General features: G+C 34.6%; 18 protein-coding genes and 1 long non-coding RNA gene across 34 annotated transcripts; 16 read left to right on the forward strand and 3 right to left on the reverse strand.

Moving 5' to 3' along the window:
• The first annotated feature begins 2,550 nt into the window (after positions 1–2,550).
• Positions 2,551–5,390, forward strand: LOC123313196 (keratin, type I cytoskeletal 9-like). The gene is made up of 2 exons (XM_044897959.1): positions 2,551–2,650; positions 4,854–5,390. Exons 1-2 carry the CDS (start codon positions 2,636–2,638, stop codon positions 5,268–5,270), a joined length of 432 nt encoding a protein of 143 aa, XP_044753894.1. The 5' UTR covers positions 2,551–2,635; the 3' UTR covers positions 5,271–5,390.
• Positions 5,391–10,679: 5,289 nt separating this feature from the next.
• Positions 10,680–19,037, forward strand: LOC123313095 (keratin, type I cytoskeletal 9-like). 2 transcript variants are annotated; one of them, XM_044897822.1, is made up of 2 exons: positions 10,680–10,833; positions 18,474–19,037. In XM_044897822.1, exons 1-2 carry the CDS (start codon positions 10,816–10,818, stop codon positions 18,885–18,887), a joined length of 432 nt encoding a protein of 143 aa, XP_044753757.1. In that variant the 5' UTR covers positions 10,680–10,815; the 3' UTR covers positions 18,888–19,037. The 2 variants fall into 2 exon arrangements, with proteins under 2 accessions (XP_044753757.1, XP_044753748.1); XM_044897813.1 differs by lacking the exon at positions 18,474–19,037 and adding an exon at positions 13,862–14,455.
• Positions 19,038–23,591: 4,554 nt separating this feature from the next.
• LOC123314881 (keratin, type I cytoskeletal 9-like) lies at positions 23,592–25,947 on the forward strand. The gene is made up of 2 exons (XM_044900285.1): positions 23,592–23,740; positions 25,440–25,947. Exons 1-2 carry the CDS (start codon positions 23,726–23,728, stop codon positions 25,869–25,871), a joined length of 447 nt encoding a protein of 148 aa, XP_044756220.1. The 5' UTR covers positions 23,592–23,725; the 3' UTR covers positions 25,872–25,947.
• An 11,081-nt stretch (positions 25,948–37,028) lies between these two features.
• On the forward strand, positions 37,029–49,997 carry LOC123311833 (keratin, type I cytoskeletal 9-like). 3 transcript variants are annotated; one of them, XM_044895939.1, is made up of 2 exons: positions 37,029–37,179; positions 39,487–39,976. In XM_044895939.1, the coding sequence occupies exons 1-2, from the start codon at positions 37,153–37,155 to the stop codon at positions 39,925–39,927; spliced, it is 468 nt and encodes a 155-aa protein (XP_044751874.1). In that variant the 5' UTR covers positions 37,029–37,152; the 3' UTR covers positions 39,928–39,976. The 3 variants fall into 3 exon arrangements, with proteins under 3 accessions (XP_044751874.1, XP_044751883.1, XP_044751870.1); XM_044895948.1 differs by lacking the exon at positions 39,487–39,976 and adding an exon at positions 49,450–49,997 and having other exon boundaries at positions 37,031–37,179; XM_044895935.1 differs by lacking the exons at positions 37,029–37,179; positions 39,487–39,976 and adding exons at positions 47,413–47,592; positions 49,450–49,997.
• Positions 49,998–58,757: 8,760 nt separating this feature from the next.
• Positions 58,758–60,510, forward strand: LOC123313969 (keratin, type I cytoskeletal 9-like). Its single transcript, XM_044899082.1, has 2 exons — positions 58,758–58,871; positions 59,874–60,510. The coding sequence occupies exons 1-2, from the start codon at positions 58,860–58,862 to the stop codon at positions 60,303–60,305; spliced, it is 444 nt and encodes a 147-aa protein (XP_044755017.1). The 5' UTR covers positions 58,758–58,859; the 3' UTR covers positions 60,306–60,510.
• Positions 60,511–72,801: 12,291 nt separating this feature from the next.
• On the forward strand, positions 72,802–78,655 carry LOC123318337 (keratin, type I cytoskeletal 9-like). Its single transcript, XM_044904947.1, has 2 exons — positions 72,802–72,907; positions 78,087–78,655. The coding sequence occupies exons 1-2, from the start codon at positions 72,893–72,895 to the stop codon at positions 78,525–78,527; spliced, it is 456 nt and encodes a 151-aa protein (XP_044760882.1). The 5' UTR covers positions 72,802–72,892; the 3' UTR covers positions 78,528–78,655.
• Positions 78,656–83,286: 4,631 nt separating this feature from the next.
• On the forward strand, positions 83,287–142,193 carry LOC123319985 (sialin). Of its 4 annotated transcripts, none has more exons than XM_044907107.1 (10): positions 83,287–83,389; positions 103,617–103,849; positions 104,759–105,058; positions 117,591–117,675; positions 118,501–118,721; positions 124,556–124,702; positions 125,962–126,094; positions 130,693–130,848; positions 130,905–130,990; positions 141,888–142,193. In XM_044907107.1, the coding sequence occupies exons 2-10, from the start codon at positions 103,661–103,663 to the stop codon at positions 142,125–142,127; spliced, it is 1,557 nt and encodes a 518-aa protein (XP_044763042.1). In that variant the 5' UTR covers positions 83,287–83,389; positions 103,617–103,660; the 3' UTR covers positions 142,128–142,193. The 4 variants fall into 4 exon arrangements, with proteins under 4 accessions (XP_044763042.1, XP_044763034.1, XP_044763052.1 ...); XM_044907099.1 differs by lacking the exon at positions 83,287–83,389 and adding an exon at positions 90,792–91,211 and having other exon boundaries at positions 103,617–103,852; positions 104,762–105,058; XM_044907117.1 differs by lacking the exon at positions 83,287–83,389 and adding an exon at positions 90,793–91,034.
• A 22,582-nt stretch (positions 142,194–164,775) lies between these two features.
• On the forward strand, positions 164,776–165,231 carry LOC123306968 (probable RNA-binding protein EIF1AD). The gene has a single exon (XM_044889169.1). The coding sequence runs from the start codon at positions 164,776–164,778 to the stop codon at positions 165,229–165,231; it is 456 nt and encodes a 151-aa protein (XP_044745104.1).
• Positions 165,232–177,370: 12,139 nt separating this feature from the next.
• Positions 177,371–177,718, forward strand: LOC123306978 (probable RNA-binding protein EIF1AD). Its single transcript, XM_044889182.1, has one exon. The coding sequence runs from the start codon at positions 177,371–177,373 to the stop codon at positions 177,716–177,718; it is 348 nt and encodes a 115-aa protein (XP_044745117.1).
• An 11,415-nt stretch (positions 177,719–189,133) lies between these two features.
• LOC123317890 (vasoactive intestinal polypeptide receptor 1-like) lies at positions 189,134–359,221 on the forward strand. 3 transcript variants are annotated; one of them, XM_044904509.1, is made up of 13 exons: positions 189,134–189,266; positions 286,692–286,847; positions 334,295–334,410; positions 339,282–339,431; positions 340,753–340,847; positions 340,900–341,065; positions 346,164–346,329; positions 348,203–348,330; positions 349,309–349,536; positions 351,806–351,948; positions 352,018–352,100; positions 358,517–358,662; positions 358,954–359,221. In XM_044904509.1, the coding sequence occupies exons 2-13, from the start codon at positions 286,700–286,702 to the stop codon at positions 359,008–359,010; spliced, it is 1,626 nt and encodes a 541-aa protein (XP_044760444.1). In that variant the 5' UTR covers positions 189,134–189,266; positions 286,692–286,699; the 3' UTR covers positions 359,011–359,221. The 3 variants fall into 3 exon arrangements, with proteins under 3 accessions (XP_044760444.1, XP_044760451.1, XP_044760439.1); XM_044904516.1 differs by lacking the exon at positions 189,134–189,266 and adding an exon at positions 247,793–248,239 and having other exon boundaries at positions 348,224–348,330; XM_044904504.1 differs by lacking the exon at positions 189,134–189,266 and adding an exon at positions 247,794–248,239.
• Positions 273,537–275,188, forward strand: LOC123317908. Its single transcript, XM_044904529.1, has 2 exons — positions 273,537–273,803; positions 274,426–275,188. Exons 1-2 carry the CDS (start codon positions 273,570–273,572, stop codon positions 274,558–274,560), a joined length of 369 nt encoding a protein of 122 aa, XP_044760464.1. The 5' UTR covers positions 273,537–273,569; the 3' UTR covers positions 274,561–275,188.
• Positions 359,222–359,740: 519 nt separating the features above from the next.
• On the reverse strand, positions 359,741–475,984 carry LOC123322683 (ankyrin-3-like). 7 transcript variants are annotated; one of them, XR_006539198.1, is made up of 29 exons: positions 475,696–475,984; positions 431,871–431,978; positions 420,877–421,009; positions 412,839–413,002; positions 405,926–406,081; positions 399,085–399,411; positions 397,622–397,898; positions 395,727–395,887; positions 394,331–394,534; positions 393,960–394,250; positions 389,113–389,268; positions 388,365–388,661; positions 386,398–386,581; positions 383,699–383,791; positions 380,338–380,469; positions 379,129–379,243; positions 373,998–374,222; positions 373,043–373,203; positions 372,775–372,986; positions 372,398–372,602; positions 369,237–369,400; positions 368,879–369,178; positions 368,290–368,470; positions 367,721–368,182; positions 365,805–366,044; positions 364,217–365,419; positions 363,699–363,812; positions 360,642–360,717; positions 360,271–360,415 (listed from the first exon to the last, which is right to left on the reverse strand). XR_006539198.1 is itself a non-coding variant. In XM_044910663.1 (28 exons), the coding sequence occupies exons 1-28, from the start codon at positions 475,798–475,800 to the stop codon at positions 360,355–360,357; spliced, it is 6,393 nt and encodes a 2,130-aa protein (XP_044766598.1). In that variant the 5' UTR covers positions 475,801–475,984; the 3' UTR covers positions 359,741–360,354. The 7 variants fall into 7 exon arrangements, 6 of the variants coding, with proteins under 6 accessions (XP_044766598.1, XP_044766599.1, XP_044766600.1 ...); XM_044910663.1 differs by lacking the exon at positions 363,699–363,812 and having other exon boundaries at positions 359,741–360,415; XM_044910664.1 differs by lacking the exon at positions 360,642–360,717 and having other exon boundaries at positions 359,741–360,415.
• LOC123322684 (twisted gastrulation protein homolog 1-A-like) lies at positions 459,087–460,696 on the forward strand. The gene has a single exon (XM_044910670.1). It carries the CDS (start codon positions 459,831–459,833, stop codon positions 460,545–460,547), a length of 717 nt encoding a protein of 238 aa, XP_044766605.1. The 5' UTR covers positions 459,087–459,830; the 3' UTR covers positions 460,548–460,696.
• Positions 475,985–482,580: 6,596 nt separating the features above from the next.
• LOC123315284 lies at positions 482,581–486,438 on the forward strand. The gene is made up of 2 exons (XM_044900929.1): positions 482,581–482,736; positions 485,385–486,438. Exons 1-2 carry the CDS (start codon positions 482,677–482,679, stop codon positions 485,655–485,657), a joined length of 333 nt encoding a protein of 110 aa, XP_044756864.1. The 5' UTR covers positions 482,581–482,676; the 3' UTR covers positions 485,658–486,438.
• Positions 486,439–489,471: 3,033 nt separating this feature from the next.
• Positions 489,472–496,559, forward strand: LOC123318323. Its single transcript, XM_044904936.1, has 7 exons — positions 489,472–489,607; positions 492,610–492,780; positions 492,829–492,867; positions 494,560–494,689; positions 494,743–494,796; positions 496,363–496,433; positions 496,485–496,559. Exons 1-7 carry the CDS (start codon positions 489,536–489,538, stop codon positions 496,506–496,508), a joined length of 561 nt encoding a protein of 186 aa, XP_044760871.1. The 5' UTR covers positions 489,472–489,535; the 3' UTR covers positions 496,509–496,559.
• A 7,506-nt stretch (positions 496,560–504,065) lies between these two features.
• On the forward strand, positions 504,066–506,572 carry LOC123313649. Its single transcript, XM_044898619.1, has 3 exons — positions 504,066–504,609; positions 504,691–504,855; positions 506,064–506,572. Exons 1-3 carry the CDS (start codon positions 504,205–504,207, stop codon positions 506,241–506,243), a joined length of 750 nt encoding a protein of 249 aa, XP_044754554.1. The 5' UTR covers positions 504,066–504,204; the 3' UTR covers positions 506,244–506,572.
• Positions 506,573–512,479: 5,907 nt separating this feature from the next.
• Positions 512,480–514,982, reverse strand: LOC123322674 (40S ribosomal protein S24). Of its 2 annotated transcripts, XM_044910651.1 has the most exons (5): positions 514,848–514,982; positions 514,500–514,646; positions 514,201–514,446; positions 513,093–513,124; positions 512,480–512,596 (listed from the first exon to the last, which is right to left on the reverse strand). In XM_044910651.1, the coding sequence occupies exons 1-4, from the start codon at positions 514,932–514,934 to the stop codon at positions 513,110–513,112; spliced, it is 495 nt and encodes a 164-aa protein (XP_044766586.1). In that variant the 5' UTR covers positions 514,935–514,982; the 3' UTR covers positions 512,480–512,596; positions 513,093–513,109. The 2 variants fall into 2 exon arrangements, with proteins under 2 accessions (XP_044766586.1, XP_044766587.1); XM_044910652.1 differs by lacking the exon at positions 513,093–513,124.
• Positions 514,983–523,928: 8,946 nt separating this feature from the next.
• On the forward strand, positions 523,929–524,397 carry LOC123322827. Its single transcript, XR_006539223.1, has 2 exons — positions 523,929–524,038; positions 524,288–524,397. It is a non-coding gene; the product is annotated as an uncharacterized LOC123322827 (long non-coding RNA).
• A 19,249-nt stretch (positions 524,398–543,646) lies between these two features.
• Positions 543,647–550,595, reverse strand: LOC123313244 (caspase-1-like). The gene is made up of 4 exons (XM_044898030.1): positions 550,266–550,595; positions 547,074–547,315; positions 546,333–546,635; positions 543,647–544,375 (listed from the first exon to the last, which is right to left on the reverse strand). The coding sequence occupies exons 1-4, from the start codon at positions 550,400–550,402 to the stop codon at positions 544,143–544,145; spliced, it is 915 nt and encodes a 304-aa protein (XP_044753965.1). The 5' UTR covers positions 550,403–550,595; the 3' UTR covers positions 543,647–544,142.
• Between the last annotated feature and the right edge of the window lie 9,543 nt (positions 550,596–560,138).

Genomic DNA, 560,138 nt, shown 5'->3' on the forward strand with positions numbered 1-560,138 from the left:
AAACGGAATTATCGAACCTTATATAGTCCATTCAAGAATGATTGACATCCCAGTAGGTATTGAAAGTCTAGTGTGTCATTCAAAATTGACACATTTATGTTTCCAATTTGTACGATTGAATTGAGATGTAAAGAGCTGTAAAAAATTCAAATAAGCGTCGGTAAGTACATAGATTCACATATATTAGGTCTATGGATCAATGTTTATTCACAATACCAACCTGAATTCTGCAACATAAAATCTCAACTCATGGGCTATTACCAACTTAAATTCGATTTTCCATAGCCACACGAGATGTCAATCATTCTTGAATGAACTATACAAGGTGCACCAGATATAATTGACGAGTTTCAAAGGACTATAAAAATTTTTTAAAGTTGCAGAAAGTTTTATTTATTAGAATCAGTAGGAAATAGAATTTAAGTCAAGTATTGGACGATATCGCTAAGATGGCGGCCGACAGTAGTGATACACTGATGTAGGGAGTCGATTTGGGGAGTTTTCTACCACTTTTCGGCATATAGCGAGCGGTATGGCTCGGATTTCTTCAGTTATCCGATGAAGCTTACGAAATGTGTAGCCCCAAAGAAAGAATTCGCAGTTGCTCAGATCAGGTCGGCGAGCTGGCCATCCACGTCTCCTCTCAGTGAGACCAGACGCCCTGCCAACATCTGTATCAAAACAGCCAATGAATTACGAGGTGTTTGGGCTCTAGCCCCATTCTGCTGATGGAACCAGATGTCATCTAGATCGTGTTTTTACAATTTAGGATGTGGAAACGTGGAAAGGTTAACAACATCGAAATTAACGCTATAAACTTACTATCCTATTAAGGAATAAAATTTTATTGATCAATAACGTAATAGTTTAAAATTTTATAGAGATTTTTTAATAAATTTTTAGAATTTCATTTATGCATCTTCAAATACTGAGTTGGCCGAGATAGACTTCTGTTTTTTTTTTATGGCAAGCTTTCAAATACTAGCATTACACTGTTTTCAATTATTGGATTATAATTGTTTATCAAACTTTACTTTTACACCCCGTGTCTTACGTGCACTGGCAACTTAAAACATTCGTATAAGGCAAGTGTGGCTTAGTTATAATATAATCACGTGTGTTAGGCATTTTTAGCTGCTCTATTTTCCTTACGTTCTAAATCACCCTGTTTATGCCAATGAAATTGAGGATTATAATATTATAACCCAAAATTCTTGGTTAACTTTGTAGTGATATTCTATTGCCCGATTTTGTTAAAAAGTTACTATCTGTAGATACAAAATTTTCATTGTTTATTTCAGCGAAATCGATCTCTGAAGTAAACAATAGTATAAAACCAGTGTGTGAATTTACTCCGTATACTATATACTTACGCTACACACTGATGGAGAAATATATCAACAAGATCCTTAATTTGTCGCATGAATCCTTTTACATGAAAAATTTCAGAGAGCAAACATCGTTCTTATTGAAGAATGGTTACCCCAGATATTTGATAAATAAAGTTTTTTCATCCAATGAAGCTAAGCAGCATTTATTGAAAGTAGGCAACAGTGAGATATGGGTTTTTGTAAGGTGTTTTATGTTAAGAGGTTGTCCGAGCAGCAAAAACATCATGAAAGGATATATAAATCGGGTTGCTTTTTACTAAAGAAGGACTGTTCGTTCTTTGTTCTCCATGGTTAAGGATAGATGCTCACTTATTCTAGTGGAGAGCGCTCTACCCGTTCTACCCACATAAACAGAGTTGCAACCATTCGAACCACATTTCAACATATAAACCCCAGAACAATCAAGCGAATTTAGTTTATCTTTATTCCTCACTAAATGATATCGCAAAGTGTTGACGCTTTTAAAAGAAAAAGTTACATTATCTCTCTTTAGTATATTCACGATCGAGTGGGTAATATTGCCACAGTAAGTAATTGGAATGAAGAGGGTGGTATCAGTCCTATCGAGTGTGTTAGTATGATCAATGGGAACCACAGGTGAAACGACATCTCGGGCAATGGAAGCATCAGGAATGAATGCATTAGCTCCCAGTTCTTCTACCAACCATTTCTGAGAGAATCTATTGAAAAATCTGTCCAGAAAACTAACGGTATGGCCATTGTTCACTGTTATCTGTTTAATATTTAGTAGTTCTCTAGCAAAATTCAGTGGTGACAGAGGCACGCTAAATAACCGGTGGAAAAAGAAATGAACAGTTGCTAATTTATGTGAGAAATGATGGAAAGAATCCTGCGGAATCACATGATCGGTCTGAGTGGGTTTTCTGAAAATATCAAATTCAAACCTGTCGTCTGATCTGATCAATTTCAAATCTAAAAAATTTAACACCGAATTCCTCTCAACCTCAATAGTGAACTTTATGTTGTCATGCAGACAATTAAGCATTGTATCATTTTTTCTCCTATACATATAAAGATGAGTTAATACTAAGTGGAAACAACTTCTGTAATTCTTATTTTTATTGGAGTAAACAACGAAATCAAGTTTCATTGTTGATGCATTCCTGTGTCTTTAATCTTACATAATGATCATATTATTATGCTATATATTCTGTTACCACGGTCAAACAAAGTAGTTTTGAGTGAAACGCAACAAGCAGTTACTAAATCAAGCATCCTCCAATATGATGGTGCTATTTGTGAGTTGGTTAATGTATATTTATCCGGCCGAGCGTTTAACGTGTACCGAAGAAGATTAAATTGGAATTTCCATGAAAAACATTGAGACGATCATAGGAAATGAATAAACTTGATGATTTTAACTTTTCCATTTCTCCTTTAGTTATTCATTATAATAGGTTTCTATTTCACGAAAGTAATTCAGCTCAGAGTTTGTTAGTATTGGGGATTTAAGGCAATACATAATGAATAATTTTCAAATTTATGACTCATGAAACGATATATTATATAGATCTCATTTAAATCCAACCCGTTAACTTTGATTATATTTGATTCAAAAATAAGTGCAAGCATTTCAACGAATGAATTCAAAACGAGAAGATTATCACAGTTTGAATATTCAAGGTACACTTGGAGATTATCCTAAAGGTGGCCAACATTCACGTCAAGTATCTTTTCCTTTGTCCGTTCGAGGAAACAAAAAACTAAACTGAAAATGGCAGCCCGTTTGTTTACACATTGAACTACCGGGTTGCGTTCATAAACTTACTCTGAGCAAGCTCTGAGTAAGCTCTGATTACCCGAAGCCAGGCCCGAAGCGTTCACAAACGTACTTTTAGTTCCTCAGAGTGTGCTCTCTGAGCATGACCATACTCATACTCTACTCTCGGAGTAAGTTTATGAACACACCCCCGGAGAGTAAAGGATATCCATTCATGGTGAACAACAGATGTTTCTGTAGCTTTGTTTTGGTTCGCACTTGAGGCGGTTCCGAATCAGTTCAAAGTAGTGGAGCAGCAATGGTGTGGGAAGCTACACGCATGCTACGCGCGAGCTTACGCTGAATAAATAAATATGCGACTGTTTTGAACCGTTCTGGAACCATCCTAAAAGCGAACCAAAACAGGCCTTGTAATTGTTGATTGAACGGCATAGGATATGAATGTGCTGCATGAGAACGTCAGGACAGCTGGCATCATTTCTGTATATGAACGGAGCATCGACGGAAATGAAATCTACAGAGCAATCACGGAACTCTTCTCCGATATACCAACGACTGTAGATTGGCTCTTAAAGTTGAGCATTCAATAAGTGATACTGCTTATTTCCTGGATGGAATCCAAAAGTTCCAATGAACGTTTGGGTGCTGAACTCCAAAATAATCGACAGTTTCGCCAACGAAATGCATTTCTTACACTGAAACAACTGGTATTTTGGGCATTGAATTAGACGAGATACCTTTCGTTTATCCTTCGTTTATCTTTTTGAGATATGCGCACAATAAATCGATTTGCGTGCATCTATGGAGTTGAGATTCAACGCTGCTGCTACCACCTATCTACAGAAAATGTGGGTTTTATTCGATGGAGCTTATAGAGGATGAATATTATAGGCGTAGTGTAAGACACTTCTCAAGTATACAAAAAAAAACTTTGAGATGTGAATAATGTGGTAAGATTCTTTTAGCGTTCTTCAGTTCATACCGAGAGTTGTATGTATGAAGATTACTTAAGTGGCATTCTAACAAAACATTGTTTCATTGAGAAATACCGAATATATTACAAGGCACTTTTCCATTATCAATAGAATGTTGTAGACTATCTGAATAGTGTGTTTCGAAATAATGAGTCAACTCTTCTTTTCCTGGCCTGTACATTGCCTTGCAACTTCATCTTCATTTGAAGAAACTTATTTGTAAAAGAGAGGTGAACTATGTTTTCTCTCATTTTTACGCCATTAGTTTGAAGTCTATGCTGACTTCAAACTAATTGTGTATAATTTTGATCAATTTTTTCTCTGAGTTTTTCAACATTTCCATATTTACACTGAGCTTTTTCAAGGTGAGTCTAACTTTCAGTCAAAACAAAAGACTCGTTTATACCGATACCGACTGTTTTCTCAACTTCGTGATCTTGAAAATCCGGTATAAGTAGATGATTTTCTGGAGGAATTATTTGTTTGGATCAGTTCTACCTTCTGTTGCAAAATCTCTGTTTTCAAAACACCCTGTTCTCAATACTCCCTAATTCATACTAATAGATGATCTTTGAATCTGTAAGGGATCGTTATGCCGTTTAATTACCTTGAAATGAAAAACAAAACATACCTCAGGGCTTATTTTCTTAATTGTGGATAATTTTTCACTATATGTGGAAAAATCATAACTAATAGAATAATAATTCAGTGCAAAGGAATTACATCAAAAAGATTGTTATTTTTCAGGTTATAACACTGATGGCAGCATTTGTAGCAAACATACTATGTGACTGCTACGGGGAAGGAACTGGTATTCACCATATTGATGATTGCAAAGGAACATTTTATGCAGCTGGCGGTGGTACCTACTATTTCACTAATGGTCCGAAAAAATTCGTTGCTGCTGGTGGTGGTTCTTACTTTGGGGATGCTGGTGGCGATGAATTTACTGCAGGTCAGTCCGGCGACTACCATTTTTCTTCAGCTAGAGGAAAACATCAAAAGGGAAAAGGAATTGTGCAAGGAGGTAGTGGAGGAGTTTACTATCTACCTCATGGATATGGAACGGTCACTGGAGCCAGTGGTGGTGTTTATTATGGAGATGCTGGTGGAAGGGGAATGGTTGATAGTACAGGAGGAAAATTTATTGTTAGAGCTTCTTGAAAACCATAATTGGATCGAGTGCGGGAAGTATTCAATAAAGATATCAAGGCCCTGTTATTGATGGTGACCATGGGATCCACTGTTGAATAGTTTCATCGTTCGGTGTGGTTTTTGTATTTTCAATTCGTGAATTCAAAAGTTGTTATCAAATCGAATGAAGAATAAAAATATTTCAAAAGTAGAGAAATTTTTTTATCATAAAAAGAAGAATCAGATTTTGGGTATTTGGACAAGGATTTTATTTATTCTTCTTGTAGTAACATTGCCGACGTTTCGAAGTCCTATCGACTTCTTCAGGGCTGCAAGAGAATGCAACATCATGGTTTTAAGATGGTCAGTATATTTCGAACAGAAAGTGTTACCTTGTTATTGTGAGAATTCAGTTGAAATTAAAGTAAATAGATTACTAGGGTATTGTCTTGGTGTTGCGTAAGGCATAAGAAATGAAAATTTAATTAGATTGGGTACAAGTATGTGAGTGGACTGTATCTAGGATTTCAACTTTATCGAAAATTTAATTCATGTCCAGTTTGAACAGAATGAGAGGAGAGAGCAGTCCTTTCGGTGTGGTTATTGGTGTCATTGATATGCTGCCTGATTCGGTCCTTAAGCAGCTGTCCAGTCTTGCCTATATAACATCGGTTGCAGTTATGGCAAGGGATCTTGTAAATGATTTCAGATCTATGTGTATTAGGTACTCTATCCTTCAATATTGTGAAAAATTATTTTGTTGTTATTATATTGTAGAATGCACAATTACATTTAAATGTATGCCTTAAGATGTTGTTGGATAATCCAGGAATCAATATCTGATTTTTCTTTTCTACACCATAGAAGGTACTGAATCAAGATTTTTTCATCATATTTGCCGTGTGATATAAAACCTTTCAAAAGCAAAAATTTATTTCGTTAGCACCAGGTGAAAGAAGCAAGAATAGAAAATCAGCTGATTCAGGGGGTTCTGAAATTGCTTTCCATGAGCAAAAATGTCAAACAGAAGACGTATAACTGGAGCATAAGCAGCGAATACTCTCGACACGGGACACGGGCTTCAGAAATTCCAGATTTTTGCAACGCGAATGTACCTACTCCAAGTTTTATAATTCTCGAGTCTCTGGTCCTTTTCAATATGTAACTAACCTGCAAACGTCTTGCAACTGCAGGAAAATCATTCTCCATATACTGTATTAAAATCCGTTACCCACTTTTGGGCAACAAATATAGAAAAAACTTCACAATTTCCAAAAATGCAAAATGACTTCCTTCAGTTGATAAGGTCCATTATCGTAAATCAACCAAGAAAGATCAGCTGATATTGAAATTATGTAACGTCCCTAGCTTCACAATGGATGACCCAGATTTGAACCTGAATATTTCAGTTCTTCATAAATGTTGACCTAACAAAACAATAAAATCAACTTCGATTCTTCACCATTTTGGCGCACCAGCTCTTTCAACCCGTGCGCCAGATCACCTGATCTGGCTCCACTAGACTTTTTCCTATGGGGTCACTTGAAATCCAAGATTTACGCTACCCAGCCTAAGTCACTGGAGGATTAGCGAACTCGAATCATTAAGGAATTCCGTCAAATTACACCACAAATCTTGAGTAATGTATGTGAACATTTTTAGCAAAACTTAAATTTCTGCATGATAGATAGATAGATAGTTTATTCATGTTAACCGCAGTGAAATCTGCTTACATACGTCCAAGAAAGTATATTATACAAACTATAGGTATACAATAAAATACATTAGACTGAAAAATAGACAAAAAAAATACAAACAAAAACAGCTATGACAGTAAGAGTAAAATTTTGAAAGAACTATCAAACACTCACCAATATAACACATTAAAATCAATAGATTTCAACAAAAAAAAAATCATTTATCGAATACAAACAACGATTTAACAATAGATAAGTTTTCAACTTATCATCAAACTGCTTCATAGATAAAGATCGGAATGCGATTGGCAAAACATTATAAAATTTCACAGCCAAATAATCCGGACCATTCTGCGACCTGCTCAGTCTTAGAAAAGGTAGATGAATCATATTCTTACCTCTCGTATTATAAGAATGCACATCCCTGTTCTCCAAAAAGCTAGCAGACCTACGATGCGCATATCTAAGGCATTCATACACGAACAAAGATGGGAAAGTAAGAATATTCAAATCCTTGTAAGCCTCCCTGCAACAATCTCTGTAGCCAAGCTTCGCGATCACCCTAACCGCTCGACGCTGGATACCGAATATTCTAGAACTGGTTCCAGGGTTGCCCCAAACAACCAGCCCATATCTAATGTGGGACTCAAACAGTGAAAAATACACCATTTTGAGTACCCCCAATGAGACAGAGCCAGCAAGGTTCCTCAGAAGAAAGATACTCCGTCCCAGCTTTCTAGCCAGATCATCCACATGCTCACATGCTCACATGGTGGTGAATGGTGCCCATTTCCAGCATTTAATAAACTAATCACAAAAATAAATAGGTATACCTACTATTCCACTATTTTCCCTGTTATGTCGTTATCGATGGAAGTTTTGAAGCGAAATTTCAGAATCGGATAGTATTCGATAATAAGATCTTTAACACCCCTCATGCCTATTCAGAATCAAAGGGTTGTGCTCACCCCGTTAGGAAGTTGCAGTCAAGTGGATCATAGAGCAGAAAAGTTGTTCCCCTACGAATCAGAAATTAACAGGTACGAGCGATTTTCCACAGTTTCATCTTTAATTCGGAAAATCGAAATGTTAATTTTTTATAGGACCTCACTGTATAATATGATTATCTCCAAAAACTTGGTAATATAGGGCAAAAATTTCGTGTTTATATTCACGAAAAATCTGTTTCCAAAAAAAAATTTTGATACCGACCGTACCTAATTTTAATTCGCTCATTGTATTACAGAAATAGAATAAATTGATTATTTCCGTGTCGATTTGCCACCTGCAACCGATATTCCAATTTGTCACCAGATAATCTGTTTATTCCTGAATATGTTATTCAATTAACGATTGGTGATCATCATTATATTCGAATGAGTTTCCTTTTGTGAAAATACTCGTTTTCCCCACATCGGACCATTGTCCAGAATTTATCTTGTTGGTATTTTTGACAATGAACTTTATCCCTGAAATATTTCCAGGCCTCTGGAAAAACCTACAAGTTTCTTATTGTAAATGAAACACCCACAATATTTGCACCTTCAGATAGGTGATTGTATGGCAATTTCAAAAGTATGCCGGACAATAATGAGAATTAATTCAGATGCATACCACCCGCTGATATAAATATCAACAAGTGTTTCGACCCTAATTAAACTAGTCAATTTGCTATCGTCAGGGTCCCAAATGTAGTACGCACCATCGAAGAAAACCAGATGGTCTCATTTGACCTCGTCAGAGCAACATAGCTTTTTCTCCGATGGAGAACGCTTGGAATTGATGGACTCTCATTCAATACTGGCAAGGGCTACTGAGTACTATCCAGTAACACAGCGCGCTACTGAGTACTACACAGTTACACAGAGCGCCACCCAGTACGAAACGATGTCTGATTCAATCCCCTCCAGATAGAAACCCAGACGAAGACAATAGCATGTGTCCCATATTTCCTCTAACTCATTTGGCATCAAAGTATGCCCGACCTTGAGTAAAAACTCAATGGTTTATGAGTTCAATGGATTTTTATGAAAAATTGGTGAAAACGAAGTCCCACTTTTTCTAATATTTCTGCTGAGAGCTTCATACTATTCAATTTTTCATTATTCATATTATAACACTGTTTGCTGTTTGCACCTAAAATGTTTGGCGGTATGTGCTGGGGTGAGTTCACGCCATTTGAAGAATGGCGTGCTCTTGGGGTGATTGTTTCGTCCCACTGCTAGGATCGGACTCATCAGGTAGGTTAATGAACCCTAGCAGCTACCTACGACAATCGCCGAAGCAGCGTAGTTTGTGCCTGCTATAAACGCCGGTTACGTCGAGGGTATAGAGTGTTGCGTCGCCGGTGGCGCCATCGTTTGGCGTATGCTGCACCGCAATAGACGTATAATCTACCCTGTGATCGCAACCGTCGTGCGCAGTGATGCCATCGTTTGGCTACCCTTGGTACCATCATGGTGAGATGAAGTATTCCTCTACCATGGGTACAACTACGCCGCCACAACACTCCCCCACCAGCGGCGCTGACTGGGGAAGCGATGCGATACGGTAGGCAGGGTACCGCCGTTTACGAAGATGGGGAAGGGCGTCTAGAGTAGCGTCAGAAATACCAGAGATGGGAGCGTGCATTGTGAGCGAGCTATTGTCTCACACGCCATTTGAAGAATGGCGTGCTCTTGGGGTGATTGTTTCGTCCCACTGCTAGGGTCGGACTCATCAGGTAGGTTAATGAACCCTAGCAGCTACCTACGACAATCGCCGAAGCAGCGTAGTTTGTGCCTGCTATAAACGCCGGTTACGTCGAGGGTATAGAGTGTTGCGTCGCCGGTGGCGCCATCGTTTGGCGTATGCTGCACCGCAATAGACGTATAATCTACCCTGTGATCGCAACCGTCGTGCGCAGTGATGCCATCGTTTGGCTACCCTTGGTACCATCATGGTGAGATGAAGTATTCCTCTACCATGAGTACAACTACGCCGCCACAAATGTATAAAGTGGTCACGAGAATATCATCAAGTTGGAAATTGAATTCATCCAAACTGAATATTTTAAAATCACAACCTATATATTTTTTATTGGTTCAGTCACTTTTACGTAAAGAAAGGAGTTCATCCTAATGCACCCCCTACCTATAATAGAAACTTTCAGAGTTATTGAAGAAAAACTTGAATTTAGCGGAAGGAGTCATTTCGTACTGCTTGATTATTCTGCGACTTCTAAACAATTCCAACAAAATATTCATGAAAGGACAAAATTATGAATCGAAATATCGAATTGCAGTTTTTTCTATAATTTCCTGAATCCACAGAGAAATTGAGCATCACGAAGTGGCTCTTTTCCTTGTTTCAATTTTTTTTTTTGGTTAACTAAGAGTTTCCATTGGGTATACCTAAGGATTATTAGGGAACCTCGGTTTTCACATAAAATAGACAAACACAATAAAGAATAAAAATAAAAACGGATTATATGATTTTCCCAAAAGTGAGTTGTCAAATCAGGACAAACGTTCGCTATCACAATAGCGGTATTGATCATCAGATGACTCATAGATGTTCATGAAAAGGGATCCAAGAGTTAAAATGATATCACAGGCACAATAATCAATTACGAATCAATTTTTCCGGTTCATATTCGACACCGCGAACCGACCTAGTACAAACTTGAGCAATACAGGAATTGCAACATCGCAATTGCAATTATTTTTAAAGATCCGGAACCATTATCAGTAAACGCTAACTGTAATTTGTATTCATGAAACGAAAACACAAGTTATTGTCGTGCATTCCTATATTTGTAATCTCCCATAACAACCATATATAGTCTGCCATCACGGTCAAGGAAAATAGTATTGAGAGAAGCGCAACAGTTATTCAACATGGCGATGTTATTATTAGTGAGTTGGTTTATGCATTATACAATTTGTCGGATTTCTTATATTGAAATGGAATCCTCACGGAGATAAATCGAATAACTAGAAACTAATGCTTTTATATTTTTTATGTTCGACATCACAATGAGTTTCTTTCTCACAAATAGGTCAGTTGAGGGTGTAGGTACTTGCGCATATTGGAGATGATAGCAATAACTTTATACTTCATTTCTACATTAGCATAAATGTGAAAAAAATTAATTTTTCCAATTTGGCGTATTTGAATTTGAGATATTTTTTAATTCATTCAGTTTGGTGGAATGTTCATTTATGCGTTACCTGACAGAATTAACATTCATATAGATATTATATCAGACCAACATTGATAACTTTACCTGTTAATTTTTCATTTCAATTGTCAGACTTTCTTTCAACATTACAAAATATCATGACCAGAGCGAAAATTCCTAGACCTATAAGGTTTAAAAAAGCCATGAGTATCATTTGCAAATAGCAATTAATGCAACTGAAATTAGTGCAAAGAAGATCATTAGGAATACGTATAACTGTCAAACCAAGGGGACTTTATGATGGTTTAATCACATACCCTACTTTTTTGTATGAATTTTCTTTTGGGAATTCGGGAATTAAAACTATTGGGCTAATTTTCATCAGAGAAAATAATTATTACCGAATAAAATGTTAAGCCCTATAGAACAAATTCAGACTTTCCGAGTTGATTTTTTCGCGACAATTGTGCCTGAAGGAGTTTTTGTCCACACACACTTGCGTGCTTAATATAACTCAAAAATCATATTGGTATATAAAATTCAGTAGATGGTAACATTTGTGGATATTCACATCAAGAGTCTTGTTTATCTGTATAACATATATACACAGTGGGCCATGGAGAACTAAACAGCGTACCTTACTTGGTGATACCCATAGCCAGAAAAATGTCAGACTGCTTTGTCTATTCTATACGAAAGCGCTGAAGTGCCACACAAAAAAAAAATTTGAAATGTACAATTCCGACTTGCAAGTCGGACTTCTGAGATACATGTCAGAATTCTGACTTGCAAGTCAGAATTCTGAGATACATGTCAAAATTCTGACTTATAAGTCGGAATTCTGAGATGCAAGTCGGAATTCTGAGATACAAGTCGGAATTCTGAGATACAAGTCGGAATTCTGAGATACAAGTCGGAATTTTGAGATGCAGGGCAGGAGGAGGGCTAAAATAGGTCTAATGACTTTTGTTTTTTTGCATTTCATCCGTGAATGTGTTTTTGGCTAATTGGAGGAATTTTGGATGAATGAAATGATATTCTATTTTTCTCTTCGGTTGCACCATAGCTGAGCTGTCCCAAAGCTTCGTGCTCAGTGCTTGTGAAAGCACTTGGAGTATTTTTGTACTCCCGAGAATTATGCTCCTAGGAACTTTTCAAAACCTTTCTCAGTGCTTAGTGATTCGAGCACTTTATCGAAATTCCTACATCCAGTTTCATAATCAAGTTCAAAGTCACTTTATGTTTCATTTAGTGTCAGTATCGGTAGGGTTAAAGAAAAGCTTTAAAATTGAAGGGGCTATAAGTTTGATTATGAAACTGCCCGTTAGTCCTTAGTAATCCCTATGAAGTGCTCTCGAGAGGCCTTCGGAAATCGTGTCAAAACACGAAGAAGCGATCGACTTATTGTCACCCTACGAGCATATATGGATACTACAGATATATTATATATTATCATATTATCCTGATTCCCCGTAGGTAACGACGAACCCCTCAGAAGCTCTGTGAGCTTGTCGGAATCAATAACGTCCGTTAAGACTTTTGAAAGAAAAGAGATAGGGTAGGTGTAGGTTAAGGGTCCAAATGTGCCTATACATGCCTTAAATGAGACAAATCATCTCTATAGAGGGCATTTTGCTCACATGATTCGTCAACAATCGAATTTAAGAAAGCAAATGTCATTTGACCAATTGTAGCCCCAATACTGTCTCGCATCTCAGAATTCTGGCTTGTATCTCAGAATTTCGACTTGTAACTCAGAATTCCGACTTGCAAGTCGGAATTCCGACTTGTATCTCAGAATTCCGACTTGTAACTCTGAATTCTGACTTACGATTCGGAATTCCAACTTGTAACTCAGAATTCCGGCTTGTAACTCAGAATTCTGACTTACGATTCGGAATTCCGACTTGTAACTCAGAATTCTGACTTAGCAAGTCGGAATTATACATTTGAATTTTTTTTGTGTGACCCGCCAGCGCTTTCGTAATTCTAGCTATTAATTCGCAAAGAAAACTGTGTCAAAACTTAAGGCAACATGTTGAAATGACTATTATATCAAGCACGAAACTAAAGATAGGTGTTAAATAAAACCCAGCAAAATGCCTGAAATATATCTGAACTCATAATGGCATATTCTTGAAAAAAGAACACGTTCCAGTATATCAATATTGGCAGCTTCTTTTAACCAGGCCAAATTAAAAAATTTCATTCAAAATAGACTCATATTTTTAGGTCGAGAATACAGGGGGAATTCAATATATTCATTGAATATCTATTTGCAATTTTTTTAAATGGTGATTTCTACATGTAACGACCATGACCCAACTAATAATACAAGTAATATTATTTTTTCTTGTGGAAGGTGTTTTTTTTTCACCTAAGCAAAGACCAACTTTACACGCTGTACAGCGCCATTTTGCATACTATTGCAACCCAATAAGAGAGGAAGCCTTTGACTTACCACTGTTGCAGCTGTTTTGAGATGTAACCATAGGGACGCATGGAATATAGATATATTATTAGAGGTGGTTTCATAGTGAAACCACTAGGACTGAAAGGGTTAAGAACGCTGCCATCGATCATTTTTGTTCATTCCATAAGACCTACTCGAATAAAGTCTCTACACCATAGTGATATTCCCAGCAGAATCGAACATCTGGCTTGGGAATTATGTGAACACCATCTTCAAATGGAAGATTTTTTTGGATTGAATTAAACAATTGACGATGTATGGCATTACATTGTAGGTTCTTATTTTTCAGGTTATTACTGTCATGGCCGCATTGGTAGGAACTGTACTTAGTGACTGCTACGGGGAAGCTGGTGGTATTCACCGTATCAATGACTGCCAAGGAACGTTTTATGCAGGCAGTGGTGGTATTTACTATTTCACTAATGGACCAAAAAGGTTTGTTGCGGGTACTGGTGGTACTTACAATGGGGATGCTGGTGGAGATGAATTCATTGCAGGTCATGATGGTGTTTATAATCTTGAATCTACTAGAGGCAAACATCAAAATGGACAAGGAGTTGTTCAAGGGGGTTCAGGAGGTGTGTACCATTTACCACATGGTTATGGAACAGTGACTGGAGCTAGTGGTGGTGTTTATTATGGAGATGCTGGGGGAAGAGGATTGGTTGATAGCACTGGCGGGAGTTTCTTTGTAAGGTCTTCTTAAATAGGAGTTATTGGATTAGGAGAGTGGTTGTGTCTATCAAATATGAAATGTCTCCGGTATTAAAAGTGCCATAGGAGCCTTTCATGAATGTTTTTATATTTTTGTATGTTCCTATTGTTTTTCATACCTGAATTGAATATTTTGAAGCAAGATTACAATAAAAATGATTTTGGATGATTGCATTGTATTACCCCTAGTGCATGTCGAAATATTTAATATGAATGTAACTACATATCCCGTTCGTGATCGATGAATTCCTATTCAATATTAATAACAACTAATAAAAGGAAAGTGAAAAATGAATGAAATTCGTTATTGTAGTTTAGGACATCCTAACTAGTTTTGAACGAGCAATCCATTAGAATTACAAAATAATTGGGTTGTAATTTGAAAAAAAATAGATATAATAGTTGTATTGAGGCTCACTTTGGACCCTGCTTAAGACACCCTGTATGATATTTCCTCATAAGTTATACAAGAAACAGTATCAGCGTACTTTCTCTTGTTCCACTTTCGCAAAAATAAATTCTCACAAGAAGGAATTTTGAAGATAATGGACACTAATTCGTGACAATCTTTTTTTCCAAAAAATTTTAAAATCAGGCTATAATTCGAAAATCGCTTAAGTGGTTGCAAATATCATGCTTCAAACCAGTGTAGAATTAAACGAAAAATTCGAATATGCATTGGCAATAATAAAGTTACGTAAGCTTTCGGTAAAATTGAAAGAAGAATTTTCAAATTGATAAACTCTAAAACGAGAATCCAAAATCTTGAATGTGTATAACAATTCCTTCCTTGAATACGTCTAATGAAACACTTAAAAAAATCACCCTTTATATGAGATAACAAATATTCGAATAGAGATTTGAGAACAGCTAAAACGAATGAGTGAAGATCAATTCTATGTTTGAATTTCATGATACGCTGATAGCGGAAAAATAGAAAATTATAACGTCCATTTATATTATATTATTGATAGAGCAATAACTACTCTGAATTCGAGATACTGACGATAAGTCTAACTCATTATCGTCTTCAAGAAAATATTTCTTCTTCTTTGCACTCAAACTTGAAAAAAAAAACGTTGTTTTACTCTAACATATGAATTTCTCCAATACAAAAGACTGAAACCAATACCCTTTGTAAGGGACATCTGAATCACAAATCCTTATTTTATTTGGCGTTACCTATCTTCACTGTGCCGTTGTCCCAACTGCATAGGAAGAGAATTTCTATTTATGTATTTCCTATTATTTATAATAATTATATTTATTGAATTTTCGTTATTCATTATAATTATATTTTATTATTTTTCTATGTCTATGTCATTGGGTTGTCCCTTACGTCACCAAGTCACCCAGTATAATGAATTAAATATTGTGGAGATGTTAAGTTTGAATGCTAGAGAATACAATCTACTTGTCTGTAGGAACGAAATTGATCATCAGATGACACATAGATGTTTATGAGATCCAAGGGTTAAAATGATAGCAAAGGCTGATTAAGAATTACGAAATTAACTCTACCGGTTCATATTCCACACCGTGAACCAACCTATTACAAACTTTAGTAATACAGTTTCCTTATAAATGATTGTTACATGGAAATGTGTGTTGAGTTATTGTTTGTCGTCTTATACTGAGAGCTTTAGAACGAATTTCATAGCATTTCGAAATTGGCCAATCATTTCATTATGTTCCCAAACCGTCAAAATTCATTCACTTCTACGCCCATTCCGTTATTGCAATCATTTTTGAGGACCCTGTACAATAATCAATAAACGCTATCTTTAATTTGTATGCATTCAATGAAAACACAATTTATTGTGGTACAATGGTGTATTTGTAATCTCCCATAACAACCATATATATATTCTACTACCACGGTCAAGGTAAATAGTGTTGAGAGAAGCGCAACAAGCAGTTAATCAAAAGTATATTTCAACATGGAGAAACAATTAGTGAGTCATTTTATGCATTATATTTTTGTCGGATTTCCTATACTGGAATTTTCACTGATAGAAATCGAATCGAATAACTAGAAACTAATGCTTTTGCATTTATATTCGTTATCACAATGAGCTTTTATCACGAATACATCAGTTGAAGGTATGCATGTTTGGAAAGGATAGCAATGATTTTACAATTGATCAATCGCCTACTATAAATGTGGAAATATAAATTCTTCTGTATTTCAATACGAGAAAATTTCGAGTTCATCGGATTTCTTTGACTCATACATTTTTGCTTGAACTTGCATCTATTGAAGTCATTTCAGTGCAAAATATATAACTATCTGTTATTTTTCTATTAGAATTGTCCAATTTCCTCTGATGAACATCACAAAATATTTTAATGAAAATGATGAACTAGTGGAAATCTCCTCAGATTTGGAAGAAAGCTATAATAAATTTACTTAAATCCAATATTTATGATCAATACCGTCTGATGAATCGTAAATTTCAAAATATAAGGGTTTATTTCCGTATGAGCAAATTGCAGATTTCAATATCAATTCAATATAGTAAGTAGTTTCTAACATGTTTTCTTTGCTTCTAGGAAGGCATTTTCTCAACTCCCATGATGTTTTTTTAAAATATGATTTTTTTTAAAATTTGACTATTTCATTGCTTTACACGTATTTTAACGTTTGTTAGTGTGCTATTTTGGTTTGTCGTCTGTTTGTTGACATCGTGTCATCGTGTTTGTTCATAGATTATGTTATTGTAAGGTGGCACCACCGATTTGCGTGCCACTTGTTTCATCTATCATAAGTCACCCTTCATTCGTTTGGAGGTCACTTATCTGTCTTGTCATCGAATGACAGATATTTGCGTTTGTATTCGTTTGTTCCTTCTTCTGGCAAAAACTGGACCCGATTCTAGCGTTTAGTTTTAAAGTTTCAAGTTTTAATTTGCATTGACTCTTCCGCATGCCGCCTGTGGTGTTATTCCTGGACGGGTAATTATCAAAATAAATTCTATCTCTTGTAATAATCATAGTTACCCTTCCAGGGAACCCTGATGATGACATTGTCGAAAGCGCTCGGTTCTAAACTGAAGTTTAATAAACTACACACTGCAGTACTTCGTTTCAATTAATTATATATTTAATGTGCAAAACAACCATTATTCGAACATTTCCTATATTTTTGCAGCTTTAAAAAATAGAAGTTGGCCAGGTGTTTCTATATTATAAACGACATTTCATGTGCCAACCTCACTCCATTCTATTTACATAAACTTGAGAAAATTATTCCATGGCCAACCAATCGCTGTTATTGAAGTGTACTATATCTTCAAATTCACATATTATATGAAACATCTACCAACACAATTCCACGATTTCAATAAAATGACTATGTTTCAATGCTTATTGCCGCAATATCCAGTAGATTCTTGAGGTAAAAAGAAACACTGCTTTCCTTCGCTATTTTTTCAGAATTGCCTCGGTTTATCGGTATGAAAATGAATGAAAATGAATTTCGGAATTTAGTTATTCCTTTATCTGATTAATTTTTTTCGAACACAAGATATCACCCACGTCTTCCAATATTCTCATATTGACCATTACGTACCAAGAATTCAAAGAACTCAACGCTTTGAACTAAGTTGGAAGTATGTAATGAATATTTGAACATTCTGTGAAATAAAGGTATTATTTATATTTTCTCTTATAGGAAATGTGCCGTTTTTCGGTGATTTGATAAATTAAAAAGTACCTATCTGTTGAAATTTAAAAATTGGGTACTTTGGCTGAATACAATTATGTTGAAAATATCCTCAGATGAGTAGTGTCACAGATTTAGCTAGTTATTCTGAAGTTAATTTTGTTTTCCAGGTGTGTCACAGCTCAATATGTATTTTTATCAGGACCGAATCGGAAAGAATAGTATGGGAAAAAGTGTTTCTTTTGAACTACAGAATCTATATTATAACTACCGCTAAAATATTTGTACGATTCAAAGACTCCCCCTGTATAGCATGCTCTAACTGGTGATGCCCGCTGTTAAGTCATCGAGAAATTATGTATATTATTCGTCCGAAATTGATGAATCTTTTTTAAAAATTTGACATATATGTTTACATTTGTCAACCTATCAGTTAGTAAAATGAATGTTATGTTCACAATTTCTGTAAATTCTTTTTTCATCTATGATGTATGCCATTACATTGTAGGTTCTTATTTTTCAGGTTATTACTCTCATGGCCGCATTGGTAGGAACTGTACTTAGTGACTGCTACGGGGAAGCTGGTGGTATTCACGAAATCAATGACTGCCAGGGAACATTCTTTGCGGGCAGTGGCGGAATTTATCATTTTACTAATGGACCAAAAAGATTTATAGCGGGTAGTGGTGGAACTTACAGTGGAGATGCTGGTGGTGATGAATTCGTTGCAGGTCAGTCAGGTGTTTACAATCTCGAAAATGCTAGAGGCAAACATCAAAATGGACAAGGTGTTGTTCAAGGCGGTTCAGGAGGTGTGTACCATTTACCACATGGCTATGGAACAGTGACTGGAGCTAGTGGTGGTGTTTATTATGGAGATGCTGGGGGAAGAGGATTGGTTGATAGTACCGGCGGGAGTTTCTCTGTGAGGTCTTAAAAAAAATAATAAGATTCCAAGAGTGGTAGTGTCTGTCAAAGATGAAATGGCTCCGGTATCGAAGATACCATGGGAGACATCCTTTCTGATTTTTATATCTTTATATGTTCCTATTATCTTTCATACTTGAATTAAAGTCTTTTGAAGTAATTATTGTATTGTGATGCATATCGAACTATTTTATGTAGATAATTGAAATCAGTGCATATATACCGTTCGTGATTAGCGAATTCCTATTCAGAATTAATCACAGAGAATGAAAATAAGTGGGAATTAAACAAACTTAATGATTAGGTACATGGAATTCTTTCTTGGTGAAAAAAAAACATCAATCATGAATCTTAGTACCTCTGTTCATAAATATAACAATCGACAACGAACTGATAATCAGTGGTTGTCCCCGAATTAGTTTTCCCACATTGTTCATTGGAGATTCATAATATTGAATTGATGTGGTTTATTTGATGGAAATCTATGACTAAACTAAAAAGGTTTTCACTAGGATTAGTTATTCAACCAAAACGCTGGTTTCAGAATTACATATTAGATTCTTCAGGTGGGTGGAAGTACACTGAGATCTGTGATAGCAGAACACTTGTACTCCTAGTTAAAAATTATTTAATTCAGTTTCTTTATTTCTGGAAATTATAAATTAACCATACTTGAGAATGAATATAGTTGTTGCAGATAAATATAGGTGTGAACATAAACTCAAGATTAACAGGCTAAACTTAGGTTTAGCTTAGGGGATTTGCCTTTGTTAGTTTCTTCTTTCTTCTTTATTTATTTATCGTATGGCAAAATATACAACATAAAGCACAATGCAAAACATAAAATATGAAGCAATAACATGATTTACAGTTGAATCTAAGTTATTAACATATTCAATTGAGCCAGGGATTGCCGCCAGGAAATCATTCGGAATATTCGGATGGCCTCCACATGCCCTCAGGTTGCAATGTTCCGTGATGTGGTGGATCGTCTGCCTTTCAGCGCCGCATTCACACTGTGGGGAGGGTATTATCAAAGAGGTATTATGTTCCACTTATCAAAGATTATAGAGTTAGGAAGATGGGAAACGAAGCGACTACACTTGCGTGAGCGCCGCCTGGTGGTTCAGTTGTGTATTAAAATACTAAGACTGGTTAAAATATTTATTCAAGGGACATTTGCCATTTCATGAAGATATTTGCACATGGCCGTTTTGTTTATATTTTGATTTACCTCGCTCGTTCTAGTCACCTAATTTCCATGTTATTTGTGTATTTTATTTAGTGAAAACTTCAAAATCAAAGACTTTGCTCAAAATGTCGTATGGAAAAATTGTATGGTGAAAAACTGTGGAAACTGCTGTTTGGGATTCTCCAAATATAACCGAAGAAAATGGAAACGTAAGTATTGAAACTCGTACATTGTGACTCGGATGTTGATTGATTTTTATTTTCAGTGCTCTGAAGTGGATAGAATTTTGTGGGTGTCAAGACATTAACTTGAGTAAAAGCTTCACCATGTGCAGTGAACATTTTACCGAAGATAATAGAGTTAGGCACTATAATCTTTGCATTTTACTTTAAGTCAATTTGAAGCTTTTCATCCACGTAAGTTGCTGTATGCAGGAAGCATCCCATGCATGAAAGGGCCACCAAAGGAACCACATGCGATGGGGTCGAGCAGTTTGAAACTGATACATCGAATACTGATGGTAATCTTCCCAGATATCTGCAATGCATTACTCATTTATCATATTTGTATGTAGGAAGCATTCCTTTCATGGAGGGGCCATATGAAATGGAAAGTGAGCAGATCAAATGTGTGACGTTAAATACTCATGGTAAATCTTCCTAGATATCTGGAATGCATTACTCATTTATCATATATTGAATGCATATCTTTTTCACATGCAGAAAGCATTCCTTTCATGGAGGGGCCACATGAGATGGAAAGCGAGCAGATTGAAAGTGTTACAACAAATACTGATGGTAAGTCATCCTAGATATCTGTGACAAAAATAATTGAATTAATTACTCATTTATCTTATATATAAGATAATTTATTCAATATATTGAATAAATTGTTTTGGTATGAAATTAGACTACCAGTACTTCCCCTTTTTCAGATATTCTTTCGAGTGTACCCGAAAGAAGTTCTCACACCCTGCAGAGTACTTACAAGTCTTTCCCCAGAAGTGATAGGAAGATCCGAAAACTGAAAACAACAATCAACTCCTTGCAATGCAAAATATATGGTATATCAAATATTTGTTCATATAGATTTCCGATGAAAATTGTACAAATTCAACAAATTCTATTGATTCAAAAAAATTCGTTGCATGGAAATAACAACTTTGATATGTAATAGTTTATGTACTTTTGTATCCTTTATTCAAAGCTGTATCATACACGTATACAGGTGTTTTCAAAGGTGAGAATTTCGACCAAATTATTCTCACCAGTTGTACCTGTGAAAAAAACCTCACCTTCAAATATACCCTGTGAAATTCTGTCATATATTATTATAAATTTCAAATAAAAATTTAGCAAATCTAACAGAGTATTTCATTAATATTAATTGATTCAAAACAATGGTTAGGTACATGAAAAACACATCCTGAGCACAAAACAAAGACCTGGATTCGTTTTGTCGCTCAGGATGTTTTTTCTGGTTTCGACTAAGTCGATATTAGAATCCAATACAAGGAATAAAATTCGAATTTCGCGACCTTCAATTGTAAGACAGAAAACTGTAATTTAACAGTTTGACATTACGATTCAGCGCCATCTAATTTCTCAGTATGTGAAACACCCAAAGGGTAGTAGGTTTTTAGTACTAGAGATGTAGGGTCGTTTCCCGTATTCCTAACTCTATAATCTTTGCCACTTATAAAAGGAATCGGCACATCTTCCATGGCTGGTTCTAATCCAGTTAAGTGTTGTCCATGTCTTTAGCCGGCTAAAACTGGAGAAGCTAAAGAAGAAAAGTATTGGAAAGGCTTAAAGGAGCAAATTTTCGGCAATTAAGAAATTGTATGGAAATATCAATTCTAATACTCATGGAAATAATAATACTATTAATGCAATTAATTTTTTGTATGAATTTTACATATTTGTTATAGCAGAAAAGAATTCTGTTAAGCAATTGAGGAATTGAGAATGGGCATACTTCTGTTTCTACTGTGTCTCAACGGATTCTTATTCGCGAATCCAAAAATCTAACCAAGAGGACCATGAGGGAAAACTGTAGAGTTAATGTTAATGAGATAATCTTTCATCTTGTTATTATTCATAATTTGACAAGGGAATCGATGGAGCAAAAGAAGAGTGACAATAATGATACAACGAAGTAGACTTTTCCATCAAAATAACAAAAGCCAAATTCTGAAAATATGAATTGTCTAGGAGTGCCTGTCAGAATAGTAAAAAAAAGATCATTGTACATACTCGGGCGTGTCAGATTAAGATATATGTGGTTAGTTACATGTTGAAAAGTATATATTTTCTCAATCTTACTTCTTTCGAAATTAAATGAGCTTCGATGACAGTTCATCGAAAATCTAAATATATGCACCCTTCAGTAGTATAAATCTTGTTCGTGATTGCGGCAACATTGCCGAGTAGGTACCTCATGCGATAGATCATCCGATAAATTATCGACGGTAACTGAGGAATACATACAGGGCGGTTGTTTTTTGCCCTTAGCAAAAAACAAAAATCTGGGTCTGGAATTTCGAACTTATGGAATTCATTCATCTGAGAACAATTGATAATTGTACTGAACTTGAATGAAATCAATACAATAGTGAATTTCAAGAATTACACTAATAATATTGCTTCATTTGAAATATTTCAAATGTTTTCTCGAATTCTTGAAAATTTCCGTCAAGGACCCATACTTGTCAATTTAAGGATATGTAAGTTAATATTTATTTTGTCATATAAAACTCCGAAAGTAGCATTGACACGTCAGAAAAAATTACAATATACAAATTTATAACTCTTGTATGAGAATATCGTACATTACAAAAACTTCCGCAGTTTAGATGAAAAAACTTGAAAAATGCAATATTAAAAAAGAACATAAATCACTGGAGTCATAATAAAAATTTCCTGTCACGAGTCGACCCAAGGATCCGGAAAAAACATGTCAAACATCTGAGCTCCATTGACATTGGAAAATTTTTGGTGATTATTAAAAAAAATTTCTTTACTTTTTCAGCAATTTTTTCAAGGCAATAGCCTCGAAATATTCATAACACTGTAACACTGCTAGAGAGATATTGAAAATATTTTGCGTTATGAGAAATCCGAACGTATGGCTTCACAAAAAGACCACTCCGAACACCATGAGAAAACTTAAGAAATTCCTCAAGTAATTTTTATTTGGTTCTAATCTTATATGGTTTTATTTTTAGCAGTTTCAAAACTCGTTGTAATTCCTTGAAAATTCATTCCAATCTGAATTGTGGTCTGAAAACAATTTGTTTTTCAATTTTTCAACTACTCCATCGTTACATCCCAAAGATTATCTGCATAATTCTTGATACTTATACAAAACTTCATCTCTAACTAGTATGTATAATTTTCTGTGTGGTTTGATTCAGCAGTCCATTTTTCTTTTTTTTCGAGATTGGACCTTGGAAAATCCGACCTGAGTTTATAGCAATCATGCTGCGCTATCTGAGACCTGTGATTTTTTTGTGGGGCGAATAACGAAAACAGGATTTGTTATCGATATATTTCTGTATCTTTAAGTTTTGTTATCTCGCATAAAAATAATATATATATTCTACAACTACCTTAAAGGACAATAGTTTTGAAGGGAGAGTTATTCGATCATCCACAATGATTATGCTAAATGTGAGTTAGTTTGTGTGAATTTATTTTCATCGTTCATTTGTTCGAACATTGGGAAACTATATGAAATAGAAGAAATATTAAAATAGAATTTTAATAATCTTGGTTTGTTCCTCAATGAAATAAGTTAATTAAGAAATATGGGAGTATATATTGTGAATAATATAATAATTTTTTCAATAAGTATTGGTATATTTCCATGAAACATTTGAGAATACTTTAGTCATATGAAACCAATACTATCAACACATTTCCGCTCATGGATGTTCTTCATCCTTCATATTTTTAATTAATAAGTTACACGAAATCACCCATTAATGGTCCTTTTTATTGTATGTTTTCTCATTAATGCATAATTATGGTCATGGGCAACCCAACATATAAGTATTCAGCAGCTATGCGAATAGTTATTTTATTTGTGAGTCGTATTGATTTTCGAAGTAGCGGGTGCATTGAAGAAAGATGAATTTTATAGACTGCAGAAAAATTATGATCATTAGAGAGTAACCAAACAATACTCTATTCACTTTTATAGAAATACTCGGTGGGCCATGGAAATTCGACACACTCCACGCTGCAAAGTAAGAAAATGTGAGGTTATGACGCTTGTCAAAACATTTTTTGGTTAAAACTAAAAAATGCTGATTTAAAAATCAGCTTTCTGTTGTCCGTTCTACGTAAAAGTCTCAGTAATTAAGCATTTGTCGCAATGTGATCATCTCCAACAGTTGTCTTTATGATCATTTGTTTAAATGCAAAGATAAGACCCCAATATCGGAGCCGAATGGTGTATACAAATTGACTCGAAATATTTTACCTATATAAAAATTATCACAAGTTTTACATAGGTAAGACATTCAGAGCATTGGGTTCAAGAATATCTGAATACATAAGGAATTATGGAGACCAAAATTCATTCGAACGACACCTAAGAATCAACCAAGACGACTTTAACAAGAACGAAAATGTCACGCAGAATCTGAAAATATACCAAAATAGGGTCTCACTCAAGCCGTCACCCTATTCTTGAAAGTTTGATATATTTGTCAAAAATTATAGATTATAATCTTTGAATTATCAAAGATAGACCTAACCATACCTAACTCTACGATCTTTGATAATTGTGAATGTTCAATTTGTTTGATAAGATTTGGAACGCTCCCCCTTCATATTTGTCAATAATTATCATGTCATGTCTTGTCAATGGCTGTCTGGTATGTCTATTGTATCCCGAAATCTGAAGCTATCGTTTTGGATGCTACGATATCTCAACATTTTATGTAAATTTTTACAACTCTGACCCCAGTTTCAGTTCAATTTCTTGATTATAATAAGAAAATGTATGTTGCATTCAACCTATAAAGTCAAACGAGTAATCATGAAAATGTATAATTTTATTTGTTCCCAATTTGCAGAGCTCCTGAAGATGCCTTATTAGGGCGAAACATGTAAAGTGAATTTTGAAAATAGAAGTTCATTTATTTACGAACATATCTAATCATTATAAATTTCACTTCAGAATATAGACTCAGTTCAAGAACTACTATGAATTAAGTTTTTATCTATGAATGTAAAACCACTGCTTCAGTCATTTGGATCGGTCAAGATATTTCAGTTAATGCAATATATAACGCAGTCATGATCAGGAGATCTCGTGACTTTTCATTCTGTGAAATATATTAAAAATTTGTTTGGTTTTCAGATTATGGCCTTGATGGCCGTTATGGTAGGAAACGTATTTTGTGACTGCTACGGAGAGGGCAGTGGTATCCATCATATTATCAATTGCACAGGGACGTTTTATGGAGGTGGTGGTGGCATGTACTATTTCACCAATGGACCCAAAAGATTTATTGCGGGTGGTGGTGGCTCCTACTATGGAGATGCTGGTGCGGATGAATTTATTGCTGGAGAATCAGGTGATTATCATTTTGGTGCTGTCAGATCAAATCATCTCAGAGGAAAAGGAGTTGTACAAGGAGGTTCTGGAGGTGTTTACTATTTACCTCATGGGTATGGAACGGTGTATAAGGCTACTGGTGGCGTTTATTATGGAGATTCTGGCGGAAGAGGAATGAGTGAAAGTAATGGGGGTACTTTCATTGTTCGAGCTTCTGATAAAGAGGATAGTTAAGATCTAGTTTATGAAATTCATTATTTCTTCGATATTATAGGAGAAAAATATTTAAATATAATATTCCTTGTGCTCACTTGATGTTTCAATTCACGAAGGAAAATAATTGTAGAAGATTGTGAAAAAATGACATTAAATATTACATCATAATATTTTTTGCATCCTAAATCAACATTTATATTCGTACATTCATCAATAATAAGCCTTTGTTGTCAGAATGAAGTGTTTAAATTTCACACTTTTATAGAAGCTACAAATGAAATGAATTCCATTCATAGGCGTTCAAATTGGAGTTCACTTAAAACAGCATTTTCTCTTTATTTCTATAAGATTAAAGGATTCTGCTCTTGACGATACCTGTGCTCTGATTATGTTCGATGGGGCAATGCATTTTCGCCCACAGAAACAGAATTCGCACCTCATGTTACCTTGTAGTTTTGGAAGAACTGCCAAAAATGTTACTTAAAATTGAGTTCAATTTTTTTCAATCATAAGTCCTTTTATGCAGCCGATCATTTCAATAAGATCGTTAGTCTTGAAAAGAGTGCAAAATTCATCAATGAATACAACATTCACAGAGAAAGACTGCTTATAAGTGAGCTTGTCAGAATAATAGAAAATACAATTATGAGCAAAACAAAAAGAGAACACTGAATGAGGAAAACCACTAACCGTTGTTTTCGAAACGAGCAGAAGGTTTGATATCTAACTCGTAAGTCGAGCAAGATGAATGAACATGATAATTGAGAATTAGGTATAATGTGGAGATCATACTAGATGAGTGAGTACAAGATTATCACAGGAGGCCTTCCAGAGTGGAACCAGGACGAGAAATTGTCAACCATTCATGGATTACATACAATTGACCGTTGACCAATATCAGGTTCACATCGAGTTCTGCTAGAAATCCACTGAACCCAAGGTCCTCCTGGAAGCATAAGGACTCATTCATGTGAAACTCGAGAACAGGTAGAAGTAAAGTGAAGGGTGAACAATAGAGTTGACTCGAGGAATGGAATAATCTGAAATCATAAGATGAGTGTGAGTTAAAAAAATTAGTGTTAGATTAAGCATATGACATATGACAGTAGGTCAAAACACCTCTCATACAACTCTATGTTCCAAGTGGATTTGGCGCGAACTGGGGGACGCGCCCAATATATAGGTTTGCGTCAGTAGTAGTTAGAACTTAGAACGTAAGAAGACAGTGGTGTCGATGATTTTGTAACCGTTGTTCAATAAAGCTTATGAAAAATTACTTATATTAGTATCATTTATTACCAGAGAGGAAGCTTTGAAAATGTTCAATTTTAGTGGAACATATCCATTTCCGAGTGAAAAGCCCAGAGTCAAAATCTATGTAAATTGAAAAAACCTACTAAACTTTATACAGGATGTTAAAAGTTCATTATACCTATTTTGGGAGCTGATTATTGTTCTCAAAATAGGTAACAAATGTTATATAACCTACTAGTAATAATGAGGATTACCAATTTTTTTGTAGATTACACTATTCAACAAGGGTTCTCCCACCTAAGAGATTTATATTTTTTTTGTTAGGTATCCCTCACCTTATTACAAAAATAATAGTACTTACGTTTGTTTAGCTCCCGTTATCAAAATAAAAGACATGCGTGAATTGTCCATGTTCGCACTTCTGTACCCTACGATACTTTATAAAATAAACAAACTATTGAAATAAGTTCAGTTTCTGACAGCATTGAATGACTTTGAAAAAGAAGCCTGGTTGTCCTTTGTAGAAGTGACCAAAAATTTTCTTGGCAATCACAAATCTCCGCAATATGTAAATATCGTCAAAACGATGTTACAGGCTCATCAAAAAATGGGATGCAACATGTCCTTAAAGCCCGTTTGCAACAGCCGAGAATTCTCTGGAGAATTCTCTACAAAATTCTCGCAAGAAAACGGCAGAGATTATTTTGTATGCAACTGAACCGAGATTCGAGAATTCTACCGAAAGTGCGTATGCAACGGTATATAATTCACGGCGCATGAATTTTCGAGTAAATTCTCTAGAGAATTCTCGGCTGTTGCAAACGGGCTTAAAAATACACTTTTTGCAATCACATATTAATCTCTTTCCACAAAATATGGGAGCCGTAAGTGACGAGCATGGAGAGCGATTCCATCAAGACATCGCGTCCAAACGCTACCAAGGCAAAGGGGAACCCTCTATGCTTGCTGATTATTATTGGTCCATCGTTAGAGAAATACTGGAGTCGTCCTACAGCAGAAAAGACAAAAGATCTAAGCGATCGGAATCTTTAACACCATTGCAAATATTATAATGCATTGTTTTTGTTAAAAATCATGAATATAATTATTAAAAAACAACAAGAGCTAACTTCCACTTTTTATTTATCGTGCGTTTATACCTTGGCTACGAAGATTAAAAATATATATTTTCCTTAGGTGGGAGAACAAAGCTATAATTTTGTCGATCAGTGTTACTTATGATCTAACACGTGTATATATTCCATAGATAATGAAGGTACAAAATAACATGGAAATTAAGTAATTAATAATTTTAAGAAGACTGATAATACTTTATCTGTGTAGAACCAGTCTGCACCAAAATTCAACGACGTGAAATAAAACTCTTCAATAAGCTAATGAACTGATAGAAATTTCAACAAAGGTTTGTTAGCAAAAAATCAATAAAAATCGAGAAAGTCTAGACAAAAAGAAAGTCGGAAAAGAAGTTTCCAATTTCGGAAACCCAGAGAATGCTGAGAGTTCTAGAGTGGGGCTGCTGCGTCGGTCAATCAGCTGTTATCCAAGTCCCATAGAACTTGAGTAAAATTCAGTTAGCATTTGAACTAGTCAAGAAAGAGGTCTGAGGGGGCATTGTTCAATTATCAGCACATACAGATGGTTTATCTCGGTGTTGCAAACGTTTTAACTCAATAATCTGACACTAAACATGGGGGTTTTCTCAGTCTGAAAATGATAACAATAGTTTTTTTAAAATATATCCCTTCCTTTTCCTCTAATCGTTTTTGTATCCATCCTCAAAGTTGTGGATAATGAAATTATATACAACTTCTGTCTGAAGGAATTTTACGTAATCTCGAGCGTTCTTGAGTTCTACAGTGAATTATACGAAAGACAAGTGTTGTCTCTGATAGAACCATAGGTAGAAAGAGATTTTACTCTTATTTTATTTTCTTTAAATTCCCTCAATTTTTTTTGAAAACACAAACGTTGTAAATACCCCAGAAGTGGTTGTAGAAAATAGAAATGCCGATACGTCAATACATGAAAAACATATTAGCTAAGAGCGGCCGCAGTCATTTTCAGTCTTGTCCAAGATTTTTTCAAGTCAGTCTTGTCTAAAGTCTAAAGAAGGAATACGACAATTTACAAGAAATATGTCCAATAATTCAAAAAGGGCTACTTAAAAATATCGCGTTTTTCAGTTTGTTCACGCTGGTCTCTCAGATTTGGAGGCACTATAGTGAGCTCTTTAGAGATTCTCATTAGCTCCTGTGATATTTTTCGACCTCGATTATATCTCAAAGAGATATCGAATTGCAATAAAATAAAAGAGGGCTAACCACTTCATTCTTATCTCTTTTTACAGATTTTCGGAACGTAAACAACTTGTTATCTACAATATCTAGTAAGAATCTCAAAATGTCAATGAATTTTGATTGTTTCATTTACTTTCGTCAAAATAAAACATTGCATAGTGTTCATATCTTGGTGCAGATGACAATTGGATAGAAGATAAAGTGAACAACGTAATTTTCCAACACTATAAGTAGGTATACTATGAACGCTATGTACACTGAAACACGCTATCATTTATACAGGCTGTGCCAATGAAAATGAGCTTCCCTCATTCATCATAGCCAAACTGTATGTTCATATGGTACACATTCTGCTATACCTACTTGAAAACGCTTTCCTCTCTGTGGATACTCCACAAACCCAGAAATATCGATTGGAATTCAATCTGGAAGGATTCTGTATTTCCTGAAGCTTTTTAGGGTTTTCACTCCCAATCTCTGAATCAAAATCCATTTAAAAGTTGAAATAACCGATTTGCTCCTGCGTAAATTCTTGCAATAATTTGTCAGGAGCAAATCAAGTAGAAAAAGTTGTTGTCTGACAATGAACTGAAAAAAGGAACTTTAATATTATAATTGTATAGTATTTTATATCAGACTCCGAAACGTCGAATTTTGAATTAACTCGATAGTACCTTATATGTACAGTATAATTAATAGAGAACAAAGAATTGGAAACTAGAATCGAATACAGCTGAGCCCATCAAAATTCTATAAAAAAACGTCTATACAAGCTTTCCTCGGAGATTCTTTCAAAATCTTGTAGTGACGGGAATTATTCAATTCTTCACTCCGTTGATATGGGAGCAAGTATGGTTTCATCATAAGTTACGAAATATTTTACTTTTAGTTACTGAAATTACATCCTAATTCGATGGCAGTCCAACAACGTCATATTTTATTTGTCATGCCATCTAAAAAGACAAAGTTAATGGCTACTAGTGTCAGAATCTTGAAAACATAAAATTTCCTACACTGAATACAAATATTATGGAAATATTATCTGTAGTTCCCCTTATAATTTTTGGTGAATTTGAGGAAAAACTAACCTATACTTCATTCAACTTTATTTTAGCAGTCGGTTGGCCATGGAAATTTGACACATTTCACTCTGTATAGTACGAAAATGTGGGGTTATGAAGCTTGTCAAAACATTTTTGGGTTTTAAATCAACGCTATGTTGCCCGTTCTACGTAAAAGTTTCTGTTATTACGTATTTTATCACAATGTCGAATCCCATCGGAAAATATGTGACGAACATAATTGAAGTTTATACAAAATGTTTGAAGGCATACCAAATCCAGTTATTTGCATGGAAAATACAAGAGATCAGTATAATATTATAATATGCACTAGCTTGAGGAGAGTTAATGTTCGTTATCTTCTTTGGCTAAAGTTTGAATACGTTACATCAGTTGTAGATTTCAAAAATATTAACCCTAATATGAAATGCAGTGGTTGGGAATGGGTATCTCCCGAGAAGGAATTAACAGATAATTACAAGAATGTTAAATTCTTCAACAAAAATCATCTTGCATCAATATAAGTAAAAGGAATTGAAGGAAAATTCAAGTTAAGATGAACAAAAATTTCACATGAATGAACAAATAACAGGGCAACTTACGCGTATTTGTGGCTATTCATCTTAATACATTGATTTAATAATAATAATGAGGTATTTATTAGTACCTTAAGACATTTACATTGTATAGGACAAGTCAAATGAAAAATAGAAAAATCCATTTTAGGGATCTTATTCTCCGATGACATTTATCGAAAATCCTGTAGTAAACTTTTCGCATTAATTCACTCAAACATAAAATTCTCAAATGCCACCACTTTTTTGGGTCTCCCAATAGAAATAAATTCTTTGTCATCCTCTTCATTCACAATCTTTCTGATTGTGGAAATATCCAGCTGAAATATAAGTCGTTTAGATTCAGATGAAACATTATATAAATTCTCTTACATTGAATATGTTCGCTACCGTCTGACGTATTGTGGATTTTAGAATATCAGGGTATAACTATTTGAATGATCGGACCTATACTCTAAATAGCACTTTCTGAAACCCTGTCTCTTTTTTCAATCACTTTCGGCATTTTCGTAATAAAATTGATATTAGTTGTGGCAACGGCGTTATGACATTAACGACATTTCATGAGTGCCAACCTAACTTCGTTCTAGTTACAAAAACTTGAGAAAATTATTTCATGGCCAACCGACTGCTAAAATAAATTTGAATGAAGTATACATAATTCGCGAATCCAATTACCGTTGAGGGCGCTGCTAACTGTAAACAAACTTGGACGTTTGTCAGTACTGATTTCGAGATTTGTACGGCCTAACACTCCTTACAGAGTTTTTCTATAGTCAATCAAGATATTTATCGGACTTATCGGAAGTGAATTGATTGATTCAGTTTCGTAAAGAAAGATCAACATTCTTTGGAAATACTTCATTTGAAGGGAATGAATTGTGGAATAAAATCGAGCGATGACATTGGTGATTCACTGTACCTAGACACAAATTCCTATTATTCTTTCTTGAAATAAACCTAGGTAATAATGTTGAGAATTCAGTTTTTGAAAGGAGGTAGAAACTAAACATCTTGATAAGTAAAGAGTTTATGTGGAAGTTTTAAAGTTTCTATGGAAAATGCTTCCATTCCTCATACTGAAATCTTAAAATACATAAATATGATTCAGCTCACGTATAAAGTTCTACGAAACCATTTGGAAGTATGAAAATTATGAGATTGTATTTCTAAATCGTAAATGGAATTTAGCATAAAACTCTCGCGAATAAAAATCGAGTTCAACGTGAAATTCTATTAACTCCTGCCAGTTCAAAGCGTTTCCGATATTTTTTCGGAATCAATATTTCTATTCAGAGACCCAGAACAATAATTCCAATATAACTTCTCCAAATAATAATTATAATACTTTGTTGGACAACGTGAGATAAGAGAAAACATAAGAAACAACACTTGTTTTGACTTTGCAGTACTGACAAAGAAGTTTCTTAATTCAGTCGGCAGAGGGCGTCTAGATATTTGGATTCGTCAATAGGTATTCATTGATTTAGGTATTCATTATAGATTGTCAAAAATGTCTGTAAATTTCCGCAACTTTGAGACTGCGTTTTCGAATCAATTGTTTTTTTTGTTTGTATAAGATTGTACAAAGCTTCTTTCAGTTCACCAAATTCACCAAATACAGAAGAGATCATCAACCCTCTCACACAACCAACGACTGAACCAGGCACAGGAAATCCCGAACAAATTTTCGCGACACCTGACCCCAATACATTGAAAACCAGTAGAAACAAAAAGTATAAAACTTCACAACATTCCAAGCCCAACATAAACTTAGACGGTATCGAAAAGGTATTTCAGGCTGACCCAACACAATTTCCGTTCAATTTCCTAGAATTCAAGAAGTTTCTAGACCTCACCATGGAAAATAAAAATCCACTCAATAATGCATACAGCATAACCAAAAACGTCGAGTTAATCATTCACACAATGGAAAATATTTACACACACTTACCTAGTAAAACCACAAAAACAAAGTTTACAAAAATACTGAATAAACTTAAGGCCCAATTAAAACTTGAAGAACAGGATATGTCCAGTAGTTTAAGCATTAGCTCACAAGATGAAGTTGATGAACATGAAATCAGAGAGGATAGAGAACTTCACTCACAAAATTCACTATAATTCAATGGAACTGCCAGGGCTTTTATAGCCATCTAGAACGAATACAGCAAATCTTAAACGATCATGATCCCGACATGCTGTGTCTACAGGAAACATATATAAAGGAGGGCCACAAACCATTTCTAAAAAACTACGAATCTTATTTATATAACCGGACAAGCGCAAGAAAAGCCAGTGGTGGAGCTGCTATATTTGTAAAGAAAATATATCACTCCGAGCAATTAAACATTCAATCCAACCTAGAAACTACAGCAATATCTATAAATTTACCTAATAAAATCACAGTATGTAACACTTACATCCCACCTAAACGCGATCTGCAGCAGTCTGAAATTGAAGGACTCATAAGTCAGCTTCCTAAACACATGATTTTTCTAGGCGATTTCAACGCTCATAACCCCATATGGGGATCCAAAGATAAAAACAAGAAGGGAAAAATCATTGAAAATATTATAATTGGGACCGATCTCATACTTCATAATAACTCAGATCCCACATATTTCAATAAGGCTAATGGAACCTTCTCCACCTTAGACCTTACGTTATCACACGCCAGTATCAGCACCAACATAGATTGGCAGGTTTTAGATTGTCTTCATGATAGCGACCATTTTCCTATAAAAATCACATACCTAACAGGAACTAACCATGATGAAGAAGTAACCGAAAGCTGGAAGATAAATAACACAGACTGGACCTCTTTCACTAACTATCTACATGATAAATTTCAAACTTTCGTACTAGATAATGACGTAAACATACTTGCAGAAAACTTTTCGAGTATGATTAACGAAGCTGCCGAGATATTTGTGGGAAAAAGGAAGAATACGCACAGGAAAAATTACAATACGTGGTGGAATTCCGATTGTCATAATGCCGTTAAACAAAGTAAACAATGTCTATATAAACTAAAAAAGAAAAATACACCTGATAACCTCGAAAATTTCAAGAAACAAAGAGCAATCACACGACGAATTTTAAAACAAGCAAAAAAACAATCATGGCAGGATTATGTATCTCAACTCAACACTAATTCAAACATCAAAGAAGTCTGGCAAAAAATAAACGCAATTAAAGGCAAACGAAGAGGTCCCGAAATTACAGCACTGAAAGATGGAAACCAAAAACATATCATTGATAAAAAAGAAATTGTTGAACTGCTGGCACAACATTTTCAAGAAAATTCTTCAGACAATAACTATACCTCAGATTTCCTAAGACACAAAAAACATATTGAACTCACAGAACCCTTAAACATAAATGAAGACGATATGAGCCCAATAAATCTTCCAATAACTCAAGAAGAATTGAAGTACGCCATAGATAATAGCAGGAATGGCTCACCAGGCCCCGATCAAATACCAGTAGTATTTCTCAAACATCTTCCCGAATCTGGATTGGAAATCTTACTGAAACTTTTCAACAAAATTTTCTTAGAGAAAACTTTCGTAAAGAAATGGAGAGAAGCGACTGTTATACCTATACTCAAACCAAAATGTCCCAAAATGGAAGCAAGAAGTTATCGTCCCATATCGCTGACTAATACTATGTGCAAGATCATGGAGAAAATCATAAATAAAAGGCTATGTTATATCTTAGAGAAAGAAAAGTTACTAACAAAGTATCAAAGCGGCTTTCGTAAAAATAGGTCAACAATGGACAACCTAGTTCAATTACATACAGAAATTCTAGACGCTTATGCTAATGAGCAAGAATTAATTGCAGTGTTTTTCGACATTTCTAAAGCATATGACACAACATGGAGGCACCGCTTACTGCAAAAACTAAAGGAGAAAAACATAGACGGAAATATCTTACACTATATACAAAACTTCATAAGCGAAAGATCCTTTAGAGTCAAACTGGGCAACTACAAATCTGGATCGTATATTTTACAAAATGGACTTCCTCAAGGTTCGGTGATCAGCACTACTCTATTCCTTGTAGCCATAAATGATGTTGTCTCCGCAATAACACCACCTATAATACCGTCACTTTATGCCGACGACATTGTTATAATGTGCCGTGGTAGAAACTCTGAAACAACTGAAAATATACTACAGGCCTGTATTAAAAGAATCGAAGAATGGTCAAATACATCCGGTTTCAGCTTTTCAAAGACAAAAACTAAAGTGATGAAATTCACAAGAAAGCGTTTCAAACCATGTCTTTTGAAACTCTCGAACACCCCTCTAGAAAATGTCAAATCTCACACATTCCTCGGAATCACTTTTGATACAAAACTCAATTGGCAAGAACACCTTAAAGAGCTCAAAGCTAGTTGTATCCGAAGGCTGCATATAATGAAAGTTTTATCTAACAACCACTGGGGAGCAGATGAGAAAACTCTTCTAACAATTTATAGAACGTTAATTCGGTCTAAGCTGGATTATGGATCGATCTTATATTCAACGGCTAGTAAAACCTCCTTAAAAAAGCTAGACGTCATACAGAACACCGCACTTCGGCTAGCATTAGGTGCACATATTACCAGCCCTGCAGATAGCCTATGTAAAGAAACCAACGAGATACCCTTATCATTACGCCGACAAATGTTGCAGTTAACATACTCTGCAAGAATTTCTAGTAATACCCAGAATCCAAGCCAAAATCAAATTATCACCCAGAAATATAAGCAATTATACCAAAACAATGAGCACTTCAAGCCCCCTTTATATTACCTGGTGAACAACTCATTGACCTCAGATTTCCCCCCGACAATTATAGATGAAGAACCAACTCATCCACCTTGGATCAGTAAGAAACTCAGCATCAACCTTCATCTCACTAAGTACAGAAAAACTGAAACCCAACGAGAAATTCTTCAACAACACTTCAGAGAAATAGTTTCATATTATAAAAACAGCCAAATAATTTACACGGATGCAGCTAAGTCGACGGAAGGAGTTGGATGCGCTTATCTCTTCAATACAACATTCCAAATGTATAAACTCCCAGAAGATTGTTCCATCTTCACGGCCGAACTTATTGCAATACAGAAAGCCATTGAATATGCGGTCTCTCAAAGCTTTGGAAACCTACTTGTTTGCTCCGATTCTTTGAGTTCAATTCAGGCTATTATGAATATGTACTCCAAAAACCCAATCGTCAAAAACATCTCAGACTTAATGAATCAAAACCAGTCACCATCAAAAATAACTCTGATGTGGATACCCTCTCATACAGGAATTAAAGGTAACGAAAAGGTCGACAGATATGCAAAAGAAGCCATATACGAGGGACAACCTATAGAAGTCATGACTACCTACGACCTTAGCACAAAATATAAAGACCAAATAAAACTGAAATGGGCTACTATATTTCACCAACGAAAATCGAAATTATCGTTCATTGAACGCTCTACTGTCAAACACTGTCCCATCGTGACTAGAAGAAATGAACTGGTAACGCTGAGAAGACTTCGAATTGGTCATACATATTTCTCTCACTCATACTTACTGAAGAAAGAACCACCACCACAGTGCAGTTCATGTAACGTCCAACTTACGGTCAAGCATATTTTAACAGATTGTCATTTTTATGAAAACCAAAGGAAATCTTGTGTAGTTAGCTCAAAAATGGAAGATGCCCTTGACATCAATAGACCAGAAGCTTTCAACACAATTCTATTTTTCAAATCAATTTGTATCAAAATTTAGTTATAAAATGTACTTATTATGTTTTCCTATTCCTCACTGTAATCTTATAAGTGACTTGTAAACCTTATTGTGCAAAAACCGCCAATGACCTAGGTGTCGAAGCGGAAATAAATAAATAAATAAAAAATTCCAACTTGAGTAAGTATATCACTCGATAGCATCTTTAGTTTGTATTTTTATTGACGCAGACAACGAAACATTTTTTATCGATGCACTCTCATATCAGTTATCTCACATGAGAATCATATATATTTTGCTACCATAGCAATAGAAAATAGTTTTGGGAGAAGCACAACAAGGAGTTAGTTATGGAAGTTTCTACCAACATGCTAGTTGTGAGTTCATATATTCATATTTATCTTTATTCCTGATGATGTCATAGTTTTACGTTAGTACACATCAATATGTGTTTCCTCTACTTGTAGAAGTCTGAAATTAATAGTAGTGTGTCCTTTTTTCCTTATCCAAGTATTTGAGGATGATGCAAGATCGCCAAATTTTTCTTGAGGTCTATTCGAAGTCTTACCTATGTATTATATAAAATTGAATATTTAATGAAATCAACGCCAGAAGATTTTAGACATTTCTCAATTTTTTCCTAACCATAAATGGGTTAGAGATTTCTATATTCATTCTTGTTCTCGTTGCGAGTATTCTTCGCATTCTGTTCAATCCAAATTCATTAAATTTTATTCATATTGAGTACTACATCGAAAACGCTCAATGAACATATACAATTCTTTGAAACAATCAGTGAACATTGAGTCGATTTAATTGATAACAATAAAAGAAATAGTAAAGGAACTTAATTACATGAAATTAAATGATATGTGTCTTACACTTTCAACCACCTATGATCTATGATATACCTATGATGAATGTGGAACACGTGTAGTGAAAATAATGTGTGTAATTTCTTTATGTAGTAAAATTCATACATGTAATTTGATAATTATAAATGAATTATGTGAAAATTCAAACGCATTCTGAATTCAATGTATTCGTTAGATTTTTGTTTGTGTATTTTATCACTATTGAGTAGAAAAGTTTTGTTTTATGGTGAGCATAATTGAAAAACTTTTGAAAATCGATTTTAGTCGATTCGGCTAATGAAATTCTGAAATATTGACTGAGTAAGTACCTACATTTGAAATGTAAAGTAGGATGTGGTGTTATTGCTGACCTTTGTGTCACATATAGTGTATTTCAATTGATTTTGAACTATGGTTCAATATAATTCTCACTTCATTCAACTATTGAATTATTATTCACCAATATAGTTGGGCAAGCCACACATTGAAGAAACGTGAAACAAGAAACATTTTTCCATTTTATAAACATATATATTTTGAGAAACAAATCGTATTGAACCTGTCAAAGTAAAGGAGATTGCAGGTTACTATAGTAACGAGAGAACTCTAAACATGAAGCAAGATATAGAACAGAATCTATTCAACAGCGGCTACACACTGCCCAACTCGGTCGGGCCGACAAACCGACTTGGTTGGGTTGGATGTGAAATCGGTCCGTGTGTAGCTATGACCGCCGACAGATGATTTGCCGGGTCTTGTCGTACGGCTTAGCCATCCAACCGCAAGACCGACGGACCAAGTGGGATCGTGTGGAGCGCTGTCGGGTTGAAACGAGCTCATTCTGTATCACAGATTACAGAGTAATCTGTAATCTGTGTTCTGTATTCAGATGTCGACTGGAGAATGGGGAAGTATTCGCTGCTGCAAAAATGGCCGTCCCCATTGATCCGAGCGATGTATACTCCAGTGATCGTGAAATTCAACTGACCAAGTTGGACGGGGGTCGTGCTGTCTGTACGCAACGCCCAATCTGGTCGTCCCGACAGTTGGCCCGACCGAGTTGTGCAGTGTGAGTCCGCTATAATGTTTCATGTATGGAGTTCTCGCGTTACTATAGTAACCTGCATATCTAGTATACTTGATCGCAGGTCTTAATACGATTTGCTTCTCAAATCACTTATAAAATGGAAATATGTTTCTTGTTTCACGTTTCTTCAATGTGTGGCTTGCATAACTATCTCGCTCTTTTGAACTCGAAGTAATGTTTGCATTTTGTTTCTGAGCATTGCATAACAAAGAGAGTTAAAACTTCTGGTGCTAAGCTAACAACAGTGAAATCTAAAAGAGTTTTAGAGTTCACTGACTAACAATCAGTGTTTATAGTCTCCTGGTAGAAACATCAAAATGTTGAAAAAAAGATTCGCGTCAACTCTTGTGTACCTACACTTTTATCTTCATTTTTTGTCTCAACATTATGGACAGATATTTTCCATCTACATCAGAATGTTTCAGATAGAAATTCCAGGCTGTAGACCTTGATGATTCTAAGAACGGAAGGTTGTAATTTATAAAATCATGAATGTATCTTCTTCATGTATCATGAATATCTTGCTTGTGAAAAAAATTGGTTATTTTCCGTGTTTTATTGGCAATTGTTAAGTTCAGATATTTTAGTTCAGAATATAATCTATATTAATCTGTAACAGGAGTAATTTTCCAACTAAGGATTATATTTTTTTCAAAACTGATAAGCCTATAGCGACAGAACGAAGCGAAAAAAGTATTTTTCTCCGAATAGGATTCACGATAACAAGTTAATTTTATTTTCAGGTTTTAATTCTGATGACCGCATTGGTAGCCACAGGTCTTTGTGACTGCTATGGCGAGGGTGGTGGTATTCATCACATCGATAACTGTAAAGGAACGTTTTATGCTGGTAGTGGTGGCATTTACTATTTCAAGAAAGGTCCGAAGAAATTTGTTGCTGGCAGTGGCGGTTCTTACTATGGAGATGCAGGTGGAGATGAATTCACTGCAGGTCAATCAGGGTATTATGATTTTTCTTCGGCTAAGGGAAAGCATCGAAAGGGAAAAGGAGTTGTGAAAGGAGGTTCTGGAGGTATTTACTATTTACCTCGTGGCTATGGAACAGTGAAAGGAGCTAGTGGTGGTATTTACTATGGAGATGCTGGTGGAAAAGGAATGGTTGATAGTACTGGAGGAGTTTTCTATGCAAGATCCAGGAAAGAGGAGAGTGATAATGTCGAGTAAAGATATCATGGCTCTGATTTCGAAGGTGAACGTGTGAGTTATTCTCAAATATGTTGTACTGTTTGAAACCATTGTCAAATGAATGAATGAAACTGTTGCAAATAAATAATAATATAAGTTGAAACCTTTTATTACCTATTGGTTCATCTGTACGATGGCCATCCTGCGTAAATATTGTTAACACTAGAAGATTTTTGAAGAAAGCTACACCTTAATTAAATATTGCGCACCACAAATAAAAATCTCTGATTATGGGAAAAGAGTGTGAAATTTTGCTGATTTCAATTATTCAACAGGAATTTTCACTTTACTGGAAAATTCCAAGAGAAGATATTCTATACTACAAGAAAAGTTGTGTCTATAACAAATCACCATTATGTCAAAGAATATTCCATACCAGTTGTCTACGTGAATTTCTTACGTTCTAAACGTCTTTCGAGTAAAGAATGAAGATCATTTTGATCGAAAAGTGCAGTTGAGCTCTCGACCTAGACACCTCATTTGAATGGACTGATTTCGGAAATCAATACTGATCTGAAATAAACTGACCCTTCTCTGCCAAAATCACCAAGAAAAAAATTCTTCTTAGTCAGCCTGTCTATTCGAGCAGATTCGTGCCACCCAATTAATTTACATAATTTTTAAAAATCGGGTGAAGTCTTAGACTCATTTCACACCATCGGGTTTTTACCGTCAGGTTTTTACCCGATGTTCCGAGTTAAGGTTAATTCTCACCATACCTTCCATATCCTTTCCGTATTCCGTCCTTTTCGTCTACCTAAAATTTTGTGCAATGCAAATGAATGGAAGTATGCACACTATACCTTCCATATCCTTACCATATTTTTTCCAACCGTCTATTTCCACTATACCTTCCATATCTTTCCAGTAACCTCTCCCTTCCATCTACATAAAATATTGTTTGTTGTGAATGATTGGGACTATGCACACTATACCTTCCGAAACGGTAAGGATAGTGGGAATAGTCTTCCGTTTTGCTACCATATCTAGTCCCCGTATTGATTTGAAGATTGTGCATATTTATCTTCATATAGGGTTAAAAAAAATTACCAGAACGGTAGATTACTCTAGGTGATCTATCTTAAGTATACAGGGGTTATAAAAAATGTCTATGATAAATTGAAATATACAGCGTGGACCACAAAGTTGTGGAGAATGATAATTCTATTTCTTCGAATGAAACACCAAGTACGATACCACTATTCTCGATTTTCTACTTAATTTAGAACATTTTTGATTGTCTAAATCCATTATGTTCCTAGATATCATGACATTAAAAAATACAGAATAAATTCCAAGAAACAATTTTTTAACAAATATTACACATAGAATCCTGTTGAATTTGACTTTCAGATGTCTAACTGAATTCTTTATGAAGTCTTTATAAAATTTTATAAAATGCTCAAGATTTTACCTTATTGTTTGCTTAGGTAAATACGACCACAGCCGTCTATAGTCTTCTTCAGAAGGCTGTGATACGACTGTATCCAGCGGTGGTTCCAAGGAGTGATTTTAAGGTGAAGGGATAGTGATGTTTGAAGATATCAAATAAAAAGGTATATCTTTATTGTTATATTAGCTATATGGGTATGTTCGAAAGAAAACTACTTCGAAACTTCTTATTATTAAAATTATTCTAATTTGAAGAAAGGAACAAAATCATTTTTCGATATTCGAATAAATATCTCTCAAGTTCTTCAAGGAAGAGCCATGACTATGTCCGAACTTCACATTGTTATTCGTTATTATTTGAAACGTCTATTTTCAGTAATTACATAAAATCAGGTGAAACATATGGTTAATAAAATGTTTAAAATTGAGTGGAAGATTAAAATAAGTAAGAATATATAACTGGATATCATTTTCCACAACATTTTAGATCACCCTTTATTTTTCAATTTATCACAGATATGTACAGTTTTAACTGAGCTTTTATATAAAGAATTTTCTAATAACCTCTGTGTACTTTGAAATAATCTACAGTTCTGGTAATTTTTTTCTAACTTTCTGAGCAATGCACAATTTTCAACTCAACACGGAGATTTGGTAAAATAGCAGGAAGGAAAACTAACCCACTGTCCTCATCTTACCAATCTCACTATTCAACCTTTCCGTCGCAAACATGTGGGCTAGAATATGTAAAGGAGACGGAAGTTATAGTGAGAACACGCATGAATTTTTCGGAAGATAGACTCGATGTGCCCACCGTACGGATAAAACCCGATGAATTATTTTTCATCAGGTCGTTTTGCCGTACGGTGTCATTCTTCATCATTCCAGTAACCTCGAACCTACCGATGTTTCCGTATTTCTACCAATTTGGGGCTTGCCCTATCACGAAATCGGGGAACCCTTCAGAATTTTGGCCGGTTTTATACATTTCAAGTTGTAATCTTCTTGTTGCTGTGAATTACATAACATATCCTTCGAGGAATATAACGTGCCCCTTATTGTTTTGGATCATCATAGTGGACTTGGTTCAACTTTTCCAAATAAAGGCCAATATCATCGACACGACGCGAATCACGAGTATCTACTGGTTTTGGTACGAATATAGATAGCTGTTGCTTTGGTGACTTAAATTTCATTTCCTATATTGGACGAGTTCAGAAACGTTTGCCAACCTGAGATATTATACAAGATATTCGACTACACTCTTACAATGGAAACGTATTTTTTTGAAATTTATTATATTTGTGCATTTCGCTTGCATTAAGTGTTCGACAATCCTTGGAATGTCGCTGGCTGTCAAATCAAAGTGATATGAAAGAAAATTTATGTTGTATTTTCAAGGTAAGTTTTGACATTATCCTTGCGTTTTTTTCGACTTTCGTGCATTCATTAGACTAATAATTCATTCATTATTAGACTCTTAGAACATAAGATATACATGGAATGGACATTCAGTGCTACAAATGAGGGTTTTGTAGTACACACATTCGATGTTTCTCTGTCTAGCGCGACACTACGGCAGTGGCGTTATATTAAAAAAAATTTAGATACTTACCTATCTATTGGGAATTCCGAACAAGCGATACGCCCCCTGGTGCCAATTTTTGTTAATAAATAACTAATGCACTTTTTTTTTGTTTACATCGAGGAACGGAGAATATTCTGGAGTTTCAATAAGAGTTTTTATGAAAAATATAACATAATCTTTTGAAAATATCTCTATGTCGTGACAATGGGAAAGCTTAGTGAAGTTTTTAAAATTGCATCCTCTGAGCAAATCTCCGATTACGAATTTCTTGTGGAGATGTCAGTTTTACTATTTTCCACAATGAAATGAACTTTTAGTAAATGTTTGAGGACATATGTATCTCGTCCTTATAGCATGGTAAAGTTTCAAGCCATTCTATATAATGTAGAAGACAAAATATCACAGTTGTGGCTCTCCATATAATCAATTTGCTTCTATTATGATCGTGTAAAGAGCCAAGAAGAAGATTTAAAAAATCTTGCTCCCTTTTATCAGCTGATTCAGAACATAGTCGGAATTTTTTTCATATATATCTACTAATACTTCATGACATTTATTGACCTAAAATTGATAATAATTAACACACTTGTATCCATTTTAGACATACAATCTTCTAAACTGAGAAAAACCAACTATAAACTGAGAAAAAATTATCTACTAGTGATGCTTTCATGAAGGTAGTGGGTCAGTTGTATAAAGCAGTTACAGTTACAGTTATAAAGACGATTGCACTCCAACTATTGCTGCCCTGTTTGATTTAACGAAAGCGTTCGATTTGGTGCCACATTTGCGTTTATTAGAGAAGCTACAATTCGGTATTAGGGATAGTGCTTTAAAATTATCAAAAAGTTATTTAACAAATAAGGAACAAGCAGTCAAAATTAAAGATATTATTAGCGAAGAATCTGTCAAAAGAGGAGTGCCCCAAGGTTTAGTACTTGGGCCGCTTATTTTTTTGTGCTACATTGATGACTTCCTTAGCCTTAAACATATTGGTAAAATTACGGCTTACGCCGATGACACTGTTTTAGTTTTTGAAGATAAAAATTGGGATATACTTAGGAATAAAGTGTCATTTGGTCTTTTCTCAGCTAAGAAATGGATGAACATTAATGGTCTACTTCTTAATGAAGCATAAACGGTAATAATCCCTTTTGCCAAACGTAAAAAAAGTAAATAATGGATTCCTTTTTAGGTTGGTCTTACCAAATTGATAACTTGTGCGAAAAACTAAGATATTTAATATTAAATACAGGGTGTCCGGGGAGTAACTGTACATACTCACACCAGAGATAGAGTTGGACTAGCTGATTACGGATTGACTATGAAAAATTAATTTCTGGATTTCCCTAGAAAGCTACAGGGTGATTTTTCAACTTCATGGAAATACTTAGACCATCATAAAATCCAAACTTATTGACGGATATTATTGAAACTTAGGAGGTTATTGACACATGCTAAGGTTGAGTTAGAAAGATATCAATTATTTCATTATTCCAGGGCCGGACTCATTAATCTTCATTTAAAGTGTTCAGGGTAAAGAAAGCACTTTGTATTTCGAATTACAAATAATTGATTCGCTTTTTAGAAAGAAGCTAAATTATGCTTCAATTTTTGGTACCGCTCAAAGTTGTCACATACACAATTATTTTTTTATGAATTTCTTAATTTGGATAAAGTTCGAAAATTGCAATTTATTTACCAGAACAGAACTTAGTCATCTTGTGCAGGTCGAAAATAAATAATAAATTTTCTTAAAAAAGTCACTGAAGGTGAAGAAGACTATAATAATTTGTTGATATACTGGGTGGCCACCCCAGACGCGGATTTCACTTTGAGGGGTAAATGAAGGTATTTTGAAAAAAATAAATTGGTGATGTGTATAGGGTATACAGAAGCATATTTCCAAATTATTTTTATGTATACCGGGTGTTCGACAACAATGATATAGACCAAAGTTACACTTCTTCCAGTCAAAAGAACATCTGATGAACAGAATGATCAACTGTTGCGATATTTTAAGCAATAATGGCGATATGATTCGGAAGGCTGTAGGTATCCAATTTGAAAATTCGGCAAGAGAAATGTATACAAGCTAATGGTTTTCATTTCGAACCACTTTTGAAATATCGTTGACTCAGCAATTTTTATTAGGTACTCTTTACTGTATTTTAGTTTTTTCATTTCTTATTGTTTCGTTATTGAAGTGCTTATTGAAGCTCTGAACTTCTTTGTAAATTTTCTACTAATATTTTCGCATTTTATATCCAAACATGAATTTTTCAGTTCTCTTCATGGTGAAAAATTCAATTTTTCGAACTTTATCCAAATTCAAAAATTCATAAAAAAATAATTGTTTATGTGACAACTTTGAGTGATACCAAGAATTGAAGCATTATTTAGCTTCTTCCTGAAAAACGAATCAATTATTTGTAATTCCAAATACAAGGTGATTTTTTTACCCTGAAAACTTCAAATGAATACTAATGAGTCCGTCCCTGGAATAATGAAATAATTGATATATTTCTGACTTGACCTTAGCATGTGTCAATAACCTCCCAAGTTTCAATAATATCCGTCAATAAGTTTGGATTTTATGATGGTCTAAGTATTTCCATGAAGTTGAAAAATCACCCTGTAGCTTTCTAGGGAAATCCAGAAATTAATTTTTTATAGTCAATCCGTAAACAGCTAGTCCAACTCTATCTCTGGTAAGAGTATGTACAGTTATTCCCCGGACACCCTGTATGTCTCTAAAAATTTATCAAATGTTACAGATATAAATTCCTTAAAAATTATTTGATATGGACTTGTAAATTCTATCCTAGAGTATGGTTGTCTCGGTTGGGGTGGAGTTTTTGATACTAATCTGAAGCCGCTTGATATTCTTCATAGGAAAATAATTAAAATCATGTATAAAAAACCATCCGATTTTCCTACAGTAGAATTGTTTCAAATTAGTTCTTTTTTGAATATTAGACAGAAATGTGTTAAGACACTTTTAATAAATTGGTATACGAAAAAAATTTACACATATGCATTACCTCATATTTATTTCAACAAGAAATTATATCAACAATAATGCCTATTCTTTTAGTACAAAATCTAGATTAGGGGAGAGATATTTTTTAAATTACATTCATATATTTGTGAATTTAGTCGATATCAGTATTAGAAACTGGAACGAGTTAGTGTTTTTAAAAAACACACTGTTGAATGGATTGAACTTAACTATGAGCAAATTAATAATTTATTTTTTCATTAATCAGGAGAAAATTATCATTGTTATTCTCGCTCTGTATTGCTTTTCTGGACCGTTGCCGTTTGGAGAGATTAATAAATCTTAAGAGATTAATAAACTTTTTGATTTGTTTCAATGTGTTACATCCTTAGTTTGTAAGTCATAAATTTTGTTATTTTTTGAGCCACACACAAGATTTCTTCTGCGGCAAAATAAAATATATTAATTGTATATGTTTTTTGGTACCTAATAAAAAATTTTCAATTTTCAATTTGACAAGAATCTCAAAATCCCCTTCAAAAATGACAATACTGCATCAACTTTTTATTTCCAACTGTCATCACCATGTCGCTGCAATCTACATTTGAATTCCCAATTCGTACTGAAAATTGATGTGACAATGATGTCCTAGTCAACTGTCTCAATTGTGATTGGCGTGAATGTTTTTCCGTTCCATGAATCTATGTTCTAAGAAGACAATGGTTCTGTGAACAAAACATAGTCTAATAATGAATAAATTATAAGTCTATAGATGAAAATATAAATATAATGCATGAAACACGAAACAACACCTGAATAATGTCAAAAATCTTCTTGAAAATACCTGCAATATAAATTTTATTTCAATTACACGCGTTTAAGGTAGTGTTCGTAAAAAAGCAACATCGTCCGTATAGTGATGTTTGCAATACATTTTTTCTCTTTTTTGTTTACAACCTCATTGCCAAGGCTCTAATACTACTCGTCTGTGGGACTCGTCAAGGTTAAAATAATACATGTGTGTGCCAACATTTTAGAATTATATCCAGTCTCCTCATAGATTATTTCTTTAAAACGGAATTTGCAGATTGTTCAGCATAAGAAATAAGTGCACCTTTCGAAAACTCAAATCAACAGTCTCCGACTTGCGATAATTTTTTATGAAATCATTTTCATGTTTTTTCAGAGGTTTAATTTTATTTTAATTTAATTCGTTTCATTTTCAACGCGGTAAGAACCGCGCAAAACCCAAGAATCTAACGGAAAGAAAACTATTTGTTTCATTCATTGTCGCAAATGAATTCCTTATAAGCTGGAATCGTGAATTCATAGTATCCTTACTTATAAGTCAAGTGTACTGTAACACTCATCATTTCATGCCGACCATTGATTCATTGATTCATATTCTATTACCTTCGAGCGTCCTCCCTTCCACCAAATGTCCAAATGGGGCAACTCAGTCTAGTTCAGTACTTGTTTATTCGTTATCATCATACTTCATAGCTGTTGTTTCTTGCATTGGTCCACTTTTTGTGTATTGCTAGTCCTATTTTTCCAAGATTATATTCCAGACCGTTATATTTTGCTTCTATGTATGAACATAGGAAGTAGTTTGGAGACTAGCGCAACGAGCAGTGAGTTATCCAACATGACGATGATAATCGTGAGTTGATTTACGTAGACATATTTATTTTACCTACTTATTTTATTTCAAGATCAAAGTGTTTCGAATTTCGAATGAAAATATTCATGGCAAGAAATAAACCAAATGCCATTAACTAAGGAAATCATTGAAATGAATGCATCATATTCGTCTTCTTGTGCATTAGTAGTATAGCCAACAACTTATTGTTGGCTTGACAAGCTGGTATCGAAGGATGATGGTAACTCTTTTTTTGATCATGTATTGGATTCTTAATTCACTATACTGTGGATTTTCAATGAATTTTCATTTTGAGAACAATCACTAATTAAACTCCATATATACCTACACACATATCTGCCAAGCTTGACGATATAATAAATAAATTTATATTCAAATAAGGTTTTCGTAACCCAGCAATATTTACATTTTTAATGAGCGAATAGAGCTTGGAATCAGTTTTAAAGGAGCACAAAATAGGATCATTAAATTTCACGCCTTAGTGATTCTAAATCTTGTATGCATTTAAATTGCAATTTTCTGCATTCTTCTACTGAACAGGTGTTGACTTTTTCAACAGAAATGGATTTCAGTCTTCCCTGACTGTCACAGCATAGGTATATAAATATAGGTACTTTCCGGAGTCATCTCTGCGGATATACTCCATCGTGCAGACAGGTACAAAATACAGTTCAGCCCACTCTATGGAAAAAAATTTTCATGAGGGGATGGACTGATTGCAACGAGGTCCTACGAACCCCAAACCAGTCTCTGTCGAAATCAAACAGACGTCAGTGCACCAATTAGGACCTTCAAGCACAATAAGCCCATTTGGTGTACACCATGAATCTCTATCAGTAACAGTTACCTAGTGGGATTCGTGAAAGCAGAAGCTGGGTCCTACTGGGTACCCCTCTACGCATTAGCATCCTCCACCATCTGAGAGCCCTCGCGTGGCCTCTAAACAGTATCACGTCCTTCCCCAGCTCTGAGAGCTATCTTCATAGCCACCTCCGCAACGGTGAGTTGTGGAGGAGGTTATCCTAGCAGACACTCAATTGCTTATGTAGGGGAAGATTTCAAAGTACCCTTATTACTTAATTAGTATTTTCTGTGGCACTAAGTCATAATTGTGAGGCTACAGTTCTCTTTCATGGAAGTCCCCGCACTAGAGATGCCTAGATTAGGCCTCTGCACTACAGTATACCTACAGTGCATAATGTGTGGTTTGAAGCAGTGGCCGAGTAGACCAAAAGATCTATGTGTGATCTATGTCTCAATGTGTTTTTTCCGCAGTATTTTGCTCTCTGATATCCCATCAAGACATTGCGCTTGCTGAGATATAGTGAGCTCAAGTTCAAAATAAATAGAAAGCAGTATGTTTTGAAGACTTGTTATAATAAAAAAACATCTCTCTTTTCAAAGATTGACCGAGAGTTTGTTTCCTATGTTCAACGAAAAAGCCAAAACTTCTATGAAAAATGTGACATAGTGAAAAAAAGCTGCCAACATACAATATTGTGGAATCAAATTTGCCTGATCTTTCTTTCGAATTCCTGAAAAAGTCTGTGCATTAACCGTTTTTTGCTATGGTTTCTCTATATAGTCGTTGTCCGAATTTTTTTTAACCGAGAAATCGTTCGCCAGATGTTTTTTGCTCTAACCTTCACAAAAATAGATCGTATCCTATATATATTAGGCATATTACGAATATAAGTTTTTCCTTAGGTGAGCCAAGCAGGATGACCTAGTTCAGTAGGTGTTTGGTTATTGCTCTTGTTTCGAAGTCAAACAAACTCCAAAGAGCTTCTAAATGGGCTCGTCCCATTTTGTTATACTGGCAATGAATTCCACTGAGAAGCTCATTTTCATTTTCAGGTGTCAACTCTGATAGCCACATTGGTAGGTAAATGCCTTTGTGACTGCTATGGAGAGGTTGGTGGAGTTCATCATATCAATGATTGCAGCGGAACTTTTTATGCTAGTAGTGGAGGTACTTACTATTTCACTAATGGCCCAAAGAAATTTGTTGCTGGAAGTGGAGGTTATTACTATGGAGATGCTGGTGGAGATGAATTCATTGCAGGTAAAGGAGGTTATTATTATTTGGGTTCTGCAAAAGGAAAGCACCAAAGAGGAGAAGGAGTCGTTAAAGGTGGTTCTGGAGGATATTACGATTTGCCTCATGGCTATGGAACGGTAGTAGGAGCTAGTGGTGGTATGTACTATGGAGAAGCTGGCGGAAGAGGATTGGTTGATAGTACTGGAGGAACTTTCTCTGTAAATAAGTGAGTGTCTGGCAAGAATATCATAGTTCTGCTTTTGAATATGAATGTGTAAGCATCTTTCAAATATGTTATACGTACAGAGTGTTCCCAAAAACCTTTCTGATTGTAAAAAACTTAAAATAAAAGTTTAAATTTGAAGTCTACCACTAATTGAATAATACACAAACAACCGTTTTCGGGACTTTCCAAAAATATGGGGTCAATGAATTCAAATGTGATACTGAAGTTCAGTTCACGTTCAATGTCTTTCAGATATAAGAAGAGAAAAGCCACAAAGTATTTCAGGAAGTACGCAAAATATCCTTAATTGCCTATAATTTTCCGTTTTATATTCAAAAGTCGAAAATTAGGTTCTATTGGCAAAATAATAAGGTAATCCTTCAGAAACAAGTGCTCAGAAATGATTAGTAAAAAAAAATTCTAAAACAGAGTAACTCCAAGTAAAATGGACAGGGTGTCCCTGATAAGATAGAACATTTTAATGGGAGATAGAGAACACCTAGAGGATCACGAAAAACCCTAGATGTAGTATCTAGGTGTTCTAGATTCTGATCTACAGGGTGTTTTTCAAATTTGAAGGGAAATCGAAACCAACCTGAACGATTTATCCGATATTTGGAATGAAGGTAGCTAACTGGTTGTTTGTTCAAGACAACTCGAACTTGAAAACGCAAAATCGAAGTTTGCACAACCCAAATTAATCAACAATGTTCGTCGCAAGTTTAAGGGAAGGTTCAGGAATTGTTATTTCAGGACATCTGTCCTGTTGAAGTCGCAAGCAGAGCAGTAAACTATACTGGATATTTTTTTTAGTTCTGTCTGTGCTTGACAGAACTCAATTCTCCATACGTTCACATTAGGGAAAAGTAAATTTGGAGAAAATTACCATGTGCTTTCGTCTCGGTACGTATATTTATTAATTTTTATTTTTTTTACATATTCCAATTCTATATTTCTTCTGATTCAGAACAGAATATATAACATACATTTTGTCCAGTTTTTCTTCCAAAAAAACTGAAAAACTAGTTCGGTCAAGTTGGCAGATCAACTTAATTTCTCTATGTTATATCAGATTATAAAATACTATGAAGATCACTTTCATTCCAGATATTTGAAAAGAAGAAAGTACCACACACTTTTTAAACACCTTCACAAATAAAGGCGGCTGTGTTAGTACTAGTGGTACTTAATATGAACAAGTAGTCATGGGAATTCTCGTTATATTCTCATTTTTCGAATATGTTCTCAAATATCCGAAATGAAAGTAATCTTCAAAGTCTCTCATAAACTGACACAATACAGAAGTATAAAGTTCATCATCATATTAGCTTTAAAGAAAAACAATAATAGATACGACGTATGTTATACATATATGGTATTCTGAATCAGACAAAAATATGGGACTGGGATATATAGAAAATAACATGGAGTTTATATTTACACGAAGTTGAAAGTTACTGCTAAAAGTGGCAGACTGAAAAAAGTTATCTCTGGCTACACCACTGCATTTTACATAAAAAGAGTGTTATATTTTCTTTTCGATATCACTGAAACTTTACAAAATACAGGCACCAACTCAAATAGCCGAGGTCGGAAACATTCCATCAATTCTTCCCAGGCTCTAATGGTTACAGAGATTCCATTCCATCGCATCGAATTTTGCCAACCCTTTATATCACATACGACTAAGTGAAGAAATCGACTATAGCTTGGATACAATGGGTACTAGGTACTTGTGAAAAAATTATGAATCATCTTTTATCAATAATTAATGAACACATGGAGGTTGTAAGTATGTACATTATATTATGATAATGATGTTAATTATTTCTACAGATAATTTGTTTTCAATCAAAATTAAGAAACTGATGTGAGATTACATACACTCAGACCGAGAGGACACTCAAACGCATACCTATTTATCATTTTTTTGATCAAGTGTTTCTGAATCCATACTTTCCATTGAAAAACACGATTACGAAACTTTATATGCTAGGGTGATGAGGTTAGAGATGTGTTATCTTAAAAAGCTATAAAGGATCGCGTGATTTTCCTGGATACTAACACCCAGATGAGAATTGAAATCCATTTTCTTCCCAAAAATGTGAATTGTAGACATTTTCTTAATCTTACAGTTTCCTTAGTTTCCATAGTTATTCACTTATATAATTCTCTTTCCAGTTGATTCCGGAATTTATGAAATATTCATTAATTATATATTTTATTCAAGAATGATTGACATATCTGTTGGTTATGGAAAATTGCAGTTAAATGCGGGTAATAGCTTATAAGATTTTGTGTTTCGGAATTCAGGTTAGTATTGTAAATATAGACCCATTATATGTGAATGCATATATGCACTGACCGACGATAATTTAAATTTTATACTGCTATTTATGTTCTTAATTTGATCCTACGATTTGGAAACAATAGTAGGTACTTATTTATTTTATTTATTTATTTATTTATTAGAAATAAGGAATACAACGGACTATTTGAAGTCCACTACTGTATCCACATGTACATAAATTGAGGCATAATATCATATATATAATGAATAAAAGAAAAACAACTCAATTAAACTCGATCCAAAAATGAAACATCAAGAAAGAGAGAGAAGAAAAAAAATAGCATAGTACAAAAAAAAAACATATATATAATTAAAGAAAACAAGAAACGATACATTCATCGAACTATTGTAATGAATAATGATTTTTCAAGGATTTCTTTAACTGTTTAGATTCATTGGAAAATAAATTGAAATGATCATTCACACCGTTACACAAATGAGTCATTCTCTGAAGTGACGAATTCTGTGCGCATCTGGTATTTCGAAACTTGAGATGGACAATATCTGGACGTCTCCTATCGGGTGCATTAATATCCATTTGACGCAAAAGGTTACTATCATGAAGCTCGAAGTTAAGGAGTTTGACGAAGAATAAGATGTCATTAACCTTCCTGCGATCCTCAAGACTGATCATGTTGAAAAATTTGAGCCTGATATTACAATTTTCAGTATTTCGAGGACAAGGCGAAAAGTACATTTAAAGCTTGGAAATCTGAGAAACCTTTTCTGAACATTTTCAATGCGATCAATGTATGTCAAATAGTGAGGTCACCATACAGTTGAAGCGAAGTTTAATTTGGAGAAAATGAAGGAGTAGTAAAGAGTTTTTAGAGTAGTCAAATCACCAAATGGGCGACATTGACCAATCAAGTACCCAAGCAGTCATTAGAGGAATTGACTACTGCCTCCACCTGAACGTCACAAATCAGTTTAGAGTCGAAAATTACCCCAAGATCTCTAACTTGGCTATTATATTATATTATATTATATTATATGATATTATATTATATTATATTATATTATATTATATTATATTATATTATATTATATTATATTATATTATATTATATTATATTAATTTTTAATGCTTATATTAATATGCTCTGAATTTGAATATTCCTTCTTTCCAAATAATTTTCGAGGTTATATTTAAATATTCCAGTTCTATGATTGAAACTACAGAAATTATTGAAGATCTTTTGTGACCAGATATCAAGCCGCGTCTAGACTTTGAAGATCTACTGTGGGATGTCAAGGATTCTTGAAGGGCTTACACTTATGTGGATTTCGTTTTAATATTATACAATAAGCCACCTATCAAGACATAAAGGTGCAACGCTATTGTTTATAGACCAAATCAATTCTTATTTAAGTTCAATATGTGCCTACCGGGAATTCATTTTGAAATTCGTTTTTCATTTTAAGTTTATTGGCCGTTTTCACAAGCTTGATTGGAACTCCGAAATATTTTCAATCTATAAACCAGTTGTAACCATTCATGTTTCCGCAAAATTATGCTCTCAATGTCCACTCAATAATTCCGCATCGCTCCTTGTTTGATAAGTATTTTCAAGAATCAACAATTCTCATCAGCGATTTCGTTGCGGAAACCGAATGATTGTCCAATCGGTGATCATGTGAAAAAAAAAAAGGTTATGTGAAACCCTTTTCTTGGTTTGTTTTCGCCGTGATTCATCTAATTGATCTTATACCTACTCATTCCAAAAATTATTGACATCAAAGCAGGCCTTGACATTTGGGGGGTAGCTCAATTTTTGTTCACCAAAGATAACTTTCATCATTTAAATATAATTCAGGTACCTATGATTACTCTAGGTGGAAGTGGATCTCTGGGAATAAATATCATTGGCAAGAAGGGTCTAACCTTAACAGCGATGTACAGGATGTCCCAACGAAAATTTGACCCCCCCCTCGGAACTCAAGAATGAAGAATTTTCTTAAATAAAAAAAGGGGTTAACTTCTGTTTTGAGGGGGATGAATTTCCAATATGAGTTTGTTCTGAAAAAACCAATTTCAGGATTGTGGCGTCAACACCCATCAATTTTTTGAGTAGGAAAGAGATGTCGAGAAGTGTTTGGTTCGAAAGTTATTTATGTTCTGCAGTTCTGCACACAACACAGTTAAAGTTTCCAAAATCGGTTCATTATTCACGAAATAATGAAATACAATTTAACTTACCCTCGAAAGGTGATTTTGAACAGACATTGTTCCAAAAAAACCAACAACACCCAACATTTTCTGAAAAGGAAGGAGATGTTGAATGTGGTTAAGTTAATGGTCTTTTTTAACTGAAATACATCCGTCACATCTTTCCTATTATGATTATTATCATCATGTCCACACCATGATCAATCCAAAGCTGAAGAGAAAATAAGAAGGGGAGACGCAGGCTAGCAGAAAAGGTAGGATAAAAGGAGATGGGTAGTACCAGCAGCCAGATGAGGAAACGCCATAGAATGTTAGAAACACTTCACCAAACATATGAGCTACCTCGAATGAGGCCATGTCTTTTGACAATCCATGAAATAAATTGGCCACCACAAAAAATAATTCTTATTTCCTCAATTCTTCCATTGAAATACGTTAGTTGCTGGTATTTTCTTATGGCTTTATTTCTAGAGATATCCTTCTCAGCGCAACACAAAAAAATTGACCACAATTTATGGATAGAAAATTCTGTACGCATATTTCCATCAAGAATTCAAATGAATTGTGTATACAGTAGATAATATTAATTTTTCATTATTATTAGAGAGTGTACGAAATTTTTGGCAAATTTAAAATGTCGCCACTTTTCGAGTGTTCTGTTGGCAGCCCTGTTCTTCTCATTTCTGCTTCCTAATGTCACCCGGATTAGTTGTGACATTAGTAGTAGCAGTTGTTTTTCTTGTTATCATGGAACATAGATAAACAATATATAGTCCATTCAAGAATGATTGACATCCCAGTAGGTCTTGAAAGTCTAGACGCAGCTTAATATCTGGTCACAAAAGATCTTTAAAAATTTCTGTACTTTCAATCACATAACTACCTAGAATATATTAATATAACCTAGAAAAGTATCTGAAAATAAAAGATATTCAAATTTGCAGCATATTAATCAGCATTCAAAATTGACACAATTATGTTTCCAATTTGTGCGATTAAATTAAGAATATGGAGAGCTGTACAGATTCAAATAAGCGTCGGTGATTGCATAGATTCACATATAATAGGTCTATAGATCAATGTTCATTCACAATACCAACCTGAATTCCGCAACACAAAATCTCAACCTATGGGCTATTACCAACTTAAATTCGATTTTCCATAGCCACCCGAGATGTCAATCATTCTTTAATGGACTATACATGGGAAACTCGGATAAAATTTTGTTACGGGTACCAGCGCCATCTCTTAAACGTCAGCAAACTAATCTCGTTTAATTTGTCGAGAGCGCCTTCATACGCTCTGATTTTATTTCCTTTTATTCGGAGACAACCATGTAACAAATAGTAGCCTGAGTGCATATACAATTCATTACATGCAATATTCACATAATATGATAATTGGAAAACAATGGAATATGTGATCGACAAACAAAAAATCAGTGAAATGGAACTTATCTTTCATAAGCTGAAAAACCTCAAATTAGAAAAAGCTTTCAAACACTTCATGAGAAAATCACACATCTTCTTGGGTAAGACATCGTAATAGTTTATTCTTCGAATTCCTGATAGTCCGGTTTATGGTCAACCATAACACTAAAAACAACCATAAGAACAGGCAATTTTTCATCTCTTCTTTCACCTTTTCTCGTCGCTGTTCGACTCAGGTACACAACAATATTGCTCCATAACGAAAACTTATAATAAAACCCGACTGAGAAATAATTGCTGCGTCGTCAACAATGTCATCTGTCGCAGCCAATATGTCGCCTCTTTCAGCTGAAATATATGTAAAATAAGATAATAATTGTGTTATTAGAATTTGATCTCTTTGAAGCATGAAGTTAATTTTAGGATTATATCGACAATATTGTTTACAAGACTAGACAATATGTCTGTTGTTATGTGTACGAAGGATCTCTAAAATTTAAAAAAGAAATGAGCAGTTTCGAAACGTCGGCGTTGTCTTCAAGAACAATAAATAAAGAAGTCCAAGAATCCCAATATATTCTTTTCATTCTAAGCATAATGGACGATAACTTGAGAGCATTATAATAAAATGATCGAACAAATTTGAAATCGAATTTTGATCATTTGACATATCAATTTAACGCACAAGCGCAGAATCATGAATTGACTTACCTCGGGTTTCAAAAAGCTTGATCGGGGAATCAAAGCCTGCTTGGCGAATAGACGTCAATTTGTTTTCAACCAATAATTCAGTCAGGATCATTCAGACTACCATTCTCGCATTCAATTAAGGTCCAGTTTCATAATCAAATTTAAAGTCTCTTTAAGCTTAAAGCTTCCTTTACTGTCATTTTAGTAGGGTTTGAGGAAGCTTTGAAATTAAAGGGACTTTAGGTTTGATTATTAAACCGGCCGTTAGATGTTCATACGTCTATTCAATTACTCTCAATTGTTACTTCCACAATATATTTAGAAATGAATATGAATATAAAGGTTTCAGTGATTTCGTTTTAGAAATCTAGTAACTGTCAAATCGTTGATCCGACAATCAAAAAGGCCCTTTAATTGTAAAGCATCTTTTAACACTACTAAACATGACAGTAAAGGAAGCTAACAAAACAGGACGTAATTCACTCTAGCTTATGCACAGAATTATCAGCGTAGGAAACTAACATTTCATCATATTAATTTTCTGACGTTTCAGAAATGGCAGCAGTTCACTCGGTTTACGTCATTACTGAGAGAGTTTCACCACTCTAATCATGGAACGGTTTACAAATGTATACTCCATTCACTTTTATTTTAGCACTCGGTTGGCCATGGAAATTTGCCACATTTTCCTGTGTATAGTACGAAAATGTGGGGTTATGAAGCTTGTCAAAACATTTTTGGGTTTTATGTTGTCGAATCTCTTCGGAAAATATGTGACGAACATAATTGAAGTTCATACAACCTGATTGAAGGCATACCAAATCCAGTTATTTGCTTGGAAAATACAAGAGATCAGTATAATATCATAATATGCACTAGCTTGAGGAGAGTTAATGTTCGTTATCTTCTTTGGCTAAAGTTTGAATACGTTACATCAGTTGTAGATTTCAGAAATATTAACCCGAAGATGAAATGCATATCATGCAGTGGTTGGGAATTAACAGATAATTACAAGAATGTTAAATTCTTCAACAGAAATCATCTTGCATCAATCTAAGTAAAAGGAATTAAAGGAAGTTTCAAGTCAAGATGAACTTCACCTTCGAACAAAAATTTCACATGAATAAACATTTAACAGGACAACTGGCGCGTATTTGTTGCTGTTCATCTTTATAAATTGATATAATAATAATAATCAGGTATTTATTGGTACCTTAAGACTTTTACAATGTATAAGACAAGTCAAATGAAAAATAGAAAAATCAATTTTGGGTAACATGAAACATATTCTACGATGACATTAATCGAAAATCATGTAGTAACTTTTCGCATTAATTCCCTCAAACATAAAATTGTCAAATGTCACCACTTTTTTGGGTCTCCCAATAGAAGGAAATTCTTTGTCATCCTCTTCATTCGCAATCTTTCTGATTGTGGAAATATTCAGCTTAAATATAAGTCGTTTAGATTCAGAGAAACATTAGATAAATTCTCTTACATCTTACATTGAAAATATGTTCGCTAGCATCTGACGTATTGTGAATTTTTTTTAGAATATCAGGGTATAACTACTTGAATGAGCGGACCTGAATTCTAAATAGCACTCCTGAAACCCTGTTTCTTTTTTCCATCACTTTCGGCATTTTCGTAATATTAATTTATATAAGTTGTGGCAACGGCGTTATGACATTAACGACATTTCATGAGTGCCAACCTTACTCCGTTCTAGTTACAAAAACTTGAGAAAATTATTTCATGGCCAACCGACTGCTAAAATAAATGTGAATGGAGTATAGGTACAGCTCGTTGTGATCTTGGAAACTCATCGACTTCGCCCAATTTCCGAAAGATATGAAGCATTAAACATGTCTACAGTTCTTCGACTGCTGAAGGACTTCCGAACCGTTTTGAAATTTATAATTTTCTCTTGTGTATCCAAACCTCCAAAAAGTTGTCATCGGAAAATCTGTCAGATATTCTTCGTAAGATCTTATTTAAAATAGGTGAAATCATTCATCTATACAAACTATGAGTTCTTTCAGTTTTTCTTGTGAAATAATAAACAATTTATAGTAAGATTAGTTCATTTTCCCCAAACCGAGTTGTGTAAATTCACTAGTTTCTGAACACGATTTTTCCTATTTGAGATGAAATCTCAAAAAATCCGATATGAGAGAATGACAATCAACGCTATCTGTGATTGGATTTTTTTGGGGGCAAACAGCCAGAACAGAACTTGTTATCGATGAATTCCTGTATGTTATCGCACTAAATAATCCTATATATATATTGCTACTAAGCTAAAAAAATAGTTTTAGAGAAAGCTCAACAAGCAGTTAGTTATTCAAACATTTTTCAACATGATGTTTTTCGTAAGTTGAATCACGTTCCTTTATTTTCATCATCATCAATTGTATCGTTGAAATTAAAAATATCATGGAAAAAAATTTACCGATTACTGAAATAATTTAATACCTGATGCCTCTGAATTCACCGGTAGTTCTGCACTACAGAAATTTCGGCCCAAATATATTAGTAAATAATTCAGATGATCTCTAATGTTTATTGGTAAATGATGGCAATAAGTACTCATAATCGTCTATTCTTAAACATATTTATTATCGCCGAACAGTATTCAATTATTCTCATTTCATGAAATCTTTCATAAATTCAATTTGTTGAAATCGTTAATATCCTATGTGAATATGTGGCATTTCCCAAATTTTGTTTGATGGAAATATTTGTGACCATAGCAGATAAACCAGCAGAAAAGGAAATGGTAAGTCATATAATTGAGGATTGCTCCCCGTATGCTGAAAACTCCATTGATTATTCAATTTTCAATTTCATATGAAAGCGGCTTGTGAACCAGTCTTAGCTTTGGAAGTGGTATTTATTTTTCATTTCTGGTGCACATGTTCATTTTAAGTTCACTCTATATTTCGTAATTTTTCATTTCTTTTGGAATTTTTTATTTTTTTATCATTTGTGTTTTATTTATTTATGTAATTTGTGAGGAGTTGAGTAGAGTTGCCGATGCTAGACTTCGCACCAAGTGTATTCTTTTTATTCTCCTCAATAAAGTAACTATTATTATTATTATTCTCCATTAGAAAATGGTTAACCGCTCGTGAAACACCCTGTATATCGTAGGCGTAGATATATAAGGTGGTGTTTACGCTTCGACTTTCCACATCTTATGCATAGTCATCCATCCTGCGAACTTGAATTATGGGATAACCATTCTTCCAGAATCCAATTTTGAGAATTCTTAGATAGAACAGAATCAAATGATTTCAATTTGAAAAAATAAATCATAAAACGAATTACTGATGGTCAGGAGAAATCCATTACAAACTCTACTCTTTTTTCAGATCATGACTCTGATGGCCGCAATGGTGGGAACCGTACTTAGTGACTGCTACGGAGAAGGCAGTGGTGTTCATCATATTAATAATTGTACAGGGACGTTTTATGCAGGAGGTGGTGGCACCTACTATTTCACCAATGGACCAAAAATATTTGTTGCGGGTGGTGGCGGTTCTTACTATGGAGAAGCTGGTGCAGACGAATTTATTGCTGGTCAGGCAGGTGATTACCATTTTGGTGATGTAAGGAGTAATCATAAAAGAGGTAAAGGTGTTGTGCAAGGAGGTTCTGGAGGTATTTACTATTTACCCCATGGATATGGAACGGTGTATAAAGCTAGTGGTGGCCTATATTATGGAGATTCTGGCGGAAATGGAATGAGTGAAAGTACTGGAGGTACTTTCATTATTAGAGCTTCTGATAAAGAGGATAGTTAGTCCTCATTAGGAATATGAGTTCTGTGGTGTGAAAAGTCAACATGGAATCATTTTTAAATGTATATAGTACTTGATGGTATGAAAATTTTTGTACAAAATTATGAAAATAATTTGAATATTACATTTACTTTGATCATATTATCCTCAATGTATTCGCAAGTTGGAATTATTGATAATAATAAATCACCATTGAGATTTCGTTCAATAATTTGTTTTGAGAACCTTGAATATTTAATTTACCGAAAGATAGGCGTAACAGGTAATGAAGGAAGGCAGAATTACCTATAAAAGCTATAGTGAGTGGAATTATAGCATGAAAAAAGGATTTAGGTGATGTCACAAGTTATGGCAGAATCACCTTGTTGTCGCCCCAGTAGGACATATATTGATGGTTATACCTAGATTGTCATTCGAGTGGCAATATGTTTTGAGTTGCTGCCGATTTGAAATTTGACTATTGCACAAAAAGTTTTCATAATATAATAAAAATTATTCTACAAAAAGACAAAACGAAAACGGTGCGAACAGACTTATGATTTCTTAGGGGTAAATTCTGACTGTGTGCCCTCCTGTGACTAAAAAAACACAACCGTGAACTACAGATCCTTCCTCACACCGGGCATGGATAGCCACCAACCCCTGTATACTTCTCGAGTCTCCATTATAACTGTGTACCAAAGACCTCCACTGTGACCTGTCTAAGGCTATTCGTCCCCAGTTATGATTGGCATCAACTGATTTAAGGGATTGATGTAGTATATCCTTAAACCGCTTATACTGGCATCCTGGTTTCCGGGCTCGCTCTGTGAATTCGCCATACAGAGCGATTTTGGGGAGCCTTGTGTCTTGCATCCTCAGAATGTGTCCGCTCCATCTGAGTCGGGCCCTCGTTACTTGATCATCAATTGTTGCACAACTTGCGCGTTGCAAGACTTCTCGATTCGAAACTTAGTGCAATCATCTGCAGTCCATTATTTGTCTTAGATGACGTTGTTGCGTCTGTTCAATCTGTTTAATATGTCGCCTGTAGGGCCTCCAGCTTTCGCTTCCGTAATGAAGTGTTGGGAGGACCACTGCTTTTTGAACATCTGCCTTGGTCTTCAGATTGAGGTCGTGATTTTGAAACACTCTGTCCTTTAGACCAGAATGCCTGTAATACCGAATTGATACGGTTGTGTTTTTCCGTGTCTAGGTTAGCCTTAGTATTTATGAGTATGAAGCAACCCAAGTATTTGAACTGCTCGAGCTGTTCTAGAGTATCATTCTCCAGGCTGATATCTGATTGAAGGTTTTCTATATCGGACTTACCAGGATTTTGGTTTTATCGATATTTAGTCTGAGGCCTAAAGCATCGTTTATATGTTTATAGGTGTCCAACATTATCTGTAGATCGTCTGAACTGCTAGCGATAATTGCGCAGTCGTCTACATATTGTTCCGTGATAAACTTTGTATATAAGTTTTTGCTCTGAAGCGCTTCAGGTTAAAAAGGCCTCATTCAAATCTGAATCTTATTCCAACACCTGTTACAGGCATACTCATGTCAGAAATTATCGAGACAGCTATGGCAAAAATATAGAATAATTAAGGCGCCAATACGCAGCCTTGTTTTATTCCAGAGTTGGTTAAGAAATGGTCGTTTGTAGAGCCATTATGCTGTATTCTAGTGGTGTTGTTGGTATGAAAGCTTTCACACACTGCTAAGAATTTTTCGGGTACTCCTAGGCGTCCCATGATTTTCCATAGCGCTCTCTGATTCACCAAGTCGAAGGCCTTACTTAAATCGATGTAGGCTGTATAGATCCTCGATTGTTGTTCACGGACCTTCTCTTGAAGCTGACGCAGTACAATAATCAGGTCCACTGTACCTCGATTTGATCGAAAGCCGCACTGGGATTCAGTTTTAGAGCTTTAAAAAATTCACCTCAGCCGAAAACTTCTTCGAGTGATACCTTTTCGGAAATAGTTTCAGGGGAAAAAACATTCGGTTTCCAAATTGGACACAAAACTGTGATAGAAATAGTCCGTAATATGAAAAACAGTAATTTTACAGATTATCACGGCTGTGAGTAAAAATTTTAAGGAATAACATAAGTAGGGAAGAATTCCTTTGAATTGGACAGCCCATGAACCGGACGCTACAGTTTTCTACTACTTTTCGATAGTAATTTAGCATCCTTTACGTAAATCCCATTTTCGGAACATCGCTCGAGATCTCTTGGAAAATGGCTGACCCTGTGGCTCGCGCCTTTTTGCGAAAATGGGATTTACGTAAAGGATGCTAAATTACTATCGAGTGTAGTAAAAAACAGTAGCGTCCGGTTCATGGACTGTCCAATTCGAAGGAACTCTCCCCTACCATTATTTCTCCGTTGACTGATTAATAGATGCTTGAGTACCGGTAAATTTCTAAAATGCTTGAAAATTTTTAGAGTAATCCCTGTATTCAAAAACGGAAATAAGGATGATCCTTACTACGGAAGGGCTTTTGAATTATTGAGCAGTGGTGCTTGTCAGTCGGGTTGAACCTGAACCCAACGAAGACTACAGTCAACAGTGCAATTTTTTTTACTCGGAAAAGAAACCTGTCAGCTATGAAATCCATCTTTTTGAGTGGAGATATCGTAGAATGGAAGTTGGAAGTCAAATTTCTTGGAATAACCCTAGACAGCAAGCTTCTGTGGAATAGGTATATTAGAAATACTAACAACGAGGGTGATCCTCCACTAAGATCAGCCGAAGATTTTTGACGCAGAGATGATATTCCTCCAGTGCAATTGGAGTTCAAGTTATGTAGCTATGATTATTTATTTTTTTCTTCAGCCATAATCATAAATGTCTTGCGGGTATGATGAGGTACCAATGAAAGTCTTGAAGGCATCAATTAACCATATAATTGAACCACTTACTTTCCTCATAAATCGTTCATTCAAGGAGGGTATATTTCCCGATAACTTGAAGATAGCCATAATAAAACCACTATTCAAGAAGGGTGATATTGATGACTTGAATAACTATAGACCTATAAGTATTCTCCCCTCATTCTCCAAGGTTTTCGAGAAAATTCTTTGCAAAAGATTGTCCAGTTTTTTCCGTAAGTTCGATATACTTTCACCGAACCAGCATGGCTTCCTTAGGGATAGAAGTGTTGAAACTGCTATTTTTGAGCTCCTTAATGAAATAACAGTTGCTATGGAAGAGGGGGAGATTCCATTGGCTATGTTTTTAGATCTTTCCAAAGCCTTCGATTGTGTTGATCATAAAAGGCTCTTGGAAATCCTTGAGGAATGTGGAATAAGAGATACACAACTGGAACTTCTGGAGAGTTACCTAACTTCTAGAAAACAAAGAGTTGTCTTGGAGGTTAATGGCGATTATTTTACATCAGATGATGTTGATATAACCTTGGGCGATCCCCAGGGCAGCATTATAGGTCCACTTCTATTCATTGTGTATATAAATTACTTGGCTCTTTTGAATTTTTGTTCATACAAGAAAGTTTCATTGAGATTGTTTGCTGATGACACAAATTACCTGATCCGTTCTCCTTCTATCAGTTCTGCCATTCATGATTCAGATATCGTTATGAACCTTATATTTCAGTGGTTGTCCAATCACAATCTTGTGATCAATGTGGATAAGTCTCAATGTTTGTTTTTCTATAGTGAGAGATCTAAACTTCAGTATCCTACATCGATTCACGTTCTAAATGGTACTGTTCGGGTGGAGGCTGATGTCAGGTTTTTGGGGCTGGTTCTTGATAAACATCTGAAATGGGGACCCCATATCGAACAATTATTAAGAAGTAGACTTAACTCCACCTGCTATGCACTTTTCATGTTGAGAAGTCAGGTTGATTTCGAACTCCTTAAATTGGTTTATTATGCAAGCTTCCATTCGCTAATTTCCTATGGAATTATTTTCTGGGGTTGTTCCACTCACGTGGACACAATTTTTGTAACTCAAAAAAGAGCATTACGTACCATGTTAAGATTAGGTTATAGAGCGAGTTGTAGAGGACTGTTTAAGGGAAATAATATTCTGACAGTTTACGGTGTGTACATTTATAAATTGTTAATATTCTTCAGTAAAAACAACCATTACTTCAGAGATTTCAGGAATTTGAATAACACGAGAAGAATGTATCCCTACATTTTACCTTTACATAGTACTGTCAACAGGGGTAAAGCTGTGGAGTGTATGGCTATAACTTTATTTAATGTTTTACCAAGGAAGCTCAGAGATATAATGTGTCATGAAAAATTTAAGAAATCATTGTATAGTTTTATTCTGGATTGTGAACCGTATAGTTTAGAGGAATTTAAGGAGTTTTGTAAGAAATGAACAATGTTTTGTTTTTGTGCGATTTATTGACTTGTTTCATCTTTTATTCCAAGCTGGTGTAATTGTTTGAGACCAATAAACATTTATTATTATTATTATTATAATCAAGTATTCGAATAAGTTTTGATGAAAGCTTTATTATTCACTTCTTTTTTTCTAGTTTTCTGCTCTGTTTCTTTGTTTCAGATATTATTTCGAAATGGAAAGAGGATAAAGAAATTTTTATATCAATGAAAAAGAAGCCCTTTAATATTAGAAGCTCATTCTGTAAAAAAATTTCTCCTCACTATACTACTCACGGGGAGACAGGGTTTTTTACTGAGGTTTTTCCCTAAGCATTTGTATCATACTCCAAATTGTATGGTACACCGTTACATCAACCTTTGCTGAAACTCATACATATTGTTTGGTAACTAAAAATGTATTGCTGAAATTCAAAAGAATAATAGCTTTGATGGCCAGCAGAAAACTATTCGGAAAGATTTAAATCAAATGTTCAAAACTGTCACCATTTGCATCAATGCATGCTTGGCAACGCAGAATAAGGGAATTATACACTAATTGTATGTTGTATGTTTTGCCTATTCTGAGTGGATTCGACTGCATTCATAATTAGTTCCATTAGTTGTTCCTTATCATTAATTTCCACTGCGTAAACTTGTTGTTTCAAATGCCCCAAACAAAATAATCCATAGGATTCAAATCAGGTGATCTCGCTGACCATTTAACAGAAGGACTAAACCAGCAAAGCAACTTTTAAAGAAAACAATCATTAAAGATGCTTTTGCTGATTGTTGCCCTTTAAAAAGAATTGTAAGAAATAATGTTTCTAAGCCTTGGTTAACCCCAGAGATAAAATCAGCTAGCCTTCATTTGAAAAATATCTATTGGCTTCATTCGAACGTGAAATCTGTAGAATCCTTGACAATGTATAAAACCGCTAAATCAGACTACAATCAGTTGCTACAAACTACTAAAAGAAGATATTACGTAAACATACTGAATAACTCTTGTCAAAGAAACAAAACAACTTGGAACCTAGTATATAAAGAAATCGGTAATAAAAATAAAGAACAGAGAAGAATAAATCTGCTTTTGAATGGAAATTTATGTACTAACCCTGCAGAGTTAGCAAACTCATTTGGTGAATATTATTCAACTGTAACATCTGAAATGCTAGCTAGATATTTCAGAAATACTTTATCTATTTCATGTACAACTTCAAAAATGCTAGATGTAAGTTTCTATTTTTATCCTGTAACAAAACATGAGGTAGCTGATAACATCAAATTGTTGAAAAACAAAAAAAGCACAGGTATTGATTGTATATCTTCAAGAACCCTAAAAGCGGTCGGCGATTCTATTTCCGAACAATTCGCGTACCTGCTGAATCTTTCAATCTCTTCTGGAAGATTTCCGTCCATTTTGAAAGAATGTATAGTTGTGCCCATTTTTAAGAAGGGAGATCCACACAGCATCTCAAACTATCGTCCTATATCCCTTCTGAGTTGTTTCTCTAAGATTTTTGAGAGAATAGTTTTGAACAGAATGCTGAGTTTCTTGAATAGGTTTAATGTGATTACCAGTTCCCAGCATGGCTTCAGGCCTGGCCGTTCTACTGAGACTGCTGCCTTTTCATTCGTGCAGACCGTCTATGAGAAACTGGACGATGGGTTCTTCGTGGCTGGTCTGTTTTTCGATCTGTCAAGGGCTTTTGATTCCTTACGTTTTACTTTCATGCTGAGCAAGTTTTACAATCTTGGATTTAGGGGTATATTTCTTGATTGGTTGGAAAGTTATTTGATGGAACGCAGTATGATGGTTAGAGTCGATGGTGCCGATTCCGAGAAATATATGCTTGACATGGGAGTTCCCCAGGGCTCCGTCCTAGGTCCCCTATTATTCATTTTGTTCATAAATGACCTACCTGAACACATCATCGCACTTGTAGTTGCGCTTTTTGCAGACGACTCGTCTTTTTTGATTGCGGCAAGGAGCTTTGAAGAGCTAGCGGCTGGAATTTCTGCTTTACTAGATATGTTTGTATCTTGGTGCAGCAGAAATGGCCTAGTGGTGAATGTTGATAAGACTGTGTGCTTACATTTTAGCCTGAAGGATATGGGTAGAAATCAGGCGGTGACATATAAGAATCTATCTCTTTCCCCAGATGAGTCTACTAGATTTCTTGGAATTCAGATTGATAAATTTTTACGCTGGAATGATCATGTAGAAAAGATATGTAAAAAACTTAATAGTGCCTACTACGCCCTCAACAAAATCAAAAACCTATTTCCTCTCCAATCCCTCCTGGATGTTTATTATTGTCTTGCCTACCCACATTTGTCATACAATATCCTGATCTGGGGTAGTGCATCTGACTTGGACAGAATTCTTGTGTGCCAGAAGAGAATACTGAGAATTATCTTTAGGATACCTCCACGAGTCTCCTGTAAACCTCTTTTCATAACACATGGGGTCATGACAGTTGCATCCTTGTACATATACAGATGCCTCCTTCATGTAAAGTCCAACGAAGGATCTTTCACGAAGCTGTCAAGTTGTCATCAATATTCGACAAGGAAAGGGGATGTACTGCTTATACCCAAGCAAAGAACATCAAGGTTTGAACGCTCGCCTCTATACCAGAGTATACGAATATACAATCACTTACCAAGAAAATTTAAAGATCTTAAAATAATTCAATTCAAGAGAACCATAAAGAAATTACTGTTATGCAAAGCCTACTATTCAGTAAGTGAATATTTGTGTGATTTTTCACTGTTATCTTGGTCTTGTGACCACTAATAATTTGTTTTCTATTTTTCATTGTAATGATTGACTTGTCCTATACTGTATTGTCTAACGGGATCAATAAAGTTTATTCTTATTCTATTCTTATTCTAAATTGGCAAACAATAAGTGTTCTGTCACCCTTATTTCTAGGCTTACTGTAATTTATAAAATTTAATTGGTTGCATACAGAAAAATTAATGTCCAAAAACACGGAAACGAAGCGTCATCGGTCAAAAACTAATTTTTACGTTTAATCAAGAATATCAGTCTCTATATGTCCCTTAATTTTTCGCCTCGAGCTTCGAATCACCCTGTATATTAACTGGGCCTTTTATTGGATGTAAACTGGGCTAGTTAAGAACCTTATATCGACGTTAAATAAACTCATATATGGATTCAGTTATTGTCTCAATATTGAATTGAGTCAACCAAACCTCTTGCCTGAATCAAAATATCACCCTGTATTTCAAAAAAAAGAAGCCTTTGCTCTATTCAGTTGTTGCTTTCAAGTTTCCTCAACGGCTATAATTTCACCATAGAACTATTTACTATGTGTATCAGTTATTCATTGTTCACCATGTAAAATGAGTTTATTTTACAGTATAAACCGTGACTTTCCATTTTTGACCTCATCTTCTTTGTTTTCCTCTCAAAGAATTTTTGCACAGCCACCTATTTAAGGGTTGGAATTTAATCGCCTTAAACTACTCGGTAAGTAGTATTAGTGGCGCCATCTTCCAGTAAATTTTCTCCTAATATAAGTATAGCTTATGGTATTTGCCAGGACTGAAAAAGGAAACCTTTCCACCGACCATTTTTTATATTTCCAAAATAAGTTGAAGCTGAATTTTCTGAGAATCAATTATTCTTTCTCTACCCGATGGCAAAATTCTTTTCACATCTACGGTATTACCCCTTTTTAAATGAATGATGAATATAGGAAAGTGCAGAAATCGACCAGAATTTCAAATTTCTAGGAATAAAGGAAATTCGCACATTGATAAATAGATGGCGAAATGTATCTATCATATATTATAATTATAGTCCTATTCATTGGTTTTGTGCGAATATATCCGATAATGATCATATTGTTCGTAGTTATTTTTAGACTTCAGAAATTAATTTTGCATATCGTGGTGTGTTTTTCATGAATGTCAATTAGGAGTTTATGAGATATAGGTCCTGTACGAACTCACGAAAGCCTAACTATTACCACTTGATAATTCAGACAAAAATACTGAATATCATGTGATCATTACCAGCTGTTTTTCAATATTTCACTATTAATTCCATGTCGAGCTCATCCAGTTACCCTTGTTTTTGCCTACCAGTACCTTCAATTTCATGTTCATATTGATGTTGCCTTCTATATGGATAGAAAGATGTATGTGGTTTTAGTTGAGTTTGAATATTGCAACCATACCAAACTATCTCCAAAATATTCCAGTCGATTCCTTTGATATTTCGTCTAGATTATATTCTGTAGACAGCTTTTGAAATGAAATTGATTTAAAGGAACCCAAACACTTCACTCTTATCTCCCTTTACAGATTTTTCAAATATAATCAATTTATTGTTATCAACAGTTTGTGATCAAAATCAAAAAATGGTAGGTATATAAATTAATAATTGTTCCATGTTATCATCATAAATGTTACACAACAATGGTTGTATCCAGGTGCATAATTCGATTGAATATGGGATACGATTTTTTCTTTCATTAGAACTGCTCAATTGAAATAGGCTATAAAATTTCTCAAAAGTGTATTCACATACAGACTAAAACACTCCACACTTCTTTTCTAGTGAAATTATTGATTTTTTCTCAACCCTCAAAATAAGATCTTTTCTGTTTGTAAGAAGAAGTACTAAAAAGGATTACCTATATTTTCCTCAATAGTCCAGGGAATCCCCACAATCTTAGTTTTTATGCACGTGCTCCTTTATTTTCAATTAATGAACTCAACTGTTAAACAGTTGAACAATATCAATCTACGGAAACTAAAGCACATTATGCATATAAATATAATGTTTCATCCATACTTGGACAAAATCTATTTGAGAATTGGAGAAAACTTTCTGGGGAATATCTGTTAATTATTGAAACTTCGTTTTGGAAATTCTTCCGTTGATAGGGAGGGCATCATTTATACCGTTCTTGAAAACCCAGGTGACCATATCTCATAACAGTTATGAAGCAGAAATGTATCCCGCGCTCCTTGTTTTATAACCGATATATCACACTAAGAGTACAAATACAGAACGCTTATGTAGCAGCTATGCTCCTATGTCCGCCTCAAACAAGGAACAAATCTCCTTTCTGAAAGGAGCATAAATAGTTCAAACATGGATCATGCAAATATTTGTTTCATGGGAGATCTATATAAATTACCTTCATGTGTTATGTTTATTATGTTTCATTTGTTATTAAAAACGCTTTCAACAAAAAGATGAAATATTATGGAAATTAATATAAACTATTGCAATAATAATGAACTCGAATTTTGATTTTTCAAATAGTGTGTTTATCAATCATTTTTGAAAATAAAATTCAAGAACATCTCACATCAGTTCGGTGAGGTATGTGAACGAATGAACTAATGTTCAAAAACAATATATTTTCATACATTTCAGATTACAAAATTAGTGCACACGTTAATAGAACTAAAAAAAATAAATTTCATCATGCAAACTGCTGGGTTCATGATTATTGTTCTCCAAGAAAGATTAGGACATGTATTTCTGGTCTTTGCACTTTCTCTTGCATTCCATAAAAAGAATAATCAACAGTTCATTAATCTTTTGGCTTAGGTCAAAAAGTTTTTAGAAGAATTTTGTCCATGTTATGCGTTATGAAAATGATAAGAATACTATATGCATATTTCATATCTTTCTGAAGAAAAAATTTTCAATATAGGTATATGATTTATTCATTTATTTCTACATATGAGGTACATGCAACACGTGAGAAAATAACCTATATCGAAATTTACATCAAACAGGACATTATTTATTCAAATATAATTTTTATATGATGGATATAATAAAACCATAGCCTATTATGTTTAATAGGACTGCTATGAAAATACGAGAAATGATTTATTGACCTACAGTTCGATATCCATAGCACTTTCTTTTCAGTAATTCACCATTTCACTGGAAAATCACTATGACACACAAATAACTTATCAAACTTTAAATATCTGCAGTTCACTTTCAGTAATCCACTATTCAAATGACAAAACGTCTAAATGAAAATAAATAAATATTGAAACGACAGCAGTATCAAAAGCATTTCTCACAATCCTCCATATTTGTTTACGTTTTACAGCGCCCTCGACGGTAGTTAAAACGCTTATGGTGTCATGCTCTGTCGATGATCCCAAAATGATACATGGCAAATAAAGAACAATGTTACAAATATGTTACGTGGATATCTTGGAGCGGGTACATGAAATTTACAAAATGTGGATATAATTTAAATACAGCACAGGTACATCCCAAATATCGTATCAGACACGTAATGGTTACTGAAAAATAACACATAACAAAGTTCCCCATTCGATCTCCCGAGAAAACATAACAGATATGTTACTGGTCACCTGGGAAAACGCAGGTGTAAAGCCAATAACAAAGAATAGTAAATAAAGTTTTCGATGAATCTATTACTATTGCGTCTGACATTATGCTTTTGTCAGTAGCTTTCTTGTAGTTTTTCTGAAATTCCAGGTAGTGGTTGAGAAACGTTCTTACCAACAAGGCCATTTATGTTGAGCATGTCAGTTCGATTGGATTATAATACTGGAGGGGCCAAAGGCACAGTTTGGTCATCCCCTTTGTCTCCCTAATCCATATGTATGGTCTTCTCAGATCAAACGAAAGCCACACTTTTCGAATGACGTCTACATGCACCCCTTTTGCAACGTTGAAAGCCATCTTCAAAGATATCAGCAAATTGAGTCCTTTAGCGAAGATCTTAGGAATTTGGAAGAATAGGGCCGAAGGAATCTGGTGTAACTCAACAATTTTCACGAAAACTCTAATTCGTGAATTCAAACTTAATGATGAAGGATCAGCATCAATATTCAGGAAAATGTGCCCAGCATTGAGTCTCACCAAGAATTCTTCAATAATTTGTCCAACCCAATCGTTTGATACCATTTTAAAATATGAGTATGAATTTCATTCGAGGAAACGGATCAGTCATGTCATCTGTATACACCTGATATGCGCAAAACCGAGCAATTTTTCACAGTTTGTGTTGTCAACATTATGCTACGTTGCCGGTGCACTAGCGATTCATTTCGATCCTTTTGTTTAGGTCAAAGAGTGATTAGGTTAACACCAGAATCATTGGTTATGGCTGTTTTCGATAAATTCTCGTGTGTGATCTGCTATATTCATATTTTATCTGTTTTTCAAGATCAGTTCTCTTATGAACTACCAAATTTTCTAATTGGAACATTTCGTTTCGATAAGCAAGAAAATATGTGCAAATTTAATCAAATCAGGCTCGACATCTATTATAGTTTCGATTTTGGATTATTTTGAAGATAAACGTGGTAATGAGGGTCATTTTTCACTCTTACAGCTGTTTGTATCAAGGATCAATCTTTCTCTAATTCACTTCTTTCTCAGTTTCAGATGACTACAAAAGTTCATTACTTATTTCTCAGTGTGAGTTTTTACTGCCTTGAGAAATAGTTAGTGGATTGTTTTGAATATTGCTATTAAGATGACCATGAAAGACTCACTCAGTCGGTATAAAGAAAAATTTAAAAAACCAGTTGTTGATATCGATATCTTCGACCAGAGTGTTATATTATGCAATCTGTTCTACGAAGTCTCCATCCCTTACAGAAATGAAGGAATCAATAAAAGTAAAATTTTTATCATTATTCATATAGAATGTTCCTTTCATTGAAATCTGAATAAAACAGATTAATCTCCTCAATTTCACACGAAAATTCGTATTAATAAAGTCAGCAGTAACAACAAGGATTATTTTCACAGTCTCGCAACGATGTTGTACTTCTGACTGCTGAGGTCATTTTATTCTTAAGATGGACCAAGCATAGTATGTTGATATTTATGGAAGATTCCTAGAAACCATTTCCCGATATATATTCAATGTTCAGTCATCTCTAGCATTGAGTATTCTATTCAACTCCGATGTCTCTAGTAGGGTTATTCCTTCAATCAATTGAATTTGCGAATCCCTTTGCTGATTAATGTTTTTCTTCTATTGAAAGTTGTAATGTACAAATTGCATTTCAATGATATCTGTACTTTTTATTTTTATTGGCGCAAACAACGAAAACACAATTTATTATCGATGCATTCCTGTATCTGTTATCTTACATAAACACATATATATTCTGCTACCATAGCCACAAGAAACAATAGTGAGAGAAGCACACCAAGCAGTCGGTTATCCTAGCATCTTCCAACATGATGATGCTATTTGTGAGTGATTTACCCATATTTATTAATTGTGATGATTCAAAATATTCCATATTTCAAATGGAAATATTAATGACAAGAAACCAATTCAATACTTATGTAGAAATCAATTTTCTTCTATTCATTGAAAATGTAATAAACAGAACTATTTTATGATTTAAGGTTTTATAATTATCCAGGGAGTTGAAACTATAAATTCTGTATCTTATTGGGGCTATCGTCGTATGGATATTATTCGATTCCTAATTAAACTTACGTTTTTTATTTTGATTGAGAATCAAATTATCACATAAATAATTGGTAAAATTAAATGTTCATAACAAATTTTAAAATAAATTAACGAAACTAATTCAGGTTCACTGAATCGAACTATCCAATCACTCTGTTGTATCAGAATTCGTTCGATATTTCTGTGGGTGTGGGGTAAAATATCCAGGCAGTCGGTGGTAGGAAGATATCAGATAATTATTTCAAATCTCGCCTCTCGGCTGTTTGCACAAGAGAAAAGAGTATTGGTAGTATTACGGTTCACGATCTAGAGGTGATTAGCGTCAGCCAACTTTCTGAATAGGTTGTAAGGTAATTATGAAAACTGCAATATCCAGCAAGGAGTCAGTTTCGATTTCTCTTTTATAACAATTACCTGGTAGAGTGTGTGTTATAACTTGGGGCTTATAGTACGAGAGCTAGGAACGTCAAAAGAACAAGAATTTGCTAGTTAGTGCGCGGCACAGCATATTATGTGAGTATGATAAATTTCAAGTCATTCAAGTGAGATATATTCCTGTTGCATCTACTTTTGGAACACAATTTATAATATTAATTTTTTTTGGTGACGGATTGGCCGTTGCTAATAAATGCTTGGCATACGCCATTTTTCATGAGGAAAGATTGAATTTCCAACCTTTCCATACAAGACAAGAGTTGAATATGAAATTGGTAGACATTAATCCGGTTTCTGAAAAAGACAGATGCCCTGAAAGTTTCAAAATAGTGGATTGGGACACTTGCACACTTGCCTAGTAAATGTTCATGGATCCTATTTCGGGAAGGCCGAAAGTTTGCTTTTATATTGTTTAGGTATTCACTAGCCAAATGTGGAATTCAATTCGGTTGTAAAAAGGAGGCAGACACCCTCAAAATTTAAAAATACTACGTTATTGTACAGGTCACTTACAAAATGAATGATAGAGATAGTGAAATAGTCAAGATACAATTCCGGCCTATTTATCAGCCCTCCTGATTTTTGAAGTGACTAGAATGCTATCAACAATTCGTCAGTCAGTATTTCATGCTGTGCTCTTTGATGTTTTTTAGAACATCTATACCTGGCCGAGAATGAGGAGTCTAGTTGATCAGGATATACTCAAAGTCCTGTATTTTTCAAATGTTCTCTCCTGAAAAAACGAAGGTATTCCAAACCATAGCAAAAAGGAAGTTGAGTGGTGATGAAAAATTCATTACAGAGATATTCGTAATTTCTCATGAGGAATGGTTATGAACTTTTGAGGTTTTTCTTTATTCTTGATCAACCTGTAGATTGTAGAATATTCAATGAAATGAAAAAAGAGATCAGAAGCTTTAGTACTAATTAATCATTACAACCTCATAGAAAGTTTCAAAAATTCAATATATGAGATATATTAAACTCTGACCAGATTGTTTAGAGTAGTTCTAGTTATTCGTGCTTCATCGCCATAGTTAGTAAAATCCGAGTTTTTCTTCACTAATTATGTATGGAACGTCTGTGAGTACTTTTCAACTGGATATTCCATTCGGGAAAATTTATGAATTACTAATAATACCTCATACATTCGCCTGAACATAACGAAGTCTCTGTCGAATCGATATTTATTTTATTTGTTTCTCATTTGTGAACGTCAGTTTCCAAAAACAATTAATCAAGAAAGTTTATTTTATCAAGTCACTAACTTGTAAAACTGACAGTTAACTTCCAAAATTCTTACAAGTTAGTAGTATTATTTACATTAGAAAATTTTGTTTTATCGTCATATATGTTGAAAATCATGGTACAATTGTTATTTCCAGTAACACAGATTTTTGATGATGAAAGAGTTGATAATGATGATGATGAACCATCTGTTGACACAGAAACTGCTGAACTCGAGGACTGCAGAACATTTGTACTCTCCTTACTACCAAATAATTTGCTAGACATTTCGATTTTTTTGTTGACCGAATCATCGACATAACTCATCGCAATTTCGGTGCTCTTCCACCCTCCTGAACGCTTTAGTGCTAAAATATCTCCACCCGAATCCGCAACCATAGTGGCCCCAGTTCTGCGAAAAGAGTGGCCGGTGTATAACTCTGGGTCTTTTAAACCTAAATATTTCGCTACTTGCTTTGGTACACCACCAATAGTGTGCTGGCCAGCATTAAGGGAAATGCACTTTCCATGTCGGTATGTCAAAAAAAATCTTAGGCTTTCTGTTCCAGGAGGCCGAAGATTTTCATATTTTCTGTATAACATGCAGGGCTTGAAGCTGCAGCCATCATCGGTTATGGTGAATCTTCTTGTTGTTGTTAAGTTTTTTGTTTGCCGCAATGTCACAATAACGTATTTTCCCATATCTTCTACATCATTCATGCTTAAGGAGAGAATTTCGTCACATCGACAACATCCAAAAATCCCAAATATTGTTACAATTTTCGCCAGCAATCACTGGTCATCAGGAGCATGTGAAAGAAATTGTTCAGCCTCTTCTTTACTAAATACCTTGGCCTTTTTTGGCATATAACGCTCATTTTTTCGTTTCAGAAACGCTATTTTGAAATCTGCAAATGACAACTAAACGTCATATTTTTCAATAAATTTTTTAAGCAAAACAAACCTGCGAGCAGGGACATTTTCTTTCATTTCCAAGCAGCTTTTCAGCATAGACCATTTTGTCCATAAAGTATTAGGGCTGAATCTAGCTGATAGTTGATTCAAGTAGACCAACAAAACATCTTCAGTTACCCCAATCACACTATTTTTGTTTTGCCACTTTTTGAAGTCGTCGTATTCTCGCTCGTACCTTGAAGCTGATTTTGCAGGTAATAAACTTGAAGCTACACTGCTGGCTGCCTCAATAATTTCTTTTGGTACATTCATTTTCGCTTTCGCCAAAACAAATGTAAAGAAAAATAAACAGACATGTTCATGGCAACGCTTCCATATCTTACGACATTTGCGACAAATTATTGAGATTTTTTTGGAATTTATCTAACCTTTTTACAAATGAGAAACAAATAAAATATAAAACAATACACGCAAGGTAACGGGTTTTACTGGCTCAAGGAGGTAACTGACTCGCCTGCTGCTCGTCAGTTATACCCTCCATTCGCCAGTAAAAACCCTCTTACCTTGTTATATACTATAATCCTCTTATGAATTATTGAGCAAATACAGAAATTATATGTCCGTTTTTAGAAAATTAGAATAGTCCTAGAGCTGGCGATGAAAATGGCTGATATTTAAATATTAGTTAGTTTTGTTGGTCTACATGAGTCAGCACCAACTCTCAACGTCAGGTAGTGGAACAACTAGCGGTGACGCTCTTTGATTTATGTAAAATTACAATATCCGTATTTTGGGTGACTGCTGACTGCCTCTGTTCTATTGATATGTGGTCTGACTAATTTATTCTCAAATAATATATGATATTTGAGCAATACATGCATTTTCATCCATTACATACATCTTGAAACGACATCGTTAAGGCAGCAACTTCTGTGGATTACTGGCCACTGCGTTTAACTAAAATAAGATCTGGCCATTTTCTCAAGTTTTCTGTTCTATAAACTAGCTGAGTGACTATTTTCAATCATTACAAAATACTTGTATAGTATGTTGTAATTTTATATACCTATATCAAAGAGCGTTGCCGCTAGATGTTCCACTACCTTGAGAGAAAGTGCTGACCAATGTACACCACCAAAACTAACTAATATTTGAATATAAGCCATTACAAAACTCTTGTCGATTTTCGTTGCCAGCTCTCGGACTAGAAGGTGTTGTCAATTTGAACAGTGGCGGCTCGTGGTTATTTGAACCAAGGTGGTTAAAATAAGTATTACTAAGTATTACTACTAAGTATTCCCGGTCAATTATATTTTTACAATTTAATAAGAGGTACTATTTTGTTCGTTATCAATGCTATATTTTATCGTCAGCAAGAATCACCATGGAGGTGAAAGTTTTTTTTCGCAAGGAAAATCTAATTGACTAACGGACAGTTTCATAATCAATTTTGAAGTTTCTTCAATTTTGGAGCCTCCTGTAGTCATACTTTCAAATGAAGTTTTTTTTCAAAATCCCATGTAGCGAGTAATTCTGAATGTGAGCACCAAGGATTTAGTCGAGAAGGACAGTGGCCGATTTCACAAAGGATATAAACCGAGATTAGACGTAACTGGCGTAACTTGCCGATTTATCCCGATTACGCATCTTGCGTTCAGTTGAAATGGAGTGTCTCTGTATTTTTGTATTTCGTTCGTTAGTTTGAATTTTGATCTGAGTTTAATTTAAGCGGAGTTGATCACCGGTCGTGAAATTTGCCCTTAATTATTCGCTTCTCGACTATAGTCCATTCAGGAATGATTGACATCTCGGGTGGCTATGGAAAATCAAATTTAAGTTGGTAATAGCACATAAGTTGAGATATTGTATTGCGGAATTCATGTTGGTATTGTGAATGAACATTGATCTATAGACCTATTAAATGTGAATCTATGCACTTACCAACGGTTATTTGAATTTTGTACAGCTGTCTATGCTCTTAATTTAATCGTATAAATTGGAAACATAATTGTTTCAATTTTGAATGCTGATTAATATGCTGCAAATCTGAATATTTCTTATTTTCATAAACTTTTCTAGGTTATATTAATATATTTCAGTTCTGTGATTAAAAGTACAGAAATTTTTAAATAATTTTTTGTGACCAGATATTAAGCTGCGCCTGGCCTTCAAGACCTACTAGGATGTCAATCATTCTTGAATGGACTATGAGTTACTAGCCTTGTCTGAACAAGGCTTTAGTCTAGATTATTATCACTCAAGAATCATTTGTGAAATATTTTTCATCAAATCTATTCATCAGCTTATACGATGTAGTTAAGCAATTTATTCAAGTGCCAATGCGAATTTCACTGAAAATTTGATTTTAATTTTTAGGTTTTAACATTGGTGGCCGCATTGGTAGGAACAGGTCTTTGTGACTGCTACGGAGAGAGTGGTGGTATTCATCACATTGATAATTGTAAAGGAACCTTTTATGCCGGTAGTGGTGGCATTTACTATTTCAAGAAAGGTCCGAAGAAATTTGTTGCTGGCAGTGGCGGTTCTTACTATGGAGATGCTGGTGGGGATGAATTCGTTGCTGGTCAATCAGGTGATTATCATTTTGCTACTGCTAAAGGAAAGCATCGAAAAGGAAAAGGAGTGGTGCAAGGAGGATCCGGAGGTATTTACTATTTACCACATGGATATGGAACGGTGACTGGAGCTAGTGGTGGTGTTTATTATGGAGATGCTGGTGGAAGAGGAATGGTTGACAGCGTTGGGGGGACCTTCATTGTTAGATCTTCCGGAAAAGAAGAGAGTGATACTGTCTAGCATGGCTGTAATAATGGTGGAGGTTATGGAAGCCTTTTTTAAATATAGTATTCTCAATGTATATAACAATTTTTGTACATGTGTAAAACTATTGTAACATAATAAATTGAAAAGTTTTATATTCTCAATCAGTTTGTATGATTGTTATGTTTTAGATATGGATCTTAACTGAGTGTTTTTGCTATGCCTTATCTTCAGATTGCACGATATTAATGAATCAGTACAAAGCTATATGAATACAATTGAGGCATTTTTTTCCACATTCGTTGTAGACTCCGAGACAGGTCGATTTTGCTTGGAGGGGGGCGTTTTTAAAGCATTATTCATTATTGAAATAGCCCCCCTAACAGGGCGGCTCTCACCTTCAAATTTTGTATAGGAAAGTTAGGTTGCATCATACCTCATATAAGTAAAAGCTCATGACCTCAGCTTTCTATCTTTCTATCTTCGAAAATGGTGTTTGATTCTAATAATAAGTGGTTGTTACATATATGAATACAATTGTGGCAATTTTTTCCACATTCGTTGTTTTTGAAGCATAATTCATTATTGAAATAGTCTGCCCCTTAACAGGGCGGCTCTCACTTTCATATTTTGTATAGGAAAGATACGTTGCATCAAATGGTGTTGAATTCTAATAATAAGTGGTTGTTCAGACTATTAAAAGAGTATATTTTCTGATTTATGCTAAGACATGAATGAATGTTTTCTTAAAGTTGTGATTATTTTGGATTTTAAAACTAGGGGTTCTTATAAATTGACTTCTTGAAGTGAAAAAGACATCTCCTAAACGGAGAAGCTATACTCCATTCACTTTTATTTTAGCGGTCGGTTGGCCATGGAAATTTGACACATTTCACTCTGTAAAGTACGAATATGTGGGGTTATGAAGCTTGTCAAAACATTTTTGGGTTTTAAATCAACGCTATGTTGCCCGTTCTACGTAAAAGTTTCTGTTATTACGTATTTATCACAATGTCGAATCTCTTCGGAAAATATGTGACGAACATAATTGAAGTTCAGACAAACTGATTGAACCAAATCTAGTTATTTGTATGGAAAATACAAGAGATCCGTTTTCAAATATATTTATTTTTGCTTTGGAAGAAAAATGAATTATTGACACATAATATGCACTAGCTTGAGGAGAGTAAATCTTCTTTGGCTAAAGTTTGAATACGTTACATCAGTTGTAGATTTCAAAAATATTAAGCCAAAGATGAAATGCATATGTTGCAGTGGTTGGGAATGGGTATCTCCCGAAGGAATTAACAGATAATTACAAGAATGTTACATTCTTCAACAAAAATCATCTTGCATCAATATAAGTCAAAGGAATTAAAGGGAGGTTCAATCAAGATGAACTTCACCTTTGAACAAAAATTTCACATGAATAAACAATTAGCAGACAACTGGCGTGTCTTTGTGGCTGTTCATCTAAATGCATTGATATAATAATAATAAAAAGGTATTTATTGGTACCTTAAGACATTAACAATGTATAGGACAAGTCGAATGAATAATAGAAAAATCATCGGGAACTTATTCTACAATAAAATTAATCGAAAATCCTGTAGTAAACTTTTCGCATTAATTCTCAAATGTCACCACTTTTTTGGGTCTGCCAATAGAAGGAAATTCTTTGTCATCCTCCTCATTCACAATCTTTTTGATTGTGGAAATATTCAGCTGAAATATAGATAAGTCGTTTAGATTCAGATGAAACATTATATAAATTCTCTTACATTGAATATGTTCTCTACCGTTTGACGTATTAAGGATTTTAGAATATCAGGATATAACTATTTGAATGAGCGAACCTGAATTCTAAATAGCACCCTGTCTCTTGTTTCAATCACTTTCGGCATTTTCGTAATAAAAATTCATATTAGTTGTGGCTAAGATATCTAAAAACATGGTGTATGCACTCGTCAATTTTTGAATGAAATGACATGGTATTTCTATGACATTAGAAAATAAGAGATTCGTTTCGTAGCGGCACCACCATGTTCTATCCTTGTTCTATGAAAGAAAATCTAATGATACTTTCTCGCTTTATTTTGTTCTTCGTTTATATCGACCACAGATTACAGTCATTTCTGTGTTCCTGATCTATCAAAGAATTAAACCGGACTATTTTCTCAGCTGTTAACGAATATTTGTGATTTACACTTGAATTTTCGTTGTAAAAACGAATCTGCCGATATTTCAACGCTGTCGAAGGATTCAAAGAAGTACTACTATTTTTCTTCAAGATAATTTTTGTTCGACAAATTGTATTCGTGAGGAAGGTAATTCAATATGATTTCAATAAGTCACAGTTGATTGGCGAAATATTCAGTATATTCAGTTGCCTGAAACGCAATTTTCACTATACTTTTGAAGAACAGACTCGAACAAATTAACGTATTTCTGTTTCTTAATACATGCTCACAATTCACATTACGTATTTTCAATACAGTTTCTTTATTGCTTAAATATTGCTGAAGTTGCCATAAAACTGTTAGCTCTATCCGTCCCGAATGTTCATCTGATTTCGCTCTGCCTCAATTTCCAACAACAAAGAGTGATAGTCCAACAACACTGAATTCTTAGCTGTAGTTAATTCTTGATTGTCCATACAGAAAACTGAACAACATGTTCATTAAATTAATGTTGTACGACCTTTCTCGAAAGTAATACATTTTCACACACCAATAATCGCTTATAAATACAGCACATTCGCAAGTCGTAGGAATGCATTCAAATTATTTTCAAATATCAATTGACAACTGTCAATTCTTAAACGGCGCTACCCACAGTGGGAAAATTTTTTTATTATTTTCGAAGCGGGAAAAACAAAATCTAATCAGTGCATACACCATGTTTTTAGACATCTTAGTTGTGGCAACGGCGTAATGACATTAACGACATTTCATGAGTGCCAACCTTACTCCGTTCTAGTTACAAAAACTTGAGAAAACTATTTCATGTCCAACTGACTGCTAAAATAAATGTGAATGCAGTATACCACTCTCCAATTTTCAATAGAGAGGATTGGCCATGTGATACATCATTTGAATACTGTCATAATTAGTAATTCAGCTTACCTTTTAGACTAATCAGATGGTTTTTACGGTATTTTATCTGCGACTACGAGAGTGAGATACTTGCACCCCTGCTCTATGTCTGTACATATTTGTTTTATATTATAAATATATAATTATATATATATTTGTTTGCTTGCTATTTATGAGTTTGAACTATATCACTGTTTTACACAATTATCGATGAAATACATCTTGATGTTCGCTTCCGTTGAATTTATTAGACGGCTAATGACCTTTGAAGTCGATGCCGATACACAAAATGAAAAAAAAAAGATCAGGGTCTTGGTCAAAACCAAAGTCATCATCTGATAGGAAAATTATGAGACTTTTGTATGTAAAACTTTTCCTTGAAGTGTTCTCCCGCCAAGTTGTTCTAACAATTCCGATACAGGTGATAGCTTGTATATTCTTGAAAAAGTTGGCATATTTCAAAAGAAGCAACGATCTTTAATGAGTAAACATTAACATACAGAATATGAAGAATGTTATATAAAGTTTATCTCGAAATTTATTAATGTTCCGTGGGTGTCGATATTTTCCTCGATATTTTCTCATTCTACAGTCTAACGGCATTCCACTTTTGAACAAGTTTCGAATGTTGTTCTGCGTCTAGTTGACGTACCTACGCTTGTTCTTGTTCAACTCATTTTTGGTAATTGCTTAAATGGCAGATGCTCTAAGGGAATAGTTCGTTATCTCCAACTTTTCTGAGTTCAATTCAATATTATGAAGATGATGCTGATGACTTTGATATTGAATTAATACCTTCAGGCATGTTTTTGTACCAAAGTCCATTTGGATTTGTCGATCTTTTTTCCATGAGTTTAAGATATAGGCGTACGGGACATGAATCTTTTTTAACTTTATTTTCCACTAATAGTTCACTGTTTGATGAGTTTTCGAACCAACTTGAAAAGTTTTGGAAAATATTGAGTTATATTCTACCCGAACAGTGAAGTTTTCCACAAGATCATATTTTTTTTTAATGAAAAATTGGCTGCCCCATTGTCACGCTAAGCCAATTAGAAGGAACATACATATGTGAAAATTTTTATTTTTGTTGTAACGATTGACCATTTGCAAAAACTGTTTCGTTGAATAAGCTTTAAAACTTGATTTTCTTTTTCTGGTAAAGTTTTCAACAGTTTTGGAGTCCTAGCCAAGCGAGCTGATTTGAGAATTAAGCCTTGGAATGGATCGTTCATTCTCTCATATTCGTCGAAAAACTTTTCTTGATTGAATGGTACAGTGGTGTTCCATGAAGTTTTCACAAAGGATTTCATATAATATTCTTTCTGGAGTCGTTTCTCGATCTAATGTATAGTTTTCTTTGACAAAAAATATTCATTTCCCAAACTATCTTGAATGTGAGAAATGTCTGAATTTCATCCTAGAAAAAATGAAGGAGAAAGTGATATCGGCTATTCCAATGTATATAGGAGCCCGAATTGTTGGAACTCTTTCTAACATTTAAGGTAGTACCAGAGGTTATTGTGGATTCAAATTGTTCTTATTTTCCAAACGATAGCGTTTGGTATAGATAGGACCCCACAAATACTATAGTATTTGATGAAATCGAGCAAATAATTCTGGAAGATAAGCATAAGATAGGGCATCGAATAACTCAAAACACGTATTATCTTATTTACGTAACAAACTAGTAATTTTGTAACTGATCATGCACACAGTGGTTCGCTTTTATACTATCGGTGTAACTTATTTTAGTGATTTGCATTCGCATATATTTGCAACAATATGGCTCTTACATTTGAGGTAACTTGAATAATATATGGATGTTCCTTGAATCTTCTCTTCAAATGAATATGAATTATGTTAGTTTTGGGAATAATATATAATTATAGATTTTTATTCATTAACCTCGATAATCACACGAAATTTTTGAATTTTGCCAGGATGCCCCCCTTTCTGTGTAACAGCCTCTTGAATTGCGCACTTAAAAATAGTCTATTCTTTTGATCTCAGAATGCGGTCATACAAAAATAACTGATTTGGTATACATAAATTTTATGATATGCGAAATCTCCTAGTGCTACCTATATTGGCATTGGTAAAAATACCAAGGAAGGAAAGCGCAACATACCACATTTCCTACACAATTGGGGACGTTAGTTGGCTGGCGAAGTCGCTCTGGAGATCAAAGGTATATAGGGTGATCTCGGAGGAGCCCGAGTCAAAACAGTATCGAAACAATGTTTGTCTTATGGCTAGCAGCCTCTATTGAGACTCTACAAGGTGATTCGTCTGATTCGACCGATACTACTTTCATTAATAACTTTGGTGTAGCTTTCTCAATGTAGGACAATCAATTTGTATGAGTACATTCAAAGATTCGTCCACTTTTTACAAAACTGCAGGGTTGTTACAATGAATATTTCCCTCCTGTCAAAAATCCCATGTAAATGCAGCGAAATGAACGCAAAATGATAGCGATAATTGCATCGTAGATAGCGAAAAAGCCCTGCGATAACGGCACAGATCATATCCATGGTGAATCCATTCCACGTTTTACAAGTAATGAGAAAACTATTGAAAATATCATGCACGTTCTGGTCGTGTTTCATTTCAAGCTATTGAAGAAACAGTATTGGAAAACGAACCAAATAACACAAAATACGTGTGGCGTCAGTTTATGAGCTTCTATACAGACAAAAAATCTATATTTTGAATGAAAAACGCTAATTAAAGTTCTGTCAACAATATTAACGTACTCGGCATTCAATAGGCGTAAGCAAAATGGCGATATGGTCAAAGAAGATACTTTTAAAATGATTTGAAAAGAATCCGCTAAATTACTGATAGAAATGTACCTACACCGAAAAAAAAATATACTATAATATCACCAATGCGAAAATTCATATATTAAGTATATGCCTCAACAAAAACTTCCAGTTGCTCACAATTCATCTTGATTTACCATATTTGGTTGATAATGACAATGTACAATTTAACTCAGCATAACAGGAATGCCATCGTTGAGTAACCTGAATAAATCTTAAATGTTTGCGATGAAAACATCGTTTCACTATTTTAGTTATTTTATATTACTGGTTTTGTAACTCTGTTTCACCACCTTAGTAAACCTATACTCACTGCTTCAGAAATTTTGTATACCGGCATTTGTAGCCTCCCAACATTTTACCTCCATAGTATTGTTGTATAACTACTTCTGGAGTTTGTTTCACTATCAAAGTTCACTCATTTTACTAACTCTGTAAACTAACCGGGTTAGCTCTTCCAACTCCTCTATCATTTCGATTATTTTATTTTACTGCCAACATACAGACTGGGCCACCGTGACAAAAAAATTGACTCGTTTATTACAGCCTTTTTGATGAGTCATATATAAACATACCTAGGTATTTAGGTTAAATGTTACCAATCAAAACGACACAGTAATAAGTTGACCAATTTTTTATGCAACGGTGGTCTGGTCTGATATGATGTGATGGCTACTAAATAAATCGATATATGACATGTAAAATTGACAAAGTTATTGAAACATTTTTCGCATTATATTTATTCTGTTCTTCTCATGAATTAATAAAATGTTGATGAAAAAAGTAGTATGAAAAAAAATATAAAAAGCTATAACAAAAATCTCATTTGTCAACAATTTTGGGTTGATGCACAATGAAAGAAGGGTTGATAAAAAGACACTGGGTTTTTGCAATTCTATGCCCCATTTTTTTCAGATATCTGATATCCTGCATATTCATAATAATATGATAAACATCAAAATACACAAATAAGAAATTAATTGCACATATTTTCGAATATGAGGAACATATTTTAAAACAAGCTGTGAACATATATTTTACAAGAAAAAAAATTGCAATCAAAATAACAACAATATTAAGTCCATATTTTCCTTCAAGGTATCGTCCTGTTCGTGCAAATTCGAAATCGTTGTCAGTGATAACTTCATCTGAAATGAGAATGAAGAGACTCTAAAAAGTGTCGGTGACGAGCGCAGACAATCTTTCTGTTTTATGGAATGATGTGCGCCTATGGCTATTGCGGGCTCTTGGACTATAATGTCAGCACGTAATACCTTAATAATTACCATCATATCATGGTAAAAAAAAAATGGAATGTTTCATTATGTTTGACTATTTTAAGGATGAGGTCAGAATAAGTATATTTAGATTGTTATGATTTGGCACTTCAAAAGGACTATAATTATCTTAGTTAACAACAATTATTACGGTGAAGCTTTGAAGTTAGTAGTGTACGGTGTGCGATAATAATAATATAATGTCATTTTAGTATTGCCGAATCCAAACGTCATATTTTGAAAACCCTATGGTTGTTTTAGAAAATTGCAAAATACGCAAAAACGCAATGTACGTGCTGGCAAATTATTATGTACTATGAGTATTTCGAATGAAACTCGCCTGTTAATTTTTGAATGCAGTCCTCAACCAAAACATTTCGATAAATATGAAAAGCATGAACGCCATTTGAAATTCACCACAAATTCAGCAGCTGCAAACATCTGTTGGAATAATAATCAAGAATGATCACGCCTAAACAGGGAGGCAATGAATACAATAATAAGGTTTAATTCAGATGCATACCTTCCGCTGATATGAATATCAATAAGTGTTACGATCCGAATTGAACTAGCCAATTTGCCATCGTCAGGGCCCCAAATGGAGTACGTTCCATCGAAGAAAAGCAGATGCTGATCATGGCTTCGCTCAGTAGTGCTCTGTTTACTGAATAGTACTCAATAGCGCTTGCCAGTATTGAATAAGAGTCCATCAATTCCAAATGTTCTCCATCGGAGAAGAAGCTATGTTGCTCTGACGAGGTCAAATGAGACCGAAACCATGGTCAGCATCTGTTTTTCTCCGATGGAGCGTACTCCATTTGGGGCCCTGACGATGGCAAGTTGGCTAGTTAAATTCAGATCGTAACACTTGTTGAAATTCATATCAACGGGTGGTATGCATCTGAATTAATCCTTATTATCTGTTGGAATATTCATAGAAAGGTGCACGTTTGTGAACAAATTGAAAAACACTTCAAAACAACCGAGGTACAAATAATAAAACATATACACTCAACTTCCAACTATGTACGCGGGACTAGAAAGTACCGAAAAAATACGTATCTATAGAATGTCGTTGTATAGCTATGGCCGATGGCTTATGGAAGTCAGGTCAGTCGGGTCGCGTCACCCTATTTCACTGAGTACAACTTCTACTAATAATATGTTCAAGACAGCCAGAGATGTGAAAAATTACAAAAGAAAACAACTATAAACATATCCACAGAAGAAAAAGGAAATTGCAGTTTTACGATGAATTCCAACTTATGGTTCGTGGTTGTGACGAAAACACCCCGGATGGTTTGTAGAAGAACTTATTTAATATTTATGCTTTTGAATTAGCCTGGCGTGGTAGAAAAGTCCACAATTCCCTAATTTTATACTTTGGAATTTGGGTTGGAATAAAAATAAAACGACTCTTTGTCACTGTAAATCCCGCTTGGAGGATGAACAAAAAATGATATTATATAAAGATATTCCTGCTGGAAGAATTACAATAGCTAAATGGACTGTACTACAAGCCAAACCATCTGGTTTGAATATAGAAAATATCAAGCTTACCAACCATTCGTTACGATCCATGACCGTCTCCAATCTCGCAAAAAAGGGGGTGGGCGAGCAGCAATTTATCTTCCATATCACAGCATTCTCAAACATCCTCTTCTGTCGTTAAGAGGAGTTTATACCACGGGACTTTCAGGCCATCCGTATAAGGCGTAAAGGGGGAAAGACAAGCAGAATGTAGGGTGTGTCCGGAACATTTGAACGATTAGTAGAAGTTACGAATATTACAATAGTTTGCACTTTCTTTGAAAATAAGGCAGCATTCAACGAACTTTTTTTTTCAATTTCACCAGGATACAAATTGTAGCCAATGGCGAAAGTTTTCGAAAATTTTTTCCATGTAGACATTTATAGAAGAGATAACTGCACCTCGGAAAGTTAATAATATGAATGAATATTTGTTCTTAAATGAAAAAAATTTTTTTCCGTTTGACGAATAAAAAATGTCTGACTTTCAGAGGTGACGAACTGATATAATTGAATTATAATAAAAACCTCATATAAATTAGTGGTTTCTGACGTAAGATATTCATTTTATCTTTTTGAACTGAGCACTAGAACGGTGTAGAACTCTCTTAATGCACCGATAGCTGCATAGTCTAGCCAGAATACGTATAATAATTGTGTATTTTACTGCAGTTCCTGCAACTTTTGATACAGTTGAACCTTCAATAATAGTTTCATTATATTTTTACGTATACTTTCATAATATACAAATGAAAAGCATTAAAAGATGGTATTTCTGCATCACTTTTTTGTGAGTAACGGAATAATTATTGATAACAAGCTAACGTCCAGTTTCATAATAATATTTAAATGCCCTTTATGCTTAAATCTTCCTTAACGCCCGGTTTCGTGATCAAAGCTTCCTTTAACCCTACAAAAATTACAGTGAAGGAAGCTTCAAGCTTAAAGTGACGTTAAATTCGATTATGAAACTGGACGTGTGTCATTTTTAGTAGGGTTGAAAGAAGCTTGGAAATTAAGGGGTCTTCAGTTTGATTATAAATTTGGCCGTAAGAATCAATAATTAATAACATCAGTTTGACAAGTATTGGGAATTCAAATGTAGATTGCTGCGATATGGTGTTGACAGTTCGAAGTAAAAAGTTGATGCAGTCATTGTCATTTTTGAAGGGGATTTTGTGATTTTCTTCAAATAAATCCTTTTTCTCAAATTAGAGTTGTTTTTTCTCAATTCTGAAGATAGGTTGTTGAAACTGGATTCAAGTGTGTTAATTATTATCAATTTTAGGTCAATAAATGTCATGAAGTATTAGTATTTATGAAAAAATTCCGACTATGCTCTGAATCAGCTGATAAAAGAGAGCAATATTTTTTTAATCTGAACTTCTTGGCTCTTTACACGATCATAATTGAGGAAAATCGATTATATGGAGAGCCACAACTATGATATCTTGCCTTCTCCATTATACACAAGGCTAAAAATTGCAACATTGATGCTAAGAAAACTTGTCCAAATTGAACAGGAAATCAGAAATTTTTTTCTTAATGAATTTTGTGTGAATGTTTCGAAATCCATATGTATATCATTTTACTAGATGGAAAAAGAAAAGATCAAGATATTTTCAACAGATAAACATATATTTTTCATGAAAACTCTTATTGAAAGACCAAAATATTCTCCGTTCCTCGATGTAAACAAAAGTGCATTAACTTTTTATTTAAAAAAATTGACACCAGGGGGCGTATCGCTTGTTTGGAATTCCTAATATGCGGGAAATATATTCTCTCGAATTCAACTCGTGCATCAAAATGATCGGATAATTTCGCACTTCAGCGAGTTGTCTTTGAAAAACTACCTTCGGCGTCGGGCTCTTTCTCCAAAAATGAAAATGGACTCTTGCTGTTTCCTGACAACTCGCTGTAATGCAAAATTATGGGTAATTTTGATGCACTTCGCCTTAAGCTTCAGATTCTTCCATTTTCAGTTTTTCTACAAGACTTTTTAATTTTTTCACATCTCCGTTTTAAGAAAGGATGACATTTTTAATAATGCTTTCATTCAAGTTCTCGAAAAAGTATGTGAATCGTTTACTTAGATAGAGGTCGACAAAAAACAAATTTTCCTTGAAACGCTTATCGTTTAGATCCATGGTAACCATCATAATAAACAACAGAATAAGAATGTTGAATGAATAATTCCTCACAAGTGTAACTACTACATGCCACAATTATTTACTTATGCGAAATATGCAGATGATTTTTATTTATGGATTTTGCAACGGAAATAGAAATGAATAGGTACTAAATTGAAAACCAAATACCGAGCCAAATACTACCGACGTCAAGCAAATGAAAAAGTTTTTGGAAAAGTCTACCGGAAATTCAATAAGAAATCTATACAGGGAACCCCAAATTGCTTGATTTTGGCTGTTTGTATCCTCAGTACAAGACATAAAAAAAAGTTGAACAAAGTGTCGCCTTTCCAGCGAAAAGGTGCATCTAGAAAGTTCTCATCGTTTTAAGATATTTTCGAAAATAAAGAAGTTATGGCACAACTTCGAAATTGTCAAAATACCGACATTTGGTCTTTTCACGAAAATCGAACCCAAGACGTTTTTACGTGTCCATACCTTTTCCAGTTCAAATTGGCGCTAATCAAAATGAAAATGACAACATCAATTTCAAACTGGAATTAATCGAAAGCACATTGGCATTAATCAATTTCAAACTGGCATTTATCAATTTCGAATTGACAATAAACAAAATAAAATTTGTGAAATTCGAACATCAAAGTTGGAATGGAACTGAATCAGTTGATCACACACATCAACACACCTTTCCAGCTACTTTTCTCTGTATTTTTCCTTAAAAAGTTTTTTTTGCTTGCAACATTAATAAACTTTGATTCTCTGTTTTGTATAAGATGAAATGAAATAGTAGAATCCAGAGGTTAGAGAATATCGTTAATGTTAATATTGACAAGGTAATAGTTGTTAATTGTTGCAAAATTCATTGCTCATATCCAAAGATTCATTGCTTCTGCATTGGATATGCAAGATATAATTTTTGGAGAAAATTTGTTGTCCTCGGATGGTTTTGATTAATTATCAAGTTTTTCACTATATCGTTCAATAAAATTTTTTCATCAAAAACATTTTATTCCAATCAGGAATTCAAATTCAGAATTGCCAAGTTGATTTTGTTCATTTTCAATTTGCAATTGACTAATGCCAGATTGAAATTGATTATTGCCAATTTACTATTGATTAATGCCAATTTGAAATTGATGTTGCCAATTTGATTTTGACTTATGTCATTTCGATTCTGATTAGCGCCAATTTGAACTTGAAAAGGTATAGTCTAGGAGTACCAGAAATAGCAAAAATAAAGCAATTTCGGATACCTTGTACTTCCATAGCCAGGAAACCATAATGAAAAATTTGCAGTTTTCAAGAAATGCGTTAGTGAGTCACTAATATTAGATATCAATTCTCACTTTATCTTGGTATATGTACATTATTTATATGCAGTCATAATCATTCGTGTTCATTCTGCAATAACATTTTATCGAATGAAATACTCATTCGTCCCAGACAAACCGTTTCGTAAAAACGGACAGTGCTAATCGATTTTCCCGTTAAATTAAAAATAAACGTATCTACAGTTGGATAAAACATATAAATAGATCATATTTCAGAACTCATCGTCCAAAATTGTTATACTGGGACTAGAATCCCGAGCGAAGTAATTACGAGAACTTATGTAAATATTTGGTTTATTTTATCGTTCCTTTCAACTTTCAATTGTAAATCAGTAAGTACATATAGTTACTCTGTCATGATAAAGAAAATGACATCGCATAGTACTCACTGGACGTTCAATCAATCGGTTGTATACAAAAATACCACGATGACTTACTGAAGAACATTCAATTCTAGTGTAGTTTAAGTTACTTTAAAATGGATAGAAAAGAAAAAATTCTAACCGAAGGTGAGTGACATAACCATATCTAATTCTTTTGAGAGTGGTCAGCATACACATGCATGATAATTTTTACTTTCACTTCTTCTTCCCGTGGATCTCTTATCAGTGGAACAAGGTTAACCTATATATAAAATGTAAACAAACTATTAAGAAATGAGTTCATTCTCCTCACATGACAATACATTCGAATTATATCTTGCGAATTAGTTTACGAGAAATTTCCAAGATTTTTGCCGGTTTCAACTTTCAATGTAATTATTATGCGTTGCCGTCTTCACCTAGTTAAATTTTGTATATTCATACGGAAGGTGTTGTTATTCAGAGTATAACCTAATTCAATGGCAATATTGCCCGTAAATTTCGTAACATTTATATATACAGGGTGTACCAGAATCGATATGCTTGAAAGACCTCATAGTAGAGCAGGCTAAGAGTGTTCTGAATAAAATACAAAAAAATATTTCCTGCCACAATACGTCTCAGCCCGGGTGTCCACTGGAAGCGTATTCGAGCGGCTACACGCTCTCGCGAAACGAGAATTTGTAGCCGCTACAAAACAGGCGGCGCGGCGCTACAGAGGTTGTCCACTGGAGGCGGCTTCGTGCGTTCAATTCAGTGTTGGAGCCGAAGGATCGTTCTCAATCCAGTATTGCTTGTTGTTTGCGATGGCTGCAATTTTTATAGCCAAAATCAAATAGAGAATTCAACCATTTCTACTGTCAACCGAAGAACGGACCTTATATATTTCCCAACTACTACTGAATGAATAGAATTTTATTTTACTGACAATGCGATGAAAACAACTTCCAATACGTATTCAATTGTTTGACTCATCTACAAAAACTATCCAAGGTTTCCTCCTCAGCTAATTTTTTGGTGGCCAAAAATGCGTGTTTTCGTTTTTTTTTTCTATTTTATCCCCCCTGGAAAACTGAATATAAACAAAGATCAATTTTTTTTATTATAGATCACTAAATTCTCGATTGAGGCGGCGTTTCTCCATATTAGAGTATATCAATGTTGAGCAAAATTTCAGAGATATTATCGTTGACTGTCCATGACCACGAAATGGTCTATGACGTTTTAAATCTGAAATATTAACGAAAAACTTGTATTTGTGTAAAGAACGTGTGTTTTCAATCGATGTGAAATTTAATGCTTTACAACTTTTTTATACGTTTTTATACTTCTCTCATATATAAGCTGCTTTCAAAGATTTTTCCGAGAAATCAATATGAAATATAACATTTAAAAATGTTTCAGGAAATTGTCACAACTTTGGGATTAATTAGTGAGAAAAAGTACACACTTGATCTCATTCGACGTAGAATTCCGTACTCTATAGCTTTTCTCCCAAGTAATTAGTCGATATCCGTATTTCTTGAGGACATATGATTGAAAAACTACAAAAAACCCCATTTCTTTGCCGCCAAAAGTTATGTTCAATTCATTTGAAGGAAAAAACCCAAGATGATTCAATTCGGTCACTGATGAAGCCAATTAAGCAATAGAAATCTTTTATAGGCACAAAATCCTTACTGAATCTCAATTCAACCGGACTGAAATGAATGAGCCAACGGGCGTACACGCGCTACACTCGCTACAGATCCCATTTCAGGCGGAACGCGCGTACGAGCTCGTAGCCGCTTGAATACGCCCGCTCGAAATCGCCTGCAGTGGACAACGCTGTATTGAAATACGTTACTTGGGATCTGTAGCGGTTTGCTGCACGTTCACGCTCGTTTCGCGTGAGCGCGTAGCCGCTCGAGTACGCTTCCAGTGGACACGCGGGCTCATATTTAAAGGTCACGAACTTATTAAATCCAATGGTTCTCCCTTATGGCCTAACCCAATAGATCCGCGACAAATCATAAAAACTGTTGTTGTTATTCTTGGGTAAAAAAGCTCAACAGAGCTGTTACGAGCACTAAAACAAATTTTTCGATCACTAAACACAAAGCAACAACAAAAACTGCTCCCGAGACTCGAGCAGTCTGTGACAATTACGTACAATTTACAATTTACTGGACAACCTGGCCATAAGAATTGTACAGGGTGGGCAAAATTGGTGATACCTGAACTACAACTTTTTAACCCAACGAGATAGAGAAAAATGAATGTACCATTCATGTCGTCTTTTTTCGAGAAACTAATGATGCCATAAACTGCATTCCTCTATCTTCTTTTGTTTTTGAGTTATAGGCCAAAATTGAAAATTTGGACGATTTAAACTTTGGTCATTATCTCCGTTTCTGTTTGTGCTAGGATGTTGAGATGAAGACATTATACAGACACTTTTTTGACAGCAATCCAGTAGCGTACTATGATTTTTTCCTACAGGTTTATTTGCTGAGCTATAACATAAAGTTGTGTTTTTTCTTATGAAAACAGTAGTTTAAAATGACTAAGAAAGAATCGCCATTTTTTTTACCGTTTCAGAAATATATCATACATCGCCCTCAGCCTTTCTAAGTCATTTTAAACTACTGTATTCATAAGAAAAAATACATGTTTATGTTATAGCTCAGCAAATATACCTGTTGGAAAAAATCACAGTACGCCACTGAATTGCTTTCAAAAAAGTGTCTATATAATGTCTTCATATCAACATCCTAGCTACCTAGACCAGAGTTGAAATTTTAATTTTGACCTGTAACTTGAAAACAAAAGAAGATAGAGTAATGCAATTGATGGCATCATTGGCTTCTCGAAAAAAGACGACCATAATGTGCCATGCATTTTCCTCTACCTCGTTGGGTTGAAAAAGTTGGAATTTAGGTATCAACAGTTTTGCCCACCCTGTACACTGAAATGGTACAACATAAATGTTAACTTTTTCTCACAGAAGAAGAATTATCTCATGAAAATCGATTTTGGACTATATATCAGCAAGTGGAAGAAGGTTTCAGATATTCAATTAAAAAACGACAGTTTTTTTGCATTTGTACAATGTCAAAAGCAGACTGGTCCAGGTGTTGAACATGCCGAAATTGATAGTATGCGAGAAACAATTATTTTTCGAATGTTTTGGATACTAGTGATCCGATCTAAGGAGACATTGATAGGTGGCTGTAAAATAACATTCCTAATGTTTTCGCAAAAGTTGAGCCCATCTGGCAAATGGTGGCTGAAGATTTTCTCATATTTCTTATGATGATGCAGATTTCTACGAAATTCTGCACAAATGTTCGTATTGGTACTCAGCACATGTGCATAACTCTGCAATCAAAATGCTCGTAGTTTTCAACCTATGTTTATTGTCTATCTCATTCCTTTTTTCACAGAAGTTTTTATGGACGAAATTTACTCTGACCACGAAGTCTTCAGAGCAATGTGACTAGAATGCATAGTCATCTAGTCACGTTGTTTCTTATTCGATTGATGCTTTTTTGAAATGTTATACTCTCAGGCTTTCTCACCTGAAATTTCAGGACGAACAGGCTTTCAAGAAGGTTTCAAATGAACCGAAACATCGGCAATCATTGAATTGGTTTTTATCAATTCGACTTGAAAACTATCATCAAACTATCAACGTCTCATTTTGAAATAATTTGAAGGTTTTCAAATCCAGTTTCAACAATACTTCTATTCAACTGAGATCATTCGCATTTGCCACAAAGTCCTCTGCCAGCTTTCAATCAATTGGGAAATGATTATAGGAGTTTATTCTCTACTTGTTCGAAAAGGCGACTGATATGATGAGATTTTGAATGATGTTCGCAATAGTTCTTTCCATTTTTTTAGTAAAGATTTCAGTTAGTGGGGAGCATTTAATAATTAATTATTTTGATACTAGCTCAAACCCAAGACTTCGCTAGCGTCATATTTCATAGTAAAACGATAGTTAAGATATCACTGAAATAATGCAAGAAAGAAAATTATTCAGTTAATAATAAAAATAATCAGCTTCAATAAACTAATAAACATGTAACTAAAACCCCCAACGAAAACAAAAAACAAACTCTAATTACCCAAAGATTCTCGCAATTTTCCTGGAAAGAAAACTCTTATCTACGGCCTACTACGTTATCACTTATTACAGTCCTAGTCCGAATCGAAATGATCGTCTACTTTCTGTTACCTCGCCTCGAAGTAGCCGTCTCCTTTTTCGCCTGAATTCGTTGATATCTCGCGAAATATGGGTCCCATTTATTTTCATATTAATTGATTCCATGCCAGTCTAAACACTTTTCAAATGAAACATTATGTTGAATTTATTTAAAAATATTGAAATTGGTCATCTTGGGTTATCCTCGAAACAAAATTGTTCTTGATTATTCTCCTCTACCTCTATAATATAATCGATATTTTTCGTCATTCAGCTTTATATAGGGTGAGTCGTTTACTCGTACAAATACATTTAGCAAAAAAATTAACGCACATTATGGAAATCTCAAATTTATTCTACAACTGAAGGTGTTCTCAATGATAATTAGAAATAATTATCATCTGATAAGAATATCAGAATTATGCATGCATATGTTATCCACTTACAACGGTTTTCTTCAATACAGATGTTTTTCCCAGCAGGAATAAAAAAGGTGATATTATCAGATTTTGAATGTATTGGCTCCATTCTAAAATCAGTTGTTCTCGATCAATTCTAGTGATCAATAGTTTTTCTTTCGTTGGATTTTCTACACTCTATCGCTATGCAACGCGAAACACGCAATTTGACCCAAGAGGAATGTGCCCAAGCGGTAGACCGGGACAGGGTAGACCACGGGTAACAACTGCCATTCAAGAACGTTACTTGAGAGTTTATTCGTTGAGACAACGGTTTGCAACAGCTCGCCTCCTTCAAATTCAGCTTGAGCAAACTCATGAGGTGCACATTAGTACTCAGACAATAAGAAATCGCCTCAGAGAATATGATTTAAGGCCTCGTGTCGCGGAAAGAGGCCCAGCTCTTAACCCAGACCATCGAAGGGCGCGTTTGGATTTTGCGAGATAGCATATCCATTGGGAAGAGGCCGATTGGGAAAGAGTCCTCTTCACAGATAAGTCTAGATTCTGCCTCTACCATTGTGATCGACGTTCCCTTGTATACAGACGTCCACATGAAAGATATGCTCAGTGCAATTTCCTGAATACTACTGGTTTCGGGGGAGGATCGATTATGGTATGGGGTGGAATATCTTTGACTGCTCGCACAGACCTAGTGGTCGTTGTTAATGGAGCTATGAATGCTGATAAGTATATAAGGAACAATCTTGAAGAGCATGTAGTGCCATTTGCCTCATACATTGGTGAAAATTTCATTTTTATGGACGATAATGCCAGACCCCATCGTGCGAGCATCGTTCAGGAGTACCTTGAAGAGGTTGAAGTCTCTCGAAGGGAATGGCCAGCAAGAAGTCCAGATCTCAATCCGATTGAGCAGATTTGGGACAACCTCAATAAAAGGCTGAGAAGTTCAGAAAATCATCCAGCTACTCTTAATGACTTAGGAATCCAACTCGGAGAAATCTGGGAAGGATTAGATCAAAACATTTTAAGATCACTCATTTTGAGTATGAACCGTCGTTGCCGAGCTGTAATTAACGGGGTGGAAATACCAAGTATTAAATCACTTATCAGCATTTTAGTATTTTGAAAATTGTTCATTTCTCTTCTTTCACATAAGATTCGGTGAAATCCTGAATTTTTCTTCCATTTAATGTGTCTTGTTTCGTTCAAAACCTTCCCGAGAGAACATAAAATATAAGTTATAAAGTCAATGTAGAGTTAACTTTCATTAAAATTGAGATTTTCAGAATGTGCGTTAATTTTTTTGCGCAGTGTATTTTAATAGTAGATTCGCGAGATCAAAAGATACACTCTCCTTCTATACAATTTTTTCCTATTCGGCCCTGATAAAAGGTATAGCCATTTTATGTTTTCATAATGAGCTGTGTCACCCCTGGAGAAACAAAATTACAACAGATTAACTAGCAAATCTGTGGCCTGTGATCTGTGACACTACACATCCGTGGATCTTTTAGAAAGAGTTGCATTCCGTCAAATTAACCAATTTTTCGAATTTCACAGATACTTTTTAATTTTTGAACATCAAATTACTCAAAAACGGCGCATTATGAAATAGGAGGAATATATTAGATATGTTACGGGCAATGTAAATAATTGGGCATTGTTTATAATGCCCGGGCAATTTAAAAAGTGCCCAAAAGGATATGACAAAATGATAAATTATGTTGCAAATATTACATTGGCCGGTTATTATGTATAATGCTAAAAATCAGGTGGGCAATTTGAAAATTATATATTATTCATATTTACTATAAAAAATAACAAATTTTTGCATACCTGACTGACAAAGTAACAAACAAAACATAACAAATAAAATTTCACATGCTGACAAACAAACCGGTGGGATGAAATAAGTACAAACAAAACGTGAGTCCAAATAAAACTAAAGTATTAGATATGTACGTACTTTCAAATTTATATTCACACAAAATGTCAATACGTAGCAATACAGGCCAATAGAGGCTCTATTCATTAGAGCAGCTTCCACTTTGGTGACATTTCGAGTTACATAGCTTTTTTTCTTTACGACACTTGCGCTCGTCGGATTTACAGCTACCTTTACAGCCACATCGACTATAGCCTATCTTGAATGACAATCTTGCACATTCTCTTAGTTAAATCTCTATCTGTGGAATATCTTCGCCATTCTTTTCACATAGGTTGTCCCTTTGGTGTCAATTAATCAAAGTGCCCAAAGAAATAATAGCGGTATTTATAATGACCGGGCAATGTGAGAAATTATTGTAAAGTAATTCAAATTTATCAAATTGCCCGATTTTAATGGTCATTATTCATAATAACCAAGCATTATGAATACTGACCTAAATAATTACATTGCCCGTAACAGATGTACGTTCCAACTTTGTATCAGGAGTTGGGTTCTTTGATGTTTGAAAAATGGCAAAGGAAAAAAATGTTTCTTTTGACCTCAAGAATCAGTAGATAAAAAATTGAAAAGTGCGAGGTTGCGAGGTTTACAGCAATAAGTTTGGATCAATAAAATATTTATATATATATATATATGTAGTTTCATATTACATATATCGAAAATCGACATTTACGTTACGACCCTTCATGTCGGTTTCTTCTAAACTTTATTTGCATACCTATATACGATAAATTTATATATAACTCCAAAGAAAACATTTTATGTCTGAAAATCTTTGGCAACGAATTGAGTTTAGATTATTCATCGCTTTGATAAGAAAAACCTATAATAAGCTCTACACATATAAGAATATCGTAGTGCCCACATGTAGGTTAGGCTCTGAGGAGAAATTATTGTTCAATTTCAAATCATTGGCAGATGCTTTGGATATTATAATAACTAACGAGCAAGCTATCTTCAAGACTTTTTTGAGGTCGAGGATATTCAAATTATACTTAATGCTAATAGATAGTTCATTTCCTACTGAGTACATTTTATTGATAAAGATATAGTAAATCCAAGTCCACGTGTCCTCATTAGTCTGAATGAAATGAATTTGCCTATTATTTCCGCTGAACCGAGTATGAGTGAATTCGAAATGAGGAAGTATTTCGAAGTCTTCGTGAATATATAGGGTGTTCCATCAAATATAAGAGTTGAGGGAGTTTCAGGTGAAATCGACTGTACACCATCAACATAATTAAAAAAATCATCAGATAGGTCATGCATCATTATATTTGCCTGGAAGGTTCCATAAATATAGTCATTTTCATATCAAAGATATTTCCTTGGTTACATACCTACTATAATATATATCAACCCTTATGTAGTAACATCAACAGATATAATGAATTGAAAGAGATGAAACTGGTTGCTTTCAACCAAACATTTGTAAATGCGCCATATGTAGCACTTCTAAGTTGTTGTTGAGGTCGAATGAGCACTTCGAAAGAACATGAGGTGTTCAATAGGAACTTTCACGAATTTTATGAACAATGGAATAGATTCATGAACAAATTGCATCATTTATTTATCGAGTGCTATCGACAGAATTTGATACTACCAAACAACAGAGCAGATAGCTTCTTCTTTGATAGTAAAGACTTGGATATTTATATGAAAAGATTAAATAGTAAATTTATTTTGCATTAAAAGACCATTATCATGAGGTTAAGAGCAATAAATATTAGAAAAACAAAGCTACGGCAGAGTGCCTTCAAAATCTGTTTCTTACATAAGGTCAATGGATTCTGGCAATAAATAAAAGAAATGAAAAATATGCGATCAATTAGAAGGCTTCACCAATGAATTATTTTTTGTAAGAAGAAAATCTATATAAAAAATTAAATATTACTAACTCGTCTAGTTCGTAATAAGTACGAAAAAGGCTGATATCAAAAACTGCCTTGGATATTGTATAATCATTATATTTTCAAATCATCTCATTCGAAAACTAACGGGAAATTATACTGAATGAGCCATTGAGAACGAAACAGATGAGGCTCTGTAGGTTGACAGAACCGAATTATATGAAAACCCTCGATCACGCCAATTTTTGATTCCGGGGGACAACTTCTTCTGAGATTAAGTTCAAAACCGTTTCGCTCCAACCCTTAGTGTTACAATCCCAACTCCTATATTTGAAATAGGAAAGGTGGAGTAAGTTATACGTTATGCCTTATTTGGAAGGTCTTTCTCTTCTGAATTCAGCATTTTTAATTTTTATTCATTCAATCCATTCATTTTTTATATGCTCAAATTTAAATTTTGTAAAGAAATGATCATATATAATCCAATCGCTTTCATGAAAGCACTGGGTTAGCCATGGAAATTTGACACATTCCACACTGTATAATACTTAATTCTAGTAGATAGTTCATTTCCTACTAAGTACATTTTATTTATAAAGATATAGTAAATAAAAATGTGAGGATATAATATTTGTCAAAACAATGAAAGGATCAAGTCTAGAGGCAATGGGTACATCGTCAAGGCCACCAGATGGAGTAGGCTCCACCGAAAAAAAGCAGATGCTGACCATGGTTTCGGTCTCGTTTGACCTCGTCAGAGCAACATAGCTTCTTCTCCGATGAAGTAACGTTTGAATTGGCAAATTTGGCTAGCTCATTTAGATCGTAACACCTGTTGATATTCATATCAGCGTGTGGTATGTATCTGAATAATTTATTCTTATTATTTTATCTATTGCCTCTAGGCGTGATCCTTTCATTGTTTTGACAAATGTTATAACCTCACATTTTCTTATACAGTGTGAAATGTGACAAATTTCCATGGCTAACCGAGTGCTTTCGATTCTTATTATGTTTCAAAACATTTTTGGGTTTTAATTCAGCGCTATGTTGTCCGTTCTACGTAAAAGTCTCAGTAATTAGCTACATTTAAATCCTCTTTATTCACAATCTTTCTGATCGTGTAAACATTCAACTGAATTTCTAAATAATACTTCCTGATACTCTGTCTTCTCTATTTTTCAATCCACTTTCAGCAATTTTTTTAAAATTAGTTGTGGCAACGTCATTATGACATTAACGTCATTTCAACCTTACTACAGTAGTTACAGTAGTTACAAAAACATAAGAAAATTATTTCATGGCCAACCGAGTGCTTTCATAAAAGTGAATGGAAGTTAAACATGCTATGTGAATCAATCAAATTTTCACTAATTTATTCTATGGTTTTGACGATAATCATTAACTGGCATCATCAAAATATTACTCTTTTTTCAATAAATGAGGCAAAAATATTTTATTCATTAGCAGAAAGAATTGAAATAATTTTTTATATAGTGGTTAGGGTTGTAACACTAAGGATTGAAGCGGTACAGTTCTGATTTTGATCTCAGAAGTTTTTCCACTGGAATTAAAAATCAAATCGTTTTTAATTCGATTTTACCAATCTATAGAGCCACTGTTATGTATTCGATGGCGCATTCTGTATAGACCCAGAGATTTATATAGACAAGCAAAAGATGAATGAGTGTTAAATGAAAACTAATGGTATGGTTGGAAAACTTGAGAGGCGAATAAAATTCTTGATTGACGGAACCTTATCGTTCAGCTTTCGATCAATGATTCGGCATTGACCATTCATATTATCATTTTTGTATCATATTATAATCGATATAGGTTCATTCAAAGGAAACTGTTTCAAGTTATTCACGAATAAATCAATTTCGGTAAACTCATTAGCGAAAAACTGCCAAAGGGTAGATCATTCAATCAAAGTGTTGTGAATAATTTTTTAATTTTTGTCGAAAATGATTTGCACGCATAGTTGTATAATATTGACTACCTCACAAAAGAACTTAATGTCCTTGTTTGTGGGAAAACAAGCATCAATTAGTTTCGCTTGTAGCTGCTGCTACATAGTTATCAAGCATAATGAAGGAACACAGCCAAAAATAGAATTATTAAGATTTGGATGAAAAATTCCGTAATCATTTCAGAATTTTCAATATCAAGGTTGAGTGAAGGTTATCTTATAATCGTTGATTTCTGTACCGAAAATATATTCCTGAAGAAAAGTAACAAAAATTCATGAAATTAATGTATTGACACTTCCTTACTATGTTTTATGAAATCTATGAAAAAAATTTCTGAAAGATACAGGGTGACTGGTGACGTGAGGTATAACGGCTCAGTGAAGATGCCACATAATGAGAGATACTGATTTCAGAGATATAGTATGATTTATAAAAAAAAATGCTAAAATTATGAACTCCCATATCCTCGTAAATAAGCCGAAGTTTTTGCTGGTGTTTCACGAGCTTGTTACTCGTTGCAGCTAGATACCAGGTGAAAATATCACCGGATATATGCGATAAAGAAAACTCGAATAGAATTTGAATACAGCGAAACAAACTGGGGAAAGATTTGTTTTTGCTTGAATGTCACAATTTTTTTATGATTTTCATGATATATTGAAAAAGGAGTATGAAATCATTTATATCTTCTTGAGAAATAGAAATAATTTCTTGATAGGACAAAAACGCTGAATTCGAGTTGCTGAATATTTACAGAGCGTTTCTGAAAAATGACTGTTCGAAATATTGCTTTTGTTCGAGATATTCAAAATATTCCAAAATATATTTTTCAGTAATTTTTATGTTTTATGTAATACTCATAACGGATCAAAAAAATCAATTATCAGAGATATAAAGGGGAGAAGAGGCTTTTTCAATGCAGTTTTTTAGTCGCAGATTTGTCGAAACGCATTTCGCAGCCGGTTCTTCAAAGATATTTAGTTTTTCGTCTTCATCAATCATCAAGGTGGGGCACACCTTCTACAGGGTGGTCCAGATCGTAACCAAGAAATTTTAACCACGTATTCTACTTCAAGAATAAGCCCTAGTTTGTCATATAAACATATGTCGAAAAATGTTTCCTCTCCGAAATACGGGGTGTTGAAATTATAGAAAAAAAAATGTTTCTTATTAATAACTCTGCTTAAAATATTTCTATGAAATTTGAGAAATAGGTTTTGAGCGCCAAGGAGCACTTTTTGCATAATATAATTTGTTTTTTATTCTAACAGTGGCGTCCGTACTGCAGCGAGACTGAATATTTTCAGGAGAAAAAATGATACGCCACTGGTTTTCCGACAATAAAAATAATTACTTAAATCCTTATTTAAATTGGGGCAAATTCGGTCTCTTGACTTTTTGCTGTACGAGGCAGCGTTTCCGGTTAAAAAAATAAAACACATTCTCATGCATGAAGAAATCGCCAAAATTTGATATGGTGGGTACATAATAATAATAAGACTATTTTTGCTATATCAAATTTTGGCGATTTCTTCATGCATGAGAATGTGTTTTATTTTTTTAACCGGAAACTGTGCCTCGTACAGCAAAAAGTCAAGAGACCGAATTTGCTCCAAATTAAATGCTGGTTTTTCCTAAAATAAAAATTACTATTTGAATCCTCATTAATAAGGATTCAAATAGTAATTTTTATTTTAGGAAAAACCAGTGGCGTATCATTTTTTCATCTGAAGATATTCAGTCTCGCTGCAGAACGGACGCCACTAGTAGAATAAAAAGAAATGATATTATGCAAAAAGTGCTCCTTGACGCTCAAAACCTATTTCTCAAATTCCATAAAAATATTTCAAGCAGTGTGAGAGTTATTAATAAAAAACTTTTTTTTCTATAATTTTAACACCCCGTATCTCGGAGAGGCAACATTCCTCGACATATGTTTATATAACAAACTAGGGCTTATTTTTGATGTAGAATACGTGGTTAAAATTTCTTGGTTACGATCTGGACCATCCTGTATATGAATTTTGTCATTTAAACATGCCAATGCCAATATTCGATGGATTCATTCTGCATTTTGAAATCATACAGGAAAACCTTCGTTTTTTCGTGAAGAATACAACAATCTTACATCCCTACCAGTCTTACCACTAACCAAGAATTTTTGTTACAGAGGATGTAGTGGATTGCTGCCCTGCCAGAAGGACACTATGGTTCATGGTGTTCTTCGGTTTTATGATCAATTATAATCTACGTCTGAATATGAACATAGCCATTGTATCAATGGTGGAAAATAGACCGAAGAGTAATATTTCATTGACGAGTGAGTGCATTGTGAATGAACCAGTATTCAATGCATCCAATATCCATAACAATTATTCCAATAGTTGGAACTCAACGGTGAATGTGAGTCAATTTAAATTTGCATTTTCCATTATTTCTCTATTCTCTCTATACTACATAATTGAAAGTTCATATGGCTGTCTACCATATCTGGATCCAAGCATGTTACTTGTCACACTATTTGATAAAAAATCTGTTCTTGCTAATCATAATACCTACATTCTACATAGAAAAGAACAGAGTAACTATCGAATCATCTTGGATTAAACAGAAATCCTTTAGTGGGTCGAAGTTCGAGTTCCTGAAACAAGAAAATCCCAGCAGAAAAAGACTAATACTAAAGTCTCGACTCGTCGATAAGACATGAAGTCTCGTCTAGAGTCTCGTCTCGTGGTCCCTAGTCTCGTCTCGTCTCGAGTCTCGTAAAAGTCTCGTAGTCTCGTTGTTTACAACGTTTTGTGAAAGCAGAATATTTAAATCTAATTATTATTTGAACGCTTACCCTAGTTAACCTACCGGGTAATTTTTTCCAATTTTCGAAGTATTATTATAATAGTGATAATTCTTTTATTTGTTGAACGAATTTCGAAAACGATTTCGATTAGAAAGTAGGATGTAAAATCATTTGCTCATAATATTGGTGATATTGTATGAACATGATGAACGAGACCAAGAAAAGAAAAAAAACGGGAAGAGACGAGATTCTCGTGGCCATCACTAAATAGAATGATAAAGAGTGCTTTTTCTTAATCTTTTTAGGGTTTTCACTCCCAACTCTGAAACAAAATCAATTAAAAAATGAAATAAACGATTTGCTCCTGCGTAAATTTTTGCACTAATTTGACAGGAGCAAATCAACTAGAAAAAATTGTTGCCTGACAATGAACTGAAAATAAAGAATTGGTCCAAAAAAAAAACAAATTTTCGTCTGTGCCAAGCTTATTTCGAATAAAGAATAATTTATATTTTTAGTTATATCACAATAAATCGAAGATACACGATTATTCTAGTCATGTGACTCCAAAAGTGCCCACATTATCCCCAACTTATCCATGGAATGAAAAAGAACAGGGAATTCTACTGGGGGCATTCTTTTGGTTACATTGGTTGACGCAGGTACCAGGAGGTATCCTAGCTGCCAAGTATGGGACAAAGCTGGTGTTCGGCCTATCCAATTTCATAGGCGTATTGCTGGCTCTTCTCATTCCAACAGCAGCCTCGTTTGGATATCGCTATTTATTATTACTGAGAGTGATTCAAGGAATATGTACGGTAAGTTGGTTTTTCGTATAAGGAAATAATACGAGTTTAGAGACTCTGATATTATTCAACTCCACGTTAACACGTTTAGTATTCTGGTGTTTTAAATTGGGAAACTTTTAATCAGGAAACATAGGGAATTCTTGTCATATTCCTGTTAGGAATGCCATTATTTGTGTAGCGGAACAGAGATAGAAGAAGAAAATTATTTTTATAAGGTATACAGGGTGTATCAGAATAACTATATCTAATTTTCAGAAATGATAAAGGGCACTTGCATAAAGAATTTTTGTTTTATGAACTCTTGTCCGAAAATGTGTCGGTGTCAAGATAACTATAAATATTTAAAAATGAATCTCTATCCAACATGAAAGAGTGGCTACGTACTGAATTGAAACAGGAACAGTAGGTAGTATTAAAAATAATACAACATTAAATGTTATAAAAATTGAACGATCTATCGCAGGAATTTGGACTCAGTAAATAAATCAATTATGATTTTGCCAACGTTTCGGAACCTATTGTTCCTTTCTCAAGGCTAAAAAGAGGCATTTATCAACCATACAAAGAAATACAACATTAAATACTATACCTCATCATACAATTAATAAGACATAATAGGTATATAATTAAAATATTTGGGCAAAGTCAGAAATAAATAGATGGTCCCGACGTATGAGAGTCAACAAATTAAAAACAATGAACGTAAATCGTAATGAAATATTGTGTTTTGGTATGATGTTGCGTTGACACATATTTTCAATCTGGTCTCAGCTTACTCAATTCGTTCCAACCAGCAAATATACAGGGTGACATAAATATAAAACATATAAAAATATACAAAACATATAAAGTATAAAACATATAAAATTATACAAAAGACGAACATCTCTCTGGCGAAAACATAAATAAGGCGCAGAGACAAATAATTCAGGGTTGCTATTCATTAGGTATTGTTATTCTCGATATCACAAAATCATAAACCGTACTTAAGTTGTTCGTATCTTCTCTGTAGTTTACTGTGCTATTTCTTCTAATGTATATCATTTCACTTAGAAGACGTCTGAAATAATGTTGTTCTTTATCTAGGATACTCACATTTTCAAAATTAAATCTATGCCCCTCTCTGTATGTGTGTTGTGTGAGTGCAGTTTTGTTTGAAAAATGATAGTAAACATTTAGAAGCTGAAAACAAAACTGCACTCACACAACACACACACAGAGAGGGACATTGATTTAATTTTGAAAATGTGAGTATCCTAGATAAAGAACAACATTATTTCAGACGTCTTCTAAGTGAAATGATATACATTAGAAGAAACAACACAGTATATATATATATATAATATATATATTCTTTTGAATGTCAGCAATACATTTTTAGTTATCAAACAATATAGCATATGTATGAGTTTCAGCAAAGGTTAGTGTAACGGGGTACCGTACAATTTAGAGTATGATACAAGAGCTTAGGGAAAAACCTCAGTAAAAAAACACTGTCTCCCCGTGAGAAGTGTAGTGATGACAAATTTGTTTACAGAATAAGCTTTTAATACTGAAGGGCTTCCTTTCCATTGACATAAAAATTTATTTATCCTCTTTCCATTTCGAAATAATATCTGAAACAAAGAAACAGAGCAGAAAACGAGAAAAAGGCGAATAATAAAGCCTGCATCCAAACTTATTTCCAGACTTGATGATGACTGAAAAAAAAAATAATCATAGGTACATAACTTGTTTTTCAATTGCATTGGGAGGAATATCATCTCTGCGTCAAAAATCTTCTGCTGATCTTGGTGGAGGATCACCCTCGTCGTTAGAAATGCCTTCAGTACACAAATTAATAATAGCCAAATCTTGCTTTTGACTGGGAGGGCCTTTCGACCAGGTCCAGTCTTCCAAGTGATGATTATTCTATTCTTCAGTTGTTCGAGGAACGCTACAGGAGCCTTATATTGGGGAATCATCTCCCATAGATATACCAGTGGTTTATGATTTTGTGAAATCGGGAATAACAATACCTAATGAATAGCAACCCTGAATTATTTGTCTCTGCGCCTTATTTATGTTTTCGCCAGAGAGATGTTCGTCTTTTTGTATAATTTTATATGTTTTATACTTTATATGTTTTGTATATTTTTATATGTTTTTATATGTTTTATATTTATGTCACCCTGTATATTTGCTGGTTGGAACGAATTGAGTAAGCTGAGACCAGATTGATTTGGTTTTTGTGGTCGAACGCAATCATACATCAGGATATTTCAACCCAATTCATTTAAAGTTGGGGAGCCGAAGAGGGAAATTCGGGATTTACTCGAGCGTGTCAGATTAATATAAGGGGACATACCTTGGACCCTGTAGAGTACGTCTACCAAAAATTAGACCTGTATATAGGGGGAATTATCTAGAAGAGCCTGTCAGAATAGTAAAAAAGCGATCATTGTACATACTTGAGTGTGTCAGATTATATATGTGGTTAATTACATGTTGAAAAGTATATATTTTTTTAATCTGACAATTTAAGCGTGTCGAAAATGTGTGAGAGGCCGCGAAAGTTGCAAAAAAAAAGTTACGTGTACATCCTCGAGCGCGGTGGCGTTTTTTCTTATTTTGAAGCTAATGATTCAAGAATAAGGGAAAAACTATAATCTGATAGTTTTAGCAAGTCGAAAAAATAAAAATTGGCCATAAAGGTCACAAAAATCATTTTTTTTTTACTTATCTCCTTCCCTGGGTTTCTGGGAATCTATTTCGTATTCATTATAAAAGTTGTAGAGCATAACATTTTCTACAAATTTTGTCCCAAGCAATTTTTTCTACGTTCAAACGTTTTTGAGATATATGGCGATTACTGCGAGGTGATTAGCAATACATGCTGATGCGAAAATTCACTCGTTGGAAAATAGTACATTCTAAGGTTCAGTCACAGACAACACTAAAATTTTCGTGACTAATTTCGAAATTGTCATCGCAGGAATACCTTGTCATTTTGACAATTGTAGATTAGACTGGGATTCTACATTGACCTTGCCCTTTCGCATGTGTGGCTAAGCTTCTCGCCCTTATCGCCCTCTAACTCGAGAACGGTTAAGAGTATGTAAAATTTCTTCTGACAAAAGTTGTGTAGAATTTTATTATCTACAACTTTCATAATGCAAACAAAATATTAGAGGACAGGGAGGGAATAATTCGAAAAAAAAGGGATTTTTATCATCTTCAAAGTGTCAGATTAAGAAAAGCCCCCCTGATTAGTGTCAGATTAATGAGTCAACACGTCTACAACACCCAGATTAACCATCTGTATGAAAATCTGACACGCTGGAGTATGTACAAGTAACGATCTTTTTTTAGATTTTCAAAGGACCGCTGTGACCTTGCGTCGCGTCCAAATTGTCAGCCCCTTCAAAATTAGCTTTCTTTGGGTCTAATTAACATATCCTCCAAAAATCTGACACGCTGGAAAAAATTTTTTTTACCATTTTCAACTCTTCCGTACGGCCAGTCCCACCGCGCAAACTGTCAGATGAGCATGAATTCATTATCAGAGACACGTAGAGCATATACAGTATCTTAATCTGACACGCTCGAGCATGCACACCTGACGATTTTTTTACATCTTTGAGACCCTGCAGACGCTTTTCCCACCGCTGAAAGTGCATACATCATAGAACCTTTTTTTCTTTCTTCCATCTAATCTTCAACATCCACTAGGTCTCCAAGACGCTCGAGTAAATCCCGATATAGAATCGTCGGCTCCCCAACTATTACCCCTAATCATAATTGAAGCAAACGTTTTAAACTCATTTATCCAGCCAGAACTCGATAAAATGTGGAATTATATTACATACCCAAATATACAATTACATTTATTATTTACTCGTATTACTCATATTATCATCATCCTGTACAGGATCCCCAATTAGTTCATCTTGAATAATCGCAAACAAAACATCGAAACATGTGCTCAAATCAACGAGCGTATGCTACCTATCCCTCTTGTCGAACGAACGATGATTTTGAGCCAATAAATTATACATTCGTTCCTCGAAAATTGCATTTTCCGGAAAGCCACGCTCATGGAGTCACGGACGTTTGACGAACAAGTGATCCTGATAATTCACTTTCGGGCCGCCTCTGCCGATCCATCCATTTGGAAACTGTGCATACGATAATTTAGGCAATTTAATATGAAATGTGCTGGTGCACCATCATGCTGGAAAACAATATTTCTTCGAGTTTGAAATAGAACATCTTCAAGTACCTAATTCTGGTAGAGTATGTTCCAGGAAAATTCTATACCCAAGACCATCTAACCGTGCAGGTTGCTCTGATTCAATTTTTCAATTTAGTAAGTAACTAACTAAAATCTTTCCTGTAGTAAAAATAGAGGTTGTTTTTAAAGACCTCTAATTTTCCCTGACTCCGAGACATTTTCGGACACTAGTGTATTGATAAAAAATGTTTATATAAGTGATCTTCATCACTTCTAAGAATTAGAAATAGTTATTCTTAGACACCCTGAACATTCGATTTGAAATTTGTTCGCCGATATTATTTTTTACTCCCAACTCCAATCCAATTATTCTTTTTGCCTTTATTTCGGTAACAGATACTTGAAAAATATATTTACCCTGTAGGGTGAAGTTCAAAATTCGTATATTAGGTATTTAGGTATTATTTCGTAGAAAAATACTGAAGCATTTCATTTTTTAATTCAAATTTTCATAACTGATTGAAGAATTACAAGCAACCCCTATAAGGGGTGGAGAGAGGTTCTGGTTTTTTTAAAGGAAACCCTAACTTTTTCGATGGAGTAGGTATTTTTACCAACATTTTCAACATTATGGTAATTGAATGATTAAATTGATTTAATTCTTATTTCCTCGGAGCAGTATCATTCTTTGAAATTTAAATGATAAATTAAAAAGTCCAATATTTAGCTCACACGTTGTGTGGAATCTAATATATTATATGTTACGGCTAAAGATAGATTAGCCGCCTAAACTTAGGTTCAGCTTCGGGTATTTGCTAATGTTAGTTTCTTCTATCTTTAGCCGGCTAAACTTAAGTGTAACCACATCCCATTGGCTAAAAATGTAGAAGCTGATAGAAAAGAACAAAAGTATTGACAAGGCTTGAGGGGTGAAAATTTTCGGCAATTAAAAAACGTGAAGAAATAGTAATATAATCAAACTATTGATGCAATTTTTGTATGAATTTTACATATTTTTAGCAGCAGAAAAGCATTCTGTAAAGCAGTTGAGAAATTGAGAATGAGCATAGGTATATTTGTTTCTTCTCTGTCTCAACGTAATCTTATTAGCGAATCGAAAAATCTAAACGCCTGATGACAAAATTCGAGACAAATACGCTATTTTGAGTGTGGGGGAAAACTGTAGAGTTAATGGTTATCTTTCATTTTGTTATTATTCATAATTTGCAAGGGAATTGAATGAGCAAAAGAAGATAATGAAGACAAGAATGATGCCGCGAACTTCTTCATCAAAATACCAAAGGTCAAATTCTGGGGAAATACAAGTAGCAGTAGCTGTACCCGATCTTGTTTGTAGCTAACCGGACTATTTGGGTGATAAGCTTTACGCTGACCGCACTTGAACCCTCCGAAATGATTCATCAAGGGTGGCGACAGGCCTTCTTTTGAAATCCGTATGTTCATTGACTTAGGAAAAAATTTTTAACAAAATCAGCAAGATAAAGTTTTTAACCATTTGCATATTGATGTTTTTTTTCGTTCTTTTTTGCAGAAGTATTGGTTGGAAGCTGTCGTTTCTATTTCGTAGAGAATTTTTCCATAAACCCAATTATTGAGTAGTAGGAAAAATATACTTTTGTTCACAGAAAAAAATTCTCTATGTCTCTATTTCATTGCCTTGTGAGTTCATATTCTGGTTCTTCACAGGACAATTGAATATCCACTTTCCTATTGTCCTGTAGAAATCTGTGTATCTAACTTCTGTATGTGAACTGATTTAAAAAAAATTAGGATCGATTTGAAGAGCATTAATCTCCTAGACAGAAGATAATAACTCATTAAATGTTAAATCGAGGGAATAATGAGATTTATGTTCCTGCTATGGTTCGATCAGTTCTGTGAAGCGTGATCACTAAAGTTTAAATCTTGAAAATATCAAATCAGTTTCTTCCGACTTATTTTTGCTGTTAATAACTCATTTATGAATATACCGAATGAAGAAATGAAATTGGAAAAGCCGAAAAGTTTTTAAGCACACAGTGAATAGGGGTGAAATTTTGGAGATCAGAAAAATAAGCTGAATAACATGTGCCAATTATCGAACAGTTTCCAAAGCTGACTTAGGATGTGGTGTTATGTTTATAATTCCACAAATGAGAGGATACATTCTGACTACAAAAAACATGATAACAGTACTAAGGACTGTTCAATCATGCTAGGAAAAATTTTGGGAAAAAAACGTCTCAACATTTCCAGCCATTCATAACCAATACTGACCACCCTTTTTTCAAGAACAAACATCTAAATATTTGTTGGAAAAAAGCAACACGAGTAATACTTTTATAGAAGCTCGTTGAAATACATATTTTAATAACGTTCCACCTAGTATCAGAAACGAACCAAATTTAAAGAGGTTCAAGGGTGAAGTTGTCAAGATACTTTTAAATTTATAACCATATAAAGCAGACAAATTCTTCAATTAGAAGTTTATAGCTTCACCTATCGACGCCATTTCTTATGTGGAAATACAATAATTCTTTATTTATTATATATATTTTGTTTTTGTGGTCACACGAGATCATACATGAGGATATTTAAATCGAATTTATTCACTCCTACTCATAATTGAAACAAACCTTTTAGACTTATTTCATCAGCTGGGACTCCATTGAATGTGGAAGAATATTACAAACTTTCATATACTCGTGTTACTTATATTTTTATCTTTCAATACAAGATCCCCAATAAGTTCATCATACCGAAGATGTCTGGCAATACATGTCGAAGATGCGTTCCTTTCAGTCAAACGAACTGAAAAATAAAAAATAATGGCGATCGAGCTGTTGCCGCGAGGTACCTTGCACGCTTATTGGCGCTCTTCAAATCACGTGACATTCACCAGGGTATCGTATTTATTTTTCAGTTCGTTTGTGAGCTTTAAATGAAAGGAAAGCATCTTCGATATGTATTGCCAGACGTCGATGTAAACCACGACCGCGATCTCGAACTCCACCATCCACCATCCATGCATCTTCGGTATGTTCGTACCCTAATGCTGGAAACGCACCGGATGCAACATTTTGTTGCGGCACGCACCGCTCGCAACACGGATTTAAGCTTGCAACACTTTTTATGAGAGACAAAATGATGCGCAACGTCTCGCAACAAAATGTTGCGTCCGGTGCGATTTCAGCCTAAGAGTACAAATACAGAACGCTTATGTAGCAGCTATGCTCCTATGCCTCAAACAAGGAACACATCTCCTTTCTAAAAGGAGCATAAATAGTTCAAACATAGATCATGCAAATATTTGTTTCATTGGAGATCTATATATATTACCTTCATGTGTTATGTTTATTATGATTCATTTATTATTGAAAACGATTTCAACAAAAAGATGAAAAATTATGGAAATTAATATGAACTATTGCAATAATATTGAACTCGGATTTTGAATTTTCAAATAGTTTGTGTTTATCAGTCATTTTTGAAAATAAAATTCAAAAACATCTCACATCAGTTCGGTGAGGTATGTGAACGAATGAACTCATGTTCAAAAACAATATATTTTCATAAATTTCAGATTACAAAATTAGTGCACACGTTAATAGAACTAGAAAGAATAAATTACATCATGCAAACTGCTGGGTTCATGATTATTGTTCTCCAAGAAAGATTAGGACATGTCCTTCTGGTCTTTGTACTTTCCTGCATTCCATAAAGTGAATAAAATCAACAGTTCATTAATCTTTTGGCTTAGGTCAAAAAGTTTTTAGATGAATTGTGTCCATGTTATGCGTTGTGAGAATTAAAAGAATGCTATATGCATATTTCATATCTTTCTGAAGAAAATTTTCAATATAGGTATATGATTTATTCATTTATTTCTACATATGAGGTACATGCAACACGTTATGATATAACCTATATCTAAATTTACACCAACCAGGACATTATTTATTCAAATATAATTTTTATATGCTGGGTATAATGAAAATAGCCTATTATGTTTTATAGGACTGCTATTGAGCTACAGTTCAATATCCATAGCTCTTTCTTTTCAGCAATTCACCATTTCACTGGAAAATCACTATGACACACAAATAACTTATCAAACGTTCAATATCTGCACTTTACTTTCAGTAATCCACTATTCAACTGACAAAACGTCTAAATGATAATAAATACATATCGAAACGACAGCAGTATCAATAGCATTTCTCACAATCCTCCATATTTGTTTACGTTTTACAGCGCCCTCGACGGTAGTTAAAACGCTTATGGTGTCATGCTCTGTTCATCATCTCAAAATGATACATGGCAAATAAAGAACAATGTTACAAATATGTTACGTGGATATCATGGAGCGGAAACATGAAATTTACAAAATGTGGATATAATTTGGATACAGCACAGGTACATCCCAAATATCGTATCAGACACGTAATGGTTACAGAAAAATAACACATAACAAAGTTCTCCATCTCCCTATCTCCCAAGAAAACATAAGAGATATGTTACTGGTCACCTGGGTAACATTTTGAATACAAATATTATTATTCATTTTTCAATGGAAAAATTCAACATGGCTGGCACAAAATTGAAAGTCACATCTTAAAATCTAAGAGGTTTAATATTGAAGGATTTCAAAATTTCATACTAATCGTTTGTGAAATGAAGTCTTCTTCATTTTGTTTATATCTTTATAAGCAATTTTCATATATCATCTATTTCCGGTGAGATTTCCGATATTTCAATATGAATCTAGAACGAAGGAACATATTATAATTTAAGGGAAGTCATGTTAGAAGACTTGCAGACGCAGAACTTTTTTGTTCATAAACGGAACCTCTAGCTGTTGAGCATCGAATTTGTCACCACCCTATATAATACTCCCAGTAGCTGAACGAACTTTCGTCAACTGCAGTCAGATATGCTAATAATTCTAAGAGACTGAATCCGATCACATTGTTTCCCTGTTGAGAGTTGATATATTGAACACAAATCGATTCGAATTACATTGCAACTGACAACTTTGAATTGGTGGACCTTAGAACATAGAATTTTTATTCTATATTCTAAGAAGTGGACTGATTCCTATTGGTTTTCCAATATAGGTATTTATATTGATTTGAAGGAATCACGTTATTGTGTTATTGATGAAATGAAGTCCATTTTCCATTTGAAAATATTTCTCGTCCAACGATTGAAAGAACAGGTCGGAGATGGAACGTCCCGAATTAACATAATTGAAGTTTGGCATAAAGTAATACCAATACGAACTTAATGAGGAAATCCATTATTATATTAATTTGCACTAGCTACTATATGCGTGAGAATAACAGCAACAATATACTCAATATAATATTACCCAATAGTCGGAAATGTTTGAAATGGATGCACTCGCATGAAATTGTATATGTTTTGTATGAAATTCACATATTTCAGCAACAGAAAAGTATCGTGTTAAGCAGTTGAGAAATTGATGAGGATGAACATATATATTTGATTCTACTGTGGCTCAACTCAACGCATTCTTATTGACGAATCTAAAAATCTAAACGCCTGATGACAAAATCTGAGACGAACGTGCTACTTTGAGGGAAAACTGTAGTGCTTATGGTTATCTTTCATCTTGTTATTATTCATAATTTGAGGGGAATTGAATGAGCAGAAGGAGAGAATGAAGACAAGAATGATGCCGCGAACTTCTTCATTGAAATACCATAGGTCAAATTCTGGAAAAATATAAGTAGAAGTACCCAATCTTGTTAGTAGCTAACCCGACTATTTGGCTGATAAGCTTTACGATGACTGCACTTGAATCCTCTGGGAAGATTTATCAAGGGTGGCGGCAGGACGTATTTTGGAATCAGTATGTTCAATGACTTGGGAAGAAATTTTTAACAAAATCCGCTTGAAAAAGTGTGTTCAACTATTTTCAGGTTCATAGTTTTTTTTGTTCTTATTTGCGTAGAATTGGTTGGAAAGAAATTGCAACATAAGAAACTATAGTTTCTATTTCGTAGAAAATTTTTCCATAAACACAATTCTAGTATGGTAGGAAAAATATACTTTTGTTTACTGAAAAAATTCTCTAGGTCTAATGTCTAATATTTCATTTCCTTGTGAGGTCCTATTCTGGTTTTTCACAGGACAACTGACAAAGACAATTCTGTATGTGAATTGATTAAAAAAAAAATAGGCTCTATTTGAATAATACTTAAACATTTTTAACCGTTCCATTTTGGGTAATGTGCCGGCTAAAGATGAAATGCCCTAACGCAGATACAGAATCTTGAAGAAGCATATAAAAGGAGGCGAAAAAACTATTGAATTGAAAAGGGTTTTACTGGTTATACCACCTGCCTTGAATGAATGTATAGGTACTGATATTATTCTACTTTGTTTTGGTGAACTTCTTCCAGAAAGATCTGAAATAGAAATTCGCACAAGTAAGGAAGTTAAATACAGAGGTCAAAGTTCAATCGAATCACATATTTCAGAAACCCAACATGTCAACATTAGGGTATGTGGGGTTTTTACGAAAAACTCAACTTCTCTAATATAGATACACCTCAAAGAAATCACACAAGTCCGCTAGCTACTAGTCTAGTTACTAATCAGTGGTGTGATTCCTCTCAAAACGGTGTATCTATATTAGAGAAGTTGATGATCCGTAAAAACCATACATGCCCGGAATGTGGACATGAGGGGTTTCTGAAATATGTGATTCAATTATTTCATGCATTATAAGAAAAGGGTTGATAAACATTCATTCATTCATTGCTGTATCCCGTTACCGGGAATTAATCTACAAAAAGACATAAAAAAGAACAGAATTATAATTTGCTGGGGCTAATTGCGACTGTGTGCCCTCCTGTGTCTGAAGATACCCAACCGTGACCTACAGATCCTTCCACACTCCGGGCATGGATAGTCACCGACACCAACCAGATCTGGCCGCCGCTGAATTCTTTTCGAGTCTCCATTAAAACTGTGCACCATAGATCTCCACTGTGACCTGTCTAACGCTAGTTGTTCCCAGTTATGATTGGCATTAATTGATTTTAGGGATTGATGTAGTGTATCCTTAAACCGCTTATACTGGCCTCCTGGTTTCCGGGCTCCCTCTGACAATTCGCCATATAGAGCTATTTTGGGGAGTCTTGTGTCTTGCATCCTCAGAATGTGGCCGCTCCATCTGCGTCGGGCTCTCCTTACTTGAGTCTCAATTGTTGTACGCGCGTTGCAAGACTTCTGCATTGGAAACTTTGTGGAACCATCTGATGTGCATTATCTGTCTTAGATGACGTTGTTGCGTTTGTTCAAGCTGTTCAATATGTCGCCTGTAGGGCGTCCAGCTTTCGCTTCCGTAAAGAAGCGTTGGGAGGACGACTGCTTTGTTAACAGCTGTCTTGGTCTTCAGATTGAGGTCGTGATTTTGAAATACTCTGTCCTTAAGCTTCCAGAATGACCGTGATGCCGAATTGATATGGTTGTGTATTTCCGTGTCTAGGTTAGCCCTAGTATTTATGAAGCTTCCCAAGTATTTGAACTGCTCGAGCTGTTCTAGGGTTTCATTCTTCAGGCTGATATGTGTTTGAAGGCTTTCTGGGGGACTTACCAGGATTTTGGTTTTGTAGACATTGAGGCTAAGGCCTAAAGCTTCGTATATATGTTTATAGGTGTCTAGCATTATCTGTAGATCCTCTGGGCTGCTAGCGATAAGTGCGCAATTTTGTTGATAAACAAAACGTCATCAATAAACAAAAATCCTCGGCAACCAAAACTGTTTCAAAAATGTGCTTTTAAGGGTTGGCCTTCAAAGAAAACTCAAGTACCCAGAACTCCTAGTAGGGGGTGCATGACAAAGTCCTCAATTATACATGAAAATTTTCGTGTTAAAATGAAAATTTTCTAATATCAATACTGAAGTCGGCCAATTTTTTCCCTAATTTGGGATAGGATGCCGAAACGAATAATTAGACATATGCAAAGAGGGATGGACTGATTTCTCACCAAGAATCGAAGTTTATAAATTATGATTTATAATCCTTCATTTTTTTTAATTCAGACTATTTCAAGGATTTCAGCTCCGGTAGAAATGTCAGTTCAAAATAATCGGCCAGGGAAATTGAGGCTAGAGTAAATAGAGGGATGACTAAAATATCCAAAAATATTTTTTTATTTAGCTTCTTCTGGAACAATCAATTCAATCTTTGTGAAAATAATTTTTTTACAATAGAATGCCTAAGTTTAACCAGATAATGCAAAAATCAGTAATTCTAGTAATATAGTAAAAAATGATGAATAAGTATTTTACAGGGGTTCGCATGGCCATCTATGCATAATATGACTGCGAAGTGGATACCACCAAACCAAAGAAGTAAATTCATCACAGCTTATTTAGGTGAGATATGAATAAAAACCATCCAAATATATCAAGGAGTAAAGTAAATTAGAAAAATTTTGCACTGAATTGTTCTAGTATCATTAATGCATAAATAAATAATGTCGAAAAATTAATTTTTGATAGCTTAATTCATTTTGAATAAGAAATATCTTTTGTCGTTTCTTGCTAAAACTCTTTTAGTTTTTGGGAAAAAAAAATAACAACAGGTACGTAGCCTGAGTCGTATTGGCTGGAATTATCTTCAGACTTAAGTTCACCCAGTAGGCGGAAATCATGATGAAATTATAAGTTAACTTCACCAATATTTTTTATTGCCTTATCGCACCCATGTTATGTACACTCAGATTCATTTCTCATTTCTGAAGAAAAATTTGAAATTGCTTTTCTTGATGCCATCTTCAGGGGTTGCATCTTGTAAAAAATTGTATGAAATGGCCGCTATTTTTTGAACAGAAATCACCCATTCAATTTTCTCGCAATTATTCATTTACATCCTGTATGAATGTATTCATAATATTAGTTTTTTATTTATTTCACTCAATTGTATTTATTATTACACTGAGGAAATTACGAAGATTAAGAAGGGCCACATAATAATGTAAAAATATTTCGCGCTAAATTCCGACTTCAATGTCGGAATTAATTAATGATTGACTTATTTTAACACGCGAGCGAAGCGAGGACGTTAATGTTCGATGTCATTTGAACTAGTTGAACTACTATATTCAGCTTCCTATGCGCAGTGCAGTCAAAAAACGCTCATTATTAAGAAATATTCACATTTTTCTCATTGAGTTAATAATAATTTTAATTTTCCTTTAGGTAGTTCGGTAGGAGCAGGATTGACCTACATCTTATGTGGATTTCTTATGGATACCCTTGGCTGGGAAGCTGTGTTTTATTTTACTGGTACTGTTGGAAGTATATGGTATCTTGCTTGGTTATTTTTGGTATATGATAGCCCAGCTCAGCACCCTAGAATATCTGAAGCTGAAAGAAAATTTATTGAAGACAGCCTAGGCAAAACAGTGACGAAGAACAGGGTAGGAAATTCATTCGATTGTTTAGATTCAGCACTTCACTGAAATAATATGAATTTGTGTGAATCCTGTGTTCTATACAGGGTGATTCATAATTATTGGGACATAGGCTAAGGGCAGATTGTTTGGACCAAAATATGGCGATAGGACCAAATATACCTCAATAAAATATTGCTGTGGAAAAAGATAGAGGGCGTTAAAGTTGAATTTTTTATAAGGGGACAGAATAATATTTTCTTCGAAGTCCTTTATTGAAAGAATCAGAAAAGGCATAGAAGTCGGAGGAGGCCACGTAGAACATTCAATTTAAGTTGATTCTTTTTATGTTACATTGTTTTTAATTATGCTTTATCGTCGAAATGAATAAATGAAATAAATAAATCGTTACTTCAAATCTCCTTCGGATGCTCTGAACTGTTCAATTGTGTTTTTCTTCAAAACGGATGAAAAAATGTCCCAATAGTTATGAATCACCCTGTATATTGCCGTTGCCAAATCTCAAACTTACCCCTATTCTCAACTAGCCCCACTCTATTCTACCCTCTGCTTATTTACAAAAAGTGAATTGTTGAATTCTGCTAGAATGGCCATCAAATTAGCTATCCAACGATGCAAAGATATACAGGGTATTCCATTTGAAATAATAAAGTAGTATAGTAAGAGTAAGAAGTAGTAAAAATTATTAACATCTTGGGTGGCTGTGGAAAAAAATGTTGATACTGATCCATTTAGTAAGATTTTGAGTGGCGGAATTTAGCTTGGTAGTGAAAATGACACAGACAGGACTGAATAGCACTTACCGAAGATATTTAGTGTTTTGCTAATGTTTGCTTATATTCCTGGTGTTATCGAACCTATTGAGTAGGGGAGACTAGGGAGCATTGATACATGGGGAGGCTTGATACAGGCTCATATCCGCGGTCTGTAGCCGTTTTCAAAAGTGTTATACTAGTGAACCCTATTCTTTGGCAGAGGACATTGCGTGACGTTAATCTGTAGGTCTAACAGTAGTCTGTTTTTGAAATATTCAACAAAGAGTGTTTCGAGGTGAGAAATTGTAAGTTTTTACTCAAGTTACCTAAGTGTTTTATGATCATGCATTAATTCTTCGGCATAAACAAACATTTCACTGGGAGATATGCATAAAACTACTCAATTTACAGTTTTATTCGGTTTTCAAAATATATGAGTATAAGATGAAAACACAAATCACTTTAAAAATTGCTTTCAGGGAGGTTTGAGACATTTTTCGTGGGGAGGCTTGATACATGTATCATCTTCAAAAAATATTCCGTAGCTAGTTGGATAGGCCTACATGAAGGCGTTTTCACCATCCAACATATCAAGGAGATTTTTAACAACTGGAATTTATCCGTACAATCCCCATGTATTTAACGAGGCCGACTTTTCTTGTGCGGAAGTGACTAACCGACCATTTCCTCATTTTTCTACACCTATGGGTCCAAAGCAAGCCAGTATCATTGCTGACCTACCTACTGAGCTAAATGATCCTAGTACATCCAGCAGCATACATAGCCGAGGCAGAACAAGAACCAAGAAAATAAAGCAATAGAGGTATACGAAAGAAAGAGTATGTAGACCGGAGTATTTCGGACAATGAGGATGACACAGTTGAAGAATATGACTGAAAAGGAGAAGATGTAGCCTATATATATTGCAATGGTTCATTTTCATCCTCTAGATCAAACGAATTCTTGATCAGGGGTCAGGTGTGCTCGCAATGGCGCGCCGAAGAATTTGCCGGTGTTAGAAAAGGCACAAAAATGTTTATATGTGACATTTGCAAGTGATGCCAATGGAACATATATTTTCAATTTGTGTCTCATACCTCCCAGTACATCGTATCAATCCTCCCATATGTGGGGAGGCTTGAGACAATTTGCATGTTTTTGTGTTCAACGTTCTGTACAGAATAAGATGTTTATGTTTCGAGACTTCTATATTTATTTTGTTGAACGATTAATTGAAGAATTATAAAATATAAGAAAAGTCCTGTTTCTTTATATAATTCAGTTTCCAAAATAAAAATTCCAAAAAACGTATCAACCCTCCCCAGTTTCCCCTACTTGTATCAATTTTAAATGCTAATTAATTTGTCAAGAGTTTAATTTTTCTTCCTTTCAGTTCACTTCCCTAGGTTATGTTTATATACATATTTGATTCCCATAAATCATAGACATAGAGACATGGACTGAGCAATGTCAGCATGAAAATGTCTTTTTTATAGAAAGAGAGAAATGATCGTCGGGCATTTACCTGTCTCTTTTTTGTTCACATAGAGGTGAGTGTGGACCAAAATTCTAGAAAAAGACAACTGCATGCCCGACGTGCGTTTCTCTCTGTCACTTTTTTTGGCCGTATTTCATGCATAGATATAATGGGAAAGCACCATAGACATATTAAACACATGGACACAGCGTAGAGAGAGAGTGCGGCCGAAATAAGATAGAGCTAGTATGGGCAAAACATTCGTTTGCACTTTGTATTTATCGAAACTTTCAGAATTTTCTCATCAATTTTAGATCAACTTTGAATGTCGTATCCTTTTTCTATTATAAAAGTAATAATGGTGTCCTCGTAGAGTGCAATTAATAGTACGAAATGAGTTGAAAAGACAGATAAAGTGAAATTTCACAGGTATAGTAACTTCGAATGTATTAATCGATTTATTATATCATAGTTGAATTATTCATTTCAAATCGATAAATGTATGTCAATTCTTTTCTCATCTAGATAAAATAATGCTCAAGAAGCATTTGAGATTGGAACGGAAAATAAATGCCCAGAATGCGAGCTTTTCCATTGGGACAAAATATAAATATGCTTCCTAAAAATTGTTCTCAGTTGAAAAATTACTTAGTATGCTGATTGTAATGTCTATTTTTCAACCTTTTGATCAATATTTTTTCCGATATTGAACCAACAAGAAATCAGAATATTGTGTTGGCTAAAAATGTGCTCAATTGTTTTTATTCAAATCAATTTATTCACAAACTTTTATGAACTTATCTGTTGTATTTTCCGAGGAATAGTTGCCGAAAGCAAAAATTGTACTCTTTAGTTCTAATTGGATCATTAAACCCAATCTAAATGATACTAATATTCGTTCAATTTTTTGTATTCGATTATAGGTACTTGTTTTTATCTCTAACGGGCGCCAATATACAAATATAGCTCGGAAATTAATTACTAAAATAAAAGAATTATGTTTATAATCAATTATCGAAATATTTCTAAGCAAATTTCATTTCTAATACTCCCTATTTAAAAAAAATCGAAATAAATCGTATGCGCTTAGCGCTAAGGCGTTCTGAGGAACGTTTTCTTGCCCATACTAGCTCCATCTCATGTAGGCCGCACTCGTGGCTATTGAAACTCACTGGAAGGGTCCATGTGTTTTATAGGTCTATGGAAGGCACAGTCCATGTCTATATGTCTATGCTATAAATAAACTACAGATATTTTTGATGATTTTCTGTGACCAGGTATTAAGCCGTGCCTCTATTTTCAATGACTAATGGGATGTCAACAATTCTTGAATGGACCTCAGGTTCTTTCAGTATATCCGAAAGCTTCAGAAGTCTGCAAATATTTCAGGGAGAAAGTTCATTACCGCAAATCATTACATACGAAGCATGCACATTTTCAGCAAAAAATTATTATTTCTCCATAGAGCTTTACAAGGGCGTACCCAGGATTTCAGCAAGAGGGGGGCAGCTCATACCTGAGAAGATGGTCGGTCGGGTATATTGAAACAAAAAATCATCAAAATTGACTAGATATATATATTAATTTAACAGTAATCTTCTCGGATTTGCCGAAAACTTGTCTATGATGGTCTTTTCAATAAACTCACTGTTTTCTTTTAAATAATTGCGATGTACGCTCATCAGACATAAACCTGTAAGCCTTTCTTCACCCATGGTGCTTCTGAGCCACGTTTTAACCCTTCGCAGCGTACTGAAGGACCGTTCTACGGTCGCCGTGGTGCATGGGATAGTGCTTAAAATAATCAATGCCTTTCTGACAGCAGGGTAAAAAATGTTGGCTTCGTTGAACAGATCAACTACTTCTATGTCCCTTAATTGATCATCTGTTAAAGCCTTCTTCACCCGTAAATTATGCCAAAGGTTCAGTTCTCCGGTGATATCCAGGTTATAAAATTCTTGGAATGATTCTGCGTTCTTGTGTAAGTCTGTAATGCTGGTTTTGGTCATATACAAGGGATGTAGCTTACTTAAAGCAAACGCCGGAGTATTTTCTTGGGAGAATCGAATATTCAACGATGAAATGAGTGAATCAATGTATGGTATTATCAGGGAACGCCGCCAATATTCGTTATCATTGTCTGATGGCGGATTACTTCTATGTGTTTGCTTGTGAGCAAGACGTGGAATCGAAATTTCTATGTTCAAATCCATTGCAACAGCTCGGGCTCTTTGAAGCATTTCATCACTCATTCTATTAGGAAACTCGCGGTCATTTCTGAGAATGTCCTTGATATTTTTGATGTGTTCCCCCAGCGAGATCATGTCGATCGATTTGTCTTGCAGTGCGTTAACTACTGGTTCTAAAACTGCTGAATATTTGGCTATTGTTTGTAGAGCAACAATAAACACTGGTTTTGTAACGGCTGAATGCAACTGATATGCAGATTTTCTGGTAGCATAATTTCCCTCTACGGATAACGTTTCTAGAGATTTCACAAGCTCTGGGAAATGTTGAGAAAACTTTCTGATTGATTTATATTTTTCGGACCATCTCGTCTCACACAATCGTGATAGGTTTGGAGCGTAGTTTCGACGTGTAGTCGATTCTCTGAAAAACGTTATAACATCCTTTACAGTGGCGACAGTATTTCTAATTTCTGGCACTACGTTCGCATCATTCACAACAAGGTTGAGTTTGTGACTTGAGCAATGAAAATATAAAGCACGAGGATATTTTTTTCTCAAAATGGCTTGTACGCCACCCTCTTTCCCTGCCATTGTAGAACAGCCATCGAATCCAAACCCTACGCAATATTCAGTTGGGAGGTTAGAACTAATCAAGAAATTGTCAATTGCTTCGGCAATTGCTGAAGCATTTTGTGCTTTTAGTTCAACGAACCCTACAAATTCTTCTTTGATTTTCCTTTTGCTGTCGTCGTAGAACCGCAGGAAAATTAACGTTTATTTTATCTTCAAGGGGGGGGGGGGGGGGGGCAGCTGCCCCCCCCTGCCCCTACCTGGGTACGCCCATGGAGCTTTAATAGGATATCGCGGTCAATCACTCTGAATACTAATAAATAGAATTCGAGTTTCGTTAATATTTGAATATTTGACTCTTTTTTTTGGGGTTATTTTTAAGTTATCGAAATCTCCACTCTTCATGAAATTATTGTTTGTCTCTTTGTCCGAGATAATCTACTTATTACTCCAACTGATTTCCACGGCTATCGGGAAAAGAAAAATACAATAATACAGAAGAAAATTGGGTAATATCTCCTAAAGTACCCATACCTCACCAACATTATCTACTAAAATCTAGGAAACTCACATTTACCACATTTCACAAACCACATTCATTCAGTTTCCTCCTCCAGTGAGTTGAATTATTTCACATCAACTCCCCAGAGTTCATTTCCAAATGTGGTAAGAAAATTATTCTGCATTCGCATAATATGCGTGTAATGATTTTTCCGACTGACTACTACATAGGTACAAAATGCAATCTATATGCGGCTCTTTACTCTCAAAGAAGCAGGGGGTGTGTTACAAATATGAAATATCCGTTTTGAAGATTCATATGATATAATCTGGATTTTTGTTATTCAGGCTCCAATCCCTTGGCGTTCTATCCTCACTTCAGTGCCTGTTTGGATGAACTGTCTCGGTCACGTTGGGGGCCTTTGGGGTTTGTTCATGCTTCTATCGAACGCACCAATCTACTTTAGATTCATCCATGGATGGAAGCTCACATCTGTAAGTATTATTCAAACAAAAATCAATTACCCGGAATTTAATGGAAGTAGTTCAATGTTTACATGAGTTCTGAAACCAACCAGCCAGTGGACTTATAATATCAGAGACAAGTCGAAGTCTCAAGTTGTTGATTTTGATTTCCGAATACAGGGGACATAAAATATTCATTTATAACTTCACAAAGACAATAAGTTCTACTTGTGAACATATTGTTATGAAGATAATTATAAGAATTGAAATGGACCACCTCTTTAAGTGGAAATAGTGTACACAGGACATATTTTAAAAGTTAAGGCAGGTCTTTCATGTTATCTTTCTATATAAACTTCCGTCTATCCAAATAACCGCCTGGAATTATATCCTACTCCAACTAAAATTTTTTTGAAGTGTAGTCGGAGCACAAAAAATGTATTTTGAATTTCAGTTCACTTCATAATTCCGAATAGTAAGATAAAGTAGATATATATTCAATGAAAACAATTTTTTTTATACACTTAGATGGGAGTACAACAAAAATTATGTAAAACAGTCACCAATTTTCACTAACGAGCTCCTGAAATTTTTCGCATGAACTCAGAAATATTCGGAAAAATGTAGCGTATGAATTGTGGGCAAAAACTATAAGAAAGTTTTGATTTTTTTCGGAAACCCTTCTCTTCCCTACTTACTCAACTGAAAATTCAGGGGTACACATTGATTTGTATATTCAAGTAGGCTTCGATCATGAAAACATTCGAGTTCCTTGGACCGAGATTTCCCAAAATAAATAAAAACATTCATTTCTAAAAAAAAAATCATTTCTATATTTAAGATCAACTTGAACCTGAAAATATATATACAGTCTCTTTCACGAGTGGCTAACCATAGGCTAATGGTGAATGCAGCTCATCTTGGCCTTGCAAGAGAGTTGCTTCTCTTCTCTCCAGGCCAAAAGTTTCAGAGTGTTGTTGGAAAATAAAGAGCCCACAAATTTTCATCGAAATTGGACTACTCGTTCTCAAGTTATAGATATCTGAAATTTAAGCCAAAATCCATAAATCACCCTATATCCCCGAATCTAATGGCCTTTCGTTACAAAAGAAGTAACTTTTCTGGAAGACCTAGATGGCACTTTTTCACCATTAGGCTATGGCCAACCGCTCGTAAAACGCCCTGCATATCTCTTAATTTCTGTATTTTTTTATATTTTTATAGCCATATAGAAAATGCATTCACATCCAAAAAAACATTACATATTAATAACCGAAAAATTTTTTCAGACTGGCATTTTATCTGGAGTTCCACAGTTCTTCAGAATGCTTTCCTCAATGGTAATATCTCGTGTTGGAGATTATATACTCAAGAATCAGTTGATGAGCAGGACGAATGTTAGGAAGTTGGCAACAGCAATTTGTGAGTACTTGCATCAGTTCTACTATCTTCTACATATGATTCAGAATCAGAATAGATAAATTTTAGAGTACCGTCAAACGGGGTGAAGTGGATCAACCGTGTTTTCCCGCATATTTTATCGCGTAACTCATAGACAAGACCCTAAATTGCCGCGAAAAAACTCTGTGTCTACTGTTACCTCCTAAGATTGCTAACTCGTGGCGTGGATACAATTCTGGATGGTTAGTTTTCTCACAAAAAAAAAAGTTTCGTACTCTCTCAAATAAACAGTTTTTCAATTGTTCTACTTCAATTATATATTTGGCAGTAACTAAGATAGTTATTCTCACCTAAACTTTTACAAGTTACGTATGAACTAGTTGGAATGATATTCCCCTTTACCACAGTTCTTTAGGAAAGAAATATTTGTTACATCACTCAAAAGTAAGGGGTGAAGTCGATCGCCAATGATTTATGTAGTTATGTTTGACCATGTGGTCTATGCCCATGTCGCAAAAATACCCTTTTAGTATATACGCATGCAGAGGATATAGCTCTTGTGAAAAGGCACCAAATAATTCGCAGAATCCACCTGAAGCAAGTTACACGTGGCCGGTACATCTTTACTCTGGAAGCCAAAGAATAGAGAATTGAATCTCAACCTATATGAAGACTTTTTTTTTATAGCAGGGAGAATCTGCGACCGTGAAAACACGGGGCTCTATCTCTCGCCCAGAGGAACCCATTTCTAGGGAACACTGTGGGGTTACTCACTCTCCTGAGTTCGCGACCCACTAAACCTAGCCTGCTTTACATTGGTTCCGGGCATTTGCCTATAAACCATTTATCCCTTGATCGGTTAATTTCTTCTTGCACCTTGTCGTGCTAGGGTTTTCATGTTCGTCCATTTCGGATATCTCTTCTTAGTATAGTTTTAATAAGTTTCCGTACTCATTTTAATCTCTCCTCAATTGATCTCGCGGTCTCCTTTTGTAAATTCTCATTCTTCCTCTGTCTTCCTCCGGATCGTAGTCCACTAGTCTCCTGAGTTCTTCGTTTGGATGTTCCTTCGCTGTTTCGAATAACTTTTCAGCTTTCCTCTTCATAAATTCGGTGATGGTTTCCCACTTCAAATCTCGATATATCTGTTTTTTCCTGACAAACCAAGGCGCATCTATGGCACATCGTAGTAGCTTGTTTTCTGTTGCCTGAATTCTTTGTATATGGCTCTTTGCCGCGAATCCCCAAGCACCTGATCCATAGGTCAGTTGTGGTCTAGCAACGGCTATGATTATTTTCAATTTTGACTCATTTGACATGTGGCTCTTTCTACCTATCAGCGGGTAGAGCATATTCATCGCTGCCTTGGTTTTGTCAATGGCTTGTTTGATATGGATTCTCCAAGTTAGACTTTTGTCTAGGGTGATACCTAAATATTTCGCTTCGTTTTTCCATTCGATTTCTTCTCCATCTACCTCCAGATTTGTTGTAGTTCTCAGTCTCCTCTTTTGCAGTAATATCGCTTGGCTTTTTTGTCCGTTGAGCTTTATTTTCCATTTAATACACCAGTCATTTATTTCATCTATAGCTTCTTGTAATATTCCTTCTATGATTTCTGGCTTGCGATGTCGCATTGCGATTTCCGTGTCGTCGGCGTATAGTGTCAGCATAGTCCTTGGAGATTTTGGTGTATCGTGAATATATATGTTATCGGTAACGGCCCAAGAACTGACCCTTGAGGCACCCCTGCTTCCATATATCTGGTTGTGGAGTTTTCTCCTTCCACTTTCACGTAGAATCTTCTGTTCTTCAAATAATTCCTAATCAACTTGCACAGTTTGATTGAATATCCAGCATATCTCATTTTGTAAATCAATCCTTCATGCCATACTCTGTCGAATGCTCTGGCGACATCTAGTAAAACAAGACCTGTTGCTTGTTTATTTTGGAATCCTTCTGTTATGTATTCTGTGAGTCTCAGTAATTGCTGTTCTGTTGAGTGATCTCTTCTGAATCCGAATTGCTCTGCTGGAATGAAATTCAGATTTTCAGTTTCTTCTGTAAGCCTCCTAGCGATTACTCTTTCAACTACTTTTGCTAGGGCGGACAATAAACTTATCGGCCTGTAGTTTTGGGGGAATTTTTCATCTTTGCCTGGTTTGTTGAACACTATGATTTCTGCAGTTTTCCACTTTTTCGGATAGTGTTCAGTCCTCATTATACCGTTTGCAATACTTGTGAGAGCAGCTATACCTTTTCTAGGTAATTTCTTCAACATAACATTCGTTATTTTAACACTTCCTGGAGCTTTGCTATTTTTCAAGCTTCTGATTATCCCTTTTATTTCAAATGGAGAAGTTGGTTTTTCTATTTTGTCGTCTACTGGTGGTTCGTCCATTTCTTCTTCGTTGTTCTCTACTAGTTCTTCCAGATCGTCATTATCGTCATCAGGTCTGTAATTAATTCTCGATTCTCTTTCTATCGAGTCCGCCAGTGCTTCTGCTTTATCGATATTTGTATATGCCATTCCTCTTTTTCCGTGGAGAGGTGGTATTTTAGTCTTTTCTCTTCTCAGACATTTTTGCATTTTCCATGCAGAATGATCGATAGTATTTAGTTCTTGAAATTTTTCGTTCTATCTATTTGTTCTCATATCCTTCAGGGTATTTTTTAGAACTTGGCTTTGTCGGTTTAGATTTCTCTTATTTATATCTGTTTTGTTGAGCCTGTATATTTTTCTTAGTCTCCGATTTTCCCTGATGAGATCTTTGATTTCTCTGGGTGTATCACCGTGTGAAGGTATCGGTGCTGGTCTCGTTATTTTCTTTGTGCTCTTTTTGTAGGCATCTAGTAGGTATATTCTTTTCTAGTTTATCAACGGCGCTTTCTAGGTCTTCCGGTGTGTTGATTGTTGGTATTTCTTTTACCTCCGATTGTATCAGATGGCTATATTCAGTCCAATCGGTGTATTCTCTTGTTTGCATTAGTTCTCTTCTTGGCCCTTCTCCTATTGTTAATTCGATGGAGTTGTGGTTAGAGGTTTCGTCCCACAAGGTCTCTATCGAGAATTCTCTAGTGATATTTTTCATAATTGCGATATCAATTATATCTGGTAAATATGAAGACTGACTATAGTATGGTCTACATTTATATACCTTTGTTCAGTGGTGCAGCCAAGACTTTGTTTGGGGGGTGGGTTTGCACCAATGTTTGTACTAGAAAAATATTTGAAGTGTTAGTATCTTTGGGGGGGAGTTGCCCACTTCCCTTTTATGTTCGTTAGAAATTTGTTTTCGTTGTTTATTGTATTTTGTTTTGAAACAAAACATTTTTAGTTTTACACAGAAAGAATAAAGGTTTTTTCATTTTTTCAATGGTTCTAGTTCTGATTTCACAGCACCTGTTGGTCTCAGGACTCAAAAACTGTGCAGCCACAAATTTTGGTGAATAGGCCAATCGATAGCAAAAGGATCATAGAATCTATATTATAAACGCCAGCCCGCTCGCACTGATACTTCGAATCTTATTGCTAAAAAACCTCGATTTTTGATCCACTTCACCCCGTTTGACGGTATCTGTTGTACAGGGTGTTTCATTGGGAAACGGAAATACTTAATAGGCGGATATGTGACACCGAGGTAGTTCTGGAAATAACCACATTTAGTGGCTCTTACTGCTTCGTAGCCGAGATACAGGATGTTTTATGAATTTTGCTCGTTTCTTCCTGAGGCCGTATCAGATGAACCACCCGGTATATTTTCTTCATATTGGGCAAAGGTGTTTCCGATTAAAAGCTCAAATGTATCATTCAATATTCGCAAGGAAAATCCAGGTCCGGGTTAACAAAAAATTAGGAATCATTTGAATCCTCGAAATAACACCCTGTAGATCGAAATTTTGAAAATATGCTTCAATATTTGAAAAGACCATAAGAAAAGTTCCTTAATGCACGCAAAATAGAATCGAAGCATATGAAGGGATTTATCTCGAGAAAACTGAATGGCACATCTGTTGCTGGGTAAGGTGCGATATGTTTCGTGTTATTCTCGAAGTATTTTATACGATGTACAGAAAAAAATCCAAAGCGGTCGCAGATGTCCTAGTGATTTTTTTCGGCAGTTTGTTCCCATCCACACATAATAAACTAAATATATATATTACAATGTAACACTTTCGGTTATGGCTGATGGCCTTCTTTTGCGAGCAGTTCCTCACAGATTCTCCAGATATAAGGCGGATGCTTGGTATTCTACTTTATACTAATTTGACGAGCTCTTCAATCCTAAATTTCCTTGTTGGTCTCCCCTACTACTAAATATTGCATTTACTAATAATAAGGATAAATTCAGATGCATACCACCCGCCGATATGAATATCAACAAGTGTTACGATCTGAATTGAACTAGCCAATTTGCCATCGTCAAGGCCCCAAATGAAGTACGCTCCATCGCATTTTGATTCATTCAGATAGTAACACTTGTTGATATTCATAACGGCGGGTGGTATGCATCTGAATTTATCCTTATTATTGTATTCATTGCCTCCCTGTTTACGCGTGATCATTCTATTATTATTGCATTTACTATCGAATGGAAATTATTAATCAAGTATCTTTTTAGCAACTGTGGGCCAAGGTTTCTGCATGATCGCCATAGCATATTCAGGTTGCAACAGTATGATCGCATTTATTTTCGTAGGAGCATCTGCTGCGTGCCATGGTGCTGTATCCACTGGAGTATTAGCAAGCATTGTTGATAATAGTCCGAATTATGCAAGTGAGTAAAATGGGAGTAAATATGTTTCACCCGCTGTACAAATCATTCTATTTCAGGTATCGTATTAGGCATAGCAAATTCCCTGGTCTGCTTCAATGGCTTTGCTACTCCTGCACTCGTTGGATACTTCACAAACAACAACGTGAGTAAATAACCAAAAATTATATTGTAGGACTTCCTTCTGTATTCTGAAAGTTGAAACGGGAATTTTTCTTCATAATCTCAGTACTTCGATAGGAATATATCAATAAAACTTGAATAGTGAATGAAATTTTGGGTTAGAAAATCAGATTTTAGGGGCGAGCTCTTAATCAATGGAATCTCTTCTTCCAATCAAAATCTCCAATCTCGGGAAAATTATAACTCACGTTCTGTGGACAAATGTTATGGCGAAGTAGCGTTTCGCTGGAAAATACGTTTCCAATGAAGGCTACCGTTTTTGTGCTCACGAGTTGGCGCCTCTGTAGAGTGAGGTCATATATCTATTATACTACTAGCTGACCCGGCAAACGTTGTTTTGCCATATAAATAATTTCCATGTTGTATCATAAAAAAATAGAAATTAAAAATTTTGTCTAAAAAATAAAAAAAAAATTTAGGGGTGGACTACCCCTAACATTTAGGGGGATGAAAAATAGATGTTGGCCAATTCTCATAGATAGCTGACCCGGCAAACGTTGTTTTGCCATATAAATAATTTCCTAATGATTAAATTACTAAAATGGCTATTAAAAAATAAGGGTTGATCGTAGAAGGGTGAAAATTGAGGATTGTATGTATTTTTGTATGTTGTATCATAAAAAAATAGAAATTAAAAATTTTGTCTAAAAAATACAAAAAAAAATTTAGGGGTGGACTACCCCTAACATTTAGGGGGATGAAAAATAGATGTTGGCCGATTCTCATAGATAGCTGACCCGGCAAACGTTGTTTTGCCATATAAATAATTTCCTAATGATTAAATTACTAAAATGGCTATTAAAAAATAAGGGTTGATCGTAGAAGGGTAGAAATTGAGGATTGTATGTATTTTTGTATGTTGTATCATAAAAAAATAGAAATTAAAAATTTTGTCTAAAAAATAAAAAAAAAATTTAGGGGTGAACTACCCCTAACATTTAGGGGGATGAAAAATAGATGTTGGCCGATTCTCATAGATACCGGATAAGCACAAAAAATTTCATCAAAATCGGTCAAGCCGTTTCGGAGGAGTACGGTAACGAAAACTATGACACGAGAATTTTATATATTAGATTATATAATAGATATATGAGTGAGGTCCTTAACATAGACAAACTAATACTGAGTTCGTCTACCATGACGGGGACTTATCATTTCACAGATGTACAAAATGTACGTTGAATGGACTTACACTAACGTACAAATTCTGATGGCCAGAAATGTTGTCGTACAGAAAAGTACTATTTCTGGAGGCAGATATTTAGATCCAGATCTGAACATCCAACAGATATACAATCATGGATAATTCACCAGATTTGTATATCCAGAAGATGCCCTATAAGGGACGTATATGGATGTTTGTCCAACATCCCTTATTTGAAGTACAATTGACATCCATGCAACATCAGTAAATAATCCAGAAATGTACATCCATTGGACATCCATATAAGGTCCGTGGACGTTTGTACTTCATTTGGATATAAAATGGACGTCCATTGGACGTCATGTGCTGTATGGGGATAAATAGCGTTATCCCATAGATAACACAGAACACAGGTCACAACTTTAATTTTGAAGACGTCCAAATATTAAATAGGGAGCCTTATTTAAGTAATCGGCTAATTTTTGAAATGTTAAAGATAAATGTTCTTGATTCTGTAAATTCTAGATCTGATTTTCAACAGCTCAGCTGTTCTTACTATTTCTTATTGAAAACAAACAAACAATTACGAAATGAACGATGAAAGTTATAAAAAAAACAATAAAATTAAAATTTTCAGCCCCTCTAAATTCAACTACTCAGTCTTCGGTACGTCATATGCAAGCGTCTACCTTTTTTACCCTAATTTGTCTCCAGTCCACCGTTTCTTTGATTTCACCTTCGTCTGTCGACATACAATCTGTGCATCGGACGGCATCGGTCGCTTTGTTTTGTCCCCGCATTTTAATCGTCTTATATGATTCCTTTTACACGAAATATTGAAGATTTTTTGCATTTTTGAGTGATGATTTTTGAAGATACAATTGCTTAGTCTGTGAGTACATTATTTATGTACTTTAAACGTATATATTATTTTTACTTTTAGTCTTCGAAATCTTTTAAATTGTGTAATGTTTCATGTGTCCAAATTATGAAAAACCATCTTTTTTGTGATATTTTTTCTAGTCAACTTGTAGTACAGCACATTTTTCCTTCTTATTTGTAAACATCTACAGAATGTTGAACTATGTTTCTCTACAAACTTTGTAGAGCCCTGAGGATGGAAATAAATTTTTTCGAAACGTCGGCGAACAGAGTATCGTTTTCCTGTATATCTCTTTGTTTCTACACCACTAACCATCTCGAAATTATTCTCATTAATCCTGATACACCCACTATAAAACTGCAGATTCTTCGAAATGATCTGACACCTGAGCCTCATTGCCATTTGAGATGGTGGGGTTTGCACCCCACTTAATGGAATCTGATTGTGAGCAAGAAGAAATTGCAAGCAATATCTATGTCCACCATCAAGAACAAATCAACCTGCATTGGTTTTTTTGATGGATGTCGATCATAACCGAATCCGCTATTTGCACCAGTATGAGTTATTTATTCATCACTTCACGAGTCGCGCTGTTACAATAGCTAGATTTATCTTCAGCCACTTGAAGAAGTTAGTTTGATAGCAAAATACGTGTAGTGGTGGGAAACTTATCCCATATTGCAAATAATGTAATCCAGAATTCTCAGTTTACGACTAAAGTTAGTTGACGGTGTCTCCTAAAGCACGTATTCGAAATCGAATCATATATCTTCCTCAACACATTCTTCTATCTCTCGAAGTTGAGGTGATGGAGCAGAAAACACCTTATGTAATTTGTCAACAATTCCTCATACTTCCCATTTGGAAATATCGTCCAATTATTCACTCGATTCAATAGTCAAATTAATCTTATTTGACGAAATTTTGTATCATTTACCATTTCCGAGATTTAAATGATAGTGGCTTTTCGTGAGAAAGCATTGTTTACCAGAGGGTTAATTTTCACAAAAAGGATATCATGATATTTCCGCCAAAAGCTAATTCGTTTCCTGTTTTCTATTCAATGATATTTCGAATTCATAATAAAATTTGAATCTCTCCTGTACCATATCGAAATACCAAAATAGAAAACCCAATCTCATAATTATATGCAGGTAAATCAATTTCTATCAATCAAGTACATATCAAAAATTTGATAGTATTGATATGATACATCATCGAAACTCCACTCTTGCATAAACCTCATATGCATAACCTCATAACACCCAATAATGTTGAGTTATGAGTTGCAATTACTTCCGTTTCATATCAAAGTAGGTACAGAACATCGCTTTCGAATAACGCCCCATCACTATACATGATATATTATCATACAAACTCAATTATCGAGAGTTGCTTCTACAGTTTATTGCATTCGTGTTGTTCTCAAGATAACTTCGAGTATAGAACGGAATTGTCCTTTTCATGTACTATGACTAAAACTTCAATTTGATATACTGCATTCACATTTATTTTAGCAGTCGGTTGGCCATGAAATAGTTTTCTCAAGTTTTTGTATCTAGAACGGAGTAAGGTTGGCACTCATGAAATGTCGTTAATGTCATAACGCCGTTGCCAAAACTAATATCAATTTCTATTACAAAATGCCGAAAGTGGTGGCATTCGAGAATTTTATGTTTGAGTGAATTAATGCGAAAAGTTTACTACAGGATTTTAGATGAATGTCATCGTAGAATAAGTTCCCGAAAATTGATTTTTCTATTTTTCATTTGACTTGTCCTATACATTGTAAATGTCTTAAGGTACCAATAAATGCCTAATTATTATTATTATATCAATGTATTAAGATGAACAGCCACAAATACGTGCCAGTTGTCCTGTCGATTGTTTATTCATGTGAAATTTTTGTTCAAAGGTGAAGTTCATCTTGATTTGAAACTTCCTTTAATTCCTTTTACTTATATTGAAGCAAGATGATTATTGTTGAAGAATTTAACATTTTTGTAATTATCTGTTAATTCCTTCGGGAGATACCCATTCCCAACCACTGCATCATATGCATTTCATCTTCGGGTTAATATTTTTGAAATCTACAAGTGATGTAAAGTATTCAATCTTTAGCCAAAGAAGATATCGAACATTAACTCTCCTCAAGCTAGTGCATATTATGATATTTTACTGATCTCTTGTATTTTCCACGCAAATAACTGGATTTGGTATGCCTTCAATCAGTTTGTCAAACTTCAATTATGTTCGTCACATATTTTCCGAAGAGATTCTACATTATGATAAAATAGGTAATAACAGAAACTTTCATGTAGAACGGGCAACATAGCGTTGATTTAAAACCCAATAATGTTTTGACAAGCGTCATAACCCCACATTTTCGTACTATACAGAGTGAAATGTGTCAAATTTCCATGGTCAACCGACTGCTAAAATAAAACTGAATGGAGTATAGTAGGTACAATGTGATAATGTACAGGGTATCCCAAATTCAATGCGCACTGAAAGCATCTCAGGAACTGTAAGACTTAGAGAAAAAATCTTCAAGAATCCCCAATCTCTTTTTTCGAAATAAAGAAGCTTTGCCCAATGCTTTTTATTTTTCATGAAATATTCTTGGAAACCATATGTCAATAGTTGGTCAATAGCGGCGGACAAATGTCATTTAAATGGGGTGTAATACCCTAGATTTTTCTGGAGGAACCTCCAGCGAGACGGGGTAAGCCTATCATTCGTCTATAAAAAATTTTTGATCATTTTCTCATCTGCTAAATCCATTCTATAAATTTCAATTCTACCTTCGAAAGCATCTAATCTTGAAGTGTACTCAGCTCTTATGTGGTGACAAATTCAGAGGAGAGTTTAAATATTCTAGTTGGAGTAACCAGAGGACGTAAGTCCAAGGGAGAAGTGAATTCAATTACAGCAGCCATTATGCATATCAAATTTAAACAATAGCATTAGGCTTCCCATTAGCGTGCATTAATCTTGATATTCTATTATGAATCGAGGAAACAGAAACGGTTTATTGTCGCTTTCTGTTCATACTATGATTGCACTATTATTCACTAGGCTTTAGGTTAATCTCTTATAAGTTTCTGTGTTGGACAGTTCTCGTTGACGTTAACATAAACTCCACACCTCATCTGCGAACTCATTCTCATTCAGGAAAATTAGGATAATTTATACCCTATACTCATGTTTACGAATTATATTCGATTTGAATATATCAAATTATAGTGTTCAAATGTTGGTATTGTTAAATATATGGGTTCTAAAACAATTAGGGAATCCAGACCACGTGACTTTCAACTGTCAAATATGGCGCCTGGTTGGCAAGCAGAGATTTTTGTTTCACTTAAATTTCTTAAAAAAATGGTGAATATCATTATAGATAATGTATATACACTAAGGTCACGTTCTTATTCATTCAATATATAATTTAGATAATGTTTTTTTTGCCTTGCATGAATTGAAATTCAGTAATTATGGGTTTCGTGAGTTCAGAGCATAACATCATTGGTGCTTTTTCACCTAATTCTCTTCGCTGTTTTTTTTACAAAACTTGTGTGGATCCTTTTCATTATGTAGGACCTTTTGTCAAATAACACGGGTCAACACCAAATTTGACTTTGACTGCAAAGCATAAAATTTCGATAGTTTAGATCCTAATTAGACGAAAAAAAAATATATGGCATGAAAAAGTTTGCTTCTGTGTTTAGGAGACTGATTCAACTCTATCATTTACAATAACTACAAGCAACATGTAGAGCCCATGGCTTGTCTTGATTCCAAACAGGAAAGTCAAAATATGCTTCATAGGCTTCAGAGAGAACGTGAAATATCTTTAATTCGTATTTCACGTCACAATTATAATAAATTGACCACATATAAAACAAAATGCATCAGCATCATATTTACACTTTCTTGACGACATTTTGAAGTTTGTCTGGGCTTGTAAACAACACCTTATCGTTGTTTATGACTCGAGTGCGCACTAGTGATACTTTGTAAAGGTAAACACCCCACTCTCATCGCGCGGTTTTTGAATTATTAAAAATTATAAAAAAAAATGAAGAATGAGTATTAATACTATAACTATCACAAAAGCAAACTTTATACCAAAAAAAGGTATTTTCTTTTCGTTTTTGTTCATAATTAACCGGAAAATCCTAGTATGAACGTTAGGACAAAGAACGAAAATTTTTTTGTAGAGTCGTGTAATCAAAATATTAGTCTCTATAATTTCTTCATTGAATTAACCATTTTGGTGTAAGTATCGTTCGATTTGATTAATGAAAATAAATCATGCAAACTTGTTTGCACTGTATTCCATTAATTACTGAAGTACAATAAAATTTATATATCTATGTATATGTTTTTAGTATAGTAAATAAATGCAGATCAACACAATAGAGTTTCTCTCAAATATTTTTATTATTCAAACATACGTCAATTTTACTAATGTGAGTAACATTTGATTGATAGAACTCAGTACTGTTGTTGATGTTGATGAAATGTGAGGTTCTAATTCTGGAAAAATAGCTGCTTTGATGAATTTATGATCAAACTCACAATAATACTTCCACAAAAAAACATTATTGATATTGTCCATTAGTCACCGAGGAGTGTTTTCAACTTTCTTTTCTAAGTCTTCTATTTTTCTGGTGGCAAAGTTGAGCTGCTCAACTTGTGTACTTAACATGGTCATTGTCAAGTCTGTTTGTTTAGCACAGCCTCTCAATCTGCTTTGCCCTGCTTGCTCTGTATCACCCAAATCACTTCCTTCGATACACTAAAAAATGAATAGAAAATTTTACATATTTTTAATAAGTTAAACCTTTATAAAAACGTATTCGAAAGAAATCACTGTATATTCAGTTTCACTTATAGGTATATGAATACAGACACATAGATATTCTTCTTAGGTACCTACCCGTTATGAAATGTCTGCTACATACTCCTTGGTTCCTAATAATTGATTCAGTTAGATCTTCTCTCTTGAGCTGCTAACCACATATCCCTTCTTCGTTAATATGTAGGTAATGCACAGATTTTGTCACAGTAGGTATACGAAAAAATCCTTATGGTACCGATCTGCACGACTTCCACAATTAACCATAATACTTGTTACAGGCATTTTTCTTTCGGAATAAAACTTAGTTCTCACTATTCACTATATATATCAAAAAAACTAAACGATATTTAACACCAATCAATGTCAAATATTGAGAAAAAGCTTCCAAAAGTTCCAAATTACGAAAGGTAAACAAACGTTGTTTGCCAACCAACCGCCATATTGAAATATTTTGACAGGTGATTGGATTGCCTTATAAGTAGGTACTACCTTCAGCTTTAGGTTATAAATTAACTTTCATTTATTTATTTTACTCCATTTTGACGTTTGAAGGCGACATTATTCAATCCATAGCAACAAGAATAAGTTGACGTTTATCCATTCAGTTAAAATTTCAATTATGGAGAGTAGACAGAAGGAGAACGATCACCGTACTAAAAATGTGTCCCCGAAAACGGGGAACGTAGGCTAGGAGTCGCTGCGATCGCTGCGTTTATCGATAATGGGTGGGGATTATAGCATCAATTTTAAAAGAACAGCCTTTTTTTAGGTTATGTGTCATCGTGGTTTTCTCTGAATTATATGCAATAAAATACAAGTTGACTACGTTATGAGCTTTATTCATTCATAATAAATGACGAAATCAATGAAATTCAAAAGAAATCACTGATCGAAAAAATTTTACCTACGTTTGTTTATCATTGTTTATTGAAAACAGGTGTGTTAGTTGGTTTACTGTTATCTTTAAAATTATATAAATTCGCAGTGAGGAGTAGTACACATCAAGACAACAAAAGTTAGCAATCTCAGATTTAAAACTTAGGTATTAGAGTAGATTCTGTTTCCAATACTCAGCTGAGAACCGTTATAAACGATATAATATTATGTTATGCCTATGCCAACAAAATTCTTCAAGAATATCTACTTCTGAACCATGTAGTTTCATTGATTAGATATTCTTATTCAGAAGAGTCCACTTCTCACGAGGGATGACAATTTCGATTTCGTTCATAATGAATTCATCATCTTTTTGATAACTTCATCGCAAAAGTGCTCTTGATACACAAATTGATTCCGAGTCGATTCTCGAGGTGAGGTTTCTTCCAATTTTCTCTCAAAAATGCACTCGGAAATTTTATTCTCCTTTTCTTTCCGATGCCAAAAAACTCTTACACTAGCGCACTCTTCAACATTTCACCATGGTTGTTTTCTTATCAAAAATTGAAAACAATAATATTCTAATCATTTGTCACCAGGAAGACAATTCACTCAGCCAACTACAATTGGTTTAAATCAAAATTTCGCCATCCCGTGATGGTCAGCGCGCCTGTTGGCAAAAGCATGAACTACCCTATTGGTACATATTTTAGGGGACTAAAAATCTATGGTCTCAGAGCAGCGATCGTTCTACTTCTCTCTACTCTCCATAATTCACAAGTGAAATAACATGAATATGAACGGATAAATGTCATATTGCTCTTGTTTCTATGGATTGAATAATGCCTTAGAAACAATCAATAATTCTCTGGAAAGTGTTATCATTTGAATCCTAATCGAAATGGAATGAAATTTTGTTCTTTTCAGGAAGAAACATTCATTTAACTCACTTGTTGTAAATAACTAATTATCTCATTTCGACTTTTAAAGACGACGATAGTCAACCCATGGCAACAAGGGTGAGTTGACGTTTATCCCCTGAGTGAATTACAATTTTTTTAATTCACTAATGTAACTATTGACAACTCACTCTTTGGAAATTTTTCTTTCCATACAAAATGCAGCTAGGATTCATTTTAAAGTAAGTTTATTGTAATTTTATCAAAAATTCAACATTAACAGTTGTCATTTAAGTCAAAATTACAATTTCAAAGAATTCCAAAATGAAACTGAAAACCTGCATCTCCTTAAAAGGAAACACGCTCAGTCGTAATAGCACAGGTGTTTGTGGACTTCTCAGACCCTGCAGAGATGATGATTTTTCAGTTGACATCTTTGGCTTTCTTATTATTTCTCCAGGTAAAAAATGCCATATTTTTTTTCGAAACACTTATAAAAAATTCTTTGACGGTTTTATAATTTTCATTGACACTTGAAAACAATTAAATAAAGAGTGCCCTAGCAATAATCAATTCAAGGGATATCTTACTACTATTTTAATTATAAATAGGATAAGAAAGGAAACATTTTAATGTGAGATAGAGAATACCCAGAGGATCACGAACAACCCTCATATGTAGTATCTAGCAAAGATTATAGAGTTAGGTTACGCTATAATCTTTGGTATCTCGGAGTTCTCGATTCTGATTTACAGGGTGTTATACAAATTTGAATGGAAACCACCCTATCCCCTGAACGAAATCACCGATTTATCCGAAATTTGGAATGAAGATAGTTTCCATGCGCTTCCAGAACACTGTCAAATATCATTCGATTTGCAGGACCGTATCACATAAATTTGGACAGTTTTTGAAAGTTCGCGGAATCACCCTGTACAATGAATTTCATGATTTCTTCGACAGCTGCGTAAACTGTAACATTCATTTATTCAATTCGTCAAATAATATTTTATGGCACCATCCAGGTTGCCGAGACTCATTTGTTTTTCTTGATAGAGACAATAGCTGTTTCTCTCGTGTCGATATTTAACATCCTATTCATCTCATAACGAAGTGAATTTTGAATCTTTATGAATTTAATCAACTCATGGGGAATGCAGAAGAACACTATCTACTCAGACAAGAAGTGCGGGTAGAAATCCAACCGACAGCAAGTAGCCGATCGACATCAGGGAGCCGATGAGCGGCCCAGACCCGACGATCACAGAGAGCCCTACAGGGTGAATTGTCCGATTCGACTGATTTTTCATTTATTCATAACTTTGTTATGGACTGATCAATTTTGATGAAATTTTTCGTGTAGAACGATATGATTATGTACTTTCAATTATTCCAACACTTTTTCAAAAATACTGGGTGCGAATTGTGTTAATTTCAGATTAATTTTGCAGGCTGAAAAAACACCCTGTACATTCCATTCTCAATCATTCGCTACCTGTTTCAGATTCTGCCATAATGTGATAATACTCAGTTTTTTTTATTTCAATTGGCCACCAACTACTTTATGAATTTTAGTACTGAGCTTTATGAGGAGGCTTAGTCTCATTTGTCTCCTTTGATTAGCCGCCCTTGCTGAACAGCTTCATATGTTGCATACCCATAACAGGGCTGCCATATTCTAGTTTGATTATAAAAAATTCGATTCTTGAATCATTTTTATGGTTTTCAGGTGCTCAAACGTTTCAGATTAAGAGAGTCTGTCAAATATTTTTCAAGGCCATGAATTTTTTTTCAACTTAGTCAATCGAAGAAGATAGCTGACACATGCATCATGAAGTATATTAGAAAATCTAAGAAAAACATTCACTTTGTATAAAAGCAATTCACTTAAATATTGTGATAACACTTCTTTCTTGTGTTAAATGTCACAATATGATTTGAACAAAACACGAGAGAGCATTTTTTAGAGGTTATCAGTTGAAATTGATAAAAAAAACATTTCAAATGCCATTTGTTTTCATCTACTTTCCCGGGAACCAAACTGAGTGAATGTAAATGGAAAAGGAAGTTGTCTTTTCCCGGGATAGAAAAATAACTATTGTTAGATATCAACGCTTTTTACCAGATATAGGACAGAACTGCATATTCGTCTCCTGAATATTCCCGATGACTTAAGATTTTGTTTTGTTTCAGCAAACCATATACCAATGGCAGAAAATTTATCTGATCTCAGCTACAATACTCATGGTTACTGGAGTGCTCTATACAATTTTCTCCTCGTCCAAGTTGATGGCGTGGAATGACGAGCACTGTAACGAATTAAAAGAAGCTGTCGAATTGAGATACGTTGAGGATTCAAAAACAGAAACATGTAATGACGGAGAAGAAGAAAAAATGTTGAAGAATAATTATAGGGAAGAGAGGAAAAGTTGAAGGTTTCGATGAAAGTCAAATGTAAAAATTAGGTAGAAGATTATTGAAATAAATTTGTGAATATAGTGTTGCATTTTTATTTTTTTTTGGATTGGAGTTAAAAATATGCCTTGCACGTTTTTTTTTTTGTTAAATTACATATATTGCATATATACCTATGATATTTTTTTCAGTTGCTTTCTACTTTAAGAGTATTTTGTCCAACTTTTATGATGGAGGAATTACGTTCGCCAATGTAATATAGTAATTTTGAAGGATAAGGGTTAATAATTCAACTTTGGGAACTCACCCGAAGTAAATTTTTTTTCGTGAAAGGTAAAGAAACTGCGTTTTCTTATAAGATAACAATTTAGATCTCAGTATTTCATGAAATCTATCTTATAATATTTTGTGAAATCGATTATATTTATATTCTCTATGCTCAAGTTGGTATTTGTTACGATTATATAACGAATTATACTTGCTATTTTTTAATTATTAAGATAACGTGCATTCTTTTTCAAATAGGCTATATTTGATCGTCAATATTCCGGGTCTAAACGTATTTCTCAGCTTGTGCTGTACTATTTTTCAGGATACTGTCAAGTAAGCGTTTTGGATTGTTGTATTAAAATAATCAGCAAATTATAACGATGGTTTTCACGGCAGTGCAAAAAGCATTCACTACTGAATTAAATACCACATTCTGAAAAAAACCTCAATGTGTCTCAATAAAGATTCACACGTTATCAGAAAATTAAAAAGGTTGATGATACGTTGTGGAATCCAAAAAAGTTTGGTATGCATCAGTCAAATTCAAGTTGTGGGACCTACTTTCTTTGATGGAACCCTAGCATCAGAATGTTATGAAAAAGAAATAATCATGTATTTTAATCGCTGAATTGAATTTCGATTAATTGCCGAACAGTTATTTTCAACAGCTGTAGAAAACTTAGCTACTTTAAGGAATGTAGTTCAGGATTGGTCATTAGCCCTGATACCGAACATGAATTTCCTCCATTATTATATAATCCCTTCATTTGATAAACATTCATCACTTCAACAATGATTCTCTCATTTTCTTTGACTTTTAGAATATGTCAGAAGATGTGAGAATTGTTATGAGCAAAGGGGAGGACATTTCCAGCAACTTCTTTAATTATAGAGTTGCCTGAAGCCTGTAACTCATTCTAATAGAAATTATGTAATTCAATTCAATGGATTTTCATCAAGTATCGACCATATCAATTCAATATTTATGGAGAATTAAACTTATTCAGATTCTTACTGTGATTTATTCATATTACTGAAATATGTATAAACCTTTTACATTATATGTAGGTACAAAAAAACTGTCCTGTTTCCTCCTCTTGTCCTCTCTCTTGTTCGGTGGGTTCTTGATCTACCTGTATACTTCTTATCGAAGTGGATGAGGCTCTCTTCCATATGTTGGCGTTGAAGGTTACGTCAGACCACTCACTTGAGAGGAACGAAAATTAACACACTTATCCTGTAATATCTAATATCTTTGATATAAGTCGATGATCAAAGAAAACATAATATTCTATATTCCATTCACTTTCATAAAAGCACTGGTTTTTTAAAAAAAAATTATTTTTATTATTCTTTCGGTTAGGCTTAGCTGGATTCTTCAGCTGAACAAAACAATTCTTTGTTTTGTTTAGTTTGAAAACAAAAACATTATTGTTGAATGGAGACAAGTTTCCTAAATCGAATTTAAGATTATTTATGGAAAACACGTAAAAGATTCGCTTAAAAATTCAGAAATACAACCTTCGAAACATTCCAATATGTAAAAGCTTGTGAAGTAGAATGCCTTTACTAAAGTCTAGTATTTTTCGTTAATGCGACAACAGTGGAACCGATCAAAAAGATAAAGAATTCTATATCCACAGATTACAAAAAATTCTTTCTGTAATCTGTGTCTATACCATAGACATATATAGAGATATGGACTGTGTGCCATAGACCTAGAGATATGGACTGAGCAATACTAGCATGAAATTTTCTATTTTATAGAAAGAGAGAAGTGATCGTCATTCCAATACCTGTCTCTATTCTATGTACATAGAGGACAGTGCGGACCTTGCTCAAAATTCTAGAAGAAGACAGCAGGCCCGTTATTCAGTTTAACTCTGTCACTTTTTTTTGACCGTTTTTCATGTACAGTAAGAAAGGGAAGGCACAGTCCATGTCTCTATGTCTATGGACTGTTCAATTAGTCAATTCGTATAAAAAAAGGCTTAAAACGGACCATAACAGTACCAACTATCAACTACAACTAGTCCATTAGTCGTACGAGTTTTGTGTGCCCATTGACCCTTTTGCCTCAAAGGTCAAAATCTATAACACGTCAAGAATTCTGGAGATTTAACTAAAATAATTTTTCCTTCAAATAGAGGTCTTTTTGTTGAAATATTGAGTAAAAATGGAAAATGAACCCATCAAGGAATGCTTATTTTATCATAATTCAATATTGTGTAAAAAACAAGTATGAAACCATGATTAATATTGAATAATATGACAAATTCTATCGCTTCACCGTGTTCCATAGGTTGCTGATATTGAGCAAATTCCTAGGAGATAAATTTTATTCTAAGACATTTATTTCCCGAGAATGACGAAGGTGCTCCGAAGAAAAGCGTTATATAGCTAGCTTGAAAGCTCCGAGGTTAATTGAAAAGAAACCTCGAAATTTTTCATACAATATCTCAGTTTCCATAAATACGGCATCAGCGATCCCCGTCAGATAGATTCAGCCGAAAAGTCTAGAAAATAAATCGCCGATCATTCTGTCAGGACCTGGATCCCTTTTTTATGTTCTGTTTTCAAGGCGTACGAATGACCCAATTGATACCCTCATAATATATCAAAATGTTTACTCTCCTTATGAATTCTGGGAAGTAGATGATATTAATCCATCCGAACTTTCTTCTAGGATACTGGGAGCAAGAAATGTCAGGTGGAAATAAATTGTGAAGTTTTGGCATTTTGAAATTCTAAAGACTCTGGTCTTGAACAGGAGAACTGACACTAAAATATATATATATATATATATATATATATATATATATTTGTGATTTGTGTGTGAATCAACTTTTAAATTTCCACATGATGAAATTGTGGATTTTCATTTTTGTTCTTATTGTTCAGAGTATTCATATTTTATTCAAAAGATGATTTTCTATTGTTTATTATTCTGTATATAACAGAGCTGTTTCTTCAAGAAATTAGTGAATTTGACTAAAAAAACTTCTCCAGCCCAAATCTGGCCTGTTCCCTCGTCCACTATTCAAAAGTATTTTAAACTGACTGTACCTCAGTTATTGTTGAAAAAATTATATTACTCACATTCCTCAAACAATACAGCTAAATTTTAATCTTTATATATGGCATATATCTCACGAAATTTCACAATATTTTCCATAATCAGGTCCCCCGGACAACTCTTTGTTTACAGAATCGTTAATCGTTCATAATTGATGTCGAAATAGTAAATAGTTATAGTAATGCAAGAAAATTCCTCCTGCTACATTGTTTCATATTGTGTAATTGAATGTTTAAAAAATTATGAACTCTTCCTGAATTTGGAAAGAAAAAAATGATTATAAGTGTTTTTAATTTAGGGAAAAGTTAGTTATCTCAAAGAAGGTACTAAATGAACCAAATTCAATAAAGTATCAGTAGCAGCAGTTCTAATGATACGGCACACCGGACAATGAAAACGTCATCAACGTTCTTGAAAACCAACAAAATAATAATTTCAAAACAAAAGGTCTTATATCTTGAGACAGAATGACAACTGTTGGAATTAGGGTGTCAAGCATTAGAATGTTTATATTTCCCAAGTAAAAATCTTATCACATCCTTTTTATTGAAGGGAGAACCAAAATTTCCACGGATAACCACTTCGGTTGTCCAAGGGACTCATCTAAAAACATTAAACCGTATAATGAATATTGATATTTTTGCATGTTTTCTTCGAGCCCTACGATAAAATATACAGGGTGTCTACTTTTAAAGTGGTCAAGAGGGATGAGACGAGTGATTTGCAACAAAAAAATTGAGTTTATGAAAAAACTTGAAATATGTCGTGAAATCAAGAAATGTTAAATTGAAGAATAACCGTCAACATTTCGACCATGTGTTATATGAAATTTTTTGTTGCAAATCACTCGTCTGATTCCCCCTTGAAGTTTGGCCACTTTAAAAGTTGACATCCTGTAGATAAAATACTATCTGGTACCATATAATTCATTTCAATATGTTAAGTACTCACGTATTTGTGCCACTTGTCCAATGGACAGACTAACAGTACTCCCGATTGACGCCACACGTTTTGTATGATCAGAATGTCTACTAGGTTTATCTGATTGTCAAAAATTTCAGCTTGTGTTCAAGTACCTTACTACGACATCGTATCGAACTGAGATTGGCACATTCTGATCTGATTTCTTCTGAGAAATCTTATCCTTCGTAATTCTCTGGGGTTACGTCCTTTAAATTTCTTGTATTTGTTGTAGGTACTTGAATTGTATATCCTGATGTATACTTGCCTGCATTATATTGTACATTAACTACTCAATGACGAACTAAGACTAACGGGATTCATATTTAATTGAAATGAAAAAGCACAAATTTGGAGATTTAAAGGAAAATATTTATTAGCAGATACAAAATTTTATTTACATTTTGTACAATAGTTTTCGAATCAGTAATTACAAAATTGGTTACGTTTCACCAACACTATCATTATCGTCACTTGGATTATCTTCACTTGAATCACTGTCACTGGAGATCTCGATCATTAGTTGTACTCTGTTAGTGTTCATTGGGATATCATCGTCGTTATCATTATCAGTCTCCTCTAATTCTTGTTTGTCGTAAAATGCAGCAGGCCATATCTTGACTTCTTTGAAATACTTTATATGTTGGCTGATTAAAACTCTCACAATTTCACCTTTGACCTTAACACCTTCGTGGATAGGTTGTATTATGATGAAACTACCTCTTTTAACCCACATGTAGTTGCGGTATCTCATTGGCATGGACACAAGAAATCTCGTTTTATCTGCGGTCTCTATTTCGTGTAGATTGTTGCCTTTGCTTGCCGTTATTTTAACTATTTGCTGATTTTCGGCAGGTGGTGAGTAGTCATACACTTCCTTCATGATGTGCTTCCTTTTAGTTGCTCGTGACACAAGTCGTGACATATCTGAAAATAATCGTGATAAATATTAGAAAAAATCTAAAGCAAATAATGAATGTCATCTTAATTTTGATAAGCAAGCTTTTAAATCAACTGAAAACACAATTTAGAAACAAATACATGAGAACTTTTGAAACCCGTTTAATAATTCCGATAACAACCCTTCATCACGAAGTCACATTGTTATACGCATTCAATGAAAATTAGCTTAGAGGGCATTTCGTCTGACTTTGACAAGACCGCCATTTTGACTGAGGTGCAAACAAATTTTGGTCCTCATCGATAAACTGATTTGGCGGTATGTGCTGGGGTGAGTTCACGCCATTTGAAGAATGGCGTGCTCTTGGGGTGATTGTTTCGTCCCACTGCTAGGGTCGGACTCATCAGGTAGGTTAATGAACCCTAGCAGCTACCTACGACAATCGCCGAAGCAGCGAAGAAGAAAACACAACTTTTTTTTTAACTTTGCAGTTGTTTTAATTTAAAGTTTTTAAGCTATGTTACAGGGCTATATATACAAGGGGATATATACAATGTTGACATATGGCTTAATGTATAGTTTTGGATACTAGTGCCTAACTAATGTTTTACCTAGTCTAGAAGTTTGAAAAAATGATTACATAAGTTTTATATGAGTGTGTAGTTTTTTGCTGAGGCATGTCGAGTGCGCGAAGAAAACACAACTAGTGCTCAGATGGGTTAAATAAAAGAGGCAGTGAAATTCACATAATCAAATGTTGAATTAATCTATGTTTTATTCTCCTTGTCGGAAGAAAATAATTTTTAAGGTGGGAGGTCTTTTCTAATTTCATGATATTATGGTTGAAAAATTTAGAGGTTTCTTCCTTAACAATATTTTGAATTGTTTCAACATTAGACTCTTGGTGGAGTTCTTTTATTTTGGTTTCTCTGGATTTGTTCAAAATGATTCGAAGAAATTTATTTTGGACGCGTTGAAGTTTGCCGTAATTGGTTTTAGTCATCTTACTCCAAATCGGATTTGCGTAAGTCATGATGGGCCTAATGCCTTGTTTGTAGATCCTGATTTTGGATGTACGGTTGAGTTTGCTTTCCTTGCAAAGCAGCGGGAAGACCCCACTGAGCAGTACAATACTTTTGCTGATGATTTCATTGGTATGATTATTAAAGTTCAATTTTTTATCAAGAATGACTCCAAGATATTTCAAGTGATTCTTCTCAGCTATTGGTTGGTTGCAAAATGTTAAATTTTTGGTGGGGGAGACGCGGCGTTTATGTGTGAAGTAGGTCAGGTTTGTTTTGGAAGCATTAATTTTAATTTTCCATTTGTGATAATATTTTTCCAATTTATTTAAATGGACTTGTAAATATTTTGTTGCCTGCGCTTTGGACCAAGACTCAGAAGTGATAGCCGTGTCGTCCGCGAAGAGATAGATTTTAGTGTTGTTATCTTTCGGTATGTCGTTTATATAATGTTTGAATAGGTCGGGAGAAAGCAGACCCCCTTGTGGAACACCTGCTGCAATTTTCTTCTTTTCAGATAATGTGTGACCTACTTTAACCTGGAAAGTTCTATTTTCAAGATATGAAATGATTATTTTAATCAAATATGCAGGGAAAGCTTTCATGATTAATTTATAGATGAGTCCCTTGTGCCAGACCGTGTCGAACGCCTTCTCTATGTCAAGGCTTATCATAGCTGTAATTTTATTTAAATTGAAATTTTTAGCAATTCTGTCAGTTAGGTTTGCTAGTTGTAAAATAGTACTGTGGTTTTCGCGAAAACCGTATTGTTCTTCGATGGTAAGATTGTTATCTTCATCATGTTTACGAAGTCGGACTAAGATAATCCTCTCAAGGATTTTCGAAATTGAAGGTAATAGGCTGATGGGTCTGTAATTTATTGCGAGTTTGGGATCTTTGGAAGCTTTACGGAATGGTAGGACTATTGCGTTTTTCCATATCTGTGGAAAATAATTGAGACGAAGGCAGCTATTGAAAATGTTTGATAGTTGTACAATCGCTTTACGTGGTAGGGATTTTAAGGTTTTATTTCGAATTTTGTCGTCCCCTGGGGCTTTTTTACTTTTGAGCGATTTTAGAATGCTTTTGATTTCTGAGGGAGAGGTGAGATCTTCATTTTGAATGAGAGTGGGAAGTGAAATGAATGATTGGAATGTATCTTCCACTAGTTTTTCTGTTTCACTGTCTGACAGATTGTTTGAGGATTCGTGGATTTCAGCGTATGTTCCAGCTAGGTGATCTGCTTTGTCCTTTTCCTCAAATAGTATACCTTGACTGCTTCGAAGGGGAGGAATTTTTTGGGTGTTATCACTTTGTTTAAGTTTCCTAACTAATCTCCACATGTCGCTAGAATTATTTAAATTCTGAGTGAAATCTTCCCATTTTTTTGTTTTGTACGAGGAAATCATTGATCTTGATAGCGAAACTAATTGTTTATATACGTGGTATGTATCTACATCAAAATTTCGTTGGAGACGTTTTCTAGTTCTATTTTTGAGTTGAATGATTTCTTTAATTTCTGTAGGGAGTTCTTCGTTGTGGTTTTCATCGTTGGTTATAGTTGTAGACGCTTTATAGCATTTCAGAATGGTCGAAGAAAAGGTTTCAACTGCTTGGTCGATTTCAGCTGTGGTATGGAGCAGGTAATTTATTTGAATAAGCCGTTGGCACCTTTCTTTAAACTTAGTCCAATTAGTTGAATAGGTTGTTTTCTTATATGCTATTATTGGGGGGGTGCAATTTGGAATGTTGAAAGATACAGGCAAATGGTCCGAATCCATCTCATTTATGGCATGAGGTTGTTTGACGGTTAAATTTTTGGAAATTGCAAAGTCTATTGTGGATGGGTTAGCGTTCTTTCTTCGAGGGTAGTAGGTATATGAATTCTGAGGATAATTTAAGATGTAGTTAGAGTTTCTCAGAAAATTTTGCAATAGATTTCCGTTTCTATTATTGCCAAGGCAATTCCAAAGGGTACTTCGGCTATTGAAATCCCCCGTAATGAGGGTTTTATGATTCAGGTCCATCAGGCTAGTAAGTTCGTTCAAGTTTAAAGGGGAGGAATGGCCATTGTAAATATTTATTATCAAAAGGTTTCCAATTTTGATTGCCTGACTTTCTATGTCAGATGTTCTAGTTTCTATTTCAATTGGGGTTAGATGTTTTTTATAATATATGAGAAGACCTCCACTTGTATTTTGCTTCGATTTGTTAAGGAAGTAGTAGTTGCGTAATTTTGGAGGTTTCGCAGAGCCTAATCTAGATTCTTGAATGCAAATTACGTCGCATTTATTTTGATTCGTGAAAATTTGTAGCTCATTAATTTTGTTCCTGATGCCATCAGCATTCCAAGATATAATAATCAAATCTTTTCTTTGGGTTTTATAAACCATATTTCTCCGCTAGGTTGCTTATAATCAAAACTTTCTCCATTGGAGATGTTGAATTCTTTAGAGCATTTTTCATATCTCGTATGAGGGATATGAGTTGGGATAAATTGCACATTTCGTTCAATTCTTGAATTTCTTTTAGTAATGTTTGAAATTCTGTCAAGTTTCTGTTCGAATCGTCATACGTTTCATTATTAATGTTTTTAACCGCGTTAGCGTAGTGCAACGTGTGGGTGGGTGTTTTTGGATTTTGATCGGGTCTAGGGAAGAGAGAATTCTTTTCTTGCTTATTGAATGGTTGAGGAGACATAATTAGTTTTTTCGGTCTATCTAGAGCACTAGTGTTTTTTATTTGCGACTCGACATACCTTATATATGTGGGGCACTTTTTATAGCTGGCTGCGTGGGGTCCTTCACAATTGGCACAAATAACTTTGTCCGTTTTTCCCTTGATGGGACAGTGTTTTGTTAGGTGTTTTGCCGCGCACTTAACGCATCGTGGTTGCAGGTTGCAGTTGCTCGATCCATGGCCGAACCTCTGACATCTGTAGCACTGAGCTACATTAGATTTTTTGGCGTATCTTTGCCATTCTAGTGTAATATGATCTAGCTCTTTGGTTTTCCTTAGATCCTTTAGGTTGGTTTCTTTTGGAACAGACACTAAAAATGAGTGTGAATTGCCGTTTTTGCTTTTCATCTTCAGACAATCGATGTTTTCAGGTTTAATTTTGTGATCAAGTGATATTTGATTCTTAATATCTTCTTCTGATGTAAAGCAGGCTGCTTTCACGACTATTTTCTTGCTTCTCTCTTCTTTCGGGCAATATGTAAAGAATTGAATGTTCTCATTTCTTAGGGCTGCTAATAACTTATGATGGTCACTTTGGTTGGTGGTTGTAATTTTTGTTTCGTCCTTATAGTATTTGATTGAGAATTTCTCATTCGTCACTTGTTTCACCATTTGATGAAACTTTTTGTAGTCCTCGATTTTCGAGGTTACCGTGATAGGGGGGCATCTTTTTACTGTTTTTGCTTGGGTTGACGGTAGTTCCAATGGGTTGTTGTGATCCGTTTCCATTGATTCTGCATCCTTAAGAATGCCAAATTTATTGGTCAATTCGGTTGGTTTCGGTTCTGTTGGGGTTGGTCTACGGCACGTCTTCTTGGGAGATTTAAACTCTAGTTCACTGCTCCATGGATGTTGATCCATCTTTATAAATTTAACGATGGACTTGGTGAGCGAAACACCTTTGCCCTTGATTGACGTTCTCACTAATTTGTGTTTTGGCTTAATGGTGGGATTCTAAATAGACTATCAGTTAACTCAGGGTACGATTTCGGGGTATACACACGGACGTACTTGCACTTCGGCGTCTGAACGATCACTGCCACTGACTGTAATGCAGCGTAGTTTGTGCCTGCTATAAACGCCGGTTACGTCGAGGGTATGGAGTGTTGCGTCGCCGGTGGCGCCATCGTTTGGCGTATGCTGCACCGCAATAGACGTATAATCTACCCTGTGATCGCAACCGTCGTGCGCAGTGATGCCATCGTTTGGCTACCCTTGGTACCATCATGGTGAGATGAAGTATTCCTCTACCATGGGTACAACTACGCCGCCACACTGAGAAAATGTCATTCACTGAATATAATTTATCCCCCACTGTTGATATGAGATTGCGGTATGATAGTAAACTAACGGAGACTGGATACTGACTCGTACAACTTAATGGGTTTTGATGATACATGTCATAAATGGTTTATTCGCCACACAGCGTGAAAATATCACGGAGGAAGACATTACCAACAGAAAAAACTAAATTGAATGAGAAATAAAAAAGATTGTTCTCAAATAACGAACAATATATAAAAATAAAAAGGGTTCAGATATTGGAAAATGCCACAATTTTAGAAGTCGAATATCAAATATATGATGAAGTTATCTTATCCGTTGCGAGAAAAAAGCAGTGAATGATGCCAACCCACAAGGACAAAACCAATACGAAGATTATCTAGTGAACGCTGTACAGAAAATGAAAAAAAATATTGATCTAAAAGTGAAATAAATATTACTTACTGCAAAAATTTCGGCTGTCCAACTAGTATATTTCGTTCAGGAATTCAAATATTTCAATCTTCAGGGCACACCCAACTTCCGTATTGACCGAAACCACACTCTGGAGAATATTCCGCACTTTGAAACTTTAAAACTTATACTGAAGACCACAGAACTCAAATGAAGACAAGGTTTTGTTTTTTTTTTTTTTTTGGTGTAGCAGGGGGAAAATCTGCAAACAGACGAACACACCCTCTCCTGAGGGGGAACAGTGTGGGGATTCTCACTCTCCGAGCTCGAGACCCACTAAAAACCCTTAACTGCTTCTTCATAGGTTCCGGGCATTTTGCCTATTAACCAGTTGACTCTTATGGTTTCTGGACTCTCACACGATCATAGTCGTGTTGATATTTGTATGCTGCCTATAGCTTTTATAGGTTAAGCTCTTCTTTGGTTACATTTAAATCCTTACCTGATCTTTGGGTCTTCGGTAGTAGGTTCTTGACCTTCTAGCTTCTTCCGTTGGATCGTAGTCGACTAATCTTCGTAGTTCCTCATTTGGATGTTGTTTGGCTTTGTCGAATATCCTTTCCGCCTTTCTCTTCATAAATTCTGTAACTGGTTCCCATTCCAAGTCCTTGTAGATTTGTTTGTTCCTAACAAACCAGGGTACGTCCATCGCCATTCTAAGGAGTTTATTCTCAGTGGCCTGTATTTTCTTGATGTGGGTCTTGGCTGCGAAGCCCCATGCCGCCGATCCATATGTGAGTTGTGGTCGCGTAATTGTTTTAATCATCGTCAACTTGATGTTCTTATTCATATGACTTCTTCTGCCTATGAGTGGATAAAGTTTACTCATTGCGGCTTTTGTTTTATCAACTGCACATTTGATGTGGTTTTTCCATGTAAGTCCTCTGTCAAGCGTCACTCCTAGGTATGTTGCTTCATTTTTCCATTCAACCTCTTCTCCATCAACTTCAAGGTTTTCTTCCATCCTCAATCTTCTCTTTTGCAGTAATATTGCTTGAGTCTTTCTTCCATTGATTTGGATTTTCCATTTGATGCACCATTTGAGTAATTCATCTATGGCTTCCTGCAGTCTCCGGTGTATGATCTCTGGGCGTCGATGTCTGAACGCTATTCCTGTGTCATCTGCGTACAATGTGAGCATATTTCTAGCATTCTTCGGGATATCATAGACGTATATTACATAAAGCAGAGGTCCAAGTACCGATCCTTGAGGCACTCCCGCTTCTAATTGTCTGATTTGAGAGGTTGCTCCATCTATGTTCACATAAAAGTTTCTATTCCTCAGATAGTTCCTTATAATCTTGCATAGCTTGGTCGAATATCCTGCTTTTTTCATCTTGTAGATTAGGCCTTCGTGCCATACTCTATCAAAAGCTCTCTCGATATCCATCAGAACTAATCCTGTGGCCTGTTTGGTCTGCATTCCTTCGGAGACGTATTCTATGAGCCGTAGTAATTGGAGTTCAGTCGAGTGTTCTCGTCGAAATCCAAATTGTTCGGGTGGAATTATCTTCAACATTTCTGTTTCCTCATTCAGCCTTTTGGCGATAACCCTCTCGACGACTTTTCCTAGTGCTGATAATAGGCTGATTGGTCTATAATTTTGAGGAAATTTCCGTTCCTTTCCAGGCTTGTTGAAAACTATCATTTCTGCAGTTTTCCATCTCTTTGGGTAGTATTCGGTCCTCATCACTCCGTTTGTTATATTCGTCAAGGCTGCTATTCCTTTTCTAGGCAATTTCTTCAACATATAATTCGTTATCCTATCTTCTCCTGGTGCTTTCCGGTTTTTCAGTTTCATTATTATCTCTTTGATTTCTGTTGGTGAAGCCGGTTTTGGAATGATTTCGGTTTCCGGTGGTTCCATCATCAGTTCTTCGTTTGCCTCCACTTCTTCTTCTAGATCTTCATTGTCATCATCATTTCTGTAATTTATTCTGGCTTCTCTCTCAATTGAGTCGGCAAGTGCTTCGGCTTTTTCAAGTCTCGTATATACCATTCCGTTTGCTCCATGCAGTGGAGGTATAACTGTCCGTTCTCGTCGTAAGCGTTTTTGCATTTTCCAAGCCGAGTGATCTATTGTATTCAGTTCCCTTAATCTCTGGTGCCATCTGTTATTACGCAGTTCTGTTAAAGCATTTTTCAATATCTGACTATGCTTATTCAGTTTCTTCTTGTCTTCTTCTCTTTTTGTTGTTCTGTAGATTTTCCTGAGTCTTCTGTTCTTTTTTATAAGTTCCTTTATATCCCTTGGCGTATCTCCATGTGAATGTTTCGGAATTGGTTTCCTTATTCTCTTGGTGCTTTCTTCATAGGCTTCTTTTATTTGATTTTCCAATTTTTCAACTGCTTCATCTAATTCATCCCGGGTGTTTATTTGGGGAATTTCCGTGATTTTCTCCTGAAGTAAATTCTTATATTTCTCCCAGTCTGTGCGATCCTTGGTTTGTGTCTCTTCTTCGTTTCTTGGGCCATGTCCCACTATGAATTCTATGGGATTGTGGTCTGAAGTTCCGTCTTCTATTGTATCAATGCTGATTTCTTCAGTGATGTCTTTCATTACGACAATGTCCAGTACATCGGGTAGTCCATTTACTCTTGGTATGTAGGTCGGTATATCAGGTCCTATCACAACTGCATTAAGTTTTTCAGCATAAATCTTCAGTCTTCTCCCATTGGTATTTTCCACCCTACTGTTCCATTCCTGCGATTTGCAGTTAAGATCACCAATTATGATTTTCGGGTGTCTTCCTACTAGTAGCATTTTTAGATCCTCTTCCAGCATGTCCTTATCCGGTGATTTATAAGTCGAAATAATCTTCACTTGTCCTCGATTGGTATTCACAATAATCGATATTGCTTCTACTTCTTGACCATTGAATATTTGGTCGAAATGGTGATCCATATTCCTTCTAGCCAGTATAGCAACGCCACCTGTGCTGTTAGGTCTATCATTTCTGTAGATATCGTAATTGGGAAATGCTATCCGAACGTTGGGGTTAAGTCTTGTTTCTTGGAGAGCTATGACATCCGGTTTCTTCTCTTCAATCAGTTCTTCGAATTCTGGTCTGCGGGCTCTCAATCCTTCGACGTTCCAAGAGACGATTATGAGATTGTTCTTTATCGCCGTATCAGCCATTAAATATTCTTAATAATTTGCTGCATCTTCTTTTCAATCTCTTTCTCCAGATTCTGCATCATCGTGCTGAGGAGGTTTTTCGTGAACTTATCCAGTTCCTCAGTGATTCCAGAAATTCCTTTTCTGGTTTCGGCTTTTTTGACGGTTTTTGCCTTTTCCGTCTTTTTCTCTGGTTTCTTCGTCTCTTTGACTGCTTTGGTTGCAGTTTCCTGGGGTTTCTTCACTTCCGAAGAGTTTTGGGATGGCCTCGGTGTATTTTGTGTTGGCCTCGAGCTGGTCTGGTTCGATCTTGGCGATCTCTTGGTCTTTTTAGTGACCAATTTCCATTCGCTACATCCCTTGTAGCTGGCTGGATGTCCTTGCTCTCCGCAGAGAACACAAGAGGCATTTCGCTCCTCGTTCTCCCTGGTAAGCGTACACTCCTTGGAGCTGTGATTACCGGAGCATTTCACGCACCTCCATGGAAAAGTGCACTTACTTTGGGCATGTCCATATCGCTGACAGCGGTAACATTGTCCAGGCCCAATCGTCCTTCTCTTAGGTTCAACAACACAGTTCATGTTGTAGAGCCTTTTCACCTCGAAGATATCCTTATTCTGGGTTTTAACCAGCAATAAGGGCATCGGCTGTTTTGTTTTATTTGAGGTCATCCTTATGACCTCAGCATCGACGATCCCTTGATCCTTGAGGTCGTCAAGGATCGTCGGGATATCTGCATCCAGCGGTAGGTATCTCACTACCGCGTATATTTTCTTTTCTTCCTCCCGTTGAAGAGTGTAAAACTCCCTATTTATTTTATGAAGGAAGTCCGTCATCCTTCTATGATCATCGGCGCTTTGTGGGACGATTCTTATACCGTCCTTTACTGTCGTCGCTCTTTGGTATTTAATACCGTTTCGCATTAACGCGTTCGAAATTGAAGTCCATTCGGACGTACCTCTCAGGGTCACAGGGGGGATTTTTTCTTTTCTCTCCACTGGAGTGGTTTTCTCTTGGTCTGGGGTTTCCAAGACTCTTTTCTTGTTTGTATCTTCATTTGACGAGGAGCTATCCTTTCTCACTCTTTTGGCGGGTGGGGAAATTTTGGTTTGAGGGGTTTTGACCACCTCCATCTTCTGTTTTTGAACCGGTAAGTTCACTTCTTGGACATTTTTCAAAATAATGTTCTTCTTGAGTGCTTTGGAGTAACTTTCCTTATTTCCCTCCTGCAACTCGAGCCTCTCCCTGAGATTTTTAATCTCAGTAACTAAGCTAGATACGCATCTATCTAACTCATTCACCCTCGCTTTCAAACTTGCGTTCTCCTCTCTCAAAATATCGTGTTCGGACACGACATTAGCGATTTCTGGCGCGTCTTCTTCCATTACGGAATCGCAGTCCGAATGGTCAGACATTTTAGAATCTAATTAATAATTACTTTGCTACTCAAAGAAATTGGAAATAAAATTTTTCAAGACAAAAGAAAAATGGCTAAGTTATATATTTTCTATACTATGAGAAAAATAAATCGACTCACCAGTGATATCCGTGGAACCAGCGATCTTGGAGGTGATCTGGACTCTACACTGAACACACTGAATTTGAACGAATTTCCGCTCTATAACGCATACACTTATAGAACTTACAAAAAACTTCGGAAGTTTCGTAGACGGAATCAAAAATTCCGTAGCTTCGCTAGTGTCAACTTTCACTTCGACTTTCTCTTTTACAACACGAGAGATGACGTATCGCACTGGTATCATTCAACACATCCACCTGCTACAACGTCTCGAGGTGAACTGTGAAGACAAGGATGCTTTACCCTGCACTTAAATAGTGAAATATTCTGGAGGGGGAAGAAACGCATTAGTAAACAATCAGTAGTCAATACCAGGAACTTCCAGAATTTCCCATTTATGTTGAAAGTAAGTACTGAATGACCCCCATTAAGCTAGCAGAACCACTTTCGAATTTGGGATTTTTTTTGCGGCCATAATTTTAGGCTAATTTATTACCCCAATTAAAAATTTTTTGCTCATCAATTTTTGGAGAAATTTGGCTAATAAAACATTTAGCAGAAATCTGACAATACCATAATTTTAGGCTCATTTTAGGCTCTCATTTGAACCTACTGCGGATTTCTCTAGAATGTTTTTTTTTTAAAAAAAAGGTTCTGCTTGCTTTACCGTCAAACTAGCAGAACCAAACCGCTAATACAATATTTATCCAGGATCTGACCACACCATCCTTTCAGGCTAATTTATTACCCTAGTGGGAAATTTTTTGCTCTCCAATTATTGGAGAAATTGGGGGTTTAGTTAACCCAACCCGTCGCTAGCCGTAGAATACCGATAATCCATTGTTTATCCAGAATCTGATTACATCATATTTTAAGGTTAATCTTAGGCTAATTTATTTCCCTAGCGACAAATTTTTTGCTCTCCAATTATTGGAGAAATTGGGGGTTTCGTTAACCCAACCCGTCGCTAGCCGGACAAAACCGATAATCCATTGTTTATCCAGAATCTGAGTACATCTTATTTTAAGGCTAATTTTAGGCTAATTTATTATTCGGAGAAATTGGGGGTTTCATAACCCAACCCGTCGCTAGCCGGACAAAACCGATAATCGATTGTTTATCCAGAATCTGATTACATCCTGTTTTCAGGCTAACTTCAAACTAATTTATTACCCAAGTAAAAATTTTTTTGTCCTCCAATTGTGGGAGAAATTGCGAGATCTGAAAGCTCAAAGTCATGCCACCAATATTAAATCGATAAACAATTGTTGTTAAAATATCTGATAACATAATAATTACTGAATGTATATCTTCAGGGAAGTTTGATATTCATAAGCAGCTATGTTTATTTTTTGCATTAGGTATGTTTTATTACGAAAAAAGTTCAAACTTCAAATGAAAATTAAAAATAAACATTAAAATCAAGAAGAGAGTTTAACCTTCAAGGGGATTCTATAATTTGTCTCTATATATAAATTTTCCATCTATAAATGACACAATAAGAATCATTTTAGTTCTACTTCCTCTTTGTGCAAAGTATGTTGAAGATTGTTAGACTGTACAAACAGGAGTTTGCTCCTTAATATCGAAAAACAGTCTCCAAGTTGTTTTCGACATTGAAAGGCACTAAGGTACCAGTCTTATTCATCATATAAGTTGTAATTATTGTAATAATACATAATATACTCAATATAGGACAAACATCACCCGAACTCCGGATACCCGGCATATAAGAACCGTGCAAATATTGACGAAACAATCAACAAAAGGATATACATACAATCACAGCAACAAAAAAATGTTAAATACACTTTTATCCCTTGTCCAACTTCATACACCCGCGAGAAGAACAAGGCATACACATTTGTTTTCCGTTTCAAATTCGAACTCAAATTATAGGAAGAACTCATATATGGTCAGATGTCCCACTCCTATTAATAATATTGGTTTTAATTCAGATTTTTTCAGTTGCAGTCTTAATCTGTTTAAAAGAAAAGTAAGTTCACCTCTTACTGATGCTCTTTAGGAGTTTGTACATGGTGTTTGGCATTACATTGCCATTTTATTAGAGTGTTACAGCTCAATTCCTGTAATTTTTTTTCCTTTTTTTTTCTCAAATTGGTATTTCTTTTTATTATGGTTCTAGATTTTTATTGGTTTATTGTATTTTTCATTGTAAATGGGGATGATCCCGTAAACATGTTAAATTTCTTGTAATATTATCCAAATAAATAAATAAATAAATATTATCCTTCGTTTTATATAAATATAATTCAATTTACTTGTGAACGTTTTGCTGCAAGAGTTTCAAGCCAAGGTTTTGATCAGGAATAAAAGTAGCCAGTTCAGCCTGTGAAGTGAGTCGGTTTATTTCATCTTCGAATTAAAATAGGTAAAAGGGTGCAATTGGATATAGTATATCAATGACTTTGAAAGTTAACGTTTGTGTGAAATTTGCCTCGTTTTTTAATCAATCATTTCTGTAGAGATACCTTATACTCAAAAAAGTCTTTTTTGCATCTGCTTTCCTACAAATTTACCTGAATTTTCATAGTGTACGTCGGCTCAATGATTGCTCATCCTTACCGGAGGATTATAAATAAATCATCAGAAATCTTCATGAACAAATTTTACGGAATCGTTAAGGGTTGAAAACAATAAACAAGGTGTCGAGTTGAAAGACCTGAATTGGTACCTGGGTAATTGTTTTTTCTTCAACGCTGAAGTTCATCCACTCTTTCTAGAAAAGTGTTTTTGAATGGATTGAACATCCCACTTGCAGATTCTAGTTTTTCTCCTAAGATTTTAAGATATCAAATTCCTAAACGTTTTGTATACTTTTGCAACCATCTTCTGCTCGCATTGATACATGGAGTCTCCCTGTATTCTTCGCGCAAGTTTTTTGCTTTTTCTTTAATCCGGAGTATGTTTTTTTCTTCGCTTCAAAAACCAACAATACAAAGATTTTTTCAGTCTAGGGTGTTCAGATGATAGACATCCTAATGCTATTAATTTCCGTTCTGATGTTGGCACCTTGAGTGTTGTTTATTCCAACTCAATCCAAAAAATTCGGTTAAAACGTAAACGTTAATGCTCGTCGGATCCGCCACTGTACATTCGAACGTTGATTTCGTGTTTCGTTTGTCATGTGTGGGTGTTGTTTTTGTGTTTTCTGTGTTCAATTGTTACTCTTGCATGCCTTCATTATTGTGTTGACCGCGTTGATTCCATGTACATCGATGGTTTTACTCATTGTTATGGACACCTATTTTTACTTTAACGATGATTTTCTGTCACGGAATGATTCAATTTTTAATTTTTTAATTTTCTTGTATTCCGATGGTAAGTTTTTAATTGCCATTTTTAGTATTTTTCATGATTATATTTGTCTGTTCACATTCTGACAATTATTTGTTTCTTCTAATATTTCCTTGCTTCCTGTTCATACATTATCGATGTAATTTTTTTATATTGTATTGTTATTTATGACTTTTCTCGATTTTAGCCTGAAGAAGGCCCAATAAAGGAGCCGAAACGTTGCTGAAAAAATAGTATTCTTCGTTTTTGTTTCTTGACCGATACCATCAATTTCATCACCGTAATGATCAAGAAGGGACCGCTCACTTATCTCCAAGAAGTATTTACCGAATGCCTCACAAACCCCTCGAGTGCAAGAAATCACTTTCCCAGCCATTTGAAGAGAGATGGCCTTATTCTTTTTAGAGCAACAGTCCAATTCATCATTAATACACCTCCAAACAATTTTATTTACATTTATAGTTATAACAAAGATATTTCAATAGTATTGGTGTTTAAAAAACTTCAACTGACGATTATATAGATCTTTGGCTTTTTTGTACTTACGAGTATCTCTAGTCGACGATGTATTTGAATTCTGTGCTAGCCAATGCAATTAAGTTATAGGTAAGTTATCTCTTGATCTAATAATCTGCGAATTGATCCATCCTGGGTGAGATGGCCGAGAATTTTTATGGATTTTCATAGGGCATGCAATATCAATCAAAGACTTGAGAGTATTTAAAAAACTATTGAAATTAGCCTCATCAACAGACTGACCAGAATAGGTGCACTCGATGTCAGAATCAGCGATGAGGGAAAATAAATGGTTCAAGATGCCTTCTGAAATCGTTAGGGAACGAACATACCGAAGATGCATGGATGGTGGATGGTGGAGTTCGAGATCGCGGTCGTGGTTCACATCGACGTCTGGCAATACATATCGAAGATGCTTTCCTTCCAGTCATAGCTCGCAAACGAACTGAAAAATAAATACGTTACCCTGGTGAATGTCACGTGATTTGAAGAGCTCCAATAAGCGAGCAAGGTACCTCACGGCAACAGCTCGATCGCCATATAAAATCAAACTATTTTGTTCTGCGATCGACATCGCTTTAAACCGCGATGATAAGCGGTGAGGGTGAAAGGGTGAAACATTCTTGGTATGTTCGGTCTCATTAGAATATGAAGGTTAGTTTTGACATCGATGTAACGATCGCGACCGCGACCTCCACCGCTCCATGCTTCTTCGGTATGTACGTACCTTTAGAGTACTTAATGAGAAGGATTCGACGGAATAATAGAATCGCATATTTCGGCATTTCGAAAACAGGGTGTAGAGTAACTGTTCAAAAAACATTTAACCCCGGAGATTCCTTATGCATAAAACCATAAGTACAGGATGGGCAAAATTCGTTGTCTACTGAGAGGATCTCGAGAATTATAGCAGCTAGAAGAAACAAAGAATGGTGAAAACCGCAGCCTCCTACGATACTTCGTTTTTGAGTTTGAAATTTCGTAAAGTTCTCATAACTTTTTTGTCTTTGAAGTGACAAATCAGAAACTTGAACCTTCTACAGGAACTTTTTTACGTAAAATCCACTGATGAGCTCAAAATATTTGTTTCATTTCGAATCATTAGGTGAACTTTCATTTTTTTTAAATGCAAACTTTTATTGAATTTGATTTTTTTTATTGGAAAAATCTTTCATCAGTAGATTCTACGTATGAAAGTGCCTAAGAAGGTTCAAGTTTCAGATCTTTAACTTCAAAGACAAAAAAGTTATGAGAACTTTTCGGAATCGTCAAAATCTCAATTTTTGTTTATAACTCGAAATCTAAAAATGATACGCCCATTCTGTTTTCAGATTTGGATTAGTCATGAAAAAAGTGTTCGAGAATGTGCCATCCGTTTTCTTCTAGCTGCCATAGTTCTCGAGATCCCCTCAGTAGACAACGAAGTTTGCCCTCCCTGTACATAAAATGAGGAGAAAAGTTTGTTGCGTAACAAATTTTAGTGGTTGTTTTTTCTACCTCTTGCTATCATAGGGAAACACCAAAAAATTTTTTTTAATCGCCTCCCCACTCCCACAGAATGACTGCTGAATTTCAGTTTTCTGCTTGCTAAAAAAAATTTTAAATATCTTTTCACGTGTCATTTTTCGGCACCCAAGCATGGGCAGCTCAAAAAAAGAATATATATGAAACTCCCACACTATTCCTTGACAAGGAATTACTCCTTGAATTTTTTCGCATCTATCCATTCACATCCTTTATAGTAAATAACTATTTCAGGAAAGTATGTATCCCAGATATTATAACATTTTCAGTAGTAAATACCTTACATAAAGAATGTTAGATAACGGAAATCATCAATATTTTGTCGTTTATATTCAATTGTCATTTAAACTTTCAAGATTATTCGAAAGAACACACATTGAAAAAAATTAACATAGCTACTTATAAATATCAAAGTTCCTTGAAAAGTTACATCACTCTCAACATTAAGGGTAAAGAAGCAATTCCAGTTATCATAAGAAGCTGAAATATAATTCCAAGCAAAAAAAGACATAATACAGAAAGTTATCATGGATGCTTATAAATATCTACTTCCTTAAAATGTCACGGTACTTTCAACATAAAGGGGCAATTCTGGAAATCCAGGTATTGACTCCTAATTGCTTTATAATGCGTTTTCACAATATTCTTCTCCTTCCACAATTTCTCACTATTTAAGTGCAGGGCAAAGTAATTTGGCTTCAGTATAGCTTTTAAAGTTTCAAAGTGCGGAATATTCTATTGAGTGTAATTTCTGTGAATCCTGAATTTTAGTGATTCATGTAGATTGACATCATTGAAGCCTTGAACGTAATAGATTTGTTGGACAAACGAAATTTAGCAGTAAGTAGAATTTATTCAATATTTCCTGTAGTTTTTCCTCAACGGGTACCCTGAAATATTCATGATACCTTTATTCTTCCATCTTTATACCTGAAGACAGGGAGTAGACAAAAATTAGATATATTTCATGAATAAAATCTTTTCTCAAATACATTTTTACCACTCAATATTTTTTGAATCGTACATATAGTTGTGCAGTTCATTCTTATCATCAAATGAAACATTTATTTTTTATCTTGATTAAACTAGATGATGGTTGAGTTAGCCAACTACGAACCAACGAAATGTTTTCAATCCACACAATATTTTCTTGCATATTTCACTCAACAGACAATAAAAATTCATCAATTATTTTTTAGTCCATATATTTGATACTCGTCGTTTCAAATTTCCCCCCTCTGCATATTTCTCCATATTGTTCATTCTTTGAAAGCAATTTCTTCTATTTTTCAGTCAAATTAGTCAATTTTGCTGCGGAGTAATTGGGAGAGGAGTATCCGATACTCTACACCACTTGATACTTGTAATATAACGAACATCCTTACATAACCTACTGCTGTTCTATCCTGATACTTCACCTTAGTTAGAAAACTAACAATGTATATTGGTATAAAAGATACCTATCAGTTTATCCACTTCTTTTAACAACATAATTTCGGGCTCATAATATTTCTTTTGATTATTATTATTCATATTGATTCTTCTTTAAATAACAACTATTTTTGATTAAATTTCGTGATGTTTTTCCATTGTTCTGAATAAAAATTTCGTAAGTTAGACTGTTTACGGGCGGATGGTCAGAATTCAATTTGTGTATTTTCCATGTGTTCTGTAAAAATCATGGCCCTATTTTGCGTCCCTATAGAACATTCGCATATTTTACAGGATGTTCATCACGCTATCAAACCTGCAAAATTTTCTCTTTCGTGGACGGGTTCCAAAATTTAATTGTTTTATTTGTGCCGAAATCGTGTTTTTAGTTGATTCAAAATTGAAATTCACATTTACCTTATCAAAATTAAGAAGATGACATTTCTTATTTGCTTCAGATTTTTTCTAATATTTATTGCGATTATTTCCAGATATGTCACGACTTGTGTCACGAGCGACTAAAAGGAAGCACATCATGAAGGAAGTGTATGACTACTCACCACCTGCCGAAAATCAGCAAATAGTTAAAATAACGGCAAGTAAAGGCAACAATCTACATGAAATAGAGACCGCTGATAAAACGAGGTTTCTTGTATCCATGCCAATGAGATACCGCAACTACATGTGGGTTAAAAGAGGTAGTTTCGTCATAATACAACCTATCCACGAAGGTGTTAAAGTCAAAGGTGAAATTGTGAGAGTTTTAATCAGCCAACATATAAACTATTTCAAGGAAGACAAAATATGGCCTGCTGCTTTCTATGACAAACGAGAATTGGAGGAGACTGATGAGGATAATGACGATGATATTCCAATGAATACTAATAGAGTACAAGTAATGATCGAGATCTCCAGTGAAAGTGATTCTAGTGAAGATGATTCAACTGTCAATGATCAAAGTGACGATGATGATAGTGCTAGTGAATCGTAACCAACTTGGTAATTTATAATTCGAATTGTAAATAAATTATGAACTTTTTAATAAATATTTTCCTCAAAATCTATGAATTTCATTTCAATATGAATCCCGTAATTATAATTCGTCTTAAGATAGGTAATGCAACTTTACTGCCAGTTGATGTTTTGTAACTGAACATGTTACTCAGCTTGGAACACTGTATGGTTATCAGATTGAAGATATGTGAATAAGTATATCAATGACTGGCCATTGATATAATGTGTGAATCAATCAAGCTCAGATCAAAACAAATTTGGTTCCCTACTTTGTATCATATATGTGGGATTAATGTTTTTTTTTAGAATTAGAATATATTCATTTTATATGTATATAAACCTTCATAACAATATAAATATAAACAGGCCAGATAAAATGTAAAACTGAAATAAACTAACCTATCGGAATAGTTTGGAAAAATATATGATAAAAAACGATTGAAGCAATTCCTAATCAGAATACAATAAAACAAAATTAACGAGAATCTCAAAAACCATAACAACAAGTTTGTTACGACCTTATTAGTTAATAAGGTCGTAATTTGTGGAGAAAAACTGATTATTTGTTGAGTAGAAATGTATCTCAATCTCTCAATGTAATCTTTTCAAAAACCAAAGTGGTATCTATACTGAATGAAAACTGTTCATATAAGAACTCTCTTTCTTCTGACTGTGGCACATCATAGAATAATAATAGGTTTTTTTAATGAATCAGTTTCAATGAACGGACATTTGAATTTGCTTGGGTGAACTTACTTTTCCTCATATAACTTTAAGCTCTTTTTAGTACCACAAGGGCATAGTAAGAAGAATTTTCGAACCATTTTTCACATCCGCAAGTAGTAATCCACCACTTATTAGTATTCCATAAATATGCTTAGATTTGGTAATATTCAAATCTTTTTGTCGATATAAATGGAAGTAAATTTCAGAGCACCAGACCTATGATAGTCCTTTGCAGCCTCGCAAAGTCTCACAGACTTTTGAACGTGGTTTCTCCAAAATATAAGGCGCTTCTGTCAATCAGGCAAGCTTAGCCAGTTTTATGTGAAAATGTTGGAATTCATCTTCCCCAGAATATTCTTTCGGAATATCATTTTTCGTTTCTTTTAATCAAAGCAAATTTCTGCATTTTCTGAATGAATCATGAGGAAGTTGACTAACAATTCCTCAGAGTTCCTCCAATGTTCAGGAACGAGCTGATATGGGAAAGACAGTGAGTTTAACAAAAAATACCTTTAAAAACAAAATACTTCAAGAGTGTTTCAAAATCACGACCTCAATCTGAATACCAAGACAGCTGTTTACAAAGCAGTCATCCTCCCAACGCTTCTTTACGGAAGCGAAAGCTGGACGCCCTACAGGCGACATATTAAACAGCTTGAACAAACGCAACAACGTCATCTAAGACAGATAATGCACATCAGATGGTTCCACAAAGTTTCGAATGCAGAAGGCTTGCAACGCGCGAGTTGTACAACAATTGAGACTCAAATAACGAGAGCCCGACTCAGATGGAGCGGCCACATTCTGAGGATGCAAGACACGAGACTCCTCAAAATAGCTCTGTATGGCGAATTCACAGAGGGAACCCGAAAACCAGGAGGCCGGTATATATATATATGCGAGTTTTATTACACCATTTGGCGTCTCCCGCATCCTAGCTTCCAGGTCTGCCTGTCTTTCCAATCTTCATCATCCAATCCTCGTCTGTTCATTGCATCTTCTACCCCCACTCTCCATGATAATCGGGGCCTCCCTCTTTTCCTTCTAGCCACTGGCTGCCATTTCCAAATTCTCTGTGGCCATCTATTCTCTTGCATCCGCCTCATGTGGCCATACCAATTCAGTCTTTTAGCCTCTATTGTTTCTATTATATCAGTACTCACTTCGGCCCTACTTCTTATTTCTTCATTCCTCACTTTATCCAATAGTGTTAGTCCACAACTTCGCCGCCAATAGTCCATCTCCATCGCCCTCAACTTCTTCGCGTTTCCGTCAGAAATTTCCCACACTTCAGACCCATATGCGGCGATACTCTCTACCACAGTTTTATATATGCGCCTTTTGACATCCCTCGATAAATTCCTACTCCAAATAAGCGGGTGTAGCTGTCGGATGGCTGATCTACCCTTCGCTATTCTATTTGCAATTTCTGGTGAGCTGCCCCCATTCTCCGATATAAGGGTTCCTAGATATGTGTACTTCTCACAACGTCTCACAATTGACCCATCGTCCATTACAAGATCTTCAGATTTTCCTCCGACACTCATGTATTCGGTTTTATCAAAGTTTATATCCATTCCCCACTTGGAGTATTCCTCGTGCAGTTTTCGGAGCATGTACGAAGCATCCTCTCTGTCTCCAGCAAAAACAACCTGATCGTCAGCAAAATTTAGCGAAAACAGCGTGTTTCCATCAATCTGGACACCCATGCCTCCACATTTCCTACGCCAAAGTTGCAGCGCTTCATTGAGGTATATTCTGAAGAGAGTCGGTGCCATGCAACATCCCTGTCGGAGACCTTTGTTAACGGGGAATTCTTCAGATAGAAACTTTCCCTGTTTTGCTTGACTCGTGTTATCGCTATAAAGATCCTTTATAGCTTTAATAAGGTATGGACTTACATCTTGTCTCTCCATAGCTATCCACAGTTTCGACAATGGTATGCTATCATACGCTTTGCATAGATCTATAAATACAAGGTGAGTCTCCAAATTGAATGCAAGTCGTTTATCTGTTAGTTGTCTGATACTGAAGATGTTGTCGATACATGAGCGACCCGCCCTAAAACCACTTTGCTCCTCGACATCCACAAAGTCTTTCTCAAGGCGGAATTTCAGTACTTTGCCATATATTCGACCGATACTACTCAAGACAGTTATACCTCTGTAGTTAGAACATTGCTTTCTATCACCTTTCTTGTAGATGCTGCTAATATACCCCTTCTTGAAGTCGCTAGGTAGTTCTTCTCCGTCTAGGCATCGGTTATAGAGTTCTGCTAGGAGTTCCAGCAATGTGTTGGGGCCATTCTTTATGAGCTCAACACTAACAGCACCGGGGCCTGGCGCTCTACCATTTTTCATAGTTCTGACAGCCTTTTCAATTTCCTGGGTTGTTATCTTTTCCAAATTGTGCGCCGTGTGAACTCTGTTGGACGTTGTTGGTGTATTAAAATCGACATTGAAATGCTGTCGGTCTTCTCTCATTAACTGTGAGTAATAAGTTTTCCACTGCTCCAGATTTATGAGATGAACCGAAGTGTCGTTTTTTTGATTCGATCTGAGACTTCTTAATAGTTTCCACGACTCTCTTGTTCTTGTACCGCCTATATGTTGATTGATCTCCTCACATGTCCTCTCCCACGCGTCATTCTTTGCCTTTATTATTTCCTTCTTGGTTTCTCTGCTTATACGATTATATTGTTTTCTGTCTTCGTTGTCCTGTGTCAGCAGCCAAACATTATATGCCCGTTTCTTTTCTTTGACTTTTTGAGCTATAGAGCTATTCCACCAAAGGTCCCCTTTTTTTGTTTTCTGTGTTTTTTCTTTTTTCCCCAAACTTTCGTTTGCGGCCTGATGGATGGACTGCACTATTTCATCATAGAGAGATTGGGAAGTCATAGTGGCATATTCAATATGGGATAACTTCTCACTTAATCTCAGTTTGTATAAGAAAACTGTTGACGGGTCTTTCAATGAGTGTAGATTGTAATTAAGGTCTGGTATTTGTCTGAATTTTTCTTCCTCATCTGCACTTCGTTTCGCGTTAACAAATGGCAGGTAAATTTCCGACTTCAACAAAAAATGATCTGAGTTGCACTCTGCTCCCCTATAGACTCTCACATTCTCTACCTTTATTCTGTTGTCTTGTCTACCTACTATGTAGTCTATAATTGATTTGAGCTCTCCCCGTGTCCACGTATATTTGTGTATACTCTTATGTTTGAAAAAACCATTCCATATCTTCAACCCATACTGTTCACATATTTCTATCAGCCGTTCTCCATTATTGTTCAGGTGATCCTCCCCGTACCTTCCTATTATTTTGCTTTGTATGCAACGTCCTACTCTACCGTTAAGATCTCCCATCATAAATACATCCTTCCTCTGTGCTATTCCATCCAAAGTGTTCGTTAAGTGGTTAAAAAAAGTTGTTTTCTCCTTTTCTGGAGCACTGTCACTAGGGGCGTATACACCTAATATAACCAAGTCTATTCCTTTAACCTTAAGTTCCACAGTAACGATGTTCTCATTAACAAATGTCCAGTTCTTAATATTTTTTCTCAAACTGTTTTTTAGGACGATGGAGACTCCCCTTTTTGCTCGACATTCTTTATTTACACCACTATATATATGGAGAAAGTCTTTAACCTCTTCAATTCCTTGGCCTTTCTTTTTTGTTTCAGAGAGTACTGCAATGTCCACTTTCTGATGTTGCAATTCCACAAATACCTCTGTTTTCTTATTACCCAGACCTTGAACGGTCCATGTACCAATTTTCATATTCCTTTTCCGTTTGCTATGTCGTTTCCCAAATAATCCGTCCGGCTTTCCATCTGTACTAGGATATTTAGCGTAAGAAATGTTTCACGGGTGAAGGGTTGCTAGCCCCACGCCCCAACCCCCACACTTGGAGGACCAGGTAATTTTTTGTCAAGGTGTTCTTCCTCTAGCCTTTGATGATCCAACATCCAACTACAAGGCAGCAGCTTCGCCGAACTCTGGCAGAGGCCCTAACAGGGTACTATCATCCGGGCCAGATGAACCCTGGTTTTTTTACGAGGTTGTTACTCCTCCCCCTCACCCTTTTTTCAACCTGGCTTGGGACAGGCTTTGACAGGAGGCCGGTATAAGCGGTTTAAGGATATACTACATCAATCCCTAACATCAGTCAATGTCAATCATAACTGGGAACAACTAGCGTTGGACAGGTCACAGTGGAGGTCTTTGGTACACAGTTATAATGGAGACTCGGGAAGGATTCAGCGGCGGCCAGATCTGGTTGCTGACTATCCATGCCCTGAGTGTGGAAGGATCTGCAGGTTACGGTTGGGTCTCTTCAGTTACAGGAGGGTACACAGTCGTAACTAGTCCTTAGAAAAGTCTGTTCGCACCTTTAAATTTTTTTTTTTTGTCTTTTTGTATATTTATTCCCGGTAACGGGATACAGCAATGAATGAATGACTCGAAAATATTTGCTCTTTGTGTGCTTCAAAGAAGATCACCATATTTTTGGAACTGATGGTAATTTACTATAGCTTTTTTTTTCGATTTGCATTCTCGAAAAAATTTTTTATTTTACTTGTCCTATATCTACATTGTAAATGTCTTGAGGGATCAATAAATATATAATTATTATTATATCGAAGTATTCAAAATAAACAGCCTTAAATACGAGCCAGTTGTCCTGTTAATTCATGAAAATTTTTATTTAAAGGTGAAGTTTCTCTTGCCTTCAAACTTCCTTTAACAAGAATGTTATTATCCGTTAATTCCTTCAACAAAAATTATCTTGCATCAATAGATGTCAAAAGAATCATAGGAAGTTTCAAGGCAAGAGGAATTAACAATCAACAGGACAACTGGCTCGTATTTATGGCTGTTTATTTTCAATACTTCGATATAATAATAATTATATATTTATTGAACCCTTAAGACATTTACAATGTATAGGAAAAGTAAAAGTTATAGGTATTTCAGCTAACAGATGAAATTATATGAACGGAAAGTTTCAATTCGTATGATAGAGATGGAGATTCATTGGGAGTATACAATTTTGAGGACAATGGTTTCATAGAATTCTATCAAATATAAACATTTTAATAAAATGGCGATTTTGCCTTGAGTAGGAAAGTAATATATCGACATATATATATTTTTGAAAAGCTAATTTTTTTTGGATGATATGACTACAAAAAAATAATGCATTCGTATTCAAAATAAATAAGTTGTTTTTTTTTCACCCTTAGTACAAGACATACAAAAAAGTTGAATATAGTATCGTATATCCAATGAAGAAATGGCTGTAGAAAGTTTTCACCGTTTTTAGATTTTTCGTAAATAAAGAAGTTACAGCACATTTTCGAAATCGACAAAATATCAGAATTTGGTCATATCTTCGAAACAAATGAAGATATCGTGAAACGGTTTTCAGTAATGGACTTCTCACGAAAATCGAGAACAGGATTTCTTTCAAAGTTTTTACCTATCTAGTCTGGAAGTAACAGACAGAAACAGCCAAAATCAAGCAATTTGGGATACGCTGTACAATCTTAATATTCTAAATGAATATATTCATAAATAAACTTCCTTTATTTATCATGAAATTTATATTCTGGCAGTGGATGATATAAAAAATTAGGAGGAAATCTGTGAAAATTATTGCGACTCGATAGTCCGGGAAGGCCAATAAAAATTCTTTTCATCTCGGGGTGAGAATCCAACATCACCAAATTAATGTCGAAATTGTAACTGAACAAACAGGGCAACTTTTCTGCTGTACTATTTCATTTTCTACTTGGTTCATTTCAGGTGATGAAAATAGGTGTTTTTTCGTGATTCCCATTTTGACCGACACGACTGTCATGCTTTTTCGAAGAAACTATAATATAATGCACTGATTACTATGACTGTATATGCAGACTAAACATTCACTTTGATATATTGTCTTTATATACTTTACTTTTTTATTAAGTGCATGTGCATCGATATTTTACTCATTTGACCAACCAATTTCACGTAGCTAAAAAATAAATGAATGGATTATAGCTTAATCTGATAACTGTATATTATAGTTCCTCCATTCGGACTAGGCTAATCTATATTGGGCTGAACGCTTCTCCAATTCTTAGATAAATAAAGGTTGAGTTGAATGCAAAGTAACTCTGTATAGTGGAATACATGAAGATGATGATAAAGATGTTTATGTTGATGACAAAAATCTCAGTTAAATTCCATTCAAAATGGCAAACGTTCTAGAAATTTATATTAGGGAGCAATGGTTTCTAGAAAATTTTCCTCTTTCAATTGCAGATCCAATAGGATTCCCAGAATCTCAAGGGCCATTAGAATATAGTGAAAGTTGTGCGGCACTGTTGAAAGACTATAAGCCATTTAATTACCTACCATTTTTGTATTCAGGTCTTTTAACTTGTCGGATTCTTGTTTATTTTTCACAATGATTGTTATTTCCATAGAATTTGTTATCAAATAAATTTGACGACGTATTCATAATCCTTCGATAAAAATAAGCTTTTATGAGATTTAAATAGCTGGGCAAATGTCAAGTGAAATAGTGGTGAAGTTGCTGTAAAAATAAATTCGGTATATCAAGAATCTGCAGAAATGATTGAACAAAAAATGGATGCACATTTTACACCAACACATATTAGACTATAGCGAGCTTAGAATCTGTCCATAATCAATCTAAGGTTTTAGCAATTTATATACCATTGAAAAATTACTATTGAATTCATTAAGTTTATATATTATCCCACTCAGATGATTATAACGTGTCCAAACGGAAGCTTTATTTATCATTAATAGATAATTTCCTGTTTACAGCCGAAAAGTTCCTTTCTTTATTTCGCCCTTCGTGCTATAGGCACAAATTTACATTCACAACCGATAAACTGAGATATACCGTCACGAAAATTCAAATATCATACATGAAAACTATTCGATCAAGTCTCATGCGATGAGGAGTTTCATGCAATATATATAGGTACAATTACAGCAATAAACAGTTTAAATATACAGGGTGATTTCAAAGGTGGGACTTTCTTTTGACAGAAGGCAGAGCTCATCAAAATAAGTCGTATAACCAAAAATTGTCTATATAGAATATACAAGATGGCTGATATAGAACCCCTTGAAGTTCGACAAAATTTCATTGAATTTCAAGAACGGGACAATGGAAGGTGACTCCGGAAAACGAAACAAAACATAAACATATGGCTGGACAATGAATGGTTCAGTACCAAGTTCATCGGATTAGATGCATCAGGTCACTTCTGAAAGAATCATAATTGTTGTATCGTGCAAAATTCAAAAAATCGAGGCAGTTTCTTGAAAGTGCTCATGTTAGTTATGTTGGAAAAGTGCTATGATGTTTTCCCATTTCATCCCATTTTTACGACGATTGTTGGAATGTTCAAACAAGAAGATTGTGATGCCCATTGTGAAAAAATTCGTGAATAATTTAGACGAATTTTGTTGGTGAGATTTTGAAATATTATTCTATTTTTTACTCTTCTCTGTCAGTTGGTATCAAAATGAGCCATTTCATAAAATCGTGTAAGTTACTGAAAAATAATGAGAACAATTCGGCAATCCTAAGTTTCCATTTTCATTATCACGTAAATATCGAACGAGCCAATATCCTAAATTAAACCACATGGTCGAATCAGGAAATGAGTTTTTTCCACTGCTATGCGATCATTCAGCTAACAAACGGTCTAGGGTCGTATTAGGATCATTTTCATTTTGAAAAATTTGTGTAGGTGATTTGTGGTGAAACGCTCCATGTTGACCAGTTCTACCTTCTGTTGAAAAAAAGCCTCACCTTCAAAAATACCCTGTACAGAGTCCAGCATCAGCGCATAAATAGTTTTTTGTAGAACTGCCATTAAAAGTGACACATTTAATGACAGCCAACATTGTTAAAAGTGATTGTTTACGTGGAAGCTACATTTTCTTATGATGAAATCAGATAAAATTATAATAATTATTTTAGGAATTGCAAATTTTTATTATCAATATTTAACAAATTACTTATGAACATTAATATTAATGGTATAACTGGATTGACTAGAACAATGAGCAACACATTATTAGAATCCTCCTTATCATCTTAATCATTACTAGTAGAAACCGGAAGTACAATATTGGAGATGATGTTCCAAAATCTGCTGACTTGTTGAATTTTTTCCGCAATGACCTTTCTATAAGCAATAGAATGATCAACAAAGCCCTCGGCTACCGTCGTAGACTTCCATCCAACATGTTTTTTTATCTCCGTAATATTTACTCCTGATTATGCTAGCAAAGAAGCGGAGGATCTACGAAAACAGTGTTATGTATATTGCTTTGTTTCTAGCAGTTTCAAGAATTCGTCAACAATAGAGGGCATTTTCCCAAATGTTTCGATACCATGGATATACTAACCTAACATGGATGAGCTCTCCCATATTCGAGCTATGGAAGAATGTGTTGCCAGCCCAACTAAGAGAGAGATAGAGCTAGTATTGGCAAAAAGCCCGCAAATTCCAAAAGCATTGAATGGGTATGGAAATTCTGTTATTTGTGCGTTTTTCATGAGAATTCTAGGAGCAAACATGAAAGTATTGTGCGAATACATTGCCTAAATGATTCTTTGTTTTTAGAGCTACAAAAATTCATGAATGAAAGCGCACTTTTCATGTGAAAATTCCAGGAACTTCATACGAAGAAAAATATAAATCCTATTGCGATCGCAGAAATGGTTTATTTAATGAATTTGAATGAATACAGATTGTTTCAAGAGTCAATTTAATACGTTTAGGGGTTTATTCCTTCGAGAATTGTTAGGCAAAAATTCTTATAAACACTATAAACATAGGACCTCAAAGGTGAGCTGTGCGGTTTTAATTATTATTAAATTAAAGTATTATTATACTTTCAAATTTTTATTGCCATGAACATTAATAAAATAGTCCTCTTCAGCAAAATGCTCTTGCTGCATATTAAAGGTGTCCCAGGGAATGAATTTTTTTTTCCTTTTACCGCCAGCCATCAATCAACTTTTTCTCAGGACCTCGTCCTTTGGAAATCTATAATATAAAGGAATCCTCATCTTTTATTCCAAAATTAAGAAATTATGAATAAAGATTAATCGATTAATTGAATAATAACCCAGATAAAAAAGATACCTAGGGAAACTTACTTGTGGAATTTGATATTCTCGCCCTTTTTGAATCTGTTTGTACAGTTTATGGCTGCACAAGATTTAACCAATATGTATTAGTGTTAGTTGAACACTTTCATTTCTAAACAATCGATAAAATTAAACACAAATAGCACACCAAAAGCAAACTCAATAATTGTAAACAACGCTTTTAGTGAGTTTTTTGCCACTACTAGCTCTATTTCTCTAGTCGCAACAGGTTTCTCTTTCTTTTATCGCTTCAATTGTAAGTTATAATTTCTACGATTTATACCAACTTTTTTTTTATAGGTACATTTATTTGAATGTCGACCGCTCAATTTCTGGCATTCTCTAATTTCTCCACTCTTCTATTTCTCATTCTCATTTTTTCATATTGATCGTTCATAAAAAGCAATTTCTTTTATTTCTCAGTCAATTTAGTCAATTCGGCTGGGAATTAACTTCATAGGAGTATGGGGTCACTAATCAAAAAAAAAAATCAGACATCTCTTGAATATCTCATACTCTAATAGATTGTGTCTGATTTCTTTTAATTACTGACCGATACTGCAATCCAGTTGATACTTGTATTAACGAACATCCTTGCATAACCTGCTGCTATTCTTTCCTGATACTTTGTCTCATTTCGAAAACTCATAATGTATTTATTTTAGTATAAAATCAGCTTATCAGTTTATCCACTTCGTTGCCCAAGGGAATTTCGGTCTTATGATAGTTCTTTTGATTATTATTTTTGATTCTTCTTTGGATGATAACTTCACCATTTCTGATTCCATTTTGTGGGGTTCATCAGTTCTAGTACATAAATAAAAAAAATTCATAAAGGGTAGGCAAACAAATATCTGAAATCTCGATTATCTCAAAAAATAAATATAGGTATCTCTTATGAATATTCATTTCTCAGGAAAACAAATGTTTTGGAGAAATAACAAGTATAGGGCATTTTAATTTGATGTCACTGAGGGAAACAAACCATTGTATTGTGTGGGGCAATATTGTTTATTTGTCTATCATACCGCAATGTCATTGACTGAACTACAATTTCTCAGATAATTGATGAGGATTTATAAAAACCAGCGTGATCCTCGGGCAATATGGCGCGAATTGTTATTGAACATGTTTTGCAATGTGATTTCATGCAGTTTGTTATCTGCAGTATGATTTCTTATTAATTTTTAAGATGCAAAACTTTTATGAAAATCGCATGTTTTATTTTTTATTGATATGACCCCAAAAAAATTCCGTAGATGTATTCATAAATAACTTTATACCCCATCTATTGTCTCGAAAATCATAGAGGTAAATGATTTCAACATTTTTAACCATTGATAGAAAACCTCAACTTACCACGAAAGTTTCAGGTTTTTTCTGAATTTTTTCGGAATTTAGAGTGTTTATGCACGGACGAACAGAATTTAAGAGGGGTCTACACCGTTATAGTAGTCAGTTGAAAGAGTGAAAAGGAATATCTTACGTCAGAAACCAATAATTTATGTGGGGTTTTCATTATGATTCAATTCAATCAGTTCGTCACCTCGAAAAGTCGAAAAAAATTTTATTCGTCGAACGAAAAAAAATTTAGAAAATTTTATTCATTGAAGAACAAATATTCATTCATGTTATTAACTTTCCGAGGTGCAATTATCTCTTCTATAAATTTCCACGTGAAAAAATTTCTCGAAAAGTTTTGCCATTGGCTACAATTCGTATCCTGGTGAAATTGAAAACAGACGTTCGTTAAGTGCTACTATCAGTTCTACGAAAGTGGAAACTATTGTTATATCCGTAACTTATACCTATCGTTCAAGTGTTCCGGCCACATCCCACATTCTGGTACCTAGTCTTTCCCCCTTTACGCCACAACTCCTCTTAATTCAAATCTCACCTGTAGTCTATCGAAAACATATCTATTCATACTTTGAGTTGCTATTGATTATTATATATTATATAAATTACACTATTACACGTCCAAACCGCCACATTTCTAGTTTCCTGTAATATAACTTATTAATTATGTGTGACGAAAGTTTGTTTATATAATTCCTTTTTAAACTCGCTTTGGAATCAAGATACTCACGTTATCAAGATTATTGAGATGACATTCTTGCATTTTACTGAATTTGTTCTAATTTCAATTATTTCCAGATATGTCACGACTTGTGTCACGAGCAACTAAAAGGAAGCACATCATGAAGGAAGTGTATGACTACTCACCACCTGCCGAAAATCAGCAAATAGTTAAAATAACGGCAAGTAAAGGCAACAATCTACACGAAATAGAGACCGCAGATAAAACTAGGTTTCTTGTGTCCATGCCAATGAAATACCGCAACTACATGTGGGTTAAACGTGGTAGTTTTGTCATAATACAACCTATTCAGGAAGGTGTTAAGATCAAAGGTGAAATTGTGAGAGTTTTAATCAGCCAACATATAAAGTATTTCAAAGAAGTCAAGATATGGCCTGATGCTTTCTATGACAAACAAGAATTAGAGGAGACTGATGATGACAACGACGATGATCCCAATGAATACTAACAGGGTACAATTAATGCTCGAGATCTCCAGTGATAGTGAATCTAGTGAAGATGATTCGAGTGACAATGATCAAAGTGACGATGATAATAGTGTTGGTGAAACGTAATTACCTCGGTTATTAATTGTTCGGAAGCTATTGTACAGTATGTTTATACCTATATAAAAAAATTTGTTATAAATATTTTCTTGAAAATCTCCAAATTTTACTCTTTTCTTTTCAATATGAATCCTGTTATCTTTGATTTGTGATTGAGTAGTTTATGTAATTCTGTTTTTGGTTATTGTTTTGTATCTAAACATTCTGCTCAGCTTGTTCTCAGATTGGAGACGGAGATACTATGCGAAAATATCGGTTTATTTATTGCTGGAAGTAAAGAGTGAGGGAATCAAGGAAAAATCATTTATATGAAATTCTGCCGACGTTTCGATTACATCAAAATAATCATCGGGCCTCAGAAAGATCAATACAAAATGATCTCACATAAAAATAAATTTTGGCCACAAAAATTAACTTAGGGATTTTAATATTGATGTCATTATTTTTCTTCCTTTTTATGAGTCATGAACATCCTAAAAATATAAATGATAGCCTACATCACCAGTTTACTGCTATTGTCTGCTTAGAAGAAACACGTAAAATGTTCTTATGCATAGGCCTTTATCCAGGCATGCTTTTGTTGATAAGAAACTTGGCGTTGAATATATTACGAAGAAATAACTAATTCCTCGATATTCTCGAAATGGTTTGAGATATAAGAAAGAAATCTGGTAAAAATGGAAACCTTGTTAAGCTGGAGGAAATATGTAGGTACATACGCAAACGAGAAACACACAAGTAGTCAGAAGTGTGTTTCTCATTTGCGAACATATTTCTTTAATAGTGTGTTTCTCAGTTACGTACATATTTCTCTGAAAACTAACACGATGGTGGAAGAAATAATTAGAAAAGCTCATTGAGGTGATTATTTCACGATGCATATCTCGTCTTCATGAAACACAGTGTATTGCGTACTGACATCGACTTTCATAGTTCTGAGGAAAAAAATTTTACGCCAGTAATTTTTCCCCAAACTAAATTCGTTTCTTCTATTCTCATTCCATTTAGAACCATCACTTGAATGATGCATCACTTGAAAAGCATTTGTTATTCAAAAAATACCCTAGAAGAGCAATCGAACGAATAATTTTATTGAATCAAAAAAATTTTTCACATCAAAAGAATTCTTGAAAATCGCTGCCTCCAGCTACGAAAATATCACCCTCATGGATTGCCGAACTGTTATACTGTTTCCGATTCGAATACAAATGCACTTTAAAAATATTTCAGTCGAATAATTCCGAGCCCATTACCCCATTCAGGGTATGCCAATCATCCAAGTAAAATATTCGTGAAATAAACTAGCGAACGTTATGATGGTGGCCTCAAACTAATATTCCTCAACTACTGCATACCTTATGGGTTCTGAAATCAACATTAATGAAAATAAAAGATGGGGATTGGGGAAATAAGGAATTCGAGTTTATTCGGCGGAAGACGTGTTGTGTCACGTGAACTACTGGGTCATCGGTAGTTTGTCTACGTCGTCATGGCCAAGATTCGATCACAGCTTCAATGGAACGTTGGTGGAAGACCTGGAAGACAAAGGATTTCTAGAAAATAAATGGGTTAACCCAACTGAAATACGCCTGCCTGAAATACACTCACTTTCAAAAGTCCTGCACCCCCTAATTATTAAGGCTATCTCAAACTTTGAAAAAAAAATTATACCCTCGGGTTCAAGGATAATGAAAGGCTTTTACAGAAATAAAATGAAATCAATTTCATTTCATAGAATTATGAAGTTGAAACAACAAATACAAATTAGGAATCAAAAATTGCAAATACAAAAATTAAATTCAAACGGAAAATTAAAAGTTAATTAATAAAAGAGCAAACTAATATGCAGTATTCGAGCCTCTGCTGCTTAGCAATGCATTCACTCGTCTAGGCATTCCAAAAATTAAATTATTGATTATTTCCCGCGGAATATTCATCCATTCCTCGGTAACAGCTACAATAAGTTCTTGTGAATTTCGTGGTGGATTATTTCGATGGAAAACGGCTCTGGAAACATGATCCCATATATGCACTATAGGATTTATGTCAGGAGACATCGCGGGCCATTCTAATCTGATAATGTTTTGGTTTTCCAGGGCTTCTTGAACACCTCTAGTGCGATGTGGCCTGGCATTATCGTCCATAAAGATAAATTGAGCCCCTAATTCATTACCCATGGGTATAATTACAGGATTTATTATATTTTCGAGGCAATATGCACCAGTCATCGTCCCGGATATGTGAATTAGTGGCGTTCTTCTTCCAAACATTATGCCTCCCCAAAACATTTCAGTGCCACCGCGAAAAGGAGCAACTTGAATAGCTCTCTCAGGCCTATTTCGACATCCTGGTTCCCTCCAAACTCTTAAGCGGTAGTCATGACTTACTAACCCAAACCGTGACTCATCTGTAAATAGCACATTCCTCCATTCTTCTGAATGCCAGTTTTGATGAGCTCGCGACCACTGCAGACGAGCGGTTCGGTGAAGAACAGTTAATAAACGAACTCTTAGAGGCCTTTTGGACCGCAATCCTGATGTTAAAATTCTTCTACGAATTGTAGCACATGAAATTACACGGTTGTGGGCTCTTTGGAATTCCGACCTGAGTGTTGGTACCGTCACTGACCTATTTCTAGGGGCTGATTGGGCAATATACCGATCTTCCCGAATCGTGGTAACACGAGGACGACCATTTCGAGGTCTTCTATGCACTTCACCAGTTTCCTCATAGCGCCTAATCGTTTTGCTAACCGTGCTTCGAATAATGTTCAGTCTATTGGCTATCTGATGGCGTGAGAGCCCTTCTTGCCAGAGAGCAATAATTCTAGTTCTGTCAAACTCAGACAACTCGTTTCTGGGCATATTACACAGTTTTTGAACTAACCGGTACTTAAAACGAAAAACTACTGATCCGCAGAAAGGCACACATTTGACAAAATCGATATTTAAACACAGGAACATTTTTTGTTTCGTAATGTTATCGTTTTATTTGGTGGTCAACAAGTTTCTGTTGTTGTCAGTAACAATTTGTTGTGAATCTTGATTATTTTATCTCCACTACAGGGGGGGGTGCAAAACTTTTGAAAGTGAGTGTATATTCAAACAATTGATTTTTTAAGAAACCCTTCTAGCTTACTTGAGTTTGAAGGGGTGCGTGTGTTGATTAAAATTCCACTTCTTCTCCCTAGGGTCCAAAGATGCGCACTCAATTTTCTGATGGAGGAATTTGAATCGATATTTATCCCATTTATTGAAATTATTCAACGAACATATCCTGACTTTTATTCGCGCGGATGAAGTCGAGTTTGGTAAATAATCGAAGTGAATAATAGCCGTAAAATGCAAGAAGAACCTTTAATCATTCTGAAAAAATTATTAAAAAAATATCAATCGTCATTTTCGATACGGCAATTTCGGCTTGGAAGCTTAGCAGATGGCTTTCTCATTCTCATTCATAATGAAATCCAAATCCAGCACGGAATTCGAAGTGGACAAAATTTCTTTATCACTTCGGCAAGGAATTTCGTGACGGCTATGAATGATGCTAATGATAAGGCGGCTACAGACGGCATGGCAAACCTTGGCCAGCGTTTGTGGAAACGTTGTTATATTCTCGATATTCATGCACCGACGACCATACACACATGTTGATTTTGCAAGTATTTTCAAGGCAAGTTAGAAGGCGAACGTTGAACAAGCGTGCGAGGAAATGAAGTCTGATTTTTATCATTGACGTTTTGCGGATCCCAAAGAATGGGCTACTCTATAATGGTGTCATTGCTCCAGTTTTCAGTCATTTTAGCTTAAAAAAACAATAAAAATTGGCAACAAGAGACATTATTAAATCTACTGCGGTATTAACCATGCACGACTACACGACGTACTTCACAGAACACCAAAAATTACGAACTTCCTTAATAAGGAATCCTACAAACAAACCATACAAGCCAGATAGAAATTGCTATAAAAATTTCAAATATGACTCGCGTGTCGTGTGTACGGTGATCAAATTCACTGACGAGTCTCGATAAGTTTGACCTTTGATGTGTGTCTAAAATACCGCCTTCTAGGCGAACCCTGGCCAGCGCCAGCTTTGGCTTTGCCTTGCCATATGGTTTGCATACACGCTATACACACGATGCGCAAACGTTGGAACGAGCGGGCGTTTGCCAAGGCTTGACCATGGACCTATAATACTAGTTAGTATTATACATCTATGTTAGTATTATACATCTATGGGCTTGACATGCCGTCTGTAGCTTCCTTTAAAGTTTGATTAGTTAGCGGACGATGGGGTAATTGCGGACGCGGGGTAAAAGCGGACACAAGGATATCTACTAGATCCTTCTCCATGCGCTCAAATATCATGACCAAGTTATCTAGTTTCAAACCTTTAATGCGAAGAAAACAGTTAATACCGGTGATCGTTCTTAGTTTTCAAAATAAGTCATTTCGAAAAATTTTGTAACTTTTGATCTAATTTTGAGGATTTATCATTTTGCTTGTGGTTTATATGAAAAAAAAGTGATGTCGAATAGTTAATAATTTCTAACGATTGTTTTGTTTCAATAGAGGTGATGCTCTAATAACATTCAACAAAATATTGTACCAGTATCAAATTTTTGTTTTATTATTTTTGAAATGCCGTAAATATGGACAGAAAGGGTTTTGTATTTCTTGAAAAAAACAATTTTGTTCCTAAATCCCGTGAAATTATGAATGATAATTCTATAGTTGATTAACCAAAGATTAATAAATTAATAAAATCAGACTGATATGTCATTATCTATAAGTGTTATACTTCATTTTTCTTCAGCGTCCGCAATTACCCCATCTTCCCCTACATGTTCAATTCATTTGAGTATTTTGTCCGAAGTTTACTGCCAACTTTCGTACCGAAGTGCACTTCGGCCCGCGAATTGCGAATGCAGCTTTAAGGTTGTCTATGCTTAATGATTTGTTATTCACGATGAGTGATTTATGAATGTCTTAATGCTCAAGGACAACGATAGATTATGATTACATCATGCATCCATGATGAGTTTCCATTTAGGGGAGACTGGGGAGGGTTGATACGTTTTTTGGAATTTTTATTCTGGAAACTGAATTATATGAAGAAGCAGGACTTTTCTTATATTATATAATTCTTCAATTAATCGTTCAACAAAATAAATATAGAAGTCGCAAAACATAAACATCTTATTCTGTACAGAACGTTGAACACAAAAACATGTAAACTGTCTCAAACCTCCCCACATATGGGAGGATTGATACGATGTACTGGGAGAGTAATCGAGAGGATTATTCAGCTCAGTAGGTAGGTCAGCAATGATACTGGCTTGCTTTGGTCCTATAGGTGTAGAAAAATTAGGAAATTGTCAGTTAGTCACTTCCACACAAGAAAAGTCGGCCTCGTTAAATACATGGGGATTGTACGGTTTTTAAAAATCCCTTTGATATGTTGGATGGTGAAGACGCCTTCATGTAGGCCTATCCAACTAGCTACGGAATATTTTTTGAAGATCATACATGTATCAGGCCTCCCCTCGACAAATGTCTCAAACCTCCCTGAAAACAATTTTTAAAGTGATTTATGTTTTCATCTTATACGCATATATTTTGAAAAGCGAATAAAACTGTAAATTGAGTAGTTTTATGCATATTTCCCAGTGAAATGTTTGTTTATGCCGAAGAATTAATGCATGATCATAAAACCCTTAGGTAACTTGAGTAAAAACTTACAATTTCTCACCTCGAAACACTCTTCGTTGAATATTTCACAAACAAACTACTGTTAGCCTTACATATTAACGTCACGCAATGCCCTCTGCTAAAGAATAGTGTTCTCTAGTGTAATACCTTTGAAAACGGCTACAGATCGCGGATATAAGCCTGTATCAAGCCTCCCCATGTATCAATGCTCCCTAGTCTCCCCTAACTGGATATTATTTATTTGAATCACATAGGTATATTCCACCCGATGTTATCCACGATATTCATATTCCTCGTGAAAATGTGTATTTACGTTTTCTAAACAGTGAGTCGAAGTTCCCAATGCCTTCAGTTTTGCTCTTCTAGACGATTAGCTAGCTACTATTGGGCTGATATACCGGAAAACCATGGTATTGGCCATTAAGCAGTCTAGACGCACTCTGGCATATAAATTGTAAAGCTGTGTATGTGGGTAACCATTCAAGTTCATTGTTATTGTGGAAATGCTGGAGCTTTTGTTATTTCGTCGTTTATTTTAATTTCGAGACATTCTGAATGGTTATAGAATTGGTGAGAGAGGCAGGGATAGACGAAGATAGCGATCATACGTGCATACGTGAAAAAGTAGGAGCGACTAGAAACAGCATTGAAATCCAACGATGCCACATTGTGCGCAATTTTTGATTGACATTGACAGCACAGAGAGCTTGATAGACGTCAAACTATGTAAACATAACACATAATTTTGAATATTATATACTATATACTTTTAGCAGAGAGACTCTGCTTTTAGTTATTATAAGTACATTGCAATAGCATTATTTTTGTTTTAAAGTTAGTGGTGTTATTCCTAGTGATTCTTCCGCTAACAGTGTTAGATTTACGTTGGTAATGGTAATGAAAGTATTCAATAAATTGGGCAAGTCGCACAGTATTTTAGCAGGAAGTGCCATTATCTTGTTATGTTGTTGGATGTGGAGGCCGAAGAAACAGGGACAGTGTTAGTTTTTTCGTATTCCTGAAGGAATTTCTCTATTTCAGCACCAGGAGCTTCACATAAATGACTTAAGGATACGACAAAAATGCTTGGACGTTATTATTAATTAAGAGCTGACGTCCACTTGTAATATTTTTTTATTCATTATATTTATGCTGTTTATTTTTTCACTAGTTATATTTTGATACTGTTAATATTTTGTACCGATATTTTTATACAGTTCCCATTTATACGTATAGTGAATACACCTTTTCATTAAAACAGTGCACCTTTACAAGAAAATTTTTATTACAACTAAATTACATGAACATTATCATATATTCAACGATAAGACGGCGCCGTAGGGTGGACATGGTCAAAACTACTCCAGGAAAAATAAGAAAAAATCCAGCTCAATTTTTTATTTCATTACAAAATAACTTATGAAATTCTTCGCAAATTAACACCCTCCATAATATTTTAAGTTAAAACGGCCACAATTTTCCAAATATTTTTGTTATTTTTTGTATCTGCAACCTAAGCAGTACTGCTGCCCACCACATTTCCTTAAACTAGAATACTTATAGTTTTTACAAAAAAAAATATCAGAATATGTTTTTCCCATAAAATTTTGAAAGATTTTTACTTTCAGCCCACTTTCACTCATTTTTTCCAGAACTATTCAACATGAATAAAAGCATCTTCATAGAGTTAACATCCATCTTAAAATAGAAATAAACAAACAGCATAGAGAAAGCTAAATACTAAAATTAAATTCAGAATCAGTTAAATTGCAAGGACACAATAATTTGCCTCTTTTGTTTTGTATTAAATACAACCTCATACAGGCTGCTTTGTATGTCTATTTCATCTTTCCAATCTTCAGATCATCAACTATAGATAACATTCCCTCAATTTGATGGGGTTGTCCTTGCAGAGTCGATGTTTGTTGATAGAGTCCCGCAATGTTTATTGTATCCTTTGTAACTGCTTTCTTTCCACATAAAATCAGATGGTTGGCATATAACACTTGCTCACCCTCTAGAATACCTCCACTATCGGGTGTTGCATGTGAATATTTAAAAATTTCTGACAATTCGAAGAACATTTTGCCAGATGATCTGAAAATGTTTTAAAAATAAACGGTTACTAACCTTAATCTTTTACTCCTCAAAATATAACTAAAAGATGAATACTACTTACAATACAGCCAAGAATTGACGAAAGAGCTTTCAGTTGATGAATTGGTTTGATTTTGATAAACAAAAACCACTAATCTTTTGTTTGGGGAACAGCTGATTATGGCGAATGCAGCGCCAATATCTTATGACATAAATGTCATTCGTGAATTTACATTTCGCACGGCATGGCAACGTTGGATTTCAATGCTCTTTCTAGTCGCTCCTGAAAAAGTACCTAGTAATGTCACGAACTAGTTCTGTTATATGAGTTCCTAACCCTTAATTTTGGTTCTGTTTCAATCAATCAGTTTTGAAGAAGAATTTCAAGAATATCCCAGATTATCTGAAGAACTTGGAGTATGTTTGAAAATAGGAGAGAAGAGAAAGCATAGAAAGAAGTTACAATTCGGAGTTGATTGAAAAGGTTATGACGTAAAAAGTAACAAAAAACTGGGTCCGCTGACTGTGGCGTATCATAGATAATGGTAATAGATAAAGTTATAAAGTTGACGATTTAAAATAACTTCAATTTTCAACGTTGTCATTATTTAAATTGCAATGCCTGATTCTATGATAGTCACACCAATCAGCGCTTGTGTGACGTGGCGTGTGGCAATATCGGAGGGAAGGTAAGTTTTGACATTATTCAGGCGTCTTTTTCGTGTTTCGTGCATTATATGTATGGTTTCATCCATAGATTAATAATTTATTCATTATTGGAGTATGGTCTCATCACAGAACGCCTCAACCGAGGCCTCAACTACTTATGTATTCTGTGATGAAACCATAATCTAATAATGAATAAATTTTTATTCTATGGATGAAACCTCAAATATAATGGACGAAACACGAAAAAACGCCTGAATAATGTCAAAACTTACCTTGAAAATAAAATATCAATTTTCTTTCATATCACTTGGATTTTAGAGCCATTCGCAGGATTGTAAAATGCTTAAAGCAACCGAAAGGCAATATAATTTGAAAAAAAAATACGTTGCCATTGCAAGAGTGCAGTCGAATATTTACAAGGTTGATAAACATTTCTGAACTCATGACATCTTTGAACCCTTTGACGTTCACCATATTCTGAACTCGTCCATTGTCAAACTTGAGCTGGGTTCAATTTTGAACCTGAACTGTACCACCGGGCTTTATCAGTATCCAGTATCAGTTCGAAGTCAGAAAATGTCTTTTTTTATGCCTAAAATAAATATCCTGTATGTATTCTTCAGTTAGCAGTCATGATTTATCTGATTGAACATGAAATTACCTATCGAATGACGGAATGAGGTACTTGACTAGTTGACTACGTTGTCACACTTAACAGTACTGTTTCATGCGACGATGGAGTAAGCACATTTAGAACTTTCAACATAACTTGCATTGAATCTCACTTAATCTTGAAAGATGGAATAAAAAGATGATTTGAAGCTCTATTGATGATTTTTCTTCTTGAGCTACCTTAAATTCAGTTAAGGTGCTTATGATGACTAACTGTCATCAAATATCTAATTTCCCAGTAGGTCCATTTAATGTACCTAAATTTATTTGTCATAGTTACCACCCAGTAAACACAGACACGTGGAAGTACCGTTGAGTTCTTCAAGTAACGCTACGTTGAGAAACCGGCAAAATGTTGTTAGGAAATACGTTTTTCATTCTAGTGTTACAGTAACGTAGCGAACAATATTTTTGGAATGGAAATTCTACGAGAATATAACGTTGCCATTCGATTGAAGAAACGTTGCTACCATACGAAATTTAAATGTTGATTCTAAAACGAAATTTTATTTGTTTTTCTGCCCTCTACCCATTAGCCTGCCTTGTGATTGTTTCCATTAGCCCAACATTATCTTTTATCAAACTAGGTTCATCAAGACAACCGCAAACATCCATCACCACGGCGGGATTCGAATCTGGTACCTTTGGCTTCCTACCCTACATCGCTGTCAATCAGACCGCCGCAGCTTATAGTTTATAATATCATATTTCTACATCAGAAGTCATCATCCCAATATTTATTCTTAAATTTCTTAATATCACCATTGAGTATTATTGGGGTTATTATTTTTGGGGTTGAATACTCAAAGATATCACTCATACCAGTCTCTTGAATTGATTCAAATTATAAACTGATCTCATACCTAAGGGTAACTGGTAGAACATATCCGTCATAAAAAAGTGATCGGTTTTGCTCTTACAATGCCGCTTACATTTTTTTTTCAATATTTACTACTTTGCATGACAAGAAAAGTTTCAGTTTCCTAATAGAGGCTACAGGGTGAGGATCTTGGATAGTTTCGTCTTCAACAAAGATTACCTAATCTTCAACGTAATTGTAATGTTGCTTGCTTTTAATGTTTTAATTGAATAAACGTTGAGGAAACACCTCAGGCTCACGTTTCATATTCGTGGCTTCAGTAACTAGTTGTTGAATTATTTCGTATGCAACGATGTTGTGTTTTTTATTTCCTATTGAATATACGGTGAGGAAGTACGCTAAAGACACGTTACATATTGGTGACTACAGTAACGAGTTGTTGATTGGTATCGTATTCAACGTTGATTTAATGTTTCTCACTTCCTATTGAATACACGTTGAGGATGCACTGAAATTATAACGTTTCATGTTAGTGGATTCAGTAACCAGCTAAATCATAAACGTTGATTATATGTGAAATCAACGTATGGTGGAATTTAGGTTTCGAAATAACGATACAAAATTCAACTAGTAACCTTCAATCAACGTTCCCCACCACAAATAAACGTATTATAGACGTGTGTGTGTTCATTGGGCAAGTAATGAAATTTTCAATTCGACTGACTGTTCGTCAATTTATACAAAAGAATATGATATTTAGAAATCATATTAGTTCACCAATGTTTTTTCCGTCAACTGAAATATTTCGTTTACTCGTCCTCCTTTTCAGTTAGAGTAAACATTTTAGTGAGGTATCCCTATGTCTAGATGAAATTATTTAAAAATTATGAATACAAGATCTGCGGGCAGTTGAAAAGGTTGATAAATTCAAATAAAATCAACGAAGCTATGGAGGATACAGATTTCATCTCAAAAACAAATCAATATGTTTCTGTGTAATAAGCAGACATCCCCAACTTTGGTGAGTGGGATGCAGCTTTCCCTTTGTTGAGTGAAAATTGTACGAACACCCCGTGGAAGAACTTTCCTCAAAAAAAAAAAATAATAATTCTGTTGATATTTATAGAAAGTGAGTTGATTCGATGTAAAACAGTTTTTTTCAACTGAATATTTCAATTAGCATACAAATGTTGATGAGTAATGTGAATGGCATTGATTCAATTCAAATTCACTCAGATGAATTTGCAAGTGGACAAAATTCGAAATGATGAAGAGTCAACAAGCAAGAACGCGAACATTGGGGGAGCTTGCGTGGAAAGCCAACAAACTGAATGCAGCCCATGAAATGTCCTCATAGTTCGACGCGCTCCTGTTCTGAAAGGGCTGCTTCTACCCTCCGAAACTTATTGCGCGAAAGTTCAACTGTTGCTTGCACGTTAAAGACGCGGTTGAAACTTTTCTCGAAGAAAGAGATTTTGGGTAAGTTGATCCGTGATTGCGGCTTTTGAATGTCAAGTTATTGTTAAGGAGGACAAATGAATCCACTTGTCACTTCAACTTCTTCTAACTATATACTAGCTATATTCAGATTTGTTCATTTAAAATGCTGGTGAATTTTGAAGAATGAGAACGCAAAACTGACGTTTTCTTTTGAAAAGCATATCATCACATGGATTCAAACAAAAACTATTCTGGATCTTCAACATTCGACAAAGTTTCTGAAAATAATTTTCAGGGTTTCTGATTTTCCGCAGCAATTACCAAAAATAAATTTACATTAAAATTTCCATTCCGGTTGAAACAATCGATATGCATCACGATAGAATATTCGTATTTTTGCTGGGAAATGTTTACTTTCGAATGCATATTTTGATTCTTTCAATTTCACTCCTTGTTTATGAAAATGAGTTTTTGAAAAAGAAATGGACTATAACAAATCACAGACTGAATAAATTTATTTCGAAAAAACTTCTTGCAGTCGATTTTCAATCATTCCATTTGAGATCAAATTTATACCCATATCGATCAAGTTCAAGTTCCAGAGTAGTTTAAGTTTGAACCCAGTGCGTTTGGCCACCAGTACCAGTGGATCATCTCAAAATAGCTTTATAATCTCATCTATCTATCAAGAGATGAGGAAGTGTGAGATCTGTAATTATCTCAATTTTCCTAGTTGGGCATGTTCCCATTACACCAGTGATACGGTAAAGGTAGGTGTGAACAAAAACTTAAGATAAGTCAGCTGATGTTAGGTTAAGCTTCAATTATACGCTAATGTTAGATTTTTATCTCTAGACGGCAACAAGTGTAACCACAGCCCCTTGGCTAAAAATATACAAATGTAAAAGCTAATAAAAAACGAGGCAAAAGTATCGACAATTGGAAAAAAATTTAATTTTAATAAATATGAAAATAATGGAATTTTCAAAACAATGTATTTTACTATGAATTTTACATAATTTGAATAGCAGAAAAGCATTATGTTGCTGTTGAAAATAGGCAAACAAAGAGAAAATATGCGAAATTCATCTTTTGCTTTCATTTTGTCCTAACGCATTCTTGTAAGCGAAGCCAAAAATCTAAACGCCTGATGATAATATTTGAGAGGGACATGCTGCTTCGAGTGTGAAAAGAAATTGAATGAGCAAACGCAGAGTGACAAGAAGGAGTCCGCAAAATAATCTTTTTTATTAAAATACAAAAGCCTAATTCTGAAGAAAAACAAGTAGCAGTCAACAATCATGTTTGTAGCTATCCGGAGTACTTGGCAGATGAACTTGACGAATGCTGCACTTGGGTCCTTCGTACAGGGTATTTCGGAAAACGTATATCCTATGACTTGTGATAAAATTACAAAATATACCCTAATAATTAACGTTGAAAAAAAATTTCAATATTAGAAATTATCGTAGACCCTGTTTCACGAATAGAGTAAGATCTCAGAGCGATCAGACATCTTATTTTCACACAGATGAAACTTTAGGATCTCAGTAGAGTCTCATGTGCTTTCAATACCTGCGAACTTGTACAGCTTGCCTAGTGACACCTGGGAATGTACCAGGTGGGAAAGGTAACTAAAAATAAGTGTTACTCAACTTAAATTCATATGGCTGATTTATATTTACATTTATATATACATACATACATACATATTTATATATACATTAAAATATATATTATAAAATATATATATATATATATATATTATAAAATATTATTCTGAAGTTATATTATAAGTGTCAGACACTTTCCATGGACCAAAACTCTTACAAGACGCTTTGAAGCTTCACAAAAAATACATGAACTATTAAAATATATTATTATTATTAAGGTAACTATATCAAAGTTATATTTCATCAGTCAGACAAATAGTAGTGAGTATTAGCGCGAGAGCACTATGCATAAGTTTCAGAATGAGTCAGACATCTATGGTAACTCGGTTCCCATTCAAATTCATGAAAGAATTGGACCATAAGGGTTTAAGCGACTTCAGTCTGTGAATCCTGAAGTGAAATTTATTCCAAGAATGGTACAATGTTTGAATGAAGTGGTAATCATTGAATTGGTGAAGATCTAATAGTTTCAGTAAATGTTCCTATAGGAAGATTTAGCTATGCATCAATTCTTTGCACATGACCAATATTAACCCAAACGGGGCAACAATATTCAGGAGCAGAAAAAACCAAAGCTAGGGCTGTGTTCGAAGAGTACTTGCATCAGCACCCCATGTGTACCAGCTAGATTATGCAGGAAATTATTCCTAGTTTTCGACTTCAGATGCAAATTGCTTTGAAATTCAGCGAGAAATCTAGCTTAACTGCTAGATAATTTGGATTGAAGTTATGTGCCAAAAAAATATTTACCGAAAACAACGCTAAAATTTCTATATATTTGAAGATAATACATGGAAATACGAAACCTCGGTTTTATTTGGGTTAAGATGTAAACGCCAATCGAAAAAGAAATTCCTTCTGTAGATGATTATTCCCTATACATCTGAAATCAGAATGAGAGAACGTGAGAGCAATATAATCAGCGTATATAAATTTCTCAGAAGAAGTAGTAAAGATATCACCCAGAAATTGAAAGGAAGAGATGCTTACATTGATCGTTGGGGAAGACCGTTATTCAATGTTTTGCAATAACTACTATTATCATAAAAAAAACGTAGTTTTCTTTCTGACAAGCGAACCATCCTTCTACACTTCAGATGTTCAGAGTTTGAAAACTCCTGTGTCATATTCGGAAATGAAAAGCTTCCAATGATTTCGTTTTTGAAATCGACTGACTGTCGAATCGTTGATCGGCACTCAAAGTTTTGTGGAACCCGCTGTATATCTTGGAATGGAAACCTAATTGTGGTTGTGTAATTTAACTTCGCCTAATTATGCAAATTTACATTCAATGCTATTTTTCATTCCATTCACCATACTCCGCGTGTCTATCGAATACGTTTTTAGCTGTTTCGTTTTGGGTAATGTGGTCATTAGCCGGCTTGTTTAAATTCCCTGACGCCACAAACTTTAGCCGGTCCTCGAATGTAAACATAAATTTACTCGGCTAATTTTAAGTTTATGCTCACACCTATCTTTTATCCAGATACAAACACAGGCTAGCCTTTATTTTCACGAGTTTTCCTAGTTGATACTATTCTGACATGGTCATGCCAGACTATTTTCCCAAAAGTGTTAATTGGTCTCACAATCATTATGTATTTTCAACACCGTTCTTGTTGGTTTCATACCAGTTGGTTTTACCAGCCTCATAATATTTTAAATATATTTTTCGCTGAATTCCGATTTCAAACTCGGAATTTTATTTAATTCTGACTTCAAACTGGAAATTTCCTTCAGTTCCGACTTTTTACAGGGTGTTCTATGACGACGTGGATCATTTCCCAAGATACGGGTTCCTATTCTTTTCTACGAACATTAATATATAATATTAATTAAAAAAATAAAAACTCGATTTGTTTCTGCGTAAATTCTTGTACTAATTTGTCAGGAGCAAATCGGTTATTTCAGTTTTTGAATTGATTTTGTTCCAGAGATTGGGAGTGAAAACCCTAAAAAGTTTCATCAAATACGGAATCCTCCGAGACTGAATTTCAATCGATATTTATATATAACACTGGGTGTTCCCATATTTATGATGGTTATGTACACAGGGTATTCTTTGATATTATTTGAGTTTTCATTTATATAAGGTCATAGATAAGACAAGCTTTCCATAAAAACTTGGATTAATCATGATGTTTGATGAAAAAACTTGTTTATCCTATGTAAATGTTCGAGGAAGTAAGTTCTTTCAAATAGCCAGGATTTTGCTTTTGCTACGCCAATGTAAAATGTTCTTGGATTTATATTGTGATTTCTCCTTATGAGGAAGTCATAACCGCAGAGTGAGAACCATTTAAGGCTAGTTTGTATTTACCTCTTCATGGAAGAAATCAGAAGATCATTCAAAAACCCTGTGTACACAATACACCTTATCGTATCATATGAAAAAATAGTTTTTCATGGAACATTCTGTATAGCGAGAAATGACGGAAGTCGTCATAAGTAGAATAGCCTGTATAAGATTTTTATTACGTTGTTATGATTTTTTGATGTGGGGAAAGTCGAATGATATCATAGAACACCCTGTGTATATAACAAACATTCATCATAAATGCGTGAATATACAATTTTCACAAAAAAATTCACTGAATTCCGGTCACTCCATGATGTCTCCATTCATTTATTCATTTAGAATAAATTTTTTTTTTTTTATTAATCTCAATAATTATTAACAATCAGAATAATATTCTATAAGTTAATGTGTTAACAAGTAGTCAAGTGACTTGAATAGAGCGGGGAGATTATCTCCAGTGAGAGAATCTCATTATTCCATTAAATCAGCTGGCCAATGTCTCTTCAATCTTCTTGATAAGGTGTTTGCCAGTAAGGGTTGGAGTAAAATATTCGAGTGGTTTTCCATTCTTGCGTGGTGATGTTTGCTTCTATGCTTGATGACTTCTTCAACGTATGGTATATTTAGGTCTTCATGTAAAGTCTGGTTGGACACATACCATGGGGCGTTGGCCATCATGCGAAGTATTTTCGATTGCGTTCTTTGGATCAGAGCTATGCTGGATTTGCTTGCGCATCCCCAGATTTCTATCCCGTATGTCCATATTGGGGTGATGATAGTTTTATACAACAATATTTTGTTTGTAAGTGGTAACTTGGATTTTCTTCCGATGAGCCAATTAATTTCCCTGACTTTCAGGTCAATTTGTTTTCTTTTTTTGATAATATGTTCTCTCCAGGTTAGTCTAGTGTCTAGATGAAAGCCTAGGAATTTTGCTGATGTAGCTTGTGGAATTATTATGTTGTTCAATTTGATTGGAGGACAATGTTGCTTTCTCAGTGTAAAGTCTACTTGTTGTGATTTGGTTTCATTCATTTTTATTTTCCACTTTTTCATCCAGATTTGTAATTTGTCTAGGTGTTCTTGTACTAGTTTAGTCGCTGTTGCTGGGTCTTCATGTGCTGCCATTATTGTTGTGTCATCAGCAAATGTTCCTGTTGTAGTGTGAGCTGTTATTGGTAGATCCGAGGTATAAAGAAGGTAAAGGAACGGGCCTAGCACGCTTCCTTGTGGGACTCCAGCTTGAATGGGACAATAATCTGATACTTCATGCCCTACTCTAGTTCTAAACTGTCTGTTTGTAAGGTATGAATTCAGTATATTGAAGAATTTTAGAGGAAGAATATTTCTTATCTTGAATAGGAGTCCTGAATGCCATACTTTATCGAACGCTTGACTCACATCCAGAAAGACTGAAGTACAGTATAGCTTCTTTTCAAACGCTTGGTTTATGGTTTGCGTTATTCGATGCGTTTGTTGGACAGTTGAGTGACCATGTCTGAATCCGAATTGATGTGGAGGAATCCAATGATCTAAGGGAATTTCGGCGTTTATTCTCTGAAGTAATAATCTTTCCAATATTTTCGAGATTATTGGCAGAAGGCTTATGGGTCGATATGATGTCACTTCGTGTGGATTCTTGCCCGGTTTCAGTATCATGAGTACTTCTGCTGTTTTCAGTGATCTGGGCCAGTGCCCGAGTCTCAATATAGCATTAAAGATGAAGGTTACCATGACAATCCCTTTTCTAGGCAGTTCTTTGATCATCTTTGCAGTTATTCCATCAATACCTGGTGCCTTTTTAAGGTTCAGATGAGTGATTTCTTTGTATACTTCTTTAGGTGTTAAGAACTTTATATTTTGAGTTTCTGTAGGGATGTTAGAAATATTTTCCTCAACAATTTCAGCAATGTCCTGGTCATTTGGTTTGAATACCTCTGTCAGGTAATGTGCAAACAATTTCGCCTTTTCTTTTTCGCTTCTAGCCCATCTAGCATTGGTTTCAGTTGAGTTTTTCACTGGGACATTTTGTTCTGTTGGCTTTACCTTGGATTTTATAGGTCTCCATATTGAGTTGTCGTATCGGTTCAATCCGGTGATATATATATTGAATGATTCTTCCTTCAATTCTCTTAGCCTATTTTTAAGTTTGTTGCTTATATTATTGAATGCTGTTTTGTCTGCAGGAGCATGTGTGTTTTGCCATCTAGATCTTATTTTGCGTTTTTCAGCAATGAGCTTTTTAATTTCTAATGGTATTGGTTCTGGTTTGTTGTCATTGCAACTTCTTGGAGTACTTTGGATGGCTGCATCCTTAAGTATAGTTGTAAATGAATCAAGTGCTTCTTCGATTTCTTTTTTTTCCTTCAGTCTCAAGGAAAGAGAGACCCGCTCATGAATAAATTTGCGGTATTCAACCCAGTTGGTTTTTCGATTATGTAGTTTTGGTGGAGACTTTTTATTGATTATCAATGTGCTCAGTGACGCTATTACTGGAGTATGATCTGATGATAGGTCATAGCTTGAACATACATCCATATATGTGAATGCAATAATTATACAGGGTGTCCCGGGAAGAATGCGACAAACGGATACCGTGAATTAATGTAATCAGGCTAGACTCATATCAAGAAAAGCGATAGTAAAAGGTGACAAAACTAGCTATTTTGAAATCATTCGGTCGATTAGTGCAAGAGTTATTGAACTATGAAATTTCACTCATAAGACAAAATCACCCTGTATATCCCAAACAAAGGCAGTCAGGCGATTAAAAACTCTTAATGCGAGTCCTAACTGATAACATGGTATCCGTTTGTCGCATTCTTCCTGGAACAACCTGTATATTCAGAAACATAATGCGTTCGTTGATATCAAAACTTTTTACCCACAAAATGCAGTACTAATTCTGCAGTGCACTAGACACTGGGTAAAGAAAGCTCGAAAGCATAAAGGACTAATGAATCTGATTGTTGACTAGCTCGTGAATGAATATTAAATCATTGATTTAGAGAAAGGGATATCATAGCTTTTCCCAGTAAATCGGATTACTGTAGTCCAAGTTGGGTTTATGTTAAACCTCATTGCCTGCATTTGTCTTCTAGTCATGGAACCATATTCTTGTTAAGCGAAACAAATTGCTTTTTAGCCGTTAAAAGATGATCATTCAAGTACAATAATCTGAACATTTGCGCATAGCAAGTCACTCAATAATGGGTGAGTATATAAGTTTTTGCTACATTGCGTAATTGTGATATATACACATTTTCATTTCTTTGTAACAAAATCGATATTTCTCTTCAAAAATAGTTTTTTTGAACAGAGTAGATACTCTATTTAATAGTTAAATGAAGTTTCTTTTAGTACCTAAATTAAATTCTTCAATCCTTGAGAGTAATATAAAATATATATAATTCTTCAAATAAATTTATTTGTAAACAACATGGTGCAAAAAATATTAAAACAATACGTATAATCAGACCCTGATAATATAAATAGGTATTATATTGTAACGTTTTCCTAACTTATTTGAAACGTCTGACTGATTAATACTATTTATTCACACCTATACTAATACTGATAAGTATGTCGCTATTATTTATTTTAACTTGTATTTATTTCCACTTGCCGCATGCACTGTGAACTCGGCTTATATAGGCGTTGGAAACTTTCTTGCGTCATCTCGCACATTATAGAAGTAACAGAGCCTGAGGGGTTACAATATATTAGAAAAATTACCAGATTATAGGACAGCCATGAAAAGTTACACTTTAAAGAATCAAAAAACTGAGATACCTAAATAAATTTGTGTTGATATCTGTGTATCGTGCTTTTGTAGAATCAAGATTAACATATGGTATTTTGTGCTGGGGTCATGATACTAGTGTGAAACGACTGTTTGGATTGCAGAGAAAGGCTATTAGAGTAATAGGTAGACTAAATTACAGAGATGAATGCAAACATGTTTTTCAAGATAAGAAAATACTTACGGTTCCCTGTCTGTTTATATTTCAATGTTTATTGCATGTAAGATCCCATTTGGGTGAATATAGGACACACCAGGATATACATGCACATAATACACGTCGTAGAGATCAAATTTATACGGATTTTCATAGAATCGATAAAATGAAGTGTGGTGTAACATACTACGGGCCCAAGTTTTTCAATAAGCTGCCGACCACTGTGAGGGCGATGCCTGCAAAGCAGTTCAAGACATGTTTGAAGAAATATTTATTGAGTAAATGTTTCTTTACTTTAGAAGAATTTTTCTGTGATGATTTTGTTTATATTTCATGATTTTTTTTTTCCCGTCGTTGACGTATGCAAACATTTTAAAATGTACTAGCATGAATAAATATTATTATTATTATTATTATTATTATTATTATTATTATTATTATTATACGTTCGACTCATGATAAACTGCGGAAAAAGTAATAGTTCCAATGCTTGAATACTTGAGTCTGCTTTCGTTCATTGAAAACGATGTGTATAGTACCTATGCGTTTGGATTTTCTACAGATCCTAAAGGTTTAACTTTGAACTGCAATTCTATACTCTCCTAATATGGAATATGGATTTCCTAGCAGCATGGCTGTCAATCAATTTGTTGTAATCCTGAAATAAAAAAAATTATTACTCAATTTTATGAAAGATACAAAAAATTTCGAGAGACAAATTTGAATTATCTCGATAGCTAAGGTATTATTTATATGTAGTTGTACACAAAATTCTATCTCTACGTATATATTAACGCTTCCTGATATCAATTTTTTGATTTAATTATAGACTTCAGTTACATATGAAATTAGAAAAATAATCAGTCAGCCCTCATGCTTCACTCACCATATAAGGACGTACTCTATACCTAGAAAGATATACCTATATTATTTTATAAGATACTAACCCGAATCTGAAATGTAGGTAATGGACACAATTATTAACCAACAACAACATATAGGTAAAGTTTGTCTGCAAATAACAGAGAATGTAGGTACTGCCGAAAACGAAGTCGTTCCAAAAGAAACCCAGTAAACCGACAGTGAACAATAACAAAAATGTCCATTTGCGACATTTGCCAAGTGGGTAGTGAGTAGGATGCATCCAGTGAATTCTATAAGAAGTCTTTTAGAGTTCACTGGATGCATCACATGAACACATCACATTCTTGAAAAGAACAACGCGGAGAACCCAAATGGAGGTTAGCTAGCCTCAATTGTGCACAGAAGCATTATTTAATTATAAACAAACAAGTGAACGTTTAAGCATTGAAAAAAATCTCAGAAACCCCTTAAAAAATCATATCTTTCAGATTTAAAAAGTAGTTGAAATTTATTTATTTATCATGGGAATATTTTCATGTTTGACGGGTTTTTTAAACGATTAAAAAACTTTCATAGCAAAATATTTGTTGTATCCCGTAAAAGTTGAAATTTTAATACATATTAGATATTTTTTAGTGAAAAGAAATAATTTCCAGCAGAATAACTTTTTAGCAGTATTCCTCTCAGTGCGTAGTTATCTCACCAGAAAATTCTGGAAAATAAGAGTTTTGTTAATTAATTTAGAATATTATTTTAATTTCATAAAAAGGAGTCAACAAGGATGTCCAAACATATTTACAATTATTCCGTTTTTCTCTTCCCGAAAAAATTACAATTCAGTAAACCATCATTATTGTAGATGAATGAAAAAAACAGTTCTTTAATATGTATATCCATGACAGTTAACGAGTATCATCGAAACCGAATAAAGGAATGAAATTAGATTAATTCTCAGAGCATAATTCACTAAACCACCGAAGTTGTTGAAAGTTTCTAGAACAAATGGAATAAATGAGAAAGAAATGACTATACTGAGTTCAATTTGTTCGAGCATTTTTCCGAAAGAAATTCCCAACTGTACGATAACCCTCTATATTTTATGTAAAGAGATAGTCCTCTCACTTAAATGGCATCCTATAACACAACTTTTCAGATCCATTAATTTTATTTTGGGCGTGTAGGTACGTGTTTTGATAAGGATTCTCTAACTTCATCGCCCAGTGTACAGCATACAAAGTTCATAAATGGCAAATGTGTTTATATTTTGCATATAATATTCTGTATAATTTTCAACCAATTGAATTTCGTTCCAGTTGAGAGGAATCCTCACTGCATATAAGATTCAAATCGATTGAACAGGGAGATCTCAACGTAGAATATGGCAGTGTGTGAGTGTAATTTATTGTTGAATCGAGATGTACTTCATTACTATCAACAATCGTAACCACAATATTTCAGGATTTCCTAAAGATCATCTTTCTAGTCCGCTGAACTTCCAGTGCGTTCACCTTTGTTAGCAAATTAGTCAATGATTAGAGATTTCATCAATGTTTGAAACAAATATCATGCCGTTATCGTTACCTATCATCTCGCGAAAAATTCGTGATGAGAATATGAACGTGAAATTTTTGATGCTGCAGATTGAATACTTGCTGGCTAATTATTTTGGCTAGTTTCATTATTTCTTCGGTTTATTTTCTGCAACTGTCCGGCCACTATTCACATGCCGTCTTCAGAGTTTTCTTGCATTTTCAACACGCAAGAACTCCTGCGTGTTATCTTGAGTTTCTAGAAATTATTTCGACATAATTTTAAATAACAGGAAAGAAAATTTAGGTAAATCCTGAAGGACACATGAAAAAACGTGCCGAAACGTTAGAAAAAACAAACCAAAGTGATGATGGCAGTAACCATAATAGTTATCAAGCAAAAAGCATAGTTTATGACTCACTCTCGTAGAAAAACGGTTCATGCAAAAATGTTCCATTTGAATTTCCACTCTGAAGCCAGAGAACTCTTGCATGAAACAAACTCCACTTTTTGTTCTACATTCCACTCCCTCATTTGAAGAGATTTATGCTTTCTTGTGGAGAGCAGCGTTACTTACAGGGAAATGAAGGGTCCTGCATCCTTCGTTACGGTTTTGCGAATTCATAGTAAAATCCACTAGAAAGGCATCAAGTGGAACCTCGTAATCAGAGGATTGTAAGTGGTAAGTGCAATTTGACCTAACATCTCTATTGTTCAGTAAGTTGGAAAACCTGTGGTTACGTACCATGATAAGAGTCATTATTCCTCTCACATAGTGTGATTGAGGAGTAAATTTTCTGTGGGCTGTGAGTAACGCGTTTTATTGAATTTCTAAACACATAATAATGATCTTATTGAAATGATATAAAAAAAGTATTAAGGCGGAAACACATTATTAACACGCGACGCAACCCGACGAAACGTGATGCGTGTTGAGTCGAATCAAATGTATTGTTTTCTATAGACCAGAATCATACTATGAACACCCGACGCGACGCCACGCGCGTACAATTTACGCGTCAGCTCGCGTCGCGTGTTGATAATATGTTTCCGCCTTTATTCTCTGAAGATATCAAAATCAAGTTTGTACTGAAACAATTTCATTTTATCAATGTAACGACAGGCAAAATGAAAGACGGCAATTACATTCATACTCAAAGAATGTTTACGAAATGAAGCATGCAGGGAGATACGTACAAGTATATGGGGATCAAACCGGCTAAAAGAATCAGTCAGAGCCAAATGGATAATGAACTAACGGAGGAGTTCACTCGAAGATTGGCAAGAATAATGAAAACTGATTCAAACAGGAAGAGATTAATATCTGCGCACGCTCAGCACGGAGCTACTCATACGGTATTATCTGTTAGATCACCACCGATTTAGCAGCCCTACAGAGAAAAATTGAAAGCCATGCTGACACAACATGATGATCACCCTGAAAGCTCATTAGAACGAGCTGCCACGGCATCATATAACTAAATATGGAGGATAATATTAATCGACAAGGCGATTCGAAATAACAACCTACTATACCTTTTCATATTCAAATTGGCACTACTCAGAATTAAAATGACATTGGTCTAAATCAAATTGGCAATATCAATTTCCACACTGGCATTCATCAAAAGCAAATTGGTATTAGTCAATTGCAAATTGACAATAAACAAAATTGAATTGGCAATTCTGAATTTGAATTGTCCGTCGGAATAAAATGTATTTAATGAACATTTTTCATTAACAGCCGTGTGCACCGACTTGTTCAAGGTGAGATTGACGTTAATACTTGATTATTTCTCTGATTTCTATAACACTTGCCGTAGCAATCACCGAACTAGTAGTCCGGGAGGTGGCGTCACTTTTGAACAAGTGATCGATCTTCACACGAATTTTTTAGCATGAGTAGTTCTCCACTTGTACATATGAGGTCCGCACGTCAGTCAGTCTAAAAGCGGTGGGTGTGGGCGTGGGAGGCGGTGAAACTCGCCGGAAAAATTTCAAAAAAAAGTGATTGATCTCCACGTGAAACTTTTCAATAATGTGAATCATCCATGATTATGAGTGAAAATGGGCGTCAGTCACGTTCCCAATGGTGGAAACATCGTCAGTCAGGCGTGACCGATCTTCACTCGAAATTTTGAAAAATGATTATTTTAATCCAATTGAACGTAGAAATGGCCGTCAATCACGTTTATAGTGGTGGATTCTGCGTCAGTCGGGCTTCCAAAGTCGAGGGCAGTGACCAGCTTCCTTTGGCGAGCTGCATCTTATGCAGTTCGACTGACGCATATGCCGGTGGATCGTTCTCATGGTTCCCAGCAACCATGAGAACGAATCCACTTCGACAAGAGATGCGGAGAGATCAGGAACCCAACGAACACCAGGGACAAGGGAAGGAGGAAGATCCCGATCGACACAGGAGGCTGAGGAGCGGCTGATCACCAGCTTGAGTTTAAAGGTTGGCCAGTTTCTTCATTTTGCTTTCTGCAGAGTGTTCGACGATTTCTATGTTATTCTGATGCAGCTCTAATGGAGTATAGAATTATCGGCATGAAGCAGCCTTTTTCAGAGAATATTCTTGAAGTCCCACAATTTCCTGGGACATACGGTTGGACAAATCAATAATTCCTCGAACCCCAAGATGTCCTGGAAGCTCTGTTCGTTCTATTGAGCTTTTAGGGTGATGTTTGTGAGGTTTCGTCAGCATTGTTCTTATTTTTCTCTATAGGGCTGCCAAATTGGTGGTGGTCCAAGTGATGATACCGAATGAGTAGTTCAGTGGTGAGCATCATCAGTCTTCATTATCCTTCTCAGTCTTCTAGTGGAGTTCTCAGCTAATTCTCTCTTCATCTGGCTCTGATAGATCCTTCTAGCCTGTTTGATCCCTAGATACTTGTACGTGATTACCTCTTTGAATGTTTCGATTTCTGCAGCTTCATTGAGTTTGTATGTACCGTCTTCTATTTTGCCTCTCGTTATATCGAGAAGACGATATTTTTCCACTCCAAACTCCATCTGTATATGTCCAGAGAACTCTACTTCCATTTTCAGCATCTGTTGCATTTGGTTTTTAGTAGATGCAAAAAGATTCAAATCATCCATGTAACAGAGATGCTTCAGCTTCAGCATAGTTCTACTGCCGCACTTGATGGCAAATCCGTAGTCCGTAGAATTCAATCTATGAGACAACGGATTCAGGCCTATGTAGAAACACAAAGGGCTCAGCGAGTCTCTTTGGAAAATTCCGCGTCTTATTGGAATATTTTTATTGTTATTATTATATACACAAAAAAAAAACTTCTTCGATTTAGGGAATGTATTTCAAGTTAGAGATTCGCACTGTATGTTATTATAAATCACTACTGATTGGCGAAATATTAACGGATTTTAGATTAAAAAGCATATATTTAATAATCACAACATCATTAGTTCTTCCAGATTCAAAATATTCATTAAAAAAGAACTATTATTTACCAATTAACTCATCACTTCAGCAGAATTTTTCAACCTAACGAAATGAGAAAATTCCATGAATATCTGTAGGAGGCTATGAATGTCCACATTATTGATTCGGAAGGCTACAAACAAAACCAGGATTCCTCAATTAATTGTCCATTCTATGCAAGCTCCTGAATTGTTAATTACTTTTTATAGACCCCGCTCTGTAACGTCCAAAATCATCTAATTTTGTTGTCAACTGATTAATGCCGAAGCTGCTTTCAATATAGTCGTAATCTACTAAGTACGGCTGCTTCATTGTATACTTATACGATGAACCGATCCTAAATAAACAGGAGAGGAGATCATGATGGCGTTCACTATAGGAGAAGGGCATGTGGAGGTCTTAAACTATGACCCCTTTTAGACGCAGAGTTTGGCAGAATTATGCGTGATGAATTATTTAGAGCATATTAGAAATATTATTCGAATTCCGGGAACTAGATTTTGACCAGAGCGGGGTTCAGTTTCTATGAATATTCATCAACTTAGGAGTATATTATAATGGACACCATCTATTAACTTTCATTCACCGTATAAAATCAGAAATTTTTTATGTCTGTTACTACAAGATGCTGATATATAACTTGATTCTCTAATTTTAATTGAAATTAAAACCAACATATTACCTGAAAGTGTCATCGACTAGACTGATTTTTGAAGTAAGTATAGCTCTCAGAAGGACACAAAATATTGCAGTAAAATACGGGGTGATTCAGAACTCGAGGCGAAAAATTGAGAAACGTATACAGGCTGCTATTCTTGATGAAAAATGTAAAATGAAATTTTTGGATATTGCCTTGTTTCCGAGATATAGGTGTTCAAAATTTCTGCATGTCATCAATTTTTAACTTTGATAGCTGATAAAAATACAGAAAAAATTGAATCAAATGTTCAAAAATGCCACCATTAGCATCGATACATGCTTGCCAACGCAGAATAAGGGAATTGTACACTAATTGCATGTATTGCCTATTCTGAGTGGATTGGACTGCATTAATAATTCGTTCCATTAATTGTTCTTTATTATCAATTTCCACTGCGTAAACTTGTTGTTTCAAATGTCCCCATACAAAATAATCCAAAGAATTCAAATCAGGTGATCTCGCTTGGCTATAGCACCTTTGATAAGCGTCAGAAAACACCCGGCGAGATGGTTGTCGTCTTTTAGAAAATCTCATGTTGTACTCCCGACAAGCTTTTAACGAGTTGCCATCACAAAAACCGTACACAAAAATAGTATCTGCTTATTCTTCTTTAGAAAACTTCATGTTTAACAGAAGGACTAAACCAGCAAAGCAATTTTTGAATTGGCAAACAATAAGTGTTCTGTCACCAGGTGATATTCATCTCATTTATTTCTAGGCTTACTGTAATTTATGAAATTTAATTGGTTGCATACAGAAACATTAATGTCCAAAAACTCGAAAACGAAGCCTCATCGACCAAAAATTTCAGTTTCTATATGTCCCATAATTTTTTGCCTCGAGTTTTGAATCATCCTGTATATTAGCCATTTTTTATGAAGAAAATGGTGAAATTTCAAACCATTTCAGGAATTTTGATTTTTATATATTATTTTATTCAGATATTCAGGAGTAAAACAAGGAATTTGCAGACATTAATTCGGTTGCTAAAAGAAGGCAGGCGACCTCAAACTTTCAAAATACTACGTTATCCGACAGGCACTTGCGAAGTGAATGATCGCAAAACAGTCTAAAAACCATTTCAGGAAGGCTGCAATTTTGATATTATATTATTTATATATTCACGGAGTGGAACATGAAATTGGCAGACATCAATTCGGAGAGAAGGCATGCAGACGCTCTCAAACTTTCAAAATACTGTTTTATTGCATGAACTCGTACACATGTTCTCTAGCTTCCATTAAAAGATTTCCCATCTCATCCAGGACACCTCGTATGAAGTTTTTATAGGTATAGCTCCTAATTGCACACATTTCCTACAAACGATTCGTCATTTTTATTCCTTGTCATTGAGATGTTGTGAGAGAATGCCCTTTATAATTTCCAACAAAAATAAAATAGTAAGGTGCACTTAAAACTGGAATTTCCGCTTTCCTTTCCATTTGTCCAACAGGGGGAAATAGTGGGTCATCAGTAAAGCTCTGCTTTTGAATTCCCCTGAAAGGGCAAGGCTGACAACTTCTAAACACGAGTGATAAAGCTCTCAACAACAAAACCCCAGGAGAACGGATTCGCTGGGCATCTTGATGTTTTCAACTCCGGACATACGAATTTCCTTCACAAAGAGAATCGCTCTGAATCATTTAATATTTTTCTTCCGTTTCAAAATGAGTCAGGTTCGAATTATTATGCAGCAGATTCGGCTTATGGACTCACATAAAGCTAGCGTATTCTGTGGAAAATAGTCCATTATCTAGATAAACATTAATGTTCATTATTATGTACGATCGGCTTTTGTGTGGCTTTTATATTACTCGTATAGTAGCTAGATAGCTGTGATATCCGGCTAATAAATTGTTTCTAGTCAAAGCATACCTATCTATTGAGGAATAAAAGGATAAGCAGCTAATAGATTAACTAAGAAATCGCCACTCGAATGTTTTGATTGATGCAAGATCAGAGTCAAGCAAAAATAAAAATTCTCTCCAAAAAATTTTTTGTTTTATAATGAATATCCAATGATAAATTAGCAAGAGATCTAATGTTTCGAGAAAAGCCATTGTTAGTCAGGGTTGGCAGCCCACCCTATTCATTTCGAAAATATTTTTCGAAATATTTGACGTAATCTATTCTAAATTTCAGGAAACAGCCAAAATTGTAGGGATCGTACGTAAACTACAGCATGAATCATGACAACGCGAGAATCATGACATGGTTTTTTTCTTTCCTAAGAAAAGACGCACTAATCAATCATAAGCCTTTTGAGATATATCATTGTGACCCCTACAGGAAAGGTCTGATACAACAGATGAGAGTTCAAGTGATGATGTGATTGCTATGGTAACCACATTATTATTGAAAAAGAGAAATACACGAGTAAAGCGACTGCACCGAGTGCATTCATTGATTGTGTCAATTAAAACATAGTTCCTACGTAAAGTAAAAAAAAAAACAAGTGATCACCCAGAAAAATGCTAATCATTTTTTCTACAAGCGTGCGCGTTCAACCTTTTTCCCGCACGCATTCCAAGTTGCAAAGAGTCACTTTCCCGAAAGGTGCGGGAAAAACGCCTGCTATTTCTTTCCCGCACGCATTTGCGTGAATGGATTAGCAGTGGTTTTTCCCGCACGCAAATATTATAGAGTAAATTAAATTCTATCATGTTTCTATGCACAGAACGTCAACGATGAGAAACTCATAGTTATGACATGCAGAATTACGTCTGTCATTATATATGAATTAATCAAATGAGATATGATCTGTTTCGTGAAATGGATACATTTCTATATTTCAAGCGCTTGTAGAAAAAATATTGTTCCTAACTCTTGCGGAAAGTGTCTTGCCCGCACTCAACTGCTTACCCGAACTCTGCTTCGCATCGTTCGGGCAACGGCAGTTTTGTGCGGGCAAGTATCACTTTCCGCACTTTATAGGAAAATAGCTATTTTCTACAAGCGTTTGCGTTCAACCTTTTTCCCGCACGCATTCCAAGTTGCAAAGAGTCACTTTCCCAAAGGGTGCGGGAAAAACCCCTGCTAATCCATTCCCGCACGCATTTGCACCCAAATATTATAGAGTAAATTAAATTCTATCATGTTTCTATGCACAGAACGTCAACAATGAGAAACCCATAGTAACGACATGCAGAATTACGTCTGTCATTATATATGAATTAATCAAATGAGATATGATATGTTTCGTGAAATGGAAACATTTATATATTTCAAGCGCTTGTAGAAAAAATATTTTTTCTACAAGCGTGCGCGTTCAACCTTTTTCCCGCACGCATTCCAAGTTGCAAAGAGTCACTTTCCCAAAACGTGCGGGAAAAACGCCTGCTATTTCTTTCCCGCACGCATTTGCGTGCGGGAATGGATTAGCAGGGGTTTTTCCCGCACGCAAATATTATAGAGTAAATTAAATTCTATCATGTTTCTATGCATAGAACGTCAACGATGAGAAACCCATAGTAATGACATGCAGAATTACGTCTGTCATTATATATTATTACGAGATGCTCCTCGTACTGGAACGCTGACGCCAGCTTCGTCTTCGCGGAAAGTGTTAGTGCGAGAAGAAAGTGATGACTCGGATTCTTCCAGAATCCAAGGTTTCCATGTGAAAAGAGACACATTCTAGTTTAGTTCCATTTTAGAATTCATTCTGTTTGTAACTCCTTTCCGCTCTGTCCAATTATAAAGTCATTTAGTTTTTCGAAATTGTGATTTATAATTGAAAGAATAAAATTCTTTTTAAAAACAGAGTTTGCGGATCGAAAATCATAATTATATGAATTAATCAAATGAGATATGATCTGTTTCGTGAAATGGATATATTTATATATTTCAAGCGCTTGTAGAAAAAATATTGTTCCTAACTCTTGCGGAAAGTGTCTTGCACGCACTCAACTGCTTACCCGAACTCTTCTTTGCGTCGTTCGGGCAACGGCAGTTTCGTGCGGGAAAGTATCACTTTCCGCACTTGATAGGAAAATAATTATTATAGAATGTCCTTGCAAATATTCCTTGTATTAGATTCTAATGTTGGACCTGAGTTTTAGGAGTTGAGGAACGGTTGTTAATTCATGACATATCACTTCACAAATATTTGGTAAAATATGTTACAAAATAAAGAAAATGAACTTAATTCGAAAATAGCTGCATATTCAAGATCCACATATTGTTTTTCATTTTCAGTAGAATAATTCACGTTTTCGTCATAAGATGACGCTTCAGTATGTAAAGAATTAAAATTCTCTGTTCAAACCGTATCAATAAGCTTTTTCCAATCGGGTAGTCTGTTTTTCAGGAAAAGTAAGTCACTGTCCCCTTCGTCGGATGAGTCCTTTTTCCTTATTATAATTAATTCGTCAAAGCAGTTGAACATTCTACAGCTGCGTTTTTCCAGTTTCAAGTACATATTTTGATTCTTACGTTTCTCAAAGTAGAGTAGTGGAAATTTAATTGATTTGTTTCTCATCCACTAATCCGACTTACTCGTTAAACGATCTGCAGCAATTCCTGTGACTTACTAATAAGTAACGTTGTTTATTTCGATAAACAACGTCTTTGCCCAAAATTTTAAAGTATAAAATTTTTTTTTTTCTAACGTTATCGATTGCCACGGCTAACGGACCGAGTCAACTTCTACGTCATCACTGTTCGAATCGGTTTGGAGGCTCCTTTGCTGTATCTCCTTCCTTGAAACAAAATGACATATAGAACAGAATATCATGTATATTATGTTTCATGTTTCAACACGATTCGTTTCTCCGGTACGTCATTCGATACAACATTTCTCTGATGTAAGGATTCTCATTTGAAAATATATGTTGCAATTTTATGAAATGCGTTTCAAATTCATCGATTTACGTTTCATGTTTTATGCTTCTTTAATGTGCGGCCTATCGAGCAGAAAACATAAAAAAATGGCTGGACAATGAATGGTTCAGTACCAAGTACATCGAATTAAAGGCATCAGGTCACTTGAGAGAATAATAATTGTTGTATCGTGCAATTTAGGGTGAAACAAAAATGTAGTAAATCGAGAAAGTTTCTTGAAAGAGCTTATGTTAGTTATGTTGAAAAAGTGCTATGATGTTTCCCCATTTCATTCCCATAAGATTGTGATGCCCCTTTCGAAAAAAATAATGAATAATTTGGACGAATTATATTGGTGTGATTTTGAAGTATTATTCTTTTTTTTCACACTTGTGTCCTAAGTCCCTACTTCAGTTGGCATCGAAATGAGCCTTTTCATAAAATCGTGTAAGTTACTAAAAAATAATGAGAACACTTCGGCAAAGTTTCCATTTTCATTACAACCTAAATATCGAACGTGCCAATATCCTAAACGAAACCACTTGGTCGAATCGATTAGTTTTTTTTCATTGCTTTGTGATTATTCAGCTAAGAAAGGATCTAGGATCTATTTCAGTAATCATTTTAAATTTTTTTTCAACTTTGTCATTTTGAAAGTTTTGTAGGGGTGATTTTTTGATCAGTTCTACCTTCTGTTAAAAAAAAGCCTCACCTTTAAATACACCCTGTGTATGTGCGCCCCCAGAACCTATGTATGCCCCATCATAATATCATTCTGGGTGCGCCTCTGGATCATATATATATATATACATATAATTTTAGAATTTCTGTACCTACAATTTTTGTTCCATTGCTATCAGCCTACTGTTGGAATGAATCAACTTATTCTCACCGACGGCATTCAACCATTCCCATTCCTCCACATAACTTCCTTTCCAAAGAAAGTTATATAACTTACCTCTTCACCCCTCGGCATGGAGAAGTTGGAATAGATGACAAATTAGGATAGAGAAAATTGGTTTTAAAGTTTGTACTGAATACGATAGATACGTAATAACATTGAATGGACACTAATATGCTTGGAAAAAACTTAAATTGTCCTATTGTTATATTCCACCATGGTGGAATTTTCGTTCGTTCCAGTTAGTACAGGGGATACCCTGTACAGGGTGGGCAAAATTCGTTATCTACTGAAGAGATCTCGAGAACAATAAGAATGACACATCTCCGAGCTTTTTTTCAGAGAAACAAAGAATGGTGAAAACCGTGGCCTCCTTTGATCCTTCGTTTTTGAGTTATAAGCAAAGTTTGAGATTTTGACGATTTCGTCATTTTTTCTTATTTCATGATCAAATGTGCTTATTGAAGCTCCCGAACATCGAAATAATTTTTCACGAATACTTTCAAGTTTCGTATTTAATCATGAGATATCTCAGTCCTCTTCACATCAATAAATTCAATTTTTCGAACTTTGTCCAAATTCAAAAATGCATAAAAAGTTTGTAGATGTGACAACCTTGAATTGCCTGATTTTCTAACAGATTCCTAAGAACAGAAAAGAAATTTCACAATTTTTATGGAGCAATGTGTGAGAGATTTTTTTGTTAGGACGAAAGCCGAGATTTTTGGGCCCCCAAAAACGCGCTCATAAGATGATCCGCAATTATTCACGGATAATTCACAAAGGAAGAATAGAACAAATGGTTTTAAAGTCCCCTGAAATACCTTGATCAAATTGAATAAAGGGTAGAAACATTTTCTTTACTGGAGTGCTATTTTGCTAACGATTCTTATGGTATCCTTCTATCTCTGTTCAGGGCTGAACAAATTTACATGATGCATTTTTATTCTGATAAGGCTCGTGAATTTTATTGAGAGGAATAATTACGTTTCCGATTTGATGGTAGTCTTGCAACCGTTTAATTGTCCTGCACAGAAAGGACAGTCTTATTCGTACTCTTTCGCAATTTGTTCCGGTACGTAACATCTAAAGTATCTAATTAGTTGAGTGCTCATGTATCTAATCGTTCGCACAATGTTGGATTTCCGTGTTGCGGAAACAAACAAATACGAACACCCAGTTCTAGGAATCATCCAACCGCAATAAAAGAGGTCATGGGGAAGAAGAATTTTATTGGATTTCCTTTCGATGAAATGTTAAGGATTCTCATATATGTAGTTACAGAATAGATATGCCCTATTTCGTGACAATAGCAAAGTTACATTGTTATATTTCTCTCGGGTAATTCCAGTTGGAGATATATTTGGGAGAAGCGGGATTCTATTCATTTTATCTTCTATGTTATTTTCGGTTAATATCAATGTCATTTGCTATACTGACCCTGTGATTATTATAGGTTATATTGGAACTCGTTCGATTTTTAGGTTCTCTTCATCTGGAACATTTACTGAAATTCTAACTCAGGTTCTATTAACCAATGGGACATGTTTCGCTTGAATTGATGTAGCCCCGATACTTGATGAAAATCGATAGTGAAACTAAAAACAGAAATATATCATTTTCACTTACATTAACCACGGCATGTCTCCGCTATCACATCAGTATCTTATTTAGGTGTGTGAAGTTTAACCGTCATAATTCTGTTTTAAATATATATTATACTTGTCTGCCTTACTCATCATGGCTTTTCTTGTTTGTCGCTGAAAAGGTGACCAATGCTAAACCTTTTGATGAGCGAATTTAGAAAATAAAATCCGTATGAAGATACGAAGGCGTAGAAGAACCACATAAAATTTTAAAAATATTTTTCGTTGAATTCCGAACTTCAACAGGGTGTTCTACAAATATTCAAATTCATATAATATGTACTAGGTGACACATTCACATTTATGATGAATAGATGATTATGTACACAGGGTGTACATTATTATTTCAGTTTTCTTTTATGAGAGATCATAACAAGGATATGACCTTTTACAAGGTGTTCCATAACGACATGAATCTATTTTAAGGTATATTCCGGATGATTTATGAAAAAACTTCTTTCTCATATGTACGAGTACTTGTGAGGCTATCTGAATGGATAAAAATTCCGTTGTGTTTTGATGTTTCTTTAGATTTCTCACATGAAGAGGTCATTGCAACGGTGAGAAAACCTCATATAGGCTGCTCTATGTCGAATTGGTTTATTTCCAAATAAAGGTACTATGATATTCATAGGAAGATTCAGATGTCACAAATTAAACACGTTATTCTTCGATAAAAATATTGAACTTGATGTATTTTATTGAAGAAAATTGTCATTAAGTACATGCTCTTGAAAAATTATGAATTAATGGTCGTAGACAGGTAGAGGCTAGGTTGGCATAACCTCCCTTCACCCCAGTATTGAAATAGTAACCATTAAATAATGTATATCGAGAAATGACCGAAGCCGTCATGGACCAGCCTGTATATATATACTGAATATAAGCTTCCTAGACAGGAGGATTTAAATCACCTAGATTTTTTAATTTGGCGTTTTCTGAACTCGGGGGCATCTGAACTTGAGCTTGCCATTCAATTTTTGAGGTCAAATATAGGGTGTTACATTTAAAAAAGTTTAACTTTGGTCTATATCTTTGTTTTCGAACACCCTGTATATATGAAAATAATTTTAGAATGTGCTTTGGGAAATCTTACACGCACCACAAGAAAAGATTTTCAAAATATCTTCATTTACTCCCTCAAAATGAAAGCCGGGTCTGGGGTGGGCCACCCGGTATATATATATATATATATATATATATATATAATCGTGAAATTCAAACAGGTTTTATAATAATAATAATGGAAAAATCAAATTTTTTCGAAAGAAAAACCTTCGCAGAAGGAATTTTTCAAAAAGTCCCATCAATTGTTTTATACTCCAGATAAAACTAATAAACTGTTGAGTTTTCACTCAAGGTGTGGTATACTGTTGAAATTACTATCAAATCAGCCATTGACACGTTTCGAATGCATTGAGTTCTCATGAATAATGTTCAGCATTCAATACAAATTTTTCTGTCTTATAATACTTTGTTCATTAACTCCCATATGTCACCTATCGATCTTTACAACCAGTGTGTACTTATTATAGCCACAATAGCTTTTAATTCAAATTTTGCTCTTTTATTGATATACCTTCTTTTATATGATTCAAATTAATAAAACGCTCTTTTATTTTCACCCTCTCACCTTGAACTCTGAGATATCAGTTTTTCATTAAACGTTCATTTACTCAATGAAACCACGATGAAAACGGAGGCTTGTACGCCTTGAGTTTGCGTGCCAACACTGTTTTTATAAGTTGGATAAATATCATTGCCTGGGTGTCTTATCATTCTGCGGAGATCAATTTCATGTTGTGGAACACCAACGAATAAATTGTCATCGATTGCTATTTCCAGAATAGGGAATACTCTGACGAAAATGATGTATTTTTTATGAAATATCTTTGAAACGTCACTTTTTGAAATAATCATTTCAACCGTTTCCCAAAAAAAAATTATTTTAAGTACTTAAAAATGAAAAATAAAATTGGGTATTTAAAATTTAAAGCGTTTCGTTTCTACTGCACAAGTTGGCAACATCGACTGAAATATTCGTTGATAATAAAGGACAACAAATACACTATCTTGATGAGATAGACAAAGATGGCTGTCTATGAAGTCTGTGACGAACGAGGAAGGTCGTAAAATTTTATGGGATTTTTATGGCCGGTTGCTGTTGAGTCTTGCCAGTGATTAGGCGCCTTATGATAGCTGTAAATCAACATCTGTTAATTTATAAAAAAGCCGTTGTTTATTTTATTTTCTAGTAGGCGCTGTTGCCAAATCGTAAACTAGAAACGAAGCGATTTAAATTTTAAATTCTCATATTTGAAGAATGTTTTCGAATATTTTCCGCGGACCATTTGAAGAATTCATTAATGGAACTCATAATTATTCAGTTGAAACTTGTATATGCTGTGATAACCCAAATTGAGGAGAATTCCCCATTGTTCAGCAATTCTAACTTCAATCTCGTACTTGCGATAAAATTTAGTTATTCATTTATAACTGATGTTTTCTTTGACATAATAAAACTTTCTTGACTGGAGAAACAGTTCAATCGAGAGATTGCTTTCGTGTGTAAATGCACTGTGTCAATTTGAAAAGATAGGACCCTAATATCTGGGACTTGAAAATAAGAAAGAATGCAAAAAGAGATAAACTGTGGTCCTTAGGAGGACATTTCTTACAGTTGTAACTCTGAACGCGTGTCGACAGAAACCCCTAAAATCTTTAATTGGAAGTTAGGATGAGTGACACCTTGTTTCAGGTAATTCGTTTATCTTTTCAAAAATGTCATACATTCGCCTTTTTTTGTTATTACTTCCTAAAAATAAATAAAAAAATTATAATAATTACGATATGGGGTGGAAACAGGAGATCTGAATATATTTTTTTCTGGGTTCTACAAAATGATCAAGGTTACTTGGTAATGAAACGAATATATAAAAGTCTCACCGACACCGTGAGAGAAAAATGTAAAAATATCGTAACAGTTTCGGTAAAACGAAGTAAAACAGTTATTGGAGTCGTATGCAATAAGCTGTTTTATGGGATAATAAATGGAACGGCTATGTTGTGATAAGCTTATAGATGTAGTTTGGTAGTTTGGATAATATGAATATGAATATGAATATGAATATGAATATGGATATGAATATGAATATGAATATGAATATGAATATTCATAGATATAGTCATATAGGTATCCATCGAACTAACCATGAAAGCCATACAAGTAAATTGGCATAAAATAAAACATTTTACCACAGTTCCTCCATGAGAATTCTGTCAGATCATGAGATTCCGATTTACCTCCAACTATTTCTTATTTAATGAACCCTATTAACTCCAAGTGTTCGGCACTCAAAGGGAGCAGAACACAGCGCAGCTACTGCCATAATGGTCATGATCTTCCCCATGGGCGTAGCCAGGGTTGCGTTTCGGGGGGGGTTTTAAATGAAATTTTTCTGATTTGATGTAAAGTGAGACTTTTTGAGAATGATATTATGTATACCTATATTATTTCGGGAGGGGTTTGAACCCCCAAAACCCCCCCCCTGGTCTTCCCCGTTGATTCGGTCTCAGTCAATTTACATTTTGTCAGACCCATTATGAGGAAATATGTTGAGGACATCATCTGTACGGTTCCAGAAGATAGAATTCTTGAACAGTTCAATGATTTCGACCAGTACATAAGACTCACAATAGAAAGAGAGAACAACAACTGCATCTGTTTCCCTTACAGCAGGATCATAGGAATAACGGACAGCAGGCTAATGACAGACTAAGCCCATGAGTTCTGGAAGATACTTCAACTATCTCTCGGATCACCCCATTAAACAAGAGGTAAATCTTCGGCTAATCATCAAAACCCGTATTAAAGCGATTTATCATCCTTCCCTCAGCAATACTTATTTATTAAAACTCAAATCCCTTAAGATTAATAATGGGTATTATGAATCAGTAACACAGAAATTAGTTTACAGCACCGCAACCATGCACTCGGATATTGCATAGGGAGAATAATCCCACCCAAAATGGCATGCTGGATGGGACGACGTACGTGGCGAGATATGAAGAGGCTAATTCCCTAACAAAATTAACGGACACACATCCTATCCGGAATGATATGCCGGTTAGGACACTAGACTAAAGAAGACCAGATGAATAACCAAGGGAGAAGCATTAAATTTGCTTTATTCTCGATGATTTCCATCTCACAAAAAAAATTATAAGATTGTTTGAAACTAACAACTCAAAAATTGTGTGGAAAAGTGAATTTGAGTTTAAAAATTTGTTCTCACAATTAAAAGATAAATTGAAAAATAAAGAGTAGTATGTAGTATATTAAATTCCTTGTTCCTAGTGTGACATAGTGTATGTTGGGCAGACGCCACAATAATCAAAGAAACGTATTGGCCAACACAAAAGTGACAAGAACACGGACAGGGATTGTGCCATCGTCCAGCATTGTAGGTCTAATGACTATGAATTTTAATCTGACTGATATACTGAAAATGAGAGCAATATTCCATATCGAAAAAAAACACAAACACAATGATAAAAAACGTACATTAAAAATTTGAGTCTCTCTTATTCTTTTCTCATTAATTATATCAAAAATGTTTCCACTTTTTCATATAATGGAAATACAATCAATTGAATCTCTATAGTCTAGAAAAACTGACCATAAATACATTTCAACTCTATGATTCCACAGTTGGTTTGCGTTACATTTTACTTCATTTGGCCACGACCATTATGACATGTACATTTTTTTCTCACACGTCCAGTGCTCGGAAGACCCTTATATATATTCGCTTTGTTACCAACTATATAACATATTATATGTTTCATGAGTCGTTGATGGCCATAGTCTTATAGTGAATGCCGGTTATCCAGGCTTTTCAGAAAACTTGCTTGTTCTGTATCCTAAGGCTATTAGTTTCGGAGATACAGGGTGATTCATGAACATTGGCCTGAATTTGCAATAACTCTGGCTCATAAAATATCAATATTTTCAGGGAAGTATTCGGAATATCATGATTTTTCTTTCAATCCCCAAAATCTATATTTTTTACATCCGTTACAGAAATTTCGTTATGCCATGAAAAACTACATAATTTATTCTAAGGAATTCAATTTTCTCTCTGCATGGCAGACTTGTCACAAGGAAATAGAAACCGGACGAATTCATATTTTATGTAGGTAATTTGTTCGAAATGCGGTCCTGTTTTTATTCCTTCGGGGATAATATTTATTGTCTTTTGCCGAGATTGTGAATTATTTTAAGTTCTGTGTAATTCTTCTTCATTTTAATCCCACAGCACATACTGAGTGTTCAAGGCAATGAATACAATAATAATAATTAATTCAGATACATACCATCAAACGATATGAATATCATAAAGTGTTACAATCTGAATTGAACTAGCCAATTTGCTATTGTCAGGGCCACTGAATGAAGAAAAGCAGATGCTGACCATGGTTTCGGTTTCATTTGACCTGGTCAGAGCAACACAGCTTCTTCTCCGATGGAAAAACGTTTGGAATTGGTGGACTCCTGTTCTTTCTTAATCATTATACAGCTGGCATAATTTCTGCCGTGAACTGAATGTGCTCCCAGTTTCTCAATTCTGCACACGCATGTTGCTTGCAATAAGGAAGCCGGCGTATTGAGTTTCGATCTGGAAGGGAATGAATCGGATCTCGTTTCATACTGGGTGGCGCTTGAGTATTACTTGATAATACTCAGTAGCGCCTGCCAGTATTCAATATGAGTCAATCAATTCCAAACGTTTTTCCATCGGAGAAGAAGCTGTGTTGCTCTGACGAAATCAAATGAAACCGAAACCTTGGTCAGCATCTGCTGTTCTTCATTCAGTGGCCTTGACAATAGCAAATTGGCTAGTTCAATTCAGATTGTTACACTTGTTGATATTCATATCGTTTATTGGTATGTATTTGAATTAATTCTTATTATTGTATTTATTGCCTCCCTGTTTAGACGTGATCTTTCTTCATCACTTGTTTGTAATGGACGCATATATTCAAACCACTTTCTTAATCCACTAGCCGAAATCTGCAGATTTCGGCATGTTTTTATCAAATTCATTAATCATCACTGTCGTACTTGTGCCTAAGTGACAAACAAGGGACGAAAAGATTATAGGGACGAAAAGTATCTGATGCTGACGAAAAATAATTGCCATACAAATTAGTCCATACTAAGATGCTGATGCATCTCATCCAATTCAAAGAGAAAACCTTTTTTATGCGAAAATTATGCAGTTTCATAATTTCTGGCTAAAGGAATATAATCTAAGAAAAGTTACCACCCCATTTTGAAATACCCCTGAATTGAATTTTTGGGTGATTTTCATTTCATGTTTGGGAGTTTAGTTAAGAGGTTTTCGCCATATTCTTCTCCTCTTTCAACATGCGTAATTATGAAACCTAACAGAGGATCAACATCTGAGCTTCTTACTGAACCATCTTAATGATAGGTAGGTACATAAACACTGTGGGATTTGACAAAATACTTCTCTCTCGTTTTCCTATCTTTGGAGTCTATAAACCGAGTGAAAATAATTCTTTGAGTAAAAGTTGAATGATAAAAATAATAAAATAATAAGTTTCAAAACAGTCAACATTATCCACTTTGCCCACACAGGTCAGGCAAAACGAATGATGATTAGAACAAACATATTAATACAAACAAGCGTTGCAAAATACGAATTGCTTCCCGAATATGAAGGCTTGACATACTCTACATTTTATCCAGTCTTCCACTGGCGGATTAACATATTTTTCTTTGCATGCGGTTCACAGGTGAGACGTCATCGATTTTCCCGAGTTTTGTTTCGTGCAGTGCTGTCTTTTCTTATCGGAAGAACCAGGAACATCGAATTAACCTTTCCTCGACTGCTCAGCTGAACTCTGCTTCGCATCGTTCGGGCAACGGCAGTTTCGTGCGGGCAAGTATCACTTTCCGCACTTGATAGGAAAATAACTATTTTCTACAAGTGTGCGCGTTCAACTTTTTTCCCGCACGCATTTCAACTTGCAAAGAGTTACTTTCCCGAAAGATGCGAGAAAACGCCTTCTATTCCTTTCCCGCACGCAAATATTATATAGAGTATATTGAATTCTATCATGTCTCTATGCACCTAATGCCAACGAAGAGAAATCAATGGTAACGGCATGCAGAATTACGTAATCAAATGAGATTTTATCTGTTTCGTGAAATGGATATATTTATATATTTCAAGCGCTTGTAGAAAAAATATTGGGTATTCAAAACAAGCGGTACGCTCCCTGGTGTCAATTTTTGTAAATAAAAAGTTAATGCACTTTTGTTTGTTTACATCGAGAAACGGAGAATATTTTGGGGTTGCAATGAGATCTTTCATAAAAAATATATCTTAATCTGTTGGAAATATCTTTATCTATCTCGTGATAATGGCGAAAGCCGAGAGGAAAGCTTAGTAGTTTTCATAATTTGTATCCTTCGAGCAAATCTTCAATTACGAATTTCTCGTGGAGATGTCAGTTTTCAGTATTTTCCACGATGAAATAAACTTTTAGTCAATGTTGAAGGACATTTGTAACTCGTCCTTATAGCATAATGAATGTTTTGTACATTTCAAATCAGTTACGAACGGGTGAATTAAATAACCTGCTGGATATATAACCTCAAAATGAAAGGATTTACACAAAAAACAAATCTCTTTCCCTCAGACAGGACTTTTTTCATCTAGTAAGTGGATATACATATGAATTTCGAAAACACTAACACAAAATTCATCCAGAAAATCATATCTGATTCCCAGTTCAACTTGGACAGGTTTTCTTAGCATCAATGTTGCAATTTTAGCCATTGAATATAATGGAGAAGGTAAGATATCATAGTTGTGGCTACCATAAATCAATTCCCTTCTTTATGATCGTGTAAAGAGCCAAGAAGTTCGGATTCAAAGCATATTGCTCTTATTTATCAGCTGATTCAGAACATACCCGGAATTTTTTTTATAAATCCCCTTCAAAAATGACAATTACTGCATTAACTTTTTATTTCAAACTGTCAACACCATGTCGCTGCAATCTACATTTGAATTCCCAAATGTTAATAGAGCTCTTGCGGAAAGTGTCTTGCCCGCACTCAACTGCTTTCCCGAACTCTGCTTCGCATCGTTCGGTCAACGGCAGTTTCGTGCGGGCACGTATCACTTTCCGCACTTCATAGGAAAATAACCATATCCCAATCTTCATTTCCAGGAAAACGATCTCGACTAAGATGCCGAACAATTTCCTTATAAGAAATAATCGTTATAACCGGAAACCTTACTGCATGAAGAATATTCATCTCACCTTAGTGGGTACTCATTTTCCTATACATATTATATTTCGTTCGCCATGAACAAAGCTTGACTCAATATTGGAACATTAACTTATTTGTTGTGAAATTCCTTGTGTTTGAAACATTAATATCATCACTTTTCGATTGATGCTAGTGATGGAATTAAATGGAAAGGAGTACTTTATTCGCGAGAATTGAGAGACCAATAATATTGTAAATATTTGGCTCCGACAGGCTGAAATAAGGGGGCAAACATTTAAGTTATGAAATAACATGAGCTATTTTGTAGCCAATGGAGAAATGAAGAATTTATGCGTATCTTCGATCATTGAATTGATGTGGAAATATACTTGATGGAAATACGTGATGACAAGGACCTGCTCTTCACTAGGAAGAGTTATTTAACCACTACACATATACAGGGTGTGGCGTAATGATATTCGAAACTTCAAAAAATCTTACTTTCGAAATATCCAAGAGGTACTAGTCGGGTTAGCAGTCAAAAGAAGTAGTAGATTACTATCTCTTAATTGATTCCAAGCTTTTGGAGATTGTCATCCCTTCTTCAGGGCTACTAAACAATTACACCAGTAATCAATCAGAAAAGCAACAACATGGTAAAAAGGAAGACTTTTACATCAATGTGAGACACGACCTATAAAGTATACATAATGCATACAATTGATTTGGCTGTGCAAAAGTGTGAATTATAAGGATAATCAGAACCACATCCCGATAACAGCACAAAACAAGTTGCCACAAAATACAACCCAGTCGTGGTAAAAAAATTCATTCTTCACTTCATTTATTACGCGAATGTCAAACGAGAAAACCACAAAAAGGAGAAAAAGAAAGGCTCATGGCATGGAGGAAAACACAGAAACAAGAGTGACGGATAATCACATTGGCGTCGCGATTGAGGGGTACATGTGGTGGCTGGGGGAAATGTCAATGTTCTGATCATTAGGTTGACGATATTATTATTATTTACTGAATAATTGAAAGGAGGCGTATAGCCTATAAACTTACAAAGTACAAAAAAAAACGAGAAAATAGTGTGATACAAAAAGAAAAGATATATGAACAAAGTTCACACACTTCACCACTTCATCAGGAAGAGAGTTATACACATCAAAAACACAGAAACACATTTCGACCGGAACACAGGTTAAGTTTATACCGATGACCGCGCAAGTTATTGCTGTTAAGAGTGAACAGAGCTCTGAGATTACTACCGAAGAAGTTGTGCACTGCCCGAAATGTCACTCTCGACTATCAAGTCACCACGTTCGCGACGATGCATAAAAGAGGTTAAGTCGAAAAGGCTCAGTCTGTCTTCATAAGAAGGTCATCGGAAGCCATAACGTATTCTGGTAGCCCTACGTTGAAAACTTTCTATGAGTTGTTGATCTCGAACTAGGGAAGGATAACAGACAGGTCCAGCGTATTCCAGATGAGGTCGATCATATGGTTGTACGTTCGAAGGTAGTAACCATTCACACGACTATCTGTACACAGTGTCGAGATCGCTCTGCAATTATTGATCTACGTTCGAAGAATCCGAATCGAATTTGATATCGTCGGCGTAGCAAGAGCTTGCACTCCTCAGAGATTATGGAAGGTCAGCAACATACAACAAAAACAGCAGTGGTACGAGCACAGACCCCTGGAGAACACCACTGTTTACATCAAAGAGGGAGAATTACCGACTTTGATAGAGCAGTGACGTGAGCTCAGAAATAGCTCAATCCATTTCAGTAGAGGTCGTCGAACACCAAAATGCTCAAGCTTGTGTAGCAGATGTTTTTTCGGAACACGGTCGAAAGCACTGGCAAAATCTAAATAAATCACATCGACAGGTATTCTGGCGTCGATCCGCTTAGTGGGTTCGTCCCCACATTGTAGCAGACAAATGATGAAAGATCTGCCTTCAGAAAGCCATGTTGCTCATCTGGTAGGATTCCGTTGCTGCAGAAGAAGCGCGACATCTTGTCGGAGACGATCCTTTCAGCGATTCTAGAGACAATTCGCAACACACTGACAGGTCTATAATTAGTATGAAGAGTTCTATCACCCTTCTTGAAAATCGGTGCTACATTCGCAACTTTCCAGGACTCAGGCACCACAGACGTCTTCAATGATAATTGCATTATTTTCGTCAAAGGAGAGTCAAGATAATCAGCACATTTCTGAAGCACTTTAGCGGCAATCCCATCTGGCCGAGGAGCAATAGACGGATCTAGATGTCTCAAATGAAAAGCCACCTCATTCTCGGTAATTTCCACATTCACCAAGCTGGTTGAAGAACGAGGGTCATTAATGGTTGGCAGAACATCATCACGTTGGGAACCGAACACTCTCGAGAACACATCACCCAGCACTGCAGCCGTCTCGTCATCGACCTCACACAAAAACCCATCAGGTGTAGCAGTACATGGAGTTAATGCCATTGAAGTCGGTATTGCTGAGGTTATTGTCTGGATCCATCTCAACGGCCTCCAGGAAATTCCCGCTCATACCTGCTCTATTCAGCCTTCAAGATCTTTGAGTCTTGAAAGTTCATGGTGTGGCCTGTTTCAATGGAGTGTTTATATAGGATAGGCCAGTCGTTTGTTTAGCCAACGAGCAGTCCTTGATGTATTCCATGATTCTGGTTGTGAAATTTCTTCCGGTTTGGCCGATATATGTTTTATCACAGTATGTGCAGTCAATCGAGTAGACCACTTCCGATTTTTTTTCGATAGGTCTTTTATCCACTTTTAAAAGTTGGGTTCTTGGTATTTGTGGTATTCTTATAGTATATAATGGTCATAAAGAAGAAACTGGAAGATGTCGGTGGAATTTTGAATTTTGTGTTCGGAGAAGATTCATGACATCAAGGAAAAAGTATATTCCGAAAATCATTCCATTCGATAAAAACGTTTTCGAGAAAAAATTGAAAGTAAATTTTTTTATGGATTTCCAACAACTTATATTTTTCCACCAAGACGAATTAAGAAAAATAAGGTAAAGAGAAAAAGTGTTTCTTTTGACTTCAGGAATTTTCTGTTAAAATATATATAAAAGTCGCAGGCTGCTTATTCTCATTTTGAATTGCTGGGATTAAAAGCTGACATACAAACAAAAACATTCTCTTCAATATACAAACCATAAGAACGGAGGCGAGGGTAAAAGCCTTTGGTGGAATATATTCCACATTCATTATCCACAAAGGTGGATGGCAATGCTAGAAACGCGGTATTTATTATGAGATGGGACTCTCAAATTCAATATCGGCGAATCATCCGCGAATCATCCCCAATACCATGAAGTTTCATCATTAATTTCATTTAATACATCATAAAGCGGCTTTATTTCAACTAATAAAGATATATTCTAATTGCTGGAACCGCGTGTGCTAAAATGCTATATATCGACCAATATAATTGTAGGGTGTACTGCGCTTAACATGGAGTTGGCCAAACATTTCTCGCATGAAATATTCTTTTTCACCACATTTTTCATTCATAAATATCTTTAAATGTTCTTCGAAATACATCATCTATTTTACGTTTTTGATTGAGAATTTTGCAAACACTTTCATCAACGGCTATTTTCATCTTCATGGACTATTATGTTGAAGAAATAACGCTGTTTGATTTGAAAACTATTAATTTGTGAATTACAGATGTGACCGATTAAAAACACAAATAAACATAAGATCAGACAAATGAAGTGGCTCATACGAAGAAAATCCAAATTGTACCTTCAGAACAAGATTCTGATCTACGAGGCGATAATTGAACCGATATGGACATACGCCATACAATTCTGAAGATGTGCTAAGAAAACTAACATACAAATAATACAGACTCCAGTCTAAAATACTTCGCTTGATAACAGATGCGCCTTGGCACTTTTCCAACTACATCATAATGATTTAATGATACCATTTTTCGATTAAGTAGAAAAACGTAAAACAAAATACCATCAAAACCTTGGAGGACATGACTCTCGTAGACCAACTAGCATAAAACCTTTTCAGCAAAAAAATACTACAAAGAACTTGGACAATTGACTTTAATTGAAGTATTGTACAGAAGTATTGATATTGTTTGATAACTTCTTCATGTCAGTTCTTATATCAACACATTTACGAAACTATCCTGTACGCAGTTAAATCAAGCGTTCCTTTTATATTCAACGGAATCTTGGACGAAACATGGACCAACTCAAAAATTCGAATGAATTCGACTTGAAAGTTTCTAGGGCTATTATATTATGATATCATGCGAATTTGTCTGTGCTCCAAAATGAACTCACTGTAAAATGCCCTTTCATTGCTAACGTGCAAACCTCTCAGGAGACTATATTGAAGAGCATATATGTAGAGTGGGCCAAACAGCCCAAGCAAAACGAAACAGCGGCTCTGTAGGTATACGTATAGCAGAAATATATCCAGTGTTCCTTATTTTGTTACATAGCACATATCTAGCAATCAGAGCATCTACAAGGTGAGTAAAAAATGTATATCGAACTTTCTGGGAGTGGTGAAAAATAAAGCTGCATGAATATCGTGATCGTAGAATCTCGCGATGAATGAATCTGCTGATATCATGTGACTACAAAAACTCCAATATATCGAAAACGGTTCAATTTTTTCTATTTGGTACTCTTACCTTTTTCATGTAAGTTTCTTCGCTCCATCGAAAGCTTCTAATTTTTTTTTTAATTTTATCAACTTTGGAAGGATCTGTCTCCTTTAATATGCATTTTGGATCATGAATTCACTTATCAAACTGTAGGTACTTATTTGTCAATGTAGTATCACCCCCAGAAAGCACGGTACACATTTTTGACTCACCCTGTGTAAAGCAGCTACGTTTCTATGTCCGTCTCAAAAAAGGAACACATGTCCTTTCTGAATAGAGCATCAATAGTTCAAATAGTTGTTCCATATGAGGTCTATCTGTAATACCTTTATGTGATGTGAAAACAGATTTGTTCTAGAGAATGCTTAACACAGCACGGGCATATCCCAAATATCGTACGTATCAGACTTGTAATGGTTATAGAAAAATAATACATAACAAAGCTCCTTATCAGATTTCCCATTGGTTCGATACAACTCTATTCAGTCTCCGTGAAGGCAAGAAAAAGAATAAGCCAAGCGATATTATTGCAAAATAGGAGACTGAGAACTACAACAAATCTAGAGGTAGATGGAGAAGAAATCGAATGGAAAAACGAAGCGAAATATTTAGGTATCACCCTTGACAAAGGTCTAACTTGGAGAAGCCATATCAAACAAGCCGTTGACAAAACCAGTGCAGCGATGAATATGCTCTACCCGCTGATAGGTAGAAAGAGCCACATGTCAAATGAGACAATGTTGAGAATAATCAAAGCCGTTGCTAGACCGCAACTGACTTATGGATCAGGTGCTTGGGGATTCGCGGCAAAGAGCCATATACAAAGAATTCAGGCAACAGAAAACAAGCTACTACGATGTGCCATAGATGCGCCTTGGATTGTCAGGAACAAACAGATATATCGAGATTTGAAGTGGGAAACCATCACCGAATTTATGGAGAGGAAAGCTGAAAAGTTATTCGAAACAGCGAAGGAACATCCAAACGAAGAACTCAGGAGACTAGTGGACTACGATCCGGAGGAAGACAGAGGAAGAATGAGAATTTACAAAAGGAGACCGCGAGATCAATTGAGGAGAGATTAAAATGAGTACGGAAACTTATTAAAACTATGCTAAGAAGAGATATCCGAAATGGACGAACATGAAATCCCTAGCACGACATGATGCAAGAAGAAATTAACCGATCAAGGGATAAATGGTTTATAGGCAATGCCCGGAACCAATGTAAAGCAGGTTAGGTTTAGTGGGTCGCGAACTCAAGAGAGTGAGTAACTCCACAGTGTTCCCTAGAAATGGGTTCCTCTGGGCGAGAGATAGAGCCCCGTGTTTTCACGGTCGCAGATTCCCCCTGCTATAACAAAAAAAAGAATTATGTTTTTTTTCTGTTTTATTTTTTGCTCTATTGTTGTTCTTATGTTCATTATTATCTGAGATGGATTGAATTTTTTTTTCATGTAAGAACAAGGGTTAAGTGGCAGAACACCTTTGGGTGAACTTCCCCTTGAGATTTCTGTTAAAGAAATGAAGGCCTTATTTATTTATTTATTTATTTTTATTCATTTATTTAAACATAGGATATATGTTGCTGGGCTAAATTTTTTCTGTGAATAGAATAATAAAACAAACTATGAAAAATGGTCGAGGGGATACGAACGAAAATTTTTCGTGGTTAAATAGAAAGAAGTCTCTCCTTCAAGCTTCCAAACTGTAAAAAGCATTATTTTGAAACCCAAGAAAGTAACTCGTCAGTAAAAGACTAACAAAACAAAATACTAGAAATTTAAAAACCCTATATCTTAAATATGAAAAAGCACTGAAATTTTTGTTTTCATATCGAACCTTCTATAGACTGTTGTGGTTAGTCGAGAAAAGGTTATGTTCAAATTCTAGAATGTCTTCATAGTTTAGTTTAGTTCATTCAACTATTCCGCATCGACAACTTGGGTCATTAGCCGAAAGAGTGGTTAACTCATTGCAAATCAGTTACAGATGTGATCATTAGATGTAGGACATCACATAGATATAAAAGAGATTAGCTTGACTGTTCCATGTATCACATATGATGCATGAAGATTTTCGCCAGGAGACCATGAGTCGTATGTGATCCATTGATTCATTTAACTTTCAAGATAAATATGGTTACTTTTCATGAACGCTGCAGTGTGGTCGTCTTGTAGAAATATATATTGATAACCTCAATCATAATTAATCCTACATGATTCGAGAAATGTCAGCATCAATCCTTCCATTCGACTTGAAAATTTTGAACAAGAACACTTTAAACGGCTGCAGAATTAATTTTTTCATAGAATATATATTTTATCACTCAAAAGTAACCCTTTTATTTGGATAAATGTGTTGGACGTGGAGGGTGGAGAAAAAAATATAATGGAGACAGTCAACGTGTTAAATTTAAATATAAATATAAATAGGACTTAGTATATAAAGTACAATCCAAATATAAAAAAATATATAAAAGTTTAAATATATAACGATAAAATGAAGAACAATAAAAATATTGTAAATGAAATATCTGTATAAGTATGATCAGTATTCGCCCACAATATACATTCTTTATGGATTAAAAATCGATCTACTTCCAATTCGAAAGTCCGTTCAACTGTTTCTGATTAGTGAAAAGAGCAGTTATCGAAAATTCACGACAAACTCCATTTTTACGATTCCATTTCAGAATTAATTAATTCGGACCATCGAAACAATGGTGCTCTAGAGAACGTCAGCGCAAGCAACAACCACTTCAATTTCTTCCCTATCCCCACTTATTATTTGTGAAGTATTCGCCGAAGTGAACTAAAAACGATTAATTATTTCTCGAGTGGGATGAGAAATCCCAATTTCACTTCCATCTCTCTATAGGTTCCCTCTATTACCCTCTTTACCGCATACGAAACCATATATGGTTTGACATGTTTACAGTTCATTTATTCTAAAAAAAAAGGAAAATTAAGGTATGGATCCTAAAGTGTATTTGTTATATCATTAGCAATAACAAAACGCATCCATTTCGTCCATGATCACATGCGACTGGGATATATCCTCACGTTTCCAGACATTGTGAGTGAATGTTAACAGGCAGGTGCGATTCTCAACTTTGCAAAAAGAAATAAAAATGAAAAGGTGAGTTTTTCGAGCAACAAAAAATGTTTTGTTGTTGTTCTCTATAGGATTCTCGGCTGTTGCAAACGGGCTTTAGACATAATATATGTGGTTTCGTATGCACATAATCATGATTTTCAATTCAGCACGCGGATATGGTTTCGCTTCAATTTGCTTCACGTTTTCTTCATGCTAGGCTAGGTATTTTTCTTTCTTAGTGGTAGAGTAGACCAAGCGTGGATTTTGTGTCGAAAAAAAAACGTGTGAGGACTGACAATATTGGACACTTGCCAGAGTGGCAGGAAAATGGTCAAATTTGTTCAATGAAAACTTATACTAAATGTCTCAAATGTGAGGTATTTTTATATTATAATGACAAGAAGAATTGTTTGATTAAGTTTCATCAATAATTTTGTATAACATACTATTTGATGAAAAAAAATATTATAATTAATTTTGTAGCCTTAATAAAACCATTTATTTCGAAAAAAAAATTTTTTTTCACTTATTTAATATATCATGCAGTAAACCTATACTTTCGTTAATTCCATATTGCAAACTTATGATTCGATAATTTCGTTGCGACAGAATCGGAATTTATGTTTTTCCCCTTGGAATATACAGGCTGTCCCAAAATAACTATTCCTAATTTTCAGAAATGATAAAGGGCTGTTGAATGAACATTTTTTATTTATAAACATAAACTAGTGTCCGAAAATGTCTCGGTGTCAGGATAAAATTAGAAATATTTAAAAATGAATCTCTATCCAACATGAAAGAGTGGCTACTTACTAAATTGGAGCAGGAACATTAGTATTAAAAATAATACAACATTAAATGTTATAAAAATTGTTCGAAGTTACGACCACCATTATCGATACATAGGGCCTGTTCCAATATTGCTGGTTTTACTGGCCCGCAATCGAATAACAATAGAACTCGAACGAATGGGCCAATAGGCATCGTCTCTGGAATACTGACAGTACTGTTCAGGAATATCGGAACAAACGGATAAGTTGTAACGATGTGCAACTGACCGCCGAATTCTTCGAAATAGCTGTGAACGTTCACGAATATCATCAAACGCTAAAATAATTCGAGCCAGTAACTCTTCTTGTGTATTAACTGGTGTCTCATAAACCAATGACCCCAAATACAAAAATCAAGCGGCGTCATATCTGATGAACGTGCAGGCCAAGAAATCTCTACCAATCCATCCATTTGGAAACTGTGCATTAAGATAATTTCGGCAATTTTCTAAAATGTGCTGGTGACAGGGATTGTTTTTAGACCTCTAATTTTCCATGACACTGAGACATTTTCGGACACTAGTGTATCGATAAAAAATGTTTATTTAAGAGCCCTTTACCATTTCTGAAAATTAGGAACAGTTATTCTGAGCCACCCTGTAGAGGCATGGAATGGACATTCAGTGCTACAAATGAATGTTCTGTAGTCTGTCAACTGTCAATTGTGATTGGCGACACTCAGCAACTATCTCACTCCAGTTTGTGGAATGTTTATTTTCCATTCCATGTTCTAAGATTTTGACAAACCCTTCATTTTCACCTAGCTATAATTTCATAGCTGGATTGATTTGGTAGGAATTCAAGTGGAATATTAAGAAGGCGTAGAAGAGTCACATAACAATATTTTTCTCTAAATTCTAACAAGTGGATATTTCCGAGGTGAAATTATCTCTTCTATCAAAAAATTTCTCGAAAAGTCTTGCCATTGGCTACATTTCGTATCCTGGTGAAATTGAAAAAAGACGTTCGTTTAGTGCTGCCATGTTTTCGACGAAAGAGGAAACTATAATAATATTCGTTCAAGTGTTCTGGCAAAACGCTATATTCTGGTGGTTCCGTGGTATAAATTCCTCTTAAAGCCGCGATCTCACGGGTAGTGGCACGCTTTGTTGCTCGAACGTTCCAGGAAATCTCTCTGTCCGTGTGAACGATATAAGTTTTGAGTTGAGTGGTGTCACAAGCAGAGAGGAAGGTTCCAGACGCTCACGCTCGATATTAAAACGGTTTGATATTCTACCGTGGCCCACGTTCGAAAATCAAATATCTGACAAATCCACGGAAGGAATTTGTGGGGAAACCAGTTGCAGGAAATCAGCGTTGCCACACCGACGGAATGTACCGTAGATCGGCGAAATTTAGCAGCAGGCAAAGGCGGATTTAGGATAACTCTTAAAAATAAACTTGAAGTTCATTTCTCACAGATACTGTTGATTTTTTTTTCATCTGCCCGTAATAATAATAATAATCATGTATTTATTGGTATCTTAAGACATATACAATACATGGGACAAGTCAAATGAAAAATCAGTTTGGAAATTCTTTGTCATCCTCGTCATTCACAATCTTTCTGATTATGGAAACATTCAGCTGAAATATAAGTCGTTCAGTTTCGGATGAAACATTATATAAATTCTCTTACATTGAATATGTTCGCTACCGTCTGACGTATTGTGGATTTTAGAATATCCGGGTATAACTATTTGAATGAGCGGACCTGAATTCTAAATAGCACTTCCTGAAACCCTGTCTTTTCTTTTTTTCAATCACTTTCGGCATTTTCATAATAAAAAGATATTAGTTGTTGCAACGGCGTTACGACATTAACATATTCAAATTCGAAACGCAAGGAGAACTCTATCGAGTATAAAGATGTTGAACTAATATCAGACAAAGACAGATCTGAACTAATTGTAAACCTTGTTGTTTTTTGAATTATTGTTATGAATGGAGCAAGTGGAAGGGTTTCATTGTGACTCGAGTACAACACTAAACTACAATGACTCTCGTGGTTGCGTCATTAATATTTGCGCAGCGGGTCTAGTGGCAGGACACCTCTTCGCGCAGACGCATTTTTAGTGGGGAGTAGTCGAGAGCAAAGGGCACAGATTTCTGTAATCTGTAGCCTAGGGAGGTGGCTTACTTTAGCGATAAAAAGCCGACACGAAGCTTGTATGTTCAACCAATCATTCCTCTTCGGTTCAACATAACAAAAGTTCAATAATATTATAACCAGCACCACGTCTTCAGTTCTTGTTTAAATTGTGTTTAAGTTGTGTTCATTATTTGGAACACTAAACATATAATCCGAACTCTTGAAGCAGTGGCTTAGTAGACCAGTGTCACTTACAATTTTAGTTCAGTTCTAATTGCTTTTCTCATATTAGTGTCTGATTTTGAAATTAGTGGGGAAACTAATTGCAGAAGATGTTCAAAATCGTCTTCAGGTATTCGCAAAATATTTTCAAAATCCTCTGAAAACTTGTTTGCTTTCTTCATAGTTTTTTCTGAGTATCCAATTTCTAATCCGAAAGCGTCTTTTTTTATTTTCCTTTTTCGGCACGCATGAATCACGCAGGTCTTCTGCTAAAATAGCACTAAAAACACCTAAAACTGCACAACCTTCAACGTTTCGTTTCGACATATTTGTATTTATTTAATCGAATGAGAAGCGAATTGAATTTACGTGATCCACAATAATTTCACCCTCGATCACCACTCTTCGCACAATGAGCTCGAATGCAAAATAGAAAGCTTGCCACGTTTTCTATTTTAAGCTCCGTGAAAACGCTGCTTAAAGTTGGAGTTTTATTTACTTCGCAACCGATACAGGCTGTTCTACGACGACAATTTCAATATACAGAGGAATTAATGAGAGGTTTTGTTTTTGTGATATAATGTGTGTCTGAAATTCCTTCATATTTTATATTCATATATTTATGATGAATTTGATTGTTATATACACAGGGTGCTGTATGATATCATTCAACTTTCCCTACATAAAGAAATCATAACAACGTTATGAAAATCTTATACAGGCAATTCCATGACGAGTTCGGTAATGTTTTCATTTGTTCAGGAGGGACCTGGAAGCTCAATATTTTTTTGTGCTTTCTTGCTCGAACATTTACATATGAAACATCATGAATGATCCAAGTCGTTATGGAAAACCCTATGAAAGGTTTTCATATCAAAGACCTAATAATCATTTCATCATTAATGTGGGAATACAAATATAATGGCAACCTGTATTTTGGAAAATGAAATACCCTATAAAAGGTCAGAACTAAATTAAATTTCGAGTTGAAAGTCGGAATTTAATGAAATTTCGAGTTCAGAATTCAACGAAAAAAATTTTTTAAATATTATGTGACCTTCTATACTGAACTATAAGTACACTGCTCAAAAATTGAAGTCGATAATTTGAATGCATGTAATGATATAGAGGGTGTTTCATAAACATTGCGAACAGCGTTATTTGTAGTCGGAAAAATCCTTTGTCCGGCAAAAACTTCCTTTCGAAGATACAGAGCGTTGAATGTGTTCTAAATAAATAGCGAATTCCTCGGATAGAATCTTAATTTTGTTTATTTCTCTAGGTACTATGATGTCGATACTAAAGCAATTTTCATTTCTGCTACCATTTCAGGCATTTTTTTTATTTTCCTTCAAACATATCATAAGCATCACGAGCAAAATCAGGATATTAATCTCTGAGTTATTTATAGTCGGAAATATTTCGTTTCGAAGATTTTCTTGAAAGAGTTCGGCAATCAATGAGGAAATAATTAGAATCTTGTATCCTAGCAGGAGGCGGAAATTTTCAACAATTCTTGTAATTTATGGTTGTATTCTGCTTTTCACCTGTAAGTTACAAATCTGTAGCGTACGATCGATCTGTCAGTGTCCGATTGACAGATTCGTAAATAGTGCAATTCTGGAAATGTTCCTGAAACTATCTTATTTAAAGTGTTACTTTTGAACTACTTATCATAAATAGTAGATCACTAAAAACGTCAAAAATTGCAATTTTTCTGTATGCTTATGAAAAGTTACAGATTGGCTTCCAGATGAAAGCAGAATACCACCATATACCTGGTGAAGTCTGCAGAGATCTGTTACAAGCACCTTGAAATCAAGTTTTAATATGGAATAGGCCCCCTTTAGCTCTTCGTTATGCTTTTACTCTATTCGGCAATGTATCAATGAGGTTATCACTGGAAGTTTGGGGAATGTTTGGCCAAATGTCCATCAAAGCTTTGGAGAGCTGTTGTAAAGTCTCCGGTGGATCAGGAAAGCGGTGTAAGCGGTGTAATTAGTGTAATATTGCAGACCAGACATGTTTAATACAATTTTTGTCTGGAAAGCGGGTCAATCCATTCGGTTATCAACATTCATTTATACAGGGTGTCCCAGAATTAATGGAAATAGATTTGGATATACTTTCAGAACTTCAGAATGAGACGGAGAGTTTCCGTGGAGTCATGTCCGGAAACGCTTCGTTGAAGAGTTACGTTGCTTCAAAGATGAATACTTGACTATAAATTTTTTACATTTTTTTCAAAGTTGGACCAATATGAATACATATTCTCCATTCACTTCTATTTTACCACTTGGTTGGCCATGGAAATTTGACACATTTCACTCTGTAGATTACGAAAATGTGGGGTTGTGACGGTTTTCAAAACATTTTTATGTTTTAAATCACCGCTTTGTTGTCCGTTCTACGTGAAAGTCTCAGTAATCATGTATTTTATCATAATTTCGAATAACTTCGAGAAATAAATAATGGAGTCGAAAATATGTGACGAACATAATTGACATTTACTCAAAATCGAAGGCACACCAAATCTAGTTATTTGCATGGAAAATGTAAGTGATCAGTTTTTCAATATATTTATTTTGCTATTGAATTATTGTCACATAATATGCATTAGGTTTAGGAGAGTTAATGTTGGTTATCTCCTTTGACCTCGCCTTTGACTAAAGGTTCAAGACGTTACATCAGTTGTAAAATTTGCAAAAATCAACCCGAAGATTAAGTGCACCTGATGCAGTGGTAGGGAATAGGGATCTCTCGAAGGAATTAACGGATAACTACTAGAATGTTAAATTCTTTAACAAAGAATCATCTCGCATCAATGAAAGTCAAACTAATCAAAGGAAGTTTCAAGGCAAGAGGAACTTCACCTTTAGACAAATATTTCACATGAATTAACAATTAAAAGGACAACTGCCTCGTATTTATGGCTGTTTATTTTTAGTACTTTGATATAATAATAATACCAATATTTTATATCTATTGATCCCGTAAAACATTTACAATGTATAGGACAAGTCAAATGAAAAATAGAAAAATAAATTTTGTGGACCTTATTCTACGATGACATTCATCAAAAATCCTGTAGTAACTTTTCGCATTCGTCCACCCTGAAATAAAATTCTCGAATGCCAGCACTTTTTTGGGTTCCCCAATAGAAGGAAAATCTTTGTCATCCTCTTCATTCATAATCTTTCAGACTGCAAAAACATTCAGCTAAAATAAACTGCGCAAAAAAATGAACGCACATTATGGAAATCTCAAATTTATTCTACAACTGAAGGTGTTCTCGTTGATAATAATTTTTATCAGAATTATGCATGCATATGTTATCCACTTTCAACGGTTTTCTTCAATACAGATGTTTTTTCCCAGCAGGAATAAAAAAAGATGATATTATCAGATTTTGAATGTATTGGCTCCATTTTAAAATCAGTTGTTCTCGATCAATTCTAGTGATCAATAGTTTTTCTTTCGTTTGATTTTCTACACTCGATTGATAGGCAACGCGAAACACGCAATTTGATCCAAGAGGAATGTGCCAAAGCGGTAGTTTTGCGAGAAGAAGGGTGGACATACACAAGAATTGCAGAAAGGTTTGGAGTTTCCCATACAAGTGTGTCCAGAATGTTGCAGCGACTCAGGGAGACAGGTATGAATGTCCGAAGACCAGGACAGGGTTGACCACGGGTAACAACTGCCATTCAAGAACGTTACTTGAGAGGTTCTTCGTTGAGACAACGGTTTGCAACCGCTCGCCTCCTTCAAATTCAGCTTGAGCAAACTCATGAGGTGCAAATTAGCACTCAGACAATAAGAAATCGCCTCAGAAAATATGATTTAAGGTCGTGGCAAGAGGCCCAGCTCTTACCCCAGCCCATCGAAGGGCGCGTTTGGATTTTGCGAGAGAGCATATCCATTGGGAAGAGGCCGATTGGGAAAGAGTTCTCTTCACAGATGAGTCTAGATTCTGCCTCTACCATTGTCATCGACGTTCCCTTGTATACAGACGTCCACATGAAAGATATGCTCAGTGCAATTTCCTGAATACTACTGGTTTCGGGGGAGGATCGATTATGGTATGGGGTGGAATATCTTTGACTGCTCGCACAGACCTAGTGGTCGTTGATAATGGAGCTATGAATGCTGATAAGTATATAAGGAACATTATGCATGTAGTGCCATTTGCCCCATACATTGGTGAAAATTTCATTTTTATGGACGATAATGCCAGACCCCATCGTGCGCGCATCGTTCAGGAGTACCTTGAAGAGGTTGAAGTCTCTCGAATGGAATGGCCAGCAAGAAGTCCAGATCTCAATCCGATTGAGCAGGTTTGGGACAACCTCAATAGAAGGCTGAGAAGTTCAGAAAATCATCTAGCTAATCTTAATGACTTAGGAATCCAACTCGGAGAAATCTGGGGAGGATTAGATCAGAACATTTTAAGATCACTCATTTTGAGTATGAACTGTCGTTGCCGAGCTGTAATTAACGCAAGGGGTGGAAATACCAAGTATTAAATCACTTATCAGCATTTCAGTATTTTGAAAATTGTTCATTTCTCTTCTTTCACATAAGATTCGGTGAAATCCTGAATTTTTCTTCCATTTACTGTGTCTTGTTTCATTCAAAACCTTCCCGTTGTGGCAACGGCGTTATTACATTAAGGACATTTCATGAGTGCTAACCTCACTCAGTTCTAGTAACAAAAACTTGAGAAAATTATTTCATGGCCAAACGAGTGCTAAAATAAAAGTGAATGATACATGAAATTTTGCAGAGGTATTTTTCGAATAGAGATGCAACTGAAAGTGAATTTCTCATTTATTCCTCATATCTAGAGAGCCGCTATGAAAAGTTATGGTGCATGGTGCCTGGTGAAAATAAAGAAGGTTTACCCATTTCCTCCCTGGGCCGCTATGAGGAAACGGTGAAAAATTGACTTCAAGTTGAATCTCTATTTGAAAAATGCCATTACAAAATTTCATTTATTTATCTCTGTCCCTCTGAAACAATTAACTAATTCCATAAGTAAGTCGTCATCTTTGAAGCAACGTATTTCTACAACAGAGCGTTTCCGCGAATGACACATAGGAACTTTTCGTCTCATTTTGAGATACTGAACCTAAATGCGAATTTACTCCCAGTTCTCCTGGGACACCCTGTATGAGCAGCCTATGACAATTCTTGCGCAGTGTTGACGAGCATTAGCTTCGGTTAACATAAAATTGTCGCAAAAAGAACGATAATAAGTTTCACATTCAAATTAAGCTACCGTGGCGCTATCGAGGTATCGTTAATGAGGATAGTACGATCTGTGCTCCCATTAAAACAAATACCTCCCCAAATGCACTCTACGTCACCGCTGCAAAGATTTGTTGGCGTAGTGAAATATTCAATATACCGTTGACCATGTTCTCGACACGCGAAATCTAGACTATTCCCGAACATGCACGATATCCATCTATACTCCATTCACTTCTATTTCAGCACTCGGTAATTACTGAGACCTTTACGTATAACAGACAACATAGCGCTGATTTAAAACCCAAAAATGTATTGACAAGCGTCATAACCCTACATTTTCGTACTATACCGAGTGGAATTTGTCAAATTTGCATGGCCAACCTAGTGTTAAAATAAAAGTGAATAGAGTATGGGTATGCCTGTTCCGCATCTGGATTTTAATGGAGATTGATAGATAAAAGTGTGTACAGGGTCCGTTGTATCAGACTTGACACAAAGAGGAAAATAAAACTATCACACTTGCACTTCGGTTTGTTTACACCGTGTAATATGTACAACACCACTCCTTAAGTCAGGATGGTTTAGGTTTCGTTAAATTAGAATTTCCCTAATTACAGCCGGCTTGCTTTTTACTGCGCTTTTCCACACTCCTACTTCTGTATTCTAATCTCAAATTTTAAAAATCGAAAGACCGGAAAAATGGGAAGATGACAAGATCACAGAAGGAACACATATTGTTCTTCTTGTTATCATGCACGTCTCAACAAACTTAAACTTGGTTTAAGATGTTGGCGAAATTGACCATGATTATGCAGGTAGGAAGGTTCCTAAACGCATGTAAAACTTTCACAATTAATCTGTTTGGCTACCCTTGGTACCATCATGGTGAGATGAAGTATTCCTCTACCATGGGTACAACTACGCCGCCACAAATCCACAATAATTGATATTATACAACACCAGATTAGTTGCAATAGCCCATTGTCGAGCATACGGATCACAAAAAAACTATCATACAACTGCAAAAATGAATTTGTTGTAAATTTTTCTCCTGAGCCATTAAGTGTCATGAAGACCATATTTCGTTTGTGTGTAATAGGCAAACATACGACTCCCCACATGGTATGTATAGCAATACTGAACAAATTTATTCAAGTGGGAAAAGTTATTTTAATATCAACTTCAATGTTTGAGTAGTGTATTTGGATATTTTCGAATAGTAAGTGCAGGATTATAGGAATGATACGCTCGTATCGTAAATGCCATTTCCAAGAACAAACGTAGCTGAGATTATAGCAGGATTGAATATTGAACGATTTGGATTTTCATATCCACTTGCAGGTTATTTATGGTGAATATGATCGCCATTGCAACAGATATGAAAATTCTGAGTAATTTAAGGGAAAGTAAATATACTGAAAATCCAGGAAGAACGACAAATGTGCGTCGTTTCATAACGACACGAAAAAAAATGGAAATTATGATACTTACCGTCACTCTTTCCCAAACTTTCCGCATTCCAGGTATCAGATCAACAACATCTATTTCCTTCGGAATATTCTCTACCGATTACGCATTATTTATTATGTTGTGGAGTGTTTGTACATGATCATTTGTGTGCTGTTGAGTGTGTATGATTATGCAGGCAAAAAGGCTCCTGAACGCATGTAAAACGTTCACGAGTTTTATACTACACAACACCAAATGAGTTGGAATATCCCATTATCGAACATGCGGACCACACAAAAACTATCATACACCTACAAAAATGAGTTTCTTTTAAATTTTTCTCCTAAGCCATAAGTGTCATGAGAACCATATTTTGTTTGTTCGTAATAGGCAAACATGCAAATCCCCACATGCTATGTACAGCAATACTAAAAAAATTGATTCAAGTGCAAAAAAAAAGTTTTTTTAATATCAACTTCAATGTTTGAGCAGTATATTTGGATATTCTCGAATAGTAGGTACAGGGTTATAGGAACGATACGCTCGTATGCGATGGAATATGAAACGATTTGGATTTTCATATGCACTTGCAGGTTATTATGGTGAATATGATCGCAATTGCAGCAGGATAAGAAAATTCTGAATTATTTAAGGGAAAGTAAATATACTGAAAATACAACAAGAACGACAAATGTAGGATTTGAAATGAAAAAGAATTTTTTATAGTGACACGAAAAAAATTAAAATTATGATACTTTCCTTCACTTTTTTTAATATTTTCCGCATTGCAGGTATCTGATCAACAACATCTATTTTATTCGGAATATTCTCTACCCATTACGCATTATTTATTATATTGGAGTGTTTGTGCATGATCCTTTGTGTGCTGTTGAGTGTGGAAGACAGATAGAGCCATCCAAGGTTGAATGCACCGCTGAATAAAATTACCTTTTCGTGAAAACACCACCGGACAAAATAGAGTTCGAACATGAGAATGCATTTGCATCAGATTCTGAACAAGAGAAATACATTCATCTGTAATTGGATCCGAATCGTTTCTAATAGGACCCTTTTTATGTGTTTCCCTTCAGGGAAAGCTCGAAATAATGAAAATAAATCGCAACAGAGAGCCAAAAACGTATCATGTTCTACCAGAGGCTTTATTATGAAAAAGGACTCGAACATTTTCGGAGGAAAAATAAAATGTTTCATATCTGAATTTATGATGACTTTGAAAATCTTTGCGCTATGGTATCGTCACAAGGAATTTTTGTAGATTATTGAAGGGAATATAGAGATATTTTCATTTTATTCCTACACAGCGGACACTGAAATTTCTACGACTTACTTGATTGATTTTCGAGAACCGTAAACATTGGCCAGATGAAAAATCATCTTAACTTAACTAACTTCTGAACAATTTAAGTGGAATTTTGAAATACTTAATTTATTTGTGTCAACCAATATGGTTCATAATACATACATACACCATGGGCAGTGTGGGCATATTGAGAAAATCGATACTCCACTGTTTTTTCAAATGAAGCAATATGAAGTATTGACTCAGGACATTTTATGTAATGAAGGAGTTCAATGGTTTACATTGCGTGAGTGCGATTCCAGATAGGCCCTCTACACAGAAAACTATTCAAGATACAAGATATTTAATTAAATAGTGCCACATTCAGAGAGTGAATATGGCTCTCACGCCTGTTTGTTCCAACAAATTTAAGGATTTGCAGAAAATCACTCGAACAAGTGCCAACCTTTATTTTGTTGGTGCAAACAGTGAGCCGGACATGTGCTCATAATTTGGAATATTATTTTACTTTTAGTTAATATACGTACCAGAGACAAACAAGTCCCTGTAAGTACATTGAAAGAGCATTCTTTTTGTTTTAAATTTGCTGGTGGTGCTAGTCCTAGTGATTCTTCCGCTAACAGTGTTAAATTTATGTTAGTTATGGTAGGTATTCAAGAATTTTGGCAAGTCACAAAGTATTCAAGCAGGAAGTGAGAAATTATTCCATTTTTTTTTGTGTTGTTGGATGTGGAGGTCGAGGAAACTGAGACAGAGATAGTTTTCTTCGTATTCCTGAAGGAATTTCTGCATTTTAGCGAAGGACCTTCACATAAATAACTTGAAAAGGAGACGACAAAAATGTTTGGACGCTATTAATAAAAGGGCTGACTTATAATGATTATATTTTTATACATCCTTGATAATTCTCCAGAAAGCTTTTCAATATGATATTTTTTGGTACTCCCTGCGACTTACTGTTACATTTCTGGTTGACTGGGAAGGGTCAAAGACTTCACCTATCACGTGAAATCTGGACAAGGCAACAGAATAGCTTCAATCCTGGGAGCTTCCGACAGATAAAAGCGGAACACCGATTGGAAAAGGAAACTAAATTACACCGTGTTTTCACAGAATTAATGTCCGTTTTCCGGAGTCCAATTTATCAGGTGTAATATAGCCTTCTTTGCTTCCCCCGTTCAAATTTCCATGCTAAAGCGATATGTTGGTTCGCTCTTTTCCTGAAAATGTGATGCGAAATAATTTCCAGGATCCAATTATTCCCATTTCATAAATATATTCATGCACTGGGGTAGTTAAACGAATTCTGGGTACAAATTCTGGGTACGAATTCTGGGTGCGAACTTCAAACACATTCGTAAAATGTAGATTTTCGAATTCACGACGTGAATTAATTGAAACTACAAGCTTAAGCGGAGCGTGGATTATAATTATGAATATTATTTTATTGTTCGGATTCACCCCAATTATATTTTCTCACGAAACGTAAACTGTTTGCGATGAGAAACATCCTCCTGGCTCTCTTTCCGTTTGTGAGGGAAAAAAGTGTTGACTGTTGACCATATCACATTTTTAGAAGCATGTTTTATAGTATTATTCACTATACAAGGAAAAAATATAATTTTGGATGATAGCTTAATGTCTGAATTATAATAATATGAAAATTTTTAACGGCATGCAGACAGGAATTGAATTCTGAAAAAAGTACTACTCAGAGCAGGATTAGAACCTACGACCTCCCGAAAAAATATAATCTATTTTTTTAAAGGAACTGTTGGGAGGAAGTTTAATGCCTGTTTTCGCCAACGATCCCTAAACAACTTATATTCTCCTGAAATATTTCAATGTCCAGTTCATTATTTCCCTGTAATAAATTAAAAAGTATTTTAGAACAGGTTTCAACAATATTTCGAAAACATAAGAATCTGTGCTCGTGACATTGACCTGACGTCGTAGTTTTATGTAGAAAATATTCATTTTTTGGGAGAAATAACGCCTCATTGCCGTTACTAATGTAACGTATTCAAACTTCAGCCAAAGAGATAACGAACATAAACTCTCCTCAAGCTAGTGCATATTATGATATTATACTGATCTCTTGTATTTTCCATGCAAATAACTGGCTTTGGTATGCCTTCAATCGGTTTGTAATAACTTCAATTATGTTCGTCACATATTTTCCGAAGAGATTCGACATTGCGATAAAATACATAATAACAGAAACTTTCACCTAGAACGGGAAACGTAGCGTTGATTTAAAATCCAAAAATGTTTTGACAAGCGTCATAACCCCACATTTTCGTACTATACAGAGTGAAATGTGTCAAATTTCCATGCCCAACCGAGTGCTAAAATAAAAGTGAATGGAGTATACGTATCCTCAAGAACAGTTTCGAATCATCACCATACGTCAATGCCATGCACCCCAGGGAATTCAACAGATCGTTTATGAACACCACAAAGAGTAATGGACCAAGATTAGACCACTGCGGAACTCCAGTTTCTAAGACATATTCAAAGGACACAAAACCGTTATAGAACACATAACTGATTCTATCACTCAAGTAAGAACCAATCAACTTCAAGTAAGCAGGGCAAAAACCAAATGAAGAACGTTTGCTCAACAGGATCTCATGATCAATAGAATCAAATGCTTTTCAAAAACCGGTAAAAATCACATCAACCTGACCACCATCGTCCAGGGACACGGCAACAAACTGTGATAGAGTAGCCAAATTGGTGATTGTCGATCTACCTCTCACAAAAATATGCTGACCTGCAGACAAGTGGGCGTAAACAACGTGAAACATACTTCTATAAAGTTCTTCCTCATAGACTTTTGCGAAATTGGAGAGCAGATAGATAGGTGGTCTCTCATATAAACTTTTCTTTTCTGAGCCCTTCCTGCTTAGTTTCAGCCCCCAAAATATGGAGCAAGACAAGCTGTTTTTAATTTGTTTCTTGACAATCAAAGAACTGACAAGAATGAAATCAAACAGATATTATATGTGGGCGAAAAAGTATTCAAAAAAATTCCTCTATGATTTCAGAGTGTAGAAAAAGCCACATTTTCTCCCAAGAAATCTTATTCCATATTCATAATTCACAATGAAAAAAATTAATTTGGGATAGCTTGATCCATTCTTAACAAATGAGGTTTCTTGTAATGTCTTGCTGCAATTCATGGTTTCTGAGAAGAAAAAAATTATCATCATGATAGCGTGAGTCGTATAGAGGCTGGAATTATTTCCGAACTAGAATTTATGTAGTAAGCGGATGTCATTTTGTTATGACCAGTGACTGGTTTTGATTAACTTTGATTCATTCAAGTACAATTATTTTTTGAGATTTTCAACAGATATTCATTAAGGTGACGGTGTACACAAAAGCAGAAATTTCCGATATGCACTTTGTTAACGGTCTTTCTGGTGGTAGGTAATTCTCTCAAAGCATCCAAGATATATGCAGAAATACATACATACATACATTGCTGTATCCCGTTACCGGGAATAAATCTACAAAAAGACATAAAAAAAAACAAAAAACAGACTTATAATTCCTTAGGGCTAATTGCGATTGTGTGCCCTCCTGTGACTGAAAAAATCCGTATTCTTCTCGAGTCTCCATTATAACTGTGTACCATAGACCTCCACTGTGACCTATCTAACGCTAGCTGTTCCCAGTTATGATTGGCATTAACTGATTTTAGGGATTGATGTGATGTATCCTTAAACCGCTTATACTGGCCTCCTGGTTTCCGGGCTCCCTTTGTCAAATCGCCATACAGGGCTATTTTGGGGAGTCTTGTGTCTTGCATCCTCAGAATGTGGCCGCTCCATCTGAGTCGGGCACTCGTTACTTGAGTCTCAATTGTTGTACAACTCGCGCGTTGCAAGACTTCTGGATATGCAGAAATGTTCCGTAAATGTGTGGCTCCATACTACACTATTCACAGGAATTCACCAACGACTACAAGAAAGTGGTACCTACATTCGAAATTAATAAATTATTTTTCTGCATAAACTTCGTCAGGGCCTCAATTAGCGTATTTTGCTTCACTAATTGAAGCTCTGATGAAGTTTATGCAGAAAAATAAACGAAACGTCGGCTGAAAATTAGTATCTTGAAGTCTGTCCTCATCCGACAATTCCTCCATTTGATCATCATTAAAGGACGCAATTACATGTTTGAAATATCAAAAATGATTGTGGTCTCCAGTGCGAGATCAGAATTCCAGCAATAGAAGTAGTACTTAATCTTGTTGAGGTTAATACAAGTGAACATGTTTGAATTCAGCCTGTATGAATAGACCTTACAATAGTTTGTGTAATGAAGTAATTCTTCATTCCGTAAAAAGGACAATTTTTATACCAAAATCCTTATAAATAAATCTGCAATCAAAATATCTATCAAAATGGCATCGACATACTCAGGTGGGTTAAGGCAAAATTGTTTCATCCACATCCACAGTCTCCAATTAGAACTCGAGGACTCTATACTGCATCTAGTAAAAATAATTTATAATGTGTGGCGTTAAAGGCCTCACAAACTTCCAGTTATAACGAAGTCCTCTCTATATAATGAGGTCCATAACATTGTCATGTTCACTATGAAGTGTTCCTGTCTTTATAATCTAAAATATGCATGCCTTTCGCATCCAAAGTACACAATTCCGAATCAATTGCTGTGAGATTATCTTGGCCTGGAATCTGGATAAACACCATTACTGAATTTTATGAGGCAGAAACGGATATCCAATTTTGGAAGCAATCCAATTATGAAATCTAATTCATGAATTGGGTGAGAAATTTTCGCCCTTCATTGTTACAGAATTAGTAACAAGTTTCATTAATCTTAATTAAACATTGTGAGTCAACATATGAGACATTTTCATCAACCAAGAATACTATTCGCATGCAGAGTTCAATTATATATTTCAAAATGCCAAATTGCGGAATATTCACCAAATTTATTTTTTGAACGAATTTTCATGGAATATTTCATTTCATGGTCTTCAAGGATGTATTTTTGAATCTCGATAGTGCTACATTCGAGTTCATATAAAAATTAAATCATTTGAATGTGAATACGAAGAAAATCATGAAAAACCGAAAAAATACAACTGTAAAGTAGTGGATAAATGAAACCATCGGTTCTGAAATCTATCAACAGAAAAAAAAACCTTACCTATATGATATTACAAAAGTATCCACAAAATGAAAAATTACAGAGCCAATAATATTATACTCCATTCACTTTTATTTTAGCACTCGGTTGGCCATGGAAATTTGACACATTTCACTCTATATAGTACGGAAATGTGGGGTTATGACGCTTGTCAATACATTTTTGGGTTTTAAATCAGCGCTATGTTGTCTGTTATACGTAAAGGTCTCAGTGTATATAGTATATATAGTAATTACCTAGGTATTTTATGACATTTTTGGGTTTTAAATCAGCGCTGTGTTTTCCGATCTAATTAAAAGTCTCAGTAATTACGTATTCAATGACAATTTCGAATTACTTCGGAAAATATAAAGTCAAAAATATGTGACGAACATATTTGACGCTTATACAAACTGATTGAAGGCATACCAAATCTGGTTATTTCCATGGAAAATACAAGTGATCGGTTTTTAAATATATTTATTTTGGCTATGGAAGGAAATTGAATTATTAACACATAATATGCAGTAGCTCGAGGCAGTGGCGGATTATCCCAGAAGCGCACTAAGAGCGCGCTTAGGGCCCCCAACTAAATAGGGGCCCCCCAGCTCTCTGAAAAATATCCGTTTCCGTCGGACCAAAAAAAATGTTGTCAGAATTTCATTACAGATCATAAGAATTGCACTCCACCCGACCCTGCTTTCCTATCCGTTTGGGGCCTATAGAGGGGCCCCCCGGCTCTCCGAAAAATCCCTGTTTGTTTTTATGTCTGACTACTGTAGTCAGACATAAAAACAAGCCCTATTTCTTCTGGGAATAGATATCATAAAATATGAGAGAGAAAGTAGAGCTCGAAATTTTAATGCGAATGATAGGTAAAAATTGCCAGATGTAGGATTGGAACAGCGTAGTAAGAATGAATAAGAAAACACGATCGGGTCGGGTATGGTGCAATTTTGAAGGTTTGTAATAAAATTACGATAAACAATTTTTTTCCCATGAAAACAGGGATTTTTCGGAGAGCCGGGGGGCCTCTCTATAGTTGGAGGCCCAAAACGGATAGGAAAGCAGGGTCGGGTGGAGTGGAATTCTTATGATCTGTAATGAAATTCTGACAACATTTTTCTTCACTTTTATTTTAGCACTCGGTTGGCCATGGAAATTTGACACATTTCTCTCTGTATAGTACGAAAATGTGGGGTTATGACGCTTGTCAAAACATTTTTGGGTTTTAAATCAACGCTATGTTGCCCGTTCTACGTAAAAGTTTCTGTTATTATGTATTTTATCACAATGTCGAATCTCTTCGGAAAATATGTGACGAACATAATTGAAGTTTATACAAACTGATTGAAGGCATACCAAATCCAGTTATTTGCATGGAAAATACAAGAGATCAGTATAATATCATAATATGCGCTAGCTTGAGGATAGTTTATGTTCGGTATCTTCTTTGGCTGAAGTTTGAATACGTTACATCAGTTCTAGATTTCAAAAATATTAACCCGAAGATGAAATGCATATGACGCAGTAGTTGGGAATGGGCATCTCTCGAAGAAATTAACAGAATGCTAAATTTTTCAACAAAAATCATCTTGCATCAATATAAGGAATTAAAGGAAGTTTTAAGTCAAGATGAACTCCACCTTTGAACAAAAATTTCACATGAATAAACAATTAACAGGACAACTGATGAGTATTTGTGGTTGTTCATCTTAATACATTGATATAATAATAATAATTAGGTATTTATTGGACCCTTGAGACATTTACAATATATAGGACAAGTCAAGTGAAAAATACAAAAATAAATTTTCGGGAACTTATTCTACAATAACATTCATCGAAAATCCTATAATAAACTTTTCGCATCCATTCACTCAAATATAAAATTTTCAAATGCCACCACTTTTTTGGGTCTCCCAATAGAAGGTAATTCTTTGTCATCCTCTTCATTCACAATCTTTCTGATTGTGGAAATATTCAGCTGAAATATAAGTCGTTTAGATTCAGATTAAACATTATATGAATTCTCTTACATTGAATATTTTCGCTGCCGTTTGACGAATTGTGGATTTTAGAATATCAGGGTATAACTATTTGAATGAGCGGACCTGAATTCAAAATAGCACTTCCTGAAACCATGTCTCTTTTTTTCAATCACTTTCGGCATTTTCGTAATAAAAACTGATATAAGTTGTGGCAACGGCGTTATGACATTAACGACATTTCATGAGTGCCAACCTTACTCCGTTCTAGTTACAAAAACTTATTATTATTATTATTATTAGTACAGAAATAAGAGTTGAGAATGAATCTATAAACTCAAAAAAAAAATGAATATATATGTTCACATACTGAGAACACGAAATCTAACGAAACCACACACATAAGAACACTAGAGAGTGGGTGCTCTCCATCTGTCGAAGGAGTTCTTGAAGCCATTTACTGATGCAGCACCAACAACATCTGCCAGTAGGCGATTCCATGTTTCGAACACTCTATTACAAAGAAAGTTTTGGCGTTTGTTCGAAATTTTTCCTTCAGAAGTTTGAAGTTGTGTCCTCTAAGGTGATTCAAATTCAACCTGAAGATCTCCTCCATCTCCGCACCAAAAGAACGATAAGTTATCAATAGATCACCTCTTTCGCGTCGGTCTCGGAAGTTAGTTTTCTTGGAGACTGGAGTTCATGTTGACGCAAAACTTCCTTTAATTCCTTTTGCTTATATTGATGCAAGATGATTTTTGTTGAAAAATTTAGCATTCTTGTAATTATGTTAACCTTCTATGAATTCGCTCTAGAAGTCTCAAAGGACAGTCATACGTGGGAAACCAAATGAGACCACAATACTCCAACCTGCTGATAACAAGTGTGAAGTAAAGACTCCTCAATACCCCCAGGTCGTCAAACTTCTTAGAGCACCGTAACACAAAACCCAGTATTTTACAAGCGGAGGTACTGAGTTCCTCGATAGGGGGTATGAAACTCAATTTAGCATCAAATAGAATGCCAAGATCGCGTGTTTGAAGAACTGCCAACAAAGGGTTCCAATCTTCTTGTGAAAGACATCTGAAAACACGTTTCCAAATTCAACGTTAGTCCATTCCTCAAATACCAATCCCAAACCAATTGCAAACTTGACTGAAACAGCCTCAAATCATTTACACTATACTCCATACAAATTTATTTTAGCAGTCGGTTGGCCATGAAATAATTTTCTCAAGAAAACTGCCAGTCAGACAGCAGGTCGGAAGAAGCTGTCAACTTGTAACTTGATCGGTCGGAAGTCTGAAATCTATTAATAAAATGAGCACCAAAAATACGGTAGGAACACCAAGTCCTCCTGGGACCCAACGGCGGTCGAACGGACGAACGGTCGCGGAAACCGGCACTACACAGCCTACAATAACTAGTTCAAGTTCAAGTTTGAACGGGAGGTAGGTATTTTCAGCCAACGGACTGAAGAAAGCGGAGAATAGCGAAGATATCCCCTCGGGTATGCACTACGTAAGGAACAATAACGCTACAAGTGACTTGCCTTAAGCTTTCAAACTTCTTGACCTAATTTCCAACTCACGGTAATAACACCTTACGCACTTTTTTCGGCACCTCCATCTCAATTATTTTGTTCTTGACCTTCAGCGCCGGGCGTCGAAGAAGTACCCCTCTCCTCGGAAAACTTGCCCCACTATGGGTAACTCATCTCTCCATTGGATGCACTCAAATTGTTCGGTCAATCGGCCGGCTCGGAAAGAGATAGAAGAAATTGAAGAGAAGGAAAAACTGAACAAGTTGAAAGACCTCTCTCGAGTCAGAAAAGTTACGGTTGAACGGAAAGAATTCTAAAATATATGAATTCTGAAAACAAAAGACATATACGGTTTCCGCTAAAAATATGGGACTGGTCAAAATATCAATCGGTATAGACCCCCTATGATGCTATAACGGTTTTCTTCAAAAATATTTCGGTGGTCCGGTCTTATTATGCAAGTATCGGTGAAGAAATTTCCTTTTGTGGCGGGGCGAAAATCTGCCTCGTCACAATTGCTACCATTTACTTATTTCCCAGGTTATTCCGGAAATAAGAAAAATCATTCCACTAGAAATATGCATTTTAATGATGCTCTTCCTTCAATATTCAACAAATAAATATAGATCATATGTAGAATAACGAGATATAAACCAGACCCCTTTCAGGCCAGGAAATAACTGATAAATATACCATAGTGAAACGCGATATTTTCCATTTCAGCTCCGATGTATCAAATGACATAATAATTTGAATGTTTTGTTAGCGTGATCTACTTTTCAGTCCATCAATTGAATAGTTTCTGATAGAACATTTTATTTTTCGTGTTCCGGTATAACCGTTGAGAAGGATTAGGTTGTTCACTTACTTTCATTGAATATTTTCAGAAATAGAAAAAAACAGTATTTATTTAATTGATATCCAAGTACACTTCAGATCTCCTATAGATTAACTACCATAAGACGAAATGCAGTAACACGATTCTAATAATTGAATTATCTATGTGATAGGAAAATATTAAGTATATTGAACTTATTTGATTTTCATCAATCAATGGAGCAGGAAATCTTATCTGAATAGATAAAGTGAACTTGAGGCTTTTATTTGTAAACCTACTTAGGCGGAATAGTTATACCAACGTTTTTTTAGGCTCAATTCTATTTTAAAATTATTATGAAATTAGTGTTTATTTCCATAGATCTGGTGAAGAATCCGGAAATAAATTGTTAGGGTGAGTATGAATTGTTTAGTTCACTGTTGTAAATCTTTATTGCCAACTGTTGAAACAACGAAGTTGCTTCTTTGAAACGGTGTAATCAAATGTTATTGACATTGTCTTCGTTAAATGAGTTGTCCTCGGCTTCTACGAAGGTTCATTATCGTTATATTTCTTTCAACGGAATATTTCATTTTTAACGGAAGGCTTTCACTTTTCGTGAAATTTTCATAACCGCCGAATCTACTATTTCTATAGTTATAAGGATCTTCAATTCCCATTTCAACTGAACCAGTCCGTACTTCACCTCGACTCATTGCCCAAAAGAAGGATATGGATTGTTGAGACGAATTCCGGAAACAGGAAAAGAAATAAGGGAAGTTTATTTGCCACGGGAGTTCTATAAACCGTATCACAATATTTACAATAGAATTTTCACATAAAAATATTCATTTCAAAGAGATATATACTGCATTCACATTTGATTTAGCAGTCGGTTGGCCATGAAATAATTTTCTCAAGTTTTTGTTACTAGAACGGAGAAAGGTTGGCACTCATGAAAAGTCGTTAATGTCATAACGCCGTTGCCACAATTAATATCAATTTTTATTACGAAAATTCCGAGAGTGATTGAAAAAAGCGACAGGGTTTCTGGAAGTGCTATTTAGAATTCAGGTACGCTCATTCAAATAGTTAGTTATACCCTGATATTCTAAAATCCACAGTACGTCAGACGGTACCGAACATATCCAATGTAAAAGAATTTATATAATGTTTCATCTGAATCTAAACGACTTATATTTCAGCTGAATATTTCCGCAATCAGAAGATTGTGAATGAAGAGGATGACAAAGAATTTTCTTCTATTGGGAGAACCGAAAAAGTGGTGGCATTTGAGAATTTCATATTTGAGTGAATTAATGCTAAAAGTTTACTACAGGATGTTCGATGAATGTCATCGTAGAATAAGTTCCCGAAAATTGATTTTTCTATTTTTCATTTGACTTGTCCTATACATTGTTAATGTCTTAAGGTACCTACCAATAAATACCTAATTATTATTATTATATCAATGTATTAAGATGAACAGCCACAAATACGCGTCAGTTGTCCTGTTAATTGTTTATTCATGTGAAATTTTTGTTCAAAGTTGAAGTTCATCTTGTATTTTCCATGCAAATAACTGGATTTGGTGCGCCTTCAATCAGTTTGTATAAACTTCAATTATGTTCGTCACATATTTTCCGAAGAGATTCGACATTGTGATAAAATACGTAATAACAGAAACTTTTACGTAGAACGAGCAACATAGCGTTGATTTAAAACCCAAAAACGTTTTGACAAGCGTCATAACCCCACATTTCAGTACTATACAGAATGAAATGTGCCAAATTTCCATGGCCAACCGACTGCTAAAATATAAGTGAATGAAGTATAGGTATAATACCTATCGATATTCTCGTCCATAAAATTTTTTCAGTCTCAATTTGGATTGTGAACGAGTGAAGAAGTGGAGAATCAAATTTTCACACTGATTAATTTTTTCATATGAGATATTAATTGTCTCTCCATCAAAATAGCGGAGTCTGAAGTTATATAACAAGCACATGGACTCTCACATATACAGGGTGTTTCCAAATTAGACGTAAACCTTGGAGGATTTGTTAGTATCACTCATTTGCTGTCGTTTGAGCCATATTTATTGATAACCAAAAATCAACAGTTTCCGAGATATTTAAGTGCTTCTGTTTTTCAAGAAAATTCTCACCTTACTTCGTTTTTCGTCAATTTTTTCTATGTTCACCAAGTTTGATTATAATTTTGGATTATTTTCATCAGGAAAAGATATGATACCTAGGAAAACAGCAAAACTATCCTGTATTAGATGTTGAAACGATTTTTGATGGTTACATATTTTCATAGGGAATATGAAGTATCCGATACGAAAGTTTATTTCGAAATTCATGTTTCGCGGGTGCTTAATATTATGTTTCTCATTCCACAGTCTCTCTGAGTCAATTTCGAAATTTAGTATGGCAATATCGCCCAATGAAAGATTTGATTTTCTGCACAGTAAGAATAAGATACACATTGTTGGAAGTGAAAAATTTTGAACAGAATATTTGTAGGATGAAAAAACCTCTGATAGGTTCTAAATATTTATAGAAAATTCTGCCTATTTCACCATTGAATAAGTTGAATGAAAAGAATGGTCAATAATTTATTTTAAAGATGAAGCCAATGTGAAGAAGCTCCTGATAAAGTAATACTGAATAATGTAACAATGATTCGGTATTACTGTCGAGATAAAAAATAATGAGTTTAGTTTGCGGGTACATACTTTTCAAGGAGTGTGTTGTTTACATCAATGAATATACTGATTTGTTATCAATTCAACTCCATTGTGGAGAATCAGTGCTCTATTGTCCACTTGTGGAACTATCTGTCTTGTACGCATTCCCGTAAAAATATGATGGTGCAGCTATTAGAATTTTCATCTCCACTGATGCTGATCACCTGTGAAAAAAAGTTCATCATTTACACCACCAAATTTGATATCAGAAAGAATGCAAAAAGCCAAAAAAATAAAAGGAAAGATAAATATTCTTACAACACTCAACTTGAAATTCTTTTTGTATACAGGGCTTCCCATCGAGAACACCGAGAGTATTCAATTCGTACAAATATTTCAACAGTAGGTAGATTCTTGAGATCGAAAGAAACACTTTTCTTCTTTACTTCTGTTTTCGAGTCGGCGGTTCAAAAGATACAGGCTGTTGAAAAACCATTAAAAAAATTTGTTCAATCACACAAACGGATTTATCGAATGAAATGAATTTCGGAATATAGTGTTTTATTTATTTGATTAATCTTTTTCGAACGAAAGATATCACCCACATCTTGCAGTTTCCTCCTTATGACTATTACGTACTACAGTAGCACTCAGTTATATCTACATATATCTAATTATTTTTTCAAATATTTTTTGATACCTATTAGAAAGAGTAAAGCAATCAACTTATTCGTATTTTTTTCCGCGAAGAAACAAGTTCTGCGTCACCAGTTTATGGTGGTACTCGGTTAGATATCTTATATTTTTTAAAATTATTTCTTACTATTAGAAAGACGAAACCAATTAATCTATTCGTATTTTTCACTTTCTTTTTATATGAACTTCCGTTACTAGGGTTACAATATCCTAGCACACTACTCCTACAGTACCATGAGCATACCAAAAATTCATAGAACCCAACTCTTGAAACTATATTTTTCTTCTTCTTCTTCTTCTTCTTCTTATGTTAGGCCTTAGGCCTGTTCTTGGCGATCTTTAGAATCTAATGGTCAGTTCTGCAGAAGTAACTGCGATGTAGACTGCCAGCTGTCTCGCCATCTCTTGAAGGGACGTCCTGGTGGTCTCTTGCCTAGTGGCTTCAAATCCCTCGCTATTCGGTCTAATCTTTGAGGGTCCATTCTGCTCACATGCTGGTTCCACTCCCTTCTTCTCTTTCTTCCCCATCGCACAACATCCTGGACTTTACAGAGTTCTCTTATCTGACTATTGGGTATTCTGTCAAGTAGTGTTTTTCCTGCAATTGATCCTAACGCTTTCATCTCTGTTGTCCTCAAAATCCTCTTGGTTTCCGCTGTATCGGCTCTTGTCTCGATAGAATACGTCATGATAGGCCTAACAAATGCTTTGTATATGCGTACTTTTCCGTCCAACCTCAAATCCTTATTCCTCCAAATGACATCACGCAGACAACCGGAAACATACGCCGCTTTGTTGGCTTGCTTGCATACGGCTGCTTTAAGGCCTCCGCAATCAGAAATCTCCACCCTTGAAACTATGTTGGACGCTATCTAATGAATATTAGATTTATAGAACGTTTTGTAAAATATAAGTAACTGTTCTTCCTATTTTCTCGTATAAGGCGCCGTTTTCGAGAAATTTGATGTTCGAAAATCAAATATATATATGTAGTCAAGTATATATGTATGTTTGAAAAATTGGATAATTTGGTTGGATACAACTCTGTTTAAAATATCCACAGATGTGTAGTGTCACAGATCGAGAGTTATTCTGAAGGTTATTTCGTTTTTCCAAGGGTGGCGCAGTTCATTATGAAAACTTAAAACGGCTATATATTTTCATCAGGCCGAATCGGAAAAAATGGTATAGGAAAGTGTTTCTTTTGATCTCAAGAATTTGCTGTTGAAATATTTTGCGAGTCGAAGGCTCACCCTGTAGACGAAGGAAAACATTACCACCTTTGGCCTCAATGTTTTATATATAAAGGCAAGCATAAAAAAAACTGTTGTTCTGTGTGATGTTCTGTTCGAATTCAAAAATTAAAAGTAATTTCTTGTTTTTGTCAGACCTCAATGTTACCTATAAATCAACATTTAATATCTTTTCACTGAGCAGTTTCATGAAACAAATCTTAGGTTCATGTAGCTTCTGAAAAAAAAACAGTTCCTTAAAAGTCTTCATCTGTTACTTTTTGGAAAAAACGGGGGCTAATTCGGAAACTTAAAAAAATACGTTTTCTTCGAGAAAGTTCATTAATTGATTACAGTAGGCCATTTCGAAGATTTCAGAAAATGAGGTTAACATACTGATTGGTCTATAATTGGCATAATCAGTTCAATCCCCACCTTTATATATCGGGATAACAGATTTGATACTTTCATTCATTCATTGCTGTATCCCGTTACCGGGAATAAATCTACAAAAAGAAGAAGAAGAAAAAAAAAATTCGAACGGACTTGTAATTTCTTAGTGCTAGTTGCGACTGTGTGCCCTCCTGTGACTAAAGAGACCCAACCGTGACCTGCAGATCCTTCCACACTCAGGGCATGGATAGTCACCAACCAGATCTGGGCGCCGCTGTATCCTTCTCGATTCTCCATTATAACTGTGTACCAAAGACCTCCACTGTGACCTGTCTAACGCTAGTTGTTCCCAGTTATGATTGGCATTAACTGATTTTAGGGATTGATGTAGTGTATCCTTAAACCGCTTATACTGGCCTCCTGGTTTCCGGGCTCCCTCATTGAGTTCGCCGTATAGAGCTATTTTGGGGAGTCTTGTGTCTTGCATCCTCAGAATGTGGCCGCTCCATCTGAGTCGGGCCCTCGTTACTTGAGTCTCAATTGTTGTACAACTCGCGCGCTGCAAGACTTCTGCATTTGATACTTGAAATTTGGTTAGCGTTCAAAATTTCGTTGAGGATGAAATATGAAAATTTCTCTCGGTGAAACCTACTGATTTCCCTAAAATGGGTAAAATTTTGGGTTTATCCGATTTTATTCGAAATTTAGTTGCGGGGTTTCTTCTAAAATCAATATGGCGCTTCTAAATAGGGAATCAGTTTTGTTATTCTTTAATCAATTAAAAATTGTAGATGGGACTTTTAGATTAGAGATATATTCCAATATATCAGAAATAAAAAGCCAAAAAAAGACAAAATTTGGCTTGGGCCCGTCTCTGTACTCTTTGTTTGAACTAAACTGAAACGGAGCTCCATCGAGGGCTGCTTCGAAACCTAATCAGCGATTCTCAATGAAAAAGCGGCGAAACGTAGCGAAGTGAGAGGGAAAACAGTTGATCAACTCTCAAAGAATTCAGAAGCTTTTCAACACTGTGTTCTAGGAAGTAAAGCAAACTTCTTCGGAAAGTTCTGCTTTCGCAGGACAATTTCAAATGTGAGGCACAAAGTTTTTAATGCTACAGAATAATTAAAAATTCTGCTTATGAAATATTTCTCGGTTTTCAATGCAAGTGCTTTCTCAGACAGATTGCACATTCCAGATCCGCGATCCGCCTGAGTTTTCTCGAAGACGCTGAAAATTGCCAATTCGACTAATTGGGTTTCTCTTGGATGCGCTTAAGGATGTGAGCGAAATGTGAAATATGGTTTTCAGAGTTCTGCCTGCTAATGAAATTGCTGGCCTCTTCAACGTTGTTGGAATCAGATGGTCCGATCAATTGAGTGAAGAAGAGAATTCCGTTTCTAATGGATTTTATTCAACACTTTTATCGCATCAGCAATAACATAGTCTTATATAGTTCCAGGTGGAGTGAAGTAGTTGGGAATTTTCATCTAGATCTTTCTTATCTTTTAAATCTTTTAAATTTTTCATTTCTTTGTGGCAAAATATTCTTTGTGGAATATATCAATAGATATGCACAAAAACAAAGGAATTGCTCTTTTCATTATTCAACTCGAAATTTCATGATAAAATGTCATAAATAGTTCATTCCATTAATGTTTAAGCTTTCGTGATTAAAAAACTATGTTTGGCCTGAGTGGCCAACTACTCAAAAAAATATTCTTCCATGTATATTTCAAAATATTACAAGCAATCTCCATCAGTTCTGTGAATGCGATTTTATTGCTAATAGTGTTGAGGAAAAATGATTTTAACTGAATGAAAAAATATAATGAAAAAATATTGAAAATACTCCATAATTTCTCTTCTTGAACTGTTGTGGTCTCAAGGAAGTAAAAAAAACACTCGAAAGAAAAATTAATTTTAATCCATTATCATTTATTGAATTCTTATAATGTAAATAGTGTAAGAATGTACACAATGTGCACATTTTTATAATAAATTTTCGAACCGTCTGCCCCTAAGCAGGCAGAGGTTGTCCGCAGGGCGGTGTATTATCACCCCTTCTCTGGTCCCTTCTGGTTGACGATCTAATTGCAATCATCAGCTCGCTTGACGTATATGTTCAGGCTTACGCTGATGATATAGTTGTTTTACTGGTGGGCAATGACGATGTAATCAGCAGTTAGGTGTGAACCCCTGCAAAACCTTGATCGTTCTCTTTACCAGGAGAAGAAATTTCCAAATCTCTCCTCCAACTCTCTACGGCAAGACCATTCCTCTTGTAGAGGAGGCCAAATATCTAGGCATTACCCTGGATAGGAAGCTTCAATGGAACTCCCATGTGGAAAAAGTCATCCACAAAGCCAGACACTCCCTATGGGCCTGTCAAAGGATTTGTGGAAAGACTTGGGGGATAGCGCCGAAGCAGCTCCGCTGGCTGTACGTCACGGTGATCAGACCATTGATCACCTACGGCTGTATCGCCTGGTGGTCCTGCACAGAATGCGTTCTAACCCAAAACAAACTTCGAAACTCCAGAGAACGGCATGCCTCATGATTTCGGGGGCATTCCGCTCTACTCCAACTGCGTCTATGGAGATGCTATTAGACCTCCCTCCCCTTCACATTTTTGTCCAGGGAGAGGCAAGACTAACAACTCACAGGCTCCACCACCTTACCGTAAATGAGCCTGACACTCTCACTTTCGTGCCTAGTCGTCTTTCAGTCCAACTGGAGACAGACGAGGTGATGGGCATGAGAACTGATAAGATAATCACTAGAACCAGCACGGATGGAACCTTCAGTTCTCCGATTCCAAGCAGAGACGAATGGCTCCGTCACAAGGAATTCTATCTACAAGGACCTTGCTGGTTTACTGATGGCTCCAGAACCAGTCAGGGATCTGGAGCCGGAGTCTACAGTCGTAGACCGCTGACTGAATTCAGTGCCTGTCTGGGAAAGTCGGCGACAGCTTTTCAGGCAGAAATCTTCGCCATTGATCTGTGCTCAAGCCATCTGCTTAACATTGGTTGGGCGGGCAGATCAATAAAAATCCTAAGGGATAGTCAAGCTGCGATTAAATCTCTCGCGACAGACAAATGCAACTCGGCACAGGTACTTGAATGCAGATCTAAACTCTCCAAATTGGGAAGTTCAAACAGACTGCAACTGATTTGGGTACCTGGACACTCTGGCTTCAGTAGCAACGATGCATCGGATGCTCTAGCCAGAGAAGGCGCAACATCAACGCTTATTGGCCCGGAACCCAGTATAGGAATTTCCAATTCCTTAATCAGGGACCGAAACAACAGCTGGATAATGCAAAAAGTCCTGGAGTACTGGCGCAACCGTCCTGGACTGCGTCACTCGCATAGGGCTATCTCAGTGCTTCCCAGCCCATAAACCAGTCGTTGGCTAGGATTTTCTAGAACAAATCTGAGATCTATTATGGCGGCTTTCACAGGACACTGTAGACTCGGAGCCCACCTTAAAAAGCTCAGCATCGTCAATGACCCGCTCTGCAGACTATGATCAGAGGAGGACGAAACAATTGAGCATATCCTCTGTGACTGCCCGGCGGCAGACAGGGTTAGACATGGAGTATTTGGTTCTCCGAAGATGATCCTAGAGGAACTCAAGAATCACTCCCCCTCCGACATCATCTCCTTTTTGACCACGATGGGACTGGAGGGAGAGATCTAGCTCTATGAGCTTGCCTGTGTGCTACAATAGACCGCTTGGTCGCAGTGGCAGGTTTGGTTTATCCGTCCAACACACCCAGCAATCAGTAATCAGTCTGCCCCTACCCTGATACAAACTCGACATCTGCGAATAAACACTTTTCTCAGAATTCGCGCATGACAATGATCGGAAATCTTGGAAGACACCTGCTGTAAACAGCTGCTCAGAGCTACACAAGATTTCTTAATTTCTAATCGTCAACCCTAGTAAAAAAATTCAACGTATTCAGGTCCGGGAACGAGGAGGCCAAGTAATGGGACTAAAAGGTAGATGGCGTACAAGTATAGTCACGCAGGTTGGTGTGGCAATTATCTTTCCATTCGGTAGTCCTGTTCAATCATTCAATAAAAACTGGTGCTGGGATCTGTGTTCTCGCCTCAATATAGTGGTATCATGTTATGTTCCCTTTTTTCTTGTAGTTTTTTCAGAGGAGCACCCAATAGCCCTGATGTGAGGTGTTTAAATATTATCCATTCATTCCGAGACAACCCAGAATGTTGAAATTTGCATGTCTATTCAGGGAATTGTGAAAACCATATAATTTTTGAGATTCCATATACTTGCAGCCTTAATATTATACATAATTTTCTCTGATGAAGCCTATTCATTACCTAGAGAACACGTTCGTGATGATCCGTTTCCAAGTATCACGTTTTAATCAATTAGCAGATGGATTCACCAACCCAACGAGGTATACAATATGTACACAGCAATTAACGGATAATTCAAATATTGACAACTCCGGCAGATATTTTTCAACCCATAAAGCTCCCATAACAATGCGAAATTGTTCTGGACATCTGGAAATCCCCGATAAGCCGGCTGATGAACTACTCCGGTTGATTCACAAATAGGAAAAGTGAAAGTGTTCGAAGGTTTGGGTATTTAATCCATTAAACCGCACAGGAACGGAGTGAGTTAACATTCGGGATGATTAATCGTTAAATTTATATCCGAGTTGATTACAAAATTTTTCCGTCTGTATAAATTTTAAATAAAGCAATTCCTGAAAAAAAATTTTAACTGGCTGATCCAGCAAACATCGTCCTGCCATAGTGACAGAATAATTAGGTAGCGGAAGTAAAATGAGTAAAAGGATTCGTCAAATTCCAAAAGTGCCTGATGAAGACGTTTAGGATTTTCAGAAAATTTCAATCATTTATACAGGGCGAGTCGTACAAATATTCTAACAGTAGATTCTCGAGGTCATAAGAAGCACATTTTTCTAAAACCTTTTTTTCCGATTCCGCCCAGATAAAAAGATTTAGAGTTTTCATAATGAGCTATGCCACCCGTGAAAAAACAAAATTACCTTCAGATTAACTAGCTAAATCTGTACCACTACATATCTGAGGAGCTTTTAAACAGAGTTGTATTCAGCCAAAGTATCAATTTTCCGAATGTGGCAGATATTTTTTTTTTAACATCAAATAACTCGAAAACGGCGCATTAGGTATACGAGAAAATATGAGGAATACTTTTATTTTACAAAAAGTTCAAATATTCATTAGATGGCGTCCAATTTAGTTTCAAGAGTTGGGTTCTTTGAATTTTCGATATTTTTATGGTACGTAATGGTCATAATGAGAAAACTAGAAAAAAGTTTTTTTTTTAACAATACTAACCTTCCAGAATTGTATTCAAGGCACGTATGAGTTAGGAGTTAATAGTAGATACGGAGTTTTTTTTTTCACGGCAATTTGAGGTCTTGTCTATGAGTTGCGCGATGAAAAAAAAAGCAGGAAAACACGCTTGATCCACTTCCCCCTGCTAACCCCACTTCACCCCGTCTGAGGGTACCTGAATATAATGCTCACCACAAGAATCGTATTTATATTATGCCGATTTTCATCGTATAGACAGGATGAAGTGTGGTGTTTCATTCTTCGGACCAAAGCTTTTTAATTAATTGCCAACCACTGTGAGGTTCAGAGTGCAATTAAGAATTTTTTTTTTTTTTTGAAAGAATGTTTTTGAAGATTTTTCGAATATCATTTTTCAAATCTATAATAAATATAAATTTCCTGATTCACATGCAAGGAAATTTCAAAATTCCTATTCATAAGTATGAAAGTATAGTAAGAGTAGTAAGTTATCACCTTTATTCATTCATATTTAAAAAATTAATGTAATTCGAGAGAAATCGCTGATTAATGAATAATAGCTAAATATGTTTATAATTGTTTATTGCAAAAAGGACATAGAAATAATAGTTAATAATAATTTGTTTGATTTTATCTTCAAAATTATACACATTCAGTGAGTAGTACGTAGTACCTACACATCAAGATATCAAAAGGTAGCGATCTCAGATTTATCAATTGATATAGTGGATTCTGTTTCCAATAATCATATGAAAATAACAATGTATTATTTTATGCCAACAAAATATTTCAGAATGTCAGATTTTTGAATATCTTCATCGCAAAAGTGCTTTTGACAGACTGACTAACTAAAAAATATCTTTTCTACAGGAGCTTGAAATATACAGGGTGAGTCTTTGAAATATTTTTACAGTAAATTTTTGAGGTTGAAAGAAACACTTTTTTCCCCACTATTTTTTCCGAGTTGGCTCGGTTTAAAAGATACGGGCTGTTGAAAAACCATAAAAAAATTTATTTTTATGTTTTATCTCACAAACAGTTTTATCGTGTAAAAAGAATTTCGAGATATAGTTCTTCATTTATTTGATTAATCCTTTTCAAACTCAATATATCACCCACGTCCTCCAGATTTCTTCATGACGATTACGTTCCATGATAATACCAAAAATTCAACAAACCCAACTCTTGAAACTGATTTAAAAAATAAAAGTATTCTTCATATTTTCTCGTATAATATGCGCCGTTTTCGAGTAATTTGATGTTCAAAAATTAAAAAGTATCTGTGAAATTTGAAAAATTGGGTATTGTGGCTGAATACAAGTCTGTTTAAAAGATCCACAGATGTGTAGTGTCATAGATTCAGCTTATTATTCTGAAGGATATTTTTTTCCAGCTCATTATGAAAACTTAAAATGCCTATATATTTTTATCAGGGGCGAATCGGAAAAACTGGTATAAAAAATGTTTCTTTTGATCTCAAATTTACGGTTAAAATATTCGTACGAGTCAAAGACTCACTCTGTTTGAATATATCAATTTTACGAAACAAATCAAATTTGATTTTATTAATTCATATAAAATAACGAGGTAATTCTGCTTGTTCGTTACTATGGGTTTCCCATCGTTGACGTTCGGTGCATAGAGACATGAAAGAATTCAATTTACTCTTCAATATTTGCGTATTGGGGCAAATACGTGCGGGAAATAAATGGCAGGCGTTTTTACCGCACCGTTTGGGAATGTGACTCTTTGCAATTTGAAATGCTTGCGGGAAAAGGGTTTGCGCACTACGCTTCTAGAACAAACATATTTTCCTAACTATCTCTGACATCATGCCATAGCTAAAATCAGAGAATTATATTAATTATATGGTCATACACTATATTAATGGGTTCATAGAATAACATGACAAATATTGGAACGTTCTCTATGAAATAACGTACTGTTGCATGGGTCCTATCTAGAGGATAATTGTTGAAATTGGAGCGAACAGATCCAATAAACATTCTATTGATTGAGAAGGTTTCATCAATATAAACGCTTTATCGGATTCGCCTAATCACTTTACGGGATGCCCGGACGTCCAATGAGAAACGGTCATCAAATGGTATCTTGAAGAAGGAAATTAACGGGTTTAACACACAATTTAGTCCAACGTTCATTCCGTGATCTTGATGTGGGCGATAGTTCATCAGGCCTGTCTAACTTTATTGATTTATTTGATATGATTTACAAGAAGGGGCTTAAATAATTTCGTGCCTTCTCGCATGAGACAACAAAAATTCCAGTTCCTCCAGATACATTTTCAAAAATGGGTATCTGATAATTCATTATTATAAAAGACAGGAAGTACATAGATATGCTGGGAAGAAATAGTCACGAAAAAATAAAGCAGGGGATCCCTAGTCAAAAAATAGTGTAGGTCTTTCATATATTTTTTTTAGCAGCTCCTGCTTCAATACAGCTCTCTAAAGGTAGAACCTGTAAGCAATCTTTAATTTTTCTTCCAAACTAGAAAACTGACCGAAATGAAATCGAGTAGACCTTCGATGGAAGCGAGAAGGAAATAGAAAAAATTAGTTTGTGTTCCCCTATAATCTCAGCATGATATCCGCCTACCAGGTAAATCTATGGAAAATATAATTCAATTATATACCACACACATTACCTCTACCTATGAAATAAACAAGGTGTTTTCAAAGGTGAGACTTTTTTTCTCGACAGAAGGTAGAAGTCAACAAATTGAGTCATTTAACCAAATATTGTCAGCTCAAGATGGCTGAGCTAGAACCCCTGCATCAGGTCACTTGAAAGATTTGTTGTATCGTGAAAAAAATATGAAAAATTGAAACAGTTTATTGAAAATGCTTATGTTGTCAAAGTGCTTATGTTGTTAAAGTTGCTTACCCTATTTTATCCCATTTTTACTTCGATTGCTGGAGGGTTCGAACAAGAAGAAGATTATGATACCCATTGTGAAAAAATTTTGTGAATAATTCAGACAAAGATTGGCTCGAAAAATTTGGGAAACTGGAAAAACCGAGATAACTAAACGAAATTTAAATTTCGCACGTATCTAGACTACTCTGTATAGATACGTTGACGTTGGTTGACGGTTGACAGATAAACAAGGCGACATCAATGCCAATCGATCTCAATATTGATTTTACGTTCAGCATTCTGATAATCAGTTGATTAATTATTATGAATCTAAGTGATTGTTAAGTATATATGGGTTAACCGCGATTGTGCTTGCCACATTTTTATTATCTTCAAATTTAAACTGAGTTAACCTCCACCCATCAGAAGATGTTACTGTGATAGCGAAACTGGTGTCTTAGTTAAATATTAATATATCAACAATCTACGGGGCTGTCCGTTGAAAATGTACCATGAGGTGTATCCATAGACATAGAGACATGGACTGAGCAATGTTAGCATGAAATTGGCTTTTTTATAAAGAGAGGAATGATCGTCGGGCATTTACCTGTCTCTTTTTTGTTCACATAGAGGTGAGTGTAGACCAATCAAAATTCTAGAAAAAGACAACTGCATGCCTGATGTTCAGTTTCTCTCTGTCACTATTTTTGACCCTATTTCATGCATAGATAGAAAGGGAAGGCACAGTCCATGTCTATATGTCTATGGGTGTATCGAACATCGTAGAGAGAACATTTCCTTGGCAACATGGAACTCGCTGCCGTGTCATGTTGTTGGTGCTCCAAATGTCAACTCTTTCAAAAGTCCACTTGACAGACTCTAAATCATTATGCCTTTTTTCTCTTCGTTGTAGTTTCAATTTCTTACCACTTTGCATGTTTTTTTCTAGAGGGATTATAGGCTTCAGCCTTACAGGAGGTCTAAAGGTAGATCATTTCAAATTAAGGACCAAACTCGAATGAACATTGAAATGGACACTATGGAATTGCATTTCGATTATTCTCGTATTGAAAATTTAGGGAAATACGAAAACCATCTAAAACTAGATTAATAAGGTCACAATGATTTTAAATGTCAAAACTTATCACTATAATTTCGAAATGACTTGATTCCTTGTCAAAAAATTATGTGGGTCCTCCATTTTTTTAGCAGTGCGTCCTTGGATACAGCCTCTTGAAGACGACACCTGAAAAGCAATTTTCATCAGAAACCAGAAAACTGACTGAAATGAAATGGAGCAGACATTCTAAGGGAAAGAAAACGCAACAAAAAAATTTTTTTTTGGTGTCCCTTATAATATGAGCATCATTTCCGCGTACTAGTTAAATTTAAGTACGAAAATAATTTCAGCCTATACGATTAACGCTACATAGTGATAAATTTCTTCATCTCAGAAACCCTTAAATGACCTTATTAGTTCAAAATGAATCAAAATTTATTCTCTCACATGAAAATGAATTATATTTCTACACCATAACAATCATTTGTTCGAACAATTGAAATATTCAAAAAAAGATTTAAAACACCAACACAGAATTATAATTATACCAAATATAGACTAAGAACAACCCAACAACAAGAAGAACACAACTGCCCACAATACCTTAATCAATCTACCAAATGAAAAAAAACATGACAAACTACAAAATATTTAAGAAGAATGTTGGTGGACATTGAACCCTATTGCCTGGAAGGATATTTATGAGATATATATATATATATATATATTTACATCTGGCATACTTTATTGCGTCCTTAGAAAAAGCAACCTTGTTGCGTCTCCCAGAAATACGCTACCTAGGTGGAATCTGATCGAAGTATATTAATCTACGCAAAAAATTACGTAGTTTGGTCGTTTCAGATCTCAAATATCTTTATTAATAAAGAAGTTGATATACGCACATTATTGCGTCCTTTCATGGTCCTACCATTAGTGCGTCCGGCGTATATTTTGTTTTCATATGCAGTACAATGCTGCGTCCGAATTTTATTCAATCTTTCACCATTAGCATATTGTTGCGTCCAGCGTAGTTGCCACATATGTTTTAGAATCTGGTACAGTAGGATTATTCGAACTCGATGACGTGATCGTATTATAACATAGGCTCCACCTCTATATTTATGATGGCTCTCATCCTTAGTTTGTGGACTGCTCACTTGGGGAATCGTATTTCAGAATGTTTCAAACACTCTTTAAGTGTCTTTTTGTCAAGAAGAGCTGTGATGATTATGTAATAATTTTAAAAACGTTATATATTTCATTTTCGTTTTTTTTAATAACGAATGAATGTGAGAGAGTGTTGCTCTGGAGATAACTTGAATTATGAATGCATTAACTGCAGAGTTGTTAGTTTATCCTACGTTTATCCTATGAACAATTTGGCAGTCTGGAGAGTCAACTACTCTCTCAGGGTAGTTAAATGGACGGCGAATGAAATTCTCTAGTTCGATAGAAGAGTTTGAATATGAATCGTAGCCTGCATCCTAGCTCTTCGATATACAAGGACTCTCTTTGCTTATAGAAGGACGAAACCATTGAGCATATCCTCAGTGACTGCCCAGCGGCAGACAAGGTTCGCTCAGGTTGGTTCAAGGGGAACTCATGAACTACTCCTCCTCTGTTATCACCTCTTCCCTTTGGAAGATGGCACTGGAAGTAGAAGTTTAGCTCTTTGAGCTTGTTTGTGTGCCACAATAGACCGCTTTGGTCGCGGTACTCGCGGTAGCAAGTCTGGGGGATTCGACAGATGCGCCGAAAAAACTGTAACTGTAACTCTTCGATACAAAGGATATACTTTCCTCGAATGCAGGAAGACAGGGGTTTCAAAGTTTGCAATACCAACATTATACACAAAAGTTGGAGAAGGAATAATATTATTGAGAGGTCAAGACCCTCTCAAGGGAATAGAAGCTCATCATAAAATCAAAGTCAAAGAGCTGGAGTGCTTTGGAGAAGCTAATATCCGACATATCAATCGATCTTAAGCTAGTAGGAAAATCTATCACGCCAGCAGAACAAAAGATTTTAGAAAGCCATATTAGATAAGCAAAACTGAAGTTTTCATTCGAATATCATATGAGTAAACATATACTTTATATATTTCAAGAGATTGAAAGACCATGACTTGCTGTAAAAATCTTCTGCTTTTCTGGAGTCGGCTGAGCTGATGTCGGAAACGGGAGGATTTGTTCATCAAGATGGAGTGATACTAGATACTAGAATACTAGGTACTAGAATACCTCAACATCTTGCAGGGCTAGCCGTGATCGACGAAAACTCTTATGCACATCTTGTCCGCTTGCAGAATTCATACTTCATCAGTGTATAGAGAGACACAATGCGAATTCCTTACTTCCATCTGAGAGAAGTTTATGGCATAGACAAATAACCAAAGCTCTCATTTGTACCTCCAAAGACCAAAGCAGTTTTTGAGAATGATAAAGCTCGATAAAGTTCTGGCAGAAAAAGAGCTCAAAGAATTTCTTGTGTTGTATTCCCTTCGCTGCCAAAAATAATGTGGTAGTGAACCAAGAACAGAAAAGTGAAAAATACAAAGGATCAATGTTCGAACAGGGGGCTTCATACCCAGGGCATAAAATTTGAATAGTAAATCTGATAATTGAATTTTTAGATCTGAGAACTAATAACGTTACTGAATTGGATATTATTCTGGCCTGCAGAACTCTGGCAGAATGAAGAACTATCTCAAGAACGTGGGGACAACACCTGGTTCTGTCACTAGGGCAAAAAAAGGGGTTCTGGACGTGGCAATGGTCAACGCAGCTTCCAGAAGAAGTGTTAAAGCTTGGGAAATGGTGACCAAACCAACAATCTCTGACCATAGGATAATCGAATATAAAATAACAGATGAGGAACTGATCCACCATTAAGATCCATCTGAAGCAAAACTTACAACAGTTCGAAACTAATTGGCCAAACCTCTCGCATTACGATCTGGAACAAAAAGTCAATCAGGGAATTTTAGAGGCCTTCCACTCCAGTTATCCACCCCCGGAAGTTTGAATAAGTGAGGATGCATCTAATTAATCCTATTCGTGCATGAGCTCATGCCGACGATTTTAAAATCTTTGGTGATATAGGCTCTATTGAAGACTGCGTTTCCTGCAGCGTGCTTTGTGCACTCATTCTTGATTTGGTGTGGCAGAAATCAACCACCATTGAGCATTTTTGAGTGCAATGTCGCCACGTACACCAGGAAGAAGAACTATTTTTTGTATAGTTATAGTCTTGATGGTAGCGTCCTGAGCAAAAAAACGGAGATAAAAGATCTTGGCGTTGTTTTCATCAAAGTTTAACATTTGTTCCTCATGTTAATCATTTACTTGGTACAAGGCCAAGAATGTATGAATTCATCGTGCGTAATAGCAGATATTTTCTGATCCGGAAACCATGATTTTGCTGTTCAATACATTTGTGACGAGCGAACTGGAGTTTGGATGCATTGCTTGGAACCCAATATACGATTGCCATACACATCACAATGACATATATTCCGAGAGCTGGCGACGAAAATCACCAAAAGATTTGTAATGGATCATAATTAAATATGAGTTAGTTTTGATGGTGTATATGAATCAGCACCCACGCTGAAAGGTCAGGTAGTGGAACATCTGACGGCGACGCTCTTTGATTTATATAAAATTACAATCTCCGTACTTTGGGGTGACTGCTGACTGCCTCTCTTCTATTGATTTGTGGTCTGAATATTTTATTCACAAAAAATATATGATATTTGAGCAGTAAATGCAGTTTCATCCAATACAATTCTTTTGAAACAACATCGTCAAGGCAGCAACTTATGTGGTGTACTGACACACCGCGTTTCACTAACGGCCGTTTTCAATAACCTATCCAAGATAAGGGATAGATCGCTATCTCCAGTTTGTCTGCCTATCTATCCTTGTAGTTATCTAACTATGGTTTGCATTTCACAATTATGGTTTGACGTTGTCTATCTCAAGGCAAGGATAGATAGGAATCTACTCAGCTCAGACCACAGAACACTAATATAAGCCTAGTTGCACACACACCGATTTTGGACGGCCGATTTTATATCGGTCGTCCAAATTTCAATAGTGAACCACGTGTGGGAACGGGACCTTGCACATACGCCGACCACTGATCGGTGACGGTAAAATGTCGGTGAGAAACCGTCCAATACCGGCAATATCGGGATGTAGTGGCGTACGTGACTAAGTACACGTTTGTACAAGCACCGATTGTTTACCATTGAACTCAAGTGGGAGTTCTCTCTTGAGTTCAATGTTTTTTACCGACCATTTCAGTCGACATTAGTTGGCTGATCGTTTGGACGGTAAAAATCCGGGTAGTGTGCTAGCAACTGCTACCGATAAAATATCGGCCGATTTTATTCCGGCCGTCCAAAATCGGTGTGTGTGCAACTAGGCTTAGACTTCACATCATTAATTCATTTCTAGCGTTTGAGATACTGGAGTGTATTAGAAACCAGAAAGTGTAAATATTTGAAGATTATGTATAAAAGGTTAATCGTTTGTGTATGACTGCATACCCGCATGCACCGTTTCATTAAAGGAGCTTAATTTCTTAATGTCTTTTTTCCCATAGAGATTCTATGCTTAAACGTCTTTCAATGAAAGGTGAATACGGCAATAAATACATCACAATAATTGTTGGTCGAGATTCTCAACCACGCAATACTTGAAAATGAATTCCTCAACCGTAAGTACCTTCAAATGAAAGCGCCGTTTTTATCTATATTCATTTTTCATTAATTTCAAGTTCTGAGAGCAATGATTTTTTCAGCCTAAATCAAAACCAATTACTAAAGGCCATGCGTTTGGTAGAATTTGTAGCAGCTGCTACCAACAATAAGGGAGATCGGCAACCGAATGCGAAGTTGAGCGAAGCTGAGAGTTTTCAATGCTAAATAATGAGCTACGTCACTCGATTCGTAGCTTGTCGATTATATTAGTACTGAAAATGCTCAGCTTCGCGCAACTTCGCATTCGATGGCCGATCCGCCTTAATTGAAAGAGGTGAGTTGGAGAAGATTGTCCGAATCCTTCAACTCTTCGGTTTCAATTTTTCCACATTGCGCCCTCAAATATGGATTAATTAAATCCAATAATTCACTCACAGCACCTTTGCTCAGTTGAATTCTACATGTGAACTCGTAATCATTCAAAATGATCATGTAATCAGCTCGTGCTTCATGAACTTTTTGTATTATGGTTTCTTCATCGAACTCATCAATCATCTCTAATAATTCCATGTCGCTGTCGTCGCTACCCAAATAATCCATTTTTCAAAGTTAATTGCAATTCAATTGTCAAGAAAACAGCACTGAAGTGCACCCTGATAACAATTTCCAACTCTTATCTCTACCCCTTACTGCTCGAACTCGACAGATCAAAAAACTGAACTATCGGAGATCCTTTTTTCAATCGATGGTTTACTTCAAATTTTTTTGAAACGCTTGTAGGCGCATATATAATGAAAGTTCCTATCTCTGTTTGTCTATCTGACCTCATTTCAGAGGAAGGGATAGATCGCTGGGGCCAGTAAGAATCGCTATCTGCAGATAGAATATTGAAACGTAAACAAGCACAAAAGGACAGATCGGTCTATCCCTAGTATCCCCGTTTCGATGGATAGATAGGTTGTTGAAAACGGCCGTAAAATGAGATCTGACCACTTTTTCAAGTTTTCTGTTCTATGAACTAGTGACAATTTTTAATCATTACAAAATACTTGTAGAGTGTGTTGTAATTTCATATACCTCTACATCAAAGCGCGTCGCCGCTAGGTGTTCCACTACCTGACCTTGAGAGTGGGTGCTGACTTATGTACACCCCCAATACTAAATCATATTAAATTATGCGCCAGTACAAAACTTTTGCCGAATTTCGTTGCCAGCTCTCGGACTAATGGAGGCTGTTCAGAGAAGTTTTTTCGAGAAAGATCATGCTGTTTTGTTGAATAAATTCGGTGCAGTTAAGCTTGATGTCAGAAAGGGCGTTGTTTGTTTGAGATTCCTTCATGGGTCCTTGAATGGCACATCTACTCGCTAGAGTAGGATTTCATGTAGGACGCCCAAGTTCTAGACCCGTACGCTTGTTCAATCTTACTACGCCCAGAACAAATATATTGTTTCAGTCATCTGTGTACAATATGATTTTTTCTAAATTCAATCAGATCTCGCATCTCTGTGATATACACTTTGACAGACAGTCATTATTAATTAATATATTACAAGGACACTACATATATACAAGAGTTTACATAATTTGTAGAACTTTTTAATTTTTGTGGTAATGTCACTTCTAATCCCACAGCACTCAGAATTCAAAAGGTCATGGCAAAAGCATTAATCAACCCCACATTATCGCTCAATAAGCCAGACGGATAATTCACCGAAGGAGAACAGGAACAATCTTTCAGTTTTCCCAAAACAACCTTCACAGGTAGTAAACCCATAACTAGAATCGATACAGCAATATAGACCAAGAATCCTCGTAAGGAAGATTGGGATATTTAAAAGACGATGTTTCGAGTGGGCAATGAACACCTTCAATCTATATAGATCACCAGAAGTGTAAAGAAAAATCCTAGAAGAGATTCGTCTTCATTTTCTGAAGATAACCAGAAGCTGCTTAGAATGAGTCATATACACAGAAAATGGGGAAGGACAAAAGTTCCCTCCACACCAAAATGGGAACCCACAATCTTCAAGAACAATTAATTCAACATCGTTCCTATTGAAGACGATGAAGAAAGTAGTAGATAACAACATAAGAACATAGAATCTGGAGAATACACAAATTCACAAATGCCAGATGGCCTACAGGACGACCGATCAACAAAAACTGCTCTGTATGACCTTATGACTCTATAGCTAGGTTCCTGGTCCCTCGGGAACTAAAGGAAATGAAGAGGCAAATACACTTGCCTCTAGCAACAAGGGAAGTCGACGTTTATTCATCCAGTGGAATAAAAAATTCTCAATTCATAAGTGAAATGAGATGACATAAGCATAAGCGGATAAAGCGATATGTCAATTTATAAATCCGACAATTCTCTGGAAAGTGTAATCGTTTGATTTCTAATCGAAGTGGAATAAAATTCACGTGAGTTTTAAGTTTTTTTCATTCGAAAAAATAATAATGGCAATATCAGTTGAAAAACACTATAAGGGCACTTCAATCGGACCTGCTATTGCTCTAGAGACAGAATCCAATTCTTCACCTAACAGATTTTCGGGATGACCTTGGAGCCTAGGAAGCTAAATAATTTCAGTTGTGCAAATACAACTTGGTTTACTTGTATACACAGTTGCCAGATTTAGGACGCAACATTATGCGTCGTGTGAAAGATGTATATTGACTGTATATCAGTTTTCATCATTTGAAGCGCCCCCGAAGCGGAATTTGCGTGAACTAAAAATATACTTTAGGTTTCATGAGAAGCACTTTACTGCGTCTGGAGATATGTTTTTCAACATAGAATAACTCTTTTATCAAAAGATGAATGAAATCTATAGTTGTTCCAAAGATAGCTCTCGACGTCCTTCACGATTTGCGACCACCCCTGTCGTTGAATCTCTCGAAATACCAGAGAAAACTTTGAAAAACAATGCTGCGTCCGCTATACGGACGCAGTATTATTCAGGACGCAATAGTGTATGGCCCAAAGACAATGTATGGACGCAACATAGTATGCTGGATAAATATATATATATATATATATATATATATATATATATATATATATATATATATATATATATATATATATATATATATATATATATATTTACATCTGGCATACTTTATTGCGTCCTTTCAAAAAGCAACCTTATTGCGTCTCCCAGAAATACGCTACCTAGGTGGAATCTGATCGAAGTATATTAATCTACGCAAAAAATTACGTAGTTTGGTCGTTTCAGATCTCAAATATCTTTATTAATAAAGAAGTTGATATACGCACATTATTGCGTCCTTTCATGGTCCTACCATTAGTGCGTCCGGCGTATATTTTGTTTTCATATGTAGCACAATGCTGCGTCCGAATTTTATTCAATCTTTCACCATTAGCATGTTGTTGCGTCCAGCGTACTGGCCACATATGTTTCAGAATCTGGTACAGTAGGATTATTCGAACTCGATGACGTGATGGTATTATAACATTGGCTCCAGTTATTACAACTTTCATCTTTCAAAACACCTCTATATTTATGATGGCTATCATCCTTAGTTTGTGGACTGCTCACTTGGGGAATCGTATTTCAGAATGTTTCAAACACTATTTAAGTGTCTTTTTGTCAAGAAGAGCTTTAGTGATTATGCAATAGTTTTAAAAACATTATATATTTCATTTTCGTTTTTTTTTTTAATAACAAATGAATGTGAGAGAGTGGTGCTCTGGAGATAACTTAAATTAGGAATGCATTAACTGCACAGTTGTTAGTTTATCCTACGTTTATCCTACGAACAATTTGGCAGTCTGGAGAGTCAACTACTCTCTCAGGGTAGTTAAATGGACGGCGAATAAAATTCTCGAATTCGATAGAAGAGTTTGAATATGAATCGTAGCCTTCATCCTAGCTCTTCGATATACAAGGACTCCCTTTGCTTATAGGAGGACGAAACCATTGAGCATATCCTCAGTGACTGCCCAGCGACAGACAAGGTTCGCTCAGGCTGCTTCTAGGGGAACTCATGAACTACTCCTCCTCTGTTATCACCTCTTCCCTTTGGAAGATGGCACTGGAGGTAGAAGTTTAGCTCTTTGAGCTTGTTTGTGTGCCACAATAGACCGCTTTGGTCGCGGTAGCAGGTCTGGGGGATTCGACAGATGCGCCGAACAAACTGTAACTGTAACTCTTCGATACAAAGGATATACTTTCCTCGAATGCAGGAAGACAGGGGTTTCAAAGTTTGCAATACCAACATTATACACAAAAGTTGGAAATGGAATAAGATTATTGAGAGGTCAAGACCCACTCAAGGGAATAGTAGCTCATCATAAAATCAAAGTCAAAGAGCTGGAGTGCTTTGGAGAAACTAATATCCGACATATGAATGGATCTTAAGCTAGTAGGAAAATCTATCACGCCAGCAGAACAAAAGATATTAGAAAGCCAGATTAGACAAGCAAAACTGAAGTTTTCATTCTATTATCATATGAGTAAACATATACTTTATATATTTCAAGAGATTGAAAGACCATGACTTGCTATAAAAATCCTCTTCTGCTTTTCTGGAGTCGGCTGAGCTGATGTCGGAAACCGGAGGATTTGTTCATCAAGATGGAGTGATACTATAGATACTAGAATATCAGGTAGTATAAGAAGAATATAATGCAAGTGGTCACCTCAACATCTTGCAGGGCTAGCCGTGATCGACGAAAACTCTTATGCACATCTTGTCCGCTTGCAGAATTCATACTTTATCAGGGTATATAGAGAGACACAATGCGAATTCCTTACTTCCATCTGAGAGAAGTTTATGGCATAGACAAATAACCAATACTCTCATTTGTACCTCCAAAGACCAAAGCAGTTTTTGAGAATGATAAAGCTCGCATATATTGCAATTAGGCTTTTTCAACAACTTGGCATATGCCAAGTTGTTGAAAAAGCGTGTATATACACGTACTAAAGCTCGATAAAGTTCTGCCAGAAAAATAACTCAAAGAATTTCTTGTGTTGTATTCCCTTCGCTGCCAAAAATAATGTGGTAGTGAACGAAGAACAGAAAAGTGAAAAATACAAAGGATCAATGTTCGAACAGGGGGCTTCATACCCAGGGCATAAAGTTTGAATGGTAAATCTGATTGATGAATTTTTAGATCTGAGAACGTTACTGAATTGGAGATTATTCTGGCCTGCAGAACTCTGGCAGAATGAAGAACTATCTCAAGAACGTGGGGACAACACCTGGTTCTGTCACTAGGGCAAGAAAAGGGGTTTTGGACGTGACAATGGTCAACGCAGCTTCCAGAAGAAGTGTTAAAGCTTGGGAAATGGTGACCAAACCATCAATCTCTGACCATAGGATAATCGAATATAAAATAACAGAAGAGGAACTGATCCACCATTAAGATCCATCTGAAGCAAAACTTACAACAGTTCGAAACTAATTGGCCAAACCTCTCGCATTACGATCTGGAACAAAAAGTCGATCAGGGATATTTAGAGGCCTTCCACTCCAGTTATCCACTCCCGGAAGTTTGAACAAGTGAGAATGCATCTAATTAATCCTATTCGTGCATGGGCTCATGCTGACGATTTTAAAATCTTTGGTGATATAGAACTAGTGACAATTTTCAATCATTACAAAATACTTGTAGAGTGTGTTGTAATTTCATTATCGAGAGCATATGCGTGGCGAGTAGACGTGCGAATGCTGGGCTCCAGTTAAATGGTAGAATTTTACTATCACGAACAACTCAGAGGTGAAAACTTAATATCAACATAACACAAAAATTGTCCAAGTAATACGGAAAATGGTTTTAACACGGGAAATGAGGGATGAATTAGAATCGGCTGTGAATAACGCTGTCCATAAATGCCTTACCAGTGATGCAGTCATAAAAACGATTGTAAACAACGTGTCCGAAGCGATAATGAAAACAATGGAAACGAAGTTAGCTGAAATGGAAAAATCCGTCAACACTATACATGATAAATTATCGAGTATGAAAGAGGAATATGATTATAAAATTTCTGAACTGAAAACCGAAACTGAAATTGCCAAGTCGGAAAAAAACACTTTACAAAAGAAGTTCGATCAAATGGATCAATTCTCAAGGAGGTCAAACCTAAGAATTTTGAATTTCGAAGAGAATCCGAGTGAACAAATCAGGGAAGAAGTAATAAAGTTGATGAATACAAAATTGGCTATCAATCTAACCCATAAAGACATCGACATATGTTACAGAGTGGGAAAGAAAAATGAAGGAAAGGCAAGAGGAGTCTTCATCAAACTACATGACTATATGGTTAAGCACAAAATCTATAACAAAAAGAGAATGCTAAAAGGGACTGGAATCATTATAAGGGAGGATTTAACAGGTCCTAGAATGGAATTGCTGGGCATGGCTGTTGACAAATATGGTATGCGAAACGTCTGGACTGATTCTGGTAGAATATTTATAAATAAGGATAATAAGTTACACAAGATAATATCTAAAGATGAGTTAATGAACTTACTGTAATTTTTTGTAATTTCTTGTACTAAAGAGGGCACTTATATTTTCAGTAAAAAAGATGTTGTGTTTTCTGTTCCCTGAGATTAGATGTGTTTTTTTTTTTTTTTTTTTTTTTTTTTTTTTTTTTTTTTTTTTTATTTCTCATATTTTGCTGGAGTTTAGTACTATTCGCCCCAGAAACAATTGTATTTTGATACTTTTTTTTTTAAATTTTTTGTTTTTCTGAGGAATGTTGGACATTTTGGATACATTGGATAGTTATGAGGAAGTTATTACGAAGACAAGTCCTAGTTTACACGATTATTTTGCGGGAAGAGACAGCAGGTTGGCGGGTGCATTGGGTGTTATACATTTTAATATTCGGAGTCTGAGGAAGCATTTTGATGAATTGCTCGTATACTTGGAGAGAAACTTGAATAATTTGGATGTCATAGTCCTGTCGGAAACATGGAATCTTGATTCGGTAAGTGAGTTCACAATACCAAATTATACGATTTATTACAACGAATCGAAAGCAAATCAAAGTGATGGTCTTGTAGTTTATATAAGGAACTCCCTAACATCAAATGTTCAAATTATCTCTTTGGCCGAAACTAAGCTCCTGAGAATAACTTTCGATATCAATGATAGAAATAAACAGACGAAATGTGGAATTACAGCATCTTATCGCCCCCCATCAATTGATGTACGAACCTACTTAGATGATTTAGATAGATATTTCTCTACTTTGAAATGGGAACCGATGGAGTTGTTTTTAGGGGACATTAATGTAGATTTGCTAGACAAAGTTTCTATAAATACAAATGGTTATAAAAACATAATGAGCCAAAATGGGTTCGTTTCAACCATCAATAAACCAACGAGGGTAACAAAAGACTCGGCAACAACAATTGACCATATTTTTATCAGACAAGCTAACTATCTACTGAACAAGATTGAACTCGACCCACTCGTTGTACATAGTAGTATAACAGATCACTATTCGACGCTCATTATGATATCACGACTAACCACAGCTAACGTTACACCCAATATAACACACAGATACAATATAATCAATTATAATAAACTGAGATCAATTTTAGAGGTGGAAAGATGGAGCGAGATTTTATCGTGTAAAGAGACACAGAGAGGTTATAGTGTCTTTGTTGATGTGTTGGGGAAACATATCGCTGAGTCAACTGAAACAATGCTACGCAAGAAAGGTAGAAACAAGCTGAAGCCGTGGATAACAGAGGGGTTGGTGAAGTCGATTCATACCAGGGATCAGATGAAGAGGAAATTTCTGAGGTCTCCTACACCTGAACTCGAACTGGAGTTTAAAAAATATAGGAATAAACTCAATAGTCTAATAAAATTTACGAAAGATAATTATTATAAAAATAAACTGGATGCATGTGATAATTGTGGGCAATCCTGGAAAATAATTAATGAAATTTCAAATTATAAACCAAAAAAAAGTAATAATGTTGAGAATGTTTCTTTATTAGAGCATGGTGATAAAGTCATTACAGATAATGAAGAAAAAGCGAATTATTTCAATGATTACTTCATCAATGTTGGAAAAAAAATGGCCAACAGAATTGAAAAGTGTGAGTTACCTGAAAATTTTTTAAAAAAATCTACAGTGGCCTCATCGTTGTTCCTTCGACCTGTTGATGAGAACGAAATAATTTTGGCAATATCGAAACTCAAAAATAATTGTGCACCGGGCCCTGACGGAATCACTACAACCGTCATAAAAAGCATTCATGAATACATAGTAACACCACTAACACATATCATTAACCTATGCTACACAAATGGCAATATGCCAACACAGTGGAAAGAGTCTAATGTAACGCCTATTTACAAGGCTGGAAATCGTAATAATGTTGAAAATTATCGACCAATATCAGTGATTAACAGCTTTGCAAAAATTTTTGAACAGACCATCAAAGTGAGGTTGATCGAATTTTTTGATAAACATCATGTAATCACTCCACAGCAATTTGGATTTGTCAGCGGTTCCAGTACGGAAGATGCTGTTTTAGATTTCATAAAATATACCGTTGAGGCTTTGGATGAGTCGTCGAAGTGCTTGGCTGTATTCGTGGACCTGGCGAAGGCCTTCGACACTGTGTCACACTCTCTCCTGTTAAATAAACTTTCTGATTGTGGTGTAAGGGGCCATACATTGAAACTATTTGAAGATTATTTGTTCCAAAGAAAGCAGAGGGTAAAAATTGGAGATAAATTCAGCACATCATCTTTTGTCACTGGTGGAGTACCACAGGGGACAGTTTTAGGCCCCATCTTGTTTCTGGTTTACATCAATAGCCTAACTCAGATAGTGAATTTCCAAGGACATATTGTATGTTATGCAGATGATACAGCCATAGTATTCAAGGGAAAATCTTGGAAAGAAGTACATAATAATGCTGAGACTAATATGCAGAAATTTCAATGCTGGTTGAATAATAACCTGTTAAGTATGAATATGGATAAAACAAAGTACATGGAATTTTCTCTGATATCTAGCGAACATCCTACTGAGATGAAATTTCACATACATAAAAATACTTGTAATAAAAAAGATGGAAATAATTGCTCCTGTCCTTCTATAGAAAAAGCTGAAACTGTTAGGTATCTGGGAATTTTGATTGATCATCACTTGCGATGGGATAAACAGACTTCCAATGTTGCTGAAAGATTGCGACTTCTCCTCTATAAATTCTATAGGCTAAGAGATATTCTTTCTAGAAAAAACTTATTAACTGTATACAAAGCTCTGGCTGAGTCAATTCTACAATATTGCATTATGGTGTGGGGTGGTACTTTCGACAACTCATTAAGGCATTTACAAACAACCCAGAATTCAATAGTTAAAATCATATTTAGGAAAGAAAGGCTTTTTCCAACTGACCAACTGTACCTAGAGACAGGGATACTCAATGTGAGATCTATATATAGTTATCAATGCTTAAAATGGATGTTCTCGAATATGAATAAGTACAACATTATCACAGTTAAAACAACCAGATCTACTGAAAACCGAAATGTTGGTATCCCCCTCTTCAGAAAGGCACATACACAGCGTTTCCTCCTTTACTTTGGTCCAAAGCTGTATAACCTGCTTCCTGCACATCTGAGAAATGTGAGCAACTTCAGGCAGATCAAAACGGACCTCAAAAGCTATATCATAAGTAATCCTTCGATTTTTGATATTTTCTAGACGATCGTGATGAACTTTCTTTCTTTTCTCCTTTGCGCCCACCCCTCCTTTCTGCTGTCTCTTCTATTTTTCTAAGTTGTTGAAGAGTAATTGTTTTCCTTTTGTTTCTTTTATAAAAATATGCCACATGTATTGAATGCAGCTCATCCAAGGGCGAGTGAGGGGCACAATACAGGCAATATGCCTAGGTGCATTTCACCGTCCGGGATGGTGTGAACATTTATCGTTTATATTAAAAGCTTTTTCTGTACACACACGGAAACAAATAAATGTTATTATTATTATTATTATTATTATTATATACCTACATCACAGCGCGTCGCCGCTAGGTGTTCCACTACCTGACCTTGAGAGTGGGTGCTGACTTATGTACACCCTCAATACTAAATCATATTAAATTATGCTCCAGTACAAAACTTTTGCCGAATTTCGTTGCCAGCTCTCGGAATAATGGAGGCTGTTCAGAGAAGTTTTTTCGAGTAAGATCATGCTGTTTTGTTGAATAAATTCGGTGCAGTTAAGCTTGATGTCAGGAAGGGCGTTGTTTGTTTGAGGTGGCACATCTACTCGCTAGAGTAGGATTTCATGTAGGACGCCCAAGTTCTAGACCCGTACTCTTGTTCAACCTTACTACGCCCAGAACAAATATATTGTTTCAGTCATCTGTGTACATTATGATTTGTTCTAAATTCAATCAGATCTCGCATCTCTGTGATATACACTTCGACAGACAGTCCTTATTAATTAATATATTACAAGGACACTACATATATACAAGAGTTTACATAATTTGTAGAACTTTTTAATTTTTGTGGCAATGCCACTTCTAATCCCACAGCACTCAGAATAAAAAAGGTCATGGCAAAAGGAGTAATCAACCCCGCAATATCGCTCAATAAGCCAGACGGATAATTCACCGAAGGAGAACAGAAACGATCTTTCAGTTTTCCCAAAACAACCTTCACAGGTAGTAAACCCATAACTAGAATCGATACAGCAATATAGACCAAGTATCCTCGTAAGGAAGATTGGGATATTTAAAAGACGATGTTTGGAGTGGGCAATGAACACCTTCAATCTATATAGATCACCAGAAGTGTAAAGAAAAATGCTAGAAGAGATTCGTCTTCATCTTCCCAGATAACCAGAAGCTGCTTTGAATGTGTAATATACACAGAAAATGGAGAAGGACAAACAGAAAATGGAGAAGGACAAAAGTTTCCTTCACACCAAAATGGGGACCCACAATCTTCAAGAACAATTAATTTCTATTGAAGACGATGAAGAAAGTAGTAGATAACAACATAAGAACATAGAATCTGGAGAATACACCAATTCACAAATGCCAGATGGTCTACAGGACGACCGATCAACAAAAACTGCTCTGTATAGCTAGGTTCCTGGTCCCTCGAGAACTAAAGGAAATGAAGAGGCAAATACACTTGCCTCTAGCAACAAGGGAAGTTGACGTTTATTCATCCAGTGGAATAAAAAATTTTTAATTCACAAGTGAAATGAGATGACATAAGTATAAGCGGATAAAGCGATACCTTTCATGTCAATTTATAAATCCGATAATTCTCTGGAAAGTGTTATCGTTTGATTTCTAATTGAAGTGGAATAAAATTCAGGCGAGTTATAATTTTCTTTCATTCGAAAAAATAATAATGACAATATCAGTTAAAAGAACACCATAAGGGCACTTCAATCGGAGCTGCTATTGCTCTAGAGACAAAATCCAATTCTTCAACTAACAGACTTTCGGGATGACCTTGGAGCCTAGGAAGCTAAATCATTTCAGTTGTGCAAATACAACTTGGTTTACTTGTATACACAGTTGCCAGATTTAGGACGCAACATTATGCGTCGTGTGAAAGATGTATATTGACTGTATATCAGTTTTCATCATTTGAAGCGCCCCCGAAGCGGAATTTGCGTGAACTAAAAATATACTTTAGGTTTCATGAGAAGCACTTTACTGCGTCTGGAGATGTGTTTTTCAACATAGAATAACTCTTTTATCAATAGATGAATGAAATCTATAGTTGTTCCAAAGATAGTTCTCGACGTCCTTCTTGATTTGCGACCACCCCTGTCATTGAATCCCTCGAAATACCAGAGAAAACTTTGAAAAACAATGCTGCGTCCGGTATACGGACGCAGTATTATTCAGGACGCAATAGTGTATGGCCCAAAGACAATGTATGGACGCAACATAGTATGCTGGATATATATATATATATATATATATATATATATATATATATATATATATATATATATATATATATATATATATATATATATATATATATATATATATTTTTTTTTTTTTTTTTTTTCACTATTTCATTTCCTTTCATTTTGTGAACACAAAGCGATTCTGAAATAAAGAGTATTATCTATCTATCTATATATACATTTCACGCTATATACATATGTAATTATTGATACATTTTTTCAAAAATCCTTGTAAATAACAGGAGATATTATTTGTTCGAAATGAAACAAGAAATAATTTTTCAGTAGTATAGGTATAATATGAAGTTGTGGCTTTTTCTTCCCCTTGCAAAAATTTTTCAGTTGAACATCATCGAAGAACTTTTCGAGCTCAACAAAATTGTATTATTTTCCTCTATCTCTATTAGTTTCCTCAACGTCGACCATGAAAGCCTGAAATCAACGGCTGAATAACTAACTACTTGTTTTTGGAAAAATCGATATTCTCTTCCTTATGTAGTAATTAATTTTACGCGAAAGTCACCTGGAATAAATCCTCTTCAGAATCGGACATCTCCTTCCGTAGTTATCTAAAGACGAATAAAAGAACTAACAAACACAAGGACTTTCACATTTATAATATATGAAAAAGGATCACGCCTAAACAATGAGGCGATGAATACAATAATGAGAATCAATTCAGATGCATACCACCCGCTGATATGAATATCAACAAATGTTACGATCTGAATTGAACTAGCCAATTTGCCATCGTCAGGGCCCCAAATGGAGTACGCTCCATCGAACAAAAGCAGATCCTGAACATGGTTTCGGTCTCATTTGACCTCGTCAGAGTGTTACTGGCTGGTACTCAGTAGCGCTTGCCAGAATTGAATAAGGGTCCATCAATTCCAAACGTTCTCCACCGAAGAAAAAGCTATGTTGCTTGCGAAACCATGGTCAGCATCTGCTTTTCTTCGATGGAGGGTATTCCATTTGGGGCCCTGACGATGGCAAATTGGCTAGTTCAATTCAGATCGTAACGATTGTTGATATTCATATCAGCAGGTGGTATGCATCTGAATTAATTCATATTAATTTATTATATATTCCACACTGAAAAATAACATCAAGCACAATCAAACACTGTATTTGTCGCTTAGGAATAACGTGGCCTGCTATTGTTGAAAGAATTTTCAAAATCGGCTCTGTAGTTCCACAAACGTTACCTATTTATGATATTTGTGTAGAAAGAAGATTGCAGTTGAATGAAAGAATCGCCTCTCTCCTGCCAACAAATTTCTGTATGAAACTAATCAAAATTCAACAAAACAAACTCAAACACGTCATTATGCCATAATGTTTCGATATGTTTCCTAACCTTATTCAATATTCTGGCAGGAGAATATACGAAAAAATCAATTGCATCATTAGTTATCCATGGTGGACCTATTTAGGTTGAGACCCTGTATTTTATTTCAATAACTGCCTAATCCTGTATCATGACTTATCGGAACACTTTTTTTATGCAAAACGTTTAGGGAGTAAAATCTAAATTCTGACAAGAATGAACGGACGATGTGATTCATTCGTATCAAACCACATACAATCATTCCCCCAAATAAACCCTTTACGGCCTGACACACGATCCCGAATTTATAGGTTGTTCTATACAAAACGGAGCAGAGATAAATTGTACCATAACTTCGTGTCCTTATTGGATTAGATAACATTCACGTGGGCATCATTCATTCTAATGATAACTCCTAACAGGTCCATGGAGGAATTTTGTTTGTTTTGATAAATCAGCAACATTTTCAGACCGTTCATTTCGTCATTGTAAATTTGCTAATTACCTCGCTCATCCAGGGTTCGGAAGCTGATCGATATTGATGAACCCAGGCATACGTCTGAAATTCTAAAAGATAATGAAAAAAAAGCGAACATCAGAATAACATAAAAATATTGGAACACGAATGGGCGGAAAGGACAAGTTTAGTGTTTTTTTCTTCGATTAAGCAAGGGTATTAATCAGACTTCTGCTAGGTAGACTAAAACTAACGTAGTGGTTAGCCTCTTGATCGATTTGTTCCGACTTGCACATCGTGCTGAAGTTTTTGTGTTAATTCTGTTCGGATATCACTTCTGATGATTGTTGTTTCGATAAGCAAGCTACCTACTTATTTTAATCTTTCCACAAGCGTCTACTCTTGTAAATTCTCATTCTTCTACTAGGTTATGATCTACTAGAAAGAGTTCCTCCGCAATCAGAGTGGTTTCTGTTTCCTCTGTTTATTAACGTTGTACTATGCCACGAGTTCCCACGAAACTAGGACTTGCAACATTTTCGATTATATCTTCAATTATGAATTTTTCGCCATTTCCTTTTTTCTACCATTCACTGGGTAATGTCTAGCCATCGCTGCCTTCGTTTTGTACATGGTTTGCTTGATATGGTTTTTCCAAATCGGTAAGTTGGTTTATCCACCCAATTTTTTAGTTTTTTGGTCTCTCCCCATAATATATAGGAATATAAGGTATTTTCAAACTAGTAGTTCCATTTTTATTGAACACTATCAACACATATGGTGGTTTCCAACGTCAGGCTAAGGTTGAATTCTTAGCTAAATAATTTTTGCAGTAGGATTTGTATAAAAGGTACTTGAAATGTATTGCAGCACTCAACATTAATAGTGAAGGCGTCTAAATTGCAAAATGTTAACAATTTCTGGTTATACAATTTGTGCGAATACCGCATATGATAATCATACAGGGTGTTTCATCATAAACTAGACAAATATATATATACATATATAACCAGTAAAAGACATCAGGAAAATAATTTTTGTTCAACGTCATTTTTGAGCAATATCCTAATGAGGTGGTCAGTTCTGTAGAAACCTTAGAAACATATGAGTATTTTTGGGTGCCCAGTTCACAAAAGGTGAAGAACTCCAATAACAAATTTACAAAATGGCGGAAAATCTGCAATGTTTGTGATTTTTTTCTCGGTTGTCAAATTGAATTTCTGGATTAAAACAATATTCGAAGAATTTCTGTGAAAAAAATGTTTCATATATCGAACACAACTATTTCTTCACCTGTCTACAGCAAAAAAAATTCACCCTAAATTTTTGAAATATTTCATTATTTTATTTTCTCTTATACCTTCTATTATTCCGAGTATTATTCGAACCGGTGTCCTCTTATACATAAACATGAATATGAAAACAGAATCGAGATATATTGAACTATTTCATTACTGCAAGCATCCAAATGTCTCGTTTGCACAATTAAGTTTAATTGAAATTTTTTTTTTTATAATTTCATATAACTATCTGGAATGTTTCGACAGCCCAATTTAAAAATTGTTGGTCTCTAAGCCCAAACATTTTTTAAATATGTTAAATTATTTATAATTCAACATATTACTCAAAGAAAACTTGTTTTAGTACCCGATGCAGGGAGCTCTGAATGAATGAATGAAATAGAGGTAAGTTGACTGTTTCTTCCCTTTCGTAAAGTAATTATTAAATTTTCGGCCAAGTTATTCAGTTCAACACACTATACTGGTAATTTTCATTCTCGATGAGTACAGAATTTTTAAAATACTCTATGTATCAATCATTTATATCACGTCCTATTTGCATTTGATTTCAGTATTATATTTTCCATTTTTTAACTTTTTTTTTCATGAAACTCACAATCATTCAACAAATATTCGAACGAGTAACATTCAACAAATAATTATTTTCGATCTATTTACCTTTCCAGCCTTTTCATTATTGTAAAACTACTCGATAATTTGCTGTTTCCAACTAATTTCCCGATATTCGAATAATCATGTGCAAGTGTATTTTCAATTTACGTGCCTCCTCAATAGTTTTAACAAAATAATCCGAGCACTACGTCACTGAAAATTGTAGGCACAGATAACAAATAGTGTATGCCGAAACCGCAAAAGCAACGTATTGTTATCCTTTTCTAGCCCCTTGTTTGAGAATTCATTGTGGGCTTCATAATTATGAATGGATATTATGAATGGAATACTGGGTCTATTAATTTCTCTTTCTATGTCATTGGGATGTACTATTAAATTCTGTGAGTTACAGTTGCTTGGTAACGAAAGTTAGCTAAGTTAGCCGAGAGTTCCACTCTCAATAAGGTTTCAGGAAAAAATTATCATCTGGAATATTTCCACAGCCCAATTTGAGCCTGAAAACCCAACAAGTTCTTTTTTTCAAATTATGTAAGAGGTCCCTAACGAGACATTTGGACGGCTGCAGTAAAGAAACCGTTTGATATTTCTGGATCCAGTTTTCATATTCCTGTTAGGTATAAAAGGAAGTACAATCGTGGAACATCTCAACAATTTCGGGTTAATTTTCGTTTTTAGCTGTAGACATGTAAAGAAAATTGCGTTCGATTTATGAAAAAATCTACAAGCGTGCGCGTTCAACCCTTTTCCGCAAGCATTTTCAAGGTGTACCTTGAAAATGTCTCTTTATTGTAATAAAGAGTCCGATTCTTGGTGAAGAGACATTTTTTAGGAAATTTTATGCTCTTTGAGAATCTCCTTCCAGATTTTGAATATTTCGGATACCTCTTGAGATATTTGTCGATAACTTAACAACATTTTACAAACTTCATTGGGTCATATTGGTTTCGGACTAAAAAACCACTAATCGAATGATGCCTCAATCATTATTGCCCGATCATCCTAATTGGAACTTCATAAAAATGGTCTTGTTGACCAACTATAATATCGCTTGAAAACAAATCAGCGTGGATTCGTCAATCAAGCGTTGATTCCTTGACCAATCTTCGTGAAACCGGGCATTAGTAATTCTGTTGCCGAATAACAAGAATAATATTCCTTTTAACTCCTCCGTCAATAATCACAAATCTAAGGTAGGTTCAACCTTAGGTCATACCGTTGACTATTCAGAATACTCAATGGTCCTTGAGATTCCTTAAGAGGGGTCTACACCGTTTTAGTGGTTAGTTCAAAAAGGGAAAATGAATATCATACTTCAGGAACCACTGATTTATATGGGGTTTTCATTATAATTCAATTAAATCAGTTCGTCAGAAAGTCAGAAATTTTTCAATTCGACGAACGGAAATTTTTTTTTTTTTCATTGGAGAACAGATATTTATTCATGTTATTAACATTCCGAGGTGCAATTATCTCTTCTATGAATTTCCACATGAAGAAATTTCTCGAAGTCTCGCCATTGGCTACAATTCGTATCCTGGTGAAATTGAAAAAGAAACGTTCGTTAAGTGCTGCCATCTTTTGTACGAAAGTGAAAACTATTGTAATATCCGTAACTTTTACTTATCGTTCAAGTTTTCTGGCAACACCTCACATTCTAGCAGTCTTATTTCCCCCTTTACGCCTTATACGAATGGCGAGAAAGTCCCGTGGTATAAACTCCTCTTAAGAGGGGCTTACACCGTTATAGTGGTCAGTTCAAAAAGTGAAAATGAATATCATACGTCAGAAACCACTTATTTATAAGGGTCGTTGGTGCAAACCAGCATTAGTATATCTTGTCATTTTTATCTTGTCTCCGTTTTAGAACAATAACATCTATTCGAATAACATTCAATGGGGCTGCAAACTTGTTTTTCACTCGGACAAATTTTCGCCTGGGTGACACAGTGAGTTATCACTTTTACAGTGTCATTACCATTAGCCTGAAGTGGAAATTTAAAAACATCGTTTTGGATTCGTTCGACGTCGAGGAAATTCAGCATGGAATAATAATCCTCATTAGTTTATATAGCCCAACAAGAAAAGAACTGACGGTTGAGTGTTTCAATAACAAGTTTATATGGAATAATTGTGGTATCGATTCATTCAGAGAAATTTGCTTCATTTATATAGGTTAAAGCCATTTTCAGGTTTTATTTGTTATCAAGGTATTTTTAATTTCATTAGCACTAATCCACTCGTATTGTGTATTCGAGTTTTTGGAGTTCAGTATGAATTCTATATTTGAAAACTATATAACACGTCGTATCTTTGAAATCGTTGACCATATTGCAATAAAAATGAGAGAAATTTTTTCCATTTTGTTATGGATTATGAGCTTTTCAGTAGGTACGAAAAATGTCATCCAATTTTTTCGAATATTTTATTGAGTAAAACATAAAAACGGCTCACTGGATTGAATTGAAACTTTTGGGCGTTTTGTGGGTATATTGAACTCTAAAAGGAAGACTCAACGTTATGGATTTGCTCAATATTTTCGATTGAGCATTTGACTTTCCCCGATCCATTTTCTGTTGCTTTTTAAAAATCATGTCAAGAATGCACAGTTTTCATCATATTCAGCTAAATGAATGCTTCCATACTTGATCGAGTTAATAAATCTGGATATAAGAGCAAAGAAGTTATATCACCAAATAAAATATACTAATATTATCAAAATACACACGAGCAGCTGAAATGCTCGAGTCGTTTCACCTTTGTGAGAGAACCAGATGAATAACCTCATATCAAAAATGTCGAAGAAGATAGGAATTCCAGTCATATATATGCTATAAAAGGATTATCAAGGACTTCATAAGAGAAATACAGTCTAGAAAGGAACATTTTAACAGCTTAACTTGCGAGGATAGCACGTGTAGAACCATTATTTGAAGCCACTCTTCGGGGAGTATATTTACTTTGGATTTTATTGAAGACGGGAAGATTGTAGACAAACACGAAAATATGGGAGGAAACGTGCTTAATCCTGTGAGGTACGTTATTACTTATGATGGGAGCAGATGAAATGTATTGAAGTGGAACAATAAATACCCTTTTCTCCTTTGACATCTTTTTTCGGACTATTTATTTGTAACTGCAATGTAGATAACTAACTTGCATTACATATGGTTATAAACGTGTTTGTCATTATTTATCCGAAAACGGAAATAATGGACGAGGAAATTTGAAAATTTCCATTGAATGATTTGTATATTCTGTTTTTGTACGAAAACAAAAAATCGTGAAATTAGAAAATTCTCTCTCAATTTCTTATTTATACAGCTTTCAAGGTTGTAGCTTATGGTGGAAAGTTTTATCAATCTTAGCTAATTTCCTAAATGTTCATCATCGAGTCGACAGTTTCGATAATTCGATTATTTCTATGATATTCATTTTCTTCATCTGAAATTATTTGATGTTTATCTCTCCGTTTTGAAACTTAAAAATAAAAGTGACCTCATATACAACGATTCAAGATGTAAAGATGTAATTAAGTTGCATCTGCTAAAAGGATTATGTCACGAGTGACATTAAGAATATACAATATAGAGTGGAGTGTCACGGTCCATAACAAACCTGCAAATTATTCTGTATCGTTTGACTGCCACCATGTATACCATCCTAAGATCACTAAGATGGTATATTTATTTTATCAAATATTACCTGAAACTTTAGGTGTCCCTATCAAACAAAACAGACGTTGTCTAAAAACCATTTTTTTTCATCAGTTATTTTAAATCAAAATTAATGCAGAGGTATAAAACTCATTGACATAGAAATCAACATGTTACTACCCAATATGGACTGGGCAACCACAATCATCATAAAAATATCAGAAAAAGACCCTCACATTGGCCCACATCGAGGAAAGGTAGATGCTGATAATGGTTTCGGTCTTATTTGACACTCCTGAGGTAAACACAACTCCCACTTCGACAGAAATGGAACAAATTGAAAGCACCTTCATCCAATACCAGTATTCCCTACTGTTTAGAAATGAACTTAATCGCCACCTGGCAGCAAAAGATTACCAAATCGGTTCACTTTCAGAGTCACATTGGCACCGTGTATCCATTACTCTAAATGGGTCATGTTCGTTAATAATTAGAATGCATCTAAAGATGAAATCATAAATATAGGTTCATTCCCTTTTTCAGATATTGCAATGGCGAACCCTCATTCAAACAACGTTGTCCACGATGTTCTGGAGGAACAACACAGAAGAATCGAAGAAGAAAAAATGAATTGTGCAGAGAAATATGGAAACGGCATATTTAATACCACGTTGAGACGAATTGTCGATTTTAATCAAGGTATGTCCCAAAAATTATACCCAATAAACACAAGGACATCAGATGGATATCTAATGGATAGCCAAATCATGCAATACAGATATTCATTGGTTGTGCTTTGACGCACAAAGGATGTCCAATGGATATCCCATGAATATCCATTGTCACCAATTTGGACGTCCAATGGATCTCCTTATTTTATTTAATATGAACTCATTTTGAGAATGAATTGTACCAAAATGAACAAATAATGGATATTTACTAGTCGTTGCCCGAAGAGCTGATGGAGATTAAGTGGACCTTTTAATAGATGTAAACTGGGCTTGCTATGACCCTCATATCGACGATAAATGAACTTATATATGGGTTCGTCTGGCTTATATATAGTAGTTGGGGAGCCGACGATCCTATATCGGGATTTACTCGAGCGTCGTGGAGACCTAGTGGATTTTGAAGATTAGATGGTAGAAAGAAAAAAAGGTTCTATGATGTATGCACTTTCATCGGTGGGGAAAGCGCCTGCAGGGTCTCAAAGATGTAAATCAAAATCGTCAGATGTACATACTCAAGCGTGTCAGATTAAAATACTGTATATGCCCTACGTGTCTCTGATAATGAATTCATGCTTATCTGACAGTTTGCGCGGTAGGACTGGCCGTACGGAAGAGTTGAAAATGGTAAAAAAAAATTCTAGCGTGTCAGATTTTTGGAGGATATGTTAATTGGACCCAAAGAAAGCTACTTTTCAAGGGACTGACAAATTGGACGTGACGCAAGGTCACAGCGGTCCTTTGAAAATGTAAAAAAAAAATCGTTACTTGTACATACTCGTGCGTGTCATATTTTCATACAGATGGTTAATGTGGGTGTTGTAGACATGTTGACCCATTTATCTGACACTAATCAGGGGGGTTTTCTTAATCTGACACTTTGAAGATGATAAAAATGCTTTTCTTTCCAAATATTCCCCTGCCTGTACCTCTAATCGTTTCTGTAAACATTATGAAAGTTGTAGGTAATAAAATTCTACACAACTTTTGTCTGAATAAATTTTACATACTCTCAACCGTTCTCGAGTTAGAGGCCGATAAGGGCGAGAAGCTTAGCCACACATGCGAAAGGGCGAGGTCAATGTAGAATCCCATTTTAATCTACAATAAATTGTCAAAATGACAAAGTATTTCTATTATGAAAGTTTCGAAATTAGTCACGAAAATTTCAGTGTCGTCTGTAACTGAACCTTAGAATGTACTATTTTCCAACGAATGAATTTTCGCTTCAGCATGTATCGCTTAACACCTCGCATTAATCGCCATATATCTCAAAAACGTTTGAACGTAAAAAAATTACTTGGGACAAAATTTGTAGAAAATGTTATGCCCTAGAACTTTTATAATGAATGCGAAAAATATTTGAAGCCCAGGGAAGGAGATAATTAAAAAAAAACTGATTTTTGTGACCTTTATGGCCAGTTTTTATTGTTTCGGCTTGCTAAAACTGTCAGATTATATTTTTTCCGTTATTCTTTTCCTTTTCCACATTTTGGTCATAGTTGGTTGTTTATTTGGTTGCCACGGGCATGATACATTGTAAGCAAATCTAATATACAGGGTGTTTCATCATAAACTGGACAAACTCATATGACGTGTAGAGAACATCGGGAGAATCATTTTTTTCTTATGAAATATTTCCCGTTTTCGAAGCATAAGGGAGATACACGGTGTTTAATGTCATTTTCGAGCGTTATTATATTGAGTGTGGTCGGTTATGTATAAGACTGGAAGTAATGGTTTCTTGTCATATCGTAGTATTTTTGGATGCTTCATTCAGAAATGGTGTAGAGCACCGAAAAAAAAACTACAAAATGGCGGAAAACCTGCAATGTTCGTGATTTTTTTTTTCGGTTGCCAAATTGATTTTCATTACCTAAATTAACACAATTTTTAAAGGATATCTGTGAAAAAATTTTTTCAGAAATCGAACACAACTTTTTTTTTACATGTCTACAGCGAAAAAAAAATTTCACTCGAAATTGATGAAATTTTTCACGATTGTACTTACTTTCATACCTAACACGAATATCAAAACAGAATCGAAAAATATCAAACGGTTTCGTTTTTACAGCCATTCAAATGTCCCGTTCGAATATCTGAAATAATAAAAAAACATGACACAGCTTGTGTTCTTAGGCCCATAATTTTTGAATTTGTATGTCGAAACATTCCAGATTTCAAAATGAATTTAAAAAAATCAGTGAAACTTCATTGAGAGTCGAACTCCCTACTCTGAGTTAAGTATTAATGTGAAATATGAGTCTGTTCTAAGGTTCTGAGTATACATATTAATTTTCGTTGCCGAGCAACAGTAGCTGATAGAATTTGACAGGGTATTTGAATTTTACTGAATAATTCGAGTATATTGAAAAGATTTGTATGCAAACGAAAATGAAATATTCACTTTTAGAAAAAAAATGATATGGTTCAGGCTTATTATGAAGCGAATTCCTCAGGGAGAAAAGCAAGGGAAATTTACGCTCGCAGATTTCCAAGCCGAAACGTTCCTAATTTTAAAACTTTCATAGAAACAGTGCGTAAATTACGTGAAGAAGGTATTCTTCACCGCAAGAAGAAGGAAACAATCCGAAATAACGAAGAACGTATCCTGGATTTAGTGAGTGAAAATCCGATGGTATCAACGAGAACTCTAACAAATCATCCAAGTGTGAATAAGAGTAAATCCACTGTATGGAGAGTTTTGAAAAGAAATCGCTACCATCCGTACCATTTCCATTCATGTCAAACCTTAGAAGAAGGTGATTTTGAGAAGAGGAAAGAATTCTGTGAATTTATTTTAAGAAGGACACGTGAGAATAGGAATTTCCTACGTCTCATACTGTTTACGGATGAAGCAACATTCCAAAGAGATGGTTTCTTCAACAACAAAAATAATATAATATGGCAAAGGGAAAATACACATGCAACAGTAGCAAAAAATAGCCAGAAGAGATTTTCTGTCAATGTTTGGGCGGGAATGAAGGATGGATTCATTATAGGACCGTACATTCTTCCTGAAACATTGACTGGAAATGGCTGTAATCAATTTTTGAGGAAACTCTGCCCGATCTATTGGAAGATATTCCTTTCAGTCACTTTCAAGGAATATGGTACCAGCATGATGGTTGCCCTGCTCACACAGTGAGGAGTGTACGAGAATTTTTAGACTCTCAATACCCTCGCCGATGGATCGGCCGATTGGGACCTGTCGCATGGCCTCCTCGTTCTCCAGATCTTACACCTATGGATTTTTATTTCTGGGGTCATATGAAGAGTCTTGTTTATGATAAGCGAGCTCCAGTGACTTCGAGAGAAGAACTGATTCAAAGAATCGAATCAGCCGCCGAAACCCGGAAATGGTTCGTTCAGCGGTGGATAGTGTGGCGAAAAGGGCGAGAAAGTGTATCCTGAAAAATGGCAATATTTTTGAGAACGAATTATGAATAAATTTTATACTAATAGGTTTTTTTTGTTGCGTTTGAGAAATTGTGGAATTATTCGTAGAAATTTCCGCAATAATGCTATGCCATTAATATCTGGGAAGTATTAACCGCCAATTTCTACTCAAACTGCATAAATTGGTTTCAAGATAGTTGCAATATTATATTCAGTTAAATTCAAATACTCTGTCAAATTCTATGAGCTGCCATTGCTTGGCAACGAAAATTAAAAACCTTTGAACAGTCTCAATTCAGATTCCACATTTATTTTAATAGGTACTTAACTCAGAGCAGGGAGTTCGACTCTCAATGAAGTTTCACTGATTTTTTTTAAATTCATTTTGCAATCTGAAATGTTTCAACATACGAATTCAAAAATTATGGGCCTAAGAACACAAGCTGTGTCATGTTTTTTTATTATTTCAGATATTCGAACGGGACATTTGAATGGCTGTAAAAACGAAACCGTTTGATATTTTTCGATTCTGTTTTGATATTCGTGTTAGGTATGAAAGTAAGTACAATCGTGAAAAATTTCATCAATTTCGAGTGAAATTTTTTTTTCGCTGTAGACATGTAAAAAAAAAGTTGTGTTCGATTTCTGAAAAAATTTTTTCACAGATATCCTTTAAAAATTGTGTTAATTTAGGAAATGAAAATCAATTTGGCAACCGAAAAAAAAATCACGAACATTGCAGGTTTTCCGCCATTTTGTAATTTTTTTTCGGTGCTCTACACCATTTCTGAATGAAGCATCCAAAAATACTACGATATGACAAGAAACCATTACTTCCAGTCTTATACATAACCGACCACACTCAATATAATATCGCTTGAAAATGACATTAAACACCGTGTATCTCCCTTATGCTTCGAAAACGGGAAATATTTCATAAGAAAAAAATGATTCTCCCGATGTTCTCTACACGTCATATGAGTTTGTCCAGTTTATGATGAAACACCCTGTATAAAATTCTCGTGTCATAGTTTTCGTTACCATACTCCTCCGAAACGGCTTGACCGATTTTGATGAAATTTTTTGTGCTTATCCGGTATCTATGAGAATCGGCCAACATCTATTTTTCATCCCCCTAAATGTTAGGGGTAGTCCACCCCTAAATTTTTCATTTCATTTTTTGGACAAAATTTTTAATTTCTATTTTTATATGATACAACATACAAAAATACATACAATCCTCAATTTTCACCCTTCTACGATCAACCCTTATTTTTTAATAGCCATTTTAGTAATTTAATCATTAGGAAATTATTTATATGGCAAAACAACGTTTGCCGGGTTACAATTTTTTGTGCTTATCCATCAGCCATCGGCCAACATCTATTTTTCATCCCCCTAAATGTTAGGGGTAGTCCACCCCTGAATTTTTTTATTTTTTAGACAAAATTTTTAATTTCAATTTTTTTATGATACATACATAATACAACATACAAAAGGAAATTATTTATATGGCAAAACAACGTTTGCCGGGTCAGCTAGTGTTTAAATAAATTTTCGCACTTTTCAGTTTTTTTTTTTCCAGAAGAGGGAAGCTCACTGTCAAGTCCATAGATGAACAATCTACACTATATTTTAGCACTCGGTTAGCCATGGAAATTTGACACATTCCACTCTGTATAGTATGAAAATGTGGGGTCTTGACGCTTGTCAAAATTTTTTTGGGTTTTAATTCAGCACTTTGTTGTCCGTTCTACGTGAAAGTCTCAGTAATTACGTATTTTGTATTTTATCCAATGTCGAACCACTTCGATATCCAGATATTTGCATGGAAAATACAAGAGATCAGTATAATATCATAATATGCACTAGCTTGAGGAGAGTTAATGTTCGTTATCTTCTTTGGCTAAAGTTTGAATACGTTACATGAGTTGTAGATATCAAAAATATTAACCCGAAGATGAAATGCATATGATGCAGTGGTTGGGAATGGGTATCTCTCGAAGGAATTAACAGATAATTACAAGAATGTTAAATTCTTCAACAAAAATCATCTTGCATCAATATAAGTGAAAGGAATTAAAGGAAGTTTCAAGTCAAGATGAACTTCACCTTTGAACACAAATTTCACATGAATAAACAATAAACAGGACAACTGGCGCGTATTTGCGGCTGTTCATCTTAATACATTGATATAATAATAATAATACTTAAGTATTTATTGGTACCTTAAGACATTTACAATGTATAGGATAAGTCAAATGAAAATAAGAAAAGTCAGTTTTCGGGAACTTATTCTACGATGACATCCATCGAAAATCCTGTAGTAAACTTTTCGCATTAATTCACTCAAACATAAAATTCTCAAATGCCACCACTTTTTTGGGTCTCCCAATAGAAGAAAATTCTTTGTCATCCTCTTCATTCACAATCTTTCGGATTGTGGAAATATTCAGCTGAAATATAAGTCGTTTAGATTCAGATGAAACATTATATTCTCTTGCATTAAATATGTTCGCTACCGTCTGACGTATTGTGGATTTTATTATATCATGGTATAACTATTTGAATGATCGGACCTGAATTCTAAATAGCACTTCCTGAAATCCTGTCTCATTTTTCAATCACTTTCGGCATTTTCGTAATGAAAATTTATATTAGTTGTGGCAACGGCGTTATGACATTAACGACATTTCATGAGTGCCAACCTTACTCCTTTCTAGTTACAAAACTTGAGAAAATTATTTCATGGCCAACCGACTGCTAAAATAAATGTGAATGGAGTATATATAACTAGAAGGGACCGTCAAAATGTGACGTTGAGTGAAGAGCGGTCTGTACAAGAAAAGTGGGCTGCTATTGAAAATCCTTTTTGTGCCAAAAATACCCTGTTGGCGTTAAAAGAAGCCCCCATACCAAGATATTGAGTTGCAAATGACGCTAAGTCAAACTGTAGTTAATTGATTGCAGCGCTAAAGTCACTTTTACCTTATTTATAGCATAATAGGATGCATTTAGCTATTTACTCAATAAATCAATGTGTTGCCGAAATGAGCACCCAAAAACTTCACTTCTTCAGAAAAGAAATCTTCACATCTCCTAACTGGAGGGTCAATGGAAGCGTGTTACTGATTCCGAATGAAATGAAGTTTGTTGTTTCTAAATTCACAATGAGTGCACTCAATTAGATGTAGAAAAAGTCTGTTATGAATATTATGTAAACAATAAAACAACATGTAAAGTGTGAGCAATTTGAAATGATGTAGGTAGTATAGATGGAAAACACAATAAACAACTGGAGTAGAATTTAAATTTCAAAATTTCCTGACTGATCATATTTCGGTGCTTGCCACTTGTAGAAGCATTGAAATTTTCTATAATGAAGAAAGGAATAACAAAATTTCATCCATGAAAATCAACACAATTTGTTCCCTGCGATGCTGAGGTCAGTATTATAATATTTATTTTCTTGGCCATTTATTCTTTATTAGAGTACTACACCTCGTATTTACATAAACCCAATATACTCCTATCCCTAGCGCTTTTCTCATATTCAAAAACTATAAATTGAATTTGATTGTTTAATAAAATAGCTCTCGTAAAATAACGATGCCTGCTCATAAACATAAAACTCAGAATCGTAGTTTGCCGTATCGACGTAATGATGCCAATAAACAGAGAAATATTTTTCCTTTATAATTGTTGAAAAACTTTCTTGTCTTCAAAAGCACGGAGGGAAAAGAGTAAACTAGCTTTCAAACCCTAAACTATACTGCATTTTCTCTGTATATTAGTCGGCAATTTCCTCTCTTTCAAAAGTTATAGTCAGCAGGTTACAAGTTGTTGAAAACATTTACTGAGGAAAGTTTCGAAACTGATATGGAGGTGAAGTACCTACACTTGAACTTGATTGTGAAGAAATTATAACGAAATATTCAGTTCTTTGATGATTTGAATATTACGGCGAATAATATCATAGATCACTTTGAAATATAGAATAAAATTTATGGGATACGGCCAGAAAAAAGGACAATCAATTAGATATTATGCCGACCTTTCGATTTATTTTTAACTTTTCTCAGGGCTCTGGAAACGCGAAGCAAGATTACTGGCAATTGAGGAACTAAGAATTATCTCAAGTTGAATCATAAAATCTAAGCTAAAACAAGCCAGTACTGTACTAAACAGAAAAACCACAAATACAATAAATAATTATAATAGTAATAGTTTTGGATCGAACTAGAATTTATCTAGTAAGAGGATGTCATTTTGTTATGACAACTGATAAGTTTTGATCAACTGTGATGGGCTTTTTCTCTAATCCTGGACGCTCCTTACCTTTGCTCGGGTGCCAGTGGGGCAATCAGTGGAACCCCACGTCTTTCACAGAATCTCCAAAGAATTAAAGAGCCTGGGTAGACTTGAATGATCAGTGGAGAAGGATAGCAGTGAAAACTAGGGTGGTAGATTCTTCTTGGTCTCTGCTTTCTGACGGTTTTTAATCGTTCAAAAAGAGTACCTACCTCTTCTGACCAAAATCTAGCTCTAACTGATTTAAGGAACTGTCTCTCACTGGCAATAATAACTGGCAACAAAATAAACGTTCAGTTCTTTATTCCTACTGGACTAAATTATATACAGAAATGTACAAGCAATAATAAATGTTGATGTCAACCGGTGGCCTGGTCGGCAGGGGGCCGGCTGATGAAATACGGTCTCTCCAGGAAAATACGGTTGAAATAGGGTTAAATTTTGAAATCCTGGCAAGTCACTCCTTCTGTCGGCGGAAATCGGTACGGTGGCTGGTCTCAGTACAATTGCGGTGCACTCTGTCCCCCTCTCTCTCTCTCTTTCTCTCTGTGACCCTCAAAATGACTGCCAGTCAGACAGCAGGTCGGAAGAAGCTGTCGTCCTGTAACTTGATCGGTCGGAAGTCGACAATATATCAACAAAATGAGCACCAAAAATATGGTAGGAACTCCACTAGTTTAAGTTCTAGTTAAAACGGTAGGTTGATATTTTCAGCCAGTCCAACGGGCTAAAGAATGTAGAAAATAGCGAAGATATCCCCTCAGGTATGCACTACGAAAGGAACAATAACGCTACTTGCCCTAAACTTTCAAATATGTCGTAATTTTAACTGTACTGCATGGTAAAACACCTTACACAATTTCCTTGGCACCTAGATCTCAACTCACTCGCTCTTGACCTTCAGCGCCGGGCGTCGAAGAAGTACCCCTCTCCTCGGAAAACTTGCCCCACTATGGGTAACTCATCTCTCCATTGGATGCACTCAAATTGTTCGGTCAATCAGTCGGCTCGGAAAGAGACAGAAACAATTGAAGAGAAGGAAAAACTGAACAAGTTGAAAGACCTCTCTCGAGTCAGGAAAAAGTACGGTTGAACGGAAAGAATTTTAAAATATATGAATTCTGAAAACAAAAGGCATATACGGTTTCCGCTACAAATATGGGACTGGTCGGTGGAAAACAAGGACTTAATATCAATCGGCAAATCCCCCCTGTGATAATATAACGGTTTTCTTCCAAAATATTTCGATTGTCAGAAAATGTTCCCTGAAAGTGTGGCTCCACATCTCACTTTTTTTACACGAATTCACGACTACGAGAAAGTGGTACATTTAAAATAAATAAAAATGATTGTAGTTGCCAACGCGACATGAGAACTACAGCAATAGGGGAAGCAGTACTGAATTTTGTCGACAAGCAACCTGACATCAGTACTAGGAAGCTACGGGGATGAAAAAAGCGGAAAAGTTGTTCCCCCTCGAATTAGAAATTGACGGTTCCGAGAGATTTTCCTCATTTTCATTCAAGTCGGAAAATCCAGGTGTTAAATTTTCGTTGGACCACTCTGTATTACACATTCGACGTGTGCTCTCTTACAAAAGGATTTCAAGAATCGTCTCCACTTATGCACGTGGATGTTGGGAATGATTTAACAATATCCTGAATTTGGAAAGAAGTCGCATTCACAGACAAGCCGTATCCAAAGGACAATGTGGGTGATGTGGACCTCAGTACTGTCCTGCTGGATCACCAGATTCAAATCCTCTGGATTCAAACTTCTTAGGGTTATCGACCAATTTGTTGCGAAGTATCGCATTTAGCCTTTTGGAGTGTACTTTCTACTTCTTTAATATGATATTTAATTTTTGAAGAGTTCAAAATTGTTTTGTTACTTCCATCTAATATTTGTTCCACACCTCAATAAAAATTTTAACTTAACATCCGCTTTATGGATAATTAAGGTTTTGGTTACTAAAAATTCGCACTCTAAATACTTGTATTCTGCTTTCCTTTTTCAGGCTAATTTTTTTTTATTTTATTTTGCAATCCATTGTGAACCTCACTCGGCTATAGAACTGCCAAAGCGAAAAAGATGTTTATTCATTGATGAAAACAGATGATGTTGTCGTGGAAAGTCAATTTTTCCTTCATTTAAACTGAGTACAAATAAATTACCAAATTTTGGCGTCGATTGTGGCTGAACCACTCGTATATTCAAACAATTTTGTTGTCATTTGAAAGGCTATTTTCTCTTTCAAAAAAGAAGTGAGTACAATTTTTTTGTCCGATGCACACTCCGCAGTGAAAATGGCGAAAAAACAAAACATGCGAAAGTTCTGAGGTTTCTTTGTCCCCAAAAGTTGCCTTGGCAAGAAATTGTCGCAAACTTCACTTTGCCCATAATTCAACTAATTTGCGTGGGCTATGAATTTAAGGTAGAAAATAATTACAGCTTCTACAACTCAGGTGTTTTGTCTGTTGATAAATGATTTCTTACCTGAAAAACCGCGAACAGCAAAAAATTACATGAAATCTTATTTCTTGTTTAGAACGGAGCAAATTGATTTAATTTTTTATTCTAGAATATATGAATAAGAAAAAAAGTATTTTGCGAAAAAAGGTTTAGGGGTGGCTTTTGCTGCTCCTTGCAATCATGGAGGAAAACCACCAAAAATTTCATAATCATGTATTCCTATGTTCATAGAACGAAACACTCTCATTACAATTTGACAGAAAACTGATTCTTCCTTCATTAAAGTCGTTCCACACTTGAATAATTTTCCTTCGAATCAATGAAACTCTATAGTGACATTGAAAACTGTTGAGAAGCAGTGCTTTCCGATTCAATTATCGTAGCTGTTGTTGAATTGTACACCGGATGCATTTAGGCGAGAAAACATGAAAGTCTTTGCCAGGTCCATATCGAATTTTACAACAATGCGAATCTCGTAATTTAAGTGGGGAGCAACTGAATCGGAAGAAACGATCGTATAAATATCTGGAATAAGATTCTATGGAATGGATAGAATAGGTACTATTCTATATTTTTTAGTCTATTGAATTTATACCTGTTGTCTGATGATTCATTGGATTTATTTCTACGATGGTAAATGAAAATCTCCTTTTTTAAATAGTCTAGTGACAGAAATATTTAATTTTTTACTCCGTTACTGAAGAAACAAGTATCTTTAAATCATCAGTTGCGAAGTATTTTACTTTTCATTACTATTAAAGAAAAGAAAAAAGTTTCAACTCATTTATATGTCAAAATTAGAAAAACTTACGGCTTTCTTTTTTTTTTTGGTGTAGCAGAGGGAAAACTCAGACGAACCACCCTCTCCTGAGCGGGGACAAGTGTGGGGATTCTCAATCTCCTGAGCTCGAGACCCACTAAAAACCTTTAACTGCTTCTTGAATATTGGTTCCGGGCATTTGCCTATAAACCGTTCATCTCTTAGTCGGTTTTATTCTCGCACACTATCGTGCTGGGATTTATGTGTTTATCCTCTATTGGATAACACTTTATTGGATTTTTCAATGAGTTTCTGTTCTTATTTTAATCTCTTTTTAATGGATCTCTTGGTCTCCTTCGGTAAATTCGCATTCTCCTTTTGTCTTCCTCTGGGTCGTAGTCCACTAGTCTCCTGAGTTCTTGATTTGGATGGTTTTTCGCTGTTTCGAATAATTTCTCTGCTTTTCTGTTCATGAATTCTGTTATTGTTTCCTATTTTAGGTCCCTATAAATCTGTCTATTCCTGACAAACCAAGGTGTATCTATTGCACATCGTAGCAGCTTGTTTTCAGTGGCCTGAATTCTTTTGATATGGCTCTTTGCCGCGAAACCCCAGGCAACTGATCCATAAGTCAGTTGAGGCCTAGCAACGGCTTTGCTTATCTTCAATTTTGTCTCTTTCGACATGTGGCTTCTTCTATCCTATCCTATCAGAGGGTAGAGTCTATTCATCGCTGCTTTTGTTTTGTCGATTGCTTGTTTGATATGACTTTTCCAAGTTAGTCCTTTGTCAAGCGTTATTCCTAAATATTTGGCTTCATTTTTCCAGTCGATTTCTTTGCCGTCAACTTCTAGATTCGTTGTGGGTCGCAGTCTTCTCTTCTGTAGAAATATTGCTTGACTCTTTTGTCCATTGAGCTTGATTTTCCACTTTATGCACCAGTCATTTAATTCGTCAATCGTTTCTTGTAGCACTCGTTCTATTACTTCTGGGTTGCGGTGTCGAGTTGCTATGCCTGTGTCGTCAGCATATAACGTTAGCATGGTTCTTGGATTCTTCGGAATATCGTGAATGTATATGTTGTACAGAAGTGGCCCAAGTACTGTCCCTTGGGGTACTCCAGCCTCTATATCTCTTGTTAACTTACGGCTTTCACACTTTTCTCCAGAAGAACATTCACTTATCCCACCCAGAATTGTTCAATCAAAGCAACACCCTGCTTTGATTGGTTCTGAAAATGAATTGAGTTGCTCGGTCATCTTTATAGCGAATAACATAATTAATTCTGTTTAAATATGATATAACTTTGTTGAAAAAAGGAACCACAGATATTAACTATCATCAGAGTGGTTATCGCGAGTGAAGTCCAAATAGTCTGTGATATTCTAATTCTAGATTATAGAAGGTCCAATTCGGTCCATTTGTGGGATATCTACTGACTAATTACAGGTCATGCTCCCACAGCAATATACTGTTAGTTGATAGATAAGTATCAGTCATCAGCTCAATTTATGTGCTCAATGTTAAGTAATCAGAGGCTGATCAACATTTGGATCGTTTGTAGCTAACCTCGTTAATTGGACGAATAAATTTGACCGTTCGAAATGTGGAATTTTCTTACGCATGAACAGGCGATATTGATGATTTGAATTTTTGTGTTTTTTCGTGGTATGAAGGTACGAATGGGTAGGCCATGTAATATTTGAAAAATATTTTCTTAAAATTTGAAGTCGGAGTTTAACGAAATTCCGAGTTCAAAGTCGGAATTTAGTTAAATTCCGAAAATCGGAATTTTACAGGGTGTTCTGAAATACAGTTTGCTTTCCTACAAATATTCATATTCATATGATATTAGGTGTTCCCACATTTATGGTGAATGGATGATTATGTACACAGGGTGTTTTTTTTTCTATGAGAGGTCAAAACAATGATAACCTTTTACAGTGTGTTCCATAACGACATGGATCTTTTTTTAGGTATATTCCGGATGTTTTATGAAAAAACTTCTTTCTCATATGTGCAAGATACTCGTGAGGCTATATCATGGGCGTAGCCAGGGTTGAGTTACGAGGGGGGTTCGAAATGAAATTTTTCTGATTTTGACATATAAAGTGAGACCCTTTGAAACTGATATTATTTACCTATATTGTTTCGGGGGGGGGGTTTGAACCACCAAACCCCCCCCCTGGCTACGTCCGTGGGATATATCTCCATTTACAAAGAATATTATGTACAGCGTGGGCAAAATTCGTTGTCTACTGAAGGGATCTCGAGAACTATAGCAGCTAGAAGAAAACGAACGACACCTTCTCGAGCTCTTTTTTCTTGACTAATCCAAAACTGAACTGTTTTCAGTTCCAGCCTAACGTTAATAGATTTTGGGTATTGAACGAAAATTGAGAAATTGTCATTTTCAATGAAGCTGAATAACTCGCTTATTTGAACTCTTATTCGAAATCCGTTGTTACATTCTACAGGCACTTTTTTATGAAGTATTCGAATATGATATTGGTAAATTGTTTGATCCAGTAATTTTAGAGGTACGACAGGGATTTCTGATTATTCAAATGTTAACTATAGTTGAAAGTTCTTTCCTCTTGCTGAAATTTTTTTGCTGATTTCAAAAATGTATCATATGTCGCTATTCACGTGAATATAACATAAGAAAAAAAAATTAATACTTTTTCCTGCTTTTCGATTCACTATTGAGTATCCAGTGGGCTGGCGTAACCATAGCGACCGTTGAAAATGCATTATGGTTCGTGAACTTCACATATTCCTTTGTGAACTCAACCTTCTGTGATAGGAATCACCGACTGTCGAATAATTATTTCTTTTATATATCGATATCGAGATCGATATTCTTTAAAAGAGAGTAAAAGACTTTCGACTGATTATTAAAGAAGAAAATTTATTCAATTATCGTTTTTCTATTTATGAAGAAACTTAAAGAGTCAGTAATATAAATAAAATATGATAGCTATCTGTAATTATAATTTTTACAAAAGTAAGATGATGAAAAATAGGTACTTCGAATTGTGGACCATCGTAAGATGAGCATGCCAAACATCGAAATATTTATTCAGCAATCCGTGATTTCAATCATAAAGGCACAGGTTCACAAAATATAATGCATATTCAACGGTTGCTATGGTAACCCAGCCTACTTATAATTCAATAGGGAATCGAAAAGCAGGAAAAAATATTGAATTTTTGTCTCGTGCAACATTCATATGTGAATAGCAACATATGATACATTTTTGAAATCAGCAAAAATTGCAGCAATATGGAAGAGTTCTTCCATTCCAAAGTTTTCAACTATAGTTTTCATTTGAAAAATCAGAAATCCCTATTCCCTATTCCCCTATTTCCCAGACTATTCCAGATTTGGAATAGTCAGGAAAAAAGAGCTCGAGAATGTGTCATCCGTTTTCTTCTAGTTGCTATAGTTCTCGAGATCCCTTCAGTAGACAACGAATGTTCCCACCCTGTACACCCGGTGTTTTTGATGTTTCTTTAGCTTCCTGACATGAAGTAGTCATTACAACGTTAACAAAACCTCATAATATAGTCTGATCTATGAGATATCCATGAAAGGATTCAGATTTCACAGAATGAACACGTTGTTCTTTGATAGATATTGAACATAATATATTTTATGGAAAAAAATTGTCATTAGAAACATGTTTATTCAATTATGAATAAATGGTCGTAGACAGGTAGGGGCCAGGTTGGGCACAACATCTCCCCCACCCCAGTTACGAAATGAACTAAATTTTCGTGCAAGTAACCATAAAATAACAGGCTAGGCCCCAAAAAAAATCGACTTCACCAATGTGAGGATAGAACTTTATGTATGTATGTAAGGTTCTTGAATACATTTCCTGCGTTTTTCTCATAAGGAAGTCAAAACTACATAGTGAGAACCATATAGAGCTTGTTTGAAATTACCTGTACATTGAAGAAAACAGAAGATCATCCAAGAATCATGTGTACATAATATTTCTTATCGATTTTCATTATATCCGGTACCTTCATGTGGAAAACTAGTTTCTAAAAACATTTTGTAAATCGAAAAATTACCGAACAGGGTGCATGAATTTTCATATCGTTATGTTATTATATTACATATGATTTCATCATGCAAGGAGAGTTGAAAATATCAAACAACATCCTGTATAAATAACAATCACATTCATCATAAATGTACGAACACACAGTATGAATGATTTTCAGTATTCATTAGAACAGGAACACATTGTATTACGAAATCAAAACCTACCATCGATCCCTCTGTATATGGAGAAATAATCTATTTCCTCAATGTCGGAATTTTACTAAATTCCGACTCTTAGTACCTCTATCTTAGCATAGAAAATATCTCAGGATTGCTTTCATTCCACTTATTTTCAATTCTGATAAAACGTGCGTTCAAAAAAATTCGTCGTCAAGTAGGCTATGGAATTTTGAACGCCGATATTTCGTGTCTAAACGTAATTCTTAGCTCGTGCTATAATATTTTCCAGGTGAACTGTCATTTTAGCATTTTGGATTGTTGTTGAATTAAAATTATCAGCAAATTATAAAGATGATTTTTACGGATGTGTGGAAGGCTTTTACTATTGAATCCTACTTCAAAATTGGGAAGAAAATTGAAGGAGAATGGAAATATTCTGTTCCGGCGACTTCATAGAAGCCTATGTTGGTGTATATTATTTAGTATGAATTTTTCCATTGTACTGTTTTGCGATGTGTTGAAGAAACAGGCATGCTCAAACAAAAAAGGAAGTGGTCGACCAAAGAAGAAAACTCCAGAGTTCAGCAGTAATGAAAACATGATGACACAAGCTCGACAAACCTCTGTTCATGTTTTATCTCAAGTGGCTGGAGTATCCGTTGGCATATGCCACCCGATTTTAAAAAAAAGATATCCATTTGTTTACATAAAGATTGACATGTTCTCAGAAAACTGAAAAGGTTGTGATTACCTAACCTTGTAGCATCCAAGAAAAATTGGAGTTCAGCATCAGTCAAAGGCAAAATGTGGACCTACTTTCTTTTATGGAACCTTAACAGCAGAACGTTATGAAGGAGAAAGCATCATGCCCTTTTATAGCTGAATTGAATTTCAATAAATTGTCCAATAGCTATTTTCATGTAATTCAGTTCTTTTAGTTTAGTCATGGGTTTTCAGTAATGACTGAATCAAATCAATATTTATAGAGAATTAATAAACATATTATTGAGATTCTTACTGTGATTTATTCATATGACAGAAGTAGCTAGAACCTTCTTACAAAAAACATAATACCACGATCAATTCAAGATTCATGTCTCTTACGTTCTTACGTATGAAAATAGTGGACGGTTAAAATTTTTACGAAGAATTTTTCTAACCGCCTCAGATTGTTTGGATTCTTGTCATCTTACTCAATGAAAGAAATGCTCTTCGAACGTTGGGTGAAATTTACAGGTAACTTTTTCCAAAAAGTGCCTTTCCCTACAAAATTACGATATATAGGTTAATGTCATCATTGTTTACATTCTGGGAAGATGAAGTAATTCGAGGAAAGTCATACGTTCAGCCACCGAACATTAGCCTTCAAAATTTCATAGCCTACTTGACGACGAATTTTTTTGAACGCACGTTATTTACCAGGATAGGTGATCCTCCTAAGCAACCCATCTCTCTCGGCTTGCACGTAGTTATTACTGGACGCTTTCCATTTTGATTATAGTCCAGTGAATTACCAGGTAAAAATTGAATTCAAACGCGGAATATCGACGTTCAAAATTCCATAGCCTACTTCACGACGAATTTTTTTGAACGCACGTTAAATGTCTTTGCGTAGAACGCAGGCAGTGGTTTCCACTCATATTGAATTACAAATTGGAACATGGCACTTTTCAATACAGAATTGATTTTCAATCTTCCGTCACACTTCGAGCGTAAAATCAACAGGGAAATATAACACTTTGAAACCTTCCTTCGATAATACTAAGCACCCTCATCTTTCAGCTTTCATTCGAATGCTTCCTTTTATACCCCCCGTATCCAGATACTCCCTACAGAAATGGGAGAATCTTTTGTGTGACCTCGTGCCACCTTAAATCTTCTCAAAGCTATCGTGTTCTATTCAGTCAATGAAAGGAATACAGTGAAAAGCACACCTCAAATCTTAGATATCGAGAAATAAAATTGATACCTATATACGTGGAACTCTTGGAATATAGATACATTTATTTATGTTCTAAGGTTAAAAAAATAATCAGTTATTTCTCTATGAAAATAATCATTCTACTTTCGTACATACAAGTACACGAATTGATTAGTTCGTATAGTTGAGGAACCCAAAAGGGAAATTCAGGTTTACTCGAGCGTGTCAGATTAATATAGAGAGATACCTTGGACCCTGTAGAGTATCTTTACCAAAAATTAGATCTGTAAATAGGTGGAATTGTGTAGGACAGTCTGTCAGAATAGTAAAAAAAACGATCATTGTACATACTCGAGCGTGTCAGATTAGGATATATGTGATTAATTATATGTTGAAAAGTAAATATATTCTCTTAATCTGACAATTTCAGCGTGACGAGAATAAGTGGGGGAGCGCCAAACTTGCAAAAAAAAAAGTCACGTGTATGTACATTCTCGAGCGCGGTGACCTTTTTTTCTTCTTTTGAAGCAAATGATTCAAGAATAACAGAAAAAATATAATCTGACAATTTCATCAAGCCGAAACAATAAAAATTAGCCAAAAAGATCACAAAAATCAGTTTTTTCAATTATCTCCTCTCCTGGGCTTCAAATTGTTTTAGCATGTATTATAAAAGTTATAGAGCATAACATTTTCTACAAGTTTTGTCCGAGGTAATTATTTCTACGTTTGAACGTTTTTGAGATATATGGCGATGAATGTACATTAGACTTGGTTTCTACATTGACCTTGGGCTTTCGCATGTGTGGCTAAGCTCCTCGCCCTTATCGCCCTCTAACTCGAAAACGGTTGAGAGTATGTAAAATTACTCCAGACAAAAGTTTTATAGAATTTTATTACCAACAACTTTCATAATAAATACAGAAACGGTTAGAACTACAGGAAGGGAGATATTCTGAAAAAATTCCTTGTTAACATCTTTAAACTGTTAGATTAAGAAGACCCCCCTGATTAGTGTCAGTTAAATGGGTCAACACGTCTGCAACACCAAGATTAACCAACTGTATGAAAATCTGACACGCTCGAGTATGTACAAGTAACGATTTTTTTGCATTTTCAAAGGACCGTTGTGACCTTGCGTCACGTCGGAATTGTCAGTCCCTGGAAAATCTATTTTCCTTTGAGTCCAATTAACATACGAGTAGCTTCTAAAAATCTGACACGCCCGAGAAATTTTTTTTTACCATTTTCAACTCTTCCGTACAGCCAGCCCCACCACGCAAACTGTCAGATCATCATGAATTTATTATCAGAGTCACGTAGGGTATATACAGTATCTTTATCTGACACGCTCGAGTAGGTACACCTGACGACTTTTTTTTTGCATCTTTGAGAATCTGCAGACACTTTCCCCTCCGCTGAAAGTGCATATATCATAGAACCTTTTTTTCTTTCAAAATCCACTAGGTCTCCACGACGCTCGAGTAAATCCCGAATTAGCATCGTCGGCTCCCCAACTAATAGTGACAATATATTTTTCGATTTTATAGGTAAAGAAAGAGTGCAGGCGCCAGCGTGTCAGCACTGTCGTCTGTTAGATTTTGTATATTTAGCTGTTTGGATATTTGATGTAAGATTATTATTTGATGGATGATTTCAGATTCCTTTAAATTACCATTTCATCTTGTTATACAAGTTGTAGAATCCATTTAGGGTGTTATTCCTTGAATAGCTATCTTATCAGTCGAACATATATATGTGCGAGTGGGAAACAAATTCTAGACAATAGGTATATCTTAGGAATAGTTTCACATCTTGGAACGGAATTGAGGAAATTATTTTTTTAAATTTTCGTTATTCTTTTATAACGGCTTATATTCCTGTGATCTGTCTTCAGTTAAAACCCGTGCATTCTGTCTTTGTCTTTTCTGTTTGCAACTTAGCCAGTTTCCCCAAAGATTGCCACTTATTCTACGGCATACTCATGATCGAAATCCATCCCCGGAAATTTTGCATTGAGCATTGCTGCAGTTCTCTTGCGTATCTTCTACATTCAACATGAATAAAAATGTTTTCAAAATATCAAAGGTGACACATTTTCAAATTTACACACTATTTAGTTTACAGTATTGTTTATTCATATCTATCTACATTAATAAAAGAGGATCTATGGTTTACTTCAAAATGCTTTATTGTTCAAACGATCGCACCAAATTGGACAATTGACAATTCTTTTTTTGTTGTGTTTATTATTGTTAGTACAAGGTTTCTATAACAAAATATTCCCAAAAAAAATTGTACAGAACAGAAAAAAAGGCATTCCTTTTTCTTACAACCAATCGAGCAATCACGATGAGTTAGTTATTATTATCTACCCTAGAAATAATTTAAATGGCAAAACTAGGTTTGCCGGGTCAGCTAGTATTTGTATAAAAAAAAAGGAGAAAAAAATAATGGTGAAATCTCAAATTTTATAATTCTTGTACCGAACTATTCCAAACAGTTGGAAAAACAATTCGTACAAAGGGTTTGTGTTGATGTTATTCATTAACCGTAAATGTTAACGTGCTACTAATTAATATTATATTATACAGTTGATTATGTGATTTAGTACAAAGGTGAAAACTAAAACTATAGTTTTGCAGTTTTCGTATCTTTTGCTATTTCCTAAATTTTTTTACTCGAAATAACCCTAGATGAGCCTCGAGAGAGTCTGAAAATACAGTCGAACATCGGTTGTGCAACTCTGACTTAACTTTTTACTATTATTTTACTATTATTGCTTCCTCTGATTATATCAAAAGCCCTTCGATGTCGTTCAATCTAAACGATGGCTTTCAGGTATTCCTGTATAATTTCGAAAGTTCGGTATTTGTTGTTTGCTGAAAAGCTGGATCTACTATAGGGTCATAATCTACCTCGTGATCTATAGACATATGTGAGCGAGTTTATACTAACATAACGGTAGGCGGTCGGATTGATTAATTTGAGGGTGCAAAAAGTTTTTATATTAAAGGCACCGCTGTTTCCCGAATTCTAAATTCGTTCAGCAGTATTGTGATTGAAATGAATTTGAACGTGATGATTTGCGTCGCAATACCGGTGGCGCGTGATATATATGTTTGCTATTTGTGGAGTTTGTTGCGCTTTGAGTCTAGACAGTATATGACATAAAAAAAATATTAATGGTAGCTACTCCTGAATTTCATGCAGTAAAAAAATTACAAGCAGGACCCGGTTTCTTACACAGGGTGATTCATTACTATTGGGACATAAGCTAAGGGCAGATTGTTTGAACCAAAATATGGCGATAGGACCAAATATACCTCAATAAAATATTGTGCTGTGGAAAAAGATAGAGGGCGTTAAGTTGAATTTTTATAAAGAAACAGAATAATATTTTTTTCGAAGTTCGAAAGTCCTTTATTAAAATAATTAGAAGAGGCATAGAAGTCGGAGGAGGCCACATAGAACATTTAATTTACGTTTATTCTTTTTATGTTACATTGTTTTCAATTATGCTTTATCGTCGAAATAAATAAATAAAATAAATAAATCGTAACTTCATAGCCCCTTCCGATGCTCTGAACTGTTCAATTGTGTTTTTCTAAAAAACAGATGAAAAAATATACAGTGAAATTATTAGCAAAAAACGAAAAAAAAATCAACTCTAACGCCCTCTATCTTTTTCCACAGCAAATTTTTATTGAGGTATATTTGGTCCTATTGCCATATTTTGGTCCAAATAATCTGCCCTTAGCCTATGTCCCAATAGTTATGAATCACCCTGTATAAGTAGTTACGGTCGACTTTGAAAAGTGGAAAATCCCGGAAATGATATCGATAGAGAATCTGAACATAATATTTGTTTCGTGAAATATATTTGGAAATATTAGCTGCGTTACACTAATAAGGCACCTCAAAAAATTTCTACAATTTTTATGTCCTCGTTTTGCTCTCCTTTAGACCCGTTGTGCTCACCACTCAGTTTATTTTGCTCACATTGAGCTAAAGACCATTCAAAGTGCCCTGATGGTATAATATAACGCTAGCAGGGCACCTCAGCGGATCTTTAAAATATTGCATTCATTCGAATGCTCGTTTTGCTCTGTGTTGCTCATCAGTCCGTTTTGCTCATTTATAATTCACGAGTTTTCGGGGAAAAAAAATATTATTAATTTTTGCTAAACAGCTATATACAGGGTGTTTCATTGGAAAATGAACATTCGGTAACCTAAGCTAGAGCTACCCTAGGCGAGTCCAAAAAAACCATATTAGATAGGTCTAATCAATTCCATAACCGAGATACAGGGTGCTTCATGTATTTGAATTTCTCATAACTTTTGAACCAACCAGTATAGTCGGTTGATATTTGGCATATATGATTCACTTACACAGGCCGATAGATTCACATTTAAATTTCCAAAAAATTCGAGGTCCGTATTTGAAAAATATGGGACTTCTTCCAAGCTGGAATTCAACACCCGCCAAATTAAAATATGATTGAGATATTCGAAAAGATCAGAAAATTTCCATGAGATTCAGTAGATTTCATTGTCCCGCACGTCATTTTGCTCAAAGGAAACTCCAGGGAAAGATCAAATTGAATCTAATCTTCAGAAAAATCGTACATCGTGATCAAATTGGCTTTTTTGACCCACTTATTGCACATTCGTATTTCGTAATATTCTGAGGAATCATTTCAAGTTATTACCGGAAAAACATGATTGATTAAAAAAAATTTATTCGAAGACAACAACCATGAATAAATATATAAAGAAACAAAAACTTAACGTGAATTAAATAAGGTGCTCGAAAGTACCACCGTTTTGCGCAATACACATTCTTGCCCTCTTCAAAATATGTCTGATACTTTTATTTTGGTGAATACATGAAGCACCCTGTATCTCGGTTATGGAATTGATTAGAACCTCATAAATATGGGTTTTCTGGACTCGCCTAGAGTAGCTCCAGCTCAGGTTACTGTATGTTCATTTACCAATGAAACACCCTGTATATTTCAATGAAATTTTCCAGGCCACAATTTTCAGCATAGTAGGAAGTTTTGCTAGTTTTATTCTACCATTGGCGTGCGTACATGTGTCTTTCGAACATAAATAATATGTCTTTCTATTTTACTCGACCGAATAATAACCTGACTTTTTATACAGACGAATCCTCATTTAATAGTTGAATAACCTACAACTGATATTTGATTGATGTGGCCGATACTCGATGAAAATCCCTAATTGAACTAAAAACTCAATTACCTACCCGTTTTCCACTGGAATGAATTATGAAACCGCTACACGTGATTCGCTGAATAATTCGTGTAAATGAGGTAATTCAGTTGTAAGTTTAATTGCCAACCACTATAATATTGATGTTTGAGCAGAGAAATTCGGACATGGTCATTTCGAAATTAATTTTCCCTTAATGTTTGGATATTTACCATTTTTTATGTGATTCAAGTTTTCTACCTACATATATGACTGCAATTTGAGAATGGCATATTTATAATTATTCGCAAACGTTGGACTGATCAGCTAGGGAGATATGACATCAAAATAGGTTTGGCCACCTAGCTCACTATACCTTTTCAAGTTCAAATTGGCGCTAATCAGAATCAAAATGGCATTAGCCAAAATCAAATTGGCAACATCAATTTCAAATTGGCATTAATCAGAAGCAAATTGGCAATAATCAATTTCAATATGTCATTAGTCAATTGCAAATTGACCATATACAAAATCAAATAGGGAATTCTGAATTTGAATTCTCCATTGGAATAAAATAAGTAAATGAAAAAATTATATTGAATGATATACACAGTAAATAACGTAATTAATTCAAACCATTCGGGAAGAACAATTTTTCTCAAAAAATTATATCTTGCATATCCGATGCAGAAGGAATGATTTGAGCGATGGATTTTGCTCAATTAACAATCGTTACCTTGTCAATATTGATATTAACGATTTTCTCTAATCTTTGCAAATTCTGAACAGAAACGGAATATAACCACAATCGTGCTTTTTCTCAATGAGTTATCGTAAAGAGAGACGATTTCAGACCTTCTTTATGTTTCAGAATCAACATTTATTACTGTTCACTGTTGTTCGAATATTATTTATTTCATTTCGCTAACTATGCAAAGATTTGAGAGCCTCCGAATACACCTAGTACCTAATACTTTCGAAGTGTTTCAACCAGAAAAACTTACAATTTTTGAACGAAAAAGACAGAAAAAAAAACTTGAAAAGTAGGTATATTGATCTGTGTGATCAACTGATTCAGCTCCATTCGAACTTTGATGTTCGATTTTTACAAGTACAGTGCATCCCATTTTGGGTGGGACAGCCAGGTTTCTCGCTTGTTATTCAAGATAGAGCCTTGCGGTTTTCACGTTCCTTTCCTACTTTTTTGTGAAACCCAAGTTGGCCTAACCAGATTTTGCATAACTTTTTCCATTTATAAGATACAGGGCCATTTTGGAAACTAATACTTTTCGGACCCTTCCTTTATCTCCGAAGTTATTAGAAATAATGCTGAGCTAAAAACTGCGTCTGATACAGAATTCTGCGTAGAATCCAGGGGCGGACTCAATATTTTTTTTCGGGGCATGATTTTGAAGACACAAACCTATATTTTTTTCAATGGAACACCCTGCATTTTATTACTTCCATGAATTCGTTATATTTTTTTCCTTCAAAATGATGTATAATATTATATAGGTAGGATGTTCAGAAATGCTAAAAAACACTAAAACATCACATAATGATGATTTTTTTTTAGTGGGCCATGAATTTCCCAAGTTTCAAGGAGAGAATTATTACTTTCGATTATTGAAAGTAATAGGCCATGGATGATAAAAACATCCTTGTTTTTATGGCTACTATGCATTTGGCAGCATTGATTTATCAAGTAGGAGTTGGAGAGAAAAAAACAAATCTGATCTAGCTGTTATCGCTATGAATTTTTATTGTCTTTCAGACACAACAGTCCCAAAGAACTTCGTGCATCAACAGAGGTAGCTTTCCAGGATTAACAAAACCGCCCTTTTTTAATATTAAATGCACTCAGCCGTATTGAAAAATTTTTCAATTATTTATTAGGGAAAATAGACAGCGATTTTAACAGTTTGATTAGTAAGATATTATGCAATGGTTAAAACTTGTATCAATGATAAATATATTGGGTATTTCTTCTGTATCTAATTTTCTGTCGAGTTTTTTTTATTATGATTTTATCTAGGTAGGTACCCACGTTCTGTTTTTCGTGTAAGATATGAGTGTATTATCTTTGTTCACTTACTATGCTATAAGTAAAAATCACAAATGAAAATTATCCAAATGATTCTTCTTTTATATGGGGAATCCATAACAAATAACAAATCATCATTATGTGATGTTTTAGTGTTTTTTAGCATTTCTGAACATCCTACCTATATAATATTTTACATTATTTTGAAGGGACAAGAATAAAGAATTCAACGAAGTAATAAAATACAGGGTGTTCCATTGAAAAAATATAGGTTTGTGTCGTATCTTCAGAATCATACCTCGAAAATAAAAATGGAGTGCGTTCCTGGATTCTACGCAGAATTCTTTATCAGACGGAATAATGCTCAGAATTATTTCTAATAACTTCGGAGATAAAGGAAGGGTCCGAAAAGTATCAATTTCCAAAATCGCCCTGTATCTCATAAACGGAAACAGTTATGCAAAATCTGTTTAGGACAACTTGAGTTTCACAAAAAAGTAGGACAGGAACGTAAAAACCGCAAGGCTCTATCTTAAATAGGAAGCGAGAAACCTGGCTGTCTCACCCAAAATGGGATGCACTGTACATTATTAGATCCACATCAGGAACCTCTACCTTAAAGTTATACAGGGATTATAGGAATATATCTCAAACCTGATTAGTCTTATTGGTGAACAGGAATCAGAGTCTTCTTTCTAGCCACTCAGGTCCGCTGACTTTCATTCTGCTGAACTAGTCATAGACGTATAAATATGATAGGGAATATCATGAGAAAGAAAAGGACAGAAGAATTGCAATAGTCCAGTGCGAGAATAGTTTTATTAAAAACACTATTCAGTATTTAGGGGCCACACCATATTCGAGTTCTCCAACTTATTTTTGAGTGGTCTCATAGGTAACGAGAATTTTTTGTCGTGCACCGGACACGAATTTGCAGTCCCCAATCTAGTGTCAAAGCGTAGTTGGAACGGATTCAGAGAGCGGTCCATAAACATTCGATAATTTATCTCCTGTAATAAAATTTTTCTCGCACTGGCTATTGCATTCTTTCTGTCCTCCTTTTTTCTCGTGGCAATGCCATTATTCGAAATTATAGTTCCTGATCATTTCATTAGACTCACTCAAAAACACATAGATTTCTTCGAATAACAGCGTGCCTAATAAAGAAGTATAGTAAAAATGAAGTATAGTCAGCTAGACATGATCAATGTGAAGTTAAAATGGTTATTATTCAAGTTGGCCTCACTTTTACATAGTGCAGAAAAAGATCATTCGAACCTTTCACACTATGTGGAGGATCAAGTCAAGGTCAGCAGATTGGTGTGTGAATGATCGAATTTAAGTTGCTGTAGACGTTGGCCGGGTGTGCATATTCGTTCAGATTCTTCTCGAGATTGTCATCAATTTCACCCTAGATTCTTGAACCTTTCTTCGACTACTTTTTCCAGTGACGAAGAAGCCCTCTCGAATAAAGGTCTCAAGTATAGTTTTTTCCATAAGAAGGTTTCTCATTTTAAGTTGTTGGCCGTAGAGTGTCTTTAGAGGTTCATAATTTCAATAATAAGAACCTAATAAGGAAGTATTTATCTAGAGCCCTAAACAGAGTTTTTCACATAAAGCCTAACACTTCTTCTTTCGTAAAGTTTAGAGTATTTACCTACTCAAAAGCTAAAATAAAACATAATAACCTCATCGTGTCTAGGGCAGATAAAAGAATTTGCACGGTTATCATGACAAAAAGTGATTATGTTCTGAAGGTTCACCATTTTCTGGAGACTTTTCTGGGGTAGCTTCAGAAGAATCAGTACGAGCCCTATGACTAGGTTCATAGTCGATATTAAGACAACCTTGAGCCTGTGTTTGGATGCCCTAAAGGATCTTGATGTTGCAAGGGATGTGCTGATCCCTATGAACCCATCGATACCTATGTTTTATAGTCTACCAAAGGTACATAAGCCGGACATCCCTATTCGACCTGTGGTCTCGTTCTGCAACTCCCCGGTTTCAAAGTTGAGCCAATTGGCTCAATGGAATAATGAGGCAGTTTATCTCCTTTTCTAATTCTCTCGACTTAATCGAGAGAATCGAGGATTCTTCGGTGTCACATAATGCTGTTTTGGATTCATTTCATGTGGTAAACAATTTTCCTAACATACCTCCCAACGGGTAGATACATAATATTGGTTCGGAATCTACCTTGGAATCTACTTTTTAGATAAGGTGTTCACCAGTGTCTCGATATTTGCATGATGCTAGATTAAGTACTCAGCCAAGTCTTTTCCAATTTCAATCTTACTTTTACAGAAAGGGGGAAAGCCTGGCAATGGGATGTATCTAATCTGTCATCTCTTTTGGCTGGGATATTTATGGACAACCTTGCAGGATATCTTCTTAGGTTCATCGATTAACAGTAGATACTGAGGTGGTATTGATACGTGGACGATATATTTGTCATTTTTTGGGGCTCTGTAGGGGACTAGAATATCTTCTCGCTTACCTCAATGGCTCACATCCCTCCACTAAGTTCACGATGGAACTGGAATCTAATGGTTCTCTGCCATTTCTTGATTTGCGCATTGCTAGATCCCACAAAAAACTGAGTTTCTCGGTGTATAGAAAGGCGACACACACATGGCGTGATCCCTGCAGACAGCTGTCATCCTATTGCACACAAGCGTGCAGCATTTATATCAACACCTCATTCCACAGACTGTTTTCGGTTCCAATGAGCCGCCAAGACTTCAGAGCGGAATTTGCCGTGATTAAACGAATACCTGAGGGGATCGGTTATACCGAGCCTTTTGTGATGAAGATTCATCATAAACATTGATTAGGTTTGCGAATCGGAATCTTAGCGTTAGAAGGACGGATTCCATCTTCTCGTCTATTCCTTTTTTGGGACCAGTTTCTTACCGGGTTGCGAATATTCTGAAAAGATACAATAAAGATCTTGTGATCTCTTTAAATACGGTTCATAACATTGTGACGAGGCAGATTTTCGCTCCGCCACAAAAGGAAATTTCTTCACCGATACTTTCCTAATAAGACCTGACCACCGAAATATTTTTGAAGAAAACCGTTATATCATCATAGGAGGTCTTTACCGAGTAATATCTTTTATTTTCAGAATTCATATATTTTATAATTCTTTCCGTTCAACCGTACTTTTTCTGAGTCGAGAAAGGTCTCTCAACTTGTTCAGTTTTTCCTTCTCTTCAATTGTTTCTGTCTCTTTCCGAGCCGGCTGATTGACCGAACAATTTGAGTGCATCCAATGGAGAGATAAGTTATCCATAGTGGGGCAAGTTTTCCGAGGATAGGGGTACTTCTTCGACGCCCGGCGCTGAAGGTCGAGAGTGCATACCTGAGGGCTATTTTCCGCTTTCTTTAGTCCGTTGGCCTGGCTGCAAATACCTACCTACCGTTTAAACTTGAACTTGAACTAGTTATTGTAGGCTGTGTAGTGCCGGTTTCCGCGACCGTTCGTCCGTTCGACCGCCGTTGGGTCCCAGGAGAGCTTGGAGTTCCTACCGTATTTTTGGTGCTCATTTTGTTGATATATTGCCGACTTCCGACCGATCAAGTTACAGCTTCTTCCGACCTGCTTTCTAACTGGCAGCCATTTTGAGGGTCACAGAGAGAAAGAGAGAGAGAGAGAAAAAGAGAGAGAGGGACAGAGTGCACCGCAATTGGACTGAGACCAGCCACCGTACCGATTTCCGCCGACAGAGAGAGTGACTTGCCAGGATTTCAAAATTTAACCGTATTTACCGTCTATTTTAACCGTATTTCTGTATATAATTTAGTCCAGTAGGAATAAAGAACTGAATGTTTATTTTGTTGCCAGTTATTTTTGCCAGTGAGAGACAGTTCCTTAAATCAGTTAGAGCTAGATTTTGGTCAGAAGAGGTAGGTACTCTTTTTGAACGATTAAAAACCGTCAGAAAGCAGAGACCAAGAAGACGCTACCACCCTAGTTTTCACTGCTACCCTTCTCCACTGATCATTCAAGTCTACCCAGGCTCTCTAATTTTTGGAGATTCTGTGAGAGACGTGGGGTTCCACTGATTGCCCCACTGGCGCCCGAGCAAAGGTAAGGAGCGTTCAGGGTGAGAGAAAAAGCCCATCACAACATGTCGAAATATTTATGTAATGTAAAGACCTCATTCGTGTGACAGACAGCGTTATATTGCTGCCATCCAAATTGCTCACATTGGTCAAAGCGGCAGGGAAATTGAAACTATGTTAAGAGAGCATGTGAGAATAATCGAGTCGCACTCGGGTATGGTGGATTCGCCGGTTGCCACGAAAAGTGCTCTTGCATCATATAATTTATTGATGAATAATGAAAGACATTGTTTTCGGATCGAGGATGGTCCGATTTTTTTAAAGGAATCTCTCGAGCAGAAATATTAAAAAATTGTGAAATAGAAATAGAAGGGGTGTTTTTTCGATCCAATGCAGATTTTATGACAAAAAATCTTATTTCGAACAGTTTTTCTGAAAAGTACTTAGTGCTTAGTGCTCGCAAAATCGAATTACTTTCACATAGTGCTTAGTAATCAGAAATCTTTTGTGAAAAATCGGTGCTTAGTGCTCGCGACTCGGAAGCACTTTTTGTCAGTGCTCGGAGCGTAGTGCTAGAAGCACTTTTTTTCAGTGCTGGGCACAGCTCTGGCAAATATGCTACAAATATTACTTATAGTAATATTTGTATTTTTATAGTCTTATAAAGTGAGCAGGGACTGTATATTTTCGTATTCCGTGTATGTGTACCTATAATATAACAAAAATACCAGAGATGAATAAGGAAACTGGAACTGAGCCCAGCATTAAAGCTTATAAACCGCACATTCATACCTATTTGAGATATTACAGATAATACGTATAAATCTTCCTAATGGTTTTACCACTGACGTGAGCCTGGTGTTGATACTTGAAATTCGAAGCATTTCTGGTCTTCTGGAGAGCTTTCAGATCGCTGAATATATTAATCTGGTTGGAAACTATATCTATGTAGCGTATCACTTCATGAATTCAGAAAACCCCAATAATCTCGTATTACTAATTTCGTAAGCACCAAGTGGGAAAGGTAAGAGGGGAAAATCAGCTTAGAGGTTCGGGAATTCTCCGCTTCTTCGAAAACCGTATGTATTTGTTTTAATACATACAACGTATGATCCTCCTCGAATAAATTAGAAATTATTCCCTCAAGTTATATAATCTTGTTTTTGCTCCCGACCGATATCTCATATCGATGCTGCAGTCGGTTAATTTATTTTCCCTTATTCATAAAAGTATGGCGAAGGGAATAAATAGCTATATCTAAGGAAGGATGAACTCATTTCATACCAAGGTGACGATGACGCTCATATTCCTCCTGTTTTTCAAGTTCAGAATGACCGACCAAGAAAATTGTGGGATAGAGGGATGTATCAGAATGTACTCACAAAAAATTTTGTTTCATTCTGACAGCCCTAGAACCCCACCTCCAACGATCAAAATGAACCGATATTCTGTTTTTTTTTATTCAGAATGTTTTAAGGATTCCTTCTCTAGAAGGTAAGTCAGTTCAAACTGACCGGCCGAGGAAATTGGTGGCTAGAGTACATAGAGGGATGACTAAAATATCCAACATAATTTTTTTGTTACTACTATAGCTCCGAGGATCAAAATAAACTATTCAATCTAGGATGAAGCGCCTATTTCTCATTTTTCAAGTTCAGAATTGGTCGATAGAGGAATGTATCAGAATGTACTCATCCAACGATCAAATGAACCGATTTTTTTCTATTCAGAAAATTTTTAAGGATTCCTTCTCCAGAAAACAAATCATTTCCAAACAACCAGCCAAGGCCAAGGAAATTGATGGCTACAGTCAGTGGCGGCTCCTCAGAGGAGGCCGGGCCTCCCCTCATTTTACAGCCTTCAACATGTAATTTCACTGGAGTATTTTCAGCTAGATCAATCGAATATTCATATTCTTGGAAATATTTGTGAAATTCTCCATGTTAAATCATAACTCAGAAGATAACGCACCGCACTGCATTCATGCGATGTTGCCCCGGTACTCCGGTACGTAACAACGGAACGCGGAGGCCAGGCTCCTCTAGTTAATATTATTCTTATACGGTCTGTTTTCCCCAAAAAAACATTGTAACAAACTTCAATTTTGCAGTAACTGCTCAATGATAGTTATGCTTTTATGTCAGAAGATTTGAATTCTGATCGAAGGATCAGACATCACAAAAATAATAAGAAACATAAATGAAAACTGTTTCATAGAAAGTAAATGCTTCAGCGTTACAACTCATACAGGGTGTCTAGAAATAGTATCGAAAAAATTTATTCCTTGTCAAAAAATAGGCTTGGTTTTTCATGAAAACTATTTTTTCAGCTCCCCTGGTTAGTTACGGCCCTCTAAAGAGAAGGCACTCATAAACATATTTGCTTGTGTTCATTTATGAATGCAAGGGGTGGATAAAGCTAAACGCAAGATACTTTTTGCCATATTCATATTTCACAATGAGAAAATTAATTTTGTTAAATTCTTAACAGATAAGGTCTCCTGTGATTTCTTGCTGAAGTTCACGGTTTATGAGATAAAAATTCAGAATAAAAGGTGTACAGGGTGTTGTTTTTTTTAAATTTGAATTAACTTATGTCATCATTTAACCTGATTTTTTTGTAAGGTTGAACATCATAAACACAAGAACCAATTTTCAAATGAATTGATGAATAATTTCAGAAGTTAAAGTAAAACATAACTTCTAGAAATACCAAACAACACTCTGTATATCGGAAACGTGATTCCTTAAACACCCAAATGTGGCTATCTGAATAGAGCTCGATGTGCTCTATTCACATTTTTTGTTTACCTACTCGTGGAAGTCTCTAATATATTTTCCAATTTTTTTTGCAATTATCGAATTACCTATTCATCGACTGAATATAAACAAGATTTTTTCGTTACGAATCTCGAGGGGTGATTCCAATCGCAGCAACGTTAATGGTCTCTTCGTGGTGATGTGATTTTATCTCAATTTATGTTTCATGAATCCCATCTTCTGTCGACAGGATAAGATCTACATTCTACACCCGGGCAAGGAAAATAACTTGATATCAAGAGTCTGATAAGACTGGAGAGACATTCTGGGAATATTAGAAGTTTCCACCTTTAGGAGTCTTTCTCTTAAATATTAATTAAATTTTTCAATACCAATGAGAAATGTAATGATGAAATTTTCGTGTTCACAATAAAACATTGACAGGTTTGTGGTTCGAGCGAAAGATTCTAGCTATCCCTAAATGTGAAGATCAAGTTTTAACGCCGTCGGATAAGGCCCGAAAAAAACGGGAGAATTTCGAGAGAATCGGGATTTTTCGAAAAAAGTAGTCCCACTTTTTCAACCATCGATCCGGCCGAATCATGAACAACTGAATTTCCACCCGTTGAAACTTTCATCATATTTGAATGACCTAAAAATACCTGAAGAATGCTTAGGAAAGTGGTAAGAATTTCGACATAAATTTTTTTTTTGTCAGAGATTGATTATCAGAAAAAATTTGGCATTTTGACAGTCGATTCCGGATTGTGGTATACACAGGTTGTTTTCAAAGGTGAGGGTTTTTTTGTCAGAAGGTAAAAGACATCGAAATAATCATTTAGGCAAAAATTGTCTGTACTGAATAATTAAGAGGACCGATCTATAGCCGCTATAATTTCTAAAGAATTTAATTAAGTTTTGAGTTTAGTTTTTCCCGGCATGGGCAAAACTAAACAAAACCTTAACATGACTGGACAATGGTTCAGTACACCCGAGTATGTCTGATTAGTTGCAACAGATCACTCGAAAAAAATTTTGTATCATGTGATTTTTGGTCAAAACAGTGTAGAAAATCGAGACAATTCATGGAAAGTGCTTGTGTCGACAAAGTGCTATTATTGTTACCTTATTTCACCCCATTTTTACGACGATTGTTGGGAGGTCCAATCAAGAAGTAAATTGTAATAACCATTGTGACAAAAATTTTGAATTATTCAGAGTAATTTTATTGTTGAGATTTTGAACTAATATTCTATCTTTACAAACTTATATCCTTATTCTTTTTCTGTTAGTTGGTATGGAAATGAGCGATGAAGGTACTGAATGAAAAAATCGGCAATCCCAAGCTTCTATTTTCATTCCCACCTAAAAATCGAACAGGCCAATATCCATATGGTTGAGTCAGTCATCACGAGATAAGTTTTGTCCTATTGCATTGCGATAATTCAGATAACAATAATAAATGATCTAGGGAAGTATTAGGATATTGAAGTATTTCAGTTCTCATTTTCAAAGTTTTGTAAAGATGATTTTTGGTGAAACGCTTTATTTTGACCAGTTCTACCTTCTGTTAAGGAAGAAGCCTCACCTTTTAATACACCCTGTATGAGTCAACGTCTGTTTTCACTGAATTTAGGTTGGCAGCGATCACAGAGCAGGGTGTTTTTACATTGATCGGCCACTTAGAATACTATGTTTGCCCTCAGTATTTATGAAAATCATTACTATCATCACTTTTAGTCGAAATATACTTATTTCGTAAACACTGGGTGAGAGAAACAAGGGAAAAATTCAGATGATCTAGAGGTTTCGGAAATTGCTTTATTTGACCAAATCGCTAAGTCTCGCCGGCCACGAAGCAAAAAAGTCGAATAATCCAACCTTGCCAAGGTAACACTCTAAAACCTTTCCAAATCGAAAAATATGATTCCCCACCATAAAGGTCCTGTAGCGTTCCTGTAACAACTGAAGAACAAAAGAATCATCACTTGGAAAACCGAACCTGGTCGAAGGACCCTCCCGGTCAAAAGCAAGATTTTGAAAATTATTAATTTCAGTAGGTACTGAATGGATTTCTGAGGACGAGAGTGATCATTCAAAAATTCAGCAGACGATTTCTCACAAGATAAAAGGAAGGCCTAGAAAACTGAGATTCTCGAAGTTTACTGAACGCAAATGTAAGCGAATCCACGTACGTTGAGGAAACTAATAATAAGGAGATTAGAACTGATTACGCGCAGGGTTGGGTGTTACTGATTTATGGTGAGTTTATGTAGAGTGAGTAAGAACTAATACTTAAGAAAGGGACACATAAAATCAAAATAAAAAAAAATAAAAACGCTGCATAAACTCAATATCAGAGCAAAGAGTATTGTTTGTGACCACAGTTATAATGACATTTTCAAAGTCAAATCGTTCCTAGGTGGATCTTTTGACTTATTAGTATATTATGAACGTAGGAAGGAAGGATTACAATAATGATAATGATTTAAAAAAACTGAAGTCGATTCAATATATTTATTCATAATATTACAAAACTGCATAAAAAGTATATATCTTTGTTTTTGTGGATCTATATATTTCAATGAAAAGCATATAGGATATATTTCTTTATTGAACTATTCTTATTATAATTATTGAACTATTCTCATGAACTACTAGTTATCGATTTTGAAATAAGTTGAAATGTGACACAATGTGTCATTCCGTAAATTTCGAAAGATCAATTCATAGCTCTCATCAAAATATTAGAATTATTTTCTACATTTTAAACCCACAAGGCTAAATGAAGAAGAAATAGAAATTAATTTTCAGATGAGAATAAATCCACAAGATGGCGAATGCGCCTGGTACAAATCAAAGAGAACCGTTTTCTCTTGTCATAATCCTTTCGTTGACTTTAATGCGCCGATTTCGGGAACAATCACATTTGGTTAATTTTTATTTTCGCTATATATATTCTTTTGAAAAAGAGTGTTACAAACTTTTACAATCTGAAAAACAATGAAGCGGGTGTAAAGAAATGGCAACAAGAGTCAGATCCTAAAAACCTGTTCCTCGTTCCAGATCTCAGTGTAAGCAGAGGAAAAATGTCAACGGGGTACCATACATATCTTCGTATGATACATGAAAAAACAGAGATAAAAACCTCAGAAAAAACTCTCTGTTTGCCCGTATAAGTGTAATGATGATGTATTTGTGTAAAGAATATGCTGAAATTATTATATTGAAGGACATCTTCTTCATATGACAAAATCCAAAAACTTCCTTCCATTCTTTCTACTATGATGGTTGACGAAGAATAATCTGAAAACAAAAAAGAAAGAAAAAAACGAGAGGGGTGTATTGAATTTTATACTACTCATTAAATAATTTTGAAATTTGTAACCCATCTCAAAAAAGAATCGGTCACCGAATGAACACCTTCGAAACCACCCTGAAAATGATATATTCTACAACTCTTCACCAAGTGGTCTATAGTTTCTTCTTCTGCACATCTTGGACTATCAACAGCATTCCACCTAAAGAGCATGCTATTACACCGACCATGGCCAGTCCTCAGTCGATTTAGTGTACACCAAATTTTTCTTGGAAGATCAAAGCCAGGAACTTTTTTTAAAGGATCAGTAATCAAATCTTTATTAAAGAGATTACATGAATTCCATTCTGATTGCCAAAATTATTTATGGCTATTAGTTGAATACAGAAAATCATTAGTCCATAAAGGCTTACGAGATTTCGATCTGGCACTTCTAGAATCTGGTAAATATGATAAAATTGGAAATGAATTTGGGAAGGAATGAAATTTATTCCAAGACTTCGAGACTGCCACCTGTCGGCGAATATGGGGTGGTACAAAATTGAAGCAGAAGATAATCAGAGACAGAATCCTAACCTCCGGAAATAAAACCAAGACAACTTGGGGAATAATAAAGTCACTAACAGGTAGAAATCAGCCTAGGCAAAGCATATTTCCAACTGGTTGCCCGCAAATGGTAGTACGAGACTTTAATGAACATTTTGTAAACGCCTCTAGATGTACGGCTTCTTTTTCACATCGTGATGTTGGAGGCGGGTTGAGACGTCTAGACAAGACATTCTTTGTTTTTGATATTGAAGCTAATGAAATTCTTAGCATAGTGCAACAATTGAAAAACTCATTTTCATCAGGCTATGATCAAATTCCTAGCATTGTAATAAAGAAGGCTATTCACTTTATTGTTCAGCCAATCAGGTATATTATGAATTGTGCATTTGTATCTGGTATTTTTCCATCTGCTTTGAAGCTATCAATGATAACACCACTATATAAATCTGGCTGTAAAGATGATTTTAACAACTACCGACCTATTAATATTATAACAACTTTTGCAAAAATCTTTGAGAAAGTTCTTTCTGATCGCCTTATTAAATTTTTCAAGAAATATGGCATCTTTTGCTCATCTCAACACGGTTTTATGAACAACAAGAATACAAGTACAGCAATTTTTGAATTGACTCAAACTGTTATTACAGCAATTGAAAAGGGTGAGGTTCCAGTTGGCCTATTTCTGGATATTTCCAAAGCTTTCGATTCAGTAGACCATAGTAGACTATTAAGTAAACTTGAAGCATATGGTATAAGGGATAACCAACTAAAACTTATACAAAGCTACCTACAAGGGCGAAAACAAAAAGTATCTATTACTATCGATGATAAAAGCTTTATTTCTGAAGATGAGGATATCATTAATGGAGTAATTCAGGGTAGCATTTTAGGCCCTTTATTGTTCATTATATATATATAAACGACTTACCTCGCAATATTGACCAATTGTTGAATGCAATCATCTATGTTGATGACACAAATATTATCAAGATCTTATGTAACGCCTCTCAATTGAATGAAGAACTGAATAATGCCTTTTTAAGTGTTGAAAATTGGTGCACATCAAACAAGCTTAAATTAAATGCACAAAAAACAGAATGTGTAGTTTTTCACTCTTCAAGGTCAAAATTTCAATTCCCAAGTGAAATTTTTCTGGATGGAAGTCAAGTGAAGATCTCGGAATCTACCAGGTTCCTTGGTGTTCATGTAGATTGTGAGTTGAGATGGGATGTACATATACATCACTTAAATAAAAAATTGAACTCGGCTTTATATGCCATTAATGTTCTCAAGAAGTCTGTTGATCTGCCTACCTTGAAGATTTTTTACTATGCTGCTTTTCAATCTAATTTGTCATATGGTATCGTTTGCTGGGGAAACAGTTCCTTCACTGACAGCCTTTTTGTAAAACAAAAATATGCTTTAAGATCTATTATGAACATGAAATACAGGCAGTCGTGTAGGGGTGTTTTTCGGGCTGGCAATATTCATACTTTAACAGGATTGTACGTGTACAGTTCCCTCAAGTTTTTAATTCAGCATCGGGAGATTTTTGAGCCATATCGAAATAAAAATGTAAAGACAAGGCAAATAGACTGTTATCTCTATCCAGCTCATAAGTTCACTTTGACACAGCATAATGCTATGTACATGTGCATGAAAATGTTTAATGCATTGCCAAGGCAATTTCGTGATATAAATACAGAGAAACTACTGCTGTGTAAACTGAATTCTTTTATTTTGAGGTGTGAACCCTATAATATTAAGGAATACTTTGATTTTTGTAAGGCTGAAAAGTCGATTTCTCTTTAATGTATCTTTGTTTGACGTTTTTTTCTTGTACATTTTGTTGTGTACTTCGAACAAAATAAATATATATCTATATCTATATATATCTATACGATGTTTGACAGAACGGGTAACCAATGCAAAGGTGTAGATTTGATAGTCCCCGTAACAATCCTCATAGAATCATTGAGTATGGTGTCGATTTTATTGACGTGAGCACTGTTGAACCAAAAAGAGCAACAGTACTCAGCAGCAGAAAAAACTAGGGCCAAAGCTGCCGTACGAAGTGTGATGGCATCAGCACCCCATAAAGAACCAGCTAATTTTTGAATTATATTGTTCCTCGACTTTAATTTCAAACGTAAACTTTCCAAATGAACCTTAAAATTCAATGAAGAATCTATTTTTATTCCGAGATATTTAGGATTGAAATTATGTTGTAAAACATCATCATTGAAAGTTACTTTCAATTTTCTATATTTTTGCTGATTATTCAAATGGAAACAGAAAACTTCTGTTTTATTTGGATTAGGACATTCAAGGAAATAATTTTTCAGGATTTCTAAGTCTTGCGTTAAAGTATTTTCTATTACTTCGAAATCAGAATGGCGAAAAGCAAGAGCAATATCATCGGTGTAAATAAATTTTTCGGAAGACGTATCGGGGATATCACATAAATATAAATTGAAAAGAATAGGAGATAATACCGATCCTTGTGGAAGTCCATTATTTAAAGTTTTGAAACTACTGCTTTTATCATTAACAAAAACACGAAGTCTTCGATCAGATAATATATTTTCTATCAAACGAACCATTTTACCACATTTTAAGTGACTGTGAAGTTTAAAAATTAAACCATCTTTCCACACCGTATCGTACGCCGATGATAGATCTACAAATGCTGTTCCTGTTTTCTTCTTATTATTGAAACCCGATTCAATAAAAGTAGTCAGGCTCAGTACCTGATCAGAACAATTTCTATTCTTTCTAAAACCTCCCTGGCAATTTTGTAAAACATCCTCAACATATGTTTCAATCCTAAATTGGATCAATCTCTCAAATCACCTACTGGGAAAAATAAATACCATTGATTAGACTGAAAACATGAGTGAATCAATGGGGATCTGTTTAGATTCCCATGATGAGAATACAAAGTTTCATTTTTAAGTAAACGGTAATAGCCAGGACATCCTTCTAAATTTTTTGCTCGCTTCTATCTTAGGAACGAGACCATTGCTGTTCGAATGATTTGACGGAGCGAATATTATTGTTATGTTTTTCACTAGAAATATAATGTTGTCATACAAATATTGTCGTTATAATATCAACTCTGAAAAAACTGAGGAAAAGAAAATTAAGCAGATATTTTATGCGAGCGAGAAGAAAGTACGAAAAAATTTTGGTGGTTTTCCTATATGATCTTGATGGGTAGAGAAAGTCACTTCTAAAAATGTTAATTTTTCAATGAAAATATCTATTTTGGATAGCTTGTTCCATTCCTAACAAATAAGGTCCCATGTAACAAGATAACTGGTACTGGTATATTGAATAAATGTCGCAAAATAAACAAAATTAAATCCTTCATAAATTAAATATCATATTAAGCAGGAAGAAGGTAGATACATGCCGGAAGGCTAAATGCAATACATCACAAATACCAAAAAAGAAATATGCATCTAGTGTATCCACAAATTTGTTGATTACTTTCTAGAAATAGTTCTTCCCTGTTATTTACGATCATATCAAATGTTCAAAGTGCCCACCTTCGGCCGTTACACAACCCGGTCAAAAAATCCGGGAGTGTTTTGAATAACCCTACATGAAAGAACATACGACGAGGAAAGGATAGTCTTAATTCCAGTATACTTACCTGAACTTCTGGTTCTGAGCCATCATCTTCAGAACAAAAAACTGAAATCAACTAATAGATGTTAAAATTTTAATAAGTACATTAGCTCATCGAGGAACAGATGTGCTGTCGAGGGTCAATTTTCAATGATAAACAGAGAGGTACTGTGAAGCTATTCATGACTGGATCTGGATCTGAAGGTCTCGTTCATCCCAAAATTTATGAATACCTTCCCGATAACAAACACAAACCGAACCAAGAGAACAAAACAAAAATTGTTGAAAAATGTGAAAAAACGGTATCAATATAAAATAACAACTCTATTAAAAACTTTTTTCAAAAGATGAGATTATTCTTCAATCATTCCCACCATCCAAGTGGAGAATTTCAAACACCGTCATTTGGTGAATTCATAATTGCTAAGCAATTTTTGTCGTACTGGTAAGCTTATACAGGTTGTCCGGGGAATAACTGTACATACTCTTACCAGAGATAGAGTTGGACTAGCTGGTTACGGATTGACTATAAAAAATTAATTTCTGGATTTTCCTAGAAAGCTACAGGGTGATTTTCCAACTTCATGGAAATACTTAGACCATCATGAAATCCTAACTTATTGACGGATATTATTGAAACTTGGGAGGTTATTGACACATGCTAAGGTCTAGTCAGAAATATATCAATTATTTCATTATTCCAGGGCCGGACTCATTAATCTTCATTTAAAATGTTTAGGGTGAAAAAAACAATTTGTATTTCAAATTACAAATAATTGATTCGTTTTTTAGGAAGAAGCTAAATTGTGCTTCAATTCTTGGCATCACTCAAAGTTGGCACATCAACAATTATTTTTTTATGAACGTTTGAATTTGAATAAAGTTCGAAAAATTGAATTTTTCACCATGAAGAGAACTGAAAATCTCATGTTTGAATATAAAATGCAAAAGTATTAGTAGAAAATTCACAAAAAAGTTCAGAGCTTAAATAAGCACTTCACTTACGAAACAATAACAAATGAAAAAAACTAAAATACAGTAAAGAGTACCTAATAAAAATAAAAATAGGAAGGAATGAATTGCTGAGTCAACGATATTTCAAAAGTGGTTCGAAATGAAAACCATTAGCTTGTATGCATTTCTCTTGCCGAATTTTCAAATTGGATACAGCCTTCCGAATCATATCGCCATTATCTCTTAAAATATCGCAACAGTTGATTATTCTGTTCATCAGCTGTTCTCTTCAGGCCCGGATCTAGGGGGGGGCAAGCGGGGCGCTTGCCCCGGGCGCCAGCCTAAGGGGGCGCCAAAATCAAAAATCAACCAGAGGTTGAAATTTTTTTACTTTTGATTTTCTCGGAAAAAATTAATTTCCTAGTGCTAAAATGGAAACTGTAGAATGGAAACATGATAAACCATCACTATGCCTAAAATATTTAATATCAATGAGGGATCAATTAACTGCATATTATTCAGTCATCTACGAATGACCGCCACACTTGGGTGAAATAGGTTGAAAGATCTGATATGTTTACACTGCGTCGCAAGCAGTAATTTCTTTGCCTGGGGAATTGCCGACTCATCGCCTTCTCATCTGGAACTAAGGGCCAAAATTTCCGATTTTCTATAGACCATAACATAAAAACTAATCCTTTCAGCATAATTCTGTTTGCATATTCGTAATCTATGCTAAGGCATAGATTACTAGATTTACTAAGGTAAAAACACCAATTTTGGTGGAAATCGGTAAGATCGAAATTTTTTCAAATTTTCCATAGATATACCGAGTTTTTCACCATAATTTGAGCTTCCCTTTAACTTTGTTACTAAGAGAGGTACAAAAAAATGTTTTATACAAAAGTTTCACGAAATTGAGTTTTTTTTAAATGTTTTCACAAAATGAAATATATACAAAGTGGGCGGTTTTCTGAAGAATATTTTTGGTCTCCGATCAAAACCGAATTCATTCTGTACACTAATTCGAGGGCGTAGAACACGAATATGCAAACAGATATTTTAAAAAAAAATTACTTTTCAAGTTATGGTCGATGGAAAATCGGAAATTTTGGACCTTCGCGGAAAAATTCATAAAATCTGATCCGTTCGAGATAGATGAATGAAGTGTGGATTTTTATATTTGCAAAGAACCAATTCATCACCAAAAAATTAAACAGCATATGACTAGTGCCTTTTTTCTAGCTGCTACATCTCCTCAAAGTTGACCAATATTTCCGAAATTTTGCACTAAAAGTGATTTATTCCTCAAAATACTGATCCTCCAAAAATCTAATTGCATATTCGTGATCTACCTTGAATTAATATGTAAAATGATCCGGGTCGATATATGTAGTTACAAAAATAAATTTTTGTTCGGAATAATTTCGTTCATGAAGCGCGGGTAAAAACGATAGACGATGGCGGGTTGCAAACGACATTCTTGTAAATACAAACTTTTAAATTTTTTTTAATTTATGCAATTTTTGGGAGTATTTTGGGAAAAGAATAACTTTTAATGGAACAATGAGAAAAAATATCTTTTGATGGAACAATGGGAAAAAAATATGAGTGATTTTTTTCCCAAAGTACTCATCTTAGGACAAATTTAATTGCATATTCGTAATCTATACGACCTCGAACTAGTGAAAAAAACTCGGGTTGAAAGTGATGACGAATATGCAATTAGATTTTTCCTACGAACCTTAGAAGGAGGGGGGCGCCATCATGAATATTTGCCCCGGTCAGAAAAAATCGTAGATCCGGGCCTGGTTCTCTTGACTGGAAGAACTGTAACTTTGGTCTATATCATTGTTGTCAAACACCCGGTATACAAAAGAATCTCCCTCAAAGTGAAATCCGCGTCTGGGGTGGCCACCAAGTATATCAACAAATTATTATAGTCTTCACCTTCAGTGACTTTTTCAAGAAAATTTATTATTTATTTTCGACCTGCACAAGATGACTAAGTCCTGTTCAGGTAAATAAATTGCAATTTTGGAACTTTATCCAAATTAAGAAATTCATAAGAAAATAATTGTTGATGTGACAACTCTGAGCGGTACCAAAAATTGAAGAATAATTTAGCTTCTTTCTAAAAAGCGAATCAATTATTCGTAATTCGATATACAAAGTGTTTTTTTTTACCCTGAACACTTTAAATGAAGATTAATGAGTCCAGCCCTGGAATAATGGAATAATTGATATCTTTCTAACTCAACCTTAGCATGTGTCAATAACCGCCTAAGTTTCAATAATATCCGTCAATAAGTTTGGATTTTATGATGGTCTTAGTATTTCCATGAAGTTGTGAAATCACCCTGTAGCTTTCTAGGGAAACCCAGAAATTAATTTTTTATAGTCAATCCGTAATCAGCCAGTCCAACTCTATCTCTGGTATGAGTATATACAGTTACTCCCCGGACACCCTGTATAAAAGACCCTAGACTATTTTTGACAAGACATCACCCACCGATTTTCTTCGCAAACATTCATATACACCATGTCCATGTATATTATATTCGAAATTCGAGGCAAACATCTAAGGGGGTTTGTTTAGAAATTTCGTAATTTATTTCTATATGAAATCTAATCAAACAAGGAGCTGCATCAAGCACCTAGCAAAAGTTATTCAAACACAGTGATTGAATTCTGTTCTTGCCCTTCAGGGTCATAAATATATCATTCTATAAATAGTTTTCTCTTCCTTTTCCAGGTATTCGATATCGTCCCATGTAAGCACGTAGCAAAATCAACTCACTCTATTTAAACATAGCTATATCGACTGATTCTGAAGTTTTAGTATCAATTTCATGGAAAAGTTATAGAAATCAATTATTGTAGAACAGATCTTTCCTGATCCCCTTTTATACGATAGATATAGAATGATAAGGGCATGATCTGATACGAGAATGTAACTTCGAAAAATAATTACTTCCGAGCAGGAAAAACAATGGTAGTAACAGAAAAGTTTCTCATTTCATAGGGCTAAAATGTACGAGTACCTACTAGTAAAATAAATCCTCTGAGTATGAGTATGTTCATGAAATAATATCTTTGCATATAGGATGTAGGGTAGCGGTAAAAACACAAACACGAAAGCAGTAGGTACATTTCGTGAATGAACATTGAGTCTATCATAATTTAAAAAATTGGTACTATGGCTTTATTTGGAGGAATATTAGGAGTTGGACGAAAACGGGTAAGATCCTACTCAGTTAAGTCAAGTTAATATTTATTTAGTCCATATCTGTTTCCTCTTTAAGTCCTATTCCGTGTTTTGTAGTACGAATGCAAAAATGAATGAAATATTCAAGAGATATATTGAATGCTTTCGTCTTGGAAGGTTTAACCACCTGACCACGCTTTCTTCATTCTACTAACAAATAGAAATTTTATTGTAGGAAATTACAACATTTTCGAGATAAAAAGCTACGGGAGGAACTTGTAGAGGACCGACAAAAATTACGCATTTGGTGCAGGAAACGGTTCACGCTGTGAAATCCTCACTACACATCAAGGGATCCTTCCTGCATAGAACAATTTACGATGAACAGTTCTCAACTGACTTGCAGGAAAAATGTTTCCTGAAACTTTTTAGGGTTTTCACTCCCAACCTCTGAAACAAAATCAATAAAAAAAAAAATAAAATAAACGATTTGCTGCTGCGTAAATTTTTGCACTAATTTGTCAGATTTGTCAGCAAATCAACTAGAAAAAATTGTTGCCTGACAATGAACTGAAAATAAAGAACTTTGAAATTATAATTTTATATTGTAACGTTTCGGAGACGAAAATCAATTTTCGAAAATCTTCTGAATTAGTGCAAGAATTTACGCAGGAGCAAATCGTTTATTTCATTTTTTTAATTGATTTTGTTTCAGAGATTGGGAGTGAAAACCCTAAAAAGTTTCAGGGAACATTTTTACTGCAAGTCAGTTGAGAACTGTTCATCGTAAATTGTTCTATGCAGGAAGGATCCCTTGCATGAAGGGTCCATTTAGGGGAAATTATGACCTTTTTACGTCCATTCAATGATTTTCAATTCCTACTGCTTCAATATACATATTCAGAAATGCAAAGGTTCCATTGATTTAATTTTGAGAATCGGGTGACTGTCAAATTGTAGATCAACAGTCAAGGTTTTATGAAACCTGCTAGGAGTGTTTTGTTCATTCATTAATCAATTTGTATATTGTGTCATAAAGAGACCACCATCATAAAAGAGCATAAAGAAACTATACTGACGAGGTCAGTATAGTATATAGTATAAATATAGCACCTCTGACTTATAGCAGAATACTTTTCAACTTCTGTGTCCTATTTAAAGCTCTATTAATTGTCCATAAAAGAATCCCGCGGCGCCATGTGTTATGCGGCATGGTATTCCACATCAAATGTTTAGACATAGGTAGTACCGAAAGACGAGTGCAGTAGTTGAAAAAGCAAAGATCACTATTTTCTTTCTGCAACGATTGTAAGGCTGCACTGAAGAGAGAACCTCATATTATAAGTTGCTTGTAGGAGCTAAAGAGGGAGGTCAAGGTTCTTAAGGAGAGGATTTCTGAAATGGAGAGGGAAATGAAAAAAACGAGTGAAAATATGATTGATGAGATTAATGATGATCAATAAACGGAATTTCTATCTGGTATAATTTAAAGAATAGTAGTGGTGACTGGTGAGTATCGAATTTGTCACCAGCCTGTATAAACTATTTATTAATTAGTGTGTTTGGACATATTGTACGTCAAAAATGATTATTCATGTACCAAGGACGGAAAACTGCTTATTATAGTCGAGGCTAGCAAGCTAGCGAGACTATAGACAGGTGTACAATATATTGTTTCGTCGACCTCTACATACCTTTATGAAAGCAAGAACTCACGTGTTTGCTGGCCTCGGCTATGTTGCCAAAATACCCAATTTCCTCAGCTCTGGAAAACGCTTCTCCTATATTACGATACGATATCCATAGCGCTATGACTAACTATTGTGATTATTATGAGCACTAATATGGAACCTAAGTTTTCATAAAGGGTTAGAACTCCCTCTAACTCTATAATCTTTGGCTTTTATTTCACTCCTTAAATCTAGGTCATCAGATAAAGAAATAATTTGACAAGAGCAATTGACAGTTATTATCACACTAAGGGCCGGTTGTTCATTCATGAAGTAACTCATTGATTATCTAACCAAGGGTTAACTGTAACTATGGTTTGGCATTGTATTGGTTATGCGTTGTTCATAGAGAAACTAACCATGGATTTCAAAACTATTAGTTAACTAGTCGATTCATAGCTTTGTTTGTTGTTATGGAGCACATTAGTTCTGTGTTGGCCACACTGATTTTGAAATATGGATTTTGACAAGTTGGAAAGGATGAAAACCATTAATATCGCTATTTCTATGACAATTATCCAATGAATTTAAAATCTGAAAATCCTTTTCGTGTTGAGATAGTTTATATGAATGACGGCGATAAATTATGATTAGAAAAATGAAGATGAAAAAAAAAAGGAAGAGCAAATTTCACCCAGGAAGAAGTCCAAATATTAGTATGTCTTGCCACACAACTTCATCAACATCTGGAAGCGGGCTTGTTAATGTATTTGCTAAGTTTTGAAGAATTGCAGTTGAAACTACAATGACTTCACATCTTTTCACATTCACTGGCAAGCCTAATGCCAATATTGGGAATCGAAGTTTCCGCACAACAAAGCATACTTCAATTAGATTTCGGGTCCTTATTCGTGATTCATTGAAGAGATGCTCAGGCCTACTCCTCGGCTGGCCAAATGAAGTGATGAGAAACTTTCTTATGGCATAACCACAATCACCAACCAAGAAGTAGTTCTCATACTCTGCATTTTCAAATGGAGCGCACAAGAAGATTGTTTGAATATTGTAGAATCATGGCTAGAACCAGGACAACGACAAACAATATTCAAAGAATTTAATGATAAATCACGAACTGCCTGGAAGTTTAATGAGAAATTTGTTTTCTGTTCCTTAATATTTCAGCATCCTCTCCTTACACTAGAAACAACACAAATAAAACTTTTTAATTTCGTTCTGTCAAAACATTGACGTTAACAACAAAATATTAATCAGTTAAACCTTCATTTTCCAATGGTTAACTTAAACCAAAGAAAACTAGTGGTTTTCGTCTAACCTATGAATGAACAACAGCTTGACAATTCGTAATCACTGGATTGAGCAAAACTCTAGTGTATATCGACGAAAAAATACCTTTCCGGATAATCTGACCAAGGTATTTGTCAGTTCATTACCCAAAAAAAACGCTTAAAATTTGACACAAAAGCCATTGTTTCTCGAGTCAGTATTTCAAATCGAATCTGAAAAAAAAAGTAAGACCCGAGTGAACCTCGAAACCGAAACGGTTTACTTTTCATTTCAAGCATTGCCGGTTCGCATGTTGGTAAAGTTTGAGCCTGCGAAATGATCGCAAAATTTTTGAATTTAACAGCAATACATTATTATTATTAAAACATTCACGAGACTCACAAAGCACTGCGAGACTTTAGTATTTTCGACTATAACTGAATATTCGACTATAACTAAATAGGTCATTTGGTTTCAAAACTCGATAGGAAATTACTTTGTGGGAACAACAGAGAAAAAGTTTGTTGAGTAGATAAATATCTACTCAAAAAAACCCACAGCTTGAAAAATTAAGAAACGATTTAGGGGAGACTGGGGAGGGTTGATACGTTTTTGGAATATTTATTATTCTAAAATTAATTATATGAACAAACAGGACTTTTATAACATTATATAATTCTTCGATTAATCGTTCAACGAAATAAATAAAGAATTCTCAAAATATAAACATCCTATTCTGTACAAAACGTTGAACACAAAAACATGCAAACTGTCTCAAGCCTCCCCACATATGGGAGGATTGATACGGTGTACTGGGAGGCATGAGACACATAAACTGAAAATATAAGCCCCATTGTTATCACTTGCAAATGTCACATATAAACATTTTTGTGCCATTTCTAACACGGTTACATTCTTCGTGGCACCATTGCGAGCACACCTGACGCCTGATCCAGAATTACTAGATTAGTAGGTAGGTCAGCAATGATTCTGGTTTGCTTTGGTCCCGTAGGTGCAGAAACATGTTCAGAAGGTAGGTTGGATGGTAAAAACGCCTTTATGTAGGCCTGTCCAACCAGCTCCGGAATATTTTTTAAAGATGATACATGTATCAGGCCTCCCCACCCTAAATGTCTCAAACCTCCCTGAAAGCAAGTTTTAAAGTAATTTATGTTTTCATTTTATACCCATACATTTTGGCAACCTAATAAAACAGTAAATTGAGTAGGTTTATGAATATTTCCCAGTCAAATGTTTGTTTATGCCGAAAAATTAATGCATGATCATAAAACCCTTAGGTAACGTGAGTAAATACTTACAATTTCTCACCTCGAAACACTCTTTGTTGAATATTTCACGAACGAACTACTGTTAGCCTTACAGATTACGGTCATGTAGTGCTTTCTGCAGGAGAATAGTGTTCACCAGTATATTACTTTTGAAAACGGCTACAGACCGCGGATATAAGCCTGTATCAAGCCTCCCCATGTATCAATGCTCCCTAGTCTCCCCTAGATATTTCTGTGAAAAAATATTGAGAAAGAAGTAAATCTGGTTTCCCATTGTATCAGAAAACAATTGAATCATGAAATTTCTTGGATTATTTTACAGGGTTCTCCTGCCCAGCAACTTGGGATGGAATTACCTGCTGGTCTCCTGTACCAGCTGGAACTACAGCTTCAAAGGCTTGTTCTTCTCTTTCCTATATAAGTGGATTCGTTTTGAATGTAAGCATATAAGATTTCAATCTATTTTCCCTATCAATTCCAATTAAAATTATAATAGAGGTGGTGAAAATTTTGTGATGAAAATAACATGACTACTGAAAATTTTTAATGGTCAATTACCCCATATAGCAGCATCGAATAATTAAAAAAAATTGTACATAATTTCATTCAATTTCTGGAGATGGTGAGGATGAAATATATAATTTAAGAGGCATTTTGCCTATTCCCACTTGGATCAATTAATAGTAGAACTAGAATCGTGAATCAAAAGTTGCAATTCCCAGTTTGATATGAATTTAATACTGAATGAGAAATAATACAGCTCATTAGCAAGACTATTATTCACGACCAAATTGTCTCTCTGATAAATTCGAACACTGCTTCGAAGCTCAAGTTAAAAGTTTAAGGCATCTTGACAAATTTGTCCTCAATAGTTTCCTATGAAATAAGTACTTACATAACAAAAACAGTAGGTAACTTTATTTTATAAAAACCCTCAAGTAATCGGCAAGTTTCCTAAAACTCCAAAATCGAATTTAAGATAATTTATGGAAACCCTTTTCCATAAGTTATCCAACACCTGAAAGATTCGCTTCAAAATTCAGAATTTTCAGAAATACACCCTTCGAAACATAGTGAACATTCGAATATGTGAAAGCTTATGACGTAGTGTACTAAAGTCTAGTAATTTTTGTTAATTCGATAACAGTGGAACCGATCACCACAGATTGCATAAAATTGTTTCTGTAATCCGTGTCTATACCTTCTTAAAATCGATGACATTTTGTGTCATTGTGTGTTTTTCTCGTCAAATGTGATCACAAAACTTGATATTCATTACGTCTATGTTGATTAAGAAACTTTTATGACCATTATTGACTCGATGAGTGTTGCCGGATTGTGAAAATGACGTAGATTGTTCATAAGAGAGCACTTCTGAAATCAGAATTTTCGAAAGTGAATACAGACAAAATGCAGTAGGTATGTTAAAATTCGAAAAAAATATATTTCGATATATTTGAGGTGTAAAGATTTTAATAACATATATTTTGAAATTTAGGAAAATACCACATTGTGGATATAGTTGATAATAAAACTTCAATTTCATTGAACTACCCTTCGTGTATGGTTCTCTAACTGAAATCCCTTCCTAATTTTCCTGTGAAATCATTATGATACCCTCTTCATTTTTCGAGATATTTTTACTTCACAATTCTTGAAAAAAAAATTTATTCATATTTTCATCTCGTTTTTAAAATTCTTTCCCAATACGTCGAGTTTAAGAAGGGGATTTTAAGTATGGGAAAGAAGGTTAAGATGGCGAATCGGGTAAGATGACGAATTCCCGATATTTCCTGAATATACGAATTTGAGAACACCGCTTCTATCAGAACCGAAGACGTAGTGCTATCTGTTCAGCAATTGACTACGAGCTGAATACGCCGCGAGTTTAGTAAGATACGAGCGCTGATAACCTTTGCGTGTTGACTCAAACAATATTTGTGCTCCGGAAAATACTATTTTTAGTGTTTTATGTAAGTATTGGTCAACTGTTATAATTTTTTTTCGAAACCTATATACTTCGCGAATAATTTTATTAATGAAAACTTTCGTTGTGAATTATAAATTTTATGTTATGGTTTTTGAAATAAAAAAATGGCGCCAGCGGGTAAGATGGCGAGTGGGTAAAATGGGTAAAATTTATCAAAGAAAAACTGAAGGACAATCATGGTCGAAGGATAATCTGAAAAGAGCAATGACTAAAGTAATATCAGAAGCGTTGACTGTTAATTAAAATGACCCAGAAAAAAATTGCCGTCTTTTATTATTTCCAGCTCACTAGTCATAAAAGTCTTAGAAGAAAAAGAGGCTGAAAAAACAGAAAAGGAGAGGAAACGGAAAATAAGAGGTCAGAAAAAAGGGAAAAACAATACAGAAACGAAGACTTTTCCCTTCGACAAAATAAGAAACCAACTGTGAATAAAGAGAAAACCATCAGGAGAAAAATAAAGTTTGACTCTTCGGGCTCGTCAATAGATATCGACTATGCTGACACTGATAATGATTCAGAAGTTGAAAGAGATTGCATCATCTGCAGTGAAATGCACTGGTATAGTCCATCGAGAAGCAAAGGTGAAACAATGTGATTGGTGCATCTAAAAATGTAGGTTATAAATGTTGCCTTATTTGAAGAATAAATATATTTTACTTTTATTTGTTTATTTTGCCATATACTTAACTACCTTTTTTCTTAGAATACCCTTCGTCATCTCACTTCTCGCATTTCGTCATCTTACCCTCCATGGAGGATAAGATGACGAATATGACGCAAGGAGATATATCTCTATTTTTTTATTTAGAATATTAACCATTATATAATCCAAATCGAAAATGTGAAGAACTGATATCAGCCAATGACGATGTGTCGATGCATTTATTTCGATAGAGGAGCAGATGACAGTTTTTTTAATTTTTTAAGCTTACTGTCGTCTTCTTACCTCCTTTCCCCTACTGATATCCAGTTTTCTTTAAAGCCACTAATATTAATTTTTTTATAACATCTGATTCATACAGAAATTCTAGTATTTCTTTTGAATTATTTCCATTTCGCCATGCCAGGTCATGAAAAAAGATTTCTCGGCTGGAATTATTTTTGACCAGCTAAAAAAGATTTGTTCATGTACAAAAACCCAATGAGTGCATGTATCTTGGGATAATATCTAAGGATAATTTTTGAAGGAATGATGGTAACGGATATAAACTAATTAAACAGAGTTAATCTATTTTAATTGGGAGAAAAATGTATTGAACAACTAAACGAAAAAATCTTTTATGTGTATAGAGTCAATATTGTAGCCAAGAAATAAGTTGAATTGGAAGATTTTTTAGGTGAATTGTGAATTTGTGTTGAGAAATCCATTTGTACAGCATACAAGAAAGATTCCCAACATTTAAGTCAATATTCTGGTCATAGAAAAAAAAACAGAAGTAATTTTAGACAATAGACAATAGAGGCAATATATCGTTGGATAAAATATTTAGTTAAAAACAATCAATAAACAATGAATTTACCAACAAATATCTTTCAATTTTTGTACTTAAATACTTAAACAGATGCTTCATTTAAATAAATATATATTGAATTATTTCGATTTAGACTGGATTTAATGCAATGCTTACAACACTAAATCGCATTGTTCTGAAAACTTGTATCTGGACTTCGAACCGAACAGTGGTGAACTGAAAAGACAATTATAATAATAATAGATGAGATAATTCGGAATAAGTTGTTGTTTTTGAGTTTTGATTAATTCATTTAAATTGAAAATATATTTATACCAGCGGTTTTTTGCGCTGCTAGGCGTCGCCAGCCATCGGGATAAAAAACGCCTGGCAAACCGCAGTTAGACAACCCAACATTCACGACTAAAAAGATAGAATTCAGAAGCAGAAACGACGAAGAAATAAACTAAGATCAGGAAGTGAGCAAGGAAGTGGAGAAAACAGATGATATACATCAATACAAATGACGATGGAATGGAACTAGCTGAAAAATGGACGGAAAAACTTAACTAGAAACAGACTGAGAAATATAGTTCATCGAACCAATAAATGAGGACCAGAAGAGGGACAGATAAAAATTGAAGAGAAAAGAAATGAAAAAGTTTGAAAAATTCTGTGAAAATTGGAAGAAAAAAGAGGATACAGAATTTGTTAAATATGAAAATAAATATGAGACTCTATAAAAAAATAAAAGAATAAACAATGTTGAAATTGAATGACTATACAAATAGCATTTACAGATGAAATTAAAGTTATAAATGAAACGAATGAAGAATGAAAGTATTAGAGGAGTGTAAAAGAATAATCGGTACAGTGAAAATGCAAGAGATAGATAATGCAGACAGAGAATTGGTATTCCAGCAACAGGATATCCAAGAGGAGAAAAGGAAGTTGAAATTTAAGCAGAAATTCCAGATTTGACAATGCTTGGGGATCCGAAAATGCCACAAAAAGAGAAAGGTTAATATTTTGGAATCGAAACTAATAAATTTTTGTCATATACAACCTATAGACAATAATGATAATCACTTGAAGGAAATGGAGCAATTTATGGGGATCTGTGTGAAAATTCAAACAGAAGGAATGGAGCATATAATATACAGCAACCTACTTATACAAGATGGAAAGGTTTCCATTGTAAGGAGAATAGGTCAGCATTGTGCACTGGTCTGGCGTAGGAAATACTGAGAAAAAATTTATTTCATCGTAGTTCACAGAGAGGACTACATATTACCTACATTTATTCAAACCGAACAGTCATTGAAATTCAAAAAGGAAAAACTAATAATAATAATAGTTAAGGTTACTCATAATAATGTAGTTGAGAAATTGTTTCTGGGTTTTGATCAATTATAAATCGAAATTTTTATTTCCGAAATTTCGTTTTATATTTATATCAGTTTGAAACCCCCGTTAAGAATAGAAATTCGGGTTATTGGAAACAATATTAAAACTCAAAGAATTTATTTTTTGATAAAAATTATAGAAGAAAAATAACAGTACCTACGTATTCAGAATGAGAAAATGTAAAAACAATGTGTACAAAGTTGACACATTTATTAACTTGTCAAAGAAAGTAAAGAGACCTTGTGTTTACAACTTTGTGCTACACCCAAATAATTTCTCCTCTCTTCCACTGCTACCTTGATTTTTCCCCACACGATTGCTTTCCCTCGTCATCTTAATAGATAAGGAAGATACATGTAAGAAAGCGCAAACTGTGATAACAATTTATTTTACTGTATCTGAATATATGATCACCACGCATGGTTACTGAAATGTTAATGAATTTCTAACGTTTATTTCAGAACACTGCTACGAAAACATGTTTGGAAAGTGGAGATTGGTTCATGAGAGAAGGAGGCTATTGGACAAATTTCAGCCAGTGTCATATAGAAAACAAAACAACTATATTTGTTACACACCCCAACATCACAAATGGTACTAGTCTGGAGAGAGTAAGCAAATTAGGCTCTCTTATTAAATGTTTTTATGGTTTGTAAAAATTGTACATCAAGATGATTCGGGAAAATAAACATATTTTCGTTTTTGAATTAAGAACGCTGTCCACGGGTTATTTTAGAGATATCGAGCGCTATGGCAATCCGGACCTTTGGATATATTGAAGGATTTCGCTGAAGCATCAAGATCTGAGGAGGAAGAATAAGCTAATATCTTATGTTTTATGTTGATTTTTGTATGGTGGAATACCTATATAATTTTTGGTCCAGTTGTTCTGCGCGCCATGTTATATGGAAACAATCTTAGCACGTGTGTTCCTAAGGATTCATTTCCGCTTCCTACGTATTTCCTGATCCATATCAAGGATATCCTTAGGTCCACCGATAGCCATATCGACAACTTTGCAGATGGTGACATTATTTTTTCACTCACCAGTTTCAGACATAGCTCCAACAGACAGAATAATGAGAGTTCAGGAATTTGGATCGGAAGACTGACTCCGTTTTCTTGTTGTGGTTTCGGCAGAAATGGGGCCCTTAGAGTTTGAGTTTTTTTTTCCGGTAAAGTCATCTGAGGGAGCTTATGCCCCCTTGTTGGTGCTCCAGGGTGTATGCAATGCATTGGCGCACCCAGCGTCGAAAAGCTAAGTGATTTTGCCATGGTGAAACCTTAAAAAACGCCTCCGGAACTACTTTCATCAAGTATGCAGCTATGTCTGCCTCTCTAGAACTTATATGTGCCAATTTCTCATAAAATCATTCTGGTTGCGCCACTGATGCAATCGGTGTCCACAAGTTTGATTTTTCCCATTATTAAACAATTGGAAATGGTACTCTGCTCAGCTGGAAGTGCGTTTAGCCATAAATTGCACACGTTTTTGTCAAAAGCGTTCACTTCGTATTATCAAATAATTCACAGTATCGGTCTTCTCACATCAATAAAGATGACACTGTACGATATCCAAATGTCTGTCATTTGCGATGAGAAACAACAAATTGCTTTTATTTGAAAGATATATTTCTGAGGTGAGCAATTGAAATTAGAAAGATTTTCTCGCAACATTAGCATTTTGCGGGGCAATGAAATTTCAAGAAATAATTAAACAGATACAACTTATCAGCTGACTGCCTTTCCCCATTCAGGGGATTCTACTGAAAAGACAAATGGAGACAGGCGAATTGTTCAAGTAAGCGTGATGATTGGCTAAAATATTTCATCGTATTATTAATAGAATGTTTGTCAATATAAGCCATTAGTTTCGTTTTTCTGAAATTAATATTTCATTTCTCAACAATTGACACTCTGTTTGTTTTCCAGGAATATTTGTCATTACTCAAAGGTATAAAAAAGACTGGTTATCTTTTATCTCTAATTACTCTACTCGTAGCTCTATTCATAATGATCACGATAAAGTGAGTAATCCTAAAACTTCTCTATTGCTATTCCTCAACAATGTCTTTCTAGGAAATTACATTGTTCGCGAAATATCTTACATATACATCTTTTTACTTCATTCATACTCAGAGCTTTTATATTTTTGCTCAAAGAAGTAACCTTCGTGGATGGAATTGGACTGCCATCGGATATACTAGGAGTTCAAAATGGTTCATTTTTCAATATCGAACTGGAGGTGAGTATCCAATAGATATGCTGGAAAGTTCCCTGAAATATTAAACATGATTTTTTCTACAACAAGTCTTTCACATTATCATTGAGTATGATTAATTCATGAAACTACTACAGGACTTAGGTCTTTACCTACTTTGATATATTATCATTCAGTAGTCAATTCCAACTCAATACTCAATAATACTGTTATGAAAGCAAACCCATTGATCTAGTCCTGTTTGACAGTAGGTAATAATTTCTTATATTTGTGATCGACTCCAAGACTCGCTTAGGTACTCTGTAGAATCCTACACCCATCCATGACTCCCAAACAATACATCAATACCAAGTGACCTGAAGTCAACGAAAGTACATCTATTCGCCGAGAGACTGCAGGAGGCTACAAGGGCACATAGTACTCCAACGTCAAGTGTCGTTCCATTTATGGAACCACAATTTTTCAGGAGTCATGGATGGGTGTAGGATTCTACAGAGTAAGTGAGGCTTTGTTCAATCTTGGTTGGATAGGTGGCGCGTCGTGATGAGGATTGAAAAATATTCCTCATGGTGGGCCCCCTTTCTTGTTCAAAGACACCCGGTTGAGATGTGTGACACTGCAGTGTGCTGATGAGGGACAATAATCCCGGTCTACAGTTTGTGTATTTGTTCCAGCCTCTCTGGAAATTCCTTCGCTGATTCACGACAATTCTGAGAATTTTCGTCTCCATATTAAACATTTCCGTGGTGCCCGCGGCACTTGACGGCGGAGTACTGTGTGCTTCGGGTACAGGACTCACATATTCAATATTCAATGGGATTGAATGGTGGCAGCTCTGTAACCGTAAGAGCTAAGAAAATTGGGTGGTGCTTATTATAAGTAAAAACTCATTTTTCAGCTCTTTGAAATGGTGCCCCTATTTCGTAAAGTTTCATTACTATAGAAAAACAAATTCAACGTTATACAGTCACTTTTTATGGTAAATATATGTTGTTTTTACATATTCCAGTACTATATTTTTTTTGATTCAGAATATATAACAAACCTCTTCAATTATTCTGCCAATAAATAAACTTATATCTAGTTCGGTCAAGTTGGCCAATTCCAAGAGCCGAAAAATGAGTTTTCACTCATAACTTGAGAACTGAAGGTAGAGGGATGCGACTTGGGGCATTATCCATCTTTTGAAAACCGAGGCCGGAAACCTAGCATCCATTTTTCCCTAGCTCCTACTGTTACAGAGCTGCCAGTCAATCCCATCGAATTTTGCGCACCCTATACTAATTCAAGGTACTAGAATGAAATATTCTTGGGATATGAGGAAAAGAATATTTTTTCCTACGAATGTGAATGGTGAAGGGTAAAATATTATTTGATTGTTCGGCACAACAGGCAGTTGTCCACTTTGCATAATGGAATAAGTCTAGAATATCCATAAATTTATTCGAAACGTTTATAAGAGATCAAAATCAACCAAAATTATTTTGAAGAAAATACCTATACTCCATTCACTTTTATTTAAGCACTCGGTTGGCCATGGCAATTTCACACATTCCACTCTGTATAGTGAGAAAATGTGGGGTTATGACACTTGTGTAAACATTTTTTGGTTTTAAATCAGCGCTATGTTGTCCGTTTTACGTAAAAGTCTCAGTAATTACGTATCTTATCACAATGTCGAATCACTTCGGAAAATATGAATTCGAAAATATGTGACGTAATTGACTTTTATACAAACTGATCGAAGGCAAACCAAATCTAGTTATTTGCATGAAAAATTCAAGAGATCAGTTTTTAAATATATTTATTTTAGTTATGGAAAAAAATTTAATTATTGATAATATGAAGTAGCTTGAGCAGAGTTAATGTTGGTTATCTTCTTTGGCCAAAGGTTGAAGACGTTACATCAGTTGTAGATTTAAAAAAAAAAAACAACCTGAAGATGCAATGCATCTGATGCGGTGGTAGGGAATGAGCATATCTCGAAGGATTCAACAAAAATCATTTTGCATCAATGGAAGTCAAAATAATTAAAGGAAGTTTCAAGGCAAGAGGAACACATGAATTTATGAATAATTCCACATGAATTAACAATTAACAGGACAAATGACATCATATTTATGGCTGTTTATTTTTAATTCTTTGATATAATAATAATAATTATATATTTATTGATCCCTTAGATACCTTAAGACATTTACTATGAATAGGATAAGTCAAATGAAAAATAGAAAAATTAATTTTTCTACAAGCGTGCGCGTTCAACCTTTTACCCGCACGCATTCCAAGTTGCAAAGAGTCACTTTCCCAAAACGTGCGGGAAAAACGCCTGCTATTTCTTGCCCGCACGCATTTGCGTGCGGGAATGGATTAGCAGGGGTTTTTCCCGCACGCAAATATTATAGAGTTAATTAAATTCTATCATGTTTCTATGCATAGAACGTCAACGATGAGAAACCCATAGTAATGACATGCAGAATTACGTCTGTCATTATATATGAATTAATCAAATGGGATATGATCTGTTTCGTGAAATGGATATATTTATATATTTCAAGCGCTTGTAGAAAATAGTTATTTTCCTATCAAGCAGAGTTCGGGTAAGCAGTTGAGTGCGGGCAAGACACTTTACGCAAGAGTTAGGAACAATATTTTTTCTACAAGCGCTTGAAATATATAAATGTATCAATTGCACGATACAGATCATATCTCATTTGATTAATTCATATAAAATGACAGACGTAATTCTGCATGTCGTTACTATGGGTTACTCATCGTTGACGTTCGGTGCATAGAGACATGATAGAATTTAATTTATTCTATAAGATTTGCGTGCGGGAAAAACCCCTGCTAATCCATTCCCGCACGCAAATGCGTGGGGGAAAGAAATAGCAGGCATTTTTCCCGCACGTTTTGGAAAAGTGACTATTTGCAACTTGAAATGCGTGCGGGAAAAAGGTTGAACGCGCACGCTTGTAGAAAAAATATTGTTCCTAACTCTTGCGTAAAGTGTCTTGCCCGCACTCAACTGCTTACCCGAACTCTGCTTCGCATCGTTCGGGCAACGGCAGTTTCGTGCGGGCAAGTATCACTTTCCGCACTTGATAGGAAAATAACTATTTTTCTACAAGCGTACGCGTTCAACCTTTTTCCCGCACGCATTTCAAGTTGCAAAGAGTCACTTTCCCAAAAGGTGCGGGAAAAACGCCTGCTATTTCTTTCCCGCACGCAAATGCGTGCGGGAATGGATTAGCATATTCCGTATAATAATGTGTTCACTTTTGATTTTAGGACATATAAAAGTATTTTGTGATGTGAAATGTACTTGGAAACAACCTCTAATAATGGGGGCACACAATTTTGCATGTCTTTATATTAACATTTACTTCTAGCTCGCGATATTCCATCTTGAAGTTGATTCCTATGTAAAAAAATTTGAATATGGATCTCCCGCCAATTGAGTGATTCTAACCTCACTAATATGGTCTATAGAAAGGAGGCCAAAGATATTACACATGTGTAATATCTTTGAAGGAGGCGCAATAGGAGATCGGAAATACTCGGGTCACTCGGGTATCGCCACAGAACCTGGCAGACTTGCGCTTGCGCATAGATAAGAAGGATGTTACTAGTACATCTCAATGAAAACATTGAAGGGGCGTCGCAAAAGGAACATCTCTGGCATATCGTACTTATGTTTGACGCATTGGTACATTTTGATGATCTTAGCGGGATATATAGCACTGGCAAGATCCCGTGTTATTTGGGTTTTCGATTACTTTTCTTATATAAAACTTACATTCATTTACCTATACTGCATGCCGGTAAAACAACTTAGAGGTTTCCCAATCTTTATATGTCAAAATAGTGCAATCAGATTAGTGTGAATAAATAATTCAAAAATGCTTCAAATAAATCCTCTTCTTGGTTCTCATATACTCATTTCTAAGCTTTGTTTTGCATCATTATATGGTTTCCAGGGAATGTACGAATGTATGTTGTTCTTGAAGTAAAGGCCTGAAAAATTACCAGCTAATACACATTCAGTTCTCTATACAGGGTGTTTAACTGGTGACGCAGATCTCGATTACGTAGAAGCAGTGAAATTTCCGAATTTGTTTTTCAAAAAGGAATCATAAAGGTCAATTAGGGATTTATTTATACTTTTTTTTATATACAATGCGTCTCTGGAAAGTATATGTAGTTGGAAACAAATATAGTATTTTTCTTATGGAACACCCTGTATTTCATTTAGAAAGCATAGTGAAAATAAGACTATGTTCACTTGACATTGAGATGTTCCGTTTTTTCGTTAATTTGAGGGCCTCGGAGAAAACTCGATGACTCGAATGAATGAATTTGGTGGAATGAAATTTGGGCTGCGAATACTAGAATAATGGAAATAGACACTGAATCTATCCTGATTATCCAAAACTCCACGTGCTGTTCGAAATGAGACAACGCATTGACGACATATTCAAACTATAATTTCGGGCTTATTTCAAACTGCTCACCCTGTAGTTTGTTTTTGAATTCGATAACAAATTTTTCCAAGGTTATGAATGTTGCTATCGAATGCAAAAATAAAATACGGGGTGAGCCATTTGAAAGAAGCACGAATTTGTAGTTTAAATATGTATATTCATTTCGAACACTCAATAGAGTTGCGGATAATTTTGATAGATGCAGTTTATATTTCCATTATGCTAGTATTCACAGACAAAATCTAATATCACCAAATTCATTCCATTCCAAGTTATCGAGTCTTTTCCAAAACCTTCAAATTCACGAAATATCTCAGAAACGGCAAATTTCAAGCACATGAGATGGCAAGTGAGCTTAGTCTTGTTTTCACCATAATTTCCAAATTTGCAGTAAAATACAGGATGTTCCGTAAGAAAAATCATATATTTGGTGCTCACTACTTTCCTGTATATTCAAAAACAATTTCAAAACATATCCCCAATTATATCCCTTTATGATTCCATGTTGAAAACAAATTCATCGGCGGAATATAAGGTTTAAATATTGTTTGGGCCAACAGATCATATATTCAGGAGACTTCAAACAGCATTTTACATATTTCTGCATGATGGACTTAATGAGTGAATTCTTTCTTCAGACTAACAACTGGCAATGCAAATCACTAACAAGCTTATGGCAGTACTTCAATACAGCCAATTATTCTTGGATTCTTATGGAAGGTCTCTACTTATATAATTTAATATTTCGTGCTTTATTTGCTGATTCCTCTGGAAGTGTAATGGGATATATAATAATGGGTTGGGGTAAGCACATAACTTAATACTATCTTTATATTATCACATCATTATCCGGAAAACTTGTTGAAAATATCTCGAATACTGAGGATGACCACTAACGATTCCTGCAGATATGAGTTATTATTTTTATTTCTTAGTTTGATACCAAGAGATACTCCTTTTAGATTATCAGAGTATATACTAAATCAAACCATTCAACCTCTATAGTTTTTCTGTTTTATTTTGTGTAGTTAAAGGTGGGGCGTGTGCCAAGTTGTTTCCAAGATTTCAATCTGCTGATGGAAGAAATGCATGTCATGTCATTGAATAATTAACCAACATTTCATTCCAATAATTTCCGAGAAGCTTAAATATGAATGAACCACAATGGTGGGCACGTTCAGTAGATACCTATACTCCATTCACTTTTATTTTAGCAGTCGGTTGGCCATGGAAATTTGACACATTTCACTCTGTATAGTACGAAAATGTGGGGTTATGAAGCTTGTCAAGACATTTTTGGGTTTTAAATCAACGCTATGTTGCCCGTTCTACGTAAAAGTTTCTGTTATTACGTATTTCATCACAATGTCGAATCTCCGGAAAATATGTGACGAATTGAAGTTTATACAAACTGATTGAAGGCATACCAAATCCAGTTATTTGCATGTAAAATACAAGAGATCAGTATAATATCATAATATGCACTAGCTTGAGGAGAGTTAATGTTGGTTATCTTCTTTGGCTAAAGTTTGAGTACGTTATATCAGTTGTAGATTTCAAAAATATTAACCCGAAGATGAAATGCCTATGTTGAAGTTGTTGGGAATGATGGGTATCTCCCGAAGGAATTAACAGATAATTACAAGAATGTTAAATTCTTCAACAAAAATCATCTTGCATCAATATAAGTAAAAGGAATTAAAGGAAGTTTCAATCAAGATGAACTTCACCTTTGAACAAAAATTTCACATGAATAAACAATTAGCAGGACAACTGGCGCGTATTTGTGGCTGTTCATCTTAATGCATTTATATAATAATAATAATAATTAGGTATTTATTGGTACCTTAAGACATTTACCATGTATAGGACAAGTAAAATGAAAAATAGAAAAATCAATTTTCGGGAACTTATTCTACGATGACATTCATCGCAAATCCTGTTGTAAACTTTTCGCATTAATTCACCCAAACATAAAATTCTCAAATGCCACCACTTTTTTGGGTCTCCCAATAGAAGGAAATTCTATGTCATCCTCTTCATTCACAATCGTTCTGATTGTGGAAATATTCACCTGAAATATAAGTCGTTTAGATTCAGATGAAACATTATATAAATTCTCTTACATTGAATATGTTCGCTACCGTCTGACGATTTTAGAATATCAGGGTATAACTATTTGAATGAGCGGACCTGAATTCTAAATAGCACTTTCTGAAACCTTGTTTCTTTTTTCTTTCGGCATTTTCTTAATAAAAATTGATATATGTTGTGGCAACGGCGTTATGACATCAACGACATTTCATAAGTGCCAACCTTACTCCGTTCTAGTAACAAAAACTTGAGAAAATTATTTCATGGCCAACCGACTGCTAAAATAAATGTGAATGCAGAATACTTTGGCTGCGAGTTTAAACAAGCGCGTGAATACTCCTGACTCGCGAGAATGCTTTCTCTCTTTTTTTTTACGAATTCATTGTAGGTTGTAGGTATAATCCTATCAGTTCTAGGACCAAAACAAAAATTTAAAAGATAAATGACATTCATTTTCCACTACCTAAAGGAAATTAAGTATGTAGTTTTAATGCAATCAACCAGTTTTCAATATAAGGTTGCATACAAATTATAACTTTTGTTATATGATATATGATATATATGATTTCTATTTGCTCAACAGGTTTTCCTCTCATTGTGGTAGCTGCATGGATCCTGGGTCGAATTTTCTTGGACGACAATTTATGTTGGACAATGAACAACTATAAGACTTATCTCATTATAGAGATTCCTACACTTTTATCCGTTGTTGTGAGTATCAAAGTGTTTTGAAAAATTGTTTTGGCTGTAGTTTGATTTGCCTCTAAGGTCATTCTGTTGAGACTATATTCTAATATAGCTTTCAACAGAATAAATTTTAATGCAATGGCAGTAATACATCTATGGAGTAATTAAATTAAAAGGTATTCTCAGAAGATGAGGACAGGCTCGATGAAACAACTTTATAATGACGACGTTTCGTTAGATATTCTAACTTTATCAAGGCTGGAAATGAAGTACAATATTTGTGGACACTATAGTCTCGAGTATAGCTATATTGAAAGTATCAGCGAGTACACTCGCGTACAGTCAGCCATCTTCTCGCCGGTCAGCCAAAAAGTTACGTACAACAAGGTTTGGATACATTTGCGAAGAATCTCTAGAAAATACTCCACATTACTAAACTACTAAGCCGAAACACACATGGTGTATTTAACAAAAGGTAGAACTGATCAAAATAAAGCCTTTCACCAAAAATCACCTTCACACAACTTTTTGAAAATGACAAAGTCAAAAATAATAATAAATCGAAAAGGAATACTTATATCGTGATGACTGACTAACTCAACTATACCTATGGTTTCGTTCAGGATAATGGCGTGTTCGATTTTTACGTGGAACCTTGGGATTGCCGAATTTTTCTCGTTATTTAGTAGGTAACTTTAACGATTTTATGAAATGGCTTATTTCGATACCAACTGACAGAAAATGAGTTAGGACACATTAATTTCTACAATACATATTTATGTTACATAATATGTAAGTAAGTAGGTACGCATGGAGTGTTGCACGATAAAATAACAATGATATTATCATCAAAATATTTTATGGGAAAGCAATGTATTCAAGCTATCAGGTATGCATTGCTGTCTAGATTCTTGTGTTATTGAAACACCCTCCTAGATGTTAAATATATTCAAATGAATTTTCACATACCTATTTTTTTCAAATTCTTCATTCCTTTTCCAGATCAATCTCATATTCTTTGTGAGAATCTCATTGGTTCTACTCAACAAACTCATATCTCCTTTGAATGATGATAACAGAAGATGTTATATGAAATGGGCAAAATCTACACTTGTTTTAGTACCATTATTCGGTGTGAACTATGTTGTACTCTTTGGATTTCAATACATATCGAACGAGGTTGTGAATTTAGTCTGGTATGCTTGTGATAGTCTCTTCGGGAGTTTCCAGGTAAAACTTATTCTTATTCAACATACTCTCACTATAATGTTTCATAAAAACTTGAACAAGATTTCATCGAAAAGAGGACATAACTCTGACTGGCAGAAATCTACAAATACGAATCGTTCTCAAAATTCACGATCCTATTACGTTGAACGTATCAAATGAATATCATGGTGATCGATATTGTATTGTGAATATTCTGGTTAAAAGAAATCATGCGATAGATGTTGGATTTTCCCAGAGTGATCTAGATATACGCCAGGTATGGCGCAGGTTATGAAGCTGAAATATAAAAAAAATGGATTCGATGTGTTCATTCCTGAATTGAAAATTAAAAAAATCACATCGAGTTTTTCAACGGAAAACCAAAGATTATAGAGTACCTAACTCTATAATCTTTGCAGAAAACCTTTATTGATCATGTAAGAGATAAATCGCTGATTCTATAATTCGTAAATTTCCGTAGAATTTGCAGTACCAACTGTAGAATTAATGCCAGTAGACGAATAAAGCTTCACTAGCAACTTTTTTACTTGATTACAACAAAAAACATTGTCAAATAAGTGTTGGTAGCAAAATTCATTTCATGTTACTAAAATTTTGAAATATTTCAGCTTATAACGTGATCGTACATAAAACAGTGCATCAAAATATGGGACTGGAATATGTGAAAATAACATAGGGTTCATATTTAAAAGTATGAAAGTTACCACTATATCACTGAATTGGCAGACTGAAAAAAATCATTGACTATTCCAAGCATTCTACATGAAAAAGTGTCTGTAGAATGTAAAATTTGTTTCTCGATATCACTGAAACTTTACAAAATAGAGGCACCACATCAAAGAGCCGAAAAATGAGTTTTCACTTGTAACTTAAAAACAAAAGAAGATATAGAGGAATGCGATTTTGGCCATTATCTATCTTTTGAAAATCGAGGTCTAAAAGCTAGCATGCGTTTTTCCCTAGCTCTTACAGTTACAGAGCTGCCAAAATGCCATTCAATCCAATCGAATTTTTTCCACTCTGTTCATGTAGAGAAGGGAAGAATAACTAACCTATGATAAAATGCTGCTATGAAGATTGTGAAATTCTTTGGATCTATATGGAATGTGTCGAGTAGAACGTTGTTCCTGATGACCTTTTGTTCTGCAGCGTTTGTGCGAGCAATTTAGAGATGGAATGAATATTTTTCAAAACTGTAAATATATAATATGATGTAATTCAATCGTATTGAATTTTCTTGAAAAGATGCACTGTTTTATTGAAAAGACGTATTCACTATACATATAAAACAGAAACAATATAAAAAATATAATCGGTACAACATGTAAACAGTATCAAAATTTAACAAGTAAAAAAGTAAACAGCATAAATACAATGAATATAAAAATAAAGCCAAGTATAAGTCAGGTTTTTTTTTACCATCCAACCATTTTATTCGCCTTTTTGTTAAGTAATTGTGAAGTAAGTAAGTTATGCATAACTTCAACATATAATCAACATTGTATTTGTTTCCTGGGCCTCCACATCCAACAACACAAGAGGATGGCATAAATATTTATTTCGTGCATAAATTCTGCGTGACTTGCCCAAGTTATTGAATACTTTCATTGCCTTTACTCACGTAAATTTAACATTGTCAGTGGAAGAACCACTGAAATTAACACCACCAACAAAGTTAAAACAAAATTTATGATATTCAATATACGTATATCAACTGGTAACATTTCAAATTTTATTTTATATGTAAAAATGACATTTGTTAACGAAATATGTCAATTTTCACAACCTTATATCAACATGAATTTCAACCAATCAGCAAAATCGATTGCATGAAAATCATTTTTTTTTCTTCAATAGTAAACTCCTAGAAAACTCGTTAGAATTTGATGAATATATTAAGTCATTCCGGAAAAAATGAAGTAGGTTTAAACTTCGCCAGAAAGCAATCATTTTCCATTGGTAGACCTTTTTCTAGGTTGACCAACATGATGTAGGGAACTCCTCCGGCCGTTAAGCCTTGTTCAGACTAGGACAGTAGTTTAGTCTAGTAGCGAGTAATTCATTCTGTGTTCTAGCACAGCCTTCTAAAGGCGGCTGTGGTTCTAGCGACTAAACCACTGGTCTAGTCTGAACAAGGCTTGAGTAGGGGAAAAATAAATTCTGCGCAGATTTATCTGATATTTTCAAATATCTTTCAAATGTTATCAGTGCATCAAAGACATATAAAACAATAAATTATAGCAGAAATATACGTTGATATGATTTTCAGGGTTTTTTCGTTGCTGTGCTCTACTGTTTCATGAATGGTGAGGTGAAGGCTGAAGTGAAACCTATTCTTCGTGAAATCCTTCCTTTTTTAGCGACACATAAAATTTTCAAATTATGCTTCCCATGCAGAGAAAAATTTTTGGGGTAATTTCCTTATCAATCTTTGTGTAAAATATTTCACACCCATGATTTTTTCCTTTATCTTGTTTTCAGGTCTACCCGTGGCAAAATATCTGTGTGCACGACATTATCCTGTAGTTCAATGTATGCCAATGGTCTAATTAATAGCAGAGGAAGTAAGTAATAATTCAACGAATACCATTAGGTACCATACATTTCTCCTCGTACATCGGTAACTGTCAACTTGTCAGTCCTTATTTCTGATAACCACCTGAAATGCCGAAATGTCACTATAGGTATATTCAATTACCAACAGTAACCAACGTAACACACAAAATTCATATCTTCGGTATCTGCCATTTGAAGGGTACAGGGAAAAAACCGGCCAAGTCACATTTTGTTTAATTCGAGATATGGGCTTTTTCAATGTGCAACTTATTTTTGTGGAGAACTAGGCTTCTTTGCTCAACTATTCATCTTTCTAAACTTGTCACAATGTTGTAAGTGTGTATGCTCAAGCACAGTGGAAAAAAGATTCCTAAGCTTCTGATTTTTCGAAATTGACCTTGACCTAGCCTCTTTTCCTCCTTTTTGACTCTTAGATCTGAACAAAATTCACTACTACTATCATTACCTTGTTCCATTCTTGTATAAATTCAAGACGTTTAACTCTAAACTAAGTAAATTGGAATTGCGATTGATATTCAACCAATATAGGTGATATTAACTACTACAAGTCTGACTTGCACAGGGCATCCCAAATTGCTTGATTTTGGCTGTTTCTAGTACTTCTAGACTAGATAGGCAAAAACGTTGAAAGGAGTCCTGGGCTCGATTTTCGAGAAAAGTCCATTAGTGAAAACCGTTTCACGATATCTCCATTTGTTTTGAAGATATAACCAAATTTTGATATTTCATCGATTTCGAAATTGTGCCATAACTTTTTCATTTTCGAAAATATCTGAAAACGAATTAAACTTTCTACAGGCACTTTTTCACAAGGAATCAGACACTGTATTCAATTTTTTTTATCTTTTATACTAAGGATGAAAAAAAAACAACTTCGTTATTTCAAATACGAATGCATTCTTTTTTTGATTTTATAGTATTCGAAAAAAATTTGCTTTTCAAAAATATATATATATGACGATATTTCACTTACATCTTCTAGGAAAAATCAGCATAAAAGTGAAATAATCACTAACTGTTGAATATCTCATACATTACTCTATGTTTTTGCTCTAGATTATTTACGAAAAGAGGCGTTGCCATAGATATAGTCAATCTTTCATAGCAAAACGATCTAAAGTCACAAAATAAATCATTTATCAATATTTTGATGTTTGCTGACTACGTGGAAATAATTAAATTGATTTTCAAGAATGTATGAATATTTTGAAAAATATGATATGTTAGTTTGCTTCATCAAGTGTGGCCAAAAAGCAGATTCTGCATTAGAACTCTATTTCAATCGTTACCCTGAAAGAAGACAACCGAATCCGCAGATTTTCCGACGAATAATAGAAAACTTAAAAAACTATGGATCCTTTGAAGAACCTCGACCTAAGAAATATTTCAAAGAGAATCGAGAAGTATCAGAGGTGAACGTGTTAGGGGAGGTTGTGCAAAATCATTCCGTATCCATAAACCAAATTTCAGAAAACACTAACATATCCCGAAGTAGAATCCAAAGAATTTTAAAAAACAATAAATTCAGGCCCTACAAAATACGGATGGTACGATGGTACATCGCTTATATCATGGTGATTCACAGCGGGGATGTGGTTTTGCGAATGTTTTTCTGAAAAATGTGATCAGGATAATGCGTTTCCTCGAAAATTTATTTGGACAGACGAAGTGAGGATTAATAGTGATGATATATTCAATAGATATAATGAACACTATTGGTCAGACCAAAATGAAAATATTTCTAGACAAATAAACAGGCAAGGACGATTTGGGTTCAATGTTTGGCTTGCAATTGTGGACGGAAGATTTCTGGGACCAAAAATATATGAAGAAAATTTGGATACGCATTACGCAGGCTTATTTGAATATCATGGAGAATTCTGTTGAGGAGTATATTGACAATATTCCTCTAAGTGAATCGAGGTTGCTTTTTTATCAGCAGGATGGCGCACCTGCCCATAATTCGCAACGAAGTAAAATAAAATTGAATACTTTATTCGGGAATCAGTGGATGGGAACGCATGGTCCCATATCCTGGCCGGCAAGATCACCAGATCTCAATCCTTTGAATTTTTTTGTATGGGGATATATTCAGAATAAAATTTTCAAGGCTCCAGTCGTAAATAGGACAGATTTAGAGCAGAGAGTCATGCAGGAACTCCCATTGGAGACATATCCCGCGTTGTTCTGTTCAATACGGTGAATTCTGTTAGAAAAAGATGTCGAATTTGTTTAGAGAAAAATGGTGCTCAATTCGAGAACTTTTAATGAGTTATATTATTAAAATCAATCATAAAAATTTTGATCGTTCTTTTATCTTTCATCAATTACCAACATACAACTGAGCACAGAGCTGTGCCAAAGCGTTGTGCTCAGTGCTGATGAGAGAACTTGAGGTATTTTTGTGCTGCCGACCTTTTTACTCTCGATCACTTTTTAAACCAGTGTCTAGTGCTTAGCAATTCGAGCACTTCGGAAACTCAGTGCATTAGTAATCACTAAAGTGCTCACGAGTACTTGTAGGGATTACTAAGCACTAAACACTTATAGAAACCAGGGGCGGATGGGACCACCGGGAAACCGGGAAAATTCCCGGTGGGCCGGTCGATTGTTGGGCCAGAGGGCTGGTCAGTTCGTACCATTTTTTTGTCTTCGGCGGAACATATATTACGTCGATATTTTTATTTTTTACAAATATTGAAAAACAATTCAAAATGAATGTTGGGAAAACTACCAATAAATATATGTTTCAATAAGTTTTGGAAATAATATTGATAAAATTAAATTTTTCCTGAACAACTGTCATAAACAGGGTGGCTTGAAACCTAATGAAATACAGAAGTTGCAAAAAACTCTACAAGTGATTGTTTGATTATTATGCTGAACTTGCCTTATACGAATGTTTTAAGTTGCCAGTCCATGGGACACGGGGTGTGAAAGTAAAGTTTAGTTATGTGATATTAAACCTCTGTTTTTAATATCACACTACCAAACTTTACTTTATTACTTTATTTAATATTATTTGACAGAAGCTTGCTTGCTATAGGAAAAACAAAATCTATGTCGGCCAACTCAATTCAATTATGTAAAACAAAAATCTCCTAAAAAGGTTGAGGTTATTGAGAAAATATATATTTTCTGACAGGAAAGGTCTCTTCTTTGAGATCTATAGAGTTATATAAGTATTCTTATTTCTCAACAAAAAACTCCTACAAATCAATTTTCTTGTTTCTACAGTCAAAATTATCATTATTATAATTTTTTGTGTTTTCCACATCACGAAACTAGCAACATAAGGCGTGTTTAGCTTAATCGCCCTTTAATTAGTTGCAGTATCAATAGTTTATAGATTTTATTCAAGTTTTGAATAATATGTATGGGTGTTTCTTCAAAATTTATGTAGGTACAGTGGGTGTCTTACGTAAATGGGTCACTGGATTGCTCCTTATTCGTTTAGCAAAATCTTGAAGTGAATAATTAATATGATGATATTTCAAGGTATATAAAAATATGATATCGAAAAAACTATCTAACATAATCATGGAATGGTATTATGGTAAAAAACTAAAAAACCATTTCTCAAATTAGTAAAAATTCTTCAGTATCGACTGGCTTAGAAATTAATGGTACAGGGATACTATTTCTAACCTTTTTTTTTCATTTAAGATTCCACCAATTTCATTCAAAATTACCCTGAGGAAATTTGAAATCGAAATTCGGAAACTATGCATCCATGTTGTGTATGGTTCAAAAAATACTTGATGTCAAATGTGAGAAAATTTGAAAATTTTCATTTTTTCAACCATACCTATAGACAACATGGATAGATTTTCCGTTGATTCTATTTACTCAGAGTTGTTTTGAAGAAAATGGATTGAAATAAATATAAAACTAACATAATGCAGATTGTAAAGGAGTTGTTAATTTAAGGGTCGATTTATAGTTGAAAAACAGTGGGTCTTTCATATAATTTTTTTTTTTTTTTGAGCAGCCCATGTTTATATACAGCTTCCTGAAGAAAGCATATGAAAAAAATGTTTGATTTTTTTCTTAGAAACTGGAAGACGGACAAAAATCAAATTGAGTAGTTGTTCTATATAGACAATAAAATTTTTTTGGTGTTTCCTTATAATGCCTGCATGCTATCCGCCAACTAGGTGAGAACTTTCACTTAAAGCAGGAAATCAAAGATTAATTTCTTGAAAGAATTATATGAATAAGGAAAAAAAATTCTCGCGAAACGATTTTGGAGGTGTTTTTTAATATCCCTTGCAATTATATGGGAATAATTTTTTCATCGCCTTTTCGTTCCCACAAAATGTCTGCTCAATTTTTTGACAGTTTTCTGAATTGCAAAAAAAAATTGAAAATTGCTTTTAAGGTTCCATTTTTAGGGGCTGCTCATCAAAATGTCTTTTTCATGGCAACTCATGCTAGCTACTCCCCTGAACCCCCACCTTAAAAGTACCTTTTTCGTTCTTGAAGGGGGCCGGTCTGAAAGAAAATTCCCGGGCCGGTTCGAGGTAGCCCATCCGCCCCTGATAGAAACACGTTGTCACCCTACGAGCATGTATGAATATCATATTGGTTCATCAAATATATTCATGAGGAATTAGTGTTCAATCAATTGTGCTCGTTAAAACGTCTGAAAGGATAAGAGATAGTGTACACGTAGGTTGAGGGTTCAAATGTGTCTATTCAGATCGTGAATCCGCTCCTGCACAAGTGTACTATTGTGTTTCAATTAATTTGGATTGGCATTTTCAAAGTATCGAATAAATTCAGATTCCATCGATCCCAAAATCATAAATATGAGCATAACTTTATGCTCAAGTGTTGGAGGAATATGGAGTTACAAATCGAGCTTTGGACTGGTTTCAGAGTTATTTATCGAATAGAAGTCACCGTGTTGAAATTCTGGATCATTTTTAGCAACTAGGCTCCAGTTCTTTGTGGTGGTGTATCCTAGGGAACGATCTCAGGTCCACTATTGCTTATAGTTTATTTGAATTCCATCTTTTCCACTGATAATAAGGATGAATTGACTGCCTTTGCTGATAATAGGGCCTTTTTTTGTCAAGCTGATTCCTGGGAGGTGCTCAGAGAGCAAGTAGAGGAAGATTTAACAAAAGAATTTGATTTTTTTGATTTTAGGCTGCTGACCATCAATTATGGTAAAACATGTTTTATGCCTTTCCCTACTACATCTGTGAGAGCGCTCTAGCTCTCTCCGGTCATTAACCTTCTCAAAGGGTGGGCATATACATATGTGAAATGAGGGTTGTACTTCGGAATATACCTGGACAGGCATCTGAGATAGAACATTCACCTTGAATATTTGACTAAGAAATTACGCATATTGATACCACGATTTAGAATTTTGAAGAAAGATATTTGCGAATTAGGTCTTCTGAGGAGGCTTTATAAAGTCTCCTCAGAATTAATAATTCAAGGGAATCTCTGCCAGAGCAAAATATATTTTCCTCGTTATTTTCAGTATTCCATTGTTCTTTGCTCCTTGTTATCTCTTACTAACTTGTTAATTTAATAATTTTTCTTATACCTATATAAAAGGTGTATTTAAAAGTGAGGCTTTTTTTGAAGAGGGTAGAACTGGTCAAAATAAAGCGTTTCACCAAAATTCATCTACACAAAACTTTCAAAATGACAAAGTTGAAAAAAAATTACTGAAACCACCCTAGATCATTTGTTATCTGAATAATCGCAAAGCGATGGAAAAAACTTATCTCGTGATGACTCAACCACATTGTCCCATTTAGGACATTTTCAATTTTTACGTGGGAATGGAAATGGAAACTAAGTATTGCAGAACTGATAGAAAAATACTTAGGACAAAGTGTAAAAAATAGAATATTTAGTTCGAAATATCACCAATAAAATTCGTCTGAATTATCCACAAATTTTTTCACGATAGTCATCAAAATCTTCTTCTTGTTCGAACCCTCCAACAATCGACGTAAAAATGGGATGAAATAGGGAAACAATAATAACAGCACTTTATCAACACAACATCTCAATTTTCTACACTTTTTTTTACCCTAAATTGCACGATACAACAATTTTTCCAAGGGACCCTGATGAAACTGATCAGATAGTCTCGCATGTACTGAACCATTCATTGTCCGTATTTTTTGTCTTGTTTCGGTTTTCCGATGCCGGAGTCACCTTCCACTGTCATTTAATAAAATTTTGAAATTGAAATTGAATATTTCATATAGATAATTCATGGTGGAATGACTTATTTTGATGACTTCTACCTTCTGTCAAAAAAAGCCTCACCTTTGAAAAAACCCTGTACGCAATCGAGCACTCAATTAATTTTCAAAACTCATACTCGTTAGTGAGTAATGCCTGAAAAATAACTATTATATTTCTTTTGCAGATATTGCGAGGAATAGAGATCATTACTGTCAACACATGAGAAGAATGTCGCATGATATAGGTACATGTGAGTCAACACGGACTAGCATCAATTTTTCGAATAGCAGAAAGCAAAGTCTTCTTTACCGATCTGGGAATAATGACGAAGTGGGTAACTTTTTTCGTATTTCATAGTTCATATTTCCCATAAATAAAACTCACTTTCTTTTTAGACCGGAAACTATGTTTAGTTGACTCATTATCTACTATTTTGTTATTTTTTGTAATCACCCTGGAATGTATTTGATTCTTTCTCAGTTTTAATTCTTTTGTATCCTTCCTTGATCTTGATAATTCATTCTCAATAAATTAAACTGGAAAACCAACATAATAATAATCATAACTTAACACGAAACGGCTTTCAGATGTTGCGTTTGAACTCAATAGTCAATATTTCAGGCAATGGAAATGTCGAATTTATTCCAACCAGAAATGAAAAGGGTCCAAGAAGATTAATGAGAAAGATGGAGTGTACTATTTGTAATGTATCCACATCCTGAGACTATCATATCAGTCCATCGAAAAAAGTCCATTATTGAGCAGAAAAAAAGAAGGCACTTCAGACAGAACAGAAGGAAGAAGATATGAAGAATTTGTATAAATTGAATTTACGACATTTTTGAATGTTAGACGATGTTAGATGTTTTATTTTTATAAATGAAAATAATCTTGGGTTTTTTCTTCATCCTCTTACACCTAGTGAATCTTTGAAAAAGAGCCATATGAATACTTAATAGGTTTAAAAATTATGTTTAAATATCCTTGAATTCCCTCAATCCTTCCTGAAGTGCCAATGATGATTTTTTTTAATTGTTCCGACACGATGCAGTTCACAATTTTGCATTATCTAATCGATAGATAGATAGTTTTGGACTTTTCGAACGAATTTCATTTCAGATTATAAAAAAGAAAATATAGAAGCGGTAATTTGGCGGTTTATGCTTCTGGAAAAACGACATTATTCCAGTAAATTTCAGATGAAACATCTGAAAGGTAGATTTTTCTTATTAAGATTAGTGCGCCATCTGCGGTATCAATTTTTGTTGGTATGTATTTGGAAACTGAAAAAACAGTTTCAACATTCAAAAAAGGTTTATGCTGTTCATTGGAGTGAATTGTAATCAAGAAGTACCTACACATACAGCACATCTCTACCGAAAAAACATAAATAAAAAAAAACTTCTCATTAATGACTTGATGTTGTGTTTATTTCAAAAAAGAGAAAAATTCAACCTTTCTACATCTTTCTTCATTACATAATCATTTGAAATAGCGTAAACATATACCAATATATCAAATCTACAATAGAATATTCCAATTTCAACAAATATGGAAATCTTAGTACCTCTGAAAAAGGGTTCATAACAATAAATCTTTATTACTCCTAATATATTAATCGGATTAATAATCTCTCAAAAAGTCATGTTATACTAGGCACTAGTTATGCAAAATTATTTCTTTAGTCAACAAAACATAACTTTTGAATACTTACGCAAATGACTCATTATTGAATTCATGTCCTACTAGAGTAGTCATCTTTCAGAAATAACTTAGTTTTATGCAATATATTATATAAATATTTAAGTAGTTACATAATTTACAAATTTCATTTTGATTCATTCAAATAAAAACATATAAAATTGCAAAAATAAAATTTTGAACAAACTATATCCACATCAGAATATCGTTGGCGTTCGAAAGTTCAAATTGTTACTGAATACAATTTGGATATTTATCATTCAAAAATTTATATCTCCTTCGATATCCTCCAAGGTTAATTGATAGCAGGGGTACATCACATCACTGTCCTTCTTTACCATATGTAAATGTTTGGCTGTATGTTTTTATTGTCCGCGTAATACTGCAAAGAGAGAAACATTTGTATAATTTTTGAACATTTGCATTGAATACTTATTATTGAAAATTTAATACTCAATGACATTTGTTATACTTTAAATTTTTTTCACATTAATGGAGGATCTCTGAAGTGCGCCACAAAACACATTGATAAATATTGAAATAATCCAACAAATATATTTTCAAGTTTTCAATTTAAAATGTATGAGTAAAAATCAATAACCACATACTTAGCCCCAGTTATTGGATCCACTTCTTCTATAGTTGTTTCAGAAAAATTCGGTTGATCTTGTTGATAAAAATCTTCTAAAAAGATATTATAGGAGTTAAGGAATTGAGATCAACAAATGAACGTCTGCTAGGGTTCAGTGAAAATAAAAGTTTAATTGCTGATGAAATCATCATTACGTCAAAATTTTAACGTTACAGTTTAAGATCGAACCAGAAATTTCAAATCACTGAGGCAATGAAAATAATGTGATACTATATTCAAACTTTTCTCAAGTTTTGTATTCATTTGTAGGCAAGCTGAAACAATCCCTCAGGAAAATAGCAAAGAATAATGATCTTGAAAAAGAAACTGGAATAACTATAAATGACTGCGGTATAAAGCTAATTTCTATTGAATAAAAGTAGGAAAAAATGTATTTCTTGGCGAACTGCTAATAGAACCACTACGAACGTATTCAAATAATTTTCCTTCATCTTGTTGATATTATTCGTAAGTATTGATAGCTGATTATTAATGCTATATGTTAATGAAGAGAACTCCGGGAAAACTATGAACTAGGTATTCACTACTGATTGTTAGAAACTAATATATTCACAAGAACCTCTAACAGTAGGGTAAAATTCAAACGAAAAATTAATAATAAACGAAAAATGAACATGCTTTCAACTTCTGTATGTAAAACAGTTTCTTTCTAACTCAGCAAGCGGTCAAGCACAAAAGCTCTAAGAATAGCAAATGTAGCTTGCAAGGCATTTGTTATACCATTTTTTGCATACAGAAATTTTAATGTTAGGATTAAGCTCAAACTTCAAAATGTTAAATTATCATGCCTCATTTTAAAATTTTATGCCAAGAAAGCTAAGCTCAAATGCTAAGATCATGCTGATTTGATCATGAATAAAATTTAGGACTCTTTCATGCTGTTACATGATAATTCAAAAGAGTAGGTAGTAAAAAAAAAGAGTTCCAACCTGATGACTCTAGGAATTTACAGGAAGATTTTTCTTATCCAGTTACTTATACATGAGCCATTTAGGATAATTCAATAATTTGATATACGTAATATATTTCCTTTTCTGGTCATGTGAAGCGAATGAAAGGATATATATATTATGATGTATGAAAATTATATGGGATTGAATTTAATTTCCACAATATGGTCGGAAGTTTTAGTGGCGATAAAATGGAGGTCTATCTTACTTGTGGTCAGTGTGGCAAAATATTTTTAACCTTTACGCATACTCCCCTTTGAAGCACTAAAAAATTAAAGTGATTTCTTAAAAAGAAACTACATTTGAATTAAGTCCAAAATTGGAGCCTCTCTCCTCTTCCTCAAATGTCTTCCGGTACTCTCAAAAAAGTTGGTAATCATTCCAAAATTGGTACTTCAAGCTTCCCACTGAGGCTACCGAACGATTCAGATTGATGAAAAATATGGTCATGATATTTTATTACTTATCATCATGGGCACCTAATGATATTTAAAATTTCTGTCAGTCTAAACCGAATCGTTGTGGACCAAGAGTTTCTTTCGTGAAAATTGAGGATGTTAGCACCTGTATTTCAAAAGAAAAAGCAAATTCGTTGTTCTAACAACAAATGGAATATAAATTCACCATCGTGATGTGATTATCTCAATTCATGGGTGGTCCTACGGGGGGAAAGGGTAAAGGGGATAATAGCCCCTCAAACAGAGCACCTGTCATATGTAAATTTTTTTATTTTATTTTTGCCATAATATCAAAAAAAAAAAATATATAAAAATAATAATGAAATTATTGGAAAGACAATCATGATATTCGTTCAATTATTAAGCCCCCCACCCAGAAATTTGAGATTTATCATACCTCCCACTCCCCAGAAACTCGGGTTTCATTACACCCCTCTACCCCCCCAGAAATTCAGTTTAGGACCACCCTTGTCTAATCAATTCGCGGACCGAAGTGCACTACGGCTCGAAAGTTGGCACGAAATTTACCATTCGCAATGAACTTCGTACAAAATAATAAAATGAATTAAAATGTAACTGATCAAAACACAAGCAAGATCCATAGCCAGCATGAAATTCCTTGCCGATAATTTGCAGCTTGCAAGAAATTTTGCCGACTTCGAATTCCGTGCTAGACTCGAATGGTAACAGATAACGCCATCTAGTTAGCTTCCGTGCCGAAGAGCATTTGGTCCTCGAATTGACTACAATTGTTGTCAATGGAATATCCTGGATTAGTTGGAAAAATATATCGATAGAAGAGGGGAGAAAAAAATTTCATTCTTCAATAATCAAAATGTTGCTAAGAGTTAGTTCATTTTTGTTCCCATCAATAATAATTTTGTTAACATTCTCAGTGGAATAATGCAAGTCTAAGAATATCTCCTGAACCATTTCATTATCTAAAATAGACACACGTCCTTTCATTATGACAAGAATCAAAGATATTACATTGTATATATAGAGGTTTTTTATGATATACAATACGCCCAGTTGTAGGGAAGTCCGTTTAAATTTAATGCTCTATTGAACTTCGAATCATCCATTACATATTTCCTTCAAAAATGTTAGTTTCGAATTTTAATGGGGCATTAAATCTTCTCTTACTGCACCTGGGTCTTAGTATAGTATCCCCTATCAAAGTATTCCTAATCTAATCCAGGTCAGCCTGTACAGTGACATAGATAATCGCACCCATCATATTCTCATTAAACTAGAAACTCAATTACATAATTTTCTCTGAGATCAGTTATTTAACCACTTAAACACTTACGAGTTTATCTATGACAAAAGCATTTCATGCGGGCGAAGGTATACTGGAAGTATACCTTCACCTGCACCTACAACACATGTAGAAGTCAAAGGTTTCATATTAGTGAAAATCATGTTTCTAGTTCAACTATGGATTTTCATCAAGGACCAGCCACAACAGTTCAATATTTTGATTGATTTCAATGTTAAATGAAAATGCCAGTGTGGATAAGTGTCAACCAATTGGGATTGTCTATTTTACTCAACATCGGTATAAATGAATATGGGAAATTAAAAAAATCAAATATTGCATACCATATAGTCAAGATTGTGCAAGTAGTGCCAACACGATCATGCTGGTTGCCAATGCAACAAGTGACCATACTAGAGGGGTAAGTACATGCCATGTCTTTAGGGTCTTTTGTGATGCTAGGCAAAACATTAGGTTAAACGAAAAACATTACAATTCAAACACAATCAACAATCAAATTACGTAAATATCGATTTTCTTCAAATGATAAAGAAACATGAAATATTAAACTGAAGTTAGTGAGGAGATTCAAGATAATATTAGCTAAGATTAAAATGGAGAAAAAAGAAATCTAGAGCATGCAATTATTTCTATCTACATTCATAAAATTTAAAAAAGAGACTCTAATTTCGAATCTTCAACTGAAATATTTTTTTTAGTGAATATTGAAAATTTTGCGGAAAAACTGATAACAGTTTTCCTATTTATGCTTTTATCAAAATTGAAAGTCAACATTACAACAAAACGTTTTGTTAAAAAGCTCAAGTAAAAAAGCTGAAATATGGTATAATTTATTGCATACCTGATTCATCCTCACTCAATTCGGCTCCCTCTTCATGGAGTGCCACATCTGATCCGCTAGAACTTCCCACCGCTCTCCTCATCACCCCCTTCAACGGTGGACTCCGATGGCTGTCTTCTTCAGAATCGGAATCTAGTGTACTACTCTTGGTAGAAACCACAGAAATTGGTGAAGTTATTGTTTCTGTGACTCTGGTTTCTTGAAATTCGATAGGTGCAACAACCGTAGTTTCGGTTTTCAGTACTGGAATTTTACTCTTGAGAATTTGGTCTGTTATTTGAGGTGGTAGGGTTTCGTCATGTAACACAGGAATGTCATCATCCTTAGTTGTGATTCTTGTCACGGTTGTTTTAACTATTGGATCTGTAACTGTGGTCGTTTGAACAATTCGATGTTTACCTTCCTCGTCCCAGTTGAAATCTTGCGATAACTTTACGAATTCTTTCAACGGATCCTTTGAATGTTTTTTTATGGTTTTCACTTTGCCATCTTTCGTGCTGATTGGTATGCGACTCAATAAGTCATTTTCAGGGGATGAACATTCGTGATTTCGTTCAATCAGATTCGATTCTGAAGAGTGGTCGACAATTGGTGTCGTCATAGAATCCTTCGAAGTCAATGTTGATGGAATAGACCTAAGAGGATCTTCCTCACTCTTAATTGAATCAATTTCTTTCTGAATGAAGGTGAGATCTTCAGGTAGTCTCTTATTCAAAGGTAAAGGACTAGATGCTTCATTTTCTAAAAATTTGAAGGCTTCTTCGCTTTTTTCTTGAGCATTCGAGATAGAATCGTCTTTCAAGCTTTCTAAGTTGTCTAATGTATCTTCTGTTGTATTTTTGTTATCGTCAAGTAGGCTGTCAGATTTGTCGTCAACATTTGCTTTCAGTTCATTCACAGTATCCTCTGCCTGCTTTATCACTTCAGATAATTGATATTCAACTTCATTCCTCATATTCGTGAGATTGTAATTTTCATTTTTCTTCGGAGATTTAGCACTGATGCAGTTCAAGTCAATTTCCTTGGAGACGTGATCGTCTTTTCGACTGGGTATAATAATGTCATCTTCGGGTAAAAAATCGTTTCGTTCTTGATGCAGGAAAGTTAACGTATCTCCTACATTTTTTTTAAGAATCTCGATTGAATCCATGATTATCGACTTCTTAGGTGTTGAGCAAAATACCGGTTCTTCTTGGTTTATTCCTTGAGAAAAATCAAATACTACTAAATTGCTTCAAAAGCCATCGCTTAAAACATGTGCAATATCCAAAAGGAAAACCTATCTAAGCTAAACCAAAAACCAGCTAAATCCTTCACCTCAACTACGTCTACAGGAAATGAGCATAAAATCCAAGCAAAATTATTAAAATGGGCATGAAGTTATCGAATAATCGCGAAATATTTGAGCAAATGTTAATCGGAATTTTTGTTCAATTTCGATAATGGAAACAATTTCTTGCAGATGCGTCACCAGTCTGAATTTTCTCTGTTGAATGTCATATATTAGAAAATAAATCAGAACGGGTACTCAAGATTAGTGGGACATCCTTGTTAAAATATATTTAATATACATCGATTTTCAACTCACTTCTATCTTCATGTACTTCCTGTGTGTGCTGATTGAATTCTGCTGGACTAGGAGGTGGAGTGTTGGCATTATGGTCTTCATTTTTCATTTTCATTGTAGGTGTAGATGTAAGCTGATCCGTAATGATTTTGAAAACTTTTTGATTCGCATTGGGAGAACTGTTTCCGTTGGCCAAAATTTCATTATCTACATAACCATTTCTTTCACTAATGATTATTTGTTTTTCAAAGCTCCCAACATCTGGAACAACGAAGAGAGATTAACACAGGGAGTAACTATACAAATTCTGTATAAGGATGAAAGGCCTTAAAGCAATCTCTCCGCAAAATAAGGCGCTGAGAAGGGCATGGGGTACTCGTTATACAGTATAACGTGGTGAGGTACATCAAAATGAAAAATGATTATTAATATACATATACAGTTTTCGTGCAAACTGAACTCTCTACTTCGTCAGATTTATAATAATCTTCATTAATAAGTTCTCATCAATGATTGAAAATATTTTTCGAAAAACGAAATATAATCAATGCCTACATTATAAAACAAATATTTGAGGGGCGAATATTTCCCCCTCCGATTTGATTTTTCGACTACACTGATAGTCACAAGATATTTACTCTGAAACACTTCAATCCACTAATTCTTTATACTATTCATACTCAAAGAAAATACTCGAAAATGGTGATTTTTTGAATGCTTATATTTAGAGTACTTGTGATCCTTAATACATGCTTAATACATTTCCGGTAGTAATCCAACTGAGTAAGAAATGAGAAAATGTCCTCTTTTCAAAAGAAATTACGGAAATTTCATTAACAGATAAAACGAAACGAAACAATCTGAAGACTCTGAAATGCTGAAAAGTGTAAATGAAGAGCATCACACCCTTCGCGAGACAATGATTTTTCGATAGGTTCTACATAACGATGACGCCAAATTTTAACATAATCAATTTGACCGCTGCTAGTATCAACCATAGGCGGCATTTTTTTTACCGTACAGGATGATCCCAATAGGGAATACTCCTTCTGACGAAAATGATGTATTTTTTATGAAATATCTTTGAAACGTCACATTTTGAAATAACAATTTCAACCGTTTCCAAAAAAAAATTATTCTAAGCACTTAAAAATGAAAAATAAAAATGGGTATCTAAAATTTAAAGCGTTCCTTGTCGATTGCACAAGTTGGCAACATCGACTGAAATATGCCTTGATAATAAAGGACAACAAATAAATTATCTTGATGAGATAGACAAAGATGGCTGTCTATGAAGTCTGCGACGAACGAGGAAGGTCGTAAAATTTTATGGGATTTTTATGGCCGGTCCTAGTTGAAGCTCGCCAGTAAATAGGCAACTGTAAATCAACAGCTGTTATTTTACAAACAAGCTGAGTGGACATTGTTCTTTTCATTGTCTGGTAGGCGCTGTTGCCGAATCGTAAACTCGGAACCAAGCGATTTAAATTTTAAAATCCCATGTTTGAAGAATGATTTTGAATAGTTTCGCGATGCATTTGAAAAAATCATGAATGAAACTCATAATTATTCAGTTTAAACTTGCATATGCAGTGATAACCCAAATTGAGGAGAATTCTCCATTCCCGTAAATGAAATAGACGAGGAGAGCGGAGGCAGGCCTCTAAGCGTATAATTCTTAAGGTGGAAATTCACAGAGGACTTTCAGATGTGAGATATGAAAAACGGCGAGACTTCGAAGTCCTATTGATTGTGCGTTTCATAGCCTCTCGGCGTTAAACCTTCTTCATATGAATTTCTATTCTTTATAAAGATCTCTGAAGTTTGAAAAAGAATATAAGGTTTTGAAGAAGCGTACATATGGGAAGAAATCTTTCAAGGATGAACGTCTGATGCTGAACACCATAGTCCTCAGATGACAGTAATTAAAAACTCACCTGATTTTTCACTCCTATCTAAATCATCCTGGAAAATAACCCCGTCTCTTTTCATTGATCCCAAAGTACCGTCCCTTCTCAACGAAGAGTCCCTCGAACCAATTTCTTCACGAAGAGTGTCGAAACCGGATTGGTCTAATCGGACTTTCGCCAAAGCTCTTTCCATATCATCCGTTACTAACTCTACGTTGCAAATGCATTTGTCTATCACATCTTGTCTGCCTATCTTCCTCAATGCCAGTTCCAGTTGGTTTCCAGTAGCATTGTTAGCTTTCTGTCTCAGCCACAGTCTGAACATTATCATAGCTTGCTGTGGTTTGTTTTCTTGATATTCTTGCTTGATTATTTCGATGTCGGATGGTGGTATATCCAGTTCTGGTGCTAATTTTTCCCAGTCTTCATCCAAAAGATTGCAAATATCAGAGAGTTTGAAATCCGCTCTGTGGATAGTGTCAGGTTTACCTAGAAAATATTTCACATCCAGATAGAAAACATTATTTAACATTAATCTGAATATGTTAGATTGATCTTTAGGTTGACAAATTAGCATTTCAATTCGTGATACTCACTGATACCACCATGATGAAGGTAGCTATGGTCCTTGTCTAATGCTAAAAGATCTGAGTGCGAATCAGAAAGAACTTCTTTTGGTAATATGAAGTTCAGAGTACAAAGTGGTGTTTGATTGGGCTCTCCCCTGGCCACTCTGGCATCATTCATGAAAATCAATCTTCCAGCAGCATTTTCATCCTTAAATGAAGTCATTATGTTTCAGTTAAAGGAAATACGAAATCAAAGAAATCATACACAAAGTGACATAAAAAGTAAAACACTCAAGTCAATGAATATAACAACTATGTTTTGTACACATGTGTCTCAAAGTTAAGTAAGTTATGGATCAAAATTTAAGAAAAATCTAAACGTAGGAAGAATGAAAAAAATTCATTATGTGTTGGACCCAACAACACCTTAAACACTCATAAAGTTAAACGTCGGGACATACTCCTAATAATATGGACGATGTCCTCCTCAGGTACCTCATCCCAGAGACAACTTCTAGCTCGCCATCAGAGTTAGTAGCATCTTCGGGTGGGTGAAGGTAAAATACACTATCACATCATACAATAAATCAAAAAATAAATTTTAGAATTTACTCACCACATCCTTTACACGGACAGTGAAAGCAAGCCTGTTCTCTCTGAATGCCTTGAATCCCAACTTCAGCTGATCGCCAGATTGAAGTACGGGCACCAGGTTTCCAGTGAATTCCAAGAATATATCCTTTCCTTCTAGTACCTCAACATCGCGACTTTTCGCTATTTCAGTGAAATGTTCCTGATGCTCCAATGTCTTGTCCTCTTTATCATCAGTCATACAGAAAACCCTAATCCTGCATTCGTGCTGATTTACCCTTTTGGCGAAAACAACGAAATTTGCCATGAAGGGAACATGGGTAGACTGAAAGTTTTAATTGCGTTAAGGGAGATACTCAAGGTATTTGGTTTTCGTTCATTACTTGTGTATATAATTCTGTTGCCATCTTAGCTGCATCGGAAACATTTCGGCAATCCATAAGCCAAAATCTAGCTGAAACTGTGGTAGTAAACGATACGCATTCTTTGACAAATGTCAAGGGGGTGGAACCAGTGACGTCCTCCCATACAGCTTTATTTTGTCCTCCTATCATTCATGCAGAAAGAAATATATTAATAGTTGAATTTACAAAAAGTTTTAGAAGAGAGTTGAAAATAATATCGAAGCGAGAATAATATTGGTGCAACCGAACATGTATTATGTATGATTTTTCTGAAGCGATGGATTTATTCAAGAATTTCTTGATTCATTAAACCCAACCAAATAAGACAGAATGAACGGATTCTTAGATTTTCTGAGTTGGACCACATTTTATTATGAATGAAATATCTCAGAAAATTCTAAATGATATATGATGGGTGCGCTAAGTGCAGAACAGATTCTCTATGTGCTGATAGTTTTATGCACATCTTCAATTTTCAACACTGATTCCGGAATGTGAACTCATTTTAGTTGTGTAAATCTTCCACAACTAGTACATAGTGAATTATTCGAGTCTGAATCTGAATTTAAACTTCATCATAAAATTCAATAATTATGCTGACGATTTTTCAAGTCATATCCTTCTACTGGTGCTGATGGTAGACATTTTTCAAATTGACGCCGATATTCTGTAACGAACTCAACTGTGACGTCGTACAGGGTTAGGAAAAAAAACACGAACGGTCGGATTTTCCATCAAAAAAAAATTATTGTCATTTTAATGAAGGAAGTAACGCCGAAAGGCTATGAAAGATATCAAAATAAATCGGAGTGGCAGAAATCTACACCTTCAGTATACCATTGAAAACGTGCATAGATCGAAGGTGAGTAGCGATAGACCGGTTTCGCTCTTGTTTGAGAGAGAGAGCTTTATTGATTAATTGCATATCACTTATGCTTTCACAGGTCATTAAAAACATTGATAAAATAGTAGTTGAAGTTCCTAATACATAGAACTACAAACTAATTCATACAATCGAACAAACATATAGTTATAATTTATAATAAATAGAAAGAGCCCACGTGAAAGATGCGTCCAGGTACATACCCAGGTATTTAACAGAGGCATTCGTGTTGGATAGGCTACTCATATTTCTTAGGCCGAAAATTAGTTCCTGAGTCTTTCCTTCACCAGTGACCCAGCGTTTTTCTATTCAGCGCAACTTTTATATAAGGCATTTTCAGAAAGCCCTTGTATATTTTAAAATGATCGACCGTTCCGGTAATTTTTTCTGAGCCTGTATACTGACGTCATGAAATGACGTATGTGGGTTGTGACATTACAACGTCATTCTCTGGGTCAAATAGACACCTGAGATGACAAAACATTCGTCGAAATGACGTCAGCATGCTAACTGGGTACGAAGGGTAAGGGTGTAAATGAATATGTAGTTGCGAAATAATTTAAGAAATTTAACGAAATTTTGTTATTTGTTCAGAATGCAACAAAAATTAATCTTTCAAAGAAATAATATGAATAAGAAGAAAAGTTTCTTGCTGAGCAAATTTAAGGGGCCCTTAGGGCCTCTAAAGACTTTCAGGCTTGAATAATTATGCGAAGAATGTCTACATAGTACAGAGTTCACCAGAATCTATACAGAAAATGGAAACGATCAACAACTCATGTGTAAAGCCCGTTTGCAACAGCCGAGAATTCTCTAGAAAATTTACTCGAGATTTCATGCGCCGTGAATTATTTACCGTTGCATACACACTTTCGGTAGAATTCTCTGCTCAGTTACATACAAAATAATCTCTGCCGTTTTCTTGCGAGAATTTTGTAGAGAATTCTCCAGAGAATTCTCGGCTGTTGCAAACGGGCTTAAATTGGAATAGTGTGTGATCCCGAAAAAAATTTCAATGATGTACTCCTACACTGAGTTTCATCGAGAAATCAAGTATCAAACTCATACGCATTTTGTTGGAATCAATGAGGAACTCTAATGAACAAAAATCTTTTTCTATGTTCACCATACTCCAGAAATCAGTGAAGAAACTAAACTAATCTTATAAGCAGGATATAAAATGAATAAGTGAATGGAACTAAATTTACCTGATTTAGTTCCTATACGAAGCATGGATATTAAGAGTGGTTTGCAATAGTAAAGACAACATCGATATGAATAATCAACATGCTCTAAACAACATTTTTTTCCAGTAGCATAATTATACTCTGATACTAGAATATCTATTTTATGTAACTTCACTACTACGAAATAAACTGTTTCAAAAAATACAACACATACACATCTAAACTTCAATTGAATAGGTTTAATGAATGAATCTGATATGAATCTGAATTGTAATATCACGAAATTTTGTAAACGTAGAATTTATATTTCTACACGAAAGTATGTTGAATTTCGTGTAATGACAATGTTATGGTAAATTTGACAAAAATTATTCTAACAAAATGGTTAAAATTCAACAGTCAATCCAATTTCTCTTGATTTCAAATAAAAATCCGCGGTGGTGAAAGTCAATAGTAATTTTTTAGAAGCATTAGGTATAATTAACAACGGGTTTCACAACACTTTTGGGGCCTGATTAATCATGCCGTTAGTTGCTGAAACTTTTTAATTCCCGAAAATTTTGAAGGAGTGGGAAATGAAAATCTTTAAATATACATTATAAAGACCAAAATCTGATGGGTAACCTCAACGCTTCTATGACGGAATATCGATTGGAAAAGAATCAAAATGGATCCGTTATTCATTTCATATTTTGGATTCAATTGAATAAAGTGTGGAATTCAACCATTAAATAAATTACTTTTACTCAAGAAGAGTGGTGATTTTATTAGTCCTATAACAACATCCTCAATTTTAAAGATTCGTTTTTTTTATTGATTAGCAAATTTTTTAAGTCGAAACCATCTTCATTCATAAGTAGTGATGACTTTTCAATAAAAAATAATAAAAAGGAAAATATGAGACACAACTTTTTTCGTTTTAGGATAAAATATTTTTAGCGATCGATTTTCTAGTTCTAGACAAGAGTAAATTAACTTTGACTAGGCTTACTCTTCATTCAATCTCTTAATTTTGGTAGAATGTTTCGATTTAATCGGTATACTTTCAACCGAATTACTTATTCGTTTACCTGTGATCGAGCAGAGCAGTCTGAGAGTTGGCGCAGATCCAGAATATTGATTGATCATTCCTTGTGTATGAGCTCTTGGTGCAGGTAGACTCAATGTGATTGCTTTGTGGAATTTTCTTCGTCTTGGTTCTACAGTTACAATTGGAGAAATTGCCACTCCATGACCCAGAAGTTTTGAGACTATCTCAGTCTCAATAGCTTGGGCCTGAAATTATAAAGGAAAACTTGTTGTACATCATTCAAATTTCCCATATTCGAATACTAATAGCCAGACAAAAATTAGAATCAATCAACACTGAAGCAACCAGTTGAATAATATTTTAATCATAATTGCAACAAATTAGGCCATCCTGAAAAAACCAATCATTTCTACTTACTTGTAAACCAACTCTTATTTTCTTCGTTAGTGCGTTTGGTGGAAATACAGCTTGCACCAGAGGGACAGCAGTACTTGATACGGTTCCTCCATCAGGACCAATGGCGTGTATTTCCTGTCGAATTCTAGATACGACAGCGAAATAATGTGGAAAATCATTGGTTAGGATACGTGTTATCCTGTTAGTGTGTAGATCTTCGATTTGACTCAGCTCTGAAATTACCGTTATTTCTAAGCAAATTTTCATGATGAAACGAGAAACTCCATACCTTCGCCATCGAAGCTATGGTTCAATACGTCTTGCACAGCCTCCTCGTTCGCTTCCAATGTGTGTTCTTTCCAGGTTTCCCCATTTTCTGATCTCAAAACAATAATTTCCCTTTGTTTTCCTCTTAATGAAGCGAAATGTGGCACTTCTATGATAACTGGTCTGTAAAGATATGGGAATAAGCTAACTTAGCTCACTCTCAAAACATAATAGTCGTATTTCTTCAATACACTACCAACTTATTCTCGATTATAGGAAGACTGTAACAGTCAAAATCAATAACCTTGAAATAATACAGAGTCATACTTTCTTAAGATCAACCAAAATTGTACGGAGAACTACAAAATATATTTTCATGAAATTCATTAACAGTGTGTCATTCGGGATGAATAGAAATTTTAAAATATTTTCGAATTTTTATCACTTCCGGTTATATGGAATTGATGTGGCTTATAAAATATGACAATTTTCAGTTCACTTCAACGTTTTAAAAGACGGCATGCCCAATAAGTCATCCAATTTTTGGATTCCCTATCAAATTTTGATGTGGTTCCGATCATGACCTCACTGTAATTCTGAAGCTTTGCAGAGATGTTTAAGCTTTTAGGAAAATATTCTTTATCCAGGAGATCACAAGGACGGAATTGACCCGTAATTGATGTTTGAAGGATAAATTTTTCGTTGTTGATAGCACATTACACTCTTCTTTGAGGGAGATTTCCTGACCCACCTAAATCATCAAGAGGCGCCTTGAACAGAACAGTGGGTAAATTGACAAATTTCGTTTTCTTTTGACTTATTTTACTTCAGCCGTAGATCGCTATATGTATTTGTGTTCAAATAGCAATGATTTTCATTCGTGGGATAGCAGCAATTTTTATTTATTTTATATTTTTTAAATAAAAATTACTAGTAATCAAATACTTCCCAACCCTGCAAATGAATAGTTCTCTTACCCCAAGAATTTGGCTCCAACTGGTCCAAGTTCGAGAAGCCTGCTAGCCAGAGCTTCTCCCTCCATCAGAGGTGGAGGGTGTGGTGTTCTTTGAGGTCTCACATATCTGCAAGTGATGCGTGTAGGACTTCCTGCGCATTTTGGTGGAACTATAACTCGCACTCCAGAATGTCGACATCCTCGCATAGCACCTCCTCTTGCATCAACCAGGAATGATACAAGGAAGCTTCAAAAAAATCAAATATGTTTAAAGGGTCCAATTGAACGAAGAAAAGGTTATGGCCTTCAAAATTGATAAATGATCCACCATATAATGTTTTGGAAACCTCTTCATCAACAACCTATAGGTACTATAATTATGAGGCTGTAGTAGAATTTAGTTCCTCTTTTATATCAGAGGATTGTTTAATATTCGAAAGAAATTTGACTTCTGTTGCACTTAAGCAAGTGTTTCCGGCGGAAATTCAGTCTTCCATCACAAAAATGTTATTATATTTTATTATCATCAGCAATTTGAAGACCATCGTATATTATATTAGATGTTTAATTGAAAGCATTCAAAACGAAGCATAGATGAGAATAACAACAAACTTTCAGAATGAGTAGGTATTAACGAAAACGCGTCAAGTTAAATCTTCGGACAGTATAATTGCCAATTGCTTCCAAGGATTAAATACATAAGATACTGGATCAATAGAGTTTTTCTATCTTGCTGCAAGAATTCATATAGTAGTTATAATTATTACTGGTTTTTGGGATACCTACTTATAAGTAGGTATCGCCCTGTATTTGTCTAGTTCGATTCATTTGTTGATGTTATGCATCGGAAATTAATAAACAGAGTGTAGTATACTATTCAAAATATAGGGATTGATATTGAATTTATACGATTGTGAATGTGATCTTGAAATCAAAAAACGACGTGTCCCAGCTTTTTCATATAGTTCGGCTCTGCCGACCTATACAGAGCCGCTGTTTCATTTTCAATGCACCACTGTGTATATTATTCCATACGACGATGCCCAATCTAATTTTGGGCGTTGGTCGTTGCTTACCTAATTTTTATCTCATTGTGGGGAAACTAGTCGTTAAAAATATGATGAAAAAATCCTGAGTCACATTAGCAGAGATATTGTCCAATTTTTTTCCCATGGTTATGAAGAGGACCAAACTCATACATATCCGCATAAATATCTAATGAAATTTCATGTATGGTTTACATATGAGCCGGTCAGAGGAAAAGTGGTATAAGTCACAAATTCCGATTTTTGAGTTATACCGATATTTGGCTACCAAAGATTGCATATTATTCTTCTTATGAGTGGTATGAGTCGAATCGTCGTTTTTACCGAGTTATACCCATTTAATGTTTTTCCTCTCAACAAAATTTTTCATACCTCTCAATGCGGTTTTTCACTCAATTGAAACGTAAAACCTTCATTTCCAACATTTCTCTTAATTGTAGTTAGATCACTTTTCCTCTGAGCCACTCATATATAATTCAGCTAATAATTCAGTTTGCAACAGCTCCATATAGCTCCTATATCCAGTTAACCCGTTAAAATATTTTATTTCAAATTCAATACACTGTCTTCCAACTTCATATTATTTTGTTTGATATATTTACTATATTTATTTAAAGAAAATTATACCGTCCGTCTATATAGTATTATATCCTTTAAAAGTTCTATCTATTGGTTGTGTATTTTCAAAGTGCGATTTGATTCTGATTCTGGTCCACATTTTTTTGGGCAAATAGAATCATACGATGACATTAAAATGATTTTTATCATTGATCCAGATGCAAAATAGCTCATCGTTGAATTAGATGATTTTGTTAATTTTCTCATTCCACTTTTATCAGTATTCAATTACCTTGTTTTCCTTGAATTTAACACATAGATTAGAAAAAGCATGCTCAACACCATCATCCCAATAAATTTAAAGTGTACTGTGTCAAGTGCAAATAAACATCGAGTGAAAACACATTTGGAAATAATAATTCATAACAAGCAGAAAATACACTATCTACCAATCTCTAAATCAGTCATAAACTTACTTCCTCCTACCCATGATACTGCATAGAAATCGCGAAAAAATTCAATAAGTACTGTTGAAGGATTTAAGTGTTTCAAATATGATGAAAATCTTAATAAAAATTTACTAGCGAGGAATAATGAAGAAGGGAGAAATATTCACTAGTCATATAGTAATACAGGGTTAGTTATGAGGAACTGTACATATTCCACGTATAGAACTTATTCAGATGTAATTCAATCATTAAAAAGTGCTTCCTCTGAATAGGGCCGAAAAACTAACTTTTGAACAGTTGTCTCGAATGAAATTAAATTTTCAAGGAATATGTATATTCAAACATATTCAGAATTCCGAAAATCCAGAGGTCCAGCTATAAAAATTTTTCCAATCTAAAAACAATGAAGCGGGTATAATGAAATGGCAACAAGAGACTGATCTTAGATCCTGTTCCTCGTCTCAGTGTACACTGAGGAAAAATGTCAACAGGGTAGCATAGACCATGTAAATCATTTGTTGACATATGCCAATAGGATCTTTCTGAATTCAAATCTTTCAGAGAATAACACTCTGAATTTGTTCAGGAAACAACCTGTATGATTAACATTATTTCATTTATTTACTTTGTCTATATCCGTACCAAATATCAGTATCAACAAAACTAAGTAAATGAAAAAATTCTTCCTTTCGAATACATCAGCTGTTTTGTCACAGTCTATTTTACAGATATTAAAGGTTGAGGAATTCATTGAAATAAATCAATACTAATACCAAATGTTACGGAACGTGGAGTACAGCAATTTGATACCAAATGTTCAAATGTATCATAACCTTGTATACTCAATAATAATATTGGAAAAATGTTCAGAAGATAATTAAATTTCATAGCAAAAATTTATTGACACCTTAGTATTTTTTCAAAATGAAGGGGCCCTGACTGCCAAAGAATTTCACTGAGTCTGGTTCTGGTTTAACTGCTAGGATGGTTGCGCATCAACATTGAGTTTCATTGAGGTTGAATACTCAACGGTATCAGTAAGATTTGAATTATTTACAAAATGTACACAATGCAAAGCAGGTTATTATGAACAAGTAGGATTTTTTCATTCGGTAAACCCCATTCAAGAAATAATTGAAAATTGAATCAGTTCGGACAACAAAAGTAACAGTTCATGTTGAAAAAATTATACCGATAACTATAATCGAAACGATTAAGGGGCAATGCAACTTTGGTGTTGATGTATCGTGTTTGAGATTAGTGCCTAGCATCTATCGTTCAAAGAATCTTTCAGATTCAACAACTTTCCATTCACGATTAGGATTTTGAAAGAAGCATTCACACCACGGCTCAGTTCCGCATTTTTGATGACGTACAATAGGCAAGGTCCTACACCATCAATAAATAGAAAATAAAAAAAAATTTTTTGACCATAAATTATGAAATATCGTATAATTTATACTCCGTCATATTACCAATATTAAGATTGAGGTTGATATTTTATATATTTGTTTACGTATTATTTGCTATAAGCTAAGCACTATTTTCAAACACAGTTGTGAAATTTTCATAGTATGCAATAACCAATTATTTTGGTCCGTCTATAGCAACTCACTTATATTTAATTTTTTTGAATTTTTTATGGGGATCAAGTTTCCAATAATGGCCATTCAAGAATTTCCTTTGATTATTTATCGATTATTGTTTTACTGGGTTAATTCACCATTTAATATGTGCAACATTCAGTGCATTCTCATAGGGTACCGACAAAAAAGATACCTTTCTCTGCATAAGCGTTGTCCTTGTCTTTTTCGGCATACGAGATCGTCGAATGAGGGCCACATTTCACTGCACAAGCTGGGTATACATATACATACAAACCACTACTAGGGTTTTCGTACAAGTGATATCACAAAATAAGTTGATTCTTGAATGATCCTAAATTACAACAATCACATGAAAAAATGATTATACTCGAAGGACAAAACCAAAACACTCAGAACTACTTAAAAGTTTAACTTTTCATTGTTTCCAGAACAGAATTGAGGGGTTAGTTAGGTAGGTTTGAAAATTTCAAGAAATCGATTTTATATTTCTGTTTGTTATTAAATGGTATATACGATATGTTTCAAATATTCTCCTAAAATTTCAAATCGATCCGAGTAAAATTCTAATGGCGAAAATTTTTCCAAAAAATTAGGTTTTTTCTTTTCAAAGTTTGTCAAAAATTCCAATTTAATTATTTTTTTCTTCGTCCAATAACGAGATTCATCAAATGTTCAATCTATCATAAACTTGTATATTCAATAATAATATTCGAAAAATGTTACTAACATAATTAAATTTCATAGCATCGTAGCACAACAACAAAAGTTGGGCATACCATAATATAAATAGTACCTATCCGAGAAAGTAAAAATGCCTAATGTAGGTACTATAATAATTTTTTCGAGCCAATACATGGCGAAAATTTGTCCAAAAAATTTGTTTTTATTTTTGTTCAAAATTTGTCAAAAATTCAAATTTTATTTTTTTCCCTTCGCCCACTAACGACATTTATTCCTGTACTAACAAAATATTTTTGGTTTAAGATGAACCAATAATGATATATGCTATCCACGGCAAGACCTTTTTTTTTGAGTCGTCCAGAGAGATGAGGTACCAACAGCCAAGTTTTCGGAATTGTTGAATAAAAATTTCACAAAATACTGTTTCAATAAATGTATCTTTGAAATGCTGAATTTCTTAAATAAAACATATGATTGTACATATTAAAAATTTAGTGAAAATGCCCTTTTTTTGAAACTCTGAAACCCACCTAACCCCTTAATACTTGAACTACATTTTCAAAATGTTTCTTATCCTATGGATATGTTGGAAAAATTTACTTACAAAAAAATTCGGCTTCTGCGTATACGAACGTTTTTCTTCATCAATAATCATTTTTTCAGTTGTAATTCGAAAGAGAATTTTTTAGAGAGAGAATGAACAAATTCATCTTTCAATTGAATATTTATAGAAACAATACAATTCGAGAAGTTAATGCACAAGCAAAAATCCGTTAATCGAAATGAGAATAAACTGAAACTATAAAACTTACCCTGCAGTGATAGGTGGTTTTACTATATCTACATTGTCTGGAGCCGATGGTGCAGAATTATATTCTTTGGCTTGTACTGGATTGATTATCAATTCGCCGCTGATTTGTGAAGGAGCTGAAAAGAATTGGCACATGAAATGGCGTTGTTATTGTCTCATTTCATCCACATTGAACTTGCAGCAAAAAATTTCATTTTGTTCGAGTTAGTGAAGAATTCCAAATATCAATGTAAGAATTGATCGAAATTATCAGCCATTTGTCCCCAAAAAAATAAAAATTTTTGTGTCTTGGAATCATATGACAATTTAATGAATATTTTTTCACTGGGGGACTAAACTAAGCAGCAAATGAAGTGGGACACTAAAAAATTGTCCAAGATTGACTATCTTTAACTTCAACATGCTTCGAGATGCAGTAGTAAATTCATATTATGTTTCATCGGAATCTGAACGACTTATATTTGAGCTGAAACATTATCACAATCAGGAAGGAATTCCCTTTTATTGGGAAACCCAAAAAGATGGTGCCAGATGCCAGATCTTCAGAAAAGACCCGCAACTACAAATTTGGAATTTTAATTGGAAACATGCATCAGATGCATTTCATTTTCGGGTTGGATTCATTGAAAGTTTTCTTGATATTAGAATCAATAAATGATGTGATGTCTTCAACCTTCAGTCCAAGAGAGTTACCAACATTAACTGTTCTCAAGCAACTGCATATTAGGTGTCAATAGTTTTCCTCCATGACAAAAATAATAGTGTGCTGCTTTTATAAAAGTCAATGGAGTATATATCTACTGAACGCAATCACCGATTTAGCTGATTTCTGAAATAGAGATAGATCGCAACTGGTCCAAAGAAGAATATTGTGGGATAGTTTTATGAAGTTCGTGGAATAAGCAATGTTGATGAAAAAGTGATTTAGACTTTATTGCAAAAATAAACATCATATTAGCCTCCACAGTCTGGCCATTATCATCCTTTTAAATTCTACCAAGTGAACATATTACATAAACAACGCAGAAAAATATTTTTTGAAGGGTTGTAACTTGAAGGTGAAGGGGTTCTATATGAAGAATAATACTTAGGACACCCTTTGCTATATTTGTCAGAATAACCACCTTAAAATCTTCCACATCAGTTCGTACACAACCTTTATACTTTCGAATTAATTTTTACAAGATGGCGCTAAAGAACTTGAACTTACCCATAGAATTTCTGTACTCGTTCTTCTCGTCGTTCGTCACATCTAGTTTCATCGAATCGTCTCCCAGCGATTTCATGTCATCGAAAGTCATATACTTGTACTGATGATGATCACTGGATAGGGGATCGTCGCCTAGAGTCACAAAAATTAATCAAAAGGTAGTTCGATTTATTTTTTGCACGATACGAAGCGATAACATTGAAACAATGAAAAATTCATAATATCACAGATAAAACGAAGAGCTCGGATAAAACAACCAGTACGAACAATTATTTAGAAAATCATACACCTAATGAAGGAACTCCAGTCGAGTGTGTTCATGATTCGAGAGCTGAAATACGTTTAATTATGCTGCAAGTAATTAAATGAAATGTAATATGTTGAATCTCTGACTGGATGATGTATTATTTATTTGATAGATATCAAGTGCGAGTTCAGTGTTCGAATCTTTTAGTTTTCACTGCAACAATTACCTTGTATATCGTCAATTAGTCTTGTTTTATCAATTATTTTTATTTAAGACAGGAATAATTGCTATTATAGGGCGAACATTTTAATCGTCTCTATATTTCATCTGCGCTGACGATTCACTGTACAGGAATATGGTATGGAACATTTTAAATCTCCATTTTTCATTAATTTACTTAGATCTTCTGGCTTTTAGCTTTATGTATTTTTTACAATAACTCCTGATATCACACGATTGATAATAATACTTCGAAAATGTATTATAGTTTCTCAGAAATTATATTCCAAGCTATAAAATTGCGGCAAAGTCCAAATATCTGCTTCGTTATATCGCTCATTTCAATTATTGCAATCTCAATAATGCTCCAAAAAAGCCAGACGTCAAGAGCACATTTCAGCGTAGCTTTTAGAATTAAATCAAAGAAAATTCGACTGCACAAAACATACACAGCACTTGGTACCCAACGTTGTCAATTCTGATCTTTTTCATTTCATACGTTATCACTAAAGACGAATCGAACTCAAAAAAATTCCAACATTACAAATTTCAAATAAAAAGTTTTGACGAAAACAAAGATCATATCAAATTTATATTCAGCAGTTGTTCCAACATGATTAAGGCGGCGAGTAATTGAACATTGATATCCAATGACAATATTTGAATGCTCAAAAGAACCCTACATAAAAAAAAACTCTCAGTTTCACTCGTGGATCGTGCGGAACTCGATAAGAAGTAAAAATAAATTGCAGTTATTCACCTGGAGTGCGAGATAAATCAGTGAAAAAACATTCGAACGGAACTCAAAGTGAACTGCAGGAGAAATTGGTTTTCTTGAATCTAGGCGAGGCTTATCTAAAGTATCAAATGTACCTACCTACGTACGTGCTATCGATGATGCTATATTATTTTTCCAATTATCTTATCGTTAAATGATATAGAGGATAAATAAATTCGCTAATATATGGGAGGATAATAGGTGAAATGAAATGAAAATGAAGATTGCGAAAAACTCGAGTCGGGAGTGAACCGATAATGTGGAAACCATTTCCTATTATCGACATCGAAGTTGAAAAAAAAAATCTAGTTTCATTTTGGAATAACTGATATTTCTGGATTCTTACATTTATACGATCTAGGATATTTGCTATTCGTGATATTCATTCTGCTCCTCAAATTGACTGAAATATTTGCTAACCCTTAATGTTCTGAGTGGGCGAAATTCGATGGGATTGAATGTCAGATCTGTAACCGTAAGCTATGGAAAATGGATACCACGTTTCCAACCTCAATTTTCAAAAGATGGATAATGGCCCAAACCGCATCCCTCTATCTTCTCTTGTTTTCAATTTATGAGTGAAAACACATCATTCGGCTCTTTGAATAAAATTGGAATATGTATTTAAAAAAAGTAACCCTTATATCACTGAAGTGGTGGACTGAAAAAATTCGCCACTGCATTCTACATAAAAAAGTGTCTGTAAAATGTTACATTTGTTTTTCCATATCAGTGATAAAGGCACCAGTTCAAACAGCCCAAAAAAAGTTTTCAGTTATATACAAAACAAAAGATAGAGGGGGATGCGGTTTTGGCCTTTATTTATATCTTTTGAAAATCGAGATCAGAAACGTGCCATCCATTTTCCCCTAGCTCTTAAGGTTACAGCCATTCGAATCCGAATTTTGCCCACCCTCTACATCTTTTGATTTGATTCCAGTTCTTAAGTGTTGTCAGTGGTATTATAGTGGATTTGATTAGACTCGAAGGCCCATTTTTATGGATTAAATAATCTCTTGAATTTTTGGTATATTCTAGATTCTGACCTGCCTGGCAAGTGGCCATTGACTAGTTTTTCGAGATACGGGGTGTCGATTAATCCTGGAAGAAGTTACCTGATCTTGACCAAAATTAATTAACAACATACAAACAATTTGTTATTTCGGATATGGGAGAAAATTCTGAAGGTAAATCAAACGTACGGCAATGGTCGTCGCACAGTCATTACTGGTAGAGGGTGTTTCATCAAAGATTGTGCCCCAAATTGATAATAAAATGCCAATATCAATAACGCGATAGAAGATATGAATTTGCGGTTTTGATAGGTCAATCGGTATTGCTATTTGGCTTTTTATAAGAAGCTTTGAGTTATAGCATTAATTATTTTGATAGCTCTTTCGGTGTTTAAAATACAGGGTGGCATTGAAAAGTATCACTCTTATCTTTATACTTATCGAAGAAGTTGAAACTTGATCTCATAGAATATTTTTGGTAGAATCCATGCAGTGAGGAAGTTACTTTTTTCTTTTGTTTCTGTTGTTTCTACTCCAAAATATCAAATTTCTGCTTCGGTCATTTTTCATATCATAAAAAAGTAGCAGACTATCACGAAATCCCAATCCTTTATCTCAAAGATAAGGAAGATACCCCACAAAACATAGGTTGAAATTTAGAGCTCAATTTTTCATCTCTGAAACCCTGTATCTCAAAAACTTGTTATAGGTACTAATTTTTGTACATTCCAGAAATTTAACCGAAAGCCATTTACCATACAAATGGTGCAACTCCTAAGACGAATCAAATCATGAAAAGAATCTCTGAAATTATCAATTATAATAAGTATCGCACTTTTAAATAAATAAATAAAAAAATAATAATAATAATACAATATCTCTTTTCCAAAGCATTTGTTGCTGAGATGTAATTTTCCACAATGTGTGGGTACCTACTACATCCTCAGAATTCAAAACGTCTTCGCATAAGTTTGATGGTCTATGAAATCTGTCAGATATAAAAATGGCGGAAAATGATTATTATTATCGAGTCACTCCCAACAATTTCAAGCAAAAAGCGGCAAAATAAAGATGCGTTCAAAGTACAGAAAGCTATAGACTTACGTGTATACGTCATATTGCCTTGGTAGAAGGGTAGATAAACGTGCTGCGCATGCGTTGGTCGACCGTAAGCCACTGGAGGCTCGTCCACTCCGCCTGCATGCAACAAGCACCACCACCCTTAGCGTACTCGTAAAATACAAAAAAGCCCGCCAACCCACATGTACATAATGAAATATCTTTTACCCAAATTTTCTTGTTAAATCGATTCTCATCGTATGGCCCATTCAGGAGAGAGAACGGATTTTTCATATGCAAATATTTCCCTAACCCTACAATATCCATTTCGTTGAAATTATATTCATTTTAATCCGTCATATAAATCGTCGGGGGATATTTTGTCTGATTGATCGTGAAGTTGAAAATCCATTTGTTATAAAACTTAATTGAGTTATAAGTATGATTCATATAAAATTACTTTGAAAAGAACAGAGTATGCTTAATATGAATCATCCTTACTTCAAACGAGTCTTTTTCTGAGACGTAAACAGAAATGTCTATTACTCTATTACGAGAAGACCACTTCGGATAAATAACTTTTACTCAATACCTGATAATATGGCTGCAAAAAAGAGTTTTTTTGTCAATAGAGTGAAGCAACATTTCATCTACTCCTTATTAGGTGCTACTCTTTTCGCTTCTGCGAACATTATACATTTATAAGTTTCCGCCCAAAAATTTTAAAAATACAACTCCAAAAGTAACTGAAGCAAGTAGTTTTTCGATATAGTAGTATCGCTTAGCCCGCCCATTTACCGGAAAAAACGTGAACTTTTGTCATTACATACATTACGTACATTAGAATAAGTTATCGTGAAGATTTTGGGAAGTGGAATACAGTCACAAAATTCATACTTTCGGTGTTTACACTTTTACGAGGGCTAGGGATAAGTTGAGTTTTTTAAATGGCAACTCTTTTTATGCTTGAAATGAATACACCTTTTGTTGCTGAGGATGATTTGGTCATTAATGTTACCCTATCTTTATTACGAAATGGTGAAACCTGATTGAAGGTCAATGAATACACTTTTGAACTGATTAAAATTTTTGAAGTGTTATCGAAAACATGCTTTTTAGTAGCAAGGTAATCGATGGAGGAAATAATTACATGTTCATTAATTTTTGTAATTCTGATTTTCATTTCAGATATTTCTCAAATCACCTGCATACAAAAATAGCATCTTTTTGAAAATTAAAAACATCAATCACTCCTTAAGTGTGTCGTTGACGTCAACATATATAAAAAAGATTAACCGTGTCATCCCCATAATATAAAAAGGTGGGTAAAAACCCATATCAATGGGTTTTCCATCTGAGTATTTCTAAGCTTTAGGGAGTACCTAATTCTACCCTGCAATTTCACCGTACAAAGGTACCCTTTGGTAAGGAATACTCAGCTAGGGAATCGCTAGGAGCTTGTAGCTACGGGATTTCGCTACGAGGAGACAGACGTAAAGGATCACAAACGATTTTTTATGTCTTGCACATAAATTTCTGTTTATATTCTCCTGAAATATTCAAATTTTAATGTCTTGTGCACTATATTCATTGTTTCCTTGTAATAAATTAAAAAAAAAATGTATAGGATTGATGTCGCCGAAAATCAATAATTGAACTCAAAACAGATTACTTATACGATTTTCTTAACCTACCTGAAGATGCTATTGTAATAGAGAAACACCGGTAGTGGTTTAAACTCATTTTGATGAGTTTGTATTTATCATAAAATTACAGTAATAATTCGAAAACATAAGATTCTGTGCTTTTGATATTGACCTGTCGTCATAGTTTGAAAATAAAAATATTTTGTTTTTACCAGGTGGAGAAAAATCGTTTCCATTTTTTCTTCAAGAATAGAACAAAATGATATTTTCTTCCTTGAATTCAAAACTATATTGAGAAATATCTGTGGTACATACGAAGGAGCGTAAAACATTTGAAGAGTTCATATGTGAAGTGTTGAAATGTCAATTAAAATACCCAATACTGTTCTTGAGCATATTAATAAGAAATTCTGATTATTACAATTAATTATCAAAATCAGCAGTCACTTAGTTAAGGATTCGATAGGTGACGACTTTCAGGCCCTTATAATTGAGGGTGTTCTTAGCGTTTAAATGTTCCCTAAACGTTGATGAAAACGAAATAGTAGCTAGCTAGGTGTCTCTCAAACGGGCTTAGGTATCTCTTAAAATTCAGTGATTATTGTTGAAAACATGCATAAATCATACACAGTAACAAAAGGAATATGCATTCTGGCACAAAGAGGTAGGGTTGACATTTCAAAAAAATGGGAGGCGTCGTCTACGTATAGACTAGATAATATGTATAATAGACTTCTAAGGAATCTATATATTATTTACTGCCTTTTTGAGATGAATACAAATGATAAATCCATAAGATTTTCCAACGGTCCCTTTCCGGAATATTCTTTTCCCAACATATTGTGGAAGAATATGTTCAGAACCCACTTTGGTTTATTATTTGAGTGTTGAAATGAATATTTGCATAAGAAAAATATAATACAGTTTAGGAAATTATCAAAAATTCACGAAACCTCATGTCTACTTCAAACAAACCATGGATTATGGTTAATGCAAACAATGCGCATATCTACCTACATAAGTTATTTCACAATGTAAAATCCCACACAAGATGAAAAATATGCACAAAATACAGATTTCAAATGGTACTACACTTACCACCTTCGTCTTCGGAGTCGGACATGAATGTCTCCTGCATGGCTTCTGGTGCAACTACCTTGTACTTCTCCTCTATGTTGACGGTAGTTGTAGTCGTTATTTCAGTTTCGGTCACCACCTTCAGTTCTTCGACAACACTGATATAACCCAATTTGTTGGCGATTCCTAATGCCGTTTGACCACTCTGTAAGAAATAATAATATATTGTTGATATTTGTACTCGATCTATATACTTCCAAAAACTAACGCAACAACTCGTGTTTGTAGCCGAATCTGGGTTTCGATATTTTTCCCATTGCTATTATTTTAATAATAAGTCCTTCAATTATTCTTCTTTCAATAAAACAGTTTATTGTTCGTATTGAAGCCTTGAATATGGGAATAATAAATAATAAAAAATAAATCCAACTCATTGGAATTAGCAACGATGAAAGTTATAGTATGCAATAATACAATAGCTCAAAAACTTTAGGAAAAAATGTTAAAAGGTGTCAAAAGGAAACAGAAATGATCATGTTTTGTTTTAACCTTGACCTTGACTTTAAGGTTATCTCAAGGTCAACTTCTATTCTGTAGCAATTGCATAATATTAATCAATTTTCTTCCATGAAACAAATGGATATATTTAAGAACTGATCTCTTGTCCTTCCCATGCATATAACTAGATTAGGAATCCTTTCAGTCAGTATGCATGTATATAAACGTTTATTATTACGCTCATCACGGATTTTCGAATTCATTTACTTTCTGACGTAAACTACCATTCCGAGAAATACGTAACCAGTGAGAGGACAACACACAGCGCTGATTTAAAACCCAAAAATGTTGTGACAAGATTTATTACCTCACATTCTCTTAGCATACATCGTGGAATGTGTCAAACTTTCGGTGGCGGCAAAAATTGAAATGATTTTTAATTACGGAGAATGCAGGAGGAATGTTGTTGATACTGTTGCACTGAATCAGAACAGTTTTCACAACAGAAATACTCCATGTCATAGTTCTTTTTATAGTTTCTTGAATGAATTTAGAGAAAATGGAAATGTTTCATCCACAAAAAGAAATCGTGTAGCGACAGTTGCCAATAATTCTCATGTAATTACACGTACAATTTATCGCATCTCAGAGAAGAATTTCCAGAATATTATAGTTTTGGCTCTCATATAATCAATGTCCTTCTATGATGATCGAGTAAAGAGCGAAGAGATTCGGATTTGAATAATATTACTCTGCTTCACCAGCTGATACAGAACAACTAATACTTAAGAGTTCATGACATTTATTGTTCTAAAATTGATAATAATTAACACATTTGAATCCAGTTCCGGCAAACAATCTTCAAAATTGAGAAAAACAACTATCAACTGAGAAAAAAGGATTTATTCGACGAAAATCTCCTGCAGAAATGACAATGACTCTACTAACGATTTAATTCGAACTGTCATCACCACGTCGTTACAATCTACATTTGAAATCCCAATTGAATAAATTCTTGAGAGGCAGACTATCTTATTGTGATTATTGAAATTATTTTTGATTTTTTTCCAACCGTTTAAATCAAATTTAGTTCAATATTTTGAAATCCGATAAAGAATGTTTCAGACAAAAGTTACTACTTTTTCCATGAAGAATAAAAAGTTGCACTAAAAAAGATACCTTTCCTTTAAAAAAATCAAGTTGATCTTGAAACAACCTTAAAGTCAAAGTCAAAGTCGAAAGAAATATGTTCAGCTTCTGTCCTCCTTGATACCAAACAATTTTTATTTGAAGCATATTTTTCCAAGTTCACAGTTCTTGAGATAATTTACTGTCTCAAGATAATTTACTGTGTCAATGCCGAATCCTGCATAATAAAAATTAAACAATACAAATACAAAAATAAAATAATCAAAATCGTAGAGGCATAGACATGCTACCGAATGAAAGATGGCGCGATAAATAATGACAATAAAATTATAATAGCTTACATTTGTCACGGCGTTAGGATCGGCCTTATTCTTTAGCAACAAACTAATCACTAACACGTGACCTTGCTGAGCTGCCTGATGTAACGGAGTGTAACCCGCGCTGGTCACCGGATTAACTTCAGCACCCTGTTCTATAAGAAGTCGCACCATATTTACATGACCATGATGGCAAGCCACGTGCAAGGGAGTATATCCCTGCTTGGTTTTCGTATCCTTTTGAGCACCTGCTCTCAGCAGCAACTGAGCGACTGGTACTCGATCCTCTTGAGCACACAGATGAAGGGGTGTGAGACCATTCTAGAATGAACAATTAATTTTTTAAATCGATTTTGATTTTTCAGAAGCAATTTTGGATGGATAGCGTAATCATACAAATAAGCGAAAGAAAATATTTAGTTTACTAGCACGAAGTAGAAAATCAACATATCGAGTTGATTCCAGAAAATAAAGGAATGTAATAGTACAACTCCCTTTTTTTTTATGTTATACCGAATATACGAATTTTACGACTTACTTTTCACTCACTCTAAAAAACAATATATGTATGTATTATTTCTGAAAAGAAAATCTCAAATTTTGAAAAATTGAAAATAAGAGTTGTAGAAAATGATCGAAGAATGAAAAATGTCTAAACGATTAAGAATTCAATCATTGTTAAACTGGTGGGAACGGCTAATAGAATTGTTTATTAAATGAAAGGTTTTGCCCTATATTTTCACAATTATATCGGTTGAATATAATATCTCACCTTAGCTGCCACGTTGGCATTTCCTTGATGTTCCAGAAGAAGAGAGGACATGTCCGAATGACCTTCTTGAGCACTCAAATGTAATGGTGTAAATCCGGCCTTAGACTCAGCATCAGCTTTAGCACCGTACTCCAGAAGTGTTGTGGCGATATCCATCTGAAATAATGATTCGGAAAGCGGCATTGTAGATTCCTTTCATCGAAAAACGATAAATAGTGCAGAATTAACTGAATAAGATATTTAAACGGATGTTCAGAATGCATGAATAGGAAAAATAATACTGGATGGTCAATTATGTCCATCATTTCGGAATTCGTCCTTCTGCTATCAATGACATTCGTTCAGAAATAGCGGTGACACTAATTTACAGAACACAATAGCTGTTGATGAATGAATAGAACCTAGTTTTATGGGTATGAATTTAAGATATTTCTGTATATTAAATCCAGCAAATCTCGAAAAGCTGCTGGTTTCGACGGAATTCATCCTGAGTTCATCAAGCATTTAGACAAAAAAGCCTTGTGTTATTGGTTGTTATCTTTTTATAATAACATTTTCTGAATTCTGGCAATTTTCCGGAATTTTAAAACGCAGAAGGACTCTTCTGATCCTAGTAGTCATCGACCCTTTCATTGAAGCAGCTTTCAATGATAAACTGAAAACATAGGAACAGCATTTGTGGATTCATCTGTAGCCTATATGACACAGTATGGAAGGATGGTTTATTTTCAAAATGTATAGGTAGTATAGGTGTACCCATCTGAAGTGTGAAACGATGGTTCGCTTATTAGAAAACATGCTGTCAGATAGAAGGTTTCGAGTTTTTGTTATGATAATAGTAGTAATTTCAATTTATATCTGTGTGATATCCCTACTACTTCTATTGACAAATATACAGGTTGTCTGCAAACAAGTGCGAAGGACTTAGGGAGATGTTTCCTCGATGAAAATAAGCAGAAGTATTTCCTATAATTTTTTTTCGAAATCGAACTCCCTTCCAAGATATAGCCGTTGAAAGGCTGACAGTGTTTAATTTTTTTTACGGGTTCTAAAAAACACCGAGTCATAAAAATATACATAACTAGCTGACCCGGCAAACCTAGTTTTGCCATTTAAATTATTTCTAGGGTAGATAATAATAACTAACTCATCGTGATTGCTCGATTGGTCGTTAGAAAAAGGAATGCCTTTTTTTCTGTTCTGTACAATTTTTTTTGGGAATATTTTGTTATATAAACCTTGCCCTAACAATAATAAACACAACAAAAAAAAAATTTTCCAATTTGGTGCGATCGTTTGAACAATAAAGCATTTTGAAGTAAACCATAGATCCTCTTTTATTAATATATAGATAGATATGAAGCACTAAGTAGATGTTACTCACACAATTTTTTTTATCTCATAACTGTATTATTAGGAGTCGAAAATAACAACATGTATTTTAGCGGGAGGTAGTCATTACTATCATAATTGATTGACTGCTTTTACTTGAATCCAATATCGCTCATCAAAATTTTAGCCTCCTATGTTCAAGTGACCATGCACGAGCTTTCTTCATTTGGATTCTTACTAGTTCAATTTCACGGTTTGAGTTATGTTTATGTATCTTTATAAGCACTTGATCAGTATATTTTGCCGGTTATGACCTACGGCGCCGAAGCTTTAAGAGATCACATCTGCTAAGAAGCTTAGAAATAATACACAACGCAAGATGGAAAGATCGATGCTCGGTGTGTCACTTCGTAATCACGTTAGGGTACAAACACAGGGGAAGCGAAGATTATAGATTTAACTCTATAATCTTTGAGTGGAAGCAGATAACCCTCTTCTCAGTAGTCGGCGCTGACCAGCGCTGACAAGCTTTTAAAATTATTCCATGTTGGCGCTAACACAGGCAGGTTGAAGCTTGTCGCAGGCTACTTAGCCGGCTATTTAGTCGAAATTAAAATTCAATTCTTTCGAACCGGTTTTTCGAGCTGCTTGTATTGTGAGCAAGCGTGCCTTAATTGAATTCGATTCGTTTGATGATAGTTTGAATAATAAAATTGAAGACATAAGTTACCTGAAACTAATCACAAGTCTTTCATGTTCATGAAGTATGAGCTGTTTGTGTAAATTATATCAATTTTTGGTTAGGTGCAGCTCAAATATATTCAATACACAAGGTGTTTCTAAATTGAAAGTACAAACGAAGAGCCGATATTCCTTGAGTAATTTTAAGAAAAAAAAAGTCTCATTAGCAGGGGATCGCAAACGATTCGTTTCCGAGATACAGGATGTAAAGGTTAAAAAAGTTTTTGTCTTATAGTATCCACACTTCACAATATATTCAACTGGAATTTGGCATAAATATTATAATTGAAAGTTCACACCATGTGACATGCCAATAGCCGATGGCAAATCTATAGCGGGATGTTTTTTCTGGAAAACTGGTCCCCTGTTTTCCTCCAAAACTTTTTTTTGGTGAGCCACTGTTAATTTAAAAAAAAAGAAAAAAAAAAGCTTTGTTGCTATACTAAACTTTATGGTATCTTGTAGTTTTGACTCAACTACTATCTATAGAAAAATCCAAATTGTCATAATAGGTAATTCAGTAAGTAAGCTGTTCATCCATTGTAAGTTTTGAAACAACAAATTAAATGCCGTATCTTAATAATGAATGTGTTTTCACAATCTGTTTCGATACCAATTCAAAAATTCATACTTTTACACCATGTACCTCTAAACGAAACGTTGGCGATCCCACGTTCAAAGGACTTTTTGTTTTAAAGCACTCAAGGAATCTCCCCTATCTGAATGTTTCTTCGCTCATTCGAGTATATTGAAAAAAACCTTTCTGCATAATTTTCCAATATTTTGAATAAGTGATGATATTCTAATCTGAAGCGATTTATGGAATTAATACAGACTTTGAAAACTACCGATTTTAAAGCAATCTGAAAGTTTCCAATAGAACTACCAGCCACCGGTAAGCGGGTTTCCTGCTTCCACTATGTTCCTACACTTAGAAATGACGACTTACGGGCGAGAATAGGAGTCAAGAATTTTATCTCTACCAGGTGTCGATCAAGAGTCTACAAAAGAAACAGGGGAAGACCACTCACGCGATGAACTGAGGATATCAAGAGAATAACCACAAACTGGATGCAGAGCGCTCAAAATAGAGGTCAGTAGGAAGAATGGGTGGCCTATATCTAATAGTGGATGCAAAGGGCTGTTTGATGATGATATCCTTATATGGAGTTCAACTCTATCCTTTATTCACTAAAATACAGGATAAGAGATGATTCTTTATCCGACCTTTAATTTCTTGTGTGAAAAATTGAAAATATATACCTAATAATTAATTGCGGTATAATTGAAACAATGCCAGACACTTTTTTTAATACGTTCGTGTAGGATTTTTCCGTAGAATTCGGATCTGAGCTCACATTTTTGGTAATTCTAATACTAATAATAATTCTAATACGAAACCTTTGTATTGGAGGCACCAGAACGAGGTCAACCATGATTACGTCGACATATCTGCGTCGAACTACTGGTTGACTTCCGGAAGGTTGTTTCCTGAGACAGAGGGCTTCATGCTCGCCATCCAGGATCAGGTGATTCCAACAAGAAATTACATGAAATACATCGCCAAGGATGCCTCAGTGGCCGACGATAGCTGTCGTTATGGCTGTGCAACACATGAAACTATCCAGCACATCACCGGGGGATGTCAGAAGTTCGCGGGCACGGAGTACAAAAATAGACATGATGCTGTTGCCAAGATTCTTCACCAAGAATTGGCACTAAAACACCAACTTCTAAGTTCGAAAAAGGTTCCTTATTACAATTACCATCCGGATGCTGTGTTGGAAAATGAACATCACAAGCTCTACTGGGATCGCACAGTTCTCACAGACCGGAAAATAACCCACAATAGACCAGACCTCATATTGCTCAATAAGGATGAGGACAGAGCATTATTCATCGACGTGACAATTCCAAATAATAACAATCTTCTAGATAGGCACACTGAAAACATCTCAAAATACAGGGATCTCGAGGAACAAACCAGAAGACAGTGGAAGCTGAAAGATATCAAGACCATCCCTATTGTCATTTCATCTACAGGCCTGATACCGAAGAAACTACTAGAGAACTTGAGGAAACTTCAGTTGGACGAAAATATCTATAGAGTCATGCAGAAGGCGGTACTGCTCGGAACGGCGAGAACTGTACGCAAGTACATGGGGAATGCAGAGGAACAACGTCTGCTCCGACAGGAAGTGCGGGCGGAGCAGGAATCCAACCTACAACAGGGAGCCGAGGAGCGACCCAGACCCGACCACCACCACGAGGCCGAAAACCTGGAAAGGGCTCCAACAGAGCTTAATCCTTTTGATATCTGAGATATCTGGGATAAGTGAATTTTCCTCTGGAGAGGAGTGTGAAAGCCGCAAGGCTAAAGTCATACTGAGCTATTATTATGTGAATACAACATGGAGAAAATATTCCGGTTCTGATATTGATTTGTTTTAAAGGGTTCACCTATTATTTAGGGCTTTCAGCTTGCGAGCACTTCAAAGCTCAGGAGCTCCTTAGGGACTAGTAAACATTAGTTCAAACAATAATCACAATGGTATCGATTGAAATTCAATCAATCTTCTGAAACTCTTTAGGGTTTTCACTCCCAGTCTATTAAACTGATTTGCTCCTGACAAACTAGTTTAAGAATTTACACAGGAGCAAATCAATTATTTCAATTGCTTAATTTATTTTGTTTCAGAGACTGGGTGTAAAAACCCTAAAGATTTTCATAAAACACAATCACAATGCGTTTTCAACTCATATCTAACGCTCACCTGATTTTTTCTAGCTGCGATATGAAGAGGTGTATGTCCATTTTTCGCAACAGCATGTGGTGAAGCTCCTTTGTCCAATAAGAGCAAAGCCACTGGCTGATGATCGTAGTGAGCTGCCACATGTAACGGCGTAACCCCATTTTTACCTTGTGCATCGGGAGGAGCATCCCTCTGAAGTAAAAGCCTGGCAACATTCAAATGACCGTATTTAGCGGCCAAATGCAGAGGCGTGAATCCCTTCTTTGTGGTAGCCGTCAAATCGGCGCCATTCTCTAGTAGAACTGATGCAACCTGCAAATTCAATGGTCTCGTCATTTTTCCGGAAGTATGAAAGCGATTTAGAAGAAAAAATTAAAAATTATGGTAATCACCTCTTCTTGACCTTCTTTAGCGGCTATGTGTAAAGGAGTGTATAAATCTTTCGTGGTAGCTTGAGGTTTGGCCCCATGTTGGAGTAGCAACATAACAATATCTACATTGCCTAATCTGGAAGCCACATGAAGTGGAGTTTGTTCTTCTCTAGCTTTAGCATCAACAGCTGCACCATTCCTCAGCAGTATTCTGATTATGTCAGTCTGAGGTTACAGAAATAAAAAATTAGACACTTACATATTTAATAGGTTCAATTGAATAGCACTAATATTTAAACAATTGCTTGACTAAAATAAAAAATCGAAATAAGAGAAAAAATGACGAGAAAAATTGCTTTTATGTCATTTCATTTTCGAGATATAAATATTTTCTCTAGTATTCTTTCATTATTAAGCCGGCCCACACTCATGAATTCAATAATATTTTCAGGTTGATTTCAACTACCTAATGGAGTAAATTTTAGAATTTTTGTAACTAAGGAAAAGAAGTCTCGACTCAATGTAAAAGGAATTCAATTTTAGCTTTTTTCCTTAATTACAATAGTTCCAAAATTCACTTCGTAAGCTGAAATTCACTTAAAAATATTTATTTATATATTCTATCAATTGAATTTATTTTTTAACTAATTGGAATGTGTAGTTTAATAATGAAAGAAATCGAGAGAAAATACCTTTAAAATATCATTTTATTGAATGAAACACGCCCTGCCCTCCTAATGAATGATTTCTTTATTCTGTTTGTATGTCTCCAGTTGCTAAAAATTTTGAGTACAACATTCACATTATTCTAGCTCTTGACTCATTGTAACAGGAATTCATTTTGTATTAAATGCTGGTAATACAGTGAGTTACCATTTAGGAATCTCAATGAAACAGGCATGTTTTTTCGTACTTTGGCACAACATTAGGTTAAAATGTTGAAGGAGATCAGCAAAACGGGAAATTGGAGTAAGATCTTTGTTGTTTAAGTAAAAAACTATGCATATGCTCCACAATTCATAAATTATGTTCGATAGCGTATCTATCAAGGAGTACTATCCAAAAAACGGATTGAAAAAACTGAGGAACTTTTACTACATATAAAACACAAAACACATTTTTCTGAACCGCCATAACATAACATCATTCTATACCCGTAGGTACAAAATATTATCCATTTATTACGCAACACTCCCTATGGACATTTGCTTCAAATGAGATTAAGTCATTAGTATGATCTTATAGAACTCTAGAAGCCAAGCACAATAAAGGAAGAAGCAGTATAATTGAAGTCTATCAGAAAAGAAAGTGTGGGAAACTTTTCATGACATTCTTGATTCTTATTCTATTCTTCACATTACAATTACAATGCATCTATGAAAAACATACTCAACACTATAAATTAGAAAAAGCTTACCTGATTTGCTCTAGCTGCCAAATGCAAAGGTGTTTCCCCACGTACAGTAGGTATATCTGGACTAGCATCGTGCTGTAGTAAGTATATCACAATATTCATGCACCCCATAAAACTAGCAACATGTAACGGGGTGAGACCACTTTCAGTTGTTGCACTGATGCCTGCGAAATATATACGTTTTAATAGAAATATAATTTATAAACCTAATGTATAGAGTTTGCAATAAAAGTTCTGTTTTACGAAGTATTGACAAATGTCATTTTTATGCTTATTTGAATTCGAATGCTAAAGTTTCGGAAAGGTGCATAGAAATTGTCGAATGTACCATCTGAACACCATCATGGTATAGGTTCGTTCTGATCAATGTGAACGTCTTCCGGACATGAAAGGTAAAAATAAACAATGAGGTGTGAGAATTTTTTATTCTTCACAATAATGCTTTTTTATGTAGAGTTTCGTAAAAAGCTATTAATATTAATTTCTAGTGAGATGAGTGCAGCATATAATATAAGACTTAGATCTTTCAAAATCATCTGCTTATGATTTGTCCCTATTTTTTTGCCACTTCGATGAATTTTTTTTTTTAAATACGATGTTTTGCCCTTCGGAGGCCAAACTAATTTTTTACATACGGCCCTTTTTTTCTCAAATGTTTTTATTTCTTCTGACTTCTAATTTTCATCTCATCCAGCACCCGTCATTTCTGACATACATTCCATCGTTAATGTAGGAACAATGAAAATTCTCCCCTATAAAATACGGCACTAATTTTATTTTTATCCGAAAGAAATTTTATCCTAAGCTTTAAGAAGAAAGGGAAGAAGCAGAGGAAAGACAAGAAACATTGATTTCACACCTAATTAGACTTCGGTATAGCGATGACTACAAAGGTATACCTACATTATAAATTTTTGTTCTTTGATGTTTCTTCAAGTGAATCTTCATATTATATAACTTCAAGTTAGATTGTGATTCAAATAAAGAGTAAAATAAGTAGAAAATAAATGTGGCAATTTTTATACAAAATTCCAAGTGAGATACTCCGAAATATTTCAATAGTTGAATAATACGAGTATTATTTCCATTTCCAGAAAATTAAGTTATGTAGAGTTAAGTATTTAAAATGAATTGACTGATTTCACTGCTTCAGCGTTGTCATTTTGAGTTATTGGTTGATGAAATGTTGTTTTTATTCCAGACTTATGCCCAACCCTATATATGTGACAACCTCGGCGCGAACGCAAAAGAAAAACAAAGGAACATCGGTTTTCCTCGTATATTTAGAAAATGGTTTGTAATATTTCCGTTTGGAACCATTTTTCTATTTCACAAAATATTCAACCTTTTTATTTCGTTTCTTTGCCGTCTTTGTGATGCCAATAGCATACATCAGGGTGTCCCACGATGGGTGACCTAATAGACGTTTACGAAGAACGGATCAAAGGATTATTCTGAAGATTTTGGTTCTAGGGTTTGCGTTTGTGATCTATCTGACTAAAAAATGTTCAATGTTGCCACGACGCCGCTTCTATCATTAATACTACAAACTTCGTTATTTCAAACAGAATACTATATTTATTATAAATTTTTTCGCTTCTCTAGCTCCATCTGAGTATTTATGTCTAGTACTTTCCTATCCCTACTCCTGATACTTTCGGAGATATTAACAAAAAAAATACCAAAAACAAGAAAACAAATTTTGAAAATGGATCACTGAGATCCTGGGGATAAGTTTCGTATAGAAAAAACTCGATTTGTGATCTACAGGGGGATCAACAGCAAAAAGTTGATTTTTCTAAAGAAGCACCCTATTTTTCATCTGATATTTTCAGAGAAAATCCGAATACGCATCTTATGATATATCATATATTATATCTCTTCAAAACTCTACTCACTCGCTCCATGTTTCAGCAGAAGTTCAACCATCTTTATCCTATTCTTTTTACATGCAATGTGAAGGGGAGTGAATCCATTTAGCGCTCTCGCATTCGGATCTGCGCCTCTTTCCAAGAGCAATTTTGCAACTCTTACATGACCGCAATGGGCAGCTACATGAAGGGCAGTGAGGTAGTCAACTGTGACTTCATCCACAGGAGCACCATGGTAAAGAAGAATTCTTGCAGCATCTACATGTTCTCCTTGAGCTGCCATGTGTAAAGGTGCCAATCCATTCTATGAAATAAAATATAAATCAATAGTGTACTTTACGAACTGAAAAAAAATCTAGTAAAAATTGCGAAAGCACCGATCCAGGTAATAAACTCGCTAGTCGCTGCTTGTCTCTCCAAAGAACAAACCGATTTCTAAGAAGATACCTAGTTGCGATCTACTTAAAAACTAGGAGATGGCTCTGAAATATAATTTGGCAAGTTCGTTCAAAATTTAATTGTCATTATTTGAGCTTTCTTTAATTTTTTAATAGGATCCTCACCTTATTTCGCAAAATAGGTACTTAGAAAAGAATGGATTGGATTCTGCCCATTATCAAATTGATCTCTTATGAAAAACCTGAAAATTGGCTATTTTCTTGCATTTTTCTCCTGGGTGTTGGACTGTTTAGGTACTCTTACACTATTCTACCTGTCATTTCGTTATCGATGGAAATTTTGATGCGAAATTTCAGGATCACATAGTACTTACTCGATAAGAAATTCAACATGAGGTATCGCAATTCCCCTCATCCCTTTTCCAAATCAAGGGGTTGTGCTCACCCCCGTTAGGGCGTTGCTGTTCCCCCTCGAAACAGAAATTGACGGGTACAAGCGATTTTCCACATTTTCCTTTCAAAGCCGGAAAATCGAGGTGTTAAGTTTTCGTTGGACGCCACTGTATAGAGCAAGTCAATAAGTCATTGACAATGTTATTCCTTTGTCGTCAGACTCAGTCTCATTGGACACGCTTGGGATCAGTTACAAAGATCTTTGCATTCTCATTAACCACCTCCACATACACATCGAGAAGTCATAAGGCTTTTACCTCAACTCTTACTGAAGTTAAGCAATATTCTTACTGAAGTTAATTTTGTCTATTTTTTGAGTGAACTGATTTTGTATTATAAATACTTAAGATAAATTTGCATGTTTAGAGATATAGGTAAAAGAACGAGTAAGATAACTGAGTGAATATTCATATCAGGTACTCATATTTAAAGAATTAGTAAAAAAATGCAAACGTTTGAATACTTGTATGTAATACCTATCAAAGAATAAAACTCAGTGAGTCTAACTCCTTCACGTCTATGGGTACTGATAACTGTACCGAAATGTTGTTGGGTTTTGAAATTCACGTAACCCACTTTCATTTTGAGATTATCATTTAATTTGATCTATTTCATAAGGAAAAGCCTGTGGATAGGTACCTTAGTTTTAGAATGCATTGGTGCTCCGTTTTCCAGCAGCATATCTACGACCTGGTCATGGCCGGATCTGGCAGCACAGTGTAGAGGAGTAAGCCCATCTCTCGTTTTTGCCTGTATGTCAGCACCTTTCGCAACTAGAAGTGACACCATATTGATTTTTCCCCATTTGCTGGCTACGTGTAGAGGTGTTATATTATGTTTGGCAGTGTAGTTCACGTCGGCTCCCTTATCATATAACAAAGAAGCGACTTTGTCGTTTCCGTAGTGGGCAGCAATGTGCAAGGGAGTGAATCCGCTCTTCGATGTAACGTCTGGATTATGTTCATTCTGAAAGAGGAATTTTAACAATTATATCTTCATTCTTTGTCCCAGATATACGATTTATACATATAGAGTGTTTTTCAAGGAACGTCTTTTATTATTATCATTATTACTATTATGCAAAGGTGAAGAATTGAGGCCAAGCCAAACGAAAAACACGTGGTTTGTGATAAAATGCTGCCTTTGCGGAGAAACTCTCATTCCTCAGCTGGTAAGCATGACCTCGAAGACGGTCGTCCAGGTTCAACGAAAAAGTTGTGCAGAGCACGGAAGGTTATGATAAGATCACCACGTAGCCTCCTGTCATCAAACATGGACAAATTCATTATTGACAGTCTTTCACCCAAACGTAGCGCTGGATACCCTAGGGTTGACGAGTTGCCCGTCGTTGGACGCTTCCAACATTGCTGAATCTCTACTCAATAATAGACCCCACACAGGTTCTACAAACTCCAATATGGGTCTCACCTAAATCTTTTAGGGGGTATCACATCTACCAGAAGCTTTCTGAATCATGAATAAGGTTCTTTTGGCATTGTCTACCGTTTGAAGAATGTGGTCGGACCAACTTAGGCTCTCTGTCACAATAACACCAAGATCGGTATGACTACTACAAGTAGCAATGAGATTGTTGTTCAGGAAGTACTGACGACGGGGATTGTGAGCAACCAAGTGCAACACACTTCTCATAGTTAAGAGGCAACTGCCACTGCCAGCACCAACGGTTCAATCTCGGGTTCAATTTCTCCAGGTCTTCTTGGATCAGATGGGCTGACACGTTGGACGAATAATTTGGTATCGTCGGCAAATTGACAATACCGAAAATTGAAGATCTTTAGTAAGTCAGAGATGTAGAGGAAAAAATTAGTGGACCGAAACTACTTTTCCAACAGGTGTCGCCGAATAGAAAAATCTATTGACAAGAACCTGGAATAAGGTTTGATCGGTGAGAAATCCTTCAATCCATGAAAGTATGCGGCCACAAATGAAAATGTTCGAGTAGAAGAAGATCATGTGGAGTACGATCAAATACTCGAAAAAATCCAGTCAACAGAACATCCTTTATCTAAAGACTCAGACCTGGAATTAGTGCATTCAAGGAGATTAGTAATGCTTAATCTGCCAGGAAGGAAGCCTTGTCGACATTTGGGAATAAGGTTGCTGCTAAGTGCAAATTGGAGGACACTATTCGAGATAATTTTCTCGTATAATTTTGCCACAATCGGTACCAAACTAATGGAATTTTTGTTCAAATGTTGAAATGAAAATATTATACAGGCACTTTTTTGATAGCTATCCAGTGGCGTACTATGATTTTCTCTACAGGTTTATTTGCTGAGCTATAACATAAAGTTATGTTTTTTCTTATGAAAACAGTAGTTTGAAATGAAATAGAAAGAATCGCCATTTTTATGCTGTTTCAGAAATATATGACACATCGCCCTCAGTCATTTTAAACTACTGTTTTCATAAAAAAAAGACATCTTTATGTTGAAGATCAGCAAATATACCTGTTGGAAAAAATCATAGTAGGCCACTGGATTGCTATCAAAAAAGTGTCTGTATAATGTTATCATTCCAACATCCTAGCTCAAAGAGAAACGGAGATAATGACCAAAGTTGAAATTTAAATTTTGACCTATAACTCGAAACCAAAAGAAGATAGACTAATGCAGTTGATGGCATTATTAGTTTCTCGAAAAAAGACGACCGTAATGTGCCATGCAATTTTCTCTATCTCGTTAGGTTGAAAAAGTTGGAGTTCAGCTATCACCAATTTTGCCCACCCTGTACATTGGCGTTACAAGTGCATTACGTCAAGAAGAGGGAAGGCAAGATGTTAATGTGCGATCATAATAGAAAGAGCATAGGAAAATGGTCTGGCACATTCTTAAGTACCAATACTAGCAGAGTTAACATCGGCATCAGGAGAGGAGTTAACATTGAGAGCAGAAAGGTGGGCTTCAACGACTGCAGGGCTGGAAGTAGACTCAGTTTTTCCTGTCAACTTTTCTTTTAACCGAAGGTAGAACTCACCCAAATGAACCATTTCACCACAAATGGCTCAAATAAAACATTTGAGATGGCGGAGCTGTCATTCCATCAAGTCATAAAATAAAAAATAAATATAGTAATACAAATATTTTCGAAATTTCCAATAATATTCAGCTGTACGTTTCTTAATTTGTTTTATTGATGCTCGACCATGCGTTCCACTTATCAATCCTCATTGACAGAGAAAGAGAGAGAGTGAATCATGAGTCATTTGATCGTATCGACGTGAATGTGAAGCACTCGACCAAAAACAATGCATGTTACAACTGAATATAAAAAACGTCAAAACTGTGTCATTAGGTCTTCTTGGCGTGAATCTCGCGAATCCAAAATCGATAACGGAGCGGAACCTTTGCTGCGGTATTATTTCCTGCGCTTCAATGAAGATGAAAATATTGCTATTGTCCCAGGTCGAACCACTTCTCAAAGAAATGTAAATTTGCGGTTAAGTTTTATGCTATGGTACACTAATAACGGTTTATTCAGTCGATTCTACAGTTCATTTCTCCGTGAACATTCCTGCCGAGTTCTGTATGTCCAGAAAAACTTTTCTTCGAATAGATATTGTGCTAGTATGACGACTTTCTTCTTTCTCGTAGACCATTGAACTCTATTCCGTTTTCCTGCAAAAATCTTTCAGATCGAGGATTTTGATATTTTCCACAGCATAGAAAATTTTCTATATTCAACGAAATGGCAGAATTTTGAGCATTGTAATGGGTCGATATACAGGGTGTGAATAAATAGTTGCGACAAGTTTGAATGCACTGTAAAATTCTGTAAATTACCGCTGCTTAGTAACGAAAGTTAATATCCTTAGATCAGTTTCAATTTACATTTTATAGTTAATAAGAGTCAATAGTCAATAGAGTTTCAAGTTTTATCGAAAAGAGTTTTTTGTGATAAATTCATATTACCAACTGTTTCTCCTTCAATTATGTTAGACGTCCCAAACGAGACATTTGGACGGTTGCAGTAAAGAAACGGTTTGATATTTTTCCATTCCGTTTTCATAGTCGTCTGTTATAAGAGTTCGATTTATGAAAAAAAATTCACAGAAATCCTTCTAAAATTGTGTTTATTCTGAAAGTGATATTCAAATTAGGAATCAAAAAAGAAAATCATTGAATTGAGCACTCAAAAATACTCAGATGTGACCAGAAACCGTGGTTTGAAGGTTGATACATAAATGATAACACTCAGAATATTGCTAAAAGATAATAATGTTCAACACCCAGTATCTCGCTTATTTTTCGAAAACGGGATATATGTCATAAAGCAGAAATGCTTCTTCCAGTTTCATCTACAGGCCATATATTTTTGTCCAGTTTATAATGAAACACCGTGTATAGGTTATTCTTAACCTTGACTGGCAATCTAGGAAATTGTTAAATTTTTCACACAATTATTATGATACATCGAAGACCACAATTATATAGGGTAACCCATTTGAAAGGTCCACTGGAATAACTCTTTGGTAAAAGCCTGAATCAAAAAATGTTTCAAGTTCATGGGGACATCGAATGCAAACCGCAGACCATTAATCTGACCTTGGAGTTTGATTTCAGGGTCATTTCAAGGACAAGTGGACTTTTTCAATTGGGAAAATATAGTTTTTTTGCAGAATCGTCTTAACTAGTAATATATTGTTTCTTTATTTTTTGCCAAAAAAATAAATATGAAGTGTTTCGTGCTCACAATTCTTATTATGAAAATCTTCACACACACCACTTAATTTCAAGAATTGGGTATTCAAGCAGAGATAAATGAGAAATCAAAAATAATTTCAATCAAAAGATGCAAACAAGCAATATGAAATTCAAAATTATTAATGAATATTAACGGCATGCAGACAATTATTGAATTCTGAAAAAGTGTGGTGTACTGAAAAAGTGGAGATGTACTTTTTCAGAATTCAATAATTGTCTGCATGCCGTTAACATATTCATTGATATTTAATTCACAGACATTAATTCCACTACTCAATTCAAAATTATTTACTAATGCATTTGTTTGCAGCGGAAACAATCTCAAAATTCGGCATGCAGTGAGATTTCATTATAGCGATGTCAACAACTCATGTGTGCAGTTGAAAGAAAAATTCAGAAAATGAACTATGTAACTTTTCTTTTTGAATACAGGGTGTTCCTAAATTGAACGTACAAACGAAAAGGGGAGATTCCTTAAGTGAGTTTGAGAAAAAAAAATCCCATAAACATGGGGTCGCAAACGTTTCGTTTTCGAGATACAGAGTGTTGAAGTTTGAATTTTTTTCAAGTTTTTTTCTCATAGTATCTACACTTCACAAGATATTCAACTGAAATTTGGCATAGATATTACATTTTAGAGTTCTCACCACGTGACATGGCAATTTCGATAGAAGATCTACAGGGTGATATTTTTTCTGGAATACTGCCACTTGTTCTTCTGCAGAACTTTTTTTTGGTGAGCAACAGTTAATTTGAAAAAATGTAAAAAGAAGATTTGTTCTTATACTAAACTTTTCGGTCTCTTGTAGTTTTGTCGTATCTACCAACGATTTCGAGAAAAAAAATTTTGAACGATTCTCTCGAAATTCTCGATGATAGGAAGGCCAGTTTGTAATCTGTGGTGAATGAATCGTTCAAAATTTTTTTTCTCGAAATCGTTGGTAGATACGACAAAACTACAAGAGACCGAAAAGTTTAGTATAAGAACAGAGCTTCTTTTTACATTTTTTTCAAATTAACAGTTGCTCACCAAAAAAAAGTTCTGCAGAAGAACAGGTGGCAGTGTTCCAGAAAAAATATCACCCTGTAGATCTTCTATCGAAATTGCCATGTCACGTGGTGAGAACTCTAAAATGTAATATCTATGCCAAATTTCAGTTGAATATCTTGTGAAGTGTAGATACTATGAGAAAAAACTTGAAAAAAATTCAAACTTCAACACTCTGTATCTCGAAAACGAAACGTTTGCGACCCCATGTTTATGGGACTTTTTTTTCTTAAACTCACTTAAGGAATCTCCCCTTTTCGTTTGTACGTTCAATTTAGGAACACCCTGTATATTCAGAAGGAACGCATAACTAAATGATTCTAGGAGAAGTAACTTCAGGTTCATTATCAAGACAATTTTAGGAATGAAACACTTCATATCTCCATAAAAATTCATTTTATGAAAAATATGCAGAAATCGATGTTTTTAGTTAATCACGAAAATCAATATTCTCCAAAAAAATTTATACCTATTCCCCATTCTAAAAATCTATATTTTACCTTGAAATGACCTTGAAACCAAACTGCAAGGATTGAGGTTCTTTCCAAGGTTTTATTTCTGTGGATTTCTTGAGACGAATCACCCAATATATTGGATTAATTCATTTTTCAATAAACATCTCTTTATCACTATAAGAAAAACAAAATTATGTGCCATTTTGGTTGGCTTTCAGATTTTTCCTCAGTTCTTATATAATATTGATCGAAAATGATGTCCGTCCTACCTGTGAGCTCGCAAAATTCTGATCAAGTATTTTATTTACCATTCTGTTCCAATCAATAAAACGCCAGAATGATCGTGTTATAAGTATATAAATAGCTACTTTATGACACTCAAAATGTGGCGCCGAGAACAATGTTAGATTATCCAGCGATTCGTTTTTCAAGGAATCGCACATACATAATGCATTTTTTTCATCGCTATCGCAAAATTCTCAGTGAGGGAAAATTTGTTGATGCACCAGGAATATTGGCGGTACACTGGTACACATAAATTACATATACACATTATGGCTAATGATGGGGACTTAGGCACTTATGGACCGTAATTATTATTATTATTATCATTACACATAATAAGTACTGTCGCTAGCAATGTTATTAAATTCAAAATCATCAAATAATGATGGTCATAAAGAATAAATCTGAGAGTACAGAAATTGTAACCAAATAAGATATGGCAGAAAAATGCTCGACTAAACGCAGGAAATAAACGCGAGCACGTCTATTTCACCTTTTTTTACTTTGTATACTTTGAAGGCTTTGCATAAAAGCAACAGGAAGAAAGGGGCATCGTTTAGAGTTTACTAATCTTGAGAATAATAGTACATATTGCAATCAGTTTAAAAATCTTCCCACAATGAAATTATTTCAATTTCAATTTTACATTGATTTACAACTATAAAACGTACATGGATGTAGCATTTATTACTAATTAACATACAAAATGGCGAATTGTAAAATTCATTATGAATTCCTCAGAAAAAAACGAAACATCCCTATTTTAAGAATCCTTCTTTTTGTTCCATTGAATATTTATGACTATGTCCTCCAATTCACGCTGCATATAAACCGTCAACACTATTGTGGTTGTTGTGGTTTGTAGAACTTTGAGCAATCGATACCTTGTGTGTTCTGCTATAACCGTAGATAACCGATATGACCTAGCTCGTAATAAATTATCATGATTGAACGTGAATCTCGCTCACCTGCAGTAGAAGTGCAGCTGCCTTGACATCGTCCTTCTTTGCCGCTATATGTAGGGCAGGCAGTCGAACTTTTCCTCTAGTGTCATTTTCTAGCAACACTGCCACGACTTTGTCATGCCCTTGTTGCATAGCTACGGCTAGAGGAGTGAACCCATCCTGTAAAGTGAACGTACAATTGAAACGAACAGAAAAGATTAATTATTTTATTATTTACTGCTCCAGATAAAATAAAACACACATACAAGTCGAAGAGGGATGGGTGTGCAGTTGCAGATACCATGGAACATGAAGGCCAAATCAAGTTCATTACATTGCGAATTTGATTCAGCAGGACCTTTTTGGAAAATTGTGTGTGTTTTATCTCAGAATCCGGTCCTACGAAAATCACAGCATTTGGTACACTGGAGATTTATGATAATATGCGAAATCTCATAGCTATACCTATTTTGGCGATGGACTCCCTTGGGACACTTTTTATAATGTCTATGGAACCACTGAACAATAACCGCGAATTTGAGTTCCTTGAAAATTGTTGAACCGTTAGAATGCCCATTCAATCGAAAAACTGTGTCTCTTTGAGATTTTTTCATGAAACGCAAAATTTTTAATGAAAATCTAAAAGTGTAAAACTTATACAAGTAGATTTTCATACAAATCGCGAATTAATCACATTTTTTTTTATTTTTCTCAAAAATTGCCAAAATAGGTAGCATAAAACTCCTGATGTGTTCCGAGTTAGGTGACTTTCATATGACCAATTTCTGAGATAAAATGAAAAGTCTATTTTTAGAAGCGATTTTCAAGGTGCTGTAATTCCGAAAGAGGGGTCCTCTTGGCAAAAATCAAAAATAAGGGTCTCATAATTTTGTATCAAGAATCTGTTTCCAAATGTTGTTTTGTTAATTTCGGGTCAGCCTGTAGAATATGAATTTATAAGACCACTGAAATTTTCAGTTCGTTTAAAATTTGCGAATACTGATACAATTTGCCTTCTCCAAATAAAAATTTGGTTGGAGATGTAGTTAAAATACAATATGCATCACCAATGATATAAGTAATAAGTAATACTCCTGTAAATTAGAATGGAAAACCAATCGATCTATTAATAACTAGTAGTAATTCATAAGATGGACTAACTGTCCTTGACATTATTGCATCATTATATAGATACACCTTTTTCTTCCTCGCATAAAATAATCGTCTCCAACTTATAATTTTGAATTATTTATTAGCTATATGTTGATCACAAAGAATTTATCAGTATTGAATAAATCAAATCATTTTGCTTGACTCTCCCAACATCATATTTAGTATTTAAAATTTTGGAAGATGTCATGAAAATATTGTAATTTCGCACAGAAAAAATTAATGAATTATAAATATGAAACGATACGATCAGTTTATCACTGTTGCATTCAAAAACAAAGCCTGTCAATTTTAATGAGATCGGTTCGATTTATCTTCATTTGTCCCATATGGGGTTCCTATTTGAATTCGATTGAGTAAAATTATTCTGCTAATCTAGTTTAGAGACTTTTAACACCCTTATTATCGTCTATTCACATCATGATATGTTAGGTCAAGTATTATGGCACAAAATTATTCGCAAGATGTCCATGTATAGAATGTTCATTTCATTTCTACAAAATTTTCAAATGGCGAATATCAGATTCTTTATTCTTGCTACTCATTTAGTCATTTAGCTGGTCAGTGATTTTTTGGATACAGAGTGAATAATAGGTATTAACGCACAATATCCTCTACGAGGTACGTACGAACCTATTATGTATTTTAAATGACAACCTTAACTTTCTGTGCCAGGAATCGGTAGACATTTTTTATCAACCATTCATTATTATAAGGTTTAAGTGCTTAGTAGTTATTTAAACAACAAGTGAGTTAAATGAATGTTTTTAACACACGTGTTGAAAGTATATAAAATTTTATTCCATTTTGCTTAGGATTGAAACAATAATAATTTACAGAGAATTATCTTATTTATGAAATGAAATGAAAGGTGTCATTGCTAGGGCTAGGGCAATTGATTATTGCTAGGGCATTATTAAATCCATACCAACAAGGACAATATGACCTTTATCATTTCATATTCATGTCATTCTATTTCACTTGTGGGTTAAATCTTAGTTATTTTCCTCAAAAGTGTAGAAAGACATTTTGCGAAAGAGTAGGTAAGGAACAATATTTTTTCTACAAGCGCTTGAAATATATAAATATATCCATTTCACGAAACAGATCAAACAAATTTGATTTGATTTTCATGCATAGAGACATGACAGAAAATATCATTTACTGTAAAATAGGTATTTTACAGTTTCATTATCGAATTTAACGTCACTTTAAGCTTAAAGCTTCCTTTACTGTCATTTTTAGTAGGGTTGAAGGATGCTTTAAAATTAAAAGGACTTTAGGTTTGATTATGAAATCGGTCGTTAGTGCAGGAAAAACGCCTACTATTCCTTTCCCGGATACATATTGCTATGGGTTGGATAATGGCGTGTTTAAACGTCAAAATGGAATAAAATCATTGAATATTATTTTTTTTTGTATTGTGAGGTCATTGACTTTGGTACACTTCAGTATTGTACCTAATTGATATTTTTAAAGTGTTATCCAAAATAAGCTCCATTCGTTGGGTATGGATTGATGAAAAACGAAAGAACGTGTTAATGACTATTTGTGTGGTTTTTATTTCGAACAATTCATCAATTACTCGGAACCCTACAAAAAGTGTTTTCGATTACACTACAAAAAGTGTTTTCGATTACACAAAAAAAACAATTTAGAATTCAATAAATACATCTATTTAATTCCTGTATTAAAAAAAGAAGGTTGGTGAAAAAATCTAATCAATGACCAAATCATCCTCAGGAAAAAAACGCACATCCATTTCTAGCAAAAAGAGTTAGGGTTGCCATTTAAAAAACTCATTTATCATCCGCCCCTTGTAGGAGGTGCTTGACAAACTCTTCAATTATTCATGAAAAGTTGAAAAAAATCAAAATAATAATATTTTTCATACACTCTGTAAATATAGATATAGAAGGAAGCAAATCAAGCAGGAATAATTTTGTGATTTCACAGTGATTATCCAAAACAACAGAAATTGATTTCGAATATCACGCAAACATATTGTTATTTTATCATTTACTATGCTATGACTCATGCATTGTGGATGAAATTTCATTCCGACAATAGCCATTTTCCACTGCAGAATGCAGCTTCAAATATAGGACAACATATTGCAGAATGAACTTCGAGTAGGTGCGTTCAGTCCTGCAATACGGAAATCGTTTTTACATTTACCGTATCCTCTACCAAGGTGTAGTTCAGTTATTCTACTGAAAAAGAATTAAGTAGGTAACTGTAAAAACCTTGCTGTCTCCTTCAAATATTGTTGATATTATAAGGATATATATCCAAGATGTTGGGGTATATTAGTAAATATAGATTATTTTTCTCTAGTAAAGCTCTTATAGTTATACCATTACCTATTATTAGGTAATTTACTCCGCATGAATACATGAATATTAATTTTTCCATACCGCAATCCTTGCAGCCAGGAGTAGATTTCTTCAAAATATTTTGCTTCTCGTTTGAGGTTGTTAAATCTGCTTTTTCCATGTACATATATCAAAGAATTCCCACAAAACGTTAATAATTACCTAAACTTAATTGAGTACTTTCTTTATAATCCCTTCAAGAATGATTGACATCTCGGGTTGCTATGGAAAATCGTTGGTAATGGCAAATGGCCCATCAGGTAAGATTTTGTGTTGCGGAATTCAGGTTGGTATTGTAATAAATAATCTACTATGTGAATCTAAACACTGACGATAACACTTAAGATAATTGGAATTTTGTACCGCTTTTTATGTTCTTAATTTAATCGGACAAATTGGAAACAAAATTGTATCAATTTTGAATACTGAATAATATACTCTGAATTTTAATATTTCTTTTCGAATACTTTTCTAGGTTATTTTTATATATTCCAGTTCTCTGATTGAAACTACAGAAATTATTGAAGATCTGTTGTGAGTAGATATTAAGATGCTTCTGGACTTTTATCCTACTAGGATGTCAGTCATTCTTGAATGGACTATGTATTAATGTAATCATCAAATTACTCTACCTAAATTTCAGGCTGACCCTGTGATATTGGCACAAAAATTCATAACTTGCATTCATTAATGTATATAGATTTGCCGCCTTCTGATTGCAAATTTTCATTAATTCAATTGGTGTAACTTCGTCCCACAATCCTATAAACGTACATCAATTCTTTAAAGTGGAAGAAGCTTTTACGTGTTTATAATTAGAAATTGGTATCAATACTATATTGTAGGTCAAGGTCACTCGCCTTGGAATCTTTGGTCCGAGCTACATGATAGGGACTGGGTCATATATGTCATAATATGCAACATGAAGAACTTTTGATCTTCATGATAAGGCATATGAATCGAAATATGGAAAATATTCAAAATTTGCATACGAAGAGTCGAAATATAATAATAATAACGTTTGTTCGGAAAATTCGACATATTAGTATTTGAATAAAAACATGAGACATTCCCAAATATTCACTGTAGCTGAAGCTAAGTTTGTTGTTAATTCTTTATTGCTCTTTTTTAAGTTCTGAATATTTCACACATACATAAATCCATATTTAAGAAGTAATTCAATATCGAAGCTTAAAAACTAAACCATTTTCAAGCCACATTCCTGAATGACATTCAGTCAAACACTGTGACATCAACCCTTAATCATGACACACGAAATTGAACCAGTTTGTTAAGTATGTCTATGTGCACCTCCCATAAAATAGTTTCATCCCAGTAGCCTTGCATCAGTACTCACATGTTCGTATCCCCATTTAAGCTAATTTGACCTGGATAATAAGAAATACTTCTGATTCAATAGAGGCCCCCCATAGGAAATTCAATACGATAAAGCTTTGAAAATCTAAATTGAAATATAAAACATTTTAACATTATTGACTATTAATTGAAATAATTCTTAGTAAATTCATTTCATAACCTAAATGAAAGTAGTTTTGAATTAGACATTCGATTGAAAAATACACTGCGCAAAAAAATTAACGCACATTCTGAAAATCTCAATTTTAATGAAAGTTAACTCTACATTGACTTTATAACTTATTTTTTATGTTCTCTCGGGAAGGTTTTGAACGAAAAAAGACACATTAAATGTAAGAAAAATTCAGGATTTAACCGAATCTTATGTGAAAGAAGAGAAATGAACAATTTTCAAAATACTGAAATGCTGATAAGTGATTTGATACTTGGTATTTCCACCCCTTGCGTTAATTACAGCTTGGCAACGACGGTTCATACTCAAAATGAGTGATCTTAAAATGTTCTGATCTAATCCTTCCCAGATTTCTCCGAGTTGGATTCCTAAGTCATGAAGAATAGCTGGATGATTTTCTGAACTTCTCAGCCTTCTATTGAGGTTGTCCCAAACCTGCTCAATCGGATTGAGATCTGGACTTCTTGCTGGCCATTCCATTCGAAAGACATCAACCTCTTCAAGGTACTTCTGAACGATGCGCGCACGATGGGGTCTGGCATTATCGTCCATAAAAATGAAATTTTCACCAATGTATGGGGCAAATGGCACTACATGCTCTTCAAGAATGTTCCTTATATACTTATCAGCATTCATAGCTCCATTATCAACGACCAGGTCTGTGCGAGCAGTCAAAGATATTCCACCCCATACCATAATCGATCCTCCCCCGAAACCAGTAGTATTCAGGAAATTGCACTGAGCATATCTTTCATGTGGACGTCTGTTTACAAGGGAACGTCGATCACAATGGTAGAGGCAGAATCTAGACTCATCTGTGAAGAGAACTCTTTCCCAATCGGCCTCTTCCCAATGGATATGCTCTCTCGCAAAATCCAAACGCGCCCTTCGATGGGCTGAGCCTTAAATCATATTCTCTGAGGCGATTTCTTATTTTCTGAGTGCTAATTTGCACCTCATGAGTTTCCTCAAGCTGAATTTGAAGATGGCGAGCGGTTGCAAACCGTTGTCTCAACGAAGAAACTCTCAAGTAACGTTCTTGAATGGCAGTTGTTACCCGTGGTCTACCCTATCCTGGTCTTCGGACATTCATACCTCTCCCTGAATCGCTACAACATTCTGGACACACTTGTATGGGAATCTCCGAAACCTTTCTGCAATTCTTGTCTATGTCCACCCTTCTTCTCGCAAAACTACCGCTTGGGCACATTCCTCTTGGGTCAAATTGCGTGTTTTGCGTTGCATAGCGATCGAGTGTAGAAAATCAAACGAAAGAAAAACTATTGATCACTAGAATTGATCGAGAACAACTGATTTTAGAATGGAGCCAATACATTCAAAATCTGATAATATCATCTTTTTTTATTCCTGCTGGGAAAAAACATCTGTATTGGAAGAAAACCGTTGAAAGTGGATAACATATGCATGCATAATTCTGATAAAAATAATTATCATTGAGAACACCTTCAGTTGTAGAATAAATTTGAGATTTCCATAATGTGCGTTAATTTTTTTGCGCAGTGTATTTAAGTTTGTGAACTCTTAGCAAGCAGGTAGCGTCAAAATGTTTTTGTTGTTTCTTCGATGACTATTATTTGTTTGAAACATGGTAAAAATACGTTTCACATTCTCTGAGATTAGTGAGATTACTGAAAAGTTAGATTCCTAGTGAGCTATTTCTTAATTTCCTTTAATTGGAAACCCGTCTATATAATTATTGTAATACTGTGGAGCTTCTTCGCCCACTCAATTGCTCTAGACAGCGCCGAGTCCGGTGTTTTAAGCTTTTAAAAAAGCAAATCATTCAGAAATTGTAAGGACCAAAAGAACACATCCTACATACCTCAGTAGCTAATGCTTGATTGGCCCCCTTCGATAAAAGAAATTTCACACAACCATCGTGATTCTCTTGAGCAGCCATATAAAGAGGTGTGAAGCCATTCTGGGACTGAACGTTCAGGGATGCACCATTTTGAACTAAGATCTTAACAACTTCTTCTTGACCAGCTGGAAAATAATGAAATATATATTAGCAACAATACTTTCATTCTGTACAGGGGATTCCCCGAGTAAACGGACAAACGAAAACCGTGTGTGTGTTTTAGGTACTCCGTTTCCAAAATACAGGAGGTTTCCCAAATTTCATTATCAGATTAAAGTAACTAGTTTCAATAAAACAGAATATTGAAATTTGACAAAACTCAGGACCGGACTGATTGAGTTTCGAATTCGAACTCATAAAAAACACTGCATTCACATTTATTTTAGCAGTCGGTTGGCCATGAAATAATTTTCTCAAGTTTTTATAACTAGAACGGAGTGAGGTTGGCACTGATGAAATGTCGTTAATGTCATAACGCCGTTGCCACAACTTATATCAATTAATATTACGAAAATGTCGAAAGTGATTGAAAAAAGAGACAGGGTTTCAGAAAGTGCTATTTAGAATTCAGGTCCGCTCATTCAAATAGTTATACCCTGATATTCTAAAATCCACAATACGTCAGACGGTAGCGAACATTTTCAATGTAAGAGAGTTTATGTAATGTTTCATCTGAATCTAAACGACTTATATTTCAGCTGAATATTTCCACAATCAGAAAGATTGTGAATGAAGAGGATGAAAAAGAATTTCCTCCTATTGGGAGACCAAAAAAGTGGTGGCATTTGAGATTTTTATGTTTGAGTGAATTAATGCGAAACGTTTACTACAGGATTTTCGATGAATGTCATCGTAGAATAAGTTCCAGAAAATTGATTCTATTTTCATTTGACTTGTCCTATACATTGTAAATGTCTTAAGGTACCAATAAATACCTAATTATTATTATATCAATGTATTAAGATAAACAGCCACAAATACGCGCCAGTTATTGTCCTGCTAATTGTTTATTCATGTGAAATTTTTGTTCAAAGGTGAAGTTCATCTTGATTGAAACTTCCTTTAATTCCTTTTACTTATATTGATGCAAGATGATGTTAGTTGAAGAATTTAACATTCTTGTAATTATCTGGTAATTCCTTCGGGAGATACCCATTCCCAACCACTGCAATATATGCATTTCATCTTCGGGTTAATATTTTTGAAATCTACAACTGATGTAACGTATTCAAATTTCAGCCAAAGAAGATAACGAACATTAACTCTCCCCAAGCTAGTGCATATTATGATAACTGGATTTGGTATGCCTTCAATCAGTTTGTATGAACTTCAATTATGTTCGTCACATATTTTCCGAAGAGATTCGACATTGTGATAAAATACGTAATAACAGAAACTTTCACGTAGAACGGGCAACAAGCGTTGATTTAACACCCAAAAATGTTTTGACAAGCGTCATAACCCCACATTTTCGTACTATACAGAGTGAAATGTGTCAAATTTCCATGGCCAACCGACTGCTAAAATAAAAGTGAATGGAGTATAGGCATGTAGTTTTTCATCATAATTTTAATATTTTAGTTATCTGCATCTACGATTGCCCCAAATTCAATGAGTCGTTGGTATTCCCCATCTGTGGTTTATTTTTAATGTACAGTTATTGTTTTGTGGTCAAATGTTCAATTGACTTTTTTCGTTCTCAAAATTTCGCTTGCATTTTTTTAACATTATTTATAGCTTATCTGGTTAATCAGAATTGTAATGTCATTTAGGTCAAGGGTAACGCTTCATTTTGGTACGAACAACGATAGAAATAAAAAACTGAGCTATCGCGAAAATAATAATACTTACATGATATTTTCAGAAGGAATCGCCTTTTATAGACAACCTGGATCTCAATTAATTTTCCTGATCAATTTTCACATGATTCGCTTTTTTAGTGAGTGTAATAATTGAAAATTTGAATATGATAAATGGTCTTTCTATTTCTTCATTGATTCCGTTGTTATTGCCATTATTGGATCTATGAATATACAGGGTGGTCCATATCGTAACCAAGAAATTTTAACCTCGTATTCTACGTCAAAAACAAGCCCTAGTTTGTCATATAAACATATGTCGAGAAATGTTCCCTCTCCGAGATATGGGGTGTTAAAATTATATAAAAAAATTGTTTTTTATTAATAATTTTCACATTGCTTGGAATATTTCTATGAAATTTGAAACATAGGTTTTGAGCGTCAAGGAGCACTCTCTCCATAATATCATTTCTTTTTTATTCTACCAGTGGCGTCCGTACTGCAGCGAGACTGAATATTTTCAGATAAAAAAATGATACGCCACTGGTTTTTCCGACAATAAAATTACTATTTGAATCCCTATTCAATTTGGAGCAAATACGGTCTCTTGAATTTTTGCTGTACGAGGCACGGTTTCCGGTTAAAAAAAATAAAACACATTCTCATGCATGAAGAAATCGCCAAAATTTGATATGGTAGGTACATAATAATAATAAGAATATTTTTGCTCTATCAAATTTTGGCGATTTCTTCATGCATGAAAATGTGTTTTATTTTTTTGAACGGAAACGGTGCCTCGCACAGCAAAAAGTCAGGAGACCGAATTTGCTCCAAATTAAATATATTTTTTTTTTTTTTTTTTTTAAATCAAATCAAATTTATTTCGACATTAATAGTACACACATCCTAAATATAAATTATATATGTAACACCACAAGAACGCACAATGTACCTAGACAGTCGTCTGTTTGTACCACTGAACATTCCCTGGTGCTTTGTTAAATGTACACAAATAAAGATAATGGCTGTGTAACACGACGCGCAGTCTGGAGGAAGCGATAACGACCGAATGGGAAGAAAAAATAAAAAATCTACTCCCGAATCACCAACCAACATGTGAATCAGAAATCAAATCTCCCAGGATTTTTCAATATAAAACGTCTGATTTCCGATTTGAAGTAATTAATTCTACTACACTTTTTTAGGTCATTTGGAATGATATTGAAGAATTTAGGACCGAAATACATAAATGATCTCTGGGTTACGGACTTTCTAAAATGTTGAACTTGAAAATTCATACAATATGCCGATCTAGTCACCCCTCCACTTCTCTGCTCATACATATTCTGTTTTCTATACATTCTTATTATGCATTGATTCACAAAAATATTTTTGATGTTCATTAATTCAGTCTCCTCATATAGCAGTTTTGTGGAATGTAATCTTGGTTTTTTCAAAATGATTTTTATTAAAGTATTTTGTGTTGTTTGTAACGTCTGCAGCGAAGTTGAGAATGCACCCCCCCAAGCAACAATACAATATCTGATTATTGATTCTGCCAAGCTGCCATATAATAAAAGTAAATTCTTCCTTGAGAGGATGTCCCTCAACCTATAGAACCTATGAAATAACAACCTTACTCTTTTTACTACGTGATTTATATGTTCTGTCCATTTTAGGTGTTGATCTAATATAATTCCGAGGTATCTTATGCTAGAGGTTTTTTCTATCTGTTGACAAGTACATATTTGAGTATTACAATGAGGAGAATGTAGTCTCAATGCGAAATGCTTGGGTTGGTCGACAATTGATGGAGAGAATGTCATAAATTTAGTCTTGTTTAAATTTAAGGTTAGTAAATTGTTCTTTAACCATAAATAAATTTTTCTCATATTGGTTTCCGCAATTTTCTTTAGTTTCTCCCAGGTTTCAGCAGTGAATGTTATTACTGTATCGTCCGCATAGCAAACTAGGTGAGCCTGTAGGTTTTTTATCTTATTGATATCATTCATATAAATGAGGAACAACAACGGTCCCAATACCGTTCCCTGAGGTATTCCAATTCCCAGGGCTTCTGCTGTGCTCTTTTCCCCCCCAATCACAACCGACTGAAATCTATCAGAGAGGTAGTCTCTGAGGAGTGTCCAGGCAACACCACGAATACCACAAGTCTCCGCCTTATTGAGTAGTCTACTATGTGGAATAGTATCAAAGGCTCTAGCAAGATCAAGGAATACAGAGAGACACTTTTTGGATTCATCCATGGATCTAATTGGCTTCTGTAAGAAATCAAGGATCGCATCCTCTGTACTTCACGAAGAAGCCAAATTGTCTGTCTGTAATTATTTTATTTTCATTGAAAAATTTGGTTATTCTATTTTTTAGAGATTGTTCGAATATTTTGGCGAAATTGCTAATAACAGAAATTGGTCTGTAGTTGTAAATTTGAGTCGGATCTCCTGTTTTATAGACCGGTGTGACAAGAGACTGCTTCCATTGTGTCGGAATTTTACCCTGCGCAAAGCTTAGATTGATGATGTGTACTAATGGTGTTACAATGTATTTATGAAGCTGTTTTATAATTTTGGAAGATATATTATCGGGTCCAGGCGAACAGTTATTCTTTAAATTCGACATAAGACCAATTATTTCATTAGATGTCACTGGTTTTAAAAATATCGAATTCTTTATGGAAGTATCCGTCTGCAAGATCTTAGGTAAACCAGTTTTTTCAATTTTTTCAGCCATTCTTTCACCCAGAGTAACAAAGTATTTATTGAAGAAGTTTACTTTTTCTTTATTTTCAGTGACTGCCCCACCTTCTCCGTTATCTATAGTAGTATTTTCTAATGTTCGAGTTCGTTGTTTTCCCGTAATATCATCTATTATCTTCCAAATCTTTGTATAATTTCCATCCGCTTTAGTGATTTCATTTTGGTAATAATCAGTTTTCGTTTGTTTTAGCAAGGAGTTCAGTTTGTTTCGATAGTTCTTGTATTGAGACTCTAGTTGATCTGAATAATTTTTCCGCAATTTTATTTTTAACCTATTCCTTTCATTTATCGAATTGATTAAACCTGCCGTGATCCAAGGCTTAAGTTTTTTATGTTTACATGATTTAAGGTTTTCTGTGCTAGTGCTTTTGGAAATGTACGTATTCAACTTTTCAAAAAATAGATTATATGATTCTTGTGGTTCGCTTATCATCAATACATCAGCCCAGTCCTCATCACTCATTAATTTTGAAAGTTTCTCGAAATTAATTTTCCTCGTTGTTTTTGGTTTTGTATTTGACTATGAATTTAAATAGTAATTTTTATTGTCGGAAAAACCAGTGGCGTATCATATTTTCATCTGAAAATATTCAGTCTCGCTGCAGTACGGACGCCACTGGTAGAAAAGAGAAGAAATGATATAATGCAAAAAGTACTCCTTGACGCTCAAAACCTATGTCTCAAATTTCATAAAAATATTTCGAGCAGTGTGAAAGTAATTAATAAAAAACATTTTTTTTCTATAATTTCAACACCCCGTATCTCGGAGAGGAAACATTTCTCGACATATGTTTATATGATAAACTAGGGCTTATTTTTGATGTAGAATACGTGGTTAAAATTTCTTGGTTACGATCTGGACCACGCTGTATAGTCCATTCAAGAATGATCTCGGGTGGCTATGGAAAATCGAATTTAAGTTGGTAATAGACCATTAGTTCAGATTTTTGTTGCGGAATTCAGGTTGGTATTGTGAATAAACAGCGATCCACAGACCAATTATTGTGAATCTATGCACTGACCGAAGGTAATTTGAGTTTTGTAGAGCTGTTTACATTGTCAATTCAATCCAACAAATTGGAAAGATAATTATATCAATTTTGATTGCTGATTAATATGCTCTGAATTTGAATATTTCTTTTTTTCAAATACTCTTCTAGGTTATACTGAAATATTCCACTCTGTAGTGATTGACACTACAGAAATTATTGAAGATCTTTTATGACCAGATTTGAGCTGCGTCTGGACTTTCAAGTCCTACTGGGATGTCAATCATTCTTGGATGGACTATAGGTCCTTTCGTCTGTTTCTCAGTGTAGTGTAATCTACACTACACTTCAAATCAGCTGATTTTCGGTGTAATTGCGCAAACGAATGAAAAAAACACTGACGTTAGGTTGTCACGCTCATAGACAAATAATTCGAATTCGAAATATGGTTACGTTTCTCAGAAGATGTGTTACTTTTTCATCCTCTTGTAAAGTGATGAACTTATTGCAAATTTTAAATTTAATCGTATCCATTTTGAAGTAGATTACTGTGACGTCCGTGACATTAATATCAAATTTTGCATTTCACACCACATAACACTAATATTACACCTCCTTTTGACTAGGTGTAGATAAACTACACTGGTGTAAATCCAATCAGCAAACGAATACTAAAATCGAGTGCAAATAACACCGAGTGTATAAAAGTGCTACACTTTTTATGCAAACGAAAGGACCTTATCTATAGTCTTTGTTATTGCAACATTGATCATAGTCATGCACAGAAAAAAGTATTTGTGAGTATTTCAGGTCCTTTTATCAAGTTGGGGAGTTGCATATATATTCGAGAAAATTTCATTTTGATTGGCGACAATGCCCATATTTATCCTAGTTGCCTATTTAATGAAATGCTGGAAGCATTTAAATTAAAGCTTGGACCGGCCAGCTCGCTCTTCAGACTTGAATCGCATCGAACATGTCTGACAGAGATGACTAAACAAATTTCCTCTTTGGAAATAGAATCTGGAGCAAACTATGCTAGTGGGGGACCAACCAATTACCTACTAGCTTCACCGAGATTTTAAATTTTTTCCAATTTAATATTTTTTCTCTGTTTGTCAAACCTAGATTTTCTCACATGCTCAATTGAATATATTTTTCTAGCAAAATCTTTATTTTTTTTTTTTAAACAAGGATATCCACTGAAACTTCACAGATACTCTGCTATCTGACCAGAATAAACATCTAGAAGCAAATACTCCTAAAATAAATCATTGTTGAGCATTGCATTTCCGTTTACAGGGAACTTGAAGACGATAAAATCTAATGAGCAACCTCAAAAACATCGAACTAACTGATCTCTTTGCATAGTTTCGGGCTTATTGGCACCCCCAGTGAAGAGTATATCTATCACTACCTACTTATGTTATGGGTATATACATAGGTATATGTACATATTCTGCGACTTACTCTTGGTGACTTGGTGTGAGTATCAACAAATTTTTCAGTTTATTTCATAGGTTCCCGTCACGTTTATCAAGAATACAGTTGGCGAATAAAAGCTATGCGAGAAGCCCCATAGCAAAGATTTATATAGGGTGTATTCGAGGGTGACGGTGAGCGCTTAACCGAAAATCACCTATACAAAACTTTCGAAATGACAAAAATAGAATAAAAAATCAAAAATAAATACTGAATAGTTCTTAATACAACCCTAGATCATTTCCTATCTGAATTATCGCATGGCAATGGAAAAACTTTTCCCGTGATGACTGACTCAGGTTTCGTTTAGGATATCGGCCAGTTCGATTTTTACGTGGGAATGAAAATGACACCTTAGGATTGCCGAATTTTCTCATTTTTTAGTAACTTTATCGATCTTATGAAATGGCTCATTTCGATACCAACTGACAGTGACTTGGGGCACAAGTAAAAAAAATAGAATATTAGTTCAAGAACTCACTAATAAATTCGTCTGAATTATTCACCAATTTTTCCACAACGGTCACCAAAATATTCTTTTTCGAACCCTCCAACCATCGTCGTAAAAATGGGGTGAAAAAGGATAACAATCATAGCACTTTGTCAACATAAGCATTTTCAATAGGAAAACTGTCCCAATTTTCTACACTGTTTCCACCCCAAATCACACGATACAACAGTTTTTTCAAGTTACCTGATGCAACTCGGGTGTAACATTCATTTTGCAGCCATATGTTCATGTTCTGTTTCGTTTTTCCAATGCCGGAGTCACCTTCCGTACTTGAAATTGAATGAAATTTTGTCGAAATTCTAGGGATTGTAGATCAGCCATCTTGAATATTTTATAAAAAAAAAACAATACGAAAATGACGTATTTTGATGACTTCTACCTTCTATCGAAAAAAAGCCTCACCTCACCTTTGAAAACAATCTTTCAAAATATTTTTGATCTTACCAAGAGAAGCTATGTGTAAGGCTGTGTTTCCCTTTTTTGTTGCAGCATCAACAATTGCACCTCTCTTCAGCAGCTCCTGTACAATTTCGATATGTCCGTCTTTAGCAGCTAGATGGAGAGCGTTCAAGCCGTTCTGAAATATTATTTCGTTCAATTAGGAGTAATACAGTAAGTGATGTCAAGCAAATAATATTATTTGGTCAACTCTGGTTTATCTTTGATTTCAGGCGTTTCACGGTCGGTTGGCCATATCCTGCAGGTCATCTACGCCTTTCCGAAATGTTGCTTCTTTTGTAGCATTTGTGTCCATTATTAGTAACGGAGATGCAGGGTGATTTATAGATTTTGCCCTGAATTTAGTATATATCCATAACATGAGAAAGTGGTCAGATTTCGTGAAATTTTGTAAGCTTGCTTACAATACCCCTTTAACAGGTCACTTGCAATCCTAAAATGATAGGGAGACTTTTCAAAATATTGCAATTTATCTCTCAAATATAAAGAACCATATTTTCTGTATATGTTGAAAAATAAAAAGTCCTCTTTCCAATTATTTTTCATCAATGCACACCAAATGTTCTAGCTCGCTGCCTAAAAAATATATTATTTTAGTATATTATCCTGATTCTCCCTAGGCACTGAAGTACCCCTCTCAATTTCTGTAAAGTACCCCCTTTGAATTATTCCGTCAGTGTGTTTCCTTTACAATATGAAGAAGTGTTGCTCAGAAAATATCCCTTATTTGCAATTGAATTGAATTCGAAAAAGACTATTACACGTCATTCTGGCTAAGAGTTTATAATTTCTGAAAGAATTCATATTTCAATAACAAACTTTCCAAAAACATTTTTATGCAACGTGCTTCAAAACTTGGTGCGTGTTGTTGATTCAGAATAAAGAATAATTGATTGAAAAGTGGGCACTCTCTGGACTAAAGTGTGCCATGCGAAGTGAAAATTAAATTCAATCAAAAAAATATTAGTTTTTTAATTCTGAAAACAAAAGTTTTTTAACTGATCCAAAAAATATAGATTCGACATTTGAAAAATTAATCTCAATATTCTGAGTACTGTCCTGACAATATTGGAATTACATGTGGCATCTCAAAGGTTTATTGGAAGTATATTATCCTACAAAATTCGTCAAAATCGGACTAGTCATCCACAATTTTTGTCGAAATCCATGAATCACCCTGTATCCCCGAAACTTATAACCTTAGGGTACAAAACAGCAACATTTCTGAAAGGTCTAGGTGACATGCATTCACCATTAGGTTATGGTCAACATCTCGTGACCCAAATTGTATAGGTAATAAGTAATTCTTGTTTTGCCATATGATATTTTAAATATATTATATGGTCTCTGCAACCAGTACGATTCTTGAATAACTATTATCAGCCTATTTAGAGGATTGCACAATAAAACCTCAAGTAATTAGGTGAGGGCATATCTACCTTCACCAACCTGAAGATGCTATTTTGCCTAAGGGCGAAACTCGTGTAGTGGTTATAATTCATATTAAGTAGTGAAAAGTACGTCTGTAGGTAATTCCATTTCTACGAATTATAGGTTATCCTTTTGATCATTTGAGAATAAATTCATTTGGTACGAGAAACGTTATGAATTTTCATCCAGTAACAGTCGCGTCAATGCAATATGGCTTTTCTTGTTGCAATATAATCATGTAAAACCTTCGAATAATTTATGGTACATTCTACAAATTCTATCATGATTTCTAGAGAATTCAATTTGTCTGATTGATTTTCCAAAATTATATTTTTCCTACTCGAAAAGGCATTCGTTCAATTTTCCACTTCATATTTATGGAGTTCCTGATTAATCTCAAGCACTATGACGTTATCCCATCGCAATTCGTTCCAAATATAAGTCAATTATTTCCGTAATTAGAATTATTTCAAGTACAAATGACACAACCGCTTGAATAGATTAGATCAAAACACCTACATATTTCAGGATCAAGTCAAAAATAATTGTGGAACAATTGTTGAGTGTTCTGATAAAAAGAATTTTAACTTCTTCAGCCTTATTCATCCAATCATTTCACAAGAAATATGAAGAAATACAAAAATTAAGAAAAAAATCTTCTTCCTACTCAACACGAAAACTATAATATACGAGTATGTTTATATGTAAAAATGTAATACCACTTCAATTTAGATTAATTGTTTTCTATCACCTTTCTGTACTTTTCAAACCTAAAACGCATTTTATCGTACCTAAGATAGTTTCTGAACTTAAAAGCTGATGATTACGAAGGCCACATAATATTTTAAAAATATTTTTCCTTAAATTCCGACTTCAAAGTCGAAATTTAACAAAATTCCGAGTTCAAAGTCGAAATTTAACAAAATTCCGAGTTCAAAGTCGGAATATAAACTAAAGTCCGAGTTCAAAGTCGGAATTTAACAAAATTCCGAGTTCAAAGTCGGAATTTAACTAAATTCCGACTTCAAAGTAGGAATTTAAATGCCGACTTCAAAGTCGGAATTTAACAAAATTCCGAGTTCAAAGTCGGAATTTAACAAAATTCCGAGTTCAAAGTCGGAATTTAAGGAAAAATATTTTTAAAATATTATATGGCCCTTCTACGCCTTCGTACATAATGAAAAATTTGAAGAATATTTTTTCACCGTTCTTCAACTTTGATCTTATAACTTCAATATTAACATTGAGTATTAAACGGGTTTAATACTCAATGGTAATAACTATAGAAGTTACACTCTGATGGAAATTCAATATTCTTTTTTGTTTTTGGCGGCTGAAAGTGTGCAGTCAAGAGGGGCGCGGTTTTCCGAATAAGTATATATCCTCAGGACATAAGAATATCGAAGTTGAATTATTAAGGCTCACAGAATACATTACAGAGGGATTCCAAAATAAACAAGCTACAGGTCTTGTTTTACTAGACGTCGCCAGAGCATTCGACAGAGTATGGCATGAAAGATTAATATATAAGATGAGATGTGCTGGATATTCGATCAAAATATGCAAGTTGATCAGGAATTATCTCAAAAATAGAAGACTTTACGTGAAAGTGGGAGGAGAATGCTCCTCAACAAGAGATATAGAGGCAGGAGTACCCCAAGGATCAGTACTTGGGCCACTTCTGTACAACATATACATCCACGATATTCCGAAAAATCCAAGAACCATGCTAACGTTATATGCTGAGGACACAGGCATAGCAACTCGACACCGCAACCCAGAAGTAATAGAACGAGTGCTACAAGAAACGATTGACGAAACAAATGACTGGTGCATAAAGTGGAAAATCAAGCTCAATGGACAAAAGAGCCAAGCAATATTACTACAGAAGAGAAGACTGCGACCCACAACGAATCTCGAAGTTGACGGCGAAGAAATCGACTGGAAAAATGAAGCCAAATATTCAGGAATAACGCTTGACGAAGGACTTACTTGCAAAAGTCATATCAAACAATGAATCGACAAAACGAAAGCAGCGATGAATAGACTGTACCCTCTGATCGGAAGAAGAAGCCACATGTCGAAAGAGACAAAATTGAAGATAATCAAAGCCGTTGCTAGGCCTCCACTGACTTATGGATCAGTTGCCTGGGGTTTCGCGGCAAAGAGCCATATCAAAAGAATTCAGGCCACTGAAAACAAGCTGCTACGATGTGCAATAAATGCACATTGGTTTGTCAGGAATAGACAGATTTATAGGGACCTAAAATGGGAAACCATAACGGAATTCATGAACAGAAAAGCAGAGAAATTATTCGAAACAGCGAAAAACCATCCGAATCAAGAACTTAGGAGACTAGTGGACTACGACCCAGAGGAAGACAAAAGAAGAATGCGAATTTAGCGAAGGAGACCAAGAGATCAATTAAGAAGAGATTAAAATAAGAAGATAAACTTATTGAAAAATCCAATGAAGTGTTATCCAATACATGATAAACACATAAATCCCAGCAAGATAGTGTGCGAGAAGAAAACCGACCAAGAGATGAACGGTTTATAGGCAAATGCCCGGAACCAATATTCAAGAAGCAGTTAAGGGTTTTTAGTGGGTCTCGAGCTCAGGAGAGTGAGAATCCCCACACTTGTTCCCCCTCAGGAGAGGGTGGTTCGTCTGACTTGCAGATTTTCCCCATGCTACACCAAAAAAAAAAAGGTTCGAGTAAATTTTACACTTTTTGAAGGCCACAACAAATTATCAAATTATCATTCAAACTACAAAATACTAGGTACATAAAAACTAAAAAGTCAATAAAAGATAAATCGAAGATGAAGAACACATCAGATTGTAATAGCCAAACTGATCAGATTGTGGTACAAAACCCACACAGAAAGAAAGATGTCTTGAATTCTTCTTTATTTATGTTTAATTTCAACATTAATTGATTAAGTATTAAATATAACGGTCGATTACTTTTCAAAAAATAGGGTAAGTCTTTCTCAAAAATGAGTTTTTGAATCACGACACGTGTTTCGCTATCACAATAGCATTTCAGGTGAGTGAAGGTATACCAATAACATGAAATACCAATAAACTTCTTAGGGGTTTCACTCCCAATCTCTGAAACAAAATAAATTAAAAATGAAATAAACGACCTGCTCCTGTTCAAATTCTTGCACAAATTTGTCAGGAGCAAATCAACTAGAAAAAATTGTTGCCTGACAATGAACTGAAAATAAAGAACGTTGAAATTATAATTTTATGTTGTAACGTTTCGGAGTCTATATCAGACTCCTTAATCAGACGAAAAATCAATTTTCGAAAATCTTCTGAATTGTATCTTTTGTTTGACATTAATTGTTACAACATAAAATTATAATTTCATTTGTCATTTCCTGACAAATAAGTGCAAGAATTTGCGCAGGAGCAGGTCGTTTATTTAATTTTTCATTGATTTTGTTTCAGAGATTGGGAGTGAAAACCCTAAGAAGTTGATTAAGAGATGCAGAATCCTCCCAGAATAAATTTCAATCGATACATGAAATACCTGCTGGCCAATTAACTGGTTTCCGCTTTCTTCAAATATAAGGATTGATGTGACCGATATCAATGAATCCTATGTGTGAGTCTTTCATAAAAATTTTCTTTTTGAATGTTTTTACGAATAAATAACTAGAATAGTCAAAGCTGTTTGACATTTTTCTGGCTATGGGTTATTACAAAGCAACATATGATATTTGTTCTTTATGCTAGACTTACTTTCCTGTGAAAATAATAAGAAGAAAATAAGATGAAAGCGTACAGAAAAGACTCTCTAACACCATAATTGGCTTTCGGGATAAACATTTCCTTTGAAGGATCTTTTAGATGTAAACACTGCTACGAACCCATAGAAACATCATGACGCATCTACACCGATATTGAATTTTAGGGCTTCATAAAGGAAACCGTAAAAATGACAATGGATTTAGATTTCTGCCAAGAATTTTCTTCAATAGCACCTGTTTCACGTGAAGGAGCACTATGGTTACAGAATGACGTTTCCACATCCGAATCGGTCTGAATAGCCCCAATGAATAGCTTCCCGTTGCGCTAGTGGTTTACGTAATTTCCGTTCGACGTCGAGTTAAATTAGAATTTTCAGTTTGTTTATGTACACTCTATAAAGATAACAAGATATACGGGAAGAAATACTTCATCTAATTATAAGTTTCTTTCAATTTCTTTTCAACAGCTCAATAGCATGGCATCTCTTCATGGATAGGAGAAATTATTTCCATATTTCCATACTTTTGAATTTCATTAGTGTACCTATATGTTGCAGGCTTATCATAATATCAGTCTTATTATAATACGCTCAGGCTTTTTCAATATGACTAGGCGAATTGTAAAACTAACAAAGTAAATGAAAATCGGACAATATGACTGATTATTTAAGACGCGTTATGATACGCCTGACGCTTCTTAGTCTTATTGTTATTGTACGTGATGTTTTTAGAATTTGACTGTATAAAATACGTCGTATTATAATACGACTTGCAGTGTACCAGGCAAATCATAGAAATCCCTTATAGGACAAAAAAATAAATAATCATAGATTTTGATTATTCATTACAACATGGTCCACCCTTATCACATATGCTTGTATATTTCATAAGGGATTTGATTTGGTTTGCGAAAAAACTCTTTGAATCCCTGTCCTTCGAATTATGGAAATAATCTTAAAGCTTCCTTTGAGGAAATTACCCTATCGTGTATCCTATAAATTGTGAGCTTTGATCAAACTTGAACAAACATGAACAAAAATTTTGAATGAAATAGGTTATAGAACATTATTATTTCAGTAAATGATTTTTCTCAGGTCATTGTGCGATTCTTTCGATATGCCACCAATGAAATATATACAGGGTGTCCCAATAAAAATTCGAACCCCTCAGAAGCGAAGAATTTGAAAACACAAGTTAACTTGCTTAGAGGGGGATGCATTTCCATCATGAGTTGGTAAACCACCCCCATGAGGTGGCACCAACCCCAAACATTTTTGAATAGGGAAGAGGTAGGTAATCATGAATATGTAGATGCTTAGTGAGTGAAGATCGATTCTACAAAAAGAAAACGGTGAAAAATCTGGATACTAAATGAGCAACCTTCGAGTTGCATGGAATTTTGGATTTTTTCTGGCCATAAGTTTGAGCAAATTTTATTATTTCCCTTAAGAAAAACTTTTCGCGTCAAACTATCTGGACCAAATCGATAATCGACACTGAATCTGCAGATCACATCATAATTCTAGGGTCAATTGAACCTATACTGTTTACTTTCGATATTATTTTTTAAATTTGTTCTGCTAGCTTTACAGTTAAGCTAGGTTAATAATTAAGGCTAAAATTAGTTTGGAATTCTAGTGTGAACAGGTTCTGGATAAACAACAGATCTATCGATTTGGTTCAGCTAGCTGAGCGTTGAGCTAGCAGATTCCGTTATTTTTTCAAGGACTGGGAGCAAAAATGTTTCACTAGGGTAATAAATTAGCCTAAAATTATGGTGAGATTAGATTCTGAATAGAACACTCGATTATCTATTCGGTCCTGTGGATTTGACGTTGAGCTTACAGAAAATTTTTCAACAATTTGAAAGCAAGAAAATGTGGGGTGATAAATTATATTACAAAAATTGGTTTGAAATTTAGGTGTCATCAGAATCTGTATAAACAATTGATTATGGATATGGTACTGATAGTTTAGCTTTGATCTAGCGGAACCAGCAATTTCTACAACAATTGAGGTGAAAAATATTTTCGAGTACAGTCATGAAATAAATAAACCTAAAATTAACTTGAAACTATGGTGTTAACAAATGGACAAGTTTCCTAAAACTCCAAAATCGAATTTAAAATTATTTATGGAAACCCTTTTCCAATAGTTATCCAACACGTGAAAGATTCGCTTCAAAATTCAGAAATTTCAGAAATACACCCTTCGAAACTTAGTAAACATTCGAATATGTGAAAGCTTGTGACGTAGAATGCCTTTACTAAAGTAAAGTAATTTTTGTTAATTCGACAACAGTGGAACCGATCAAGAAGATATCCAAAGATTACATAAAATTGTTTCTGTAATCTGCGTCTATACCTTCTTAAAACCGATGACATTTTGTGTCATTGTTTGTTTTTCTTGTCAAATGTGATCACAAAACTTGATATTTATTACGTCTATGTTGATTAGAAAACTTTAATGACCATTATTGACTCGATGGGCGTTGCCGGATTGTGAAAATGACATAGAATGTTCATAAGAGAGCACTTCTGAAATCAGAATTCTCGTAAGTGAATATAGACAAAATACAATATGTAAAAATTCGAAAAAAATATATTTCGATATATTTGAGTTATAAGGAATTTAATGACATATATTTTGAAATTTAGGAAAATACCCATTCTCGATATAGATACATATAAATAAATTCGCATATAAAATCCAATGCACGGACAAATATAGGACCCAATAATTGACAAACCTTAATCTGAGACAATTTTTTCATTTTTTCTTATAGATAAATTATTCCTACTTCCCTCTATGGAAAGGATTGGTTGTAAAAAAAAACAATTGAATGTAAAACAACGCATCAAAATTTTCCACATGAGTTCACTGGTTATTATTTGTTAAAAGAAAATCAATTAAGCTAATGGTAATTGCAGTCATATCAACAATTTTCATTTTTTCTATTGTTATTGAATTATACATTCCTACTCTCATTGCTAAATAGTTGGCGTTCTAATAAACGGGAAAACGTGTTTAGAAAGTGTTTAAAACATTGGCATAGCTAGGATTTTCTCAGGAGGAAGGACTCGGGTTAGTTTAGTGCAGTTTAATGCATGCTTGCTTGAAAATTATGTTGATTTCAATATCTGGAGGCACCGAAACTTTAAGAGAGGTCGTGCATACCCTGGCCCCTAACTGTCTACGCCTATGTTTTCAAATATCTTTAGAACTAGAAATCATAGGAATACGAATCAATAAAATAATTTTCATTATAAACCCATTGGGAGAAGCCTGTTGAGCTTTGTTGGGAATAATAACCCTTCTGTGAATAATTCAGGATAGATCCTAGACGCATTAAATTTTTTCGCATAGAAAAGGCTATTTATTTAGCCGTCGCCGATGATTCGATGAAATTCGCAAATGGGAAAAACCGTCAGAATGTTTCATGATCTTAACTTCAGTTAACTTATTTCAGTCAACCTTATTTTACCTTTACGAAGCTATCTGCTGAAAAAATTTGTTTAACCTTTGAATATCTCTTCAAGTGGAAAGAAATTTAGATGCAATATTAAATGGAAGGAAATTCATCATTAATTAAGGAATTTTATGTGGCCATTTGTTAAAAACCAATAAGTATGCTTTCAATCCCGTGAAAGGCAAACACATGCAACAAAGGCAAAATTTTCAAAGCTTCCAAAAATGATCAATTATTTTGAATAACATCATTTTCTATCGATATAACTAACAGACTCTTAATTTTTTCTCTTCGAAAAAGTCTTGTCCCACTTTTATAATATCATCTCAATTTTGCAAGATCAATTTCCGATGTAAAGTAGAATAGGACATTTTTGAGCGTCTGTCACGTACATATGATGTTACGAATAGTTAAAAATGACGAATCGGTCCATACGCTTTTACGTTATTTTGTTAATTGGTCGTAAACGGATCGAAGTACATTTCAATCCGACCGCAACGCATACTCACTATCATCAACTCATCACAAAATTTACACATATTTACATTATTCATATTTATACGCCTTAAATTAATTACCAAACCAAAAATAGCAGACTAACCTCCGTGACTTGTGTATACGCGTATATTCATTAATTTGTTATTCGATATGCATGAATGAATTCCATTCATTTTTATGTTCAGGTTTGAATATGTACGAAATTAATATCGACAGTAAAGAGAGTATTACATACGTTTTGTCCCCGATTGTATAGTGTCGAGAAAAACGAGACAGAGATATTTCCGCTTAAAAAAATAAAACACATTCTCATGCATGAAGAAATCGCCAAAATTTGATATGGTAGGTACATAATAATAATAAGACTATTTTTGCTATATCAAATTTTGGCGATTTCTTCGTGCATGAGAATGTGTTTAATTTTTTTAACCGGAAACGGTGCCTCGTACAGCAAAAAGTCAAGAGACCGAATTTGCTCCAAATTAAATAAGGATTCAAACAGTAATTTTCATTGTCGGAAAAACTAGTGGCGTATTATATTTTTATTTTAAAAAATATTCAGTCTCGCTGCAGTACGGACGCCACTGGTAGAATAGAAAAGAAATGATATTTTGCAAAAAGTGCTCCTTGACGCTCAAAACCTATGTCTCAAATTTCATAAAAATATTTCAAGCAGTGTGAAAGTTATCAATAAAAAATATTTTTTTTTCTATAATTTTAACACCCCATATCTCGGAGAGGAAACATTTCTCGACATATATTTATATGACAAACTAGGGCTTATTTTTGATGTAGATGGTTAAAATTTCTTGGTTACGATCTGGACCACCCTGTATATTCCAAGGCCGGATTCATTTATCCCCATATTAAGTGGTTCGAATTTTAAATAACTGTTTCGCTTTTTAGAAAGGAACCACACGAATTGGTGACATCTACAATTCTTTCTTTATGGATTTTTGAAATTCGACAAAGTTGGAAAAATTGAATTGATTCATATAAACAAGACTGAGATATCTCGTGAAAATCGTGAAAAAATAAAAATATTGAACGTAAGAATCTTCTTAAAAAATCAGTGGAGGTGTAGAAGATAACAATAATTAGCTAATATGCGAAGTGAATTCATTAGTGAAACAACAATAAAAGGCAAAATATTGTACCCGAAATGCTACAAGGCATAGATACCTATTAGAGGAATATATTTTCAACATGATCGAGCTGGACCCCGTTATGGCTTGGAAGTGCGGAATTACCTTGGCAATACAAACCCTAATTGATAGATAGGTCGAAAAGCACCCGTTTCAGGGCTTCATCGATTTCCAGATTTTGACCCAAAAGATTATTTTATTATACACAAATATCAGATATTTAAAGAACCCATCTCTTCAGGGTAAATTAACCGCTTGCTAATAAATATTTGATCATTTTGAAAAACAAAAAAATTCTTTATATTTTTTCATTTAATGCTCCGAAAAATATCTGTTGAATTAGAAAAGTTGGGTATTTTGTCTGAATGCAACTATGTGTGAAGAGATTCACAGATGTTTAGTGTCATAGATTTAGCTTGTCATTCTAAAAGGAATTTTGTTCCTCCAACTGTGGCATAGCTCATTATGAAAATGCAAAATGGCTATATCTTTTCATCTAGGCCGAATCGGAAAAAATGGCGAAAGAAGAAAGTATTCCTTTTGGCCTCTAGAATCTACTGTTGAAAATATTTAAAAGTTAAAGACCCTGTATAATAATATTCAAGTCATATTTCTATCATGTGTAAATTTTTTCAATTACTTGGTAGTAGGTATCCTTTAAAAATACTCACAGCGTTCGAAGTGTTTATGTCCTTTATCATTCCCGTATCCAGATATTCCTTAATTTTGTCCAATTGTCCGGCTCTTGCAGCTCTCAGAAACGAAGTGTTGGAGTCACTCTGTAACGTAAAAAGAAATTTCAGTTGTGCAATATATAAGTACTATAATTACTGATGAGTATTAAAATTTCGAACAAATGAGTATTAATCATCTACGACATATAGAAGCAAAGGATAATTTATTTTTTCTATAACTATAGACCGAGTGTTCGCAGTATTTTACTATTTAAGGAGCTATTATTTATTTATTGCAGTTTTGATTTGCAAACCACTTCAAATTCTTTCAAGTTTTCTGTTTTAGACTGTAATGTATTTAATTTTCTTCATTTAGATCTCTCTTATAAAGTTAAGTTGATCCATAATTGTCAAAGTGGAAAATAACCAATTTCCAAGCAGTTTTTTTTGGTTATGAATGGTTGGGTATTTTTTTTTTCGAACAGAACCAAATAATTCGATTCTATCGAATATAATATAATATAATATAAAAGGACTTCAGTCGATGGCCATTAAAGAACAGTTATTATTATTATTATTATTATAATATAAAAATATTGAAAACACTTCAGTCATTCCAGATAAATAGGAGTTATACAACAAGTCATTCGGGCAATGTTCAATTTTTCATTTTTCAGTCATTTTCAACTGCACTTTCTTCCTTGATTGTTTTGAGAAAGAATGAAAAATGGTAGATATCTTCGAAACTTTTTTTTAACTTGATAGAATTTCAAATGTTGAAACATGAAAAATATTTATCTGTGAAATTTATCAATAATTTTTCGAATATTGAACTTCCCTTAAAATTCCAATAATGCGAACATTCGGTATAGTCGTAGCAAGGGAATGATATTCTATTCGCGTATAATTGATTTTGTCCTGAAAATCCATTGAACAGAAAAATAAAATTCTTCATTTCACCAATTTTTTTATAATTATTAGAGACCGAATTAAATTTATTTGCACTCTGCATATTTGCGTATTGGAGTACAACAGTGGTTGATCAATAAACTATGTCAAAAGAACTCCGTATTACCAGATGAAATCCAGCAGTTTCAAAAGATTACGAACAAACAGAGCATCAACTCTGAAAACAATACGATTGCTTTAAATAATGCCCAGCTACCTTAGTGTATGTAGTATATCGAACTCTTATTTTGTCCTCTTTCAAAAATATTATGAACGACACCATTTCATTACCAACTATTCGTAACGGTAGGTACCTACCCCATTTACAAAAATACAAAAGCGTTCTATTATTATCAATTTACGCCTCAATTGTGCACGTATTTAGGTGTAAATAACCCAAGTTAAAATTTGTTAAGTGGATGGGAGAAATATAGTTAACGTTAAAAAAAACGAATACTTGTGCATTCAAAAACTTATCAATTATTCTGTATTTTTTTGCTATATTTTCACACTTTTCAGGCTTATTATTCCACTTGAAGTAGCTGGCGTTCAATAGGCAACAAATATTCGATCACCAAGAAAATTCTGCCAAAAGTTCGGTAAAACCTTGATATACAAGTGATGTTCAGTATCGCATTTTGAAAATCAAAATAATCCTTCATTGCTCACGTGTATGCATAACATAATTATGAATTATAACTGTTCTTTGGAATTGTATCGATCAAATATAAAACTTGAGAATTCTTCGGCTTTTATTGTTTCTTCCACTACCTTCCATTGTTTGTCCAATTACGCAATGTCTATTGCATTTATGCTCGTATGCCTACATACGTAGAGTAATGCGCTGTGAACCAAACAGGTTAACCATTTCACCTGCCATCATCAGTTAATTGGTCAATTATTCCAGTCAGTTTATTTCTAGCATATATTGTTGAACATAATGGATGACTTTGTTTTCATCGGTGGACTATGTTTTCTTCAGATTGCATCCTTTCAAATGCTTGCTGCATTCTCTTTCACAAGTTCCATCATTATCAACTTGAAAATTAGAGAAATGCTTTTTATGTTACCATTTCGTTGAACTCAGTATTTACTGAGTGTGTGGAAGTGGAATTTTTATACAAGGTCAGGAAAATTTTCTAGAATAGTCATTATTTCAAAATATACAGGGGTCATCAAAATTGTCTCATATAAATCTGTCCGAGCTGTTGAACAAGGGCGGATTTAGGGGGGGGGCACGGGGGCACGTGCCCCCCCCAGACGGACGGATCTTTCTAGATATACTTAAACTCTTTAAAATAAAAGTGAAGTTCATTTTTTACATTTACTGTTGATTTTTTTGCTCGTCTGCCCGTTGTGCCCCCCCCAGAAAAAAATCCTGGATCCGCCCTTGCTGTTGAACATCTAGATAAGTATCAGGGGTAAGTTGAAATATACAGGTGAGGTTGTGTGCTCTGTTTTTCAATGAGTGTTAATCCCAAAATGTCTTCGGGTATAAAACCATTTGCCTCTATTATTCTCGCACTTTTTAAACGCCAATTACTAGGAACCTAATGAATTTAAATGAAACATATGGTTAATAAAAATGTTCAAAATTGAGTCGACAATCATAATAAGCAATAATACACAGAGTGTTTCATTTCGAGAAAATTGTGTAGAGAAATATATATCGTGCCGAATAATGAATATTCATACAGATGGGTCTTTGACTCGTACAGATTTTTCAACAGTAGATTCTTGAGATCGAAAGAGACACTTTTTCCTTTACAGTTTTTTCGGAATCGGCTCGGTTAAAGAGATACAGGCTGCTGAAAAACCATAAAAGAAATTATTTTTAGTTCTATCTCACAAAAGGTTTTATCGAATGAAATGAATTTCGGAATATAGTTTTTCATTTATTTGATTAATCTTTCTCGAACACAATATATCACCCGCGTCTTCCAGTTTTCTCAAAATGCCAAAAATTCAAAGATTGGTTTCTTTGAATTCTTTCAAATAAGTTGGGCGTTATCAAATGAATATTCGGACGTTCTGTAAAATAAAAATATTTTTTATATTTTCTCCTATAATGCGCCTTTTTCGAGTAATTTGATTTTCAAGAATTAAAAAGTGTTTGTGAAATTTGAAAAATTGGGTACTTTGGCTAAATACAATTCTGTTTAAAGAAAGAAAGGAAGAAAAGAAAAGAAAGAATCTACAGAAGAAAGATCCACAGATGTGTAGTGTCACAGATTAAGCCAGTTGATCTGAACGTAATTTTGTTTTTCAGGGGTGGCAAAGCTCATTTGAAAACTTAAAATGGCTATATCTTTTTATCAGGGCCAAATCGGAAAAAACGGGTATGGGAAAAAGTGTTTCATCTATAGAATCTACTGTTAAAATATATGTGCGAGTCAAAGACTCACCCTGTATAACTTTTCGAGTAGGGTATTTTTTGTTGTTGATATTTTATGAATGGATAAATGTGTTAAAAGTATATGTATACGTTACATTGTGATTATTTCGATGGAAATAAATTATTATTATTATTAAACTGCGTACTATTTGAACATTAGGAATTTTCTGGCTTTCTGCTCGTCCAAAAATAAATATTCTATCGGACGTTTCGCAGTAGGCATCTTCAGACGAATCAAAGGTCTAACATGACAGTTAGTTAGTTTACTTTCAGATTTATCTTTTTTAATAGTTTTTTGGAATCTTTGCCTCAGAGCTTATGTGAACAAAAGTTATGAAAACTTTCATAATAACACAAATAAGAATATTCAATGTGAATATAGAAAAATAATCGGGAATTGATAATAACAGCTCATTAGGCAGAGGCATTATTCGCAGAGGCTCATGCCTGTTCGCGATAATTGAATGTCAAAAGTTGTAAATTCCTTCGGAATAAAACACCTAATCAAAATCATTATGATAATAATATAATAGTCTCAAAATTTTCAGTTTATAGTTTGTTTCGATTCTGTCTCTATAATTATAAAAATATACCCTTTAGGATACTTTTAGTTACATTGTGTTGAATGCGACGTACAAATAAAACACGCAAATTTCGGACATAGCTTTCGAGGTAATATCCGTAAAGAGGATGGATGGAATTTTCATTATTTCTTGTTCGACTCAACATATCATAGAGCGTAAAAATATAATAGAAGGTTATCATTTTTGTTCGCAAAGGTATGCGAGTAGATGAGGCTGAGAAACTATTGAATTTCGGGATTATTCACAATGCAGTCTGGAGGACAGCATTGGTGCTTCGAAAGCATTTGTTCGAGATAAGAAACGAGATTGAATACAATAAGAGGATATGCTGAAGGCAGCAAGTGGAACCGATAATGAGTGAACAATCGGATAGAGGTGGTTTTCGTGGCAGACATTGAATGTGTCTACGATGTCTGGGAATTTCACACAATAATAATGTAGCTACAATAGAGATTTGAATGAAATCATTGAAATCTATAGATTATCGTTTTTCTTAGGAAATTCAGGAATGAGCACACAATAAATCCAGGTGAATCTATTGAATCTCGCTCTTTTTTGATCTGTGGCAGCATCCAGAATAAAAATAATAAAACACCATGATACTATTATTATTTGAACTTCGTGTCGCAAAACACATTTTTATTATATCTCGAGAATAAGGGTGTATTTGAAGGTGAAGCGTTTCACAAACAATCACCTATACAAAACTTTCAAAATGACTAAGTTGAAAAAAAATTGAAAATGATTTCTAAAATAGATGCTATACAACCCTAGACTGTTTGTTAGCTGAATTATCGCAAAGCAGTGAGAAAAAACTTATCTCCTGATTCGACCATATCGTTTCGTTCAGGATATTGGCTCGTTCGATATTTACGTGATAATGAAAATGGAAACTTAGGATTGCCGAATTGTTTTCATTATTTTTAAGTAACTTACACGATTTTAAGAAACGGCTCATTTCGCTACCAACTGGTAGAAGAGACTTAGGACACAAGTGTAAAAAATAGAATAATACTTCACAATCTCACCAATAAAATTCGTCTAAATTATTCACGAATTTTTTCACAATGGGCATCACAATCTTCTTGTTCAAACATTCCAACAATTTTCGAAAAATGGGATGAAATGGGGAAACATCATAGCACTTTTTCAACATAACTAACATCAGCACTTTCAAGAAACTGCCTCGATTTTCTACATTTTTTGACACCCCAAATTGTACGATACAATAATGATTCTCTCAAAATTGACCTGATGCATCTAATCCGATGAACTTGGTACTGAACCATTCATTGTCCAGCCATATGTTTATGTTTTGTTTCGTTTTTGCGATGCCGGAGACACCTTCCATAGTCCCGTACTTGAAAATCAAGGAAATTTTGTCGAACTTCTAGGAGTTGTATCTCAGCCATCTTGGATATTTTTTTATATGGACAATTTTTGGTTGAACGACTTATTTTGATGAGTTCTACCTTCTGTCAAAAAAATCCAAATGCTAAACTTTCCAATCTTTGATCATAATCTGAGTAAAACAACGTTTCAACCTATGCCATATCTCATTTCGTATAACGCAAACCATCAAAGATTCACACTCGCATTTTAATTGACAGATGATTAATAAGTTCGTACACTTCATCGATTTATAACCTGAAAAAATCATCTTTCCAATTACCTATAGTGTAAAATTGAGTATGAAATTGCAGTACATAATTTTATATCTGCGAGCAATTTGATAGTCAATTAAGTGAGATGAGTATCGGTTCCCTCAAGACGCAATTTGTCGATGCTTGTAATACGCTATATCAAGTTTCACGCTGTCAGTGTAACTTCGGTATAAGATTATCGAAGTATCGACGAAAAGTTCTTCTGGGGTAATATTCTTCTTCCTCGACGAAGAAGAAGAAATTCTCAGATTCAGAACTATAGTCGATAAGCATTTACAGAATTGAGAGAATTAATTCCCCACTTTGCTCAATTGAACAACGAACATAAACAAAAAGAACAAAATTGTAAATATTGAATAGATGTGGCTGATACTTGATGAAAATCCAGTTTACCTTCAACCATCTGTAGAAGCTACTGTGATAGTGATATACGGCTAATTAAATAACTTATGTTAGTGCGAATCATATAATTCAGTTTTAAGTTTATATTAAAAATATGTTGATTTAGATTTAGCAAGATACGTTCTGTTTTATCGTATACCAAACCAATAAGCATTATTATTATTATTTCATTTTTTAGTGCATAGATGTACGTGCAATAGGTCTTTGGATGTTATTCTAAATAAGGACATGATTTAGGCAACACAATCTTACGGAATGTTCTTTTACAAGTTGTAGGTTGTAGAAGCTCTAACACGAGCATAAGTCTATTTAAAAAGCATTATAGTTTAAAACAAAAATTCTGATAGCTATACACTGAATCATGCATATATAAATGATATTCGTGATTCTAACAAAATTGCAATGAAAGAATCGGCAGGAATTTTCCTTGTCGGAGAGCGTTCTGACAAATAATGTGAAATAAATTATACTTGAATTGTTTGAACTAATCTAGATGTCTAAATTAGATTAGAGTCTATGGCGGAGTAGGTGCAAGAAAGCTACTCTTGAAGCAACCTTTCTGAAGAACATAAATCATTAAGGACAATACGAAGTTCAAAACTTCTAGTGCATTGTGATTTCAGCAATAGGCTGCAGTATTATGAAATCACAAATCTTCAGCTATATTTTGACGCCAAAAATTGGTTTGCTCATTCGAAAAGATGAATTGTTGAAAAGATGTTATACAGAGGTCTTTTCTGAAGTGAAAAACCTACATGTTTGGGACTCTCATACCAAGTGGATTCTTGTTGAAAGAATCACTGTGAAGTATTCGCGCCCGTCATAATTTCTTTACTCAGAACCTTTCCGAAAAGTGCCAGAGAAACAGCTATCCCAATTTTGGAACATCAACACCCATACAGAAATTTTGAGTTGGTACGGAGGAAAGTTCCTACCAGTATAAGAAATGTTTTCATCGTGTTATTCCATGAATGAATTAAAGTTTCCAATCAGAATCCTTCCATCCTCGGAAATTAAGAAAAATGGCAAATATTGAATAAGTTATTTAGATATAAAATTGTATAGTTGCATAGCATGCATGCAGAAGAAAATTGATTATGTCATAAATATTTAGTGAAAGGATTCACCAATTCGTTTACATGGTAATAAGAGAGCCCGAGCATAATATTTACTATTTACCAATTAAATGTCGTTATTGCTAAAACAAATGCAATTGTCTGAACCAGCACAATAACCTCAACGAGACAATTGTCCTAAATTGTTGGTGACATCCTCGACTTTACAACACTTATATCGACCTACTACACTGCATTCATTTCCTGAAGAAGGAAGTGCTCATTTAATTTGCACTGTGGAAGACTGTCATAGTTTCTTGAAGCGGGAAAAGTACATACCTGGTTGTTACTGAGCGATAAAAATTTTTGGTTTTTTTCACGAAATCGAAATCGACCATGTTTATTGCTTCTATATGGTGAGGTGTGTAAAGTCATAAAACCTGAACTTTTTGTCTGTCCGTAGGGAAACCGTGAATTGGGATTTCAGCAAAATTGCTTGGTCATTTTTTTCGATCTTTTAATTTGAACCCATTCTCTTTTATAGGTAGATAGATAGGTGCTTTATTGCTTCCAAACAATTACAATGAAAGAGGAAGAGGTCCAAAAAACAATAACAAATAGTTATTTGTGCAACCAGTTGGGAAAAGCAATATTTTTAGTAATGAGCGTATTCAAGTCTATTCCATTGGGGGAAAAAGATGATGGAATAGAATGAGAGTCAGAAATAATTTGAAATATTGCGATACTTTCAATGTGAAATATAAGCATTAACAATCCTGTTGCTCATTGCGCAACCATTATGGCCTTTTGCACCGTTTCACTAAACAATAATTAAATTAAACAAAAGAACGCGAAATTCGAAAAATAGGGTTTCCCAACGTGTTTCACACAATATTTTTTCTACTTTTGAATTGGATGTTGCTATGAATTCAAATTAAAAGTACCAAAAACGTCTTTTAAAAGCTTCTCTCGGAGATTCTTTTTAAAAACGTTTCAAAATGTCAATGTGTTTTAAAAAGTGTCACTTTATATGTCAAAATTAGAAATTAGATTAATAATCATACATACAACAGATCTATCTCTCAATGTGGTAACACGAACAGGTACGTGGAAAACTTCAATTGTCCTAGTATTATTTACATTTCTAAATTTGACAAAATAATGAGAATGCTTGAAGAGAAATAAAAGTAATTTGAATGTGTATAATCCATAAGCTGTTAAAATGCTATTGGATCTAAATAAGCCTCTACAAGATTCTCGATAACGTAAGAATAGCATTGTTCTTAAAGTTTTCTTCTGTATAATGAGAATGTCATTCGTAAATGAAGAACTACTTCAGAAGATTATACCATAGATTATACCTGTTTACAAAAAACGTCACACATCGCTGTACCTTGGAAAGATTTATTATAATCTACAACAACATTGGAATACCTTCTGTTTTCTCCCTAATTTTGAAGTATGATTCAATATTAAATTCTTTTGCACATCCGTAAAAACTATCTTTTTAATTTGCTGATAATTTACATCAATCCAAAACGATAACTTGACAGTGTACCTGGAAAATGATACATCACCAGTTAAGAATTACGTTCTGACACGGAATATCACAACGTATAAAATTCCATATCCTATTTGACGACGAATTTTTGTGAAAGCATGATTGATTTATGAAATGGCAATTTAATTGTCTGAATGATTATGAGCAAGTAGTATAAAAAAAATTCATATATACTTTATCCAGAGCAGAATGAAGAAATGATGTTTACAGATATTATATATAAGATATAAGAATAGAGATATTTATGGAGAGCATCACGAAATGGGTATAGTTAAATAACATCCCTCATTCAAATTATTATAGATTTTTAGATAACTTCATTTTCTGTTCAAAAATCTGCAAAGAAGCTTGGATAATCTACTAACTAGCAGTAGATATGATACCTTGAGATTGTTAACTTGAACAAAAACACTTGAAGAAGTTATCAGGAAGGAACAAACTCATTCCAACATTGTATTACATCAAAGTAAACAAGGAATGCTCATTAATCATCTATTTTCAAACCTTCAGTGCGAAATCATAAAGTAATGTTTTGATTAACCGCAACTTTGATAGATTATGTTTTTCGAGGAAACTCGGGAATAACTACTTGTTGTTGCAGGCATTTTACAACCGTAATAAATGCCGAATTTCATTTTGTTTCGTTATTGTTACACCTAAGATGAGGACGTCAAATGTAATGCATAAAAATAACAGTATTTTTTTACGGCGAATGAATTTCTGGAAAACCTTCATTTGGATTCCACCCACGAAGGATCGGTTTGGAGGCAAGAGTCACGTACTTTTAATGTGGTGAATATGAATTATCATGACCTTAGATGAGTTGCGATCGTGTCAGTTTGGAAATTTATTGAGATTCTACTTTTCATTCGCTGATTTGCATCCGTTGATTTTTACTTTTCACGAAGACAATTTCAATGGAATCGAACTTCTAGTAAGTCGCTTGTTATGCTCTTTGTGCGATTGTTCAAATCAAAAAAGACCATGTAGTATGGCGATTTAAGTCTATTCCATTGGGAGAAAAAGATGATGGAATAGAATGAGAGTCAGAAATAATTTGAAATATTTCGATACTTTCAATGTGAAATATAAGCATTATCAATCCTGTTGCTCATTGCGCAACCATTATGGCCTTTTGCATCGTTTCAGTAAACAATAATTAAATTAAACCACGTAAGCATAGAAATTCTATGAAGTAAACGTGGTTTAATAATTTAATCATTGTTTACCGAAACGGTGAAAACGACCATTAGGCCATTTATTGAATGGAAAATTTACCCACAAAAAACAATCTTAATGGTAAAACCCGTAACCTGCAGCGAATATGCACAATATCAGTGTGACGTATTCCGTATACATCATTGGTCATCATTTATGTGCGGTGTATACAGCAAAATAAGAAAAAACGTGAAATTTTCATATGTCATTGTAATACCACTAAAGATGAAATTTCTTAGCGAAATTTCTCGATTGTAAGTGGCATGGCACATACCTACATGACGAAGGCGATGCATAATTTTCAGATTTGAACTGAGAATGATATATTTCACGCAACTGACACTTCACTCAGATGTGCGATATCTGAAAATTATGCATCGCCTTTGTCATGTATGTGCCATGTCAGTGCTACGCTACTTTGGTGGGCGCTCCCCCTAATAAGAAAGTTTGTTGCTTGGCGATTCGACATCAAAATCACGAGCCGTAAGGCGACATGAAATCAAAAAAAGATCCCCTTCGTATTTAAAATAAGAATTTGGCAACAAAGTAAACTTTTTGGAGTTGGAAGTGGAAATAAAAGAGGGAAAACAATATTTTGAAATATATAGAATGCCAACTCAGACTGCCATTTCAATTTCAACAGAATCACAACATAGTTACCCACACAAGATGGCCAATTTGCTTAGCTTGTTGGAGAGACTCTTGAATGTTCTTATGAATAAAGATAATTTCAATGATGAACTCAAAATTATAAAACAAATAACGAGAATTAATGGTTTCAGTGAAGATGTGGTTGAGGAGGTTCTGATGAATAAGATGCAGAAGAAGATTATCCAAGATCACTTTGTAATACAGAATAATCAAGAAAATAAAAACTTCACTCCGTTATCATACGTTGGAACAATTTCATCAAAAATAAAAAATATTTTAGAAAGAGCATCCACCATAAAAATAACTTTCAAACCAACAAATATGTAGTATTGGGAATATATTGATGAATAATAAGGAAAAAGATGATAAACTGACCAAGAGCGGAGTATATAAGTTGACATGTAACACATGTGGGGCTTATTATATAGGAAGAACAGTGAGGACTTTTGAACAAAGAATATAAGGACATTAAAGAATTATAAGGTTAGAAAGTCACTATGAATTTTCGAAACCACTTATATGAGTACCAACATTAATTTTAAAAAGAGGATAATTTTGATATCTTACATGCTAATGTTAATAATTGGATCATTGATGGTTTAGAAAAATTTGAAATTTTCAAACATAAAAAAATTAAATGATAATTTGATGTTGAATGCTAAAGTAGATTATAATGATTTTTTGGATGAAATGTCTATTATACAAATAGATCTTGAAAAAACTTTGTAATTGTTCTGTGATTCTGATTTCCCTGTTTATTTTATGTGTTAATTGTGGCCATTTTAAAAGATAAGAATTTTGCATGATATTATTATTGATATTGTGATAATCCCTGTACTTTTTTGATAATTGACGAATCTAGTTGAGAGTTCAGATAAGGAGATATTTTTTATAATGTAAAAACTCTTGTATTTTTGTAATTTTAGTGGGACTGGTCTGATGATGCTCGGACATTTTTGAGCGAAATTAGTTACCAAATAAATGAATTAGTACTTACTAATTCAGGGCTGTTACTTAACAGCCCTCTTTTTATTTAATAAACAACTTCCTACTTGGACATTATTATTTGTATTAAAATAAAGAAGTTATTTGCTTTCCACCCTCAGTACAAGCTTTGAGTATTCAACAAGGGTTAATACTCAAGGGTACAAGACATAAAGAAAGTTGAAGATAACAGTGTCGTATTCCCAGTGAAAAAGTGCCCACTAATAGAAAGTTTTTATCGTTTACAGATATTTTCGAAAATAGAGCACTTATGGCACATTTTCGAAATATCACAATTTGTGTACCTATATCTTCAAGACAAATGAAGATATTGTGAATCTGTTTCCAATAATGGACTTTTCACGAAAATCGAACAACGTTTTTCCCTATCAAGTCTAAGAGTACCAGAAACTGCCGAAATCAAGCAATTTGGAATACCCTGTACACTGTATTAGTCTCTTTTTCCTACATTAATCTCGTACTTTTGGATCAATTCATACAAAACTTTCAAACTCACATAGTTTTCAACATGAAGTGCAAAGGGTAAATTTCAGTCTGATACTTTCAGAGCAAGTGGATATTTCGATGATCGATTCGATTTGAAGAAGTATGAGATCGATATCTTAAAAACAGCTGTATCAATTCGAATTAGATCTTGGAATCACGTTTTGGGTTGTTTTTTGTTTGAATGACAGCTTCCGAAACTTCGAGGTTCTCTCATTGACAAGAATACTAGTAATAACTATGTACATTTTCAATTTTCCTCTATAAGTTATGAATATACATACATATAAGATCATGCCTGTTTACTTTCAGCTATTAATATTTCAACACCTTGAACATTATATACTGGAAAAAATTGTTGTTCGTGGAAAACTGCATATCCCAAGACCCAAGATGAGAAAACAATTGAATAATTCAAGAGTTACGATAAATGGATTTGTGTTTTGGCAACCATCTCTATTAATGGCAATCGTGTTTTATTGAAATTCCAAAATTTATGGATTACGGTATTCATACCGTAACTTTGTTCACAAAGTTTCGAAATTCACCGCAAGCACACAAACTCAGGATGCTCTTTGAGGCCAAGTTCAGATGACATCAACCTCCTTATGTAATAATCAATAACGCGATAACTGAGAGGAATAAATATGTAGAAAACATACAATCTGCGCGATATAATCAATATGAGTTGGGAGATTGCAGTTATCCAGCAAATTTTCGGATTCAATTTTATCATTGAACAAAAATAACAATGAAAAACATTTATTCCGAAGTCAACAGGCGACAAGCAACGTAAGTAAAAGTAAACGACCACAATATGAATACATATTTCACAAGGATATCATTAAATTTACTTTTATCATTTTTCTTCAAAAAGTCCTTTCTTGAATTCAACAGTTTTTCCTTTCAGAGATTTTGCAATTCATTCAAGTTTTCAATACTGCAATGTAAGATAATTTCTTAGATTTATATTTCCAAATCTCGTGTGTCTTATCTTGATGTTTCAGTAGCAGCTGTAATTTAATTCTCAGAACTGAATAAATCATTTTCCTGGCTTGATTCGACATGAATCGGTAGTGAAAATTAACTTTTGTAGTAACATTACGTGTATCGACGCATTCAACACAAGTCTATAGCTTATAACGTCTGTATTTTAGGACCCTATTGGCGCTGCAAAATATGATTGCAGCACTAGGGTGAGCAGTTTTGGAAGTATACTATGGTCATTATGGATATTGTTGCTATTGTTTTCATAACCTTGAAAGCTAATTTTTTTTTTTAAATGTTGCGTTTGGACGCGTGTTTTGTTGTTTAAGTATACTAAAAATCAATATAAGGACTTCTGGACTGTGAACTCAAATAATTGTGTACCTATATTATCATTCGAATCTAGGTGCTCCTCAGTGCCCGAGTTCTATTGTTAGGTACAGACATATTTGGATTACTCTAGCTTACTCTAGAGAGCGTATCTCATATTTTGCAACTGCAGTGACTTTATATTCATATTTATAAAGTAACTGTATTTGCAACGCGAATGGTGTATGGTTTTCCAAGAAGAAAAATATAAAATATTGACTAGACTAATGACTCATGTAATTATGACAAATATCTCCCTACTCCAAAAATACTTTTTCTATGGTTCGTAGTATACATATATATATATATATATATATATGTTTGTAAATCGTCAAGTCTGGGGTACTTTTCAGTCGCTAAATGGTCAGTTTGGAGACATTTGTCAACTTTGGGGTCGGCCCTCAAACTTTTCTCCTGGGAATTGGTTAGTTTGGAGACCTGACCCCAAACTTTTTCAGAAATTGTTTAGATGGTTAGTTTGGGGACGTGACTCCAAAATTCTTTAAAAAATATATATGAAATAAATTGTCGATAATAAATTCGTTCCGAAACAAGTGGAAGCATCTCTCGCGAGCGTATTGTTACAGTATTCTTTCGAATTATTCTACAAAGTGAATCTGTTGAACAATTTTCTACAGTTAAATGACTTTTTGGAACGACCAAACTGAAAGAGTCTTCGAGATATTTTAATCCCCAAACTGTTCATAAAATAACTAAAAACAAGCTCAAACCTCACAATTTACACAACAGAAAAAGTTATGAAGTGCAGTAAAGTTCAATGACCAAAAATGATTTAATGATCAATAATAATGTACGAAATCAGATTGATAGGGTTCGTGAAGAAATTTATCCTATATCAACTTCAAGATATTCATATTATGATGGTTCACATAGTTAACTTGATATTACCACAACAAAAATTCTTTTTTCTCTGAACATTTTGCTGATTCGTCAGTTATCGACAATTGAGGGTGAAATATACTAGAATCAGGGTACATGATACATATAATTACTATCTGAAATATGTATATGTTTCATTGTTCTCTCATTGCCAGGCAACAATTTTTCCAACTGATTTGCTCCTGACGAATTGGTGCAGAATATACCTAGAGGTATTTCCATCATTTAATAAATGAAATTCCAAAACTGGCCGAAACGAAAAACGTCCTCAAACTTCACGATTCACACACATACAAATTTGTAGACCAAGATGCAAGGTTTCCACAATGAATTAATTGAATATAATAAATACTTTCACCATTTATAGCGACATATTTTATAATATATTGAAAAACACAAATATATTGCGAATAATTATAGTTATAACACGACGTAGAGATTAACATGACGGCCTCATTGTGAATGCTCTTATTCTCCAGAAATAAAACCTGTTTCTCACTTTCACAATTGAAATTCATTTGTAAAAATTTCGTTGTAAGATCACTGAAATATAACGAAAAACATCCTCAAATATTACTATTCAAACACATGTAAAGAAAATATCGCATGTGTCAGCGTTTCTCTGGTATAATTTGTACTGTTACGTGAGTTTTTATGTTTGAAGTTCGCGTTTTTTGTCATAATTGTGGAGATCAAATTCAATTCATAGAATTCCGTTATCGATCTAAGAAATCTGGATTGAAGGCTGAAAATGTTGTTTTTTTGATATTTGATGGCTATATCGACAATAGGTACTGCTTCGTATTTTTGTAAATTAAAGTTTGATATTCAGCAAAGAAACGCATTTGAGACTTTAATTCATCCTCACTGAATAGAAACTCATTTTAAACATATGTATACATTTGGAGACCCTGATTATAGGGCCCAAACACTCAATTAATCAAATGAATTTTCAAGATGAGAATGAGGTTCTGTAAATTCGGTATCTTATTCTTCAGATGATTTTATGATACAAAGATACCATGGACTATGGGTTTCTTTCGAATTGTTCCTGAAATACAGGCTGTTGAAATTCAAAACAAAAATTGGTTTTTCGGAAATATTTTTAAAACCGTACACTGTTTTCATTTAAGTTTTGGTAGGTTATGAGTACGCATTAAAACACATTTCTTCAAATTTCAAACTATTTCTTATATTCCTCAGAGGCGACCGTACAGACTTCTTTCCGAATAAATTTGGTAAAAAATGGTACGCCAATGCTTTTTTTCAAATTCGGAATTATTATCGTAATTATCCAATAATCCACAGTCAGAATGGTTTCTTGAGTTTTTTACCTGAAATAAATACTTTCTGAGATAAAAATAAAAGCAATTTCATCAGGAAATTCTGCAATTACCTATCTCATGTACTCCGACATTGGAGATAACTTCTGATTTTACAATTTTTTGTATTTGAACACCCTGTATTTCAGAAACAATATCCATAGCGTCTTTGTAGCATAAAATCATATGAGGAAAAGGATCCCGAATTCGCGGAACCTTACTTTGAAACACCCTGTATTTTTCATTGAACTTATTAGTTCAATGATATATTATTATATTAATTAGGCCTCATCGTAAAAAAATTTTCTTTTTCTTCAAAAATAAACTTACGTCTTACATCCAGAAATAAAATTCATTTGTGACATGTATTCTAACCGAAAATGGTTCATTTATAGTACAGTAGAACCTCGATTATCCGTGCGCGCTTTATCCGGGCGGCGGATTCTCCGTGCGGCATTCTGACAAGGAGATTATAAAGTGTAGAATTTACGAATCCCAAAAACAAAAGAAAATTAGTGATTTTTTCAAGTGATTTTTCAATATTTCAATAGACATTGTTCAATGTACGTATTGGTTGCGTTCACAAACTTACTCCGAGAGTAGGGTATGAGTATGGCCATGCTCAGAGAGCATACTCTGAGGAACTAAAAGTACGTTTGTGAATGCTTCTAGTAATCAAAGCTTACTCAGAGCTTGCTCAGATTAAGTTTGTGAACGCAACCTTAGACATTATGTATAAATATTAAAACTGTTATTTTTTGTTACATGTATCTAGTATTAATTTTTTTTCTTTGTTTGACACATGGCTTTGTCTAAATAAATGATTGAATGATTAAAACAAGGTCTTTGGATTATCCGTGTTTTCGATTATCCGGCGAAGGCTCGGTCCCGACTGGCACGGATAATCGGGGTTCTACTGTATATAATTGAGTCTAAAATTTTTCTTCTGTGGTAGACCTTTGACAAGATTTATCATTCGTCGAAGGTGTCCCCAAAAATATAGAGCAATCACTTCCCTGCTGTATTACCAGTAATTGAATTTCCAAATTTATTTCCGAAAAATCTGAACGATTTATAAGTTTTCAATCACTTTTCATGGATCAGTTATGAAAAAAATTAAAAACAGTTCTTTTCAGGAACTTTGACTTCATTTGATATACACTTCTGGTACGATCGAAAGACTCAAGTAGAGACAAATATTTCGGGAAAGAAGGTGAATCTTTTTAACCCCTCTGTATAAAATACGAAAAGATACAATATATCTAAGTATACAGGGTAATTTCTTGCCAATGACCCATCAGGCAGGTGGTAATAGGGGATCATATGAGGAGTCAGAAATGGGCACTCAAACATTCAATTTCTGAGATACTTGGTGTTTTCTGACCATCACAGTATATTCAAACCTCTATAATTTCCAAACTATTAAATATTTTTGTCTTTAAAGCCCTTTTACAACAGTCGAAAATTCTCTAGATAATTACTAGTGAATTCATGCACCGTGAATTCTCTGCAGTTACATACGTACTTTCAGTAGAATTCACTGTTCAGTTGCATACTTTCTGCAATCTTCTTGCCAAAATTCTCTAAAGAACTCTATTATAAACATTTTGCGTTATCAAAACATAACTCTGTACGCGAAGAATTTTTTTCTGTCAGTTTCGTGAAGACAAGAAAAAATGCTATAGAAATCAATGATGAATTCGAAACTAACATATTCGTGAAGACAAAAAGGAATGATTCGGCAACAATGTATTCAATTAGCACATTTTTTTAATTGATTAGACACACGTTTCGGAAAATTCATTCATAGACGAACAATTAATATTTGAATTGAACTTCTAACGAACATTGGTTAATTTCATAGACAGCAGCGAACGGGGAAAAATATTCTAGAATTTTCGGGAGTTGATGAGCTTGTATATCCGAAATTTGTTCAGTTCGGGGTCAGTTCATGAAAAGGGGGAATACTTTGTCTGTATTCATTGAAGTACGGAAATTCTGATTTCAGAAGTTTTCTCTCACAAATATTTTACATCCTTTCTGCAATCTGGTAATACCTATTGAGTCAATAATTGTCATTCCTGATCGCTTTAGATGGATGGATATCGCACCCTATGGATTGAATTTATATTCAATCGTTTGAAACACTTAAATGAAAAAAATGGCTAATTACAATTGAGATCTTTTACGTAGAAACACTTTTCCAACCGGTGGAGGAGAAGTAGAATATTTCGATGACTCTGCCAGTTAAAATATATCGTTGTTAATGTTATATAGGTATGCCCCTCGTGAAGTTCCTTTATGCTTTATGTTATAGTATGATGATCATGAGGATAATATTATTCTTCAGAGTAGGTATCTCAACAATAGAACGGGTGGATTGAATGAGTTTCATTGAATTATGTCCATATAATTAGTTTTTTTTATTGAATTTATAGAGATTCACAATCTACTTTCAAAAGTATTAAGTAAATGTTTTGTATGTAGAGACTAAGAGAAAGTATTGAACATCAATTCATAGTTGAGATTATCCAGTTAGGTCGTTTGGCCAGGTTCTTTTCAACCTCCGTGAGTTGAACGGATCTTCTGTCAGTTGGTCGATCAGTTGGTAGGCATGTCCTTCTAGCTTCTGATGAAATTTTCTCGAGTAATTTTCTATTTCTATGGTGACATATGGGACACTTAAATCCTCATGGATGGTGTGGTTGGAGACATACCAAAGTGCATTAACCACTGAACGTAGTATTTTAGATTGGAGTCTTTGGATGATTTGAATATTTGATGGTTTTAACGCAACCCCCGAATTGGATGCCGTACGTCTATATTGGCTTGATGATTGCCTTGTAAATAAGATATTTATTTTGAAGGTTCAATTTGGACTTCCTGCCTATAAGCAGTTGAATATAAAAAATTTATATCTAACGTCCATGATCTTCACATTAGATAACTATACTCATGAAAATCGTGAAGTTTGGAAACTTTTTGTTATGGTATGGTAAGTTTGGGGTCAGTAATATTCCAAGTGTTCCTCAACGATGGAAAAACGGTTGCAACGAATTTTATCGACTCATTTGTATATTCCGTCCAACATGAATTAATTTATATCGGGCGGCAGTGGCGGCCCTTCAATCTTCCTATATTTATAACATATTCCTACCTACTTATGAGAATCGTAATGTTTCGAAAACTTTTTGTTATGGTAACAATAAAAATATTGTTACCTGTAAAAATATAGTATTTCAACAACAGAACGATTGGCTGCAGTAAATTTTATTGAATAATTTGATATTTCAGTTTCCCTTAATTAGCCCGACGGGAGGTTTTTCGATAGTCTTCTATTACTAGAATGAAGAATTAAAAATCAGAATCGAATTGATATTATTATAATTAGAATGTTCCTATTATTAGTGTTTATGATTTGACATATTGATACTGTGATTTCATTGTTCAATTCATGTTTTTCAATATACTTGACACTTGACAGGTCAGTTTGTAAGTATAAGTTATATTGTAATTTGAGGAAACGATATAACTTCTTAACTTGAATAGATTATTGTGGACTCATTGTGTGTTGATATTACAGATGTTGGTTTCTTTCCCTTTCAATCATTTTTTATAGATGCAGCATTTGTACTATGGATTTTTTTCAGCAATGAACTACTGAAATATTCATTCAACTTGCTGCATATAATAACCAGTTTGTCGGTTCGAATATTCAAATTCTCACGAATTGAAATGATCTTAATCAATATTTCTGCCATAGATTTCAGTCATAGTAGATAGATTCAACCTGTATATATGCAATAGCCCATACAATCAGACTCAATAGAGTCTGTTTATTACTCACCTGAGTGTTTTCAAATACAAAAAAATCTATGAAATTTCCATTTCAAGAAATTGAACACATATCATTACACGAGTCAATTGAACACTTTGTGCAAACGGAACGTGAAGATCCTGAAATAATGAATCAACAGAATTTAAGCAAATATTGAAAAAAAACGTGTTTAATAACGATTGATTTTTCATTGTTTTTGATTTTTCTGACTCCATTCACGGAATAACACATATGTATACCACAATATCAGAAAAAAAATCAAATATAAGGATGACCCCAAACTTGAAAAAATGTTTTTTTATGGTTTTCTCCGGTCCAATAGGTCATATATACGAATGTATAGTAATGTATACAAAAAAAATGCCACCCTAAAAATGTCCCCAAACTTGACGATTTACATACATATATATATATATATATATATATATATATATATATATATATATATATATATATATATATATATATATATATATATATATATCTCCAAATGATTTTCTTTCACGAAGGAAATGAGCCTTGATAGTTATTGAAAAGCAACATCAAAGATACTCTGCATCCGGTAAGACTGCATGTAAATATTCCTTTCGAATGAGATTGAAGCATGCTCACAGACACGGGGTAAACATTTGGAGAAACTTGGATCGATTATTCCTGGAATGTATGAGAGCGTTATATCCCTGACCTGACCTATATTCTGAAAGCGTGTTACACGAAAGGATTCGACTCAAGGGATTCAGCTCTTCACAGAGCTCCAATAAAGCAGTTCATTTTTGTACAGATGACGAAGCATCTTTGGATCTTTATGTGATTCAATCACACAGGATTATTGTCCCACTTGACTTTTCATCATATCTGTGATGAATTCAATTATTGAATAGTTATTATGATTTTCTCCAAATACAGATACATGAAAAAAGTTACATTCACTAGTTGAGAAATAAAACAATATTCATTTTTTCAAGAGAAATTGTTCATCGTTCTTAATTCAATCTAGAAAATAAAACAATCTCCCCTAGTAACTAATGAATATGGATTAGGTCTCGGATTAGGTACTTCTTGGAAATAATGTGAAGGAGTAAAAGAGGGACCTAGTATATGGAAAAAAAATCCGTCAGAAACATTCTGCACAAATCTACATGAAAGAGATGGATTATCTGAATTTATCATCAGTATCTTCCTCTGGTAGTAATGTGTGATCTTAGAGAATACAAATAGTGCCTAAATACAACAACCTGATTTTTGAAAAACAATTTTCAAATTGGGTATAATCCAGGGCTGATCTTGAGAACCCAAATTGAAGAAAAATTCTCAGCAAGATATGGTTAGTAGGAAAATTTTGTATAAATTATAAGTGAAAAATGATTTTTATGATTTCCGGCCAAACTATAATTTGTATCAAAACACTCACTGGGTGGTTGTATACAATTGAATTATCTACAACTTTATTATTGGTCAATTTTCACCATAACCTCAAATTCATAGATGAAAACGCAAAAAAATGATTTTTTGTTTTCAGCAAAAATGTGTAGATTAAAAGAAAATCACTGAAAATTTGAATTTCTATGTGTTGAATGAGCAGTCTTTTTATTGATGCGAAATATGCATACTTGTATTTTTTACGAGGCACAATAAAAAGAAAACGAATTTTCGAACAAAAAATGGGGTTAGTGAAATTTTTTTAACGGTGGGAACTAGTTCTCATTTTCATCCTTGAAACCTCAACTGTACGATGAAGTTTTTTGTGTGAAAAAATATTATTCAAAACGAGAAACACTTAAAAATTCATTTTTCGAAATAGATTTTTCACTGAACGTATGCTATGTTTTCTCATTTTTCATTATGTATGATGTTCTTAAACAACGTAAAGCGTACATTCACGACATGAAAGTATAGTCTCGTGAAAATATTTAAAAAACTTTCGATATTTCTACTGAAATCATTGTACCTATTGAAAATTCAATGACTTCATTACAATACATATTTTCGACAAAGATATTTATCGTGGACAACAGTAAATAAATAAGTTTTGCTAGTCTAAGAGTCCTCCCCATAGACATATTAATAGTATAATAATAAGTCTATGGTAATAAGTCTATGGTCCTCCCCATCGTTGAAGTTGGTGTATCTTCCGAGTTACTCATGTTTTCATAGGTTTCAGGATTGGGACAAATGTAACAATTTGTCAGAGAAAATTCAACCTGAAAAGCTCTAAAATCTTATTTATTTACTACTTACCACGTGCAACTAATCTTTGTCAAAAAGTTAAAGTTAAGTCTGATTTCTTTTTAAGTTTGTAATGAAAAGGAGGAATACAAAGCATTTATTCAACAATTTGATTTTGAAATGTTCATCAATCGGATTATTCAACCGTTTATAGGCAAATCTGGCAGATGGATATGCTGATATTTCTTATTCATCCCCAGTGTCTACATATACTCCTTCATCCCAAACCACGTTAGCCTACTCCGATAATAACAACAAAAGCGAAATAAATATTCTGAACTGACAACAGTCAAAACACAATGTTCTAACTAACTGAGACAGATGACTCTTCTACGGAGATCTCGAAGGAGATATGAAGCTGTAAGCTGTACGTTTAGTGTTATCTAATACTGTTATGTAAGGCTGACAGCCTATATTCTCCAGGATCACGTATTCGATCACTTTCCTTGATAAGCATTCTGCTACGTGATAAATATGCTTGAATCAGTATTATATTCTAGTAAAAGCAAATTTTGAAAAATGGAACATGAACAAGTTAGATGGTAGTGATTTCTGTTAACTCACAAAAAAATCTTTATATCATCAGCATAAGCCGAGGCAGTGATCTCAAGCTGTTCAGCAGGTCATTCATGAGCCCAACAAAAAGTAAAATGGTCCTAGTTTAGATCTAGCACCCCAAAATTAAATAATTATTTTTTTAATCCAAAGCCATTGTAAAAGCAATGTAAAGCTATTGTAAAAGCAGTAAATCACTTTAACTCTCAAATATGAGTCCATCAGTTTTCAATGAGCTATAATAATGTGGGATGATAAATACTGCTTATTATTACATTTTGTATGAGGATATACCTTCGAAGGATCCTATCTCCTACCTTTCATAACCGAACTGAATTTTTCGACCTCTTTCTGTCTTACAAATTAACAAAATGTTCAAGAAAATATTTGGGTCTTTCAAATAACCTGTGTCATTTTATCTGTGATATTTAATCTAATAAACTCTTCTGAAGTTACAGATATTAATCCCCTCTTTGCACAATTTTAAAATACACAATGCTACAGTATGGCCATTGTTGTAGGTCACCACGTGCAGAATCCAAAAGTATATGACCACCAGCACTGTAGTTATATTAAGGCATAAACTCAACTGAATCATTATTTACAGTAATATTGAAGCATTAACAATAAACAAAGAACTACATATATATGTATCAAGAGACTTCTTTATGAAATCAAGAATATGGTCATTTTTGTTGAAGATGCATTAACAAGGAAAAATATCCCTGATAGTAAAAAAATAGGTCTCAAAAGTTCAGATTTAATTTAAAATTCTCATTTCTACCAGATTGCTTAGTTAAAATGAAAAAAAAGAGCAATGCTCTTAACAACCGATGGAAGATTATGAACACTCAATTGCATTTTCCTATATTTATCGTTCTTAATTCTCAGTTGTTTATTGACTACTTGAAGAAGATGAATTATAAAATCCAGGAAAAACCGTCAAAGGTGGATCACATACTCTTGAATAGATATCAATATAAATTCATTGGAAAATTTTTGCTTTTTTCAGGCCGGTCTCAATAATACTAACTAAAAACGAACCATTGAACTTTGTGGCCTCTACCTAGTTTGTACCGTCGAGTTCAAAGATAAAGATCTGTTCAGTGGGAAGGTCAGTTCATAATCGCGAATTATATAACCACTCACTGGCAAAGTTACATTAAGAATACAACTTATACTTGTTACTACTCGGTCGTTCAAGGACATTCGGTTGAGTCAAAATTTTTATGACTGCATGACGTTATTGGACTTGTTAATGTCTAATTGTATGTATGAAGGTTTCACGATATGATATAAAAATTGATAAAAGCGAATGATTCTTGTCATAAGGTGAACATTTTGATAACGATTCCCAAAATGTTTCACATTTTCAGAATTCAACTTCTGAGACGAAGGAATAAGCAGTTCATCAAGAAATGGTTCATGAAGGTTGTTGAACCAAAAGAGAATTTGAAAGAAGTACTTTTAGCATAAAAACTTTCAGTTTATAAATACCTGCTGATTTCAATATGAATCAATTTGTTCAACTTACAAGTAGTCGGTTATAGCCATATGATGAAAACATTATTTCAGCATCGATATATTGAAACAAGAAAATTTGGAAGAAATATCTTATTTTTCGCGAACTGAGGTAAACTAAAATTTTATTTCACAGTATTTTTCCATTTGATCGGAAGACCATTTACTAAAGGAAAACTGGTGAAAATATTATACCTCGCTGGTTTTCATAGATTCAAATCGCATGCAGAGGAAAGGAGTATGTTACATACACATCAATTCAATTAGTGAATTTTATGTCATGTCCGACCAACATTATACCCAAAGGTGTGGTAAAAAATTAAATTTCACTACCCAACCTACATTCCTAAAGATTCTAGATGATAATGAATTATCGATGAAATCGCATGATAAAATGCTAGTGAGATATACCCAGAAATCAGTCGAATTTTATAAAGGAGACTGTGGATAATGGATCTTTCTCTGCTTTGACGATATGTTCATGGAAAAAATTAGTTTGTCTCAAGTATTTTTTGATGTTGCAAATCTATTTTCACTTCATTAATCCACCTTTGCCACATATACCTGTGAAATCTCTACATTAATTCCGTGGAATCGTGATTCGATCCGTACCTATAAGTAGGGGAGACTAGGGAGCATTGATACATGGGGAGGCTTGATACAGGCTTATATCCGCGATCTGTAGCCGTTTTCAAAAGTATTATACTAGTGAACACTATTCTTTGGCAGAGGGCATTGCGTGACGTTAATATGTAGGGCTAACAGTAGTTTGTTTGTGAAATATTCAACGAAGAGTGTTTCGAGGTGAGAAATTGTAAGTTTTTACTCAAGTTACCTAAGGGTTTTATGATCATACATTAATTCTTCGGCATAAACAAACATTTCACTGGGAAATATGCATAAAACTACTCAATTTACAGTTTTATTCGCTTTTCAAAATATATGGGTATAAGATGAAAACATAAATCACTTTGAAAATTGCTTTCAGGGAGGTTTGAGACATTTGTCGTGGGGAGGCCTGATACATGTATAATCTTCAGAAAATATTCCGTAGCTAGTTGGATAGGCCTACATGAAGTCGTCTTCACCATCCAACATATCAAAGGGATTTTTAAAAACCGTACAATCCCCATGTATTTAACGAGGCCGACTTTTCTTGTGTGGAAGTGACTAACTGACAATTTCCTGATTTTTCTACACCTTATAGGACCAAAGCAAGCCAGTATCATTGCTGACCTACCTACTGAGCTGAATAATCCTCTCGATTACTCTCCCAGTACATCGTATCAATCCTCCCATATGTGGGGAGGCTTGAGACAGTTTGCATGTTTTTGTGTTCAACGTTCTGTACAGAATAAGATGTTTATGTTTTACGACTTCTATATTTATTTTGTTGAACGATTAATTGAAGAATTATATAATAGAAGAAAAGTCCTGCTTCTTCATATAATTCAGTTTCCAGAATAAAAATTACAAAAAACGTATCAACCCTCCCCAGTCTCCCCTATAGCTTGTTAATTTTTTTTAATTCGGATACCTCAGACCCATGCTGAATTTTGCTGGTTGAAAAACTACAATTCTGAAGACTTTTAAGAACCGTTTTCCATCTGATTTGCTCCTGACAAATTAGTGTAAGAATTTAAGCAGGAGCAAATCGATTATTTCAATAATCAATTTTAATTGATTTTGTTTGTGGAGTGAAAACCCGAAAGAATTTCAAAATATGCAGAATCATCCCATTACAATCGATAACTGAAACCATAGAACTCCAGGTAATAAAAAAAGGAAGGTTTATTGAGGGAAATAGCTTCAAACAATTTGTATCGTATTATATAAGATTTTGATACGTTTGAATGACTGTAGTGCGTTGATAAAGTTAGTCGTCCAGTAGGTAGACTATGGAATTTTAATATTTTGTGTCTACATGTGACGCTTAGCTCATTATTCACATAGTGAAAATAGTAATCTATTTATACAGGGTGTTTCCTAATAGAATGTCAATATTTAAAGGGGTGATTTTTGGGCCAATTTTAAGAAAAAAACTTCATATGAACATATGTCCTGGACGTCTTACCTTTTAAGATACAGGGTGGTAATGTTTTCAAAAATAAATCATTTATTATTAATATCTACAATACCACTTCAGATATTTTAATGAAACTTGTCATACATGTACTATGAATCAAGAGGCATTTTTCAATGTATCACTTTTTTTTTAATTTCCACCAGTGGCGTTCGTTGGTAATTTGACCTACCTACCTATTTTACGTATCAACTTGAAAATTTCATGGCTTAGTTGACGACGATTTTTTTAACTCACCTTATTACAGAGAGTCAATTAAAGTAACGAACAAAATTCTTATCTTCGGTTTTTACTATTTTGTAGAAAACTCTTGAACAGGTCAATTTTTATTTCAAATTACGCAACTTTTCATGTCTAATTGAGGAGATTGTTATGCACCCTCTACGAGTGGCAAACCTAACTTTATATGCCAGTACATAATTGTAAATGCTTAGGAAGATTTGAAAGGGTCTTTTATCCACATTTTTTTATTGTGGAGATAAAATGGTTGAAACAAAATTTTTTATTGAATTCGATAGGTCTAGAAATAATATAAGAATAACTGATCGAACAATAAATCTATTGAACACTCACAATCTGCCTTAACATTCGGTTCTGGCAGCAACAGAAGGATAAAAGGAAATTTATAGAAAATTTATCGAGCAGAACACTTACAATTAGATTAAGTTTATCAATTGATTAGCGGCGTATTGTTACTTATATTATTAATGTTCTTTCAAATATATTGAGTTAAGATTATTATTTTTTTTCTCACAAAAATTTTATTGTAGACTTATGTCTATGATATTCCCTCGATTCATTTGTTCTATAAAAAAGCCCTTTGCTATTTCTCATGTCATCTTTTTATCCTTGGAACCTAGGTTCAAGGTGTGTCAGATAACGAAGATTAAGAATTCTCAGGAGAATGTAAAAACTAATACAAAAATAGGGTAACCATCAGTGTAACGGTTTGACATAAAAAGTTGGTTCACGCACAGTCTTTCTGAATACGTAGAAAAAGAAGACTTATAGGTTTTTCTTTCAAAAATTTGGTATGAATTGTGAAACTTCTGTACAGTACTTTTTCTTCTACACAGTGACACAAGAAAAGTTAAAGAAGGCAGGGGGCATTTACAGTCAATCCCCTTCCTGTACATCCATCTGTTTTTTATTTGAAAAAGTAATGATATCATTTAATTTAAACTCTGTCAAGTGATAGATTATTAAAAAAAAACTACAAAATTATTTGTAAGATGTCGCTCAAATTATTCACAAACCTCAAAACGTTATTTTAGAGACACGTTTTTTGAGAAATATTGGACCAATCAGCGTAGGTATAGGTATAGAACTTCTTGTGTTTTGTTGGTTTTACCTGATTCAGCTAATAAGATCTCTATTTGCTCCTCATTTAAAAGATAGTCCTATTGAAATGTTGAACCGCCATGAGCCATATCCTCATTTCCAAATTTAAAGCGATGCATCCATTATTTTGAAATAATCTCATGAAAAGGTTTCGATCAATTAATGTTCCCATCGTGTAGAACCTCTTCGAAATATTAAATTCATGTCTCATAGTGATAATCCTTAATCAAATAATGAGGACATTTTCTGCATCATAAGATTTATTACCTCTTTCCTCTTCAGATTCCAAGTAAGGACCTGAGGTCCAGACGTAAAGTAAACCGCCCTCATTCAAGACTGGAATGACTTACTGTCGTCCTACAATAAAATGTTTGTCGCCACTCGAAATCGACGCCTTCAAAAATCAAAGTGGACAAGTCAACAATACACTTGCCTAACGGTAAAATTGAAAGCTTGTTATTTTTAATGGCCGCATTATACTGTGAGGCTATTTAAAAATTCTAGGCACTTGAGAATGGCATTGCCTACATTTGTTTTGACAAATGGGAAGTATCAGCTTACTTCAAATGTATCAATGACGGCTTCATTACTTCATCGACTGCATTGTTAACTTGATACACCTGTAATCAACAAAGTGGATGAATGTTAATTACACTTTAACGACAAGAAGTAATGGGAGTTCCCGGATAATGCCATAGTCGATTTTTGGGTTTCGGCGTCTTGAGACAGTCAATCGGGCGAAAACGCACTTAAAAAGTCAGTCGTGGCGGAAACGACCGCTCAGTTATCTTCAAATGGTCCAACGGCAATACGAAAAATACTCCGTACTATCCAAGAACTGCTGATAAAATGGAGAATCTTCTCAAAGTGGCCTGTATGAGTGTTGTAATTTTACTCTACTTGTTGAATAGTTATACAGAGTGCTGTAACGAATCGGTATGCGGTAGCATCGTGAGCAAATGTTTACTGATGCAGTTATGCAGATGTACACCAGGTAACTACACGTGTAACAAAGAATGTTATTATTGCCTGAAGGATTCATATAGCGAGTGTTGCTCGTGCGTCGAACTATGCGAGATTCCAGATCCGTATCACACGGAAACTATCGATTCGTACATAGGTGTTATTGATAATTCCGTGCCCGGATTGTTTCAAGCGTTGTCGGAAGAGGAAACGGACTGGACGAGCGAAACGTTCCAGATTCAATACCACGTCAATCACAAGGAATCGCCGAAAATGAGCAGCTTTCCAATGGACAACGACATGAACGAGATTCTTCGAAACGAGGAGATGGAGTGCACCGTTGTGTTCTTGAAAAATTGCACGAGCGTGTCGAAATGTGAGAAAATTTGCGCGTCGATGGGCGCGTCCGGATTCAGATGGTTTCACGATGGATGCTGCGAGTGTGTGGGTGAGAAGTGTTTCAATTTCGGACTGAAAGAAAGTAAGTGCAGATTTTGCTCGTATGGCGACGAAATAGATTGGGAGAGTTCGGAGGATATTTATCATTTTTCTGAAGACAACGATCTCGGCGACGCTAACGATATTGTTGACATGATTTGGTAGATTGAAGATTTTAGTTAGATTTAACATAATCATCATAGTATGGGATTTATTTCATAAAATGCAATTATATCTTGATTTATATAAACTTTATGTATGAATATTTTTTAATAAATTAGGTTGAAAAACCAAATAAAGGTGTTTCGAATAGAGAAACATATTTTTTCTCCAGCCAATTATGGCAGGTTCAATAATTTTATTTTCAAGAAAATTCTATACCGGCAAAATTTCATTCTGAAATTCATTCTGAATTTCACTTTCTCTTCTTAGGTGGAAGAAGAATCTCCATTCAAGAACGACATTCACTATTTCTTAATTTACACTTTCAATTTTGTAGGTAAAGCCTTGATTTTTTTTGTAATTGAAGTTAAAGGGCGCCTTGATGTCACCCCGTATTTTTTTTCAGTTCAGCTGGTTTTATATGAGGAAAAATATGTTGAACTTTAGTGCCTATAAAACTAGTTCTCACAATTATTTTTAGACGATTTTTCAACATCGTCATCGTTCAATTCTTTAGGTATATATTGCAAAAATTTGCATAATGATATATGCTAAAATTACACTGAAATTCAGGAATAACTGAATATTATTCAATATTCCTAATATTTTTTCTCGCGTGGTAATTTTTATTTTTCAACTGTATCAGTTCGTAATTCAGGCTATTGCTCAAAAATGTGGCACATTTCCGTATTTATTTGGGGTAGCATCCGTAAAGCAACCAATGTCGATCGACTTGATATCAAATCGTATGTACTACTTCCGCCTGCGCAATGAAATTTTACAGCTATAGAATGCCCTTCCTTGATCCTGAACTTCAAAACGTTTAGATGCAATGAAGTTGACCAAAATGTTTTCGATTTCAAGCTAAGTCACAGCTGTGGCTAGAAACAGGTTCCTCAGCAATTCCTTATTTCAGATTTAGTATTGCATATTGCATAAAGGGTGATCTAAGAGAGAGGAATCCAGAAACTCTGGAGACTGCACGTCATTATAGGACGATGAAATAATTTTCTCAAGTTTTTGTAGCTAGAAAAGAGTAAGACGATATCGATGTAAGCAAATTGTAAATTTATATTATGTTTTATCTTAATGTGAACGACTTATATTTTAGCTGAATTTCTCCACAATCAGAAGAGATTGTGAATGGGAGACACAAAACGGTATTTGCATTTGAGCATCATATGTATTTCATCTTTGAATTAGATTAAGAATATTAGATTAAGAATCCCGTCAATCAGTTTGTATAAACGTTCATTATGTTCACCACATATTTTCGGATCCATACATTCCGAAGTAAATTCACATTGTGATAAAATACGTGATAAATTACTGAAACTTTTACGTAGAGCGGATAACACAGCGCTGATTTAAAACCAAGAAATGTTTAGAAAAGCGTCATAACCTCATATTTTCGTACTATACAAAGTGGAATGTGTCAAATTTCCATGGCCAGGTCAGGTGAGTGCTTCTATAAAATTGAATGGAGTTCAAATTCTGCTAGTTAACGATATAATGGGTTGCAAAGTTGAAAACTGCTATAATTACGATAATTTTGGCAGAAGCAACATGAAAATTGACAAGACAATATTTAACAGGTTTCAATGTAGCTTAAACATTGAACTCAATTCAGATTTCTTCATTGAGTTCAATGAGCGAAGAATACGGTAACGTCCGGTTTTACAATCGATGGTTAAAGATTTCGGTTAAGTTGCCCCCACTCGATGGTTAACTTTATACCTTGCGACAAGATATCATGATAACACCACAATCAATTCTCAATAAACGGGTAAAAAGGTGGAAAAGGTTTCTCACGAAACCAGTCACAGATGAAGTTTTCTACACGATTTTGTGGTTTTGACCATGAATCGGAAAATTACAGAGATTCAAAATCAAATTGAATGCTTTCGTTACTAATAAGTTCTTGTACTTACAACCTATTAGCTAATATTCGTGTACATATAACAAGAAACATAAATACCTATTCTCTACAGTTTGGAACCACTTTACGACAACTTTTTGATTATAACTTCCTATTATGTTGGATGAGGGATCTATTTCATCTAAAATACTGATGGATAAGTATTTTTTCGATAGTCTGAAACTTGTGAAAAACGTCGTAGACTTTGATGAGTTCAATAATTCGGTCTATATAAACGATCACTTTAGGTTGTCGTGATTTCTCTTCATCATTACTGTAACATGCACTAATATCGAAATCCTATATCGATTTTTGAATCAATAAAACAATTCTCCAATCTTTATTATTATGTCGTTTATTGAAGTATGCTTCAAACAGTGTGATATGTCTTGAATTTCATTGACAGAAAATTCTATGCTTTTACTTCAAGTTTACCCATACTTTGAGTATTGGTTAAAAAGTTATAGTTAAACCTAACCTGTAAAATTTCCTCAACCAAGGATTCTAAAACCAGGCGTTATTGCAGCCAATTACTCTCTCAAAACTGGTGTTTTTATTAGAATTCATGCATCTGGAAATACGATGGCATTCGTTTTATTTTATAACAACTATGCTTCTGTCAAATAATAGAATTCGCATGATTTGAATATTTCTATATTAAATTAATTTCAATGTCAAACCCTTTATCTGGTTAGATGGCAATATTTTTATTAGGAAAGTCTGACTTAATAATCATATAATTACGTGTAGTAGTTCCAGTTTATGAATTTTCCTTACGTTATGAATCACTCTGTATGTTCTTCAAATATTAGTCATTAATTATTTTGCGACTCGGGTCAATCTTCCAATTGACATGAATTACACATGCATCGGGAGATATCAGGACGTTTCTGATAGATGTATTTCCACAATATGCTTATTTTTTTATCAGTTAATTTTCACGATATGAACGACTTGCTATTTGGGTCACTCATCGTGTCCAAAAAAGAGTTAAATTTTGATTGTTACCTATGGTTAATCATACTCTAAGCATAAAGAATTCGTCCGTATTTTGGTGGTTTTATTCAAAATGTTCATTATCAATTGAATTCTCTCAACGTACTATCTTCTTTAAGATTGCACTCCATTGAGCGAAATAATCATAATAATATGCTTTTTGTACGTGTCTTATATAATCTTGAGATCTAAAGTAGCATAGACATAACGTGAATCATGAATAATGAATTGTAATCTGAAGACGAAGAATCCATAACATGTCTCTTCGGATCGTTGATCCCATAAGCATTCTAAATGCGTGATCGGCAAAAACTTGACTCTAGAATTCGACATATTTGGTAAAGAGGGGAAAGTAGAACGAATATCGAATGTGAAAAACCCCAGTTTCAAATGAAGCCAAACCAAAACGGGCAATCGTATAAAGTGCGATATAAACGAAGAATTTGTGTCATTATCTAGACGCCACTTTATGTCCGTAACGAAAATGAACAATCCAAGGAATGAAAACCACAAGAAAAATAAACCATCCAAAAACTGAACATAAGTGGCATAATATTAAAGGAAAAAATATAATGAACATCAACCCTGGAAAAATTTATTATTAGTAGCACAATAACCAAAGAAATCCATACTTTGGACGAAGTTGCACGAGTTTATAACTTCAAAATTATTCAAAATTCCTCTATATTTTCGAAACGGCTTGAGAGAAGACTGGACTCTTGTATATTAGCTAAAAATGGTCAATTTCAACAATTCTTGTAATTTCAAGCTTTTTGATGAAATACCTACAATTTATTGTGCGATTGCTCTAATCAAAATTTGGAATAACAAACGGTTTTCAATTTTTTACACATCCTAGAGAAAGAACGCAGCAGACCGTTTTCATTCTGAATTGAATAATAATTCCCAGAAGAATTAATTTCAGTCTGGCAAAGTCACTGGCGTATTATTCTTCTTTTTTGAAAATGCTCGTACGCACTCCACTGAAGTTGCCTAAGATTAGATATTCAATTCAACGTTAAACAAGCACTTCAATGAGGTGTCCCATCTCACCATATCTCGTAAAATATCCAAATCTCGTTCGAAATTATCGAGCAATTAATTATCTATTTGTTAACATTTAACGCCCTGTATCTTAGAAACAAAGCATTTTCGGACATACGCATACTGGTACTTTCCGACTCCAAATCACTCAGAGAATAACTTATAACTATATTCTTTACCCTTCGAGAGCAGAGTATAAATGGAGGGTTTATTGCAAAATCAAAGATTTCAGGGAGGATTTGTAATCCTGGATTTACAACATTTTCATTATATTTCGTGTGTAATCAAAGTTCTTATGGAATTTTATCTCATTATAGAATACCACATAATGAACCAATGAACATAAAAAATTCAATACCAACGCAATGCAAAAAACAGTTTATATGCGGAATTGTTTTTACAAAAACACAAAATGAAAAAAGCTACAAAACTAAAAAAGTGCTATAAAAACGACTCAGTGTCCGCTTATGCTCACGCAATGGCAGCCTATTAATTTTTTTTTTCGATTTAAACATACCTGGAAATATAAACAAGTATGTATCTTTAAACTTGTTCGATGCATGTGTGAAACTTAAAAAATATGCGGAACTGACTTCCTTCGTAGAGGTATATTTTTGTTTATCCAGTTATCCACTTTCAAGATTGTGGAATACAATGCAAGAGTATCTACGCCGTTACCTAATTACACTAAAAACAGGAGGAATGTATCGGAACCTAACAATGCTTCATCAATCGAAAATAATCGTTCTTTTCCGTCAATTAGCCGGAAAATAAGCGCAAAGTTGTAAGGGTCATTTTCCTATTTATAAAGGATTGAATCATATATGCATACTGTCGTTGTGCGAAATTCAGAAGTTGTATAAAAGAGGTCAAGGATGACATAAACTTCATTGATAAAGTAGATGATGATCAAATTGCCCAATTTACTGAAATACCCACCAATAAACGACCTACATTTCAGTTTCCCGTTATATTATCGTTTCAATTTTTGAGCCAGATACAGCTCAAATATATCATGGCATCATATTCCTCTTGAATGAATCACAATCAACAATCATCCACGATATAGATATGCGAAAATCAATAATAATCATTGATATAAAATTAATCATAGAGGTATTGCACAGTCTATCGTTGATACTAATGATAGTGATAAAGACGAATGAATTATCCTCCAAAAATTGCAAAATTAATGTTTTGGGACATGTTGGTTTCTTAAAAGAGAATAACTCGATAAAGTTTGGTTCAAAAATCCATTCCATCCTGAGTAAAAACTCAGGACAACGAAAACGGTGGCATTGAGCTGAGTTCAAAAACACCTCATATATGAGTCTTACGTATTCCGTTTACGATATACAGGGGTTTCCTCAAACTTCTCGAATTTTCTTTTCACCGTAACTGCTTATATTTCCGATCGATTCGATTGATAATTCATTATCAGCTTGAAGTTGTTTGCAATAAAACAGAACATTAAAATATAACAAAACTCGGGACCGGACTCATTGAGGCTATATTCAAATTCAAACTCATGAAAAACACCCTGTATGTAGTTTTTCATCATAGCTTCAATATTCTAGTTATCTCCGTATACGATTGTCTCTAATTCAATGAATCGTTGCTTTGCCCCATGCGTGGGTGATTTTTAATGAATAATTGTTTTGTGATCAAACTCCTCTTTAAAAACAACCCTGCATAAAAATGAATTCGGAAATGTTCAATTGACTTTTTTCGTTCTAAAAATGGCTTGCATTTGTTGTTGATATTTATAGCATATTAGCCAGAACTGTCATTTACAGTTATTTTAAGCTCTCTCATTGATAATGAACAAAGATAGAAATAAAAAATTACGCTATCATGAAAATAATTTGATATCTCCAGAATGAATCGCCTTTTATAGACAACTTGGACGTCAAGTACTTTTACGGATTAGTTTTCATCTCTTTTTTATTGAAACATTGATCATAGAATATGCACACAGGCATAATCTAATTGGAAAGGGAGAATCCCAATATTGGCCTGCTAGATCTCCTGATCTGACACATCTCGATTTCTTCCTTAGGGGTTATTTGAAGATCAATATCTATGGATATCCTGACAACTTAACAATTATTGTTGATATTGACGAAATCCACATCCCACATGTGATAAAACGAGCAGTTATAAGCCTTATAAAGATAGTGTATAGAATAAATGTATAGAAAGTGGAGGAAATCATTTTGAACACCTACTTCAGACAACTAGTTATCCACAGAAAGACGATTTATTCGAAAGATCGAGTTTCAAGGTAGCGCAGTATCAATTAAAAAACATTTGATCATTGTGAATGAGAATTTTGAATGAGCAAATATGGTATAATTGTTTAATATATTCAACAGAATATTTGTTGAAGAAAAAATGGTTATATAGAATTTCTAAATCCATTTTCATGAAGTCCTCTATTCCTTGGCCTATGATCACAAAACAATTATTTATAAAACATGATTCACCGATGATGGAGCATATCAACGGTTTATTCAGTTTGAAAAAATAATACATGCAGATTACAAAAATTTTAAAATTATGAGGAAAACTACATAAAGGGTGTTTTTCACGAGTTTGAAGTTAAATGAAGCCTCACTGAGTCCGGTCCTGATTTTTGTCGAATTTTATTGTTCTGTTAATAATTTAATAATTTCAGTAGTTTTATCCAAACGAAAATTTGAAAAATTTCAGAAAACTGCCTGTATAACGGAAACGGAGTGCCTAAAGTAGGTAAATTTTTAAGCTGGATTCATGAACTGGATACTGCCAAAATTTTATTTGCTTTGATATTTTGATGGCAAGTATTTAATTGAACCAGATATTTGGTGATAATAATTCGAGTTTTATTTTCTGCGGTATTAGAATTTATTCTAACGGCAAGTTACAATTTCGGAACTCAATGTTGAGTTGGAACTACTTTTGAATATTTCGGAAACTCTGGAGCTAATGACTTTTTGTAAAATTTTGCAGCGTTTCTACTGGTATTATATTATATTGAGGCTATAATCTGTATAATGGCCAGTGATTTTTGAGGAGAAGCCTGGAAGAGAAAGAATTTTTGGCTTCTGTTTTTCAAATTTTATTAGTTTTCGAAACGTGAATTATGAAGGTTTCAGGCTCGGTTCCAGGTAAGAATTATTTTCATTTGTTCAGTATTGAAATTAATATACTTTTCTATATTTATTCAAATTAAAGTCCGAAAAAAATACGCTGCTGCCTAGACAGTGACACATAAAATAACAAAGAATTGAAAATTAAAATTCAAGATTCATCTATCAATTTCAGGAAATAAACCCTTCGACATTGCAAGAGAGATATATCTTTTTATATTTATTACCAAGCTGTACAAAATGAAAAAAACTCTGGTTACACAATGTGTTCATTTTTGCCTGGGCAGGCCTAAATTTTATTTTTTGTTATGGCAACCTGACATGAATTTTGTTGCTCCGAAAGCATTTATATTGAAACGATAATATACAGGGTGTTTCATTGGAAAGAGGAAAGATTTTTTATCTTATTTTTATTGATGTAGGTGTATTGTATATTTCGAGTGGATTTTTGATATGTCACTTGAGATTAGATTTTAATAGGATTCTGCACGTTCCAGGTAATGAAGAATGACGAATATTGAATGAAAATACCCGAAACTAATGAAAATCCAAACACTGCCGAAAATTTTGGTGAAAAGGCTAATATGAGATATCCTTCATTTTTTATGTAAAATGGAATAATTCATGAAAAGGATAGGTTGCCGTAAGAAAAAATCAAGTTGAGCTCCACCCAAGCAAAATTTTCCAAGTTTCAAGAAACACGAATAGCATATATTCTGTATAGCAGAAGCTATAATTAACATTGATTTTTTGTGATATAATGTATATCCAAGACAATCCTGCTATTGAACAAATATCAATGATTCTGGATGGTAATCATTGAGTTCTATACCAAAACACTCTTTCAGATTTCAAATCTCATTTCTCACTCAAATAAATTCAAATATATAGTCCATACAAGAATTATCAACATCGCAGAAGGCCTTGGCGTAGTCCAGACGATCTGGTCAGAAAAGATCAATAATTTTTGTATGTTCAGTCACAGAACTAGAATATAAACCTAAATTATTACCAATGTAAATTCGATTTTCTATAGCCACCCGAGATGCCAATCATTCTTGAATGGACAATACTTATAAAGATTAGAAGTTTGACTAGTTTTACCAAGACACTAAAAATAACACAACCTTGAGAAAAATTGTACCCTCTGAATGAATTTCGAATAATGTATCTGATAAGAATAAAGAAAGTCATATATGGAATGGCTTCGTATAGAGGACTGATGTTACCTAAGTACACCCACACCTGAGTCCAAGGTCACATTCCGGAGGTCATCAATATCAATTATTCTTCTTTTCTTAAGGGCAGCAGACGGTGTTAATTTGTTGAGAGAAATCATGTAGGAAGAAGACTATTCATGTAGTGAATAAATTGAGGACCTGACACCCATGGGAGGAAGATTTAAAATGATGATATATTATATAAAAGTATTTCATGATTGTAAATTTGTTGAATGAATTTTTCGATAAATTTTTTTTCCATTAACAACAAACAACTATGTCAAACTCAAATATTCCTTTCTTCAGTAGACACTAAATTAAATAATAATGAATTTATTTGATTCCTCATATTGTTTTCTCAGCAATTTACCTACAGATGAGTCTCTGACTTGGACATATATTATAGCAGTAGGTTTTTGAAGTCAAAAAAACTACTTTCACCATTTTTTTCGATTTGACCTAGGTAAAAAGATATACCTAGCCATAGTCTTCATAATGAGCTACGCGGAATTCCCTTCAAAATAACAAGCTAAATCTACCACACTACAAATCTGTCTATCTTTGAAACAATATTATATCGAGGAAAGGTGATTCTTCCAAGCCAGCCGCGGTAGCCATTGAAATGAATGCACTTAAAAAAAGATGTAGGCGTTTAGATAAAGCAAAAAAAGGAATTGCGGAGGTACTTCAAAGGCGAATATTTTTCTACCTGAAAGATTAATGTATACAAAAGACTAATTTACAGAATTCAGTTCAATGGAATCAAAGCTTTTTATAGAGTTATACAATTCATCACGAAGTCCTTGAATTCCACGTTTTCAAGCCTTATTTGCGAGCCTATGTTCTGACGAAGGCTTAATCATTTTTTGATTAACGGCATTTTCGTCTCGAAAAAAAACAGAACAGCGTTCATTAAAATGGATACTTCATATTTTCATTGGTGACCACTTAATTGAGCTGGACTGCTGTCTCGTAAAAAATATTGATTCTCATGCAACAGAAGTTTGAACACTATAACCTATACATATGACTCGATATACACTATCATTAAGCTCCTGTTTTTCAGATAGAAACACTTGCAATAGAAAGATTCGTGGACATATACTTGGGAAACTGTAAAGGGCGCGATGAGAAGAGAAGAGCTCTGTCAGAGGACACAATTGACCTTAGGGTCGCAGTGAACTGTAACCCCTTCTCACTATACAGTGTATACTATATACTATACCTGGGAATAAACTGTCAAGGATGTTACATGTGACATCCATTCTGAAATCAAGCTGCTATCAAATGACTGAACTCCTATGTCATCGACTCAAAGCTAATCAGGGTGCTGAAGGAAACTTAATAAAATAGGCAAGAACACCAAGGTCTCTTTAGTTTGGGTTCCTAGTCACTCTGGAATCAGAGAAAACGAGAGGGCCAACATATCTGCCAGAAAAAAATCACAAACGCCACTTACTGGCCCAGAGCTTCTCTGTGGTAAAGGAAAATGCACCTATAAGAAAGAGTTTATGGAGAAGAAAGATACCAAAAGAAAAACTCTCTGGAGGAATCTTCCAGGAAAAGAAGTTCCTTAGGGATTTTCAAACTGCAAGATCCACGAAGTATTTGAATCTGAATAAGAAAACCTTCGGCCTCGTCACAGGACTTTGTCACCTTAGAAGTGCTCTGGCTCCATCTTGTTGAAAATAACGATTGGACCATTTATCAAAATTCAATTCAGCTATGAGAGGCATGATTATGTCGTTTGCTGTTAAAGTTCCATCGAAGAAAATATGTTTCACAATTCGCCTCTAACTCACACCAATTTTTTGAAAATTAAATGGTCTCTCAATGGAAAAATTTTCTGATTTTTGCTTGCTTACGTCCTCATATTTACTTCCGATTTTTCAAGTAGGATTTAATAATAAATACTTTCAGCACGCCGTTAAAATCTATCATTGTGATTTTCTCGACAATTCCAAAACAATAACAATCCAGTCTTGAGAGTCTAGATGGAAAAAGGTACAATAGAAGCTGAGAATAATGTTTAGATGCAGAATATGGTCTTCAAAATTCCATATCAAACTTGACGACGAATTTTTTTAGAAGAACCTTATTTTATGACTATCGGTGAGAACGGAATATCAATTCGGTGTTCCAAACACACTCTTGAATATTTAACGATAACATGAATTCTCACGACAAAAATGTATGATTGTTCCTTAAATTGATGCAGGACGAAGAAATTCTATATGTAGATACCATTTGCGTCTGCCTAATTCACCACCATAATGTATTTTCGTGGGAACAGGAAACTTGCGTTCACTTTCGCGATGTGCAGACGTCATCGGTATAAGATACTTGATGAGAAACCACGAGATATATTTAAATCTACAAGTACGGAAAGCTTCGAAAGAAGCCTAACAGTTCAGATGATGGAGCAAAAATAACAGGAACCTCTTCTTGGGTGCTCTGTATCTATACATTCGTATTTATACAAGTAGATTCAACTGCACTCTATTTTCAAACGTTGAGCAGCTGGTCTTTCTTTTTATCCAGGAACTCACATAATTTTCACACGTTCATCCGGAGATGTTGAATAAGCATATGGTCACCACTCTACTTCCTGGTAAGAAGAGTCTTCTCAATTTCTTATGCAATAGATCTTCTTACATAAACATAATAAGTCATTTCTTATTATCGGGTTGTCTGTTAAAGTAAGAGAATTAAGAAGAAAAGGGCATACAGATAATATTTTCTGTACTCTTGGTGTGGAATTGGGGGACATCTCATTGTGTCTTTTTATACCTCAAAAAAAAAGTAATTTATCAGTATATCTACTGATCTTGTAAATAGCTTTCCATCTTGACTTTCACCAAATAAATGAATTATACCACATTCAAATGAAATATTGGAAGGGATACAGTAATAGTAGAGTAAAAAATGTGAAAGTAATTGCATGACTGCATTTTTGCAGGAACGTGCAGATCAAACAATTATTTTTATAATCATAATTTAAGATGACCATAATATAGTATACGTGTGGTGTATGTATGTATAGTCCATTCAAGAATGACTGACATCTTGGGTGGCTATGGAAAATCGAATTTAAGTTGGTAATAGCTCATAAGTTGAGATTTTGTTTTGAGGAATTCGGGTTGGTATTGTGCATAAACAGTGATCTATAGTCCTACTATCCGACTGTTCCGATATTCCTGAACAGTACTGTCAGTATTTCAGAGACGATGCCTATTGGCCCATTCGTTCGAGTTCTATTGTTATTCGATTGCGGGCCAGTAAAACCAGCAATATCGGAACAGGCCCTATGTGTGATTCTATGCACTGACCGACGATAATTTGAATTTTGTACTGCTATTTATATTCTTAATTTAATCGTACAAATTGGAAACATAAGTGTTTCAATTTTGAATGCTGATTAATATGCTCTGAATTCAAATATTTCTTCTTTTCGAATACTTGTCTAGGTTATATTTGCATATTCCTGTTCTGTGAGTGAAACTACAGAAATTATTGAAGATATTTTGTGATCAGATATTAAGCTGTGTCTGGATTTTCAAGACTTACTGGGATGTCAAACATTCTTGAATGGACTATAGCATAGGCGATATTTTTCAATTGCTTTATGGCTCTTCGTTCCATTCTCCTCAAAATGTTTTGGTTCGGATGCTAATAAACTTGAAACCCACGATACGATACCATAGACATCTCGACTGTTTGCAGTCCCTCAAGATTAAGTCATACTTTTATATGTGATTGCTATGGAGACTACAATGGAAATCAGAGGAATAAGTGCACACGGACATTATGGAATGACGCATATAGGAAATTTTCAAATGGCTCTATAATTCGTTGTTCGTTGAAAATTGTGTTCAGTCACAATAACTGAATTGTTGATGTATAATGAAGGGATGTATGAAATAACTGTTTGCTGAGATTCAATACAACACTTTCCTTTACATCAAAAGTTTCTTCATAATATTCTTTTGTGTGTTTTACCAATTATTTGTAACTATCATGTTTTAAAAATCTGTTCAATTCTGTTATTTTTTTCCTCTCCCAATTCACATTCACATCATGAATATTTTTCAAGTGTCTATATCATGAAAAGTTGACTCACTGTTGATTTGAATTCACGGTCCCCTCTGAACCCTTCGTTAAACCAAAAGTGCAATTCTGCATTTGTAATTTTTCCCTCGAACTGTTTTATTTTCTGTCATGTTGAATCCATATTGAACGATTGTACTAAAATGTTTTTTTCATCTTCTCAGAATGTGTATGATGACAAACATTTTTGAATAGTCGAGAATATGATCAGAGGGAATTCAAACTGAATAGATTGTGTTTTCATCATAATAATTCATGAGTTGTTCTCGGAATTGGTTCAAACATGGGTGTCAGAAATCTCAATTCCCCAAATTTTTTTATATATACAACATAATATTTTTATGTTGGCTTTTTCATTCAACACCAAGTATTTCTATCGAGAATTTTATATTGATTTTTTATCATTCTATTTCATCTTCATATTCTCGTATGTATTCCATATATGTTTTTTATTATATGATATTCCATCTGACAGTTTCATTCTTGATTTCATTGGAGTTATTTCATATACTCTCGAATATTTTTTTTATCTGCTTTTATTAGAATTCTTATGTAGTAAGATTGTGCACATAATAGCAGTTCTCTGCCTAGCACTATACTCTTTTTTTGCATAGTGGATCAACTTTTTCCTTTTCTTATGAATCGCAGTTACATTAGAAAATGGGTTCTCGAATATTTGTTTACCTTTATACATATTTAGTCTTAATTCATTTGAATTCTGCAGTTCGTATTATATCATAATTTATCTTCACCAGAATAGTCCATTCATTCGATTCATCCAGTTTTGAAACAGGGTTCATTACGAAAATGCTAACCGCTAGAATGGTAACACGCACCCTCTCAGGGCAGACTTTCACGTGGAGACATAATCTGTAATGTCGAATGGTCGAATCAAGTATAATACAGGGATCATTTAAGGGTGACTCAGAGGGGAAACCCCACCAGGTCAACACCTGGTCTCGGAGTTAAAGACCTTTGCACAACATCTCGTCTAAGGTTGGTTGAGCGGAAAATAAACCTTTCCACGTACCTGTTTCCAGATGCAGAAATTATTCTTTCATCTCTAAATCTTGATTAATGAATCAACAACGTGATATATTGGGAACAAGTGGAACCCTGGTGTCTAGCTATTCATTGAGCGATGACATCATTGGTAGCAGTGTATTCGAATTAACATCGTTAAATATGTGAATAAATTAACTTTCGAGGTTAGGTTAATCTGCTATCAAATTTTAGTTTACCATTCCAGTGTTTGTTTTTCTATATGTGGATTCTCACTTCTATGTTGTGATAAGAACACTGTCTAAATATGTTTTACGATCTGCAGCTTCCATAATTTTGAGAAAATAAATGTTGAGGTGTGAAGAATGTACCAGTGAAGTGTTAAGCGTTTAGGTGTCTATTCAAAATATCGAATCCACTTCCAGATGAGTAGTCGATGAAAATTTCGCTCTCTTCTTTTCAAACTTCGATACAAAAATTTTGTATATTCTTTGGTAGCTATCAAACACGGTTTATGTTCCACAGAAGGATATTTTTCTTTACACCACACCAATATTGAAATATTAGACGAGGTGTAATTTCAACTTTTGAAGGTGCTTGAACGAATGCTTGAACCTCGGCTTAAACAGATGATAACGTTGCTTGTAGATAGAGGTGAACAAATTTAATTCTTCAATAATACATAATTCAGCCTTCAGTCTTGTTTAACTTCCTGAACTTAATAAATTGGTTGTGACAATATCTGCACTCATTTTAAATTCTGAATTCGGAATACCTTATTGTAATAACGATCCCATTTGAAAGTGAATGTGTATATTCATCAAATCATTTCCATTTTCATTAAAACCAATTTAAATATCATTTGTATCTTGAGCCCAAAACAAAAAAACTTTTGACAGCACTTTTCCATTTCGTTTTTCGGGTATTTTGCACTGGTTAAATTTGTCTTGAATCTTCGTTCTTCATGAATTCTTCTTCCTTCAAATGGTACTCCTCATGCATTTTATCATTACAAAAAAAGCATGACGGCTGCTTCCTGTTTCTTGATAAAACTTTCTAATTGACATGTCGTCGAATTACCTGATGAAGATAAGAAACTGCTAGGTTATCTCGCATCTACTTCACCTCAGTAACATTTCCTGTAGTTAATAGATAATTAGATCCGTTCTGGCAACCATCTGAGTAAAAAAAGAAGTTATTCAGACCTCATACGGAGGAATGACCATTGAATTAAATGTGTAACACATAATAAAATAACTGTATACCTATATTTATAGTCACTTCACGGTATCCGTTTGCGTTTCTTGACCAACATATGATTTCTTCTTTTATTCTTTTAGCGTATTTCCGCATACTAATTTTGATGATTATTTTTGTGCTTTTGCGGTTTGTGTCCATCTACATTGGCTTTCAATTCGGCTTGTCTTGAATGGAAATAATTTCCAATGGCGAGATAGGTTGGGCAAGTCATGCTCTCGTGTATAAAAGGTAACCTCCATATAAATAAAAACCGGTACTCAGTGCTATATAAAATCCATATAGCGATTATCGCCCAAGTTTGTTCGGATTCCTCGAAACCTGGTTGTAATAACATTCTCAGTGAAATACTTAATTGAATCCTCTGACATAATTCACTGTTCATCATCTGCTAGTATGCGTTGAGAATTTATCATTGGGTGTGCTTGGAGGGGATTCCCTACGTGAGAAAATGCCGACCACTTGTTTATATTTACCTTTTTTTCCGATCTGGGCAAAGTTTCCATGTTTGTTCCGTTAACCACTGGGGCTTTTTCCTGGGTGACACCCCCGTTGGGGGTCGTCCCATTACCCAACGCCATCGATAATATCAAATGTATCAGTTAAAACGCGAGTTAGAGCAAAAATCACTAGTACATGTAGACGTATGCATCACAAATATCTCTCCTATATTTCGTCACTCATCGAACCAGCACACAGTGGAGCATAGAACCGGCACCGACGCTACAAAACGACGAACGACTTGTGAAAGATATTTTTACACTGGTCGCCGACTGTTCCACCGTATTTTATAATTGGGTTAAGCTCAGACGGTTCGTCGGCTTTCCGTTTCTCTCTATTACGTTCGGTTGGATATTTTCGGTGCGGCAGACGAAATGTTATGCAACGAGTACGCAGTCGCGATGAGATCAGCGCATCCGAAAATCCGCGTCCCCGCCAATCGGACGAACGTTCCGAAAAGCCGTGTGTGCCCTGAGGAAGTCGAAAGGTTTGAAGTTTGTCAGTGTGAAACGTGTTCGGCACTGCCGCGTGCCGTTCGGTCGAATTTGCAGTGAATATCATTATGTTTGATAGGTACAGGGGGTCTGCCAGAAAGGGTCCTATACCTTATATGCGAATCTACAGGAGCTACCGAAAACATTTTCATAGTAGAATTGGTTCTTCGTAAATCAGTCTTCAATAATTCGCTATTACAATACGACTAACGGCCGTTTTCAATAAACCTATACTCCATTCAAATTTATTTTAGCAGTCGGTTGACAGGGTTTCAGGAAGTGCTATTTAAAATTCAGGTCCGCTCAATCAAATAGTTATACCCTGATATTCTAAAATCTACAATACGTCAGACGGTAGCACATATTCAATGTAAAAGAATTTATATAATGTTTCATCTGAATCTAAACGACTCATATTTCAGCTGAATATTTCCACAGAAAGATTGTGAATGAAGAGGATGACAAAGAATTTCCTTCTATTGGAAGACCCAAAAAAGTGGTGGCATTTGAGAATTTTATGTTTGAGTGAATTAATGCGAAAAGTTTACTACAGGATTTTCGATGAATGTCATCGTAGAATAAGTTCCCGAAAATTGATTTTTCTATTTTTCATTTGACTTGTCCTATACATTGTAAATGTCTTAAAGAACCAATAAATACCTAATTATTATTTTTATATCAATGTATTAAGATGAACAACCACAAATATGCGCCAGTTGTCCTGTTAATTGTTTATTCGTGTGAAATATTTGGTCAAAGGTGAAATTCATATTGACTTGAAACTTCCTTTCATTCCTCTTACTTATATTGATGCAAAATGATTTTTGTTGAAGAATTTAACATTCTTGTAATTATCTGTTAATTCCTTCGAGAGATACCCAATCCCAACCACTGCATCACATGCATTTCATCTTCGGGTTAATATTTTTGAAATCTTCAACTGATGTAAAGTATTCAAACTTCAGCCAAACAAGATAGCGAACATTGACTTTCCTCAAGCTAGTGCATATTATGTTATTATACTAATCTCTTGTTTTTTCCATGCAAATAACTGGATTTGGTATGCCTTCAATCAGTTTGTATAAACTTCAATTATGTTCGTCTCATATTTTCCGAAGAGATTCCACCTTGTGATAAAATACGTAATAACAGAAACTTTTACGTAGAACGGGCAACATAGCCTTGATTTAAAACCCAAAAATGTTTGACAAGCTTCATAACCCCACATTTTCGTACTATATAGAGTGAAATGTGTCAAATTTCCATGGCCAACCGAGTGCTAAAATAAAAGTGAATGGAGTATATCTATCCATCGATTGGTAACCATTAGTAACCATTCTAAAATATATCTACAGATAGATCATAGAAACGAAATCAGATGGTTTTTCTATCTTCAGTAACGGCCGTTTTCAATAATCCTAACGTGCGTTCAAAAAAATTCGTCGTCAAGTAGGCTATGAAATTTTGAAGGCTGATGTTCGGTGGCTGAACGTATGTCTTTCCTTGAATTACTTAATCTTCCCAAAATGTAAACAATGATGACATTAACCTATACCTATATCGTAATTTTGTACGGAAAGGCACTTTTTAGAAAAAGTTACCTTTAAATTTCACCCAACGTTCGAAAAGTATTTCTTTCATTGAGTCCACTATTTTCATACGTAAGAGACATGAATCTTGAATTGATCGTGGTATTATGTTTTTTTTGTAAGAAGGTTCTAACTACTTCAGTCTTATGAATAAATCACAGTAAGAATCTCAATAGTATGTTTTATGTTCGACTGCATCATAAACACTTTATTTATGAATTCGTTTAGTGTCCATAATTGACTACCTTATTAGACACCACTTTATTGCACTCAACTATCATTCTGTCAAGTAAATAAACTATAGTCCATTCAACAATGATTGACATCTCGGGTGGCTATGGAAAATCGAATTTAAGTTGGTAATAGCTCATAAGTTGAAATTTTGTTTTGAGGAATTCATGTTGGTATTGTGAATAAACAGTGATCTATAGTCCTATGTGTGAATCTATGCACTGACCGACGATAATTTGAATTTTGTACTGCTATCAATTTTCTCAATTTAATCGTACAAATTGGAAACATAAGTGTTTCAATTTTGAATGGTGATTTATATGTACTGAATTTAAATATTTCTCGTTTTCAAATACTTGTCTAGGTTATATTTGTATTTTCCTGTTCTGTGAGTGAAACTACAGAAATTATTGAAGATATTTTGTGCTCGGATATTAAGCTGCGTCTGGATTTTCAAGACCTTCTGGGATGTCAACCATTCTTGAATGGAATATAGAGAGAGAGAGAGACATTTATTCATGAATTGCAACAAATACAATTGCTTTCACAAGTCAAACAAACAACCCTTTATTCAAGGAGGAAGAATTGAACTTCGACCTAAAAACAAAATTATGAATTACTATTCTAAGCATTAGTGTGGTAGTGAATATTAAAAACACATTCTTTTTGGTATTATAAAATGCATGCCTGAGAAAGTCGTGCTCGAAGTAGAAGCACAGTTTTCGATCTGCAATACTCTTGATGCAACTTCTTCCTGGCCCAATATTCTGGTGGCAACACTTTTTTTAGTACTTTCCGATTCATCTATGTAGTCCATATCGAAAAACTTTTGTGAGCTTTCAATTCACTATTGAAGTAAGCCAGAATACCGTCTTCTGTCGATTTTACAATTTTCTTCGTTTTACACCACTCGTTGTAAGCCGCATACCTATTTTCATAAGCACTTTTAGATTAAGTGGGTGAGAGGGATTCTTTGGCGCTTACGGCTAAATTTTCTACGCTTTCTTCTCCAGCACTCTCCATTTTTTGGATAAAAATTAAGGAAGTAAACAACTGTGTTTACTAAGGTTGCTAAGATCGCTGGTTACTAAGGTGAAAAAATCAAAAGCATACTTAATATTTTTCAGTAATAATCCATTTTAGAAAATAAAATTTCTGCATTGCAGTCGAACATAAAGCTTTGTATGCAACTCGTACATAATTAGGCTTTATGGACTTGCCCAAGTTATTGGCAGAGCGAGCAAAGCGCTTTATGGACTCGTCCATAAAGACCTAATTTATGTACTTGTTACATAAATAGCTATAATAATTCTCTATGAATATTGAATTGATTCAGTCATTACTGAATATCCATTACTAAACTAAAAGAACTGAATTATATGAAAATAGTTATTGGACAATTTATTAAAATTCAATTCAGCTATAAAAAGGCATGAGGTGCTCATGCCTTGAAAATATTTTAGATTTCATCAGCATCGTGAAATACTTATAAGTGCTGAATTTAATGAAAATACGTTCTGTAGTTTCCCGTATAAATATAGGTGAGGTTCCTCGTGAAAGACCCTGTATGCAAAAGATCAGATGACCCAGTCATCAACGATAAGAATATCAAAAGTTATACATGCTCATTTCGAAAACAATATATTTCACCGTAAGATCAGGACTAAATCAGAATTATTCAACAAATCGTAATAGGAAATCAATAAATTGAAAACTGTGCTGATTATGGTGACTAATAAAGATGTTTAAAAACATGATAACACTTCATCAGAAAAAATAAAATAACGTAATATAATTAAATAACATCAGAATTGTGATAAAACCTAAGGTTACAATGTTATACAGGTTGGTCTAACGAAAACTTAACACTTCGATTTTGCGATTCTGCATTCCATGCAATAAAAGGTAATCGATGTCTTTAAATCCCTCGCCATTTTTGAATTCGATAAGCGCGCATCCGCCATACAATTTTTTCCGAGAAGTAGAATTTGCAAGCCCTCGCCTTGATACAGTTTACAACTTTGATTAACTCAGGGACGTAGCTACAGGGGGTGCAAGGGGAGCAGTGCGCCAGTCCCCGGGCCTTTCTGGGACCCGGCTTGACTTTTTCAGCATGGAAGAATTATCATTTTTTAATTCATGCATGCGAATGATTCACAAATATGAAAAATATCAGAGGGATCATAATTATTAATCAGTACCTATTTCTCGCCAAGACCAAGAACGAAAATTTTTCTATAGAAATGTTTTTTGTATCTTTTCCCTACGCAATTTCAATAGTGTTCAATAGATCACCGAACAATGGTTCGGTATAGGTGCTCTCTTTGTGCATCTTTTGGATTTTTCCATCGTCGTCGATGTTATCCAGAATATCTCCTCTATTGAACGAAAAAGTTGAAAGCAGATCTGAGTCGGACATTTCCCCTTTAGAACTTTTATTTTTTAGGGTAGCATATATTATTCGAGATTTTATCATTTGAATTACCTTTAAATGTTGATCCCAACTCATGGGCTCGGTGTTTTTCTATTTAAAATCTTCATTACAAAAAAAATGAACTAGAAGATGGTTGTAAATGTGTACCTAGAATATATATATATATATTTATGTACGGTGCATCCCAAATTCGTTGTCCCCTGAGGGTATTCAAAGGTGCTTTCAATTTTTTGATATATGTTGAACTTTGGAAGTTACAGGGTCATTTTGAAATTATTTCATTTTAAGGGACACTGTGTATCTCAAAACCTCTTATGATATTTTCAAAGGGAAAACTGCCTTTAATAGATATTTTCACGTAGAATTCATTGGCATACACCATACACTAAAAATTTTTCGAGTCATAACTCAAACTTATAGTTTCTTAATGGACACCCTATATTATTATTTCACCATTAAATTGCATTTTTTTTCTGATTAAAATAATAGATATTTGGTATCTAAAAATATTTTTGATAATTGAAGTTTGAATTTTACACTTAGGTGCTTTGACAATTATTAAAATTATGACATTGATAGAAGTCAGTTATCTTCTTTGTTCCAAATTTTAATATATTATAATATTTCAAGTAGGTTTCAAAATTAGATACCAAGTGTTATTTATTATTTCAATCAGGAAAACAAATGCAATTAAATGGTGAAATAAAATATGGGGTGTCCCATTAAAAAAACTATAAGTTTTTTTTTATAACTCGAAAATGATAGCTTAAAAAATTTTTAGTGCACGTCCATGAACTCTACGTAAAAATATATATTGAAAACAGTTCTCATCTTGAAAACATCATTAGATATAGGTACACAGTATCCCTGAAAAGGCAATGACCCTGTAACTTTCAAAGATTTTGATAGATACATATACATGTATATTGAAAAACTAAAAGCACCTTTGAAGGTTGTCATGAAAAAGTAGCCCATAAATTTCTAACTTAAAATTTTATATATTTACATAAAAGTTTAATCGGGTATGTGTAGTCAATAGTTAAAATTCTATCTCATTATTGCTTCAGCCAAGCTTTCGGAAACTCACGTTTCCTTCCTCGGGGCTACTGAAAATACAACAAATCAACAATATGACACTTCCATGAGCAAGATGTTAAACTTACATCAATACGAGAAAATAAAATTATGTCATAGAAATATAGTTGATTCATGGAACAAATATATAAGTAGGAACCTTATCAAACTATTATCATGAAGCAAGTTTGAATATAAAAAGAACTTTACAATTTCAAACGAAAAACACACTGAAAACAACCTACAAAAACAAACAAACAGAAAGCACAGAGAGGAGTGAAAGTAACGATGGGTGACGTCATAATATGAAAAATCATAGTGCGTTTTATCGAGAAAGTACCATTTTATTTTTATTTATTGTTGACGATGTTGTGATATATAGAAATAATTCCCCTGACATCTTACTTATGTAAGTGTCATATTGTTGATTTTTTGTATTTTTAGTAGGAAGGAAACATGAGTTTCCGAAAGCTTGGCTGAAGGAATAAAGAGATAGAATTTTAACTATTGACTACATACTCGATTAAACTTTCATTTAAATATAATATATATCAATTGATAGTCGAGATTCTGAACCACTTAAAATTTTATATCTTCCACGGTTGCGAAAATACCCTTAGGGGACAACGAATTTGGGGTGCACTGTACGTACGAGAACGTACTCGATCTACTTTTTATTCCATTTGTGTGAAAATCCCATTACAATTGGTCATATCTCAATGAACACTCTAACCGTTTCTGAAAATCAATTCAACCAATTTGTGGGGTAATTACTGCAATTGAGTCATACACACCTCATTACAGCTTCGTTAGATTGAATCGTGAAAATTAGCGTCGAATATACATTTTCGTCTACCAGTTTTCAGATTTCCTTTGGTACCTTTTCTATTATTTCTCTCATCAGAATGATCCTGCTCAATTGGCATCAATTATGAATCACCGGAAGTTCTTTCCGATTTTAAAAGCAACAATCAAACATGTAATTCGAATTGATTATATAAGGTCCCTCATGGTCATGGTGACAATCGGCATCTTCACAATGCGCATGTGATATCTCATTCGTATATAAATCAAAATAATTAGCGAATTTCGCAATTTCTGTTGTCAAAGTTAGTCGATGAATATTAGCTGAAAATGTTTTATAGGCCCCTCCACACCCTAGTTTTACTTTCCGTCTTCGGATATGTTTTAACTGTGAGTATCTTCTCCAATACTTCTTCAGGATAAAGCCGAATCGGTATAACTCCACAAATTTTATTTTGTTTATTCGGAGAATTGAAAAAATAATATTTCAGCGAATATGAATATATACCTGTAGGTTTTTTTGTTTAGTAATAAACTTCAAGTTGTTCAAACATTTTTATTAGGAACATTTACTTCAATCGAAATTATATCCTCAAAATATTCTCCTTCTTTTTACTTTAAGAATAAAATTTTCAAAAAAGATGCCAACTCTTGTCTATTCTCCATTTGAATGGACATTACTACCTTTTCCAATAACCTATACTCAATATAGGGATATTCTGAGATGTAGATCAGCAATTGAAACAATAATAATGATGATTGATTCTCAGTTAATAACATGTTAATGATTTTAAACGATTTTTTCCATGGAATGTGAGCAATGTTATGCAGAATCAAAAGGTCATTTTATAATGTGAAATCAATATTAATTTATCATTCAGGTATATGACACGAACACGAATATTACAAAATAAGATAAAGTAGTCGCAAGATAGTCTCTCCATATTTCAAACTGTGGTATAGCTACTACTTTTGGTGAAGTAGAGAGCTTTCATTCCTTTCTTGAGTCTTATATCATTTTATATCATGGTGAATACACCACTTATGTCAGTAGAAATCCTGTAATTCAAGTGAAAAGGCGTCAGTAATTATTCGAAATTCATCAATTTTCGGGAATTTTATTACATGCTTATATTATCTATCTATGACACTAAGCTAATATGTTGTCTTTGATTTGTGTTTTTCACTTGCTTGCGTTACTTGTATAGCGAGTAAGAATTGTGCATTTTTTCTATGTATCTATGTACTCTTTTTAGTAGACATATAATACACATGTTAGAATATGGAGTCTATATAATTGGGAAGTTCACCGATTAATATTCTGAGAATTCAGTAGCGAACTAAGGAAACACAAATATTCAAATCTTCCCTTAATGTTTTCTGAATAGGAAAAATATTGGAACACACGCAGTACCGGCAGTACTACAGAATAAAAGTAATGCTAATAACAATGAAAATGGTCTTCATCTGTCAAACACAAAAATGGAATAAATTCAAATAAAGATTAATGACGAAAAGGCGAAGTACAGCTTATAACTGATAATAATATCGTGTATTGATCCTCAAATCGCAAATAACGCATAGGACAACTCAAGGTTCACATGATATACAAAATAGTAATGATTAATAGATCAAGAGGACTTCAGCTGCCTGAAAAAAAAATTAAGAAAAATTAAGATCATAAAAAGCTTGTTCAATAAAAATCTTTTTGGCTGCTCTTTCAAACCTCGAGAGGGTCTTTCTGGACGTATTTCGAGGGGCAGTAGGTTAAAATAATAATATCCTGAGTACTCTTGTCTCCTCTTATGCGCCTGATATGCAAATTTGCTTAATTTTAGTTGATAGCGATTTCTTGTGTCGTAGTTATGTACCTTCGTCTCCAACTTTCTCAATATGATGTCTGCGGCTATATATTTGACAGAGCGCTTTCAGGAGATATGTACCTACAGGTGAATGTCATAATTCTTTGCTGTCTGAAAGTTGCTCGGCAAGACTCCAGGGGATCCATGCCAAACATCAAGCGTATAACCCTTTTTTGTGCAATGTATTCTTTTGCTCTCTGTGGCTCTCCTATAAGCGATAATATTGTAGCTCATTCTAGAATATATAAACTCGTAGTACGCGCTTAGAAGTCCCTCATGGACCCTGGTTGACAGCGTTCTTTGGATTCATCATACATAATAATAACCGCTATTGATCTTCCCACATACTTCTTCCGCATGGTCTGCCCAACTTGGAGTGTCATTAAGATGAATGCCCAAAAATTTGGCTGCTTTTCAGGTGGAAAATGGAAAATTGGAATCAATAAATAATGACGAGCAAAATAGACAAACAAGTACACTTTCTCCCAAGAGTCACTTATTGCGGCATATATCAATTTTGGACAAATAAAAATGCTAAAACGAAAACAAGTCGAAAAGAGAAGTGAAATAGATCTATTAGTGAATTTTTACGACGTAATTGAACCCAAGCTTCACTGACCTTCCAGAGTATTTCAGGATTTGCATCTCAGTTTTTCATGTGATGAATGTAAACGTCGAAAAACAGGCTAAAAATTTGTGTATTTCGGTATTTATTTGTTCATCTGATAGACGCCTAGGAAATATGAATTGCTTATAAATGTTTGAATTTGAAAACCATTCTTGCTGGTATGAGACACTTCAGCTTTCATGGTTTTTATATCTGAAAAATGTTTGCGTCCCTCCTGGGAGTTCAGATACGCCCCTGTTCATTTTGTCAAGAGAGTAAGGGAGACGGGCTGGTCGAGATGTTTTTTCCATGAAGTGTCATAATTTTTTGTTTGTTCGATTTTTTTACCGGACCTTATGTTTGTTAGACTAAGTAACTACACTATTTAGTGATATAAATAATTGAGTTTTGAGAAAAGAGGCGTATAACTTTCATCCCCAAGACAAGATCTGGTTGTTACACTTCGAGAGGCAAAATTTTACACAACATTTTAGTTTTTAGATAAAACCAAATTATCATTAGATATTAAAATTGCACTTGCTGCATCTAAAATCACTACTTTTTTTAAGGTACCTTTGTCACCTCCACAAACTCAGGCAGAGCTCCTCAAAGACATTTCGGAATTCCTTCGAGATAATGAAGAGGTAGCAGAAGCTCTAAGAAATGTAGATATGGATCATTTCATGTCGAGAACTCGTCGTGATGCCATTGATGATTCAATGATGGATGTTGAGTTGGGAAAGGAACCACAGCAGAAAGAAGAAGGATTTTTTGATAGAGCAGCGAAATTTGTGATGGAGGTTCTTCAGCGATTTCTCAAGTGGATTAACACAGATAATTAAGGAGGGCGCCATTCAAGCTGTTAAAACAGTGATTGTAAATGCTATTTTTGGATAACATCAAAACGAAAACTTTAGTCGTTATGAAACTCGTTTATACCTACATATTTTTTCGGATCATGTGTTTATTAGCGGGTGAATTTCATTGTACTTGATTACCTATATTATTTTCAAGCATAGATTTGTAATTCGTTGCTCATTATATGAATTATAATGATTTTTATTCGTGAGATAGCAGCAATTATTATTTATATTGTGAACTCTTTTTTCTTACTAGATCTATCGAGATTTATTTATCTCTTCATCAGGAGAAGAAACTGAGAATATATAAATTATACCTGTATATGGAACAGTGTTTATGGAAGATCATCAGCAGTTTCAATTTGGACTCAAAAACAAAAATAATGTCAAGTGGGTTACTAAGGCCCAGTTGTACTCGTAGAGTTCAAGTTCAAGCTGAGTTTAAGCATTGGATATTAAACTCAGTATGAACTGTACAACCAGGCCTAAGTCAAATTTGGGAATCTAATTGATAATCTTCCATATACACTGCTCTGTCTAAGGTATAAAACTCTCAATTTCTTCTCCAGATGAATGAAACTTGAGAGCTCGAGTAAAAAATATAAATATATGTATAAATAATAATTGCTGCTATTCCACGAATGAAAATCTTTGTAATTTCAAGCCACACATATTCAATAGAGATCTGAAGATACATGTTTCATTAATTCCTAACATAAATTCTTTGTACAGAATCAAATAATTAAAAATAAATCAACTAATACGAAGTTATTTCTTTCAAATTCAGAAAATCACTATATTTTCAAAGAAGTCACGAAAAATTCATAGAGAAATAATATTGAACTGATGTGGCCATAACTAAACAACAACTGAATTAGGTACCTGTTTTTCATTAGAATGAGTTATTCAACCACTACATATGATTAGCTATTACGATGTGTCTACCTGCACCAAATTGAAGATGCTATCGTTATAGCGATATACGTATAAAGAGAAAACTATCCTAGCTGAAACTTTTTGCAGTACCATCGATTGTTTGTATTCTTCTCCAATCAGCAACTGGTAAAGCAGTATTTGAGGTACTATTCTAGACTTCTTTTTCTTCTTGTATGCATTCACCTCTATCGATACTCTGCAGGGTGATTTGTCCGATTCGACAGATTTTACTTTTATCAATAACTTTATTGGTATGGCTCATTCAATTTTGATGAAATGTTCAGTGTAGTACAATCAATATTACTAACAAGTTAACGAGTTAAAGTGTGCAGGTTGAAAAAATACCCTGTACGGGGTGCGCAAAATTGGTGATACCTGAACTACAACCTTTTAACCCAACGAGAGTAAATTTTCTAGAGAATTCTCGGCTGTTGCAAACGGGCTTAAAAGAACAATATCGAAATTTCACTACAATGCAGTGGAAATATTCTGAACTAAGTATAGTAGTAAAGATCCTAAGTTCTGAAATACTTCATGTTCATCAAAGTCCAAATCTATCTTTATAATTGCTCATATTCTAAAATGATTTGATACATGTACACCTCCTGTGTTCTAATAAAAAGATTATTTCTATGGAACAGTTTACGTGAAGTAATTTCTTTCAATGATGTTCTCATTTACGGTCTCATATGTTCAATTAGATAGAGGTCGACAAAAAAATATTTCATATTCAGATATGATTTTTGTTTATGATTTTTGGAGCGGAAATGGAACTGAATCCAAAATTGACTTCCAAAGATGATTTCTTTACACGGGCGTAGCCAGGGGGGGGTTTTCGGGGTTCAAACCCCCCCCCCCCCCGAAATAATTTAGGTACATAATATCAGTTTCAAAGAGTCTCACTTTATATGTCAAAATCACAAAAATTTCATTTCAAACCCCCCCCGAAACTCAACCCTGGCTACGCCCATGTTTCTTTATCTACGTCAACCAAATAAAGGAACGTAAGAACATTGACAGGCCAAATACTGATAACGAAATTTCTAATCTGATCTTTGAACGGGTGTTAGGAAACGTCTATTACTATAGGTGTTCGTCAAATTAGTATCAGGTTAGGAACTTAGGAAAGCAGAGTGCAAAGCAAGATATATCATAAAGATTACAACACATCACAGCCCTCATTGCTTGGCCATAAAAATTGCCTGTTTTGAACCCTCGTTATCATTTTGTCTTGGGACATCGAAAAACAAAAGTCTGTAAAGTAGAAATAGGAGTAGAGAACATTGAATCAAAATCCAAATCTCATTAGGAGTTCTATAGTAAATTTAATAAAAAGAGAGCAAACATGTATTCAAATAAAAAGAAAATGGTTCAAACGATATCTGCTGATATTAAAAAAAAGAGGAATGTCACGAGAAATTTTTTTTTTATTAAATATAGCTATTCGCTGACCTAACAATACATTCAACATGAAGAAAAATATTATAGGCCCTAAAAATTTCTAAATTCTTAGCCAAAAGAACAGAAATTTTTCGCATCTTCATGTTCACACCCCGTACAACAAGAAAAGCTGGAAAAAATAGTTTGCGCCAGTTACCTGGAGATTAAGGATGGTGCTTCATACCAACATCGGCAAAAAAATGTCGAATTTATTGGCTAGAATTTCAAGAAAGAAAAATGATTCCATAGCTATTCCAAAATTTTTAGCCAAAAAATTTTTGGCTTTCCTGCATTCACACTGTGAACAACAAGAAGAGATTGAAAAAAAAATACCTTGCGTCAGTAGCATACAGACAATAAAGAAAATTATTTTTCACTTTGCATCTCTGCATGAAAATACAAAAAATCCAGCATCCCCAGAGTCATGTCGAAGTTACCTATAGCTATTCAAACTTTGGCAGTTTTGTGGTGTCCCTCTACATTTGCTGCTTGGGTGAGATCATGATTAATGCACCTGGACAAAATGATTCAATACCAGAGAAAGCTTGAAACTTGAAAGTTAAAACGGTTTCGGAAAGAACTTTATTCACTGATTTTCTGATAAGAGTGGGACATTGTGAGCGTAACTACTACAATTTCATTGTTTTTTGCTGTTTTCTGCTGTTCTTCTTCATATAAGTAGGTAATTCAATTTTAATTTAATACTTAAATGATCTGTTGTTCCACCCTCATTCGATTTGTTATCATAAATCATATTTAGTATCAAAGCCTTTTACAAATTTATTCAGCTTTGTTATTCGACGGCAGATAAAAATCTGCCGGAGTAAAACCGATTCTAAGCTCATGCTCAGAATATTTTGAATTATAAGCAATCTATTGACCAACATTGATTCCCTACGTATTCCGAGTTTCATTCGTCAATCTTGGCTAGGAGAAAATCTATGATTCGTGCCTAATTTCATCCTCCAAATCAGATTATTGAATAAGTCTATATAGCAACCACAAGATCTATGTAAGAATCTTCAACGAAAACTGTAGGAACTTCAAAGTGGTTACGAATTCATTGTTTTATATATGAAACAATAAACCAAAAACCATTAGATAACCTGAATAATAAATATTCAGTGGTATAAGCTAAATGCCTTGTACAAAATTATAATCTTGTGATATTATCGATTTAGAATTGAGATTGGTAATTATTTCAATGCATTCTGAAATTAATTGAATATACTCAAAGCCTAACCGAACTGACAATACTTCGTTCATCTAACTGCCTAAAAAGCCATCAATAGAAGGAAAACCCAGTAATTGTATATTTTTATGGGTACAGTAATAACATACGAGCTAGTTTAATACTGTAAAATTAATTGTGAAAGACTAACTTCCTGCATCCACCATATCATTGTGCATTATTCTATACATCTCATCGTATCATCATAGCTAATGTCTTCTCTTCGTCACTTTAGGTTTGTTTGAGCAAAGTTATGCCTCGAAATTATAAAATGATACAATCAGTATTAGCATTATGTTTGATTTTTGTTATCAGTGTACGCACGGTAAGAATTATTTTTTCTGGAACTTCTAGTTTAGTTGAAAGGAGTGTGATATATCATGTCATCATACAGCTGATTGAAATTATTAAGCTCATCGTTAAGAGCAATAAATTGACAGATATTCTCAGTAAGAACAATATTCAGCTTAAATAATAAGTAATGATAAATATGAAGGAAATGGTGGCTATCAACTTGAGCCATTCAAGGAAGAAAATATCTGGGAAGTTATGCAGGGTGATCCATTGGAAAAGGCGCATACACCGTCTGTTCCGATATTCCTGAACTGTACTGTCAGTAATTCAGAGACGATTACTATTGGCCCAGTCGTTCGAGTTCTATTGTTATTCGATTGCTGGCCAGTAAAACCAGCAATATCGGAACAGGCCCACAATCAGATGGAAGACACAGAGGCGCTTCTAAATAATCTATATTTTATGGGTCTACCATCCTTTGTAACAAAGATTTAGGCTGATTTACTAATTTTCTCCATTTTCTCAATTAATTATTTTTAAACCACCCTATACATTTTCCTGATATTTGATTGGTATATTCTTTGCCAGGAACGCTATAAACATAATAAAGAAAAGTATCATTTCATATCCGGCTCTAAAAAAATTTATCAGCAGGCTCTGAGTCGAAACAACACCCTGTATATCAATATTTTGAAATTTCATTCACAAATTGGAAAACAAAACAAAAAAATAAGTAAGATTGAATGAATTTGGAGCATGCAAATTTTTCACTTGTTAGATTGAGTCAAATCTAGAAGTTTCGAAAATTAGGTGGTACAAAATTTTTAACAAATAAATTGTTTTCCCAAATGTCACCTTTCCAACTTGAATAATCAACTATTTTTTATTCTTCTTATTTCTAGATCCCAAGCTTATTGAAAAATGATAGGGCATGTACGTATTTCGTACAAAATTTATAATCAATGACTAACTTTCAAGTACCTTTTATGCATAAATTGATTGTCACATTGCGCCCTATGTAAAAGAAATGAAAAAGGAGGAAAGTTGCTCATTTTCGACGAAACGTAGCTGTATTTTGAACAAAAATAATGATGCAACAAATCTACATTTGGAATTTCGACTTAGAACAAGAATGTGATCATCTTCTCGAATATTCTTAATATTCACTCGATGAAAATAGTAAAATAAAGCAGTGTATACGTATTGTTCAATGTAAAAAATAAAATAAAATTATACACTTTTGGTTCGACATCCCAATTATAAACCTAAAGTGCATTATTGTTACTTATTTTTATAAACTAAGCAATTCGTTCATACTTCTTTCTTTGGAGTAAACTTAGGTATATCATTTGTAAGTATTTTGGAGATTTGTGATTTGTCTGGGATGGACGGTTTAGTGCGGCATTGTTTGTTTGACTTACATTTTTGTTTTCGGTTATGCGCTCACGTCACTCACATCTTCATAGTGGATTAGGTGGGTGCATAAAGAGTTAGGTGGAGTCGAAGAATAGACGCATGGTTTGGAATTGTTTCAGTTATTTCGAATATACCTGTAGGTATACCTTAGAACACAGATACAATGGACATTCAGTGCTACGAATGAATTGTTTGTAGTCTTAGAACATAGAATATATATATATATTCTATATTCTAAGTTTGTAGTACACACATTCGATGTTTCTCCAAAGAGGAGGTTTCTCTGTCTAGCGCGGCACTAAGGCAGTGGCGTTATATTGAAAAATTCACATGCGTCCTATCTATTCGTACTAAAAATTGATGCGCCAATGATGTCCGAATCAACAATCAACTGTCTCAATTGTGATTGGCGACAGAGCCGGAACCAGGATTCTGGCGCCTGTGGCGAATTCTCATAATGCGCCCCTTAGAAATTCTATTTCTTATGTTGATTTGTATTTATCTTTCATAATCGAATATCTAGCTTTTTCTGCTCGGAAAAATCTTTCCTATTTTAAAGAAATTAATTCAAATAAAATCAAAATAAAAGGGATACAAAATAACAATAACATGCATTCAAAATGAACTATAATTTGACTTTTCTTGCTTTGGTTTCAGCAAGAATATCAATGCATGATGTCGTGATTCTTTTCAATTGATGGGACTGCTATGCTAAATAAGTCAGCCTTTTCTGTCCAGTTGAAAACCTTAAATAGGTTTTCACGAATTTCAATTTGTTGAAAGAACGTTAATGTGTAGATGTGGCAGCTGTAGTTACTGATAAAGTCAAGAATATTTTGAGTGGCCACAAATTCGTATGGATCTGAATCGGAACTATACTTCAATGCTTTCTTGTTTAGTTCGCCAAGTAGAAAGTCTTGCAAACATATTCCCTCTAGAAAGCTGTTTTCAGCAACTTCTGGTAAAAAACTGAATCTTTCTTCAAGTTGCACTGAAATAGAGTTCAATACTTGAATGAGGTCCTTTTTCAGCTTATTCTTCTAGTCAAAATTAAATGTTTCATCATCAGCTTCTCCACACCAGGCTTTTTAATTTTTTTTCTCTTTTCCTCTTCTGTAATCTCTATCTTTGATAATTTACCAGCTCTCTAGTTCGAATGATTATTATAACTATGTCCTTTATTATCAAGGCATATTTCAGTCGATGTTGCCAGCTTGTACAATTCCTACAAAACGCTTTAAACTTTAAATACCCATTTTTATTTTTCATTTTTAAGTGCTTGAAATAATTTTTTTCGGGAAACGGTTGAAATGGTTATTTCAAAATGTGACGTTTCAAAGATATTTCATAAAAAATACATCATTTTCGTCAGAAGGAGTATTCACTATTATTATAAGATTTGAATATTCCGCTTTGACAAAAAGTAATGAACCAGTGAACCACGAGACTACGAGACGAGACTTCATGTCTTATCGGCGAGACGAGACTTCAGTAAAGTCTGGTCTCGTTGGTCTCGTGGGCATCACTGCTCGTATGTTTCGTCCATTATAATGAATAATATTGAACGTAATGAAATTTTTCGTGTAATGTATAGATATGCGAATCATTTCATTTCAGGATGAAGTGAAATGTCCAAAACCTGAACAGTTGGAAAGTAAAGAGTCATTCTGCTATAGAAATCATGTCGATATTCTGGATCGGCTCTATGAATCATCTCAATCCATTCTCAACTTGGCGAAGAAAAAATTAGGAAGAGAAGTAGTGGAAAACGAGAAAGTTCCTGAAAAGGTAGATATTTGTATTAAAGATAACCCACATTAAAATAATTTTTTTCAGTGCGAATACTATCAGTGCATTCTTCAAGAACTACATTGGGTGAGTCTAATCAGAAAAATATGAAATGCTTAAATATAAACAGGGCAACAGGGCGTTTCTTACATATGAATTAATGAAAAACGACTTCGGTTAGATATGACAATTCTTCCGAACCAGACATGGGTTAGGTACACTAACCTAAAACATGTTCAAAAATCCATGATAACCCCCCATACCAGAGCTTTTTCCTTGGAAAGGAAATATTATTTTATAATTCTAGATTTTTCACAGGATATAGGAAACGTGGATGGTCCAAAAACTAAACCCAACTAATGCCGACGTTTCGCGGATATATTTCCACTTCTTCAGGGCTACAAAAAATACAATTTTTCAAAGATCTTATCTTACATAAATCTAATCATATAAAATCCATCAACACAGAATGCAATAAAGGCTGAAATAACATTTAAAATTTCCAAGAGTACGAAACAAAATTGAAAAATACAACAATTTTTTTTTTTTTTATTTACTCTGTTATTTTCTTTCATGATTGAAAAAGAGTAAAACACGAACTACACTTACATAATGAAAAATACACAAATTTATCAACTTTATCGGAAAATAAATTAGATTGGACGAAAAACTGACTTGAAACACTCACCAAAGCTGAAATTATGTTTTCCACCCGATGGATCTTAAAAATAGTGTGATGAAAAATACAGACCAGAGACGCATGGAAACTCGAAAAACTTCGTCAGAAAATTGTATACTGTGTCGATCAATGCAGTGCATCACCTTCAATGAATGTGCCAAAACTGATGCGATCCCCCATATCGTGTTTGTGACAGGTGGAATCAACCGTATGAAATCAATTGGTTATCAACATAATTAATATATTTTATTTATTTTTTTTGTCTTGTTTTGAAATTATCTAGTTGGGTATTTATTTTTGAAAAGGTCCAAAATGCCAGTGTATACCAAGCTCAAGTTCTGGGTGTCAGTGCGACAATTTACAGTATTGATCAATTTTATGTATATCATTTCACTTATATTTCTTTTCATCCAATTACTTTCTACGTCTAAAATGGAGGCTGCCTGAAAATTGAAATTGTGGTGTTCACTGAAATGATGAGTTGCAAGGGCTGTGTTATTATCCTTGGATTTAAAACTTTCGTTACAGTTATATTTGTGCTGTTTTATTCTATTTCCAAGAAGTTGTTTCGTTTGACCTATATAGCATTTGTGACAATTCATGCAGGGTATCTTATATATTACTTCACTGCGGTCCAGAATCTTTCGAGACTGAAAGATGTTGACACCGTTCTGGACCGCAGTGAAGTAATATATAAGATACCCTGCATGAATTGTCACAAATGCTATATAGGTCAAACGAAACAACTTCTTGGAAATAGAATAAAACAGCACAAATATAACTGTAACGAAAGTTTTAAATCCAAGGATAATAACACAGCCCTTGCAACGTTTTACATAACAACGTAATATGTATCTATCTGCGAATAAAAATGTGCCTGGGAATTACCTGAATTTTTCGATGTGCCACTAGATTTAGGTATCTAGGTACACCTAATCTCAATCAGTCAATCCCAATAATTTCAATAAAATACCAAATGGAAGAATAACTTTTATGTTAGGCATTCTAAGATAACATTATTTGACGGAAGTTTATTTGATCGGATAGTTTCAATTGGGATGTAAAAACTGAAGAGTAATGTTCAAAACCCTGATTTTCAGCTGAATTCTAAGAAATATCCTATATATGATGTGATCAAAACTTGGGTGGAAGAGAACGTTGTGCTCTCACAAGGGATGGACTTACTGGATAGGTTGAAGATTTGTAATGATGCTTTATCGAACAGCACAGGTAAGTAATTTGAAGATGAATATTATCCTAGAATGAAACACAAATTTTTTCAGTTCAAAACTTACGTTTTAGAGGTAACCTTGAATTGGAGGAATATATGACTGAGGGTAAGAAATTGTTTCTTTTAGTTGTGAGCATAAATTAACACGATGAGAATATCAACTGAAAATGATTTTAGATTGACAAAATGTTTTCTGCATAAATTTTCAACCAAATTCTTTTCTCTATGCTTAACCTTAAAATATTCCCGTAGCTCCCTTTCCGGTCGAGATATGAAGAAAGAAGAAATAGAGTCATTCGGGGTAACTGAGCGCAGAGGGTAAGTGTGCGTAGTGCGTATGTCTCGACTCTATGCAATGTATGAAAGAGGGGTTCATTTGGGTGAAGCAAGGGCGCAGAATCGCCAAATTAGTTTTTCATAGGAGTGAGCCGTGCGACGTTTCGTTAACTCTTTATTTGCAATCAATCAAATCCACTAGTTTTCTTGTTAATTTTTAGCATCTCTGCAAATTCTGCCAGGTCCAAGTTCCAAGTCCGAGAGTGTTAAACGATTTTTTATTCGATCATGTGCATATTTATCTAAATATATAATAAAAAATTTTAGGTTCTCTTAGCTGCTTAACTCTATAAGAACGTCAATTCAAATTTTGGCTTACTGGGTAAAGTGTGCGCGGGTAAGTGTGCGCATAGATTCATTATATGGACATTTGTTCAGTGAGGAATAAATTATGACATTGTTGATTTTCTTGGTTAAGACTCGATCAATATTGTCCTATTTGTTCAGAAAAATATGAAGAGCAACCAACAGGGGAATGTATCAAGTGTTGTGTTCACCAAGAATGGTGGCACGAACAATAATGCAGTGCTTGTAAAATGGCGCTTCTGTATTGACAATAAACAGCATTTCTCTAATATTGTAACATTTTGATGACATTATTTTGTAATTTGTTTTGATTGTGTGGTTCATCAAGCACCGCGTTCACTTACCCCGTGAGGGTGCGCACACTTACCCGCAATACGGGGCATGTGAACGCACTCCGACTTTCACTATTAATTTTTTTTTTGCGGAAAAAAAATGTTTTTGTTTTTTTGCTTTTTGATGTTTTTTTATAGATTAGAAAATTCTCTATCTTATGAATATGTTTTAATTTTCCTTGCTTCAACATTTGAAACAGAGGGTATCGCTTCAAAGGCAAAAGTGCGCACAGTTGCCCCGAATGAATGACTCTATATGGGGTCAAATATATTAGGCACTCCTTCAAAGGTGGAAAACGGGATTTTGTTAACTAACTACAAATTTTCAACGAGGAGGTTGATTTTAATGGATTTAACCCCTCATACATCCACAAACACGAAACAATGGGCGGAATATCATAAATATAGAAGTGTATTTTAACAACATACATTCATGCACGAAATTGAACTGTGTAGTATAATTTGAGCTATTCTCTAATGGACGCATGCACCATTCCATTAAACAAAGATTAAATTCTGAAGCCAAGCACTTTTGAGCATTTGATTTTATTACATAAAGATGGTGTAACAATTTAATCTTTGTTTTGAAACGACGCATACGTCGATTATGGCAACTATCACCAAAACCATCCTGGTTTTACAGGAATAATTGAGTTATCGAGAGAACAAATTCACAAATACCTGTAATTTCTTTACAGAAGAGAATGACCTGACAAGAAAATGCGAAATGGATGCCGAATTCTTGAGATGTCTATCGCTTCAAAAAGGGGTAAGATCACGTGAAAACTGGCAGAAAACCAACTAATTTATTCTTTTTCAGTGTCCTGTTTTCCAATACCCGTGAAAGGAGATAAAATCAAATCAAGTATACCCACTTTTTAAAGTAAATTAGTAAATATGTACCTAATAAAAGTTTAAAACCAAATCTATTCATTTTTCCGATAGTTCATTTTCTTCGAAATCCTATATGGGCAAGGGGAAGTGAAAAATGAATAATACGATGATAATTAATTCAGACGCATTCGACCTGTCCATATAAAAATTATCCGAATCAAAGAGATATCCTGAAACTGAAATTTGTTTCAATTGATTAAAAAATATATAATCTACATATATCTATCTATTTATCTTTAATCTATATCTATTTATCTATATAATTTATATCTAAGATTTGTAATATAATAATAGTGCTGTTCGTATGAATTGTAACGATTTTTATTAGTGGGAAGCAGCAATCTTCAATTGAATCGTGAATTCTTTTTTCTTGCTCGAGTTTTCGAGATTATTTATTTATTATCTCTTCATCGAGAGAACTACAATACAATAACACGTTAGTAAAAAGGACATAAATGAATACTATAAAATGCTTATGAAATTGAGGATATATAAATTAGAGATGGAATAGTGTACAAATATATGGAAGATCATCAACAGTTTTTAGATTTTCAATTTTGACTCAGAATGTCACTTGACAATATATCATATCACAATTTAGATACCTACTGTAATTAGAAATTTTTTCAAAGATTGGTATTATTTGAGTGTTTGAATCTAAATGAATTAAATATTTATGGCCGTTTGCACCGTTTCTCTAAACAACGATTATATTCTTAAACAACGTTTAATTCCCTAACCGGGTTGCACCGTTCCTAAACGTTGATTATAAGGCCCTTAAACGTTGTTTAAACTAATCGCAGAAATTTGCTCGATTAAAGCTCGATTAAAACGTTGATTGAAGTGATACTTCAAATTCGATTGACAACTGTCCAACTGTGTTTTCTATTTGTGTCGATATAAAATTCGAATTAATAATGGATGATTTGGAAGATGAGATATTACTTGATGATGATCTTGATGCACTTGGCAATATCGAATTTGGATTTCCCAGATATTTTCCCCGTAGAAGAAATTATTTCGAAAGAATGGACCTCACTTCTTTCAGAAGATTTCGTTCAACGAGAGAAACCGTGTTATTTTTTTGCCCTATATGGAGAATGGAATTTAATAATTGGTTATATTATACATATATAGATATTTCAGGAATAATATTGTTGACCCAATAAATCAATTGCTACCTACATTGCGGTTTTATGCTAGTGCTGGTCAGTTGGCTTCTGTTGATAATTTCATAAATGTAGATGTATCGAAAGTATCAAGAATTATTGCTGCAGTTTCATTAGCAATTGGTAAATTATATTCCGAATTCATTACAATGACCAAAGATGAGGATATAGTGCAAATTCAACAGTCCTTTCACAAGAAGGCTCTTTTTCCTCGAGTAATAGGATGTGTTGATGCTATCCATGTTCGCACTTCAAATATTCAAAACACAACACCGAAACTCCAAAAGAAATGTTCAAATTTCCCACCTTGACAACAGAAGTTTAGTCAGAAAACCTTGACTTCTTTTTCTTTTTAAATTATCTTCTATGATGTGCTTGGCTGAAATTTTGAATTTTTTATGGTGTGAGTGGTGTTGCCAAACCTATCAATGATTAAAGTAAACAACGATTATGATTCCACGGTGCAAACCGTCAACCGCTAAGCAACGTTTAAATATTAAACATCGATTAGTTTAACCATGGTTACCAGCGAAACGGTGCAAACGGGCATTAGCCATTTTATCCAGCTCGAGCAAGAAAAAAGAGTTCACGATTTAATTGAATATTGCTGCTTCCCACTAATGAAAATCGTTTTCCTTCTAAAGCCTCCAGAGGCAAAACTTTGACCTGGTTTGGCACTGCCTATGGTGAATCAGGAAGAACGGAATGCAAAGATGGATGAACAGATTCAAAAAATTGAAGAGAAAACGAAAAAAAAACAGTAGATAAAATATGGACGAAAGACCGAGAAAAATGTAATTCAGAAATAAAATAAATTCAAACAATTGGTTGAAGAATGGGAATAAAAAGAATAGAGACTGTGATGTAATTTGTAGAATATGAAAAGAAACTGAGAACATGATTTAAGAATAGAGTAAAAGAATAGATTATGATGAATTCAAAACACACGCAGAGGCTGAATTAACCGGCCACCTACATTTTACAAATTAATTCGAATTTCTATAATGATTCAAACAATTATTATACTCCATTCACATTTATTTTAGCAGTCGGTCGGCCATGAAATAATTTTCTCAAGTTTTTGTAACTAGAACGGAGTCAAGTTGGCACTCATGCATGAAATGTCGTTAATGTCAAAACGCCGTTGCCACAACTTATATCAATTTTTATTACGAAAATGCCGAAAGTGATTGAAAAAAAAGACAGGGTTTCAGGAAGTGCTATTGGGAATTTAGATCCGCTCATTCAAATAGTTATTATACCCATATAATAGATATAATATAGAGAGGGTCTCTGGTTATACCCTGATATTCTAAAATCCACCATACGTCAGACGTTAGCGAACATATTCAATGTAAGAGAATTCATATAATGTTTCATCTGAATATTTCCACAATCAGAAAGATTGTGAATGAAAAGGATGACAAAGAATTTCCTTCTATTGGGAGACCAAAAAAAGTGGTAGCATTTGAGAATTTTATGTTTGAGTGAATTAATGCGAAAAGTTTACTACAGGATTTTCGATTAATGTCATCGTAGAATAAGTTCCCGAAAATTGATTTTTCTATTTTTCATTTGACTTGTCTTATACATTGTAAATCTCTTAAGGTACCAATAAATACCTAATTATAATTATTATTATATCAATGTATTGAGATGAAAAGCCATAAGTACGCGCCAGTTTTCCTGTTAATTGTTTATTCATGTGAAATTTTTGTTCAAAGGTGAAGTTCATCTTGACTTGAAACTTTAATTCCTTTTACTTTTATTGATGCAAGATGATTTTTGTTGAAGAATTTAACATTCTTGTAATTATCTGTTAATTCCTTCAGGAGATACCCATTTCCAACCACTGCAACATATGCATTTCATCTTCGGGTTAATATTTTTGAAATCTACAACTGATGTAACGTATTCAAACTTTAGCCAAAGAAGATAACGAACATTAACTCTCCTCAAGATAGTGCATATTATGATATTACACTTATCTCTTGTATTTTCCATACAAATAACTGGATTTGGTATGCCTTCAATCAGTTTGTAGAAACTTCAATTATGTTCGCCACATATTTTCCGAAGAGATTCGACATTGTGATAAAATACGTAATCAAAGATTATAGAGTTAACTCTACAGGGTGTTTCATTGGTAAATGAACATATACGGTAACCTGAGCTAGAGCTACCCTAGTTGAGTCCAAAAAACCCATATTAGATAGGTCTTATCAATTTCATAACCGAGATACAGGGTGCTTCACCTAAAATTTGAATTTCTCATAACTTTTGAACCAACCAGTATAGTTGAGCTGCGTTTGAGCAAAATGACGTGCGGGACAATGAAATTTACTGAATCTCATTGAATTCCAACTATCAATTGACTATACTGGTTGGTTCAAAAGTTATAAGAAATTGAAATTTTAGGTGAATACATGAAGCACCCTGTATCTCGGTTATGGAATTGATTGGACTATTAGACCTATCTAATATGGGCCTGGACACCTGGGGTAGTTCTAGCTCAGGTTACCGTATGTTTATTTACCAATGAAACACGGTATAATCTTTGTACGTAATAACATAAACTTTTACGTAAAACGGGCAACATAGCGTTGATTTAAAACCCAAAAATGTTTTGACAAGCTTCATAACCCCACATTTTCGACCTATACAGAGCGAAATGTGTCAAATTTCTATGGCCAACCGAGTACTAAAATAAAAGTGAATGGAGTATAGATATGTGATTATATCCATACAGCACATGTATATCCATTTAATGTCCATTGGACGTACAAAATGGACATGATGGACATCCATTGTACGTCCAGTTATGTACAATGTTTGGTCCAGAAAACGTCCGACCCTCACTGGATTTAACATCCTACGGACGTACATATAGGATGTACAATGGATGTACAGACAGGATGTACTTTGGACGTACATACAGGATGTACATTGGACGTACATACAGGATGTAAATTGGACATACATACAGGATATACATTGGACGTACATACAGGATGTCCAGTGGACGTACATATAGGATGTACATTGGACGTACATACATACAGGATGTACAATGGACGAACATACAGGTACGTCCATTGTACATCCGAACCTCACTGGATTTAACATCCTATGGACATACCTACAGGATGTACAATGGACGAACATACAGGTACGTCCAGTTACAGTTAATGTCCAGAAATGTACATCCTACTTATGTTGTGAAATGAATAATTATAGATAGGTACTAGAAAATGATACATCGAGTTGTTGTACAGAAAAGTACAATTTCTGGACGTACATATTTATATCCAGATCCGAACATCCAAAAGATATACATTCATGGATAATTCACGTTGATCCAAAATTGTACGTTGAATGGACGTACACTAACGTACCAATTTCTGATAGTACAATTAAGATCCAGATTTGTATATCCAGGGATGTCCAATAAGGGACGTATATGGATGTATGTCCAACATCCCTTATTTAAAGTACAATGGACATCCATAAAACGTCCATTTTTGAACGTACAGTAAATGTCCAGAAATGTACATCCTACGAATGTTGAGAAATGTATAATTATAGATACTAGAAAATGATACATCCAGTTGTCGTACAGAAAAGTACAATTTCTGGAAGTACATATTTATATCCAGATCCGAACATCCAAAAGATGTACATTCGTGGATAATTCACGTTGATCCGAAATTGTACGTTGAATGGACGTACACTACGTACAACTTCTGATAATACAATTAAGATCCAAATTTGTATATCCAGAGGATGTCCAATAAGGGACGTATATGGATGTTTGTCCAACATCCCTTATTTAAAGTACAATGGACCTCCATAAAACGTCCATTTTTGAACGTACAGTAAATGTCCAGAAATGTACATCCTACTAATGGTGAGAAATGAATAATTTATAGATACTAGAAAATGATATATCCAGTTGTCGTACAGAAAAGTACAATTTCTGGAAGTACATATTTGTATCCAGATCCGAACATCCAAAAGATGTACATTCATGGATAATTCACGTTGATCCAAAATTGTACGTTGAATGGACGTACACTAACGTACAATTTCTGATAGTACAATTAAGATCCAGATTTGTATATCCAGAGGATGTCCAATAAGGGACGTATATGGATGTTTGTCCAACATCCCTTATTTAAAGTACAATGGACATCCATAAAACGTCCATTTATGAACGTACCAGTAAATGTCCAGAAATGTACATCCATTGGACTTCCATATAAGATCCGTGGACGTTTGTACTTCATTTGGATATAAAATGGACGTCCATTGGACGTCATGTGCTGTATGCTATATCTGCCAATGTACATTGGGCGAACCTTAATAAAAAAAGACTTATGTAAAATGTAAAATAGTTTAATTGAAACTGAAAAGAAAGAAATAATAATAAACGATAAAGTATAATTTATTCTTCATAAGCTGAGCTGATGTGATTTTTATTTCGGTTCAATTTCTGTGATTTTTTAAAATTGTTTGTTGGTGGATGCGCTATAGATTCCAATTTATTTTGTATAAGTACATATATAGGTATCGTTTAGCTCAAGTGCATATTTCATTGATGTACCTAGTTGATCGTTCGTGACTGAGAAATTTACATCAATAATAATACAGACAAGAAATTGGAAGAGTTTGAGCAGAAAAAATCATGAGGAAGAAGAGAAGCTGAAACTTGAACCAGAAATTCCAGACGTGACGATTCATTTTGGAACGAAAATAGATACATTTTCATTGTATATGTTACGGCTAAAGATAGGTGTGAACATAAACTTAAGATTAGCCGGCTAAACTTAGGTTTAGCTTCGGGTGTTCGCTAATGTTAGTTTCTTCTATCTTTAGCCGGCTAAACTTAAGTGTAACCACATCCCATCGGCTAAAAATGTAGAAGGCTTGAGGGGCGCAAATTTTCGGCAATTGAAAGAATGTAAAGAAATAGTAATACAAGTATAATCAATCTATTAATGCAATGCATTTTTTGTATGAATTTCACATATTTTAATAGCAGAAAAGCATTTTGTTAAGAAGTTGAGGAATTGGAGAATGAACATATATTTGTTTCAACTGTGTCTCAACGAATTCTTATTGACGAATCTAAAAATCTAAACGCTTGATGACAAAATTCATGACATGCTATTTTGAGTGCGAGGGAAAACTGCAATGTTAATGATTATTTTTATCTTGTTATCATTCATAATTTGAAGGGAATTGAATGAGCAGAAGGAGCATGAAGACAAGAATGATGACGCGAACTTCTCCATCAAAATACCATAGGTTAAATTCTAGAAAAATATAAGTAGAAGTACTCAATCTTGTTTGTAGTTAATCGGACTATTTGCCTCAAAGATTATAGAGTTAACTCTATAATCTTTGTATACGGAAAAAATTTTCTATGTCTAATATCTCATTTTTTTGTGGGGTCATATTATGGTTTTTCACAAATAAGGCTCGGTTTGAAGAGAATTAATCTCCTAAACAGATGAAAATAACTCGTTAAATGTTGAATTGAAAACCTATGGGCGTTATGTAATACAACCACAATACATTCGATGCTCTTTTGCATATTTCAATTCTAAAAATTCAAACAAAAAAGTGGCCGTGTGCGTTCGTCCTCTCCCATCCGACCATTCATGAGACATCACCTCTCTGCGTGTCCATCGAATACATTTTTAGCCGTTCCGTTTTGGGTAATGTGCACATTAGCCGGCTAAAGATGAAATGCCCTGACGCAGATGAATATTTTATCGAACTTTAGCCGATCCTCGAATATAAACCTAAGTTTAGCCGGCTAATCTTAAGTTTATGCTCACACCTATCTTTAGCCGTAACATATATACGAAATTGTCGATTTCCTGATCATAATAATTAATAATATATTTATCTGAATTCAATGTATGGACTGTTCTTTCAGACTACATATTCTCAGAAATTACCATACCTCCTAACAACAAAAAATTCAAATTAAGGATGTTCATGGTAAACCTGTTGAATACTGATAGGTCCAGACCGATACAGAGACTCTCTGGACCGATTCATTTGGAATTAGAATCAAGCAGTGAACTAATAATTTATTAGATCACTGGGATCAAGGGACAAGAGAAGAAAAAGCGTGATTGTAGCTGGACTTAGACCCTAATCTAAGTAGCTGGATCTTCTACTCTGTAATCTGTGGTCAAACTGCAACCGTTTAGGGTTAATGTCAGAGACTCTATGGTTAAAGTGTTTCGCGTCCATCATAGACATAATTTAGTCTTTATTAAGTCTATGGCGTCCATCTGTTTGGGTTTTATTTGTCTAAAATTCAAGTTTCCTCTCTTTCACACTTGTGACTAGGAATTATTAATGTATTGGTGTTTTGTGATAGTGAGGTCCTATCCGGCAAAAGGGGAATATCGTTAAGAAAGTAATTCAGTCTTGTGTATTTGTGCATACAAAATATTAACAATGTCTTCCGATCAGAATATCAATGAAATCGAATCTTCCAATCTGAAGATGAATGATATCCAATCTAACGATCTGAAACCTAAAGAAGTCCATTCTTCCGATCTGAATCCTAATGAAAGCCAATCTTCCGATCTGAAGCTAGATGAAGAACAATCATCTTCCGATCTGAAGCTAGATGAAGAACAATCATCTTCCAAGGTGAATCTGTTTGATTCGGAATATTCCGATCTTAAGTTGAATGAAATCCAAGAAGGTGTTATAATGCAATATTTGGAAGATAATAAATGTTTACTCCAACATATAATCGATGACACCGAATTGGACAATGAAAAAATATTGTTGGAAAATCTAGCTAGTAAAATGGCTGAAGTGGGGTCGACCAAATCCGTGGAGTTATGGAAGGATGTAAGTTTATTTAACACTTTTCGACTCATTTATATCGACATTGATATTTTATGACTACATAGATATTCATATTCGTTTCAGACAATTAAAAAAATGAAAATAAATTCTGAGAGACAGGCGTTCAAATACTATAGATATTCTCAATGGACCGACAATCCAATTAGACCCACCCCTATTGCGATACGTTTTATATTTCTGTCTAAGGAGCTGAAGATTTTGGCTAAGAACCCAGGAGCTGGTCCAGATGTAAGTTACTTTTTGACACAATCTAGGTATTTCTTTTGTCCCTAAATTTGTTTGATAATTTTAATAACGAACCCTTTAGAATAAAATTCGGTTGCATCCAATTTCAATCATTGAAAATATTGAGGAAACTTTTGCTGACAAAAATCAGGAATCCCTTAGGGTGTCTACCAATGTGAACATGCAAGATTATCACTTGTTTGAAACCTATAACTGCCTGATATTTCTAGGATTGCGTCATGCAATTTGCTGATTTCCTAAATTTTGAAGTATGTTTATGATTATCATTGATTTCTTCATATTTCAAATAATTCTTTTGTTCAACTTTTACCTTTCCTTAATAAAATTCTTTGTAAATTCATATGACAAGATACCATTAATTTTAAAACAATTATGAAGTATTTTTTTTACTCTTTCTGTATTCTTTCTGTATTCGATAGGTTCATTGTTTAGTTAACAATGGTGCCCAACTGAATTACTTAATTTTCACCAACATGTGTCATTTAACCATGTTTCGCTATCAAAGTAGAATCTCCGTGTTTTGAACATTGATATCCAGATTATTTACGAGCCGTAGGACTGTCTAAAGCCCGTTGCCCATGTGTAATGATTTTTCTTATTTACACCATTCGAAGGAAAAGTTGAGGTTTTCTGATAATCGGAACAACAGTTTTCGACTAAGAAAAACCAGTGCTGGGCTAACTTTTTGCAATATCATGATTTTCTGCAAAATTCGACGAATTTTCGTGAAAATATAAGAAGCACAAGACAAATGTAGTACAAATTTTTCCAATGATTTTCGAGAAGAAAACATTCGCGATTTTCCGAGAAATCAGAGGGGCTTGTGTAAAAATTTGAACGGCACAACTGAGTGCATGCTAGCATAATCTATTCAAAACCCAAATTCTCGAGAAGTGCTGGGCCGACCCACTTCATACATTTTCTCAAATATGTTGAGAATTCTATGGAATAAAGAGAAAATTTCAACGGCATGGGGCGGCACGAAGTTCACAACTCGGCCCAAAAAAAAAATTTCCAAAATCGAAAAGTGCTTGACAACTTCAGTTAATCCAGCCAAAAAGAATTTTTCCGTTTATGATGTAGAATTTTGATTACTTTTTTCAAATTGATAAAATTCCTTGTCGTTAAAAAAATTCTGATTAATTCACTTCAGTGAATTCATTGAAATAAAATTATTGTCTACTTTTCAGCCATTCAAGGATATTGAATCTATGAAACCAGCTCAAAAAAAAGAGTTTTTTCGAAAAAAATCCATCGAAAATTTGGCAGAGATGGAACAAGCCTACAAAATAAATAAAACAAAGTGTGTCTACCGAAAAAAATTGTTAGAAATGTTACGAGCTGAACACAACGACCGCAAGTATTTTTAGGATTTTCTGTGCAGAGTACCACATCTTGTACAGTTCAGATTGAAGCCTAGTTCAACCTTCCACATATCAAAAATGCATGGACTTGTCAAAGTACTTCAAACTTAAAATCAGCATGAACGTGAACTGTGCAACCAGGACTTAGGATGTCCTTATATTGAACTTTGGACACTGCACTGAAAGACAGGCAAGACAAGAACACCAGCCTTGAATGGAAAAAATTAGTGATACTTATGACGATGTATAGTCAAGATGCTAGAACCTACATTTCTCTTTGTTCCTATTAGGTTAAAAACGTAGAATAAGTTTTTTAATTTTGTAATTGCATAAATCGAATAAAAAAATATAAATATCAATGAATTTTACTCACACCAAAAATAATTACAGCCATAAACTGGACAAACGTGTACATAGTTGTGTAGATGAGAGGGAGTAACATTTTTGCTATATGATAAATAGGATGTCCTGATTTAATGTTCATATATTTCAGGGAGAGATTCCGGAGTTTAAAATATAAAGAAAACATCATATAAAATATAAGGTAAGGTCTAAAAATGCATCAAATGGGCACTAAAAGCATTTCGAAAGAACCTCCAAAATCCAGTAAATTTGCGATAGCTTCGTCAAAATTTGGCGGATTCGGAATAAATTGAATATCTACAGAGTCCCCAACAGGAACACAACAGAAAATATCCAATCAAAACTCTAATAGAGACAATTAAAGATTTCAAATGACAGCCATCGTCGGCTGTAGTTTATATGTATATAATATGTGAATTTTTTTTTTTTTTTTACTAAACAGTGTATAATTGTATTAAGGTTCAGAATGAATTGTAATATACAATGAAATGTACCTAATACTGGCAGTAAGACGCAAGTCGTTAGCCATTTGCTATAGCAATAAATTTTCTCTCTCTCTCTCTCTCTTCAATATCTGAAGGTTTTTGGACAATGTGAATAGTCTGGTGATTGAAAAATTAACTGATTCTAATGAGTGGCGGAGATAATAGGGGAGGCTTTCATGTAATTACCTCTTATTTTTGAATGATTGATTTAATTTCAATTCAAGAAATGAACTTTTCTACTTCTCATTTAATTTTTTACAAAAAAGGTATCCTTCGGACTGTGTATTTGTTAAAAAAAAATCGTCTTCATTTTAAGGCGAGTATGAGAATGTTTCTTGTTTTTGTTTCAAATAGGGTAACAGCACCGGTTGTGGCCACTTTAAGACATTTTCCAACTTCAAATCATGATCGTTCCCATATTTAAGCATCGCTTTACAATTAAAAATTTGAAAACACTCCTCATGAATATTGTGATTAGAGAGTTGCCAAGCAAAATATATTTTGGCGGCGAATTAAATAATTAAAAAATGAAAAGGAGAGCGAGTGCAATTTATCCAGTTGTGGCCACGTTTTCCACCAGTTGTGGCCACACATTGTTTCAGTTGTGGCCAGTCACAGGTGTGGTTAAACTGGCATACTTTGAATACTCACTCCATTCGAAATTGAGCAAACATTCACATAAATAACAAAAAATATATTCGAAATTCATGGAAATATAGATATAAATACTATAAAATAATGATTTCCCTTATACAAAAATGAAAAAGTCATAGAATAAAGGCAAAAATATTAATGTTTCTCGAAAAGCTTCATTTCTTGAACAAAACATGCTCCGCGAGTGTTAGCAGCCTTTGATGCTTTAATTTTTGAGAATTAACGTCCAGTTTCATAATCAAATTTAAAGTCACTTTAAGCATAAAGCTTCCTTTACTGTCATTTTTAGTAGGGTTAAAGGAAGCTTTTAAGTTGAAGCGGCTTTGGTTTTGATTATGAAACCGACCGTAAGTCCAGTTTCATAATCAAATTTAAAGTCACTTCAAGTTTAAAGCCTCCTTTAGTGTCCTTTAGTAGGGTTAAAGGAAGCTTTGAAATTAAAGCGACTTTAGGTTTGATTATGAAACCGGCCGTAAGTCTTCTTTCTCATACCACAGAAGGTCTGGAGGTTCGGACCTTTTCCAGTTTTTTTCACTTCTAGACATTGCACAGCAATAGTTTTGGTGATCACTGATATTTAAGGCCGGTTTTATAATCAAACCTAAAGTCACTTTAATTTTAAAGCTTTCTTTAACTCTACCAAAAATGACACTAACGGCCGGTTTCACAATCAAACCTAAAGTCGCTTTAATTTTGAAGCTTCCTTTAACCCTACCAACGTCCAGCGTCCAGTTTCATAATGGAATTTAATGTCACTTTAAGCTTAAAGCTTATTTTAATGCCATTTTTAGTAGGGTTAAAGGAAGCTTTAAAGTTAAAGCGGCTTTAGGTTTGATTATGAAACCGGCCGTAAAAATGACAGTAAAGGAAGCTTTAAGCTTAAATTGACGTTAAATTCGATTATGAAACTGGACGTAAAGGAAGCTTTAAGCTTAAAGTGTCTTTAAATTTGATTATGAAACTGGACGTAAATATTTTTGCGTGATACAAAATGTTGTCACAACAAACAATTACTAATGTTCCTATTGAAAAAATGTCAGCACACTTGCTCAACCCCTGCTCTGTTGTACTGAAATATCTTATTGGATGACATTGTTCCTGAAGAATGGAAAATTAAATTGAGTGTTGCATCTTTATCTGTTCAATAAGATAAAAGTATAATCTATCCTTTATTAACTGGTGGCCACAACTGGGTTTTTACGCTCCACTTCTGGCCACCAAGTGGCTACAAGTCGCGAATCGGACTTTTTCGTGACCCAGTTGTGGCCAGCACAATATCATATAGTTAGAATGGAAAATTTTCAATTTTTTATTTGAAATAGGGAAGAATATGATGCATTTAATAACATAAAATATTTTCGTCAAGTAACGCAAAAGTATAACTGAAAAAAATCAATGGAGACTTAGCATGTGTTTCTTAATCGCACTTATAAGCGTCCACCTGGTACAGCGTCTTTTCAAGAACTAAACAGAGGAAGCAACGAATTTCGCCATCTCTTTTGAAAAACGAGCTCGCCAATTGGTCAAGGAATAATCAAGAAGGGAATAGAAGGCAAATTTTATTGGCTAAATCAAATAGAATACGTTTCAGTCCAGAAAATGATTTCGAGTGGCCACAACTGGTACCATGGCCACAATCGGTGCCGTTACCCTACATATTTTTAATTCAGATTCAAAGTTCAGAAATTATTATTATGACTTTAGCCTTGCGGCTTTCACACTCCTCTCTAGAGAAACATTCACTTATCCCGTACCATATAGCTCTCTCAGATATCAAAAGGATTAAGCTCTGTTGAAGACCTTTACCGGTTTTCGGGCTCATGGTGGTGGTCGGGTCCGGGCCGCTCCTCGGTCTCCTACTGTCGATCGGGTTCTTTCTCTTCCCCTTATCCCTGGTGTTCGTTGGGTTCCTGATCCTCTTGTCGAAGTGGATGGTGTTCTCTTTCATTTTCTGCAATTCCCAGGAACCGTTCTGAAAAAACGGTAGTACCACTTTCTGCGCATAACTCTAATATAGTAAAACGCAGATCTCTCAAAATTAAAATAAACTAATTATGTTATTGAGCAACATACATTTTCCAACAGGATAAGTTGAGTTGTGGCTGGCTACGCCTAGCGCCTTCTATAGGTAAACTTCATTGAAACGAGTTAATATACAGATGGTCCCGGATAAGATAGGAAACATTTTATTGTAAGATAGAGGCTAGAGGACCAAGAAAAAACCCTGTAACGCCCTTTTCTCTGGTATCTCGAGCGCCAGCTATTCTTCGAAGGGAAAATAGCAAACCTACCCTGGTAGCTCCAAACCGAAGACAAGGTTCGGTGTTATCTGGGGTGTTAGCGATAACCAGTGAAAGTCAGAATCGGATTTCACAATTTTATTCGTTGTCTCGTGGTAAGAAATACAATCGGCACAATTATTATCGTTTCAGTCGAGTGAAAATCGTAATACAATAGAATAAGAGTCTACTTTACAGCACTAAGGAGGTTTTCCTCGGAATCATATACAAGTACACAAAATGGTGGATTCGCGGAATGAAACGGACGGAAAGAAAGAAAAAGGAGGGATCCGATCTCAAACGTATCGCGGATGTTATAGACTCGTTCGCCAGCCAGAACCAAAGAACCCTGAGCGGGCAAGGTAATTGGGGCTCAGTTCCAAACTACGGGACTGTAAGAAACTTACAGCACCGATATAGTAAATAGTAAAAGGGTACATGATGGGCGACCACTCCGGTTTCATCCAGAGATTTCCCCCAACGCAGAAAGCGGAAACAGGGTAAAGGGTGTACACCGGGTGACCACGTTAGTTTCCGCCTCTGATGGAGTTGCACTCCTGCCAGAAACTTCCCCCAACGCAGAGAAAGGGTAAAGGAGTGCACAAACTGGTGACCACGTGGGTTTTCGCTTCTGACGTGTTTGCACGCCGGCCAGAAACTTCCCCCAACGCAGTGAAGGGGAACAGGGTAAAGTTACACAACGGGTTGAAACTGAGGTTCCCAAATAAAATACAGAAGGCTATCTTACCTCTGAACTCGGTAACGGATGGTCTGGTTCCTGACGGCCCGTCGGCACTCGGCACACCGTCGTCAACGTTAACAGAGCGATAGAAAAATAAAAGCAATGAAAGAAAAACCACAATGTACGGCGGATATTCGAGCAAAGCAAGAAACAAAATGAAAGATTTGATCAGTCGGCGAAAAAACACTACTCATACGAAATTAATTCAGTCGACGAATTACACCAATTAATTGACCAGCGGGGGCACATCTGATTTTATATCGGCCGGGGGGGTGCGGAAACGGGATGTGATCAGATGTAAAAAATCGGTAATATTCGCGTCGATGAAGATCTGTTTATCGGTGCCGGTAGAAAAAACTCGGTTATCTCTCAATTCAGGAGGTTTTTCACGGTCTGTTTTTCAGAACTGAAAACGGAATAAAAAAACGGTGCGGACTGTTTACAGTTCCGAACGATGTCGGAATCCTGAATTGAAAACCGAAATTCTTCTCAAGAACTAAAATTAAATAAAAATCATTCAAAAGTAAAGAATTTTTCTAAGACGGGGTGCATTTTTCATTAAGAAAAATGCGACTTCTTCACAACCCCATATGTAGAATCTAGGAGTTCTATAGATTCTGATTTACAGGATATTTTTCAAATTTGGACGGATCGATCTTCAGAACGGAATCACCGATTTATCCGAAATTTGGAGTGAGAATACCTTCCATGAGGTTCCAGAATACTGCAATAAAATATCATTCGCTTTGCAGGACCGTATCAAATACATTTTGAGTTTTTAAAAGTATGCGAAATCACTCTGTATAATGAATTTCATGCTTTCTTCAATAGGTTAACTGTAAGATTCATTTATTCAATTCGTCAAATAATATTGCATGACACCATCCTGGTTGCCGAGGATTTTTTTGTTGTTGATAGTAACATAAGGTCCTTTCGTTTGCATGAAAAGTGTAGCACTTTTCTACACTCGAATTGATTTACACCATTGTAGAGGAAGTGTAGTTTATCTACACATAGTCGAAAGGAGATGCAGATAAACTACACCTCCTCTACACTGGTGTAAATTCAATCAGCAAACGAATTCTAAAATCGAGTGTAGAAAAGTGCTACACTTTTTATGCAAACGAAAGGACCTATATAAATACACATATTCTTTTGATACAGAGCATTAAAATCTTAACAAAACAGCTAACAATAATTATAACATGTGTACGAGATACAGTTTTAGCAGAGGTTAGCGTAAACGGGGTACCATACAATTTTGTGTATGATACAAGAGCTCAGGGACAATAATTTAGTCTCTTGTGTCAATATTTAATATCTTATTCATCTCATAACAAAGTTATTTTTGAGTGTATTTAGCGTAGTCGTCATATAATTAGTTGCAGTATCTACAGTTTCTGGATTTTATTTTTGCATCACTCTGTATCTTCTTTCAAAATTCAGGTAGTAACAATGTATTTCACTTAAGCGGGTAAGTGGATTTTGTGCCTTATTCATCCATCAACAAGTGAAAGATCACTATATTTCAAGGTCTATAAAAAGTGATATCGCTCACAGGTTTCATACAAATTGATTGAAAAACAAAGTGTATAAAATGTCCCCGTTAGAGTCAAACTTTAGCTTTTTTGTAAATTTTTTCAAATTTTGCATGGAGGTGAGATATTAAGGTGGTACCAAAGAGTTGGTTACTCTCTTTACCTTGAAATAAAAAAAAAATTTTGTCTTATTTTTTATTAAATCAGCAAAACATAAATATGTGCAATATCCTCAATATCTCTGAAATGACACAAGTATCGCACAGACTTATGTTCCTCCAACGTGTCCATAAAATTACTGAAAAAAAAAAAATAAATAAAATTAGATGGTTCAGGTTGCACACGAAGAATCTTTCACACTACAAAAAAATTCGAAAACAGCAATGAATTAAAGCTTTCAAATTTAGATAAGCACTATCACAATCAAGATATCGCAGCAGTTGACGCCTTCATATGAAAAAATATTAGATGAGAAAAAATGTCCAAAAACACACCAATTAGAAGGCCTTGATGTAAAAGGATTCAAGTGCACATATTATAAAAAACAATCCAAGTGCAAAATAGCGCACCTAAAAAATATTTTCCATATGTAAAAACAAATATTTATATATAATTTTCGAACTTAATCAAGAATTTTTGGACTGCAAATTTATTTCAGAACTACAAAAAATGCATTTGAACCCTTTTACTTCCCTCAATTCAGCATGCATTCCTCATGTTATTTCAGTTACTATAACAATATTAATATTAATGATTAAGGCTGGAAACACTGAAATCGTAGGCACACTACCTACATTAAATTCTATAGAAATTATTTTTTGCCACCCTGTAAATTGAAAATAGAGAATGTTATATATAATTGCACTAAAAATCGAATCTGTATACAAATTTTCAAAATGTGAATATCAAATCATGGAGAGAAAATAAATAGAGGAATAACCATAAGGAAAAAATTCAATTTTCAAAAATTAGTATCTCCTAATAAACGAGTTTGTCATAGTTGTTAAGACCTACACCAATTGGTTTTTCACGAAAAACTGTATGTATAAAAAAATTAGGAACAAAATTGATCACTGACCATAATGCAGGATTGGATAAAAGAAAATAATAATTTTATGCTTTTACAACTTACAGCAAAACATCGACTAGTAAAAGCATGTTTTGACATAACCTCAAAATGCATTAAAATCTCAAAATATTTAAGATGAAAGCTAATTGACAAATGGCATGCAAGACATAAGTCGCCTTATGAGATTGTGGAAAAAAATTTTTGCCTGGTTTCACATAGATTGGTTGCAGAACGATCAACAGATCCATAATGATTTTCAATTGATAATATCATTTCTACGCAACATTATGACCTACATACGACCATTCAATAATCCTAATAGCTAATGGCTAAACTTCCATTTATGCCCCACCTCAGATTTTGATGATTTTACCCCTCAGAAGCTCAGTAAGCTTGTACGAGATTATAAGAAAAATATAATTCTTGTCGATTTTAATGTAGGTTTAAAGGACCGTAAGATATATAATATTTCATGATAATACTATAACGATATAGCACGTATTTTGATGAAATTTTTTGAAAAATCGTTTCTCCCAAATCAAAAGTTTGCCAAGAATGCATTCTGCATCCAGGAAAAAATCGGCACAAAAATCTGACGTAGGTACTATGCCAAATTCTAGATAACACTCTCTACAAAAATTTCAAAAAATTATACTGATACCATTAGATTCCTTAAAGAATTTTATCTATAAAAAAATCATTAAAATCTGATGTGGGGCATAAATCAAAGTTTTACCAAAATTTGGTGAAATAAATGTCGACTGTTTAGATTGTACTTATTCTACTCCACTTTGAGAGATTTTATGTGTTTGCAGTATCTTTGAGGTACTAACCTTTTTGGCAGCAGCACCAACTTTGCTCTTTTTGGTGCCCCTAACTTTCTTCATTCTGTTCTTCCTTTCTTTACGTTGTTTCCTAGTTTGTTGTTTCTTCTCGTACAAACCATGTCTTGCTAACCTGTGCTTGGGTTCAAACTTTTTGGCAAAATCTAATGTATCATAGATCAATGCAAATCCAGTAGATTTACCACCACCAAAATTCGTTTTGAATCCAAAAACGAAGACTACATCAGGTGTGACCTAGAAACAGAAAGACTAAAACATTTGATTCATGATGAAGAGAATAAACTTACTTTGTACATTTTAGCCAACTTCTCCCTAATGTCGGTTTTCTTAACCGAGGGCTGTCCTGGGTGAAGAACATCGACGACCATTTGTTTCCGACATAACAGTCTGTTTGTCATGAATTTGCGGGTACGAATAGTAGCAGTTGCTTCCGCCTAAAATCATGATTCCAGATGAAATACAATAAGAAATTCTAGGGATGATGGTGTTGAGGTTAGGATAACTTGAAAAAAAACGATACTTTTCTGAAAAATACTACAATTTACATTTTGAGGAAATAAATATCGTATTTTAAATCCTGTAAGTAATAAGAAAAGTATTCAGATTAGCGGAATAATTCAAGAAATAGAACTTACCATTTTTGTTTGTGAACAGCACTTCTGCAAAATGCAAACATGAAAGACAGTGAGAATGACATTCCGAGCACATGACAAATAGACCATAGACCATCCTACCCGTACTTGTTCTTCTTTAGTGATACATTTTAAAATTATTAAATTGTTTCAAATTGTTAAATGGGTGATAATATCAATTTAGATAGATAGTGCCTTCAATAAATTAATGCTTGAATATATAATAATAATAGTTTGTAGTGGACTGCTTTTTTTCACTATTGCTATAATGACTGCCCTCTAGTGGATTCGATCAGATACCATCAGTAAGAAATGAAATGTTAGAGAGGGTTTTCTGTACGAGTTGTCGAAGTGTAAGGGGAGATGACGCAGGCGTCAAAAACCCTTGAAGACGCTCTTTTTCAAAGATATTACATGTAATTTCTTTGCTCTTTTTAGGTTTTTAGTCTTTTTCTGCTTTTTCAAGTACTTGAGATCTGGAAGGCAAGAAATGCCTAGTGAGGGATTCATTAAGCGTCCTTCATTGAAACGAGTTAAGCCGGTTTTTCCTGTTAGTTTTTCTCTAGAGTGAATTTTGAGTAAGACAAAGCTTGTTTTTTTTTTATATATTTTGTTCTGTGAATTCCATAATATGTAATTTGTAATTTCCCACTCATTTCATTATTACCGTTTTTTGTTTTATTAATTTTTGCAAGTAATTTCTGACAACTTCTAGTTTTGTGGTTAACTTGAAATTTGATAGATTCTCTTTCTCCTATAATATATCATGCTTTTTCGTTATAAAAATCCTTCCTGGTTTCGAGATGAACAGAAGAACGAGATTTTAATTACTTTCAATGTTGTAATTATAGCCAATACTGTGCCGAACCTGTCATCAGTACTGGAGTTTTTGAAGAAAATGGGAACAAAATCATCGAACACGAATGCCAGTTCAGGAACAGAAATTGAAAAACAGCTAATTGATTTAAGATTACGAGTGAGTCGTCAGTACTTCAAGAGAAAAGTTACTACCCTACAAGCTGTTCTCAATTCATTGGAAGGAAAAACTCAAGATGAAAGCTTGAAAAGCCGGGGCAAATACCTAATAAAAAATTTCTTCGAAGACAGCTGACAGCTGCATGCATAAAAAACATAAATATGGCAACGACCTCAAACAATTTGCTCTAAAGTCACATTATTATTCAGTTAAAGCTTTCAGTTACGTAAAAAGAACTCTGAATTATGATGCACTTCATAAGCAGGTTGTTGAAGAATTTGAGTTGCTGAAAATGAAAGTTCAAAACACTGATTATTATTTAATATGCAATATAACTTAATTCAATTTAAGACTGCCCAAAAAAGAAAAAAAAAAAGATGCTTCATCTAAAATTGAGAGATTCTTTTATGGGTAACTGTATGCAATAAGAAATCATTTCTGATTTCACAATCATTGGTACTTGTCTACAGTATTACATCACTTTTTCATGTATTTCATGCAAAAGCTGTTCAAAAGACTTGAGGATCTCTTCAATGAACAATCTCTTTTAGATTCTCATTATACAAATTCCATAAATTCAGCTGCTTCCACTTCTATTGATCTGAGAATTGACCATTTTATTGGGAATTTATTAGATAAAAATAATTATTGATTTTCAGTATATACAGGGTCTTTCACGAGGAACCTCACCCATATTTATACGGGAAACTACTGAACGTATTTTCATGAAATTCAGCACTTATAAGTATTTCACGATGCTGATGAAATCTAAAATATTTTCAAGGCATGAGCACCTCCGGTTTTTCCGGAAATGACGTCAACTTCCGTTTTTCAAATTAGAACACCATTTTTTTATTGCAGAAATAGATTCCTTAGGAAATTTCAAGTTATTTTGATGTAACATTTTTCAGTTTTGGTTGGAAAATTCTCTCTGAGCGGGAAAATTCGAGAAAAAAATCGAAAATAGAGCTCCGCTGAAACAAGAATACCTTCGAGGTTTTTGGATGGAAAATTTTCATTTTTGGGACTTTTCAAGATGTAAGATTGATGTATCCACTTTAAAAATCGAAATCGCGATTCATGATACAGGGGGTGAAAAAATCGCTTTCAAAGTTAGGGATGACAAAATCGTGAAAAATCAATTTTTTCAAATTAGAACCCCATTTTTTTATGGCAGATATTGAATCTACTTTAAAAAATAATGTGAGTGTATGCATCACACCCTTGCCCTAAAATGGATATTTTCTGAGTTATTCACAAAAAAATGTTTTTCGTCTTGAATTTTCAGCTATTTCTTTTCCCTTCACGCCAAAAAGATGAAATTTTCAGGAACTGTTATTTGAACCATGCTGTAGATTTTTCACCCCTTCTTGAAATCGACTTCAAGTTACTATTAGGAGAACCATGGCAAACTCTCGCAGTTATAACTAGAGAAGATGCTCAAAGTTTTGACCGTTAATTTCTAGACATTTATTTATACGTCTCAGGAATGCTTCGTGCGTTGCTCTTCTTATTTCATCGGGAGGAAGAGATCTGCAAAAGTGTTTCAAAACTATGAATCTAAAAATCTAAACAAACCTGAACGCATTTCTGACTCGTTCTATGCAGTCCTCTTTATCAGTCAGGGGAGTTGAGTAGACAATATTTTTTATCCTACCCCAAACATAATAGTCTAAAGGAGTTAAATCGGGAGAACGTGGTGGCCAAAGATGTGGACCATTGTTCGCCAACCATCGATCTTCAAATAGCCTGTAGAGGATATTTGACACATTGAGTGAATTGTGTGGAGGCGCGCCATCTTGTTGATACCATAAGTCATTATGGTTCTGTACTAGCGGCTCAATTATTTGAGTCAATATGCCAGAATATCTATCTCCTAAGGGAGAACATTCTTTAAATAATGCAAACATGTGTAGTGTTCTATCTTACCAGGTAAAGTCCCATCATAAATGTGAACATCGAGAATTGCATTATTTTTGATGGCGCAAAAAACATTGAAACTCCAGGTCTCTTGAAAGTTCCATTGTCTGAATTGGTGGTTGTTCTCTTCATCCCAATAATGACTGTTATGCCTATTGAAAGAACCATTCTTTGTGAATTTAGATTCATCTGTCCAAATTATACAGCCCAAAAAGTTTTCATTCTCTTGAAATCGAATCATCATAGCTTCGCAAAACTCTGTTCTCCTGACGAAATCAGTTTCCTTCAAATGCTGTACCCTATTGAATTTATATGGGTGCATTTTATGTTTTTTTAATATTCTCCAAACACTCGATTGAGATAATCTCGGCATCTTTGAGAGAATTTTGAGGATTCACACGAAAATATGCAAGAACTGTAATTTCGTTGTTCTCATCTTCTACTACACTTTTTTCTCTGTGTATAGTTTTCTTAACGAAAGATCCGACATTTCTCAAGTTTGTCATGGTTCTGTTAATGGTATCTCTCGTTGGTCTGGGTCGGTCAGGAAACCTCTCAATGAACAGTCGAATCGTTCTATCTACAACTTTATTACATTCTCCATGAAGTAGAATGAGATTTAAATAATCTTCATTGGTAAAATTAGGCATAGTGATCGATTTTATAACTTAATACGAATTATCACCAAATTAATAGTAAACACAAAATGCTACTGAATAAAGAGGAATTTGGCAGATGTAATTAATGATATCTATCATTAAAAAAAATAGAATGTAAAACATGGTAAGATTTTGCACATGGTTCATAAGGAATTATTTATTTATCACTGGAGAGAAAACCGATGGCCGATTAGTTGAAATAAAGAGGTTTCCGATACAAATTCGAATCAAAATTCGCCATCTATTTAGGAACAACCTGTAACATTTTTCTCTTGCATATTAGGGTAGTAAAATTTAAAACATGGTTTAAGTGACAGTTCCTGAAAATTTCATCTTTTTGGCGTGAAGGGAAAAAAAATAGCTGAAAATTCACGACGAAAAACAGTGTTTTGTGAATAACTCACATTGTTTTTTAACGTAGATTCAATATCTGCCATAAAAAAATGGGGTTCTAATTTGAAAAAAATTGAATTTTCACGATTTTGTCATCCCTAATTTTGAAAGCGATTTTTTCACCCCTTGTATCATGAATCGCGATTTCGATTTCTAAAGTGGATACATCAATCTTACATCTTGAAAAATCCCAAAAATGAAAATTTTCCATCCAAAAACCTCGAAGTTATTCTTGTTTCAGCGGAGCTCTATTTTCGATTTTTTTTTCGAATTTTCCCGCTCAGAGAGAGTTTTCCAACCAAAACTGAAAAATGTTACATCAAAATAACTTGAAATTTTCTAAGGAATCTATTTCTGCAATAAAAAAATGGTGTTCTAATTTGAAAAACGGAAGTTGACGTCATTTCCGGAAAAACCGGAGGTGCTCATGCCTTGAAAATATTTTAGATTTCATCAGCATCGTGAAATACTTATGAGTGCTGAATTTCATGAAAATAAGTTCAGTAGTTTCCCGTATAAATATGGGTGAGGTTCCTCGTGAAAGACCCTGTAGATATAGGTACTTACTTAGTGAATAAAATTTCAATTAATCTGTATGTAGGTTAGGGTCATATTGACCATCAGTGTATTCAAAATAAATTCTGTATTACATCAGGTGATTTGGTATTATTAGTTCTACATCCCTTTTGATTAGGTTTCATAAGAAAAATACTCAAAATCTTTGCATTTAAACATGTTTCCATTCGATAAAAAAATTATTGCCGACCATCTGAAATATTCACAGTGTGACTAGTTCTGAATCCGCCCCTGTCCATTCCCCCACTCAAGGAATCCAAATTCATATTTGTGGCAGTATTTTGTGAACAATGTGAACGCGTTTTTGTCGAGATGCTCTATCTATCTCCTGTTTTGTTAATCTAAGATTTTTATAGTCTCCATGATTTTATCCTCGGTTCACATCTTCAGAAGAAAGAAATAGGCCAAATATTATTCTGGTAATTGATTTTAAATATTAGGTGATCAGACAATTAAATTACCTAGCGCCCCCTAATATCACTATAAAGTACTTGATATACCCGTTATAACATAACCGTCCATCCGAGCAATTTTTCGGAAAACAAAATGGATCCTTCTCGTACCAGGCACACTCTAGTTGATAACAGAGACAAAGGCTGTATTCGGGTTCGACTTCAAGACGGTCCGAGAATTGTTCTAAAACTGCGCAAAACTGTTGCGCCCTAGTATCAAATCCTCTGCGCAGTTCTAGAACCATACTCGGACTGTCAGAAAGCCGAACCCGAATACAGCTATAGTTTGTTTCTGTTGATAATACGCATCCACAAAGACGTTGTACTGTGCGCACAGAAAAAGTTATTGTTGCTATGGAGCAATAGATTTTAGACTCTATACTCTATAATCTTTGGCTATGGAGCGTGTGTTGAAGACAGTGAACTCTTTTAGAGGCACAAAAACACACCGAATTCAGCATAAAAACAACGTGGATTAATAATAATAATAATAATAATTTTTTTCCAATGAAATCAGTAACAGCAAAGTAATACCGATATCAAATGAAATAACGTTAAAATAAATTTATTTTACAATTTATATCTGAAAAATTCATCTAGGTTATAAGGTTCCACTCTCATCAACAACTGTTTCACCTTAGCTTTAAATTGTCTGACATTATCTATGATTTTAATGTTATCAGGTAGATGATTGAAAACTCTAATACAATTGTAAGCTGGGTGCTTCTCACTTAATGTTTACCTATGAATAGGGTAATTAATATTTAAAGTTCTTGTATTATGCTGATGATTGGTACAATCTTTCATGAACTTCTCTTTGTTTTTATGCAGATAACGACAGTTTCTTTTACTGATAAAGAGATAACCGCCACCGAGAATATTTCTTTTGGGGGGGAATATTCGAGAATACGGAATTTTTGGGTGCAATTTTGATCACATGACCGTGATGGCCGCACCACCAGACGAACGTCATTGATGATTCTGTATTCGAGCATTAATTCATTCATGATCAGGTATTCTTTAGCCATTCTTAGTACTTTTCTTGATTCTTTCTTTATTCGTGATTCTTTATTCTGCTATTTTTTCTATTAGAGTTTTCTTTTCTTTTTCATTACTCTAAGTGGTGGTGTGACCGTACCGGAACCAACTGTAAGTCTTTTCTTGATGCCGCATACTTCGTGATTCAAAGTTGCATTCTTTTATTTGTTTAATTGTGTTAATCCTTGTTGTTAATCCCCCTGTTCAACGCAGACTTCTTTTGCCTGGTTCTCTGGAGAACCAAGACCAATCGACAGGAGTCTCGAAGTCGTTCCACTAGTAATGCTTGGCGTGTACACCCAAGGTTGCCACGGAAAGACCACAGTAACCTATCCTGTCCTACCCCTGTTGTGTTCCTTTTAGATTTCCCGTTTACCGCTGACTTCTGTCGCCTGGCTATCTGGTGACGGAAACCAATCGGCAGAGGTCTAGAAGTTTTTCTGCTGGTAATTCTTGGCGTGTACACCCAAGGTTGCCACAGAAAGACTACAGTAACCTATCCCGTCCTACCCCTGTTGTGTTCCGTTTAGATTTCCCGTTTACCGCAGACTTCTGTCGCCTGGCTATCTGGTGACGGAAACCAATCGGCAGAAGTCTCGAAGTTTTGCTGCTGGTAATGCTTGGCGTGTGCACCCAAGGTTGCCACGGAGAGACCACGATAAACTACCCAATTATCCTGTAAATTGTTGCATTGTGTTTCACCTGCATCAACCCCGTCCCGTTTATTGAATAGTTTCAATTCTGATTGGCCTGTACACTGAAAATCACTGAAAGTGCTCGGGGTCAAACCCATTGCTAAATTAACCGATTACAGAGACTTGGATCTTCCTGAGACACCCGGTTACTGTAAATTTTGTATAAACCCCGTACAACCTTTATTGTCTCAGAAGGAATCAAAGTGACCGCTATTGATTATTTTCTTTCTTTAATGCCTGATAGTTTGACTGAATATAATTAATTTGAATATTCTTTAATTCATTAATTTCACTGTGTTGAGTTTGAATTTCTGATCACCGTTTTTTTTTTATTGAATTTATAGAGATTTACAATCTACTTTCGAAAGTATTAAGTAAATGTGTTGTATGTAGAGACTAAGAGAAATTGAACATCAATTCACAGTTAAGATTACCCAGTTAGGTCGTTTGGCCAGGTTCTTTTCAACCTTCGTGAGTTGAACGGATTTTCTGTCAGTTGGTCGATCAGTTGGTTGGCATGTCCTTCTAGCTTCTGATGATATTTTCTCGAGTAATTTTCTATTTCTGTGGTGACATATGGGACTCTTAAATCCTCATGGATGGTGTGGTTGGAGACATACCAAGGGGCATTAACCACTGAACGTAGTATTTTAGATTGGAGTCTTTGGATGATTCGAATATTTGATGGTTTAGCGCAACCCCAGAATTGGATGCCGTACGTCCATATTGGCTTGATGATTGCCTTGTAAATAAGTAATTTATTTTGAAGATTCAATTTGGACTTCCTGCCTATAAGCCAATACATTTTTCTAATTTTTAAATTTATTTCATTTTTCTTAGCATTGATGTGTTGTCTCCAGTTGAGGCGCTGGTCTAGATGTATGCCGAGATACTTTGCTTTGGTGTCGACTGGTATTTCCTTTTCGAATATTTTGACAGGGGGACATGTATTTCTTCTTGTTGTAAATGTTACTTGTACTGATTTAGCCTTATTGATGTTGAGTCGCCATTTCCGATGCCACTGTCCAAGGTTATCCAAGTGTTCTTGTAGATGTTTAGAAGCTGTTTCGGCGTCTTCATGAGATGCAAGTAAGGCTACATCGTCTGCAAAAGATGCTATGGTGGTGTTTTTATTTTCCGGTATGTCCGAAGTATAGATGATATATAAAAGTGGTCCCAAAATACTTCCCTGTGGGACTCCGGATTTGACTTTGGAAGAAGTGGATATTGCTTCTCCATATTTCACTGCAAAATAACGGTCTGCTAGATAGGACTTTAGAATCATGTAATATGGTTGTGGGAGGAGTTGTTTGAGTTTGTATAGCAGTCCGTTGTGCCAAACCTTGTCGAATGCTTGGGATGAGTCCAGAAATACTGCTGAGCAAAATTTTTTTTCTTCGAGGCTTGTTGAGATGGTGTTCACAATGCGATGGATTTGATGTGTTGTCGAGTGGTTCTCTCGGAAACCTAGTTGGTAGTCTGGTACCAGTTGGTGCATATCCATGTCATCTTTCAGCCTTTTAAGAAGCAGCTCCTCAAAGAGTTTACCCAGGATTGGGAGCAGACTTATGGGCCTATATGATTCCACTTTGTGTTCTGGTTTACCAGGTTTGGGTATCATTATAACCTCAGCATACTTCCATATGGTGGGGAAGTAGGATATGCTCATCATTCTATTGAAAAGTGTTGTGAGCAGTACGACAATTTTTCTGGATAGTTTTTTCAGGGTTTCTGCCGTTATGAGGTCGTAGCCAGCGGCCTTCTTGTTTCTCAGTCTTCTAATCTCCTTGGCTACTTCTTTTGGTGTGAAAGATTTAATTGGTAAGGACATCTGACATGGAACATCCAGAAAAGTTTCAATTTCTGCATCGTTGATACCAGGATAGGGGTCATTTGGTGTGAATACATGTGCAAGATGTTTGGCAAATGTGTTGCATTTTTGCTCATCTGAGACAGCCCATTCTTCATTGGCCATTTTAATTGGAGATTTCCTCAAAGTGGGTCTTTTCTTCGTGGCTTTCCAGATGCTGTGCTCATTTTTGTCATTTATATTTTCTATATAATGTTGGAATTGAGAATTTTTATATTGCTGCAGGGTTTCACGTAGTTTTCTGGTGAGTTGATTGAGTGTTGTCTTGTCTAGTGGATTCCGTGATCTCTGCCATTTCCCTCTTGCTCTTCGTTTTTCTACCAGCAGTTCTCTGATCACCGTGACAAGTTAATTATTGCATTTCTGTTTTCCTTATTTTTGAACTTGGTCATCAACTTTGTATATTTCTTGACTTGGAAATAACTGTGTGGTTCACTGTAGTTTAGATTATTGTAATAAATTCGGTTTTAAAGTACTTGTTATCGCTACCACCTTAGATAACCCTTTCCACCGTTGAATTGGTTGCTCAGGATCACAATGAATGTTACTTTTATGAAAGTAATTCAACAGCCAGTAGTATACTTCCAAATATATAAATATTATCGTCTTGATATGGTAATACCTTCTGTTTCTACTTCAACTGAGTTTTTTGGCTTCAATTTCCAATTATTCAAACGATTTGTACCTTTTACAATTTCTGCAATGCTTCTTTCTACTCTCGATCTTCATATCTCCCTTCTTTTTTTCCTTGTTTCCCTGGTTTCCATCCCCTCACTTTCCTACACTCTTGATTTCCTAATTTTCAACTTATCTATTCATAGACACTATTCACAAATTTTTATAATCTAAATTTTTCATTTTCAGTTATTGGCCTCAATAGATATTGGATATGAATTTTGAATATCAGTATAAAAATATGTACTTCAACTTGAATATATAAGTAATATATCATAATGTATCCTTTTCAAATGTGATTTGGAATTTTATATTGAACGTAATACTTTGAACCATAACAATATATATATATATATATATATATATATATATATATATATATATATATATATATATATATATATATATATATATATATATATATATATATATATATATTTACATCTGGCATACTTTATTGCGTCCTTTCAAAAAGCAACCTTATTGCGTCTCCCAGAAATACGCTACCTAGGTGGAATCTGATCGAAGTATATTAATCTACGCAAAAAATTACGTATTTTGGTCGTTTCAGATCTCAAATATCTTCATTAATAAAGAAGTTGATATACGCACATTATTGCGTCCTTTCATGGTCCTACCATTAGTGCGTCCGGCGTATATTTTGTTTTCATATGTAGCACAATGCTGCGTCCGAATTTTATTCAATCTTTCACCATTAGCATGTTGTTGCGTCCAGCGTAGTTGCCACATATGTTTTAGAATCTGGTACAGTAGGATTATTCGAACTCGATGACGTGATCGTATTATAACATTGGCTCCAGTTATTACAACTTTCATCTTTCAAAACATCTCAATACTAGCTGACCCGGCAAACGTTGTTTTGCCAAATAAATAATTTCCTAGTAATTTCTAGTGTAGACAAAAAATAGCTTACTTATTGTAAGTATGTATGTATGTTAGAATGTGTATATTGTATGTATGTAAGAATGTGGTATATGCGTGAAATAAGCATGGAGCGCTGTGAACGATGAGGGAATATAAAAATAACAAAAGGCAAACATTATTTTTAAGTTATTATAATTTATTCCTTGAAATTATATATCATTAATTAAACAATTACGACAGTAACACTATTAAACAATATCAATCTCTTAATGCTATAGCGTGAACAATATTTTTTGTTAGTCCATCTAGCGTTCGTTCATTCGTTCGTACTGTTTACTGGGTCAGAAGTGACACCTGTAGACATCTGGTGGGGATAACTAATTAAATGATGATTGATCAGTTTTCGACCGGAGAGGAAAAATGATTAAATTACTAAAATGGCTATTAAAAAATAAGGGTTGATCGTAGAAGGGTGAAAATTGAGGATTGTATGTATTTTTGTATGTTGTATCATAAAAAAATAGAAATTAAAAATTTTGTCTAAAAAATAAAAAAAAAATTTAGGGGTGGACTACCCCTAACATTTAGGGGTATGAAAAATAGATGTTGGCCGATTCTCATAGATACCGGATAAGCACAAAAAATTTCATCAAAATCGGTCAAGCCGTTTCGGAGGAGTATGGCAACGAAAACTGTGACACGAGAATTTTATATATTAGATTTATGATGGCTATCATCCTTAGTTTGTGGACTGCTCACTTGGGGAATCGTATTTCAGAATGTTTCAAACACTCTTTAAGTGTCTTTTTGTCCAGAAGAGCTTTAGTGATTGTGTAATAATTTTAAAAACGTTATATATTCCATTTTCGTTTTTTTTTTATAACAAATGAATGTGAGAGAGTGGTGCTCTGGAGATAACTTAAATTAGGAATGCATTAACTGCACAGTTGTTAGTTTATCCTACGAACAATTTGGCAGTCTGGAGAGTCAACTACTCTCTCAGGGTAGTTAAATGAACGGCGAATGAAATTCTCGAGTTCGATAGAAGAGTTTGAATATGAATCGTAGCCTGCATCCTAGCTCTTCGATATACAAGGACTCTCTTTGCTTATAGGAGGACGAAACCATTGAGCATATCCTCAGTGACTGCCCAGCGGCAGACACGGTTCGCTCAGGCTGGTTCTAGGGGAACTCATGAACTACTCCTCCTCTGTTATCACCTCTTTCCCTTGGACGATGGCACTGGAGGTAGAAGTTTAGCTCCTTGAGCTTGTTTGTGTGCCACAATAGACCGCTTTGGTCGCGGTAGCAGGTCTGGGGGATTCGACAGATGCGCCGAACAAACTGTAACTGTAACTCTTCGATACAAAGTATATACTTTCCTCGAATGCAGGAAGACAGGGGTTTCAAAGTTTGCAATACCAACATTATACACAAAAGTTGGAAATGAAATGAGATTATTGAGAGGTCAAGACCCACTCAAGGGAATAGTAGCTCATCATAAAATCAAAGTCAAAGAGCTGGAGTGCTTTGGAGAAGCTAATATTCGACATATGAATCGATCTTAAGCTAGTAGGAAAATCTATCACGCCAGCAGAACAAAAGATATTAGAAAGCCAGGTTAGACAAGCAAAACTGAAGTTTTCATTCGAATATCATATGAGTAAACATATACTTTATATATTTCAAGAGATTGAAAGACCATGACTTGCTGTAAAAATCATCTTCTGCTTTTCTGGAGTCGGCTGAGCTGATGTCGGAAACGGGAGGATCTGTTCATCAAGATGGAGTGATACTAGATACTAGAATACTAGGTAGTATAAGAAGCATATAATGCAAGTGGTCACCTCAACATCATGCAGGGCTAGCCGTGATCGACGAAAACTCTTATGCACATCTTGTCCGCTTGCAGAATTTATACTTTATCAGGGTATATAGAGAGACACAATGCGAATTCCTTACTTCCATCTGAGAGAAGTTTATGGCATAGACAAATAACCGAAGCTCTCATTTGTACCGCATAGATTGCAATTAGGCTTTTTCAACAACTTGGCATATGCCAAGTTGTTGAAAAAGCGTGTATATACACGAAATAAAGCTCGATATAAAGTTCTGCCAGAAAAAGAGCTCAAAGAATTTCTGGTGTTGTATTCCCTTCGCTGCCAAAAATAATGTAGTAGTGAACGAAGAACAGAAAAGTGAAAAATACAAAGGATCAATGTTCCAACAGGGGGATTCATACCCAGGGCATAAAGTTTGAATGGTAAATCTGATTGAAGAATTTTTAGATCTGAGAACTAATAACGTTACTGAATTGGAGATTATTCTGGCCTGCAGAACTCTGGCAGAATGAAGAACTATCTCAAGAACGTGGGGACAACACCTGGCTCTGTCACTAGGGCAAGAAAAGGGGTTCTGGACGTGACATTGGTCAACGCAGCTTCCAGAAGAAGTGTTAAAGCTTCGGAAATGGTGACCAAACCATCAATCTCTGACCATAGGATAATCGAATATAAAATAACAGAAGAGGAACTGATCCACCATTAAGATCCATCTGAAGCAAAACTTACAACAGTTCTAAACTAATTGGCCAAACCTCTCGCATTACGATCTGGAACAAAAAGTCGATCAGGGAATTTTAGAGGCCTTCCACTCCAGTTATCCACTCCCGGAAGTTTGAACAAGTGAGGATGCATCTAATCAATCCTATTCGTGCATGGGCTCATGCCGACGATTTAAAAATCTTTGGTGATATAGGCTCTATTGAAGACTGCGTTTCCTGCAGCGTGCTTTGTGGACTCATTCTTGATTTGGTGTGTCCGAAATCAACTACCATTGAGCATTTTTGAGTGCAATGTCGCCACGTACACCAGGAAAAAGAACTATTTATTGTATAGTTATAGTCTTGATGGCAGCGTCCTGAGCAAAAAAACGGAGATAAAAGATCTTGGCGTTGTTTTGATCAAAGTTTTATATTTGTTCCTCATGTTAATCATTTACTTTGTACGAGGCCAAGATTGTATGAATTCATCGTGCGTAATAGCAGATATTATCTGATCCGGAAACCATGATTTTGCTGTTCAATACATTTGGGACGAGCAAACTGGAGTTTGGATGCATTGCTTGGAACCCAATATACGATTGCCATACACATCACAATGACATATATTCCGAGAGCTGGCGACGAAAATCGGCAAAAGATTTGTAATGGATCATAATTAAATATGAGTTAGTTTTGATGGTGTATATGAATCAGCACCCACGCTAAAAGGTCAGGTAGTGGAACATCTGACGGCGACGCTCTTTGATTTATATAAAATTACAATATCCGTACTTTGGGGTGACCGCTGACTGCCTCTCTTCTATTGATATGTGTTCTGAATATTTTATTCAAAAATAATATATGATATTTGAGCAGTAAATGCAGTTTCAGCCAATACAATTCTTTTGAAACAACATCGTCAAGGCAGCAACTTATGTGGTGTACTGACACACCGCGTTTCACTAAAATGAGATCTGACCACTTTTCTGTTCTATGAACTAGTGACAATTTTCAATCATTACAAAATACTTGTAGAGTGTGTTGTAATTTCATATACCTATACATCAAAGCGCGTCGCCGCTAGGTGTTTCACTACCTGACCTTGAGAGTGGGTGCTGACTTATGTACACCCTCAATACTAAATCATATTAAATTATGCGCCAGTACAAAACTTTTGCCGAATTTCGTTGCCAGCTCTCGGACTAATGGAGGCTGTTCAGAGAAGTTTTTTCGAGTAAGATCATGCTGTTTTATTGAATAAATTCGGTGCAGTTAAGCTTGATGTCAGGAAGGGCGTTGTTTGTTTGAGGTTCCTTCATGGACCCTTGAATGGCACATCTACTCGCTAGAGTAGGATTTCATGTAGGACGCCCAAGTTCTAGACCCGTAAGCTTGTTCAACCTTACTACGCCCAGAACAAATATATTGTTTCAGTCATTTGTGTACAATATGATTTGTTCTAAATTCAATCAGATCTCGCATCTCTGTGATATACACTTTGACAGACAGTCCTTATTAATTAATATATTACAAGGACACTACATATATACAAGAGTTTACATAACTTGTAGAAATTTTTAATTTTTGTGGTAATGTCACTTCTAATCCCACAGCACTCAGAATACAAAAGGTCATGGCAAAAGGAGTAATCAACCTCACAATATCGCTCAATAAGCCAGACGGATAATTCACCGAAGGAGAACAGGAAAGATCTTTCAGTTTTCCCAAAACAACCTTCACAGGTAGTAAACCCATAACTAGAATCGATAGAGCAATATAGACCAAGAATCCTCGTAAGGAAGATTGAGATAATTAAAAGACGATGTTTGGAGTGGGCAATGAACACCTTCAATCTATATAGATCACCAGAGGTGTAAAGAAAAATCCTAGAAGAGATTCGTCTTCATCTTCTGAAGATAACCAGAAGCTGCTTAGAATGAGTCATATACACAGAAAATGGAGAAGGACAAAAGTTCCCTTCACACCAAAATGGGGACACACAATCTTCAAGAACAATTAATTCAACATCGTTTCTATTGAAGACGATGAAGAAAGTAGTAGATAAAAACATAAGAACATAGAATCTGGAGAATACACCAATTCACAAATGCCAGATGGCCTACAGGACGACCGATCAACAAAAACTGCTCTGCGTCCGGTATACGGACGCAGTATTATTCAGGACGCAATAGTGTATGGCCCAAAGACAATGTATGGACGCAACATAGTATGCTGGATAAATATATATATATATATATATATATATATTTGTCCAATAGACGTTTCCAGTCCCGATACGTTTCTAAGGCGACCTGAGACCCACATGATCCGAATGTTTTCTTCGAGTATATATGATGAAATAACGTTAATGAGAATTATAACTCCTTAGGCACACTTAGAGGGGAAAAGAATTCCTTCATTTAAAAAAGTAGCATAATCGATAATATTTTCCAAACCCGAGACATTGCACCAACTTTACAATCCCACATATACTCCAGCGGTAAATATGGCCAACGTTCACGATCCCGGCGCTGTTGCCAGTCTGACGGGACTGGAGCCGACAATTTCGATGCATAAAATGACGCGAAAAAGTAGGTGTTATGGTAGGAATTCATATATGTGTGAGTTTGTTGAGAAAGAAGTATTGTCTCAATATTCTCATGAAGCAAATTCCTTTTTAACAGATTCTTTCCAAATTTTGATCCATTAATAACATAACCTTGAGAGGCTGTATACATAAAATGATTGTAATAAAATATGAAAAATTAATTTTTAGCTTCCTTCTGAAATCTACAAGGGGGTTCCTGAAATTCGTGCAAGTACTCCAACTATCATAAAAATGAGACAAAAATCAACAAAATTTATTGAAACACTGTTTACAAAAATCTAGAGATCTAGAGAGCGAAATATGAATTATTTTAATATTCCAGAGCCAGACTCATCACACCTAATTCAACGTGTTCAGTTTCATCATATCATCCTGTATGTCGAATTGAAAATAATTGTTTCACTTTCCAAGAAGTCCGTGCCAAGCCCAGAATTCCTCCTTTAATGTATTTTCAAAATTGAAATGAAAAACAGAAAAATCTAATTCATTCCTATAAATATCGCGTCAATGAATAAGTATGAGATGTGAAATATTCCAAAACAAACTTTAAAACGACCAGAATAATCGTAATAGCTTTCCTCGATAGGTACAATCATTTATTAATGCGAAAGACTGAAATGAAATAACACAAATAAAAATGAGAAAATTGATTACTGACGTTCAAATTCCGTTAATATTATTTTGAAAGTTTTGCGAAATGAGAACCGTTTGTTTGTACACATCTGTCACGTTGAATTCTCCGATGAGATAAAGCCTTCCGATCCATTTTGCCATTGTTTCTTAATAGATCACAAAAATTCATCATTCAATTGAATGCATTCAATTTGTTTCTCATCGTCTGGATATCCTCCTCATAAACTTCCTTCAATTTTACCCACAAAGAATTGTATAGAAGGTTCAGATCTGATAATCTATAAGGTCATGGTTCCCAGTTGGGCCTCCTGGACCAATTCATTAAATTGGATAGGTATTGTCCAGGCCATTCCTCACTTTGAAAATGTATTTCTCCGATTTTTATGCCCTGTGGCATGCCAGGAGAAATATTTTGTGGAAAGTTAATATTATACAAATGCGAAGGGCTAAGGAAGATAATTCCTCGATGAAAATAAGCAGGGGTAGTTCTTATAAATTTTTTTTGAAATGGTCCTCCCATCAAAGATACAGCCTTTGGAAGGCGATGCCGAGTTTATAGTTTTTGATTTTTTTACGGGTTCTAAAAAACACTGAGTCATAAACTATACATAATATGAAGCACTAAGTATATATTATTACTCACACAATTTTTTAGATCTCATAACTTCATTATTAAGGGTTGAACATAACAACCATTTATGATTTTCCTTCAAAAATTGTTTTCGTGGGATAGATATTCAAAAACCAAAATTCTCTTATGGATTTATATTCGATTCGGGAGAAAAAAATCGCCTGCAAAGTTTCGATACAGTCGATACTTTCTCGGAAGATATATAAAGTTACAATCAGTTCTGATTACTGTTCATTCCATTTCGTCGTAAAAGTGTTCCATAGAATGAATATTCTGAGACATTGTATGTCTATGACGGGAGATAGAGATGTTCTATGAATCTTTGTGAAGGTTAAATTACTAATTTCCGGAAGAAAATTATATCCGTAATATTTTAATTTAAAAAATCAAAATTTCCTTCGATTAATAAGCATAATTGACAACAGTACTTTTCATTTTATTTCAGATACAATAACGCAAAACTATAATAAATGTTCAGAATTAGTACCTCTCGCTAAAATATATGCATCAACTCTCTGTCTCGTAGTCCTCCGTATTCTTTCGAATATCCCGGTAGTATTTCTTATGGTTTCACACGATGATACTATTCGATCTCTGGAGTATTAAACGCATGATATTCAGTGAACTGAGCATCATCATCACTGCAGATTCTCATATAGAAAAAAGGTTTGTGATTGGCCATACAATTTGAAAAATTCAAGGTTGAATATTATCTCCAAGTTCTAAACATTCTACATACTGCATGTGGAGAGGAAACTCTTGTATACTGCGCTTTGCAATTGAATACTGTTGAAAAATTAATTTTCGACTGTCAAGGTTGAAATCTAATTGATTATTGGTTTATACAGCGTGTCCACTTTTAAAAGGGCCAAACTCCATGATGAGATCATACAAGTGATTTGGAACGAAAAATGTCATATAACACATAATCGAAATGTTATCGGTTATTCTTTAACATAACCTTTTGTTGATTTCACGAAATATTCCAAGTTTTTCTAATGGTATCAATCACACTACAGTTATCTCGTAGCCTAATTAAATTTGACCACATATCTGGAAACAGCAATAAATCTGATACATGATGAGAATTCGTGTGTACGAAAAAATTTCTTATTGCGGGCTTGATAAGGGGATGGGATGAATATCACGATTCTGAAGTGAACAAAATTAAGCCTATTTTTTCAATGGTTTTATCAATGAAAAATAATTAATTATGGATATGTTTTCTTTTCAACAAAAAATACCCCATTTAGATTGCTTCCGAATGACATATAAGCTTTTATTCTTGCTGCTAGTCTTCTTCCATTATATTTATTTATTATATAATTGTTTCCAGTAGAGGACAAGCCTATAAACTCGAAGGTTATAGGATATCCTCACTTTCAAGGTGTTCCAGGCATAAAAATCCAAAGGCGTAAGGTCGGAGCCTCTTTGTTGCCATCTTACGTTGACCCTTAACTCATGTTGAAAATGAGAAACCATGGTCGCATGGGAGTTTTCTCTTTTCCATACATGGGTTGAGGGTCAACGTGTGGTTGGCAGTCATGAGAGGTGAACTTTTCGGACGAGTAATATTTCCCGATCTGATTGATCCAAAGCATCTTGACAGACATATTGGAGAAAATGTCTGGTTTCAAATAAATGGCTGTCCAGCTCATAATAGCCGGAATGTACGGCACTAAATAAATCAATATTTTGGGGTGCAATGGATTGGATGGTTCAGTCCGGTAAGATGGCCAACAAGAAGCCCCGACCTTACGCTTTTGGATTTTTATGTCTGGAACACCTTGAAAGAAAAAGTTATCACAATATTTTGAATAGAATCTGAGTGGTGTTATTGAATTCTTTTCGTATGCAAACTAGATTATCACACGTCTCCAAAACTATAAACGTCCGATGAAGTCAGGATCTTCGCCAAAAAAAAAAAATTAATTTTAACTTTACCCTACTCTACCCTCTGCCGTCAATAGTCAAACGTTCCTCGCAGATTCCTTTTAAATCGTCTCAGTCGTCACTGAAGGTATTTAATTTCAGTTTATCGCAACAGTTGCGAAATAATTCACTAGTTACGAGAAGTAAAAATTTCAAGACATAGATGAGTTCCAGAAAATGTCAATTTAAATGTCAAAATTTGAAAAATCACTATGGTCTTTTCCAGAATTATTGACATCCCAGTAGGTTTTTAAAGTCCAGAGGCACATAACAGCGTTTCTGGTGTAGGAACCTGAAGATGGGATGCGATTAGTCATCCCGAAACCGGTAGTTCTTGTAGAATAAATTGGTGAGAGACAGTTTTTAGGTGTTTTTATTTATTTTGGTATATTATATCATCTGTTCATTTCAGCTCAAGCTAATTCAAATATCTATATTAAACTTATATTAGGTATCACATCACTCTGTAAATTAACTTGTACCTATAGGCGAAAACCAATCGTGTAACTGAAAGTCCTCTGAATTGATAATGATTTTTATGTGTATTTTTATAAATGATTAAATTGAAAGTTTGACTGAGGAATACCCTTCCACCTCCTGAACTGAAAATTTCCAATTGTTAGTTCGGGATACTCGAGTAATTTCCAATATTTCATCTCTATGATTCAAACAAAAATGAAGTTGCTGAAGAATACTTGTACCAGAGATAGAGTTTTCAAGAATAGTTTTTCAAGAATATAAGGACTTCATACTGAAAAAAACCTTTTTATCACTGTGGTAGGAGTAAAAAATCTCCATTGCTTTTGTATATTGATCTTCTGAAAAATTTCTGGAAAAGAGCTCCTGTCAAGTCAACCAAATATAACTACAATGATGTTCAGGAAATTCGTAAATTCGTAAACACGACAGAGGGTCAAGTAGGGTGTGGTGAAAATACAATTTTTGTGCATAGGATCATAAACGTGCCAGTGCTCCTGAAATTAGGCCGACTCACTTCACTTAATCGGGCTTGTATAAGTTTCCATACGTGTGCTATTATAGTTCGTATACGAAAAGAATCCAATAACACCACTTCAATTCAATTCAAAATATTGTCATTGAATATTTCTCATGACGACTGTTCATCATACCGGGATCGTATAAGTTTTCTTATAGTACATTTGAGGTGTATAAATCGAAAAGATGACAAAATAAATTCTCAAGCTTTTCAACTGCAGCGTTGCCAAATTTTCGGACTAGATGCGTCGGTCAACTATGCGGATTATATACATCAAGTTCATGTCGCTCGAAGCGCCCTCGCACTGGCCAAACCCTGAAGTTTTCTGTATATAATAAGGAGTATAACCGACTTTTCAGACCCACCTGAAAATTCACCCCTAGCATCCCCTAACCCCCCTTATAACGATTCTATGGTCGAACGTTACCAGACCCGGAGCCGGGTCTGACAACGTCACTTTTGGACTGAAAAGTCGGTCGAGTATACCGTTTTGGGTCTGTATATGCGGTCGAACAAATCTATATATATATATATATATATATATATATATATATATATATATATATATATATATATATATATATATATATATATATATATATATATATATATATATATATATATATATATATATATATATATATATATATATATATATATATATATATATATATATATATAACTAACAAAATACTTCGATCTGTCGTTCGAACTAAAGGAGATGTATAAGCTCAAGAAAATAACTATTATCCCACTGGTGATGTCGGTCAACGGACTCGTAGAAGAACATCTTGTTGATAATACAAAGCTGTTGGAACTTGACAGCTATGTTGTCTCGAGTGCCCAGAAGGAGGTCATACTGGGCACTACACGTATCGTAAGACGCTTCCTTCATAGCTCTTGATTCCACTTTGGCTCCCAGAGCCCGGTGGTATTTCGTAATTCCCTGAAAGGTGATTGACAAAAAAAAAAAAAAAATATATATATATATATATATATATATATATATATATATATATATATATATATATATATATATATATATATATATATATATATATATATATATATATATATATATATATATATATATATATATATATATATATATATATATATATATATATATATATATATATATATATTTATCCAGCATACTATGTTGCGTCCATACATTGTCTTTGGGCCATACACTATTGCGTCCTGAATAATACTGCGTCCGTATACCGGACGCAACATTGTTTTTCAAAGTTTTCTCTGGTATTTCGAGGGATTCAACGACAGGGGTGGTCGCAAATCGTGAAGGACGTCGAGAGCTATCTTTGGAACAACTATAGATTTCATTCAGCTTTTGATAAAACAGTTATTCCATGTTGAAAAACATATCTCCAGACGCAGTAAAGTGCGTCTCATGAAACCTAAAGTATATTTTTAGTTCACGCAAATTCCGCTTCGGGGGCGCTTCAAATGATGAAAACTGATATACAGTCAATATACGTCTTTCACACGACGCATAATGTTGCGTCCTAAATCTGGCAACTGTGTATACAAGTAAACCAAGTTGTATTTGCACAACTGAAATGATTTAGCTTCCTAGGCTCCAAGGTCATCCCGAAAGTCTATTAGGTGAAGAATTGGATTCTGTCTCTAGAGCAATAGCAGGTCCGATTGAAGTGCCCTTATGGTGTTCTTTTGACTGATATTGTCATTATTATTTTTTCGAATGAAAAAAAATTATAACTCACGTGAATTTTATTCCACTTCAATTAGAAATCAAACGATAACACTTTCCAGAGCAAAATCGGATTTATAAATTGACATGAAAGGTATCGCTTTATCCGCTTAAGCTTATGTCATCTCATTTCACTTGAGAATTAAAATTTTATTATTCCACTGGATGAATAAACGTCAACTTCCCTGTATTTTCCTCTTCATTTCTTTTTGTTCCCGAGGGACCAGGAACCTAGCTATAGAGTCATACGGTCATACAGAGCAGTTTTTGTTGATCGGTCGTCCTGTAGGCCATCTGGCATTTGTGAATTGGTGTATTCTCCAGATTCTATGTTCTTATGTTGTTATCTACTACTTTCTTCATTGTCTTCAATAGAAACGATGTTGAATTCATTGTTCTTGAAGATTGTGGGTCCCCATTTTGTTGTGAAGGGAACTTTTGTCCTTCTCCATTTTCTGTGTATATGACTCATTCTAAGCAGCTTCTGGTTATCTTCAGAAGATGAAGACGAATCTCTTCTAGGATTTTTCTTCACACTTCTGGTGATCTATATAGATTGAAGGTGAAGGTCTATATTGCTGTATCGATTCTAGTTATGGGTTTACTACCTGTGAAGGTTGTTTTGGGAAAACTGAAAGATCGTTCCTGTTCTCCTTCGCTGAATTATCCGTCTGGCTTATTGAGCGATAATGTGGGGTTGATTACTCCTTTTGCCATGACCTTTTGTATTCTGTGTGCTGTGGGATTAGAAGTGACATTACCACAAAAATTAAAAAGTTCTACAAATTATGTCAACTCTTGTATATATGTAGTGTCCTTGTAATATATTACATAATAAGGACTGTCTGTCAAAGTGTATATCACAGAGATGCGAGTTCTGATTGAATTTAGAACAAATCATACTGTACACAGATGACTGAAACAATATATTTGTTCTGGGCGTAGTAAGGTTGAACAAGCGTACGGGTCTAGAACTTGGGCGTCCTACATGAAATCCTACTCTAGCGAGTAGATGTGCCATTCAAGGGTCCATGAAGGAACCTCAAACAAACAACGCCCTTCTTGACATCAAGCTTAACTGCACCGAATTTATTCAACAAAACAGCATGATCTTACTCGAAAAAACTTCTTTGAACAGCCTCCATTAGTCCGAGAGTTGGCAACTAAATTCGGCAAAAGTTTTGTACTGGCGCATAATTTAATATGATTTAGTATTGAGGGTGTACATAAGTCAGCACCCACTCTCAAGGTCAGGTAGTGAAACACCTAGCGGCGACGCGCTTTGATGTAGGTATATGAAATTACAACAACGGTGTGTCAGTACACCACATAAGTTGCTGCCTTGACGATGTTGTTTCAAAAGAATTGTATTGCCTGAAACTGCATTTACTGCTTAAATATCATATATTATTTGTGAATGAAATATTCAGACCACATATCAATAGAAGAGAGGCAGTCAGCAGTCACCCCAAAGTACGGATATTGTAATTTTATATAAATCAAAGAGCGTCGCCGTCAGATGTTCCACTACCTGACCTTTTAGCGTGGGTGCTGATTCATATACACCATCAAAACTAACTCATATTTAATTATGATCCATTACAAATCTTTTGCCGATTTTCGTCACCACCTCTCGGAATATATGTCATTGTGATGTGTATGGCAATCGTATATTGGGTTCCAAGCAATTCATCCAAACTCCAGTTTGCTCGTCACAAATGTATTGAACAGCAAAATCATGGTTTCCGGTTCAGAAAATATCTGCTATTACGCACGATGAATTCATACAATCTTTGCCTCGTACCAAGTAAATGATTAACATGAGGATCAAATGTAAAAGTATATAGTTCTTTTTCCTGGTGTACGTGGCGACATTGTACTCAAAAATGCTCAATGGTAGTTGATTTCTGCCGCACCAAATCAAGAATGAGTCCACAAGGCACGCTGCAGGAAACGCAGTCTTCAATAGTCGGCATGAGCCCATGCACGAATAGGATTAGTTAGATGCATCCTCACTTGTTCAAACTTCCGGGAGTGGATAACTGGAGTGGAAGGCCTCTAAAATTCCCTGATCGACTTTTTGTTCCAGATCGTAATGCGAGAGGTTTGGCCAATTAGTTTCGAACTGTTGTAAGTTTTGCTTCAGATGGAACTTAATGGTGGATCAGTTCCTCTTCTGTTATTTTATATTCGATTATCCTATGGTCAGAGATTAATGGTTTGGTCACCATTTCCCAAGCTTAAACACTTCTTCTGGAAGCTGCGTTGACCATTGTCACGTCCAGAACCCCTGTTCTTGCCCTAGTGACAGAACCCTGTGTTGTCCCCAAGTTCTTGAGATAGTTCTTCATTCTGCCAGAGTTCTGCAGGCCAGAATAATCTCCAATTCTTTCTTTGGTCTTTGGAGGTACAAATGAGAGCTTTGGTTATTTGTATATGCCATAAACTTCTCTCAGTTGGAAGTAAAGAATTCGCATTGTGTCTCTCTATATACCCTGATAAAGTATGAATTCTGCAAGCGGACAAGATGTGCATAAGTTTTCGTCGATCACGGCTAGCCCTGCAAGATGTTGAGGTGACCACTTGCATTATATTCTTCTTATACTACCTAGTATTCTAGTATCTAGTATCACTCCATCTTGATGAACAAATCCTCCCGTTTACGACATCAGCTCAGCCGACTCCATAAAAGCAGAAGATGATTTTTACAGCAAGTCATGGTCTTTCAATCTCTTGAAATATATAAAGTATATGTTTACTCATATGATATTCGAATGAAAACTTCAGTTTTGCTTGTCAATCTGGCATTCTAATATCTTTTGTTCTGCTGGCGTGATAGATTTTCCTACTAGCTTAAGATCGATTCATATGTCGGATATTAGCTTCTCCAAGGCACTCCAGCTCTTTGACTTTGATTTTATTATGAGCTACTATTCCCTTGAGTGGGTCTTGACCTCTCAATAATCTTATTCCATTTCCAACTTTTGTGTATAATGTTGGTATTGCAAACTTTGAAACCCCTGTCTTCCTGCATTCGAGGAAAGTATATCTTTAGTATCGAAGAGTTACAGTTACAGTTTGTTCGGCGCATCTGTCGAATCCCCCAGAACTGCTACCGCGACCAAAGCGGTCTATTGTGGCACACAAACAAGCTCAAAGAGCTAAACTTCTACCTCCAGTGCCATCTTCCAAGCGAGCCTTGTCTGCCGATGGGCAGTCACTGAGGATATGCTCAATGGTTTCGTCCAGAATTTCATTTTCCGTCTATTTGACTACCCTGAGAGAGTAGTGACTCTCCAGTTTGCCAAATTGTTCGTAGGATAAACGTAGGATAAACTAACAACTGTGCAGTTAATGCATTCCTAATTGACGTTATCTCCAGAGCACCATTTGTTATAAAAAAAAAACCGAAAATGAAATATATAACGTTTTTAAAATTATTACATAATCACTAAAGCTCTTCTTGACAAAAAGACACTCAAAGAGTGTTTGAAACTTTCTGAAATACGATTCCCCAAGTGGGCAGTCCACAAACTAAGGATGATAGCCATCATAAATACAGGGTCTTTCACGAGGAACCTCATTGTATTTTCATGAAATTCAGCACTTATAAGTATTTCACGATGCTGATGAAATCTAAAATATTTTCAAGGCATGAGCACCTCCGGTTTTTCCGGAAATAACGTCAACTTCCGTTTTTCATATTAGAACACCATTTTTTTATTGCAGAAATAGATTCCTTAGAAAATTTCGAGTTATTTTGATGTAACATTTTTCAGTTTTGGTTGGAAAATTCTCTCTGAGCGGGAAAATTCGAAAAAAAAATCGAAAATAGAGCTCCGCTGAAACAAGAATAACTTCGAGGTTTTTGGATGGAAAATTTTCATTTTTGGGATTTTTCAAGATGTAAGATTGATGTATCCACTTTAAAAAATCGAAATCGCGATTCATGATACAGGGGGTAAAAAAATCGCTTTCAAAGTTAGGGATGACAAAATCGTGAAAAATCAATTTTTTCAAATTAGAACCCCATTTTTTTATGACAGATATTGAATGTACGTTAAAAAATAATATGAGTGTATGCATCACACCCTTGCCCTAAAGTGGATATTTTCTGAGTTATTCACAAAAAACTGTTTTTCGTCTTGAATTTTCAGCTATTTCTTTTCCCTTCACGCCAAAAAGATGAAATTTTCAGGAACTGTTACTTAAACCATGTTTTAGATTTTACTACCCTAATATGCAAGAGAAAAAAGTTACAGGTTGTTCCTAAATAGATGGCGAATTTTGATTCGAATTTGTATCGGAAACCTCTTCATTTCAACTAATCGGCCATCGGTTTTCTCTCCAGTGATAAATAAATAATTCCTTATGAACCATATGCAAAAACTTACCATGTTTTACATTCTTTTTTTTTAATGATAGATATCATTAATTACATCTGCCAAATTCCTCTTTATTCAGTAGCATTTTGTGTTTACTATTAATTTGGTGATAATTCGTATTAAGTTATAAAATCGATCACTATGCCTAATTTTACCAATGAAGATTATTTAAATCTCATTCTACTTCATGGAGAATGTAATAAAGTTGTAGATAGAACGATTCGACTGTTCATTGAGAGGTTTCCTGACCGACCCAGATCAACGAGAGATACCATTAACAGAACCATGACAAACTTGAGAAATGTCGGATCTTTCGTTAAGAAAACTATACACAGAGAAAAAAGTGTAGTAGAAGATGAGAACAACGAAATTACAGTTCTTGCATATTTTCGTGTGAATCCTCAAAATTCTCTCAAAGATGCCGAGATTGATCTGGGATTATCTCAATCGAGTGTTTGGAGAATATTAAAAAAACATAAAATGCACCCATATAAATTCAATAGGGTACAGCATTTGAAGGAAACTGATTTCGTCAGGAGAACAGAGTTTTGCGAAGCTATGATGATTTGATTTCAAGAGAATGAAAACTTTTTGGACTGTATAATTTGGACAGATGAATCTACATTCACAAAGAACGGTTCTTTCAATAGGCATAACAGTCATTATTGGGATGAAGAGAACAACCACCACTTCAGACAATGGAACTTTCAAGAGACCTGGAGTTTCAATGTTTTTTGCGCCATCAAAAATAATGCAATTCTCGATGTTCACATTTATGATGGGACTTTAACTGGTAAGATAGAACACTACACATGTTTGCATTATTTAAAGAATGTTCTCCCTTAGGAGATAGATATTCTGACATATTGACTCAAATAATTGAGCCGCTAGTACAGAACCTTAATGACTTATGGTATCAACAAGATGGCGCGCCTCCACACAATTCACTCAATGTGTCAAATATCCTCTACAGGCTATTTGAAGATCGATGGTTGGCGAACAATGGTCCACATCTTTGGCCACCACGTTCTCCCGATTTAACTCCTTTAGACTATTATGTTTGGGGTAGGATAAAAAATATTGTCTACTCAACTCCCCTGACTGATAAAGAGGACTGCATAGAACGAGTCAGAAATGCGTTCAGGTTTGTTTAGATTTTTAGATTCATAGTTTTGAAAGTCAATTTGGTTTTTAAACACTTTTGCAGATCTCTTTCTCCCGATGAAATAAGAAGAGCAACGCACGAAGCATTCCTGAGACGTATAAATAAATGACTAGAAATTAACGGTCAAAACTTTGAGCATCTTCTCTAGTTATAACTGCGAGAGTTTGCCATGGTTCTCCTAATAGTAACTTGAAGTCGGTTTCAGGAAGGGGTGAAAAATCTACAGCATGGTTCAAATAACAGTTCCTGAAAGTTTCATCTTTTTGGCGTGAAGGCAAAAGAAATAGCTGAAAATTCAAGACGAAAAACAGTTTTTTGTGAATAACTCAGAAAATATCCATTTTAGGGCAAGGGTGTGATGCATACACTCACATTATTTTTTAATGTATAATAGATTCAATATCTGCCATAAAAAAATGGGGTTCTAATTTGAAAAAATTGATTTTTCACGATTTTGTCATCCCTAACTTTGAAAGCGATTTTTTCACCCCCTGTATCATGAATCGCGATTTCGATTTTTAAAGTGGATACATCAATTATACATCTTGAAAAATCCCAAAAATGAAAATTTTCCATCCAAAAACCTCGAAGTTATTCTTGTTTCAGCGGAGCTCTATTTTCGATTTTTTTTTCGAATTTTTCCGCTCAGAGAGAATTTTCCAACCAAAACTGAAAAATGTTACATCAAAATAACTTGAAATTTTTTAAAGAATTTATTTCTGCAATAAAAAAATGGTGTTCTTATTTGAAAAACGGAAGTTGACGTCATTTCCGGAAAAACCGGAGGTGCTCATGCATTGAAAATACTTTAGATTTCATCAGCATCGTGAAATACTTATAAGTGATGAATTTCATGAAAATACGTTCAGTAGTTTCCCGTATAAATATGGGTGAGGTTCCTCGTGAAAGACCCTGTATAGAGGTGTTTTGAAAGATGAAAGTTGTAATAACTGGAGCCAATGTTATAATACGATCACGTCATCGAGTTCGAATAATCCTACTGTACCAGATTCTAAAACATATGTGGCAACTACGCTGGACGCAACAACATGCTAATGGTGAAAGATTGAATAAAATTCGGACGCAGCATTGTGCTACATATGAAAACAAAATATACGCCGGACGCACTAATGGTAGCACCATGAAAGGACGCAATAATGTGCGTATATCAACTTCTTTATTAATAAAGATATTTGAGATCTGAAACGACCAAACTACGTAATTTTTTGCGTAGATTAATATACTTCGATCAGATTCCACCTAGGTAGCGTATTTCTGGGAGACGCAATAAGGTTGCTTTTTGAAAGGACGCAATAAAGTATGCCAGATGTAAATATATATATATATATATATATATATATATATATAAATAATTAAATAGATAAATCATAAAATAAATAATTGATATAATATATAAAATACAACAATTATTCAATGGGCATTTCGCCATCTCAATAAAATCACATCCCACACACTTATGCACATACACACACATTGTAATTTTATTCAAATCAAGTTGTATAGGTTTATTTCCTTCAGGAACTTAATCGTGTTCTCAATTTTCCTATGCGAAGAGAGATTATCTCTCAGAAATTTTCAGCTGAATCCAGGGGGATTTTGCCCCTTGGCAAAAATCGAAAATAGGGGTCTCCTAATTTTCTTTTGAGAATCTGTGACAAGATTTTGTTGCATAAAGTTATGGAGATCCTGAACAAGGAGGTGTCAACATAATAAAATAATTGAAGCATTGACTAAGTTATAATAATTTATTTGACTATACTATGAAGAATGATTAAACAAAGACATTTACAAAAATTTTCATGGGTATTGGCTTGATTCAACCCCTTTATGAGTAAAGGCGGAACCAATTTGGGATTCCTACGCTGTTCATGTACGATCAATATCAAGTTCTCTTTAGAATTTAATCAGATAACTCTGCATAGAGGCGCGTATCCAAAAATTTTACACTAATGATTCATTATTTTGAATAAGTATCTGCACTTGAAAAATATAGAAAAATTGGTGTAAGAATTAAATGATCAACGTGTTCTATCATCTCCTAGAGTCACTTCGTAGCAATACAAAATTATCATTACACTTGAGGAACTTTCTGTTCGTTGTTTTGGTCCTGCCCCAGAGAGATAATTCCGTAAGGTAAGGAGTAACATTCGTTTCAGAAGTGAATTCAAACTCATGATCGATGACTTTGCATTTGATGTCAGAAGTGATAAACTCTCATCAGTTGAACTGGAGCAACACATTATTTTTCTTGAAATAATTTTAGATTTCGTTTCATATTCGTTTATTTCTTGAATGAATGATTTGTTCATTTTAAACAGTCTTCCATTTTCCAGTAGGTACGTGTTAGATCCTTAAATATCCAAATCTGTTTCCTAAAAAATGAGATGTAGCTCCCCTTAGTAGTTGTTTTCTGTGTACTAATCTCCAGATTATTTACTGCCTTTTGAGAATTTGAAATAACACGATTTTATTCCACATGCATTTATAGATTCACCTCTGATCCCGCCTGTTCATTATTTTTTTACGAATTTTATTTTCCTAGTGAGGGTACTCATGAAACTCATGCATTGTTTATTATCGTCGAGGAAGCGATATTTTGTAGACGATGATGTGAAATTCATTGCCATATTTTGATTCGCAAATATCAAAATAGTCAATAGATCATGATCGATATACTCAATCAATGTTTCAGTCAGATACTTGAAGAAATGAGATCCTACCCTATCGTTGGAGTAGGCAATGTAACCTGAAAAAAAATTCTACTATGTAAAGATGTTTCAAAATCATATATATTTTTCAAAGTCAGGTTCTGACAGAGTCCAGAGGTATTAACTACTTATGTGGTGTTCTTTATTGATTCAACCTAAGCTTACGTGAAACATCTTCAGAGGTCTAAAAATTAATGGATTTAAAATATATAGAACAAGGTGACAATTAACCATAGTTCCATGTGAGAATGCATATGTGAAACATGACAAAAAATCTCTTCTGTGCACAATCCATATTCAACTTAACAGTGTCTAAGATATACCTACGCATTTTCGAAAATTCGGTACTGTTACTGTGTTACTCTGTATTATTTGTTGTAAATTTATTTACTCAATTATATACCTCCGGACTCCCTCAGAACTCGATATATAATGGATGGCCTATTAGACGGTTTTTAAAGAATTCCCAACATTCTCCCTAAAAAATATTCAGACCTACATGCAGCTTCCAGTTATACCGAAAATATCCCGCTCCTTTTTTATCACAAATGGCACATCCGCGATATCTTCACATTGTTAAATACATGTACAGGGTATTTATAAAAAGATGATTAATTTATACAAACCTTTATCAGAAATCAAGATTTTTTTCATAATTTTTGTCTATTCTACGTGAAAAAAGAGAGGGGTTGCCTACTAAACCCTATATCTTAAAAGAAAACTTTCAAAGTTATCAAAGACTTGAAATAAGGAAAAATAGCAATTTCGAAGTGCTTGATTGATCTGAGACTTCCAGAAATCACATATGGAAACTGAAATTCGTTGTTCCCATAAATAAGTTTCAAAATTTTTCATGAATTGATAACTCAAGTCTTTAATTTAGGTATAAAGTTCATTTTTCCTCATTTTTTTTTACGTAGAACGGTAGAAGCGACTGAAATTATGAAAAATGTAATTTAGTAATTCGCTGATGAAAGTACAGTAGATACCGTTGATTCGGGTGACTTGGGACGATTGTTGAATTCAACTTGTCATATTTTCAAAATGGTGACCTATTTTTATCTGAAAAAGAAGATTGAATATGCTTTATGACTCAGACTATTGATTAGGATATATACCATGCTTCAGAATTCGGATATAAGTTTTGAAAAGAATAAAATATACTTGTCCCAAGTCACCCACCGATTTGGGAGTCTTGGGAGACAAGTTAAAATCTATTGATTTCTTAACTCTCAAATGAAATAAGTTACTCGGGACGGCGTATAGCTTTGAAAAATTAGAATTTGTGATTATATAGTTGAAATTCGATAAGGAAATTAAATGGTAAACCCCTAGTACAGCGAAACATCGGCATATTTCCTGCTACTAATGCTAATCGGCATTGTCCCAAGTCACCCTATTTCACAACAAAATAAATGAATGATATCCGAGTTGCCGTTTGATTTGTAAACAAGCTTGTTTCATGACATATCTAATATACCAATATCCCACGTTTCCAGAAAACAAAATTACACATGCCCAAAGTGAAACACATGTACAGGACATTAGAAAGTATAAGGGCAATAAAAAACGCTTTTACTCTCAAATTCGTTAATTTTTCCTGTCAATTCAAACGCTCTGGTCACGGCAAACTCAACAGAAATTAATTGTTAAACTAACCGAAAAGACGCTACACAATCTTATAAGTTTGTCCCTTCACTCATAAATGGTAAGAAACAAATAAATTGCAAGGAGGGTAATTGTTGTAAAGTTACAGGACTGCCCCAAGTCACCCGAATCACAGCCTTCTAAGGACTTTATAGACGGCTGTGCCCGAATCTACCGGTACCTCAGAGAAAGAATACTTCTCTGATAATGTATCGCTCGATCAAACATTCTTATTAAATTAAGTTTCTAATTTGGGAAATTCAAAAAATGTTTTAGCGCCCATTTAATTCGATATCGACGACGGTAAATTGTGGCTCGAAAAGTAAGATCATATAATAGTTTTTTCACCTTGAACAGTTGCGTATATAATTAAGAAGTCCGCTGCTTTTGGTAGTCTATATTCTTCAAGATGTCCTCCATCCGTCTGTACTGGGCTCAGAAGTGTAATTCCTTGGTCAATTTTAGAGCCTCTACAAGCTCCTATGAAAAATATCTTTGGTTTTGCAAACAACGTCTTGATTTCCTTTATCGGTTCGTAAAATACCTCCGCTGGATCGTAGTTCGTATCTTTGGATGCTATTTGATGGAAGTTCCCATGTGAACTTACCGCTATAGCGAAACAAGCATATTCATTGAAATTCATTGATGAAACTGGAAGGGAACGATGATTATTAGATTAAATATAAAAAAGAATACGAAATAAACATACCGATTAATCTAGTCTAAAGTAATTAGAATGCTACATTGTCAAAAAGTAATTTTTATATTATTAATATCAAAGATTATAGAGTAGAAAGATAGGAAACGAAGCGACTAAAGTGATGTGAGCGCCATCTGTGTTTCAAATGTGTTTTTAAGGCCCTAAGACTAGTTAAAATTTTAATTCCAGAGACATATGAAATTTTGCGAGATGTCAGAGTCATATGGCCATTTTGATCAAACAGGTTTTGAATGTTGAATATACGCGGGATTGGCGTATAAAAACACAGTATGTATATCGAAATTGAATGATAAACTGCAGAAAGAACAAAAGATTATTGTTCGAAGATTCAAGTCTAAGTATTAACTTAATATTTTGTGGCCACTCACCTTTCTTCATGATACTTTTGATCTCATTCAAAGTACAGTCTCTATATGGCATTATGTCGAAATCCAGCTTGGAAAATGTTTTCGTCATTGAAATCACATCTAATTCAGCGTACCTGTCCGTAAGATTACCAAAAATGAATTCAGAATGGGCGAAAATCAATAAATATCCTTTACGAGGATAATTCATGGAATAATATTCATCAAATTTTCTAGTTTTTGATATAACCACTTCTTCGTTGAACCTGTAAAGAAATCATCTAGTGAAAAAGATGAATCAGTTATAGATATACTTAATCTATATTGTTAAAGAAAAATAAGGAAAGTACTGACTTGTGTTTTTTCGAATCCATCAAGGTATTGAACTCTCTCAACGAGGCTAGGCTTTGAGAAAAAAAATCCGAAATATCCCTCTAAAATAAATTGTAATCCATGACTTATCAGACGGTATCGAACATTAATTCGATGTTTCATCTGACTCCTAGCTATTTATATTTTAGCTACATTTTTCCACAATCAGTGAGATTGTTAGAGAAGAGGATGTCAAAGAATACTGAAGCATCTCAGGCATCTGCATATTAGGTATGCGCCAATAATTTAATTTTCTTTCATAACCGAAATTAATATATTCCAGCAATGATCTTTTGTACTTGTCATTCAAAAACTAGGTGAGCAATCCTAATTATCAGTTTATATTACGTTGATTATGGTCCTCACATATTTTTGAATTCGTTTATTTTCCGAAGTAAATTCACATTCTGAGAATACATCAATACATCAACGGTCTTAGTAGACCGTTATGTAGAATGGACAATATAGCGTATTTAAAGCCCAAAAATATTAGTGCATAAGCGTCAGAACTTCACATTTTTGTAGTACACTGATTGAGATGTGTCAAATTTCGAAGGCTAACCAACAGCTTATAGAGAAGTGAATGGACTAGAAGTGCCTTAGTGCAACAATTTAAAAAAAGGTGAACGAGATTATTATGAATATGGGTATTATGAATAAAATATTTTGTCCGCTGTAATTTTCTTTTGCATTTGAAAATTTAAGGTAGGTACTTGAAATATCTATTTTCTGTCTTTGGATTTTGAGACAAATAATGAACTTTTTACTTAATAGGAAGAAATGCCTCAAGAATCTCCATTCAAAAAAGGCATTCACGAGTTTCTTATTTACGCTTTCAATTTCTTACGTGAAGCCTTGATTTTTTTTTTTAATTGAAGTTAAAGGACGTCTCTTTTTTCCAATTAAGTTATTTTTTTATGAGAAAAAGAACTTGAACTTTAGTGTCAATAAAACTTATTTTCACAATCATTTTTCAAAGAAAGTATTAAAAAGGATTTGTCAAAATTATTTCGAATACTTCTTCAGCTCGAATTCACATTTAAAACAAAATACCAGTTTTTTTTACGGAGCGGCTTTTTAACAAGACTTGAGAATATCTAGAAGTTAAGATTCACCATTTGAAAATTCCACACATTTCAAATTTGACATTATGTTTCAGATAATGCACAATTAGATCAATAGCGTTTGTAATGGTGATATGGTGCGTGATCAGAACTCAAAAAATGATCAAATAAAAGATAGAATAGATATTCACCATCGCAATTTGTATTTGGCTATTATATCAATTGAAGTTACGAGTTATCCATACCGTGAGAATTGATGTTGTCAACGTATCAAAAAAAAAAAGTATTCACACTAATTATATGTGGTCGATTCATTCAGACGAAACTGAATCTTGCCAAGTACCGACCGAATCGATAAAATAAAAGTTCTTTAACCTTTTCAATGTCATCTTCTATTAATATGTCCGTAGTAGGCAGGCACCCGAAATCTCGAAAATATAGGTGTGTTGTTTGTCAGAAAATTTATACACAATTTGTTGTTATTCTCCAACATCATGAATATAAGGTTGAATATACGGAATGTCTGTGTAATCTGTAAATTATTCGGAAAATTTATCTTCTATGACCATAGATTATCAATATGAAACAGATTTTATGAATTGTACTCTACGTATGACATAATTCAGAAAATCCTAAGTAACTCAGGAATTATTCATTTTGAGCATTGACATAGAACACTATCATTATTTTTTTTTTCGTAGACTCAAACGCAATCATGAAAATTGGGGTTCTTATTCGAAAAACGGAAGTTATGGGCGAGTATTTTGAAAACTATTTGAATGAATACAATAGTTTTGATAGAAATATATTCGGCATTGAATACTCATTCATAACAGAAACGAAAAAATTGAAAAAAAAATTATTTTCACTCCTTGTATAACCGTGCACAGGCTCCAAGAATATTTTAGCTCGGTAGCGAATTTCGAACGATATAACAATACCAATTTTCAAATATGTCGAGTTCTCCAGAAACTTCTAATAGGCACTCGAACTTGGAACACCCTATGTAGTATCTAAAATAGACGTTCCCAGAGCTGACTAAAACTATAACGAACAATTAACAGGCATTGCATATTGAATAACGTGAGACGAGAATAAAATTTGCCAGAAAAAAGGTAGCAGCGAAGAAAATTATTCAATGTCGAGGATCTAGCCAAATGAGCACTGAAAATTTGAAAATAAAATGAAATGATGATATCTGGAAAATTATCTTGAATGATTAGAGATATTCACCGATTACATCATCTTATACTGCCGAGACCGCTTGAGTAATGAATATTTCATTGAGGGAGGTCCATTCCATTCAAAATTGCATTCGAAATGCAATGTTAAAAAGGAAATCTATCATTCGAATACGAAGAATTTTTAGCTTTATTCTTCAGGTTTCAAGAATAGGGTCAATAATTCAGATATAAATAATATTTAAGATATAGGTAGTGGTTCGCACAACATTATTTTCAGATATAAAATTATTCATCGAAAACAAAACTGTGGAAAAAATTGAAGTGTTGTTTTTTTTTAAACGTCCACATATAAAGAAGATCAGTTTTCTTCCCAATTCTCAATTTCTTCAATTCTTAACATTGTTATATTCTGCATTCAAAACTGTAATCCTATACTCTTAACCTGAAAGATCTCAAAATATTACCGCAAAAACTATAATTTCATGTGTACCTACATGTCTATAATGAAGACACTTTTACAAACTGGAAACTTTGTTATAAGTTCGATGAAAGATATTTTTCTTCTTCCTTCCATCGGTACAATTCCAAAAACTCACCTCTTCTGATATTCCTCGATATCCTCATCATCTTCATTTTTTTCGACACGCTTGAAACACGATGTCATTACACCGTCCACTACATCCTCAGCACCGGCTGAGTTCTTCAGAAAATTTTCATCATTATCCATGCTCATCGTCAGTACTTTAAGTGATGGTAAAATATGAAAAATTTATTTTTATACTGCAAAATAACCGCGAAAAATTATGTTGATAATCACAGACTATCTCTGGGATTCACAGGAATTCAATGACTCAACTTCGCTCAACGCTTGGAATTTTGTTGTTTACAGTCTCGAAGAAAGAATTCAACTAGTTGGGACCTGATGAAAAAGAGCTTAAGCTACATTGATTATATATTTGTCGATCAAGACGCAGGCGCATTTGGATGGTACTCATTGATAATTCGCGGAAATAGATAAATGATCAAGTATTTGATAAAAACAGATGTTTCACTGCAAAAGCTCGTCCCAAAAATGTATTTATATGCAATGTAGTTTTCTTCACAACTATGGTTCAAATTTTGGTTTTACTTGTAGCATCAAAATTAAATTTTTTTCTGTTGATATATCGAGAAAAATATGGTATATGTACTGAAATTTCACAAAATACTCATATGCTGAAAAATTTTCAGATTATCGAACCATTGCTGTAGAAAATCATAGGAATAGCTTCAAAATGGGCTGAACAACAAATGGTGAATGAATATCTCGCAGTTTTTATAAAAATTTGATCGAGGCATATACATGTGATTGTGTATCTGAGCTGAGTTACGGGTTGAAATGAACGAATCGTTGAAAAATGGAAAAAAGATTTTTTTAAATATTTTGATGATAATAATTTAGTGTATTCGATACCTATTTCCTGTGTGCTTCCCATATATTCTAAATTCTTGCTGATGATCAGAATTCTTTGATTGAATTGATGCAAAATAAGACAAATCTCGTCAAAATTTCTATTCTCATAAATAAATTTCTTAGTGAATTCAATATTTCGAACAAAATCGCATTGAAGAATACGAGGATATTGAAAAATTTTTAGCTTACTATAGAACCAAAAAATTTTCAATGTCAAAATATTTCATTACTCAGCATATTCTCCTCTTAATTGAATACATTTATTACAGCGAACCTGTAACGTCCTCGACCTTTAAAAAAAATTTTTCTTCTTGCTCTGCAAACCAGACCTCCACAGCTTTTATTACCTCCTCGTTGGAAGAAAATTTACGACCTTTTAAACTTTTTTTCCACTCGCCAAATCTGGCGAATTTTTTGCATGGCAACATGAGATTTGTGTGCAGGGGCGTTGTCCTGCAAAAGCAAAACTTCTTGGATAACTTTTCCGCGCCTTTTCTCTTTAATTTTTTCCCGTAGAGTGGTCAGTAATGTGGAATAGTATTCTCCGGTTATTGTTCTACCCGTATCCAGAAAATCAATCATGAATTCTCCATGGCAATTCCAAAAAACTGAAGAAAGAACTTTTCCATCAGATTTTTGGACACGAAACTTCTTTCTTCTCTAGGTCTTGGAGAACCAGAGTGTCGCCATTCCATCGATTATTGCTTTGTTTCTGTATAGAAGAAATGTACTCAAGTCTCATCCATAGTAACATTTCGGTTTAAGAAGTCTACATCGTTTTCAAATCGAGCACAGATAGAACGCGATGCTTCTACCCTTGCACGCTTTTGGTCAACATTCAAACATTTGGGGAATCATTTTGCAGCAATTTTTCTCATGTCGAATTTGTCGTGAACTATATGATGAACGCGTTCGTATGAAATATTCAGTGCTTCAGATATCCGTTTAAGCCCAATTCGACGGTCTGATAAAATCATTTCATGAACTGCATCGATATTTTCGGGGACTGACACAGAAACTGGCCTTTCAGATATCGATTGAAATTTATTCTGGGAGGATTCTGCATCTCTTCATAAACTTCTTAGGGTTTTCACTCCCAATCTCTGAAACAAAATCAATTAAAAATGAAATCAACGATTTGCTCCTGCGTAAATTCTTGCACTAATTTGTCAGGAGCAAATTAACTAGAAAAAATTGTTGCCTGACAATGAACTCAAAATAAATAACGTTGAAATTATAATTCTGTAACGTTTCGGAGTCTATATCAGACTCCTTCATCAGAAGATTTTCTAAAAAATAGATTTTTCGTCTGATGAAGGAGTCTGATATAGACTCCGAAACGTTACAGAATTATAATTTCAACGTTATTTATTTTGAGTTCATTGTCAGGCAACAATTTTTTCTAGTTAATTTGCTCCTGACAAATTAGTGCAAGAATTTACGCAGGAGCAAATCGTTGATTTCATTTTTAATTGATTTTGTTTCAGAGATTGGGAGTGAAAACCCTAAAAAGTTTATGAAGAGATACAGAAACTGGCCTTCCCGATCGGTCATAATGTTCAATGGAAAATTTACCCCTTTTGAAGCTTGAAGTCCAATTTTTCACGGTCGCATACAAAGGACACTGATCACCAAGGGTATTAAGCATATCTTCGTAAATCTACTTACCTCTCAACCTTTTTAAATACAGGTACTTGATGATGGCTCGATATTCCAATTTTTCGATTTTCAAAATTTCGGTGGACATCTTCTTTTTCTTTTAATTTATTGCGTAACTCTGGTTTTCTTTTTTGACCTCAAACTTCACACTGACACTTCTAATGAGTTATTGTTCGTTGCTATGGTAACGCAATTTGTTTTATGCATGGAACTGATCTAGGCCAACTACATAGATATCAATACACCTTCGTAAGTGCCTTACTCCAAAAGCTCACTTTATCAGAATAAAATTAAGTAGATAGACTAAGACTGCATGGAGACGCCATCAGAATATTGTACTAGTATCTATTGTCTGGACTCTTTGATAACATAATTGATGGTCACATGAACAAATTTCCGTCTGGGGAATATTGGCTAATAGGCATTCTTATCATAGTTTACCATGAGGAATTTGAAACATCAGAAACACAGACACATTTCAAACTATGACACATTCACATTTTACTTTTTCCCCTAGAATTAGGAAAACAAGTATAGGTTTTGTTCTGCATCCAGTGGCGTAGCTCGCTCTAGTGGGGCCCTGTATCATTGTTTGACAGGGGGCCCTTATTACGTAGCCAAATGAAGGGTGAAAATTTTTCACAAGAACACGAAGCATTTATTCTCATGAATTTATTTAACAGGAAAATCGAAATCATGTGATAGATATACATAGTGATATTTTATAAGGCCAAATAATATTTTTATGTGTTGTACCTATAAGAAAATCAATTGAGATTGAACTTATTATTATTATCTATGTTTGCAGAATTCCTACACCCATAGAGGTTCTGGGATAATTTCAGATAAAATCGTTATATTCAGTTTTATCAAGAAAAGAAAGCATGCTGATATAACATCCAGCCAACTGGATACTATATTATTGAGTTCTATCAATAATAAATTCAGTCAGCTGTTTTATTGAATTAATATTCTCAATTTTAGAGTTCCAGCAGGCATTTGATGCGATCAGTTGATCATTCAGATCAACACACCTTTTCATCTCTTTTTCATTTTTCCGTTCAAAATGATGGGAATTTTTCTGGTTGCAACACTTCGGAAGTATTATATATTCTTTTGAAATAGAGTGTTTTTATTATCTAAAAACAATGAAGCCGGTGTAAAGAAATGACAAGAGACACATCCTCCGTCTGTCCGTATAAGTGTATTGATAATGAATTTGTGTAAGGACTAAGCTGAAATAATTATATTGAAGGACATCTTCTTCATAGGGCAAAATCTAAAAACTTCTTCCCTCTTCTTTCTGCCATGATGGCTGACGAAGTGAGAATAATCTGAAAACAAAAAAGAAAAAAACGAGAGGAGTATTTTATATTTCTTACTAAATGATTTTGAAATTTGTAACCCATCTCAAAAAAGAATCGGTTACCGAATGAATTCCTTCGAAACCACACTGAAATTTATATTTTATGCAACTGCAAACCAAGTGGTCTATAGTCCCTTCTTCTGCGACACATTCACATCTCCAACAGCTTTGCCCTAGGCAAAGCTCTAAATTGGCGCCTTACAGATAAATTAACTTTGACGAAATTGCGTGAACTGAGTATGAAAAAATTGCATCTTTTCTAAAAAATCAGCAATGGAGTCATATTCAACAACAATAAAAAGCATAGTTTCGATGGTAGTATCATAGAAATACCAATAGTATTAAAATTTAAAATACTTTTACCATTGATAAAAGGTGAATAATAGTTAAATATATACAGGGTGTTAACAAATAATTTGCGAAATTTTGTGAGAGATGATTCCTCTGCGAAAATTGAAGGAGTTTTTCACTTTAAACTAATAAACCTCCTTCTTTGAAAAGTTTCAAGCTGTACGAGAATGAGAAGTGAATGAATGAATGAATGTTTATTTGCTCCCAAGAAAATTGTCACAATAACAAAATTACTGCAGCATTCTATATCAAAAACAAACATTTTGTTTCCCACAAAAGTTCAAGACTTGTACGTGGGCAGTACATATCAAAAACCAGCAACCTGCACAAGAATTGCGTGCACACAACTAAGAAGAGAGAAAAAAACTAACAAAAAATTACAATGCCAAATTAAATAAATTATCACACATTCGGAACAGGTAGTGTTAGATGAAATTGTTTCTATTTGTGAACGTATACAAGAAAGATGTGGGTTTGCTTCGGATCCATTCTTTTATTTTCTTATTAAACGTTGATTTTGCCTTAGTTTCCTTGATGTTCTTCGGAAGTATATTATAAAGTAAAGGTGCCAGGTAGGTATGCGATTTCAAGCCAATAGTCTTCCTTGGCATAGGTAAAGGGATGTTCGGAGATCTCATATCTTTTCCAGTTTTTGCAGGTACATGTAATTGATGTTGGTACATGTGGAGGGCACGGGCGTATAGTTGACGCACAGTAAACATGTTTGACAACTCGTATAGCTTTTCTGTTGGGTAAGTAATGGGCTTACGGTACATAATTTTTAACACCCATTTTTGAACTATTTCTATGCCCTTATAATACGTATTTGCTATCCCTCCCCATGATAGTATACCATAATTCAAATGAGGTTCAACCAGTGCCCGGTATACCTTCGTCAGTTCGTCTTGCTCACATATCTCTCTTAAAGTTTTGAATTTTCCCAGTAGCGATCTTATTTTCTTGATTACAAGATACGCTTGTTCATTCCATCGTAGGTGACAATCCACCATTATCCCTAGATATTTAATATGTTCTGCACTTTGTATTTGAAACGAATATCCATTAGTTTTTATGCATAACGTATCATATGAAGGTTTTCCAGTTCTAAGACTCGTAAATGACATAAATTTAGTTTTGTCCATGTTAACTGTCAACTTTTTTCTTTCAAAAAATTCGACTATCTCAGTAAATTTTTCTTCAGCTTTTAGTTTTAATTGGTCCCACGTCGGTGCTTTAAAGTAGACTACTGTGTCATCAGCAAAACTTACAATTTGATTATCTGAATTTAAGGCAAATAATTCATTTATATAGAGCAGAAAAAGGATGGGACCCAAAAATAATAAGTATTTTTTTTTTCAATTTTCATTCACTCAGTAAAAAAAAAAAAAAAAAAATACTTATTATTTTTTTTCTCGAAAGTGTTGGAGAGTTGGAGAAATCACATTTTTGGGGGTATCTACTAATAAGAAGGCTACAATAGATATCAAAGCGACTTTACAACCGATGCTAGATTTTTTTATTTCAATCGTTCATGCACAAACGTCGTATTTTATTTTTGTCAGAGAAAAATTGGTTTCACGGGCATAATATAAGAGTCATAAAAAATTTGCAATGAATCGTTTTCTTTTCTACACATATTTTCAAATTGAGAAATTCTGAAAAGTTCTAGTTGGAAAATGGAATAGTGGTTGCATGTTTTACCCTCTAAGAAAACATAACAAAATTGAAAAAATATTCATGGGGAGCCTTTTTATCGGTTAAACATGCCCACAAAATGCCATTCCTTCCAGGTTGTAATTCCTTCCATTTATTTGGGTCCTAATTCCTGAACCTTTTTGCTATCACCTATGAGAGAATGATGAAAAGAAAACGAAAGCTGAGTTATATTGATACAATTATTTATTGAAAACATTCTTTTTAAATTATGAAAAATCAAAGAACTACATTTTTCTTCAAACCCCATAGGGTCCAAAAGTATTATAATGTATTATCATTCTTATCTTATATTATCATTCAATTCTTCAAAGGATTTCCTATAAATTTCTATCCTGTTACCCGGTGCCGAAGCAATGCAGTTATAGAGATCTTCAAATTGATGACTTATTTTGCACAAGCAATAAGCATAAATGATAGGTATAATTAATTGATTGATTCAGGAATGAACTCTGAACTTTCTTCACGTATGATTCGTACTAATACTTAATATGAATATGGAAATAAAATACTCTTAAGTCTTACACACTCCACCCCGAAATCAACTTTCTGAATACTGATTGGAGAATTAAAAATGAAAATAATGTCTGAAATGTGAAAGAAGCCGCCCCAAAAACCCAACAGTAGTCGCTTATCAAAGCGAAGCCGAAAACTTTGATAAGTTTTAACATAAATAACTACACTACAAACAGTGCGGAACGTACAGGCTGTCTGGGATATTTATGAGAAGAATGCAAATGCGGCACCTTTGATGGATTTTTATTGCCCCTGCATATTGCGTTCACCAGTGAGTCCGCGCCTAGATAAATTTCTGGATTTTTCTCTTGTTGCTGACTGAATTGCATTTATTTTCATTCGGTTCATAAATTGATTTTTTTCTTGACTAAGCCCAAAATGCCGCCCCTGAATCCTAGCGCCCTAGGCGGCTGCCTACCCTGCCAACCCCCTAGCGACGGCCCTGTATATTAAGGATTGAAATTATGTTGTAAAACATCATAATCAAAGGTAACTGTCAATTTTCCATATGTTCGTCGATTTTTCAAATGGAAATAATATACTTCCATTTTATTTGGGTTAGGTAGGACATAAACGCCATTCAAAGAAATAATTTCTCAATTGTGATAACAATTAAAATTCCACAATAAATTGAAGAATGAGGAAGAATAACATCTAAATTTCGTGGCCGAAGAGTATTGGGGGTTTGTAAATATTGATTATAGAAATGTTATTGAATTTGAAAGCAATGAAAAACACTCCGTCAATATCATCTTCTCGAATGAAATCAATTGAAGAATTCTCAACGTATAACAAGCCAGACCATCAATCGAAGAGGAAATAACAACTAGATGATAAGTTTTTTGAATTCTAGAGAAAAATCATTCCTCCTTTTATAGGCGATCAAACCAAGTATCTATAAGATCATTTTCCATCAAAGTGTCTTTCCTTACAATCCGGAAAAATTGTTAGTCGTTACCTTTTACTTGACCATACAGAAAAACCATTTTTTTGTGAAAAAATTTAATTTATGTTCGACTAAATCATAAACACTTTATTTATGAATTCGTTTAGTGTCCATGATTGACTACTTTATTGGACGCCACTTTATTGGACTCAACTGTCACTATCATTCTGTCAAGTAAATATAAAAGATGCAAACAACACTTTATTCAAGGAAGAAGAATTGAACTTCGACCTGAAATCAAAATTATGAATAACTATTCTGAGAATTAGTGTGGTAGTGAATATTAAAAACACATTCTTTGTTATTGTAAAAATGCATGCCTGAGGATGTCGAGCTCGAAGTGGAAGCATTGTTTTCGATCTGCAATACTCTTGATGCTAGCATCAGCTACTTCCTGGCCCAATATTCTGGTGGCAACACTTATTTTAGTACTTTCCAATTCATCTATATATGTAGTATGTTTCTGAGCTTTCAATTCACTATTGAAGTAAGCGAGAATACTGTCTTCTGTCGATTTTACAATTTTCTTCGTTTTACACCACTTGTTATAGGCCGCATACATATTTTCATAAGCACTTTCAGATTTAGTGGGTAAGAGAGATTCTTTGGCGCTTACGGCTAAATTTTCTACGCTTTCTTCTCCAGCACTATCCACTTTTTGGATTATTATGACGTTTGTCATAAAATTAAGGAAGTAAACAACTGTGTTTACTAAGGTTGCTGGGGTCGCTGGTTACTAAGGTAAGAAAATCAAAAGCACACAATGTTTTTCAGTAATAAGCCATTTCAGAAAATAAAATTTCTGCATTGCAGTCGAACATAAAGCTTTGTATGCAACTAGTACATAATTAGGCTTTATGGACTCGCCCAAGTTATTATTATGGACTCGCCCAACTTTTGGACTCGTCCATAAAGACCTAATTTATGTACTTGTTACATAAATAGCTATTATAAGAAATATTATGCAAACAGTTTGAGCACTCCATGATTTTCTAATCAAAATTTTTAAGCCTCGAAAAATAACTTCATGGTGCATGGCATGAACTACCCTGTATATAAGTTCATATTATCATAATTATCAGAATATCCTGTCTTGTTTCGCTAGAACTAAACCAAAATATCCACTTATAATCTTATAATTACTTATACTTACACTTATATTAGATTTTTTGGCCCATTCAAGGAGATTTTGTTGGTTCTTTGTAAGGTTTTTACCTTACCTTGCCTTAAAGTTTAACACGAGTTGAAGTACCTAACCCAAAATGGTTGAAATAGGAGGGGCAGTTTTAAGTATATTGAAGCTTTAACGCCTTACCAACATTCCTAATATTAACAGGGCAATGTAGCTTTCACCCTATTCATGAAAATATTCAATATATTCAGTTCAATGATTGAGGATTCTCATCAAGTATCTGCCACATCAATTTGATATTTCGATATTCCTGTCTTTCAATTTTCAATAGTTTGATTCAAAGATTATAAAGTAGAAAGATAGGAAACGCCCTCATATCGCTAGTACTAAAAACCGACTACATTTTGGCCAGTGAAAACACGCGTGACAATGAGATGGCGCTAAAAACGCACTGTCAATACAGGAAAACTTTTTGATAACAGTTTTCTGTTTTTTAATTGAGGGGCGCGAAATTCGAATTCTATATCTCGCATTGCATTCCAATATTGACTTTGTTTCTATCAGAAAACAAACATCCTGAGCGACAAAACAAAAGTATGGTTTTGCTTTGTGATCAGGATGTTAGTTTTCATCTAAACATTGTTTGGAATCAATTGATATCAACGAAAAACGCTGTTGGATGTGCTATATGTTTATTTGCAATTCATAAAAAATTTACAAAAATTGAAATAGTGGGCAATAAATGAAGCTTTAACTAGGGCACTAAAGTATATGGTGATCTGCTATACGTCGAAGGTGTTGTTTCTGTACAATAGGTTGCTTTGAATTAATGAACTTAGTTGAATTTGTAAAATATACATATATCAGAAATTAATATGAACCAATATTCAACATACCATCATAGCATACATATTCCAGTTACTTACATATGTAGGTATTATTTAAAGAATTTTCAGAACCACACTTAAAAAAAAAAACCTTACAGACATATGCAATACCTGTATGTCAGTATATAGTTTCTTGGTGCTTTTTTTATGATTTCCTTATGATATGGTCTCTTCATGACACAATATACAAATTGATTAATGAATGAACAAAACACTCACAGCAGGTTTCATAAAACTTTGACTTTCTAAACAACAATTTGACAGTCACTCGGTTCCCAAATGGAAATCAATGAAACCTCTGCATTTCTGAATATATTGAAAGAGTAGCAATTGATAATCATTGAATGGTCCTATAAAGATCATCATTTCCCCTCAATAGGCCGTTCATGCAAGGGAAGCTTTCTGCATACAACAATTCATGTCGATGAACAGTTCTCAATTGACCT

The sequence above is a fragment of the Coccinella septempunctata genome, chromosome 1 (assembly GCF_907165205.1).
Source record: "Coccinella septempunctata chromosome 1, icCocSept1.1, whole genome shotgun sequence".
Taxonomy (NCBI): Eukaryota; Metazoa; Arthropoda; class Insecta; order Coleoptera; family Coccinellidae; genus Coccinella; species Coccinella septempunctata.

Coding starts and splice junctions, on each gene's coding strand:
- LOC123311833 (XM_044895935.1), top strand. CDS start 47,524: ATGAACATAGGAAGTAGTTTGGAGACTAGCGCAACGAGCAGTGAGTTA. Junction 47,593..49,449: donor CCAACATGACGATGATAATC/GTGAGTTGATTT, acceptor TTTCATTTTCAG/GTGTCAACTCTGATAGCCAC.
- LOC123319985 (XM_044907099.1), top strand. CDS start 91,181: ATGGATAGAAAAGAAAAAATTCTAACCGAAG. Junction 124,703..125,961: donor ATGGATGGAAGCTCACATCT/GTAAGTATTATT, acceptor AAATTTTTTCAG/ACTGGCATTTTATCTGGAGT. Junction 126,095..130,692: donor GAAGTTGGCAACAGCAATTT/GTGAGTACTTGC, acceptor GTATCTTTTTAG/CAACTGTGGGCCAAGGTTTC.
- LOC123306968 (XM_044889169.1), top strand. CDS start 164,776: ATGAAGGAAGTGTATGACTACTCACCACCTGCCGAAAATCAGCAAATA.
- LOC123306978 (XM_044889182.1), top strand. CDS start 177,371: ATGAAGGAAGTGTATGACTACTCACCACCTGCCGAAAATCAGCAAATA.
- LOC123317908 (XM_044904529.1), top strand. CDS start 273,570: ATGTTGGACATTTTGGATACATTGGATAGTTATGAGGAAGTTATTACG. Junction 273,804..274,425: donor AAACATGGAATCTTGATTCG/GTAAGTGAGTTC, acceptor GATCAATTTTAG/AGGTGGAAAGATGGAGCGAG.
- LOC123317890 (XM_044904509.1), top strand. CDS start 286,700: ATGGCGAACCCTCATTCAAACAACGTTGTCCACGATGTTCTGGAGGAA. Junction 341,066..346,163: donor TTTTCAATATCGAACTGGAG/GTGAGTATCCAA, acceptor TTCTTTCTTCAG/ACTAACAACTGGCAATGCAA. Junction 351,949..352,017: donor TGCAGAGAAAAATTTTTGGG/GTAATTTCCTTA, acceptor TCTTGTTTTCAG/GTCTACCCGTGGCAAAATAT.
- LOC123322684 (XM_044910670.1), top strand. CDS start 459,831: ATGGAGAATCTTCTCAAAGTGGCCTGTATGAGTGTTGTAATTTTACTC.
- LOC123322683 (XM_044910663.1), bottom strand. CDS start 475,800: ATGGCGTTGGGTAATGGGACGACCCCCAACGGGGGTGTCACCCAGGAA. Junction 395,888..397,621: donor TCTGCTGAAACATGGAGCGA/GTGAGTAGAGTT, acceptor TATATTTCGCAG/GCATCAGTGCAACAACTGAA. Junction 379,244..380,337: donor CGAGTACAGAAATTCTATGG/GTAAGTTCAAGT, acceptor AATTCTTTTCAG/CTCCTTCACAAATCAGCGGC.
- LOC123315284 (XM_044900929.1), top strand. CDS start 482,677: ATGTTTTATAGGCCCCTCCACACCCTAGTTTTACTTTCCGTCTTCGGA. Junction 482,737..485,384: donor TCTTCGGATATGTTTTAACT/GTGAGTATCTTC, acceptor ACTTTTTTTAAG/GTACCTTTGTCACCTCCACA.
- LOC123318323 (XM_044904936.1), top strand. CDS start 489,536: ATGCCTCGAAATTATAAAATGATACAATCAGTATTAGCATTATGTTTG. Junction 492,781..492,828: donor ACGAGAAAGTTCCTGAAAAG/GTAGATATTTGT, acceptor AATTTTTTTCAG/TGCGAATACTATCAGTGCAT. Junction 496,434..496,484: donor GTCTATCGCTTCAAAAAGGG/GTAAGATCACGT, acceptor ATTCTTTTTCAG/TGTCCTGTTTTCCAATACCC.
- LOC123313649 (XM_044898619.1), top strand. CDS start 504,205: ATGTCTTCCGATCAGAATATCAATGAAATCGAATCTTCCAATCTGAAG. Junction 504,610..504,690: donor CCGTGGAGTTATGGAAGGAT/GTAAGTTTATTT, acceptor TATTCGTTTCAG/ACAATTAAAAAAATGAAAAT. Junction 504,856..506,063: donor ACCCAGGAGCTGGTCCAGAT/GTAAGTTACTTT, acceptor TCTACTTTTCAG/CCATTCAAGGATATTGAATC.
- LOC123322674 (XM_044910651.1), bottom strand. CDS start 514,934: ATGGTCTATTTGTCATGTGCTCGGAATGTCATTCTCACTGTCTTTCAT. Junction 514,647..514,847: donor GCTGTTCACAAACAAAAATG/GTAAGTTCTATT, acceptor TCATGATTTTAG/GCGGAAGCAACTGCTACTAT. Junction 514,447..514,499: donor AGTTGGCTAAAATGTACAAA/GTAAGTTTATTC, acceptor TTCTGTTTCTAG/GTCACACCTGATGTAGTCTT.
- LOC123313244 (XM_044898030.1), bottom strand. CDS start 550,402: ATGAGCATGGATAATGATGAAAATTTTCTGAAGAACTCAGCCGGTGCT. Junction 547,316..550,265: donor ATCGAGGAATATCAGAAGAG/GTGAGTTTTTGG, acceptor ATTTCTTTACAG/GTTCAACGAAGAAGTGGTTA. Junction 546,636..547,073: donor CAAAAGTATCATGAAGAAAG/GTGAGTGGCCAC, acceptor GTTCCCTTCCAG/TTTCATCAATGAATTTCAAT.